The sequence below is a fragment of the Anopheles funestus genome, chromosome 3RL (genome assembly GCF_943734845.2).
Source record: "Anopheles funestus chromosome 3RL, idAnoFuneDA-416_04, whole genome shotgun sequence".
NCBI lineage: Eukaryota > Metazoa > Arthropoda > Insecta > Diptera > Culicidae > Anopheles > Anopheles funestus.
Genome location: NC_064599.1, coordinates 171,880 through 704,026, shown reverse-complemented (window position 1 = coordinate 704,026; position 532,147 = coordinate 171,880). Strand labels below are relative to the sequence as shown.

Here is a 532,147-nt window from a genome sequence, read left to right as displayed (position 1 = left end):
TCAGCCGGTTTTTTTATCCCACGACGCCATTTGTATGCGCCAAGGCAAGCATCTTCTCTGTCCTTTCTAATCAAGTGCTACACAATGCTCAACATTACTACAAATCACTGCACAAAAACATATAATGTCCGTGGTGGGATACTATTTGAACGATGCTAAAGCATTCCTTACAATAAATGTCGGTGATACCCACACTTGCCGTGTGGCTTTGAGTAAATGTGAAATGAAACTAAAAATAAACCAAAGTATTATTTAAAAAAACGTATACTTACAAAACCAGTACATAAAAAATAAACATACAAGAAATAGAAACAAAACCATATTCAAGAAATCAAAGATCATTTTTACTGTCTCACATTCTGCGTTCAACTTTTCCATTTTTCTTAAATCCGTTTTGTACGGGATGTATCGTGACATGCACACAAAAAAAAACTATTTAAACTATATAACTACATGACTGGAAAGGAAGAAAACACTAGTCTCAACCTACTCGGAGTATACGAGCAGCAGTCGTTAGAACACTTTTGCCGAACCCGGGGCCACTGTTTTGTTTTTAATATTCTGCTTTGTGGAAGATACACGCTCCATAAATTTGTTTCTTTTTATTTTTTGCTCCATACATGAAATCTAACTTCACACGGGTGCCAGGGTTTGTGTGTCTCCTGCTGTTCGTTTTCGTTCTTATGCAATATACAATATTTCATATGAAAATAATGAATGAATGCATGACTGGGGCATAAACAGCCCTAAATCAGCGCATGGCATGGCATGGGATTGCAAAAATGGACTTTTAAAGTGACAAAATAAAACAAAAATTAAAACACTTGGCAAACACTTGGGTAGCCTAACCTTGTTATACGGTAGTCAATAGAGTAGATCAAATAAATATCATTCTTTGTAGCACTAGCCTAAATCTACACCGTCATCCATTCCGTTTTGCAATATCTTATAAACTCATCTGTTCTAGAACAGGCAGTGGACTATACCACCAGCACACACTGATGCTACCTGCTACTGTTACTACTACTAAAGTTTATCGCTAGTTCTATTGCACGCACTGGCATTCGCAGTGACAAGGCGCATCGTTCTAAAGGACTGCGAACGTGAACGAAAGCAATGAAACAAAACAAATATTAAAACTTATAAAACTATTTTGTTGCACCAGTGTTGCACGGCCACAGCATGCTGCATCGTTGAACTTTGTTACTCTTTTGCAATGCATGTCAACATTCACACCATTTCCATTGTTCTTTGAATGTTTCTCTGTGTGCATGTATGAATGGTTTCCGTTAAAAAAATAAAACCATAAGAAAATAGCTACATTTCAAAACAGAAGTACAAACCGTACACAAACTAAAAGGATCAGATAAGCAAACGAAGGAAAAAATATAGCTAACAAACAATGAAAACAAAGGGTACACAACAAAGAAGGTTACATTTCTACCGGCGCACAGCAAAGTGTGAGTAAGTGCGCACTGTAATATATGTAAGAAGGCGTGTACTTTACATGTACACAGTCTGTTCCAGACTCATACTATGTTGTATATGCCTTGTATTACTGATCTACATGTGTGTATGTGTTTTTAACATTTATCCTGTTCCGTTTCTTTTCCTAGCTGGTCGACTCCATTTTGACTGACTTTTTTTTCTACTAAGGCTAATCTGTTTGTCCTTTCCGACGCTTTCTCTTTGTCTTCTATCATCCTGTTTTTGCATTATGTTTTATGCTATTTTGTTCTTTGTTATTTTTTCTCCCACTCTATAGTAAAATATACAGAGAAGTTATCCTATTAATGGCACACAAACTAGGTTTCTTTCTTTTTTTTTTGCTTTACTTTGTTTAGTATGTTTTCTGCTTTTTTGCTGCTCTTGCACTGCTGATCCGCACATTACGACTTAGTTTTGTTTACTTCTGTTTGCACTACATGAAATATCTATCATTATTTCCTACTACGTAGACGGGTTTGCTTTTGTTCCTCGCTTTTTGTCTCTAGTTGCAACAGTTTAACAATAGCTATTGGGTTTTTGTTTTGCTCTCCGTCCCTTTCACCCCCCGCAGTATTACACATTGATGGGTGTAGATATACATAATTATATTATTTTTCTTTTTGTTGTAAAGATGTTTCTTTTTTTCTTCAATATAGATTTGTTTTATAATCCAGCATTGGCAACACCAGGAACCGGTTGTATAAGCTACGTTTCAGCGGATGCCATCACAGTTGGCCAATTCGTTTCAACATCTGCCATCTCTATGTGCTTTGATATGTTTGGCTCGGGATGATACCAATTTACTATTTTCTTACACACATAGAGTCAGGACGAGGTGAGCATGAAACTCCTGGCTTTTTGTACATGCTGATCTCTACATCGATCGTACAATGTTGTCTGCGCTGGAGAAATAGGATACAGTAACGATGAGAATTTGAAAAACCTTCATATCCATATGAAGATACAGACATGCAACACGAGATGGAATCCGGTCAGTGACGTGAGGCAAACTTTTGTTTGTTTACTTGAAACTGGCGTGTTTCAAGTTGGAAGATTTCCTAAGCTTTAGAGCAAGTGTAGAAACCGATCATTCAGAATACCCTCTTTAGGGGATGTGCAGTGTTTGTCACAGGATAAACATACATTATGGCCACAACCTCACATACAGATACAGATACACACATACACGCGTATACAATCTTAGTGAAGGGAAATAGTGAATGGTCGAGCACACTTTGTTCACAAGAAGATTCCTGACCTGTCCGTCTATTGCCGACAAAGTCTTGCTCTCTCTCTCTCTCTTCTCTCTACTTTTGCTTATCCCAACTCATACTCTTTAACCCAACAATCTTATGGCTTCAAATTGACGTGGATCGTTTCCGTTAGTGTCATAAAGCGGGACAATCCTAGATCGGTTTAATAACTAGATAAAAAGATTTCCATTTCTTTTCATCCCTCTAGCATTGCCTTCAGTAAATGTAACATCCGTTTGTCTTCAGGACAAGCACTGCATCTGCTAGAGGAACTTGTTTAAGCTCTCGGTGGTGCCGCGTCTCAGTAGTGCTGTTGCATCGCCATTGCCTGGGATTGAGCGTCCACCGAAACGGATGGGCCCGGTGTTACGCCCGGTGAAGGTGAATGACTTCCTTGCAGGTGCTTCGGTTCACTACTGTTGCTGTTGTGGTTATGATATGGTGACGTTGGCTGACTAGTGTAGCCATGGCTATTGTTGCTAATTCCACCCTGCTGGTGATGATGATGATGCTGCTGTTGTTGCACTAGATGGTGGTGTTGCTGATGATGCTGATTATAAAAGGGATGCAGGAGTTGAGACGAATGTTGTTGTTGTTGTTGCTGCTGGTGCTGTTGCTGCAGGTTATGGTGATATTGGTGAGCGCCACCGTGACTGTGTAGATGCTGGTGAAGCTTATGCGTAAAGTTTGCAACACTGTTGCTCGTGCTATCACCGGTGTTATTACCGTCCGCATCCGAAATCACCACCACGTGGTTTGAGTTGTCATCCAGGTAGCACGCGGAACCTTCTGCCCCACGGTTTCCACCACCAGTGCCCGCACCGGTACCGCCGCTAGTCTTTAGGGGCTATGTGGCCCAGCCCTCAGATATTCTTGGTCTTTTATGCGCCTGTGTAGAGGGTGAATCGTATTCCGGCAGGTGGCTACCGCCAGTGCTGAGATGCCGGATGTCCACCGGTGAGGGTGCATTCGTTGGCGTAACGGAACCTGCCATGTGCCCACCGATAGGCATATAAGAATCTGCTAAACAACGAGTCAGTACAGATTTTAGATTGGATCAGTTCGATTTCATCGTCGGCAGAACCTCCGTTTACTTACCCGGGGTCGGTGTTAGGTGGCCGGTCGAGGAAGGTCGTGAATGTATCAGGTGGCTATGGTTAAGGTTGGCTCCTAGTGAGGTCGTTCCTGCTCCTCCACCGCCACTCACAACAACATTGCCCATCGCTGTTAGTTGCTGTGCGCCATTCGGTTGGCTGGTGCTGCTTCCGTTGTTACTGTTGCTGGTCGTATTGACACTGCTGCTGGACCCAGATGCTCCCGCAGACTGGACGCCATTTGCACCTGTTGCCGATCCACCGGTCGCAGTGGTACCAGCACCACCCCCCGACACACCGTGATGGTGCGACGTGTTGTGGTGGTCCCGCGGCGGTGAGATCGGTTCCGCCTTTATCTTCACCGACAGTGGTGAAGTTGACGGGGGTGGAGTACTGTTCGATACAGCTAGATGGGGCAAACCGCTGAAAAGTATTCTGAGTAAGTTCAACGCCCATTAACGCACCAAATGCCTAATCACACGCAAACACATACACACAGATACATAGAGGAGGAGTCGTTTGCGCAACATCACTCTAGCTGAAAAAAAAACTTAGCGCCTTCATGGCGATAGAATCATATAGCTACCTCGAGTGCTGGAGACTGCCCATGGCGGCAGCTGCAGCTGCGGCCGACGAGTTTTGACTGTGACTTGATGCCGCACCCCACGGTCCGATCATGATGTCCGAGTTGAGCGAGAAGTCCTGTGCACCGAACGAACCAAGCGTGGTAGTGTAGTTCGTAAGTCCCGGTATCGGTGTCTGGAGTGCCACTACCGGTGTATTTAAATTCGTTTGCTGCCGCGTATGCTGCGTAAGCAAAACAAGTTTATATTAGCGATCATACGAGATACTGTGAGTGATTCGTGCAAGATAAACAACACTTACTTCCACGTACGAGATGTCGTCTGCAGTAATGGTCGGGTTCATCGGGGTCGGTATCACTACTCGCAGATTAGTCGAACGTGATCCAGAACTGCCGCTACCACCCGACGGACTCTGCTTTATCGTTTGCACTGCATTATCGAAATGGAACTCTGTTTGAAAGTACGATACTTGACGATTACTGTTGTTACTACTTGTGCTTACTATTTCCCTTCGCTTTTCTCTCGTTCTCGGCAGCTTTTTCTCGACGAGCGTTCGTCTCACTCGCCGAGCCGCCGGTTAGTATGTCAGTACGCAAACCACGCACTATAAATCAAACATCACGCATACACACCAGGCTAAGTAAGCTTTAGCCAACGAAGGACAAGCTATTCTTCCTGTACTAAATGAAACGTTTGAAAAATAGCGCCTTCATTGGAATCATTAAAGTATTAAAAACTTGGCAATATTATTAACAAATGCACACACACACGCGCGCGCGCGAACGAACAAACTAATAATAATTAAAACTATTTCAAATGCGGGATCGAAATATATTGTTTCCCACGCATGCAAGTTGCTCGTTAAAAAGGTCGCCACACACTTTGGCCATCCATTCCGAACAGTTCCGGTGTAGCTGAGGTTTTCTCCTGCCACAATCATTATTTATCCGCCAAGCACGACATCCTTTTTAACTGCGCCAACCCACTGTGTTCTCGTCGTATTTCTTTTGATCTATTACTACACACACACGCACACGCTCACACATACTCGAAAGCAAATACTAGAGAAAATGTGTTCTGGTTTTTTTATGCATTTCCGGATGCAACTTCCGCAACAAACCAGGGTAACCCTTGAACTTTCGTGCGCTATATTAATAGATTCGCATTAAAACGGTATTCCTTTTTTCCTTCTTTGTTAGCGATTTTCATTTCACCCAATGTTGGTGCGTATGTTGGTTTGTGTGGGTTGCAACATCATGGCAATGTCACGCCATATGCATTTGACATTACCACAGTACTTCATGCTTGAGAACCGATTGAATTAAAAACTTTAACCTTAGACTTTATAATAATTATTTTCGTTTCTACGATTAAAAACATTGTTCCACGATAGAGAGCCGCTTGGGAACTCAAGAGAGTGTTCAGGAAAGTAGTAGTACACAAAGTATCGAGTTAATGAAACGCAAAGAAAAACCATGCTTACTTTTGTTATGCGTGTTATGGGTGTTATTGTTATTGTTATGCGCCTGATGAGAGCCAATACCTGGACTCGGACCGGGACTGGGTGATCCACCGAGGGGGGACGCAGAATGTGGATAACCGTTGGACATTTCCAATATACCGCCAGAAGGATAAACTGGAATGAAGTATAGAAGATTTGTTAGCGCGAGTGCTACAAGCGAGGAACCCGCTATGCGGAACTGACCAACTAAACGTACCCGAATCCGTCTCGGAGCTGGAGGGCCGTGGACTAATACTATTATGTGCCATCTGCGGGCTGCTCTGGAGCATCGTGTCGTTGTACGTGCCGATCACGGGTACCGATACCGGCACCGAAACCGGCAACGAGTAGCTGTTCGTGGCCATATTCGGCCGTGCACCGCCCGCCGTCAGCTGCTGGTTACGCTGCATCATGATTTGAAAGTCCTCGTCGATTTTGTTGTACTTGGCCTCGGTGCGTGGCGTGAGCGTGTAGCTGTCCTCTGGTTCCGGCGAGTCCGGTGACATGGTGCCATTTTTGTTTTCTTTCTGCGCGTTTACCTGCAACTGTAAGCAGACAGGCCTTACAAGAATATGGACCGGGTGGCTTTCGGCGAGACGCTTTCCCGCTGGCTTCACTGTTTCACCACAATATTACCGCACACAAAACGCAACAAGTGACAAGCTCTTCTTTGGCGGAGCCGAGATTCCAAAGCACATGCAAATAATAAGAGAACTAAAGCTCTTTCGAAAAATGAACGCGACGTGTTTAACTGGTAACTAGTTTTTCTTCAAAGTCAATGCAATCAAACCGGAGTATTAGTGTTAAGTTGCATCGTAACGTAGGACATCACGAAAGGATACTAGGCTTTAAACGTTTTAGGTAGGTTAGAAAGCAAAACCGATTAAAGAAAATGCAATCAAAACTAGCAACAAAACGCAATAACACGCACGCCCGCTAGTGCAGTAATAAACGGTTTGTCAATGAGGTCAAAAGGTCAGCAGTCACACCGTTAGAAGTACCTCAATTATGTTCTTGTTCGTCAGCGACTCGTGCGGCTCGTTGTATTCTGTATACTTCAGCAACACCTTGTCCATGTCCGTACTGGCGTACTGATACAGTTTGTTGCTGCTGCTGAAGATGATCAGTGCAATCTCGCAATCGCACAGCACGGACAATTCGTACGCCTTCTTCATCACGCCAAACTTGCGCTTGTTAAACGTCACCTAAAACATCCAGAACCAGAGGCAAAGAACATTAACTTCGTGGAGATTTTTTTTTTGTTGCTGTGCGTTATGCAAAGGAAGTATGATGACCCCTACCTGTCGGTTCCGTTCGTCCGTTATCCTAGAAATCTGTATCTTTTTCCGTCCCATCGTGAGCGCTTGTTCTCGCCGGCTATCCTGATCGAAATCGAGATGTCCGGCGGTTCGTCCTGAACTGAGCGCTACTCTAAAGAGGTGTGAGTTTCGCTTCTTTTCACCGGTTTTGCGTGTTGTCTCTCCCTTTCTCTCTCTCTCTCTCTCTCTCTCTCTCTCTCTGTTTCTCTTTGCCACTCTTTTTCTCTCTCCCCCCCTGATTATTTATGGCACTGGTTGGTAAGTACTAGTTTGCTATTACCGTCCGTTGGGACTAATGATACTGCATCACCACACTATTGGAGAGTTTTACTGTAAAGAAAATTTAATTCACTTTTCCAAAGGTTTTCGCTGGGTCAAGATCAAGGGCACATATGTATTCACAACCACCCTCCTTCCAGCTTCTGTTGCAATTGCTTCGTAAAGTTGATCATGCATATATCTACAAACAGTGACCATACATCGGACACGCCGTATTTTCCTATGTCATACACGCATTTAGAATGCACATTCGGTGGCCACTCCGTGGAATTGAAGCAAGCACTAAGACGACAAACGTTGCACTGAAATGAAAAAGCAAAGAGAGGAAAATCAAATATGAATAAATGCGAACTCGCTTAGGCATGGATTGTTAGGAGGTAGTAGTGGCTAGAAGCAAATTTACATTTCCCTGCATTTTTTACTTTTCGTTTTTCACATCCCTTCTCGCATTGGCATGGTGCCTCTTTGAAAGCCCATAGAATGAAGGACTTCTCGTTAAAACCACCATCATAAATCCTTACCGCTTATACTGCGGATCATAAACACTCTATTTAAGGGACAAAAACAAAAATGACCTCTACCTTAAGGATCATATAGGATATATAGGTTTTAAGTGCAAACGAAAGGGCAAATGCATGGAACTGCGGCAATTGTATTATATTCCAACCCAACGTACCATTCATTACGTGCAAGGAAAATGCAGAATTCCATTGCTCATACGGTTGCCCGGTCAGGAGTGTGGACGCATTGTGTGCTTTTACCATCTGCTCCCGTCGTACCTCGTCACAAACAAGAGGCACAATTTATGCGAGCTTTTACTAACGCGCACGCGAATTCCAACCTTCTATTTCGTTGTATCTGTGACCGTGTGCCTTGCTGTAACAAGAGTACAACCGGCACGAAAACCTTCCACCAGCCAGCTGGTTTGATTTCCAATGCCTTGCCAAAAGGTTTCCGCTGACACGCGAACATTTGCATACATATATTCTTTCTCCTTTACTCTTTGTATGACCACGCAAAAGACAAACACACACATGCAAGCAAAAGCACCCCCCAGGGGCCAAGGTGAAGTGAGCAATAATAACAACAGTGACGAGGGCATAAAAAAGGAAACAACAGAAACACAAACACACATTTACCTATCCAAACCGAAATAATCGATACATTAATGTGTCGTCTTCAAGGATGTGAATTTGAATATTCCACAAGTCACACGAGCCGTTTTACGTTTGCTGGTACAATTCCCACCGCTTCGTTCATATTTGTGCCTGTCATCACGTGAAACGTTACGGTCAATCGGACTGCGATGTCATGCCACGCATGATTCTCGACCTGAAGAACGCCATCGACCGGACGGTCTCGAAACGTGCTAACTAATAATTCAAATCCCTCCCAGCTGGACGCTTCTGCGCCTCTGACCGATAATTATCGCTAAATTGATTGTCGCTTGTTTTCGCATCGTGATGCTGTCCACAGTTCCAGTATAATAACAGGAGACAAAAGGAATCTAGACTATTTTTTCGTTTTATGGATTTTGCTGTCAACTGTTGACTGTTGCGATTGACACATGGGAGAAAGAGCAAATCTTAATTAGTTCTTTCAATTCAAGAATCGGCCAACAAACCGAAATCTGCTGAAGCAACTAGAACCTATTACACCCAGACAGCCAATGTTTTGGTGTTAGCAATTAAAGAAAATCAATTTCATTTTACCTTCATATCTACGAAGCAAGACGTCGGCCATTTAGGGTAAGAATTGAATGTAGCGAATGAGTGCATTATCAGATCAGGCTTTCAAAAGTTAACAAACAACATGAAATGTATCCTGCTGGCAACAATTGTCTGCTGGCAGTAAAACTTCCACCATGAGCACCACCACCATGAGGCAAACATAAGTGGAGCAAATATACGCCAGTAAGATACCGAAGATTTCTGGTCAGACTTCGCCGATCTTCAGCGCACATCGGCCCAACACAGTAAGAACAACCGACCAGTGCAGTACACACCGTATCTTGCGATGATTCTTCTTTCTTCTTTGAGATATGCACAAGAATGGGAAGGGTAGGTAGGTACAGTACAGTCCTTCGTGTACGATGCATGACAGACGATGGCGACGAAGACGGTTAACAACGACGCGCGTTTTTGGCACCGATCTGATGTTAGGTAAGATACCTCCCGACACGTACTCGACGAGGAAAAACATCATCCCACTTGCCTATCGTCCACCCACGGGATTATTGGCTAGCGTAAAACAGTCGCTACACAAAACTTTCGATGCGGTGGAAAGGTTTACAGCGAGAAATTCTTACTATTTGCGACAAAGTGCAACAACATGTGGAAACAAAAAAGGCTTACAATAGTTAGTTGATAAAAAGATACATCTTTCAGTAAAAACAAAATAAGAAAGTAAAAATGTTACCGGTTGTCGAGGCACTGAAAGGTTAAATAGTGATCAACGAATTTCTTCTCGACAGTCGGGACATCTACACATACAGAATAGCGTGTACAAATATGTAGTCACTCGTGACTTTTCCGATATGTCATCGGTGTCGTCGTTGTATTTTCTACGGTTTCCTTCACTCCAATAGGGAGAGACAAATTTTCCAGATGAAACAGTCGACAGACGAAACCAAAAAAATTTAAAAAAAAAAACAACTATCACGGCCATGTCTGCGTCGAGTCAAAAGAATTACGGAATGTTTCGCTTGTTCGGAGATTTATTTTTCCGTTGCGAAAATAAAATAGTCTATCTTTTCCTTTCTTTTTTCCGTTTGTTATCTTTTCCATCGGCAAACATCACTGTTGTTGGTACTTTTAGAAGCTTTCGATATGTTTTCACTTTAGCAATACCGTTTCGATGCCAAATTCAATTGCTCGCATCTTCAAACAGTACACCGCGCACTTTTCATCACATTATCGACATAATCGTATGTTTCCTACGTTAACAGCGGGGAGCTGTCAAGATGTGCCAAAGACATTTCCGTTCTGAACTCCTCATGCGACCCCATCGGTCGTTTGAGATGGAGTTGAATCGATTGAATGGTATTTCTTCTTGTTGGGTGTTTAATTTTTTTATCTCCCAAGACAAATACCGTACAGTCGAAATGAAAAAAGGTACCAATATCAACATTACCACGCGATAAAGAAACATCTCTCAGCTCAATCCAACGATCGTGAAACGATTACGCATTACATGTTTCTGTGCGATCGTGATCGCATCTATCGCTGCCAATGTGACAAGAATGCTAACGCAAGTGCAGAAAACGGCAAAGGAAAGAAACACATACTCATTGAATTGCTAGGGTTTTCTTTTTTCCCTAAACCCATTACCGCAAACCACACACAGCCATTTGTTTAGACGTGTTGGTAGTACCTGGAGGTACATAAATTGATGAAAAACGAGAGAAAACAAATACATTCACACGTCTCTTAGCTTCCCCAGGGAATAATCTTCACATGATACGATGTCAAGAGAAAGGGAAGGTAAAAGGGGAAAGACGTACGAGACGTTCGGTTCGTACGGTTCGTAGTATGAATGCTATGAACTCCTTTCCCAAACGTTTTTCCCGCTTCCCCGCATAAACACAAGCACCACCGCTTGTTTCTCTGTATGCGATGAACGATCGCCGTCACACTCAGAGCATCACAATTTCCTTCCCGAGCAGTTCGTTTGAGAAATTCAAAAACATCCCACCCAAACCGAAGCTACTATTTCCTTTCTTTTCCCCACACTCTGTCGGAAAATTCACGCAAAAACTGACTCAGTTTTCAACTCAAGATGATCTCGATCTTTTCCGTTGCTTCGTCTTCACCTTTGGTTTTCTCTTTTTCTCTCACTTCTTTCACAATACTAGACACACATTTAATGGCGTCTCGTTTCGCTTTTTCTTTGTCTCACAATACCCGTACGACCCACAGCACTATACAGTGTGTCGTTCGTTCTAGTCGGTGATCTTCTTCACATTTCCTTGGATCCTCGGAGACGGATCGAATTCGGTGCAGCTGTTGATGCGCTGATCTTTGTACTCGGCTGTAGCGACAACATTCGTTCCGTTCTGAAGAAGAAAAGGAAACAAACGCAACTACCAGCACATCAACAGCTCTAGTGCGCGGAAAGTTGAGCAGAGTGGTGTAGCGCCTTGTTGCTTAAACCACATGCGCTCGTTTTGTCTCGGAGAAATGGCTCGTGCGCGCACACTCCGGATAAAACCTGGGCGGTAAAATTCTTTCGGTTTGTTTTACCGTGTCTTTTTTTCTATTTGTGTTTAATGCAGCGAGGAAAATATATTCTACTACGCGCTTCGAATACCGGAGGAACGCACAATTGAAAGGCAGTTCATCCTCATCCTTCGATTTGCTGCTTCCATTCGTGATGGAAAACATTAAGACAGAGGGTGAAAAAAGCAAGCAAAAGAGCATTTTACGAAATATGTTCAAGAACTGCGTTCCGTACAGTACGATGTGAACGCATTTTATTTCATCCCCGTAACCCGTGAAACCGGCAAGAAATGGTAACGCTTCGTCGGGATGAGTTCAACATGGTAAGCTGCAAACGGCAAGAAAAATGGACAAGTCAACCGACATTAATGTCTGAAATGAACGAAATGAACCCTCCTTCCAATGGAACCACCACTTCGGTTCGGGAAAGCGAACCACAGCGCACGGTGAAACATTTTATCTCCGCTCAGGCGAAAAACGTGAAAAAAGAGTTTCCTCTTAGCTCGTTCAGGGGTTTTGTTTTTCGTTACGGGACGAACTGTTAAAGACATTTTCTTGCTTTCCCCACAGTCGATGCCACCATCCGTCGTCTTAGCAACCAAATCTTCCGTACCGAATCCACGAGGGCCTACAATTTCCTTTTCCTACATCCATCCATCTTTCCATCCATCAACTGTGAATGTTCCATCCATCTCATACGGTATTTGCCGACTGAACCATCCTTAGATACCATCCCCAACCGTACTCATTCAAAAAACACTTTCAATTCGGGTTTTTACTTTTTTTATTTCAACACAATTCCATATAATGCTAGCACTGCCAACCACTGTTGGTGGTTAGCTAACATCATCCATCGTACATTAAAGAGATGCACTAATATTTTATTAGTAATGGAAAATAGGATTATCGTTGGTCTCTTTTACTTTTAAATTTTTTAATTTTTTTATTTAAGCAATGGAGACGCCCAGTCATTTATAAAATCAATGGAGACGCCTAGTACTTTTCACACATAAACGATCAGTGATTGCAATATATTTCATTTTTAATGGAATTGAACAACGCTTCAACCGTTAACCGATAAGCTCAGCTTGATTCTACTGATTTTCATATTCAATTACATTTTTGTTTTCAAAAAATGTCTGATGGATGGCCGGATTTACAAATTTGCAAGAGGCAATTATGTGCGATGAGGAAAACATCGTTATTACTCTACACATTTTCTCTTCCCACAAACACATAGAACATAATCCGTAAAATCAGAGCCGAAAAGTCTGTTTCTAACATTTTTTTCCTTTTGTATCAGCCGACCAACCGATAAGGCCCTAATCTAAGGATCTTCTCATGGCCACGACAGTTACAATACGCACTTCGATGGGGTCAAGATTTGGATTAATGCCGCTAACGATAACACGCAAGGATGGTGGCGTGGTGCTTACGTTTCGAAATTTTGCACTCAACCGCGCACCATTCGCCTTTGGTCTATCGATTCGACCGTCCTTCGCCTTCAACCTTCAAAACAACCACGTCAAGGATCGGGCCCTAACCCAAGAACGACCGCTTACCAGTTTGAGAAGTGTTCCTCTGCTATTCCACCCTCGCTATCTAACCCTAACCCCAACCACAAGTCACACTGAGGCGCGACCTTCAAGCGCCACGGGGTAAAGCCATTTTCTTACCGGTGCTTGTGTGCCCATACTGCAGAAGATTCACGACCACTTCCTCCACAACTTTACACCGTACCGGCGGCCGGAAGCATGAACAGCAGGAAAAACGGGAAATATGCTGTAAATTTCCATTATGCTTTCAAATAGCACCATATCCGCCCCTGGGACGGAAAGGTTTGGTTTGGTCGAGTTCGACTTTTCGCCCCATCCGACGGAGAACGCTATGGTTCGGGAGCACGAACCGACTCACGACCGCGTTTGAGCAGGATAAAACATTGTGGACTGTCGATGGGCGGCAAAAAGAGAAACAACGTGTTCATGCTACTGCTTAGCAAAGGAAGGATATGCTCATCGAGTGGGAAGAGCAAACAATCGACCAAAGTCACACAAAAACGAACATCCAGAATTGCCGAGACCTTTCCGAAGGCGACGATCTTTTGACTTTCGGGGTTTCTACCCTCCAAACCTACCAGACCACCCAAGATTGAGCCTTATTAGCATTTTCGGTTGTTTGTGTAAAACAAAGTTGCTCAAAATTAAATTTCATAATAAGAATTATATCAAACATACGGCGTCAGAGAGCAACATGGAAAATGGAGAGGCCGCGTCTCGACCGTCGTGTGAAATGAAGACAGCAACGAACACACGTACACACACTCCGAAGGTCATCGCAATTGATTATTTATGCTAGCTCCGCTTAGATTCTGTTGTGTTAGGCGGCAAAGAAAAAATAACGATTTTTCTACTCGGACCTTCATGCTTCCCTGTGTCCCTCTGTTGCATGTTTTGTGCCTTTGTGGATATTTTTTCAACGACATTTTTTTTTTACTCAATTGCTCCTGTTGCTCGTTGGGTGGCATTATTCTTCTGTTCCTTCGCACTATATCATCAAAACAACTCATCGCCCAAATTTGCCTGAAAGTTTATTTGGCGCTTTTATGTTCTAGCTGATTTATTTCAACATTGCTACAATTGTTACCTGTTCTCCTGTCCAGCTTTTTCCACGCTCTATTATGCAATGATGGTGGTACGTAACAACGTTAGCCGCAGTACACGCTGGAACGATTTCTGCAATGCCATACTGTGTTCTAAGTTTGCTGCCAAATGGTGATTGACATTCCTGTTTTTTTCTGCGCTTAACAATCCAACCTTTGCCGCCAGCTACTAACAAACCTTTGACAGTACAAGAGAATAGTCACAATACGTCTACAAAGGCCAACAAAACGCGGACTGTTTTACAGCCAGGCTATATTTCCGTTTACCGAATATGATGCTGTTTCACTTTAACACAAATTGCAGTATAAGCCGTCTGCTGCTACTTTTATACTTTTGGAACTAGCAATATCAGCAATATACAGTTGGCACTTCAAATAAAATACACATTTTCCTCAACACTTTACATGAATACCACAACACTGATGTCAAACGCAGTATGAGTTACTGCGTAGGAGTCACACATTAAAGTTTGTACATACTATAGGAGATATTGGAGAGCTTTTGAGCACTGTAAGGAACAACAACGCATTATTAAACAAACCGTCTCAAATACACAAACATCATATAGCATCAGAACTCCTGAAAAACAACACCAACGAACTATGGAAGTATGGAAATTCTACATAACATGACCCATCCTTATTATGTGATATATTTCCGCCAAGGTTTATTTTTCTGCTTTTCCTGAACTGATTTGAAAAACCCACCCCTTCAAATGTGACCAGCGGTGCTTAATGAAGTTCTTTCGTTACGATGCTAATCGTTAGCCTGTGTTGCTCTACACTCAGTAAGCTCGATAAAAATGAGCATGTTCACTCTATGACCATATATTATGGAAATTTGATGCGATTCGATGGAGTTCGATTTTGCGCTTCGATTATATGAGCTTCAAATGTTCGATGAGCGTAAAACTGAGATATTGAACTCTCTGTTCAACTATTGTTGTCTAATAAAAATGATAAAATTAATGGATGAACTAGTAACAAACAATTTCTCTTAATGTCATAAGATTTATGCTGTTAGACCTAACACTTTATGCATATTTGGAAAAGAAAATCTCTTCCATTTGTTTGTTACTGTAAACAAATCAATGAAATAGCGCTTTCAGGCACCAACGAGGGGCAGTGAGCTGGTGGCGTTCGCCTTTAGTCCTATTTTTATTGCAAAGGGATTCCCCGAGCTATGTATGTAAAACCGTCGGCATCAACAACGGTACAATAATGGCCACAGCTTCAACAATCTCTCTCTCTCTCTCTATCTCTTCTAGCTTCCTCTCATCGTAGTACCGACAATACCATCCGAATCTAACTTGACTCTGACCTAGTGCGCAAGCAGGACAGAAATAGATAAACTAATAATAATATCACACGCATGCCAATAATACTTCTCACGGGGGTGCTTTTCCTGTTTTTACGGTGCAGTCAGCCCCCAGTGTTGGCCACCGTCTTGAAAACTGCATACTTTCCTTCAAAGTGATCCCTCCAAGTGGGAAGGAGCAAGCAGGAAAGATTCCGGCGGCCCCGACCTTGACTCTGGGGGCGGGAGGCTTTGGTTTGGTTTGTTATGAATATGGCGGAAAGTCTAGGATTATTTTTAGGGTTGAGACTAACTCGCTATCCAGCATATTTTTAATCCACGTCTGGTGGTGGCAATGGCGTCGACGGCGTCTGCTGATGTTGTTTTTTTTAGATTTTTTGTTTTTGTAATCGACGTTTCGAACGTCAAGCTTTTTAATCACGTGCTCCCCAGCAGAAGCTTTAGGCTGAACACGTTTGTAGGATAGCGAACAATCTCGGATCACTCTCACACGGGAATGATCATGTCCTTTCGTTTTCACTATTCACAACACGCATTATATTTTAAGATATATTGGGTAATGCTGTGGTAAAAGATGACCCTCATCATGCCTCGTCCGTATTTTCACGTGATGCGTAAAGTTCCGTGTAGTTTGCACTAAGGATTAGAAACGGAAAGCTCTCCCTTATAGCACCATTGGCGTCATGGAGTTCTCTCCATTTCGCTGTCACTGGGGTCGGCACTCTTCTAACAGGCATACCGAATATTTGTACTTCCATTCAAGCCCCCCGTAAGATCTTCCTATCTTCGTTACGATCCACAGATAAGCTTCTGTTAGTGATGGACGTATTTTTCGTTGCTGATAAAAACAGATGCAAACCGAAGCGGTTTCGGTGACGTTTGTTTGTGACCCTGTACACTGTGTCAGTACATACATCCCATCGCCCGGAACCCAAAACCGCGGCTCAGATCATAAACTCACTATTCAGACCGTCTGCTGGAGTCTTATTTCTCACTCGTTGTTCCTAGCTCTCCAGTTGGCCATATGAATGGAATCTCTTTTCCGTCAGGTTTTCGCTGTTTGGTTGCCTTATGTAAATATTCTCTTTTTCACCTTTCATCCTACGCCAATGACTGAACATGGCGCTTTCGGACTGTTGTGTTTTTTATTGTTGACATTTGCATCACAACACACAGTGACAAAGGAGACCCGCGGATCTATCTCACTCTCCCATCGGATGGTAGCGGTAGGTGACGCGCGTGTACCGCAACAAACTTCGCCACCTTCGTTCACCGCCACAAACCGCTTTATTTGATTATTTGCTTCTTCACTTCCAATTCGCACATTCGCCACACACTTTATCGCGCACCGGCGAACGACGTTATCTCTAACACTACCGTGGACCACGAACCAAAAGAAAAAAATACACACCGACCGTAAAAGACCAAGCGCGACGCGTTCGGGCCTGTAATATTTTTTGCCTTTTTTGCGCCTTGTCGACCGTCGTCGTTGCGTTTGCAGACGGATTTTCACGTCACTATCGTGATGTGTGCGCTCACGAGAAAACTGGCCGTCACTGTGCTCTTACTTCTGCTTTGCTGCGGCCGTTTCTGTACAGCAGCAGCACTAGCAGGAAAATCGAACAGCCAGTTAGGCAACACAAAAAGCACGTCCGTACCGTACGCGTTACGATCCCAGAGTGAATAGCGTGGGTGAGAAGAACGTCCCTCACGCTGTGTGCCGCAAACGCGAGAGACGTGAGTAAGCGTAGAAACGACCGATCGCGGCTCGGATAGTGTATGTTTTGTGTGAAACGAGAATCTGTACGCGTGAGGTCGAAATGTATGGTATTTCGCTCTCTTCACTCGTCACTAACTCATTATCGGTTATATTTGATCATCTTCTTATCACCATGCCAAGATGTGCGAATACATAAACTCACCAATTGTGAGTGAGCTGTATCGGAGAACTGTTTCTCATTGCTAATCGCGCATGGTTATACATAGTTTATTTGAATTTGTTGTATGAATTTCAACTATGCTTTAATCTACAATAAATGAGTCCCACTGTATTTAATTAAACCAAGTTTTTTTTACATTAAATTTCCTAAAATGCGTATATTAGTTGATCAGCCCAATGAAAACAAGAGCATCCGTGAGACGAAGAAAATTTCCACCTCTCATCACCTTTTGTGCCATATACAGCGAAGTACATACGTTGGTCTTGATGGAAAAACCAATGCTTTCATTTTCACTTACCCACACATATGCACAATCCTCTCTGCCCGTGAATATCTCTTTTATCCTACTTTGACACGTGCGTTCGCAGGATAGTGGCCTGTGAAGGAATGTGCGTATCCGCAGCCAAGTAGAGTTCCGCGAACATAGGAGTGAAAAATCGGTGCAAAACAACCGTACTGAACCGAGTCGAATCATCAACCCGAAACGAACCGAAACGAACCGCACCGAATCAATCCGAGCGTTCTGTGATACATATAGGGGAAAAATAGGAAATGATGGATGGAAAATGGTGGAACGAATTGCGTTGGCTGGTACAGAATGGTTCGGTTGCATGCTTTGTGAAACAACATCTCACACCAACATATTTACTACTCTCTTTCTCTCTCATTTATCCTTTTTCGACATTTTATCATTTATGTTTTCCATTCGCATGAGTTTCTCCAATTTTCTTGTCTGAGATCCACCTCCAGCTGAGTGAAGTCTCTCTCTCTCTCTCTCTCTTCCATTCACGCTCGTGCCCATCTTCATCGCCTTTACCGCTGTGTGCAACTGCACTCAATGCAGAGGGCACATTAAATTCTCTCTCTCCCACACATACATACAAACATTCTCACATGGCTTTCTATCACACGTACTGGTGTTGGTTTGTTGCAATGTGAGGAAAAGCATAGACAACCACGACAGCCACACTGGAAAGGAAAATGATTTGTTAGCAGCATATGTTTCGATCATTTGTCACTCCATGTGGTGGTGATAAATTATGTGCGTGTTTGTCTGCACCTCTAGGTTTCATGCCTCCCTTCTTCATATTCTCCCAATCGTTCCATTGTACCGGGAACTAGAGGTTGTTGATTTTCTATGTTTAATATATGTTCATAAGCCTCATTGTCCGTTTGTCTATCGTTTTTTTTTTGCTTCAAACTTTTATTGTGTTTTTTAAACGTTATTTGCTTTTAATCGAAACTCTCAACTCCACACCATTCGCTATGCTGCAACACAGCACGCTTAGTAAAGGTGCACATAGCGAATGGAGGATTTTAAAATAATACACAACTGAATGGAGACGCACGGTAGGCCACACGCGTTGCGTTCACGTGGGCGCTTTCAGTAAAACCCCACGCGTGGCAAACGAATGCTATAGAAACATCCACGTAGAGGTAGAGCAGGATGTTGCTAGCAATAAAAAAAGGTTCTGCAATTTACACGCTCCATTGGACACACCGTCTTCATTTCCAGTTCCCATCAACAGTGATGGAGAACGTGATTATCAGCATTACTGAAGATCATTTTCCGGCCTGGAATCAAACATTTACCTCTGCATTCAGTAAATCTATCCATGGCAAACGAAGCACGGACGAATCTGTTAAATATTTAACATAATACACATACAAATCGATAACAGACCAACACCATTCCTGCAAATTTCCACCATTTATTCAGATTCTCTAGTGAAGAGTTCCCCAAGACAACAAACAACTTACACCACGCAAGCTGACCCGGCACAGGAAGTAGATACAATAGTAGACTGCGATATACACATCTGTCCAACATTGGACTTACCGAATAAGACGAACTGTTATACTGTTCAACCGGAACCAGAGAGAGTATTGGAAATCGGAAAAGTTGTTGTTTCTCTTTTCCAAACGGTAAATTATGTAGGTGTAACATTCTTCATTCAGCAACAGCCTAGGAGTGGGAATGGGTGTGGAAAGGAAACTTGAAAAACTTTACCGCCCTCGATGGGGGTCCAGTTTCTGGACGAGAGATAGATGGAGTAGTTTCCATTCATTAAAACATGCGAACACAAAAAACGCAACTGAGCTATTTTAGACTCAAAACACAAACACGCCTTACTCCTGGCAAAGTATTTTAAATTCATTCAATGTCTTGTGCGTTTTAGTCCATCGTCCATAGTAAAACTCAATAAAAAAACATACAATCTGTGCGCAACAGTTTTATACAATTCGGCTAGGCTGATGCGACTCTATTCTTTTCCACCACTGTTTTATATCGCTAAATGAACTAAAGACAGGAAATGATCCTAATCGATGAGAAACATAAATCTTGTATCCCCTTCCATATCGATTTTTCAACGCTTGTTCCGGGACAATATTTTCATAAATAATTCCAACTTCAACCCCGTTCGGACACGAACGATTCTTTCAATCAGGACACACATTGCAAGCCGTGTGTTTTCCAATTTTCGTGTTATTTGAACCACACGAGCGAGGAGTGTAGTTGAGAAGCTCAACATAAAGTTCTCGGGGAACTATCACGATTATATGCTTCAGAGACGAAATAATCTGTCCCAGTCCCACACCGCACTTCTCTGGTGGTCCTCGACGATGATCAATAATTTCCGAATGAGAAGAAAATGACCTACATTTAAGGCCTCCCTTGCCCAGTCCTCAAAGAATTTATAAACTTTGCTAGTATTATATATTATCTCCCATTATTATGTGCGTAATATTCGTCTCAAGTCTCACATTCTCGTACCTATCCTTGGGAAAAAGATTTATACACACGCTCATTTCACAAGCTTCACAATGTAAAAACCAATTCTAATAGATCTTTCTATTCAGCTATACAGATTCTTCCTCTTTCCTTTTTTATAATTTTTTTCTCTTCGCACAGTTGCTACTCAATGACATGACCATGAATCGTTGACATTATGGAAAACGAAAACATATAATCAACAACTGACCTTCTTCTGCTTTGCTCCGCTCATTGCCTTTCTAACTACATCACCGCATACACACACTTTAATGATGGGCATTTCCTTAAGCCAAGCGCAAGTAATGTTGGGAGGCCTTTTACGTCCACTGACGTCACACACTCATATCGACCAATCGATCAGAATGGAGACACTTTGGTCGAAGTTCCACTACTAATCTAACGACGGTGGGACAGTAATGCTTCGTGAAGATCCTGACGGCCATTTCTTTAATTCCTACGTTGGTATAGAAATATGTAGATTCCGATCAAAACAGTCCTATTGGTGATTCGTTTTTATTCTTTATCATTCGAGATGATAGCTCGCTTGACTTTAAATTGTGCTCTTGTCAACTGCATTAGCTTCACATTACCCAAACAAACAAGACGCAACATACCGCCCCTTACATCTTAGTGTCTCTAGCACTATTCGTGAGGAGCACTACATGAGGAATCTCAACTCACACATTAGTGAGCACGACCATTGAACATATCTCACGCCCAGGTGACAAACTATGCTCGCTGCTCGCTAGCTATGGGGTTTGGGTCATGTTCGGTTGCTTCAAGCATGTGTTCTGCATACGTGTGTATGTATTTTTTCTGCCCATGCGTTGATCTGCCCCGGCGATTGTGTACAGTAGTGTTCCACGCGCATTCGCGTATGTGTTTTGATCTCACACACGGCACAGGAAAGCTGCTGTAGCAGTTCTCTATCTCCTGCCTTCAACCATCCAAAGCAGCACACCGCTGAGGGTTTTCGGAGCGTTCTTCTGTTTGACCCGGTTCCTGGTGGTCGATATAATACGACACATACAGCACGAGACCAAAGATGCTGTACATGTTCGTATGTGTATGTGTGTGGTGACCACCAACGGATCGAAACGTGTATGGATAGGTGTGAGGCTAATCTGTTGGCTGTGACTCTGCTTGAGAGATTCTTTCCCACACACAAGTTGCGTGAGTGTGTGCTGCACGAGATTTTTCAATTTACGTCAAACAAGAATTGACTTACATTGAATTCAATTACCATCGAAACGGATGCAGCCGCATATTTCGTCGTCTTACCGAGGGATCCACAAGGATGACAAGTCGTTGGGCTAGGTGTATTGGCTATCTCAACTACTTAGATTTCTATCACCATCGGTATGCTTGCGGTTTTATTGATCCACTGCACGGGTTCTGATTGGATTTGCGCCAATCCCGACACGCTCGCTGATGTTCTTAGTATATGTGCTTCTTCGGAAGTATGCTTTTCCGAAGCACACAAAAAATGCCACATTCGCATTCGACAGCGTGAACAGACTGCCCGAGATCTCACCCCAATACGGTCTTTCTCTCATGACGGCGAAAAGCGTGACAGGAACTGCGCTTCCCCAAATCATTCAGCTGGACAAAGCAGCTAATGTTGTTGAGCCATGGAGATAAAGGGTTTTTTCAACTCTCCCCAACCCTACCACCTCCTCCCTTTGTCGCTTATTTATTTCCACCTTTTTCACCCCATTCATGGCGGAATTTCCTATCACGGATATATACATCTACACTAGTGACTAGAGCGAGTGACACGGCGCAAGAGCTAATGGAGCGAAATGAGGCATTCCAGTTTCCCACTGAATGGAAACGCGATGGGAAAACTGGGCAGACTCTGCCACCTTTCTACACAAAAACAATAAACAACGGCAGGAAACATTGCTCTCCCATTTTACGTTCCAGACAAGGATGCGAAAACGGATGCTTTCGAAATAAATAGAGCAAAGCGAAGGTATGGAAACTATATGCGAAAGGACGGTCACACCGGCAGCAAAAAGCTTTCGATCGGAAAAATCTCGCCCAAGGGAAATCAATTGACCTTTTCCTTCCTCATAGAGCGGTGTGTGTTGGCACGTGAAGCGAAGTTTGCGTGTTTTGCTGTACTGATCAGGGCAGGAAGACGATAGAAGTGGATTCTGCGAGAATATGCTCCGGGAAACCAGTGAACTAATGCGCGTGAACCAGATAAACGCACGTATAGAACGAGAGTTCAATTCTTGGTTCAGTGAAGGAACCTGTTGAATGTGCGTTTAAGGATGCGTCTCAGGGAAAACCCTAACGGAACGTTGCCTTTTTCCAGCTGTACGATTTAAAGCTGACAGATAGCGAGTTCCGACTAGCTGGGAAATTTTGGCTTATGAGCTATGTACTTTATAAAAATCAAATACTAAATACCTTTTTAGTTTGCTATGAATCAAGCGAAAAATTGTTTAACCCTTATAATCTTAGTGGTAATAGACTAATAGGCTGTCGAATCCGAATGTGGCGGCCCGGTGGTGTATGTGATAAACGGTGCCGGTCCACACGGCAGGACCGGGAATCAAATCCCATCCGGATCGTTCCTCGGTAGCAAGGACTGACTATTCAGCTATACGTGGTAAAATAAGTCTCGTAAACCAGAAATGGACGACATGACCTTAGAGGTCGTTATGCCAAGAAGAATAAGAATCTTTGTGTCTAGTAACGGAACTTATTTTCCAACGAAGGCAAATCAAAACAAAGAAATCAGTTTTAAGAATGCCAAGGCCATTGTCCGGGCACTGGGAATGGAGTATAACAGGATCAACGTCTCTATTACTATTTTATATCCATAAATTTAACATAATGCAGTCAAATACGTTCTTTAGCATATATTACATATAGTAATGCTGATTGAAAATAACACAATATTTCTCAAAAAATTGGAGAAACGATATCTTTCGCTAGCTTTAAGAAGAAAAAAACATTCTTCTCAACGAGTCCGACACAATGATTGACGCTTTTACGACGCTTTTCGATTTTTACGACGGCCAAGATAATAATTAACTGCTCCATGCTTTGTTCCTCGCCCACCCGGTAAGAGTGCCTTCAGGCAAATCAATCAAGTTTATGCTTCACACAGCTACTCACGCTCTCGCCAATGATCGTCGTCCGCTTCGAAGGTGTCGCTGGTTGACCATCACTCCACGACTATATACGATCGTGCTTTGATTATTAGCAAATGCGATTCTCCTAACCGATTCATAACGGACACCTTTAAAATTCTAGCAGCCTTTTCACTGTCATTCCACCCCAAATCCATGGTTCCGTCTCACCGCATCGTTATTAGGCGCCTTTTAAAACGAAACAATTGTTTAAAGTTCGTCTCTAAGCCAGAAAAGCATCACAGAGGGTGATGCTTCGTATAACAGCTTTACAGTCACGTTTGTCATTATTCTGTTGTACTCAACCCCCCGGGGAAGAAATGAGTAGTGTTACTCTCGCATCATACTGCAGGAAACTAATTGACAATATAGAAACAATTGCGCTCTCTTGAAGCAAATGAACGCTTTGTTTGCTTTCTGCATCGGAAATCGGCTGCAGGAACCCTTTTGTGTAACTGCAACACCATCCATCTGCGTGTTCGAATTTCAAAACATCGACACCATCGAAACAAATCATTATGCTTGCTGCACTGCTGTGCATTCATAAGAAAGAGCGCGTGCCGGCTAATGGCAAAGACGACCGGGAAGCGCATCCCAGGGTCTTGCTCTGTTTTCTCCCCGAACGGTTTTGCTTGCCGAAAAAAAGGAAAACATCCATAAACGCACCATCTCTGAGAAAAGCCGGCTGCTACATCGCTACCGGATAGCAATAAAATACGTTCCATACGCATTGGGTCGCCCTTCGCGTTCGAACCACTCCTTCCGGCTTCTGCACGTTCATTTGCATACACACATCTGCCTGTTTTTTACGACCACACGAGCAGGGCAGAAATTTCAATCGTTTAGCCACGCTGTTTCCATCCCAATGGTGGAGAATTTTATCGCTATTTGACGGGCTGTTTTCTTCTTTTGTCTGCATTCCGCAACTGACTAATACTCGCTGGTCATAAAATTCATTTTCTGGCTCGTATCGCACATGATCGGGATTTTGATCAACGTGTTTCTCTACTTCTCTCTTGGATTGATCGTCACACGGTGTGTTATTGCCAAGCTCATGCCGAGACGGGTGATCTAATTTTTCTCATGGACAGAGAAACCCACCAGGAAGAAATTACAAATCGCAGCCATCACAAACCGTTGCTGTTCCTTTAAATACAGAACCATCGCTTGGCATGATGTTCCCCCTGGAGTTCCAAACGATGGTCGAAATCCTGGTTACTGATGCGGTTTAGACTACAAAGGATAGTTGAAAGATAAAAAGTAACCAAAGAAACACACCACAGTGACTAAAATGTTACAGACACTCGACCAGATGTTGGAAAACAAGATCGCATCTCCCAAGTGGGCCATTCAGGAAAGGACACGAAGGAGCGAAAAGAAGATACAGAAATAACAGAAACATAAAAAAAGCACTGAAAGACGAAGTGCCGGGATTGCCTCTGCACTCGGACGGGAGGTCGTAGTCCTTTTGCTAGTTGAAGCGATAAACACATGTGTGTCACAGGCCGCTCCAGCCAGCGCAGCCAATCGATTCTGCAGGAGTAAGATGCGATGTGTCGGCAAGTCTGCTCGGGGTCACACAATGCGAGCGTACGCTGGCTGGCGAACGTGGTCGTTGATTACACCGCTATCGCTATCATTCTTTCTAGCCAGCTTGGTTTGTCTCAGCAAGAACTATCAAGAACAACGGACCCGCAACGAATGTTTAGCGAAGAATAAAAAATTAGCCTACTGAATGACTTGCACAAGCTGCAATGATCGAAAATGTGAGCAAAATATTGCTCAAGCTATTACAATAATTCACTAACCTTTCCACGCAATTCAAACATCAAAAAACGAGCGGGTTTTTCTCATTATACCGCATAAAGATCGCCAAATTTGAATGCTCAACCGGAGTACGATACGGTATTCGGTTGCGCATAGCAGACAGTAGCCACATCTGCTCCAATTACGCAAACAGCAACATTGAAAACATGGAGAGAGAAAAAAGGAGCCCACAACACTTGGGTTTCTGTTGCTACAATTTTGCAGGAAGACGAAATAGAATAATGAGCGATAGAACGAAGAAAAGAGATAATGAATGAGTACAGGCCAGCACCTAGAAGTGGTGCTTTTAGATTCCCCATATGTGAATTCAAGCCATGTAAAATAAATAGTTCCACTTTCATTGTTTTGCGCGAATGTTCAGCAGCAGAAGTATGGAGTCGAATTTTGGATTGCAAAAATAATGAAACATGAGCCCCGTACCGATACCATGAAAATAGGCTATAATGCGATACAACATGACGAGTTCCACTCCGCCGAAATATGAGCTGCTGAATAATCTTCTCATGCATAAGTAAACATATTATACTCGTAAGCATGCTACACATTTTTTGAATCATATTTATAGGCTCGACTTTTTGTCAATGCGTAGCTCCCGGCAATGAAATAGTTGAATTCCAACTCTACTAACGGTAAAGTAGCAAAATTACATTCAACATTCAGCATTAGTTAAAGGTTCAATTTGATTGATTCCTTACGTCTTACTCAATTTATACTCACGTTTCTTCATTTCTCGGAACCGGAAAGTGCCGGCATAATAATATCAAACGGTATAAAAATATTCCACACACAGAGACCCTAATTAAGATTCCATCGTGGTAGAACAACCGCTTCAAAATTCGAATAAATTAGGCACCATTTTGTTTTTCTTAGCCCGGTTTCTTTGCGATCCTGTCAGAAGCGTTCACTGCATCCTTACGGTAACCATCCACCTACACGCCCAGACGTCGATCAGTCCGTCGATTACAGCACACAAAGGTTCACACACCTTTTACATCGCACAAACGCGCACACGGGGAAACACCTCATTTTCCATTCAAAGATATATTCACTGCTGCGCGCGTTTGACACCCGAAGTCAGCACGTTTCGACAGTTTCTTGGGATTTTGGTTGGTTGCGCAACGCCACATCGAACCCAAGCAACGGTAGCAACAGCTCGACTAAGAGGAAATCGCCGAGGAGATCAACGATGGAGGTCAGATCGGTAGGTTGTTGCGTTTGAACAACAGCTCGCGAAGAAAAGCGAGAAAAATCGACACGAGCCGGGAGGAAGGATACAAGAAGATGAAATGGGACCAACAACAACAACAAAAAAACAACCCAACAAGTACGAAACGCACCACGGACAAATTAATATTTCACGCCCGAGGTTTTCGACAATCGGCATGACAAAACGGTTCGGAAGAGCGGGAGAGTTGACAGGCAAAACAAAACGAAAAAACACTCACCAAGATGCTTTTTTGGTTGCTGTAGAGAGTAAAAAATGACAGTTTGCTAACGACACCCCGGTACAAAAAAACGTGCTTTAATGAGGGCGAAACAGGATAATAATGGTAACGAAACAACTCATTCCACATACTTCCGTTCCGTACTCTGGTAACTTTGAAAATGATTTTTCAATCATCATGAGAGAACAGATGATGAAAAGCAACATATAGGTACTCTCTACCGGAAGTACACAAAAAAGCTTTCCGCTAAACGTGTAACCCTTAGAAGTTCGTGTTATTAGATACAATAAGAAAGCATCAATAACTAAAGATCTTTTCCTCTTTCGCTAGAAACGTACGTACATTAAGGAGAAGTTTGTTTCATGTACTGTGTCAACACGTACCAAAAGAAACCGAAACATTTGACTTTTAAACTTGCCAAATCTTGTAAAGCTACAGAAGGAAATCATAATTCATGCAACACCGTATACCGTTTACCGTATCTTCTTTATGGTCCTTTGTGGTAGAAAAAATCATGAATTTCCATTCGATCGATTGCTAACAAGCATTCTATGGCAATGTCTTGCCACTTTCCAATCGCACCATTCTCCAGCGAACGGTACGCGAAAGGAGCACGTGCGCGAATAATTTGATTACATTCATATCCGAGCAGCTCAAGAGCTGCAAATTTTCGGCGCATTGTAATATCCCAGTTTGCCTACCTAGCCAACAACGCGCAGCAACAAAAAGTTTCCGAAAAAAGGATCAGAAAATATAAAAATCATCGAACAGTTCAAGTAAAAAAGATATAAAATGAAAAAATAAAACACACGCTCACGGTTGAGGCAAGCATTCGTATAGAGTTTCATCAACATTGGTCTTGTACGGAGTGTGTTTTTCAAAAGTGTTATTATTTTATATTTGTTGCCGTTAGACTCAGTTTTCGGTTCGATGTTTTCCAAACATCCAAAGACGTCACTTTCGTTCGCTCCTGGCACGTCGCCAGTTTTCCATTTCATTCACCACCCACAAGCGTTTGACTTCTGACGCGAATGGATGACGACCATGTAGCGTGCAGCGGGCAGCAAAAACCCCTATCGAGATGAATATCTTCGGTAACGAAAAAATAACAACAACTCTAATAAAAACCCCATCGTTGCGAGGAGCGGAGACGGAAAACTTGTAACCATAAGAAAAAGACAAGTAATTGCATCTTGGTAAAATCGAAAAACACCACAGAACCGGCGGTAATGACATTTTTCGTTCGTTCCAGAATTGCTTGATGGTGAGGTTTGTGAAGTTAAGCGAGGTTTTGCCTTACGAAATGGAAACGCTTCTCGTAAGTCTTCATCCGCCTTCCGCACACTCGTTTCCTTGCAGTAATTATGACAGCACACCCAGGATACCATTTTCCCCTCCGTTTACATCCTTTCCTAGGACAACAGTCGCCAACAATAATGCAGCCAAACGTATCTTCAGTAGCCGGAAAAACGTGCAACGAAACGTACGCACGAGACACACTCAACTCATCCCACCCATACCCATTCCTATTCCCCGAGAGATTTCGTCTCGATATTGTGTGCTGTCTGCTTTGGACGATATCTCGGCTTCAATTTAAAACGTGCATGTCACATGAAACCGCCACCGGAAACGCATTCGTCGTGCGGCTGCAGCACGTGCCTCCGTGCCAGGCGCAGTGCGTTTTCGGATGGAAGTGGAATGACATCTTGAAGAACGAACGAGAACGACGACTTTGAAATCCCATCATCAGCTCTTACCCATCCGGACTGGTCCATACAACCAGCATGGGTAGATGGAAATGAAGAAGCAATTAGGATCTCGAGAAGATCGAGACATTTTCCACCCTTGCACACGGTGCTCACCACACCCCGCTCGGAGCGATAGAATCCAGAAAAGAGTGCCCGTAAAGGGTCGCTTACTGGTGCCGGTGCTCATTAAAAGAGCAAACCGAAAACAACGCGCATTTTGAAACTTAAACCAGGTATATCTGGGCCGGAACATGAAATAAGCAAAGGAAGAGATGGAAAACTGAAGGGAGGAAAACTGGCAAACTGAACGTATGCCGACCAAAGGAAACGAACGGTTTGCCACCAATACCAGTAGTACGCAGCGCTCGGTCTGTGCTCGAGTGGGGCTTTCTATGCGATGCATTTTCCTCCGACCCGATCCGGAACACACGTAGCATGTATGCGTTAATAAACTGATCTGTCCTACTCCCTCCGCATCTGGTCTGATATATGCTCTAGGGCGGCCAACATGGCTTAACTCTAATGATTTACCGACGATCGTGCTACAAACGCGCACGCACCAAACCGACCTTTCTTTCCCCAGTGTGCTACTATGTACTCCCTGCTCAACTAAAGACACTTTGATTTAGGATGAACGGCGCGTGCGCCTCTGCAGAGTGTCTTTTAATTTCTTCCTTTTTCTAGTCCGAACCTAATGGAACAGTGGGAAAATGTGCGCACCTCGCTCACTCGTGTATCTGTATTGGTAGGTTTGTTTTTTTTGTTTTCTTTTCTATTCGTCCATGGACGGGGGACGATGCGCAGATACCGATTCTGTCGCGTCCGACGAACAGCGGATAAAATCAGCGCCATCAACACACCAAGAACTCTGCTATGTGTGGACTTTTTTGAGGTCGGTTAGATTATGTTTTGTGTCAATTTCACAACCCAGTACTAGATGCTAAAATATGAGAATTAGTTTCTTAACATTTATAGCCGATTGTGAGGTATATTCCAGTTCATCTCTTCGTTCATCACTAAATATTAAACAGCGTTTTTCGAAAATATTTCAAAGAGAATGACTCCCTCAAACTGTTAGCTGATGACGATCATTGCTCCTGTTCCGTACAAACCCTAGTGAAAGAGAAGACATGCGTTGATGCAAAAAAAAATATGTACAGACTTTCCGGACAGCTGCACGCAAGTGTTGTCGTTAGAACTGTAATAATAAGAAACTGCGCCTAATCGGGACAGTTTGGTTCTGTGCTACGCATCAGGAGCAAGATGTTTAGCACATCCAACATCTTGAACTGGACGAGAAAATTTCCCCGGACATAGTTAGTCACCTCAGCTGTGGGTGTCGACGAAGATCGTCTACTCGGTAGAGACGATCGTGTATGCGCATGCGAGATTCTCCTGCCATAGCGATCCAGCTGCCGTGATGAAACATCGCCAAGAGAAAAAAAAACCCATATACACATTCGGTTGAATGAAAAATGACGATCCGATGTTGTGGCTCGGGAAAGATTGCAGTGAAAAACATTTCCCGGGAGATAATCGCGTATGTAAGGTGAGGATTTCCCGTAGGATTATGCGGTAAGGACAACTGCTGAGAACTGAAATGCAATACCACTTCATGAGTCATCTTAATGTGCAACTAAGAAGAAAAGAAAGCACCTCGAATATTCTATTCAAACGGGCGGTACCGAATCCGTGGTACAAGATGACAACGAGTACATGGAATACCAAAAACGGCCTACCATCGCCACTAGTAGCCCGTCCAATACAAAACATCTAGGGAATATAAAACCAACACACAAAAACTCACCTTTACGCGTGTAACCAAATCGCACACGGCCCTTTGTCCTGTTCTCTCTGTACGTTCTTCCCAATACCCGTACCCTAGAACTGCATGTTTTCGTCTTTCACATCAGTCGTTTGCCATTTGGCATTTTTCCGACCATTACTAGGCAAGACTTTGCGCAGCAGCTGCGTTCAAGCTGCGATCGTTTGCGCAGTACCCAACACCACTCGTCCTTTTACACATCGACTTCAGATAGAGAGCGTGTACACTTCAACCGCTTTCTCCGTTTTTTTTATTCTACTCCTGGCCCCGGCAACAACTCACAACACTTATCCACCACGTCTATGTCTAGCTGATGATGACGATGACGACGACACGACAACGTACGGGTACTGGCTTGGTACTGATTTTCAGTTCGATTTTCCACCGCTATTAATAGAATATGTGGCCAGAGCACAGCTTCGTCTAGCTGGTTTCGTTCGGCCGTTCGGGTTCTACGTTGGATACCTCCACCGGTGGCGCATTTTCACCCAAAACATGCCGAACTCACACTGCACGAGTACGCTTTTCCCAACCAACAACAACTGAGAAGAAACATATACATACACATATAGCTGCTTAAATGACGATACATTAGAGAACTTTTTGGATTTTTTATCTTTCAAGGAGAATACAGGGCAGCAATACCTATATGCTCTTAGTTTAAGTTGTTCCCCTACAGAGCTGCAATTTGAAGGGTTTTCAAGCAATTTTTGCGGTCGATAAGTGTCCCAAGACTCTCTGTTAGATCTGTTCACTTCACTTCAGTTCAGATCACTTCAACAGAGCATACCACGATCGATCAACCGATCATTGCGAATGAAAGATCATACCTCACTTTGCATTACGTAGAACGACTGCAAACGCGCCAAATGTTACCGGTAGTCAGTGCGCAGGTCATATTCTATAGCGTGAGAAACGCTTCTTAACTCACCACGTAATTTACAAATACATGCATACTAGCTTCATCGTATATGATCATAATGAAACACACGTGAACATTGCATTGCTTTACTTCGAGAATTATCAATAACTCTAGCATACTGCGAGATAAATAAATCTCAAATGCCTAAGTCGAATAATACACACTTGAAAAAGATCATTACTCCATTGTTTACTCAATAGCGATCAACAAAACATTGCATCGAAATATGTTTTGGACCGGAAACACACTTACCCCATTCTTGTTCTAATGTTAACAGACATAATCACATTATTCTCCCAAAAGATCTGCGAATAAAGTTAATAATATGCTATTAATGAATACCACGATTTCATAGAGCTTATTAGCAATGTGAGTAGTTGTATTCTGACTTACATTTGAGAACTAATGCCAAAAAGGGTCAGAAAACATGTTTGCTAATGAGAATGTTGTGGAAATATTGAGCTTTCTGGCTTACGTTAAGCGATATCTCGAGAATATCTAAAGACTCGAGAATCGAGAATACAGTAAAGTGTGCCTCTAAACACACTACTACATCCTTATTGCTTCGATGCTCTAGACAGGATTGTTGGCCTGATGTCGCAATGCGCAATAAAAGCCGCCTGGATCCATCGCGATCCCCACAGCCAGCCATACATCTATCACTAAAATATGCGACGGCATGTTTGCTATCAGCAATGCACACTCACGCACCCTCAAACTTCATGAAAAGCGCATGACTAGTGACACTAATTAATGGAGCATAGCAAAAGCATGCAGAGCAGCATAAAACCCCATTAAGGTGTCACTAATCTCTAGATCTTTCGATGCTGGAACTAAGGATGAACTTGCTCACGAGATGTACATCACAGCTCGTCTACATTTCGAAGGTATTCTCATTTGAATGTCGCCATTTCCTCATCGACATCGAACTCATCACCACCACCGAAGCGACGAATGCCGAAACAATTTTAATGTTTCTTTCTTCACCGCGACGGCTGGCGCATTCTCAAGAAGGAAGCGACTGACGAGATGAATCGCGAACTGCGCTTATACATATATTCTTGACAGAGTAAGATGGAAGACGCGCACCGTCAAACGAAGATGGCAACATTTTGGCAATGGTTCAGGTTATCCCTTCTTTCCACCACACACCGGTAGTGTCTAATGAAAAATTGGGGTAGAATGGTCACCCAATCCATCCTTCAACCCGCATGTAAAAGTGTCTCCCATGTCTTGGTGAACTGGTTGATGGCATAAAAGCAACCCAACCTGTATTCAACAGCCAGTCCATTAATTCTTCTTTATTCCATTGTCTTTCGTTACCACACTGGACAACGTGACCTAAGCTTTTTCCTAATTGTCACTATTTTTTAACCTCCATATGTAATCCAACTTAGAATGACGAGGGGTTTCGTTAAAGAACAAACTCATATTGCCTCTTTGCACATAATACACTTGGAACTGGTTATTAGGAAACTTCGTATCAAAATTACGTATACATAGTAAAAAAGTTTGTCAGAGCAAATTATTTAAAAACGATGAACAATGATTCTTTAAAAAGTATGAACATGTTACAGTTTCAACACGAAATAAAAGCGGACTTGTCGAATAACCGTGGGTGCAGAAGATCTCTAACTAGGGGAACAGGATCAAGAGTAGCACAAAAAAAGGTCAAGCGGTCGACGGGCAAGATTAAGATGCTCATTCGATTCCGTAACATTTGATCGGTTTTGTGTTGATGTCGTAGCCTTGAACCGAATGGTGAGAAAGAGCAACTCGCCAAAAGTCGTTTGGGTTTTCCCTCCAATACTATCTGTCCAAAAAAACTGGTTACTTATCAGATACGGGGCTCTGTTCGGAAGATAGCCTTGAATGAAAATCTAATTCTATGCTTCGATCAAGCAGTTGATCAGGTTCCATCACTCTTTTAAAAAATATACTAAACTTTTTCAATGTCAAATTCCTTATGCATACAAAATAACAATTCTGGTAAATGTTCTGTTTCTGAAACTTGACCTAAAACACAATAGAGTATGTACTGTTCGAGATACTGTAGTACTGCTTTTTCTTCGAATTGTACTTTAATAAGTCATCAGACAATTCGTATCTACCACTGATGGAGGTAATAAACCATCCTTGGAGGATAATCGGGAATATCGTAGGGTTTGTTCGGCATAGAAGAAGCATCAAACATTCATCTTCCAACCAGCACTATCTTGTGTCTCGTAGCATCAGACAAACCTCGTAGCTATTAATTTTGTGTCTCATATCAAATGCCGCATTTTTTGTTGCTTCGTCCAATGAACGTACCTTCCCGCGGCACTGCCTTTTTGTGCCTCCCCATGTGGCCAGATCTATTATGGGACTTTGCGGGGGTGAATGTTGTCTTACCTGACATTCTCCAATTTCCCTGATATGAGAGATCCAAAGATACAGAAAACTTAAATGCAGCACATCCAGCCAGGATCCAAGCAAGTGCTCCAAAACATATCCCTCTCGCTGTTATGTCTTCCCTTCTCTCCAGTAAAGACGTTGCCACGGAAACCTGATGATCCTGGCGTACTCAAAGAACGTCCATTCGTTTGCGTGTCTGCAAGCTCCAATATGCTCGACTTCATTGCGCCTTCAGCACACCAACAGGTGGAAATCATCCTTTCCGGGAACCATGGTACAGTTTATTGTACATGTCGGCATTCTCTAGATGCTTCGATCAATGTCATCCGTTTGGGAAGCTATAGTCACGTTCGAAGTGTTTTTTTTACTCTTCTACATCGTCATTCCCTTTCGAGCTTCCATTTTATTTGTATCTCAAAGACACGCACGCTCGTATCAGACCATCAACACCTGATTCCAATTCGGGGAAACTTTTGAACAACGGAAAAGTATGGGTAGCAATTCGCTTCAAAACACACTTGTACGAAACTCCTTCATATCGACAGGAAACTAGAATTGTCGGTAAGCTTCTTTGCTTGCTTGTTTACCTCATAGAACCAACCATGTCCCAATGTAGCTTCTTGTATCATTTCCGAATTCATGCAAGTTAGCTAGTACAACGGTGTAGAAATGATGCTCAAATAAACACATCTTAAGGATTTCCATATCCGAGAAGCGAACAGCGGAAACCGACGTTCTTGTCTCTTTTGAAGAACCATCCAGTTTAGCTCTCATTTCCACGAGAGCATAAGAAATTCGAATAGGAACATTCCGTAAAGTTTTTTTCTGTCTACTATGCCGATTGGCGCAATCCTTCATCCAATTGAATCCAAGATTCCAAACCCGCATCGAAACGAAAAAGCGATCAGATTGATAAAAAAATGCTATAGACGAGAGATAAATGTCATGCGTATTTATGTATGTGTATGATGCGTTGGTGTACCCGGTCGTCAACAGCAACCGGCCTTAAAGACAAGCCTGAAAATGGAAATTATTTTTATACCATCGCTAGTGCAAAACAGGCCAACCTGGTCGTGAAAAACGTACACAAAAGCGCGTCTTTGGCACCTTTATTATCTGCATTCTTCCATCTCGATGAAAACGAAAGAATACGCTGCCGGCGAAACGCAAAATCTAGGCATGCCAGTGAAAAGCGCGTCTCCATGGTAATACCATGTTGCTGCTTGATGCCTTATTCTACTGGTTTTCCTATTCGGTGCACACGCGCAAACAAGCCACTTCCTTTAATATTTCCCTGATGCGCCAAAGCACGCAGAAGGCCCGAAGACAAATAAACCGTTGCAATTTTTTGTTTATTTACATGACATTTTCTTCGAGGTTTTTAAAAAGAGAAAAACATTTTTTCCAACGCATTTAAATCGAAATTCTCGATAGGCGCGTTTTTGGAATACTAGGAAAACACGCAGAATCACCATGAGAATAAAACGTTGTTTTGAAATTATAAAAACACACGTTAAATAATTTGCCACATTTGCGCGAGCCCTGTAGGTGAAGGTTAATGGTTCACAAAACATCACGCACAACAATGCTCGGTCCCAATTACGCTCAGATGGCGGCAAAGCGGAACTATACATGCTCGATAAGGTATGACAAATGCTGACTAAAAGAAAAAAAGAAAATCACAAAAAAATCATCCCGTGTCAATTTTTTCCTGTAGAAAACCCGCGAAATTTTAAAAGGAACCAAGTCGTTGCAAACATTTCTTTTTTTTTCTTTCTCAAAAACGTTACGGTCCCCGAAGACATATAAGATCAAACATATGATCAGAGGAACACACAAAAATCAATGCCACCAAATAATGCTGGCAAAATTGTTTTTGTGCGTCTTTTTTCGTTCGTTTCCTCTCTATATAATTTCCCTTTCCTCGCACCGAATGTATGAAACTTAATTCCCATGAGCAGCTAAAACGCATTAGCCGATAGGTTTTTTGCAATGAAGAGCTTTCCTTCTCGCGTTTTAACACGAATTGGAAGATGGACGTATGAACAGATCAGACGGCTTGCCAATTTTGAGCACAATGATCATTTCTTTTTCGGTTTCTTCTCCACACACACTCACACACACACACCACTGCTGTCGCAACACGTGGAAATATACCGGTACAGAAGGTAACTACAGACAAACAACTCAATAGCCACAAAGAGAAAGGCTTTGCGCTACCAAACCAGTCGGCCCCGGCACGAAGCACTCAGCTTTGCAGTGGTCCAACCAACAAACAGCACTACCTTATCCCGCGTATACGGAGTGACGTCAGAGGGAAGTAAGTTTTTCCAAATAAATTTTCAATGAACCGGCAACCGGAAAGTCAAAGTAGCTCGCAATGGAAGAAACTTGCGTCAAAGTTCAATTACCGTTAGGTGCTAAAGGCAGGTTGGCTTCCGTGGGCGGAAATCCGTGCGTTCCTCACCATGTGGCCCATCCAGCATGCCACATGTGTGTCCGGATCGTGTGAAGGTGAGGTGCAAGGAGTTAGAGAGTTATGTTGATCGAAGAGCGGATCAACCGGATCGACCTCTACTTCTCTTTCGGTTCTGCATTGTTTTTTTTTACATAGCCACGCCAACTTTGCAATTGGGAGTCAAATAATGCAGACATCACATCCACGTTAATTTCCTCTCTTTTTGTGTGAATGAATCTAGCTTATTACTGAGCATGAAATGGGACATACTTTGGCGAATTATTTAATAAATTACATAATATTAAACCCAAAAGAACCATGGTCATTGTTGATAACGGCTGTTAGAACTGGTGAAGGGCGCGTAACTAAAAAAAAGAATGTTTACTTGTTGTAAAAGTTAACAAAACGATAGCCTGATAATGGAATGCAACAATGTTAATGTTTCCATTTCTCCCGTTTCACAATGTTTAGCCGGTCTCGTTTTTGACTATCAATTTTCGCCCAACAGCAAAGAAAAACACCACCCAACGAGTCGGCAGCAGAGGGTCAAAGGGGTACCGCGACAATCAAACAACGCCTGGTGACGTCTCGATACACGCCATCGATTATTCAACACCCCAAGCAGAAGGGACGTACAATCTGAATGGGCAGGATTGATCGACCGATTGGTTGAAAATTCGTCGCCGCGTCGAAGTCTGATAAGACACACGTACCATGTCTTCCACACACGCTTCTTCAATACAAACGGACAGAGACAAGCTTAACAGTATCCGCATCAATCTGGATCCAATCGGGTGTGTCGGGGACCAAGTTCGGGCAAAGAGGAGCAACATAGAACAGCATTACAGCCACAATCCATTTGCACAACAAAACAATCATCCACATTATTGTCTCGAACGTAGTTGCGGAAGCGACTGTAGCTCAAGCTTTTGGGTGTTTTGTCACTAGAAATGGTCAATGTTCATCGTGTTTTTTGGGTTCGAACTCTAAAAGTGCGCTAAATCGTCGCAATTTTACCGTGATCGTATTCGGTACAGGATTATTTATTATTTATGTATACGGCTTCCCGTTCATTTCCTCCATTCGAACGATAAGCCCCGGAACAGAGTGATAAAATGCTACGGCATGACTACGATAAGCGCCGGTTCAATACGGTTTGCAGGAGTGCAAAAGATAAGAGACCCGCGGTCGATGCTGACCGTTGGACACGACAATGCCCGTGACGACAAGCCCTTGCCCAAAGGTGTGATTGGTTCCACGCGGATCTATTCACCTGGAAACATCTGTCTACATCAAACGTTTTAGAAGAAAAATTTGGAGAGCAAAAAACGAAATGCTTTGTGCGTAAGAAAATCTAATAAGCTGTCTGTTGAAGGATAAAGTATTTAGTTACTTTGGCTCCTTGTACGACAATGCGATTAAATCTCTGACCTTTTGTCGAATTTCTACGAACAATTCGGTCCACTTCGAAATGGACTACATAGATGGACAACCGTTCGTTCTGCTGCTGTTTCTGTCGGGATGAAATTAACGCCCCGGTGGTGTAACGAAAACCTTCTCCCATTCAGCTGAAAATATCATTCGCAGAACCATTCCACGAATGTCCTGTAGACATCCAAGCGAATGTCATTCCGCTGTTTTCGATGGTTCCTTGGGGGTTTTTTTTGTTCACAGATGTTTACCGGAGTCGAATTTCGGTTCATCAACTTTTCGCGATTCGCACCCAACGGCAAAATGTTAATCCGAACCGACGGTACGTACATATACCGAACGGTGAAGATGAACGGTTTGGTATTGTCGGACACAGAAAAGCATCGATGCGATCCGATGGATTCGATGTTTCAATCTAGCTAATAGTGATTATATTTAATCTGCTTCAGAGCGACGGGAAGCAAACTGCTTTGAGTGGTACCTAATCCAGCGGCCAGCTGGAAGCAGACCGGAAGGAAAGGGGGAAGTTGTTTTTCCCGGAAGCCAATATTATGCCATGCGAAAAAGATAAACCTCCTCGTACCGAATACAACCATATCGGATGATTCTCGATCTCGTAATCGTTAATGACCTTGGTAATGATTCTTTCCTACCGTTGTCCTTCTTCTTTCACGCTCTTCCGACGTGATTCAAAAAGTTTTCCCATCGACGGTTCGAGAAGTTTACCTTTCTCTCGTCACCTGGCAGCGGAAAAGGCCAATTAGTAAATTACAATCCCTCTCACTTGGCAGAGGCATACATCTTTATTGCTCGAGCGTTCAATATGGACCGATTTGCTATTGGAAACTGTACCAGAGGTTGATAATTAAAAAAAAAACACACATCAAAGTTACCAATTATTCCAACGTATCCAACATGATCATGTTTTTGGTGTGGTAATTTGAATGTTCAAATTGTCGGATGCAAAAGAGCCAGTTTTGACAGGTACAGGCTGTATCTTACCCAATGAAAACAACGATTATACCTAGTGTGTAATTAAACTGTATGTTATAAAATTCATACTGCATTTTTCAAGACCTCTTCTACGTTAGCAACCAGGAATGGTGCCTCAATATAATTGTTCAAACAACAAGTATTAAAGTAGAAAAAAGCTCTATGTTAAAATGCCTAACTATACAATCGTTCACAAATACGACAAAATATCGGCAAACATGTTTATCACTCTTTGAGTCACTTAAAAAAACCGTATGTGCCTTCTCAAAAAAAAAACTCCTGTAGTTTAAGCATCCACCCCTGGCCTAACAACGTTTTGATAAATTACCCCTTTTTATTGCCATTTAAAACGTTACACAACAAAAAAGGAGAACATTTTACAATTTTGCAACAGATAATTGCTTTCCCACAATGTTGCTGCTACGCGAACCGGTAGGCAATAGTGAATGATAGTTAGTTATCTTCTATTCATCTCAGACAGAGAAGAGGAATAGCTTTCCCGAAATGAGTAAAAATTTAACTACCATTACTGAGTGCAATCAACATTGGCACTATGGCCATTAAACAAAGCAGTTTCTATGCGTGTGTCTGTGTGTGCAATTTTGTCAACCAAAAACGAACGCTTCATTCCATTTTGTTTGCTGCGCTGCCTAAATATTTCACAGCGACCACAACAAACAAATAAGAAGATAAATTCCCCCGGAGCTAAACTTGCTTTATCCAAAAAAATTCGACGGTCATTCGGCCACGTCCATCGAATTGCGTACAGAAGTTCGATCGGACTGCAACGTTTTGATAGATCTATGCACTATACTACCGATTGTGTCCAGTTGGACCTGTTTTGTCTACTTTGTGGTCCCAGAGAATTTTGCACAATTTGCTTCCAGCTTGATCAATCATCAACAAGAGCTCAATCATCTTCGATTGCGCTATAAATTAAATACTTCCAATTCCTTCTTACGATGCTACTTGCGGTATACCTCAAGCTTTACCACAATTAACATGTAAAATTATCGTAAAACAAGGTAAATAGAACTCTGCCCACAGTAACTCACATGCACGAGACATCAAATATTCACGTTCGTCCTCGCAACACCCGAAACCCCATCATACCGGCCGAAGTTTAGCGCTGCATCATCAAGCCTAATGAGCACCTACTCTGCGTTGGCTCCGGTGTGCAAACAGATGATGGCCGTCGGCTCCAGAGTGGTTACTACGTTGGGAAGCCGAGACGCGCAACCAGATCGAGCCGCTTCTTACCGCAACATGATGCGGAGTGGAGCGAATCACGTATACGGGTGAAGTAGGGCGCAACATGAGGTGATGATAAAAAATGACCGATACAAGCGCAACCGCACTCGATCTTCGCGTCTTGTGTTGTTAGTGAGACCCCCACATCGCAGCATCCCCACAGTCTCCGTCGATATGATCCCCGCGCACACAGCATCCAACACGTCTTGAGATTAAAGAACGCCGCCGAATGTACTATCTGATTGCGCATGCGTATACATTCACAAGTTCAGAAAGACACGCACACATATATCAGACATTCGCTATTGTGTGAGGGTGATGCGTACGAAGTTAATTGGTTTTCTACCACAAAAAAAAACTCTTGTTGTTCGGTAAGAACGAATGCGCCAAGTTGTTCAAATCGAATTTCATTGATACGCCAGAACTTCATCGATCGCGTCATCTCATAGCTCACTTGATCACGCTCACCCAAAGCTCATAATTTGCAATTTCTGACCACACGCACACATACACCTAGCTGTTCGAGTCTTCTCATGTCCGGGTTTGTTGGTGTGTGGAGAACATTTACTACCATTTCCAACCCTTGGTTCAAGATTAGTAACGCGTGCGCGGTTAACATGGCATGAGCACGAAAGTATGTGGGATGTAAAGTGATCTTACCTCCTCTCACACAAACTATGATTCCTATGATTTGCTTGGGATCGATGCGAACCGGCTTGCTTGTTCTGCTTCCTCTTTGCACGATCGAACAAATCAATGATGTCATAGCGACACGTTTCAACCCCCACACGGGCGCTCCCCTCCCCTCCCAAACCCACAACCAAGGAATATCAACCTTACCACTCACCGCACCGTTACTCTTTACGTGATTCTTACGCCATCACACTACTGTTGGTGCGATGTGCTCGGAATCAGAAGTATTATACGCTCGCAACATAAACAACGCAAACGATCCGGTTGTTGACGGTGAACCAGAGAGTGCGTTCCCTTTTCGGTGCTCTTGCCACTGTCAAATTGGGCTCATATGTCAATGGCTCCAGCCTGTTACGCATCAACAGTTTAATTACTTTTCCATTTTATACTGAATAGCATTCGAAGGATGTGCTTTTACGTTACAATATTTTGTTCGGGGCACTTTATTATAAAAAGCACCAATTTCGTACAATCATAACGAACCTGTTTTGATGATGCACGTGTAATTTGTCGCATCAAATGATGTCAAAGGAAAACAACAAATTTGCCCCTAAGACGGGTGCATCTTGTATGGGCCCGCTTGACGTGTATGCGATGCTAAACAACGTAAAAGAGAAACTACATCTCACTAAGGGGTGCTCCCTTTCGTTATACGATGCTCTCCCGTCCACGAAACGTTGCGCCCTGACGTCGCTCCGGGGGATAAAACAGATCTGACGCGACGAACGGGACCCGGTAGGTTATTGTGGTGGTTCGTCCGGTGGGGTAGGATAAGATAAACTACAGACACATCAACAGACCAAACCTCAAATTCTAGGCGATCACCTCCTCTAGTGCTGCGCTAACTTTGTAATGTGCTCCTTCCGAACAAGAATTGCGCCAATTGTGACTTGGATTGCTAGTTTTCCGTAACAAAACTCTTGTCTCGATCCGTCCAATCCCGCGAACAATCTACACTGACTTGAAGGTTATGCCGCGCACGAGTGAACTCCTTGGCGACATCCTACCAGCTATCTACCCATTGGTCGTTTTCCAGTTTAATCTCTCTAGCAAAAAAGGACCAGGAAAGTGTGTGGCACATAAGGAAATCGCGCTTGGAAACCAGTGCCGAGAACACACGAACCGTACAATTTCACTTTTACTATCCCGAACGACAGGAAAACGAACCCAAAGAACGCTGGAAGGAATTGCCTTCGAAAGTTGTGCATAAAAATCGTCTGTATCAAAATTTTGAAAGGACGTGAAAGTAAACCTTCGTAGTGCAGCGTACAACTTATGGGGACAGGTTTTATCTAGACAGTATCCAAGAGCGCGGATTTTTTGGGTGCTGATTTGGGTGACCCCTTGTGTGTTCATTGTATGTGTGTGAGTATGGCCGGTTTTGTGATGTTATGTTTTTTTTTTCATTTTCGTTTTCGCTAATGGGATCGAAGACGATTCGCTTTCCTTTCGCGGGGGCACAGTTTCGCAGCATTAAGCACGCAGTATGTTAATCCAACGGTATCTGGAAGCCTACCGACAACGTTGCGTAGCAAAATCCTCTTCAGGGCATCAGTAATCATTGTTCGCTCGCATGCTTCGTTTGGGAGACGAACGAACATCTTTGGATGGTTTATATCGTCAATCCTTCGACAGGTGTGTTAGTTAGTATAGGCTGTTGGATGTGCCGTGTCGTAATATGGCAGCTATTTGAATGTATCTCACCTGCTTTAGTGCCCATTTCGCAACCAGAAAAGTAGGGTCACGGACAATAGTGGAAAGGAGTAGGAACGGTATTACACAGTATTTTTTTCCACGCTTCATCATTTTTTTACGAAAAAAGTTCTTACACTACGGTAAACATTTTTTTCTACATTGATCTCTAAAGTAAAAATAAAAAAAGAAATTACATCTTATCCAACAGAGCATAGCGAGGAAGTGGTATAAATAAAACCGAAAAAAAATTACTCTTAAATCAAGGCTAATACATAATCAAACGCAAGATTTTTTCAATTTACAGATGCTCGATAAAAAAAATATTTTCTTTGACGCAGGTGAATTACACCATCTATCTAGAATAAAATGTGTCAAAACCATAAATTATTTTTCCTGCCATGCTCTTGGTTTTGTTTTTAGCTACCTACCTTCCTTCAAAAACATCCAACAAATCTTCATATTACCCAGCTTGCTTAAAACCTGCATTAAATCTGAGTAATAAATTGCAAAAGAGAACAAATTGTTAACCTCACTTGATTCATTTTTTTTTGTTTAGCTTTTAGCTTTCATCTGATTTTGATCTTTCATCTCCAGTAGAAGTATGAACAAAAAAGATAGCAAAACGCGTTGTAAGATAGCAAAACCATGACAACAACGTCGACGAAAGCCCGTGACAAGTCTTTATATAGGGCAATAAAACATAGGAAAAGAAAATGTTTATCAATTTTAAAAGTCCTGGGCACTAAAACTTAGGTTCGTTACAAGGATACGATGGTTCATCGTAATCGGTGTGCGACGATGTTAATGTTAAGCAATTTTTAATTTAATTCTATGAACTCTATAAAATAATAAGCGTTTGAAAATAAAAATAAACAGAGCAAATCTTTTCTATTTGTTATCTTCCAAGTATGTTTTCAGTTGCATTTGGATTTCTCTGTTTTTTTACCAGTAATTTTTATACTATGACTGCTTCTAATCTGATTGCTTTGCATTAATAATTACTTTATTGTTTGGCACGTAGCGTCGAACGATATAGAGACTTTCCTTTAAATTGAGCCACACAGACGTTCTCAACTTGTCATCTTTTCAAACTGGTTTTCCTGGCTGTCGACACAGTAAAGATATATAGAATGTTGCAGCTACTTTAGAAACTCTGGGGTTGTCCACAAGCATAATATAAGCAAAGCTGAACTAAATGTGTTCCAAAACTCATCCACAATTATTTAAACATTTTTTTGTCTTTTTTATTCTACTTTTAAAGTCGGTTTACATGATCATGGTGAACCAACTGTAGCAGAACAACTCATTAGTGGTCGAGCAAAATTGGAATAGGTAAGCTCGCAACATAGGCCAGGCATCAAAGATACACTCATGATTTTGCACTTTTGCTCATTGACACGGGAACAGGATAGTCGAGATCGTCTGCAGGCTGAAACATTGCGCCTAGATCAGGTTGTATGGTTCGGTTTTAACATGTCCTATCCATCATCGATCATTAGCCGGATGCGTACAACGGTGAGGGCTTCCATTTTTAACTCCTTCATTCTTTACGATATCCATCGATATGCACTGTAATGAAATTCTCTTCCATCGTCACTCTTCCAGCATGAACCGAGAGATAAAAAAGGCGAAAATGGTTGAATAATTTCTACCCCAACTCAACCATTCCACTTGCTTTGGGTCCTTCTTCAGATAAAGAATGGCAGGTCATTTTGCGCAAGAAAACGTTCTTACACACGATCGTGCGTCCAATCGCGGACCGTTCAGGTTGGTTCAATCAAACAATCGCTCTTCCTCCTTAACCAACGTTACTTCCACGTTGCTGACGAAGGGAAACCAGTCTTTCGTCGAGGACTGAAGCTTCGATCCAATCTGGAACTGGTTCACGCATACTCAGCGAAACACAAGACAACGGCGTCTACAGTCTTTAAGATCTTCGACCAACGCCATTGCTCACCTCGCGACCTTTTGGCATGCGGGAACGTTGGGAAATGTATATCCATCTTATTGAGCACGTTTTAATCTTGCAGGAGCATCGTTCCCTTGTGCTGCTCTGGGGAAGCTGAACCAAGCTATCAACCTTTGTGCCATCCAGTTCTAACACATTGTCGATGCACACGTATCACAAGGTAATTTGTACGGAAGATAGCATTACGGGCAAGTGCAATTGTTCCTGTGGCACTCTTTCACCAATTACAGTCTAATGGACACGGTAGAAGGAAATCTGCGCGCGCTTTCTAGCAAGTTTTCTACTAACAAGATAAGAATCACCATAATTTCTCCCAGAGAAAAACATTTTACTTTTTTGTTATGTTCTTATCATTGTAATAATTTTTCCTAAGCAGCTTCTCAAGTACAGCGATGAAGCGCGATGCAAATATGCAAATTTTATCGTTAATCATTTATTATCATGTGTTCATAGCATGAACAACATACAGAACAAAATTGTACTTTTCTTTTTCAAAGAGCAAATTTTCTTCAGTTTTGCACACTTTTCTCGATTTGAACGTAATAGGAGACTCACAGCCAAAAAGTTCGGATCGGAAAAATGTGTGAATAAATTAGAGTACCCGCGCAATGGTCGTTTTCCCCCACGATCCCCTCTGAAAAGGGATCCACAAAGGGAAAACACAATGAAGGATCATTGCACGGCTCGCCAACTTTCTTCACTTTACTACTACCCCCACCCTCTCAATACCCTAGCTGAAGCTAGCAGTTTTCCGACCACCCCGAACCTACGGTGGGGTGGTGGTGAAGTATGCATATGGAAAAGAGAGGGAAAACATCACTTCGCAACGGCCTTGAAATTCGTTCACTATGGTGACCATATTATTGGAGAGGGAGGAAAGAGGGTGAACAGGTTGTGACGTTATAGCCTGCGTGCGCTTATATATGTGAGTGTGTGTGTGTATGTGTGTTTGTAGCTCGTTTGGCTTCACATCCCGTAACAGTCGATGTCATGTCGCATTGTAGTAGCTGCAGAAAGTAACTGTTAACAATGTCCAAACTACCAGTGCAGGTTGTGCAAACCACGAAAAATCCGCGCCCGGGGTAGAGAAGGGCGGGGGTTTGGAACCGGAAGAACGTAGAGAAGGATATTACATGAGAGGAAGCTGGTGACTACTGGGGTAAATGGTAAAAAGCGAAAGGCCTTGCTGAGATTCAAGACAACAAGAGCCCACTGTCAAAAGGCCGGAGGTGAGAAGCGAGATTTCAAACACGAGCTCACCATCGAGCGAAGGAGATCGTCTTATCTCAGCAATGATGCTGGCGAGAAGCAACAAGTATGCAAATATTGTTTTCCCATTTCTTATACTACACGGGTCTGTCTGGTCCAGCAATTGAAGCACTTTCGTCAACGGCCATGACGCGTTGAAAGGTATCAGATGTTTGGGATTGAGTGTTTTTGACGCACTTTATCGGCTGTAATAACGATTTTTTACAACAACAAAATTCACACAAACACAACGTTAGTGTGAGCACGAATTTGTCAAGAAGCTCAGAATGTTTGCCATTCACTTTTTTTTCTGTACACCCACAAGCAAACACTCAGGGACGTTTCATTCGACCGCGCAAGTCAAGAGAAAACTATACCACGTTGGAGATTTATGTTTCCTCTACCATTCCGGGACACCGGTCTTATAATGGTGTAAGTACACGCACCGTTTAACACATCACACGTTTTCGGGTTTGAAGCTCGACATAATCCTTCGCATATCAACAATAAAAAACATTCGCAAACTAGCAAAAAGACATTAAATTGTATCTTAACAAAAACCACCATCGCGAACTTCTTTGTTTATTCACTTGTTTGCCACTTACCTTTAAATATTTGAACCGCTACGCGGGAAATTTGTCGCCGATCATCGTGAGCACTATTTCCTCATAAAAAAAACAATACATAACATCGACAATCTACTGACTTGCGGCAACTCTCGGCGAAATCTATGACAACACTGTGGCAAGGTCTCTCCTTTGCCTGGCTAGTGTGTACGAACGACAACACCGAATCAAACGCGTTCAACACCCCAGCAGAAGCAGCAGCAGCCAGCTTCTTGTCACTTGTCTTGTTGCCTTGGGGATGCTGTGGAGCTTTGGTTGCTTCGCTGGCGAATTATTCGCAGCATCCTCTTGCGCTCTCGTGCTCGCGTTCGTTCTTCTCACTTTGGTTGCTTCTATGTGTATGAGTGGATGTGTGTATGTGTGTGATTAGCTCAGCACACGCACAACATGTGCACGAAACACTCGCCCGCTTTTCCTCCCCAAAAGCATACACCACCTTCCCTTTTTTTATGTACGTCGTTCTCACTACGTAACAATCTTTGCCTTCGTTCTCTTTCTTGTCTCCACCGTTTAACACGCGTTTGTCTCACTCGCGTGCACGTTGGTAAAGGAAATTTTCTGCTCGAGCAGTTTCATTCCTTTTCCCTTTCGATTTCCAGCTTCGCCACAGTTGCGCTATCAATAATTATCACTTGAGCTGTTTCCTTCCTTCTTCGGCTCCACACTGCCTTCCTTCCATCCAACACACCCTCATTCAGCACTTGCTCACTGTACTTAACGCAAATTTTACTCAGCACCCGGTGCTTCACCAACGCTTCGCGAATGTGCCGCTATGAGCCTTTAGCAGGCTTCTTTTCGTAAGCGAAGGAATCCGCCTAATGTTGCCACCCTCTTTCAAACACCCAACCACGACAGAACACAACAGAAGCACGTCACGCAATCCTCTTCCCGCTTCTTCCACTTTTCTCACACTTGTTATGTTGTTATGCTACCCGCTACGCGATGGTCAAGTGCAACCGGGTGTGTTGTCGTCTCGAATGAAACCATCAATGTAAGATTAGCTAACGATGATGCATGCCCTAGGTGCATCGAACGCAAGAAGGGCTCTTCGTTACACGCAATCTGAGCACATTCTTATCCATCACATAAACAAAACCTCACAATGCTTTGCTGTCAACCTGTATCAGCTGATGATAGACTTTCAACTTCACTATCGGAATTCCACAAATGGTTGTTTTCATTTGCGTTTTTTTTATTCTCGACACCTACGCACTAAAAATGTGTTGTGTGCATGCGCGATTTAACGGTCAAGTGGTATGAAGTCGGTAGATTGAAAATTTGCGGAATTTATTTAGTTCCCTCTTCGCTATCGCAGTAGGCTGGAATTTTCCTACGCACTGGTAGCCAAGGTACTGATATCAGTTCATTATATGACATGTTGTCATCTGACATTAGTGCTCTCCTCTGCCATAGCATTTTTCTTTATTGTTTCCCCATTCATGAAATGAAGATTTTTATTATTCTAAAAATATAATACACAAAAATACCTTCACATCTCATCTCAAGAAAACAAATATTATTGTTAAAAATTCCGAAATAAATAAGATTGACATAAGAGCGCAACCATGACGGCATCTATTGAATTGAGCTATCCAACATATGTTGGTAAACATATCAAAAATAAACACAACAAGACAATGGAAGAGAGCTTACGTTTGCAGTTGGAATTGCGGCAGAAAATCATTGATTCTTTCAAAGTTTTAAACGTCTACAAACCTTTAATCGATGCGTACATAGTGGTAATAACTAATACAATAACATGTGTGTGCATTTTCTCTAAATCTCTCTATCGGTTGCAGGACTTTTTTCACCAAAATCACTGGAACAATTTATCGCCCAGTTGGAGTCACTGTTTCAACAGTGTCCCAATCCACCAACTTCCAGAGCTGCTTTTCTTTGAAACACGGAATCAAGAAACAAACGTGTGGCCTTTAACGTTGCTGGCCCTTCGATCTCTTTTTCGTCGATTGGTACATACCAGAAGTAAACCAAAGGAACTGCTTCAAAGCTCTCCTAGCTGTATGTACCACAAACGACCAGCTTTATTTAAAAAATCGGTCAAATTGAAAAAGCGTCATGAGATTGAACAATTCGCTATCAACTGCTCAAATGAACCATTTGAAAGCTTTTGTGGCACGCTGATTGATATTGGTTCTGGTCAGGGGAACTTAGCTCGTACTCTTACCTACGGGTTCGGGTTTCGTGTCTGTTGTCTTGAGCAAAATGAATCGTTCGTCCAAGCGGCAAGGTAAAGCAAATTGTAAAAAGTGCATACTACGCACAATGTAATACGGTATTAACGGTTGATAATAATGTGCTTTCTTTCAATAGACAAAAGGATGCTGAACTTTGGCGCCGGTTAGCAAAGCTCGATGCATCTTTATGCGGTTCTACCACACATCCCGTCCATCTACATGAGAAGGTCAATCTCGACCACATTGATCCAGTACGTTTCGTGCAACTCATGCGAGATGCACTGAACGTCGAAAAAGAGCAGCAATCGGATGAGTTTAAGTTCGGTATAATCGGTTTGCATCCGTGCGGCGATTTGGGACCATCGTTGCTTCGGCTTTTCCTTGCATGCCCAGAGTGTCGTTTCGTGAAGCTCGTTTGTTGCTGCTATATGAAGCTTTCCTGCGAAAAATCAATCTCGAACGCCGTGACAAACGATTTCGGTTTCCCGCTTAGTGACTTTTGTCGCACGGCTAAACTCGCCTTAAGTTACGAAGCTCGAGAAATTGGATGCCATGCGATTGAGCAATATCGGGACAAGTTGCGGAACGATTATCGTGAACTAAAAGTGCACGCTTATCGAGCTGCTATCGAAAGCATTATAGTACGTATTCGACCTGATTTGAAACATTCCGGACTTAAAGGTGGCATAAAGGCCACGGAAGTTACCTTCGCAGAATACTGTCAACATGCGGTTGCTGGACTGGGGTTCATAATACCGACGAAAGATATCCAATCTGAGGAGACGCAGCTTAATCTCAACCGATGGGAAGAGGTTGTGAAGTTTTATACCCTAAGATTGATGTTTGCACCACTCATAGAAACCATCATCCTATACGACCGTTTACTGTTTCTGCTCGAAAAAGGTACCCCAGAAGCATACCGTTCGTGGCACGAGGTTTTTGTTTTCATTTCAATTCTTTCTACTCACAGGTGCACAGGCTCGAATAGATGTCCTTTTCGATCCATACATTTCCCCGCGGAATCATGCAATCACTGCATATAAATGACTGGAGGCGCCTTATCTATTAGCCTGTTGTTAGTACGGGGCTTTACCTTTAATTATATTTAAATAAACAATTTGTTTCAATATTAAATACTCTGGGATTAGGAAGCTGCATAAGCGACAGAACTGGGATTTACACAATCAGTCCTCAATTTAAGTGTTTTCCGCCAAGTTCATCCTCTAGATCACAGATCGTGCTGTAAATAATGCTACCGTTTGCGCATCAGTACCGTCTAACCCTCTTCGTCGACCATGTTTCTCAGTGGTACTTCGTCTACTCGTGAGGATACCTGTCCGGATCGGAAGCAAATAACGCGCGCCATCAGTATCACCAACAGACTGGTCACGATCAGTGTGCTAACAATGGAAAATATTCCAATCGAACCAGCGGTCAACGCACTTTTCATTCCAGACACACTGGAATAGTGGCCATTGGATGTGTTCTCACCTTCGATGCGAGCGGAATTGGGTGTCGATGTGGATGGTCGTGGTGAAATTAAACGAAACTTGTGCACCATCTGTGGATCTAATTCCGCAACATACACTTCCGAACCATCGTCAGCGACGGCCAGTTCATGTGGGTTGCTGAACGCATGCTTCTGGTTACTCGGCTGAAATCGACCAATTATTTTTCCGCTATCCATCTCCATTATGAATCCACCTACAGGCGCCGCATCGAGATCAAGACCCGGTCCATTAATGGTATACAACAACCCACCGTCCGATGCAATGTACTTCACGCTAAACAATCGATTGCCGATCTCTGGACTGCTGTACTGCGAGTGGAATGTTCCGTTTTTGGTGTGGAAACACTGCACCCGGCCTTGTTCCCGGTCAGCCACACACAACAGGTCACGATCTGGTACCACCGCTAATGCGTGCGGAATAGCAAAGAAATTGGCAGGGACTGGTCCTGGTGCGAGCGTGAACGTTCGTGTCAGTAGGAAGGAATTGCGCCCCCAGGACAGGATGGGAACACCTTCCGGTGTGTATTTTACTATACGACCATTGCAGTAACCATCGGCAACGAAAAACTCACCACTTCTTAGTATCGCGACGGAAGTTGGTTTACAATAGTGATACATGTCGTTGCCCGGTTCGAAACGAGTTCCGAGTGTAAGCACGGGTTCGGTCGTTGAGTGGTTTAGGTTGAACTTGAATACTTGATGCATGGCCACATCCGTGAGCCAGTAGTTCTGCTCGTGATCTATCGCTAATCCGTGTGGCATGTAGAACAGGTTTTCACCCCATTCTTGTAGTAGATCGCCGGAATTGGGACTAAACTTTAACACCGTATGTTGTGATATTGGACCACCTGTTGCTTCTAGATATACGTTCTGCGTGTCGAACGAATTAAACGACCAGACGTGGGATCCCCGATGAAATATGACGACGTTACCGCTACCATCGATGGCCACGGCCGATACCGACCCTAGTTTGCGATCCAAAATTGGCCAACTAGACACGTATGCATAATCTGTAGAAGGGTAAGAACAACTGTTATTTGAATAATCAAAGCTGCTTTGCACCTGTACAGCATTGTAATCGTTACCATGGGCACCGAACCGTGAAATGGTCGAATTATTCCCGTTATTGCTCGAACTCTGTGTTGTTTGAGCCACAGTTTGTGGTCTCCCTTCAACAGTATTCACCAAAATGAGCCAAGCCCCGCTCAAACATAGCACTATTTTGTCCAAGTTAGAAAGATTTTTGCGATGCTTTCTGTACATTATTTTACTGTAGACTGCGACCGTACTCAATCGGAGCTAAAACAAGAAACAACAACCTTATCGGATGACGAATTACACAAGCTACACTGATTTTGATAAGAAAGAACACACACCAAACATATAAACTTAACCTGTAGCACTTAACAGACCAAGTGGGCATGTGAGATAACCGCGATTTGATTCTTGTCGTCATGGATACGGGCACGTACCCAATTGCCGTCAAAAATGTGACCTTACACCAACGTAAAACACCGGTTGTTTCACGCAGATCTGTAGCATTTTCACAGCCAACTAATACTTCCGTGGTCTAATGAACGTTATTTTGTTCGATCGGTTCGACGTCATTCCTGTTTATTCAACTGTTCTTCATGTATCGAACGGAAAGCTGGCCAGCGCACATCAGCAACAAAAGAAGTGTTATTACTGCCGAGTTTCTCGCTTACCTGCTAACGAGATTCTTTGCCATTCCATGCGTTTATAATGCTTAGTTAAAAGATTACGAACTTGATCGTATTGTTTTTTTTCGTCAACGGCCTTGAGCTTCAATCAATCCTGATTGCGGCATGCGGCCCGCGGACCGTAGTTTGGAGACCCCTGCGCTAGTACATTTATTATCCCACATACACGATCGAAAAGCATATCTTAACGAATTACTTGTTAAATTATTCATTGATAAAAATGTAGTTCAAACAGCATTTATTGATCAATTCATCAAATCATTCTTAAAAATCATCAATCATAAATTATGATAACATTCTTCTCCCTTCGATTACTTGCATCTACAGATAAAGCATACACATTGTCTAACGACTCACAATTACATCTCGACTTACTTACTAACATCACACTGCGTTCCACATCCATGCGCTTATCGCTTTCGCTGTACCCTTTTCCAATTGCAATTTTACTTAATCAATACTCCACAAACAATCGGTAGCCTGCACACTTTTATAGCCGAATATTTGGAAACATCGATAGGTCAAACATGGTCTTGATATCTTTAAATCACATACACTCACACAAATAGACGCATATGTAAAAGAGTGACGCACACGACTTGAATTCAGATTAGCATAAACAGTTGGGAAGAATACTTACTAAATAATAAACTTAACGCTAATATCAGAGTTCTGCGCATGCAGAATTTCATCTAGCTTTTTTGAGACACATTCAATGCTCTCGAATTGAACTTGAGAAATATGTAGTTTACGAAAGAGGAGGAGGAGGAGAAGGAGGAGGAGGAAGAAAACGATAACATTAGAACATCACGAGCACTCTGCCATGGTTCTACTCGTACTTGAAAAACAACAATACTGAAGTAAATCACGAATTGGTTCCGAAAGGTGATGGATTCATGGTGGCTGGCACCAATCGTGTGCGTATCTGTGCTCTCTTGTACCTAATGGTTTCTACTGCTAGAAGTATGATTGTTGCTACTATTTAGTTGAAGGAATTTTCTCCAAAAAGTCCAGCGCCAGCACGTACTCGACTTCCTCCAAACATTGTTTTGTGTCCTTCTCAGTGTCACTGTATGAGATGTGTGATGGCCAGCGCATCGATAGTGTCGAAAAAAAGCCGTACAAGTCTTGCAGGGTGTTTATCGACTGGCATGTCAGCATGATGTGCTTACCCTTTGTGGTTTGCGTTTTCTATCAACAAAGACACCAAAAATTAACAAGTAGAACTTTAGGCACAAGCAAGAGTCAACGCTTGACCACTCTTACCGGTGAGTGAGATGTATAGCGAAGATCCATTAGTTGAGATATTCTGGAAACATGAGGTATGAAGGCCATTTTCTTCTCATCGTATCCACCCGATTTATGTAGATTTTCGTTTTGGCTGCTTACGAATGCCCATCGGTACCTGTAACGAAGAAGGGATCATTCAAAAGCCCCTGTAATCCATCGACCGCTGGACAAGCGCGGTACTTACATTTGAAAGTGCGGCAAAATGGTTGCCGGCAACACGCAACCCAACTCGAGTAACTTGGCCGTTTCTAGTTGAACCATTCGCCAGTGCGGATGTCCATAAGAATAAAGTCCGTTGCTTGTGTTCGTGACCCAAGCCGTATCCAATCCCGAGAGCATACGGATGTGTTGACTAAAGCGTTAACCCCAGAAGAGAAAAGAAAGTTGTATCAGAAAGCATTATCGATTACAGAGCGCATAAGTATAATCCCTTTTAACAAAAGGCTAATTCTGATCACATCCATTTTTTCGATTTAATGGACACAAGTGAACACACATGTTCTGTTCTTCTTTTCGATGTACAATAGTCTTTCTTACCTTGATTGAGATCTGTGTTTAGAAGTTGGGCATGATGGTGGTTCAGTATTCAAATGACGAAATACAAACAACCAATGAAGGAACAGTGATTTTTTTTAATTGGTGTGTGTGTGGAAACGATGGAAAAAACAAAGAGAAAATGCGTATATTTAGTCATCAATCAGTAGTGAACTGTACACCTATGAGAAAACCAAAACTGCAGACAAAGCTAATCCCGTCTGCATGCTAAAAACAACAGCAACAAACACCCAAAGTGTCAAGAAAATAGAAAGAAATTGAAAATGGATAATCAAAGCGTGAAGAATAGAAAGTACCGAAAAGAAGGGTTTATACTACAATATACGTAGGAGGTTGTGGGGTTAACAACAAAAAGACCAGTGAAAGAAAAGTAGTTCTGTTCAAGTTGTGCCGATCAAATTAGTTTATGAAAATGCTATCATACCTAAATTCTTCCGTATCCGTCATAAGCTCCTGTTCAATCGATAGAAACACTTGGACCATTTCTGCGATGATGATTGGCCAAAGGCTGGTCACATGATCGGCTGACATTCGCAGCAGCAGCACTCGGAAGCACAAGAAAACAGCCGATTGGATTAACGGCACTACTTGGGGTAGACGCAAACTGTTAGCAAGTTGTTCTGAAAGCAAACACAGTGAAATTATTCCACACATACTTTTACTAATAAAGATCGCAAATAGTAAGTACCTTGAATCTCCGGCATATATTTATGGTACTGATCTACTTCGCTGCAGAAAATGATAAAAGCAAGCCGCTTCAGCAACAACGCGCGCTGCTCATATTCCTGCTCCTTGGACGTAAATATATTCAATGTTCCGGTTTGCGCTAATGGTAAACGATCTGTGGATACGAAACTTTCGAATTAACTTTCGATGGTTCCTTCTATGGCACGAGTCCACTTACTCATAAGATCTCTAAAGGTAGTATTATCACAGGTCATTAAACTATCCAGAATAGTTTTCCAGTACGGCAAACAGCGGCTATCCATTTGAAAGAATGCAGTATCCAACAGCAAATCAAGCGCATCCTTTCGCCAAGCTTTTCGAATGTACTGCAAGACAACAAACGCATGTAAATTTACGGTATGTGATAATTTAGTCCAGTCTTTAGAATCATAATCACCTGGTATGTGCTTAAGCTGGCCAGCAGATTCGAGCAGGCGTGAAATGTCGGAATGTTTTTCACGGTGTGCGTTTTAAGGTAAGGCACGATATTGTACATTACACCGGTAACGATAGTCGTCACTTTATCCTTTTCCTGCGAGCTGAACGCAACGTCAAGTAACGATGCTAGAATGGTGGCCAGAATCGACTGTGCCTGTATCGAGTAGTGCTGATTCGAAGGCATCAACAGACCATCCTTTCCTGTGCTCTCGATTGAACTAAATTCCTCTTTCACCGACAGGTTGCGCCTCAGCCAGGTTGTCTGTTCGAGGCAGGAACCGGCTACATTCGACACCGCTTCCACCAAACGTGAAGTCACGTCGTGTAAGTCCCGAAGGTCCTTCTTGTCCGAGAACGGCATCGTCGGGCATCGCTGCACAAACTCGTTCAGTATGGAAAGTGCTACAAACTGTGCCGTTATTTGCAGTCCCAGGCAGTCCTTTAATAACGCGTACAACGAACTCCAGCAGTCAGTGTACTGCGCAGGTGAAACACCGGATATTAGGAAAAAGTATAACAGTTCCAGTGCGCTCACTTCCAGATTTAGGCCCACCGGCGGTTGATAGATCGCGGGTGGGCTTTTAATGACCTGATGCATCGTTTGTATAAAGGAATCCACCGACATGATACGTATACCAGTGATCAACTTCACCAATAGAAGTTGGTTATCGCTCGCTTGAGGTAGCGCTTTTGACATAATGTCAAAGAAATCCACGTCGGCAGCTTCATTTCCCGTTGCTTCACTTGCAGTTGACGCCTTACCCGAAAAATCATTATTACTACGCTCATACCAAGCAACAGCAATCGCGGTCAGGAAGTTAGTGCCATAGTGCATTGAGATAGGACTCAGGAATTCCAACAGCTGATGCTTTCCTCTCCGAAAATCGCTGATGGTCGTCTCCCAGAGCGTGGCGATAGTGATAATAATACGAGGTAGGTGACTTAAAATAGCCGCTTTTGCCACTTCTTGGTGGTTCTTCTTCACCTGTTGATTTATGCCACCGCTCAGCAACGAAGAAGAGTAGGACAGAAACACATTCATTATATTGTTAATGATCTGTCCGGATTGGTTTGCCGTTGCGGAAGTTAAGCCGTTATTCGATCCCGTGGATGCATTGAACATGCTAGCGAGTGAAATTTGTTGCGAACTATCTAACAGGCAGTAGTGGGCAAGAACTGTGATTGCTTCAAGCTGCGAGACGATGTAGTCGATCGATTGTACAAGGATGCGCTCGCGCCTAGTCACCCTGTCCAGGTTATTGCAGAGCTGATGAATCACGCTGATCACGATGTTTGTGAGGTTGCCGGGCGGTAGACAAGTCAGGCAGGCCGTTATCATATCGGTCCAGTTCTTGTGCACGTGCTGCAATCGATCGCATGCGAGCGCAGACAAAATCGTGGACAGGAACATGGGTTGTTGCGCGAGCAATAAGTTGGGTGTATAGCGGTACGTACGCTTTGTTTCCGGTGCAACCTTAGTTGGAGAAGTACTTGAAGAGGTGACAGCACCACTCTTACTGCTCGTCGTTGAACTTCCCACAATATTGGGTGTTCCAGATGTTCCCGATACTGCACTTCCCTCCACACCGTCCGTACGTTGCAACATGATCTCATGCTCCAGTTTCAACAATGCTAGCAGCAAGCGAAGAAGCTCGATTTGGTATGCCTCTGCATTTTGACGCGTGCTTTCCGGATCACTGTACCGAAGCACCTCATCCGCAGGGCAAGTATAGCCGCCGGGGCTAGAGAAATAGTTCACCGAGGACGCCAAACAATAGAGCACAACCTTCTGCACCTTACACTTGTCCAGCAGGTCCGCAACGTAGTTGGCGAGATTTTTGCCCACGTCCCGTACCACTGCCAATAACTCACCGAAAATCGTGGTCATCAGCTCAATACACTCAAGCTGAATCTTGGCGTTCGTATTAAAATCGTCACGTGACGGTTGCCTTCCTTTGCCATCCCTGCCCTGATCGGTCTGATAGCTGCGCGTATAGTACAGCAGTACGGTGAGTATCACCTCTAGATACATGCTTCCACGGTACAAATTCTGATGCTCCGAGTCGTCTCGGGCCTCCGTAAAGCCCTTGCCAAAGATATTGCGCCGGTGACGTAGAAGCAACGATTTGATTTGCCCACTTGAGACGGAGGTCGTCACCGAGAGGCATAAAAAGAAGCGAGCATCATTCGTGAGAATATTGCGCAGTGTTTCGATCATATACAGGACCTGCTTCGTATTGAACACAGACTCGTACACAAGAAAGTGTGTATGGAAAGGGTACAGTTTATTTCCATTGCGCCAGCTCTTGATGCGAGTGAACGTCACTTTCGGAGCTGCCTTTTCTTCTTCGCTGCCAGCCGAGCCTTCAGCGAATGCACTGGTGGTAGTCGTCGTAGTCATAGTGATACTTCCATCCTCGTTTGTAATTTCATCAGTGGTGATTGTTCCATTCGCCGACGGAGATAATCCGTTTGTCAACGTATAGGAGGAACCGGAAAGCAGCGAGTCCTCCCCAGCGCCAGAGAGGTTTCCCGATGAGATGAGGTATGTTTTACGATTGCGAAAACGATCACTTGATTTGCTAATGAAATCCACTATTGGGCCATCTTCGACGTATCGTTTGATCGGTTCATTATCTATATATCCCTCCGAGCCTCGGAGTCTACTGTTTCGTTGCTTCCCTCGTGTATGTCCTGGAAAGTCCGGCTCACTATCATTCGTATCATCAAGATCGGACGTTGAACGGTGGAATTCCTTCTTCCCGAACTGGGACGATCCTCCTGGTGTGGCAAGAGAACTCGGTTCCGAAATACCGCTATCCATATCGACGGCTGCTAAAAGTCCCATCGAATTAGACCGATTTCTCATTGAAGTGGCTTTTGTGGGTAATTGGTCTGATTCTAGTGGATTGATAATCACCGAAATCTTTCCGTATTGTCCTCCGTCGTCTCCCTGCTCTGATGGTAAACCACCCACCTGCTGCACCTTCTTTCCAACACTTTCGTTCGTTACATAGTTGGACAAAATCAGGTGTCCACCAGTTCCGGGATTGCCAGAGCGTCCAGCATCACCTCCCTTGGAATTGCCGCTGCCTCCTCCACCAATGGAGACGCCAAATATCTTTTTCTGAATTGATCTGATGGGACTTCGCTTCTTGCCCAAACCAGCAGTTGGATCCATATGGTACCGTATCTGACCATCTTCCGAGCTGACCGCAAAGCAAGTTTGATTTAACTGCACGTCTGCATCGGTGAGTAACTCCTTCTCCCACTCACTTACAGATCCACCATTCGTAGTACTATCATCCAGCTCTGATCCTGCTCCTGTTCCTTTTAACCGCTTTGGACAGAAGATACTTAAACGCTTCGTGCTTTCGTTTAACAAAATTTTCAAGAGCAACTTCAATATACGTCCTATATCGCCACGCACTAGTGCCTCTCGCAGCCAATTAGCCGTCTTCACCTGAATCGAAACATTCCTAGGTAAGGTGAGCGAATCTAGTACCAAAAATAACAGCTTCTCAAACTCGTTTCCGTGGTAGGTGTCGCGACCAAGCTTCCACAGCAATTGAAATTTGCGAAAACCTTCTGAATCGATTTTCAATTCTGTTTTCGCTAATACCGGAATTTGCCAAAGAGCGTGCAGTGCTGACGGATCGCGACGTCGCACGGTGCGCTCCATCACACCTCGGTAGTGATCTTCAGCAGTTTCATCATCGTCAAACAAGGTTTGGGGTACGAGTAATCGATCAATTATAACATGTTCCGTAAACCGACTATCAAGACAGTTGTGTATACGGTACAATAGTTGGCTTATGATGCGTGCCTCTGGTCGAGACGCTTCGAGATAATCCCAAAGCATCGTGGTCAGCACCTGAAACACTTTGGTACGCCTCTCCAAACAGTTAACGTGTGATAGCTTCAGCAATGGCATCATAAGCACGATCGTTTTGCCATTGCTAGCCTCCTTGGACGATTTCTTTCCGTTCGTTCGGAGTAAGCCAATCATGTCGATCAACGTTTGTGCAGCAGAGAGCTGTGTATCCAGGTCGCTAACGAAGATTGCTAGCACGGTAAGTGCCTTAAGCCAACCTGGCACGTCATCCAAATGTTCCGTGTTTCCACCCTCGTTTCGGTAGCTTGGAAACGAAGACATTTCCGTAAGAACGTTGCAGGCCAACTTGAGAGCATTTCTTAACGATTCACAGACGGGTGTGTGTGAGACTCGGAATAATTTTTCATTGCCTCGCACCAGCTGCGCTATTTCGTAATCCTGCTTTCGGTTCATCTCTCGAACTGGGACTTTGGCAGCAGATGCATCCGATCGTCGCTCCACCGACTGTGCCAGCATTGCGCTAAGTTTAACTCTCGAAGACTGTGCATTTGTCAAAAGTGTTTCAAACACTTCATTCAGTTCGCACATTAGTGTATTAATAACAATCAAATCCTGATCGCTCGAAGATATCGTACTCGCCGCGGGGTCATTTACATTCAGAATAACATTCTCCTGCAGACTCACATGTTCACCACACGAACTGTCCACGTGAGATAACAGCCTGCGGCATATGTAAAGTTCGAAAAAGGACACATACTGTCGTATACAGCGATCCAAGATGGGACAGTCGGGTAACTGAGCTACTGTGGACCCACCTGCAGCAGCAGCAGCAGCAGCAATACCTCCGTTTTCTGAGGGAACCTGTATGATGATCCCTTTCCCCATGCAGGAATCTTCTGCTCCACTGCCGATACTGCTCCGACTTCGACAACTATTTGAATTGCTGTTACAACTGCTACTGCTACTACTGCTTGTGCTACTACTGCTGCTACAGCTATACCGCTTCCGTACTTCGGTTGAATCATCTTCTGTACTACTAGCCAACTCGTTTCCATTGACTCCGATGTCATTTTCTAAGTTCGGTGTGGAACTCGCGCCACTTATCTTTATTTCCGATTCCGTGTGGTTGATCTTCGTTTTACTTCCCTTCAGTGAACCCTCCCGGCTGGAATTGAGCTCGCTCAGCTTAGTGTATGACTTGGATTTTTTGCTCTTTTTACTGTATTTTCCGCTTCCTGGACCAGATCCTCCTCCGCTGCCCTTTTTGTGCAATCCCTGACTCGAGCTGGATCGCTGAAATGTACCATTTTCCAACACTTGCAGTGAGGTTTCGTGTATTTTAGAATCACTGCTACTCTTCTCGAGATTGTTGCATTCTTTCGTTCCGTCACCCTGCAATCCGGTGACATTATGAGGGGTAGAGTTGGTGCTTCTGTTTAATGTTAAATCGAAAACCTTTTCCGACATGATCATGGGTTGGATTTTGGAGACTATTTTCACTAGCAACCGCAACGACGAGGCTACTTCAATCGAGTGCATATTGTTCTCGTACATGGTGAGCATGGAGATAAGCGAAAGTAGGAACTTGGGCAAATGGACGCGCGTTGTCTCGTTGTACATCTCCAGCGAGAGCGTTTCCAATAGGAACTCTGTCAAATGGCACACCTCCACTGTGGTAGCTGTACCTGAATCGATCCGTATCGGTTCCGTGTCGGTTCTTTGCCGTTCTGTCCGAATTGCGGCTTCACGATACAACCGTGCCATATAATTCCATATGTACGCTGGATCGAACGTCGAGAACAACAAATTGGCCGACTTTTGAACCTCAAGATTACCATTACAGAGCGATATTGCACGGATAATGTCACAGAGAAGATCGTCGAGAATACGTAAACCGATTTCTGCCTTGTCAAGCAACGAAATCAGTATCCTATACGGACTAAGATCAACTGGGGTGTGTGTTATGCTCTCCTTCAGGATCATCTTAAACGCGGCTATTAAGCGGTTTTTTGCGTGTCGCTCGAAATATGTGTTCGGATCGTACGGTTCGGAGGAATTCGCCGTCGAAGCTGAAGCAGCCGTTCCCACTGCTATTGTCCCTTGCATATGTTTGCCCATGCTAGTGTCGGCTCCGAGCAGCCAAGAGTATAGACGCCGGTTTAAGGACATGTCTCGTCGTAGAATCGTTTTGAGAGCCGTTTTGACCAGTCGCGTAGTGTACATCTCGGACAGCAATGGATCGTGCATTGGAAAGGCCAACAGTAGAAACTCGAGCGTATTTCGCTGCACCAATATAACAGTGTCATTTAGACAACTGCACAACCCATTCACCATCAGCTCCGCACTGCTGCCCATTAGTTCTCGTTGAACTGCACATGGCAACTTCTTGTCGTAGTGTTCCAGCACGTACGTAATAGCCGGCAATCGTACGGACGCATTTGTTACAATACACTCCCATAGACAGGTGTAGAAACATTCCAGCTGCACAGCTGTGCACACTTTATCCAGTAGCTGGTTCGTACGCTCAAAGTGATCCTGACCGGCTTCAAGTCCTGGAAACACTCCACTCAGAAACCCGCTCAATGCGGGTCGCAGCTTCTCGCCGAGCGGTACGAAGTACTTCTCGTAGATGGAAAGCAAAGTCGGCCGAACGTTCATTGCCGAGTAGCCCAACAGCGGAAACAATCCAGCACTGTAAATGAACAGCTCGGAGGCGAGCCTTTCCACGCCGATGTTGCTGAAGATGACGTCGTACGACTCCAGTGCTTTCAGATGCACGCCGGAAGGTAGCGCTGGATGCATGCATTGTGCCAAGCGCTTTGAAATTTTGATCCGCCGCGGAATTATTTGAAACTGTGCGTTGGAGGAGATCACTTTGTTGAGTTTGCCGAGCGCCGAGATCAGATCGGCCCATTCACTGGAATATTCGAAGTTTTTCAGCGCCTTATCTATGTTCGAGATGTACACGCGATACTTTTGTTGTTTCATCAGATCATACTCCTCCATCAGCCCGGAACCCGTTGCGCTGTCCATGGTTAACTGAGTCTTGGAATTTCCAGTTTTTGTTGTGCTTGCAGAAGCTAAAAATACAAAGCGAAAAAACAACTTTCAGAACTTCTGAACAAACAACATAACAGTGCCGTCACGAATACGAGACTGTTTGTTTTAACAGGTCCCACTAGGCAAACATTTGCTGCAGAAAACATAGCACGCATATAGTTCCGCCACATGTTGCATAGCATTTGAGGACAAATGCTGATAACACTACGGCTAAAACCGGTCACACTAGGAAGCTTCGGCAATGTGTGAATCCCCACAGAAGATATCAATCGGTTGGGCCCGGTTTGAATGTTCAGCAAAAGATACCAATGTGTGTTCTGTGTGAAGATGAAAAGCACACGCAACCAACTAACATATTGACTTGAAGAAAGAAAGATAAGCCGCGTGAATGGCACGGATTCAACAAGAAGACAAATCAGCTAGAAGCAGAGATACACGGCCTTCCACCGTCTTCGACAGGTAAACAACATATTTCTTCGGTTTATAGATAAATGAACTGCAGACACAAACTAAGTGAACTGGTGTGAATATTCGAAGACGTGCTGGTCAAGGTTGCTGGTCCTAATGTTGATCTATTTAACGGACAACTTCAAGGTGCACCGTCTATCCCTTTTATAACGCACCTTGCTTTTTCTTGCTGCGTGTTTTCATCGTATTATTTTAGGAGTGTTCCACTAACTCCAGCAAGAACACATCCGAGTAACCTGAGGTTACAAAATTCGCCTTTGCTATATGCTACTTCCAACACGGCACACTACGCAGTGCTCGGTTGCTAGATGACGACGACCGCGACGACTTGCTGCTAATAAGCGACAACGACCCCCTCCATCATCAATGTGGTAGATCCACATCGCACAGGGTCGCACACAACAGCAGCATAGCAAAAGGTGATTTACACTAAACCATTGTGTAGGGGCAATGTGAGTGCTAGTTGATGCAATTTTCGTGTGATTCAACCAAACCTATGGCACCGCTCTACGGAGTAGGAGGGCAGAGAGGACGGTTGGAAATACCTATGCCTTTGTATTTGCGTTATACGCGTTGTCGAACAATTCTGATAAGAGTAGGCCGGAACGGGTCGAAAATTTCGATAATGGGCCGTCGTCTCCACCATGATAGAACAAACAAACGGCACTTTGCCCTGACTCATCTAATGCACCGTGTGGCAAGAACCCTGCTCGAATTCTAAAGCGATGTTACGAGTACAGTACCGTAGTTAAGGATGTTTGCTCCTTTAAGAAATCAGAGCAAACAGTAGTGAAAACCCATACAGTACAGTTATCTGATGCGTGTGCGGGGGAGAACACCCCAATCGAATTACGAACACCCCCAACTAGCTGCCATAACACATTTTCCGGTCTCTTCGCTAGAAAATTTTTGCGTAGTTATGTGCATTACTACTACTACTACTACTATTGTTGCCGTGGTGGTTATTGCCGTTGGCTTGGGTTGGTTCCATGTAAGCCATATAGTGTTGCATCCGTTATCCATAAGCCCCGGGAGCTCCATTGACTTACGTGTGTTTCGTCTTCACACTGCTCTCATGTGCCCGTTTCTACAACGCACCCCCTTTTTGAAACAGCTGGCCAACCACACTAGTTCAGCTAACATATAGCGCTCTCCCACCACCAGCATAAGCTCTTTCGCGCACTTGATCTATTTCTTTGTGTGATCCACTTTGCTGCTCGTACTGCTGATACTTGTTTCGTGCATCGTAATCTCTTGAGGATTTTCTTTGGTTTTCCAAAAACTCACTCTCACCACACACACACACAACCACTATGAATCTTCCAGAACAACATATCCGTTGCGAGACACCCGTTTGTATATAGCGAAACAGTTTTCCTATGCGAAACCGCAGACGAAATGATTTGTGTTGGGAAAAAATCGATGATGTCAACGTCTCGCTGCAGCAGATAAACAAGGTTTCGCGCGTTTGACAGCTCACAGAACAATCACAGTGTCACACTTTCGCGGAACAAGAAACAATTGCTGCTGACCTTTTTGAAGCATAAGGGCAACCGTCTTGGGTACGAAACTGCACTCACGGTCCACGCATCTGTTTCGTTGCGCTCGCACAATTGCCTTTGTTGACCTCCAGCGAGTGTGTATTGCTATTTACGTTTTTTGTTCTTGTTTTCCTATTGACACGACACGTCAAAAGCTCCGCTCGGAGTGACGTTCCCAAAACAAACCCAACTGTCAATCGGAGACTGCATTTCAAGCTTCCCTTGGCGAAATGCCAGAAAAGCTCTACACAGAGTGGGGTGCAAGTCGAAGGAAGCCCACCAAATGTCATCAAGTGCAGAAAAAAAGGATAATGCGAGGGTTGAAAACACAACTCTGAAACTCTCGCTGGCAAAGCATTCGTTTACGGTAATCTAATAGACGAAGGAGAAATTGCAGTGCCGTTCCAGATAATGGTGAAGCGCATCTAGGACACGTTTGGATAAGGAGTGTGTCTGTGCAAGTGTTTGTGTGGTGGCCCGCAGACGGTTTGGGAGGATTTCGCAGGAAAGGAGGCCACACGCGAGCCGATTATGAAACTAGGTCTCGTAGGTCCTGAAGACTTGCGAGCAGCGTGAACATCGGCACCAGACGGGTGGTTCGTAGAATCGCAACGGGAAAGCTCTGGCTATCTTCGATTGGTGGCAACGACGTCGACGGTGGTGGCGGTGGTGGCTCGCGCTGCCACGGATCGGTCAGATAGGCATGAACAAGGCGCTACTGGTGTTTATTGTGGCCAGCGGGTTTCTACTGTTTATCTATGCCAACAGTAGCGTCTTCAATCGGCATCTGGTGCAGAAGGATACCCCGGAACGGCTGGCAGCGGCGGCAGCTCTGGTGCACAGTAATCACCATCACCAGCATAAGCCCCATGAAGGAAAGCACCGAAACGGTACGGGAAGTGAAGACGGTATCAGTGACCAATTGGCAAGCAAGCTGAAACGCGTAAAGTACGTCTCGAAGGGTACTAACGATACCGAGTACAACATCTTCCTCATTTACACAAAGGAAAGCCAAAATCAGATTCTGCACAGTCAGTTGGAATTATTTCTTCGCAGTCTCCTCAAATATAGCACGATCGAGCTTCACCTGCACATCATCACAGACGAGCAGAGCGAACGATCGGCGGAAGAGCTGATCAAGCAGCAGATCGAACGATTTCATAGAACTGCATTCTACACGCTGTATGATGTTCGGGACTGTGCGGAGAAGATTAGCGACATCGTGCATGGGATGATGCCACTGTTCAACTATCGTTCCGGAAGCTATTACAGTGATGCCTTATTTCTGTTGTCGCTTGGCTTGCATCGCATCGTCGATCGGAACATGCGCCGAGCGATTTTGATAGATTGTGACGTCGTGTTCCGTGCTTCCATTAAGGAGTTGTTCGATCAGTTCGAGTTATTCGCACCTGATCAGTTGTTTGGATTGGCTCCCGAGTTGACGCCCGTGTATCGGCATGTTCTTTCTCGGTACCGGATGAACAATCCGCAGACAATCTTCGGTAGTCCGTACTATCTGGACAAACTGGCCCCGCCAACAGACGTTTTGTCGCCAACTACCAATGATGCATTGCGCAGCAAGAAAACATCGGCCGATGAAAAGCGAAATCATGGATATCCGGGGCTGAATTCTGGTGTCGTAATGCTGCACCTTGACCGCATTCGACGCTCGCGGCTGTACGAGGAGATCATCAAGGAGTCCACCGTGAAGAACATGGCAGAGAAGTACTCCTTCCAGGGTCATTTGGGCGATCAGGACTTTTACACACTGATGGGGTTCGAGTTTCCCGGACTGATTTACAGATTGGATTGCGTTTGGAATCGCCAGCTATGTACGTGGTGGCGGGAACACGGATACAGTGACATCTTCGATAGCTACTTTCGCTGTGAAGGCACAGTTAAGATATACCACGGTAATTGCAACACGCGGGCACCCGAGTAGGCAATGCTTCATCGAAGATGGTCTGTACATTGTTTTCGCTCTCTATCCTTCTCTTCGAATCCTCCGACTGTATATGTTTATACATTCCAGTTTCCACTGTCCATTCGTTCTTTAACATTCCATATTAGCGTTTCGTTAGCCATAGACTATAGGGAGGAAAGTATGTTGTAGGATTATTTATAACGATCTCAACCCGAAACGACGTCTCTCTGCGCATATTTCGTCAATAGCGCCACATACGACGCAAGGTCGTATTCGGAGTAGATGATTTCTTTTGTTTGCCTTAGACTATTCTGCTAGAACCAGCTCTTCCAGACAGTGTCGATCGATCGTACAACGACGAATGGAGCGATGTTGGAAATTAAGTTTTTAAGAAAAACTAAAAGTTTCCCAACTTTCCCCTTCCGTGCAATAGTTACTTCGTTGTGTGCATTCGTTTTTGTGTTATATTAGATTGTCAATGTTACAGAAATGAGTTTTATTTTTTAAATACAGTTTTAATCTATAGTTTTAGCGCGCCTAGTGCATTTATTAGCTGCCAGTATGAAGGTATTTAAGTGCTAGGGAATTGATAGAGATGGTTTTAACTATTAAAAACCTTACATTTTGTGAGTTAGTAAAGGAAACGAATAAGAATCAAATTAGGTTAGGTCGTACAAAAGATTTGAGGAAGCTTGAACTAAACAAACACGTTGCTGTCAAACACCGGAATCTCTTCATACCGTTTACCGTTGTGGAAACGCGATAGTCAGTTGAAATAGGCGAGCGGCCAGCACATGAAATCCATTTTACATGGCCTAATTAGCTGGACATAATATCGAAACGAAAACGAATAATAAAAACAACCAATTTTCCCTTTTTGATATCATCGTTTATTCGATCAAACACAAAATTCAACAGGGAGTGTAATTTATACTTTTGTTTCAATTTTATAAAGCGCACAATAGAGTGTTACTTAATTTCCGAAGTAGGAAATTCTTTTTAAAAAATGATGCAAGAGAAAAGTAGGTATTTACGATTTGATGAAACTGTTTAGTTCACAGAAAGAAGAAAACGAACAAAAAAATCACTACCAATACAATAATGATAGTATAGAAAATCTTCCGAATGGAATATTTCCGATCTAGCGCCAACAGACTCTGTCGAACGGAACTTCGAATATCGGTCTCCGACTGAATGTTCCGGCGTCCTACCGTGGCCATGGGAGCGATGGTTTGTCGTCCTCCTCTGTAACGTGATGATGCAGCTTCATAAGTGTCGCGTGGCACGTAAGTGGACCGCATAGAAGGGGCAGATCCTTCGAACATTGTTCTCCGGGTGGATGAGTCTCGGGCGAACCCGATTGATGGTTCAGCAGCTTCAGCACGTAGACGGGCAAGACGCTTAGTAAATTCGCTCAAGTACGGAGATTCTGAAGTATCAACTTTTTTCGCCGTCTCGTCGCGCACCGTACCGGACATGCTGCTCCGAATGGAAGGAGATGCAAAAAACGCTGGCTTCGGCAAAGCTCGTTCGGTATTACCACCATATGACAGCGGTGTTGGTTCCTCCAAGGTTATTTGTTCTTTATGCTTTTGATCAGTCACTGCACCGGTGGTAAATTTGCGGTATATCTCATTCTGAGTTGTCGCCTGACTGTACGATGGTTGCACGCTCGGTGGCTTCGGTTGCTGTGGAGGCGGCATCGATACCATCTCGCTAACATCATCCAACACGATGACATCGTCCTCTTCCGAGTTCTCCCCCATATCCGGTACATCGACCTCCATCTCTTCCAAGATCGGTTCCGATGGTTTCGACGATACTGCCATCTGATGAATGTAGGATGTAGTCAGCATTTCTGCCCGCGATAATGACGGGCTTGCTGATTTGCGATCTCGCTGAGTAAGTTGGGTTAGCGGAATCATATCATCATCGGAATCCTCCATAATAGACGATACCTTTGGCGCAGTTTGTGATGGTGCTGGTGCAACGACATTTTTCTCTTGTACCGGAGTAACTCTTCCTGACCGACGTTTTGACGCTATTGCTTTTTCTGGTGGCAACGCTTGGGAGAGTTTCGGTAGCTGTTGCGATGATGAAACAGGTTTCGATTGCTTGGTTGTCGCTACCGTACCAATCGTTGCTCGTCTGCTGCTTAGTTCCTTTTTAGTCAATGTCGACCCCTTCTTCGGCGCTGCGTTGTGACTGCTGGCAGGTTCACTATCCTCATCGGAAGAATACTTAGCCAGATTTATCGTTTCCCGACGTTTACCATTGGTAGAGATGTGGTTTCGCAGCTTTTTGATCAGCACCTTTCGCGTCGTAGAAGTCACCGGCATATTAGCCAGCCCAAACTCAAGCAGTTTCAGCCGTAGCTGATCGTTGGACATGTCATCGAAATTATCCCCCATCGCGCGGTTTCAATACACAGCAAGAAATGAACAAATAAATACTGTTACAACTGATTATATCGACTGATTGAAAAAACAAACACTTGCGATTAGCCGCTCCTGTTTACAATCAAAGCGTTCCAGCGAAATTCGTTTATCCGGGATGATGCAAGCTGCGCCAAAGCACGGTTATTTGAAATTTGAATAGTCCGGATAATCCGTTCGCTTTAACATGTATTTACTTGCGGTTTATAATGGGTAGTTAAAATCACGAAACATACAACCGGTAGTTTTAATCGGTGTTGGTTAATTTTTCTTTCAAGCTGTAGATATGAGTATTCATAACATCAAAAATGTATTGTCTAGCAAATATTTTAATCCAATTTTTGCCATTTACAGCAACAATAGTTTCAAAGATACCAAGAACTCTGGCGCGGTATTAATTATCATCTTTGAAGTACATTTCACACAACCAAAGAACACACGTTGTGATGAGCAACACATTCTGAGCGTGCAAGTTTAACGAATAGCTCCCGGAAAAGTCTGCAAACCAGCCAAGTATTTGGCCAAGACTCAGCACCAGTATTCCCTTCGTTACCATATTAAAACCAAGCGCGTTCGGGAGCATTTTTTCGATTCGTCGCTCGCTGCAATATTCCGCCACGGTCAAGTTCTGATTCACGATTGTGATTGAGCGGAAGATACCGTAAAAAGCTGATGTGATCATAAGTGGCACCAAAGAGCGCATTTCAGCCATGATGGAACGCGCTATTACCAAACAGATACCTGCAAGCAGAAAGGTTGTTCGATGCGAAAACTGCATTTTGTCCACAAACGCTGGAACAGTTATCCTCGTTATAAGATCCGTTGTAGAAAGCACGGACATGCAGTTGGCCGCTTCAAGCATGGTTAGATTGGCGGATTTCTAGCAGAAAAATAGTGAAGGACGCTACATTAGCCATTAGTGTATGGAAATAGCGGGCTTCGCTCCTAACAAACCTGTAGAAAGTAAGGAAAAAATAAGGAAAAACTTGTCGACGCTGTGTATGCAAGTCCAAGACCAACGATCAAGTTCAAAAAGGACACTTGTTTGAGGATCGCAAAGTCCATCAAGGCAGCTAACTTTCCCCAGCCACAGGACGGTTTAGTACAAGAAGAACCATTAACCTGTTGGGTTAACTTATGTATAGGTAGCAGTGGTTGAGTTTCACGACCATCTTCCGCTGGACTATCCTTCATGTGCCATTCCACCGGTTGAAGCAAACAGGCACCCACCACCTGCAAAACAATGCACGACACAACTATGCTGTTATTTCTTCGAAGCATATTAGAAATTTGCATTATCTTACCCCATTGAAAGCTAATCCACTGATGATGAGAGTTGTGTCCCTAAAATTAAAGTTACTTAGAAGATATTGCACCAGCAACGGCATCATAATCTGACCGAGTCCTGTGCCTGCAAGTGCAAAGCCGACAGCCCGGCCCTTCCGATGACGGAAAAAAGAATTGAGAGCTACGAATGTGGACGACTGTATGAGACCAAGGCCAAACCCAAAGGTTACACTGTATGAAAGCACAATTTGCCACAGTGTGGTACTGTAGGAGCATAAAGTTAGCGCACTGCCCGTGAGTAAACTCCCCAAAATAGCGGCCTTTCTCGGTTTGAACTGCTTGATAATGGGGCCGGTGATTAAGCCGGAAAAGTTGAGCGAAATATTGCACACGTTCATCACCAGCGCGGCCCCAAAGGCGTGCTCTCCAAGGCTTGCGAGGTAGTCAGCAAACATGAGACCGAATACCGATACTAAGGATTGATTGAAAACCTGTGAATAGTAAATTTAAGAAATCGTTGGGGAGTCGAAACCATATCGTTCAGATATCGAAACTATTTCGAACGTACATTCACTAGTGCACAACCGGCCACAACAACCCATCCATAGCCTCCATCTGGAGGAACTCGTGAGGCTCGCATCGTTCACGTGCTTTACTTTTGTGTTGAAATAACTCAAACTAGTGAATGGCACTTGAAATCGGCGTTGTATTTGATGACTTCACGCAGAACCACTGCCATGTCCAGGTCTAGGGACATGATCTTGCGTACTGAATCATGTCTCGCCTGGATTCAATGCTTACATTGCCAGTTGTTTGGACATAGGGAGGGATTTTATCGTAGCTTTGCAAACATACGACCGAATCTCCGGTAGAATATCTAACTCCGCGCGCCACCTTCGTGCGAGATAAAGAAAGCTGTCCCCAGCCAAACGGTATCTGCGTGTGTGCACCGTGTGAATTATCAATCATCTCGGAGTGATGCTGCAGTGGAGAGGCAACGAATGCCAAAGTGAGGGAAAACGTGTAACACGGTCTGGAGTATCACGCCCAGTCGGTAGTAGAGGTTGTTTTGGTTTATTCTTAAAAAATGTCTAAAAAAAGGCTGGCATGCAATTGCAAAAAACGACATGACACGGACGCTACCAGGCAATAGCTAGATAAGCAAAAATGCATACATTCTTCCGTTCATTGAACTTTCCGCTGTAAATGATTTCTTTTTCATCGTTGGGTACCATATTCAGCATGGTAGGAATCGTGTTCTGCCTTTTTTTTGTTAAACGCAACAAAACTTTCATTGATGTTGATAAACAGCTAGTTTCGAGTAGTGTGATTGTTTGACTTAAGTTATTCTTTGCGTGGAGTCTTCTGATCCTCTTTGAATATACCTACTTCATGCTTTATGGGGTTCAGGATTATATCCCATGCAGACCGTTTCCCCGTACGCAGAAATGATATACTAAACCACTTAATGTAGTAGAACCGCAAACAATAGAAGTAGTAAAATATCTACACAACAGACGATTACTGGATGAAGCCAAAATAGCTTTCTTTCTCGCGCGTGTACTATAATGGCCTTTGATACGTGTAAATCAACCTTAATCACACGATAAGTGTAGACGACGCTTAATAGCACGTGTACGCGATAGCCACGGTTCACCAACGATAACACTGCAGTGTATAAGTACAATAAAAAGGACGGGAACAAATAGGTACTAATTACTGGCTCAACCAGGATACTAATACACAATAAACAGAAAAACGTATCCTAAAAATAGTACTAACACAAGAAAATGTTAGGGGATATAAAAAAATGAAAAATAAAGCACATTTGAAGTTTAGCAGCGAAACGAAACACTCATATTCGGATCGAAAGAAAACCTTGTGCGGTTGAATCGGAATAGATCCTGTATACAACAACTAGCACACAATAGCCATATTGGTCATCAAGCTTGACAGCAAACGAAAAGAGTTGTGCTTGTTTGTGGCCAATTTTTTTCGATCCACGATAAAATCAATAAAAGCTAATGTTAAAAATGCATAAAATTGAATAGGTATAACATTATGAAACATTTTCATGTAGAAAATTTTTATTTTTCCCATCTACCAAAAAACTAAATTTGTATCTTTCAACTTTCCAGCTTGTTCTAAAATCAGCAAGTAAAATGTCTGTCGCAATGGTCGAACCTGGCGTCTTTCCTTTTTTGTGAAATTGAGATGGCATCTCATCAACAAAACAGACGAATGCCAGAAAGTGCAAAAGTGTTGAAATTTTAGCTATAATTTCGTGTGATATGATGAAAAACAACTTAACTAGAACCAGAGCGAACGATCTTTGGCAAAAGCATGGTGAAACAACAGTTTGAGAAGTTCTATCGAAGCATATAACCTCGGAAACACTATGTAGCGTGTGGCAGCATCTATCCATGGTAGCAGACGCACTGGTTGTTTTTGATGCCCTGATTGAAAAGAAATTGTTTTATTGAGGACTAGCTGTAAGCTTTCTATTGTGCGTGAGGAAGAAAACGGCAATGATAGGGACTGTGTATATTCGAGCAAATATTTGTCCATCTAAAGCTGGCGGCGTGCAAAACCGTATCTAGAAAGCTGGAACATTCTACCCATTCACCTCAGTTCACTCGTCCGGAGAATAGAAGCATTCAATCTGCACACAAAGTTCCGTGAACGGCGGGACGACGGATGACAACCGTGACCTAAAGGACAACGCGGAAACAACCGGGAACAAGGCGAATCGGTGAAGCAAATGCAGCAAGCGTACTTAAATCACGAAAAGCGAAGAAGAATGATGACGACACACGATTGATGATTCGCAGCAATATGTAATTGTTGCTCGGTTGTAAGCAATGCACACGCGAGATATCACATACAACACAGTGTTTAAATTAGCATGTTGATGCAGACGGTTTCTGTGGAGGAAGTGCCGTACATATCCGTGTTGTGTGAAGCGAATGAAATTCGCGAAACGATTGTGTTGCAAAACATAGGTCCGGAAAGTGTCGGAAACAGAGCGACCAAGGGGTGGCACAGTTTGGCGTGAAATTTCGTGCGTGTGCGAGGGTGTATGCGCATATAGATGTATGTGTGAGTGAGGAATTTAATAATCCACTTGAGTCACTTTCGTCCCCCACCCGGTTAACTTTCACGCGTGTATTTATTGGTGTTAGTAATAATTTAAAAAAATTCTGGCACGGTTGGGTTACAACTCGCGTGGTCAACAATTGCCAGTGTGGTGATTTGACCCAGCGCACCGCCAGTAAATGTTTTTATATTTCACGTAACACAACGGGTGACGGGCTGTGCGAGGTCATGCAGTCGCCAATCGCACGATTGTAAACGTGCCTGCCGTATGTTTTGTGCGCCATCCTTCTTGTAGAAGGGACTGACCGGAAAGCCAACACATCGTACTCTTGAAAAAACGTCTCACAGAGTGAGCATAGCGGGCGGAAATCGAGCATTGCTGTGTGTGCGTAAGTGCGTGTGTTCGAGGTATATTGTCGTTGCAAGAAGCAAAGGAAATGGAGAAACATAATACGTTGGACGTCGCGTCGTCGGCCCGGGCCACCTCGGGCGGTGGTGCGAGTAGCAAACTGAAACGAGCATTTTCAATGCCGCGCAATCCATTTCAAGGTTCGCGAGGAAGTAACCAGACAGCTAAGGTGGTTGGCAATGGCAACGGTACTACTGCTGTCGAGAAAGATGACGAATCGCGCTGTGATTCGAGGTTAACCAACAGCAATCAGAAGAAATCGACCACAACTGCGACCGAATTAGGTGCAGAGACTGGCACCAATGGTAGCGGAAGTGAGAAAAAGATCTTTCGCCGATTATCAGTGAAAAAGTTTATCAATCGCATTGCTCAACAGATGACTTATGTCAATCGCACGGTGGTAAGTAACGAAACACGCACCCAGCTCTTTACTTTTTAGGTGATCGGGGTTGTACCGGAGCAATCCAGGTTTCCAGCACCGAACCATCTTTACCCTCACTGAAACAGTGTCTCCGTATCATACCGGACGTGAGCACATCCATGATGTTGATATGCTTCCCGTTCATCCAACAAGCGACGGACGGTGAACAGTGTGCTCATCCACTTGTTCACTGGTTCGCTGAAAAATAATTGACCTTCTTCTCCACTGATTGCTCTCAATCATTCAATCATGTAGCAGGGAGGTGGCTCACGTGCGCCGTTATACTTGCCAACCGAATCCCACCACACTTACCTTCCCATACCCTCTGCTCGCCGTCATCATATTTTGTGGCAAATTTCGATCTTGCGGTGTTGATGAAATAGTTCGCTTCATTCTCATATATCTGATGACCGCGCAAACAGAGACACACGAATTAAAATGTTTCAACTTCTAGGGCAATCATAAATTCGACAAGGTACAATCGTCCCAACCGTCCACCTTCAATGGATCGACACGGACCGGCAATGGTGTGACGCCAGCTGGTGGTAATGGATCCGCAGCGAATTTTGTGTGGCCATCAGATACCGTGCCAGGCGTGATAGGTTTACGAAACCACGGCAATACTTGCTTCATGAATGCCGTCTTGCAATGTCTCAGTCATACGGACATATTGGCTCAGTATTTCGTTTTGGATCTTTACAAAGTAAGCTAGCGGCAGCAGTAGCCAGTATCAAAACTTTCCACACTCAGTAATATCTATTTACTATTCGCAGGCCGATTTAAAACGACGCAACAAAATTAATGCCAAAAAGTTCGGAACTAAGGGCGAATTAACGGAGCAACTGGCCCTGGTGCTAAAGTCGTTGTGGACGTGCAAAGACGCACCGGACTATAGTTCGAATTTCAAGGTAAGAATTTTAACTGCTGACCAAAGACTTTGCTGTTGTGGAGTATCACTAATCTTCTGTTAAACTTACTGAAAACATTTGCAAGTGGATCAAATTTGATGGTTGATTGATTGCAGTATCGTCGAGTTTAATACTAAGCAGAGGCACATTTTCATTGTATTTCTTTCAGGCTGTGGTTGATCGTTACGGTAGTCAATTCAGAAGTTCTACACAGCATGACGCTCAGGAGTTCTTATTCTGGCTGCTGGACAAGGTGCACGAAGATTTGAATACGGCGACAAAGCGAAAGTACAAAGCAATTAAAGTAAGACTCAATCGCCTATCTATATTCCAACGAATTCTGACATCTATTTCTTTTTTCTCCCTGCCCTCGTACTGTAGAACAATGGTCGTTCCGATGAAGTGATCGCGGCTGAAACGCTGGCAAACTATGTGCGTTGTAACAACTCGTTTGTACAGGCCGTTTTCCAGGCCCAATTTCGCTCTTCGCTATCCTGTCCGACCTGCGGCAAGCAGAGTAACACGTTTGATCCTTTCTACTGTCTATCAGTGCCACTGCCACAGCTGTCTCAACAACCTGTGCTGGTTAAGGTGATCTATTCCTCGCAGCAACCAAAACAAGTTAAGTTGGGTTTAGGCATACCGCACGGTTCGCCAGTGCTGGCATTACGTGAACAGTTGCATGCGGACACGGGTATTGCCCTAGATCGGATGATATTGACCGAAATCTGTGAGTCGGGTTTCAGTCGCGTGTTTTGCGATTCCCATTTGATGTCGTCCGTACGTGAAAATGATCCTCTGTTCTGTATCGAATGTCCGACTGCCGGTACAGGACAGGAAACTACCAGCGGAACAAATATTGTGCTCTGTCTGTGCAACGGGAAGCGAGAATTTGGTGGACACGTGAAGCGTTTCGGTACTCCGTTCTGTTTAGTGGTCAATCGGGACGTTTCGTACAGTGAACTGCAGAAGCTGCTGTTGAAGGAGATGTCGAGTATTTTGCGTTCGGAGGTGTTCGCGTTTGCGACACCGGCACAGAATTTGTTCCGCATACGCTTGCAAGATCCGTCCTGCGATGCGGATACCTACCTTGAAGCAACCGTGGAACATCCACTGTTTACGGAAATGATTGATCTTGCGCTTTCAGTGTTACCAACAGATGCGGGACCAGCGCACGTAAAGTTGCTACTGGAGTGGACTGAACCGGAACGATTCTTCAACGATATGGGCGACCCATTCGTGGAGCATGAAACTGTCAGTCAGATGAGAGAGAAAATTCCGGCTAGTTCGGCGCTAACACTCGAGCAATGCTTCGAACATTACACCAAGGCGGAAACACTCGGTCAAGACAATGCCTGGAAATGTCCACACTGTCAGGAATACTTGCCGGTGGTAAAAACGCTCGGTTTGTGGTCATTACCGGACATAATGGTGATACATCTAAAGCGTTTTCGGCAGCAGCAACTTCGCGCCAGCACGCAGGCAGCCAAGCTGACAAATCTGGTGAAATTTCCGCTGCACGGTTTCGATATGACACCTCATTTGGCGCGTGATCCCACCGTCAATCAACCACAGTCGCACCCGTCCCAAACATCCAACAGCGCCTCCACGCAAAGCCAACAGCATCATTCGCTGGACCGGCAACAGGGAACAGGGTACACCGATTCGGATAACTGGAGCCCTTGGCGCAAAATCATGCGCAGTACCCATTCCACACAAACACATTCCATGCTAGTGGGAGGAGGTGGAGGAGGAACTGGCCGTCGACAGTTAGCAATGGATAACCGGTATGATCTGTACGCAGTGTGCTATCACCAGGGGGACACATTGGAAACGGGTCACTACACGGCCGCGTGTAAGAACCCGTACGATGGCCAGTGGTACCGTTTCGATGACCAACGTGTCTCCCAAGTGCCGAACGATCGCATCGACGAAGAAATTATCAACAACGAGGCCTACCTATTGTTCTACCAAAGGCGAAAACTACCTTCGGAGGGGTCGGGCGAGTGTTCTGGCAGTTCTAGCTCCAGCTCCGGTGATCATTGGGTCTCGAAAATTATTGTCCCACCACCAACCAACGCATCCACTGCAACGTTAGAGCGAAACAAAGCGCAACCAGCAACTATTGCGAACGTCAAATCGTCGATAACGGTACCGAAGATAGAAACAACCACTACAACACCGACTTCATCTTCAGCACCTTCCGAAAACGCATCAGAAACCGCAGCCAGTATTTCACCCGATACCGATTACGTAAAATTGCCCGATGAATCAACAAATGAGAAAAAAGATACTGCTGATGTTATGTCAATATCTTCAACGACCGAGAAAAGCCGCAAAGAAAAGACCGAAACGGGCGAAGAATGCGTTCGTACGGATGAAGTTAAAGATTCTGCGGGAAAAATGAACGAAAACCCTCAACAAGAACCCATAGCCAATGGTATTTTGGTCAAAAGTGATCAACAATCCTCATCACTTTCACCGTCACCGTCAGTTGTTGTGCCAAAGGAAGAAGAAGAAATCGTCGCCCTCGAAGCCAAAGAATCAAAGAAATGTATGGACGAAGCGACCAAACATACTTCGAAAATACCAAATGTTAGCAAACCATCCAACACTAGCAAGGAAGCGGCAGAACAGTCTTCTGAAAAAGACATTTTGAAATCTTCCGTACAGCCGACAAAAGCAGCTGAAGATGGTGGTGGTGGCGGTCCAACGAAGGTACAATTCCCAACTCGCACAGATAAACACGAACGGGTTGATCAAAAACTAGGTCTAGCATCAGCAGCAGCTACCAATGGGGGTGGTCGATTTTCACTGCCGTCCTCCCAACAGTTTCAGGACATATTATGGCGTGAGAACATGTCCGAGTTAATGCAACATCGGCCGTCGTCCTTTACCACGTACAAGAGCGTGCTCGATACGGGGGATGCTGTTTCATTAATCCGTGGTGCAAATACGTGTAGTAAAGACACGTTGCTATTTATCGATCAGCAGAATCATGGGCTTGATCGTGCAGTGCTGGACGGTGACGATGATCCGGACGATCTGCTTCCTCCGGGCAGCGGAAGTCGCGCATTGTGGGTATGTATACGTGTGACCGGATCTCAAGTGCGACTACGTACAAGTAGGCGATATTTTTAACAGATGAATCTTTCTGTTACAGATTTCACCGGTTACACCACATAAATTGATAACTGTGTCACCGAAGAATTAGTTCAGTGTTTAAAAGACCCAAAAACTGTCGGGATTGAAAAAGGAAGCGTTTCCGGGCTCGTGTGTGTTTTGTTAAACTATTATTATTATTAATATTTTATTATTGCTTGTGTGTTTTGTATGTTTTATTTTGCCCCATTTTTATGTTATGTCATGTTATGTTAGTGTGTACCGATTCTTTTTGAGATAGCACTATAGCCCCATTTTGTTCGCGTATCATTTAGCATGCATAATTTGCATAGATACGCGATGCGGTGTAAAGTGTGCGCGCAATATGATTGCCGCAACCGCACATTCCTTTATTACTATGGAGCCGCGAATCATCTACTCGGGACTGCTTTTATAACTACAATATGTATTAGCATCAATAGCGTGGATAAAATCCTAACCGGGTTCAGGTATGGTAACACGCTCACTCGCGGCAGCGGTTGCAGCAGTGAAATGGTCAATTAAAGGGAGAGTTTTATTATAATATTTTTTATATTTGCGTTTATTTTGTGCGATATGTTCAATCAACATTGAGTTAGTCGAGTATTACAATATGGCTCCACAGACTCATTAAGGATGGATGGGAAGAAAGTGATATTTATTAAAAAAAATCGAACGAAAGGAAGGGCCTAATTGATGCGACTGTAGGTTAGATTCGTACTAATTTTCAGAAGAAAAAAGAATCAAACAAAAGAACAATTGTATTCCTTTATAGGCAACATCACCTACCAGCGCTTCGAAAGCGTGTTTTGTGTGAGATAGATGATAGTACGAAGGCAAACATACAAATTTCATGCAAAAGGAACCAGAGAACAACAACAACAACGATCTACCAACATTTCTACCCCACACTCCCTCCACAAACAGTACTCCCAAACGTCGAAACTCCCATCAATAGATCGCGCCCAATTCGTGTTGTTTCTCATGATAATACCCTCCAACACATATTCCGATTAATAATGTTAGCATCCCTCTGGTCTGAGTCAGTTATCTCATTACCCGGGGTTTTGCAAAATTGATGCAAAGAAAGCAATTGCTATAATACTACCACTACACTACTACTACTACTACTATTACTACTATTACTACCGCTATTACTGTTGAGAAGCGATGAACGTGGGCGAAGATCACCAACCAACCAGAGGTAGCATCTATTAGTGAAAGTGACGCAAGTACAATTTAATGTTAGTTATATATTATATGAGAAACTCCTCTCCCGTGCAAATATTGAATGGTGCAATTGTGAAAGTAATGCCGTGCAACGCATTATAATACCCGGAAGAAAATGAATAAGCGAGATGGCGCGGGGGAAGATTCCTCTCAATCCTTTTAAATTATTGATGATTGATCATAACAGAGAAACGAACGAACGAATATGAAAAAGAGCTTAACTGTATCGCAATTTATTGATCTTGAAAGAAAAGTTCCTCGTGATTGTCTGGTATGATTGTCCCGTCTACAAGAAAAGTGATTTGGTAAACGAAACTTGCAAACTCGCTGTGTCTTGCAAGTTAAGTATGAAATTAAGATAAAGTACATCAAATGTTGCTGTGTTGTTAGAAATTGTGAATATTTAAGGCCCTTTGAAGCGTTGTAAAGTTACGTAAGCTGATATATAATAAAAAAAAATCTTAATTTTTTTAACTGTGATTTTACAACAAATTATATATTTTTAGCGGAAACAAATTCAACTGGTTATAGCACTATTATATACCCTACAAATGTTAAAATATGGCAGAAATTATTAGTAAAATGTTTTCGTCTGAAAAATGCAATTTTTATATAAAAACGATTCACAAAGTGTCATTGTCCGTGGACATGACATCGTGGTGGAGGATTGGCGGACAGTTCAATTGAGTCAGAAGTAAACAAGCTGATACGTGTGTATGTGTGTGCGTGTGTGTGTGTGTAACATTGTGCGTGCGTTGCGTGAGTATGCAATGCAGCAAAACAGCTGAAGCGCTGGTAGATCATATTTTCTCCCTACCACGCATTCAACAAACAAACCGTACACAATTTCCCTGGAGATCAAGCTCATGGATCGGTAGCTGTTATTTGGTAGAAGAGACCGCAAGAGAATTGTGCGTAAAAAGCAGGACGGGTCGCATCTGTTCTTGGCAGTCTTACTGGTCTACACGTCACATGAGGCCGCGTGCAATTGTTTTGCAAAGACAGTGTGTGTTGTGAAAACATAATAAACATTAACGGAACTGCACACGCTTTACTTCGATTGGCACGCAAGCTATAAGCGCAAGAAAGCTTCGTCGATGAACCCGTGTCAATAGCTTTGTGTGGAATCGTCATAGAAGGTGCTCCCTTCGCGTACAGCCCATCCAAGGGCAGGCTGGGGGAGGGGAGGCGCCAGCAAAGTTCATTTAATTAAATTAGTGGCAGTAAGGGCAATCGAAGCGCTCTGCACAAAACACCCATCCTCCTTGCGACGATTGCCGAACGTCTGTAGTGGCAGCAGCATGAACTCGAAGGTAACAATGAACCCAGCGGGTAGGTTAGTCGTGGCCCTGTTAGATGACACGGCTCGGAACCGATCTCAGTCTGCAATCGCGGATTGGTCGGTCCGGTTGAAGCTTCTATTCGACAGAAAACAACGGTGTTGTGCTAACATGAGTTCGTTTCTGTTTAATTTGCTTTTAAAGCCAGCAGCTCCACCACCGAACGGAGCAGCGGTCCAGCAGCCACATGTCCCGTACAACATCGACTGGATATTCCCGAGGCTGAGACGCCCGAATCGATTATGGCACATTGCCAGTACGGGAGTGATTGGTTTGGTTGGATTCTTCTCCAAAATCGTCATCGGTATGTATCCTTCAACTATATCTTTATTTCTTCCTGACGAATCATCCAACACTCGAAGGATTCCTTCCTTTCGCGTGGTACTGTAGAATATGCGCGCGCACCACACGCAGCGCGTGTAATGTTTCTGTGTGTCTACGAATTATGTAATTATTGTTGGTACGCTTCGAATGTCCGTCGACCAAAAACGGGCTATTTGTGACGACAGCTACATGTGGCTACAATGGCTATAAGCTAGCGCCATGCTAAGCAACTGACCTACTTAAGTATGTTTTTAGAGTAATACGGTCAGACTCGATCGGCGAAAAACCGAACTGTGTTTGGATATTGCACAATGGCATCAGCGGTTGCCTAAATCCCATCCCAAACGAAGATGACGAAGCCACCTTTCGCTTTGAAACGATTGGACGAAATGGTGGGAGAAAAAAGGTTCGACAAACGATCAAGCCTGTGATCGCGGTTTATCAATCGCAACCATTTCGGTCGTCATTGCACTAAACTGTGATCATCTCTGAGTGCGATTTCCGCACATAATACCGACAAGGCTTCCTTGTGCAGTTGTGATTTACTGTGGCTGAGTCGGACAAAGGAACAGAAAATTTCCTCGATAGTTTGCGTGTATATAGAAATGCTTACCGAGCGCACATTAGCGATGGATCAGGGTCTCGTCTCGTCGAATGCGTAGTAGCAATGCAAACAAAGCGCAAAACAGTGCGAAATAGTAAGGCAGTCGGGCGACGCAACGCATCGAGACGCGTTCAAGGTCGACCGCGTTGCGGAAAGCACTTGTTTCATGCCTTTTTCATTACCACGCGCGGTGGTCGCCATCGTTGCGCTCTACTGTGTGGCATTTATTTCACAGTAGCGAGATCAAGTTATGCGATGGTCGAGAAGTGGAGTGTGGAAAGATCGATTTCTAGTTATATTAAACCACTTTTCGCCCCGGTGTGGGAAGTAGCTATGTTGTTATGTTTTTCCTTCTACACACGAGTAATCGTCGATGCGTTTCAATCTTTATGCTTCTAATTTCTCCGTGGGGAATCTTTCTTTGCTCATTCCTGTATAGTTTGGCTTAACAAAGCACGCGTACACAATATCGATGTTTTGGAGAATGCGCTCGAGAATCGACCCAAAGGAAAATCCCTGCTGACCGTCTCCAATCATCATTCGTGCTTCGATGATCCAGGCATTTGGGGTAAGTGTTGATGTACGAATCGATACGTGTAGCGCATATAGCTTATGCCGTTTTGAACGTAGTATAGCGATATTCCTTGCATGAGATTATACCGTCTTGAAAGGTCCGTGGCAGTCGAGTAACTTACGCCCTCTTTGTACGCACGGTGGCGATCGGGACGGAATCCTTCCCTGCATCGTTCGATCGTTTTGACACATGATTGTTTGTTACTACCTCTTTTCGGCCGACCGATTCAACTTTCAACCCTCACGCGCTGGACACGCGCAGGACTACTTGACAGCCGTAATTACCAACCACATCAATGCCCCGGCAGGCGCATCCGCTCATCCATTCCTGCGGCCGCATCATATCGTGCTATGAATAATCATTTTTTTGTTCATTTTCTTTTCATTCTAATTTCCGGCTCGGTTCCGATTTGTAGGTTTGCTTAAGCTGCGAAATGTCTGCAGCAAGAACGTAATTCGATGGTCAATGGCAGCGCATGACATTTGTTTCACCTGTAAGGCACACTCGCTGTTCTTCATGTACGGGAAGTGCATACCGGTGGTGCGAGGTGCCGGTGTTTACCAGCCGGCCGTAGATCTGTGCATCGAAAAGCTTAAACTTGGACACTGGGTGCATGTGTTCCCGGAGGGGAAGGTCAACATGACTAAAGAAGATCTCAGGTAAGTTATCTTCCTGTGCCAAACAGGCTGTTAGCGTCTAAAGGGAACCCTTAGAAAGGTGCTATGTACCTTTACGACCAAAACCTCCGGCCGATTGGTTGGTGTTAGAGCACTAAGTAGTTTATTTCTTTCCTTTGTTTAATGGCAGGTTCAAATGGGGCGTTGGGCGAATAATTTACGAATCACCCGACCTGCCTATCATCATCCCTATATGGCACATTGGAATGGACGATGTGTTACCCAACGAACCGCCATACTATCTACGAATGGGCAAGAAACTAACATATAACTTCGGTAATCCGATCGACCTAAGCGCTCTTATGGAACGGTTACGTTCTTCGCCGGTAAGCGAAGAGGAAGCGCGTAAGATAATTACTGATCGCATTCAGGATGAGATGATGGTAAGCGATTGTAAACGGGGAAGTGTTTGATATGATGCTGTTTCGGCTAACAATCCTGTGCACTTCTGGTGTTTTAGGTACTTAAACAAGAAACGGAACGATTGCACTCGGACTATGTAAAGAGCTGAGATCGTAATGGCCGGGCAACAGACGGACCAATAAGCCTCACTAATGAACAGAATGATCGGCAAGTGTCTTCCAGAGACTCATGACCAAGACCTTACCTGTACCACACCAGTTGTTAGTGCTTGCTTTACCTTCATCGAACCACTAGCATAATTAGTAGAATAGGGGTTACAATTCAGATTCAGATTTAAAGTGCATTTTAGCGTTTACGATCAGGCGAAGCAACAGTAAGCTGTTGTGCGTAGAATTCGTTGGATAATCTAGTCAAATAGAAACCACAAGATGCTATATTACCGGTCAACAGAAAGCACGATAGTGCCACGTGAATGGAGCATGAAGCTTGCGGCGATAAGCAAAGATCTCGGAATCAGATGGCCTGAAGGTGACCCTTACGATGACGAGTTGCACACGTACTTCGATTGAACGATGCACGAGAGTGAACCTGACGTCCAGCATTGAGTATTTTCAATTATTAGTTTTTAACGGTAGTTTCGATTAACGCGATAAGATTTTCCAACCACACGACGTGGAAGATGACGGCGTATTCGACCTTTCGATAGTTCCATCTGCTTACGAGAAACGACCTGCGTTTGTGAGAAGCGATAGCGATCCCGGTTTTGGACGCTCCTTACAGAATAAATGTTAAAACGATTCAAATTAAAAACACAACATTGCGCCGGAATTACGCCTTAATGCACTAATTAATCACTCTAATTTATTTGAAAACTGTTCCCTTTATAAGAAATGTTCACTTATAAAACAATCGGAAGCTTAGCCTACACAATTAAAACATTTTAATAATTTACCTAAATTATTAAAGTAACTCACACAAACCGCTATTCCGGTTCTCTGAAAAAGACGAAATAAGACAACACAAACAAACACGCATAAAGGCACATTAAATCTTACTCTGCACACTTGCATAAAATAATGTTCTCCAGCGCCGAATGAATCGTGGCTCGAACGGTAGTTGCATCGGGCCGGGAACTTGGATCACTAAGCCAGCACTTGCTGTACAATGTGCGCATCATCTGTTGTAATTGTACGCGTTTGTTGTTCGGAATGCTAAAATGTTCGCAGAACATGGCACTTATCTTTGCCCTGTTTAACTCCTGATTGCCCGATTCAGCCTCCGTCCAAAGCGCACCGAGTGGGCTCTTATTTCTACTCTTTTGTTTAGCCCGATATTCCACCATAATGCCTTGGCGCTTGAGCACATCGTCAACCGCATCGGACTCGAAGCAACAGTTAAAATGAGACCCGCCGGCCAAGGATATCGGTGCACGGAGACTTCCATGCAAGCAGCCGATATCGCGCAACCCTACCGGCAGGTTGGTTATACGATGACCGAATGCCACACTGGTAATGCTATCTGGCCGTAGCCCTTTCTTGACGACGTTGTACGCGATCACCTCGTTGCATGTTATTTCCTCGTACGGAAAGCGCTCCTCGTCCAGCTGCCACATCGTAACGCCGAAAGAGTAGATATCGGCACGCTCGGTGAAGCCGCCCATAATGCGATGCTGGCCTCGCAACAGTTCGGGTGCCATGTACCGAATCGTGCCACGGTTGACTAGGGTTTCATTTCGCTGCCACGGATCGAGCATCATCGATGAACCGAAATCACACAGCTTGCAGAGATACTTTCGCAGTTGCAGACAGGACGAACCCGGCGTAGTTGCAGTAGTGGCGGTCGTATTGACCGTTACGATCACGTTCTGCGGCTTCACATCCAGGTGCACGATGTTGTGTCGATGACAGAAACACAATCCACTTATAATATCGCACAGAATCCTATGGCAATCGACGACAATAAGGCAGAGGTAGGTCAGTGCGTCAATTGCATACGGCAAGGACGTTAGCGGATTTCATACTTACAGCAGTTTGTGTTGAATCGCGATTGGATCGTTACGCTGGTGACCGATTATTTGCTGCAAACAATAACCATCGAAACGTTCCATCAACACCAAACCGTACTGGGTACCGGCCACAATCTTCAGCACCGTTACGATGTTGTCATGCCGGAGGTTCAGTGCGTTTGCTTCGTTAAGCAGAGAATCATAGCGACACCGGTGGCGGTGAGTTCGTTTCTCCAGGATTTTCACCGCAACTGGGCGCCCACGGTAGGACGCTTTGATAACCACACCGTAGCTGCCGCGGCCCAGAATTGCGTAAGATTCACGCTTATTGTGAAAGTCGTCCCGCAGGAAGCGGTCCCGATTCGGCGTGTCAAAGCTGATCTCGATTTTCGGCACATTTAGCTCGGTGGACGTCCTGTTTTGGAAGAGTACGTTGTCTTTTAATGCCAGAAGGTGAGTCCCTTCGCCGAAACTGAAAGAGCGCACTCACATGTTCACTTAATGCATGGACCATGGAGCACCTGTGGCGGGAGTATTGTGCGAGGTTTGTAGTAATTTTCCATTGAGCGCAAACGATCGCATTTGTAGAAAGGGACAGGCATTGATGTTTTTCATCAGATTACACGTGTTTAGTTACATGACGTACAATACTAACACAAACGCACACTTTCACCTACTTATATTGATAGAAATACACACACACACGGAATAGCAACATATCCTTCCATAAGTAGGCTTCTGTCAACTAGGTTCGTTTTTGAACCAAGGTGGTAATACACTCATTTAGGATGATACAGGCACAACGGATCGCCTAGAACGATCGCGCTTGTTCGGCTGTTTTCCAGTAGAAAAATCACGGAGGCTAAAGGATAACGGTTGATGCCGAGGTACTTTCCTAATCCTTGTGTACCAGCAATACCGTTGCTATGATGTAAAAGTGTGGCGTTTCGTGATACAAACGCACATAATCGTCCAGCTTTGGATCGAGGATGTACTTCATTTTGTAGTGTATGCCCTGCTGTTGTTTCTCCACAATGGTTGCAATGCTGATGATGCGATGCCTACCAAATGAAGTTGAAAAACTAACATGAACTCCGCTTTGGGTGTGCAGAGAATAAATAGCACCTACCGTTTGAAGTTCATCGTCTTCAGCCGATCCTTGATCTGCTTGGAGATGTTCTGGCACATCTTGAGGTTTTTTGCCGGATTGTAGACATAGCGCATTTCCTCCTCGTCCACATCGAACTGCTTCTCGACGATGCGTTCCATCATTCGTCGGATCTTGTCCGCGTTGAATAGTGGCCGCTGGTACAATTCCTCCCTTTCCTCGTTGTTGATGTGCTGATTGAGCTCTTCGGTTATATCCTTGAACTTACTCTTCCGTTTTCCCAGGGCAGCCGTCAGCGTTTCGCTGAACAATGAACCGGCTTTGCTTGGAGTGCGCGCCAAGGGAGCTTTGGAGCTTTATGACGAAGGGACGAAGATCGGCCGGTCATTACGTAATCGTTTCGGAGGAGGGTAAGTGTGTAAGTGTTAGGATAAGGTTCATACGTACGTTGTGGTAGTACTGGCAATTTTCACTTTCCCCCAAACGGCCATTCTTTGTCTTGCTCGGCAAAATGGTGTGCTGCGCTGGCAAAATAAACCTTCCGCAAACGTAACGATTTATGTACTAACCGAAGAATCCATCCGGCCACCATCTGGAAGTGGCAAAAACATGCGGGTATAGATTGGGAACAATGTTCTCCGGTGCAAGAGGCAGAGAACCTTAGTAGGCCCGTGAGTGTAGATAGGTCAGGAGGTTGATGTGAACACCTTTCGACACCTGGCAGCCGCACAAAACTTTTGCTGGTTCATATCCCACTAAAAAGCGGTTCCCATTGCAGTCGTGGCTGTGTTGCCGGGTGCTGTTTAATAACCGTTTGTTGCAGGCGATAGGAAAAATTGGAAAAAAAGAAAATAAGCAAAGAGTAATAAACAACACTAACCTCTACCGAGGCAGATAGTTCGGCATCGATAGCACCTCGCTGCATGGCATGCAAATATCAAGAGGGTGTTAGGACGACTTTATGGAGCAATTTAGACGAAACTTGCCATGGCACGAATGAAGTTCCACAAGCAGGCCTTACAAAACTTAGGTCTTAGTTAAGCGATTGGTGCACCGAATTCCGTGTTTCCCCTATTGTATCCCTGTAAGTAACCCAACGGTAAGTTTTTATTAGGTTTGCGTGCCAAAAAATCAATCCAAAAGTTGGCAAGCGGTATCGAGCGGTATTTGTAGCCAGAAGCTGAAAGTGAGACTAGTTTTTATAAGCATTCAGAGGGCCCTGTCGCAGTGATTGACGTGGGAATCATTCTCAAGAGGGGATTTATGTGACATCAAGCTGAAAAAGTTGGTCCTGATGACTTGAGGAACTCGATGGAATTTTAAAATCAGTATCTAGCATGAATGGCTCTGTGAATAAAATGATTGTTTATTCGAGAAGCAAAAAAACAACACAATGTTGAAGGTAAATGCGTTATTTTGCTTCCAGATTTATCGGACCATACATTCTTTCCGAATGGTGTTGCATTTCTGATTCATCGGACCATGTCATTGAGAGTTCTGTGAAGCGAACGAAGCGCACCAAGGGCTCTCTAGCAATCTAGCAAATATTAACACGCCCTGCTTATACCAACCGCCGCCTGTTTTTAACCTGGCTTCCTATCTGAAACCCATCATTTATCATAATCTGTTTATCGCTATTCCAAACGTACAGTACTGACCGAGTGTCCGATCCGGAATGCAAGAGATCTCGGTGCTGTGATTAGTCAGCAATGGCTCTGCTCGTTGCTACCGCACAAGGGCAAGAGCATGTTGCGCTATTTTAAACGGATGTGCTCCTCCGTTTCGGTCTCTGCCAATGCCCATACAAAGGTCGCGTGGAACGTGTCACATGGCGTGTTATTCAAACTCTCCGGTTGCCGCTTACAAGCTGCCGAAAGATACGCACGTGGGGGTCTTCATCTCGAGCGTCGATAATTGAAGAAATTTACAGGGTTCCGAAATGTGTCGGACGCGTAGTCGATGCAGAGCATGGCGCTTTTTGGCGGTAAAGGTACACAAGCACCGTCGCGTAAGTGATGCGCCCTCGGGTGTATCCAATTTCGTTCCAAAACAGCGACTACGAACGGGTGATGTCTTGTTCGGAAAAGAGGCAGGAATGGGATGCAGAAAGGCGTGCATGTATGATAAATGAAGGTGTAGAATGTGAGCGATAAGTTGCGATGGTACAGGCCGCACTCGTCTCAGATAGCAGAGCAAAGATGGATATACAATTTAAAATTTGTATTTGATTCATTTCATGCACCCACAAAATGGCAAACGCTGGCTATTTAATTTATGCATCTTTTTATTTTTTTAAAACCGTTTCCGTAACGAACTTCAAGCTATCCTCTTCATAATGTTACACGTTAAGTTGATCAAGATTTTGTTTCGTCCAACAACGAGAGCCGTTTGGATTTGGCCGGATCGGGTACAATGGTAGTGACGTCAGAAATGAATGATCTGGCTGAGCCTTTTTGGTCGTTACGAAGCCGTATAAAGAGCAGGGAATGGAAACCCCATTGGTAGCATAGGCAAACGCTTTATCTTTCGCTTATTGTATCGTTGGAATAAATTCAACCCAAACTAGGAACGCGCTGAAGATCAATACGTTGCGGTGGTTATACTAAAATACCGGAAACTTCAATGATGGCATCTGCTGGTCTAGATTAAACCAAAGAGCTAATTTTTTACTAACAGTGATCAGTTATTTTAATCATTTTTTATTTATTTGTGAGTGTTTATTATTGCCTCAAACTTAATAAGTTTAAGCCCCGCACTAGGTACTTTTTTAAAAATATTGTTCAATACAAAGTCATTTCAAACGCTATACTCCGCGAAGTTGCTAAACCCTGGCAATGTTTGTTTGCAGCGCGGTATGCTTCGAGCCTGCAGTGCGTAAACCGCTTTGTTAAATTTCTTCGCTGGAACGGTTTGGACGCCACCCGACTAAGATCGCGATCGTAGAAGATCTTCGTGCAGCGTTGTATTTGTGTTTCGCGTTTGATCGTACGTAAAGCGTCGTTGCGTTTAAAATTGCGCCCTTTTCCATGGGAAGAATTGTCAGGTATAGAGCAGCGTAAAAATTGTGCGTCAGCATCTTGCTCGATCGTGTGCGTGATCGTTAGGAGGGCATGTTTGTGGAAGGCATTGCACCAATATCTTATGGTGGTATGATATCCGTCCATTGTTGATGATTTAATAGGAAAAAAAATCAATTAATTGTGTGTGTGTGTGTGTGTGGAAACCGGTGAATCCTAACATGTGCATAGTATAAGTGACAAAAGATGCGTAAACAATCTCAAAACTATCTGGAATGGTCCGGAACGGCCATGAACTGGGAAAGGGTGATAGGATAGGGACGATAAGATACCACTAAATCACTGCCTTACTGTCACCATCTTTGGGCCGAACGACCGGTTGCAGCTGGCTGGGTGGTTTCCACACAGACGGCCAAGAACGAGAGCGTCGATCGTTTCCAGTTTCCGTGTTTCTGATGCTCATTCTCGATCTTCGGTGCCCGTGCCGGTTGTTTGCCGATTTCTTGTGCAAGCTGTAAAGTAGTTCAGACAAGAATTGTTTTCATTTTATACTGTCCTTCAGTTGATGTGTTATTTACAAAGAAGAATCAATCTGTATCTGAAACATTGTCCATCCTGGCCTGTTTCTGGGCTGTGGTTCTCTCCCACACACAATCGTACACAACCCGAACGTCCCGAGACCTGATCAAAGCAGAGGAGGGACAAGTGATTGCGATATTTTCCGCTAAATTAGATTTCTTCAATTTACTGATCGTTCTTGTCCGTTCGCAGCTCGTTTGTTTCATGTTTGGTGTGAATTGTTGATACAGTCCCGACCGCAACCAACGTCCAGTGGCACGTTGTTGTAGTGTAAAATTCGCTGTGCAGTGCAAAACCAATCAAAAAGAAAATAAGGCGTACTGCCGTTTCGTTGAGCGAGAAGTTAGTTGTGAACGGTACCGAGCGAATTCTTTCAGCCCTTTTAGTGAGCTCCACCCAGGGTAAGGCGACAAGGAAGATGACGACCAAGGCGGAAAATAAGATCACCCTCAAGATCGAAACCGCTAAAAATAGCATGATGAAATCCCGTAAGTAGCTGCCTTTTGCAAGTTGTCATCGTTATTCCCTTCCTCCTATCTACCTACCGACTGGAAATTGCACTTTGGCTGTGCCAATCTGTGGGACAAAAATTGTGCGCATTTCTTTGTGTCGCAAAAAAATTGCATTTTTGCATGCTATGGGAATGAATTCGTAGGCAATAAATTACAACTGGCATTTGGTACAAAAAAGTACTAAATGCAAAACTAAATGAAGAACATGAGTACATTTGCAACAATTTTGAGGGCAAAATATGGACAAAGCCTTCGAACATCAACAGCTGCAGCGAAGTGCATTTTGACTGCGGTTGATTTCGTTGTGGAGCTGAAGCCAAATGAAGTAGATCGGAGTCTTTATATATGCATGTGCCAATATGACTAATGCAACACGCGTCCAACACTCACCTATTAACTAAGCCTCCGAATCGGACAAAACGGGGGAGCCGTCAGTTGCAAATGAGTTAGTAAACCAAATCCACAGACCCATGACGGTGTAAATTAGTTTATGTTGAGTTGCTTAATCTCCCGCGTTGGCAAGAGCAGAAATGGAGATAAAGAAAAAAAAACTATCGCTCCGGTTGAAACGTTGCTTCCTTCCTTCGCCTCTTGTTAAGCTAATCATTTAAAGCTTCCTGCCTTTGGTCGAGACGTTTCGAGGGACTGATTGTGGTTTATCATGCGGGGAAAAGCATGGATAAGGAAAGAAATTTCCCCAACCCCATCCATCGCGTTTCTCCTGTTCTCCCTTCATCCCTCTACCGTCTGTAGTGTATTTGATGGAAATAGAGTAACTACACGCGTCGTTGTTTATATATTTACAAGCATCCAAGCGTCTTAACAACACTGCCGGATCGCCTCAAAGTCGTCTGGAGAAACTCAGTTTCACTTGCTTCATTTTTTCGGCACCCCCTATATTCCCCTCCCTCTCCCTTCTCCCTCAAACTATCGAACCGTCCGAATTGTTAATGTAATTTTAACAAAACGATCTAATCTAAATTGCTTTCTCTCAACCCAAAACACCACGGCACAGCTGACCATTGACGGGTAGGGGTAGCTTTTTTTTTTTTTTTTTTAAATTTACTCCGGGCATGCACCTCTGCGGAAGGAGCGGAAGGTGTGAGGAGGTACTTCCGAATTTCACTTCGGAATGAATTTTCGGCGCGTTGATTCCGGTTTGAGGGACCATCAGAAACGCACAGAAAACCACTACAACCGTTGGTGGGCAAATTATAAATGTGTAAGGGAACATGGTGGAATGAAAATGTGAGGAAATGATGGCGAAAGGAAGGAGTGTATTGTGGTAAGATTCAGCGCACGTGGAAGGGAAAAGCTTTTATGTTTTCACACCCCGGACGTAGTTAGGGGAAGCCTTGAAGGTGTAAGATTTTCCATGCCTTTCTCGATACCAATGAAAATGACACTGCCAGAGTCCAAGGTGTGGCAATGGAAACGTAAGTTTTGTTTGGTCACTTCGTTTTTCGGTTTCAAACAAAGAAGGCAACAGCGTTCTAGCGAGAGGAAATACAATATGCTTATCGCAGCGCGATGGGGATATTCGTAAGGCTTTTTAATCGAACATATGTGAAGTGGTGTACCATAGAATTGATTTGGAATATGTTAGCGTAACTGGACATATATTTAAGTTGGGGACGCAAAAACCAAGGGTTACTTCATTCGAAAGGTTGCAAGCTTCGAAATTGTTTGAACACTAACCAAGGAAGTGTGCGACGCAAATTAAACCACACATTAACGCACTAATCTGATACAATAAATCCACCACTAGCAAGCGCCCGGAAATGGTTTCAAATTGCTCGTTACTCGACGGTACCGATCATCATTCCAAAAAGAAACCGGTAATGAAATCCTCAATCACCGTTTCGGCGATCGGCTATCGATGCAACGACATGTGGCCCGTGTTGTTGCTCGAACTGGTGAGGTTGAGGTTTTTCTACTTGTTCAGAAACGGTAGACAGCTAGCACGGGTGAGAAACACTTGAAAAAACACCCATCAATCATGAACCTCGCTCGTAGAACGGTCGGCACACCGGAATGGTCCATGGTTTTCCTGGCAGGGCAGGGCAGAACACACAAACATTGTTTACATGATTGGTGATGCGGTGAACAAGCTGTCTGATCTAGGGTTACGCAGGATTTCGATACGAATCTGAATGAAATTTGTCTGAGTTGCTACAAAAGACTTACCTTCAAATCTGGTAGTATCTCTAGAATCTGTCTCATGGATCATTAAGGTACGAAATTATGTGTGGAGATCCATAGATTCACAAAATGTAGAGTTCGTCTGAAGTAAAGAATATTCCCAAAATTAAGGACATTTTAGTCCCGGAAAGCAGATATTGGTTGGTACACGGAGATTCTTTCTTCGCTGTAAGCTTAAGAATCCTTTGCACAACTCTATAATACGTTTGCCATTGGTTTAAATAGACTAATGCACACGACGCAAACTTTTGTAGTCAATCGAACATCAAAACATCTGAGCATATTTGTGATATCTAAACATGTAATTGACATTATCGCATTCGGTAGGTCAAACATGTAGAATTTTCATGACTGTAGGTTTACTTGGACGTAACAGTGAAATTTAAATGTCCTTTGGAATTAGTTTTACTTAAAACTAACAAATTAGCCTTTAAACAATACCGTATATGGAGTGCTATTTAACTTGAACACACTATATCACTAATTTATGTTGTTTACCTTCTATTTTCAACCTTCTCCTTCTCTCAACTTCATCACGGTGGATCCCTATGCAAATGTGGTGCAATATCTCTTCGACATTGACGAACCGTTGTCGTCATCATCACACAACTTCGCATGTATCAATTTCAACGCCACCTGCTGGACGAATCCCCCCGGTTTGGTTCCCAACTCATCTAACCATAGCGGTAAGTACTGAGCCCTACGAGTACAGTAGACTCATGAACATATTTCCACCTCGATACGCAAGCAAGAGCACCTACTATTCTAATCATACAGTATGAGGTTGTTTTTCTACACCGCCCTTCTAAACTTCGTTTACCTACTGTTGTTGTCGTTACGACTGTCGTTGCTGTTGAGTTGCATCACGTGTATAGCGGAGTAGCATAATGCAGTTGGATGCAGCAACCGTTTAAATGTTCAGAGCCGCAACTGGTTCGAAGGGACGAATTCTTCTTTCCATACACGGGGCTGCTCTATTATTGGGTCGTGATCGCGATCGTGTAACTGCGGAAAACCGATGTCCAACGCACTATGATGAACGATTTTTCACTCACCCGAAATTTTCACCAAACAGCGCATCGGTAATATATGTCGGTGTATGCTGTAAGACAAATAAACCGTTACCGCATGTTGTTTGCACGCATGCCGTCGCGTGTATTGCGCTTTTGTTTGGGGCGGCCACACGGTTCCAAATCACTGCACCGCATCGAACGCCCGAATCAATGTGCGCGGTGTGGGGTTGCATATAGAATGTTATATGTTTTTAAAAAATTGGAAAAATAGAAACAATCACATGTCGCCTATCGGTGTCGCGTATCCTTTTAATTGGGTTTAAATATTTATACCACAAACAAACTGGTCTGGTGCGCATGCCCTTTCACTTGGACGAGGATGATCGGGGCGATGCGATGCGAATGATAATTTCCTAATACCCCATGTCTTAATGTTATTTTTGTGGTGCACATGTTGCACACATAATGTTTTGTTGTTCTTTTTTTTACATTTTGGACACAGAGTCAGACACTGATGGCAATTTGTACTTTGATCGCTTCGATGACCAACGCTCGGTAAAACGATCGATTAATTCGTACCACTGGAGACATCGGTATTCGGTGATCGGGGTCATTAATAACAATTCAATGGACAGGAAGCGTAAACCTTCGGTCGTCGTTTTTATTGGTGGTTGACCATCGCTCGTTAAGGGTTCGCTGATTTGAGAAGTATAACAAAACCTTACAGTCATAGATAGAACGGAACCCATAGTGACACATTCTAGCTTGTTTCTGCACTTTGGCCACTGTATGTATGGGTGTGTGTTTAGGTGTCATTACGCCAAGGAATTTGATTTCCTTCGGTCAGCGGAAGTACGTTCAACCACCCTTTTGGGTGGGTGTTCCAGTATCGTACACACCGGTTATTTTCAATACGTGCCTTTGACAAGAATATGCAAATGTTGTTTAGCCGCGTTCATAGAAGGCGTATCGAAATTATGCCGCATGATGGCACGCTTACTGGTATGGAAACATGAGTAAATTCGGTAGGTCAAGCAGTGTTCGAAACAGTTATTCGTACTAAATGCTATCCTATATACATTCACTTGGCCTGATTTGGCCCAAACCGTCGACCATTGGCCTATTTGACCAAATGTATGATCGATCCCTATGGATTATGCTGCCCATGGTGTCGATTCTCGTGGTTTGATAGGTATAAGTTGAATTCAGTTGAAATGATTCGCTTTCATGCTCTTCTTTTCGTAAATTTTTATCTTCATGCGGATTTGGAAAAGCCCGCGATACGGAGGCGTCTGTGAAAACCATTAAAACGTAACCGTGTGGAAAGCGTAAGTGAGTAGTGGAAACACCGAATTTCTATTGAGTAAGCGTAGTGAATCTCAACGTTACATCAGCATTCCGACTGTCTCTGGTACTACACGCCGATCAGGAAAGGAGCGCAATAAGCTGCATTGTGATGGTATGATCTTACCAAATGAAATATGCCTTTAATTCGAAAATCAATTCGTTCAACTTAAGTTACATTTTAAACAGTTTCTTCCTCTCGCCTGACATAATAAGTGAACCCCTTTCGCTGTACTCGTTTGGCCGGTGATGGAGTGAGGCGGTAATTTATTTAACGCCTGGCAAATTCATTCCATTCGACAACCGTGGACAATGCTTACGGAGCATGGCTTTTTACATCGAGATGATAGCTTTCCCCTGCAGCTCTAGTAGCTCTGTGTTGGATGAATTTTGATTTGAAGGGAAAGTTTTGCAAGATAAACGTTGTAAGCCTTTTACTATGGTCGATTATGGAACACGGCATAAAAGTGACCAATGATTTTTAATACGAAACGTTGCTTTGCCCAAAATTTATTGCTCGGCATTCCGGTCAAATGCCATGTATTTTGTGTTAATTATAATTAGAAGAAAAAAAAACGGTGACGAATCATTTGTGATAAGAGATGGACGGAATAATTTAAATTGGTTGGAATAATAACTGTCACTTTCAAAATGCATACGTGCGCTGAATTGCTCAAGCGTTACCCGAGCTGTAACGCTTCGTCCAGCATAAGCGTTAGCGTTTTTCATGGTTCGTATAAAGAAAACATCCTTGGGTCATATTTTTTCAAGCAAAGCAGAGGGTAGCATTTCGTAAACTGTTAAATTAATAATTAAATTAAACGATTCATGCTTAAAAGTAAAGTGCAATATAAAATTATTCCGTTAGCTAGAATTATTACCTTAATAATAAGAAAAGGAATTTATTAATTTTTCCTTAAAAACAAAGACAACAACCTTGTTATCGGATGTTCAGAGCCGTTATTACTACCGTGCATAACATGACCTCGCCTATGAAGGGTTAATCCAGCAGAGTCGCAATCGCTTGTGATACCGCGGTAACACTGAACAGCATATTTACAGTGGCGCTGCGTTTCGGTTCACGGGGAGAGAAAACGAATCTGTAGGCGTGTGAATTGTGGTGCGGTTTTGTCGTGAAAAAAACGCTTGTTCGGCCGCGTCTCGTCTGAAATCCACTACTGTACGTGATCATTTCCTTCTATCCGAATAAATTCCAGCTAGCCCTGTGCGTTCTGGGCGACGGGAAAGATTAACGAAACGTACCAGTTGCAGCAGAAGGGAGACTTCCGTGTGAAGAAGAAACGCGCATCATACACATCGCGCACACTTGAACCCGAATACTTGTCCAGCCAGGTTGTGTTCCGTAGTCAGTTTTGGTGAGGAACGAATGAGAAGAACAAGTGAGCGGAAGGGAACACCGGGATTGTATGCCATAAAAGGATCTGGTGTGCCCTTTTTCAGAAGAAGAGGAAAAGAAGTCGAGCCATCCGTGTATAGCTGTGTGTGCGTATCCTTTTCCACCACGATTCTGTGTGTGCGTAGCATCGGAAAATAGCCTGTCAAAAGCAACGCCAGCTAGGGCCACAGGACACACAGGGAGCGAGTGGGGCAATATTCAGAATTAACGCGACATCTTGTGTGTTTGTTGATTGAGAAGCTGCTTTTGTGGGCTTTTCGCGTTCCTTTTGTTGACCCGCTAGGTGTGTTTCGCGATTGGAGTGGCAATCCTTGCACAAAAAATCGGTACAACGAGCGTAGTGTAGAGGAAGTGTTATTTCTGGAATAGTGTAAAGTTTTGCAGTTCCAAGTACCGAAGCCAACACCCTTTCTTTAAAGGCGAAGAAATAAAATCTCGAAAAAAGCATAAAACATAGCGCATCGTTTGTTTCGGTGTCAGGCAGGACGAAGTGTTCGTCGGTGTATGTGTGCGCGTGTGTATCCTCATGGTTTAAGAAGAAGCACGGAATCCAAGTGTAAAGCAGAAACGAGTGGAGTGGGTCGTCGAATGAAAGTGTGCCCTTGTGTTTGTGTTTGTGTGCGCTTTTAAAGCATAAAGTACAACTGCACCAGATATGTGCTATGTCCGGGAGAGACATAGCATTAAATACGCAAAGTTAGACAGCAGCAGCAGTCGAAGTGTAGCTTGAAAGACCAAAAACATGAGTCATAAGCCGCAACTGGACGACGAGCCCGTTTTATTTTTTTCTTTCTCCGCGCTTTCGTGTTCGTCCCAGAGGTTGCCTTGATTAATTTATATGTGTAGCAAAATCATTTAGCAGTGCCAAAAAGCATCATTTGTGAAAGTGATTATTTAATCTGTTGAACTACGAAGTTTACGAATAAGTGCCGCGAAAGAGCACTGTTCGAAGGGAAAATACGCCGGACCACCTTGTATATTGTCCTTTTCTCCTAAACTAAATTTCTCCCCGCGACGGTTTGCAAACATGATTGATGAGAAGTTTGGGCGAAAGTTACCACACATCCTCATGTACACCGGTTGAAAAGTTGATCGGAGGTCCATAAAAATTATCACGTTGCGTGGCCTTATCAAGAAACAAATAATTGCTCTAATATGTTAGGTGGTTTTGAGGTAAAAAGTTCCTAGCACGATCAGGTCTCTCTCAATAATAATTTATTTGAAAAATAATATTAATTATAATATGTAGATGTTAGCACTCTTTCTTACGCCACAAAAGAATGCTAACCTTACGCTTTGAACCTACGGTTGGTTAGTCTCTAGTTAGTCTCACCAACTTGCGTATTGATTACACAATAATAAAAGCGAAAGGAAGCCATCCGAATCGTACGCAAGAATAAGGAAACCACTAAAAAGGAAACGACTTTTTGATCGATTGTTCCCCTTCATCGCAAATGTGTGGGGAGGTCGTTACGATTTTTTTCAACTCTCGGCGAACCACTGGGTTGATTGTCTACAATCGCAAGTTCAGACAAATGTTAGCCATTCTAGGTTTGAATCATAGCATACCGTGACTAATAAACCAACATCCCCGGTCCGTACGTGGTACGGGGAATTACTCATCGAAAAAGACTACAAATTGAAGTGGACAAGTTCCATGAAAGAATCTTCCCCATTGCTGTAATGTGCGAATTGGTGGCCAAGATACAATTAAATTGTGTTGCTGGGTTCTCATCTCTTGCGCTTAAAGGAAAAAAATGTGTTTACTACATCTCACGAATTCTAAGGCAAAAATCTCATTCAATTCCAAATACCTACTTGCTGAGTTTGTAAAAGGGTGGCTGACGTGGTGGTTGTGGGTTCGAGCAATAAAACAACGCTATCGTGTTCTGACTGGCCGTGGCCCCCATCCCAGACGTGCGTTGAAGTAATGTTGGACGCTTGGACCGTCGGTTTGTCTTATCGACACAAAAAGCGATTTAAAAAAAAAACAGACAAACATGCCATGGAGATAGAGTGCGCGAAGTACTATTATGCCGCGATACTGCGACAGCTTAAGTTTCGTACTTGAATGTCCGTTGTTCGTTGTGAGGCCACGTCCATGTTTTGACGTGCCAAACGTACATAGCGCAACCTGTAGGCGATGAGCAACATACGCTTTCCATATGCACCGGAAGTCTTTCGCTATAGAACCAACAAACAGGAAGGTGGCGAAGCACACCGATATGGATGGACTTTTTTGACACCAAGCGCAGACACATATTTAGACCTCTTTCCGTAAGTTGTTACTTTGGGAACTGGAAGGAAGATATACATGCATGCATAGAAAGAAGCACACATTCAAGAAAACACTTGAATCGAATAATGCTCAGCATATTTGTTTCGTTTAGAGAAGGGTACGCCGAAGGCGGTAAAGCACGCTGAAGTTGCTTATGCGGCAACTTAATCTACACACATGTGTGTCGAGGTGAGTGTACTCGATTGGACGAAACAAAAATACGTAAGGAAAAATTACGATCATACTTATTCCAGAACGACGGAACGTACCCGTTGCAGTGTGAACGAACCGCGTTCTGGGTCATATGCCTTTTCCCGATTCCTCACATTACCCGGCAACTGCATACATATGTGTTATGCAGTACAGTGACAGAATGTTTATTTGTTCGTCTCATTCTCAAAGATGCATTAGTCTCAGAGCACGGACAGAGATTCATTTTTTCCCTTTCTGCTGCTCTGTTTATAATTGGTTGCGCAGTGTTTTGTGGAACTCTTTCTCCCCGCTGATGCTGTTAGCAGTTTCCGCTTCATTTCAAAAGCATCCAAAAGAGGTATTAGACGGGGACAAGAGGCTCCCGATTCGATCGTTGGGTCCGTTCCACTCGGAATATCGATACGATCGAAGAACGTTCAGGGAAAACACTATCGGAATGTTACATCTTGTTTTTTCTACGTACACGCGCTCTTTCGAAGAGAACGTTAATGCTTGCACACACTGTTGAATTACAAACGGTCGCATTATGTCGCATACCATCTTGAGACGACACAGCTCCGTGCCTGTTCCTTTACGTGAACAAAACCATATGGGAAAAGTGCGTTGTTGTAATTAATCGTGGGATGTAGCTTCACTAGCATAGTGTGTTTCAATACACACACTGTTGAAGAGCAATATCTGCCCCTTCATTGGGAGGTGAGCTACGCGCTTCTCCTTGAGTGAAACAATCTGTGCAATATAAATGCAGTAATGCATCTTGCATTCATTATCATTCACTTACAAACGCATGCGCATGACGCAACCTAAAGGCGTGTGGGGCAACGGGAACCAGATAAGAAAGATAGATAGTTGTTGCTGTTGCTGCTGCTGCTATTCTGCTGCCACACTAGTTAGAACCGATTTTAAAATTGTTGCATTTGGAATGAATTAAAAATCATCGATCACAAGCGTTTCCACTGATCCCCCATTGCACATTGTGTGCGAAATGATTAAGTTGTTTACTGTAAATCTCTTTGCCAATGTGTTTTTGATTGGATGCCTTCATAACTGGTGGGAATCATTGTCCGTCGATCGGCTTGCGAGTGTAGAATATCGCACCGATGCACAACGGTACTCTATACCAAGTTCATCGATGTTTCAGGTCTGCGCCGTTAGTCTGGCGTTACCATATAGAAATGGTCGATGACATCGGAACAAAAGAGGCGGCTATGGGCAGGTTTGCCATGTAAAATAGGAGATCTTTTCATAAATAATAATAATGCATATAAACCTCCCGCCTTCTCCGGACAATTCCGCAAAGCGCAACAGTTTGCCCTTCTATTGCTCATGCAAATGTGGTCGATTTCTAAACGATTGCTAGACCTCCATAACCTCTGGAAGAAGGGGAGTTAAGGCAATCGTTTGTTTCAATTAGATATTACTGCCACCTAGCCCTAACAGTAACCATTTCCACTAACCCGCTTGGAGAGGATTTACCGACAGCGTTGTTGGTATCATTTATGGCTCGTTAGTGATCGGTTTTGATCCTCGTTGGAATGGCGCACACAATCACAAACAGTTGCAGTACGTTATCGAAAGGTCGCAAAACGAATCGGTCATGATGCGTGTGTCATTGTCGGTCGAGCAATTGCAACTGCAGGAATCGTTTAGTAGTAGCGCGTCGTGCTTTCCTCTCATCGATCGATCTCCGTTGAGCTTGCATTCAGCTGATTGCGTTATTTGGCGAACCGGAGCTCTAACGACATCCATCCATCTTAGAATGTTTACAGCATAAAAGTGTGTTGCGACGGGAAGAAACAGTTCCTAACGAACAAGTGTGACAAGGTGTCTGTAATCTCCGTGCAGTGCATATATGATTGCGTGTGATACGATAACACGATAAGAAGAGTATGAAAATATGAGTGCATCAACGCCCACAGCACAGCAAGCGGCATCCGGTGTCGGTGGACCACCAGTACCTCCGGCGAAGCCAGTTCTTTCCTCACCCGGTGCGTACATGGCCAACTTCCAGTCCGGTGTGTCCGGTTCAACGGTGGCACCGCCAATCACTGCCGGTATCCACGGTACGAACAAGACGCACGAGAAGCCGACAATTGCCGCCCGGCCTATTCCACCTCCGAAGCTGCCAAACTACTCATCATCGTTTAATAAGATCGATCGCGATCGTAATGAGTTCACCAAAATCGACAAAGCGGAACGGGAAAAGGTTAGCCTGGTGAGAAGCGTGTCCGATTGTTTACCCAATAACACCGAGAACGATCGCGTAGTACCGGAAGATGATCCTTATAGCTCGACCGATCCTTCTCTAGTGTTGCACGTAGGAAAACATGAAATTTTATTGATTACTTTATAATCGGCTTCGTTCTTTGAAATCTATCCAATTGGTCTGGTCCGAAGGTAAAACAAACATTTATAATGTTTAGGCAAATTCTGTACGGCAAAAGAAAGGCAGTTGTAGGGACGAAAGAGTTTTTAGTTTGTTTACTTGAGAGAACCGCTGGTATAATTGAGCCATCATTCGCAGACGGATAGAATAATCATCTAAAGGCATGGATATGTTCAGCGTTACGACTGCTGTCGACGAGTCGCTATGATTGGTTGGTTTCCACCTACACATCCCGCTGCACCAGTATGGGCACATACTGTTTAGAACAAGTGTAGAAAGGCAACAGTGAAACGAAAACATCTTCACGAAGTTAGTAATGAAGATTTTACGCATTATTTAGCTGTGGAGAGTATCCATGAAGCACAGGGTTCTGTTTATGTGAAATGTTTTAAAGGATCCACTTTACTTTAATTCTATTGTAAAGTTCGATTAGTTTGCTTGATTTTTTGCATGATTCGGCACATAACGAAACTTCCACAGATTAGGATTTTGTAACTTCCAAATCTGTTGTTGTATGATGCACTCTTACGGTCAAAGGCTTTAGTATTACAGCTTCTTTCCTTATCTTTCTGAGTGCCCGGAAAATGGGATAATTTTTTTTTTAAATGGCTGAATTGTCAATCCTATTTGGTTCATCGTAGAACGTGAGAAACTTTTGTTCTTCTGAATTGGGGAAATAGTTGTAAGTCGAAAGGTAAATCGTACCGACAAGTCTGGTTGCCGCAATTTTACGTTTCGATAGCTTTCTTGCATGCCTTTTGCGTTGTCTGTCGTATCTGTTCGCAATAATTGATTCGTTTATTTTATTTGGTATGTGCTTTTCAGTTGGCAACCAAGCGCGAAATGTTCTTCAAATCGGAAAGCAACAGTCCGTCCGGGCCGCCACCAAATCCACCGGTAGGACTGAATAGTCTCAACTTGGCTAACAACAACGTGATCGTGAGTTGAGCTTTGCGTTGTGTGTGGCGTTAGCTTCCCACTCTGCTCCTGCTTCCTTCCACTCAATCGTTCTGTTTTCCTTTCAACAATCTAACTTTCCATCGCTGATGCTGGCCTGTCCCGTATGCTGCAATTCTCTCGCCCCACCTACTGTGTTTGTGCTTCATTAATCGCGAACTAACACCCCATCATATCTATTTCTCGCTTCTCTATTCCGCAGCATAATAACAGCGCAAACGCGGCCACCGACAAACACAGCACTGCAGGGCTCACTAACTCAACTGCCGGTGGCGTTACTAACAACAGCTCACCGGCCGCCGTCTCGATTGGCGCAATGGTCACCAATAACAATCATAACGGTCTAAACGGAGCCGCGACCACGAACGGGAGCAGCTTGGCCGGGAACAATAATCTCACTGGTGCTGGTGGCGGTGTAAACGGACTGTCGAGTATGAACAGTGTTTCGCTGAAGGAGAAACGGGACGCATTGCTAAACCATCACGAGAGTGGTGCAAATGGACACCACCATCATCATCATGCGGATGCAGCGAACGCCAAGCTGGCCAGCGAACGACACGAAAAGGAGAAGCCGGTGGTGAAATCGAAACCGAAGGAGTTGGACGGATACGTAGGATTTGCGAACCTGCCCAACCAGGTGTACCGGAAGGCGGTGAAAAAAGGATTTGAATTGACGCTGATGGTAGTTGGTGAATCAGGACTGGGCAAATCTACACTCATCAATTCAATGTTCCTATCGGACATCTACCATGCCGAGCAGCATCCCGGTCCTTCAAAACGCATTAAAAAGACGGTGGCCGTCGAGAGTACGAAGGTACTGCTGAAAGAGAATGGTGTAAACTTAACATTAACGGTTGTCGATACGCCTGGATTTGGTGATGCCGTGGACAACAGTAACTGGTAGGTTTACAGAGAGTGTAAAGTGTGCATTAAGGCAAACTAACCCATACTTCTTGCTTTTCCATAGCTGGCTACCGATTGTAGACTTTGTCGAATCGAAGTATGAAGAGTATTTGACGGCAGAGTCTCGTGTTCACCGAACGGCATTGCCAGATTCGCGTGTGCACGTCTGCCTGTACTTCATTGCCCCGTCAGGGCATGGATTAAAGCCACTGGACATCGAGTTCATGCAGCGACTGTGTGATAAGGTTAACATCATACCGGTCATTGCCAAAGCGGACACACTCACTCCGGAGGAAATTACTCTGTTCAAAAAGCAGGTATGTATAAATCATACATATATTGATGTTAAAAAAACACATTATGAGCTCATGTGTGGTTTAATTGCAGATTCTGAATGAAATCGCTCAACATAAGATAAAAATTTACGATTTTCCGGATCCGATGGATGAGGAGGAAGATGCAAAAGTGCTTAGACAGCTACGGAGCCGTGTGCCGTTTGCAGTTGTCGGTGCAAATGCGATTATTGAGATCGATGGACGTAAAGTTCGCGGTCGACGCTATCCATGGGGTGTTGCTGAAGGTAAGAGATTATCTGATTGCCCATTGTCCAGGATAACATGGTTACTGACTTTCTTCCATCGTTAATGTAGTTGAGAATCTGGACCATTGTGATTTCATTGCCTTGCGCAACATGGTTATTCGTACAAACCTGCAGGACCTGAAGGATGTGACAAACAATGTGCACTACGAAAACTACCGTTGTCGAAAACTAGCCGGTTTGGGTACCGATGGCAAAGCCAAGCTGAGCAATAAGTAAGCGTTTGAGTATGCATGACCGAGTCTTGAGTGTGTATGACGGTTGGTCTTGCTATTTCATTTGGTTCGCTTTATTGGTTATGTGTATTTTCGCATTGCAATGGTTGATCTAACATGCGTGTATCTCGATCAAGTGGGAATGCGATTACGAATGTACAGAAGACTTCCCCGTTGACGGGTGTTCCTTCTTATGTTCTCTGATAGTTTCAATCATTCGCACATGATTCGAGAATAAATTGTTATTTTATTGTTTATCAAAACACACGCGCGTGCACATGCCACACATTGCTACTACTCAGTTAACACTAAATTCATTTTCATTTCTCACCCTTTTAAAAAACAAAACAAAAAATAAAAAACGCCATATTCATCACTCATCCAGCTTATGCAATATTGGAACTGTTAACACAAATGGTACTGGATGGTAAGTTAGTCTCCTGCAGAAATAATTGGTAATCAAGCTAACAACATTCGTCCATGCGTTTAGTTGCTTTGTGTCTCTGAAATAGATATCTCACCGTGAGTTATAATGTCGGGTGGGATTTCTTTTTTGTAGATTCACAAAACTCGAACGTAATATACTTCATTAGATTACTAACTCAGTCTAGTCTGCCAGCATGCATACAGGGCTTTTTATTCTTCTGTTTGTTTCTGCACATCTCATTGATTTAAGTTAAACAATAAATAATTGGAAAGCTAGTTGCATGAGTAAGCAGGGAGAAATGCGCTTCAGAATCGATTGTAGTTACGTTGATTGTGAAATGTTTCATAAAATAATGATCTTTTTTGTACAGGAACCCGCTGGCTCAGATGGAAGAGGAAAAACGGGAACATGAATCGAAGATGAAGAAGATGGAAGCCGAAATGGAGCAGGTATTTGAGATGAAAGTGAAAGAGAAGAAGCAAAAGCTGAAGGACTCCGAAGCCGAGCTAACCAGACGTCACGAGGAGAGAAAGAAGGTGAGAAATAGCGAAAGCCATGTGGTCTTGGAACGATAGCAAAAACAAAGCAAACGGAGCTTTAATACGTTATCGTTTTTTAGGCTCTCGAGCTTCAAATACGCGAATTGGAGGATCGCAGAAAAGCCTTTGAGCTAGAGAAAACTGAATGGGAACAGCAGAACGGTGTCACACTTGATGAGCTGCGACGCAAGAGTCTGGAAGCGAACAGCAAAGAGTAAGTATTTGTCGTCTTTAAGTGTATCCTTTCAATCTTGTTCACTTTGTTACTTGTTACGATTTTCTTCGATACGTTTTTGAGCATTCTTTATGTGTAATATGTTTGATTTTTTAATTTTTAAAATCCTTTATCTTTTTATCGCATCTCCAACATTAAAGTAAACAACACTCGAGTCTTGCAGGTTGGAGCAAACCTTTTCCAAAGTCAGGATACATTGTAGAATATATGAAAAAAAATAAATGTACTGCCAACACGTAAGAGACCTTTACATACAAAAGATGACTGATTGCGCTTTCATAAATACCGGCTTTTGGGAGGTGTGCTTTTGGATTTTAACCCATCAACGTTCGGTTTTTAGTAATATGTTCTTTACACGCGAACACGATCTAAGCAAATCAGCAAATGAAAATGATTGTTTAAAAACGAAAGCCTTTCACAAACTACAATATGTTTGGTCTTTTATCGGTTAACTTATATAATATGATTATTTTTCGTGTTTCTTGATATTCAAGTCACATCAATGATGTTCAATCTATAAATTTTTGTCTCTGCGTGTGTACAACCCGATTTATTAATAATCTTTACTAAATATGTGCTAACTGTGCCTTACCTGCCATTTTGCCGATGCCGCTATATCGCTTTCTATTCTTCTGTTGTTTGTTTTTGCGAGTTTCCTCTTTTTTCGATGGATAGTGCATATGTGGCGTAACTGGAATGTTTTTTTTTACCTGTGGAGATAAGACAACTACAGTCCACTTCCCAAACTATCGTTCCTATTCCTCTGTGTCGTTTTATATCAGCTACCGCCTAAGCTTATTTTTGGTGTTATTAATTTGCAAAAAATTATATTTATAATATGTTTGTCGGCTTTTTTTTCTTATTTGCATCATCAAATTTTGGTTTGTTTTTGTGGAAACTTTCATCGGTTTTGTTTGTATTTTATGAGTCGTTAAAAAGCAAAAAAACTATACAGACTTAAGAAAAAAAATTTATTTGGTTGTTTTCTTCTTTTCCCTTCTTGTTTACCCCTTGCCATCATACGAATCAACAAAACAAAAAACATTGAATGTAAAATTTTAACAAACAACACTTGTGCTACTGATGGTATATGTAAAACGAAACTGTGCTCTAAAATTGTATCATATCTAATCTTAAACAATCGACACGCGTACGCTTTGGGAATCACACTACCTCTTTTAAACAATTCGAATCTAACCGATACGACATAACACTTTATCGAACAAACGAACAAACAGGAAAAGAAACTTTTGTGTGAGTAAATATGAACCGGTGTACTTTTTTCTGCTCTTCACTCCACACTTTGTTTTTGTATATACTATTACTTGCATAACTTAGTTCTTGGGATATTTTTCATTGAAATATATCTTGAGGAAAATTGTTCATTTATTTACAGGTAAAATTTCTCATTCTTATGCTTTCTATATAGTTTATATAATATATATTTGATTGAGTGGCGAATTATTGCCCTTTTTAAATGAGGTACTGTGTGTTTCCTCTCTCAAACTACGTCACAACCGTGCATACTTGTAATAAGTCGTAATGAAAACTTGCTAAATTTTTATTTCTTAAAGTATTCTTGTTTAATCCTACCTCGAGAGGGTCTTAATCCTCTAGTAGGTATATTCAATCTGATACATTGCTGAAAATATCGTTCCCTTGTGGCTGTTAGGAAAAATTTAAAACGCCAAGCGAACTAAGTATAGTAACGTGATATAAATTTGCTCTTGAAATTTTTTCCGCAAAATATTTATCATCTTTTCCATGATTATGATCCTTTGATATAAGAGCAGATAGATATTACTACTTTCTAATTTTCTTTTTGCTACACATATGCTAATAACTTTTTGATAAAATCAATAGAACAATTATAAAAACGAATCACTTTATCGCACAGACTTTTCCATAATCTACACCACTAACTGAACGAATATGTTTAATGATGAAGCATTAGTTTGATTAAGCACATTTGTCTAGTTGTCTATTATTAATTGGCATTTTGCTTCATAGATTTTGTAAAGTGTTGCTTTTAAATAATATAATATTTTTACCAAGGGATTGTTTGGTAATGTTCGAGCAATTAGATTCTTTTTAAATATGGAAATTAAGCTTTTCGATTAGGATTAAGCTATGCAGAGCTTGCAAGGATGCTAGGGCTAAACATTGTTTTTTTTCTAATTTGTAATATTTTTACACTGTGCAAATAGATATGTTGTGCATGTAAATATTGTGAGATTTCGATCGACGATAAAGTGTTATGATATGACCGACACTCTAAAATAATTATAAATCTCGTAAAACCATATATATTTTTGCACAAGCGGTTAGAGATAATTGAGCCCATCATCTATGGTAAATAGTGCAAGGCGCAAGATAAATGGTACATTATGTATAAATCACACTCTAGTTGATCTCCCGTGTATGTTTGTATGAAGTAGAACCTTCCAAACCCTGATGTACAACTGATGTAAAAACAAATGCCCCAAATGCTTTCCAGGACCGCGTCTCTTGCATCAAGAAGTTCCGATGAGTCGAAGGGCAGGCGCGTCTTTGGATCGTTGCTGCGTCGGCACACTAGCTTCGGAGCGCCGGACGCCGTCCGTGGCGTTACCGGTGCGGCCGGTTCGACTTCCACTCTTGCTACTAGCGCTAACAATAACAACAGCACAGTGCCACCTAGTCCGCAAGATCATAACGAATCGTAAATGCGTGCGTTTGCGATTTATTTCGTTTGTGTTAAAGGAAAAAAAAACAAAGGACAAACAAAAACAGACAACAATCCTCTCGAAACGAGAACGCTTCTCGATCGCCTAAGAATGGAATGTTCATTTCTTTTTCATATGATTATGACGATGATTGTGACACAACGCGAAACCATCAATTATTTCACAATGCAAAATCACAACCACCATCTAGGAAAACTTTCGCATCTAGAATTATTTGAACACTAAATTTTCACTATTAACTCTTGTGCACCCACCACCATACTATGTAACTTTTATTCAATCGTAGACTAAAAAACGAAAAACAAAAGCATCAATATGAAGGTAAACGCATATCGTAACCGCAGAAGCACATGAACCATTTAGCAATCTCCACAAATACAGTTTTCGCTCTGAGTTAATCTGTATCAGCACTGTGAAACGATTGCTGAGTGGAAAGGAATAGCCAAAGAAAAAGTAAATTTGAAATACATTTAGACGATAGGAAATTGCAAACGTGCCAAGCAGGGAGCCTTCGGAATGAACTACTGTAGAGTTTATTCTGGACCTAGCTGGACACAAACTAATATGACATTGTTTCCATTGGCCCAAGTTGCGGGTTTGCCATGAACTATCTACCAACCTATCCCTTCTTAATACCATATCCGGAAAAGGAGTTTGATAATATCATTAGGGAAATCTCTGGTTCCATGGATTATATAAATTTACTAACCATTCTAGCGGATCAACTCTCACGTACATTGCTATAGATTGGAATATAGAATCCGACAGAGTTGGTGGAAAAATATTATAATGAGATGGGCTTTCCGTACCTTTCGAAATGAAGGTGTAGAATTAGTGCAGGAATGACGCATTTAAGTTTAGTTTACCAACATTTCATATTACCCTGAGACTCATCGCGATTAGTGTTGTCGGTAGGCAATAGATTTAAGAATTCAAAGTTTGCATCATTACTACGCTACATATAATACTCAGTCTTCGACTAATAACTGTATTGGGGAAGGTATTTCGGGATGGTTTTTTATGTTATTTTTATATGTGCTTCAATCGTTTCGGTTCGTGTCTTGTGCGTATACCGTCTTATATGTTTTGTAATCGTTATTACTAATTTGACGCATTTCAATGATGAAAAAACAAACCAAATGATATAAATCATGGCTACGTTTAAGATAGGCATCAGCCATTTAGTGAATTGTGAAAAAATACATATATGAGAAGCAAAAAAGAAAAAAAGAAACAAATTGTTTGATGAAATAATAACTAAAATGAAGAATGATGAACATACTCAAACAAACAAAAAAGAACAAAATAAATGATTCAATAAGACAAATTTAAAAATGATGATGTAAAAATATAATACATTTTACCGATGAAAGTGAGACAAAACTGAAATCTCTGCTGTCATTATCTCCCATTCTTTTCCTTATCTTTATTCGTCCTGCATTCTTCATGTTCTTCTTTAATACACGTTCTCCATCTGTTGTTCTGTGTTCTGTTCGACGTCTGTGGATTTCTTTAAAACGCCTTACGTGACACTCAAAGGTACTACTGAATTAATCTATCCTTATTTCAATACCGATTTTATCTTAACCCAAACACCACGGACATTTACACACCATACCTCCATTACTAGCTACTAGTATTGGTTAGTCCTTTATGGATGTCAGAATTATTTAAAATTCGTTGTTTATTCAATGTATGTGTTTGTGTGGGTATATGTGTTGTTCTCCGTGTCCAATGCATTTACTAACCCTTTTATTGCATGTTGTTTTACATAATTTCCCAACTCTCGTTCAACATTTAAAAGTGAGTTTATTTTGCATGTACTTTTGATGCACTGTTTATACACTTTCACTGACTTTTTTCGCATCGTTTTACTATTTTGCAATAAGTTGAAATTGTCACTCCTTTGACTAGATTTTAGTTTTATTTTATTAGTTTAGTTGCTATTTATTGTTAACGTATTAATGCATTCGCAATGTATACGTTAGCTATTCTCGTATGCATTGAAGTTTTTGTAATACAATTAGTTATAATCAAAATTTGTTTGGCATTTAGTAGCTAGCGAATAATATGAATTATTATGATACTAGTGAATTATTATGTTTATTTCAGATACATTTAAAATCACAGAACACGGAACAGATTGGTAGTTAGAATTGCAATTTTTAAATACCATCTCTTACTCGTGATTTTATTTGCTTCAAATTCAAACACCTTATATAAATAGTAGGGGGGTCCGGTAGTGCATGTGATAAACGGACCGGCCACTCGGCAGGGGATCGGGTTCAAATCCCATCCGGACCGTCCCCCCGTAGCAAGGACTGACTATCCGGCTACGTGGTAAAAATAAGTCTAGTTAGTCAGAAATGGCCGGCGTGACCTGTAAGATCGTTAAAAGCCAAGAAGAGAGAGATATATAAATAGTAGCTAAAATTAAATTCATGGCATTATTTTAGAAACAAGAGCAGGCTAATTAAAACAAATGTCTCTATATCTCTTTCCTTCTATCAACATTCTGGAAAGCAATTGAATGTCTCTTATGAAAACCCTCTTGTTTAGATGTATTTGCATCAATTGTTGAGGTCTATATGAATCTGTTTTGCTGTAATTATTTAGAATGGGTAACTGTTTGTAAATGATTCGTCCAGCTTCCTTAAACGATTATTCCATTTTCGGAATGAACACTCATACAATTTTCAATTTTCGTTTCAACTAATGTTGTGCTGTGCTGAGCTTCGGACAGCATCACTCAGAATGCCATCCAGAAAATGCCACTAAATCCCGGGATCTGTGTGTTCCTCCTTATAAAGCGGTTATTAGGCTTAGCATATTTTTTTAATGTTAACCCTTAAAGTTGTTTTTAATGTTAATGTTAAAGAATGTTAACCCTTGCCATTTTGCTCCATTTTGCGTTTTAATTATATTCGTATCCTGCAAGAATGCTCTTCCAATATTTTCATATCGCTCAATTGTTATATGCTGTGAATTTTCTTTTATTTTCTTCTTAAACGCCTTATTCTCAACCTTACATCCCTACTAAACGACTCCTTTACAGAACTGTGGACGGCAAAGACAAAGGTAAGAAAAAGAAGGGTCTTTTCTAGAGTTTCGCTCACCGTTAGAGTGTGGTGTAAGGACGGTAGGAAGAAAGTGTGCGCACACTGTTACTACTACTACTACTACTACTACTACTACTACAACTACATGGAGGATGATCATGAGGATGATGAGAACGACGGGATGTGTGCTGGGATGTCGGAAGCAATAATCAGGAAAGGAGCAGCAACATTGGGTGGACAAAATGCTCCACCCAGAGCGGTTCATACACTGTGATCAAAATGCAATAGTATCTGCAATAGGCGCACACTTCTCTGCTACCGCCATTACTGTTTTCTACTACAGCTCAAACGGCGTCTAACAATATTCCAAATCAATTATTGCAAGGCGACTTCAGAGTGGCGTAGGTGTACGCGCAGTCGAGTATAGCTTTGGTAAGGTTTTAAACAGTCAGTTAAACGAACTATTGTAGCATCACTATCCCGACTACACGATATCCTATACTCTGTCGCATCATAGCAAACAAAACACAACATCTCTCACATGCCCCATCATGCTCGATCATCAAACAATATATTTCATAAGAGGTTAGCTAAAACATTCACGAATTGAATAGTTGCAAAGGACGTTAGGGAACCTTCTCTTACTTACTAGAGGATAGTATTGCAGAAGGCGCGCACACATCGTTGTGTCATCGTCTTGGAAACATCAGCTTTGATACCTACTTGTAATGAGCCTGCACTAATGTTGCAAACAGACCATTACAAGTTTATTGCACCATGTAAAAGCGATCGTGTTGGCAAGAGGTTGTATGTTGTGTGTATTTGGGGAAATTATACTCTGGTGTAAAGCACATTAAATTAAGCATTAACGTCGACTCTACCGAAACTGAGCGCACATTATATTATTTTGAAAACTATATAAAAATAATGCGTATGTTTTCCTTTTGCATGTACGATTTTTCTTTTCTATAAAAATATATAAATCGCTTTCGTAGTAAAGAGTGGCAGTGAAGCTCGTTATTATCAATCAATAATAAAAACACACAGAAAATTCATAATAGATAGCAAAGGGTTTAGAAAACGACAAGCAAATAAAATCGGTCCCACCGTGCGCGCTCACATTAATGTATCGCGACCTCGATGCTCTGGTGAGAAAAGGGGGCAGATCGCTTCATATCGAGTAAAAGCGATAGAAAGGTTAGAAGGCCGATTATTTAACGACAAGCGCATCAGTTTAGCACACCAACATTCTCTCTTTTTTCCCGCAGAGACAGATATGCCATATATATAGACATTTAGAGTATGTATATTTATTAAATTATTTTAAGAAAACACGGCTTATTTTTTATACGAAGATAAGAGTATTTGTAAACCTGTTTTTCTTTTAATATTTACACACAGATAATACACCATCTATAAAAAAGCGATATAGATGTAAGCAAGCGGGCAGATGAAAGGGGGAACGGAGAGGAGAGAGATAAATTAACCGTAAGAAGGTAAAATCTCATTGAGGAAGAAAGTGAAACATGGAAAGATATTACAGAGCAGCTAATATGAAAATGAAAACAATGCTAAGAATAGCGACAAAGGCGAAAAAATATGAAAACAAATCAATCAATCAGCAGTAGTTTGAGTTAAAGAAAAAACAATCTTAAAGCTAGAACATATAAAATGGCGTAACTTTGTAACAAACTCATACACCTAACTTCCTCGCACGTAGGAATATGAAATTAAATATATACAAAATAGGTGCGATCGCTTAAGACAACGGGAAGCAATTTGAAAATAACAGCAAAATAGGACAACCGATCAGAAATTTGCCGTTTCGCAAAAGATTTCCTGTTCATAGAAACTCGATTTCTTTCGAATATTCGCTAAGTACAACACCATATTTTATATAAGGCAACAAAACATACGACGTAGCGCAGTGGCTAACAGCAGCGATTTTTAGCTAACGGTAGACACGTCCCATTTTTGCTTGGTACACATACACGCACACACGCATGAACATTTTTCGATCATTTACGATACAATGCATATTTATGGTAAACATGCCACAATTTGACCTTGATTAGATAGACAATGTAAGTAGTGTTTTTGTCGATACGAAAAAGGGAGAACGTGTGCGTTAAGAAACAAAAACTCCCACTATCATTACCGCTTGGGAAGGAAACGTTGCATGGCCGTTGGGAAGGCACAGCTTAACTAGTCGTTTTTTTTTTTGGTATTAGACTGTTCCACAAAGACAACGAATGTTAGAGAGAATGTAAAACAATACGGTCAGTCCTGCCGAATACGAGCTTTCTTGTTTGGTAATAGTCGTCAGCGTATTGGCAGATTTTCCTTGGGAAATTCGTATAATACGGTCCAAGGAGTAGACATGGATATCCTTTACCACTTTGAGAGGTGAAGAATCCGCGATCGGTCCATCCGAGGTCGAACAATACTTACAGCCACCGGCCCAAACCTGAACTGTCAAATGATACTTTCTTTTCGCAGGAAAGTATGGTTTCTCATTTCGACCGTGGGTTTGATCAGGTGTGTGATTGGTATGAGCAACGAACATCTTGATAGAAGATAGGCTATTACAATTACACACACTCACTCAATAAGCTTAACAATAAGGAAAGCTGCATGAAACAAGTCGGGCGTAGAAGTTGCTTCTGTTGGGAAATTTAAAACACATCTGAAGATTATTCAATCAATAAATTTTTAATTCTATAGAATCAAAGTCATCCAGTAAACTGTAAACCAAAATAAAAAAGCTATCATCATCAGATAAAGCGTACAAACAAATTCGTAGTCGCGTAATGTCTAGCGATGTAATCCACAATGTAGAAATGAAGATGCAAGGCTCAACTTCCTGTTCTGCTGATTTGAGACGACTAATGAAAAATGAAAAGCGATCGGTGAGACTGAGGCAGAGGTGTGTTGTGGTGTAAATCGTGCATAAATTTAAAAAAAACATCAGACGGATTAAATGAAAAACAGTTCCATACAACACAGAAATTTTAGGAATGAGTAATCATATAAAAAGACATGTGTATGTCCGCTTGCTCTCTCCCTCTCTCTCTCTCTCTTTATCGCCCTTTTCTTCTTAGTACATCTTCTCTGTTCGTAAAAAAAGCGTATTCGCTCAGTCAAGCGGTCTGAATAAACATGATAAACTTACCAAATAGGAAACATATTTTGTTGTAATCACGTTCGACTGTGGTTTGATGTTGACAAAGAAACATGATAACGTGTTCCAACTGAAAACGGCATGAGTGAAAATTTATGAAAAAGAAAAACGAAAACAAAACGACGCGGAACGAAAATTGAAGTGTTCTATCTGTATTATTAGTGTGTTGTAATGAAGAATGAAGAGAAAACTTTGCTAATGAAACACAAATAAACAGAACGGGAATATATAATATGCTTAAGAAGACGTTGATGTTGTTTATTTTAATTTTTGTTATGCTCTCACATTTGAATTGTATTTCCAAATCTATTTGCCAATCTCAGGATCTGACCGTTAATATCATGCTGAAGATGCAAGTTCGCTCTTCTGTAATCAGCTCAGACAGTGGAGCGAGTTGCATTTCATGTCGCATTGGCATCAATCAGCAACCCATTTCACGCAAATGTGACAGACTTAGGTGCCGTTCCATCGGTAAATGTTCCTGCTTTCAAATGTTTAAAGTGAGCCACCGCATGATTGGAATTGTTTCTTATCGCACATACAAACATGTGTACTTTCTTTTTGTTTCTTGCTGATTCGTACGCAACATTTCTTCGTAGACGAAATCATCAAAGCTGCTAAGCGTTGGTTTTTGTAAATCCCCTGTGCTCGATAAAATATGTTCGTCACATTGTGCAACACATACACACACACGCCCAACCAGCGTGAAACAACGGTTGTAAGCCGTGTGCGAGAACATTGAACAGAGGTCCGTGGTTTCGTTTATCATTCAGTCCTGTTAGAGAAGATCCAGCAAAAGAGTTCTGAAAATGGCAGCCTACATAGTGATACCGGTAATCGTTTTAACGATGATGGCTATTTGGTTTATGGTGGTAAGTGATTGATAGCTTTAGGCTACAGGGAATTAGTTCAGATGTAGCTGTAAACATACTTCCTGTTCTGTTCAATTACTTCAAAATAACTGCCAAAGAAACGTTCACGGTAACGTTGTTCCATTGAGTCACGGTTATTTTTGACTACGTTTCTGTTGCAGCAAAGCTAGTATCTTATCGGTTGGCTTAGCCTTCATTTGGATAGTATGACAAATTCGTGTTCATCGTCGATACAAAATGTCAACAGAAATTGTGAAATTATCGTAATGTTTCGTAAGTTTTGCGCCAAATGTTAAATATTATTTTATTTTCAATTTTCAGTATATGTACGACAAACGATTAAAAACCACTGCGAGTTCTTCGTCGTCTCCGGGTAAGTTGGAATCCTCCCTTCTTGCGCTTGACCTAAAGACGAGGGCATTGTCGTTTTTAACGGAAGCGGACTAAGCGACCGTGGGCCCCCCCCCGTGCTGGCAACTCCATAAAATCAGAAGTATTTTCCCAATCTAAGCATTTTTTAGGGGCCCCGTTTATTTTTCCGCTTAGGGCCCCAACGCCCGCTTAGAGCCGACAGAAGTGTAAAACTGCCACTAAACGGATGTGATATTCCGCATGTGTTTTTTGGTTTTCATTTAATGTCTTCAGCCAACACCTGCACCAACGTACGACAGGAAGGTATTGTGTACACAATTTCCAACGCTCCCAACAATGGTGGAACTGGCAGCCGCGTTGTGCAGCCAAGTACGGATCTGAACAGTGTCACACACATACGAATTGACCCAGATGGGCGTGATGGCATTGCTCCGCCACAGTATGGCTACACAAGCCAGAGTTTAATTGTCGTCACGGCTATTCCACGTGGTTCGTTTGCTTCTTATAAAGAAAATATTAAGATTCTTGAACTGAAAATTTATTCAAACGTTATGCTTGTATTATAGATTTACCACCATCCTACGATCAGGCGATAAGGACATGCGATGAGACGCCCAATAATGGAACGCCATTGTGAGCAGAACAATTCAAAGCAATCTCATGCTGCGCGATATTTACACCTACATAATTTTCGATATGTAGTTTGTTACAGTCGCAAGGTAGAAAATACGTAATTTCTTCTTTTTTATATTTTCCTTATTACCGTATCAACAAAACTTATTAACACTTGTAAAAATAAACTGCTGCTAGGATCGTCCGAAGGAAAGAAGCCGAAAGATCTTATGGCCAGGCATAAACACCTTTACTCGGATTTTCCGTTCAATATCTGCTGTAATGTAGGACCATAGCGGCCATAGGGATCGTCCGGCAAAAAGAAGCAATCTTTCACCCACGTATAACCAATAACACGTGTTTCGATAATCCGTCGCCAGGCTGAAAGGATAGTAAGGATAGAAGCGAACTCGTTGTCAAATCAAGTATAACACATTACAACACAAGATGCTTTGTCGATAGTAAATACCTGGAGAGATCTCGAGAAGGTCACGAAAATTGTCGTTTGAAATGATAACTCCATCAAACTGTTCCGCAACGGACAATATAAGGCTGCAATTGGTTAATGTTGTCGAGAAGATAAGGAATATTTTCAAAACTTAACAAAATATATAATTACCGATCATCATATGTTGAAGAACACTGACCAGGAAGATTCTTGCTGGGGGCTAGAGTAACATCCCCATCTCGATGCATTTTATCCAGCAATACGTAATCTGTACTTTGATGTTTTTTTAATCTAAAATAAGATAGCCAGCGAGAGAGAGAGAGCGAAATCAACCAAACAAACAAACAAAACAAACTACTGCATATATGTTTTCTACACACACCTGAACTGAGGCACTACAGCGGTAACCTCGTGACCAAGCCTTTTAAAGTAGTTTACACATAATTGTAATCCCTTTACGGAAAACATTTTACCATTTAGATGGCTGTAACAGGGGAGAAGAGGGAAAAGCTTTTAATAAACTATATTCATTTGTGCATAGTGTGCAGGCTGCAGAGGTCACCATCTTTACCCATATGCGACATTATTTCCATCGATGATAACCATTCTCTTAATTGCTTCCGATTCTTCACCAAGGGTTGGTTCTGGCACTGGTGATGATTTGGTTGACACGGCCATTTTATCAGCATTATTCCATTTGCTTTTTTTGTGTGGCTTTTGATTAACAGCATTTCTGTTAGCTTGACGTTGCAACGCATTATACCTGAGCGGAATACAATCCATCGAGGGAAATGCCGGAGTGGCGTTCTTGTCTATAGAAGAAATGCTTGGTTCCGTGTCAGAGTGATCGCTTAGCTCGATCACGTCTAGAAACACGTTCGTTACAGTCGATGCTGGTTGTTCCGATTGGTTATCGAATTGTGCATTGGTGATAACATTCGCAACACTTGTGGTAACAGTATCCGAAGATGATGGCTGCTGCACGATTTCGTCATTGATTTGCACATCCTTAATCTTCTCCTCCTCATTTGTCGTTTGGTCTATGGTATTGTCTAGCACTATTACGGTATCGTTGGAATTGTTGACGGAACAATCAGTAACGCTAGTTGTCGATGTTTCAACCTCACGACAAAGATTGTACAGAGGAACTTCCACGTCCCGTTTACCCGGGTTTCGGTCGAGGTAAAACAAAGCCTTGGAGTTTTCACCTTTATCGGTATTACCAGTTTCATCATCCGAATCCTCGATCAAGATCGTATCCGCTGTTGACTTCCAGTTGATGTTTTGTTCTAAGGAAAATTGAAAGTGTTGCGATTTATTGAATGTTAAGCAATGTTCTTCGGACACATTTTGATTACGCTTTTTTACCTGTGAAGCCAGTACTGTTGGGAGATTTACAATTATCGTTGTTGACATTCGTGCTATTACTCTTATTCGTTGAACGGAGTTGTCGAGTAACGCGTCCCGTGAACGCAATAGCATTGGTCTCTTGTAGATTTTCCTGCGATTCAGTCTTTGTTTGTTTCGCCCTTTGCCCGGGACTTACGTTTATCTGGATTGTGAAGCATATATGCTTACTAATAGATGTACATACATGCACTGTTTGTGTTGTTTACCTTCTTGAACTGATTCGCCAATTTGTTCGACCTCGTTGTAACTCCTTTTGGTTTGAAAGTGTTTGCTTTCATCTTTGCACTACTTCGTCTTTGTTGGGCCGTATTGGCTTTTCTCTTCGTCGCTTTATTGTGCTTCATGCTATCATTTGGAGAAAATATCGTTAATTCAAAGGAACTTTTCCAATCTGTTCCAATATGAAGTGCCATTAGGGATGCTGTTTGAGATGTTTTGAAATAGAGGCAACTAACTATATTCTGGAATCCAGGTCTTTCAATGCGCATGTCTAGTAGCTCACCAATTCTCCACAAAAACAGTGTAGTTAAAATCAATAACATTAGTCACGACAACCAGCAGTCAAAGGCGTCGCTTTCTTAATATAGATTAGATTTTACGTCCTACGAGGTCGATTGAAGCCTAGCGTACCAGTTTAACGAACTAATCCAAAGGGTTGCAGGAGTGGAATATGGAAAACATATGGGAAAACATCAGCACAGCGCTAGAACTATCGCCAGAGACATCGGACAGGTGGTTGTCCAAACTTCGCACGCAGTACGCGCAAAGTCATCGTCACTATCACACCGAGTCCGAGTTGATCCGTCGAAAAGTTCCCCATTTAATAGGTGCCAGCATATGTCTACAATTGGCTACACTCTTTCAGTACTACCACTTCGAAGCGGACAAGGATTGTGTTGCACGGAATTGCGAAGCAGTATGCGAATTCTTTGCGGTTGTGCAGCTTGAAAATGTAAGAACAGTAAAATGGTGGAAGTAATTCACGAAGCTAACCCGTCTTACTGACTGTTGTAGAAAACTTTAGAAGCAAATGTAAAGCGACTGCTGGGGGACGTACAGACGGAAACAGGCGATCTGTTGGAAAGTGACGTTCAGTACTTCCAAGATCTGGATTTGTTAGTGCTGGGGTAAGCTTTGGTACATAATACAACAGAAAATGTGTGATAATCGTGTACTACATATTTTCTCACGACACCAGCACGTCGCCTGAAGATTACAAGCAGTACACCCAGCAGCTTCGCAATGAATGCCCTGTTGAGGATGTTAATTCATACGACAAAATGCGTTTGAAGGTAGTAGATGCCGTATGCTTGGATGCAGCGTCATTAATCATTCGCTCTTCTATTTTGTAGCTGTTGCAAACGCTGAACCGCATACCGAGTATCTACACTACGAAGGAATTCTGTGATCGATACGAAACTATTGCACGTGCTAATATTGAGCAGGAAATCAAGGATTTGCAGTCGAAGTAAATTTTTATAGAAATACTCACCTTCTCTATGTAAGTAATAGCGCTCTCGCCGTTGCGTGTTCAATGTTACAACGGTTCCACGCTGATTAAAACTCATGAACGATCGATTAAGCGTTGGTTGCGATTGGAATAATTGATTAATGCATTTGTTGCTAAAGTAGTATTAACATTGCGAGTGCAAAAGCACAGTAGAAACTAAAACGGAATTTGTATTTATGTGCGATAGCTGAAAAATCACTTTCTGTGAACAATAAAGAAGCGAAGTAAACAAATGCTCCACGCGCCAAATTGTCATGCTGACATTTCTCCACCACTGACAGTTGAGCGTGCTGTCAAGCTGCTGGCAGGTTCCCCAGTAAACAGCCTGGTTTTAAATGTACGGTATTGTAATATACTGTAGTGTCAGGTCCGCAACCGGTACCATTGTGAAGAGCTTTCGAAATGTCAGAGTGAATTATGACCACTGGACATGACAGTGTGCTGCGCAACTGTCATGCTGAATAAAGATATTCGTTATTGGATCGTTGTACAAGCAACATCTTCCGTTCTTCCGTTCTTCCGTTTTGTCTTCCGTTCTTCCGTTATACCTTCCGTCTTTGTTATTAGGCTACCAAAGCCTCCTTCCGAAAAGTTATATCTTCCGTAATACATCCGTATTACATCTCAGAAGTGGGATTCGCCCCGTGCTGCCGTTGTGTCATCTTGGTTTAGATCATGCCTAGCCGTGATGAAATGTTGGGCGTTCTGTCGGATGCGGGGATTGCGGTTCCCCCTTCCGCTACCGTTGCCCAGATCCGGAGATTGTTTGCTGAAATTATGGGAATTGACGCCACACCGATACCAGACGAGGAACCAGCTTCCGAAGCGCCTTTGACCGATGCCCCTACCACGTGCCTGTCCGCCATTTTGGACGCCTCGAGTGCCATACTTGCGAAGCGCGATGCCGCCATTTTGGACGCCTCGAGTGCCATACTCGCGAAGCGTGATGTCGCCATTTTGGACGCTTCAAGCGGTGCTGCCATGTTGGACGCTACCGAAGCGGAGCGTGTTGATAGTGCGGCCAAAGAATGTAACCCGACTAACAAATGCACCCAGGCTACTTACGATGACGAAATTCGCAGATTGCAGCAACAATTGGAGTTAGTGGATTTGCGCCGTAAGATTCAGGCTTTGGAACACCAGTCTGAATATGCTCCACCACCGATTGCTGACTTAAAACTCGATAAAACAATCGAACCCTTCACGGGAGACGACGACAGATGTATCATCCAATGGTTGGATGACCTCGATTATACTTTCTCCCTACATCGTGTGAAGGATGCTGATAAATTCGTTCATGCTCGTCGGCTGCTTAAAGGATCTGCGGCTATCGTCGCCCAGTCATCTCGTGCCCTTACCCTGGAACAGTTAAAGGAAGAACTCATCTCAACCTTGAGTGTGCCGCCCACGGTTGAAGCCGAGTGCCTGTTCTCGCCCCAACCGACCACCGGGGGCATGCTTCACGTGTTTCCAGATGGGGCATAACTACAAAAATTGCCCAAAGAAGGTCGCGAATGCTGCTGCTCATCCGGATCCAATTGCGGCTGATGATAATGAAACTCTGGCATTAGATGAATTACAAGAGGTGAGTGTTTCTTTTCTTAAGTTAGGAAAACCGGTTGTGGTAGTAAAAGGAATACAATCTCTATTTGATACAGGTAGTTCTGTAAGTTTTATAAATGAATCCATAGTGCCAGTTGGACTCCTGGCTCCGTTAGCCCCTTCTCGATTTCGTGGCCTTGGTAACTCCCGACTTTATACTCGTGGTCAAGTAACGTGCCGTATAAAATTTAAGGAGGTGATCCTCAATCATTCATTTATTATATTACCCGAGAACTCTATGGCCTGGCCAATAATTATAGGTAGAGATATACTCCCTTCGTTTAACGTCCGTCTTACGTACTCTAAGAATTACGTCTCTCTTATGCAACCCCCTCGGGGGGAAATTGAAACCCAGAACCAGGATTCACTAGATGTGGCAACCAATGAAATTTCTGCTATTGACGTTTATGAATCAGAAATTGAGCCTGATGTTGGCCCCACATTATCTTCAAAGCAATCCGCTATTGTCCCATCAATCATTAAGGAAAATTATCTCGACGATTCTATTCAATGCACTCAGTTAGTAAACCATAAAATGAAGATCAATCTCACTCATCAGACTTCTATGGCTCACGTGGATGCATTAAGCCGAACTGAAGCAGTAGGTGCAATTAGTGAATTAGACCTCGACTTTCAACTTCAGGTAGCTCAATCAAGAGATCCTTCCATTGACTCTTTAAAACGAAAACTCGAAGTCGGTCCTGTTAATGGATGCGTCTTGCAAGAGTCTCACAATATCTCCCATGTACTTAATGCTACAGCCTCTCCCCAAGCGAATGGTCAGGTCGAACGCGTTAATCTTGAGTCCAAAACAGAAGACGTTAGTCGAGACCTTAATCGTCTCCGTTCCGAAGCACAGGAAAATATCGAAATATCGCAAAATCGAAATGAGCAATACTTAGCCGATAGGAACAAGCCAGCTCCTAAATTCAACGTAGGAGATCTAGTAGCTATCAAATATACAGACACAAGCGGTGTCAACAAAAAGCTTAACTGTAGGTTTCGCGGCCCTTATATAATTCACAAAACTCTCCCTCATGACCGCTATGTCGTTAGAGATGTTGAGGGATGTCAGCATACACAAATGGCCTATGATGGCGTTCTAGAAGTTGATAAGCTTAGGAAGTGGGCCACTAATACGTAAATATGATTAGGTATGTAGTCAAGTAGAATTGAGGTCAATCCTAAGTCAGGATAGCCGAGCTGTAATATACTGTAGTGTCAGGTCCGCAACCGGTACCATTGTGAAGAGCTTTCGAAATGTCAGAGTGAATTATGACCACTGGACATGACAGTGTGCTGCGCAACTGTCATGCTGAATAAAGATATTCGTTATTGGATCGTTGTACAAGCAACATCTTCCGTTCTTCCGTTCTTCCGTTTTGTCTTCCGTTCTTCCGTTATACCTTCCGTCTTTGTTATTAGGCTACCAAAGCCTCCTTCCGAAAAGTTATATCTTCCGTAATACATCCGTATTACAGTATTAAGGAAATTGAAACTAGGAGAGGACATTTTAGGTGAGGTAACAGATGTTGCATGATGGAAATAGTATTCTACGTGAAATATACGTTAAATAGTCTATTTGACTTTAGGTTTGATAAGGCTATCAATCCTTGCAAAAAATTAAATTTTTGTTAAAATATAAACTTAACATGGTCTTATCAGTAGCTTGTTACTGATCCTCAACAAGGCTATCGCTTGGGTATTATACTGCTGCGGAACGATGTAGACGTTTTTCCAATTAAATACGATTGTTTGCGCGAGGAGGACGCGTTGTTTGAAAGTAAGATCGCGCTGTACAAAAAAATTCGAATACGAAAACAGGATTTCTTTGTTGATATTCGGACGGTCGCTCACCGTGTGCATAAACCCGAATACAAAAATAAATAGAAACAACCACACACCTACACGTGGTTGCCGCAACTTGGCACACCCGAACCAGAACCCGAAGTCGTCCGTTTCTCCGTGGCCGTTGATTGAATTCGTATTTCGAGCATTACATAAAACCATTTTTTCGTATCGTTTCAATTTCTACCAGCTCGCAGCTTCCGACTGGTGGGTCCATTCCTTCGCAGCTGATCCTATACGCGAGTGTGTTCTCTGTTCAGCAAAGTAGATACCAGCAACATCATGTCTGATAAAGTTCGTGTTTGCATCGTCGGTTCCGGAAACTGGTAAGTGAGGCTAGGCTGACGATACCGGAAAACAGTATATTATCTAATACATTCCCATTGACTGGCCATGGCAAATCGTTCGAAGTAGTGTGCAAATGACAGTGGTGTGTTATCCTTGTATGAACATGTGTGCATTTCGAAAGGACAATATCCAGTTCATTCAATATTGTTTCTTATGTGAGCTGATGCGCTTTCAATGTCAAGGCAATCAGTACGCGCTAATGGTGCTATTTTTTCTTGTGAAAAATGAATGAAAAACACTATTATTCGTCACTCGACATTGGAGGTCAGGGTTACGTAAAGGAAGTGAGATTAAGCGAAACTCTCTCGCAAGCAACACAAAACAATAAAACATACTATAAATGTGCGCCTTTGTGTGGGAGTATTTACATCTTATCGCACGAACCACCGTCAATTGAATGGGGATGCGAAATAAGAGACTAATGTCTCCAATCGGACCTAATGTAAAGGAGGCACGATAAATTATAAAGGTTGTATTCTAGCGCCCTGAATATTTTCATTAAACATTTCACACTCGAAACGCCACAATCGAAACGAACTACGTGTGCCCTCTGCATGTCGCGCAAGGATACTGTGATGGGATGTATTTGTTTACATGTGACATGCAGTACAAATAAATTAAAACAAATACTTAACTCCTGTGTTTGCTTTACATTCTAGGGGATCGGCCATTGCCAAGATTGTGGGCGTAAATGCCAAGCGGTTGTCCACGTTCGAGGACCGTGTCACGATGTACGTGTACGAGGAAATGATCGACGGCAAGAAACTAACGGAAATTATCAACACGACGCACGAGAACGTCAAGTATCTGCCTGGACACAAGCTACCTGAAAACATCGTAAGTTTGTAGAATGTATCGATCCCTATCTCGTCTCGTTAGCCGCCAAAATTTGCTTGGCCTGTTGCGCGGCCGAAGTATTTTTAGGTCGCGTATACTTGTTTGTCCTTTGTCACAGTGCCAAAGTTCCCTTGCTCGTAATTATCAACTTGGGCGCCCTTCACCCCCTTCGCCATAGCGCATGGAAACTTCCCCAGTCGTGACCGGCTATCAATAGCGGGTGTATAACGATGGAGAATAATTAATTATCAAATGATAGCTCGTGCCCTATCGGTTTTTTGCCAAGCTGTTGGTTTTGTGATTAGAACGTTTTTTTATGGTGCGACATGTTTATCTTATCGGCAGGAGTTCATCTTAAAGCCTTCCAGCGATTAATAATTACAATTCGACTGTGAGGCTATGCATATTCCATAAGTGTCCACAATTTCCACCTGGACCGTAGGCCAGTGGAAGATAATATTTAAAGAAAATTTTTGCTTTAATATAGGCACAGTTCAAGCTTAAAGCATGACGAGGCACCGGCTTCATTGGCTGCATTTATCATACACAGTGTTTGTCTATATTCTTGTGTGTGCGTGTCAGTTACTGTACCAGTTAATTTCTATTCTCTTGAATGCACTTCGTTTGATAGTTGTGTAGCGCAATTAAGTGTCGAGTAGTTTACACGTGACTGCACGTGGCATAATGCGGAAACTCACACATTGCATGATATATGACCTAAACTATGCCATTGAAACGTTTGCTTCTGCTGCGCTCGGTGTTTCCACTTCATTAAAGTAGCCAAGTGTTCGAAGGCCATACTTCTAGAGCACACTGCATTCGGTCACCTGTCCTTTTGTGGAAACAAATGGTTTCCGGACGAATGATTACATCGTAGAAAGTGTGATTGAATTTTAGACTGTTATTCTTTCACCTTATTGAAACAGCATATTTCATCTATTATTGCTAATCTAACCGCGTTATAATCTTACTTAAACCTATTTTACATAATCGATGACAGCTCATCCGAAATGTTGAAGCACAGAATCGGGCAGGAAACGAAAGGTTATCGCTTCACGTAAGCCCGCCGCCGATTAATTCAATTCTTCGTAACGAAAAGTCATTTTATCGGAACCTCTCTCGTAGTTGCAGAGGAACCTGTTTCGACTTTATCGCGCTTATCATTAACCTTCGACGGACAGCCGTAGACAGCTGTCGTACGTCGTAGCTGTCAACCCGATTTTCGGCACCCGAACACATTCAAACGATTATGTAAGGAAAAGTGCCTTTCAAATAGCTATTGCCCAAGACGTTGCTCGAGATCATGAAAACTAGAACAGTGAGCAACAACGTAAAGAAGGCAAGATAATGATAATTGATCAAACAAATGTATGCAAATAGCTTGCTGGCGTTATCATACATATACTTGACGACGAATGGTTCCAATGTTTCGCTTCCTGTTTTTTCATTGTTCAAAGGTAGTAGTGTTCTTTTCTGGTCATCTTTTACTTACATTTGGTAGCGATCACTGAACCCCCTTTATCTTACAACGTTCACGGGTTAGGGGGTGTTGGGTTTCAAACGGTAGCTTTAAGGTGAAGAACACGTAGCATCAGATTCGCTCTCGTGAACAAGGAATTTATTTTTAAATCAATCGACAGTAGAAAAACGATGCTGCAAGAGTAATGATGAACGATTATAGCTTTTCAATTCCTTATTTAGTGTTTTACAAGTGTTTCTGCACTTTAACTCCTCTAACTTAATTGGAAAGTTAAATGTATTTTTTTTGGCCAGGCCGCATCAAGTAAAAGTAATAATATCAACATTATAAAAATATTCTCAGGTTGCTGTTCCCGATGTCGTGGAAGCAGCAAAAGATGCCGACATACTCATCTTCGTCGTGCCGCATCAGTTCATTCGTGGACTGGGTACGCAGCTGCTGGGCAAAATTAAACCGACAGCCGTCGGTCTGTCACTGATCAAGGGCTTCGACGTAGCCGAAGGTGGTGGCATGGAGCTGATCTCGCACCTGATCACGAAGCATCTGAAGATACCGTGTTCAGTACTGATGGGCGCTAATTTGGCCGGGGAGGTAGCAGAAGAGAAGTTCTGTGAGACTACCATTGGCTGCCGCGATATGAAAATTGCCCAGACACTACGCGATCTGTTCCAGTCGCCCAACTTCCGTGTGGTCGTGGTGGACGATGTCGATGCGGTGGAAATTTGCGGTGCGCTTAAGAATATCGTAGCTTGCGGCGCTGGATTCGTCGACGGTATGGGCCTGGGTGATAATACGAAGGCCGCCGTTATTCGGTTAGGTTTGATGGAGATGATTAAGTTCGTCGATGTGTTCTACCCCGGTAGCAAACTGTCAACGTTCTTCGAAAGCTGTGGTGTTGCTGATCTAATAACTACGTGTTATGGTGAATATGGTGCTATTGTAATCTAGTTAGAGCCTAAAAAACATTTAACTCTATTCCCCTGTTAATAGGTGGCCGTAATCGCAAAGTGTCGGAAGCGTTCGTGAAAACAGGAAAAACGATCAAGCAGCTGGAGGATGAGATGCTCAATGGACAGAAGCTGCAGGGTCCGATCACTGCCGAAGAGGTGAACTTTATGCTGAAGAGTAAAGGGATGGAGGATAAGTGAGTGTCTTCGATAGTTGCTGCTGGACCGGATATAATTGATTTGATTGTTTGTTCTTTATTATAGATTCCCGTTGTTTACCGCTATTCATAAAATCTGCACTGGTCAGGTTAAGCCGCAAGGATTCTTGGATTGTCTGCGCAATCACCCCGAGCACATGTAAGTCGAACAACTCCTTCTTCTCCTCTCTCGCATAAACAAAACAGGCCCAACACGCTATTCAATTCGACCAAAATTGTTTCATGCAAAAATGACGCCTGGTGTTGAGCGTTTTGTGTCAGCAAAGCTAAAAACAAAACACACAAAAAACCGAGAACTGTGTTTCAGTACAAACGGAAGCAATACGAGCGAGGGTAGTGTTAGACACGATCACGTTGGGTTGCTTGCTGTTGAAATGAGCTATGTTAAGCTATGTAGAACAAAAAAAGATACAATTGTTATCGTCTTTTAAATGGTGGCGCCTTAGAATTGAATGTTTAGGGATACTTTCCAACATTCGACAGCACCGCACCCGGCGAAGATACATTACTTAACGTGTGTAGTGCAATCTAAACCAAACAAATAATTTAAAAGATGGATGTCATATCCCCAGGTAGTCAGTCAGGGTAGTAAACTGTACTAAAACACCTCTTTTCGGTTTAGTAGGTTTTGATTCTTATACACAAACATGTTTGCTTCATCGTTAGTATCTTGCCAGTTCGATTATTTACGATATGGTTTAAAGTTCACAGTTCTGTACCTTTTATATTTATCTTTTCAATCCTTTCATTTTTTGTGATTCTCTCCGTTTTTTTCCGTTTCCTTCTGTGGTAAATTCAACATATTTTTCGATTAATTATTCATCGGTACTTTTACTTCACATCGTTATGTTATAAAGCTTTGTGTACAGCATAGTTATATATACATATATAGCAGTTTGTGCGATTGTTTATAACACAATGGTAGTCCTCCTACCGTCTTGTGTGTACAGTTGTGGTAATTTGCATCGTGAAAGTGGCATCGCGTTAGCATTAGGAGGGCTCACTACCGCTTGAATGTGTGCAGGTAGAGGTAAAAGATGGCGCATTTAGAGTATCCATGTTTGTTTGATGTTTGTATTTAGTATAATTTTACCGAAACCCCAAGAGAAAACAATCCGCACAGGCATGAATATTAAGAAATCGATGTACATTCGTTGTTAATATATGATTTTGGAGATGTGTTTGTTTTGAGTTATGTATTTTACTTTAATGTTAGTTCTGTATGGTGGACAAATACGCGCGCGTTATAAATAATGTTTCATTTATTGTTGTTTTCCTCAATTATACTTCCCTTAATAAATTTTTCATTATTTATATAGGCATAGGTATAATTAGTACGGTCATCCATATGTGTGATGCATCTTATTACCTCCATATGTTAACATTTGCGATGCAAATGTTGTTAGAATAAGTGCCTTTTTTGCTTCCGAGCTTTGTTAAAATGATAGAACGTAGATAAAGTACAAACAGACACATGGGTCATCATATCGATATTACATGATGTGACAAAAGTTACGCAATTTCTTCACTGTACTATTTCTTATGTGATGTTGCTAAATGCTTGTTTGCCCTTTCGTTTCAGTTTATGTGTGAAAAATCTCTTCATTTTCTAAGAATAATTCGGTCGCTTGTAGTGCAAATCATTAGTATTATATGCATGTGCATGGAATGGCTACGCTAAAGAAACTGAACAAAAATGCACACAAATTTTAAATTTTTGTTTTTCAATTAATGAAAAATTGGAACAAAATTGACTTTGAAGAGTAAAAAAACTTTACACAATAAATTATATTTATTAGCGCACAGCTCTTACCCATTTTTTCAAAGCGGTTTGATGTACTTCATTCATTACTATGCCTGCATGTATGTATGTTTTTGTATAGTTTCTTATAACATTCCTATAACCATTTTGATTTTCCGAAAGGACTCAGTTGCTCATTACGTGTGAGTGTTGACCACGAGTTTTATGTTATTGTTTTTCTTTCTCTTCTCTCCCGTACCTTCGTTTTAGGACACCATGGGCAAAGCTCTAGAGAAATGCACTTGTTGCTCACACAATGCTACTTTTCTCTATTAATAATGAAAATAACACACCAAATAGCATTTGATCGCAATTTTTGAGTGTAGCTACACACAACCCTATGCTATAGCATGCTCATCAGTGTGCGATGCGATCGCACATAGCGAAAGATGGCACGATTTTCAATACCTTTCAAAATACGGATCAGGTGGTTGTGAAATTTGCATTTATTTTGACTTGAAAGCAATCGAAGCCGCTACTACCATAAACCAAGCTTAGCTTACACATTCCGTTTAAAATGGTTTACTTTTTTATCTAATGACTAATTGTATATTTTTTTGTAATGGGGGGTTTTTTTTAATTGAAGAACATTAACAATATATTGTTAAGGGTTAGTGTTATGCATTTTAATCGGTAATATTAATTGGTCTCATGAGCAAATCGATTACAATAATAGTTTTTTAGCGGGATTTGATTATGATTTCTAATGTTTTAGCTAGGTACCAAGGTGTGCGTGTTATCAAAACAATCCAATATATATTCATCGTCATCGCAATTGGTTTTAGTATGAAAGGAAAAACAATCCTACAAGATATGTGATACGCAAGCTGATATGAAAGTGAATAAACATCAACATATATCGGGATTCAATTGGTATTCAATTGTTGAGAAACACAAAAACAGATAACGGAACAAATTGATTCAAAAACAAAACCCTTTTTATCCCTATTGTATGATTGTGTACTCCTTGCTGTCCCCCCCTGATTTACGTCTTTCGATTGGTTAATGTTCATTATATATGTACCATTGGATTAATAAGTCACTTTTGTTAACTTTTCGTTCGGTTTGTATCCATCCTCATTCGTTCATCATACTGCACCAATTAAAACCCTTTCTCGTACACAACCGTTATGTTACTCCTACGTGTATGCCTTCCCATTGGCGAAACTTGCACCTTTATGTTAAGCTACAACCTGCTAGTTAAGTAACGTGAACTAATTTTTTTTTCCTTTGGACGTGTGTTGTGTTCGTTGGACGTATGATCAAGGTAAGTAACTGCATCCATTGTATATCCCTGTCGACACAAAATCTACATTGCAATGCGAAGTTCCTACACCGAAGATGTTGTAGTCCAGAAGTGAATTTAAACTATGCGGTAATGTTTTCTCTTGTATTTACTTTCTTTGTAATTGTAGGCAAACGTTTTCTTAAGTCGAACGTATCGAGTGGATGAGTTTCGTGCGGTGGAGGACATCGAATCCTGAAGCAAGTATGCTAGGAGCTGATTTTCTTTGAAATGATCCGGAATTTGGACATGTAGCAAAACAAAAGAAACAATGGAATTTAAGTATCATTGCCTCGATATTTCCCCACAGTCCCGCCCAATAGTATCTTTACACGTGGAAATGATACCAAGTCATAGGCCAAGCGAATTTTAGAACATTCTATTTGATCAATGTTGCTATAGAGTGAATGAAGTATTGTACATAGCACGTAATAAATGCGAAAAAATTAAACATCGGTAACTCGTATCGTTTGTGTATGAATGGTTTCAAGATGTCATCACGGTTAATTTGCGTTAAATAAATGCTTATCATGGCAGATAACATTTTTGATAATGGTAAATTTAAAATTCTCTCTTTGGATTTTGTGTTTATAAACGCTGCTTGGAAAGCTCGATACTCCCCTGGCGTGCGTATTCTATCTCGTTTTGTATACGCTCTCGCTCGACTATCGCCTCGCAACTATGCACCAATTGCACATGTTTTGCGGCCACGATTATGTGCTCAACCAACCAAGAAAACAATATGAGCACGACGGGTTTAAAGATGATACAGTAATTTGTTTTTGTAAAAATTAGAGAGAAATAGTGTTCAGCACTATCGCAGTTGAAAAATGTACTAATAGTGCCAATGAAGCGATACATGGAAAAGTGTAAATGTTCTCATATTCCAACTCACGTAATCTCACGCGCTGAGTTAATTTTTTCTCACCTTTCATGGATGGATTTTTCGCCCCGATCAGCTCACCAATGTGAGACAGTCGGGTCAGTTGTCAAAGTGAACTGTGCCAGGCAGGAGTTGTGATGGAATTGTTTCGTTTTCCGGTGCAGGTGCAATAAGCAATAAGAGAAGCAATTGTAGGTGTTGTATGAAAGAAAGAACAAATCGTGTGCCAGTGGAATGGAAAGAAAACGGCAAACCCTGAACAAAGAGCTTGTGAGACCGAAAGGTGTAGCAATTGGAGACCAATTCCCTTCCAGGCAGGGTGGATAAGCTAACGCTGTAGAAGGGATTCCAGAATCATTCATAAGCTAAAATAATTAGTGAAGAAAGGCACAAGGTTTTCCTTTGTTGCGGACATTCACATACGGAGTGGAAAAAGTTCTCCGTTCCATAAAATTCCAAAATGCTGGTTGTGCTGCTGAAATGATTGTTGTTGGTGGTATTGTATTGTGCTAGTGAATAAAGAGAGCGTTTGTATTGCGTCCACTCTGCGTATGCGTAACACCCACTCCGCTCATTCATTCTTGGTTAAAAAACCGAAGAGCCTTCTAAATGGGGAACTACGTAAGGGAAGAAGTTCGCACAACACGACCCGAAAAAAGCAAGATGGCGTGCTACATTGGAGGCCTTTCGCCCCCCGCTCAGTGTAATAAATCCCTTGCCTTCAGTCGAGAGGAATGGGGGTGGTCCAGCAAAATCCCCCCAGAGCGCCGTGAGATTTTCATCGCGCGCGCTCTCTTCCATATGGTTTTGCACGGCACACATACACACTTTCTTTCACGCACGCTGGTGTGTTGGTTTAGCTTGTTAACCCTCACGAGGCCACTGTTGATCGGTTACCCTGCACAATCGGCATACGGTGCTTGATTTTCCAGTTGAAAAGTCGTGCTGTGCACAAGTGCGCGTATGCAAGAGTATACGAGCTCGTGTGGGTGTGTGTGTGCGTGCGTGCGCGCGCGCGAGTGTGCGATTATTTATCTGTATGTGTAAAAGTTGTCTATTCTAGTAGGGGCAAAAAGGAAAAACGCATCCTTCAAAGGGGTTTATTATTGAATCGTTTTGTTTGAATGTAGCTTGCCGTTTCTGAAGAAGGAGCCTTGTGGCTGAGTGTGCGCGTGATTTGTGTTTCGGAATGTGTGTTTCCGACCAAGCAAGTGTCCTGTGCGATTTTTTGAGTAGGAAACCCCTTGTTCTGTTCGTTTTTGCACTTGTTTAAAGTTAGTTAAACGATTAGATTAAAAGTTCCCCAAAATACAACAAATGCGGAACGCAACGAGCGTCATTCTAAAAAAAGGTTTGTAAGGGCGATTTCATGTGCGTTACTGTTTTGGACTACCGCTCAACACTCAGTATAAAGCATCGTCAGTTGTATGTTTCGTCCTTGAGAAAACATGATAAGTGCTGTAAAAAAAAAGAAATACAGAGCAAATTGGATGAAACCCGTAGGAGTGATTAATTGGGTCAGTATTCTACACTACAGTTTCTGGATTGAAACCCCTTCACAGTGTATATTTTGTCTGAGTTTTTGCGGACTACAAAAAGGCTTACACAAGATGCATTTTCCATAAAACCATAGATTACAAGTGTAGTTTATTTTAAGAGAGTGAGATTTATTAATCAACCGCCGTAATAGTGTCGATACAATCGAAAAAGAAAAAGAGTTCATTTAAAACAACAAGCCAATGTCATGAAACCGACAGTAGTTCGCTGTGGGCTCGTATTATTGCGTGTGTGCAGTTGATGTTTAAAATGTGTAAAAGTTTCGCTACTTGATGTGATTGTTCTCTATGCGTATTTGATTGGTGGTTGACCGCGTTGTGAAGCTGTGTCTCATATAAAAAGAAAATATAGTAAACTTGTGTTTATCTAGTCGATGTACGTCCTCTATTGGTGATTTAGCAAGGTGTTTAGTGTTTCGTGTTATTAAAGCGTGCAGTGAGTGAGTGTGTGCGTCGCAGGTTGCGGTGGGTTGCGTTGGGTATACCCCCGTTAACTTCATTGCATCCTCTCTACTAAACACATCTGCCCCAATCACTGTTGGCTACTAAAGCTGCGTCGATAAGGGATCCAGCTATACCCACAAAAGGAAAACGGATTCAAATATGTCGGATAAAATCAAAGTGGCCGTACGGGTTCGTCCGTTTAACCGGAGAGGTAAGCGAATGCAAATAACAGACAATGATATTCGTAGAGCGAAAGAGACAAAGCGATAATATCGTCTGGGAAGTGTCGCAAAGTGGATGTGGAAAAATGTCAATCGGTCTGTGTATGGTTGTTGATGGTGCTGCTGTTTGGTCGAGTGAATTACTCATAGCTACCAATCATCACACACCGCATGAAACACACTCCTCTACAGCTGACGCAAGATAAACAGCGGAGGGGCAATGCAACAAAGGAAGACAATTTAGAAATTTGTCATGACGTCCAATTCATTAGTCAGCTTTATAGGGAATTGAACTCAGTCATTGCTAAAAAATAATCTAGCAATATCCTGAATGGAAAATGTTTACAGTTGTAGGTGCCGATCGTTGACCTTGTTGAACCGAATCCGGAAAATATTCGGTGTTTTTTTCAAACTCGTTTACGCGAAACCAACCATTGGCCATGCATTGACTTTGTCACCTTTCGACGCAAAAATATCACGCTTCTTATGATGTTTGGCAAAGTTTTCAACTTATCCTCCAATTTATGCGCCTTTCTTTCTTTACAGAACTTGAGCTCGCCACAGAAAACGTCATTGAAATGGATGGCTATCAAACGATTTTGAAATATCCTGCCAGCTTGGATAAGATGGAAAGGTAAGGCCGATTCGTCTCCTATTACAAATGCATACACGTACACCACAGCAATCCGTTGGAAACGTCAAGGTGGGCATGAAATATGCAAGTTTCACACAACTCAAAACCGACGTCCCATGGTGGAAAACTCGACAACGTGTTCCGAAACCAAAAAGCCAAATATGCGTGTACCGTGCGCGGGGTCGAAGCTTTCTAGTTTGGTCGAGGTTAGAATTGTTAGAATGGGCCAGGTAGGGGACGTTAAAGGCAGCAAGAGAAACGCTAGCGGAAATCAAAACAGAAAATTATTTAAGCGCACGTTCTGCGTTCACCTCAGCACACGCAAGCAATAGTGTGGTGGGAAGGTTGATCAAGAAGGTAGATAGGTCCTGAAAGCGTTAGAGTAACATAGAAAACCGAACTGCCTAGTCCCTAAGCTCGTGACTCCTTTAGGTTTTTGTTATCATGCCTTGTAGAGAAATACGAGGATAGTACAACGTGGATGAGGTTATTGGGCGGTATTAGCCGTAAAGGTGCGGGCTGAGTTTTTCCATCGTCCCTCGTTTCCATGCATGCGACTGAGGGATTGAAAATGATCGTGATGGACGGTAGGTGGTTTGGCATAAAATACTTACGAAAGAATCGAACACCAAACAACTTCCAGTCGGCATCTTGCGAACCAATCCAGGGATCTATGAGAGTGATTGCGTCGATACATTTGGGACCAAACTCATTTGTTATACCTTCATTGTATTACGGTATTTAATGGATTTCTCAATCTTAAACCCTTTCGATGTTGGTGATTCGAGAATGAGAATTCTAATCAAGCATTATTGAAGAATTGATAGATAATATATTTACTTGTTGAAGAAGTAATTACAGAAGTAAACAGGTTACCGGTTTGTTCATTGCGTTTGATCTAATTAAGATAAAATTAGATATTGTAAAACTAAATTGATCATATTTCATATAAAAAGTTATAGGGCACCAGTTATAGCGAGTTATAGGAATAGAAAGGCATAGTTGTTTGAGTTCTTCAAACAAATATCGATCCACAAATATTATTCAGCATTTTCTCGAATACATTTTCTGGGTCATTTTAAATGTTAATAAAAACTTTCGGTTTCGGTAAATGGATTTCATTCCCATGGCCGGTAAAGCCTTTAACAGAGCATGTTCGATTTTGTATAGAGTGCAGATCAACGTATCGTGCTATTAGTGGTAGCGGGGCCGGTTCTACATAACAAGCCGGGAATAAATCTCACCTGGGCTGTTCCCCATATGCAGGACTAGCTATGCTGCTTCGAGTAAAAACAGTGAAAGCAAGCCAGAAACGATGAAAAGCGAACACTGGATATATAATGAGTATTCTATTAGTTAACCGTTTTTGAAGTTACTTATCAGGGTTTATTCATAATTCATTATGATGAAGTATTACATTTTATCCCCCGTCGATCCCGAAACCGTCGAAACCGAAGGAATGGAAGCATGTATCGAAGGTTTCTTTTAAGCACAGTTTACTTGTGTTTAACGTTATACCACAGTATGTGGGTATAAACGTACTCTATATCATAACACTCTGATCCAACATTACGAACCTTCTATCCGGCGCAAAAAAAATCATTCCAACATTCCAACATCGACTTCCCAGACTGTACCAAAAAGAGTAGTAGTACATGTCCCATTTTCGAAAGCACTGTTGTGAGATTGTGTCGCAGCTATTGTTTTTCGTACTTCATCGATTTTCTTCATTCAAGCCTTGCGCATCCTGTGCGAAAGCGGAAACGGAGGCTCTGTAGAGGTTTTCTGAAACGCTGTTGCGCCACGTTTATGAGTTTTCCGCTTCGTTATCATCGTTGAAGCTGGTGGAGAAGTGTCCTTGCTATAACAATATACGCTTGGTAGTGTTTCGTATAAAAAAAAAAACAATCAGGCCTGCTGCCAGGTGAATGGGACAGGTTCGTTGTTGTGGGGGTGTTCATGGAGAACGCGATGTTGTCATTGGTCTCAGCGCAAGAAATAAAACCACCTCGCACACTTGCACATACACGTACACGCATATCGCAATGTTGCAACGGAAACGCTGTCATCGATGGCTCCGCATACCTTTGAATGTCGTCAGGCGCCTCTTTCCTTTTTCTATAGCTCCAATTGCGTGGCTGGTTGATACGAAATCGAAAATCGACCCAAAACTACCCGTACCCCACTGGTCCGTGCTCGATAGTGTATGCGAGTGGTCGTTTGTACCGCTAGAATTCAGTACACCTCACGGCGCTCGTGGTTCGGAATGTCTTCGGTTTGGTTTTGAGCGTACTATTTTCTACCTCTTTTCCCACGTGCATGTCGTGGGTAGTCGACGATTTCGGTTATTGGTGACTTTTCCGCGTTAGGGTGCGATAAAGTAGTGTGTGCCATCGAAATGGCCGGTGAAGAGGACGACGATGACGAGGTGGTACTCGAAGTTATCCAACGGCAAACTCATCATTCACCACTGCCAGATGGCAAGAGACGTTGGGTTATCTTGCTCGACCTGGTACGGTGCTGGATTCGGACGGTTTTTGCACTGGCACGAAACCGTATTGCTCAGGCGATGCTGTCACCTTGGGCTGAAAATAACAGTTATTTATTTTCGTACAGTAGCATAACTACTAGTAGCACTAGTAGTAGCACGATAACTACCACGAGTACTACCACAACCATCTGCACAGGAAATGGACGGTAAGTCTCGCATTTCAAACACATCATCTGGTGGACAGAACCCGGCAGGTTGGCAAGCTCAAATGGCGAATGGCAAACGGACGAAAAAGTGCAGGTGTCCGTGTGCATCACGGTTTGCTTCTTTTTCAGGCTATTATCAACTAACACCACTGAACTGAATACTCGCATCATTATACGATGGTTGTGTGGAAGGTCATTCATTCGCCCCTGGCGTAAAAGGACACACCGAAGAAGGAGAAGAAGGCAAAACAGTTGTCGTCGCTGTGTTCGATCAACCCCTTTGCACAATCCAAAGCACGAAGATTTTGAAACACCGCGCAAGCAATGATGGTTGTAGATACAACCAAGCTCAATAATGATTATATTCCGACTGTATTGTCAAGCAATCACTTCCTTTTCCTTTTTTCTGCAATCAATAATTCAGCCACGGGTTTCATTAGGGCGAACCGCTTCTGGTAGCACAATACAGGGTTTTTCTATTCGGTTTAGACTAGCCGCACACTTTTTCCTATTCGGCGCACTTGATTAGCAAGTAGCATGTGTGTTTGCCTACCTGCGTCAAAAATCAAGTGCGCAGAGCAGGAAAAAGTGTGCGGCTAGTGTAAACTGAATAGAAAAACCCTGTAATGGTGAAGTCTTCTTTACACGGTCCGAAATGATGGAACACGTTTGGGGATCATTAACATTACAATATCGTTATGAGTCAATTTTGGAATTAATAAAATTCTAGTTTCCATCAATTGTTGCGGGGTGTTGAAAACTTTGACCGATTTTATCGATAACCCGAACTCAACATAATGCGTTTCAACCCTCCTTTAGTTACTTTTTTTTATGTTATCTGTTCTTCGTAACGGTGTTGATATCATGCTTTTGCTAAGACCTTCACTTCTCGGCTTGTCATTCGAAGGTGTGCTGCTTCCGCATGTGTGGTTAAGGGTGTCAAAAAGTCAACAAAATTAGCACGAACCCGTCAGTCATTCGTCCAAACCTTTCGTATCTCTGCCTGGTGATGGTAGAAGAACAGAAAAAAGAGATTTTCGAGACGAAACAACCCTTTGGAGCTGTTAAATTCAATCTCTTCCGTTTTTCACACACCATGTGATTGGGTCTGGATTTGCATAGAAGGGTAGAAAAAGTACAATTCATCGTGCATATGTGCCATGGCATTGCATTATACAATGCATTAGAACAGAGTTTCAGTATCGAGTTGCCAACTGTTCCTTTTGAACCAGTTCACCAGGGGTCTAATATTTAGCAATTTGATTGCTTTGAGGTACTGCTACACAGAATAAATAATTCGTTGTCGTTCCTTTCTGCTGCATTACCTTCTTTCTTTGGGTTCTTTACAAGGTGGTGTACGGATGCAGTTATATAAAAAATAGGACAAACTATATTCAATGCTTTTTTTTTGGAACCGTGTTGGCATCATCTCTCTTCCAAACGGTCCTAGGGCCAGTAGGGTTTGGCAGGAGACGTCTTCGTTTTTCGCTTTTTTTTTCAAACGAGGCATTTGCCAAAGGAAGACAGAGAATAGCTTACACACATAATTCGATGCCATCAAGTCTGGAGCGGTCGTCGAGAAGAAAATCGAGCGCCTGTAAAAGGAGAAGCTATCAAATGCTTGTTTGCCAATATCAGCGTCTAGTAGGAGACTTGCTATCACCTCACAGGAAGGAACATCTTCTTTCTCCCCACATAATGGAACCCAGTGTCATTAAAAGAGTCGGAAAGAGTTGGTGTACGCTTTCCTGTTTGTCGTGTTGTTTATTCCTTCATGAAGATAGTTTGCGAATACCTTTAGGGAAAACTTTTTTTTTGTTTTGCTAAGATATAGCACATCCCATCCTCATGGGAGTTATAAGATATTACGCATTTCGTGTTTGTATTGCTTGGCTTTTGTGTCTGTGAAGATAGATTATCATAGCGATATCAGACCGAAGTTTTTATCATATTTTGTTGACTGTTTTTTTTGTTTCTGGGTGCACATGAGGAAGAGACGACCCCAAAGTGTCTGATCGAAAAATGAAAAATGTGTGTTGCTTGTCTTGGGAATGTCAATCGATCGGCCACGCCATCAGAATCACGGAATTTGCTCAATTAAATGAGCCACACAGTTAGCGAAAGGCAACAGCAACATCGCACCCCGGTATTTCACAAAAAAAATCAATATATTTGACGTGTATTTTGCTCACGGTAGCGCGCATAGTATTTGTGGTGCAATATTTAGTGTTCCTCACATGGCCTAATTTCTTATCACTGTAAGCCTCACGACGCTGTAGTCGTGTAAAATATATATAGGTGTACAGGTTTATGGAAAGTTTTGTTCGGTATCTTCGTCGGATCCGATCGTGTCCGCAAATTGAGGGTTCAATTCTCCGACGTAAACGAAAAACCTACAGCACTTGGTGAACAGCTTTGCCTTTGGCTGTCGCCGCCAACAAACATCGCGGTCGGGCACACGATGGACGTGTTCAGGTCAGCCAGCGAGATAACATACATTTCAAAAGGAAAATGCAAGTGCTTTCCCCCCACCCGATCCCCACGACTAGTCGCACGCGGCAAACGTTAGCGTCGAGTGCTTGAATGTTGCATTTCTACCTGTCCAGTCTGGGCTTATTGCTATCAATTTGCGATAAGAGCCACCGAACCGTAAACCAGTTTCACCAGCACTTCTTTCGCGATAGTGTAAAATAGAACGGTTTAATTAAAGTTCGCTAAACACTGCTATTTTATTCAACAGCGTAAAAATAAAACGTATACGTAAAGAAACTGAACGTCTACCTTCGAATAAAGTTTAGTTCACAAAAACAATGTTATTGTTTTAACAAATAGATCCATTTAAGATTATTTTATAAACAAACCACTAGATCGCATTAATGTATGTGTGTGCAACAAAAGTTTTGACTAAAAATAATAAAGATCGAAAGTTGATAAACTGTATTATAAAAAAATATAAATAAAAGTTATCACGTTCAAAAAGAAATCGTTTCGGATTTCTGTGTGATGTTTCAAGTTTGAAGCAATACGTTACGTTTGATGATGATAGGGACATAGAAATTAGTGATTCCTAAACTCATGAAATGTAGAAGTTATGAGGTTACAGGATACTGTTTATTTCCCGCTTGGTTTCCTGTTTTATGCGTATGCGAAAGTAAGAAAATCTTAATGCCACAATGTTCAATAATTTATTTGCCCGAATTGGTCAGTTCCCCTTACAAATAGCGTGCAATTTAATAGAGTTCTACTCCACGAAGGGTCAGGGATGCGAAAAATCGCCTTGAATCAAATCGGGCGAATAGTTTTCGCTCGTAATCATGACAATCTTAGTGCACGGTCTTTTAAAGATCATTCAACAGGTCCCCACACACAATTCGCCGGAAGCATGAACGCAGGGATATAATGCCATCTGACGATTAGTTCGTTGCTGTTTGCCACTAAAAGTTTTCCGTTCTTTATTTCTTTGTTAGGCAGTATGTTTATGGAAAGTAGAAACTGACAAGACATTACATTTTGAGCAGGACGAACATGCAAGTGGCGTGAAGTAAATACTCCTTCGCATAAAGTTGCTTTAAAACTTTTACGTACGTTTTCCCGGACGATGCTACTCTAATTCAATCATGGATGAGTATTGTGTTTTCATTGCAAAAAAAAAACAAGCAAAACTTAGAATGATTATGATGATGATGGTCGTGTGCGAAATAAAAAAAACATACTCCAAACTGCTTGATGTTGATTTTGCACTGGTTGTGCGAAGATCGTTTTACATGATAACTGCTGTTTTTGACGGCTTTGTTAGATACATCCGGTGGACGGAAAAGCGGAAAAATCACAACACCTGCAGAAGGTGGAGAGGTTTGTACGAAATAAGAGGCATGATGAGGTTCATTTTATGGCATTTCATCACGCAATTCCAAGTGTACTGGGTTCTGGTCTCTTTAGTGGAAGCAGAATCCTAGAATGAGTGGAAAATTAATTTCCACCCGACTGATAAAAGGACAAGCCATTCGTATGGAAGGGCACAAATAGGAGAGAAGCCAAGTGAAGTCGGAAATAGTATGTCCCTGTCAGTCAGTCAACGAGAGCGGATCGGGGATATGATGGGGGTCGGTTAACAGTTTTTCACGAACCACAGGTGTGGCACAAACTCTTCGAGCCGAGCGTGTTCGGGAAGGATTTTCTAATGTGTGACTTTATTTGCGAGTCGCCTGCCCAGTATTGCCACCTGGTGCAAGCTAATATTTTTAATTAGTTTGTCTCATAAATTCCTATCGTGATGGAGCAGCGAGAAGAAAGGTAGCGGTGGCGAGAACTATTTCCGTCGATAAATGGTAACGAATAAATAAACCCATCAAGCTCCCTAGAGGATTGTTAATACGATCTTGGTTGAATCGCGGTGCGAAACAGACGATTTGTGTTCTGATGAAATCTTTCTGATTAGTAGTACGTTAGAATAGTATTTTTTGTGTAAAAAATCAACAGTTCATACATTTTAAAATACAATTTATTAAATGATCGAAATGTTTTATCAACAAATTAAAATTTGATCTTTTGTGAACTAGTTTAATTAACTGTATTGTTCTGTTTGTATTACACACTTTGTATGTGTGTATTAATAATATCAGAGATTTTTTGGTTTGTTAAATTTTCCTTCTTGCTTCAATTGTCAAACGTAAAATACAATGCGAAAGTTTGAAGAGAATGTGTTGTACTGTGTGCGATCGTCCCAAAATCCAAGTATACGACCTACACACAGGCTGCTCTTTAGTGCGTAACTGCATTAATTACTTTTTTTTTTCGAGAGCCACAAAATGAACCAACACAACGCACGACCAACATTCGTATGAAGCCCCTGTGCTATACAGTAATACTTTATCGTCGTAAAGATAAGTAATTTACCATGGAATTGCACCGTGTCTTTTTAGCCGCGTGGAAAGCCTAACTTTCCAACCGACGACGGTGATGGTTTGTTCGATGTAAATCTAAACATTAAAGCACTGCTGTAAAACAAAAACGTACCGGTTCGTGCGTGTCAGGCACAGTGGCATATTTTTACACCGGATTTTCTCATTTTTTTCAGGATATTATGTTTTCAATTTGCTCCATTTTCTTCTAATGAAATTGTAATACATATATTGAGATGTTCTAGTGGTGTAGTAGACATCAGCAATATACGTTATGTGACAAATCAAATCGAATGAATGATAATCGTTTGATCGTAACCATCCATGGGATGGTTACGTGAGGCTTGAAATGTCATACTCTACATACATATATTTCGCAGAGACGGTTGTTTCCATATACACAACACTAAGCAAGTGTCCCTAATCGAAACTAAGCAAGTGAAACAAAATAAATTGTTATATTTAAGAGGCCATCCGTGTAAGTCATGCATTAAGATTACACAGATGCATTAAGCGATTACATGATTTGGCCAGAAACAGAAAAAACATACTGAAAAAGCGGCGTATCCTCAAATAGACAGCGGCTTGTTAATAAGCTTTACTTTATTCGGTCCATGGAGCGATGGAAATCCAAAAAGGAGGAGAAAAATAGTTTTCAACTCGCGCATATGTGCGGTGTTGTGTGTCTTACCGAAGGTGAGATCTTTTTTCTAGTTCGGCAGTTTGAACGAAACCTTGGAAGGAAACTCTCGAACTCTCGAAAACACTGTTCAACCAAATGAAACGAAGGTGGTTCAAAGTATGAAACGAAGGTGCCTAAGCCACGTCACGCGCCTACAACGAATGAAGCAGAAACATGGTGTCCGATTTGTTTGCTTCCTTCTTTGCCTGCTTGTGTATTTGTGTGTTTGATTTTTTCTTGCCAACCATTTCCCTCATCGAACCACAACCTTTACGAGGTTGCCCACCTCGGGCACCCTCATTGGTGAATAAAGATCCAAAAAATAGTAAGTGGCTTTTTGGTGGTACCGGGAGCTCCGAAGCAGCAAAACCCCGCTATAAAGAAAAATTACTGGCGCAATTGGCGCAACACAAGCAGCAACAAATGGAACGCTCGGAAAACTTACCCTCTCTTGGCCCGACTGCCTTGTCTTACCTTATCGCTTGCTCCATCATCGAGCTTGTATGCGTTTTTCATTACATCGACTATTAAGTTTTTTTTCTCTCTTTCGTTTTTTGGACGATGATTTGATGATGGAACCTTGGTGCGTTTTTCTTTCTTCTCCTCTGTCATACCGAAGGGGCATTTTGAAATAGGCTTTGTGTTTTGCAAAAATTCCGGTCTCATATGCAGTTAATGAAGTGCCGTTTTAAATTTCTTTCATAACATAAATAAAATCGTTTTCTTAGAAGATAGAAGGCCTTCCGTATGATCAAATAGCAGACAGAAGATTTGTGGGGTTTATTTTCAATTCGATCGAAAGTATAATGTTGAGATAACTAAAAGCACAAGTGAAACCTCCTAACAGTATTAGACGTGATGTCCGTTATCGAAGGTGCTGGAAAATTTTATTGAAGTAGACTTTGAAATAAAAAAAATATTCCAAATATTCCTCTGTATCCTTATACTACCGTAAATTTGTGGGAGCAAGCTTTGTGATTGTATGAAACAAAAATGGTTTCTCGTGAAACCTTTTTTAAACTGATTTAAGTTACTGCATTCCGAAAGCAACACTACATATTAGCGACAACCTTTGTATGAGAATAATCATCTATGATTGCTGCCGTATCATCGACAGACTGGTGTATTGCTGCCTTTGTGATAAAAAGATTATGATGGTGTTATAAAATCCGAAGCAGCGAAATAGAGGCGAATGTAGAAACTAGAAACTCAAAGCCTCTATAAAACAAACGAAAACAGAATGGATATGGCGCCATCGCTTACAACAGCAACGGTGCGGCTCGTTTTTTATCACCATTTTTTGATATTTCACTAAAACCCAACTTCTACAATACGACAAAACTAATAAACGGGTTTGCACTCTATTTTGTTACAGGAAACCACCGAAGATTTTCGCCTTTGATCACTGTTTTTACTCGACCGACGCAAACGCGAATAACTTTGCATCACAGGAGCTGGTCTTCAACAACATCGGTCGAGATATACTAGAGAATGCGTTCCAGGGCTATAATGCGTGCATCTTTGCGTACGGTCAGACTGGATCGGGCAAGTCGTACACGATGATGGGTAGTCAAGAAAGCAAAGGCATCATACCGCGGCTGTGTGACGAGCTGTTTGCATCCATCGCTGCCAAACAGACGGACGAGCTTAGCTATAAAGTGGAAGTGTCATACATGGAGATCTACAATGAAAAGGTGCACGATTTGCTCGATCCAAAAACAGCCAAGCAGTCGCTGAAGGTGCGCGAGCATAACGTGCTCGGTCCGTATGTCGATGGATTATCCCAGCTGGCAGTCACCTCATTTATGGTAAGGACGTGACGTTACCGAAAGGTTCCGCATAAATAAACTAGCTTACAAGTTTAGGAGATACAAGGTACCTAGGGGAGATTTTGGGTACCTATATATATTGTATGTTTTGTTCAAATTGTAGTATAGACGTTATACTTGTAGAATCATTATTTAGTTGATTTCGCGATCTTTTGGGAAGGTTTAGTGTCATTGTAGTAGCTTTGTCCTTTTATCAGATACGCGACGATAATAAATACACACATCGTTGAATCGTGTGGAACCAGGAACAATTTTGTATGCAAGTCAAACCCTTCCATGTTTTCAAACAGTTTGTGGTGTTACCTATAAAAGTTTATATTTTACTCAACGCTATTGTCACTCAATTGTTTGGCCCGAGCTCAATTATGCTACAATTGATGTTGCCTTTGGGAGGGTTTGTTTGCTCGCCGAAGCGTGATTCATCGATTTGACTCATCGGTCAAGGCTACTAAGGCAGTGTAGAACTAATTTATTTTGGAATAATGCAGCATACAATGTTTTCCTGTTTGTTTTAGGATATCGATAACCTGATGGCGGAAGGCAACAAATCGCGAACGGTCGCGGCAACGAACATGAACTCGGAATCGTCTCGCTCGCACGCGGTCTTCACGGTTGTTCTGACACAGACACTAATCGACACATTATCTGGGGTCACAGGAGAAAAGGTATCACGTGTTTCGCTTGTGGATTTGGCCGGTAGTGAGCGTGCAGTGAAAACCGGAGCCGTTGGAGACCGGCTCAAAGAGGGTTCAAACATCAACAAAAGTCTTACCACACTGGGTTTGGTGATATCGAAGCTAGCTGATAGTACAGGAGGCGGTGGAGGGGGCAAGAACAAAGATAAATTTGTACCGTACCGTGACTCGGTGCTGACTTGGCTACTAAAGGACAATCTTGGTGGGAACTCGAAGACGGTTATGTTGGCAACATTGTCACCAGCGGCCGATAATTACGAGGAGACGCTGTCTACGCTGCGGTACGCCGATCGGGCAAAACGAATTGTTAACCATGCCGTGGTGAATGAAGATCCGAATGCCCGTATCATTCGTGAGTTGCGTAAGGAGGTAGAAACGCTGCGCGAAATGTTGAAACATGCGACGGGTAACAATTTCGGTGACATGAAGCGCGTCGACATTCACGATAAGCTAGCGGAAAGTGAGAACTTGATGAAGCAGATCTCGCAAACATGGGAAGAGAAGCTAGAGAAAACCGAACAGATCCAAAGCGAACGTCAGCAGGCACTAGAGAAGATGGGCATTAGTGTGCAGGACAGTGGTATCAAGGTGGAGAAAAATAAATACTATCTGGTCAATCTGAATGCGGATCCGTCACTAAATGAGCTGCTGGTGTATTACCTGAAAGAGGAAACGCTGATCGGTGGTCGAAGCAGCAGCGGTAGCAAACAGCCCGACATTCAGTTGCTTGGCCTCGGCATCCAGCCTGAACACTGTCTTATCACAATCGAAGATGGCGAGCTATACATGGAACCTATTGAGAATGCGCGTTGCTGTGTAAATGGCTCGGTCATGAGTGGTAAGACAGCGCTTCATCATGGTGATCGTATCCTCTGGGGTAACCATCACTTTTTCCGGGTAAATTGTCCGAAATCTGCCACAAACAGTGCGGCTTTGGGAGCTTCAGAACCGCAAACACCGGCGCAGCATCTTGACTATTACTACGCGCAAGAAGAATTGATGCAAAACGAGCTGAGCAACAATCCGATTCAGGCGGCCATCTCGCGGCTAGAGAAGCAACACGAGGAAGATAAACAAGTAGCACTCGAGAAGCAGCGACAAGAGTATGAGAAGCAATTCCAACAGTTGCGAAACATTTTGTCACCGACAACACCGTATGCACCATATGCACCATATGATCCGTTTCGGCTAGGAAAACTCCCTCCAAACACACCGACCGGCCAGCTACGCGTTGAAAAGTGGGCGCAGGAGCGGGATGAAATGTTTAAACGATCCCTCGGTCAGCTCAAAACAGATATCGTACGAGCGAACGCACTCGTACAGGAAGCAAACGTTCTAGCAGAAGAGATGGACAAGCAAACAAAGTTCAGCGTGACGCTACAGATACCTCCGGCTAATCTCAGTCCGAACAGAAAACGAGGCGCCTTTGTAAGCGAACCTGCCATTTTAGTGCGGCGTATGAACTCAGGCAGCCAGATCTGGAGTATGGAGAAACTGGAGAACAAGCTGATTGATATGCGCGACATGTACCAAGATTACAAGGAGCGTCATTTAACCGCTATGGAAGAGGCAAAAGCTAAGTCGGATCCATTTTACGAATCGCAAGAAAATCATAACTTAATCGGTGTAGCAAACATCTTTTTGGAAGTGTTGTTTCACGACGTAAAATTGGAGTACCACACACCGATCATTAGTCAGCAAGGAGAAGTTGCGGGGCGATTGCAGGTGGAAATTAGTCGGGTGGCTGGTACCTTCCCACAAGATCGTATGTGTGAGTCAGCGTCCGAGAGTTCCGCGGATAGTCATGAGGACGATGAAGACTTACCAGATACACCGTCACCGCCACCAACCGCCAATAGCAATCAAATCAGCTGTAGGATTAGCATCAAGCAAGCGTCCGGACTGCCGCTCTATCTGTCCAATTTTGTGTTCTGTCAGTACTCTTTCTGGAACCATGAGGTAGCGGTTGTGCCGGCAACCAATCAAGAAGTCGCTGGTCACAACCAAAATATAACGTTCAAGTTTGACCACGAAGCGGACTACGTGGTGACGATGAATGAAGAGTTCATGGAACACTGCACAGATGGTGCACTCTCAATTGAGGTATGGGGCCATCGCTCGGTGGGATTTTCACGCATGAAGGACTGGGAGGTAGAGCAACAGCAGGCCAAGGCACGTTCCCTGGCAGATCGTTGGGCAGAGTTATCACGCAAGATCGAGCTGTGGGTTGAGATCCATGAGCTGAACGATAATGGTGATTGGGCGCCCGTTGAGGTTCAGTGTGCACGCGATATGCTAACAGGTGGAGTGTACCAGCTACGACAAGGGTTCCAACGGCGCGTAATGGTACGAGTGAAGCCAGTGCAAAACTCTGGTACGTTGCCTATCATCTGTCAATCGATCATCAATGTTTCGATGGGATGTGTAACTATGCGTTCAAAACTGCAGAAACCGATGGACTCGTATCAAGAAGAAGATCTTACGGTGCTACGAGACAAATGGAGTGAAGCTCTTGGACGCCGACGTCAGTACCTTGACCAGCAAATACAGCGATTGATCAACAAAGATGATAAGACGGAACAGGAAAAGGAACGCGAACAGAGTTTGGTGAACCAATGGGTTTCGCTGACGGAGGAGCGCAATGCGGTGTTGGTGCCAGCTCCTGGGTCCGGCATTCCTGGTGCACCTGCCTCTTGGGATCCACCGCTCGGCATGGAACCACACGTTCCTGTTCTGTTTCTCGATCTCAACGCAGACGATTTGTCAACGCAGGGTCTGTCAAACGACGAGGTCCCTCTGGCTGGTGTGAATTCAATTTTGCCGAAAGAGCATGGCAATAAGTTCTATAATTTACAGATAATCCAGCACTTGGACAAGGATATTTGCGCTATTTGTAGTTGGGATTCATCCATTCATGACTGTGCGTCGCTTAACCGTATCACCGAAGCTAATGAGCGGGTTTATCTGATTCTGAAGACGACCGTTCGACTTTCGCATCCGGCTCCAATGGATTTGGTACTACGCAAACGGCTAGCACTAAACATTTATAAGCGACAGAGCTTTACGGATCGGTTAAAGAAGCTGCGAATTGGACGCGCGGACTCACTATCGTTACAATCAGGCGTTACGTACGAAGTGGTTTCCAACATTCCAAAGGCTTCGGAAGAGCTAGAGGATCGTGAATCGTTGGCTCAGATTGCCGCCACCGGTGACGATTGTTCGGCAAGTGATGGCGAAACATACATCGGTATGCTGAATCAAGCTGAACCATCGGAAGAAATAAAAATGATTCAACTGTTTGCTTATTTTTGTACATTTGCTTTTGTAGAAAAATATACCAAAGGAGTATCAGCTGTCGAGAGTATTTTGACGCTGGATCGTCTAAGGCAGAGTGTGGCCGTAAAAGAGCTGGAACAGGTGCGCGGACCGGCACTTTCTATGCGCAAGACGGCCAGTGTACCAAACTTCTCACAGGTACGAGACATTTGTCAAATCTACCACTATATTACCTAGATCCCGTGCCTTCCATGTCCTGCGCTCGGATGGAGCTTTGATTTGTATGTTTTATTGTACGAACGCGAGGCTATTGTACGCTCTACCGCTTATTATGCTAGAAGCTTTGAAGTTAGCTGTGTGCGATGGAACTGGAGCGTTGGGCAGTATGCTTATGCCTGGGTGGACTCTGGCAACCGTTCTCTCCGTTTCGAGGTTGTCATCGGGTATCGCGGACGGTCGTTGCAATTACGGAAAAATAATTTGGTCAGCTTTTTCTGTGTGCACTCTGGACGGCATTTTCATTGCAACACAATCATCTTTTGTGTCACTACTTAAATGTACCATGTGTGTTGCTCCATATCGCATTCATACAATTTTATCTGGCAAATTTATTTCAGTTTGTCTTTTTTTCCTTATTAGCAAACGCGGCTTTCCTTTTGCATTATACAACTTATTGCTCCTTTTTTCAACTTGCCCCAATTGTATAATCGGTATAAATCGCATTACGCAATATTTCTCCTAAGTGGCTTTTATTCGTTTCCACTTGCTCATGCTGCTGCTACTGTTGCTCGTGTACTACATTTAAATCGAATTGTACTCTTCCCCCTTATTGCTATTCCTCCTTCCAACCGATTTGCCACCTACCTCAGTTAATGCGGATTCGTTCATAGCGTCTATAAATTTCTTCTAACAATTGTTTTTGTCTCTTTTTCTCTTTCTCTCTCTCTCTAATTCTGTCTTCTGCAAAAAACATCTATCTGTGCCTTATCAATGTGTGCCTTGCCTTTCTCCCATCGTTAAATTACAATGTTTATAAAAAAACGACCTACCCTGTGTGTTTCTTCATGTCCGTCATAACGCTTTAATGAAATTAAATGTTTCCTAATCTAACGATAACAAATCTCATTGTGCACGCGCCACTGCATTTCAAAATTTCACTTTTTTTATGCTACTCACACAACATGAAATTCTTCATCCTTAAAACATCAATTCTGCTGCATTTTGTAAATTTTGCTCATCGATAAATGACACCATCGTTTTTCACGATCGGGCACGGTTGACGTTGTTCAACTTTTTTAAACGTATAAAATAAAATGCGTGAATTCGTAAACGTAAACCCCAAAAGGCCGTAAAAGATGCCAGGGATCTAAGTACGAGTCTCACCACCTCGAGGACAGTAAGTAGACGCTAGCTAGGCGGAAAATCGTGTTTTTAGAGTGTGTCTATGGATGTGTGTTTAGGTAGTAACGCATTCACTTTCTTTATATTGTTTCTTGGAAATATGAATACAGTCGAAATACCAGTAGTATTTTCTCTAGTATTTTTAAGTAGTTACCTTAATTAATGGCGCTTTATTATCGATGATTTAGAATATTTCGTGCTGCTTTGACATACAAGTATAAAATATGTTGAGTTTGCAAAGACGTCTTGAATTTTCAAAAATAAGCGTAAATCATTCACGATACATTATTTTCACATATTAGGTATGAGTTGAACTAATCCAGCGAATGCAATCGAATTGAAAAATGCCGCATTATATGACAGTGCGCATATGGCAACTGAAAAAGCGCCAGAAATTAAAATAACAGCCCAAATATTTTTTTTAATAACTCGAATGTAATAGATGTATGGTTTATACATAATTATTTGATGATTTTATTTTCTATTCGTTACTGTATTTTAAATTTTTCCTGTAAACGTGATCAACGCGGTTTTTTTATATTACGAATAGCAGAGAAAAAACCATCTGATCGAGGCTTTATTGTGTTGTATGTATATGCTGTAGTAGTGATTACATTAAGGATTAGTTTTTTAATTCAACTTCTTTTTTCTTTTATCGTCGTAGAAACTATATTTTTATCCAATATTGGAAATATACGAATATATCGCTGCCATGAGCTATAGTTTGCCATTATTAAATTCTTCGGTTGTTAACCTATGCTTTCCAATTATTTGCAGATGAGATTCTTCGATGCCTCGTTCGAGTCGTTGTTGAGCATTGGACGTTCAGAATCGTATGCTGATTTAAAAATGGGCATTAACAATGGTAAGTGATGTTTACTTTGTTTGGGGCGCGCTGCTATAGATTGTTAATACGAATGTAATTATTTCGTTGTCTACAGCGCAAAGCACGCGTGAGATAGCTAACAACAGGCAAAAAATGAAAAACAGCAATGGTGAGGAATCCTCCAGCTCGGGTTACGGTGCAGGTACGTACGACAATAGATTGCAATAAGAGTCCATTTGTCGTGTCTAGCTTTTCGTCACATCTAATTCACCTTGACGTGTATTTGGTGTAGCGTCTATCTAACTTGTGAATGAAGGGAAGTAATGCGATTGTGTTAGAAGCTCCTTGATGACCTTTTTGTAAATCTACTATTACTTACACGTTTTACCCTATTTCTTGTGTCTTTTGGTGAATTTTGAAAAACATAGGCAAAGTTAAAAGAAGTCATTGGTCATTAAAAAATGTAATACAAGATAATTATTCCTCTATCACATTCACTTGCTGACACTTAATACTTCTACAATCTACACGCTCTCACAAACGGAATGCAGCTCGCCCCACATTCCTCAATCTTAATATCAATCTGAACTCCTTGCGACTTCAGCCAACTAAACGTATGTAGCCCAAATTATTTTGTCGTATGCGTTTTGCTGATTACAATCCTAATGTTCGTAATTGTTCTGTTTGCATTTTTTGTCTATATTTGAATATGAGTTTGCTCTTATATTTGATTTAGTAGTTTGTTTTAATGTAAGCTTGTATATTTTTTCATGTGTTATATTTCAGCGCTATTCATCTTTTGTTGTTTTCGTATAACTTTGATTTTACTAAAAACGCTTTTACATCGGTGGAGTATAAATTGTACAAAATTAGTTAATTTCGAATCAAATGGTTTGTTTCTTCAATTTTTAGCCTCACCAGCAGCAAGCAAATTGGCCCAAAGGATGACGACGTTGCACGAGGAACCGTTGATTAAGCAGATCTGCTACGAAGAAGAAGGAGAGGACCGGTTTAGTGAACCGGAGTATGCCGATTACAACGATTTCTACGAACAGCCAATAGGCAAGAAGCCGTCACTATCGAAGATGAAATCATCGTACACAGTCGAATCCTTTATTGATATCGATAAACGTAGCCAGTCGACTGCTGTCGAAGCGATGAATTCGATCGGGGTGACCGGTGTAAAATTTGCTGGTAAGACGAAGGCAGAATCATCGTCCATGGGTGGTATTTCATCGGCGCCGGTGTCGGGAGGCACTGCTGGTAGTCATGGGGCGAAATATCAAACAATGACGCCTAGCATGAGTTCGTCCACTTCGAGCGGCTACGGTTCTCAAGCCGTCTCGTGCACTAACCTCACCAACGATGACACGTACTCCATCCGCTCACTAAGCGCCGGAGAAACTCCAGGTTAGTATGGTAAAACTCAATCTGTGTTGGAAAATATAAACAAACGTTCTTTGTGCGCTATGATATTCCCTTAGATACAATGTCGCCGTCCAAAATGCAGGAACAAATTTTGTCTGTTAGCACTAATGCCAAATCGGAGGACGAATCTGTGACTTCTCCGACGACCTCAACCTCCGTTTGTGAGAATACGCTAATGGCAGGGAGCATGAACAGCTATAGCAGTAGTCCACCAACGCGAGTACCGAGCGACATCCGCAATCGTGTGAATCCGTTCCTTAAGGATGCCAATTTGGATGCGTCTGACGATGGCAGATCAATCGAATCTGTCGAACACGTGAAACAGCAACACTTCAGTAATGAAGATGATGAAGGAATTGGCGGCGAACAAACTCAGTCTGTAGATTCAACGACTGCAAGCGAATCGATGCAAATGGTTGACGAAAGTGAAGAAAATGAAAGTTCAGCAAACACCAAACACTCCTCAGATGGTATGTGCATTTTACGATTGTTAGCAACCGATTTATATTCATATGAGGCTTGCAAAAGCAATTTTTTTTAGCATTTTAAAATAGTTATCTTTTGTTTGTTTTTCAAAATGCTCATTTCCGTTTGCGATGGTCCATTCACAGTTCATTTGACTGTAAAACACAGCATTTTAGGTATTTTGTTTAAACTCTAGCTAACTGTTAGTGGCTTCGTTTTTTCTTATATGTATCTTACACGTGAAGAGAATAAGCATTAAAAACAATCATTTTGTAAGCTATGCATTTATTTCCATTTTTAGTGATGGAAAGCAGTTTCTCCTCGACGCCTGGAAAACAGGAAATATTTCCGGATTGGGTTGCGGTTGGCGAGTCCGTGCTAATAAGACCGTATAATACCAGCGGTGTAATTGCTTTCATCGGTGCCACTCACTTCCAGGTAAGAGCAACTCAATTTCACACTGAAAAATAATCAATAGATTTACTTAAAAATGTTATATTATGCCTTCTTTTCACAGGGAGGAACTTGGATCGGAGTGGAACTGGATACGCCAACTGGGAAAAACGACGGTACCGTGCAAGGCATCCAATATTTTGATTGTCGTCCAAAGCATGGAATTTTTGTGCGGGTCGACAAACTAATCCTAGACAAACGTGGCCGTGCAATGCGTGAGCTGAAGAAGGCAGAGAAGGTGAAAGGTTGGTTGGCAACAGTCAATATAATGTGTCCAAATGTCTTACTTCTCATGTGTTACTATTCTAGCCGAGCTAGCTAGTGGCAAAGGGGGGCAAAGATTATTGACGGGTGGTGCTGGAATGACAACAAATGGACCACGTAAATGATACGCGTTCCATCATGGCCTCAGTAGTACGCAGTGTACGTCGAGGCCGTTCGCGGGCCGCAAGCGATTTGTTCCGAAGTCCGCTTCCATTGCAACATTTAACCGCGGTAAGTAAAGGAGACACCTCGACGATACCATACATACATAGCATACCGATCGAATAAAATGAAAAGTCAAACGGCGATGAGATAGAGGCAGTATTGAAATTTTCGCAATCCGTATGCATGCCTATCTCGAAAGACGGAAGTACGAAACGAAAAGTGAATCGATAAAGAAAGGCCGCTTGATCGAAAGTGTAAATTTATTTTGTAAGTCCGATGCAACAAAAACCATCCCTCTTCTATCAAGAAGCTTGCTTTATATTTTGAAGATATGTTTTTTTCCTATACGCAAACTAGAAGCTCGTTGGTTACGGAGTGATCGATACAGAAACTTTAGAAAAACGCTTCAATAGTTCAGCAACGAATGTTCTACCGCTCTAGATAGTGAATGTGATCTACTCACCACCCCAAATTGATGACGATTTAAGTAAATTATGGTGTTTATGCATGTTATCTTCGCCATCCTGACTGTATGAAATTAGACTATTGCAACTATCATACCATCATAACGAGGATGCACGAACTAATGGAGCTGGTCAAAATCGGTGAAATTGATATTACATACTGGCTCACGACACGAAAGTAAAAAATGTTATACATCCGGTTGTGGATAAATCGAACGTATCTCACTGGTTCGTTTCTCACACACTACCAGCATAAACAAATCTGTATGTTAGTTACACTTTGGTGTGATCACATATTTCCAGCCAAAAGTAAACAAAAACAAAACTGAATAACAAATGACTTGCCATCAACAAACGCGAACTACTGAAGTTTATTGTTCGAATAATTAAAAACGTACATTTTTAGCCTATCGGCAGGCATTTTGAACTGTTTGAACTCGATTCCATCCCGCTTTCGATAGAAAATTCAAATACAATCTATACGTTTTTCGTCCATTCAATGTGAAGCTGTCGGTAGATAATAGGAACAATTTCATAGCAGAAGAGAGCTAGACAAATGATAAAGTAGTATTTTCTGAATGTATCATATTTTTTATTTATGTTAGGAGGAAACAATAAAGCACAACGGCTTAAAAGGGAGGACAGCAAGAGTCTTAGAAATTAGAAGTTGGTTAGCAAGATAAAAATGAAAATGATAGTGGTTCATTTGAATTCTGTCCGTAAGTACGTATGTGATTGATTCCGTTTGTGCAAAACCATTAATTCCATTGCAATAAGAGCAAGATTCCTTCCGTTGCAGCGCGGTGTCCTCGGTGGTAGGAAAGCAGCACATGATCATATTAGAGCGCTAGAAATGAAGCAGCAATTCGTCCAATCGAACGCTATTACTAGTCTCTTGTGGTGGTATTAGACGGTAACGGACGAACATTCTAAAATGTTTAGGAGACTGAAGAGCTCCAACCGCGAGCAATAAACATTCCGTTTCGCGTATGGACAAAAGGTTAAAGTGATTGTATGTGTGTATGAGATGATAGCCTGGTAACAGCGTATCCTTTACGTCGTCTTAGATAAACACTGTTAGTCTCAGGTTACTAATCTGCACCATCTGCAGTTCATTGTACGCAAATCTGTGGACCGAAGGTTGCTTGAAGAGGGAACAGTACTGGATACTATGTCACCAGATAGTATTGAGAACGTTGGTATCGAAAAATGTTTGCTTTGGTGGCTAAGGTACCACTAATGAAGTGCTTAGCTCAACTGAAAGCATCAAAGCCGTGGAAAGGATTGAGGTAGAAGAAATGTCCTTTAGACATATGACGTAGGTTTGGTATTTGGTAAACGGATCATTCAATACATTCCCAAGTAGTTGTTGGCACTCAGCTGACGTGATCTACTAAACTCCTATGGAAAATGACGTATTTTGCTTTCAGTATCATCAAAGATATTTTTGGACATTTTATTTGCTAGTGGCTGTGGGAAGCTTTCCAGCAAGAAGCGGCCTAAAGCATGCCCAAAAGCATGTCGAAATTATCTAACAACTTTGAGAGCAACACAGATAATGAACGAACGTGAATGTGTAAACCTGTACTTGGATTTCTTCAAGCTCCTTTCGACTCTTACAAGATATGTTATAAAACACTGATAGTAAACAGCAATTAAGTTTGTAGAGGATCTTAGATGTAGATAAATATGCAAAATTGAACACCAGTGAATCTTATTGAGGAAAATGCTGCTGGTGTGTAGGTTCAGCGGCTGTAGAAAATCCTGTGCACAGCATAGTAATAGCATCGAAAAACAAACGGAGGTAGTATTGGATAGATAGAGTCGTAGATTGCAACAGTAGCATCTGTCCTGATTGGCATCCTTTGTCGCTGGCCTGTAGCATGTAGACATCTAGTATCAGCAACAGCAGCAGTAGCAATAGTTGAGCACTGCGGTAATAATCCTTTGTATAGTGATTTAGTACCACTCAGAAGGAAAAAAAGTGCGTCATAAAGTTAATCGTTCATAAAGAAGCGCGAGAGAAATCCTCACAGTCACGTGAGCAATGAGAATTTTTAAATCAGATTTCTTATCGTTTGCGGTATATCATTTATGCAATCTTAAACTTTACACAGCAATGCAGTTTATGCTTAAATGCAACACGCAGCAAAGCCTCAAATCGGAAACAAATCAGCAATATTTGAACAGGTAGTAATTATGGTTCAGATGAGATAATTAATCACTACCTATCGAAAATGGAAACAGAAGTTGCAATAGTCTGAGCAGGAATGAGAAGGTTCTATTTTCCACGTTAGGTGATTTTAACTTGTAACTAGAGTAGGGAATTGTGATTTAGTTTTTTTAAGTTAGGGGACAAATTTTGTGTTTAACGTTCGCTCAAAATGGCTTCATTTTTTCGCACTTGGAATGTCTTCATATTGGGAAAATAAGTTACGTTTACTATACATTTGTTCATGTTGTTTCAACATACAACAGACACATGCTATAAATCACGGTTCCGCTTTGCCAGGTTACCGGAGTGTAGTAGAAAGGGGAGGGAGGTGGATCATCCTCTGTATCAGTCCTTTGTTATTGTTACGCTCAATATTATAAAAGAAAATGGTGAGTAGTACCATACAGTTGTGTGATTTTAAGCTTACGTTTCTTTAGTTTTCCACGATAAAAACAACGATGTTAGGATGCTTTATTTAGTAACTATTAGAAGGAGACTCGATTATGTATATATCTATGAACTGTACGACATGTGTGCGTTAAGATATTTTTGGGCAAGCTGCTGTTAGAAAATGCACACAGAATTCATATCATTTATAAAGCAGATGCTGCTGCCGAAGACGAAATCGTTTGTGTATATTTATTTTTAATGCCTATGTTATGTTTTGCGTGCATTCTCTTTCTGGTCTGTAGTAGTACCATAAGATTTCCACGCTCCGGTTTTACCGGATGCGCAACGATGCTACGATGTTACACTAGAAAAGCGAAAGTCTCTTTCAGACAGTATTTTACACAATCATTGTTACTAGCGTTTCGAGGAGTATAACTATTTCTTATCCTCAACACTACCCTACCATTCCTACTCCCCCCCTTTCACAATCTACCTTCCCAACTCTATCCAACCGTTGGGGAGCGAGGAATCATAAATGTCATAAAATAATCTATGTAATAAAATGAAGTTGTATAGTAAAGAATGATGATGACTAAGGAGCGCTTTCTGGCCCGAAAAGTTGACGGGTTGTTGCAATAAAGGTTATGATGGTAAAGGCTGAAAACTTGCATGATAATGATAAAAGGTGGTAAAAACGCAAACTGGGTAGACGTATATTCCCCATATCGGACGTGGAAGGAAAGAAATGTGTTTTGCAGAAAAGTCCATAGGAACAGTGAGGAAGCGTGTTTATCGAGTAATATCCCATTCCGTCGCACATACCCTCCCGCTCGCCCTGGCGTATTAAGAGCAAACAGATATACAAATTATTAATCTTTACCAAAGGCGAGTAAAACAATAATATTACAGAGAGGAAAAGAACGCATTGTGAAAATATTTGAGAATCTAAAGATAGAACAACACAAACAATACATAAATCCTGAAATAAAAGTTTAGTACAGTCGAATGAATCACGCGGTCAGAGAAATGTGGCGGATGATGAAAAAATGAAAAACAAAATCCACAAATCTATTTTTCTAGACTAGTAATAAAAATATGCGACGTGCACGTATATGTGTGCTTGCGTGTGCTGCATGCCACAGGAGGTCAATATTGAATGGGTACATATTTAAAGCAACAAAACAAAAACATATACAGAGAAGCTTGCTATTAAACAAAAATTAAGCAATCGAACTTTTCATTTCGCGTGAGATGCGCCATGCCATAACATTACTCCAAAATGACGGAAAAAAGTTTCCCGAACATCCGTGTGAATGTGTGGGAAATATATCCTTTAAAGTAGGCTACAAACAAACACAACACACGTCACGCTCACTTTTTCAACTTGTCTTGGAGGTGGGACTCAAGCAGCGATGAGTGAATCGTTATGCAAGATGACAACAGTATCGCACAGATATGAAGAAGAGATATAACAAATCTAGTCATTAAGCGTGATGGGTTTTCGTCATTGAAATCTACACAAGGAAGAAGGAATATAACACAAACCAACAAGAACATACAAATTACAACTCAAAGCATGAGCAAAAACAACAGGACATCAAAATAATCGTGAAAAATAAAAACATAAGCAAGCGAAGTAACAACAAAACAAAGATTAATACTTATAAACTGCTTATTCTGTAATTATAATAAAAAATAGTCGCAACTCGAAGAAACCTTCAAGCTGTTTGTATTGTTCAATTCGATAAAAAATTAAACAACAGGAAACGATCAAAGAATAACTATAAAAATATGTACATAAAAAGTTCTAGCTTGCTGCCAAAATGTACTGATCGAATCCTTTGAATAGCTTTTCCAGCAGATTCAAACTTTTGAGCTTTTTCGAAGATTCGAGCTTGCAAGACGACGGGAAACGTCAACGTTTGATGTTTCATTTGTGTAAACAAAACCCGGCATATGGTTCGCTATGCTACGGAATGGACAATTTTCACGAAATCGTAAGTAATACATCTCAATTCGTTTTTCCATGTGTTGATTTAATGAAATTAACCCGACCGTAATGCTCTCACTTGAAGTTGAAAACGTTCTATTCATTTGACTGCAAAGATGAGGCGCTTTGTTATGCGGCGTGTCGTGTTTACAGTTTCCTCAGAGAAGGTACGACGTTGGTGTTTAGCTTCGTTATCAATGCTTTAATGTTTTTTTATGCATTTTGGTTCATAGAAAAACGTATGATAGACGTGCGGTATCAGTTTAAGAATGAGCTGCAGCTGTTCTATTTGATCGCGAAGAAGGAACTGGAAGCTGCGTTCAACCTGTTTATTCCGTCAGTAACGACCGGTCAATTGAACCTAGTGCAGTTAAAGTATTACAGAGATACACTTAAATTGCCGGATGGTAGGAAGCCAGAATATATTATCTTGGCAGTTTGTGATCCAAGCTCAACTGTGCTACTTTACAGGATGACGCTAGGCTTGAAAGAAATCCGTCAGAAGTTACCGTCGAAGGGTAAATTGCTTCGATTGAAAGCTGAATCCGGCTATGACAAAGGAAGTCATTAAAGAAAAGGCTGTACAATAAAATGGCGTGAAAAAAGCAGTTAATATTCTAGGAGGAACTGCCTCTACAGGGCTTTGGGGCTGCCTAATCTAGATTGCTAGATGATTTATTACTTTCTGTTTGTATATCGTAAACGTAAATAAATCTCATTGATTTCACAAAATCAAATGAAAGGGATTATACAACTTTTACGTAATGCAAATACTGTAATTTTTTCACCCCCTCGTTCTTTATCGTAACAAACATTCGGTTCTTAACATTTCCCTACAACAACACCTAAGTTGGATGCTCTCTTGGTGTCGAAAAATCGTTTAAGCTGATTTTACCAAAACAACAAGACAGCGTCCAACCGAAGAGGTTGTATTACGCTTGAATCTCATACATTATTGCAAGGAAAGATTTCAAATTAATTCTTTTAATTTATATAGCATTTTCACCGGGTTGCAGTGACAGCTGAATCACAAAACGCATGGAGAACTGTTTGACATGTTATATGCTATTGTGCTGTGAATAAGCCGGCATCGTAAATCTGGCTGTTTTACAACAATTTTACGCATTTAATTACTAGTTTTCCGAACTATTTGCAATTAAAGCTATAACACGACGTATCAACTTAGCGAAAGTGTTGGGTATGATTCTGTTTCAAAGCTTTATTGTTCTGCTCCATCCATAACGAAAACACGCGGTTTTGCAGTTGGTGACGAAACAGTAAGCTCGACTGGCCGTGCACTGTGCCTGCTCCGATGACAATGCAAACAATATGGAGTGGATGTGGGTATGCAATAGAAACGTAACTTTTTCCCCGTCCACGGCGCAGTAATGTGATCCCTACGTTCCATTTACTTATAGAGCTCGAAAGTTCCTCAATCTACGTCTGTTCGATGAGCCAGCTACCGAGAAATGGTGGACAGAATCGGTTGCAGCGCCTGGAAATACTGTGCATTAGTCACTTTACGCTGTACCACCAGTTGAAAGGTTACACATGTCGAATTTTAGCCGAGCCATGCGAGAATCGGAGGCACAGCAGCTGTACAGGTCGTTTCTGGAGCAGTTACCTGAACAGTGCATCTAAGAACGCATACAGGACGGTCGGTTTGGGACAATAATGCCGGTATACATTCAAAACGGCGTTCCGTTACGCAGGAAATCGAATCGTCCGCAGAGTGAACAAAAGCGCCAAAAGCTAAAGCGAAATTGGTGTGTAAAATCGACGCCAAACCAATGGGCAGCGTTGAAAGAACCATGAAGAATCTCCCCAGTGCAGAATGAAAATCAAACTATCTTGTTTTGGACGAAGATACTGGCCACATTTGTAGAATTTTGTCGTAGGAAACGACCGGTTTTAGCATTTTAAGTCAACCAGAGAGATAGTTCATCCATACTATACGATCCGCCATCATCTGTCACTTTACATTCCGGTGAAAATGCTACACAAATTAATGGAATAAATTTGAAATATTTCCCTGAAATACCTAGTGAAAGATTTACGTGGACTATTGAGTGAAAGATTTCCTTGAAATATTTTATGAAAGAATTCAATGAACGACTACCTCTTTGGTGGGATGCTCTCTTGTTAACATCATTTTATCGATCACTAATACCAATATGATGGATAAGGGAAAGAATGTTACCTCCTACGTTGGATGCTCTCTTGGTGTCGAAAAGTCATTTTTGATGTTTGTCGATTGCGTCTCGCTTGCGGCAAAACCGAACGGTGGTTTATGTTACCTATTTTGTGGGATGCTCTCTTGTTGTTTTGGTGAAATCAGCGAACGATTTTTCGACACCAAGAGAACATCCAACAGAGGAGGTATCACTCACTTCTTCCAGCTAGACGTCATATTGGTATTAGTGATCGATAGAATGATTTTAACAAGAGAGCATCCCACACAAGAGGTAACATTAACAGCCGTTCGCCTGCTTAGAGGTTCATATAGGGGTCTCTTTTCCGCATGTTACCATTGATAGCAATGACGTCTAGGTGGGAGAATTTAGTGTTACCTCCTCCGCTGGATGCTCTCTTGGTGTCGAAAAATCATTTTTGGTTGTTTTTATCGGTTGATTTCGGCAACATCGAGTGGTATCTAATGCTACCTCTTTGTGGGATGCTCTCTTGTTGTTTTGTATGAAGAAATCATAGAAAATAAAATGGGGAAGATTTCGGAAGCGATAAAATGAAAATAACCCTTAAATTAATCATTTTTTTTTACTTTAAATAACCTTGTACATAGTATTCTGCTAGCTAATCACGCATTTTTTATCATCAAAATACAGATAGGTGTGTGTATTTTTTTCTTTCTTACTTTCATTTGATCTAGCTTTTAGCAACTGAAAAACACGGTAAATAATATGCAAACTGCGAATTTTGCATGATTGATTGATCGTGGAACGCGTAAATTTGATCGCGTGATTAATTTTATCAAAAAACCGCTGGAAATTAGGGGAATGAGAAGTTTTGCACCACAGAACGCGTCTAAACTTTCTCAATTCTGCTAGGGTGAGAAATTTTACTGAAAAGCCTAGATAATACGACTCGAAAAATGTTGGAACACTGAATAAAAAGAAAAATTTTACACCACAACATGTGGAAAAATGTATGTGTATGTGGTATTATAGCGAAAAACTCCGAACATAACTTTTTTAGCAAGGAGTTTGGCCACCGGCCAACCGGGATTAAACTGTTCGTCTGCACACACTTCCACACAGAATCGTTTAAATACTTCATCAACTTCTTCGCACGTATTAAAACTGATGCCATCTCGGCTCTTGCGCGTGTTAACGTACAATGGACTGTATCGAAACCTGCAATGAAATACCTTAAAAGCTGTGTGTAGTTTTAGTTTTTCAACAGCTGAGAAACCTAGGTTGATATTATTCATTCTGCTTTGTAGTAACGGAAACAGCAAAACGTCTTTTTTGCAGTTATGGTTTTTATGGTGTTGCTATTGGTTCTAAACATATTTTCTTTTACACATATGTATGTTTGCGTATTCCTTCTCATTCTATTTGAATGTTGTCCCTTTTAACTCGGGAAAGGTTTTTGTTCACTATTAACATACTCTTTAACTGTTCTATCTAATCCGAAAGTTTAAACATTGCAGTAAGAACACGTAAAAGATGTAAACGTAGGAAACGGAAACAAAAATATCCGTCAGGTATAATAATTTCACTGAAACACACACACACACACACAGAAAAATGTATGCGTGTGGGTTAGTGTGTATAAGTAACCAACATATCGTACTTTTTACTTGTTCTTTGTGATCACCCCTTTTGGCCACTGTTAGTTCCAAGGTATAGCTCCGTCTTATCTAACGAGATGCCCCGTTGATGTGTCCTAATTCTCTAACCTTAATAGCAAAAACAGCAATTTGTGACTTTCTTAATCCAGCTCAAAGGCACGCATACACTCTCAAAGACGCATAATTTTGTCATTTTTTACCGGTAGATACCACACCCAACTTTTATGTCTCTGTCTTGTGCTTATCTTTACAAACAATCTAATGCATGTGAGGACCATATCATAGTACATGTAATCTCGCGGAAACGATACATCTTGAGCCGACAATCTTTAATCGTTTCTATCTTTTTTCTTCCCATTTATAACAAACTAGTAACAAACGATAGAGTTGCCGATGGCGAAGGGTTTTGCCTCCGTTACGCAGCTTAATAAACTTCAAGGCTCTCAACACCAGTCCGCCATGTATGTGAAGTCTTTGAAGTAGGTTTGCTCGGTTTCGGTAAGCACACGAGGATCTTTTGGTGGTGTGAGGGCCGGTTTTTCGGACGTAAATTCCTCATCAAAGTTGGAAACATCTTCCGGAGAACGCTGGAAATAACATCATATGTATCATATTAATTCTTCGTACATGTTTATCTTGCATATAATACTTACAACCGTTGGCACAAACGGTGGTTTCACTTTTCTGAGCAATAGATCATCCCAGACGATGTTACGGAAGAAGGCTTGACGTTTAACATCTTCGGCATCACGCTCGGACGACCCGAGGCGTCGTTCTGGATTCTTGCGCAGCAACTAAACCAACAAAAGCCAAACATTAATATACCATCCGCTTAGTAGTGCTTAATGCAATACGAATTACATACCCTTCTCATGATCGCGATTGCTTCTAGCGAAAGGAACCGTGGATAACGAACCTCATCATTTACGATTGAATCGAATACTTCCTCCTCATCATCGCCCGGAAATGGTGACTAAAGGAATGGGACAATGAGCAACAATAAGCAGCCGTCACAGCAGCCATTCGGTATGACTATCTTACCTCTCCAACGAGCATTTCGAAGATCAGCACACCTAAACCCCACCAATCGACAGCTCGCGTATAGGAAGTTTCAGTAAGCACTTCCGGTGCCAAAAATTCGGGCGTCCCACAGAACGTTCCCGTTCGGTCTCCGAATCCCATACCCTCCTTGCACAAGCCGAAATCGGCGATCTTTACGTAACCTACGAAGTAAAAATATTTTTGCTTATGTTTCTGTCATCCGTATTAGAGGGTTACAGCTTATTTGTAACTTTCAATAAATACCTTCATTTCGGTAAAGCGATATCAACCACTAAGGAAATGAAGTACCGAATATTTGTTCAAATTACTGTATACCAAAATGAAATATTCTATTGAGTTAAAAATGAGCAGGTAAACCCTGATATGGGCAAATTACGCACCTTCCGTATCCAGCAGAAGATTGTCGAGCTTTAGATCGCGGTATATGATTTTACTTTCATGCAGATACTGTAAACCGAGCACAACGCAGGCTGCATAGAAGACGGCCCGTGGCTCGGAAAAAACATCCGTGTGTATGTGCATCATCAGATCACCACCTGCCGCATACTCCATCACAAAGCAGACATGTTGCTGCAGGAGAATGAAAAGAATCGTTACGCTACTCCTCGTTATCAGAGCGAGATGTTCAACGCTGTACTTACTTCAGTCTGAAAGCATGAGAACAGATTAACCAGGAATGGATGACGCATCGTGTTGGCAACCTCGAAAATACGCTTTTCGCTCAGCAACGATTCCACCTCGTCGCGCGCAATAATGTCACCCTTCTTGAGCGCCTTGATAGCGAAATATTCACCCGTATTTTTGTACTGTGCCAGTATCACCTTGCCAAAGTGGCCGCGGCCGAGCACGCTTAGCAACCGGAAGCTATCCATGCACATACCTGCGCTAGCCTGCGCTTGCGACTGTCGACGACTTTCGTACGCACTATCCCGATACTGAAGGGTGCGAGCTGCTGGACCAGTGCGTCGATTCACCGGAGGTCCCACAGTGCCTGATGCTATCGCTCCAGTGCCTGCACCATCTGCTATACCGGTAGAACTCGAAGATTGAGCGACATGTTGCGACAGTGATGATGATACTGCCGGTTGTTGTTGCGACTGCTGCTGTTGATGTAATAGAAGCTGCTGTTGCTGATAGAACTGCTGTTGCTGTTGAGCTTGAAGAGAGGCAGCGGCAGCGAGGGAAGCCTGATGGGCCGCCAACGTTGCCGACGAATGATGGTGATGGAGTGGCAGTGGAGGTGGCACCACGCTACCACCAATCGTAAGTTGTTCAAATGGGAGGATCTGTACAGACAAAAAGGCAAAAAGAAAAAGAAACATTTTAAATCAATAACAACAACAGGTTGATGCACCCTAGTGTCTAGAGAAAGCTGGAAAAGTAAATGCTAGTATTAGATATCATTAAACAAAAAGGAAAAAGCAGCTCGAGAGAGCAACAGCAGTTCTCCAGTACTGATTGTACACAAACGCAAACAAACGCAATAAATAGGTAAAAATAACACATAAAACAACAATGTGCAAAAATTTCGAAACAGTACAGCGAATGACAGTAGGAAAATAAAAACAGTACCAGCTGAAAGAAGTCAAAGTATAGTTGCTCCAAAATTGAGTAAAAAGGAAAATAAATCAATAACAAGCACACAAGGAGAGGAAAATAAAACGTTGGGCAAATAAAAAGTAAACAATAAGACATAACACGCACAGCAAAAAAATAACAATTTATCAAATTCAATGTACAACTCATCAACATTTTGACTGATACACGATTCAGATTCATAGAAGTTCTTCAGTGCTAGTAGAGAATAAATAAGAGAATGATGGTATTATAACAAGGAGCGCCCCACGCACGTACATCCTCACAAGAAAGGACACCACCAGATGTAATTTATGTGGTTAGGTTTGATAAACATTGAAGAAAACCCAACGAGAAAAGATCAGAAAGTGCAAAGATGATAATTAATAATTTTAAAAAATATACAACAACAGTGCAAGAAAGAGATTAATCATGGTTATTTGTTGCTTGTAGAATATTAATGGGTTCTATACTTTAAAACAATATTAAATAGTTGTGTTAATCATTGCAGCATGCACACGTAATAGAAGGAAATAATTAAAATTTAAAGTTCAGAGCAAAATTCACAAGACAACAACAACGTCGATGCGGATGTAAAGAAACACAAAAATGGTTGCATTTTTAGGATGGTCTTGGCATTGCGATGATAAAGCAGTGTGCAGCGGTGTACGGTTTGCAGTCTCTGACCTCAATAATATTGTCGTACGTAAGATCGTCATCCTGGAACGGTGCGCACTGCAGCTGATGACTTGGTGCGGGTGATGGCGGTTCCTCCACGATCGGACTACCCGTCGATGATACGGTACTGTAGTAGCTGTTCCGATTGTACCCACCATACAGAATTGGTGGTGGCATCGACAGCACTGGCCGTAGTAAATCACCGGACAGCGACTTCTGTAATACTGCTGGTGGCACTGGCGGTGGTGTTGCCGGCAACGGTGGCACATCCTCGTCATTGCCATTTTTCCGGATGGTATTGCTGTTATCATAATTGATTATCGTTGCTACCGTTGACTCCTGTTGCTGCTGTTTATCGTACAAACTAACACTGCTAAGACTATCGTGCTGGTGAAGGAAATCGAATTTGCTTAATGCGTACTCCAACTGTGCACAAGGAAAGAGAAAAGGAGAAGACCCCGCACGTGAGGAGAAACGAACGGGGCACGATGGGAAAAGAGATACAAAGAAAATAGAAGATAAATAGAGAAAATGTTTGCTTAAATCTGCGATGAGCTGCACCGGTTTGTTTTGTGTCAAAAATGTCACTGTAAACTTCCTTATGGAAACATTGTGATGCCCTCATATGATACATCTTGGCAACACTGTGTTGGTCCGACAATACACTGTAACACAAAATAAATGTTTTGTGATCAAATCCACTACCGACCCGATTCGTTTCCTTCCAGCGTTTTATAAACAGGGGCATTTCTAATTCACGAATGGTGTGTTCTTTGGGGAGGGAAAACACCAAAGGTCTTCCACGCATTAACTGACGATCAGGATTATAGAGTGCGTTTCTTCGCTTTAGCTTCATCTTTGCTTGGGTAACGACGATCCCGATTGTACCAAAACAACACAAACTCTAGCTACACTGGTGCCACTGGCTTCAATAATTGCAGAAAGCAACTTTGAACCATCAACACACTTTCCTCTAGACCTGTCGGTTTTTACAGCATGTTGGTGGGTAAGCGATAAGAGATAAAAGATAAATCCTCAGGAAAAGGGTTGGAATGAAACATGGTCTGCGGTACAAGAAATATATCACACAAATGCGCGCACAAAAACACACACAACGATAAGCGGTAAGCTGTGGACCAGAGAGGTTTGTGGTGATGCGAATGGGTTTGAAAGGGCGGAGGAACTGCGTGTTCATTGCACCGAGGTAGGGAATTTATACAGTAATCGATTCCACAAGCTTTTCCAGCCATATTTTACCCAAACAGCGAGACCATAGGCGGTGGACAAGCGGTAGATATCCGGAAGGGATCACGATAACAACACGGAACTTCGACGCTGTCGTTGCTTACCTCGGGATCGATTTTTGGTGGAGTTGCATGCCGCGGAGATGGCATTGGTTGCTTTTTCTGTCGGAAGCTGGATGGCGTGCTGATGGACTGAGGTGGAGGAATGGGACGACTCGCCGTTGGTGTGCCCTGATTTTGAAGGGAGTGGGATGATGGACTTTCGGGTAGTACGCCAACACCGTGGATACCTAAAAGAAAAAGGGAACAAGTGTTGTTTGAAGTAATTGTAATCGTGGGGAACAAGAGGAGTGACAGCATTTTTTTGTCCTAAATCTGAACTAAGACCCTAAATCTGCGGTAAATCTAATCTATGGATTATACGACCATGAGCATATGTGGAAAAAATTAGTTTGTCTGGTTGGAGGTACGTTGAGCACGCTTATGCATTAATACATATCAGAAGGTAGAACTAACTGAAGATAAGCTAAGATAATTCTTTCGTAGGTTTGAATGCTTCGTAGAAATCTATGTTTGCGGCATTTGATCTACTAAGCTGATACCTAATGTTTCCTGGAACGCCAACGCTAAGTGAAATGGTAATAACGATTCATGCTGTACGCAGTAAACCTACCGAGTGGACGACCACCACCGAGCCCGATGACATTATGATCCGCCGATTCTCCTAACGTTTCCACTGGATCATCCTGCAACGGATCGTACGACAGCACCGCTCCCGGCGTGGAAGGAGTCGTCATTGACGATCCCGAGGTCTGGTTTACTAACATGGCCGAAGCAACTGTCGTCGTTCCCGGCGAGGGTGTACCGGCAAATGCACCTGACCCGGTCGCTACCGGTGCACTGCTCGTTGTGTTGCGTTTCAGCAATCGGCCCCAAGTGGCAACGTTGATGTTCATCTGCTTGGCGCGCGGAATGTTCTTCACCTGCTGCTTATTGAAGATCATGCGCTGGCGCTGTAGCTTCGGCTTGCGGGAGATCATCGGATTGAGGAACTTGATCTCGGCGAATAGCACACCTTGCGGTTCCAGCTGTAACGCCATGCCATGCCGAATGTCATCGATGAACTCCTCTAGGCGCAAAAATTTGACCGCACAGAGTGAGCGCCAATCGCGCCAATATACGCCAATCTCAAGCTCGCGTGATCGATCCAAGTCGATGCTGAATCGCTGATCCCAGGCCTGTTGTGAACAAGGCCGCCAGGACGTCTGACCGACGGTTATGTTATCCAGCTTGATCACCGCCATAATTTCCGACGATGTTTCGTCTTTGACGCTATAACTCTTTGAAGAACTGCGGCTTGTGACACCCTTGACGAAACTCTTCAGATCACCCGGGCTGGACGAACCAGCATCCTTGTCACGTCGCGATCGGCCAGGCACGTCTTCCAGTAGATCCTGACAGCCCATTAGCCGTACCTCCAGCTTGCCGGTGACGGTAGCACATCGACTGAACGATTGATGACTCTGTGTCGGTCGACCCTGTGCGCTTCCGCGGAAGGAGTTGCGCATCGTGTACTGCACCGGACCAGGGCTGGATACTTGCACATTTTGCAGTTCTGCTTTTAGCTGTTGTGCCGTAGGGCAGTCAGGAGGAAGTTCCAGTCTCCGTAAATCCAGTGCCTTCCGCAGCAGGTCTAATTTGCGAGATGATTCCGATAAGCGACCTTGAGCCTTTTTTGGGGCGAAAACAGAAATAAAAAAGGAAAAGTTCAAACGTGTACATTACGAGAGATTTAAAGCAAAGAATAACCCAAACAACCGCTGATTGTATTGGATACCTAAAATGTTAAGATGGTCGAATAAATAACATGAGCGCATCAGTTGATGTTTCAAACGAAAACGAAGTTGATTTGGCATTTACGTATCTTTTATTTTGTGAAATATTCCTCCAGGGAGAATACTGTGCAATGGCCAGGCCTCGCCCTGGGCGAACCGCCTTCGTGATCACGGTAACCCCTGTCCCAGGTAAGTATATCCTTAGGGAGTATACTATCTCCATTACATTTCCATTACACGCTAAGAGGAAATTTGTTGTAGGTATTGTGATATTCGTTATTTTAACTTTAGTACATGATTCGATTGTTTATATTGTATCGTCAAAATGTACTAGCGGAACACTGACCAGAAAATTAACCTAAAATCTACAATTCATATACACACTGATGAAGATTATGCTTAGGAATAATGTTAAAATTCCATTGAAAAGGCATTCTGGTTGGTTACGTTTCATGGACATTGGTGTTTCTCAGGTGAAACTGCCGGCGCATATCGACGATACCATTTGGGGCATCCGTACCGTCCACAGAAAGTGCACGCTTGCGTAAGATATTGTCGCTGCCACCCGAATCACGCTCTAGCACCCATCGCCGGCAATGCTCGCATGGACACTCCGGGTTACGGACGGGACCCATGTGAGTGCCGGGTTTACGGCGACCCGTAATGAGACTGCCGAAACGTCGGGCAATCGCCAAGTACTCATCGGTGTAGCCTTCTACTGGGGAAAATTCTCGCTTGTGTTGCAGCGTTGCAGCAAGAACGGCTTGTTGCTGAAGCATAAACGACCGGTTCGGTCCATCTGACGCCCGTTGGGAGGCACTCTTGACGGTAGATGGACTTGAGTCACTGTATTCGTTCAGGGACGGATTTGAGGCGTGCGGATGTGGTGCCTCGTCGTACACGAAGCTGTGATCCGACTCGGTGAAATTGTGCTCGGAATCAGGACTATGGCATGATTGTGATGTTACGAGAGGATTGTGCATTTGCAAGAGTCTCCTTTCGACCGATGGTGATTTCCAGTGGTGTTGCTTCCAGACACGTTCCATTTCGTGGATACGATAGCGATCCTCACTATTGTCGTATTCGAAACTGTCCGACTGGGTTGCGGTGGTGCCACTACGGTTCAATTTGCTACGAATTTCACCATCCTCGTCATCCTCGTAGAACCCTCCGCAGGCGAAAGCACTGGAAATGCTACTCCCGGTAACATCGCGACGTGTTGATCGATCGGCAGAGAGGGCATAGTTGGAACTGATTGCATCGTCGCTTACATCCCGTCGAAAATATGTGCTGAATGCGTCCTGGAGCTGGTCCTCGCTCTGTTTCTGAGGCACTTCACCGAGATGCTTGCTGAAAAGGATTTGTTTTGATTCATTGATCTCGTCTGTCGCTGTGTTTCTTCTCGGGCGCCCATGCCGTGCTGAACCAGTTCTCTTCAAACTGCCGATGGTAGAAAGCGTGTTTTGATCTACAACAAATATGTATATATATATACGCATGTTAGAATACTACTACCAATACTATGTTATACACCCTAAACTACCAATAGTTTGCTGCATCAAACGCCTGGGCACTTCATGCTTTCCGGCACGTTTGTGACGCACCCGCATTTCTTCAGACTCATACACGGTTGGATGCGATGGGCCAATATTTGGATGTGCTGCCGCTTTCAGTTCCAACATGTGGCTTGTGTCAAATCGACTGCCCGAGGAGACAGACGAATTTGACGAAGTTCCTGATGAGGCCCCTGACGATAGGAGCGATTTGGCACCTTCGTTGGAAGAACAGCACGAACCACATTCAGAGCCGGATTCCGCATCAGAACCGGTACAATATACGTCAATGTGTACCGTTCGCGGCTTCTTTTTGGCCGTCGAAGTATCCCGAACACTTGATTGTTGGGAGCGAATTGTGTTACTTGGAGAGACAAGTGGATTGATGATCGGTGAGACTGATTTGCGAACGAGCTGAAACATTGTAGGGATCAATAATTGTCACTGACATACATATATTCCATCGAAATAAATACAATACATCCTGGAGGTTACTAACCGAATCACATCTATCGTCTCTTCTTCTCAGAGGCGGTGAAAGAGGACATCCATCGGTTATAAATTTTTTGGGCAGTCCTCGACGCTTTACAGACCCCGTAGCACCATCCTTATCCTCATTCCTGTTTGTTTCCCAGTCGCTTGTTTGACAGCTCACATCCTTGGAATTGCTGGGAGACTTAATTTTACAGAGACAAAGAAATTGCACAATTCTATCAATTCCAGCAGGGAAAAACGAGTGGAACTTGTGCTCAGTACCTTTTCAGGAAAGTTGGTGCTTTTATCCACCACAATGTTGTTGGTCGATTCGCACTTGTTGACAACGATAGGCAGTGTGTCGTTCGAGGGCAAGAGATCAGTACAGGCAGTCAGTACGATGCTACAGGTGCTGGTACATTTGGGGAAAAGTTGAGCTGCATTTTCGATACACGGTGGTGGATGCCCTTCACCAGTTGGAGTCTAAATGTACGTGCAATAAATTATGCAGCATGTTATGAGATGGAAGCAATTGCTAATTGCATTCATTCGTTTGTAACAAGAAGAACACATCCAACAAGACCGTTCAGTAGTCAGTAAAATAGTGTATTTGTGACTTCATTTCATTTAGATATAAATGATTTTAATGTCACTTCGATATTCAACAAAGCGTTGATGGAAGTTCATTAGCCAAATGTGATGGTGGATTCATAAACTGAATATCAAACAAAAAAAAATTGCGCAACTAATGTGATGATCTAACAATATTTAACGAACTGGGTATGATTACGTTTATGAGACAGAAGTGAAACTATCTATATCCTAAATATACTCCAGCGAAACGGCTTGATCTATGTTTATGAAACTTTGCACACATGTTCTCTTGGTTTGTAGCTGTATTTCATGATTTTCATTATTTCATACATATACATACAACATACCATTGTTTACTTTGATCAAAAACGGCTTTTCCCAACTGCAATCGATAGCTTAAAGGTCGTTATGAAAGGTACAAAATGATGAACGAAATGCATAGTTTTATGCGATATTCTTATTTGTTTAACATCATGCAGTATGTTGTATTAATATCAAGACACATTTGGCATATACGGAGTAGAAAAAAAACATAAATCATAGTTTTGGTTTCGTCACTGCAACCGTCTTCGATCGTTATTATCGACCGTAATAGACCACTTTCACATTAGAACACTAGACAATTCTAACTACAACATGTACTTACACACAAAACATTAATGTGTAGCACGAAAAAATGGGGCAAAACAAGTTTTTGCGAGCCAGTATTCCTTAAATTAAGTTTAACGTTTGTAATGTAATAAAATGGCTATGACGACTTTTCTTACGATCCAAACAGTTTCATTGTACTACAATTTAATAAATGTTGAATAAAAACAAAAAACCAAATCAGATTAATATTTTGATATCATTGAGGACACTTTTTCATTTAATGATAATTATTGCTTCATAAGAGGGCTCCTTGTCTAGTGTTAAAATTTCAAGCGCCCTCAAAATTCTTAGTATGGACCTAATGTTCTTGTTGCTTCTTGCGTACACGAATGGAATGCAGTCAGTTTATCATCACATCGTTTTTGGGACAAAAAACAAAAGACCAATGGACAAAGAATGAAAGAGATGTTTTTTACATCTAAACACCCACCAGTGGCGAATGTGGACATCATATTCCTCATTCCACCATTAAAAATGATAATTTCAAAGCAAAGTACCTCACAAACACACAATTTCTTCTGTCTCACCTGAGTGGGTGCGACCGGTGTGGAAGGTGATGATGGATCGGTGTTAAAAATAACGTTACTTTTACCACCGACTGGCACTGCGGAGGACACGGTGGACTGTTTTTGCTGCAACGGATTGTCAGTCGTGCTAAATTTATAAACAACCTTTACTGGATTCCCAACTGCACTGGATGAGGATCCTGCCGTTAGGGTAGGACCTGATGAAGGGAGAAAGTTTAGCGAAGGGCTAACATTCGAATCGACCCCAGTTCCTCGATCACCCGGGTATGAAAGTGTGGACCCTGGAGTTGGCTGTTGGCTCTCGGTACATCCTTCGGCCGCTAAAGTCTGAGACAGATCCGAAGGGAGTCTGCTGTTGTCGGTTGAACTGGCTACAGCAGGAGCAGTTGAGGAAAGCGTGAGCTGTGCGTGAACTGTCCATTCGGCAGTGATTTCGGACGGTGGCTGTGGTCCGGAGGTGGACATGCCGTGCGTGATGACGAAGCACGAGAGAATACAGATTGAGCTTCGCTGTCGTCGTCGTCTTCGTTGTCGCTGTAGCTGAAATATTGCACACTAACAAAATCTTTTGCATCTGCCACCTGGTTTCTCCATTCGGTTACTCGTTTTCTTGCTTTTCTTACAACGGCCAAACGAAACGTTCTAGTTGGCAACCTTCCATTTCAACCACGCCGGAGAATAAAACTGAACTACGAGACGTTACAACCGACGCAACGCACAAAAACCGATGTGGCTTTGTATGCTGCCACTAACAGAAAAGTTGTGAGTAAAAAAACGCTATTATACCACTGTGTCTGGTTGAGCGTGCGTGCGTGCGTGCGGGATTTCCTTCCCACCTTTGTGCTGTGTTTTTATCGCTTTGCTCCCTTTTAGCCAGTAGAAGAGTACGCTGTTGATGAACGGGATATATAAATAGAGGAGAATCGTGCGAATTAGCAACGAACAGGGATGGTGATCGGAATGATGATGGGTTTGGAGCTCACCTGTTGATTACACTTGCGCGTGACAGTGAGCTCAGACAAAATTGATCCACATCCGACGTATCCCGGTGTACGATATTTTACGATTTCGATTTCCCGGGGCTTTTGATTGAAATTAAATGCTGTTAGCAACTTTGCACACACCACTCTGCACGATATCACAATTTGCTCCTAATATGACACTGACACAGAATTCAGTTGCTCCGTGAAAGACTAGGCGCCTCCATAAGATGACTTTGTGCTCGCCAGGAAACGATTTTTCTCTTCACACTGAGAATCTGTGAATCGACCTGCGATCTTTCAGTCGATCGAATGAGAGAATTTCGCTACTTTAATGGATTATCACTTTTTGCGATCATTCGACGCATTTTCATCACGTTCCATTATCGAACAAGCAAACAAGCAAATGGCGTTGCTTAACGCGTGTGTAACAGATTGACACAACTGCACGTATATGTATGTTTACGGAATGACAGACTTTATTTCTTTATCGGTACAAGCACACATCGGAACTTCATCACTGCTTCACAGCTACTGCCACACTGGCATAAACACGCATCTTTGGGCGCTTCGGAATGAAATCCTTCGTTCGTTCAGAGCGACCGAACGCACATCAGCTAAAAACGCAAGATGGCTAGTTTCATTTTTATCCGTTGTTTCGTAACAATGGTTTCGAGTTCGGTTGGGTTTCGAACGATCGTAGCAACGTAAGAAAAAAGATCAATCGTTTGGAAAAACGCACAACAACACAACTCATCGAGTTAACCATACGGGTCGCTGATCGGTACGAACGTATCGAAACGACTGACCTACTGTCAGATGGACGGATAGCAAACGATTTTCACTCAGAATAGTACAAGAAACAGATCGTACAAGAGAGTAGCAGAATCGGTGATGGGAGAGAATTTTTTCGTAACCGATGTAATGGCAATGCCTGTCACCTTTCAGGGGAGAAATTTTACCGAGCTGGTGACGAAATATAAGAACCTCCTCCGCAGAAATTGCTTTTAACGAATTTAAGGCAGAATTTAAGCTTTTAACGACATTTTTTACGTCCGATGGTTTTGAAATGCATTTTAATAAAAGATTGAACCACAGTATAAATACAAAACATTTATATCGTCAAATGTATATTTATTACGAAACAAACTGAAATGATAACTGCAAAAATTAACCACTGTAGCATGAAATGAGGTCACAACGACACAATTGAGTAATCGAAAGACGATTACGTGATCCATCATCCGAAGTTGCCCTCAGCTTCCTTAGTTAATCACTCTAGGATTAGTTTCCCTTATGTTTCGACAAATTCGTTCTTGTCGGTGAGTTTATTGCTACTAACTATTTTACATATTATTTTTCTTCACATTATACATTATTCTTCTTATTACTATTTCCCCCACAAGTCCCCAATTAATAAACCTCCTTAACACATTTCGACACCACATCATCAGATAAATCCACCTGGCAAAGAATTAGAAGCGTAAGATCCGGCATACATTTAATGCTAGGTCTTGAAGGTTTAATTGATATGCCGACGGAGGCATACAATAGAAAATTTCAAATATGACGTTAAACTTTTGTTCGTATAAAAGTATTTTAAAAACATTTTGAGAATATATAGGTATAGGTAATATCCATTTGTGATAAATTAATGGTTACTCTTCTTCGTATAACTAGACAATAAGACAAATGATTAAAATTAAAATGAAACCCACAGAGGGCATTTTAGCAATTGTTTGTTATAAACTTAGTTACGCAGAGAGGAAATAGAATAAGTTGAAAAACAAAAAGAGTAATAATTTTTTTAGTAGAAATAAATTTTATATTGTTGTTAAAAATTTCGTAATTTAATAAAATCAGTAATAACATGCTGCAAGTTGTTGAACAAGTCAAACACTTCCTGGACAATAAAAAAAATTGTATATGTACACCCGACCGGTCTTCCAATACAGAAAATGGAAAATTTGTAGAAGAAAAACTACTATCTTTTTACGCGTTTGCCAACAGATTATGTATACCAAATGATTGGTACAACAAAGCGACGGGCGATAAAACAAACGATCGACTCCGACGATTTTACAATCACCGGTTTGTGTGCTTGCATAAACAAGCAATCGAGTTGGACACCCCATTTCCCTTTCCGTAAAAAGGGTGGATGCGTCTGAATGAGCATGAAAGACACTGAAAATTCAGCGACGCAACCTCATACGAATAAATACTATTAGTACAGTACACAATATGGGATGAAAAAGTTATCTCCCAACTAAAAGGTAAACGCCGACGATAATCATCACATATGAGCTGTAATTTGTGGTAGTGTGGTTGTATGTATGAGGGAAGGGTAGTAATTGTTTAGAACCGATTCGACATATTTCGTAATGTGAACTGAAAAAACATGTGCCTTCATTAGCGTAACACGAGCGCTCGTTGTGAAGTTACTGATCACGATAAATAACTAAAAAAAGCGACCCTAAGAATGAAAAAGAGTGTTACTAGGCTTGATGTTAACATATTCTACTTTTTTCGAATCGTCTTATCGAAGCACGGATTCATGCTTTAGAATGACAGGAAATTTAACAGTTTTTTTTAGTTTAGCGGTGCTAGCTTGGTAGTTTATTTTCATTTCTAATATTATTTTTTGATAAAGAACAAGTGAGCGTACGTATAAATAAAAGAAGGAGAAACGTATAACTAACAAATAACGGACAGGAACAGAACAATACAGGTACACGTATTCCGTTTTTCAGGACACCATTCACGAGACTGAAGTATCTTCCCAAGTTGATGAATGGCGGAAGCGATTCTATTTTTAACAACTCTCACTAGCATCAGAAGTAGATTTACTCAGTAGGATTTTGTTGAAAAATTACAATCAAGAAATGCGAGACGCGTTTGAGGGATGGCAAACCTTGGCGTTTGCTTTTGCCATACCAAACTAACTAACCTGCGATGGTGATCTGTACCATCGATGACATTTGTGGTGATGACGATCACTATGACGTTGTTGTTGTTCCTGCTTCGTTGGATTCTCGTTTTCCACGTGGTTATTATGATTATGATGATGATGATGATGGTGATAATGATGACCGTGAGTGCACTTCTTTGTACGACTCTTGAAGTGGCGTTCCTGCTCTTCCTGCAATCTACAAGGACGACGTCGTTCACCTTCTTCCATTCTCTTTCCTGCTACGTTCTACTTTCAGTAGGTATTTATTCGTACAAGCACAGAAACACACACGAAAGTGTGTCGACGTTCGGATCACCCTGCTTCTATCTTAAACCACGGATCACTAGCGCCATCCTATTACTAGTGACTGATCGGTTCGCCGCAAGCAACCACAACACACCTACCCACACACATACATACACACAAAACATGTACGAGGGTGTTAGTTGCTTTGGATAGCATACGCTGACATTATTTGTAGACAATCGGATGAGCGATCGAGTTTTGGTTCTAGATATGCGAGAAGTGCAAATGGGGTCGTGGTTTACAGTCACTTCAAACACCGTCAGCGCCTGCCATCGTCAAAGATCGCGAACCGTAACATGATTGTTGTCAAGCAAATGGACAAAAAGTAATAGGTGGATAAGAGATTACTCTATGGACATGGTTTCATAATAGTTTGACTATAAATAATCTCAATTATAAAGCTTTAGTATCATATACGGAAAAGCATAAGCGCAATTAACATCAACAAGAATACAATATTTATACAGTAATATAAAATGTATATAAAGAGCAGCCCGGTGGTGTATGTGTTAAACACCGAAGGTTACCACACTACAGGACCGGGTATTACATCCTATCCAGACCGTTCCCGGTAACAAGGAATGACTATCCAGCTATGTGGTAAAATATGTCTAGCAAGCCAGAAATGGCCGGCATGATCGCTTAGGTCGTTAAGCCAAGAAGAGGAGGAGGAGGTTAAATGGTATCCAGATATCATGGCTTCAAATCGATTCCGCGACCGCTGAATGTTTGTGAATGTGAAAAGTGAATGTTTGTAGTTATCATGCAAACGCGACTTGGAAAACGACTGCAAAGAAACAAATTGTTCGAGTGACGTCATATTAATCCGGGAGATCAACGATGCGGAACATAACTAACACATGCGCGATGCGTGGATAACGCTGCTTGACTGTGTTGCTAAGATGTGTGAGTGAAGGCGCCATTTTTATTACTAAATGTGTTGTATTTTTCTGGTAGAATATGGTGTCCATCGCGCACGCTGATGTCAGACACCACTTGGCTGTGAGCCAAACATGATACATCTACAGTGTTATTCTACCAAATGCGTGTTTACCATTCGCATCAATAACAAGTATTTGTGGAACGACTCACTGTAGAGTAACGAAAGAGAACGTTAAGATGGTTTAAGGTAACTTCTGCTCATTGTTCAACCGTTGTCAATGCTTTGCTAAATCTCCATCTCCATCATACCCTGGATCGGGAGAGCGTTATCGAACGCGCGCCTTTAAAACCACTGCTTATTATTAACTAGAGCTTCATTACATCATTCGCGATCGTGTCGGCCTGGTGTGTTGTGCATGGGATGCCGTATCGCTTCCTCATAGCAGTGGTTTAAGCAGTGAATAGGAAGTGGCATAATGATGAAACTGACCTTCAACATCGCTCTGACGCTGACCCTGATGTTATTGACCAGTCATACTGAGTCAGCAAAAATTGTATGCGTCTTTCCGACCGCGAGCAAATCTCATGTTCTGGGAGCACAAGCGCTACTCAAAGAACTGGCTTTCCGTGGACATGAGGTAAGTTTTTCCATGCAACGGCAAAACGGTTTCTAATGTGTGATATTAACGAATGTTTCGTGTCGTATCTCTGCATTCAAAAGGTCACAATGGTGAGCGCGTTTCCACTAAAGAGACCACCGAACAACTATCGGGATGTGTACGTGCCAATCGAGGACGCATTTTCTACCATCATGAACGACTTCATGCAAGGTGGAAGTCGGAACATGTTAAAGCTGTTTCCCAAGATCGTGCGAGCGGCACAAGATTCATCCAATGTCACCATTAACGCACCGGAATTTATTCGCCTTGCCCACGAGGAGCAGTTTGATTTAGCACTCGTAGGTTTCTTCATGAATAGTTTTATAATCGGTGTCGGCGAGTTGTTTCGCTGTCCGACGGTACTCTACTTCTCCGCCTCTGGATCTGGTTTAACCAACGTTGTGGGCAACCCAGCCGAGGTTGCCGCAGTACCGCACATGTTGTTGGGACCACGAAATCCAATGACATTCTTTGATCGCGTCACCAATACTATACTTCATGGAATGGAGAAGATAATGCTAATGTACATACGGCACAAGGAACTGACGTACTACGAGTAAGAACAGAATATTCAAGTTTCTTGCCTTAAATAACTATATCATTTATTTGGTAGATCAAACTTCCCTGCCGAAGAAGGTTTTCGAAGCTACGATGAAGCAATGCGTAATGTGTCGCTCGTAATGCTCAACACTTACTTCTCGCAATACGTACCAAGACCTTATCTTCCCAATATGGTTGAGGTGGGAGGCATTCAAATAAACCTCAGACCTGAAGCAATGCCCCAAGATTTGCAACAATTCCTAGACGACGCCGGCAGTGATGGAGCTATCTTTATCAGCTTTGGTTCTAACCTACGTAGTTCGAACATGCGACAGGACAAGCTGGATGCTATCTTAATGATGATTCGCGGATTAAAACAACGTGTTATCTGGAAGTGGGATCAGGATGAAATGCCAAATCGACCACCAAATGTGTTCATTGGCAAGTGGTTGCCACAGGATGCAATTCTAGCGCATCCAAACCTGAAACTGTTTATCACGCATGGAGGTTTAGGCAGCATCACCGAAGCGATGTATTACGCTGTACCGATCGTCGGTATTCCAATGTTTGGCGATCAAGACGGTAATGTAGCGCAGGTCGTTAAGGAAGGGTGGGGTCTTATGGTTAGCTTTGATGATCTAACGGAGCCGTTGCTAAGCGGTGCTGTACACGAGGTGCTTCGTGACCACAGATACCGTGAGCAGATCCAGGAACGTTCCATACTGTACAAAGATCGTCCAATGGGAGCGCTCGAAACTGGTGTTTTTTGGATTGAGTACATCATTCGACATCGTGGAGCGCCTCATCTACACTATCAAGGTGCGGATCTCAACATTTTCCAAATAGCACTGCTGGATGTGTACGCGTTTTTGCTTGTTGCGTTTTATATCATCTATAAAATTGTGATAATCGTAGGAAAACAAACTCTGAAAGTTTTGTTTGATGCATCGGTTCAGAAATCAACAGAAAAACAGAAAATTACTTAATATTAGGTTGATAACAGCATACAACTCTCTTTAAACACATCTCAAACGCTGAAGAACGTTAACCACTTTAATTGATTTATTATAATTTAACGATGTATAGTAATGAAAACAATAAATGACGAAACATACGGATGTTTTGTACGCATTTACAACGATCTGTTGTATTTTTCCATTAGGTAATTGACTCTGCATTATCAATTTATCGGACTTCTGAACAGAAGTAGAGGAACGACCGAACTGACACACGATGATATAGCATATTTTTTATACGAGTACTGATGATTGATGGTAAAGCTCAGCGAACTTGGTGTATGTTTTCCTATGAACACAATTAACAAAGCGTGGAGATAAACCAATCGTTCTATGCATATTATAACCCTCTTTTATAATTGTATCTGTGTAAACGAAGTTATTTCATTTGCAAGCAAGATTCCATTCATGGATCGGTTGCTCGACTCTGGGCTCACAACTACTGTCTCGTTGATAAGAAGCAAAATATCAAACGCTATTGCGTACAGACACTTTATGAACACGCACGATGAATGCGCATTTACAGATGAAAGTGAAGTGTCCACGAAGACAGTAGTGAGCATGAAGATCACACAAGGCGTTGCGGTCGCTTGGGCAGTACTGTGTTGCTGTTATGCGCAGTTAGAAGCATACCGTATCTTGTGTATTTTTCCAAGCTCGGGCCGATCGCATGTGCTCGTCGGACAGGCGTTACTGAAGGGATTAGCAGAACGAGGACATGATGTGAGTACTACACTCTAAAAAAATTATGTTTATCTAACGCTAGTGTTCCTACAGGTCACAATGGTGAGCCCGTACAAACTGTCCAAATCTGTACCAAATTACCGGGAGATTGTGATACAGAAAGTTGATCTTGGACAGATGACTAAGGACTTTCTGCAAAAGAACGAAGGTAACTCGATGGCTAGTTTGGTGTACCTTTTTCAGAGCCAAATGCGTACTGCAGAGATGGCATTGGAAGACGCAAAGGTTTTGGCACTTAAGCACGAGCACTTCGATTTGGTGATCGTTGGATACTTTGTGGCAGACTTTGTTCTGGGACTTGGGCCGCACTTTAACGCACCGACGGTAGTATTGTTTTCGGCCGGTATGACAAAACCAACGGCAGACTTTGTGGGCAATCCGAGAGCTATTGCAGCAGTTCCGCACCTTATGCTCGGTGGAAAAGGTACAATGGACTTTTTCGGTCGTGTAAAGAATTTTCTTTTCGCTGGCGTCGAAAATGTACTCTGCGCGGTATCAGAATACGTTCAGACTTCGTACTACGAACACCATTTCCCACCAGATCGTTACCCTACATTCCAGGAAGTGCGTCGTAATGTTTCGCTCGTCCTGCTCAACACACATTTCTCCCAGAGTACACCACGTCCGTACTTGCCAAATATTGTGGAAGTCGGTGGTTTACAAATCAAAGCTAAACCAGATCCGCTTCCAGAAGACATTCGCGAGTGGCTTGACGAAGCAGAGCATGGTGTCGTGTACTTCTGTCTCGGTTCAAATCTCAAATCAGCTGACCTTCCCCAGGCGAAGCTAGATGCGATTTTGAGGACCTTTGGCCATCTTAAACAACGAGTGCTGTGGAAGTGGGAGAGCAATCGTATTCCAAATGCGCCTCCGAATGTACTTTCGAAAGCGTGGCTGCCGCAGGATGATGTTTTAGCGCATCGAAACATAAAGCTGTTTATCTCACATGGCGGCCTTGGTGGTATGGCTGAGGCCAAGTACCATGGTGTGCCAGTTCTGGGTATTCCCATTTTCGCGGAGCAATTCCAAAACATTCAATCCATGGTAGAAGAAGGTGTTGCAATGAGGTTAGATTACCAGGAGCTAGACGAGCAATCTTTTTCGGATGCTGTTAACATTATGCTACGAGAGCATAAATTCGTCGAGCGTGCGAAAGCTGTTTCCATCCTCTATCGAGACCGACCACAGAGCGCCATGGATCTTGCTTGCTATTGGGTAGAATATATCGCACGTCACAGAGGAGCACCACAGCTACACTATCCGGGTGCGGATATGAACTTCTTCCAGCGCGAATCTCTGGATGTGCTTGCGTTCTTGATCGTGGTTCTTTATGCTATTACAAAAATGTCTAAGCTAGTAATAAGATTAGCTTACCGAAAGGTTTTTAAATTTTCGCGTAAGATCAAGGAACAATAAACCCCAAAAACAAATATGAATTTCAAATTAGTGATGCAATTAATAAGGCCTGAATATTTTATAGCAATATTTTAGGTGTGAGAATTTCAACCCACGTCGCACAAGATAACACATTAAAGATAACGTGTAATGCGTATGTCCAATTCAATTTAATCACAAATTTCATCAACTTATACGAAATTTGACAGATGATGATATCTTATCCATAAAAGTAAAACAAAAAATCGACAGCACAATTCACCTTCATCCGAAACTTACCTCTTGCAGTGCCTTTTTATCGATCGTCTTTGTACTCTGGAGCGTGCGGATAACATTCTTCGCGCCATCCACAACGGCCGCTTCAATGCGAAGCCGATGACGCAGCTCCTCGATCCGATCGTCCAGTGACGTTTCAAGTTCTTGCGGTTGCTTGATCGCTGCCGTTGATTCACTCCCGTTCTCTTCCGAAACCTTACTGTTCAGTTTGTTTTGGCGCACTTTTAGGATCTTCAACCTCAGGTATTCAATTTTTGCTTTCGAGTCAGCCAACATTTGATGTGCCTCGGCTAGCAGTTTCTTATCGCGACCATGGTGTCCGCTAGAGATCGATTGGATCATATTTTCGGCGCCATTCTTCACCTTCGTTTCAATGCTAAGCTGCTTTTCCAGTGATATGAGCAATTTATCGTTAGCGGTAAATTCTGGGCCACTCGGAATGACGGTGGACAAAATGGGATCTGAAATTTAAAAAATATATATTCTAAATCAGTAACAGATTCAAGTTCAATAATGCTCGTTAACGATGATAAGCTGTAATGCAGAAATAAATAATTCATTCTATGCATAGCGACCTAGGCACAATCCCATTGGGAAAAAATACGATAACATTTTTATAAAGTCAATGCATTACCTATCCATAATCACAGTAGAGATGTGCAAAGTGAGTAAGAGTGAGATAGTGAGTTGAAACGTTGTATTGAACGAGTTTCGTTCACTCACCACGAGGAGTTTTAGCGACTCTCTTTTCACTTACTCACTTATGAGTCGATGCATGTAGCCGTGGTGAGTCGGGTAGTAAAAAGAGTAAATACATGTGTATAATACCCAAACTAGCCAAATGAATATACTGCTCGCTCTGCCTAACTATCAAAGCTACATAAGCGAACAAGTGGACTAGTCTGAAGAACATGAAACGGGATACATTTAGGATATTTATTATCCTACTCAGAGGCGCATCATCCAACCGCAATCATCAGATCAATCAGAGGCAATCATCAACCAAGCGACCACGGGGGCCCGAGACTAAAGGGCCCCCGATCTAGTTTTGGGGCATAATTACCATTCCATTTAGGGCCACCGAGAAGCTTGATCCGTTACTGCTCCTAAGCAAAATTTGCTCCTAAAGCAAAATTAAAAAAAAATATTTTATTTTAATGCGAAATTGTTGCAATAAGTTTCTTTTCACTCAAAAAATGTTTTAAAAGAAGAAAAGAATAAAACATAACAAAAAAATGTAAAATATCTATAAATTTGTCAATCTACTAAGGCTCATTCTGGCACCAAGTTTTGCCTATAACTCGGTCGGTATCTAACGGATCTCCAATCTTTAATCTGTGGTCGATAAATGGCACCAATGGCTATATTTTCTTCTTGGACGGCTGAAACCTCAGATGTCTGTGCCAGAAGTTATGCGAGGAACCAAGTTCCTTACCCTGTTTGAGAAAATGTAAAATGTTCCTCATTTTTCTGCAATTCAGCAAAATTTTTAAATGTGATATATTTCATTGCGAATTTGTTGCAATAAGTATCTTTTCACTCAAATATTGCTTTAAATTAAAAAAAGAATAAAAAATCAGAAAAAAATTTCAAAAAAAATTTCCACTCGAAAATTTCATAAGGGGTACCCCTTGCCATTTTTTTGAGAAATTTAGCAAAATTTAAAAATTTGTTTTTTTTTTAATGCGAAATTGGTGCGATTAGTTCCTTTTTACTCAAACAATGCTTTAAATTAAAAAAAGGTAAAAAATAATGAAAAAAATTGAAAAAATCTATAAATTTGTCAATCCACTAAGGCTCATTTTCGCACCAAGTTTTGCCTATAACTCGGTCGGTATCCAACGGATCGCCAATCTTTAACCTGTGGTCGATAGATGGCACCAATGGCTACCTTTTCTTCGTAGACGGCCATGCCCTCAGATGTCTGTGCCAGAAGTTATGCGAGGAACCAAGTTCCTTACCCTGTTTGAGAAAATGTAAAATTTTCCTCATTTTTGCACCAAATTTTGCCTATAACTCGGTCGGTATCTAACGGATCTCCAATCTTTGCCTATGGTCGATAGATGGCATCAATGGCTACATTTTCTTCTTGGACGGCCATGCCCTCAGATGTCTGTGCCAGAAGTTATTCGAGAAACCAAGTTCCTTACCCTGTTTGAGAAAATGTAAAATGTTCCTCATTTTTCTGCAATTCAGCAAAATTTTTAAATGTGATAAATTTTATTGCGAATTTGTTGCAATAAGTTTCTTTTCACTCAAATATTGCTTTAAATTAAAAAAAGAATACAAAATCAGAAAAAAATTTCAAAAATATTTTCCACTCGAAAATTTCATAAGGCTTACCCCTTACGTTTTTTTTGAGAAATTTTGCAAAAAAAATTAAATTGATTTATTTTAATGCCAATTGGTTCAAAAAAGTTTGTTTTCACTCAAATAATGTTTTAAATAAAAAACAGAATAAAAAATTATAAAAAAAAAATAAAAATTAGAAAATTTCATAAGGCTCATTTTTGCGCCAAGTTTTGGCTATAATTCGGTCGGTATCCAACGGATCGCCAATCTTTAACCTGTGGTCGATAGATGGCACCAATGGCTACATTTTCTTCGTGGACGGCCATGCCCTCAGATGTCTGTGCCAGAAGTTATGCGAGGAACCAAGTTCCTTACCCTGTTTGAGAAAATGTAAAATTTTCCTCATTTTTGAACAATTTAGCAAATTTATAAATTGATGTCTCACGTATTTACAACTTTTTGCAACTCGACTCACCACGGCTACATGCTTACACTCATGAGTGAGTAAAATGATCGAACCTTAACTTATACGTTTATGCCGGGTTTTTTATGACTCCGAAATGAGTCGTTAAACGAGTTGACTCCTAATAACGACTCATTCACTTTGAGTTGACTCACTAAAAAGAGTTGTTGGATGGACAAGCACTATTATCGACGTGTTACGTAAATGATCTCGTAAGTGCGACCGGTGCTATTCTTATTTACTCCAGAGAAAAAAATTCCAACGAAGGTAAGAAGGAAATGAAACAATAGGCAGATGGTGTTGCCTGTACACTCCTAGTAATGTTGGAAAATGCGGAAAATGATGGAATTATTTGTAATTGGATTATTGTTTCTACGTAACCTTCGGCACAAGCAATTTTCTCTTATTTTCCTCTTATTACGGTACATCGTTGTGGGAGTGTTTTTTGTTTATTTGTACTCTACTGTTACTTAGGTCATTTTTTCTTTCTCCCTCTCTATATTTTATTACTTCTCAATGCTGTGGAAGTTCGATAGAAGGCAATAGTGTGTATATATATTTGTTTGTTGCGCACAGAAAAAGGGGGAAAGCGCAACACATCGGGAAACATTTTCTATCGTTTGCCTTTAAACCTATTTTCTGTCAACTCTTGTATTATGTATTTATTTCCTATTGCTCATGTCTATTCGTACTGTATGGTTCAATTGGTTAGATGCAATTCAATCGATATAGGTTCCACCCGCAAATTGCCCCTGTATATTTGTTGATCATTACGCATGCATGTTACATTTCACTCGACGCCTTTTTATTCGATTCTTTTTGCACATTTGTTCGCATGATTGCATCCTTCGCCAAATAAATTAGGTAGAACTTAATCAGTAAATCTCAATACAAGTGAGTAAATCTCAATACAATTTGAAAGTGAAACACCGTTGTTAAGGTTAATTTCTAAGGTGGTGCAGTGGAAGAAGTTAATGAACTAGCACCATAATAATAACTCAATCGCGGTAACTTTTAGCAGCTACTTTAAATTTGCCATTGGAAAAAAGAACGGGGTTTGGTTGTTATTTGGTGTGGTTTACTGATTCGATTTAAACGGTTTGCTACTGTACAACATATATATGGTATTTCCGCATGAATTTTCAATCGATGAAACAATTTCACTGGAAACACACTGGAATTAAAAACCTTATTTTAGGAATTTTTCTCACCATGGTAACACACACATACACACATACACGTCTTTAGTCAGCACAAACTGATTGCTAAATTTTTGAAGATGCACTGTAAACTGTTTTCTTGGTATATCAACTACTAACGCGCGAGGAATATTTTCACTCTTCTATTTCTGTCCCTGCGGACACACAAATGCACTCCATCCTCGTGGGAGCCCGGAGAAAATCCATCGTCATGAAGTCAAACGTGAAATCAAGGTGATCAAGAGTTTGCAAAGAATCAGCTACCTTTTCCATGATTGTCGTCTCGACATGTGTGTGTTTAATTTATAATTTAATTTGTTTCGTTTATTCGAGACGAACATCAATGCGATCATGACGAGCCTCTTGTAGTAGAATGCATTACCGCTTTGCATTTGTACGGTAATTACCGAAACGTCTACGAGTAACTGGCTACAATAGTGCGCATCCGTAATACGCTACCAGGTTTAGAACGTTCGTGAGAAAAAGGAACGTTTTGCGCAGATACACAACATTCTGGAGATTCGTTAACAGAGTGAGAATCTAAGAGAGAATTATTTCCCTGGTATGAATAAAATGCGATCGTCAGTTATAGGTTGAAATAATGATTCAAAAATTTATACAAAATACAACAAAAATGTTAGTTCTTCGTATAACAAAGTTGCCATGAGTTTTAACTGCATCGTTTAGTCGACGTGTTCAGTGCATTTAATAAGCACTGTAAAATGTCGTGACGGTGTTTCATTACAAAGAATTAGGAAACATGAGTCGGCAATGAAATTGTAGATGGGATTGTTTTTCCCCTTGGTAATTCCGTCCCAGACATGGACGATATTGTAGTATACACTATCACACTATCATACAGTGTACCATTTCATTAGAATCCAATATGTTTTCATTATTTAATTTTGTCGCTTTTGAATATTTTTCATAACAAAAAATCGTTAGTTCAATACGGACAATTGGAATATATCATAAACATAGCTTTGCATACATACCATGGCCTCCATTATTGCTGACACTGTTGCCTTGTGTAAGGATGATTTGGCTTTCCAGCTCGTGCAGCTCGGACTTAAGCTCGGCCAGTTTGTTGTTGCTTTTTTTAACAATTGATGCAACATCGGAGAGTGAACGGCGATCCGTGGCAACCTCCCGCAGCTTCTCGGCGCCCTCCTTAATCTTAAGTTCTTTGCGAATCTCACGCCGGATGGCTTCCTTGATCTCCTCGAGCCTATCGGGTAGTAGATGCTCAGACACATTGTCCGGCAAGCCGTACTTGTGGCTAAGTTCATAAAGAACAGGATGTTTGATGTAGTCGCCCTATGGATACCAAAGGAAGAACAAATGGATGCGGTTAGACATTTTGTTTTGTAAAAAAAATCGACATTAAAGGAACACTTCAGTGTACGATGTTCACATTTAAAGCATGATACTAATTTTTGCATCACAACGAATATCTACGTATACATGATTGAAACGGGTGCATGACCCTACCGTTGGATGATGTTTCGAAAAATTCTACTCAATGAAATCACATATCGCTCTGGCCTCAGCATACATCTCTAACCGAGCGATCGTGGCAGAAACTTGTGGTCCGAACTTGAACATGATTCTTATGTAGTTGGACTTAAATGTTTATATAGGGAGAAGCGAAAAGGAGAACGAACAATTTTAATTTCAATTCTTACTACCGTCATGACATCAATTCATGAAGATAAATGAGCAAACTTTTGGGTCCAACCAAATGGTGGTTGCTACACGCGATAAGAAATTGATAGGAAGATGTCGTGTGCGTAGAAGCAAAAAAGGTAAGTTTCATGAAGTTTTCGCTCGATGTGAAGTACAAAACGAAGAAACATTGAGGCTTATAGAGGTCACGGAAAAATAAATCACCCACTTTTGGGATGTTTCTCAAACTTGGTGAATTTGAATGTAGAAATGAAGAATGGGGGCAGGGAAATTCTAAAATTCATTTAAGTGAACCAGTGAGATGTATTCAGAGGAGGATTTCAATACCAGCACACGTGTTGACAAAAGCTTCAATATTTATGAACAAATTCCGCAATCAAACGTAGGGAATGGTATGAAGTTCTCGAGACCAAATAATTTATTCCGCACCTCCTTAAAAGCACAATGAATAATCAAGGTTCTCCTTACCTATCATTTTATCAAAAATATTCTTCAAATACATTAAATCAACTACATTAATGGCCAACAATTTATACGAAAATATTGAGACAAAGTTAACCAATGTCGTTGAGGTCTGCCAGGTAGACAATCTATCGTTATGTTTATTATTTTGTAGTCTTAAATAGAGTTTCGTAATTTTTTTATTTCAATTAGGAAGGCCAGGCCGAATGATTTAGTTTATAATAAAATAGAATAGAATGAATAAATATGAAATATAACTAGGTATCTCGAAAACATCAATTCACGACAGGGGGCAGAGGTGTGTGATAATCCGAATCATAAACAAGATATTCATGAGAATTTGTCGGATTATTACAAATGAAATACACTAAATCAGGCCTAATCCAATGTATTTGCTTAATGAAACTAATGATATTTAAGTAATCATTGAATTTTATAAGCCAAACAAGAATCAGATAGAAAATAATAGTTTGTATCTAGCGGAATGGATTTCAATGCTTACTGTCAACACTGTTAGATCTACTGCACGTTCATCACGAGCACGTTTCTACAATAAAAACCTCCAAATTAGCAGATTAAACCACCTAGCTAGCGGTACTTGTCAACATATATGTTACCGACATAACCAAGTGAAGAAACGTTTGACGTGAAGATGAACGCCATTATATTCGACGTTTCTTGTATAAATTTTCCTCTACTTTGAATTAAGAATAAGCAGTGAGAAGAAGTATAAGCGAGATCGAGCAAGTAAATGGAACACGGACCAGAATCGTCATTCACAGCATCGTCTCTAGCGCGAATTAGCTACACCGGAAAGCGTGTGATGGAAAAGTAACCGCGAACATGAATCGGGAAAAGATTAGACGGTAACGAAGCCATCTTTGGGTAAATCTGGACTGTGTGCGTGCGTTCGCGATGGGGTTGTTCCGTTACCTGTTCGACGATGGCCGCACTGACGCAGGTGCCGAACACGCGGCTCCGTCGCCGTTTCCGATAGCGGTTGTTGTATTCCGTTATGTACAGTGCCATGGTGTTAGTGGGGATGAAATGGGAGTTGAGGTGAGTTTTCCGCACTTCTTCACACAACACGTCGCAACAAGCAGCGCGAGACCTTCACCAGAAAACTGCCAATGCTTTTATTGCTTGATTTACTTTTTGTTATTTGTTGGAGCACAACTCTCTCGCTCGGTTTTTAGTTCTCACCAACCCCGTTATAGCAACTTTGTTCACGATGCGGTAATGTTTTTAGAGCACACTGCACATACCACGACACTATACGTGCGTTTCTTAGTCGTTTTGCGCTAAGTCACACTTTTTACATGTATATGTCGACGTAACATGCAGTCTTTCGTCCGATCGACCGAACAAAAACAATCCGGCGGAAGGTGACTAAGGTAACGTAATGGTGGTTTAGTTTTACGTACGATGAGAAATTGGGAAAACTGTACCGAAAGGGGAATTTGCTATTTATATCGAAATTAATTCACTTGCGCTGGACCACTGACGCTGCGTCAACCCGGAACCCGGATACACTTGTACACACAAACATCTAGGTTCGTGTGAAAACAAGAGGATAGGCAGCAAATATCACCTCGCGGCTGCACTAAACACGCACCAATCTGACCTATACAGGCGCATGACACGGAGCTGGGTTCGAAAATTATGGTTTCACTTTTGGAGCCGTTCGAGAGCAGTCGTGCAGTAGTGACCATACAATCAAATAACAAATGCAACGTGCAAATACAGGAAATGCACCAAATGGCGCAAACATACCAATTACATTTTGTCTCGTTAGCAACTCAGTCTATATCAAGGATGACTAACCTTTTAGAGCTTCGGGTCACATTTAAAATCAAAAACTGATTGGCGGGCCACATTGCTGGATGCATTGATATAATAATGAGCGTATTACAATACAAATCTTTTCATTCTGGTCTGTTTCGGACTAGACGCACCGCTGGATTCTTGGAAAATAAATTAGGTTTTAAAACCATTTTTTTCTTATTTTTGAAGTGTCGAATTAACCGGGTGTGTTTTGCTTTTTTAAATATTATTAACATTTGATATAATGGAGCTATTGACTTGAAACTTCGAAATTAGATATGCGGGCCGCATAAAACCACATCCAGGACCACATGCGGCAAGCGGGCAACAGATTGGTCATGCCTGATGTAAATGACACCAACACAATTGCAAACACCCTGCCATAAACTTTCATTCAGCGCTGCTAAAACTTCATCAAAACTTTTACTTTCTTGCCAAATGTGTTATTTCATTTCCACTATCATCAATCAACTATTAGGCAGTGGGAGGTGCTATGTACTTTTTTTGTTGTTATTGTCCGGAATTAAGATCTGGGATTAGTTGAAATAAAAAAAAACTACAATACGGTGTGTCCTGAAAAAAAAACAAAACTAATGCAAAAAAACACGCTAATCAACCTATAGTCCGAAAGGAGATAACGGTACCGTTGATAGGATTTAGGTTTTTATTATGCAACGAAGAACTAAACGCTAAAAAATAGGATAAGTAGGCGCTATATAAAACTTTCACTTTGTTCCTTTGGCCCTTACGCTGTAACATGAAAACAAGAGAAAGAGCATAGGCCGGCCCGGTTAAAACAAAAGAAAAAGTGCCAAAAACGATTGCTCAGCAACCAAATTCAGACCAAACATTGGATGACCTGGGGCGCTAAGCTTACACAAAAAGAAACTGAGAAGAACTGAACTGAAACTTTGGCTGCTTTTTGACGCTCTTTCGAGAAGGCATATTGTCTCATTAGGCATTCGGCACGAGAAAGCAAGTTTATAAAGGCATGCTTTATCTGATTATGCATAATTAAAGTGATATACTCGGCCAAACGGATTGGCTATTTCGAGGACGTCATTAAAAACTAACACACATCATATTTAATGTGATGTATATACTAATTGATCTAACACGCCTACAAACACTGAACATCTGTATTCGTATTATTTTAGCAACTCCTTAAGTAATGGAGAGTCTTCCAAATGTCTCGGTTTGATCGGAATTATCAACTAGTAAAAATGCTGCTGCTGTAGCTACGGTAGGTTAAAAATGGGCATCTTCTTACCACCATCTTAGTAATCCCGCTAAGTACCACGACAGACTAATGTCGACAACAAACGTGAAAGTGAAAGTGGCTTCTACCACTGGGAGATTAGCGGAATTCACCCAATGGGTAAATAGTTACGTACAAAGGAGAACGAAAGGAGCTGTGTTTTCCAATCTCACTCCCGTTTTCATCGAGCCAATAAATTATGTCTCGTAAAATAGGCATTCCTGCATCTTTCTCACAGGGTGCGGAACTGAAATCAAAGTATCCCCTGTGGAACTACAGCGATTGCCAAGACGAAACAAGCTAATGAACGAAACACAAAGCGGGTGCTTCCGCCGCAAACCACGATCAAACGGTTCATCCAGCATCAGAAGATCGAAAGTATGCACCATAAAGCATAGTCTTGTGTAGGTTTTGGTCATTACACGGCCCTTCCAAAACAAAATCCTCGACCCAAGTTATGATGCTGTGGCTGGTTTCATTGTTTTGAAAATTGATATTTACATGGTATTATGAGTTGCCATTCACATACTCAGTATGTTCTTCCGGTGAATTGTTCGAGTCTAATCATCACCTGAAACTTTTATTGTGCTCGCATTTGCATTATGTAGCTTCTTCACTTCATTTCCTTGCTCTTCTTAGACGAAAATGTTAATCGATCGCAAATACTATTTCACTCTCCAAGAAGCATAATCGGTCGTTATAGTGGGCAAAAGGGGGAAGGAGCGGGAGGTGGAGGAGGAGGGGGTGAAGAGAACCCCGAAGAGGTCGTCGACATCTTTCGTGCGTCTTGAATGCATAATGTGAGCCACATACGCGACAGTACTCGAACAGTCTAGCGAGAAACATATGGGTGTGTTGTTTCGAGTGGTGCCACAGCCAAGTTACATATTTACCAGTGCGCAAGCGGTCATCATGCATGCCGACACGCGTGCTCAAAGGTGAAGATCATCGTCGTTTGCGCAACTTTGCGTACCTCAGCATCAGGAAACACACCATCTAGTGAGATGGAAGGAAGAAGCAGAGAAGACAGACAAAAAGAGTATGGAAAATTCCGGTATTTGCCACCGAACGCCATTTCTAGCCGATGCCATCCAGCCATCGCGCTTATTCACGATCATCCGTTAACGGAGTAAAGTGCGCAGAAACAACATGGGAGCATGTGCGCATGCAAAAAAGTCGTCTGGTTTTTACGAACGGATGTGTTCAATAGCATTCGTGTTATATACGCATCTTGGAGCAAGACAAAGGTGCCAAATGATGGATGGACGCATTTGGACAAATCCTTGTGCAAATTGTATTCCAATTTGTGAAGCATAGGATCCAAATTGTATAGCAACATGTACTTGAAAGTGTACTGAAGAAAATGTTTTTAGATTAATTATGGAAATTCTCACTGCTCAATTGACAATGCTCAGGAACAACCCCACGTGAGAAACCTATTGCAGGTGGCATCTTTATCGAGCGTTGTTATCTTATCGTGTGGACTATTTTGCCAAACATTACCTGACGGTTACGACCGATTCCATTTGCTGCTTAAGTGTGCACGAGGGCTTTTTCTAACGAAGCATTACAACAATCAAACGGCTTGCAATACGAGTGTTGTTTGATCTCTATAGTTTATAATATTCATTAAATTTGCACGGCAGTGATGAAAACTTTACCGTAATTCAGTTTTTCTTCCGAGAAAAGCATGTTCATTATTCGAAAAAATATACGCATGTGCTAAAGATAAAGATGCTAAAGATAGGATGGACAGATTGTAACACGTATGTATGTAACACGAGGGAAAACGTTTATTTCCTATCCATTACATTATGAACGTTGTCGCTTCGATTGCAACAATGTGAGCTAACATCCTGTTCATTACATTTATGATAGAGTAACACACATCTACAATAATGTATATAACAGAGTTTAAATTTCCACAAGGCATTGCACATGTTATCCTAAAATCAAATGGGTTACACTGTATATATTCTGCTCTTTTTTATGTACGCCATAACAGCTCCAACTAAGATATGTTAGAGCTTTTCATTCACACAAACCACAAACTATTATTACTTTTCAAACACTTTTCAAAACTTCTTTTCAATGAAGTCGAACATTCCGAATGATATCAGAACCAAAGCCGAACTAAATGCTAGTGGAAACAGAGCATTTGGTAAGGAGGTAAATCAGCGGTAGGCAGATAACGAAAGATATGCGCTCCTAGTGTCAACAGTCACGAATCGTTGAACATAAGGTTATCAATAGCAAATAGGAAGCTTTTTAGGGTACGCTTTTGGAAGATTTCAGGCAGGCTTTTTGCAATAAAACGCATATCACATGCCACGGTGATGTTTTGCGAAGAAAATGCGAACAAAATATATCATTTTTCAATTTTGTTAATCCAGAACCAAAAAAGACGAAAAGAGTTGTATTAGCTTTTTGTACGAACGGATCGGCTAGCAGATCTGAAAGAATCAGCTGCTCGTTATTGCCCAATTTTATTAACTGTTATTAATTAATAATTAACAACAACAACAGAAACGCACCTGAAGTGTTCATCATGCTGTGACTCAAGGATTGCAATGCGTTTGCATTCACGCTATAGAGCAGACGAAGTGGATAACATTTTTGCCAGCATCCGATTGAATATTAAATCTATTAATGTTCGATCAGTTACTCTAGGCTTATCTTTTCACAAGTTGGCAACTACAGCATCGAGTGAATTGGGCGGGATAAGTGCGATATATTCTGTCGAGTTCCTGCTGGGAGGTAACGCAACCTGTGCTTGAAAGCCGGTTTTGTTCTCGTAGAGATGCCACTTTCGATTTGCTTTTCGCAGTACTCCGTGCGATGCAACCATGTATCATCATTAAAATGATGGAAAAGGAGAAAAATCCGCGCTGGTCTGAAAAAACATAATCCGAAAACGAAGAATTTCTTCGTTTCTTTTCCGAAGAAAGAAGAAACGAAGAAAGAGGACTCACATGTTAGAAAGGTTGCAAATTGTTTTTTTGCTCGGTTAGAACGGCCTGGCCGTAACAAGACTTATTTTACCACGTAGCAGGATAGTCAATCCATGCTACGGGGGGACGGTCCGGATGGGATTTGAACCCGGTCCTGCCGTGTGGACGGGCGCCGTTTATCACATGCACCACCCCTGCAAAAACAAATTAGTAGTACAACAAATTAAACTCCACTATGTCATGAAATTGAGCAAGTTGATGATAATTATATTTGCTCGTTACACATTCTTTCTTATCTGACATTGACGATCAACCCATTAGAGAGAAAAGTGTTTGCCAAGACATCAGTTGTATGCTAATGTCGTACAAATTTTACTGGAAACAAAACAGTTTCGAGTTAAACCAAAAAAGTAAACCCTATTTTAAATTCCATACCGACCAGAAAGTCATCGTTCGCAGTTTCGTATGTGGTTTGAAATAGTGGCAGTTCTTCACCACTTCTTTTTTACGCTCCTGATTCGCTTTCCTGATTCGACGAAAAAAGGGAGCAAGCCTATGGGGTAAAAGTAACAAGAATTTGTAACCCGACCTAAAAATGCATACGCTGTTGGAATAACTAATACTTGAGTGTGACCTAGCTAGAAGCTTAGTCGCTAGTGAGTTGGTTATCTTGTTCGAAACTGAACATAAACTCACATACGAGGTCCTGTGCAAACGCCAAACTCAAGGGATTGTCTGTTCATTGCGACAATCCAATTATCATATATTTTATCGATAGCACACGGGGCCAACCACCATAAGGACGGTCACTCACGCGTGCTTCACATTGTCGAGGCGACGGATATCCAAAAATATGGGATCCATTCATACTTTGCACGCACTAGTTCTCCGCCGGCTGCAGTGATGGGTATAATATTCCGATATACAACGCTGCAGCAAACAGATTTGGTTTGCTGTGAATGCGGCAACAGTAGTAGTCTGTTGGGTTGGGTTTAAATTTACTCCAAACATACGTGGTTTTGTTTTCTGATAATCGTCATACAGCAGTATTCGTCGCGTTTAGGTATAACTTTGTCTAGAATATGTATATGGAAGATGGTATGGTTATGTAGAAAAGACTTATTAATGGTTTTAAAAAAATGTTACCTTTGACAAGATTTGCATGTCTGACTTGTTGTTGATAAATATTTTGCCAAAAATATCAAATTGTAATAGTAAAAAAAAATGAAACCAATGTTGCATTTTACATATCATCTCGTTTTCACCTCTGCCTGTCTTCCTGATCGTGTCTATTTGTGGGCTATCGTTGTTTGTTTATATGCAGTGCGAACACTAAACTTCTGTATAATTTGAAGCAGTCAACCTTGTTCTTACACACTTAACGTGTTTGAACAACAGCTGTCTAGTGTCTAGTGTTGCTGTCTACTTTTGGAACTATAATAAATCGACTTATGTTATCGGCGCCCTAGCAGAAAGAAAGAGCCGAGATGTTGGTTTACAAACACCTTTGCATGAATAACCTCATCTCCCGAAAAAACTGAAGTCTGACTCCCGCCCCCTCCGGTCAGCAATTTTGCAGTTAGTTCAACCCCCGTCAGTCTTTTTGCAATTTGGCTCCTTCCTGATTTAAGATTTTCGACCATCTTTAGTTTTGGGGCCCAACTTCTTCCTCTTAGCGCCTTCAAGAAGCTTGATCCGGTACTGGTGATAGTAAATGATCATGCACAAAGCATGGCTGCTGTATGAGATTTCTTAGTTACCGAGAAGCCATTCTCAAAAAACGGCAAGAAACGATTCAAATGGATTTAATTTATGTGAACTCTCATTAACAACTGGAAAGAATTGATCGCTTACTACAGCCCTTCGCGAAAAAAAGGCAATGAAAAAAAAACACACAAAATTGCGTAAAAATTCAATCCAACTCAATTGGTTGTTAACGCGGACCAATTTGAGGTGGGAAAAATTTCGTCTAAATCGCTGAGACACCGGCAGTAGAGGAAACAAAATGTACCAAACTACAAAAGAAAACTATACAAAAATAGGAAAAACTACCTTTGCGGTAGAGCATAGGAGAGCTGCAATGTGGTGGCTACAACAACACAAAAACACTATGATCTGCCAATACATATGTTTTTCCATCTATTGCCCGCGGTGGAAAGGAAAAAAAAATGGTAGAGATGAAAAAGGTGCACTGAGAAACTCTCGTGCTAAAACGAAGAAAAGAGTTTCTGTGTACGAGAATGTGCAAAATGAAACTAATTGAACTTTATACCTTTGCCAATTTTCTGCCAATAATAATGTGCGAACGAGATTAACACGATTCGGTCTATTAACCTTTCCAGCCCTGATATTCCGGTGGGTCGATTCGTTTTGGGTTCCAAATTCATTACTTTGGGTCAAATTAAGGGTGATGATGACGCCCGTTAAAAAAAGTAAAAAAGAAATATAATGGAAAGCCGATTAACCAAGTGGTATTCCACCGGGTGTCAGATTATTCATGCTATTGGGAAATGACACCTTTGATGTCTATTTCTCATATTATCTGACGAAACGAGGATGTCAAAAATAAATATTCTAATAATGCATATTTTGCTATAAAGTAAAATGAAATCTTCTTCTTTTTGTTATATGGCACTACAATCTCAGGAGAAGTATAGGCCAGTCATTTCTAGCTTTCCTTCAATAAAATACCGTCTATTCAATAACCAGCAAACTATCATACAGTATACACTAATGGTATAAGCAAAAGCTAATCGGTGTTCTACCGTAATGTATGTCGAAAGCTTAGAACACAATCAGCAGCTTCTTTTGTACAAAATCCAGAAAGTACGAAGAATTCTAGTAGAGATGCGCAAAGTGAGTAAGAGTGAGATAGTGAGTTGAACCGTTGTATTGAACCAGTTTCGTTCACTCACCACGAGGAGTTTTAACGACTCTTTTTTCACTTACGCACTCATGAGTGTAAGCATGTAGCCGTGGTGAGTCGAGTTGTAAAAGTAGTAAATACGTGAGTTGAAACGAAAATGTGCGAGTGAGTTGAAGCAAAAATGAGTTGAAACGAAGGGCGCCGAAATTTTTGGCGCTTCTTCCGATCGGTCATAGTGGATCTATACAAAATAAACCTCATTGATTTAAGTTTATCGACAGTGCGACTCTCTTTAGCTTTGGGGCCTCAATTACCATTCCGTTTAGGACCCTTAATTTTTTTTTGGGAAATTTAACAAAAATTATAAATTGATGTATTAAAATGCGAATTAGTTGCAATAAGTTTCTTTTCACTCAAATAATACTTTAAATTATAAACAGAATAAAAAATGATAAAAATATTTCAACTTGAAAATTTCATAAGGCTTACCCCTTGCCATTTTTTCGAACAATTTAGAAAAATTAAAAAAAAATTGTTTTATTTTCAAGCGAAATTGTTACAATAAGTTTCTTTTCACTCAAATAATGTTTTAAATAAAAAAAAAAGCACAAAAAATAACAAAAAAAAATTCAACTCGAAAATTTCCTAAGGCTTACCGCTTGCATTTTTTTTGAGCAATTTAGCAAAATTTTCAAATTTGTTTTATTTTAATGCAAAATTGTTGGAATAAGTTTCTTATCACTCAAAAAATGTTTTAAAAGAAGAAAAGAATAAAAAATAACAAAAAAATGTAACAAATCTATAAATTTGTCAATCTACTAAGGCTCATTTTCGCACCAAGTTTTGCCTATAACTCGGTCGGTATCTAACGGATCGCCAAACTTTAACTTGTGGTCAATAGATGACACCAATGGCTACATTTTCTTCTCAGATTCTCATTTTTTCTCAGATGTCTGTGTCAAAAGTTATTCGAGGAACCTAGTTCCATACCCTGTTTGTAAAAATGTAAAATTTTCCTCATTTTTGCACCAAGTTTTGCCTATAACTCGGTCGATATCCAACGGATCGCCAATCTTTAGCCTGTGGTCGATAGATGGCACCAATGGCTATATTTTCTTCTTGGACGGCTGAGCCCACAGATGTCTGTATGTCTGTATAGATGTCTCAGATATTTCTATAAATATGCCTATCTCCTAAAGCTTACCTTACCAGTTTTTTGAGCAATTTAGCAAAATTTATAAATTGATGTCTCAAGTATTTACAACTTTTTGCAACTCGACTCACCACTGCTACATGCTTACACTCATGAGTGAGTAAAATGACCGAACCTTAACTTATTCGTTTATGCCGGGTTTTTTTTATGACTCCGAAATGAATCGTTAAACGAGCTGACTCCTAATAACGACTCAATCACTCTGAGTTGACTCACTAAAAAGAGTTGTCATTCTCATCTCTAGATTCTAGTTCCCTGGTTCGTAAACCCTGTAAGCAGATCAAGGCTTATAATTCAATGTTGCAATCGACCATTTCAAAACGGTGTATACTTTTCCTCGTTTTCCTCGTTTTTTTCTATGCACAACCAGCGGTTTCTAATGTGCGTACGTTCGTATAACATTCGGAGACTCATTTATCTTTAGCATTTTTATGCATTTAATGACTTTTAACATACACGGCCAAAAATAGCGGTTCATCTGTAGGTCCAAATAAAAAAACATATGAATGAATTTCAGTGCTTAAGTTGGTAAACAAAGAATGAAAGATGAAATGCAAATAATACCGTCCACGAATCACATATTTAGTCACTACCGATTTCTCATAAACACTTGATTAATTGTATTTTGGACATGAACGAAGGAATATAAAACATTAGGACTTCGGACTTCGATCGCTTTTCCCTAGCATGGAGCGACCAAAAAAATACCTATTTTTAGATTTTCTTAACACAAAAATAGTTCAAGTTTAATCGATTATCTCGCATCCCTTATCTATACTGTTGAAGGTGCTACGAGGTGCCCCAAAAAGAAAAAAAGCACAGTTGGAAGGCGTATAGTTTTTTAAACTCTCATAATGTTCGAACAAAACTACAAACCGTGATTTACCTAGTGATCGAATCGGACCCGATTCTAACGGAGCTTGTGCCTCGCTCAAAACCTAATCACGATTGCAAAGCTGCTCTCTCGACGCGCGTTGTATTATAATTATAACGCCTTCCTTTGCAGAGCCAATCAAGGGAAATGCGTTTTATGCGAGGTAGGTGGAGGGGGAGGAGGAATAGATTTCAATTCTTTTGCACCATCTGGTCCGGAAAGCTCTTTCCGGACGTGCGTTATTGTGGTTCCCATTACAAAGTAGCAGCAAAAACACATTACGAGGGAGCCGCTCTACTAACGTGCACACTTTGACCCAAGCGCGTCCAAAATAGGGAAGGAAATAGGCCGAGAGAAATCGTGGAACAGTTGAACCACTTAGATCGATTAATTCGATCCGGGAACGCGAAGATCAATCAAGCGATTTTTGAATGAGGCTGAACAATTTACCGTTCGATTTCGGCTACCCCAGTATGATTCTGTTCGTTTGGTCTTCAGTTTCACATACGCATACCAAGCACATGCTTTTTCCAAACATTGATGACTGAGATGATGTTCAACACTCGTGGTAAATGCAGAGTTATTGTTTGGTTGTATGACAAAGACGGAAATATGATAATATTTCCAAAAGATTAAATTTCCTCACTAAAAGACGATAAATTTCGCAATTTAATTTCGCGATTATAGCGAGAACATATTTATTGCCCAAGGTGTTTATTGTATGTTATTTTATTCTTCATAATTGATTTAGTCCCCGGAGGTTGACACAAGAAAAGTGTTATATCAGTGCGACATAGACAAAAAACGTGTTAAGTTTGAATTCATGAATATTATGTTATATTATACACCTTTACTTTAATTTCAACATTTCGTTTTTACTTTACGTTTTTACTTTACAATTTAAAAGTGCCGGTGCCTAAGCTTGTTGGGCGTTATTATGTGATAGTACTTATCAATTTATAAAAGGAATGAGCTTTAGAATGCTTTTTTTAAACCATAGCAAAAAAGGTTTTATTTTGTTCGTTACTAAATTTCAATAAAATTTACTAACATTTTGTTTAATATTAATCACTTTTACTGTTACATACCACTGAAAGATATGTTTTAGTTTTTCAAACAGATAATTAGTCATGTGGCGTAAAAGTGACTCCATCTAGTCGAGATTTTATGCCAACAATGCGATAGCTCCAATGTTGATCCACTCATAGCGTTAAACTATCATCTTCCTCAATCACTAAATAATGGCAAACCAATTTGGTAAAATTGTAGTATCGTAAAAATTACATACGGTGAACAGATATCCCTTCAGCTTCGCCTTCAAATCCTTTAGGATAACCATTTTGCTGGATTTAAAACAGAAATCGGTTGGCTGTTCGTTGACGCTCATCGTGTTAATAGATTTATGGCGTATTAAGCGCCGCAAAAGAGAAAAAGATTTTTCATCGATCGTTTCACTATTTTACTCACTTTTCACATGCACAAACACCCAACTAGAAGATAAAAAAATAATCACTTATCTTCACACATTTTTTGCTCTTTCAATGATAACAAACTACATATGAAAGGCAAATTAATAAACTTTTTTAATTTTCTTCTTGCACAACATCTATACAGATCTAAGATCGAACAGGAAACCACACACACAAAGGCAACATGTTCCGTTCACGACAACATAATATACGACGTTATCGTTATTATTTTTACCAGAAATGATTTTTTTGCAAGCATTCGATAAAGAAAATTAGACACACAGAAGGCTCTTTGATATTATTCTTTTGCAATAATAACACGACAATGTTAGAGGACGATGATGAACTTAAGAAATTAACACGTATGGTGTAGATTTACGCACTAACAGTAGCAATATGTATATTTAACATTTTTACACTTCTCCTGCACAGAATTACACGTAAGCACACAAGCACAAGTACAAAATAAACAGCAATGTAATGGGAAGTTTTAATAACCGAATTCATCAAACCAATCGACATTTTCACATATGATCTTATCGCCAAACTATGACTTCTTCAAATGCTATACAATACTGTAAGGCGGTATGATACTATAACATATTATATACACAAACAAACTTTTCACAAATATCAACTAATTTTTTCTACGAAGTTCACTCTTCATTATGGCCACACAAAAACGGCGAAATGCTTGCTAATGTTATGCAAACAAATATTACCAAAACCCGATTCACGACCGATGAGTCTTCGCCTGACGGGAGTTTGCCTCCGCTGAGAAAAATTTGCTTCCGAACACCGATCTGTCTGCGCACTATGAACGATTTTTTCGCTTTTATTTGCAACGCTTCACATCAATATTTACTCCGTATTCCTTCTGCTAAACAAGACAAATTTGTCGATAATTGGTCAGGGTATAAAGCACCATTGGAGGAAAGTGAACGAAACCGATTCGACCTTTCTTTGGTGGAGTACGCGCATGGCTTGACGCACCCGTGCTGGTTGTGCGTACTTCAACATCATATAGTCTTGCAACCAGCCGTCTGTATCACCGCATTTCCTTCCAAAGACATCGTGTTTGTAGTGCAAAATTAAGAAGCACAGATAAACATTATCCAACAATGATCCTCCACCATATGGTCGGTATACCAGTACAATACGCATTTCTCTACTAATATTAATAATTACTTGACGTAGGGTACGGTGATTGATGGCCTTGATTTAAATGAAATAGTCAGACAATAGTGGACCGGCGCCGTTTATCATACACCACCGGGCCGCCCAATTCCATGCAAAGTTAACTCCATAGGAAAAGGTGTACCACAACCGGACACTCGACATTGAAAACGGGTACTAATAAATTTAACATCCTTCCCCAAGACTATACACAAATGGCTCATTAGTCATCGTAAGTGACCGTTTTCAACACACGGTTGCTTCTGTTTATCTGCTACGCTCTCTTGCATTGTTCCGACTGAGCCAACTATTTGGTGTATACATCCTTCGACGGCCAATAAATTGGAAGTAATGCAACAATCTCAACAACTAAAGCTCCCATTACTGGTATTGCGTTCAGGAATCACGAATGATTTTTGTTGGACACGGGACACCGATTCCGAAATCGATGTTGAAGCGCTTTTAGGTCACTGATTTGTTTACGACGCTTGGCTATTTCCTGGACAACACAACAATTTGTTTGTTGTTTTCAAGTTTTACAAGCAATTGAAACCTTGAACAATCGATGTACATAGCAGTACATAGAGATATACACTATGACATTTAATTTCTTTCTTTCAGAAATTCCTAATCTGATGTAATAACACATTCACTAAAAATCAAGCTAGAATTAGATCACAATTTTTAACATATTCATATATGTTCTAGCTAACAATCGTACACCGTTGTATTACACTGTAATGAATGTAGGATGGAGCACGTCCATACGTAATCACCCCAATACAGAAGCGCGCGCGTTCACACCGTGCAGCCGGAACCGCTCCGAACGCCACGAAAGTTCAAATGCTACAAAAGCCCCACTGGACGATTTTTTGTGCCCGTTGATCGATCCAACATACGCAACCGACAACGTTGAAGTGCCCATTCGGGAGAGCAACGCAACTAGCGCCAACCAGTTGTGAGAGAACCGAAGAGAGCTTTTTGGGGCAACAGCGGGTTTCGATGTTCCGGCTCATGAGAAAACTTCCTCCCCTCCCTCCTTCCCTCATTTATGCTGCTTTCGGTTTCGACCTGTGGTGCTGTATATGTATCTTACTTTCTTGTGCCTCACCTCTCTACGTGGTACGCAACATATTTCCTCCGCTATTTATTATGCTATTTCTTTTACTCTGTTTACAATATCCTATAACAACCGTTGCTGTGATTGGAAGCTATTTCTCTTCCTGAGCGTGTTCGATGTGTCTAGCCATGGAGTTCAGTTCCGTCTTTTTGTTTTTGTTTCACTATTTTCACTTCCACTATTGTTTAACCATTCTTACGCTAAGAAATTACAACCACTTGTCTGTGCTGCGCTTACTTTCAGTTGCCTATTCGCAACTGTCAGCCAATCATTAATACAGTATGGTTAAGCCAATAACGTCCATTGAGCAGCTATGCAACAAAACTTTTGTAGTGTTGCTTGTAGGAAAATCCTTTCTGTGCCAACAATGGCGAAGGGCCAACGGAAAGTAAGTGGAAAGCACTAACTTGATGTATTAATGCAAAATCGAAGAAAATACATTTAGGGTGTGATTTATCGTGTCAAGATGGTGTTTATCATTTGAACAGAAGTTCTTTATATTCCAATTCACGTACGATCCTCCCCATGAGATGTAACACAAATGATTCAAATACACACGTCATGCAATGATTGCGAAAGAGATCTATCGATTAAAGGAAACAGTCAAGAAACAAGCTAAACTATTTGTACATACGGTAAACATTACTCAACTTCATGTTGATATCCGCAATAGAAACAAGCAAGCAAATCAACAAACTATGAGTAATATACCAAAAAAGGCAATGTAAATTATGAACATGCAAACAAAATTATTCTTCAATCGAGGTCACACTGATAAGACTCTATCTCAGTTATAATCCCTCCCATTCGAAAGGGCAATAAACGCTTCGTGATGTTGCGAAAACGACTAGTGGCAGTAAACAATTATGAGATTGTGCTGAATGAAGGAAGTTCTACCAATTGTTCCAGAATTTATTTCCAAACGACAGTCAATTCTCAACACACCTAAAAAAAAATGAATTATTTCTTTATTTAATCTACGCACAGTGTATTTAATCGCTGTGTTATCAATAGTCGAAAAACACTCAATTACGTCAATAGAAGTTTTAGATTCATTCAAAAGATCTTTACTTGCAGTTAGTACACAAAATGGGATTCAATATTTTTCAAATTGTTTCGTTACTCTATTAAATTTTCAATATAAAAAATAGGTTCATCTGAAATATTGTGAGCTTATATTTATATCAACGAAATATATTTTTACTAATCATTGTTGATGATAAATTATATTACTTTTTTGAATAAACAGTGCAACGCTATCTAGTAATCGTGTGTATAATCGTAAACTGTTGTGTCGTTCAAAGCCAAGGTTGTGGTGAAGATGGAACCGTTTGTTCCTGGCATTGTAAATCAACATACTATCATAGCCATGATTCATGGCGACGTGCTTCGTTATTACGGCGTAAGATTTTGGAAGTCAATTGTCTTATTGTACATCAATGGTTCGCTTCACGCGATTCGTATCCGTATTCCAAGAATACAGTAAATTTGTAAAGTGCTCTAATTCATCACCGGACATCATATTCCACCAAGAAGATGCTTATCGAAGAACAATCGGCGAAAGAACAGAAAGCCACAGCTTCATTTCTATCGTTTCCCGTTCGCTAAATTTTCACTTCCAAGCAATACTTAAACTTTCTGACAAGCCTGTGCAAAACAATGCAATGAAAGAATTGGAATCTCGAGAGGAATGTTCATTACAGGTTAAGAACAAAAACGAAAGAAACAGATAAACATATACATATATCCCAAATTGAATGTAAACGACGCCTGCCTCTCGATGGATGGTACAGCCCCACAAATCCGAAAGCTGTTGGATTCGCATTTTTTAGATTTAATTTCTGATAAATTGATTGATTCCATTAATGCTCCAATTAAGGAAGAAACGTTTAATGGATAGAAATTGTCGATAGGAAGAAAAACATTTCATGCATCAAGGATTACAATTTTTGTATACTTTCCCGAAGAGTCATCCCTGGCAGAGGAAGATGTGTGTATGAAATGATTACCAACCTGCAAAGATAAAAAACAAACGTAAATGAATACACATACAACACAACAACATTCACAACGGATGTTGCGAATAACAGGAAAATGCTGAATGAAAAACATTCGCCACATCTTATGATGTTTAGTTTTTGTGACGCTTATCTCGCTTATCTAATTTGGATACATCTTTAAGTTACACCTTACAGAGAAGTTTTACGATCTTTTCGAGAGATCAAACTGTTATTAACTTGCATAAGGAAAATAGTTTTTAACTGAATAATTTTTTCTTTATCGGAAAACTAGACACTGTCAGTTGTCTGTAACTTGAGTGGAAAACCAGATTTTCCACGAGAACTGGGCTAATTGTGTGTAATTTCCAATGCTCATTAACTATTCCGCTTCCTCTTTGATAACAAGTTGAAAAGCGGTAGTTCCTCATGAGGCAAGAAATGCTTCTCTTCCATGCTACAACCGGTTTCTTTTCTTGCGGAAATTGCGTATAGATCTAGTCTTAAAAGAGTATGATACAGTGTTACAAATATTGCCCTACACCGGTGAGTGGTCCCCTATGAACCAGTGGCGGATTTACACTTCTGTGGGCCCTAAGCGAACGCGTAGGGGGGCAAGTAAGCAGGTACCGTGTAAAATGCTTGGATTGGGAAAATATTTCTGATTTTTAAACTTGGGCGACTCCGCACGGCCGCTTACCGTCACAACCCGCCACTGATATGAACGTCACCCAAGCAGGTGTTCGTTTTTCATAGTTTCATTTTGCTGCAATGCAAAACCTTTTTCTTCCGGAAAATTTCCTTCAAGGGTTTTGACTGATATGTGAGTCTCACGACAGACACACATGTATGATTCTCTTTGTTTAAGATTCAAAACAAGTTGTTTTTTCCGACAGTCGTTCAATTTTTTCCTTCAGAGCTTTGTTTGTTTCGGTTTGCACACACGCACTTCACTCTTTCGCACACGTTTATGGGCTTTATCGTGCAGATTTGAGTAGCGAGATTGAATAGCTCGCAGCACCACGATGTGATGAAAGTGATGAACACTTTTACGGAATCTATGGTACCATGTGTATGGATGGAGACGTGACCGCGCATGGCTTCGATGTGGGAATGTTTAGTAGATGCTGATAAGCACATCGGAGCAGGTTCTCTCTTTACACACATAATTATTAAATATCACAACATTCATATTGACGCACCATTCAGATTTGGTAAAGTTTCCCAGACTTTGACGACTAAACGATTTCCTCGTTCGGTTCCTGTGCTGTAATAATAACGCACAAGACACTCACAGGTTTCGTTTTCTTACGCTGAAATGAGTGTCACGTTTATTACCCTTATATCAGATTTACCTTCGCAACAGAACTACAAACTCGAGTTGCAGTAATGAACGCCGTCATGCTGCAATATAACAGCGCTCAAAAATTTTCTTATCATTCTTTGCTACATTTACTAATTTCATTACTTAATTGTGTACTATCCGGGGGAGAGCAAGGGATACGTTAGTTGATTTTTGGATTGGAAGAAAGTTGGAAGGTATTTCTAATAGTAAAATTGGTGCAATGAAACTCGTTTTGCATCAATGCCGGTGTAGATATTTATTTACATTGCACTTTAATCAATAAAATTACATTTGTGTGAATCACTTTGTATTCAATCAAAAGACTTACATTGAAACATCTTTTGAAAACTCAGAAAATACAATCTTTTTTACATATTTATTATCATTATCTGTGTAATAAAATCGAACCGAATAATAACTTAAAATTGCATTTTAATATGTCAAACTATCCTCAATTAACAGTTTAACAAATCAGTTGGGATAACTATGTGCCATTACGTCATATATCTTTAATTTCCAACTATTCATTATTTCCTTTTTTTCAACATCGCTGATTGGTTTCGGCACAAATTTTCTAATGATTTCTGAATATTCGGCAAAAAATTAACTTCACAAACAACAAATAACAACACGAAACAACAAATAGAAACAGCAAGTGTAAAAATCACAGTTCCCACAGTTTTTCCTAGTCAGATAGAAAACAAATAAAAATGCGACATTGCTATTGTTAATTGGCTCCGAGAAAAGGGGTACATAATCCTTTGGCTATGCAGCCATATCACATTTATTAAACTTTTGTTTTTCGCACTTTAAGCTTATAATGAAAGCGGAGAGTTTTGGTGGAAACAATGACTGATGGAGATGAGATTCCGGTTTGAAAAACGATCTTTGGATTAAGGTTTTGATGATAGAAGTGATGGGGGGTGGGTCAGTTGCATTTGATCGTCATGGAAAGGCTCTAATTTGGCAAATACACAGCACAACCAGAGTGGACCATATAACGGGAATGCATACAATGAATGATCGCAATTAGCGAGACGACTCGCTGAGAATTCATCGAGCAGGCCGAATCAAAACATGTCGACAAGGTTTGCTGAGAAAACAGTTATTGCTCCCACAAACACAAACCAACGAAGAAAAATTTTCTTTAACCGATAAGTGCTATCACTCAAATAACATGCGCCTACTCGACAAGCGGACACAACGTAAAAAATTTTTAATTATGTTACAATCGGCACACATCAAACATAATCAAAACAAAACAAAAAAATCTAATCCTAACAAAAATGTTTAATTAACCGTTTCTACATGATATATACATTTTTCGGATGATATATACCACCAAGGATTTTATTCAAAGCCATTATTCGAAATTTTGAGACTCTTACTGAGTGTCGGAGTATGCTAAGCAGTTTGTTGGGCATGTCAAGTCTAGAGTAATGATTAAAATATTCAAATTATTCAAATATTGAGCTGCGAAAGTTAAATATAAAGTAAATAAAAGTGAATTAGCAATTAGTTCTGTTCCAAACCGAAAAGTTAGAAAAAGTTCCTTAAAATGTTCATATTTCATTCATGTTTTGTTACCTATGTACATATATCGTAACTAGAATGAATCCAGTTTTCCACAGCCTTCTGCTATTATCGATGAGCTCCTTTACACCTCTACACATAATGTTAAATGCTTGCTGATGTAGCGACGTTTGATGACGCTTTCGCATCCGAATTTAATTAATATGCTTTGAATTTAATCGCCTAAAGGCGAATCGTTATCGCGCATCAATACGCCCAATAATAAACGGAAAAGGTATTGACGTGCCGCTGCAACGGAATGAAAATGCCAAACGGGAATGTACCAGCGCGTCCCGACACGGACACGCGTGTACGTGATTGGCAAAATGATTCCAACGCGCGCTGCTGTTACTGGAAAATGATTCCGGAATAAAATTAAAACTTTCACTCGTTCAGTCACGTTTCATTTGTGCGCGAGTAAGACGACTTTTTAATCGTTTAGGATCGTTTAGCAATCGCTTAGTTGATTCCCATGCGGGCGGTCTCCGATTGATACCTGTTCAAGCATCACCATAGGTAAAGAATTAATGGATTGTCTCGAAGCGACCGAACCTGCATAGATTAATTTCAAAACATGTGCAGTATGATGAACACCGATCCGGTAATCCTTGGGAAGGCCGCTTACACACTGTTTAAAGGATTTAAAAAAATCCTTTTTTGAATGTGTTGACGGTTTAACAACTTCAATACAGAAGGTGCTTGCTAACTAATTAGCAGGATAGTTTTTGGTTAGGATCTTATATCGTGCTGTATCCCAAATAAAAGGCAATTGAACGTCAAAAACGTACATCATGTACAACATTCTACGCAAAGACATGTTTCTAACATGTCGTGAAATTTAAATTGTAGTAAAATGGCATGTGATTGTGTGGATTTACATATAGACAGTTTCAACAGTTACCAAAACAGTCTAGAGTGTCGTGTACTCTATAACGATCGAGTGAAAAAACTTCCAAGAAAATGTGGAACCCACATGTTATATATCAACCCTATAAACACACAGGCAAGAAAAAGCCACCATCGTTGATTTAATGCAGCATACCCAGAGCGTTATAAATAATTATCGCCGACTTGATTACATTTCCCGAAAAAAGCGCACGCATCAGTGCTGAGTCGTTAATCTTGGTCCTGACAGAACAATTGTCGCAAATCATGGTACAGCTGGCAGCAAAATTTGCATACTCTGGTTTTGTATTGAACTGAAAATGACTGAGCGCTGGGAATAAGTCGCACAGCAAGCAAGACCCATCTTGTCGGTCATCGAAATAAAAAAATCAAATTGACTAAAGACTACTATCGAGTCATGTTATGCAACATGCAAAATGTATTTCCTTCGCTGCACTATAACAGGTGCTAAGACAAGAGGATTGAATAGCAAAACATTTAAACCACCAACGATCGTATGCAATGAGCATAGGGTGTTTCGGACAGGTTTTCGTGTTGATAGGGTGCTCAGCAAAAGTATCAATGGGAAGTGAATCTGTGCGTACGATTTGTCACATTGGTATGAAACGTAACCGATGATTACGAAACCCGTTTTTAGCGATAAGGATCACAAGCCGTAGATCAAAGCCGATCGCTGCTACTTCCGGCAAAGAAGTAGATACACACTCACTCTTTCTTGTCCGTTTTCAATGAATTGCTTTTGATATCTGTTTTAAATAAAAATTAAAGCCAATCCGACATCAATTAAATTTCCATACCCACACACATTCACCTCAACGAAAAGTGTTTGGTGTTTGTTAACAGAAGGCTTGTTTGCCAATGTTAATAGCATGAACATAAATATCCAATCAAACGATTGTGTAAGGTGAAAGACGATCGCTTACAATACCGAAAAGGCGAAAGACTGCATAGACTGGTGCCGCTACCATCTCTACTACCGGCCCGCCACAGTGGATTTAATAATATAAAACAAAAATGCATTTATTAACATGTAGATTGCCAAGTCACCCAAATTAGGGTTACAGCAACACCACTCGTTCGCTCGTATACGAAAAACACTATTACTATGAATATGCTAATATGGATTGCGCCTATAAAACAAATCACGCTATGGCTTATGTGTCTATACTGTTTTATCATTGTAAAATTGTTTACTTTAAATAACGAAAGGACATTAGTTAAGAAAATGTCATAGTTTTTCAGAAATATTATTTGTGATGTACAACAGGGGTCGGCAAAGTCCGGCAGGCGGGCCAAATCCGGCCCGCTAGACGATTTGATTCGGCCCGCAAGAAACCCTATTTCCACATGTTTCAAGATTGATTTCAAGTATTTGGCCCGCAGTTTCAGGTTAATTTTTATTGCTTGGCCCTTTTTGTGAAAACTTTGCCGACCCCTGATGTACAATATTGAAACATACAATCTTTATATATCTGTGATTGATTCTGGCAACTTGCACAATATGTTGTTACTTTTTGTACATGAGTGGGAACCTTAAACCAGTCCAGCAAAATGTATCCAGACCAACAGATGGAAAATTTCGCCTAAAAATGTTTGACAGTCAACGTTTAAATATGTTTCACTATAGGTCAGACATTTACAGTCTTGTATAAAAGAATGTAAACTATCCGCCATAATTCATTCCAAAGAAAAGACTGGAACAGAACAAAAGAACCGGATTGGTGGTGAAATTATAGTACTACTACGGTCAACAGAAATCAACTGGCTTCCGTTTCCCCTTTTTTCCTTTAATGAATCGAAAAGTCGTGCAGCTAATTGAAGGTTAATGATGAGAGATGATTGAAATGAGCAATAGCACCTCCAATACAAGGTAAAGACAAACTGGTTTTGCATTATCGCGTAAATTCGCGTGCACAATCATCCGAGAAGGCGCTACCTTCAAATTGTATCGTACACCTTAGGCTAGGTTAATTGACGTCGGAATGCGGACTATGCGCTATCTTTCTGCTTTCTTGCCTGTGACCCAAATTGGTCTTTAAAACACTTAACGCATTCTGGTGCATCCTCCTGTTCGATGACATGCGACAACTGAAAGGGAATCAAGCGCACAAAGTGTGTACCGATAATATGATGTGAATGATAAGGACAGTTATTTTCATTTCATCTCGTTCCATACTGTTACATGGGAGGCCTTGACACTACACGATCATTTCGATGCGCTGCCCACCAAACCCTCGCAAAATCATTACTTACAAAGCACAACACGCTGAAGCCCTTTTCCCGACTTTCAAAACCCATCCCATTAACAATATAAATTATGTTTCTCCATACTATCGCCATCGAGCTATATATGCTCTTTATTCCACTGCACTGTGTTATCTTCTATGGAAGAGAAATGAAACTAAAATGTCCTTCTTCAAATCGATCGACTCTGCAATAGGGGTAACACAAATAACGATTTGGGCAAGATAAACACAAATAATAACAAATATATCCGGTGGCGCGGCGTTAAAATTAACTCAGTAGGTGGTATCAAATGGGCAGGAGTATTTTTTTGTTTTGTTTTTAGGAGTAGTTTGTCAATGCCGATCGATCGTCGCAATAAACGGTGATAGATATGAAGTGATAACTGTGATATTAACCTTCGTTTCAATGATCGCCTATCTGGTGTTGCATTTTTAACTCTTAATAACATTTGATGCAATGGAGCCATTGGCTTGAAACTTTAAGAATGCCTAGAAAAATATGTTTTCTCTGATAAAAGCAAAAAACCAGATTTTTGCTTTTTTCAAATATACTTTTAATTCAGTACTCGATTTGTACCCCTTATTTCTATGACCACCTTCCCGGGTAGGTAATACATTTTGTACAGAAGTTTTGCTTTAATAAAATCAAGGTAAATAATTTAATGGAACTTTATTGAAAAATTTTAAGTTAATACAACAACCAAAAACGAATATATGTATACCTATAATAATGTATTTGCTATCGCTTTTCGTTTTTGACGCCTTTTAAGCGATGCGTTACTTGTGTGAGTGTATGTAACTGCAGTAGCTTATCCCTATTATATATTATTGACTAATGCCACTCTCGCTATATTAGCTGTTGAGTTATCGTAATGTTTTTTTATGAAGCAAACTTTTTTCCGAGCTTTCTCATAATGAAATCAATCTTCCCATCGGCACAAAGATTGACCATTGTCGCATTTGTAAAAATTTGAACAAAAAATCAATTTAGATATTAACTGAAATGACACTTGGCCATTGAGTTTCTTTGTCTTTATGGGTCTCTACAAATTTTACAATGCGTGAATAATTTAGACGCATGTTAACTGCACTGCCTAAATGGACGCCAAATTACTATCATTTCCTCAACTTGTTTGGTAACCGACGTTCTTTCAAAACAAACCTTTAACTTCGGTCATATTTTCTCTCTCACAAGTGTGGCAATGTGGCAGCGGAATGGTGTCGAGTTCACACGTTCCCATTTTTTGAGCGTGTGGTGTGACACAACTGCTAAACAGTAAGTAAGTATGGCACACGCTGGAAAATAAAATGGAGCTACAGCTCTTAAAGCATCCGCCAAGTGAAACGCCACTCTTCACCCTGCGCGCGAAAGGTTCAAAATACCCATTAAGTACATTGAACTCTTCATTTGGAGGCTTTCATGTTCTTTACTAAACTACCCTTTGGGTAACTCTTTCCCCTGAAAAAGTAAACGTATCAAGGTTTTGTTGCAATAAAGGTGCTGTGCGTAGTACACCCGCCAAACTGGCTACACCTCGTTTCCCGTAGTAAGATGTTCTCTTTTTAGGGGTGGTTAAAATTTCTTCGAAAGCTCTCGAGGATGGGCTCGTAACAGCCCGTTGTTTTACCATTTTTATGTAGCTTAGCGCTAGCAGTGTCAGGTGATCGTTTACGATTGGTGAAAAATAGAATGTTCCAGTTGTCTTTGGACAGGGGAGCTCGATTGAAGAAAATAATAAAATGTGTCGGTTTACTATGCAACGAATGCTTTTTGTTTTCCATTTTCCCGTTTTTTCGGAATCAAAAATATACTCCAAATTTCGTCCAGCCTGAAACTATTATTTGGTGGTTGGTATCTTGTTTCCGATTTGGAACGAATTTCGGACAAGCTTTATCCTTCGTTTCATTGATCAAAAATACACCCTCACTTCTGTAACCACCTACCACAGGGTGGCCACTCAAATCAGGATTTTGGATTCCCGGTTTTTTCCCGGTTTTCTCCCGATTTTTTCCAAGTTTTTCCCGGTTCTTGGCGGTTCACTACACTTATTTTCTCGGTTGTAAATAAACATTGCGCGGTACATTAATGCCGAAGTTCTTTATCATATAAAACTTAACCCAATTCCATGCAAATGGCTACTTGGGTAGACAAACCGATTTCGATTACTCAATTCTCCTTAGGTCTCCAGAAATTAGGTTCATGTGTGTAAACCACAATCGGATTTATCTGCAACTTTAGAGGCCTGTAACTTGTTACTACGTGATTCAATTTCGATGCATTATTCTAATAAAATTTAAATAAACTGTTCTATTTTCAAGTTAGTACAAGCCGCCGCCGTCCTGTTTTAGTGTTTCAAAGATGACACCTTTTTTTTAAATAAATGGGAATGTAGCAACAACGGACATTTTAAGAAGATTAGTCAAAACTTTTTTAATTCACAATTAAACACAATAATATCCTTAATAACATAATATATCAATATAATATAATAGGTATAACAATATACTTTGATTGTGCTGGTTATCTATGAATTTAATTTAATATGATGCTCCTAAACACCGTAATAATATCCATAAACTGTTAATTAAAAGTCAATTTTTCACGTGATGCTTATTTGTCAAGTTGAGCTAAATGGACAGAGCTATGGGCTAAATTAACCGAGCTGTGGAACAAAATGGGCATTAGTATTCATACAACATAAGTGGACTAGCGACAAAAGGTGCTGATAGGATTTGTGATCTTGGCGTCCTATTAGATGACAAGCTTACTTTTCGAAATCACTATGAAAACTTAATAAGTAAGACCGATAGGACTTTTGATTTAGTTCGTAAAATGACTAGCTAATTAAATCATCTTGTTTGTATAAAAACTCTGTTTGTTAGTCTAGTCCGTCCTATCCTTCAGTTTGGATCTATTGTGGGGTGCCCATGTACCGAACGATGCATCAAAAGAATCGAAAAAATCCAAAGATACATTTCTAGGTATGCCATAAAGTTGCTGACATGGACTAGGATTGGAAATATTAGAAAATCACCGTAAAATCGCTAAAATTATATTTATTGCAAAATTATTAAAAGGAAAAATATACGAGTCTCAAAAAATAAGAATCCATGTACCTTGAAGTACTCTATAAAGTATTAGAGAGAGTTGTACTAGTAGAGACACAGTACTGTGTCTCTACTGTATACAAAAAGTTAATGATACTTATAAAAAAAACTATTGCGGGTGTGATTTAATTATTGCATTCACTATTGACTTATGAAAACGGATGATTTTGTTCTGCTACCAGGTTATAAAATAGTTGCGACCAGCAATAAATCGCAGTTTTATTCAAAAATATGCAGATTTTAACATTAACCAATCCTTAACCAGGATGAGTGAGATTCTTCGTTTTCAAATCAGTTAATGCATAAGTCATATCCATTGTAAGGTGCTTCCGTGCCGTTCGGTATAAAAAATAATAAAAAAAACACTTGAAATTGTATGCTTTGATGAAAAAACAAATAAAAAATAAAAAAAAATATAAAATAAATACGGTACTACAAAAAATAAAATTTTCCCGGTTTTCCGGAGAAATTCCCGGTTATATCCCGGTTTTTCCCGGTTTAAAAAAAATCCCGGTTTTCCCGATTTCCCGGTTGAGTGGCCACCCTGCTACCAGCGCAGGTCATACAATTGTTATTGAATTTTGCACTTTCCCACGTTGAAATGCGTATTTATTTAATTCTAAAAGATGTATTGTCTTCAATTGCGTTGTAATGCAATTTTATATAAAACATGATGTATTCTTTTTAATTTCCAGTCATACTTTTATTCTATAAAACATTTTTATATCTTCATTTCTATAACCAGCTACCTGGACATGTCGTGCATTTTATACGGGTATTTGGCCTTTTGTGCATTGCAACGTATACATACCGTATATCAACGATTCGTATTTCGAAGTGTCAACCTTCTTATCTCTCTTGGAAAAGGGCTTCGTATATTTCTAGGAGTGTTAAATTTTCTTCAATAAGCAATATTCGATATGTCACTTTCCATCGAATCCAATAGATACGCACGGATTACCAAACATATCCAGTTCACCTGCTAGAACGCTCATAGACACAAGTGCGTAGAAATGGGATAGAAATCTTTTGGGATTGAACTTTCAAAGCAGCTCGGTATCTAGGAGTGCTATAGGGTGTACTCCGGGAAGCAAAGGAGTAAAATAAACACTTGGATCACATTACGTGATATAGCGTATAGTGATAAAGGGTAAATTTTCGATGAAACTTCGCATCAAGCTTAGGATACCCACAAGGTTACCTAATAAAAATGTAACATTTCTTTGAAAACGGCACGACCAGAAATAGTCGTCGTGGTGTATGCCGTGATCATCAACCTAATTGATTGTTGTTGTCTTGAATCGAAGGTTAATAAATCAATTGCCCAGTTAGACAGAATGGCGAGTGCGGTTTAGCCCACTAAAAAAAGGCTCCAACCGGAAGCTGACGAATTATATGACCTTCTTTATGTAAAATTTTGCTAAGTTAAACATTTATAATTCGACTTCCAGACATAGTAAAGCATGGTAAGGTTGTTGGAAAAGGGATGCGATGGTCGTCTGCAGTTTGTGGGAACATGCGTATCAAATCCCAGGATTCAGCATGTTACAAACAGCGAAAATTTATTATCGACGGCTTTAGTAGCGGTGGGATAAACTAACGATCCTCTATTTCTTTCTCCTTTGTTAACCGGTAAGGCGTACAAGCAAACAAACAGGGAAATGCTTAAACCAACTACTATAATATAATTAAATAATATAATATTAAATAATGTAATATAATTAAAGGACACTACGAGAAAAGACTAAAGACCCAATAAAACCCAACCGGTTATTGTGAATGAGTTGCATATTTAAATTGATGAATATTGTCTATGCTGGTCTCCTAGGGTTTCATTTCGAAATACCTTAGCCATCATCCTCCAGCGTGGGATGAAACATGCGACGAATGCGACGAAAAGAAAAGTCACATACAGAAGACAAGTCTACTTCCGTTGTTCTGACATTTTGGTTTATTTCTGGTAGCCACTATCCGTTTCGATTGATTATGGCGGCTTTCATAATTTGCTACAGCAACTTGATAATGATTCCCACCATCGGCCACAAGACAATCAATGCTATACATTTTCGACCACGGTGAGAACACACGCTCTCGTACACTCGCGTACCCACACTAATGGAAACTTTTTTCTGCATGATTTTATTGACACGCGAAGTAAATGTACAGTGCAGGGTTGAGATTAACGAAAGAGCTGCCTTCTATCGTATCGAAAAAGGGCATTACGACACTTGTGATAACGATTAGGACACATCGAGGACTGGCAGCTTGTCGGAACCAACGAATGTCGTGTTGAACAGGTGACTAATTCCATCCAAATTCTTATCTACTCGTTTACATTCTGAATCCGTCATCAATTGGCGTATGTGTTTTGGGGTGCGTAAAATGAGGCAACTCCCTTAGGAAGTGTTCACCTGTTCAGTAATTCCTCGTCTACTGCGCCTACATATGTGTCATAAATCCAGCAAAAGAGGTGATACACGTTGAGGGTTCTAATAATTTATCTTTGCTCCTTTGCGGGGAGAATGCGCGTTGGCGTTTGCGAGGGACCGTTTAAGCTGGATTGTCTCGCAATTAAAACAAATTCGTACATGCCAACTTCGGTCAGGATGGTGTTTTGGAAGCACAGCTGTCGCCTCGTAGGTTACTTGTGCGTAGATCGTTTATTTGTGATCTACATCAAGAAGACGATTGATCGGTTTTCACGTTTTCTTACTCGACATGAATGTGTATGTTTGTTGTTTTCTCTGGTATGAATCCATTCACATATATTCGTAGCGAAAGAAAAACGAACGCCAGCTTTCATGTCTCGAAGAGAGGGAATGGTATTAAAACCTGTTTCTGAGATTTTGGATGTTTTATACCGAAGAGCGATTCACGCAACCAAGAGCGATTTCGTGACTGTCTTACCTTTCTTACAAAATCTAAATTGACTAGATCGACTCTTGCGTTGTGAGGTAAGATAAGGTCTAAAATCATGGTCTAAAACCATGACCTAGCGGTCTAGGTTAATCATGAGAAACAGTTGGAAAAACCGACAACTTCTATATACTGCCACACAAAAAATACCCTCTAGTAGTAACAGTGCTCTTTAATTCGTGGTTTGCGATGAAGTTAGTCGAAAATTATGATATTTCAACAAGACAATGTTACGAATGACGTTGCTTCTGAATTTGACCGGAACACGTTAATTGGTTGCTCTATTGCGATTTGGGGTATATCCGTTACATGTAAAAAAGGTACCTGAGGGATTCATTCAACATAAGAGAACACAAAACAAATCATAGGAACAGCATTCGGTCGTTGATTTTAAGCTTTTCCTAGTTTGAATCATGTACTGGGTGCTTAAACCAACTCTTACCACAAAAGAAAAAATAGATCCCCAACGTGCTACGAAGCTGATATTTCAACCAAATCCAGAATGTCTCATAACAACCCGTGGAGATTTTGTTTTGTTTCGAAACTCAAGTTGAAGAAAACAACCGCTTCTCCAAGAAGGCATAGTGTTTTTGGGCTAACTATTTTAGCGTTAGCGTTCCAGCGTTAGTCTCATGTTCTGTTTGTGAATCATGCTAAATCCTAATTTATCCGTAAGTGATTTATTCCACGATAGCAACAAGTAGTGCGGCACGCTGTTAGTGGAGAGCAGCGAAAATATGTCGGATCGTACCTGATAATATGAATCCGCCATTTTGAGATGAGTGTTGTTTCCGAGGCGATGCGGATACCCTTTCTCGTTCGCTCCTTAATCGATCGGTTTAGTTCTCTCTCGCTTTATGAGAGAATTCCTCCACACTTCACGCACAAAAACACAGCTGAACCGAACCGTTTTGCGAATATGATCCGGATAAGTGGGTAGATATAAGATTTTTTATCTATTACTCAGTTAACATGACACGCAACTACTTTCAGCACACATGTAAGAATGCAATATTGTGCAAAAAAATGTCGATTAGAATGCACTTCTTTTTTTCGAAGGAACGATCAAATGCGATCGCGATTGTACGCACTATTCTTTCTCGCACTCACAGTTTCGCTCTGTTTCATCTTTTTGTTTCCCACTGCACAACGGTGGCAAAGTGTAAACGTCACACTGAGCTTCTTGGGGGAAGATCGAGGCCAAGTCTAGCTTAACCTAGCCGATCTTTCCATACGATCACCGACAGTCAATTTACCGAATCAGCCCTTACCAGGGGGCCACCAGGGTAGGGGAGTTCAATTTCCGGATGTAGATAGGAAAATCAACACTATCAATTTTCAGTCTTCACTTCCTGCACATTCGGTGCACACCATAAGTTCACAACACACCAACAAACCTCTACAAGTTGCCGTACACACCTTCATTTGCACACACACACCTATAAACTCCAATGCGTTTTAATGCACATCGAGGCGGTTTGGATGCAGATTGCGTTGCTTACGTCGAGTGAAAGAATGCCTGTTACCTTTTCTATGCACTAACCGCTGCTAAACACGACGATGCACCAATTACAATACACGATGCACAACGCAATTTCCTTCTGAAACAGTAGCAATTTATTTATCGATACACTCTTTTTATGCTGCAAGGTAATCTCGAAAGGGTTGGACGGCTGACGAACTGGACGTTTGTTGCGTTCGAATAAGCGATGGCCCTTACTGCGTTATGATCTGAATGTTGGCGCATGTAAGTGAGTGTGTATGCGGTGACACACACGGTTCCACTCGAGAACACACGACTGCGGCGAACAAAAAACTCGAACTGCGAATGAACGACAGTACGCTACGGGCAGATTCGTCTTCCCACGATTGTCGCTACACCTTATCCATTTGCAACACTATTTACGGAAGAAGGGAAGACATTAGGGAAACACACGCAAGCACACAACATAAACGGGAAACGGAAAATGCAGCGCGTTCTGGAAGGAAAATAAATAAAAGCTCGAAGTTTTCGAAATTCTCTAGCGTCGTCGTTTGACAGCTCACAGACAGTTGGTTATTCTATAGAAGGTTGACGTACATCAGGTTAGCTCATAACGAAACTTCACTCTGTAACCTTGGATAGGCTGTGAAAAGGTCGGACTCATTCGTTGTTGTGACGAATAAAATAAAACAATACTTTTAATGTTTTTCTAGCAAATTCGAATCTCATTACTAAACTATTGATGCTTACGTTTTAGCTTGAAATACAATCTGTGCTGTGTCTTGAGCTAATCTATTTCTATTCACCTTGATAGATTAGTCTCTACAATATTTAAAACTAAACATACTTAAATTTAGTTAAGATTCTTTCGTTAAGATCAAACAGTACTTACCAACAATTGAATTATCCAATTTCTTTCTCATCCAAAATCGTGCAACATTACTCAACATTTTAAACAATTAATCATACGTCTTATTACATTTAAGCCAAGCCTACCCACACAGCTCCTCCGCTACTTGCTCCGGGGTTTTAGGCAGAATTGTTTCCGGATTGTTATATCCGTTCTTGGGGTCATTTATGCGTTCATAAATTTGACGATAAATAGCAATAATCACGTTGAAAGATCGTTTTTGCACCGTTGCCCGATGTCCACTGCTAATGAGAAGATTTACCTGCGGAACTAGCAATATTTCGGGAGTTTGCAAAAATTGCTCCAGTTTAGCCTGAAAGAAAAATGTAACATATGCACAGGTGAAAGAAACTGAGTGGTTTAAATGTATTGTTTGAACAGCTTTGCTTACGCTTACCACAAACGTCTGCAGATGCCTATGATCGATCTGTACCGCATTTCTTTGGAGCACAGTATAAATAGGGCCTAAATTTAAATTTGCAACAAGGGATGAGGCTTGCTCTGACGTCAGTGTATCGATTTGTGCATCCGACTGGGCACGCAGCCGCTCCAATCTCTCTTCCATGTACTCGTAAATCGAAATAACACTTTCTATTTGATACAACGAATTCAACAGGTACACTGCCATGTCCGACGTGGGTAAATGTGAGGCGGATTCTTGTACCGATTGTAGTAATGGGTCAATGACACTGCCCACAATTTTCACAATGTCAGTCTGACTGCCGGGAACCATGCTAGCAACGGAAAGTATCTCCTTCAATAGGTTCAGCAGACGACCGACACTTCGTGACGGAACCAGATCCGTTTGCGGAGGCTCTAATCCGATTCGATTCTCATTCGGACCTTGGAGTAACTGTTTCACCTGGAATGTAAGACTGTTCAGGTACGTCGCTTCGGAGAACAGCTGCATATCAGTCATACAGTTCTCCAGCTGCCCTCCTTTAACAACTCCATTTATCATATTCTGATAAAACTTGATTAAGTTGAAAATTGAATATAGAACGATGGTATCCTTCTCTGCGTTTATAATCGTTTCTACACGCACACGAAGTGGATGACATACACCATCCGATAAGTTTATCATCGCCGATTGAACCTGCTCGAAAATGTCTTCCTTGTCACAGTTCCTTACCAGCATTTGAAGATTTTCTTTTTCCGGAGGCAATATTTGGTGAATGTACGCAAACATGTCACCAATGTAACGTTTCGGGTCATGGGCAAGCATCTCTATGGGTTTCGGGTTTCCTCCTGAACCACCAATTGTAAGTGCGTCAATGAAACTTCGCACAACCACGGAACGACGCACCGTGGAATATTCGTCTATAACATACTTGAACAGCACCGGTCTCTCCTGCAGTCTTGCCATTGCTTCTATGATTAGTACACCCATTTCTTTGGATTCCACGTTCCTGCAATGACATTGTGTCCAACGGTATAGTCGTTCCAGTGCCGCTTCCTGGTGCAATGTCATCTCTTCCATTATGTCCAGTGCCACTGTTTGGTATCCGCATTGCATAAGCGTTCGACAGTCGGCGTGAATTCGCTGTACACGATCAAGCACCTGGAAGAACTCCGTCGTAATTGGTGCGTCTCGTTTCGTGCCGTATAACATCTGATGTTCGGTTACTGCCAGTTGGAACCGCGATAAAAATCCACTGGCGATCTTTTGTTGAATCTGCAGTTTTGAATTTTCTTCCTGTAATGTGTTCGCCTGCAGAATGAGGTCCTTTGTTTGTACTTCAGTGTTGTGTAGTTGCGATTTCATGTTTTCAACCGATCGATTCATGGAGTTGATGTCACCGCAAATACCATCTAACATTTCTTTTACTTCCTTAAATGCACTCAGAAAATTCTGGACGCCACCATAGATAGAAGAGTAATTCATTACCGTGACTATTTATGAGTTGAAATGAAAAGTTATTTAAAGTTACCTGATTTATTTCTAAGCTCCTTTTTTCAATTTGACTTCGTAAGTTACGCCTGGATTGAAGAGTGTTTTCTTTGAAGAATGTCGACAAATCCGAAAGTGCATCCAAGGTTTCTCGGTCAGTTTCGATACGAGATTCCATCACTTTGCTCAATCGTTGTAGGATGTAATCTTCTTTAGTGTTCGTTGATTCCATTTTGACGAATCCGGTGAAAATAGCAAATTTCTGTTGTAGATAAAAACAGTAATATTGCTTTCGTGTCGTTGCGGAGTGCGGTTTGTTTTGACGCGTCGTACTGTTGTCCTATTGACCTGTCAAATCGTTACTGCCCAGTTAGCAAAATGGTTAGGAAACTCAAACAAGGTGTTCTGCAGTAATCTAACTCGAGAATGGAAATAGCATAATTTTAGGCGAAATGTTAATCAGTGGTCAATTTAAGTAATCGTATAATTACTACGTATACGTAGCAACATCGCCGATTTCACACGACAGAAAGGGTGAACAATCCCATACGAACACCGTTCCCCCTAGCAAGGACTGATTATTCGTCTACGTGTTAAAAATAAATCTATTATGCCAGACATGCCAGCAATGACCTTAGAGTTCATTACCAAACAAAAAATCGTGTCAATTTATGGTAAATTTTTGATCGATTGTTTCAATTATTAGTTTACTTTGTTTAAACTACACCCATTTATTGAATAACGTCAACAATAATATTAAAAATGATTTATTCATATATTTGTAACATAACAATATATTTTTTTTTTCCTCGGTTAGAACGGCCTGGCCGTATCAAGACTTATTTTACCACGTAGCAGGATAGTCAGTCCATGCTTCTGCTTCCATGCAGTCGCTTCTCGGCCTAAAGGCTAAGATCAAAGTGTAGTATCTGTTCTTATCAGCTTAACATCTGATAGATCTCCCATCGGGAGACAACAAATGTTAAATATAAAACATAACAATATTTACCGCTTTCTTTTTAGCTCTAATTAAAAAAACAAGCTAGGTAGAATCATGCAAACAGAGATATTTTAAGCATAGAATGTTTATATTTGCGCTGCATGTCATGACATCGTCAAACACGATTCCACAGTCACACCATGGTTGTGCAACATATGGTCGAATTTCCTCAAATAACCCGCTTTAAAAAACATAATCATTTTTCTTAAGACTTTGTTTAACATTCGACTTATTTGTTTTATTTATGCTAACTTTCATATGATGCAAGTCACTGTTTTATCTAACTTTAGGCTATAAGTTATACGCCAGCATGCTTCATTGAGTTGTTTGTTGGAGATTTTGGTCACAACATTTTATGATATTTTATTTTTTAACATCTTAATCTCTCTCTGACTTTCTCTTTTTTTATCTAAAATCACTCTTCAAAAATCTGTTGATCTCCTAGTCTTAAATCTTAAATGAAGTTTTTCAAAGGTTGCATAAATACATACAAACTTTCCTACCGATAAAAGCATTGAACCATAAGTGCATATTTAAAAACACTTTATTAGAACTTTGTTATAGTAGAACGAAACAGATCTATCGTTTTTCGCAACGATTTCTCTTGGGGAAATCATGCAGAGCTTTTGGAGAGAGAAACATTCCTAAAAAGTTCATTAAGGAGAAAATGAAAGCTTGTGTCGGGAATCGGGTTTTCCCCATATACGATAGACTCTCGCAATCGTACGTGCTCTTCAATTTATTGCTCCAAAGGATTCGGAGTATTCTTAAACTATAGCTAAAATTAATTTACAGCTGAAAAATAAATGTAACTGGCCTTTGAAATACAGAATAATTTTACATAGGTGATATCTTAACAACCCTTAGTTTTAAATAAAATTTATTCTTGAATAAGTAGATAGACTAATAAATATGCATACAAAATGAAGATAGACAGATGACAGACTTAAAATGTTCGGAACCATCATCACAGCCCGTTTCATACCAGTTTATCACGCACTGTAAAGCTTGGAGTTGCATTAAAGAAAGCTTTCATGAGAAAGAGTATCGAATTTTGCTAGCTCATCGCTTCTAACGGGATTCGGCTCAACGTCACGAAATGCTCTTCGAACATCTGGTTGGCAAAATCTTATTCCTACGTAATCTCATCGTGAGTATGTTATTTAACTCGGATCAGATCGGGCGGGTTTCAGCTTGTATTTTGAGCTCGTGTGATACAGTGCGTGCGTTTGCGTGAAATGCAGAAGTAGAAGTTCATTATTTACAACATTTTGTACGATCGTGGTGTTTTGGTTTTTATTTTGGAATAAATTGATAGTTTCAATAATTCGTTATGGCCTGTAGTGTTTTGACGAGACAGGTTAATATAGCGTTAATACTTATTATGAGCTAAAATTTTCCATAAAGATCTGCTAGTGATGTGCAAGTGAACTAAATATAAAAACCGCACATAAAAACCGTATCTTAAAATGTGTTATTCGTATGTTTAACCGATTATTGTCATACCAATGAAAGCCTATCATAGGGCTATACTCGTTCTAACTACTACTGGCATCATTTTTCTAATGATAATTGCAAGTTTCCTCTTGCACAGACTGGTCACGAGCACTTGACCGGCCATAGTAACAAGTCAACATTCATACGTGCACCACTTTTCGGCATACTCTGCATCTGGAGGGTCAGGTGTTCTTCGTGACCAATACCACCAATGGAATATTGAAATACAGAGACGTTGGGACGGAAGTGAAGTGTTCCAGGCCACCTTTCCGATTTGACCTATTCGTCTTGCGTTGCGAGGACGATAACGGGATTATCAAGTGTGGTAGATACGACCTCACACACACTACAATCGTACAGTGACGTTAAAGGATATTGTTACGACACAAGTGTGCCGGCCGCGACTCTAAGCAAAATGTGTTGTTTTTGTTTACCGCAAAAACCTCGCTTTATACCTACTATGTTCTCTCATATTTTGATCTGATCGCCGAAAACGATGCTAATTATTAGTAATACCTGTTGTGACTAACTTTTATCCCAATAATTAAACCTTATTCGCTGTCATAGAAACGTAACCTGTTAAGATAGCGGGTTGAAATGTTCAATTCCCTTGCAAACTTGATAATTCACAACTTTGCTAAGATAAAAAACAGTATGAATGTGGCGCTTATATGAACCAAGAGTCAAGTGCACTATAAAAATAAACGAACGTGACAGGTAGTATACACGTACACATAAATTAAGGGAAGGAAACCAAAGAAACATGTATGCAAAGTTTACAGGATCGATCAAACGGTAAACGAGTTTGATTTGTTCGTATAAAAAAAACAGATGGTCATTTTAATGAACGTGTTCGGAACCATTGCGTAAAAAAAGGAATAGTTAATGATATGCTGAACAAAGTGCATGTTAACGTTCTCTTTTAGTTGCGATCCAGGGCATCGGATGAGCGTCTCTGTTGTCGATGTTGGTATTGATTACGCTTCAAAGAAAACAAACTAATAAAACGAGATATACTTTTTGTTGAGCCATTTGGCCTTAGCTGCCGGTATCTAAATCACTTGGTGAAAACCTAGGAAGCTGGATTCAGCTACTTATTAAATATACATTCTTACGTGGGAAGTGAGAAAAGAAATAACATAAAACTGTACGATTCCAACTTTCTTCTTTTGATAACGCAGTGCAATCCCGTCCTATTCTGGCGAGAAACCTAAACAATTTTTCTTTGGTGACTCTGCCTGGGTCTGTGTGTTTCACGCCGATTTTTTTTACGATTTGCGGGGGTTTTTGCGGCAGCAGACGTCTGGTGATTCGAAGAGAAATGTCTAATTCTAACGGGAATATTAGTTCTATGTTTAGGTTACAAAGTTTACGATCTAGTCTAGTTAGCACTATCCGTACCACAAATCTGACGTTCGTATTGCTGTTTTCGGTTCACGTTATTTTATAGTTGGTGTTGGTAATGGTGGGGTTGTTTTTGTATACATTTACCTATCGTTTGGTTTGCTATTTTAATCAAATGATAGGAATAGACAATTGGTATGAAAACAGCGGATATTTGTAAACCTTGGCGATTAGTCCTTGTTCATTGCTTCTGTTTACGTGATTACAGAGAAAGATTACTTTAAAAGATGGCTCTACTACGGCGTACTTATAAATATTAAACTTATTTATTATGGGTTTTCACCCATAAATATATCCCCCCCATGGGTTTTCAAAGATAAGCTGCAATAGCTACTTTTATCAATCTTATTTCCCCACCAACAAAAATGGTTTAAGGAACAATTTGCTACCAAAAAGTTGTCATTGTTAGACGTAGAATTCCTGTAAAGAATTAATACCTTACATATTACATAGCTCAAATATATCTCCATCTTTTTACCTATTCTAGTGGAAATGATCCGATAACCTTAATGCAAGCGAAAAATAATAACCAAAATCGACAATCATAATAACAATTGTACACTTTCCATTGACATCCCTTTGACTCCTTTAGTGAAACTGTTTTGTTTTCTTAGTGCTATCTAAAATCGTTAGAGGCCATTTTCATTTAGTTTTCACGTGCAAATAGTTGTTTTTTCTTCTTTGATCATTAGGTGTCGTTAGCATTATCACCAAGAACCCTTTTTTCGTTTCTCAAAAGTGTGAATAATCCACGAAAGTAAATAGCGATGTGCGATAGTTTATTCGGGAAATGAAATTACTCATAAACAAGCATTACAAATTGTTAAGTCTCGCAGTAAGTTATATAATGATTGGTTTTTGCGCTTATCCGCAGGAACTATGAGGTTTTGTTTGTGAAAATGATGTGTGGATGTGAAATGATTGAAATGAGTGGAACTTTATACTCCCAGGTATTTCATGTTCAACGCTATTTCTTCTAGGTCAAACTTTGTGTATGCCGACCGAGAGTCCTGGTCCTATCATATTTCAAATATGTCATAAGCCCTTCGCCTTTAATGTTATCCAAAACTGAACACTGTACCTGAATGATGATTCCTATGTTATCGTTCATTATCGCCAATCATTATCGTTTTTCATCACCATCGCCGTCTGGAACACTTTCATCGTATTTAAGTAACGGAACCTCCGTCTCAAAGAAGAAAAAAAACCTCATCCGGTGAGAAAAAGTGGAACCTCTCTCTGAATATGAGAGGCATAATTAATCGCCGACTATGTTCTCGGGGACTGAACAATCATTTGGGCAAAACCTACTCACGGAAATGATATTTCGCAAGTGGACAAAACAGAAGAAAAATATTTTCATAGAACATCATATCAATTTTTCTTCCTTTGTTTGTGTGTGTGTTTCCTGTTTCGTTTTTGGAGCTTTAGTTTGCCAACATAATGAGGGAGTTCTCAATCCGCTGAAACCCCTCGGGAACCACAGCGGAATCCTTGCGACCACTTTCCCATGTCAGCAAAGTTCAAATCAACAGACATGAAAACTAATGCTTCATTGAACGTGCTCCAGTCGATTACAACGACTACGACACCTTCGATCGCTTTGACGAATTTTCTTTGTGGGACAAACTATTTTTGGAACGCTGCAGCCGGCACCAACATCCCTCTAATGATTTATATCGTCCGTCACCGGTAGGAAAGAATGTTTCCATGTGCCATACGGCAAAAAGGACGAACATGCTTTGCTTAAAAACATAAAAATTTAACGATATTACTATTGCTATTGGCGTCCCAGTGCTATATCTAATGAACAACACCGGTTCTACACGACAGGACCGGGTATCAAATCGCATCCGGACCATCTCCCCGTAGCCAGAACTATCTATCCGGCTACGACGTAAACATCCGTCTAGTAAGCTTGAAATAACCAGCATGACTTTAGTGGTCGTTAAGCCAAGAAGAAAGAGGCTATTGCTATTACTCTCATTTGGACATTTGGCGAAGTTCGCTATAATTCTAAGCAGGGATGAACCACAGGATGGCTTAATTATGAGAACTGAAGGGGAATCTACTTCGGAGCATTCAAAGTGTTTTATGTCCATTCCGAAAACAAACGTTAGGTGTAGATTTTTACTAGTATCTTAAAGTAATAATTCTGATTTAAATTTTAAGATACGCCAGCTTGGCTCTGGTATGTTTGTGATGAAACACATCACAGCGGAGCAGTAGTAATGCTTACTCCTTCTGGAAAGTATTAACTACCGACATCGAGCGGAGCGCTGTTTGAGAAGAAAGTTAAAAACTTTCGTATTTTTAACCCTGCGTTAAAAGAAAATGTTTCAGTTGAGCAGTAGACCATTCGCCAAAGAATCTTTTGCCCCGATAAGGGTCAAATTTTGTGTGACATAATTTTTCGTAGTAAGGGCACCGAAGGAAGGGCAAAAGGTCAAACCTTGACCCTTTGAACTTAGGTTTTTGTTGTATACATGTTAAAATTTTCTGATGAGATAAAAACAAACTGTGTAAATTGAAAATAATTTAACCTAAAATCCAGACACAAAACATCTTTAACTTGATGCAAAGTGCTTACACTGTTCAGATGTTTGTCTATACTTTTTGCTGGTAAAGTAAAAGAAGTAAATGACATTAATTGTATTTCTTAATTGTAATGACATTAAGATTTTCAGCGGCTAGCCCACTGGTACCCGGCATTCGATCACGGAAAACATACAGAGTTCACCTACATAATTACATACATACATATGTATGTATATGTATCTCGATGTAGTGAAATTATCATATATATCCTTCGCGAAGGAAAACAAACACAACAAAGCAGAAGGTGGCAATATTTGAATGTCATTTGCAATTAAATGCCGGTGCGTTTATGCAAATAATCATTGCGTCCTGTAAGCCGACACGACTAAGGAAGACAAGAATCGTATGTACAAGTTGTTCAAAGAATAGATTCACGTATATTAAGGTAGGAAAACCTTGGCTGGAATTCACTGCGACAGCTAGCAGAATCACTCAGCCTAATCGGAAGAACCGAATATGCAAAGAAGTTGTAGGTATTGGTTCTACTGCGGGTGAATAATTAAAAATACCAGCGTTGCTATGTGTATGTTGCGTATCGACACAAAGGGAAATTGTGTTATATAATACTCTCGCAACGTTGTGTGTTATTGATTCGGCGGATACTTCACTGTATCCAACAAACCGCAACACGGAAACTTTAACACGTCCTGGTATTAAACGATATCATCCTGAATCAGTCGTAGGGACGGTTGTAAAAAAAAAAGTATGGTGCTGCTAAAAGAAGGCACACCCCTAAGATTTTCACCTCCAGTAATTAAATATTTGCTGATGAGAAAGTCCTCACGTTCCATTGCTCCGAAAAAAGCTGCGGGTACAATTAGTATGAAGGCATGTATTGAGGGAGTATTTTCTTCAAACTTATTGGTATCTGACGTGACTTCCGAGACAGTTGCCTAGAGTTACTATATAGAACTTTTATACAAAGTTTATACGTTTATACAGTTCTCAGTTCTGTCAACTTGATCGATCAACATTGATATATATCGTCGAGGTAGTAGCCTTTGTTTTGGGAATTGGCACTGCGCTCGGATTGAAGACTTTCTACAAGAATGTATTTACTAACGAATGATACCACTCAGACGGCAGAGCCGATGCTTTAGATGTCGAAATTTGAAAATTCATTACCATAATATCGGCTCAGGCAAAATTATTCCATCACTTAATCCTGTTCGCTTATGTAGAATTCGTCGTAATCCTGTATAGGGAAATAACATACATATTAAAATAATTGATCGCTGAAGAGAATGCATTTCTGAATGTTGTTCATTACAGTGTATACTACTACGTGTCTTATGTCATGCAAAAATTGTGGTATTGTCTGTACGCTAGCTTTTGATCCTTTCTTGCAGTAAAAGTTCAACATTTTCTCTCTATTCGTTATTTCATATTCGCATACATAAACATATAGATCAAAACCCATATAACATATAATTAATAATTTATGGATCGAATAAACCCACTTACCTAGTAAAGGGTTTAATTTTATCACCCTCGAAAAATATTCATTCGACAGCAGGTTGTGATAAAATCAAATTAGCCACTAACAAAACAAATTGTTTTGCTCTCCATTTCTCTTTAGCTAGTAATTAAATGGAGTTATTTTTCTGATAAGTGTATTCCTTACAGATTGCCACCCGTAACGTTTTGTTTTAGAGGAGGATTTTGATACTTCTCTTGAATCACAAGATTGAATAGTGCGTTTGTAAATGGCCACTGGGACTAGTAGCCGCCCAAGCGGCGATTAAGCGATACGCCGCTTTGATTAATTTCATAATCGAATTACATAAATCGTTCTATTTTTATGTGTGTTTACCGCTTCGAAAAGGCCAGAATTTTTAGAACAAATCATCTGAATCGTAGGGAAGCTTGTACAAGACGACATAATGAACAAGCTTGGTGGTCAATTCTTGTTGTGAATATTGCTTGGGCTACTTAAGACTCGAGGCAATGACATAATGTTATACGAGTTTAGTTGCCAATTGTATTTCGATAATATATTCATTCCAACTGTACTGACATGTCCTATGCTATACTTATTAACTTTTAAAATCAGAAAAGAAAGCCTATTGGTGGTGAGAAATCTTAACCATATCATAATTAAGAATAAGAAATACAATGAAATAAAAGTGTAAATGTACGATTCGTTGAAAAAAAAACAGTGACAAAACCATTACATCTAATAGCAATAAAATTTCAAGCAATAAAAGTCAAACGTCATCTTAATAGTGAATATGTGGAGTGTTTCTGGGATGGATTTGCTTATATTCTAGTGTGTCTGTGAGTGTGCATGTATGTTCAACAAGAATGCCCCTAGCGATCAGTGAGTGTTACCATATTGATTGTCTATCACTAAAAACGTTACTTTCATCGTGTTGTGAGCCTGTGTGATATGTGTGAGTCGAAGCCATCCGGTTAAAGTGTCAAAAATAAGTGACAAAAAAGAAATGAAACCAAACCAAAAAATGTTTATGAGCAATGTGCGGTTTGTTGGAATGGTTATGAAGAAAATGCTTCTGTAAGTGTGTTCTTTAAATTTGAATCAGTTTCCGTTGTGTAAGTGTTGTGCAAAAAAAAAAAATGGCAGGCGAATGCCTAATAGTGTGGTGGGTTGTAACATTGAATTCAATAAAGTTAACCTTTGCGTAGATTATTTATCTTTAATCAGCCCTACCAGCACTGGTAAAAGAAAGTTGATTGAATCCTAGGGGCAAAACAATTTTGTGGTCGTGTAAGGTTGGAGGTTAAGGCCCTTTGGTGGGAGACGACATCTTCTTCGTATTATCAGCACGGTATCAAAATAGCCGACAAAGTGTGGCAACGGATTCGATCCCCCCGGCCACGACGGGCCGCGGGGGGATATGTGATCCCGCGAGCAGATGCGCCCCGCGCAAGCACCAGCGTAATGGAGGACACCATCATCGAGGTAGTGGACCGGGATAGCTTGCAGCAGTCGCGTATGGCTCTACCACCGCGTTATCGTTTCCGGGATCTGCTGCTTGGTGATTTCGCTTTCAATGACGACGGTGAAAGGTAAGTTCGAACATTGATCGCATTTTCCCTTCTACAGAACTTCCTTCAGCTTCTGTTCCAGCGAGTTGATGAAAATGTCGAATTCAGTGGTAGTTTTTTTTGCGCAGTGGTTAGATTCATTCTCAAATCAACCAATGAATTGACTAGGACGTTGAGTGATGCAACTCAACTGGGACGACTAAACTCATTCCTATCCTGAATGTAGTCTGACTAAGAGATGTGTCGAATTGGTGGAACAATTACTCGTAGGGTAGAGTTTTTTTTTTAAATAACTGAAGATAACTGAATCATTTTCTCTGCGCATATATGCTGCAAGGGACGCACACGCAATATATTAGAACTACGCAAAATTATAGTTTTCAAAACAATTTTACATTCAATATAATTTTTTGAAGAATATGATTCTCCACGTGAGTAAAAAATAAAAAGGTATGTAAAAGAAAAGTAAGAATATAAAAAAATGAATAAATACGAATTTGTTTAAACGGACATGATGGGCAAATGGGCAATGGAAGCAACGGATTGATTATGGAAGCAACGGATTGATTGATGGAAGGATTGATTATTTTACGCCATAGTGTTAAGTCCTGAGTTAAGACGAAATGTGCTCATCAGGAGTCATCCTAAACGAGGGTGATGCATCGAGATACAAAGCGGTACGAAATGACGATAAAACTGATGTAGGCCAAATGAAAAATCGATGAAGAACCACGATGAATCATGACTCATGAAAAAAAGGGTTGCATCCGACGAGGAGTAGTAAAAGCAATCGTTTGTCGGGCACATTAAAGCAAATTGTTGATAATTGGAGGTTGGCATGGCATAGTTTGCTGTCGATACCACTCGTTAGCCTTGCTGGGTAACGAACGGCAACTACTTTCGGATCGGATCGATACCGGATATAGCTTGATGACGATTTCGGATGCGCTTGAGACCACAATGCGATATCGTATTGTCGGTCCACCCCGTAAGCTCATGACAGCACCGTGAATCGATTACATGTCAGTTGAGTGAACACATTTCCGTTACGATGCAAATAGCGTTAGCAAATAATTATTATGACGTGGCAGCTAGTTTATTTGCCACCTGAAGGTATAGAATATTTTGAGCTTCCCATTCGTTTAGGCTGCTTAGGACAAAAGGGACGGTGTTTAGTATGCGTTATGTTTCCGCTTCATTTATTAAGCAAGTAATTTTTTTCGGCAGTGGATAGCTTTTACCCTAAGGGCTGTACTTTTTTATTGCAATATGTTGATTTGGCGACGGATTCGCATATGAATGGTTATTTCCCGTTGAAACACACAAAAACATAAAATTGCTACACGAAGATTACAACAGGGACTTTTTTGTCATGGACAATGGAACACATAATAACGAATGTAATATAAAAGAAAAATGATGTCGTTTTTTCCTGATGAAATCATGCCTAAAAGCACTATATGTTTCGTTGGTTAGAAAATTACGAACTAGTTTTTGAAAAATAATAACTTGCGTGTGTTATTAAGATGTTGTGCTTAAAACTGGTTGCGATGTTGGCGATGAATTGCCAAAGGGAATTGATACCCTTATGCGTGTAATTCCATTATCTGGCTTTGAGATGCTTATCGCCTGCAAAATAAGGCCATAAAATTTGAATAGATTCCTAATTAAATTCAATAGCTGAAAACCGGTGGCCTACTCTCATGTCGAATGATATTTATTTCCGGCTGTGATTTAATTATGTGGTAGATATCTACCATTTTAATTGTGCACTGCGTGGCAGTGAACTCATTTGGGATAATTCTCACATTAAATAACATACCACAAAACCATACTTGTTCGGTTGTCCTCTGAGGTTTCAATGTGAACTCATTTCATACTTAAAATTTGCAAAATAATCGTCGAGTGGTTTGTTTCGCTATCTTTGTACTCATTGTCGTAACGGAATGGAATTTTATAATCGTTCAACTGGCTGGTAATTTAAGGTACACACTTTCAATTCTGTTCTTTTTATTTGATTTGCACCGCCCTGTGTTCCTCTAAGTTCCTCTGCGTTCCGAATCAGCCTTGGCCACCGTGAAGCTGTCAACTCGGTCGAACAAATTTGCATCGTTTCCTCTGGGTAAACTCGCAACATTTTCCCATATGCTATTTGCTGCCACGGTTTAGTGGCCAAGATTTATAGCCAGTAAAACTTTTTTACCTATGCTTCGTCGAAGCTGCTGTGCTTAATATGTTTCACCGGACGTGCAGGCATGACGTATGGAAGGTATTTTGATGTATTTCTTCTTCTTATTTTCGGGGATTTTTTTTATTCATGTAGAACGGCCGTATTGCTTACTTTCGGGGAATTATACTATCGTATAAAAATTGATTACTCGTTCGGGTGCAGGCTTACAAATTGAAATGTTTTTCAATGTGCAATCGTTTCCGATACTTGCTATACGTCGTCAAAAGCGATTGAATTATTTACAAGTCTCTCTGTTCGTGAAATTAACGGCTTTTGGTTGGAAAATTCGACCTTGAGAACAGTTGACCATTGACCATTGACCATTTGTCAGTCATACAACTAATGAAAGCGATATGGGAGTTTGAAACTACTCTTAAACGTAGAACGTAACCTGTTTCATTGAAGAGACTCGTATGAAGCAACGGCGCATGGTGGCATCTTTTGTGATTAAATATTCAACATGAAATCGGTCGATTGGAAGGTTAAAGTTTATTTCAAAGCCAGAACAATAAAGAATAATTTATATCTCATTCCTTAAAGTAAATATCCTTTTTCTTTGTATTCTTTGTATCCTTTTTTTGTATTCAACCTATAACTGTACCATTATTCGGTTTTAACAGTAATACGTATTTTTCGAATATTTAACTAAATAAACGATTGAGTTGTTTAGTGCTCTTCGAGTAAATAGCTTTTTGGTTTTCATCCAGCAATACATTCAAAGAGGGCGAAATATATTCCCCTGTTGTTGGAGTTTTCAGCATCCTAACTAACTCGAACTACCGAACTATTTATGGTCACTCTTCCATAAGGTATTTATTGGCTCGACTTTTTCATTATCATCTGCTTTCGTACACGCGATGAAAACGTAATATGAATGTGGTAGGAATGGAGAAAAATTGCTAAAAGAATTACTCATATAAACAGGTTTTATATCGTGAGTTGTCAGAAAACGTTATACCTAGGATAGTAAAATGTGGGAAAGTTATCGGTTTTTTTCTATCGTAGTTTCCACCCACATACGAATGTGTGCTTGGACGAAATTTATCAGGAGATCTGAACGTAACAAGGCTTCCGAAAGAAAAAAAACAAGTTGCGAAAAGTTTGCACAAAACTTCACAGAACAAAACTACTTTTAAGAACACCTGGTACTTACACCATGACTGTTGCTGACATTAAATCCACCATGTGAATTAGCACTCTATAGAGAACTTTTATCCAATAGCTAATGGACTCTTTCGGTCGTTGCCGTTAGTGCTGCGCTTGTAATTCTCCCAGCATAGGACAATGTTTCGTATTAGATGCGTTTTTGCATTCCAACTTTTCTCATTATTCCCAAGCTTTGGTGTGGACGTATTGGAAGACGATAGATTGAAGCGAGGAAAACGAAGACAAGACTAAAGCTAGGAAAATCCCCAGAATTAATAAATAGGCTGATGAGGATGCTGATGACGGTGGAAAGTAAGTGTAAAACTAAGTTCTTGCTAACTTTCCGACGTTGTAATGGCGTTGTTTCATTTCCGGATTGAATTCATGCTTCGAATCCATCATCATCATCATTTCGTTGAGTAGAATATCGTGTTTCGCAATTTTACTGCATTGATTTCCACCACCGAATAGAAGTGTATAATTCGAATGCTCACTCCAAGTACTGATTCCAAATCAGTACTTGCTTAATGCACCTTTTATCGACGAATGCACTATATATGATGTCACTAGGGTGAGGCAGACTGATTACTGATAAAAAAATCTGTTTGAATTAGAAGACATAATGGTATGTGTTCTTTGGAATTCCATACAAAAGAAAAAAATACTATTCTACAGCAAAAGCAGTTTCAGTGTTTAACTTAAAGCAGCGTATACTTCTACTTTTACGATACGTCGAATGTGTCAAGCCGAGGTAGAACCATGATTCTTGAATTTAATTGTTTTCCATTCATCTGCGGACAGTTTTGCTATCTAGCGATGCTTGTAGACGTGAAATCTGTACTATTATTAATTTTCGAGAAGAAGCTCATCATTCGATGCACGAAAAGGAAGCAATTTTAATTTCTAAGCCTGGTTATATAATGGCAATGATATCGGATCTGTGCGGGTTTCTGAATTGAAAGTATCGGTACCAAATCCTAATCCTATAAATCGGAGCGATTGAACAGAAGTTGGTATAACTAGATATTTGAAAGTCTGCAAGGGATTCTGCTATTCACCGATTGTGTCGGCAGAAGTATTTTTTCCGTCACAAATAACATTTTAAAATATCTTCAAATCGTCGAGAGAGAACAATCGTAAAACAAGTATAACCATAGCAATATCTGGTGATGATAGCAATAGTAAAATCAGGGCTGGACAACAGGTCTTTCATTATTCAAGGAAAATGTAGTGAAACAGTGGAACGGCAAGGCGATCAACTCGCTAAGATATTACATTCGCTTAGATATTTTATTGAACAAGTTACTTTTTATTGATTATAGAATGTATTGATTTTTGACATTGATATATTGTGTGTTTTTGAGGGGTTAGAGTAGGTTCTGATGCGATGCGGGTTGGTCATTTTTTCAATAAAATCTCACAACTACAAACGCAAGTGTTGTTTGCGACTGATTATTTCTGCACCATATTGTTCTTGTCAACTTTAGCAGGAGGGATGAGCAAATCTAATGGAGGCTTCGAAAGATAAATAGTACAGTTCGTGATATAGATTATATCCAAAATCTCTCTCTCTCTTGTTGGCTTAAATGTCCTCTAAGGCCACGCAGGCCATTTCTGGTTTACTAAACTAATTTTTACCGCGTAGCCGGATAGTCAGTCCTTGCTACGGGGGGACGGTCCCCGGATGAGATTTAATCCCCGGTCCTGCCGTGTGGACCGGCGCCGTTTATCACATACACCACTGCCCGGTATCCGAAATATATAATCCGACATAACACTAATAGCAGCCATGAAAGTACGGACGTCGAATTTAGTTTGACTTTTAACTAACCCACCTGGTGTGATGTGGTATGGGCTCCATTTCTTCGTTAGACCAGAAAGGTTTTAAAAGTTAACACCAGTGTAGGGGTGTATCTCTCGATATACGCCTTTGTATGTCTATGTATGTATGTTATGTGTATGTAAATATTTACAAAGGACCGGAAATTTAACGTTTCGTCACCCAAACCGCGTAGCATTGTATGTTATGATATGAATGAGCCTACTTACCAAAACTGATGTAGCCCAAATCAACCTTATGCTGATATTGTGCGATAGTTACTTTCGATTCAACAGCAAACTTTGCTACCCTGATCAAGCCCACCAAGGACTTCATAGCTGGATAGATTAGCATGTTGCGTGACGTAAAACTGAAACTGACACACATACTCTCGAACACGCTTGTTCCTTCCATCTAAAAGTCTGGTTTTGAAGTTTATCACGAAAAAACTGGAAAATGATTGACGAGGGGGCGACCAGGACTAAAAAATGGATCAAAATTGTAAAAGGGCAACAGGTCAGCAACACTAATTGTCGTTTAATCATGACCTTTGGGTTAATTCAACAGTTGCGTTTTGCAGGTGCGAAAATATTTTCTCCGGAGAAAAGTTCATTTTCCGTGGCTGTAAAATACCGACCCATGTAATAGAAAACTGATTCATTCTGTCACAGGAAAGTTGCTTGGGGGTAGTAAAAGGAGCAGATTCTACGTAGGTACTCGAGATGGGATCCAACGATAGAGGAATTAATGTTATACCTTATAACGTTCACAACGATAAAGCGTTTAGCCGGCAATCAATCTTAGATTCTGAGAGATTTGAATTTGATTCGTGAGGGTACTGTCTTCAGACTGTTAATCGACTTTTGACATTGGTTTAATAGGCATTGAGAAAGGTTGTTTAGTATCACTAAGGGTTATGGAATCTCGCATAGTCGTTAACAGGGTAAGTAATTAATACTTCTTTCACTTTTCCATCAATTGTTCACGACAGTGCTGCGCGAAGGAGTCGTATGTCATTCGATTGATTATTGGGAAACATTAATCACGCTTCTTGACTGCCGAATGGAATGGGTTGGTTGACGGCCCATTGCTGAATGGATTAAATTGTAACATGCTTCTTGTGTTGGTTACCTAAGGAATAATAATAATAAGGAATAATGCACAAGACTATGAAGAGAACACAGAAAACTAGGGAAGGAGAGATTAAAGATGATGAATCGTCCATCACCCTACAAGTCGACTTGTAGCTGTCTAGTCTACGCAGTATTTCTGCTAGATAGGTAACAGAAAAAAAGCAAAAACTTTTCGACATACATATCACGAGGTTAACAAGCAAAACGTAAAAGTCGGTTGAGTTGACTTAACATTTCTTATCAAACTCTTAGCTACAAGTCGTTCCAAGGAGCTACACCAAAGTTTTGATAGGGTGAGGTAGAAGAACATGGCAAATATTTGGCAAACCGAAAATAGAGCATCAAAGAATCTTATTAATACCACATATAAAACAGTCTTATGGTGCGCAGTATACGGATGGACATTTTTTATTAATGAACTTTCCACGTAATAAATGAGGAACCTACCGGTCTGGTAAAAGAGATATAGGGAAGAAGCTTACTTTTTATGTACTTTACAGTAAGACGTGTAAACTTTGCCTAAATTTTCATATCTTATATCTGAGTTATGGTTTAAATCATACGGCCTGGCCGTCCTTTTTGAAATAAAAAAAAAATATCTGAGTTATGGCATTTCAATCGGGAGTTCTTTCTTCTCATTTTTATGTTCTTTACATTGCACCGTTAGCTGGTAGAAAGTAGTGTACAGTGTATTTTCTGCATTAAATTCTCTGCAATCTGCAGGACTAACATGTTGTGTTCCTACAGTGTAAAAAGTTGTTTGCATCTCCTCGATATCAGCAGTTGCATGTTGCAGCTAGTTCGAAAACATTTGCATAAATTGCACATTTCATATTTAAGTGTACGGGTCTGTTTGGAAGTTTCTTACTACGGTACAATTAACACCATAAACGAAAGCACTCAAAATACACACTCTTTATACAAAATGCTTTCCATCTGTGTTGAAAGCAGACACCACACCACTTTGGAACGATACAAAGTAAGCTACCTGTGTGCTAAATTTCTCTATCATCCAAAGGAAAAGATGTGTGAAATCAAAACAAATAGAACGATTTTCAGAAAACAAAAAGTCTTTGTCGGGAGCATCACTACAGTACTGTATATCTTCGCTAGTAGTGAAGGTAAACATGGTTTCTTTGTATTTAGATATGCAAAGTATATTTCACATAACGAATTGTATTAATATAGGGTAAAGATACGTGACAGAAAGAATGGTGTGCATTACTTCCCCGAAATCGGAACAAAAAGTTCAAAGGTTTAAATCCGGAATCACGCATTTGTGTGTTCTTTATTGTTTTTACTTAAAAGCATTGTATACATTTTTTAATGCTGAAACGGCCTTGGTTTTTTTCTTTTTGGACCCTTTTGTCAATTGTTTTCTCCCTTTACCTTCTGTTATATCAGTCTTCGTGATCAACGGTTTTCATGGGGACGGAATTCTGTTAGACCGCGTTAATGGCTAAAGTGAATGTTGGGGTTTGAGTTCAGGTTACTGAATCGTGAAAGGTTCTGGTGAGAGCCATACGATTTCGTGCGATTGAAGGGAAAATCCTTGAACCGCTTACTATATGCTGTACGAAACAAAGAGCTAATGTAGGCAGTTTGCCATGCTACAAGTTGTGCAACCGATAATATTGCTTAAAGGTTGGTAGAAACATCCAGCTACGAGTGTGTAGCAGTGGTGCGAAGAGAAAATAAATAAATTTCCTTCTAAACGGTCGATTCCACTACAAGTACAAGTACTGCAAAGGCAATGTAGGTTTTTGGTGTGATAGAGAACATGAAACGAAGATACCTTTCAAGATGTGGAGCAGTGCCACAAATGCTTTCTGCTCCCATGTAGGGACCCGTTGACTGGTAAATTGTATCTAACAGAAACTCAGTGTTAGCATTTGTGAACCTACAAGGTGGAATGAGACAATTTCCTACTAAATGGATAATTGTGTTGCAAAGGTAGGTTTTGTACGTTGTGGTGTGGTAAAACACATTAAACTATGATATTATATAATGTGAAAGTAGAGACGAAATGAAAAATATGTCTAAAAGAAATGGTTGTATATACATTTGCTCATTATTTTTTTTTAGTAACGATGGTGCAATTCTTGAAATTGTTGCCCAACATAACAATGACAACATTCCATATGTTGTACGAAAATAGGTATACTTCGTTTTAGTTACACTTTTTGTTTGAACAGCAAAACACAATGGAATTGGAGCATTGAGATTCCATGAATTATTTTAATTCTTGTATAAAAGAATTAAGATTAAATCCAATGCATTTATACGGAGATGCGGTCCACGACAGGACCGAGTATCAAATCCCTTCTGTACCGTCCCACCGTAACAAGTACTGACAATTTGGCTTCGTGGAAAATAATTCTAGTAAGCCAGAAATGGAAGGCATGACCTTAATGGTCTTTAAGCCAAGAAGGAGAGACATGATAAGTTTTGGTTTGGGCTGGGAATGAAAGATATAAAATTTATTGAGTGTTTTCCTTACAACAGACACCTAGGACTTTTCGATGATAACGTGATTTTGTTTGCATTTTCAAACTGAACACCATGCTGCTGTACCTACGGACAATGGCACCACTGCACAAGGGTTTTTGCTGCTAATTCTATGATGATCGCATTATCGATAAGTAGGTAGACGAATGCAATAAAGTGTTAACTACTCCTAAGTTAATATAATGACTGGGATACGTATTCCAAAGAGATACTTGAAGCATCCATAACGTGATATGTTTCCTAACGAGTTTGACTGTTATCTTTAAATGTCAATACGTATTTGATGTTTATATTCACACGTGTCCATCACGTGAATTAAAAATGTGGTTTGTATGATGTTAACCAAGTGAAAAACACTGTTTATCTAATCTTGCGTGTCAAAATGTACATTCGATTCAATGTTTTATACCTTAGTTGCCATGTTGGTTGATGTTTGCAGTGCAACAAAAACAGCACCAAAAACGTAGTTATTTATTTTGACTTTATCTAATCGCAGTGTGACCGTGTGATTTTTTATGTGATGGTTGGTCTTTGTTCAGTCATTTGTTCAAATTTGAATTAAGTAATTTATAACATTCGAGATCGATAAATTAAATAAAGAAAATCAGTGCAGCACTCTATAACGTGCTAAAACGTGCGTGCTATTGTAACTGTTAAACCTTTCAACAAAGTGATATGGGAGGTTAAAAGAATTGTTTTTTTTCTCTTTAAAATCCCTTCGACGTCGATGATAGACTGATAAAGCGACTCTTTATGTACGCCACCATTCCTAACGACCACACCGAAGTGCGTCAAAAGGATAAAATTACTGAAACGTTGGGTTGATTGATTGCAACTTAAATTGCACCGAAACTAGTCTTTTTCTAGTAACTTAAATCTATAATTGAAAGGATTCCCCTGATTCTCAAGTTACAGTACAAAGTACAAACATCAGCTAAAACTGATGCTGCGGTCATCTGCGATAGTGACGTCGTTGGGTTTTATTTGATCGGAATTTACGATCGAATCTGATGGATAACACATTTTGCATTGTTACTGAATTTAAGTGAAATAAACGTTAAGATGTGAAGGCAGCCATAAAAGGCTCAAAACCTCTATAACTTCAATAAAAAAAAAGTTGGGTTATATTTCTCTTTTGTAGATAAGATAACAGGGGTTGGTATTCAATTCATACCTCTTTTTCTTCATTCCCTCGTTTCATCTGACCGACACTCGCTACACTGGCTATTAGTAAATTAGCCCTTCAACGGTTGCCAATTATAAGGCAATCTGAAGGTGTCACGATAGATGATGAAGCTGTGATGATGATGAAGACTATCGTAAAATTAACTAGACATCGATGGTAGACGGCAGTTGTGATCCAGTTATTTCCTGGTTCGGTTGTAGTGAATTGGTGTTTTTGTTGTTTATCGCTTCGGTCGAAATCATATGTGCGAGTGTATGGTTCTAACAGGAACTAGCAGTATTGCTGAAAATGGAAAAGTTCGATTCCAGCTGTAAGCACATTTCTAAGATGATCTCGCACGAGGAGCATCTCGCCGATCGGTAAGTAGGTAAATTATGTATATGTCCGAATAGCAAAACAATGCATTAGTTCTGAGTTTGTCAGAATATATAGAGAGACTATTTTAGAAATTATGTGTTATATATTGAAATTATATGTTCAGTATGAAAACCTTGCTCTTTTGACGATCCTTTTTTTCGTCATAACACGCGCTCATTTTTTAATGATGTTTTAGTGCAACCCAACGTGTTCTAACATTAAACTTGAATTCATTGCTAAACATGGCTGTGTTAAATTGGTCATATTATGCCTAAACAATTAAGCGGTATGTTATTTTCAGAATGATCTTATGCCAGCATCAAGCCGTTGTTTAGTTTATTTTACAATTGTATTGGTGTACACCGCTTAGTTTGTTTAGTAAATACTTAAAGATGTTTACAGTAGTGCTCCCAGGTCAATCTCTACAGCTATACAGCTATTATACTCTAAACAACTGAATTTTGAGTAGAGAAGAAAGTATCCAGCAAACATAAAGATATTATTGACAGATTAGCGTGCCTGTCGGCATGTTCAAAAAACGCAATCAAAGCAATTGCTTGTAAGCCATTACCGAGTGCTTCTTATTGGTACAGTAATTTGAGGGCCCTTGCTATCCCCTTTCCCAGGGAGGCTTCCCTCGCTTGTTTATCGAACATTGAGGCTGTGATCAACAACTGTAGATGCTGTATTCTCTCCTTCTAGAGGGTGTTGTAGTGTGTTTATGTGTTTTCTTCTATGTGATACCCTTGAACTGAAAGCGTTGAGCATCGCTCATGTTTGGAAGATACCCAATAAAAGTGGAATCGAATACGAGTTCTGGTTATGTCTCTTCATTGTCCGTCATGAGTAATACTTTTTTCTTCTCAGTGAAAGCTAAGAACTTGGATGAATTGTTGTACTGGTGTTGTTGTTGCATTAATATTGCATTGCATCGATCTTATAGCGAGGGTTGCTTATATGAGGAAATTCGAATGTTTCGTGGACGTTATGAATGCTGAGCGCTCCTTGCCTTACCTTGCAAGGTTACATGGTTTTATGTGAACATTTGTTTCAAACTTTTTAAAATGTTTAAATTCAATCATGAGTCATCGTTGTATTTTGTGTACATATGTTTTAATAGTATGTATTGCCTCGAACGCGCTTCTTCCTATTATTTTGTTCATGCCTAGGCACGAAGTCCTTCAATTCCTTTAGACAATGCTGCAGTGATGCGTAAATGTGTGTATGTCAGAATTATTTTTATAAAAAAATGTCGAAGGTAGTCCTAGGAAACATAATAAATATTCAATATCAACCGGTGGTGAGAGAGTGTGATCAAACAACAAAAAATCGTAATTCAGACCACACAACAGTACCCGGTATCAAATCCTTTCCGGACTGTCTCCCCGTATCAAGGACTGATTATCCTGCTACGCGATCAAATAAGTCTTGATACGTCTTTAGCGAATGTAAAGCCATTCCAGATAAACACACAAACCTCCATCGAAAGAGCTATTGCTAACTTCGATCAACCAATCATCATTCTTTTTGGGAAAGAAACAAGCAGCTAGTAAGATGGGGTAAGTAAGCGCGAAAGTGTGTGCAATGTAAAATGAAAAAAAAACGCTAACGAAGCTACGAGTGAAATCATGTGGAACCAAACAACGCATGCAACGGAATTGTAATGAAAAGCAGCAGCCGTATGGTTGAATTACCATTAAAAATGTGGCACTATTTAACGAGGAATTTAAATGTTCTATTTCGTCATCGTAACGAACAGCTAGGAATAAATGTTCGATTTAACGATCAATATTAACTTATTCAACGTTCACTGAAAAAGCTAACATTCATGGTGTACGCTGTTGATTAGGACATGTAACGTATACAGTACATAACCTATTCACTATTCATTAGACAATGTTCAACATACTTCGTGTAAACAAAATAGTTCATTGTGTATATTTCATATCAAGCTAAATGATTTTATATCAAACAACACCACCACGTAAGTGTGTTATTCAAAAAATAAACTCCAGTTAGCAAGGTAATGAAAAGTAACAAAGCCTCTGCTCCGGGGCTGCTTTCGATACGGTTGAGAACAAGCCGTAGCTCCTGACAAGCTAAAGGTAATGAACAATTTATTGAGCATTGTAAGCCGCTTTGTAAGCTTTAATCAAAACACTCGCTTGGTAACTTTACAACACAAAAAATATCTATCAGTATTAAACTGTTTGAAACTATTTCAGCAAGAAGGCATCGAAATATTCCTAGGCAAAACCTAGCACAGAAGAAAATTGTTTGTAGCAGAGAATATGGAATACCGAGGAAGTATTTACCTTTCATTTCTGTCGAAATTACCGTAATCCTCTAATCTTAATTGTGTTCTTTGCTCTTAAATACGATGCAATACGAAAATACAACTTCAGAAAAGATACTGCTGATGCATGAAAATCTTAGCTTTCGACTAATGTTGTACATTACAACGAGTTACAACGAGTACAACGAGTTTAAACAAATGAATCAAAACATTAACTTTACTGTAACAGGTATTGCTTCCAGAATATATGTTACATGTTTGTTGTAATCTACATACTTAGAATAAGGAGCTTGTCCGAATATTTTTTGTCGGTTTACTGTTTTTGATTTTTCCTCACTCTCTCCCTAAGTCTATCTATTCTATGATCTATATACACTATTCAGAACACGTTTGCATAATTTCGTTGTCAAACGGTCACGAGCGAGCGAGCGACATTATTTCCCTTGTCGTATTGTCTTTTTGTAGCAATAGGAATTCGAGAACTTCACGACGTCGCAAGAAGTGGAGTTGTAGCCATTTCCTCATTTTATTTTCATTTTTTTCAATATGTTGTTATGTTTGCAGCAACAGTGATATGGCCACGATGAAAAGGAGGTAAATGAGGAAAAGGAATAAAGCGTGTTAGATGTTGTACGTGCCTACGAATCTCATTTTCAACTCTCCAAGGACATTTCGACACTCTTTTTGGACTGGGCGCGTTAGCCCTAGCAAAGTGTGTAGCGAAAGGTGGCTATGCCATTTTGTTGATTGCATGGCTGTTTCGGTATCTCCGCCATTTGAGAAGTATCTCTCGACATCAACTACAACTGCTTGCCCGAAGGTACAACTCTGTTGTTCGTTTTCTTTTGGTTGTCTTAGTTCTTTTAACCCGCACTGAGGTCAATTGCATGTGTGAAGCATTGGTGAATGTGAGAGATCTTCTACTATTCGGAATATTCGCCAAAGACACGTGCATAAAGCTGATGAGAAACTACGGATATTTTGAGAAGAAGTAATGAGTAATGTTGCTCGTTCGATTCTGCTCGATGATTTGATACGGGCTAAAAATTTAAGCTTTTTAATTTAAGATATCATTGACTCCTTTTTCAGAATTGTTAATCATGTGTTTGAAATGTGAACGACTGGTAAACAATTATCAGTTAAACGTACTCGATAAACTGAAGAATGAAGGCGTAGATAAAGAAGCATGTGCAACAATATAAGGAATAGTTAATGTATATCTCGACAGATGGCGTTGCTTTTTATGAGCTCATTTTTTACCTCTTCAATTTGTTCGAAAGCTTTCAGAATGCTTTTTCGAAGAATGATTAAATAATGAATATTACATGAACACGATTGAATATTTCCCCTGTAAACACTCAATTCAACATTAGCAAAGCCTTGATAGTAAATATTGATGTTAGTACTCAGTGTTCTTCATATCGTTAGCATGGAGGCGCCTGGTCTTTTTGAACATTGTGAGATATGGATATTTTACGTTGTACCGTTCTTTTTTTGAAGCACTTTCATTAGAGAGAATGCTTACGGGATATTACGATATGCTTAATATATGTAGAATTTTGTAAATTGTGAATGTCTACGGTTTTCTATTAAGTAAGACGTCGTAGAAAATACATTAAAGAAGATTGTAAATGTATAATGTGGTTATTAGCCCTAATAATTAAACATAAATAAATAAATAAGATTTTAAATGTGCTTAAAATTTCCGATTTGAGAGAAAAAACATCGTGTAAAATGAAGCAAAATGTTCCATATAGTTTCAGACTATATTTCGTAGAAAATGTGCATTGTAACATGTCTTTTCATTGGATGTATAGAATAGCTGAGATGAATGAGAATAGCTAGAGAAAAACTGTAGAAAAATCGTTTCTGCTGTAGGTGGAAAGCTACTTCTAGCTTAGAAAAAAACTTCATAAGACAGACACATATACCGAAGGGTTTGCATAGGTATAGTGTGTATGTACGTAATAAAAAGTAATATTCACGACCTGGTCCGTTTTCAGTCTTCTTGAAAGCACAACAATAAGCAAAGCTTTAAGTGATTATTATTGCATTACCGTACAGACCAAAACCATACAGAAAGCAAACGCGGTGAAATACTTTGAAGACGCAGAAGCAATGCTGACACTGTTCAAGCTGTTGCTGTTACGCCCACATCTACATTCCCGGATCGACCGACTGCCAACTGTCAACCGAAAGCTTCGCCAAAAACCTAGGGCAGAGACTGCACCATAACAGTGATTACATAACTTCCAAGTCAAATCCGAACGAAATTCACGGTTGGAAAAAATTCTATCCCGTACTCCCAGAAAGGCAAACATTTTACTTGCATGTGCTATGTAGTTTCCCGAGATGTTCCCGTGGATCGTAGGACGTAAAACGAATGGAATGATAAATAGACTCGAGCTCGCTCATAGCAGACTATGATGGGGAAAGATCAAAAAGAGGTAATACAACCAAGCTGTACGCCATAATGGCAGAGCTTTTCCAGAAAGGAAGACAATGTGCTCGTCTTGAGCACGAAGATTTGTTGTGCCTGACTGACCAAACCGAACAGAGCAAGCACGTGACTCGAACTCGTTGATATCCGGGTGTTTTAGGTCAACTCAGGAGATACCGCTTGTCGGATGGCGTGAGTTACATTCAACACTTGGTGAGCGACTATTGAGATGCTCTTCATCACGTGAGGGAGCTTCTAGACACTATGGGAAAAAATATAAATGTAAAGTTACATTCTTGGGGTGTGATGGAGCGTATATTATTTATGTTTATTATTGTCCTTCACAGTAACGGCGACTTTCAGACGGTGAAATTTTCTTTAAAGAACATACTAATTTTCAACAGCAAATATCCTTGAGCATCTTTCAGCTAAATGTTATACTGTTCAGCAGTAATATAGCACTCATTGTCGTGTGAGCCATCGGACGCTGCGTGCTGTATTGTACGGTTAGGTGCTGAATTTGTGTGTGTTGGTGTCAAAACTTTTCAAACCTTTGGGCTCTGGGAACATACCGGGCGAGCCGATGATGAGCAAGACAGTCAGTTGAATCCGGAACGTGTGCTGCGTAACATTCGATTCGGGGCGTGCAATATGAGTTGTTCTTGTTTTTAATTTCCTATGATCCCTTGTAAAATGACCTAAGAAGCAGAGAATTAGTGAAGGAGTGAATAAGAAAAAAAAGTTATGAATGGCTGCATCTTGCGAATGGAATCTGCAATCTTATTTGGTGATGAGAGGAGAACAAACATGTACCCACAGTCACGAGGGTAAAGCAGAAATCGATGAGCAGAGGAACAAAGAGTAATACAAAAAAAAAACAACCAATGTATGAGAAAATAAATCTCATACACTAAGTGGTTTTTTGCTGGGGAATTTAAATGATAAGCAAACAAAACAAACAACTGACCGGAACTTTTTCCAACGGCCAGTGTCAGTGTATTCCAGCTGTCTACATTTGTTCGCGAAAGTATTACAATATGGATGATAATCGATTCAGAATGTTTACTGTGGAAAAGAATTGTTAGAAGGCAATGCAAGACAATGTGAAATCATGTGGCCTGCCGATAATTTCTAGTTGGTAACAGGCAATCAAGAGTATAAGTTTGCAAATTCCAAATTAACCCCGGAAACAGCTGGTGTCGGTCGAAAACGGTTTACGGTGCCAATGGTCGTCGTCAGTGTTGTTTTCAGTGAAGTGGCGCTAACGTGGTTTAATTCCATTTTAAATTTCTTAGTGTGTAACACACGAGACGGTGGGTGCGAGGAGTTGGGGGGTGGGGGGCGGTGGAGGAGGGAGCAGGTTTGTTAAATGGCTGAAAGTTTGTGAGTTAAACGAAGCAAACAGTACACAAGCATGACTCGTGTGTAGAAATATGGTCGAAATCGCTTTTCATGTGTGATATATGAAGTTTTCTAGAGTAAAAATTTATGTTCTTTCATTTCTTAGTTTTACATTCTATGCCCATGTCTTTGTTTGTTATTTGACTTATTTGACGGAGAATAGACGTTAAACAGCATTCAATCCGTCAATCTATTGTTATCTCAAAGTCTCAACCTAAAAAAAATCTTCGAACACATTAAAACAGTTATGTTATGCGTGAATTGATTGTACTGAAAGAATCGTTATTTAGAGTGGCTTCTAAACAAATGTTTACATAACTCAGAACATCCTAAGTTTACCAAGTGAAACATAGTAGCATGGGTGGTTTGAATGTAGTTAAACGATAAAATCATATTTTTTATTAAGAGCATGCTCTGTATTTAGTAGTCAAACATACATATTACGGTGATATAAAATCATGAAAATAGATATGTTAACTATCCCTGGTACGTAATGCAATATTTTGTTTTATCGATAAAGCCATGTAGCAGTAGCTCTAATACTAACTCTGATTCATGTGTCAGTACGATGGCTTTGTTCAATGGTATTCTTTTGCTAACCTAAAAAACAAAACTGTCTTAGAACGAGAGATTTATGCTTTAACAAAATAGGCTCGGTGCGTTTTCCTCTTTCTATACCTACTCTAGTGTTTTGCAAAGGCAGGAAGACGCCGTTGTCAATTTGGAGCCATCAAATAGCGTAGACTCTCGATTGCGTTTTGTATCTTTACCGATGGTACATTTTTGGCACTCAGTAGCAAAAGCGAACAGAACATCGGAGCTTAATCTTTTCGCCGTGCTCGTGACGTGGCATCGTGTTTAAGACGTTTTAAACATTTGGAATAATAGGTACTGCACGCGTATGTTAGATCGTACCGCATAAAAGGGAAAGTTTCACTGGTCGTAAAATACTTCCAGTTCAGAGACCATGAGTCTCAAGGACTATGAAAAGGGTTTTTTTGACTACAGTACTACGCTTCGTGTGTCGCTAATTGAACGAAGATTTCCCGAACGCGAAATGGTTGATCCACAATAGGAAAATTGTTATCTTTCTTTTTTGGTCCTCAGATGCTTTAGCAAAATTGACACATGCTCATTGAAGCTTATGGGCCTATAATGAAGCATTCATGGTTAATATTTTGTGTCTGTTTATTTTTCATATTTATCATAGCCACGCGCTCGTCACAGAATACGTAGACCAATTGCTCTTAAACGGAAAAATAAAATATATAATGAAATATTTCGTTGAAGGAAAACCAGCCTAGACGATGCCAAGATTCCAATCACAATGCATCTTTCCCATACCTCAGCAATAATTTGGCAAATTTTTTATGCTAGTATTGCACTTCCATTCTTGATCAGTTTGGGTACAATTCCATTGTTGTCTTGTGCCTTGTTATTCGTGTAATCGTGTGTGGATATAAACGGCTGTGTTTCATGTTTGTATTACATGCACCAATTTTTTTTCTTTGACATTGTCAGTATATAAATTATAAATATAAATTTAAAATCTCTGACAATTCCATGGTACGACTAATGAATCCAATTAAAGGGACCTTGCTTGGTTAATTCTCAGATTTGAATACAAAGTGTACAACTACATCTAATTATCTTTGGACCGGCAATTAATGGTCATATGTTCTTCTGTTCCTTACTCAATTTCTTTATATAGTATATCCATACCATACATCCGTTCTTTAATATCTACGAAATCTTCTTCTTTTGTGGCACTACAACCTTGACCTTGGCCTGCCATTATTGGGTTTCCTTGGCTTTATTTACCCGTAGCAGAATAGTCAGTCCTGCGTACGTAGGTTCGGATTCAGAAAACCTGACCAGAAGGGTAGAATCATCAATTTACTTATATGGACACTAGAGAAGGTGAAAAGAGAGAGAATACACTTCATGGTGATATAAATTGAGAATAATGTATAAAACAGTCCCATCATTATTCTTGTTGCATGTGGTCGCTACACGTTAATGTAATGTCCCATCCAGATTTTCGAATCCGAACCCCCGTACGTAGGAGTTACACAGGGAGTCTGAAGTTCTTATTGCGATGAGATAACGTCGTGCGGAAGAGCGATGAAAGGAAATCCATAATATGAAAGGTTTATATAATCATATTCTTTATCATATTCAAAAATTATAGAGATGGTTGCGACCATCAATAAACAGAGTTGGCGCTTAGCATAGGAGCCAAAGTAGTATGTATTGTCCAAACAACAGCATGACGAACAAGCATCCAGTGTATTAAAACACTAGAGTGCAAAAACCTCGAATCTTGAAAACAGAAATCAATTCTCACTAGCATAGTAGATCGTTTGCACGTTGACAGGATGTGGTATGATGAACGTACCTTAATTTTTCATCTCCATTTTTGTTACTTTTGTTTGTTAGTTTCGAATTTCAAGGGATTTTGTTAGTTGAATTTTGTTGGCAAAAGGGCAAAAACTGCAAACCCATAAGATCTACCGAGACTGTTTTATACTGAACGAAATGTATCGGTGTACGAAATGATTGATGACTTGCAAGTCGAAATGTGATTGGATTGTTGAAATGTGATTGTGAATGGATGGCAATTAGCCTACTTTTACTGTAAAGGGTTTGTTAAATTTATTGAAACCTACCTAAAGCAGTTACATTAACTATAGGTTTACTCGTCGTAGAGAGATTAATTGTAAATATGAGATTTATGCTTAATGCCCCAGGAGATTAACATTAATGCGAAGAGCTTTGCTTAAATCTTAAAAAAAATTTTAGTAAAGGTTGAGCAGCATAGGAATGGAACAAATAGCTGCATATGCTTAAATGTAGCTTATTTTTTATAACGTCACGAAAACAAATGATTTCATGTCCTTCAAACGTGCTTACTCATGTGCCCTTGTAATGTGGGCATACGAAGGGATAAGCAAAAAAAAATGCCAAGCGATAAGCAAAAAAGAATGCCAGCATAATAATAAAAAAATAGCAGAAACTCCTGCAATCAAGGAGGGATAAAGTACGGGGTTTTAACTCAATTTGTTTACTATGGTTTACTGTCAACCATTTCAACAGCAAGCTTCTCGTTGTTGTGTGTTCTTCAGTTGCAATTATTTAAAAAAAGTATTTTTCTGAAAGAAATTTCTTTCTCTTTCTTTCACAACAGAACAGCAGATTTTCTGTTAATTTAGAACGTCTAGAACGTATTGCGTAGTGTAGCAGTGTTTTATAACAAAAATGTTTAAAATTAGCATTCGTCTGGCTACCTTTCTAGGAAAATTTTATAGAAACCGATAACGTATCATAATGAACACAATGGATAAAATCATCTTTAGTATAATTGTGTAATCGAAACTAACCGTGACAATTTGTTAATCGATTGTGCCACACATCGTTAGTTTATGCGCCTCTAAACGAGCTTTTTGAAAAGTGCTGCGTGCGTGCTAAGAGGGATCTTCAAGCAAGAGACATAATTTCCGACCAATTGCGCTAACGATTTGTTCGTCCCTTATTTCCCATAACCATTTGCTATACCATATTCCGGTAATCGATTATAAATGATTTCGGTTTTTTCATGTCCTCTTCAGATGGTTTCGATTCTTCACATAGTGTTGGTAAGCAAAGGAACTAAGTAGCATTGTGAAATTTTAGAATTTTTCTTGGAGCAAGAAGAAATTTTTACCTAGACAAAAATTTTTAGGAAATATTAATGCACACTAAAATGACTTAAAAGAGGTACGGTTCCATAGTGTTCTTCTTCTTGGTTTAATGACCTTACAGGTGATGCAGGACATTTCTTGCTTACTAGACTTATTTTTCCTGTTTCGTATGCGTGTTGGTGTAGCAACACAAAGTAATTTGTACTGGTCAATAAATTTGCACTGAAATAAGTTTGCTTATTTTTCGGCTCATACTGTTTAATGATGCTCGACTAGTTTAATGATTAGAACGACTAGTATCATCCAGATATATTTCTCTGACTTATACATTACTTTTATTTCAAGTATATCTGCTTCAAAACACGCTTCTCGGTTGATTGACAAGAAGATAGTTTTTAGTAAACGAATGATGTTTTTGTGAATTGGTTATCTGGTAAGTGCAGATCTTAAGTTTAACATAACGTAAGTGAAGACCAGACGTAGAAGTGAAATTTTTCCTCAAGTAATGAGTAATTTATATGGACTTCATTCCGTATTGTTGCATTGAGTATCGATAAAGTGATGTGAATAATAGCACCATTAAATGCGTTACGCTACTTGTTCTATTCCTAGAAATTAACACTCGTTGCACAAAAAGAGTAAGATTAGAATCCAACACGAAAGAATGTGATATAATATTCATATTATACGCAACAGAATTTCTTGCGTATAATTTTAACTTTCGTCGTACAGTTTCTCATCATTCGTCGTGCAGTTTCATCATTTCGATATATAAGCTCATTTCGAGAATTTGTATTTATTTGGTTGCACAGTGAAAATTTTAGCAAACAGAATCTCTCTGAAGCAATGAACAATAAACAATAAACAAGAGCTTTAGCAAACAGAATCTCTCTGAAGCAATGAACAATAAACAATAAACAAGAGGCCGTTCCATCAGAAAATGAAAACCGAGGAACATAAGTGAAGAGCGGGTTTCGTTTAACACAAGCCATATCAGCTAAGGCGTATGAACTAAAAAAAATTCAAACATGTTTAGATGAAAGTACGCTCTAAGGTGGTCTTTTTTGTTTATTGTGTTTTTGTGCGTCATTTGGTGTTGCGGAGAGCCGTAATTTGTGTGTGGTTATTTCTTCATCAGTGTGTGTTTATATGTCTCTCCGTTTCTTTCGTTCTTACTCAGGCGATGTTGGTTAGAAAAGTCTGGAAAAACGTCCCTCTTGGAGAGGGTTAGATCGCAGTGTTTTTGATTTATGTAGTGTGTTGGAAGTATTACGAAAGTCGTGTGACGACAGCTTGAAAGTTGCGTGTCCTCGGTCTTGTGCACTTGGTGGGGAGCAAATCGAAGCAGCAGTTTCTTGCGACTGTCTCGTGATCAGTCGGTGGAGAAACGCTAGTCGATACAAGTTTACAACTTGGGTTTACAATTCTACAGTTTACACAATAGATCTTCATCAGTGTAGTATATCGCCCTATTTCTACGCATTTGGTCGGTAATCCAATTTCGAGCAAAGTGATAAAATTCGTTCGAAGTTATCATGGAAATATGGAGCTCAGCATCAAAGTGAAGCACTGTATAAATTGTTAATTAGCGTTAAATTAGTGTGTCGCAGTAAAGTGTCTCTCTTTTGGTAAGGGTTTGCATACGTAATGTGGTACCATAGATCATTTGTCGTTGACGCCATTGTATAAGGCATGGCAGTGTGTCGAACCGAAGAAGCAGGAGCAAACGGCGAAGTGGTTAGGTTTAGCAAGTGTCTGACGAGGGTTGATAGCCGAAGTGGTGGCTGGTGCGAAAGGCAAATATGAGCAAATTTCGTATCAGTTACAGTGCGCTGGGTATGTCCGAGGAAAGCTGCAACTCGACTAGCAGTGCGAAAGCATTACGAATCGTTAATTTCCCTCCAGAAACTTTCGATGGCACACCGGTGGAGGGTTCGAGAAGGGGCTCGAAGTTTTTCCAACGGCCCCGCTCAATGTCCGCTTGGAGCGATATTAGTCGCAGCAGCATGCGACTGGACGAACGGTAAATATCCTGTACAACCAACCGATTCACCACTATTCACAATTCCACCATTGACATTAAATACCAAATTTGTGTTTTTTACCAGATATGTACGTAATTTTCTTTTCAAAAATACACAGCATGCAGACAAACTACAATTTATCTCTTCATATGTGGCATACCTGCTATACAGCTTAATTTCGATTTAGAAAAAGTTCTTAGCCACACCTAAACCTATAAACTATAGTGCAACTTCAGAAACAAACTAGCATAACAATTCATCAAACACAATGACCCACATTTTGGCAAACCTTTTTTTTGGTTCAACTAGTTAGCAACGCAAATGTGTGCGATATGCGGCATAGAAGAACTTATTGCGTGTTGTGTTAAGCTAAGAAAGCTCTTTTGAACAAAGTAAAAGCAACCACAACGTGAACCTATTGCAGCAGTGCTGCGAAAGGACGGTTTTTAATTTAATATACCTGTTAAAGGTCTCCACTGTAAGACCAGATGGAATATCATCCGAAAATTTGCGCTTGATTGAAAAAAAAAGATCTTTTACACAAGTGAAAAAATAGCTCAGAGTACCCCTTGGAGTTTGAGCATTACTTAGATCTGTGCCGTAGCCCTATAACTAATATCAAGCAAATTATCTAGTATCAAGCAAAATCAAGATATGAATTTTTTATTGATGGTACAAATATTAAATATCGATACCTACAAACTCTGAACTATAAGCTGAAGGATTCGTTTTATTTTATGAGTTTGTTCTCTACAGATGTTTTCACGGTAGTAAGCAAGAAACATGCCTAAAATAGTAACCCAATGGAAGTTTTTAGCAATTCGTATTAACTTCTGGCCAGTTTTCTTTCAGTCGATTGGTCTTTGACCTAGGGGATAGTTTAAAAATATTTTACATTACCTTTTAAGACTTAGGGTTCTAGAAAAAATTGTAATTTAGTGCCGTGGTCAGAAACTCTCCGTAATATTTCAAAATGTACTCGATTGGCAAGAAAAAATAAAAACGTTTGCTAGCCAAAATTTAAAACAGAAAATGAATATTTTCACTTACTTTTACATTTTGTCCTGAAACTTTATGTTGTGTTTTCAGGAATTCACAAGCGTTTATCTTCTACAGGAACAGTACAGTCGTTATCTTTCTCGTTTCTTCAAAGTTATCTTTGCTACATGGGTCATTATGAGAGACTACACGTTTATCTTCTTGCTATTGCCGCGTCTATTTCGTCTTTTTAATAGTTTTTTTTAAATTTTTTTCTTTCCAGGTAAGTGGTGTAACAGCACCTTCAACATCCTCTAGCATACATATGCAGGTATTCCGGAAGAGTTTATGAAACAAATTTCTAAGGTTTTTGTTTTCTTCACCGAGGAAAAAGGGTGGAATTAGATGCAGAGAGCATTATGAAAAGGCCTTTTTTCACTTGCAACTTTGTACACATAGAGAAGTGTTCAGGATGCGTCCAGCGATCTGAGTGGAGTGTTTGTTGTGGGGATTTATTTTAACTAGCAAGCTGCAGCAATTTTAATTGCAATCCATGCCCAGCTTAGCATGACAGGTGATGGCAGACGGGAACATAGAATAAGTGTTGAAGGGGTTTCATAAGCAACCAAGCGTCACATTGCATGTCGATAACTCGCTTGTTGGTCCACCGTGTGTAATGAATATTAATCACTTGCGTAGATGCGTAACTTCCACTTCGCATTCCGCATGTTGTATTGCATCATAGCATTGCCGTAGTGTACCACTAATAATGCAAAACACGTCGTACTTGATATTAACTTGTCCAAGGGACATTTTCAAGTTTTTTTTCCAAATCATCGAAGTCGTTGCTTGTGTGGCAATGTACAATCGGCTGGGCATGGCCAGTGGGTAACAAGTAAAATGCTAACTAATGAACACAAGTAAACAATTATCTAATTGATGACGAAAATAATATACAAAAAGAAAAGAGAACCTTATCGACATTGACCGTGGCATACTGCTCTCGATTTTAATTGCTTCCAAGGGCCAACTGTTCCTCGTTTTGCGGCACTGGCAGTGTGTATAGACCGGTTGAATGGTAAACGCAGCGAAACGAACGCATTCATAATCTCACACTGAATGCTTAGGTACAGGCTCAATGAACCCCTGTCAGGGGTAACTCAAAGATGAGTGGTTCACATTCGTCCTTGGAACATGAACTTTGAGTGACATCATTTACCCCTTGACAGTAGCTATAATGGCGAAAATCGAATACGCGTAATTTTCCCTTTCGAATGTATACACAGTATTTCGAAAGAGTTCATCCATATAGAATGTCTCCACAGTGAACTTCTATGAAAGCTTTATAGAGATAGCTCATTTTTCGAAATTAACCACCATTAGTGGAGACACTGTTGACGCAATCATAAAAATCAATATTTTAGTACTTTTACTCAAAAGCTTTTTATGCGTTTCTTTCAGTTGTTTCTAACGCGTTCCATTACTCATTACTGATGAAGTAGAGGTTTGAATATATTTTTAACATTGTGCTTTATGTGGGCGCACCTCCTTCCTACCTGTACACTTTTCTGTATAAGGTTAAAGGGCATAACAAAGTAAAAATGTATTTGTTTATAGCGTTGGCATTTATTTCCAGTGCCGGTGTGGGCGATAGTTGATTAGAATAAAGTTTATAGCTTACGTGAACCTACGAGGGCCTATTGATGTGATGTTAGCTCACAGACTGGGGTATACGCGTGTTCCACTTGTGCTCGGCTGTAAGAATAAATTCATAAGTTAACTGGGATGAATAGTTTTTTTTTAGTATCTCCTTTACATAGCTCTAGTAGATGCATTTTGTTATAAATGATCGAATAATGTACCTGTTTTTCAATTGGCCATACTGCTCACGGGATATCAAGATTTGGTAATCTATGGGAAAGATTTAGCAGCAAACGTAAGACGATGCAAAGAAACAAAAAAATGACGTATGTATAATTGGGATAAATACTTAATGAAATAAAGTTTAAGTGCTGCCTATGGTAGGGAAGCACATTGCTAGCAGGGACATATGCAAATGAGCCAGTAAAAATGCAGAAAAGGTGTGTGGCTCTAGGCCTATCGTCTCAGGCGGCTCTTGGTTTCAAATGTGTGTTTTAGTTCTTTTATGGGCTGCTCATTGCGTCAAACTGTATTTTTATTTTTCCATTCCGTTTGACGTTGATAGCGTTTTGTGAAGCAAAAATCCTTACGTGCATAACCCACCTGCTTTCAGGATTGCTAGTGGAAAGCATAAGTGACAAAAGCTTTAGACTAGGGTGAAGGTAAAGATGAATTAAATCATGTTCCGATTCAAGGTCTCTTAACAGTGCGTTTATTTTCTGTGACTCTGATTGTACGGCTACACGCAAAATACTCATAAACATTGATTGCATATAAATATACCCCAGGCGTTTAACGGCGGTGTGAAACATAATTGTTGACTATCGATTTCAATCGTTATTTCCTGTGCACAATCCTTTGCCTCGTTGCATCATTTTTACATGAAAAATCGATCTGAATGAAGTTGAGAGAGAATACGCTCTGGCTTCCCTTTAATGTTGCTCTAACCTAACTTCGATTTCTATTCGCAAAGGAAACGTAATGCCTGTTAGGCATTATTAAACACGATGGTTTCGCTCATCTCTACATGAATTTCGCACACTTTTTGCTGTTTGCAAACATATTTTCATGTTTGGTGTGGTTTATGGTTTTTGTATACTTTTTGGTTCGTTTTGTTGGTTTCAAACACAAAATACTCGTGTTGTAAAGTTTCGCTGCTTTTCTACAGCCATGAAGGATTTTGGCTCCTTGGTTAACATGTTTGGCGCTTGTTTGGGAAATTCGTGCTGGGTGTTTTGGAAGGGGTGATTTTTCAATGGGCACGCGTTTTCTCCTAATGGAATGATGTGGCAAGCTTAACTGAGCTGTTGAAACGGAGTGGCAAAAAACAGAATAATGTTTCTTAGAATAATTAACATGTCCCAATAGTACTCCTAATGCTGGGTCAATGTTACCTTCGACACTAAAAAGCTTTCGCTGCGTATAGTGTTTCACTTGTTAGTGGGAGTTAAAGATTCAAATGAAGATGCGCTGGAAAGAAGGAAGGATTCTACCCGTAAGGTAGTACTTTTACTGAAAGATTCGGGTGTTATTATGCAAAGAAAGGGAAACAGTAATTCCAACTGAAAGTCGAGAAGTTCTTTGGCTATATTTTCGACTAAATCTTAATTATTTTACAATTTTTTTTAGTATATACATTAACAAACATTCCGATAATGAATGTCACGCATATACGCGTGAATTATCTATTTGTTTTGGTGCAGTTCAGAATATTCTTAGCGGTTCGCAATATGCTCACGTAATATATTTTCTTATCAATTGAATAAAATAACATACACGATGTAACCGACATTGTACGGCACTTTCTGATAATTTTTATTTCATTTACTAAAAGATTTATTAAATTAAGCATGTTTATGATGAAAAATTTGATTAGAAATGGAAAACATGTTGGAAATATTCACATTTTGCTGGTATCACAACACGACAAAGAAAAATAAATTTTCTTTGACGCGTTTTTGTACGAACTGTACAAGATAGATTATCCGTTCAGGCACTATTAATTGAATGATATTTTCAATTTATAACTGCAATTAATAACAACCAGCAGGGGCTGAAAGGAAAGCGATTATTCGATACTGGTTCAGAGACATGCGCTCACCATTGGTGATGTTTACATTTCCTCACTCTTTGAAACGCTTATTTACAATCTCCTCGAACAAGCGCTCTTTGCTTCCAAGTACACTTTCTCACTTTCTCCAGATGACTTTACTCTGCCTTATAGAAAGTTAGAATAAAAAATTATAACGTCTGTAACATAAGCTTAAAATAACAAAGCAGACGTATAGCCCAAGTCGTGATATAGGTTGTAGTAGAAAAAGCAATGAAAACTTTCGGTGCAATATGATGCAAAGGTGTAAAATAAAAGAAGTCGAGCTTTTATCACTCGACGATCACTATGGAGTTTTCATAATCAATTGCCTCAGACCTGGTTGCCACCAGGTCCAGAATTGCCTGGTGCTCGGTTTCATTAGAGGCATAATTAGTAAAAGAATAACAAACACAGGTTGTCTTCCTTTCGATGAATCCGTTTTTAACTCTACCCATCGCGCGAAAGTCAAACCAAAATGATGGTGAAGGATCGTATTTTTTTTATTAAATATTGTCTGCCTCATTAACAACAGGCAGTAAAAAGTGGAACATGTACGACTGGATGGTGAGAAGTGGAACAACGCTGATGGATGATTTTCCATCTTGTGTCTGAAGTGCGAATTGTTGATCGCGGCGTGTAGTTTCCTGCTTGCTAGCGGAACATCGAAGCAATAACAATCCAACAACGAAAAAAAATGACCTCGTTGCATAGCATCGTACGATGAAAGTAAAAATTACTTGCTGATCGATTTTTAGGGATATATACGACTGAAGGGAATCATTGAACAAGAAAAAAGGTTCATAATCATCATCATCATCATGATTGCCGCCAGATGTTCTTATTTTACATACTAGGGTAGGTCGGCCATGTGCAATGACTTTTTTCTTTTTCTTAGGTGATCATTTGCTTCTGGCAATTGTAGGTATGTGTTATACCTTGAATAGAGATAAACATCTTAACGGTGAAGTTGAAGACATCAAACACTTAAAACCACTACTGTGTGATCAATCGCAGTAGGGTAAACTAAAAGAAAAAAAATAGTTTTTTTTCTTAATAAGGAAAAAAATAGTTATCAATACGGCCAGGCCGTTCTATCTGAATAAAAAAAATTAAAAAAATAGTTCGAGTTAAAAGTAATAATAATACAGTGCCACTCAGGTTTCTCCTCAGAAAAAAAACAAACAATTTTTTAACCAAATGGCATATTTTCAAAATTGTTTTGCACGATAAATTGAATTAATGTGTCATGAGCTAGAGTGTTTTTTATTCATAAAGAAAGGTTAGGCCGTATTGCTAAGCAAAAGTTGCTTATAATGTTTGTAAAAGCGTATAACCTACAGTTTCTATGAAATGTGACTACGTTTACATTATCTGTAAATACTTATTGCTCAGTAAAGCCGTCCCAGTATAAGCAAAAGTTGCCTGTTCGTTGTTGTACGAAGGAAGAACTTTAACTTAATAGCGCACGAACACGAAGCAGATGAAGTTGCTTGTAAAACCACCACCAGCACATCAGCAGGTCTATTCCAAGCAGGCCCAGTCACTTATTAATCATCAGCGAAGTTATGGTATATTGATGCAGTTCTACGACCGAGAAAGTTTTTATCTGTTCATTTTGCAACACCGATTTCTATCAAACAGTTTATAATGAACCAAAAACACTACTACAGTGGTTGTTGTACACTGTAACACAACAGAATCAACACATGATGAGCTGGGCTGGAAAGGAAACTTTATGGCTATAGCCACTGAGCAGATCGATTCAGATTGTTGTCGTTTCAATTTTAAATTCTTTAAAAATGTATATTCGTTTCTGTTGCTTTATTGCGTAGCGAAACAAATCTAAACAGCTTTTATAAAACTTTTGTTGTAACTGCAATGAATATGCGTTTGTTTACATACGAAGAAGTATATCAGTAGAGCTCTACAACAGCGATACAGTTGTAGAGCTTAGTAATCGAAATGATGGTGGGACAGTGCCTACCAGCAGTTAAGATGAAGACGGGCAGGGAACAAAGTTACTCCCTACGGAATTCCAGCTGTACATATTTTTTGTAACTTATCATCATACTTAGTTTTCTGTGCAAACACAAGTCAAGGAATTCATAAATGGCAGACTTTTGAATATCTCCTGAGATTTCAGAGCCACAAAAGAAAAAGAAGAATATTATACGATTATATCTTACAAAATAATTAGTGACGAATCAATATACACCTTTAAAATGAATATTCTTTACCAGATTGAGCTTTTTGTAACGGAGAAAGTAAAATATAGGTGAACGTATTTTTCGGAAGGAGAAGTAAGAGAGTTTATACCTAGTCAGATTATCAGAGAAAGCCTTTTGAACCGTGAAGATTGTACTTAGTTTCGTTACCTCTCCTCCGTAATAGGCATTTGATAGCATCCTTTTAGCATGATAACTCCGAAAAAGGTTCGTATTTCCCCTCTCGATGAAAGCAGTTTGTGAGCTAAGCAAAGCTTACCAGTGGTTCATTAGAGTCGTCATTTTGCTTTCACTCTTGCTCTATCTCTCGTTTCACTTTCAATCTTTAGATGAGCTGCGATGAGCAATGAAGTAGCGGATGTATTTGTTCTCTCTGAATAGCATACAATACCCGCTCAAAAGCTTTCAAGACGGTGCAAAAACGAAAGGTATTATTCGTACTCGCGACTGGTTTCGATCATCGGTCGTGGCTTCGTGCGTTTACTGTGCAAACGAGAGAAAGGCGAAATACATATATATACTCCCTACAGATCATAACGAAGACGAAGATGAAGACGTTGGCGATGAGAGCTGCGGGTCGTGCTCAGCCGAATGTTAAAGCGTTCATGCCAGTTACGAGCAGCAGCATACGATTCAGTTGCGATCCTAACGTCCCCGTGCACAAAAGTTTGCTCCGTCTGTCGGTACGTGTATTTGTGTGTTTGTGTCTGTTGCGTGCGTGTGCCGGAAGTAGTGCGTGTATTAGTAGGCATCCTGTCGAACAGCTATTTTCGTGGTATCTCTATTTGGATGCTATGTGTTACCAAAAAGGGGTTTTGAACGCAAAAGACATTTCCATCATTTGATAGTAGAATACTGTTTGTGTTGAAAAATAAGAAACCTTCATCAAATAAACCCGAAATCGATCATCGAGACGTTCGCTACCGGAAAAAGCAATGAAGCGGATAAATCTCACAATTCGATATGCTTCTACATTGTGTCCTTGCGCAAGCTTGTCGTATCAGTGAACTGCAAGCAGTAATAAAATAACAATTACATTTCAAATACCTTCCAAATTCTGTGAACAGACAGGTGCACAAAAATCCCAAAAATATTGGTTCTTTCTGGCACACTAGATAGGCTCTTGAACGCCCACCGAATGGTTTGCAACAACCATACGTCACATACCATAAGTCGATTAATCGTACCGCATGTACGTTTGAATAGAAAGAAACTTGTGAGATAGTGTCTGATCATACAGCAGCAGGAAAAAAGTAAAACAATTTCAAATTTTATTCGATTTGTGACTGATCGCCAGTGGAAATCTAGAAGCTAATTTAACATATCTCTTCCATTCTCTCTCTCTCTCTCTCTCTCTCTCTCTCTCCCTCTCTTTCTCTCTCTCACCAAATTCAACATTAACACCCATCTAATTTATGCAAAGGGTGTCAAGACGAGTGATATCTTACCTTGATTTTTCTTTTCATCTTAGCTTTTGTTCACCGGAAACCGTCATCGATTGCGCACATTAGCTATCTGCTGTCTTTATATATATTGTTTAAGTGCCATTTGCGTCTTATAACGTGTTTGTGTTAGTGTATCTATATGCCGACGGGGTATATAAATAAAACGGGTCTAACATTGTGTCCAGTGTGCTATCCTGCGGATATAATAATAGTAGCTTTAATCGTGCTTATCGTTAAAGGCCAAAGGCCGTACCAAACAACACTTCCGGTGTGGAAAAGTTCTTAGAGAAAGGCATACATGATTTGGCCTAATCAAAGCAATTTTCTTCTCGTGAATTTACAGTAGATGCATCATGAATGCTTAGTGTTTTGATAAAACTAACCCAGGCGGTAATTATTTTGTTTCATAAAATTTTACAAACTACCATGCGCCTCCATCGCTCTTGGGAATTCATTCGTGTCATAGCATTAGATACAACGATACATTGTGCGAAACACTCTATTGAAATGTTAACTTTCGATCACCAAATATGATTTCCGGTTCCTTCCACGGTTCGAGGACGTTTTCGTCTATCGATTCTATTTCCCACAACTTTTTATGTCATTTGCGTCTTATAGTGTGCATGTGTGAGTGTATGTATATGCCGACGACAAAATTGGATCTAATATTGTGTCCAGTGTACTATCCTGCAGATATAATAATAATAGCTTTAATCGTGCCTATCGTTAACGGCCCCCTACCAAACAACACTTCCGGTGTGGAAAAGTTCTTAGAGAAAGGCATACATGATTTGGCCTAATCAAAGCAATTTTCTTCTCGTGAATTTACAGTAGATGCATCATGAATGCTTAGTGTTTTGATAAAACTAACCCAGGCGGTAATTATTTTGTTTCATAAAATTTTACAAACTACCATGCGCCTCCATCATTCTTGGGAATTCATTCGTGTCATAGCATTAGGTACATTGTGCGAAACACTCTATTGAAATATAAACTTTTGAACACCAAATATGATTTCCGGTTTCTTCCACCGGTTGTTTTCGCCTATCAAAATCCCGCAATTTTCATCCATCGCCAAAGCTGCACATTAACTTTTTTGATCAAAATCTGATTGCATTGTTGTACTACTTTCGTTCATTGGATAGTATTGTGAGCAATTTCAGACAGGTTCTGTGACTTTTACTGAATGTCGAAAGAGTGCGTGGTTAGCGGAAGGCGGATGGCTTTTTACGTGTATTGTGTTTCCGTTATGTATTGATCCTGTCCTAAGGCCTAACAAAGGGGTCACACTCTTACAGATCACGGTGTTAGAAGAGAAAGTACATAAACATTCATGCTCGCACTCGGTTGACGGTCCAGCATCACTTTTCGAAGCATATTGTGATGTTTGCAGTGTGTGGCATATCTTGCGGCCCTTCTGTTCGAACATGGTCAGCCATTCTGTGGTCGAAAAATCGATAATTCATCACGCGGGAATATTTTGTGCTTTTCGGACTAAAGCTTTGTTATCCGATTTATCAAGTGGCATGATCGTAAATCTACCCGTAAATCTAACCACTTTAATCTCACCTTTTTGGATATTGTAATGGGCACCAAGCACAGAGAAATTATAATCAATATGACCCATTTGCAGCAGATGTGTTATTGGTTATAATTATGTCAAATTGTTAAAAGGATTAGTTCATTATTAATTGGACAAACAAATTTGAAAGCTGCGTTTAATATCAGCTGCTTTTTTGTAAGAAGCAATAAAAATGATAAAAAGTTCTACTTTGCAATAAAGTTTCGTAAAAAATTCAAAGTAGTTTGCAACATTTTATTAATAGATTTTATTATAAGCATTTAAAAATTATAATCATGTCAACAGTGTTGAACATATTGTAAAAGTCAATATGCAAACAGAAATATAGTTATATTTTCACTTTCAATCATGTATATATTTTTACATGCGATATAAGAGCATAAAAGTAAACCTATTCAAAGTTGCTTCCAATTTAGTAATAACAATAAATTAATAGTCTGAAGGTATCCATACATAACAAACCGAAAAGCGTTCGTTCGTAATGTACATATAGATGAGAAAAAGTTGTAAAAAAAAATAAAACATCAACTTCATCGCCCAAGAAGAAAAAAACTGTATCAACAAAAAGGAAAACAGATGAACGTCGACCTTGAGAATGTCATTCAAGCAGCAGTATTGATATTATTTATTTACGCTAATGAACTAAAAAGTGTAAACTGAACAGAAGTTGATGATCGGAATCGATCAAACGTGTGACTGTGATCGAATGCTGATAAATGGGTCTCCTTCATTCGTTGCCTTGTGTGGTTCCCTCCCAACCGAGTAAATATTGACTTTTACACAGTATACTGAACTAGATAACATACCCAGACGGTTCGGGTGACAAATTCGGCATCTTTAAATGTTCTGCAACGAAAAGTCAATCGATTGATGCTTTTGCATTCTATGCCACACTACCCGAACAACATAATACCACAAAAAGTATAGCCGGCCAACAGTGCCAGCACATTGATGCTAATATTTTTTTTATTCTATTTTTAAAAAGAAGCCGTATCGATCTACAATTTGCTACAAGCTGCTTAAGACAATCGTAGAAGGATGCAAGTAAAGTAGAACTCTGGCGACGTAGATTGATTTACATCGTACTCCACTGAGAGTGGCATTGAGTCAATGTCGATATAGTTTGTTTCCAAAAAGATGAAAATAAGTCTGAATAATACATTGCGAGCGCTTGTGAACCTTTCCCGAGGGTGAAATCTTTTCCAACAATAAAGCGGAATAGACGAAACAAATAAATTTATGAAACAACTGTTTTCAAAACAAAAAATACTCACAATTTTTTATGTAATTTGTTTTTGTCGTCCTGCTTGCACATTCTGATGTATGTATAGCGATTTGATCAAAAGTAAATTCAAAAAGTAGGGGTTTTTTTGCAATCCTTTATCGAACACAGTCATATCGATTATGTTTAATAACCAGCTAATCCAGCGACGTTCGTCAATCAAAGTCGACTTATCAAATCCTGCTCGACCATAGTATTATTTTTATAGTTATTACTTCAAATCGGAATGCTTCAGTCCTGATGGAATTATTCTGAAGTGTTAGGAATATTTTCATAGACTACGGTTGATAGTTTCCCTGGAGAGACGTTGGACAAACAGGATCTGACGACTGTTTCAGACATTCGCTCTAACCCCGAGCATCTACTGGAGCAGTGAAACATGCGAAAATATAACAACCAAAACCTTGGAACTCTAACAATTAGGCGGCTGGGTGCGGTATTGTCTTGAACGGTCGTTTCAAAGTTGATTGGCCATATGGTCAGTTGCAGAGTGCCTTGTGTGTTTTGTTCGTGATCTGGAAAATATATCCCTAGAAGGTAATGGTGTCAAGCGAAACGAATCACGGATAAAAGCAACCTTGTTTGTGTACGATTTCAATTATTTAATCTTGGGACATGCGTTCATCCTTTCTGTTGCCCGCAGTAAATGGTATTGAAATAAGAGTCTCTCAAATTAAGGGCAATCTGGATCGGATGGGGTTTTGTGATTCATTATAGAGAAAGTGTATACGTGCATGTGTATATGTTATGTTTGCCAATCCTGATCTAGATAGACTTTCTTTTTTACGACTTGAAAAGATTCAGGAAGTTCATATTGTTCAAGGTTGACTGCCTAGTAAAAAGTTACTATTACTAGAAAACCGAAAGTAGTAAAACTTATACAATGCTGTAAATTACAGCCAATAAAAATGTAATTCGTTTTTTTTCGTCGTAAAGTTTTAACTCCCCTTGGTATGCAACAAGTAGCGTAAAAAATGGTTAATTAGGATACTTATTCTAGGTCTTCTGCATTTACATTTCATTTCCAGCAGTATATTTAACAGTTTCTTCGCTCATACGGCTGTGAATAGAACGAGCAAAAAACACATCTTTTGGTCTCTTTCCAGATGGAAATTATTGTTTGTTGAAATTAGTGAAAAAATGTTTGTTTACACTGGTCTTCGCCACCTCCCGAGCAGGGTAGGCAATTTATTTGCGTACAGTCACTAGACGACTGCGCGTTCGTGCGTGTCATACGCACGTGATATTCAGGGGCAGGGAATGCCCTGCCGGTGGACCTGTAATGTAGTGGAACACATAAATAACTGGATGGAACACCCCATGTTGCCAGTTCAACCGAACGAAATCGATCACAGTGGCTGGACCACCTCGTGACCATGCGAAGAAATCGAAGGCTATTATTGGCGCAAACCATTACAGCTTGCGGAAATCAGCTGGTTTTATAATTTCTTGTAAGCAGTGAGTCATGAAATGTCAATAAATTACTCACATCTAACTCTAACTCTAACTGGTCGGACCTGTTTGCGTCATTGCGGACTCCGAGTCAGTGTTAAAAGACACACTGATCATGTTTCATCATCACATGAGGTGATGCTTCATTGTCTCATAAAATGAAAATGTATACTAAACTGCAAAGTTTTTAAATGTATGGGTACCTTCAATGATAATGCTTAGGTATTTTTGAGGCGTATAAATCTGTACCAGCAATTTTCCCGAAACACAAACAACATTTCTCCATCAAATTTCTATACCTATTTTTTTCCTTCTATCAGCAATGCTTCTCGTCTGTCACCAATTTAAATTGTTCCTACGTGGATTACCTAAAGCGAATCAACATTATTCTCTGCATATCCTATGTTTCCCTAGGGCTAGAGCGCTATCAAATATTTTGAAAATGGTTATTGATTGCCCTATCCCTTACTTTAAAGTTAATAGAGGTAAAATAAGAAGGCCAAAAGTAAATAATATAGGAAAAGCATTAATACTATACATGTATTATATTATAATACATTAGAATATTAAATATAGAAAATAGAATATATACATTGAAATATATAGAAAATAGAAAATTATACATTGCAAGAACCTTGATCCACGATAATAAAAAAGATGCAAGAACTAAATTTAGAGCTGGTCAACAGTTGGACTTATTGGACTTCTCGTCGCTAGTCAGTAACAGTTAACGTTTGTCAAGTTAGTGTTAGACATTTGTCTTTCAAAACGCAACGAAACTGTCTGAAATGAAATAGAAATTATTGGGTTTGTTTTGGTTTGCACTCTGTAATTGTTATCAAAAACAAACCACTACGGGGTTTATGCGCTCGTAAAATGGTATCTAAAAGATATAGTGGAATGTCTTGTGAAGTAGTTACGAAGGACAAATGCAATACCTTGTTATAGTCATAATTTTGCTTTCCTGGCTGAAATGTCATGTGGAATAGTACGGAAAAAGTAAGAAGAAATCAGTTCATTCATGGACTCGATTGTGGTTTGATTTATTCCTCCTTATATCGCATTATTCAATAGTATTGTTTCGCTATGAATATGATATTCTTGTTTGTTGTTTCGTTAACTGTCTAACGATCGTGTAGCCCAACCTTTTTAGTAGATTCTGTCGGATTCTTGTATATAGATTAATAGATTAGATATATAGACATAGATTTTATGTAGATTCTGTCGGATGCCATTATATAAACAAATCACAATACACACTCCATGACTATAGACAGTCACACACGTTGATGTTGGTAAAATAGCAAAAAATAATCATAGTAATAAAATGGGATTGTGATAATTTCGTTTGTTTCCCAGCATCGTTCACAAAGAAGCTAATGAACTTGTAGTGCAGCAACGATTTAGCTCGGTGGTTGGTGTGAAGCGCAAGCAATGCATTCATTAGGATCGCCGACAACATGCTTACGATTCCACAGCTTGTCTTGTTCGACCTGAGGGTGTTTTTTTTTGCTTGATATGAGCCAGGAATGAACTCTCCATTGCTTTTCTCTATTGTAACTCGCACGAACCATCCGCCTTGGCGAACATTAACAGTAAGATAAAAATTGCTTGAAATACATTGTCTGGTTCAGGCTTTTGTTTCTATTTCATTAATGTGCATACGGCTTCTGTTTGATCATTTCATTTGTGCAATATTGTTATCCCTGGAAGTATAGCTTATTACCAATTACGTTACTGTTGCACGGCAGTTGAGCATAAACTTGCAAATTTTAAATGCTTTACCATACGGTATCCTTTTAATTTACCGGATAGTTGTACATTTCCAAAGATGTTTTCATTTCAATTATCTTTCGCGATTGTCATGTTATTGTCATGTCAGTTATATCAAGTGTTATTGAATGTGCTTTTTCAATTGACCCACTCAGAAGAAACAATAAACACCGAAGGCAGAACTGGAGAGCTTACGAAAAGTCCAGTCCTAATCGTTGAAAAAATTTGCCGGGCATCCAAACATCAGAAGTCAGTTGTTGGTTATCTTCTGTGCACTATTCATTGTCTAGGATCTACATAATACCTGTTTTATTTCACCAATGTACACACGTTTATAAGGATATGCCGGGAAACACTCGCATTATTTGAACAAGTTTTCCACAGTGCTCGTTGATGAACTTTTTACCGCTTTGGTTTTGATTACGCCAAGTGTACATTTTCACTAGGGTCGTAAAGTTATATTTGTATGTAATGCGTAACAATTGAACATCTTAAAGTTTTAATGTACATTTTGTTAATGAAATCCTAGTCGTTAACAGCTGATAGTTTCTCGTACACAATCTACAATAAGTTCTACAGTTCGGTGTAACAATGTTTAGCTTTCACTTTCCGAGCTTTGCATCCCAGTTCACGGATTTGCCCCTTGGGTTGTACGAAGATGTGTAAAATTGTCATCAAATTATCGATTAAGCGACCGAAAAGCATCGATTTAGCAACCGAACGTCGTTTACATAGGTTCGGTTTAAAAATAAAACTATTTATCGATTTTGTCTCGGTTCAAGTACCTGCTTAATGCTAAATCGGTGGACAGAATGTTCACTTTGCATAGAAATTGATCATTATCATCTGCATTAGGTTTTAGTGATGTTACTTTATATCTGCTATTTTCGTATGTATAAGTATCGTTAAACATGCACCATAGCTGAACATTAAAATGGTGATAATTATTGTACTTGTTCAATTCTATTCGTAGTCACTGATCAAGTCTTTGGGCTCATGATAGATAACATCCCACTCCGTTAAGTACAGGTTGTGAAAGTGAAGGTGTTAATATGGATGTCATAATATTTTTCTCTTATTTTTTAATAAATAACATCGTTATACTCGTAACATGAAAGCTCTGTGTAAATATCTACACAAATTCTGCGCTAGTCGCATTTTTGCATTGTTTGCGTTAGTTCCACCGTGTGGTTCGGAAATATTGCACAACACTCTGGTTTGACCTGTGGATAAAACATATTTGTGTGTGTGCCAGAATGTTGGCAATTTATAACGAAATGAGTACACAGCCGCTCGCGTTATGATGCGCAATAATGAGATCTAAATTAATGAGATTATTTTACATCATCATAACCAACGAATGATGCCGGCAGGTGTATGAGAGGTATTTTCAGATCTGTTGAACTGTATATAATGTGCGTTGGTTCTGTAGGAAACCACTGTAAGTATAATTGTGGCTGAATAAAATTGGTGATAGATATAATTCAAAAGGTTTGCTCAATCCCTTGATCTGAAATAGTTATGTTATGGTGTGTTAATTGTATGTCTATTTATTCATATTCTTCGATACTACAAAAAATACAAGTAAAGTTTGTACAAAAATATCGCACAGTTCACATAGCAATGAATTATATAAATTGTGCAAGATTGCAATGAATTTATAAATCCTTTTATAATAGAAGAGCTATAATTTGTGCATTTTTGTACCGATAATGTTACCTCAAATATCGCCTTTGGTTGAGGTTCGGTGTATTGCACACCGTGGCAGAATATACGCATTGGAACGGAACCAAATGTTGTCAGCTGTAATCCAGTTCAAACATTAAATGTAACGATTTTCATGCTACAACTTTACAGAAATGCAAGGAGTTTTGCTCATGCGTATCAGGATCCACAAATAACAATAAGCCTCTTTTCTCTAATCTGTTCACAAATATCGCACTGAGTATCTAAACGGGTGTCTTCATTTACTAATGTAAACTAAATGTAAACTGTTTCCGTTGAACCATCGAAGCCAAGGGCAAAGGAAAAGTTTTGCCCCAATAACAACCGGATTATATTGATGATTTTGCTTGTTTATCGTCCTAAACGATTTGTGATCCGATAGACAAGCGCCTAGTAAATTTCTAGCAAGACATGTTTGTTATGGTTTTGTTGGTTGTTGAGTGAATTACTTTAAAAGTTTGTTACCTCGGTCACCTTTTAACGAAGCTGATAAGCTTGATAAAATGATCAATTTTGAAATAAAATCGCGTATTTTAGCCCTTATGACTAATAGTGGTAGTAATATTAATAGCTCAACGCCATTCGTCTGGCACAATAACAGTAAAAATTTAATCGTGGTCTTAATCGCAGAATGGTATCATGAAGCGAGCACTTTCGATAGAACAGATATTTATCAGCTAATAACATATAGGCACTAGGCACTGATAATATTTTTTTTATTCGGTTCTTCCTTCCTTTTACTTTACGTGCTGACGAAGGTGAAAGCAACGATCTGTCCCCTGCTTTGTTTTCGCGAAGTTTGTCGAAATAAGCACCCTGATGTAATGTAAGGGGTTCACCGAGAATCGTAACTAAATCAACAGTTTGCTAATTACCTTCCTTCCTAAAAGGGTTTATTTATAAAATTCCAATATTTTGGTCTCTGAACCATTTGTTGGCTGACAGCATTTTTTGTTCATCATCGTTCAAAGTGTAACAATCAACCAACCTAGTGCATCCCCAGCTTCTAATCCCCAGCTTACGGGTTACAGGTTAGGAATATGAAATTAACAACTTGTTATATTATTTATCAGCTTCATCTCCGAGATGCGGGTCTCCAAAAAGACTGTATTACAGTTCCTCGTGGCAAGAAACCCAAAATTTTGACACAATCTACCGTTCTTTGTTTGGTGTGGTGTGGTGAATAATTATGGTTTTGTAATTTTCCACACAAGATACATCGTCCAGATTGAGCTAAACTCAAGTTACCGATTTTCCTCCTTCGAAAAATTGTGCTTCATGTTGGTTTGCTTAAAAGCCATTACTTTCTTTTTCTCGCAGCACTCCGTAAAAAAAACGCTATCTGGAAAACTGCGACCTGCGACCCAACAGAACTTTTTTTTGTGACATATCCCGTATATGCTATATAAAATGTCATATTGCTATTATTGTGTCACTATAAAAGCTATCAAATCTTGTGCCATACTTTACTATATTTTACTTTATATACTAAACGTAAACAGTTTTTCCTTCTATGTAGTTTGATTTTTAAACGTTTCAATTTATTAAATTTCAAAAGGAATGGCATTTAACATGTTAAACCATTACTAGGATAACCTCTTAAAGATTTTCCTGTATACATTTCCATCCGTCCATTGTTACGATCTTTAGCATCGTGGTTTAGCGTGAATTTAAAAGATAGTTAAATTTTACTGCGCTGTGCTTCCTTTCAAGGATTAACGACTATAATAATGTCGCTCATTACGTAGCATTCTGAAGCTATATAAAACAAAAAACTGCCGAACGTACTTCGAACGGAGTAGTCGCATTTGTCAATCACATTTGGGGCGTGAAGAGAAACTTCTTTTTGACCTTCTTTCATTGGGGATTATTTCCGTAAAAACAATAATGAGTACGTTGTTCTTTCAACCGGAACCTGTGTTGCAAAGGGTTCTCTAAAACCATCCTATATTGTATAGCCCGAAGCTATTACAATAAGTACCATCGAAAGATAAATACTAAAGAAAGCAAATCATATACAAAATGTCTTTTATGTTGATGATAAATTCGCTGCTACTTTGATAAGCAAAATTGTTATGAATATCGGTGGGCTTAGCTATAGGACGCGTATAGGACGCGGAATTCAAGCGTTAAAATTGCATTTCGAAAAAGTGTGCGAAAAGATGTGCTTAAATCTCATTCAACGTGTACAGGCCGTGTTTTATATGGTCGAAACACCAGCATGATCTTTATCGAGTACGTCTGATAACAGAGGTACGAGACGTGGAAAGTGCCAACCGAAAGGAACGAATTCCACACGATATGTGGTAAGCTGTACGGTCGGTTTAGTTTGCTCGATTAAATTACCCATGGAGCGGTAAGCGCAACACAAAACCGGAACGAACGTACACCAATCGACACCTTTCCGTTCCGTTTCGTTTGATTAACATAGCCTGCGCCCAAAATGTAGACCACAGTGACGTTCGATATCGGTACAGCACTGATGTCACGGCCTGCAGGAATTGTCTCGTTATGAAACGCATTGGTCTGTGCCTGTTTCAGGCAGCGCTGGCTTCGTCATTACAAGCATCGATTTTGTATTCGCTTGGAACCTGCAACAATAAGCAAACACATCATTGGGGCACACCGAATGTAGGGTTGGATGTGGTTCATTAATTTCGTCATGCCATCGGAGGGAAATAATGGGACACAAACAGACAGCCTAACCGGGAATATAGCACCCTGCTACCTCAATGAACACGACGCCAGTTGACGTTTGGCAGAGTTTCAACGATAGCCGCACAGCAGTGGTCCCCATGCCGGTCGGAATAGCCTTTGCTCATCTCGTAAAGGAAGTTCTCCGCTGTCAGAAGGCCCTCGGTAAGGGATTCCAGTGACCACTGGGGTCCGAGATGACGCGACTCGCCTTGAAGGGTGGCATTGAAAATGATCTTTTTTTGCTGACCTGCTCTGTATTATCCACCAGGGGTATTTCTAAAGATGGTCGATATGTCGATAACAGTAGAAAATTCTGCTGGGTAGTGAATGAAACACGTCCGACTATTTGGTACTGCATTCACTTCGATGAAGTTGATGTTAGACCTTTCCGATACTGTTACCTGCCGCACAGTTCCGGTTCAGTGTGAAGTTAGGAATAGTAAAGCGTTCGACTCAAGAGTTATGTTTCATGCAATGCTTTGATTTCTGTTGGATTGATAATTGGAGGGCTCTTATCGCTCTTTAAAGTTTAGCGCAGTTCATCCCGAAGTTGAACGCTGTGATGGAATAAACCCAACAAGCGCGTTGGTTTACAGATCAACTTTGTCGTCTCTAACTTTGTTGAAAAATTGGAAACCCATCTTTCAGTATGTGTGGTTGTGGAATTAATTAGAACGTAGGAAAGTAAAGATAGTTAGATAAGCCGTTATCGAACATAGTTCTAATTATCCAGATCGCCAAACGAAATATGAAGAAATGAGAGGAAACGGAATCAAGAGCTTAGCCAAAAATGACAAGATTATTCTTCTTGTCAAATTCGTAAATCTGCCTTTTCTGTTTCTTTTGACTTTGATTTATCTGTAGCTGTAGCTAACAGATATGTACCTTTGTTCTAAAAATAACGTTATTTATTAATAATCTTGAATATAACAGGTAGAATTAGTTTTATTCTGTACAATTTATTGTTTTAATCGGATGCCGAATGTGAGCCAATTATAAGTTGTTATAATTTCAAAATACATTGAAATTAACGATATTTTAAAATATCGATCTTAAGTTTGCTTTGCATAGATTATTACATGAACAAATGGAGGACGTAGAGTGGAGTATCCTAGTAGCAAAAGTTTAACATATCGTTCTAATGGCCACCGGCTGTCACTAACACTGTGAACAAACTGCTTTCATCTTGTAGCTCACTTGGAAAGTATTACGTGAACCTTCATCCGGAGGAGAACATCTCTTGCTTGAATTTTCCTATCGACCTTCTTGTAGCCGGCAATCTGGTCACTCCGAACTTTTCCAATTTACACGCAAAAAAATCGCATCGGAAATTTTCACTCTACTGTAAAAGCGCCAATGTTACACGCTCGCATCTTTCGGTCGCTACGAACTGTACCGTAACAGGTATGGATGCAAGGTATGGATCAACTCGACGAAGCGAGAAACTTTTCAACAAACATACGCACCATCCATTAAATTACCGGGAAGATGTCTGTTTGTTACCATGTGGCAGCGTGAGGACTAGCGGTGATTTTTTATGCCTTCCGGATGCAAGTGTTAGCAGAAGTTGGTGCCAGATTAGTTTTAAATTTACAATATTTTGCAAAAAATTGATCGTCATTAGCATTGTTTCATCTCCATGGTACAGAAATTTCGTTACTACATCCTTCTTTTACGTTCCCCAATGAGAATCCCTCTCAATGATCCCCTGAGCAATGTGCGAATTTACTGAAACGTTCTTTATACATGGGATATCTTTATTTTTGTAGATTTTCTCAATAAAACAGATGGAAATAAGTAAGACACGAGTGGTTCCTGACTTTGATGGAGCGTATAAACTTCTTCGTCACACTTAGCATAATCAATCGGTCCCTAATTATTTCTCGTTTTAGGACCAAATGCTGATAGATTTTAAAAACAAAACCAAAACATCAAATAAGCTAGTAAAGAAAACCAACGTAGTGTAATGTACAACAAATACCCAAGGCCATAGCAATTAGCTATCAACAACGGATGTAAAGTTATTAGACTAGCTTCATCTGCTCCTAGGTAGTCCGTACATCTCAATTAGCTTCTGGGCTCCAAGAGTCGGCGGACCATCGGCGGACCATTTTGTTACCTGCTGCCTTGTTTTGATAACTTCGTGGACCTACAACAAGCTTAGTAACTAGTGTCAATTAGAAGTGATAGCGCCTAGCTGTGTATGTGTATGTGAGTCTGAATGTGGTTTTGTATGTTTTTGTACTCAGCGATATACAGTGCCAGACAGTTGAAACACGCGAACCAAGCTCATAGAAGTGTGATAGACTGAAAATGAAGTGAATTAGCAAGCGAGTTAACTAACGAGCTTTTCGGGCGATAGCTTTTTATATACTAACTAACACCGAACGGCCTCCAATACGGAAACTTTCTGATTTTTATACCGACACATCAAGCCGCCAGGTACCAGCACCAGTCATATTGTTATCATAATGTTTGTGTGGGTGTGCCTCTCTTTTCTTATACATATGAATGTGTGTCCTTGTATGTGAGTTTTTGTTATTGTCGCTATCCATTAGCTGGCGGCTGTTTAATTCGTGCTCGTGTGTATATGTGTTGTTGTCTAAGACAATTTGAATCTTGTTATGTGTACCAGCACCACTTTGCCTTTATTTCACTATGCCTCGCTCATAAATTCAATATGTCGTAACCACCTGCAAATATAAGTTGGAAAAATCTTGCGCAAAAGGTACGTGCACTTCATCTCACGCCAATCGGTGTTCATACATTTAGGAGTTATTTGTTTTCAATTATGTCGTACAGCAGTGTTTTGTGAGTTGATCCCCTACTAGTGTGCGTTTGCCTAACTAATAATGGTATAGTGAGTAGTATGGTTTAAAAACTGCGAATCCTTATGATTTTATCGAGCACAATAAAACATACAACAATATTAAATGTAAATGCATATAGCATCAACAACGGTATAAAAAATAGGTGGTTTTGTTTATGTTGTGTGGACAAGTTCTCGAAATAGGCGTGAATTCGGTAACGAAAATTGCACGTTAAGGGACAGTGAGTGTTATCCGTTTTAATTCCGGTGTTTCTATTCGTGCTTGACCTACATGTTTTGATGGACTGTGCGCACCACCAACCCGTTCAGTGATGGTAGATGGTTACGTGAACAAAAAGAACTACTAACGGAAAGGTTGATGTGCGAGTGTGTAGGTGTGAGCTTTACCACGATTCCGGTATTCACAAATTGGTTGCCACCATCCTTCACTAAAAACATCACCTTCTCCACCACAACTACCACCAGCATCTTCACCATCACTGTAACTGCACCAAATGTCAGTAGAGTCCGACTCATCAGTTGTAAGTGTTTCTTTTCCTGTTTCGTATGCTTGTTGTTTCATTTTATGCGGTCATATTTACACTTTTTTCATCGTACCTTCTTCGAAACTGTGTCAATTTTTAATTTTTCTCTCAATTAGCCTTTTAGTTTCTTCCTTTGTCAACATTTCCTATAATTACAGCTTCTTGCTTTAGTTGTATAATAAATAACTAAAATTCGGCTTACTCGCTTTCTTTGCTAGTACATCATTGCATGGTACATTCGAAGTTGCATCGTTGGATATTGATTTTAGTCTAACCAATTTTTAATTTTATCAAATGATGAAATCGGAACAATCTGAATAGCCGGAACAAACTGAATAAAACCAACAGAATATGTTTTTCTTTTGTGTAGCCGATGACTTAGAACGCGAAAATCACACAATTTTATACAATATACAATTTTATGATATACGGTACACAACTCATGCAGTTACAAAAGACCTACAGTAGCGTTTCACATAAACTCAATTAAAACTTGTAGGACTGCATGGTTTGTGTGGGTTGACAGACTGCTTCTTGCTTGTAATATTTTCTCATTGAATGTAGAAATTAAATTACCCCGTTCCGGGCCGAAAGCATCAATTACAAGGATTCGCTTTGAAGTATTGAGTATACACCACGTCAACCAGTCAAAAAATTGATTTAAATTGTACTAACAACGATGAAAGTGACGGTTGCCGTTCTGTATGATTTAATAAAATTTCTATTATGTAGATGGAAAAGCTTCCAAAAGGCTTCTTTAAGGCGGAAGGGTAAAGAGAAACATGTAATGCATATCAGGGGTATTACAAATAACAATTTTTGGAAGCAGATATTTTTCTCCTACTTTTGACCTGTTCAGGGTTGAGCATGTCGCGAAGGCATGGCCAGGTCGCGGAGACTTGTACAGCCCAGAGCTCTTACGAATAGCATTACCGGACGTACCAGTGCGCGGTATATCGTGCTTTTCGTGTGTTGTTGGAGTTTTTCTACATCATAGGATTTTGTGGAGCCCATAGTAGGCACTATTTTACTGAACAATTCTTCTACGGAGTTCGTTGCTTGTGTTGTTGTCCGACATTACGATTGTACCAAGGTAACAGAACTCCTCTATAACCTCGAGGTCAACTCTGACTATCTCGTTGCTCGTGAATAAAGACATGAAATGTTAAGGTGCTGGGCAACGAGCGCTGACAAAAAGGTGACAAATTTTTCAAGTGACAAAAAAAGGTTGTCAACTGCGAAAAATAGTTTTTCTCGTGGCCGTGCACACATTTGTACACTTTGACAAAACATAGCAACCCATGATTAACAAAATCTTCATCATCTTCAACGTACACGAAAATTCAACGCGATGGAATCAGTTTTACAGTAATTTAGGTTTTAAATTAATTAATTAAGATGGTCTGTGTCCTTGCAGGGATGAAATACATTTAATTCCGAATGGTTCCGAATGAAATACAGAACACCGCAATGGTCAGCAATTCACGATATACGAACGTCAAAATTTTGTCAACTTTTTGTCACCATTCTTGTCAACATTTTTCGTGGATTTTCTACAAAATAAAATTTTGTCAAAAGCTCAACAAAGTGACAAAAGCTCCGTTTTGACAAATTTTTCACCTTTTTGTCAGCTCTCGTTGCCAGGCACCTTTAGAAATGGCAGGTTGTCATTCCACAAATCGAGAAGAAGCTGTAGACCTATTTGAAATTTCATTTAATTTTCTATACCATTTATAATACATATGTATTAGTATGTCAATTCAAACTTTTTAGAGTATTCTATATGTGTATGAAGTTGGATTACAATTTCTGCGGACGGGGGAACCGTTCAGATGGCATTTCGTATATGGTGGTGTCGTGTGGAAAAACCTATACATACTTATCACCGTGCAAAAAAGCTTCTACTCGACAATAAGGCACAAAAAAATCTCAAAATCGTTAATATTTTAATCAATTTTTTCTGCCAATGTCTTTTGGGTGACAATTCTGACATCAAAAGTCACTAAATGTATGAACTTATGACGTCTGTTGATTTTTACCAAACCATCAGAAAGATTTTGCGCTCCCTAGCGCGTAAATCTGCATAGTTCATTGAAAAATTATGAGACCCATAAAATAAGCAATAGGTAATTTAAAATGAAAAGGAGATCATTTTTGGGGAGGAAATTACCTAAGACTACTACCGCCGAAAGGATTCTTTATTTTTTATCATAAGTGACCCATCTCTTCATTTTCAACTTCTCTATTTCTTCTACTAAAATTAAGAAAGGTAACCAATTCAAAAATAAGTGACAATAAGTGATAATAAGTACACAGGACTAACTATCCTGTGATTGTAAAATATCATAAATCTGTAGCGACAATTGGAAGGAAGACAAGATCGCTGCATCAAAGCTTCGCACACGCACCAACTTTCAAGAATGACCCAGACATTGAATATTTTGTTCATCATAAAATGGTCATCGGTTTAATGCACGATGAATGTCCACTTTGTCAAGCGTTAAAACTTAAACTAAAATCAGGTGGGATGCGTTAAACCTCAGGAGAATTGTTTCTACCACTATAGCCTTCAAAGAGTTTTCTTACAAACACAGATTTAGAATTCAAATGTTTTCCGATAATCATTGAAAATCATAAAATATTAATGTGTGCCTCTAATGAATTCCTCTGCAATAAATGTCAGAGTTGTTAAGAAAATGTTTGTAACGCGAAGACTAAACTTAAAAAATATCCACTCTAAAATATTCATAACACGATATATTTTGCGAGGCAAAGCTAGATTTGCGGGATAAGCTATTTTTTTATCATGCTTAACAACATACTTAAAAAAATTGCCCTTCCGTCACCGAATATAACTCTCATCATTTCTTCAGTCATTGATATGAGAGGATAATCTATTTAATTCCCTGGTGCGAATGGTATTAAATGAGGTCACGATGACGATGTCAATAATCCTCAAAGAATACTCATCTTTTGGTACACAGATTAGTTCTCTCTCTTTCACATCTAACCATTCAGAGGCAGATTTAGTGATGAAGTAAAAGAATCCGGTCAATTGTTCCGGAAGGATTTCCTGAATTTTCAATAGCTTGATGCTATACTTTCCATGAGCTCCAAATTGTTTTGTAAACCGTACATTACACACTTTGAAGAAGTACGATTTCTGTAATGAACATTTACCATGTTTGACATTTTTACTTTAATTCGTGCCATAATCTTGCTTCCAGCCAAACGATAACCAATATCCAAGGAATGTAAACAACATTTACCGTTGTATACCTTTTCCAAATGTGAACAGTTCTCTTTGTTAACATTTTTGCCATCTTATCGGATCGAATGCCATCCCAAAGGCGTTTCCAATTTGCTGCTGACTGTTAATTAGGAATCATCTCAGAGGACCTTTGTTTTGTTCATGTTTGTAAAAGCTGATTTAACCTTTTGACGTGATGGATAGATGACGGATTAGAATGCAAATATTTCATTATATTGTTCAGTAATTTCTCTTCCGTCCCTTCTCGCATGCGTTTTAAAATGACCATGACTATGATTCCGAGCTTTAAATGAGTGAGAATGAGTGTATTGTTTTCAATGGTAGACATTCATCCATTGTTTTTTTATCTTTATCGACCCACACCAGTACTATTTTCAAATATATGTAGAAACACAAATAATAACACTAGTTCCTGTTTTGAAGTCCGGGTAGCCACTGTTCTCCATGTTTCATTTCTAGTACTTATATCTTACTCGCTCGTCAGCGAGTTACACATATATGTAATATTATAAAAAAATCATTTCCATTTAATTTTATCTGTAGAAGAACGGTTTGTTCGTCCAAAGCTGGTTTAAAGCATGTTACGAAGTTATTTATTCTACCAGCGACTAGGCGTCTCCATGTTAAACATTTAATTGCAGTGAGAGAACAGTATAGGTACCTATCATTTTGTTTAAAAAAGTCTCACGTTAAGAAGCAATAAGTTTTTTTAGAATCAATTAAAATGAAAAATTTTAATTTTTTTTACTAGCAATGTCATTGCCTTTCCAATGTAATACATTTATATTATCATCATTTGCCATTTGAGAAACAGTATTCTTCTTTTGTGGCACTACAACCTCTAGAGGTATTGACCAGTTTATCTCGACTTGACTGTATTTGTCAGAATAGTCAGTTCTGCGTATGGGAGTTAAGCTCGGATGCGATTCGCTACACGTTCCTGTTGTGTAAAGACCGGCGCCGCTAACATCTCTACCATCGGGCGGCCCGAGAAACAGTATTGTGCTATAATCTGGACGATGACAGACAATTAATTTTTTTATCTCAACATTCGCTCACTTGGGTGCTACGTTTACGAATACGTTTGCTACTGTTTGACCTATTTCGTCTAGATTTATATCAATATCTGAATCGTATGTTTAGTATTAAATATGCATTGGCTAAGCGGGCAGGTTTTCTATGTGTGCGTGACGCCACATTTTACTGTTGGTCGAAAGCAATTGTCATTACTGTGACCGTATCTTTTGCAATTTTTATACTAAATAGGTCAATTCGATGATTTAAAGTATTCGAAGAAAACTCGATAATGGTTTACCACACGAAAATTTTAAAGTTCGCTCAAAAGTTATTGAATCCTTTGCTAAATGTAATCGGTACAACATCTAGACTTCATATTTTTTCTTTTTCTTTTGGAGTTTTACATACTTACCGACATTTTTGGCAGAAACCGCTTAGTAGTCTCGGCCTGTTCTGACAATCTTTCGTACGAGCGTTTAAAGAACATGCGAATGAAGCCAAAAAATATTTTTTTTACAAAATACCCTAATAGGGTGTTAGGTAAAGCTGCTTTGTGCTTTTCCTCATCATGCTATTCTTAGCCATGAAATAATTCTTAATTTCCCTATTCTTTTAAAACCGTATCATCGCTGCCTTGTGATATTTCGATACCCATCATACAATATGCATTGAAGCAGAGCATGTACCCTTTTTGGCTCTAGATTCTTTTTTCTACTCTTCTCCCATTTCTCTCTAACTTGGGAAGCGCATGGAAGTAAGCACGTGAATTATTAAACGATGAAATGTGTCCAAACCTTGCGATGCTGCATAATGTCCAGTTTTTGAAGATCGTTCTAACGTCCTTCCAACGTCAAAAAGAATATCCAACGCTGTTACGGAATGCGGTACGGAAACATCGTTAAACAAAATGAATATTTATTTGGTCATTTAGAGCCAGCGTGGAACGGCTTCGTAATTTTGGTTGATTTCAATCAACCTTCACTATGTCTCGGTTAACTTATGCAAAACAGATTCTATGCAAATCCCGTTCTTATGTGGTAGGTAAATTGCTTCACAAAACCAACACCATTTTCATGGGAAAAGTATTAATACAAGTCCCAATGGTTTATTTCAAATCACTAAAGCTTTCGACTTTACTCGACCGGTGAGACGCTTTGGAAGACTTTCCCGTTTCTGTTCAAATCCGTTTCGGCTTCAAATCTTTCAACGCGGAAACTCCATGGGACCTAATGTTTCCTTTCGGTATCTTCTCAGTCCATTTGCTTTAAAAATGATCTCATCATCATAAGATGAAGATAGGAAGATAGTGAAACGCGCTCCGGCATGCAAACCTTTGATGCATATCAAATTCATCAATCAAAAAGTCATGCTGCTGTGGAAAATCAAACGTGTTCTCTTCAACATTCCGGCACGACCAAGTTCATTCGAAACGATTAAAAGCCAACTGGCACTTCTCACGAGGGAGAAAGTTCGAAGGAGATGCTAAGGGCATGACGCCTGCATAATGCCGACAAGTCAAGTGGTCAATCAACAACCATCGTATGAGATGGTTCGAGCACTTGGAGCACAGCTCGAGGTAATCGAGAAAATTAATCCTAAGCGTGTTGATCAGTTGACTAACACGAAACGATTTGTCCGTAGCAAGAATTTGGTTATGCGCTTTAAAGGCAGCGGAATCATGGTTGATGTTAAAGAACTTTCAATTTTGACTTTTATACAGGAATGTAGTACAAACTTTTCACAAGAACAGTGTTAGAATGAAGAATAACTCTCAAGCGAAGGATTGTATTTGCAGAAAGGGGAGAAAGGGGGTGGTTGGCAGGTGGGGAAGGCAAGTGGTGAAACAATTCCGGCCAGAAATGGCCGGCGTGACGGCTAAGGTCGTTAAGCCAAGAAGAGAGAACTTTTCTCACCTGAATCGACATAATTTGTCACCCAACAGCCCTCTTGTTTGTTCTCTTTATAATTGTAAAAGGTGTGATAAACTGCTCGGATATAGAATCGACATTTAATTTAAAAACAAGATTACAAGAATTCTGCTTCAAAAATGTTTCGTTTTCATGGTGGATTTTACTCAATTATATATTAAATCGGTGGCGAATCGCGAAGCATGAATGAATATGAACGCTACGCATATGAAAACGCTGCCATGTTTTCTTCAAACTTTCGCCATTGTCACCAAAACTAACAATTTGATCTCCTATTTGACCTCTAACCACAAATCTATTCGAAGGCTATTCGGGAAAATGCGAGAACTATAAGCTGAAATGATGTCCTTTGTGCGTGTTGCACATCATCAATGAAAAGGAAATAAGGATAAATATTGCATTTTTGTAGTCCGGAATCTATAAAAAAGGAGAATGTGCCAATGATTCATCATTCTGAAACACATCCTTGAAAAATCCGTTATAAGAGCATTCAGGAGAGTTGTTTGACTAATAGAATTTGCGAATTCTTCTTTCCTTTGTCCCATTTTGGTTGTGATTTTTGGCTTTTTTGCTTGGTTTTGAGGGTGTATTTGTAGTTTTTCCTGCCGTTCAAACCAAACGGTACCACGTACCGGACATTACCTGACCTGATGCAGGTTCATTTGTATTCGTTAAACGAAGTTTGACATGTGGCATCGAATGATCACAAAGCTTCCCAGATGGTTGGCTATATTATTGCCTCAATCTTTTTTACGATTTCAGAAAGTGATTTCCGAGTGATTTTTTTTCTGTTGCGTATTGATTACTGAAGCCAGTTCAACAGCTTAGATGCGCGTCTAAGGTACATCAATCTTGTCTGAGACATTATACTACCAAATAGACGCGTCTAATGATTAGCATGGCTGAAAAAGAGGAAAATGTTAATTTAAAAATATCTCTAGCATTAGTTTACGTAGCTTGAAATGGAAGCCTTTATGGAAAAAGGTAAGAAAACATAACGCAAAAACGCTAATGATAACTATATATTCCAATTAAAAAGCGGTGTGTGTAACACTATCAGCCTTCTTTTGTCTCATCGGCCGGCAAAATGGTTAGAGTCGTCATTCCCAAGATATTATTATACTTTTGTTCTGGTGCTTTCATAAGATTTAGATAAGATTTACTTTCATTTATTCTGGTTCCGAAACGCATAAAGAAACAAATTATCTGGCAACTGATTAATTATCTTCTCTTTCAGATTTCAATCTTTATTTTTCTTGTATTTTTTCACTTCTCGCCTTATTTATTTCCTTTTTCCTGCACTGCGGCTTTATTTATGTGGATCGAAGCAATCATTATTATCCTTCGCAAACGAACCACGATAACGTATTTTCCATGCAACGGCACGAACTACTTGAGTGTATGGTACAAGTGTCTCATTATATTTGTCAGTCGTCTTCGCTACATTGTTCATTGTTCCATCTTCCTTGTTCCTTGTGAATGCTTCCCCCTGTTCCAAACGTTTACAATCATCTCTGCTTCATTCGGGAAATGATGGACAGTCACTGTGAATTTCACTAGCATGAACATGACATAAAATCAGGCTCGTGTCAAAGTGTGAAACTCTCTGTTTTGTTGGTTCTATTAATGCGAAGACAACAACTAAAGATAACGGAGAAACGGGGAAGCAGCGTCAATGGAAAATGTGTATTATTCCTTACCGTCTCGATGGTAACGCCGGAAAAATGTTTCCGTGCGTTTATATCGTGCACAAGAAAATTTCCAGTTTGCAGAGCATTGCAGTTTTTTATATTTCTAGTGTGTAAACCAATGCATATGTATAGAATGTAGAGCCGCTCTACCTTATACACAAAAATGAAATAAAAATAAGTTGCGCGTTGACGGTTCGAAGAAGAAAATGTCTTCCAACCAAAGTGAATTGTTCCCTAGTTTAAGTTATCAATAGTAGCAAGCAATACCTGTCCTGGACGACTTTCTATTTTTACGACTATTTTTTAAATTGCTTCAGTGTCCAATGATGTACTAAAATTTTGACTGAACTAACTATTTGGATGATACACACTAAATCATGTAAAAAATCCCAATATCTTTCTTCAAAACACAACAGCAATGAAATTATGCTTCAGCCCATCAATTGCAAAAGACACCATTTTGATTTCACCATACTTAGCCTCTCGTTGAGAAAAATTGAATGTTAAAAGAGAACCCTTCCATTGCGAGATATACGCCACTCATGAGTGAAAGCTTTTACCCACCATATCTCCTTGAAAGCAGTATTATCGCATCGACTTTGTTTCGGTGTTCAATTTTCATGCTACGATTTGCTTACGATTGGTATTACGATTCAAAACATGCCCGATCAATTCCGCATCGTCGAACATCAAAGTTTAAAGCTAGCAAGGAGGCGTACGAGCAAAGTGATTTAATATTAATATGCACAGATGCGTATATGTGCGTTTAATGTAGAGTGTTGCTAGCTGGCATCGGCGAAATATTTCCGTACCAATCACATCGTCCTTCTGCTGATAGTGTCGTTTGAATGATCTTGCACATGGACAAACAACTGAGGCGAGTCAACAAGGTACATATATGGGCCATTATTCATAATTTGGGATGGTTTACCAATGGTTCTACTGCACTTCACATTGGAGTCTAATGGCAATCCATGTGCCAATGGCTTGGGCTAATGGAAATCCAGTGTGAGAAATTCCGTGATTATTAGCCTATAGCAACTTGGATCCATTCATACAACCAATGTGATAAAGTTGGTTGAATAACCCATGAATCACCACTTTAAACCACTGGGTAAATTAAGGGTATTTCTCTCTCTGGTTGGCTTTAGCGACCTCTAAGGTCACGTCGGCCAATTCTGGCTTACTAGACTGATTTTTACCGCGTAGTCGGATAGTCAGTCCTTGCTCCGGGGGACTGTTTGGATGGGATTTGAACTCGGTCCTGCCGTGTGGAGCGGTGCCGTTTATCACATGCACCACTGGGCCGCCCCGCCCGGTATATTAAGGGTATATTTAGAGTAAATTAGCAGTCGTTAATCTAGCCATTTGATAAGTTTGACATATTGAGATGGGTATTACATTCTAAGTTATTTTCCCTTATCTTGTACTGTTTAATGTATTGGTTTATTAAACGACAAAATAAAGGAAACTGTTTAACTGACCATACACCCGTGCAAGAATAAATATTTAAAAAGATCTTGAAGTTATTTTCTACTCAGCAACATCGTAATAAACACTTATTTCACCGATGATTCTTTGGACACCATGGCACTACCGATAAAATTCAGAAGCGAATGACACAGCTTGCCCAAGAAAACTACTCGAATGGATAATTTAGTAGAACACTTCCTCACTGGCTATAACGTATTGGGGCAAATGAACTACGACTCGATATTCCAAGCACGATAATAAAGCGAATAATAATAAGATTAATAATAATAAGATTAATAATAGCAATACAATCCGATCGATATGACAAGAGGATACTAATTTTGTTGCTTAGCTAACACTGTGAATTAATCATAAAGTCAGAACGTTTCCCAGAATAACCCTTATTTTCGATGTACCGTGAGGAATATATTGGAGAGCAAATGAAACGAATACGCCAGTCCAAGCAAACATTGTCCAAAAATAATAAACCAACGAAACAAACGGGATGTAAAATCCAACAAGGTTCTTTCTTTTGGTAGTGCAATTTTTCTGTTCTATTGGTATGTTCTCGTTGGTCGCTAATGCCGGGTAGGTAATTCATTCGTTACCCAGCGCGCCGTATTGTTTCAGTGTTTGTAATTAGTTCATTCGTTATTCATTGCAATGTCCTGTCGTTTAGGCAATTGGTTTTGCTGTTGCGCGTGATAAAGCCACAATGATACGAACATATAACGGAACGGTAACCTTCTACGACGGTACCGTGCGAATATGGGATTTTCTCTTACTCGGCGAACCGTGCATAGTTCGTGCGCTCAATATGTTTTAATTGAAATTTTTCCAACCACCAACCGGGTACCTTTTGGGATGAATGTATGACGGTATTTTAAGGTACCTTCCAAAAATTCCATAAACAAAAGTCGTTGATGGTTCTGCTCTGCAAGAACTCATTAACGCCCTAAGCCAGTGAAAAAGGGAATGTCCCGTCATTGCTTAGTGTGTGTTATGTTTGCTCTAGCTGCTGGCTGTTTTCAAATCTTCTCAAACAACAGCTGAAGCTTAGCACTGTTAACTGGTGCAAACAATTTAACCGTCATTACTATGACATTTCCTTACGGAAAGCTCACAGAAAAAAGAAAGCAAAAGCTTTGCAAAATCCCCGTATCGATCAGAAAAACACATCCCGTTCCATCTTTTTTGTGACCTACCATATCTTATACATTGTGGCATATTAAATTCTTGCTACCGCATTTATTTTCAACCTTTTGAAGGGTAGGAGATTAAAAAGTAATGCTGAAACAATTTTCACGCTAAATGGACAGCCGTAAAAACTGAGTAGATTGTATTTCGAAACTGAGGACATTGCGATTTTTCCCTATTTTTATTCTGTTCCATCACGTCATAGTCAGTTGGTGGTTTTAGAAAGGTCTGTGCATAAGAGGTAAAAGTGAAGCAATAAAGTTTACACAAGGAATGTGAAGACAATGAAAGTAATGTCTTATCGAGAGTTTGGGTCTTTCCGCAGGACATTGTATTGGTCGTTTTGGAGTCATGTATTGCTACAAGATTTTGAAGTATTGTTAGTCATGATGAAATAAATAAGTTTTCCAACTCATCATCAAGAAACGTAAATTAGGCCGTTCGCTAAAGTGGACGGAATTGTTAATTGTGCTCTGTCAGCGAAAAAGAAAAATTTTATTTGAAGTGCGAATTTAATTCCAAATGTTTTGCACAACAGATTAATATTATTTTTAGCTTCAAAGAGATGGTAACAAACATGTCTCGTTGTACCTTTGCTATACAATTCGGAGTTATAAGACAAATAAAAATAGCTTTATTTTAAATGACTGATTGCAATTGATGCTGACTGTCTTTCTTTTTTCGATCACGTACCAGCAGTAGAAAACAAACTGAAAAGCCTTTGACAACAACATCGATTGCAAAAGCGTGTAAAATAAATTGTACGCAATATAACAGCTTAGTTCCGTTAGACTGAATTTCTTTTCGTTATTTTCGGAACGGTTCATTTTGCATAATTTGCAGACTACTTCTGTCATCGGCGAACATTGAACATTGGTCCTGTCCGCTTTCCCGAAATATGTTTTCGTTTTTCCACTTCAATTGGTAAGTGTTCAGTGTATACTCGTCGACATTTGGCAGACGGTTCAAGGATTTATTTAAGTCGACACACAATTTACTTGGTTTTATTCACGACCCCGTTCGACGACAGAAAAAAAGCATAAATACGATTTAACTTACATAAACTGTCAACATGTTAACTACCTAATATATACACAAGAAACAAAACAAACGAAAATATACACGCTGTCGGTGAAATAATATACCAAACAAAAGAAACATCAAATTAAATTAAAGTAGTTTTGTTTTATCATTTTTTGTATTATAAATATCCATCGGACATTCATTCGGATATCCATCGGTGCGGTGATCGATGATCAAACAAAATTTTCAAATAACAAACAGAAGTAAAAATTACCGTTTCAATCAACACTAATAACATTTTTGTCAACAGTATTCTAAGTCTAAATAAAAACAACCTTTCACTACATCAAACCGTAAAATCTAGCAGGAAAATAGTTCATGTGCATAATTCAAAACAAAGATGATTGTGATCCATGCGCTGCCATGTGCTCTGGAAGCAAAGGAACTTAGCTTGATTGAGTTTCCTTCCTCACTGACCCATTCCATAAGCCGTGAAATGTGTTTCTCGTAGTGGATTTTGAAGAACAAAGGTTTTGTGTGTTAAGTGTATGACCTACAATTTGGTTAAAATCAATACACTTCGAAAAACAGGTAGACAGCGAATGTAGGATACAGAAGAGCACGTCAATGTTCGACTTTGCAGCACAACCCTTTAACTGATAGCAAGATCATCATCTTTGTCGCTACATTAGTGAAGGGGACTCTTTGTCGTATCTTTGCGTCGGCTGTTAACTTACCATGGTGCACAGTAGGTTGAGAAAGAAAATATGTTTCCATTTGCTTTTAAGTTTCAATCGAAAATTGATGGCGATCTAAAAATTAATAGTTCACAGCATGTTGAACACCGCATGGTTCTAGGATAGGTTGATACTATGGCGTGATGGCGAAGGACACGACAAGAATGTTACTCGCAACGTTGGAACTCGTATGTGTAATCCTCGCGGGTCTCAATCCCACTTTTCGAGATGGGAAAGTATTTAAAAATAACCCTAGCTAAGAGTGTTGTTCTTCGGCACGTTCCGAATCTTACCGCTGGGGTTTCCGACGAAACCTGGCTGAACCTTGAATCTCCTTGCCACTCGGTTGACGGGGTATAGAATGGACTGTTATTGTTATTTATGGTATCGATTTTCACCATACCCGGTCAAACACGCATGAAGCAAGAAATGCCATAAGAGTTAAAATATCCGGTCTCCGTCGTACCTCATGCTGTGAAACAGACAATGCTACTACCCCTTTGACACTCTAACTTCATAAGCTGGTGCGAAAACCTTTTTTTGTTCTTTTACTTCGTACAGATACTCAGTTACGATGTAGCCGGATAGTCAGTCCGGATAGACGGGGCAACGATTCGGATGGGATTTGATACCCGATTGTGCCTTGTGGGACTGGCGCCGTTTGTCATATTAGCCCTAGTAAGAACACCTTTAACACAAAGTTTTGTAACACAAATAATGTATGACATCAAATTTATATCCTGCAGCTTACGAACGACATCACGAAAGTGCTTTAAAGTAGATATGTTACCGACTTAATTCAGAATACAGTGACAGTATACACAGTTTACAGTGAGTGACTTTTGTCTTATCTCCTTGCTTAAAGCTTATTTGATCCCTTTAACGAGGTTATCAATCGGGCCTAGAAAAGTGTCAAAAGAGGACAGTGAACGACTGTTGCAATGACTTACACTTGCTGGTGAAAAATACCTCAATAGCAAACCATCTCACCGTTCGTGCCGTTGACGTAATCGTAATGCCGTTGACAATTAAGAGGTTGTAAAAATATCTTTCCTCGTTTGATTCCTTCGGTTTGCTTATAATGCTTTTGTTTCACTGACGGAACTAGCGAGAAATTCTCCCAGGGGGAAAATCTTTCTGGTGCTGTGTTGGTGTAGAATGCATTTTGTCATAAGGCAATTATTATTGTACACGTACGAACGGGACATGTACACCGCTTGTAGTTCACTGTGTAAGCATGCATGGAAGTATGCACATACAACAGGCATAGCATGTCCGCCCCTTTCCTTAGAGAACATATTTTATTTATACACAATATCTAGGATACGCTGATGCATTGTCGAAGATGGACAGTATTTGTGTTGCCAGAACGTGATACTCTCGGGTTGTGTGAACGTCTTAGTGATTGTATGCGTGTTTTTCACCACCTTTCACTAACTCTCTCCTTACACTTGGGACTCAATTAGTCGACACACTTCAGCTCATAAGTGCCATCCCAATCCTGCCGGAGCATTCTCAGTTCCTTTTAAACTTGCCGGATGCGTCGCAATGATTCTATTATTAATATCCATTATTATATCCATCTTTTCAAATTTACTCTCACCCAACTAGTGGATCATAAATTATGCCCACCTTAATCCTTCTTGGATTGTTTATCGTAAGCGCAAACTTCTCAACCGTATCGAACCGAAAAATCATGTTGACTGTAAGTCAACCAAAGCGAAACGGTCGAGTTAATCAAAGGAAATACGGAAGGATTCGTCATTTACGTTGGCTTTCTCTTAGTTGGAGGTGTGTACCATCAAATGAAGATTAATTATCCCGACACTGCCAATCAAGGCATTGACCAACGGAGACTTGCGATTGTGTAATGCCATTAACGATATATGGTGAGCGGTTTGGTAAACAAAAGCCTGCAGAGACAAAGTCATTGGACCACAATCGACGCGGACGGACACCTATGGGATGAAGTAGGTTCATTCGTAGATATATGCAAATAGTGATCGTTGCGTAGTTTACTGGAAATTACACAAATTGCGAATGTTTGTCTGTTCATACTTCACTTTACACTAGAATCACTTTAAATGGTGATTTAACGATGATTCCTTTCTCTTCCTTTTTTTATTCATGAAGAACGGCATGGCCGTATTGCTAAGATTTACATACCTTGATAAAAACTTAAAGCTACGGACCAAGTTAAAAAGGTATTTCCCATATAAGGATTATTTTGCAAAAATAATTGCATACAATAGCAATACGGTCCAGTTGTTTTTTATGAATAAAAAAAAAACATACATTTGAGTATTTTCTTAAACATAATTCTTAATGGTGCAACTACCTCAGAATTTAGTAGTTTCCAGAAACGTATGTTTGAAATATGCTATTATTTTAGTAACGATTTATTGATTTTCAATACAGCTAAAAATAATATTAAAGAAACATCGAAACATTCCTTGGAAGGAACCAATCTTCATTTCACTCCACCATAGTGCATTATTATTCGTCAACAAGAGCAATTATCCTTATTGTGCATTATTCTGTCTGTTATTATTCAACTCAAGCCCTTTTCTTGTGCTTCTGCCACAACATAGTTGAGGAAATGAGGGAATACAAATTATTGTGTCTGTAGAGCCAACTACTTTAAACTTGACTAAAACTTTCAACACAGTTATCGCGCTTTTTACAAAAAATTGCAGAGTGAGGGTTTCTCTACTATATTAATCACTCGCGCCATATTTTCCGTCTATTTATATCTAGTTTTCTCGTAGAACAAGAATAACGGACACCCTGGATTTCTCCATAACTCGGAAGCCTCCATTTAGTACGGATTAAATCTTCCCCCGTAAACAGATTAAACTTCGCGAACTGTTCATGGTTGCAGGTTTGACTTGTCGAATGGTGAATATCTAATTAGGCAAGACATGCAATTTCTCTCTAGAACGATAACTTTTGTATGTTTATTTTTCGTTTTAAGCGAGGCTTATTTTACTGTACGTTGTCTAATTATGTCTAATTTTAATTGGGCTGTATATAATACTCAATACTTTCTCCGTTGTAGAAAGAACTCTACTCTGTTACAAAATACGGATTAAATTGCCCTATATCAAGTTTGCCGAGAATGTATTTTACTCCGGTTTGCACTGTAATACAATTTGATATTGTATTTTACGCTTTTAAAAACTTCCGTTTAGTGCATTCGTTATTTCTTATTGTGGCCTTTACAAGACCGACTAAATACAACCCAGCGTCATCCCGATTGCAACTCCTGGAACGAGGAATTTACATAGAAGTTAGTTGCAGGAAACGCAAAGATAAATACATAACTACCACCGGAACCGAAATAGTTCCGGTGGTATAGTTGTCATTGTCTTCTTATGTATGGATCGTGTGAGGATGCAAAGCGTGCTACGTAGTTAAAATAATGGCACCGAACTTGCAGCAGAACAATGACGTCCGACTGTAGCAGCGGTGAGATGCATATAAAATGGCGGCAACGGACAAACACGTTGCCAGTGTTTTTGTTTATGTGATGGCGTTTAGACTGGTGTGATGCACTTTTCCGTCGCTTTTCCTTTCTTGAGTTAGCTAATTCAAGCTTCGCTGATTTGAGTTTTCCCGTTCTGTTCCGACCTCTATTGAGGGAAGTAAAGGAAGGGTAAAGGAATCGGTTCATTTTCCGTGTAGCAAAGGTCAAATTGTGATGTTACATGCAGGATAAGGGAGACTGTCTCCGTAACAATGTTGAGTATCTTTTCCTGTCGTTAGTAGAAACAAATGGTGAAAAATAATTTTATTTTTTACAGTATAATGTTTTTACCTGCTTCCATACACTGCGATCATTACGATTTACATTATGCAGGATATTAACCTATTCCTGTACTTCCTTATTCGTTTCTGGTACTTTTCCTTATGTTTAATGATTTTTGTTTAGACAATCTTAACGTGAATGTTCAACTAAGTTGGTTATGCTCATTTTACTTTGACCGAGAAATTACACTCATTTCAGAATTACCAAAATTGACTTTCGTTTTCGCTTTTTGACTTTTGCTTCGCATCCATTGTGCAGTCAAATTGATTTTTATAATCCTGCTACCTACTACTTCATTTAAGGTACTATACATATGTCATTTTTCATCATTATATTCGCACTTTCACAATGCAAATCAGAACCTTGCCACAAAATAATATCTTTTGGAAATAACAAAATAATATCTGTTCATTGCAATTTCGTTTGATAATACGGAAAGATTTCCATAGAAAGATACCATAGTCTTATTATACCACCATTTACTCAATATTCAAGGCTAAACTGGCGTCGTTCCTGTGCAATACATACAATTTTTCATATCATTCAATTAATACACGCCATCGCCGCAGCTAATAACTGTCGTAAAATATGGTATTTCTATCAAACTATCGTCAAACTAGTTACGTTACTTAAAAATCCATATTAAACTTTATTCTACTTGATTTGCAAGCAACCATCTTCATCAACTCGGCTTCTGCAGCCTTTCTTGGCAGAAGGAGATCGTAACGATGCAATTGATTGATCTCTCGTGTACAATGTCGTTTCCGCTTCCTGTTAGTGCACGTTCGCTTTCTGTTAGTGCACAAAATGCTGTGTATACCATATACGGTTTAGATGTTATTATTGTATTATTTGTTTTGCTTGCAGTTATAATAAAGTAATACTTTAATTGTTGTAAGAGTATTAGAATTTCACGGCTGATTTGAACCCCTGTTTGTGTTATATTATACTCTACTTGCCATTTTGATCGTTTTCTATTTGATATATTCTTTCTATGTTATATGTGCGTGTTACTAGTAACAATGGTGTGTATTATGTTTTTTGTTTTATTGAATCAATAAATTATGTTACTATCCAATCCATACCATACGACTTACACCTAATTCGTCTTCGGACGCAACAATTCGGCTAATTTCGAATCTGCGATTCCGGCGCGTAAAAGAGCAGCATGTCGCTATTCTTCTTTCGGTTGCACAATCTCCAGCGCGAGGAGGCGAACAAAAAGCGCAAAAAGCAACAACAGCAGCAACAACAGCAGCAGCGCCAACGTCAACGACGTGGTGCCAAAGTCTTCCGGGGTGTGTCCTGCAATTCTGGCTTCAGCCACCTGACGCTCGGACCGTCGCGGCTTTTCGAGAAGACGCCCATGAGCCCGTCCGACAGTCTCGACGAGATCGCGTTGCAGATCCCCAGGTATTTATCGCAAAGTAGAAGCTTCCAACTAGAACAGTTCCCCCCTCTAATGACTTTCTTAGCAATTGACGGGAAAATCAAGAAACAAACGGTTTAACACCTCATGCAAGGAAAGGTGGTAAAAGCTTGTCGATATCCTTTCGTATGTTTATGTCATGTGCCTCGAGTCTTCGAGTTATTTATGTATAGCGGAATATACAAAATAAACGGTGTCCACACTTTGTTTTCTTCGGTCTAAAAGTTTTTGTCGTCAGAACTTTCACCGCTGTATTCAAAATTAAGTTTGACAATTTCTCCAATCTCCACCATATCACTCCACTTTTAGCGGGCAGCAAAGAATTTTTCTTTCACATTTAATTTTCCTATCTTATCTAAGGCACTCTGCTCAGATCCAAGTCGTGGAATCGCTTGTTGCTAACGCTAACTTGAAATAATGAAATTTTCTCATTAAAAACTTTTCCTTTCGTTTCAATATCTCCCTTTTCCGGTCGTCTCGCAGCTTTTCTTTGCACTATTCCTTCGCTTTCCTGATGTAGCAGGTTTGCAATATTTTTTTATGCTTTAATTGTGATTTTTTTCTGCCATTCACATGAGACACTATTCGATGCAAAATTTTATATCTGTTACCAATCAATAAGATCAAATAAAGCAATAATAAATAATTATAATACATATTTTCAAAACATTCGCTATTAGAAGGTTACACTACCCTTTCAAATAATTATGTTTAATATAAACCAGATAGAAGTGAGCTATTGCAATAAAGATTGTGTATTTTAAGGCGAATTATTAAACATCTTAATAAGCTTCTAATACTCCATACGGGAAAAGCTTAGAACAACGATTTTTCTATAAAATGAATTCATATCTAGCCAAAAGTAATGTCCAATTCCCAGACTTCCCGTCATCCATTTTTATTATGTTCCCTTTCAATTGTGTTTGAATTTATTATCAATAAGCGCCTGCATTTGAGCATTCAGTGCATAATTCTAATATTACGTCATGTTTGTCACTAAACAATTAGATTACCAAGGGAATCTCTTGTTATAAGCTCTAGAGAAATAAAACCATTGGTCACCCGTTTGGGTTGTCCGATGGTGTATGTGATAAACGGCTCCGGTTCTATATGACAGGACCGGGTATCAAATCGCTACCGGACCGTCCTTCCGTACCAAGAACTGACTATCCGTCTTCGTTGGAAAATCAATCCAGTGCGTCAGAAATGGCCGGCATGACCTCTAAGGTCCCCTTAACGAGAAAGCCAGGAAGAGAGAGAGAGAGAGAGAGAGAGAGAGGCATACATACAGCACAATACTGTAGTGGTATCTTATCTCACCATTCAATGGAGATACAAATGAAAATCAAAACATATTATCATGGAATCTGTAATATAGATGCAAATCGTTCTAAATAACTATTGTTTTTCCTAGAGGAAACTACAACGCCTATTGGGTTTATGTTATACAGGTGTATCCCCCTTTAATACAACAACATATTTAATTGAGAAAATGTTTCAGATTCCCTCGCGTAAATGTTTCCCAGTTTTTAAGTCATCAAATGAAACAAAGAAATCATCAGCGTAACGTTTACCTTCGCTTTTAAAACCACATCACACAAACAGACGCGCGTGTGTGGTTTCGCGGCGCTGGTGATGATGGCATCATTCTGTTGTAACCACAGAAGCTTACTGCTACAAAGGATATTCACAAGATTGGGGTAATATTTCTGCTGCAACGGAAATTCGAATCACATATTTATTAACTTTTCGTTGTGTTTATTCTGCGAGACAAAGGAGCGAGAATATAAAGGTGGTTAAAAGGGTCGAGCACGCAATGCGACCAAGATACGGCTACCAAAATGTAACGAAATCTATATCACTTGCAAGCAGTATCTTGAATAAACATGACTTCGAATTGAAATGGTCAGTTATTTTAGACCCTTTTGTGCTGCCCGTAAACCGTAACCCATACTTATGCAACGGATTTGATACAGAAGATACCTTGTTTAATGACTCATTTACAAACGGGTGCGTCAAGGTTGAGGTTAGGTCTTAGGAATGTTGGTACGAAAAAACGATATCCTTGAATGACGACAAACTTAACGTTGTGGCTATCGATGAAGGATTTCTGTTTCGGAGGCTACATGACTACTACATGGTTCCACATCTGACAGTTCGTTCATTTGTTGCTTCAGTATGTTTTTCCTATTTTTGGACAACTAAACTGGTATGAGTTCGGCATGATATAGCATACTTTTATCAGGTATTATAGCGAAATTGTCTGAATCTCAAATAACGTAATAGGTAAAAAACGATATAAAACTATCAAAACCATTACCAATAGAATCATTACAACATTGTATGTTTTGAACTACATACAAAACGTTATTAGCCTTATCATTAGCATTATCCGTTCAATGTTTTAAAATAATATCTTGCAGGATAACATGATTAAAAACCTTTAGAAGCAGATCCATCTGGAAGTTGCAAAGAAGCTGACCTTAAAATAACAACGATAATTGAAACACAATCGTTTAATTCTTTGTTTGAGGATGCATGGTCGTTGATGTACGTAAGATAAGAACACTTTTTAAGTGTTTTCCAATTTTTCGAGGTAGATGCCCTAACGACAATGGCATTACGGACGAAACCATTAATGGCATTACGGACGAAACATCCTGTTCCAATACTTTTCCCGTCGTTTGTGTGACAGCAGAGATTGCGAGTTGGGCAATACATTTCGTGTGTATGAAAACGCATCCACCCATCTAAACACCAATGTAGTCGACCGTTGTAGCTCCGTCGACCGTTTTCGTCTCACTGGAGACGAAACTAATCCCGAAAGCTCGTGCTTCTGCCGTTCAAAGCTTTCCTTAACGAAAGATTATTGAGTGTCTGCGTTTTCCCCTTCTGAAAACGATTCCCATATCTGTTAAAATGTTCTTTTGAAGCGTAAACCAATCGTCGTAGCGAGCATTCCGAGAGCGCATTTTCCTTCGCGCATGCCGCACGTTGATCAGCTGTTTGTAAAAAATTCTATTCGGAAAGGGAACTCACGCGACACTCACTGGCTCAGGCTTGCGAATAAAGCATCACGATAAGCGGTATTCGGTGTCTCCACCAGTATGCGTAGAACAGTTTAGCGAGCACAGCAACCAAAAAGCTTTGGAACACTGCACCATCGTGCCTCTCTCTCACATTAACGTCTCCGTACTGTTCTGATCTTATTCCGTTTACCATGGCCGAACATCGTAAACGAAGCCCCGAGGAAAACTGTGTCTCCTTTTCCAGAGACAAACGAGGATACATTTTTCAGTTGCTAAACGACCGTTACCGCGTGCACAAGCGGCCAAAGCTTGTCTCGTACCATGTGAGCCGACACACAGAAGGATGCTTGCTGCACTAGTGTGTGCGTACGTGACTATGTGTGTGCATGTATGTGAGTGTGTTTGCGACTACGGATAGTACACGGATACAAACGGCGCATCCGGTACGGATTATGGGACGTTATTCGGCAATTAACGCGCGGTCGCTGAAAAAGTATATCGTTTGGGGTATGAGTTGGACATAGTTGCAGTGGGCGAACTCCCGCAACGGGCAGGATCTTTTTCTTCAACGGCCGTATATCGTAAAACGAATAGTTGAGGAAATAATTGAAAATTAAAAAGAACTTTTTGTGTGCAAGTTTTTTTCAGGCATTAAATACAATATTAAACAAAAAAATGGTCTGTGATGTTGGTGTAACGTTGAAGCAATAGCAAAACCTCAGTCCATCAGACCAACAATGGTCCATTGTTCAACCAACGTTATTTGTATTTTCACAAGCAATATCTTCCCTGTTTTGGGAAAAGATGAACCGACTACCTTGCCTTAACAATCCAATTGTGCACGTCTGATACACTAGATACGCCAAACCATTGCGCGACATCACACTCTTTAAAACACCGAAAGCTTAATATCATAACAGTGTGCCGGACTATCAGCAAATATTGATTATGTTTCGTATCACTATCGGTAATGACAATAACGGATATCGGAACATGTTGCTGGTTTCTGGGGGGATCCATGCTTATCTACACCTCCCCGATTAAACCCTTACGTGACGTTCCGAATGAACATTTGAAATCTTTTAGTGTGAAAACCTGGAGTTTAGTGCGAAAATCAGTAATTTTGATTAGTTGCTTCCGGACTGTCGGAGATTGCGTAGTATTCAGTTACCGAAATTGTTCCTATTAGATTGTGTGAATTGCTTCACCATAACCCCCAAGCTGTTTGGCGTTAGTTAGTTGTTCTGGTAGTAGAAAAGTTCTGATGGATTGCCATACTTTCACTACTGTGACGTTTGCTAATAGTGGCAACTGTACATAGCCAAACACCGGGATAAAGTGCAATATAGTGGAATATAGTGAAATTGATATCGAGACGTAGGTTACGGCAAATGAGAAAAAATTAACAAAACAAGTGAAACACAATTAATTAATCTGTAACTCTTAAAACAAACCAGAAATATATAACGCAAAAACGTAGTGCAGTGACAGTGTGTCTAGTGGCTGTGTGTGTCAAACCAAGCGTTTCTGATGCCCCAATCGCGGAGCAGCACATCTTCGTTTCATTGTCCGGGGGAATTTATTATGGCAGCAACCAGTCGCTACTCATCCTACAACTGCTTGACCTCATGGGATTCATACGATAAAATACCAAGGTTACTACAGTACAAGTTTTCTCTACATGTGCTTGCCAAATATTCGAATTCCTGCTAGAGGTCTCTTTAAGGCAAAAGCTGCACTATGCTGCAAAAATAAACTACATATCTATTAGATTCTCGGACAGTGTCCACTATGAGATATGTACGTCTGTGTTAATCATATGAGAAAACTAGCACACTTTCCATTTGCTGACACGCCTAAGTAACGATAAATTGTATTTTAAATGAAATTTATTCGTAACGAAGTAAACATTTGAAGTTTGCAAAAAAGGGGTCGGTAAAGTTATTTTCATTTTCCAAAATTGTCGTTCGATTAAACACAATCGAACGGAGCATTCACAATCCGAGCACTATAAATAGAAACGGAAAAGACATGTCTACTGGTTTGCAGAGATGTATTATCCTCCATTTACGATTGAGTGGAAAAATATTAGTGACTTTTTTACTTACACCAAAGGTGTAAGATGTTCCAGTATGATAAATCGTAAGATGTTGATATCATATATTTGACTCACATGAACTTTTTTCGTACAAATTTGCCTAGAAAAGATTCTGTATGCTTCGTTGACTGTCTTACTTCAACGGCCCATTGCCTTATGGTCTTACACTTATTATACTTAGTTATACCATTTGGCATCGTTACCACAGTGTATTTAATCTGAAACATGTTTTCCCTATTTTAACTAATTCACTAAAATGATTTCTACTAATGATTAGTGGCACAAAAGTCCCAAACACACACCCCAAAATGTTCAACAATCGACCAGGGATGGCCTTGTCCGTACAATAGGTGTTTAACCATTTAAGGGTGCGGTGTAACATTATTTACCTTCCCACATACGATCGCACGATCTGATAATTTTTCATATCTATTTTCGCTCACATTAGTCGAGTTCAACTATAGTGACATGCTGTTTTCGAGTTTAGAGAAATTCAGTATCATGGTAAAATATGTTGGCAAAACGGAATAAAAAAAAACACCTCGCGGCAACATCTGATAATTAACAGCAAGAACAAACCCTCACCCTGATGGACGCCATGTCAAGCATATTTTCTATTATGTATTTTTTCCCAACAGAAAATGTTAAAAGGTAGTTCAAGGTTACAATTTACAAGCAACGTAATAACCCTATCGCTATGCTCCTGTTATCGAGCGCCTCGTGGACTACACGCTGTAACAGATGGCCATGCTCCAAAATGAAGTGAAAAGCCAGCGAGTGTGAGAACTGCCTTAAACAAAAGATTGCATCCTGTTCGAATTTCAAACAAGAACTTAACGAAACGATCGAGCACTATGAAACAACGAATTGAGAATAAATTTCTACCACCGCAGTACATAACAGATTGCCTTAAGCACATATACATACACACATACATATGTGGTGTTCGCGAGATCTCGTGTTGTCATTTTTTTTTTATTTTTAACACACACACATACACACACTTTGCAGTGCAATCGTATTTGACTCAAGAAAAGGTGAAACGAGAAAATAAACGGGAGAGGACAGTGGCAATTCGAGACAGGAAAGAAAGTTCCCCATGTCGCCGGAAGGATCTTGAAAAGCTTTCGGTGAAATTTGTGGCTCGCTTTTCCCAAAGGATGACTTGGACTTTGTTGTCGGTACCAAGCTACAGTAAGATACGCCAAATATTTCCACAAGCATATTTTTTGCTGTTGTTATCACTTTTAAGCCTCCTCTCGGCAATGACCCTGTATGCCAAAAATATAATGTAGGTTACAAAATATATCCATTTTTTTCTTTCGAATTAAAACTCATAATTTTCGAAAGAGTAAGAGATTGCATGACAGCTTACATATTTCATATGTAAACTTTAAAATCAATAAAACATACAATTGCTTCTAGGTCAGATGGTTTTTATCTCTCTTTGGCTACAAAAATAAGAAAAAACATGTGTCCTAGTTCAAGGAAGAACACATCTCAAAACTACCTTCCAGACACGTGTAGAACGACATACGCACATCCATGAAATTAACATAAACGGTAATATTCATTGCGACTTTCAATGACATACACAGCTCCCTGTTGCAATATTATCCATACCAAGTTTATCCTTTTCAATTCCTTAATCGCTTAATGCTGCACGTGGATATATCCGTTCTGCAGAAAACCCATTTTTCCATCCATTAGTCACAATCGCACACACGTTTGATGCCTCAAGTAAATGTAATAATCCGCCCCAGAACAAAATCAGAACATTGTCATCCCATAATATTTTCTCTTCATAGTAAGCGAACACCATTTTATTTATGGCTCATTTGATTGCGTGTTCCCCTAACCTTGCTACTTGTACATCGCCTTATAGTCATATTTTACATTGCACTTTTGTTCGAAGTTTCGATATAAAGCAGTTATTTCCACATTTTCCTTACAAAGTAATTAGTGCAGCACCATAAGAATTTTAAAATAGCAAATGATGGAAACAGTATATATACTGAAAGTCAAAATTTTGTGTTTGCAGTAAACAACGTATTGTATATATTTTCAGAAGCCTTTTTAATCATTCCAAATATGACCAATTTGGTCACGATTCAAGGGTATGCAACACGGGAGGTCAAAACAACAAATAATTAAAAGAGTATCTACTGTTCTTTACTTCAAGAATAAAGATTTATTTACTATATATACTTTGCTTTAACATCAACTTGAAATGAAACAAGCTGATATACTAACGATTTAATACTGTTTTTGTGTTAGATTGTAAGCAATAATCACATTTATGCGTTGTCAACACAGTTAAAGAGTTAATTCTATACCAGAGAAACAAAACCCCATACTTCACGGATATTTAACGCACAAGTCCCACCTTGTTTGCCTTAATGGAATGCGTTTCGTTACACTTTAATTACGCCATTCATTACATCCGATGAAGTGATTTGCCCAGGTCAGAGACCTAGAAAGAGTCTACTACGAAGAAGAAACAACGTTTCGAAATGCCAATTTACATGCTCCAACCCAAACAAATTACTCTTATTATTCGGTGTAATCCGACACGTTGAGCTTTCATCTACACGATGGTTTGCAAATGTTATTCTCAGGGGAAAAACATTCATCCCCATTCGTGCGCCCTTTCCCGGGAAGAAGCGCCCGTTTTCCGCGTTTGTGTGTCGCCACTCTCCATCCGTTCGCCATCGAGCATGTTGTTTGGTAGTTTGCTCAGGGTCAGCAAGGGAGAAGTAGCGCACGGAAATGCAAATTTGTAATTAAGTTTCCCCAGGTGCCTAACAACACGCTAGGACTTTTACCAGTTTTGGCGAAGGCTCAATTTTCCACAAATAAATGATGAAAAATGAGCTTGAATGAGCGTAAAATTTAAAACGCTTGCAAAATCTTGCACGTGCACCAGTTCCGGTTTGTTGGGTGCGCAAAGTGTTTTGGTGATTATTTCAGCTTTTGGAGATATCGCGGCAACGTCCGTTCGCATCCTTTGTATAACGACGTATAGCAAACGGTTAAAGATGTCTTTGATTTGTTGGACAAATTTATGATGCTGAGAATATATCATCGAATGAGTTTATGGGTTTCTTGTCTGTTATGAGCAAAACGAACAGATAATCTCTCTCTACTTCTCTCGTTCTCTTTTTTTTCTCTGTGTTCTCGAATATTCAAAACAGTAGTCGCACAAAGAACTTTGTGCTTGGCATAAACCTGAGTATAAATTCACCGACACACAGTCTGACCGCTACCATTTGTCGCTGATGAGATACATGAAGATCATGCTTAGTCACATTGTCTTAAAAGAAATATGAGATAAGCAATAGATTTAAGATTGATACCCACGTATAAAAGGTCTTATTTCGCCATCTTCCTTCATCTTCTTGCTATAACGATTAACTAGATTATCGATGTCAGAACTGGCAGGCCGAATAGTCAATCCTTTCTACGTGAGATCGGAGAATGAACGCTCAAATGGCATCTCTCATTGGAATTCATATTGTAATAGATTTATAAAAGCAAATATAATTACAATAATTAGTGGAATACGACCTGGTCATGGTATAGAGCCAAGCACAAAGAGAGAAATGGAAACGGTATAAATAGTAAGCGAAATATGCATCTGCTTTCCCCATGCGTCAATGTGCCAGTTGTTGCAATAGTGCAGCACCTAATATGAATCTAGAACAGGCTCTAAGAACACTTTTTCAATATCGCTATGCATTGCTGTCACTGTTTCTGAAAAATAAATTTTCAAATTAAATTCGTTTTCTATGACACTATTGAATGAACTTGATTTTTTCGGATTAGAATCTGTCAACGGCAAGTTTTGCCGTTGTAGTACATCTTTTTTCTGACTCTAAAACGCTTCAACTTCAAAGCTCTCCTACCTTTTCTTACCGAATCTATTTCTCTTTAGTTTCATCTTTTTCGAAGCCGCACTAATGTGGTGCTGCAGGTTCGTTTAAACTTTATATATTTCTTTTTCCAAAATCTCTCCATAGATCTTCACAGAGTGACAGTGGCACACTTCATGGTTGGTGCCTGATAAATCATATTTTTTCCATCGATGGCTAGAACACGACGACGGGATACACGACATACCCAAATGCCCGAGGAAAAGTCTCTTATCTCGATAACGTTGATCATAATTTATCCACTTTATTATCTTGAAAATCCCATTCCGAAGAGCGAACCGACCGGTAAGCTCTGCTGCTGGGATGAATGAGGACTACAAATTATTCCTGAGCGCACACACGTACACGTGCGAATGCAAATCCCTTAAACTTCGTTGAAAGATATAGCGAACATTTGCTTCGGCGGGAGGAGGAAATGTTTGTTACCTCATGTTCTGACAAATATTTTACATAGTCATTGAATTGATTTTACGGATACAGAATCAAATCTTGGAACGGAATAGAATGCTTTTTTCTTAACGTAAAGCTTCTGCCCACAGCTGGCGTTCACTAAAAATTTAAAAGCGGTATATTTATCAGTAAGCAAACAAAAATAAGGCGCAAATGTAACCATCATTAACATATGATCCAGTTTGGTGGGGTGGATTTGTTGTTGCTGCCAATTTTCACCAACATTTTATAGATGTATTTGTAACAGCTCAAGAATGAGCTTAAATAAAAAGACACATCAGCAGCTGTTTTGTTTTTTATTAATTTACTGAGCTTTTTTTCGCCCAGTGAGTTACAAACAACCAGGCGCCTCCATTGTATGAACAGATTTTGTGTTGTTTTGCCGTCGCAACCATTCTTCCATTTTAATTGGTGTAGCAGCTTAGCGAATGCTGGGTTTTTGTAATACAGTAAATACGATGCTAATGAGCTACCATTCAAGATTAATTTCGGTTTTAAAACTCGAGCCGTTCGCCTCAGTTTATTAGAAAAGGTGTCCATTTGTTATGCTATTAGAAACGAATCTTCCTTTCCATGGAAGCAACTTTACTGTGTGATGGAAGAGTTGTAAATTCAGTCGGTTTGAGCTTCAATACAGGCTACCGCAGAGGCACAATAACACTGAATTTTCCTACAAATAACAGTGGTGCTTGAGTGTCGCCGTCGGAAATAAAACTTTTCAAATTAACTAATACCCAGACAAAGTGCAAGTCAACAAACGAGGTAAGATCCTTCTGGCAATACGACCCTAACTGATCAATGTGGCCCGGTTTTTCAAGATCGTTACAGTTGATCAACGTGCTATTTTCGGTACAAGTTTTCGGTTTTTAACTTTTACACAGCTTAAAGTTTGTATGTTTATTTTAAATTAAAATTTTAAACACAATTAACTTTCGATCTAGAAAACAAATAAAAGCTAGAGGCTTCATAATTTGATTGAAATCATTTCTGACAGTGAAGATGTACATGGATCGCTCTAACATCGTTAAAGATCTCTCTAATATCGTAGAACTCGCCCGTTGTTTGGCATAAAAAATACAATGTTTTCCAACACAAGTACGGTTTTCAGAAGATGAATTTACATGCAGTCCATGGTCTACCGGAAAAGGCATTTCCTTCTGCCAATGTTTACTCACATCAATAACAAGCACCAAATTTCCATCACATTCAGTTTAACTACATCATCTCCTACCCACGACACCTCTACATGTAGTTCAACGCTTGTCGCTTCTAATTTATTTTCGATGAGGCATAAATAAAACGGTTTTAATTCTTTGGAAACAGGAAACATGCTTCTGATGCCTTCCAGATTGAGTTTTAGTTTATATTGACTACTGCATGAAAGACCCTTAACTGATCAAAATGGAAGCAACGTTTTTAATGGAATTACTGTGCTGGAATGCCTGAAAGCCATATTTTTGGAAAAAAATTAAATGTCGAAAGGGTTATCGATTTCTTATGTATTGCTGGTTTCTGGTCTTCGATTACTGTACCAAGGTCTTGGCCAAGGACTGTGACAAAATAGCAAAGGACTGTGACCTTTTGTACTGTTTTACCCAGTTAGCGAAGCATCGTTAGTTTCTTTGTTAAAAGTTTTCACAGCCATGTGCATCATTGTAAGGACTACTTAAACGACGAAGTAGATGATTGTTTGACAGAGAACTACCAGAGATCTACCAAAAACAAAAAAATTAAAAATAAACTCCAATCGCTGGTAGCATCACGAGAAACCTAGTTTCGAGTAGCATGTACAAAATAAACGATGAATTCCATGACTCATAAGCTGATGGTTCTCTTTTCGCGTATGGTTCCGCAAGGCCCCAAATTCTATTTATAGCATGAGCAATCGTTGATTTTTATGTCTCACCGATTAAATATAGCTCTCGCATGTGGCTACGTCATCGATTTACCTTGTCACGGAGGAGCTGACGTCACGATAGAAATTTAGATGGTACGATTGGGATCGATTCTATTACTTCCATTGTTTTCATCCCCTACGGTGAGCCAAAACAAGTTTTTGAGGAATAAGTATAACAAACCCTGTCGAACTGTGCTTAACTTAAAGCGGACCGTAAAGGAACGCATTGTTTCTACTTCCCTGTTTATTAAATAATATTCTTCAGATTGGTTTGACTGAAAGAATAGATGCAAGTGGGAGCAGGGCGCTTTTTATGCTAATCCTTACAGAAATGTTTCGTAGTTTCTATCTTTTCTGCTTGAAGAAACAATCTTAGTCAGTTGAGTATACCAGCAACTAAGGTTTGCTAAGGAATGGTTTTTTATCGATAAGCATCCTTCATACGTGATACTCAAAAATTACATCCAATAGAAAATGTTATGTTAGTTGTCTCACCATTATTTTTTACGAAAGCACTCGTGTTTAGAAATTCTAACCAAATCGTGGAACGTTGCTCTTTCAAGATTGTGGCTTTGAAATCGTCCTAATTTGTTGTAAATAAGATTTAGCACTAAACTCTAGTATACCAAATCTTACGATACATTTCCCTTTTCTCTCTTTATCTTTCCAGAGTACGGGTAGAATATTATGTAAATGAAAACACATTCAAAGAAAGACTGCAACTATATTTTATAAAGAATCAAAGATCAAGTAAGTAAACACTGGTTGATAAATATATTACAAGTTTAAACCCTAGTCGCATAATCCGTAACATTTGACGGTAATTGCGACCATCTTTTGATGCTTGACTCGTAAAAAATGAATCATTCGTCAGTTCTTTAATAGCCCTGCACTCTTACCCCGTTTGCAATTCGGTTAATGCAATGTTGTTTCCTTCAATAGCCTATCCCAAATTTTAGCTTCCTTGCCTCGGGTAAATTTTCCGAAGAAACAATCAATTATCGGCAACAGGGGGTATGGGAAAATGCACTATGAATTGCGAACATCGGTAAAATAATGTGCTCCCACTGTTTCTTGCATGTCGCCCTGCGGGACTTCGATTAATCAATGTAGTACGTTCCCTAAATTGTTTATCGTGAAGCAAGCAATACATTAGCTGCATTTCTTCCAACTAATGATCTTTCCTCAATACTGGGTACATCACTGGTATCGATTCCCTATCACTGCAAGGTCAGTACCGAACATAAAAATAGCCCAATTCAAGGAAACTCCCAACTCGCACTTCCATGTTCGGCTAATTGAATTAAATTTTAAACCCTTTTTGTTCAGCTTCCGGTTTATGAGAGAAGTGAACTTACTTTGTGAAAATGTGAAGAACACATCCCGTAGCTTGACTGATAAGTGATATTTTACGAGTTTTGTGCCTATAATATTCACGATACGCTGTAAAAAAGGATCTCCGCAGCCACTAATTTTATTCTTAATTTTTTCTCACTCCCTTTCGGAACAGGTTTAAGGATCCGTATCGCTAATTTATTCTTTAAGTTGTTAACCTGCATACTGTATATATTTCGGGTAGTTACAGATCTGAATCCAACGTTTGCAACCTGGTAAGTAGGGAACTATTACTGTACGAAGTGTATAAAAATCGATATTGAATCATGTATTCATCAATGTCGCTCTCATATAACTCAGTCGCAACGCACCATCCGAAAATACTTTTCAGCTGCTGTCATACTGTCAGCTACTGTGTGTGTGTGTACGCGTGTGTGTGTGTGATGGCATGTGGAGTGAAACGAATAGAAGAACCTTGTTGCCTTCGTGTACTGCCATCGAAACATTCCAAATGACCTGAATCATCAAGCCATCACCATACAAAACCACTTAGTCCATTAATTTAAACTTTCATGTTCCGTGTCGATGGCGGTGCTAATAATCGTCAACGATTGTAACAAAGGTTGATGTCGGAACTGGAATGGTGTGTAGCGTGTTGGTTTGCATTTACGGTGACAACTAGGTAGAAGTTCATTTTTTCCTGTACTGTTCTTCTTCCTATCCAATCCCACACCAAATATGTCTTATTTACTCTAATTATGAAACGAACTATGGGTATTTGTTTGATTTCGTACCACCAACTATTTTCATATAAAAATTATGTTTTCAAACCCGTCACATATTCATTTCCTCATCAAAACCACAAATTCAACAGATCACACGTGTCGAGCCTCCTGGAAAATGCAAACTCACAATTCCACCAGGAACATTGGACAGGTTCTTGTCAAACCTAGACAGGCCTTCTGTCCCTCGAGAAAGCAACAACAAAGAAAATAGTACCTTTTTTCCGTCTGCCTTTATATTGCCAGTTTTGCCGTCGGTTGTAATCAAGTAGGGGTCCGTTTTGCTCGGTGTGCAGTGTAAAAAATAAAAATGTTAATATTTAATGGCATTTTCAAATGAACATTAATGCGCGACAGCGAGAGCAATAGTAAACCAATCGATATGTTCCTGTACTATTCGTCCGACAGCTCAACCCGATGTCGTCTCGACCCAATGTCCGTTAGTTCCAAGAGGGAATATTAATTTTTCAACCTTATCGTACAATGAAACCGGGACTCTCCTACTCTTGAATTTGAGAGATAATTGTGTGCTGCCACACTAGGCTGAGAACGTGGAAAGCTGTTGGTGCTGTAATTGTTTCAGAGGTATCTATTCTGGAACTAACCAAGTAACACAGTCAGCGGCGGGTTTAACGGTAAGCGGACTAAGCGACCGCGTCGGGTCCCATGCTCGTGAGTGTATAAAATCAGAACTACATTCTCAATTCAAGCTTTTGGCACGGACCCCTTTTTCTTTTCCGTTTAAGTCCCCACACATCCGTTTAGAACCTCGAGAAGTGTAAATCCGCCAGTGAACACAGTACAGTATCACTACCACCGAAGTTTAGCTCCTTTTGAAGTCAACCTGAGAGATACACACTGCGAATTGATAGAAATACCTGGCAGATACATTCATGGTTTTGCCATTTTAGAGCAATTTTCTTCCAAAAGTTACACTTTTAAAGTGATCAACGGCACGCTTCCTGCTACCCGGTGGCTTCGATCACCTAGCGCTAAAAACGCACTAAAATGTCTCCGTCGAACGGCGACAAAGAAACAACCATATTTAATCGCGTACAACAAAGCATCCCTAAAAGAAAGAAGCCAAATGGAAGCAAATTTAATTAATGTGTACATGAATATTCCATGAACTTTGAAACTGGAAACCCGAAGCGACCTGCGCTTTTCTTGCTTCAAAACGGAACATTTGAAAGGAGCGTTTTAACAGCCACCATACGTACATCCCAGTGCCATAAAAGCAAATCACGTTCCCAGGGGAACATCCGAAAATGACATCAGCATAGATAGAACGAATTTCCAACGTTATTTACAACACGAACGACAATTTTCATGACGGTCGTACCTTTTCTTTAAGCATATGTATTTTGTAACTTACGACTGGCTTTTTAATATTTCTCCACATACATACATATGTATTGCATTTTCTAAAACTGTAATTTGCAAATTACCAACAAATTGCTTTTGTAACCTTCCAGTTACGGCTGTAAAGTGGGCAACAAGACGGAATTCTTGTGGTCGGCAACACGGACCGAAGAAGCGTTCCAGGAAGATCCCATCATCAATTGGGACGCGATCCTGTGGGTGAATCGGCCTACCGAGCTTTGGGCAGTACAGTTAGTGCTGGCACTTGTTTCACTCACAGAGGCGCTCCTCATGGCGTACCTCGGATATAAGGTAAGCGTTATGTTGGATGCGACATATTTCATTTCGCACAGCTCTGGATAAAAGGCCGAAAGCGACCTACTAACGGTAATGAACAGAAACGAGACGAAAAACCATGCTCGGCGGCTGGATCTAGCTAAAGTTCCTTAATGATCAACAAATCTCCATGGAACGTAACTCGGTAGCCATTGTGCAGTGTGAGTAAGTGTGCTCACATAATCGGAAATTAAATGACAGATAGCAGACACAACAGAAACGGTTTTGCAAGATTAATTCTATTAGTAATATTACATTTCTCTTTGTCGTGATGAATTTAATAGAACTTATGGAATTTGTCACTGTCTTCTCGTTCAAAAAGGGAAGGAAAGATTTCATGTTTGGTTTTGTTCACTCACCACACGTATCACTCACCACAAACTTTATCTTTCAATTGCAGGGCAACATCTGGCAGCAAATTTTATCGTTTCATTTTATTCTGGAACTCGTTACAACGATACCATTCGCAGTGACGGTAAGATAAATGACTCGATTGTTCCTGTCGCGAACGGTCAAATATCGTTGTAGAGCCTTCAAAAGCTAGCAGCTTACGTGTGCTTTTGTGTCTATGTTATTGTTTGTATTTTCTTCAACCCAACGATATCGTCCTTAGGTTACACGTTGTCTATATCATCCCCAGAAGCACCCACATGCCAACGCATTTTCTTGTTGCCTCGATAAAAAATACTGCACCCAATTGGAGCTATGCCTTGGGGGCATCCTCTTGCACACTGGTTCAATTGAGGATTAAGAATTAATGAATCTGTTTTTTTCTCTCTTTTTCTTATTTTGTTTTGGGATTTTCCATCTGCCACCAACACCGTTACACCCTCATTGCCATTCAACAGATTTTATGGCCCCCATTCAGGAACTTATTCATTCCAGTGTTTCTGAATTGCTGGCTTGCTAAGCGATCGCTGGAGAACATGTTTGTAAGTATTTGACTCGAACATTTTCATCACCATTTCCTCGCCCCTTCCTTCGCGCTATTTCCCTCTTAGTTTATCCTGTTCTTTCTCTTGAGGCGAATCATTTATCCCGACCGACGAAAAGGGCAGCCATATCGTGCCTAGGTCATGCATAGGGGCAACTGTTCCAAATCGACTCCACGACATGAAGATGCGATAATATCACGAACGCTTCTCACTACCACTACTTGAAAACCTTTTATATTCATTGTCTTTCCTGTCCGCTGTCCTTTCCCTATATGAAATCCTTCCCTACTAAGTGGATGTGTATGATAGAAGGACCTATACTACCCCAGCAACGTTTTGATTATGGTTCATTCATTTTTATTTTATTATCATATCAAATTTTTACGACCAGCTCATTCAACGATTCTCGTGGCGCGCTTAGAGAGTGTATTATTCCAAAACTTGTGAAGCGATTGTGGCCAGCGACCGATTCATTCCACGTTAAGAAGTGCGAGTGCAGTCGGTAGTAAAACTAATACAGAATGACGTCTGGCGTAACGTTAAGCGCCATTGGCTTTAGGGCTAACTCCTCCTGCTCTGAAACAAGGATGGAAAAATCACATACAAAGCATTCTACTGCAGTCATCGCAGTAATGGCCATCAGCACCGTGTGGTGGTTCCATTTGGAGTGAAGAGTTTTTTTTCGGTATCTACCCCAATGCCACGTTTACGCCCATTCATCCAAGCTAGCGCACAAAAGGGGATAATAATGAGCTAAGTTAGTTCAGAGATATTTGGGTGCAATTCTGCATCGTTGACTAATCAAACCAGAACGAATTCGATGTTAGAGCTGTATTTATGATCCCACCAGTGTGTGCTTGGTACACAACAAAGTGCCCTTTGGAAACTCGCCGCGATGGTTGTTATTGCTGAAATGTTGTGTCTTTACCGTCCATGCTGACAACTACGAAAAACGCAGTAATAAGTATTTGCTGTGAGTTAATAGCTTTTTTCACGCCGAATAAGTATTTTCCGGTGTGATTTGATTGATAATAATTATTGCATCCATGTGCAATATCATGGACCATATAAAATCCTTTCTTGAATCCCTTAAGGGAATAATGGATGGAATGAATGAAATGAAAAAAGTCTCAATTGACTCCCGATGTCTTTCAAATCTTGGACTACCAACCACAATACAATTGACAATAATAATGACAATAATAATCTATCCTTTTCACCTTCTGTTCCGCAGAATGATCTCCATCGAGCGATGCAAAAGTCGCAATCGGCACTGTCGCAACAACTAACGATACTGTCAGCGACTCTACTGTGTCTAGTATTCACAAGGTAAGTGTTTAGCTTAGCTTTTTGAAACATTCCTCGATCTTCTGATACACACTCGAAATCCAACCACCTGGTGATGATTCCCCACAAGCAAAACATACCGCAATGTATGTAAAAATGTGTATGTCTTCACTGCTACACCTCACATTTTCTCCATGTACGAACCTCCTTGTTCGTAAATCCTTGCACAAAAGCACACAACGACAATCAATAATTAATGTGCGACAGAATCGGTTTCTGATGTAACCCCGACACACAATCCAAGCAAAGCTTTTAAATATTTCCCCATTCCCAAGCATTCTCTCGTACTTGCTTTGAGTTCGGGGTCAAGAATGCATAGAGAACCAAATGGAGGTTTTTCCGATTTCGTTTCCACTTTCCCTTATACCTTTCAGGCTCGTGAGTTCCCCTATCTGTTTCACTAGTTGGTAACTTCATTTAAATTTTCACTATTTATGCTAACGGTTGTTTAGGTCTGGTCGGGTCGGAAAGCGCTCCGTGATAACTTGAATGCTAACTGGTTCACACAACAAACTACAAAAGAAGGCGAGATTGTTTCCCAGTGTTCCAACTGAGTCGAACCGGAGAACACTGGGATGGAGTAGAATGAATAATAATACGACAAGGTTCAGTACATTCTCGCACTTTATGATCTTCTTTTTTTGCATTGTCACTAACTATACGGTTGGATAGAGGGTATCAGAAATATATAAAGCTACTTAGTATGTACGCTGGTTTTCCGTTCAGATGTCGACGTCGTCTAGTTAGTATTCATCGTTCGGCTCTTCCGTGTCTCAGTTCTAGTACAGGGATGAATGTCTTAATGTATCGTGTGCTTCGCTTCAATATCTCTGGTGTAATAATTTAATTTAAACAATCCATTTCCATCCTATGAACTCCACCGCTGAAATTCCTGCCGAATACGCTTTCAGTCTGACTCGTTGAGAATAGCAAAAACTTTCGTGTTTTAGAAAATGTTGGACACTTCCCGTGGCTCTAGATTTGTAGCTCTCATTTCATTGCAACGTGAACTTTTGGACTTATTTTTAAATGGCATTCTTTCCACTTTATTCCTTTTCATCCCCACAGCGTTTGCGGTATACAGCACTTTCAACGGGCGGGCCATCGACATCTCAATCTGTTTCAGAGCACCTATTATGTGGTGGTAACATTTTCGACCGTTGGGTATGGTGACTTTGTGCCTGATATTTGGCCCTCTCAGCTTTTCATGGTCATCATGATCTGTGTAGCACTTATAGTACTTCCAACGCAAGTGAGTAAACCCACTTGAAATTATGATTTTTTTGTTTACATAATTACATAATTTTAATACATTCCAACAATAATAATGATAGGATTAGTTTGGTGAGCTTTCATATTTCCATCTAAAAGTAACGTTTATTGGTTGCCATCTTAAAAACGAAAATTTGATCAATATTCGTAATACAGGGTTTACAACTAGTTTTTTTTTAGTTGTCAATAGCATCTTCATTTCGGCAAAGGGCTATTCCAACAAACGGCGAAATGAGGTCTCCATCATTTGTTGAAATAACTTTAAACTAAATGAAAAATTCTGGGGACATTAAAAATATCTTTAAACTCTGTACAACTGCATATTGCATGCATTGTTTACAACTCTCGAAATCTAAAATCAGTGCTATGAGCTATCTTAGCTAACCTTTACTGCATTTCACTAATGTCAGCCATAAGTATCGCATGATTTCACGTTGAAATACGCTTCCTCGACAATTGTCGTCCATTATAGTAATTTTTCACACGGTCACTGTCACACACTATGTTCCGGGCTGTTCGACCAATCACGTTCAATGGCACGAAAATGTGCCATGACAGTCTAAAAGCTTTCACACGATCAGAGGGTAGGCAATGAAAATCAATATGCTTACATGTAGGGCTTTCAAGCTCAACCTGCACTTTATTGTTGACACAAGCTGTGGAGTCAACTGCTCGGAGCAGTTGCGGCTGCTATATTGAATGACATTTCCGACCGTTTTTGGCATGCTCCGGCGGTGATTATTATTCCGGCAAATCAAATGAAACTTAATTAGATAATTTTCTGAACCATCTCTCGGTGCTAATGCGTTTCTACGATTTTAGCTTCTGTTCACACATTCTCTTTCTCGCTCTTCCATTCTCATTTTTGCTTGACAGTTTGAACAGTTGGCGTTCACGTGGATGGAGCGACAGAAGCTGGGAGGCAGTTACTCCTCTCACCGAGCGCAAAGTGAGAAGCACGTCGTCGTTTGTTCGACCACGCTACATGCCGACACTATCATGGACTTCCTAAACGAGTTTTACGCTCATCCACTGCTGCAGGACTATTATGTCGTGCTGCTCAGTCCGATGGAACTCGACACAACTATGCGAATGATACTGCAGGTGCCGATCTGGGCTCAACGCGTCATCTACATCCAGGTACAGTCGTGATTGCTCGTTCGTCTGGTACGAAACGTGACTCCCCATTTAATTAATCGAACGGTAGTACACGTTGTTCCATTACGCTAACGCCGCATCGAGGGCCGCAATTCACTGGAGTACTGGCGGTTGCTATGAACCGGTGGTCGATTTGCGCGTGTTTCTATTAATTTTTACACATACCAACATGAGCTGAAATTATTTTTCCTTGTTTTCTTATAACCCCTATATTGAAATAAAAGGACGAACGCATCATTCTTGCTGATTTTAGTTCCCAAACCATTACATGCTCCAATTAGTTTCATTCGGTACCTTTTCTTCCAGAAAACCTGTCCCATTTCGTGTTTTCAAGCGGTTTTTCCTTCTCCCTTTAGGGCTCCTGTCTCAAAGATGGGGATCTGGCACGGGCACGCATGGCTGAAGCCGAGGCGTGTTTCATTCTAGCCGCCCGCAGCTACGCCGACAAGACGGCCGCGGACGAACACGCTATTCTGCGCTCCTGGGCCGTGAAGGACTTCGCACCCAATATCCCGCAGTATGTGCAAATTTTCCGGTAAGTATACCTTGCCATTTCCCATAGGTGTTAGAGTACGAAATATGTTCATCAACGCTCTTTGACTTTCTTCTTTCTTCCGTTCAGGCCAGAGAATAAACTGCATGTAAAGTTTGCTGAGCATGTCGTCTGTGAGGATGAGTTCAAATATGCACTGCTCGCTAACAACTGCACATGCCCCGGAGCGAGCACACTCGTCACACTGTTGCTACACACGTCACGAGGACAGTAAGTACGACAAAATGGTAAATTTTGAAGAAGCACCAAAAAAAGGAAAGTTAAAAATCAACCAAAAATTCTTCAAAGGGAGCATCAGTTCTGCCACTGGAATGACTTTTCATATTTTTTTGCATGTTAGTCCGAAATAACAACCACTGTCCAAATTGGGAGTTTTGTTCAAAAAAATCAGAATAACGTATATCATTCTTATTATTATATTTCAACAGTTTCCTGAAATTGTAACTGTTTCTTCAGCACTGTCGCAGTAAAATGAGACCTAATTGCATAGATAACATATTAATCAAATGTGACGTACATTATTTTTTCTTAATATTTACCGTTTCGACGAAGTAAAGCATGTCAATTCTTTTAACTACACCGCAGGGGTAAAAATCTCTTTAAGCAACCATGCTGGTTCCACAGCACGCAATTGAATTGCAGTGCATTACATAAATGAATTGCGTGTCATACGATGTAAATCCTTGTAAAAATAAAAGTCTAAAATTCTTTCAGAGACAACTCGCAAGAGCTTCCTGTTTCGGGAGAAATAATCATCTCCGTAAATTTCTTCTACAGGGAAGGCCAACAGTCAGCGGAAGAGTGGCATCGGTTGTACGGCAAGTGTTCAGGCAATGAGATTTATCACATCGTGCTCGGAGACAGCCGGTTTTTCGGCGAATATGAAGGGAAAAGTTTCACCTACGCCAGTTTTCATTCCCATCGCAAGTAAGTAGCGGAATGACTGTAAAAGGCATTGATCTTCCATCTCATACCATCCCCATCGACAGATACGGAGTGGCCTTAGTCGGAGTGCGACCCGCGGAGCTGCCCGAGTTCTATGAAGACACAATACTGCTCAATCCCGGACCTCGTCATATCATGAAAAAGGATGACACTTGCTACTACATGAGCATTACCAAGGAGGAAAACTCGGCCTTTGTGGTGAACCAGAACCAAAATCAAAGTCCCGATCAACCTCCGAAAGAAGGTATGTTGTATAGAAGTATTTCTTAGAAATCGTTTCCTTGTTTCTCTCTCGCTCTCTCTCTTTCTCTTCTCTTCATCAATCTTTCTATCTATCACTCTCTGTCTGTTGCTATCTTGTTTCCTCCCGTACGGCTTTAAGTGGAACTCATACTACTCGATTAATTTGCCTTTTTGTTGTAAATGATGATTTCCTTTTCCTTTTGTTATATTTCTTCTTTATCATGTAGTTACATACCGTGTATTTCATGTGCGCTTATCTTCGGTTTGTCTACACGATCCTTGCTATCGTCTAAACGTTCCCCATCAAAACCATCAGCATTCAACACCACCCAGTGGGAGTGTAATTTCAGATATTTCCCTTTAATTTAGTTGTGATTTTTTTGTGTGTTCGTGTGCGTTTGACTTGGTCCCATTAGTCTAGTTTTGAGTCTTGGGTGCTCCTAATAAAAAATGGATTCCATTTTGTTCAGTGTTTCCTCACCTATATCCTTGCTTGTATCCCAGGAAGATGTGTTCTTTTGCCAAAGTGTTCGACATCAGGCAACGTCTCAAGTCACGACACACTCGATGCCATTTTCGTGTTGTTTTCTTCCTCTATGTCTTCTGTTATTAGGTTTTCTTTGAAAGATAAATATGATTATTATCGCGAGCGTTCACGAACATTGTTGCACATGAGCGGAACTTTATGCGCACCCTCTAGTTCTTTCCTTCTTTTGATCCTTCTACCAAAAAATAATAAAAATCTAAAAACAAATTTCAACATAAGAAAAAGCAAAGCTGACGATGCTCAACTTTCCAAACATCTTATCGGAACGAATTACTCTTTCTTAATGACACTCTTCCTCTGATTGTCTTGACCTACCAGTAAACGCGAACAACAACAACAACAACAACAACAACAGTAACAACAACCACAACATCAACAACAACACCATCGGTGCCGGAGGTGGCTCAGTGCCTCCTATGGCCCCAGTGCCTTCGGTCTGTGTACGCGTGCCGCATAGTCCCAGTCTCAATTCAACCAACTCCGACAGTCCTGGCTCAGCGCGGGCCATTAACAAGATGGGCGGTCACGACTTCACGACACTGGCCGTGCGTGAGTGTTCCCTCCCCAGATCCATTATTGTGTCCAAGTTAACCTGGTCCTTCAGCCTTCAATCCGCAATACAAGACCCTCTGGAACCTTTGCCTGCAGCCATTGCCTTAAACAAAATGCCTTTGTGCTGTAATTAGTTTCCGAATAACCCTAACATCAAGACCCTTAACGCATTTTTGATTAAAAAAACGTTTCACTTTAAATATTTTATCCTTGTTTTATTGGCTTCTCATTTTTTATCTCCTTTACTTAGATAAAATTGAATTTTCTCTAGCTCTTCGTCTCTTGCTTATTATCTCTATATACATAAATTGCTTGATTACATTTTTTCTGCTGCCTTTCAAACTACCTTTCTTATCGCATGTCGATAAATGAATAGGATCCCTATTCAATGTATTTGGTCTGGTGAATCAAGAAACAACACTTGACATTCTTCCTTAATTGTCATTCTTTTATTCCTTCATATGTTTCTGCTGTACTATGCATAATTAATCAGTTTGTGTAATATATAGTGCGCGCTCTCTTGAGTACGTTTTTGCTTTACTGTTTGCTAGTTTGCGCTTTTAAATTTTTATCTATACAACGGTGATCAAACCAAATAAAATTTAATTTGCTAGTAAGCGGATAATCGACCTCAAAAAAGTGAATGTTAAAGTGTTAAAACAAAAAGTTTCATTGTTTACAGCATCCTTCACAGCAAAATTCCAAATTATTTCAAACACGCATGATAAAACCTTTAAAAGAATCGCAAGGAGTTTGGACATAGATATAAAGGAGTATAATCTGAATTAGGTGCTTTGGAATATTTTGTGATAAGTGACCCATTGAGCCGCTGGTTGTATTTATTTTACATCATTTTATTTACGCTTTGTTTACTAAATTCCAAATGTACATGCAATACTGAAAAATGTTGAACTAATTGTACATAATGTTTTTCTTTTTTTATTGATGAGCAAATAAGCGATATGTAAAGTAAATATCGGTTTAACATATTATGTATATGAATAACTTAATTATAACTTATACTATTTTTTACCTCTTTCTAAAAAAAACTCCAACCAGCGCAGTGATATATAAAGTAATACATATTAAAAGTTATATTTATAAATGATTAAACTAATATTTATCAAGCTTCATTTCAAGAGAAGCATTAGCATATCATTTTTATATAGGTCACCATGCGTTCAACTGATCGTCGTTCGATTGTTCATGTTTAAACATTAAAATCATTTATCACCATTGCCTTCGTTTGCCTTCCAATCAGTGCACCTGCACTTTCAATCACACCTGCTAATTGTACCTGTGCGCTTTTGGACGCTATTTATTTGCATGTATGTACGATACGTTAATCCTCATTTATACGCAATAATTCATCCCTAGTTTGTCATGGTTGTCGTTGGATTGTTTTTTCGTAATTTTTATTGCGATAACCTATTCAATTTTCTATCAATCGGTGTATTTTTATGGATGTTTAAAACAGCTCAGAACCATGTGCGCTTTTATCAGTAGAGAACGTTATCTGTTATTTTCAATAAACAATTAATTATTTTCTGTAATTCTCTCTCTTCTTGGCTTAACGACCTAAGGTCATGTCAGTTCTGGCTTGTTAGATTTCTTTTTACTACGTAGCCGGATAGTCAGTCCTTGACGGTCCGGATGGCGTTTTATGATGATTTCCTGTAATGAAAAGATAAAGAAAAACATGATTGTACAAAACAGTACTCATCGTACGCAGTACAGTTTCGGTTGGAAAAATGTTAATACGAAACTATTTGCAATATTCTTCAAAGAGATTAAAATTTTTACAATTAAATTTACACCTTTTTCCAGCTACATTCGAAATGGATGTCACTTACCTCTTTTGAACAGCCTGATGTTATCATCGGAACTTGTCCCTTTATCATTGAATTTTGTAATTGTAATTGTAATTGAATTTGTAGATGTAAATGATTGAAGCAACCTGCATACGGTTTGAAGTGGTATATTACTACTTTTGTCATCCACTCAATGATTCATTTAGCTGGATAGTTTGTTTGCCATTGTCTTTAGCTTTCGTCTGTAGCCTATCAAAGTCCTTCGGTCAATTACATGAATACCAGCAAAAAACCCTTCACATGGAATGTGTTGGTAACATATCTTAGTACTTACGTTTATGCTCGTACCATTATTGGAAATCTTTGTTCATCAGATAATTTAACAACACCATTCATTCCTCTATCCGATTGTTCTTCATTTGTATGAATGCATTCAAATTAGTACCGAATCAGCGATAAGAGCGTTCCACAAAATTCTGCACAATTATCGTTGCAGCAACAACCTACACGGAAAACACCACTACAGGGGGAAGCAATGCAGCGGCGAGCGCTACAGCCCTCAACAGCGCCATCAATATATCGGACTCCAAGCCCAACCTCAAGGACAGTGCGGCTGCATCCTTAGCGGGGACTACGCATACCACCACAACCACTACGACCCAATCAACGCTGGGACCTCCAACCATCTCATCCGCGAACCATCTCGAGATACCTAGTGGCAACAATCCAAACCTGCTCAGTCCCGACATCCTCAATCAACGAAGAGGTAAGCGTATGAGCTTTCCTTTCATTCATTACCCCTATTCTATGTATTGCAACCTAATCCTTCCTTTATTGCACCACGCTTCCCACAGGTAGTCGAAGACCATCGATTCTACCGGTACCGGACATGTTCACGTCGTCATCGTTTAGTATCTCTGGCGAGGACGGCATTGACGGTGAGGACAATGAGAGTGACGACGAGATCGACGATGACGTGCCCTGGCGGTCTCCGTCGGAGAAAATTGCGTAAGTATTACACCCGTCATGCAACACACCCCGACAGGAGAGAAGTCACTGTATTTGGGAAGGTGGCTTCAGCAAGAGAAGAGCTAACATTTATCTATTGGTGACATTTTCCAACTGCTTCACCCTAACGCAATAAGGTATTGCGTCAATATGTCGCCTTTCTCATCTGTTCCTCCATCTGTTCATCGGTATGTTGATAGAAAGATTTTATCAGTATGAAATGGAACAAAACTCTTGGAAAAGTTGAGCGAACCCTCCGTTCAGATACGATGCGTAATATCCAACAAAAGGAGACGAGCATCCATCTGTCAGATGCAGTTCTAAATGCGTTGTACTGCGTCAGAAAGATACGGGCGTGTATGAACTGGACAAGCACGAAACTATCTTCGATGCTTTTAATGAATGGTTGGTCACTGCTATCTCTGTGCTACCATAAAACTATAAATAACACACTTTGACTGAGCTTTTATACTATCCCATCCGTCTACCGAATGAATGTAGAGTTCGAAAACCCGCACTATTCAAACAAAATTCTCACAATCGCATAAAAATGTTCTTACGCGTGTTTACGCTGTACATTGTATCGTTACTCGTCAGTTTTGTTTAAGATTTTTAATTCTACTGACATAACTTACATTATACTTTTATCCTCTTCCAGCCCACTTTCAATCTGAGCTTCCAGTATGGAATTTAAAATAACAGATAAAATAAAACTTTTATTCCAGCAACAGTATTACAGGAATACATACAGTTTCCGTGTCTCGCGGAGATCGGGTTTGTTTATGAATGTTTTAGAGTCGAATCCATTGTTTGCTCTTAATGCGTTAAGCATTTCATGAAAGTTTTTGAACCAAAATATAAATAAAAGCCATAACAAATGTATAGTACCTGACTATAAGGTATTACTATTATCTCGTACTCGGGGACTATCTGTGCATGATTTACAGGTTCATGTGGACAAGTTGTGCCGTTTCTAATTTTTTCTTATATAGGGGTTGTGTATGTGATAAACGGCGCCCGTCCACACGGCAGGACCGGGTTCAAATCCCATTCGGACCGTCCTCCCGTAGCATAGACTGACTATCCTATTAAGCGGTAAAATAAGTCTTGATATGGCCAGGCCGTTCGAACCGAGCAAAAAAAATAATTATTTTTTTTCATGTTAAACTGGAATAAATATATAAATAAATAAATCATAAAATGAATATGATTCAGCCCTTGATAATAAACTAGAATCTCTCTCCCTCTCTCTCTCTCTCTCTCTCTCTCTCTCTATATATATATATATATATATATATATATATATATATATATATATATATATATATATATATATATATCTTTCTTGGATTAACGACCTCTAAGGTCATGTCGGCGATTTCGCCTTATTATATTTATTTTTACCACTTAGCCGGATAGACAGTCCTACGGCGGAATGGTCTGGATGGGACTTGATACCCGGTCCTGTCGTGTAGAACCGACGCCGTTCATTTCATACACCACCGTACCGATCTAGAGTATTCTTGTAATATTTACAAGCTCTAAAACACCCACCCGTCTGAGAAAAAAAAAAAAAAATTCCCGTATCTTAGAACAGTTTTTTCCATAGGAATACATTAAAATGCCGTTAATCCATTACAGCTTCATTGCAGAACATATAGCAGAACTTATTTTAAAAACGCAAAAACTTGGTATATTAGCAAATTTGATTCAATCGAACATTTGGTGATATTATCTTAATTTTTTCACGTATTTCAAAGCAAAGGTAAACTCAAACCGTTCATTCGATGACTCAAAACATGCTCATCTCAGGGCACTCGCATCTCGAGTCTATATCCTTCTATATCCTTCTTAACTATGCTGTCGATAGAGTTTCTTGTCTCGTTTCTTACTTTTGTTATGTTTGAATAGTAAGTCGAATCATTACTCTCGAGTCTACCATACAAGTATGTTTTACTTTGTTGATTGCAGGGTTATCGTGCTCATTACACATTTTAAACCTTTCTTTATGATTGTGTAAAACTGCCTGTACATTCCTTCTATTATTCTTTTCAATTTTTTCATATTTTTATCTGCACGTCACTTTCTCTTTCTATCTCTCTCTCTCTCTTTCTCTTTCACAAACCCTCTTTTTCAATCACTCTGCACGAATGAACGAAATAAAAATCTATTGACAACAACACATTTTCACCATTCCTGTATAAACAAATAAAAAACACGCATGTAACATGCCCACCTTGAACTCCTTGACTGAAATCTCATGAAACCGTGCAAAACACTACACGAAACCTAAACATCATCTTGTTGTCAAACTCATTGCTGTGGATTTGATTTCGATGTAATCAAAACAATATTTCTTTTTGAACGCACACACATACTCAATCTTCATTCAATCTCATACTCGTGCACCGATGCACATGCACGTCTTATTCACTCCGCTCCAACTTCCCACTTCTCCCATCGACACACATACGTACGTACACGCGCACACTTTAGTTGCGGAAGTGCAGATCTTTCGCTCCTGCAAACGGTATCGCTCGGTCTGAGTTCATCCGGCGAATCGAAATGTTGTAGTTCGACATCTGATACGAAAGATTCAACTCACACACCCCCTGCATGGCATACTGACTGTTCCCGGTAAGTGTTTTTCCTTTTCCTTACTATCCGCTTCGTTTCAACCGTTTAAGCATGAACTACTTCCGGTGCTTGTCTTTTTGAGGAACGATTTTTCTGGCGCTTTTAATGCTATGATTTGTTTTGTTATTATGCTACTTTGATTTTTGATGAAACCTTTGATTTTTGCAATTCTAATCATTCCTATTTCATTTCTTTCCTAAGCCATGCATAATTTCCAGTCGTAACATATATCAATGTAATTTACTCATTTTATATTTTATATAAGTACGCCTGATCGCATACTTTCACTGGATTAGCTAAATGCTTTTTTCGGCCGCTAGAATGCATGTCGTTTGTTATGTAACAATGTTTCCACAAATATTCGAGCATTGGAGGAATCATTCGAGTGTCCTATCAAATCAAATGTAAAATCGTACCATTGGCAACCAAATCGGCGCGAAATCCGATATGATACATCCGATATCCTATACATTATTACAGCTATGGTCGTTAAGCCTTATGAAACTTTCTTCAGAATTCATGTTAGAATAATTCCATTTCTAGCTTTGCAACTGTATATCATGCTTCATAACGCATTCGTACAAATTAGAATGAAGCTTCAAAACTACATCTGCAATGCATTGTCCTGTCACTATCATAATTGTGCAGTATTCGCAAACCAACCACCGTATCAGCTGCAGTGCACCATTAATAAAAGTCAAAAGAGAAGCGGTAAAAAAGATCTGACGATTATTAATCTTCATTCACGGCTTGCTACACGAAGGTGTCATAAGCTGTAACTTGACCGTTTACCATTATGGGTGTGTTCTTTCCTGTTCGCAATCATGACGTTGCGTTTCATTCAATTGCATTGTTACAGTCTCGTTATGTTGGAATTTTTCTCTTGTTCCAAATTTTCCTCGTGTTTATTTGCTCATTGATACCGAGGAACGGCAAATTCCCATCCACTATACCTACCTACTACTATACCTCCACTACCGATACCGGATGGTGCAAAAAGCCACAAGCGACTGTACCTACTTGTACCTCTATGTACTTGTATTGGCTAGCACCCAACTCCGGATTCAGCCGTGTAATGAATCGTATGGCCCACCTCTAGCAGCAAAATGAGTGTACAACGCTCTATCGAATCAATGCCCCTGCTGCATTAATTTAATGTGAAATGATATTATAATGGATACCAGACAGTCAATTGAGCTGTGTCCAGATGAATAAATTTTCTATTAATTTTATTTTTTTTCATCAAAATGTATTTAATCTGCTTTTTCACTTCACTAGACATAAATAATTCTTATAATATTGCCATTGTTTACATCTTTGTCGTTTTCGGCCGATTTGGATGACATTTCTGTAAAAAAGGGACTTAATTACAAATAACATAAAAATATTTTTAAAAAACTTTTTGTTGCAATTAGTGTAACAAATCGCGTAAAACTTGCTGAAAGCTCACCCCTTTCTTTTAATAGATTTGTCATCTGAGTGAAAGCTTTTTGGAGTAGTTTCAAAATTGGATTGTACTAAAATCTTCGCTTGTTTGATCTGTAATGTTCGTGTAGAGCGTATATAAGAGGATTCGCGCACCTATCCCATCTAATAAATAACAACACGGTGCTCCATAGCCATTCATTAACTCTAACGATATTGGTTAAACTCCACCTCCTATTGGTATTTTTTGGAGGTTGGATCAAAAAAATTGGCTTAACTATTAGCATTCTATCAGATCGTTACCGTTTAAATTAATCGAACAATTCATTTACACGCCCTTCACATCCGCTGGGACACCGTGGCGTCCTTGATGCTCTTGAAATGATCTTGACTCAGTTCGACCTTAAACCGGACTTCTTGTACTTTTTGTAGGATTGTGAAAGGGTTTCCACCGGTTTCACCCTTCATTGGCGTAAGTCCAACGTTGTGTTTTCTACTCAAGGAAAAGAAACCTCTCTGCTGCCTACAACTTGCTCAAGTAAGTGTGAAGTATTTTGGTGTGCATCACATACAACTTTGTACCATTCGGTTCTTTTCTATAGGTCTGCGAACACTGTAGTTATAGAAACGCAAAGGAATACCAATGGCAAAACAAAACCATAATTCTAGCAGCAGATTATGCGTCCAATGGCATTTACAACTTTATTATTCCGTTAAGGGCACACTTTCGTTCGAAAACATCACTCAATCCGATCATCCTGTTGCTTGAACGACGGCCAGACATTGCTTTCCTGGATGCTATTTCCTATTTCCCGCTGGTAAACAAAAAACAATTTTTTTCTACATCGCCACAAATTGTCACACACACACTATATGCTCATCTTCCAGGTATACTGGATGTTGGGTTCGATCGACTGCCTAGACGATCTACTTCGAGCCGGTATTACTTTGGCGGAGAACGTCGTCGTCGTGAACAAGGAACTATCCAACTCGGCCGAAGAAGACACCCTTGCTGACTGTAATACCATCGTTGCTGTGCAGACTATGTTTAAGTACGTGCCTATGATAATGATCTATCTTCAGGTCCAATAATAATCTTTCTCTCCTTCATTTTGTTGACTGCTGCTGACAGATTTTTCCCAAGCATCCGTAGCATCACCGAACTATCACAGAGCTCAAATATGAGGTTCATGCAGTTCCGTGCTCATGACAAATATGCACTGCATCTCAGCAAAATGGAGAAGGTACTGCACGGGCAATCCTGCACGAGTCCATCGCGTCTCACTCCCATTACCAGAACATGGATACTAATGATTTGCTTCTTCTTTTTACCACCTTTATGTCTCCGAACCGTGCGGGGACGTACAGCGGGAGAAGGAGCGTGGCTCACACATATCATACATGTTCCGGTTACCGTTTGCCGCTGGCAACGTGTTCAGTGCTTCAATGTTGGATACGCTGCTTTATCAAGCCTTCGTAAAGGATTATGTGATTACATTTGTGCGGCTTCTGCTCGGTATCGATCAAGCACCGGGCAGTGGGTTCCTCACTTCGGTAAGCGAACCGGACAATTATTGGTTTCAGGTCCACTTAGCAAACCATTAAACGAACCGATGCTGGCCGAACACTGTAACGAACTGCTTAACTCAATTACGACAAACTCGTCGGTCCGGAGATGAAACGATACAGAAATGACGGATAGGCTCAGCTTTGACGACTCCGATTAATTTAACAACGACATTAGCCTAACACTTCATCGATTCATCGCTATAGAAGGATGAATGCTTCGTCATCTACTATGGGAATCATTTTTTTCTCCCGCCTAATTTCGGTCCAACGCGCTCTTTTATACCTTAAAACTCAAAACTACCATTTCCCATTTTTACCGTCCCTTGTTGCAGATGAAGATCACGAAGGATGATATGTGGATACGTACGTACGGCCGCTTGTATCAAAAGCTCTGCTCCACCACATGCGAAATTCCGATTGGTATCTACCGTACCCAGGACACGTCCAGTGCGGATGCATCACATGTGAGTAATTCGCCAGTCGCCGAAAAATGGCATCCGTTTGGATCTTTCGGGACCTTTAAACATTGTGTGCGGTTGCGACCATCGGTGAGTCCAAATTAAAAAAAAAAAACCAACGCCCAACCGAGTTTAAAGCACAAAAAACAAAAATCAAACATTTAAACAAAATTAAAACAACTGCAAAAAACAAAAAAGCAAACAAGATTTTCCAGATACTCATTTAAGATACCCATTCACTATATCTTTTCGTTTTCGTTTCGTTGTTACGTCCTACTGGATTTTGTTTTCCTTATTGTTTATGTATCATCAATTATAAAGGTTTAATGTTTTGCTTACAGCTGCTCTGTTACTAAGCTTTCATTTTCTTGTCAAACTATTTCTTATTTCTTACATCAACCGCCTTGGTTATTGGATCAATTTTCCAAGTTTCTACTCTTTGTCCTATGTGTAATTTCGACTCCCGCCTGGTCTCTTTCACTTCACTATACTCTGTTTCTCGTTTGGTTTTCTCACTACCTCTAACTACATATATACTATGTCTCTTATTTTCTCACCACCCCTTCAATGAATTTCGCTTTGTTACTGTTACTCTTTAAATTAGGTTAACTTTATGCGTTTATTATTAATAAACCTAAGAGCGATTGGCGACCATTTTCCTTTAAGCCATGTATTCAAATCATTTGTTACTTTCGGTGTATTTTCCTCCACTATATCAAGCCTCTTATCTTTTTCGCCGACTTTTTGCCAAATTCTGAAAAAGTGTGTATTCAACATCCTCATAGGTGTATGGTGAGGTAGACCGTTATTGTCTCAACCGCGTGGTCGGTTCCACATATGTACGTTTTTCCGTGTCTAATGTTCCATGAAGAAGTGTCAGTTTTGATTTTCTTTCTCGTCTTCTTTTCTTTTCATTGCTTTGTTTCTTTCTATTTCGTCAACAAATTCGCTTTGTAAAAAAAACGACTTATAACGTATCACATGTTGGTGCGGTTTCTTATGACACATCTTGCACAAACAAATTTGGCCATTATTACTACCTAGCGAGGACTTTGCCATGCAAGCAACGCCACGAACCTATCAAAAGTTAGTAGAATATCTTCATATTTGGTCTCTCTTTTTATCTCAACATCTTTTCTTATTACTCTACTTCCTTCTAAAACTGTTAATTACTACCATTAATAACCTTTGTTCAATATTTATATGTTACTATCTAAAATGTTTATATTATGTTTATTTTAGTACTGTATTAACTCATACACTCTCCTGTGTTGCGTTGTTGCCTTTTATTGTTTTTTGGTATTTTTTTATATCCTTCTGTATTACCATCGCTCCAATATTTATATTTCTACCGTCGCCTCGTAAACTCTTGCCACGCATTTGTTGCTTGTAGTATAGTAAAGGATTGTTTTATAAACCAATTTACAGTTACCAAATAATTTTTTGCTATCTATTTTTCTCTTTTTGAATCTCATCGCTAGTACTATCACTTCTCATTTTATTCCTATATATCTCTTTCAACCTTGTATCATAACTTTTCTTTCGTTTTTTTTCTATGCCTTTTTCTCTTCTTTTAATTTCTAATATAGAAGTTTGCCAATTTATTGCTACATTTCAGTTTTCCATATCTGTTAAAATTAAATTGAACTGCTACTTATTTATTACTACCCAGTAATTCCTCAAAACTTAGTTAGTTTCTAATCCTGTTGAATATTCATATTATCTATCTTTTATTCTGACATTGAAATGCTTACCATCGGGTATAAATACGAAAACATCAATTTCTTACTACTAAATTCCTTTTTTGTGATAAAAAATAACCTCTAAAAAGATAATTTAAATAGAAAAAAAGATGAAAGCAAAAATGTATCTCTTTAAAAACAAAGCTGGACGAATTATTTGATCGCACACGCACACAGTGAGTTGATTAATTGATATTATTTTCATTTGAGTTTTAGTTTCTCAGTTTCCTTACTTATGAATAGAAATATTTGAAAATATTAATCGTAATAACCGTAAAATAAATCTTTTGTTCAAGTTGCCAGTTAGTTGGAGTTCATTTTTTGTTAATGTTAGCAACTCTATTACATCAATAACTTTAATACTTTCTTGTTTGAATTTCGATCTGTTCTTCAAACAATATACTAATTAATTTTCATACGTATGACTTTATAGTAACTTCTTAGGCAAACTCCATTGCGATTAGAAACTTTGCTGAATATACGCCAAAAGCGAAAATACTCGTTTTCCAATGTTATTCTGCCTTGTTCGTACTATAAATTGTTTTGCATGAAAAGGAAAAGAGTTTCCGTAGAGCTAACCAGTTATGTCGTAGTATTTCCGTGTTCCCAAATCTCTTTCTGGCAATCGTTGAAAAATCCTTTTCATGTAAGTTTCTGGTATGGGATAGTAAATGTATATCAACTAAACTATAACGTTTATTACTGTTTTAAGTTTTCACATTGATACTACCTTTCGATGCAATATTGAATACTCTATTTGTATTCAATTTATTTATAGTAAACTCGATTTAATCCAAATTAGTAGTAACATTGTTAGTAATCTAGGAAGCTTCCGCTAGTTTATAGATAGTTTCTACTTTTTAATAGCTGAATTTCTACCAAACGCTGGTCGCGTATCTCAGTTTTATCTTTTTCTTACGTTTTCCATTACGACATCCCTCAGTAATAATTGCAACCTTAAAAACATATATCTTTCACCCCTACTGGGTTCTATATTATATTAGCTGAAAAATAAGGTTCGATGTCGTTTGATCTCCCTCACTAAGTGTTGCCCATAATTCTTGTGGTTAGACTAAACTTTGGCCCAGTATCTAATAGACATTTGAGCTCCTTCCGACTTGTTGTATTGTTGTACAAACTCTGTCTTTCCGATCGTTGTGATGTTCTGAATCGCCAAATCGTCGATTATTCAACAGAAACGTTGTGGTGTGTAGTTTTATTTTGTTTAGCTTCTTGTAAAAATCAAAATCCATAGTGATACCCCTTGTTGTTGTCATCCTTAAACTTGTCGAACTTTAAATACCTACACGGTTACTTCTTGTGGTCTTTACTTTTGGGTTTTTTGTTCGTTACCTGTCACTTTTCGGCTTGGATTGGCCAGCTGGCTTGTGTTGAACTAATTTGTTTTCTCATTCAATTTGACTTCTGATTGATAAACTACCTACTACTACCACTACTACTACTACTACTACTCCTACTTCTACTGCCACTACTACCGCTACCACTACTGCTCGTGCTTGTGAAACTCGCGCATGCTGTAATGAATTGAAAACACATAAACCATATTCGTATAAATCGAGTAGTATGAAGAGGAAGTGGTTACGACCACTGCCACCGCTAGCAGCACCTCGGCCAGCGGCATACCGATCAAGGGTGTTGCGGAAGCGAACCTCCGGGGTGTAACGTACCGCCCGCCGCCGGCCACAATCCGCAAATCATCGTCCTGTCTGGGTGGATGCTCCGCCCGTAAAGGATCGAGCGTAAGTTTTGTACTCTCTTCTTCATTGTCACTTCCTTTTTCTCTGCCTTCCTGTCTTTCCTGTATCTTTCCCTTACTCACACCCACAGCTAGACACGCACACGTACTTTAATGATCACTATTTTCCTATGGTCAATGCAGATCACAACACAACAACTCCTTATTGCTACTAATTTGCTGTTCTATCTGTGGTTTGCTGTCTTATGCCTGAAAACCAGATGTAACACCTCTCCACCCTTTTTGTAGCACTGTTTTGCAATTAGTGATATACCTACTATCTCAGGTGACAGCCGCGTTAAGAAGCTGCCTTGCGCAACGGAGTTTGCTTACTCCGAGACGAATTTATTACCATCACAAGGAATATGCGTAGTGAAACAACACCTTGTAATGCGCTTACTCGTTCAAATACATTTTAACAAAGCTGTCATCTGAACTGTAGTTTTTTGTATAATCTACCAAATTATTCACTACTTTCAAATAATTAGGCATTTTCACTAAAGCCTTACTTTGAGTAAAATGTATTCGTCTTTTACTCGCTCGATATCTTCAAGTCAAGTTTAAAATAGCACATGTACACAAAACTGATTAGCGTGATACTTATCTCTAGTGATTTAGTTTCGTCTTTTTGTTGAAATAGGAGTGTTCCAATCTTAGAACATTTAATTTTTAAGTTTTACAACACTTTCTCCCTCGTAGAGTTCCCACAAGACTTTCTTGGCAAATACGTTGTGGTTCCATTCCTGGGTGTAAATTAATATATACTATGAATTCTTTGATTGAACCAACCCTTGGGGGTGTCGCTTAGAAGGTGATCAGCATCAGAACAAACTTTTCCAATTTCCCAACTCTTCTCAAGTACGATATGTAATGACAACAACTTCTTCCAAGGCTCCTGATACTTATCCAACCAAAAGTCATGTGTTGTTAAGTAGCATGGACACGTGTCTTAATTTGTATACCCAACACTTGAAACACACACACATACACACGAATAATTCACGAATAAATAAAGTTGTGAACGCAATAGTGTGCATATACCCTGCATCACGATTAACACTTAACACTACGGCGAATTTAGAACTTCTCTTAAGTGCCAGGGACACCAAACGGGTAAGTAAATCAGCATTTTGTTTTGAACAGCAAACGTTAAAACGTGCTATTCTTTTAAGCAGAGGTTGTCGGGGCGAAATCTTCCCATAGGTCGTGTTACGCAAATGTTTTTTATCACGTTTCCAGACGTTTAGGATAGCATTTAATAATGGTCTTGAATCATGCGACAGGAACAAATGCTTTCAATAGTTCTGCTGTATCTGTATATTAGTACCGGATGTAGATTTACTTTCAGAAACCCTTCAAAATTTAGTGTGATTTAAGTCATCGTTTTGTGTGTCAAATAATCAGTTTCTACCATTATTTCAACTCATACAGACCAAACTGTATAATTATATACACCTCACACGTTTGGTCTTTCGTTGAACTGAACATAAATGTACAGATGTTACGTTACGTCCGTTAGAATGTTAACCTAACCGATCAAATGAAATTTGTAAATGAGATTCAGTCTAAATCTCTAACGATTGCCAGGAGAGTACGAAAAAAAACACTTTTCTTCACGCATTACTAATGGTGTACAATAATTTCCTTCTGTATTTATACAACGCTCTTTGTGCACCTGCCAACTCACGAATCGTCAAAAGCTATCACAAAACGTTTACGACAGCACAGTACCTAATTCATTGTGCAAGTATCCTTGGTAGTATCCGATATACCAAAACACACCCAGCAGTTCCTCACGGCTGTACACTGCACCAATCTGTAAATGAGCCACCTCATTTACCACCAATCCGTAATAGAGCAAGCTATTGCTCTATCAGAATTCTAACAGCACTACGTCGTCTTCTTATTTTATATCCCTTCACCAATCATCACCATTTAACATAGCTCGTCGTTCTTTCTTTTTTCATATGATTTGTTTTGTGTTGTTTGGGTGTTCGTATATGCGTTTTTGGTGTACGTACGTGTATTTTTTGCTGCGTGTGTATATTCGCTGTATTTTATTAGGACGCGGCGCTTTCGTATTCCATGCCTGGGTTTTGGGAAACAAGGCAACATAATTAGATTCTCACTAACTCCAACACTTGAACGCGCGCTTGTTCTTGTAACGAACTGTCTGGGTGACTGAGATGGTACATGGTCACCAGCAAGCTAAATGTTAAAGAGTATCTAATGTTTATTTGGACTTCTTTTGCTTCTTTTTCATCCTTTCCTTTCTATTCGTTATGCTCGTTGAATAATCGTTTACACCGCGCTCGTCGTCCTTTGTTGTCCCTGTCTCTGTATCTGTCCCCACGATCGATACTATCTTGCGAATGCATGTTCAGTACTCAATCAATATGGCCGATGAGGCGCGTGACAATCATGTGCAGCAGATCGAACGGGCCGAGATCGCTAATCTGGTGCGCAGTCGGATGGAGTCACTAAATCTCCCAAGCATCGATTATGACGACGTAAGCGAAAAGCGTAACCATTTGTCGTACGTCATCATCAACCCATCGTGCGATCTGAAGTTAGAGGAGGGCGATATCATGTAAGCTACATAGCTTTTCTCGATCTTTCTACGTGTATATAGGCTCATTGGCTTTTTCAGCTACCTGGTGCGACCCTCTCCTTTCTCAGCCCAGAAAACGTTCGAGCGGCACAATTCGCGCCGAAAATCCAACATATCATTCTGCTCCAACATCAATCTGGCGGCGGCGGCGGCCGGTTCACGGCGCGGTTCCGGCATCGGCCTGAATACCATCGGTGGACCTCAGCCGATGTCAGGTTACGTAACGCCCCGGGCGCCTCCGCTGGTCACAACAAAATCGAATTCTCTGTCTCTTCCAGATAGTCCTAATGCAATGGGACAGATGCGGGGAAGGAGCAACTCCTTGAGGGTAATGAATGGTTTCATAAGAAAAACTGGGCAGAATTTTAACCGCATTACAAAACCGACATTAACTCCACAATTCCTTTCATCAAGTACAGATTGACAGCGACATCCTACTGAGACGCTCCAACTCACTGCGACAGGGACTACCGAACATCGGGGCATCGGGACGTCGGAAGTCATCGTTGGAGGAGATTGGCATTAGCCACTTTGCAACACTCATGCAGGCAACAAATCACTCGAACCCAATCAAGATTGCTCTGAACGGTAGCATTGGATTAGAGGTAAACAGTCGCAGCGGTGCTAGATCTGTGAGTAATTTTTTGAAATCATCTGGTAATTTACTTTCAAAACAGGTAACTCCTCCAGAAGAACCGCTACCAATCATCGGTGTACCCTGTATGAGCGGTGGCATCAACCCATCCACTCTCGGAGGTCCCGGCTCCGGGTTGGGAGGATCGACTCTCGGTGGTTCCACACTTGGTGGTTCTTCACTCGGTCTAAGCACCGCGATAGAGTCCAATAATAGCGCCTCAACACCGAACATCCAGATGCAGAACGAATCCTCCCAGCAGCCGCAACATTTGCATGGTACGATAGTATGATATAACTTAATGTGGGGCCGTAGGCTCCGCTCGGCGGTACGCAACAACAAGTGGATATAGAGATAGCCAAATACACTTCGCTATAGTCGTAGGTATTAGTGTGTAGACGGACGGAAGTAACTATCTATACCTTGCCTCCATGTCCACACATTATCATTATCATCAGCTCCCTGAAGTCCCATTCTCAGCCTTACGGGTCAGAGCTTAACAACGAGTTTTTGTATTGCCCCTTATCCTGTAGTGATCGGCAAAGGCTAACGTGGGCTTCTCGATCAATAGCATTCAACGAATATGTGAACATGAAGCTAGAGAAATGATCGTATGTACCATCGACATGAAAGCAACCTGCTCGTTTTCATGGTAGATGCTAGGCACCGTTGACAAATAACATTTAGCTTAAAGTTACTAATAAAAACCTACCAACAGCTGGACAAAAAAAGTGGACCGAAGAAAACATAAATGGTGAATTTTGTACTTACGATTGATGCTAATTTTAGCGTCACAAATGAAGGACACTAGTAACTAGTACTTCTACTATTAATACTAGGGATACTTAAACAAAACGTTACATTTAAAAGGAGGAAAAATAACCCGCACACGGTGTAAGACATATAGAGAAAGAGAGAGAGAGAGAGAGAAAGAGAGAAAGAGAGAGCGAGAAATAGAGAAAGAAAGCATAAATTCGTGTAGAAGTCAAGGCTGTCCTTAACTCTATCTGTTAATTCTACGTGTTGGAGCATTCTGTACATACTCGGCCAATGGATAACGAATGGAACACAAAACACGAATAGAATGTCAACAAAATTAACGATAACGTGGTTCGAGAGGTTGTAACATACGCACATTGTCATAATTCTTCGATGACAATGGCACCAACTGCTCGGATAAAAGAGGTAGAATGCGATTTACGAATTAATGAAACGTGATTCATATCAATCGCACATGTTTTACTGTATATATAGCGATAATGTAGTACGTATAAATCAAATCTTCAATTGCTATACTTTTGTTTATTTATTTTCCAATCAGATATAAGTTTGGAAAGGTTGATAAAGTCATTTCATAGAACGAACCTTTAGCGAATTTGCGCCTATATATTCAATACTAAGCGGTCCAATGTAGAGAAAATAACAGTAGATAGCGACGCACACTGCACACTCAGAGTGAGGCAAATAGTATAAGTTTAATGATAATTGACGACAAGGAATGTTGGGCACTAATTTGTTTGTTCATTTTACTGATCGAGCAGAGGGGCGATCGGAAAACATATAACCAAACCACAACTGTTTTACATAAAATGTACGTGCGGTTATCCTTCCGTGAAATGAAAAATCACGCAAAACATCACGGTAGAAGCAATGCGTCGAAATATCAAGCTTAAAAAATTGTTACTATATTTTAAACTGTTGCAACTCATCTCAAATTAAAAAGTATTGAGCAAAGTTTTCATCTTTTGCATTTTCTAAGACAACCTGTAAGACAGGAAGTAATAAAAGAAAATTAGAAATAGGACAAATGCACCTTTCCCAGCTAAGATGAGAGATAGAACTGAAGAACAACAAAACCACCAACAAATTTGGCAGAAAGCAACCTATATTTACTAACACTCGTTGCTCGTCGCTCTGGACATTTTGTTGAAAGGTAGCTTCACGTCTTGGAAGACTCAGTTACGTTTATCTTCCGAATGCTCGGTATTGGTTACTGTTTCGGAAAATGTATATCATGCCTTTATATTGTTTGGAAGCGGTCCTAAAAGCACCAGAAATATTTTTAAAACTGAAAGAAACCAAACACGTTGAAGATGATGGTAGGGTGGATACAAATGGATTCATATACCTAAATATATATTTTTCTAACCCAATTGTGAACACGATCGCGAAGGTAACTTTGTTGCTTTCATTCACACGAGCATTATATTCAGGAGAGATAAAAATTTAAAAAAATACATTAGCACATACCTGGACGAGGATAAAGTTGTACATAGGAACGAAAGTAGGCAGTAGGCTGTATAAAAAAATATAATCTGGCTCATGCTTTTGTACTGGTAATCATGTCGGTAGGAACGGAAAATCACCTAGTTAAATCATTTTAATCTTTACGTGATGCTTGAAATGCGTTAACAGGGATCATTCAATTATTATGTAACTCTAGAAGGGGAGGGGGTTGAATTTTTAATGCATGCATTAAAAATCGCAGCTATGCAACACACGATCGAGAGTGTCAGTAAGTAGGATGGAAAGTAATGTATTATTCGTCTCTTTTCTTTCGTAAATTTCTCCATGATTGTCCGGTAAAAATCTCCAAAAACAATTCTTTAACACAAAAAGAGCATTACCACGGAAAAAGGTATCATTCGATAAATAATTTCAAAAGCAATTATTTATTATTTATAAAAATAATCTCGGTATGCACACATCTCAAGAAACATTTATAAAATTTATTTTATATTTATAAACATGGATTTACAAAAATTAAGCAGAACCTATCTATACTTTTCCAGCAAATACTGTGATACGATCGTTTAACAAAACGGCAGATCAAAAGTATAGAGCAGGCCCATTAACATAACAAAACCTGTTAAGCCTTTTTTTAATTGTTGTGTTAGGAGAAGGGTAGGGAAGGGAGAAGGTTCAACAAACTATTACGTACATAACGGGGGGTGGAGGGGATGCTTCCAGCGTTACGTTTGGTTACGAAAGGGAAGGAGGGGTCAAAAATTAACAATTTTTGCGTTATTTAATAGTTGAATCATCCCTAAGAAAAAGTTTATTCTTTGATTTTTCACATTCAATTTTCATACCGAACCTTAAATAAAATTTATAATCCAACCAAGCGGGGCGAATCTGAGCGCTTTACTTGACGTAAGAAAAAATCATCGCTTTGGTATACTGTAAACGCTTTACACAATGTCATAGAAAAATTTCGATGGCTACTAGAACGTATCAGGATGAGTTTGAGATGGCAGGTGTAGAATTTTCTCAGGATAGCCTTCAGGAGCAGGAATTGCGCATGAGTGATCATGAGAATTACCGTAGGCATTATTATGGACCTTGTTCGGAAGTAATAAAATAACAAACGGGTTAAAGTGTCGGGAATTGTAACATAAACCTAACGAACTAGCCAACTAACACTTCTCAACGTGTCAGCAAGCGGACGATAGTGAATGAAAGAAATACAAAGACAGAAAGGAAATAAAACAAAATTACAATTGTAAGTACGTAGAGTACTGGGGAAAATGCGAAAAGTCAATGGAAAAAGAAAGCATAGCGCCACGCTCGTGGCCCCACACCCGATCGCACTAGTGGTAAAGCGTGAATGATATAAGGTGGAAAGAGAAAAAAAGGAGAATGCACCTAGCAAGAATTATACACTAAAGTAAGCGAGCTCTCTATACGTTCGAATAACTGAACAAGATTCCTTAATGCTTAAAGGATTTGAGGTAAGGAACACAGCCGTTACAACTACTGAAAATGCCTTAGGAATGGAATGACATGTGTCAAGTATTAAAATGAATATAAAAACAACTGCAATTCCTTGGAAGTCATGTTCAAAGCGATCGAGAGATTAAGAACAAATGTGCAAGGCCACAAGTGATGGAGAGTCAGACAGAGTTAATGGAAGAAAAAAAGCATAATATACAAATAGAATTGAACGCAAAACGCAACTGATATTAAGCTTAACAAATTTAGATTTTGATCTCCTTTTTTCTACTGTTAATCGCACCCAACAAGAAAAGCGCACTACATACACATGCGGCATGCTTACATTAAGAATATTTAAATACAAATTTTGTCATTTCGTTCTCGCACCAAAACGTCTCTCCCATTAACTTGAATCAAGTATTTTACAGTATGAATCGCACATAAGTAAACGTATAGGGTTCAATTTTAACATGTTAGAACGTACGGGTAGAAATTTTCCATTTTTTGATATTGTGCTTACCGTTCGATTCGATTTTCTGTCCACACTTTAGCTCTGACTCCCCCTGTACATTTTAACATCGCCATCCAATACCGGGAAAATCCCTGTTAAACAATAACAAAAAATGACGAGTACGATAGAAAATAGTAATAAACCACTTAAAAGAAGTCTTTGTTCATATCAACAAAAAAAACTAACGCATTTATTAACTCTTGATAGATTCTAAAATAAAGATTTGTTTAAAATAAACATTGTAGGTATGTTCAGCACTGCGCGATTTTTTGCCGTGGTCGAAAATATTCTTTCACATTCTCTGCAGGAAATGTAGACTCGTTTCAGATTAAGTATGTAGACCTCAGTACACTACTTATTTTTCTCTTTTTTATTCTCCACAACGATGTCAACATAGCTATATTAATTTAAACAAAGAAATCGTAGTTTTAATAATAAAGATTCCATCGATGCACATAAATGACTACTAACCCTCAATACAAATATGTAAATGCAATTGATATCTGGTAAACATTTCGCATAAAATCATTTCACTTGCATTCCCGAATTACAGTGGAGCGCCGATTATCCGTGTACCTTTTATCCGGCTGTCGCATTATCCGTACGGCTCGGAAATGACAGTTCCAAAGAGGAATTGACATATTAACTGCAAACCGTTGATGTCAAGAAATAAAAACCTCAAGAGGAACTGATACTATTGGCCCAAGCTTGACCAAATTCAACAGATTTCTTTTGCAAAGTGCAAATAAGTAAATTAACAGCTTGCTTTAGAAGAAAAAAGTTCACCCATTGCACACTAAACACTAATATTAATCAATAAAAAGAGTTGTGCCTATTATCCGTGTTATTCGCTTATCCGGCAGGGGCTGAGTCCCGACGAGCACGGATAATCGGCATTCCACTGTATATTACTGCAGAACACCTTGTTTGAGTTTCCTAACCATTTTGCTAACTGGGCAGTAACGATTTGACAGGTCAATAGGACAACAGTACGACGCGTCAAAACAAACCGCACCCCGCAACGACACGAAAGCAATATTACTGTTTTTATCTACAACAGAAATTTGCTATTTTCACCGGATTCGTCAAAATGGAATCAACGAACACTAAAGAAGATTACATCCTACAACGATTGAGCAAAGTGATGGAATCTCGTATCGAAACTGACCGAGAAACCTTGGATGCACTTTCGGATTTGTCGACATTCTTCAAAGAAAACACTCTTCAATCCAGGCGTAACTTACGAAGTCAAATTGAAAAAAGGAGCTTAGAAATAAATCAGGTAGCTTTAAAAAACTTTTCATTTCAACTCATAAATAGTCACGGTAATGAATTACTCTTCTATCTATGGTGGCGTCCAGAATTTTCTGAGTGCATTTAAGGAAGTAAAAGAAATGTTAGATGGTATTTGCGGTGACATCAACTCCATGAATCGATCGGTTGAAAACATGAAATCGCAACTATACAACACTGAAGTACAAACGAAGGACCTCATTCAGCAGGCGAACACATTACAGGAAGAAAATTCAAAACTGCAGATTCAACAAAAGATCGCCAGTGGATTTTTATCGCGGTTCCAACTGGCAGTAACCGAACATCAGATGTTATACGGCACGAAACGAGACGCACCAATTACGACGGAGTTCTTCCAGGTGCTTGATCGTGTACAGCAAATTCACGCCGACTGTCGAACGCTTATGCAATGTGGATACCAAACAGTGGCACTGGACATAATGGAAGAGATGACATTGCACCAGGAAGCGGCACTGGAACGACTATACCGTTGGACACAATGTCATTGCAGGAACGTGGAATCCAAAGAAATGGGTGTACTAATCATAGAAGCAATGGCAAGACTGCAGGAGAGACCGGTGCTGTTCAAGTATGTTATAGACGAATATTCCACGGTGCGTCGTTCCGTGGTTGTGCGAAGTTTCATTGACGCACTTACAATTGGTGGTTCAGGAGGAAACCCGAAACCCATAGAGATGCTTGCCCATGACCCGAAACGCTACATTGGTGACATGTTTGCGTACATTCACCAAATATTGCCTCCGGAAAAAGAAAATCTTCAAATGCTGGTAAGGAACTGTGACAAGGAAGACATTTTCGAGCAGGTTCAATCGGCGATGATAAACTTATCGGATGGTGTATGTCATCCACTTCGTGTACGTGTAGAAACGATTATAAACGCAGAGAAGGATACCATCGTTCTATATTCAATTTTCAACTTAATCAAGTTTTATCAGAATATGATAAATGGAGTTGTTAAAGGAGGGCAGCTGGAGAACTGTATGACTGATATGCAGCTGTTCTCCGAAGCGACGTACCTGAACAGTCTTACATTCCAGGTGAAACAGTTACTCCAAGGTCCGAATGAGAATCGAATCGGATTAGAGCCTCCGCAAACGGATCTGGTTCCGTCACGAAGTGTCGGTCGTCTGCTGAACCTATTGAAGGAGATACTTTCCGTTGCTAGCATGGTTCCCGGCAGTCAGACTGACATTGTGAAAATTGTGGGCAGTGTCATTGACCCATTACTACAATCGGTACAAGAATCCGCCTCACATTTACCCACGTCGGACATGGCAGTGTACCTGTTGAATTCATTGTATCAAATAGAAAGTGTTATTTCGATTTACGAGTACATGGAAGAGAGATTGGAGCGGCTGCGTGCCCAGTCGGATGCACAAATCGATACACTGACGTCAGAGCAAGCCTCATCCCTTGTTGCAAATTTAAATTTAGGCCCTATTTATACTGTGCTCCAAAGAAATGCGGTACAGATCGATCATAGGCATCTGCAGACGTTTGTGGTAAGTATAAGCAAAGCTGTTCAAACAATACATTTAAACCACTCAGTTTCTTTCACCTGTGCATATGTTACATTTTTCTTTCAGGCTAAACTGGAGCAATTTTTGCAAACTCCCGAAATATTGCTAGTTCCGCAGGTAAATCTTCTCATTAGCAGTGGACATCGGGCAACGGTGCAAAAACGATCTTTCAACGTGATTATTGCTATTTATCGTCAAATTTATGAACGCATAAATGACCCCAAGAACGGATATAACAATCCGGAAACAATTCTGCCTAAAACCCCGGAGCAAGTGGCGGAGAAACTGTGTGGGTAAGCTTAGCTTATTGTAATAGAACATAGTACGCACATATTGCAAAGGAAGATTAGAATGGCAGATGGTACAATATCAATGTCAATTTTTTCATAGATGCCCTCTTGCTATCTGAACTGATGAAAATGGTCGTTCGTGGAAGCTATTCGTTCGATCGTTGTAAAATTATAAGGATTTTTTTATACTTTATTCTGAGAATACCTTGAATCATGTTCCGGAAGAAGAAGAAGATGGTCAGAAAATATCTTCAAATAATAAATAAAGCCTCGCCAGATTTCGCCAGATCTTAGACATGTACACCTGCTCGAAAATGTTTTCCTTGTCACAGTTCCTTACCAGCATTCGACAGAAGTGCAGCACACAGCAAATAAAGGGACATTTCATTTATCGGTGAAAAATCTTTGAATTTGTTACCTATTTGCATTACTATCGCTACTAAATATAAAAATCAATGTAACACTTGGAATTCTAATTGTCACCACTCTTCCACAGATACATTTTCTCTACGGTATATGATCCTAAAAACGAATATAGAAATAATGAAATTTGACGGTAAAGTAAATGAACCAATCCCATATGTTGATCAAAGTTATTTAAACAGCTAAACAGTTTAAAACACCATTGCACATAATTTGTAGTATAGTATGCGTATATACAGAGCGGACATTTCGTAAAAAAATCGTATAGAATCGTAGAAAGATCGTTTAGAGAACTTCTATGTATAGTAGGCCAAGACTGCGAAAGTTGAAGCGCCTGATAACCGAAGTTATACGTGCCTATATGAGTAAAATGATTGGTGTATTTTATTGAATGAAATTTGATATAAATGGTGACAATAAAGCTGTTTTGTGCTGGAAGGATGCGCTTTTCTGTGAGTAGACTTTTATGGTTATCTATCTATATATATAAAATTCTCGTGTCGCGGTGTTAGTGTGCAAACTCCTCTTAAACGGCTGAACCGATTTGTATGAAATTTTCGCTGAACGTTCGTTAGGTATGAGAATAGGTTTACCCCTACTTTTCGTTTCGCTAGGTGGCGATAATTAAGATTTGGGGAACAATCTATATATCCATATATAATTACATTAAGGCCAACCAATTGGTTTCACAAAATGAGCAGATGTAGCCAATTTTGGCGGTATTTAGAAACTGTGAGCTATCAGCAGTAGACCTGTAAAACCGTGCGGTAGTTTTTTTTCCTATCTACAAAACGCATGTTTAAGGGCAAAGCTAGGTTTGCCGGGTAAGCTAGTTTTTTTATATTTTTTAATTCTGTTTATTATTTATTTGATTATTTTATTTGAGTGAAAAGACACCTTTTTAAACCAATTGGCATAAAAAAAATCGATTTAATTTTTTTTTGCTAAATTTCTCACAAAAAAACCTAAGGGGTAAGCCTTATGAAATTTTCGAGTTGAAATTTTTTTTTATTTTTTTTCTGATTTTGTATTCTTTTTTTAATCTAAAGCATTATTTGAGTGGAAAGAAACTTATTGCAACAAATTTGCATTAAAATACATCAATTTATAAATGAGGAACAAAATGAGGAAAATTTTACGTTTTCCCAAACAGGGGAATGGAACTTGGTTCCTCGCATAACTTCTGGCACGGACATCTGAGGGCATGGCCATCCAAGAAGAAAATGTAGTCATTGGTGCCATCTATCGACCACAGGCAAAGATTGGAGATCCGTTAGATACCGACCGAGTTATAGGCAAAATATGGTGCGAAAATGAGGAAAATTTTACATTTTCTCAAACAGGGTAAGGAACTTGGTTCCTCGCATAACTTCTGGCACAGACATCTGAGGGCATGGCCGTCCACGAAGAAAATGTAGCCATTGGTGCCATCTATCGACCACAGGCAAAGATTGGCGATCCGTTGGATACCGACCGAGTTATAGGCAAAACTTGGTGCGAAAATGGGCCTTAGTGGATTGACAAATTGATAGATTTTTTCAATTTTTTTATTATTTATTATCTTTTTTTAATTTAAAGCATTGTTTGAGTGAAAAGGAACTAATTGCAACAATTTCGCATTAAAATAAAACAATTTTTTAAATTTTGCTAAATTTCTCAAAAAAATGGCAAGGGGTACCCCTTATGAAATTTTCGAGTGGAAAATTTTTTTGAAATTTTTTTCTGATTTTTTATTCTTTTTTTAATTTAAAGCAATATTTGAGTGAAAAGAAACTAATTGCACAAATTCGCAATAAAATATATCACATTTAAAAATGTTGCTGAATTGCAGAAAAATGAGGAACATTTTACATTTTCTCAAACAGGGTAAGGAACTTGGTTTCTCGAATAACTTCTGGCATAGACATCTGAGGGCATGGCCGTCCACGAAGAAAATGTAGCCATTGATGCCATCTATCGACCACAGGTTAAAGATTGGAGATCCGTTGGATACCGACCGAGTTATAGGCAAAATTTGGTGCGAAAATGAGGAAAATTTTACATTTTCTCAAACAGGGTAAGGAACTTGGTTCCTTGCATAGCTTCTGGCACAGACATCTGAGGGCATGGCCGTCCAAGAAGAAAATGTAGCCATTGGTGTCATCTATCGACCACAGGTTAAAGATTGGCGATCCGTTGGATTCCGACCGAGTTATAGGCAAAACATGGTTTGAAAATGAGCTTTAGTGGATTGACAAATTTATAGATTTTTTCAATTTTTTTTATTATTTTTTACCTTTTTTTAATTTAAAGCATTGTTTGAGTGAAAAGGAACTAATTGCAACCATTTCGCATTAAAATAAAACAATTTTTTAAATTTTGCTAAATTTCTCAAAAAATGGCAAGGGGTACCCCTTATGAAATTTTCGAGTGGAAAATTTTTTTGAAATTTTTTTCTGATTTTTTATTCTTTTTTTAATTTAAAGCAATATTTGAGTGAAAAGAAACTAATTGCACAAATTTGCAATGAAATATATCACATTTAAAAATTTTGCTGAATTGCAGAAAAATGAGGAACATTTTACATTTTCTCAAACAGGGTAAGGAACTTGGTTTCTCGAATAACTTCTGGCATAGACATCTGAGGGCATGGCCGTCCACGAAGAAAATGTAGCCATTGATGCCATCTATCGACCACAGGTTAAAGATTGGCGATCCGTTGGATACCGACCGAGTTATAGGCAAAATTTGGTGCGAAAATGAGGAAAATTTTACATTTTCTCAAACAGGGTAAGGAACTTGGTTCCTCGCATAACTTCTGGCACAGACATCTGAGGGCATGGCCGTCCACGAAGAAAATGTAGCCATTGATGCCATCTATCGACCACAGGCAAAGATTGGCGATCCGTTGGATACCGACCGAGTTATAGGCAAAACTTGGTGCGAAAATGGGCCTTAGTGGATTGACAAATTGATAGATTTTTTCAATTTTTCATTATTTTTTACCTTTTTTTAATTTAAAGCATTGTTTGAGTGAATAGGAACTAATTGCAACAATTTCGCATTAAAATAAAACAATTTTTTAAATTTTGCTAAATTTCTCAAAAAAATGGCAAGGGGTACCCCTTATGAAATTTTCGAGTGGAAAATTTTTTTGAAATATTTTTCTGATTTTTTATGCTTTTTTTAATTTAAAGCAATATTTGAGTGAAAAGAAACTTATTGCAACAAATTCGCAATAAAATATATCACATTTAAAAATTTTGCTGAATTGCAGAAAAATGAGGAACATTTTACATTTTCTCAAACAGGGTAAGGAACTTGATTTCTCGAATAACTTTTGGCACAGGCTTCTGAGAGCATGGCCGTCCAAGAAGAAAATGTAGCCATTGGTGCCATCTATCGACCACAGGTTAAAGATTGGCGATCCGTTGGATACCGACCGAGTTATAGGCAAAATTTGGTGCGAAAATGAGGAAAATTTTACATTTTCTCAAACAGGGTAAGGAACTTGGTTCCTCGCATAACTTCTGGCACAGACATCTGAGGGCATGGCCGTCCACGAAGAAAATGTAGCCATTGATGCCATCTATCGACCACAGGCAAAGATTGGCGATCCGTTGGATACCGACCGAGTTATAGGCAAAACTTGGTGCGAAAATGGGCCTTAGTGGATTGACAAATTGATAGATTTTTTCAATTTTTCATTATTTTTTACCTTTTTTTAATTTAAAGCATTGTTTGAGTGAATAGGAACTAATTGCAACAATTTCGCATTAAAATAAAACAATTTTTTAAATTTTGCTAAATTTCTCAAAAAAATGGCAAGGGGTACCCCTTATGAAATTTTCGAGTGGAAAATTGTTTTGAAATTTTTTTCTGATTTTTTATTCTTTTTTTAATTTAAAGCAATATTTGAGTGAAAAGAAACTTATTGCAACAAATTCCCAATAAAATATATCACATTTAAAAATTTTGCTAAATTGCAGAAAAATGAGGAACATTTTACATTTTCTCAAACAGGGTAAGGAACTTGATTTCTCGAATAACTTTTGGCACAGACATCTGAGGGCATGGCCGTCCAAGAAGAAAATGTAGTCATTGATGTCATCTATCGACCACAGGCAAAGATTGGAGATCCGTTAGATACCGACCGAGTTATAGGCAAAATTTGGTGCGAAAATGGGCCTTAGTGGATTGACAAATTGATAGATTTTTTCAATTTTTTGTATTATTTTTTACCTTTTTTTAATTTAAAGCATTGTTTGAGTGAAAAGGAACTAATTGCAACAATTTCGCATTAAAATAAAACAATTTTTTAAATTTTGCTAAATTTCTCAAAAAAATGGCAAGGGGTACCCCTTATGAAATTTTCGAGTGGAAAATTTTTTTGAAATTTTTTTCTGATTTTTTATTCTTTTTTTAATTTAAAGCAATATTTGAGTGAAAAGAAACTAATTGCACAAATTCGCAATAAAATATATCACATTTAAAAATTTTGCTGAATTGCAGAAAAATGAGGAACATTTTACATTTTTTCAAACAGGGTAAGGAACTTGGTTTCTCGAATAACTTCTGGCATAGACATCTGAGGGCATGGCCGTCCACGAAGAAAATGTAGCCATTGATGCCATCTATTGACCACAGGCAAAGATTGGAGATCCGTTAGATACCGACCGAGTTATAGGCAAAATTTGGTGCGAAAATGAGGAAAATTTTACATTTTCTCAAACAGGGTAAGGAACTTGATTCCTCGCATAACTTCTGGCACAGACATCTGAGGGCATGGCCGTCCACGAAGAAAATGTAGCCATTGGTGCCATCTATCGACCACAGGCAAAGATTGGCGATCCGTTGGATACCGACCGAGTTATAGGCAAAACTTGGTGCGAAAATGGGCCTTAGTGGATTGACAAATTGATAGATTTTTTTCAATTTTTTTTTATTATTTATTACCTTTTTTTAATTTAAAGCATTGTTTGAGTGAAAAGGAACTAATTGCAACAATTTCGCATTAAAATAAAACAAATTTTTAAATTTTGCTAAATTTCTCAAAAAATGGCAAGGGGTACCCCTTATGAAATTTTCGAGTGGAAATTTTTTTTGAAATTTTTTTCTGATTTTTTATTCTTTTTTTAATTTAAAGCAATATTTGAGTGAAAAGAAACTAATTGCACAAATTTGCAATAAAATATATCACATTTAAAAATTTTGCTGAATTGCAGAAAAATGAGGAACATTTTACATTTTCTCAAACAGGGTAAGGAACTTGGTTTCTCGAATAACTTCTGGCACAGACATCTGAGGGCATGGCCGTCCACGAAGAAAATGTAGCCATTGATGCCATCTATCGACCACAGGCAAAGATTGGCGATCCGTTGGATACCGACCGAGTTATAGGCAAAACTTGGTGCGAAAATGAGCCTTAGTGGATTGACAAATTGATAGATTTTTTCAATTTTTCATTATTTTTTACCTTTTTTTAATTTAAAGCATTGTTTGAGTGAATAGGAACTAATTGCAACAATTTCGCATTAAAATAAAGCAAATTTTTAAATTTTGCTAAATTTCTCAAAAAAATGGCAAGGGGTACCCCTTATGAAATTTTCGAGTGAAAATTTTTTTTGAAATTTTTTTCTGATTTTTTATTCTTTTTTTAATTTAAAGCAATATTTGAGTGAAAAGAAACTTATTGCAACAAATTCGCAATAAAATATATCACATTTAAAAATTTTGCTGAATTGCAGAAAAATGAGGAAAATTTTACATTTTCTCAAACAGGGTAAGGAACTTGATTCCTCGCATAACTTCTGGCACAGACATCTGAGGGCATGGCCGTCCAAGAAGAAAATGTAGTCATTGACGCCATCTATCGACCACAGGCAAAGATTGGAGATCCGTTAGATACCGACCGAGTTATAGGCAAAATTTGGTGCGAAAATGAGAAAAATTTTACATTTTCTCAAACAGGGTAAGGAACTTGGTTCCTCGCATAACTTCTGGCAGAGACATCTGAGGGCATGGCCGTCCACGAAGAAAATGTAGCCATTGGTGCCATCTATCGACCACAGGTTAAAGATTGGCGATCCGTTGGATACCGACCGAGTTATAGGCAAAACTTGGTGCGAAATTGGCCTTAGTGGATTGACAAATTGATAGATTTTTTTTCAATTTTTCATTATTTTTTACCTTTTTTAATTTAAAGCATTGTTTGAATGAATAGGAACTAATTGCAACAATTTCGCATTAAAATAAAACAATTTTTTAAATTTTGCTAAATTTCTCAAAAAAATGGCAAGGGGTACCCCTTATGAAATTTTCGAGTGGAAAATTTTTTTGAAATTTTTTTCTGATTTTTTATTCTTTTTTTAATTTAAAGCAATATTTGAGTGAAAAGAAACTTATTGCAACAAATTCCCAATAAAATATATCACATTTAAAAATTTTGCTGAATTGCAGAAAAATGAGGAACATTTTACATTTTCTCAAACAGGGTAAGGAACTTGATTCCTCGCATAACTTCTGGCACAGACATCTGAGGGCATGGCCGTCCAAGAAGAAAATGTAGTCATTGATGCCATCTATCGACCACAGGCAAAGATTGGAGATCCGTTAGATATCGACCGAGTTATAGGCAAAATTTGGTGCGAAAATGAGGAAAATTTTACATTTTCTCAAACAGGGTAAGGAACTTGGTTCCTCGCATAACTTCTGGCACAGACATCTGAGGGCATGGCCGTCCACGAAGAAAATGTAGCCATTGATGCCATCTATCGACCACAGGCAAAGATTGGCGATCCGTTGGATACCGACCGAGTTATAGGCAAAACTTGGTGCGAAAATGGGCCTTAGTGGATTGACAAATTGATAGATTTTTTCAATTTTTCATTATTTTTTACCTTTTTTTAATTTAAAGCATTGTTTGAGTGAATAGGAACTAATTGCAACAATTTCGCATTAAAATAAAACAAATTTTTAAATTTTGCTAAATTTCTCAAAAAAATGGCAAGGGGTACCCCTTATGAAATTTTCGAGGGAAAAAAATTGTTGAAATTTTTTTCTGATTTTTTATTCTTTTTTTAATTTAAAGCAATATTTGAGTGAAAAGAAACTAATTGCACAAATTCGCAATAAAATATATCACATTTAAAAATTTTGCTGAATTGCAGAAAAATGAGGAACATTTTACATTTTCTCAAACAGGGTAAGGAACTTGATTTCTTGAATAACTTTTGGCACAGACTTCTGAGGGCATGGCCGTCCAAGAAGAAAATGTAGCCATTGGTGCCATCTATCGACCACAGGCAAAGATTGGAGATCCGTTAGATACCGACCGAGTTATAGGCAAAACCTGGTGCAAAAATGAGGAAAATTTTACATTTTCTCAAACAGGGTAAGGAACTTGGTTCCTCGCATAACTTCTGGCACAGACATCTGAGGGCATGGCCGTCCACGAAGAAAATGTAGCCATTGATGCCATCTATCGACCACAGGCAAAGATTGGCGATCCGTTGGATTCCGACCGAGTTATAGGCAAAACTTGGTGCGAAAATGGGCCTTAGTGGATTGACAAAATGATAGATTTTTTCAATTTTTTTTATTATTTTTTACCTTTTTTTAATTTAAAGTATTGTTTGAGTGAATAGGAACTAATTGCAACAATTTCGCATTGAAATAAAACAGTTTTTTAAATTTTGCTAAATTTCTCAAAAAAATGGCAAGGGGTACCCCTTATGAAATTTTCGAGTGGAAAATTTTTTTGAAATTTTTTTCTGATTTTTTATTCTTTTTTTAATTTAAAGCAATATTTGAGTGAAAAGAAACTAATTGCACAAATTTGCAATAAAATATATCACATTTAAAAATTTTGCTGAATTGCAGAAAAATGAGGAACATTTTACATTTTCTCAAACAGGGTAAGGAACTTGGTTCCTCGCATAACTTCTGGCACAGACATCTGAGGGCATGGCCGTCCACGAAGAAAATGTAGCCATTGGTGCCATCTATCGATCACAGGCAAAGATTGGAGATCCGTTAGATACCGACCGAGTTATAGGCAAAACTTGGTGCGAAAATGGCCCTTAATGGATTGACAAATTTAGAGATTTTTTCAAGTTTTTTTATTATTTTTTACCTTTTTTTAATTTAAAGCATTGTTTGAGTGAGTAGGAACTAATTGCAACAATTTCGCATTGAAATAAAACAATTTTTTAAATTTTGCTAAATTTCTCAAAAAAATGGCAAGGGGTACCCCTTATGAAATTTTCGAGGGAAAAAAATTGTTGAATTTTTTTTCTGATTTTTTATTCTTTTTTTAATTTAAAGCAATAATTGAGTGAAAAGAAACTTATTGCAACAAATTCGCAATAAAATATATCACATTTAAAAATTTTGCTGAATTGCAGAAAAATGAGGAACATTTTACATTTTCTCAAACAGGGTAAGGAACTTGATTTCTCGAATAACTTTTGGCACAGACTTCTGAGGGCATGGCCGTCCAAGAAGAAAATGTAGCCATTGGTGCCATCTATCGACCACAGGTTAAAGATTGGAGATCCGTTAGATACCGACCGAGTTATAGGCAAAATTTGGTGCGAAAATGAGAAAAATTTTACATTTTCTCAAACAGGGTAAGGAACTTGATTTCTTGCATAGCTTCTGGCACAGACATCTGAGGGCATGGCCGTCCACGAAGAAAATGTAGCCATTGGTGTCATCTATCGACCACAGGTTAAAGATTGGCGATCCGTTGGATTCCGACCGAGTTATAGGCAAAACTTGGTGCGAAAATGAGAAAAATTTTACATTTTCTCAAACAGGGTAAGGAACTTGGTTCCTCGCATAACTTCTGGCATAGACATCTGAGGGCATGGCCGTCCACGAAGAAAATGTAGCCATTGATGCCATCTATCGACCACTGGCAAAGATTGGCGATCCGTTGGATACCGACCGAGTTATAGGCAAAACTTGGTGCGAAAATGGGCCTTAGTGGATTGACAAATTGATAGATTTTTTCAATTTTTCATTATTTTTTACCTTTTTTTAATTTAAAGCATTGTTTGAGTGAATAGGAACTAATTGCAACAATTTCGCATTGAAATAAAGCAAATTTTGAAATTTTGCTAAATTTCTCAAAAAATGGCAAGGGGTACCCCTTATGAAATTTTCGAGTGGAAATTTTTTTTGAAATTTTTTTCTGATTTTTTATTCTTTTTTTAATTTAAAGCAATATTTGAGTGAAAAGAAACTTATTGCAACAAATTCGCAATAAAATATATCACATTTAAAAATTTTGCTGAATTGCAGAAAAATGAGGAACATTTTACATTTTCTCAAACAGGGTAAGGAACTTGATTCCTCGCATAACTTCTGGCACAGACATCTGAGGGCATGGCCGTCCACGAAGAAAATGTAGTCATTGATGCCATCTATCGACCACAGGCAAAGATTGGAGATCCGTTAGATACCGACCGAGTTATAGGCAAAATTTGGTGCAAAAATGAGGAAAATTTTACATTTTCTCAAACAGGGTAAGGAACTTGGTTCCTCGCATAACTTCTGGCACAGACATCTGAGGGCATGGCCGTCCACGAAGAAAATGTAGCCATTGATGCCATCTATCGACCACAGGCAAAGATTGGCGATCCGTTGGATACCGACCGAGTTATAGGCAAAACTTGGTGCGAAAATGGGCCTTAGTGGATTGACAAATTGATAGATTTTTTCAATTTTTCATTATTTTTTACCTTTTTTTAATTTAAAGCATTGTTTGAGTGAATAGGAACTAATTGCAACAATTTCGCATTAAAATAAAACAATTTTTTAAATTTTGCTAAATTTCTCAAAAAAATGGCAAGGGGTACCCCTTATGAAATTTTCGAGGGAAAAAAATTGTTGAAATTTTTTTCTGATTTTTTATTCTTTTTTTAATTTAAAGCAATATTTGAGTGAAAAGAAACTAATTGCACAAATTCGCAATAAAATATATCACATTTAAAAATTTTGCTGAATTGCAGAAAAATGAGGAACATTTTACATTTTCTCAAACAGGGTAAGGAACTTGATTTCTTGAATAACTTTTGGCACAGACTTCTGAGGGCATGGCCGTCCACGAAGAAAATGTAGCCATTGGTGCCATCTATCGACCACAGGTTAAAGATTGGAGATCCGTTAGATACCGACCGAGTTATAGGCAAAACCTGGTGCAAAAATGAGGAAAATTTTACATTTTCTCAAACAGGGTAAGGAACTTGGTTCCTTGCATAGCTTCTGGCACAGACATCTGAGGGCATGGCCGTCCACGAAGAAAATGTAGCCATTGGTGTCATCTATCGACCACAGGTTAAAGATTGGCGATCCGTTGGATTCCGACCGAGTTATAGGCAAAACTTGGTGCGAAAATGGGCCTTAGTGGATTGACAAATTGATAGATTTTTTCAATTTTTTTTATTATTTTTTACCTTTTTTTTAATTTAAAGTATTGTTTGAGTGAAGGAACTAATTGCAACAATTTCGCATTGAAATAAAACAATTTTTTAAATTTTGCTAAATTTCTCAAAAAAATGGCAAGGGGTACCCCTTATGAAATTTTCGAGTGGAAAATTTTTTTGAAATTTTTTTCTGATTTTTTATTCTTTTTTTAATTTAAAGCAATATTTGAGTGAAAACAAACTAATTGCACAAATTTGCAATAAAATATATCACATTTAAAAATTTTGCTGAATTGCAGAAAAATGAGGAACATTTTACATTTTCTCAAACAGGGTAAGGAACTTGGTTCCTCGCATAACTTCTGGCACAGACATCTGAGGGCATGGCCGTCCAAGAAGAAAATGTAGCCATTGATGCCATCTATCGACCATAGGCAAAGATTGGAGATCCGTTGGATACCGACCGATTTATAGGCAAAACTTGGTGCGAAAATGGGCCTTAGTGGATTGACAAATTGATAGATTTTTTCAATTTTTCATTATTTTTTACCTTTTTTTAATTTAAAGCATTGTTTGAGTGAATAGGAACTAATTGCAACAATTTCGCATTAAAATAAAACAATTTTTTAAATTTTGCTAAATTTCTCAAAAAAATGGCAAGGGGTACCCCTTATGAATTTTTCGAGTGGAAAATTGTTTTGAAATTGTTTTCTGATTTTTTATTCTTTTTTTAATTTAAAGCAATATTTGAGTGAAAAGAAACTTATTGCACAAATTCGCAATAAAATATATCACATTTAAAAATTTTGCTGAATTGCAGAAAAATGAGGAACATTTTACATTTTCTCAAACAGGGTAAGGAACTTGATTTCTCGAATAACTTTTGGCACAGACATCTGAGGGCATGGCCGTCCAAGAAGAAAATGTAGTCATTGATGTCATCTATCGACCACAGGCAAAGATTGGAGATCCGTTAGATACCGACCGAGTTATAGGCAAAATTTGGTGCGAAAATGAGGAACATTTTACATTTTCTCAAACAGGGTAAGGAACTTGGTTCCTCGCATAACTTCTGGCACAGACATCTGAGGGCATGGCCGTCCACGAAGAAAATGTAGCCATTGGTGCCATCTATCGACCACATGCAAAGATTGGCGATCCGTTGGATACCGACCGAGTTATAGGCAAAACTTGGTGCGAAAATGGGCCTTAATGGATTGACAAATTGATAGATTTTTTCAAATTTTTTTATTATTTTTTACCTTTTTTTAATTTAAAGCATTGTTTGAGTGAAAAGGAACTAATTGCAACAATTTCGCATTAAAATAAAACAATTTTTAAAATTTTGCTAAATTTCTCAAAAAAATGGCAAGGGGTACCCCTTATGAAATTTTCGAGGGAAAAAATTTTTTGAAATTTTTTTCTGATTTTTTATTCTTTTTTTAATTTAAAGCAATATTTGAGTGAAAAGAAACTTATTGCAACAAATTCGCAATAAAATATATCACATTTAAAAATTTTGCTGAATTGCAGAAAAATGAGGAACATTTTACATTTTCTCAAACAGGGTAAGGAACTTGATTTCTCGAATAACTTTTGGCACAGACTTCTGAGGGCATGGCCGTCCAAGAAGAAAATGTAGCCATTGGTGCCATCTATCGACCACAGGCAAAGATTGGAGATCCGTTAGATACCGACCGAATTATAGGCAAAACTTGGTGCAAAAATAAGGAAAATTTTACATTTTCTCAAACAGGGTAAGGAACTTGGTTCCTTGCATAGCTTCTGGCACAGACATCTGAGGGCATGGCCGTCCACGAAGAAAATGTAGCCATTGGTGTCATCTATCGACCACAGGTTAAAGATTGGCGATCCGTTGGATTCCGACCGAGTTATAGGCAAAACTTGGTGCGAAAATGAGCCTTAGTGGATTGACAAATTGATAGATTTTTTCAATTTTTTTTATTATTTTTTACCTTTTTTTAATTTAAAGCATTGTTTGAGTGAATAGGAACTAATTGCAACAATTTCGCATTAAAATAAAACAAATTTTTAAATTTTGCTAAATTTCTCAAAAAAAATGGCAAGGGGTACCCCTTATGAAATTTTCGAGTGGAAAATTTTTTTGAAATTTTTTTCTGATTTTTTATTCTTTTTTTAATTTAAAGCAATATTTGAGTGAAAAGAAACTTATTGCAACAAATTCGCAATAAAATATATCACATTTAAAAATTTTGCTGAATTGCAGAAAAATGAGGAACATTTTACATTTTCTAAAACAGGGTAAGGAACTTGGTTCCTCGCATAACTTCTGGCACAGACATCTGAGGGCATGGCCGTCCAAGAAGGAAATGTAGCCATTGATGCCATCTATCGACCACAGGCAAAGATTGGAGATCTGTTAGATACCGACCGAGTTATAGGCAAAATTTGGTGCGAAAATGAGGAAAATTTGACATTTTCTCAAACACGGTAACGAACTTGGTTCCTCGCATAACTTCTGGCACAGACATCTGAGGGCATGGCCGTTCAAGAAGAAAATGTAGCCATTGATGCCATCTATCGACCATAGGCAAAGATTGGAGATCCGTTGGATACCGACCGATTTATAGGCAAAACTTGGTGCGAAAATGGGCCTTAGTGGATTGACAAATTGATAGATTTTTTCAATTTTTCATTATTTTTTACCTTTTTTTAATTTAAAGCATTGTTTGAGTGAATAGGAACTAATTGCAACAATTTCGCATTAAAATAAAACAATTTTTTAAATTTTGCTAAATTTCTCAAAAAAAATGGCAAGGGGTACCCCTTATGAAATTTTCGAGTGGAAAATTTTTTTGAAATTTTTTTCTGATTTTTTATTCTTTTTTTAATTTAAAGCAATATTTGAGTGAAAAGAAACTTATTGCAACAAATTCGCAATAAAATATATCACATTTAAAAATTTTGCTGAATTGCAGAAAAATGAGGAACATTTTACATTTTCTAAAACAGGGTAAGGAACTTGGTTCCTCGCATAACTTCTGGCACAGACATCTGAGGGCATGGCCGTCCAAGAAGAAAATGTAGTCATTGATGTCATCTATCGACCACAGGCAAAGATTGGAGATCCGTTAGATACCGACCGAGTTATAGGCAAAATTTGGTGCGAAAATGAGGAACATTTTACATTTTCTCAAACAGGGTAAGGAACTTGGTTCCTCGCATAACTTCTGGCACAGACATCTGAGGGCATGGCCGTCCACGAAGAAAATGTAGCCATTGGTGCCATCTATCGACCACATGCAAAGATTGGCGATCCGTTGGATACCGACCGAGTTATAGGCAAAACTTGGTGCGAAAATGGGCCTTAATGGATTGACAAATTGATAGATTTTTTCAATTTTTTTTATTATTTTTTACCTTTTTTTAATTTAAAGCATTGTTTGAGTGAAAAGGAACTAATTGCAACAATTTCGCATTAAAATAAAACAATTTTTAAAATTTTGCTAAATTTCTCAAAAAAATGGCAAGGGGTACCCCTTATGAAATTTTCGAGGGAAAAAATTTTTTGAAATTTTTTTCTGATTTTTTATTCTTTTTTTAATTTAAAGCAATATTTGAGTGAAAAGAAACTTATTGCAACAAATTCGCAATAAAATATATCACATTTAAAAATTTTGCTGAATTGCAGAAAAATGAGGAACATTTTACATTTTCTAAAACAGGGTAAGGAACTTGATTTCTCGAATAACTTTTGGCACAGACTTCTGAGGGCATGGCCGTCCAAGAAGAAAATGTAGCCATTGGTGCCATCTATCGACCACAGGCAAAGATTGGAGATCCGTTAGATACCGACCGAATTATAGGCAAAACTTGGTGCAAAAATAAGGAAAATTTTACATTTTCTCAAACAGGGTAAGGAACTTGGTTCCTTGCATAGCTTCTGGCACAGACATCTGAGGGCATGGCCGTCCACGAAGAAAATGTAGCCATTGGTGTCATCTATCGATCACAGGTTAAAGATTGGCGATCCGTTGGATTCCGACCGAGTTATAGGCAAAACTTGGCGCGAAAATGAGCCTTAGTGGATTGACAAATTGATAGATTTTTTCAATTTTTTTTATTATTTTTTACCTTTTTTTAATTTAAAGCATTGTTTGAGTGAAAAGGAACTAATTGCAACAATTTCGCATTAAAATAAAACAAATTTTTAAATTTTGCTAAATTTCTCAAAAAAATGGCAAGGGGTACCCCTTATGAAATTTTCGAGGGAAAATTTTTTGAAATTTTTTTCTGATTTTTTATTCTTTTTTTAATTTAAAGCAATATTTGAGTGAAAAGAAACTTATTGCAACAAATTCGCAATAAAAAATATCACATTTAAAAATTTTGCTGAATTGCAGAAAAATGAGGAACATTTTACATTTTCTCAAACAGGGTAAGGAACTTGATTTCTCGAATAACTTTTGGCACAGACTTCTGAGGGCATGGCCGTCCAAGAAGAAAATGTAGCCATTGGTGCCATCTATCGACCACAGGCAAAGATTGGAGATCCGTTAGATACTGACCGAGTTATAGGCAAAATTTGGTGCGAAAATGAGAAAAATTTTACATTTTCTCAAACAGGGTAAGGAACTTGGTTCCTTGCATAGCTTCTGGCACAGACATCTGAGGGCATGGCCGTCCACGAAGAAAATGTAGCCATTGGTGCCATCTATCGACCACAGGCAAAGATTGGCGATCCGTTGGATACCGACCGAGTTATAGGCAAAACTTGGTGCGAAAATGGGCCTTAGTGGATTGACAAATTGATAGATTTTTTCAATTTTTTTTATTATTTTTTACCTTTTTTTAATTTAAAGCATTGTTTGAGTGAATAGGAACTAATTGCAACAATTTCGCATTAAAATAAAACAAATTTTTAAATTTTGCTAAATTTCTCAAAAAAATGGCAAGGGGTACCCCTTATGAAATTTTCGAGTGAAACAATTTTTTGAAATTTTTTTCTGATTTTTTATTCTTTTTTTAATTTAAAGCAATTGTCGCTGACGGAAATTATGTCCTTTTTAGGAACCGCTGTCCGCGCTCAAAAAAGGTCCCTAGCTTAGGAGAATAGTAGCAGGAGAGCGGACTTAGCCGCTCTCAACGTAAAGATAAGCTAGGAGACTAAGCTTACCTCTCTCGCATCGCTTCACCGTGAAGCGATGAGTGAGAGGGAAGTTAAGCGTCTCTGTCTGTCTCGCTTGCTCCTGCAGGCGCAGACAGATAATGCAAGGACAATGCGGGGATCGGCGCGAAAAATCCTCCCCAAAATTATTAAATTTATTAGGCAAATAGGGAAATAATTGAGGAAATAGCTACAGGAAATTAGAGGAAATTACAGGAATTACAGGAAATTAGGAAATTGTTACAGGAATTAATAATATAAATAAGAAGTAGGGCGAAAGGATAAAGGGTGAATAAAGGGTTGAGAAACGCGAGGAAAACACGGTTATGCGTCGCCGTCAAGGAAATGTATCGATTATGTATCGCTAAGGCAGCATGTACGATAAAAGGGGGCTACGGGGAGGTAGCCCTAAATAAATAAGCTTTCTCACAACCGGAACAAAAAGCCTTTTTATTTCGGTTGGCCGCGGATAAATTAGTTTAGTTTCTACCTTCTCTCACCCTCGGTCGGAGTTTGATACTCCGGTCCGAGAGCTCAACACGGGTTTATCGCCCTGCTGTGCTGGGAACATTGGTGGCTCCAGAGAGGAAGGTAGTACTTGCTAACGTTCCAAGGCACGAGAAAGTTTCCCGCCACGAGGTAACCGGAGGACCCCATTCCCGGTCGAAGGAAGGAAGACGCCAAGCGCCGAAGAGAACCGGAGGACTCCATTCCCGGTTGGAAGGAGGACGAGAGAGGGCCACCCACCTCTAGCAGACCGGAGGACCGCATTCCCGGCTGAAGGAAGGACGAGAGTAGGCCACCCGCCTCGAGCAGACCGGAGGACGTTCATTCCCGGTCGAAGGAAGGAAGGAAGACGCTAAGTGGTGAAGAGAACCGGAGGACCCCATTCCCGGTTGGAAGGAGGACGAGAGAGGGCCACCCGCCTCTAGCAGACCGGAGGACCGCATTCCCGGCTGAAGGAAGGACGAGAGTAGGCCACCCGCCTCGAGCAGACCGGAGGGCGTTCATTCCCGGTCGAAGGAAGGAAGGAGAGGGGCAACCGCCCTGTGGAAACCGGAGGACGTTATTCCCGGTCAGCGAAAGGAAGGAGAGGGGCAACCGCCCTGTGGAAACCGGAGGACGTTATTCCCGGTCAGCGAAAGGAAGGAGAGGGGCAACCGCCCTGTGGAAACCGGAGGACGTTATTCCCGGTCAGCGAAAGGAAGGAGAGGGGCAACCGCCCTGTGGAAACCGGAGGACGTTATTCCCGGTCAGCGAAAGGAAGGAGAGGGGCAACCGCTCTGTGGAAACCGGAGGACGTTATTCCCGGTCAGCGAAAGGAAGGAGAGGGGCAACCGCCCTGTGGAAACCGGAGGACGTTATTCCCGGTCAGCGAAAGGAAGGAGAGGGGCAACCGCCCTGTGGAAACCGGAGGACGTTATTCCCGGTCAGCGAAAGGAAGGAGAGGGGCCACCGCCCTGTGAAGACCGGAGGACGCTCATTCCCGGTCGGAAGGTATAGTGATAGTGAAGTGCAACGGTTCCAGCGGCAGCAGCAACAGTGGTGCCTAAAACGGCTTAAAAAAAAAAAAAAAAAATAGTGCGACGGTTCCAGCGGCAGCAGCAACAGTGGTGCCTAAAACGGCTTAAAAAAAATAGTGCGACGGTTCCAGCGGCAGCAGCAACAGTGGTGCCTAAAACGGCTTAAAAAAAAAAAAAAAAAAAAAAAAAAATAGTGCGACGGTTCCAGCGGCAGCAGAAACAGTGGTTAAGCCTAAACCGGCTTAAAAGAGTGCATCAGCAGCGACGGCAGCAGCAGCAGCAACCGGAGCGGTAGCAGCGGCAGCAGCAACGACAGCAGCGGTGGCAGCAGCAGCAGCAACCGGAGCGGTAGCAGCGGCAGCAGCAGCATCAGCAGCCGAAGCAGTAGCAGCAACTGCAGTAGTAGCAGCACAACAAGAAGCGACGAACCCGCAAACAAACCGTGAGTAAAATGGCAAACACTAAAGAGAAAATTACCAAATTTGAGGAGGAAGTAGGGAGTGATGTGTGCGAAATGAGAAAAGAAATAGAGAGGTTGAAAAGGGAATATAAGGACTTATCCGAAAAACATGAAGAAACGAAACGCGAATCGCAAGAAAAACAAACCAAATTAGTCACACAATTAGCGGAAAAAGAGGCAGAATCTAAGAAATTGCGCAAGGAAAAGGGACAGAAACGTGAATTGCAAGATGGAAGTGCCACAGTCGCAAGCGCATCGACAAGCAACTCAAGCCCTGCTTCCGAATTGCTCATAAAGGGATTGGTCGATGCTTTAAACGAGCGGTCTAAAAGAGATTCCTTAATGGAGCTTCCTGAATTTAATGGTGATTTTAAAAAGTGGAACCATTTCAAATCAGTGTTTTATAAAACAAGTGAAGAGGCTAAATTTTCAGATTTGGAAAATCTAAATCGTCTGCAAAAGGCTCTGAAGGGAGATGCCCTGGAATGCGTGAGTGGTTTGATGCTCGATGCGCAAAATATCGAAGGAATTTTACAGCGATTAGAGAAGGAATTTGGTACGCCTGATTTGATATACAGTGCGTTATTAAAAGAATTGCTAGCAGTAGAGAACCCAACGATGCAGAAGCCGAAAAGTTTTATAACGTTTATGCATGCGTTAAACAACCTGGTCATAAACATGAACACTATAGGAGAGCCAGAATATTTAAACGACCAACGTCTTTTAAAGGACTTGGAAAATAAGATTCCCACTAATTTAAAACACAAGTGGTACAATCATATCTTGGCAGACAACGAGAATTATGGTAGAAGCAAGCTTAGGACTCTCGAGGATTTTGCTAAGTGGCTTAAGCCCACCGAAAATTTAGCTATTATGCTAACAGCGGATGTTGCTAATGATGTTGTGAATTCACAATCGCATCAGCACAACCAACAGTTAGGTCATAGGAATTTTCGTGCTCAACCACGACAACAGTTCCAAGCGAATATCCAATCGCAACCAAGGCGTAGAATGGGTTGCTTGATTTGTGGCCAAAATCATAGGACGACAGAATGTTTTCAATTTCAAAACATGTCGGTCGAACGAAGATGGGAAACGGTTAGGCGGTTGCGCATTTGCACAAACTGTTGCAACCAGTCGAATCACGACGCCCAAAATTGTTTTCTGCCACCACAATGTCGGCAATACGGATGTAGAGCGAGACATCATACCCTATTACATAGAGCAACTCCTACTGGCTTAAGACAGGTTGAGAATGTTAATATTCACCACGGTACTGATTTGCCTGAGTTATATTTTCCAATCATCCCAGTAACGCTTCGTCATAATAATAGGGAGGTCGACACATTCGCGTTCATGGATACGGGTTCATCTGCGAGTTTAATACATCGAGAGCTCAAAGAAGAGTTGCAGGTAAATGGATCTCCACGACCATTTTCGCTAGCTTGGACTAACGGATCAATACAAGATGAGCCGGAAAGTCAAACCATCTCGATCTCGGTTAAGGATCAGGATGGGAGATTTATAAGCCTTGATGGATTAAGGACAGTAGAATCTATGGTGCTGCCAAAACAAACAGTTAACGGAATGGAACTTAGAAGAAAATATCGCCATTTGAGAGGCATCGATTTACAAAGCTATCGTGATGGAGCTCCGAAGCTAATTATCGGATTACCACATGCGCATCTAATATGCGCATTGCAAACCAGAACTGGGCAAGCAGGCGGACCGATAGCAATTCAAACCCACTTGGGATGGGTATTGTTAGGAACAAATTATCTTAATAGCAAGCAACCAAAACTCTTTTCTCTAATCGAAGCAAAAAATGCTAACAAGGATATAGCGAGCACGATGAGAAATCACGTCCCAAAGGAAGATTTCGGTGTTAAATTGAATTATAAGATACCGCAGCCCAAGGACGAAAAGAGGGTGGAAATAGAAAAAACTATAAGGAAAACAGAAACTGTTCACGAGATAGGGAAAACGGAAGTCGTCAGTATACCAGAAGAATGTGGTCAGTCTTTGAGGCGACTACAAAGCCTGGAAAGAAAATTGACACGAGATGGAACGTCAGAAAAATTACACCGTAAGGAAACAGACGCATACGGCAAAAAAGATTGCGCGCGTGAAAACGATCGAAGTGAGACAATAAGAGATAAGTTTAGTCCCAAGGCTAATTATGTACCAAACTTTGCTATAGTAAAGTACAACAAACCTATACGTAAACCAAGACTGGTCTTTGACACAGGTACAAGAAGTAAACAGCGTTCTCTCGCTATTTAATGAAACCTATATGCAATTCATGATAAATAATATGTCCTGCGGACCACGAAAACGATGAGCCTCTCACACCAAACCATTTCTAATAGACTGTTCTGGAGAAGCAGAACCAATTCATTGTGAGATTTCGGAAGCTGAAGCTTTAAAGACACATTGGAAGAAAGCCCAATGGGTTGCACAAAAATACTGGTCTAGGTGGATAAAAGAATTTCTACCTCGATTGGTAACGCGAGAGAAATGGTTAAAACCAGTGAAAGAATTGCGCATAGGCGACATAGTAGCATTTCCAGATGAGCAGACTCGCGGAAGGTGGCGTAAGGGGATAATTACGCAAGTGCAAGAAGGAAAGGATAAACAGGTTCGATCCGTAACGATAAGAGTAGGAAGTTTATTTATTAGAAGACCAGCGGTAAAGGTCGCACGGTTGGAGGTTCGCGCCGAAGAAGAAATAGGTAGGACATAATTCCGTCAGCTTATTATTGTTTGTAACACCTCTACGAGGAATTACGGGGGAGAGGATGTCGCTGACGGAAATTATGTCCTTTTTAGGAACCGCTGTCCGCGCTCAAAAAAGGTCCCTAGCTTAGGAGAATAGTAGCAGGAGAGCGGACTTAGCCGCTCTCAACGTAAAGATAAGCTAGGAGACTAAGCTTACCTCTCTCGCATCGCTTCACCGTGAAGCGATGAGTGAGAGGGAAGTTAAGCGTCTCTGTCTGTCTCGCTTGCTCCTGCAGGCGCAGACAGATAATGCAAGGACAATGCGGGGATCGGCGCGAAAAATCCTCCCCAAAATTATTAAATTTATTAGGCAAATAGGGAAATAATTGAGGAAATAGCTACAGGAAATTAGAGGAAATTACAGGAATTACAGGAAATTAGGAAATTGTTACAGGAATTAATAATATAAATAAGAAGTAGGGCGAAAGGATAAAGGGTGAATAAAGGGTTGAGAAACGCGAGGAAAACACGGTTATGCGTCGCCGTCAAGGAAATGTATCGATTATGTATCGCTAAGGCAGCATGTACGATAAAAGGGGGCTACGGGGAGGTAGCCCTAAATAAATAAGCTTTCTCACAACCGGAACAAAAAGCCTTTTTATTTCGGTTGGCCGCGGATAAATTAGTTTAGTTTCTACCTTCTCTCACCCTCGGTCGGAGTTTGATACTCCGGTCCGAGAGCTCAACACGGGTTTATCGCCCTGCTGTGCTGGGAACAGCAATATTTGAGTGAAAAGAAACTTATTGCAACAAATTCGCAATAAAATATATCACATTCAAAAATTTTGCTGAATTGCAGAAAAATGAGGAAAATTTTACATTTTCTCAAACAGGGTAAGGAACTTGATTCCTCGCATAACTTCTGGCACAGACATCTGAGGGCATGGCCGTCCAAGAAGAAAATGTAGTCATTGATGCCATCTATCGACCACAGGCAAAGATTGGAGATCCGTTAGATACCGACCGAGTTATAGGCAAAATTTGGTGCGAAAATGAGGAAAATTTTACATTTTCTCAAACAGGGTAAGGAACTTGGTTCCTCGCATAACTTCTGGCACAGGCATCTGAGGGCATGGCCGTCCACGAAGAAAATGTAGCCATTGGTGCCATCTATCGACCACAGGCAAAGATTGGCGATCCGTTGGATACCGACCGAGTTATAGGCAAAACTTGGTGCGAAAATGGGCCTTAGTGGATTGACAAATTGATAGATTTTTTCAATTTTTTTTATTATTTTTTACCTTTTTTTAATTTAAAGCATTGTTTGAGTGAATAGGAACTAATTGCAACAATTTCGCATTAAAATAAAACAAATTTTTAAATTTTGCTAAATTTCTCAAAAAAATGGCAAGGGGTACCCCTTATGAAATTTTCGAGGGAAAAAATTTTTTGAAATTTTTTTCTGATTTTTTATTCTTTTTTTAATTTAAAGCAATATTTGAGTGAAAAGAAACTTATTGCAACAAATTCGCAATAAAATATATCACATTTAAAAATTTTGCTGAATTGCAGAAAAATGAGGAACATTTTACATTTTCTCAAACAGGGTAAGGAACTTGATTCCTCGCATAACTTCTGGCACAGACATCTGAGGGCATGGCCGTCCAAGAAGAAAATGTAGTCATTGATGCCATCTATCGACCACAGGCAAAGATTGGAGATCCGTTAGATACCGACCGAGTTATAGGCAAAATTTGGTGCGAAAATGAGGAAAATTTTACATTTTCTCAAACAGGGTAAGGAACTTGGTTCCTCGCATAACTTCGGCACAGACATCTGAGGGCATGGCCGTCCACGAAGAAAATGTAGCCATTGGTGCCATCTATCGACCACAGGCAAAGATTGGCGATCCGTTGGATACCGACCGAGTTATAGGCAAAACTTGGTGCGAAAATGGGCCTTAGTGGATTGACAAATTGATAGATTTTTTCAATTTTTTTTATTATTTTTTACCTTTTTTTAATTTAAAGCATTGTTTGAGTGAATAGGAACTAATTGCAACAATTTCGCATTAAAATAAAACAAATTTTTAAATTTTGCTAAATTTCTCAAAAAAATGGCAAGGGGTACCCCTTATGAAATTTTCGAGGGAAAAAATTTTTTGAAATTTTTTTCTGATTTTTTATTCTTTTTTTAATTTAAAGCAATATTTGAGTGAAAAGAAACTTATTGCAACAAATTCGCAATAAAATATATCACATTTAAAAATTTTGCTGAATTGCAGAAAAATGAGGAACATTTTACATTTTCTCAAACAGGGTAAGGAACTTGATTCCTCGCATAACTTCTGGCACAGACATCTGAGGGCATGGCCGTCCAAGAAGAAAATGTAGTCATTAATGCCATCTATCGACCACAGGCAAAGATTGGAGATCCGTTAGATACCGACCGAGTTATAGGCAAAATTTGGTGCGAAAATGAGGAAAATTTTACATTTTCTCAAACAGGGTAAGGAACTTGGTTCCTCGCATAACTTCTGGCACAGACATCTGAGGGCATGGCCGTCCACGAAGAAAATGTAGCCATTGGTGCCATCTATCGACCACAGGCAAAGATTGGCGATCCGTTGGATACCGACCGAGTTATAGGCAAAACTTGGTGCGAAAATGGGCCTTAGTGGATTGACAAATTGATAGATTTTTTCAATTTTTTTTATTATTTTTTACCTTTTTTTAATTTAAAGCATTGTTTGAGTGAATAGGAACTAATTGCAACAATTTCGCATTAAAATAAAACAAATTTTTAAATTTTGCTAAATTTCTCAAAAAAATGGCAAGGGGTACCCCTTATGAAATTTTCGAGGGAAAAAATTTTTTGAAATTTTTTTCTGATTTTTTATTCTTTTTTTAATTTAAAGCAATATTTGAGTGAAAAGAAACTTATTGCAACAAATTCGCAATAAAATATATCACATTTAAAAATTTTGCTGAATTGCAGAAAAATGAGGAACATTTTACATTTTCTCAAACAGGGTAAGGAACTTGATTCCTCGCATAACTTCTGGCACAGACATCTGAGGGCATGGCCGTCCAAGAAGAAAATGTAGTCATTGATGTCATCTATCGACCACAGGCAAAGATTGGAGATCCGTTAGATACCGACCGAGTTATAGGCAAAATTTGGTGCGAAAATGAGGAACATTTTACATTTTCTCAAACAGGGTAAGGAACTTGGTTCCTCGCATAACTTCTGGCACAGACATCTGAGGGCATGGCCGTCCACGAAGAAAATGTAGCCATTGGTGCCATCTATCGACCACATGCAAAGATTGGCGATCCGTTGGATACCGACCGAGTTATAGGCAAAACTTGGTGCGAAAATGGGCCTTAATGGATTGACAAATTGATAGATTTTTTCAAATTTTTTTATTATTTTTTACCTTTTTTTAATTTAAAGCATTGTTTGAGTGAAAAGGAACTAATTGCAACAATTTCGCATTAAAATAAAACAATTTTTAAAATTTTGCTAAATTTCTCAAAAAAATGGCAAGGGGTACCCCTTATGAAATTTTCGAGGGAAAAAATTTTTTGAAATTTTTTTCTGATTTTTTATTCTTTTTTTAATTTAAAGCAATATTTGAGTGAAAAGAAACTTATTGCAACAAATTCGCAATAAAATATATCACATTTAAAAATTTTGCTGAATTGCAGAAAAATGAGGAACATTTTACATTTTCTCAAACAGGGTAAGGAACTTGATTTCTCGAATAACTTTTGGCACAGACTTCTGAGGGCATGGCCGTCCAAGAAGAAAATGTAGCCATTGGTGCCATCTATCGACCACAGGCAAAGATTGGAGATCCGTTAGATACCGACCGAATTATAGGCAAAACTTGGTGCAAAAATAAGGAAAATTTTACATTTTCTCAAACAGGGTAAGGAACTTGGTTCCTTGCATAGCTTCTGGCACAGACATCTGAGGGCATGGCCGTCCACGAAGAAAATGTAGCCATTGGTGTCATCTATCGACCACAGGTTAAAGATTGGCGATCCGTTGGATTCCGACCGAGTTATAGGCAAAACTTGGTGCGAAAATGAGCCTTAGTGGATTGACAAATTGATAGATTTTTTCAATTTTTTTTATTATTTTTTACCTTTTTTTAATTTAAAGCATTGTTTGAGTGAATAGGAACTAATTGCAACAATTTCGCATTAAAATAAAACAAATTTTTAAATTTTGCTAAATTTCTCAAAAAAAATGGCAAGGGGTACCCCTTATGAAATTTTCGAGTGGAAAATTTTTTTGAAATTTTTTTCTGATTTTTTATTCTTTTTTTAATTTAAAGCAATATTTGAGTGAAAAGAAACTTATTGCAACAAATTCGCAATAAAATATATCACATTTAAAAATTTTGCTGAATTGCAGAAAAATGAGGAACATTTTACATTTTCTAAAACAGGGTAAGGAACTTGGTTCCTCGCATAACTTCTGGCACAGACATCTGAGGGCATGGCCGTCCAAGAAGGAAATGTAGCCATTGATGCCATCTATCGACCACAGGCAAAGATTGGAGATCTGTTAGATACCGACCGAGTTATAGGCAAAATTTGGTGCGAAAATGAGGAAAATTTGACATTTTCTCAAACACGGTAACGAACCTGGTTCCTCGCATAACTTCTGGCACAGACATCTGAGGGCATGGCCGTCCAAGAAGAAAATGTAGCCATTGATGCCATCTATCGACCATAGGCAAAGATTGGAGATCCGTTGGATACCGACCGATTTATAGGCAAAACTTGGTGCGAAAATGGGCCTTAGTGGATTGACAAATTGATAGATTTTTTCAATTTTTCATTATTTTTTACCTTTTTTTAATTTAAAGCATTGTTTGAGTGAAAAGGAACTAATTGCAACAATTTCGCATTAAAATAAAACAATTTTTAAAATTTTGCTAAATTTCTCAAAAAAATGGCAAGGGGTACCCCTTATGAAATTTTCGAGGGAAAAAATTTTTTGAAATTTTTTTCTGATTTTTTATTCTTTTTTTAATTTAAAGCAATATTTGAGTGAAAAGAAACTTATTGCAACAAATTCGCAATAAAATATATCACATTTAAAAATTTTGCTGAATTGCAGAAAAATGAGGAACATTTTACATTTTCTAAAACAGGGTAAGGAACTTGATTTCTCGAATAACTTTTGGCACAGACTTCTGAGGGCATGGCCGTCCAAGAAGAAAATGTAGCCATTGGTGCCATCTATCGACCACAGGCAAAGATTGGAGATCCGTTAGATACCGACCGAATTATAGGCAAAACTTGGTGCAAAAATAAGGAAAATTTTACATTTTCTCAAACAGGGTAAGGAACTTGGTTCCTTGCATAGCTTCTGGCACAGACATCTGAGGGCATGGCCGTCCACGAAGAAAATGTAGCCATTGGTGTCATCTATCGATCACAGGTTAAAGATTGGCGATCCGTTGGATTCCGACCGAGTTATAGGCAAAACTTGGCGCGAAAATGAGCCTTAGTGGATTGACAAATTGATAGATTTTTTCAATTTTTTTTATTATTTTTTACCTTTTTTTAATTTAAAGCATTGTTTGAGTGAAAAGAAACTAATTGCAACAATTTCGCATTAAAATAAAACAAATTTTTAAATTTTGCTAAATTTCTCAAAAAAATGGCAAGGGGTACCCCTTATGAAATTTTCGAGGGAAAATTTTTTGAAATTTTTTTCTGATTTTTTATTCTTTTTTTAATTTAAAGCAATATTTGAGTGAAAAGAAACTTATTGCAACAAATTCGCAATAAAAAATATCACATTTAAAAATTTTGCTGAATTGCAGAAAAATGAGGAACATTTTACATTTTCTCAAACAGGGTAAGGAACTTGATTTCTCGAATAACTTTTGGCACAGACTTCTGAGGGCATGGCCGTCCAAGAAGAAAATGTAGCCATTGGTGCCATCTATCGACCACAGGCAAAGATTGGAGATCCGTTAGATACTGACCGAGTTATAGGCAAAATTTGGTGCGAAAATGAGAAAAATTTTACATTTTCTCAAACAGGGTAAGGAACTTGGTTCCTTGCATAGCTTCTGGCACAGACATCTGAGGGCATGGCCGTCCACGAAGAAAATGTAGCCATTGGTGCCATCTATCGACCACAGGCAAAGATTGGCGATCCGTTGGATACCGACCGAGTTATAGGCAAAACTTGGTGCGAAAATGGGCCTTAGTGGATTGACAAATTGATAGATTTTTTCAATTTTTTTTATTATTTTTTACCTTTTTTTAATTTAAAGCATTGTTTGAGTGAATAGGAACTAATTGCAACAATTTCGCATTAAAATAAAACAAATTTTTAAATTTTGCTAAATTTCTCAAAAAAATGGCAAGGGGTACCCCTTATGAAATTTTCGAGTGAAACAATTTTTTGAAATTTTTTTCTGATTTTTTATTCTTTTTTTAATTTAAAGCAATATTTGAGTGAAAAGAAACTTATTGCAACAAATTCGCAATAAAATATATCACATTCAAAAATTTTGCTGAATTGCAGAAAAATGAGGAAAATTTTACATTTTCTCAAACAGGGTAAGGAACTTGATTTCTTGAATAACTTTTGGCACAGACTTCTGAGGGCATGACCGTCCAAGAAGAAAATGTAGCCATTGGTGCCATCTATCGACCACAGGTTAAAGATTGGAGATCCGTTAGATACCGACCGAGTTATAGGCAAAACTTGGTGCAAAAATGAGGAAAATTTTACATTTTCTCAAACAGGGTAAGGAACTTGGTTCCTTGCATAGCTTCTGGCACAGACATCTGAGGGCATGGCCGTCCAAGAAGAAAATGTAGCCATTGGTGCCATCTATCGATCACATGCAAAGATTGGCGATCCGTTGGATACCGACCGAGTTATAGGCAAAACTTGGTGCGAAAATGGGCCTTAGTGGATTGACAGATTGATAGATTTTTTCAATTTTTTTTATTATTTTTTACCTTTTTTTAATTTAAAGCATTGTTTGAGTGAATAGGAACTAATTGCAACAATTTCGCATTAAAATAAAACAAATTTTTAAATTTTGCTAAATTTCTCAAAAAAATGGCAAGGGGTACCCCATATGAAATTTTCGAGGGAAAAAATTTTTTGAAATTTTTTTCTGATTTTTTATTCTTTTTTTAATTTAAAGCAATATTTGAGTGAAAAGAAACTTATTGCAACAAATTCGCAATAAAATATATCACATTTAAAAATTTTGCTGAATTGCAGAAAAATGAGGAACATTTTACATTTTCTCAAACAGGGTAAGGAACTTGATTCCTCGCATAACTTCTGGCACAGACATCTGAGGGCATGGCCGTCCAAGAAGAAAATGTAGTCATTGATGCCATCTATCGACCACAGGCAAAGATTGGAGATCCGTTAGATACCGACCGAGTTATAGGCAAAATTTGGTGCGAAAATGAGGAAAATTTTACATTTTCTCAAACAGGGTAAGGAACTTGGTTCCTCGCATAACTTCGGCACAGACATCTGAGGGCATGGCCGTCCACGAAGAAAATGTAGCCATTGGTGCCATCTATCGACCACAGGCAAAGATTGGCGATCCGTTGGATACCGACCGAGTTATAGGCAAAACTTGGTGCGAAAATGGGCCTTAGTGGATTGACAAATTGATAGATTTTTTCAATTTTTTTTATTATTTTTTACCTTTTTTTAATTTAAAGCATTGTTTGAGTGAATAGGAACTAATTGCAACAATTTCGCATTAAAATAAAACAAATTTTTAAATTTTGCTAAATTTCTCAAAAAAATGGCAAGGGGTACCCCTTATGAAATTTTCGAGGGAAAAAATTTTTTGAAATTTTTTTCTGATTTTTTATTCTTTTTTTAATTTAAAGCAATATTTGAGTGAAAAGAAACTTATTGCAACAAATTCGCAATAAAATATATCACATTTAAAAATTTTGCTGAATTGCAGAAAAATGAGGAACATTTTACATTTTCTCAAACAGGGTAAGGAACTTGATTCCTCGCATAACTTCTGGCACAGACATCTGAGGGCATGGCCGTCCAAGAAGAAAATGTAGTCATTGATGCCATCTATCGACCACAGGCAAAGATTGGAGATCCGTTAGATACCGACCGAGTTATAGGCAAAATTTGGTGCGAAAATGAGGAAAATTTTACATTTTCTCAAACAGGGTAAGGAACTTGGTTCCTCGCATAACTTCTGGCACAGACATCTGAGGGCATGGCCGTCCACGAAGAAAATGTAGCCATTGGTGCCATCTATCGACCACAGGCAAAGATTGGCGATCCGTTGGATACCGACCGAGTTATAGGCAAAACTTGGTGCGAAAATGGGCCTTAGTGGATTGACAAATTGATAGATTTTTTCAATTTTTTTTATTATTTTTTACCTTTTTTTAATTTAAAGCATTGTTTGAGTGAATAGGAACTAATTGCAACAATTTCGCATTAAAATAAAACAAATTTTTAAATTTTGCTAAATTTCTCAAAAAAATGGCAAGGGGTACCCCTTATGAAATTTTCGAGGGAAAAAATTTTTTGAAATTTTTTTCTGATTTTTTATTCTTTTTTTAATTTAAAGCAATATTTGAGTGAAAAGAAACTTATTGCAACAAATTCGCAATAAAATATATCACATTTAAAAATTTTGCTGAATTGCAGAAAAATGAGGAACATTTTACATTTTCTCAAACAGGGTAAGGAACTTGATTCCTCGCATAACTTCTGGCACAGACATCTGAGGGCATGGCCGTCCAAGAAGAAAATGTAGTCATTAATGCCATCTATCGACCACAGGCAAAGATTGGAGATCCGTTAGATACCGACCGAGTTATAGGCAAAATTTGGTGCGAAAATGAGGAAAATTTTACATTTTCTCAAACAGGGTAAGGAACTTGGTTCCTCGCATAACTTCTGGCACAGACATCTGAGGGCATGGCCGTCCACGAAGAAAATGTAGCCATTGGTGCCATCTATCGACCACAGGCAAAGATTGGCGATCCGTTGGATACCGACCGAGTTATAGGCAAAACTTGGTGCGAAAATGGGCCTTAGTGGATTGACAAATTGATAGATTTTTTCAATTTTTTTTATTATTTTTTACCTTTTTTTAATTTAAAGCATTGTTTGAGTGAATAGGAACTAATTGCAACAATTTCGCATTAAAATAAAACAAATTTTTAAATTTTGCTAAATTTCTCAAAAAAATGGCAAGGGGTACCCCTTATGAAATTTTCGAGGGAAAAAATTTTTTGAAATTTTTTTCTGATTTTTTATTCTTTTTTTAATTTAAAGCAATATTTGAGTGAAAAGAAACTTATTGCAACAAATTCGCAATAAAATATATCACATTTAAAAATTTTGCTGAATTGCAGAAAAATGAGGAACATTTTACATTTTCTCAAACAGGGTAAGGAACTTGATTCCTCGCATAACTTCTGGCACAGACATCTGAGGGCATGGCCGTCCAAGAAGAAAATGTAGTCATTGATGCCATCTATCGACCACAGGCAAAGATTGGAGATCCGTTAGATACCGACCGAGTTATAGGCAAAATTTGGTGCGAAAATGAGGAAAATTTTACATTTTCTCAAACAGGGTAAGGAACTTGGTTCCTCGCATAACTTCTGGCACAGACATCTGAGGGCATGGCCGTCCACGAAGAAAATGTAGCCATTGGTGCCATCTATCGACCACAGGCAAAGATTGGCGATCCGTTGGATACCGACCGAGTTATAGGCAAAACTTGGTGCGAAAATGGGCCTTAGTGGATTGACAAATTGATAGATTTTTTCAATTTTTTTTATTATTTTTTACCTTTTTTTAATTTAAAGCATTGTTTGAGTGAATAGGAACTAATTGCAACAATTTCGCATTAAAATAAAACAAATTTTTAAATTTTGCTAAATTTCTCAAAAAAATGGCAAGGGGTACCCCTTATGAAATTTTCGAGGGAAAAAATTTTTTGAAATTTTTTTCTGATTTTTTATTCTTTTTTTAATTTAAAGCAATATTTGAGTGAAAAGAAACTTATTGCAACAAATTCGCAATAAAATATATCACATTTAAAAATTTTGCTGAATTGCAGAAAAATGAGGAACATTTTACATTTTCTCAAACAGGGTAAGGAACTTGATTCCTCGCATAACTTCTGGCACAGACATCTGAGGGCATGGCCGTCCAAGAAGAAAATGTAGTCATTAATGCCATCTATCGACCACAGGCAAAGATTGGAGATCCGTTAGATACCGACCGAGTTATAGGCAAAATTTGGTGCGAAAATGAGGAAAATTTTACATTTTCTCAAACAGGGTAAGGAACTTGGTTCCTCGCATAACTTCTGGCACAGACATCTGAGGGCATGGCCGTCCACGAAGAAAATGTAGCCATTGGTGCCATCTATCGACCACAGGCAAAGATTGGCGATCCGTTGGATACCGACCGAGTTATAGGCAAAACTTGGTGCGAAAATGGGCCTTAGTGGATTGACAAATTGATAGATTTTTTCAATTTTTTTTATTATTTTTTACCTTTTTTTAATTTAAAGCATTGTTTGAGTGAATAGGAACTAATTGCAACAATTTCGCATTAAAATAAAACAAATTTTTAAATTTTGCTAAATTTCTCAAAAAAATGGCAAGGGGTACCCCTTATGAAATTTTCGAGGGAAAAAATTTTTTGAAATTTTTTTCTGATTTTTTATTCTTTTTTTAATTTAAAGCAATATTTGAGTGAAAAGAAACTTATTGCAACAAATTCGCAATAAAATATATCACATTTAAAAATTTTGCTGAATTGCAGAAAAATAAGGAACATTTTACATTTTCTCAAACAGGGTAAGGAACTTGATTCCTCGCATAACTTCTGGCACAGACATCTGAGGGCATGGCCGTCCAAGAAGAAAATGTAGTCATTGATGCCATCTATCGACCACAGGCAAAGATTGGAGATCCGTTAGATACCGACCGAGTTATAGGCAAAATTTGGTGCGAAAATGAGGAAAATTTTACATTTTCTCAAACAGGGTAAGGAACTTGGTTCCTCGCATAACTTCTGGCACAGACATCTGAGGGCATGGCCGTCCACGAAGAAAATGTAGCCATTGGTGCCATCTATCGACCACAGGCAAAGATTGGCGATCCGTTGGATACCGACCGAGTTATAGGCAAAACTTGGTGCGAAAATGGGCCTTAGTGGATTGACAAATTGATAGATTTTTTCAATTTTTTTTATTATTTTTTACCTTTTTTTAATTTAAAGCATTGTTTGAGTGAATAGGAACTAATTGCAACAATTTCGCATTAAAATAAAACAAATTTTTAAATTTTGCTAAATTTCTCAAAAAAATGGCAAGGGGTACCCCTTATGAAATTTTCGAGGGAAAAAATTTTTTGAAATTTTTTTCTGATTTTTTATTCTTTTTTTAATTTAAAGCAATATTTGAGTGAAAAGAAACTTATTGCAACAAATTCGCAATAAAATATATCACATTTAAAAATTTTGCTGAATTGCAGAAAAATGAGGAACATTTTACATTTTCTCAAACAGGGTAAGGAACTTGATTCCTCGCATAACTTCTGGCACAGACATCTGAGGGCATGGCCGTCCAAGAAGAAAATGTAGTCATTAATGCCATCTATCGACCACAGGCAAAGATTGGAGATCCGTTAGATACCGACCGAGTTATAGGCAAAATTTGGTGCGAAAATGAGGAAAATTTTACATTTTCTCAAACAGGGTAAGGAACTTGGTTCCTCGCATAACTTCTGGCACAGACATCTGAGGGCATGGCCGTCCACGAAGAAAATGTAGCCATTGGTGCCATCTATCGACCACAGGCAAAGATTGGCGATCCGTTGGATACCGACCGAGTTATAGGCAAAACTTGGTGCGAAAATGGGCCTTAGTGGATTGACAAATTGATAGATTTTTTCAATTTTTTTTATTATTTTTTACCTTTTTTTAATTTAAAGCATTGTTTGAGTGAATAGGAACTAATTGCAACAATTTCGCATTAAAATAAAACAAATTTTTAAATTTTGCTAAATTTCTCAAAAAAATGGCAAGGGGTACCCCTTATGAAATTTTCGAGGGAAAAAATTTTTTGAAATTTTTTTCTGATTTTTTATTCTTTTTTTAATTTAAAGCAATATTTGAGTGAAAAGAAACTTATTGCAACAAATTCGCAATAAAATATATCACATTTAAAAATTTTGCTGAATTGCAGAAAAATGAGGAACATTTTACATTTTCTCAAACAGGGTAAGGAACTTGATTCCTCGCATAACTTCTGGCACAGACATCTGAGGGCATGGCCGTCCAAGAAGAAAATGTAGTCATTAATGCCATCTATCGACCACAGGCAAAGATTGGAGATCCGTTAGATACCGACCGAGTTATAGGCAAAATTTGGTGCGAAAATGAGGAAAATTTTACATTTTCTCAAACAGGGTAAGGAACTTGGTTCCTCGCATAACTTCTGGCACAGACATCTGAGGGCATGGCCGTCCACGAAGAAAATGTAGCCATTGGTGCCATCTATCGACCACAGGCAAAGATTGGCGATCCGTTGGATACCGACCGAGTTATAGGCAAAACTTGGTGCGAAAATGGGCCTTAGTGGATTGACAAATTGATAGATTTTTTCAATTTTTTTTATTATTTTTTACCTTTTTTTAATTTAAAGCATTGTTTGAGTGAATAGGAACTAATTGCAACAATTTCGCATTAAAATAAAACAAATTTTTAAATTTTGCTAAATTTCTCAAAAAAATGGCAAGGGGTACCCCTTATGAAATTTTCGAGGGAAAAAATTTTTTGAAATTTTTTTCTGATTTTTTATTCTTTTTTTAATTTAAAGCAATATTTGAGTGAAAAGAAACTTATTGCAACAAATTCGCAATAAAATATATCACATTTAAAAATTTTGCTGAATTGCAGAAAAATGAGGAACATTTTACATTTTCTCAAACAGGGTAAGGAACTTGATTCCTCGCATAACTTCTGGCACAGACATCTGAGGGCATGGCCGTCCAAGAAGAAAATGTAGTCATTAATGCCATCTATCGACCACAGGCAAAGATTGGAGATCCGTTAGATACCGACCGAGTTATAGGCAAAATTTGGTGCGAAAATGAGGAAAATTTTACATTTTCTCAAACAGGGTAAGGAACTTGGTTCCTCGCATAACTTCTGGCACAGACATCTGAGGGCATGGCCGTCCACGAAGAAAATGTAGCCATTGGTGCCATCTATCGACCACAGGCAAAGATTGGCGATCCGTTGGATACCGACCGAGTTATAGGCAAAACTTGGTGCGAAAATGGGCCTTAGTGGATTGACAAATTGATAGATTTTTTCAATTTTTTTTATTATTTTTTACCTTTTTTTAATTTAAAGCATTGTTTGAGTGAATAGGAACTAATTGCAACAATTTCGCATTAAAATAAAACAATTTTTAAAATTTTGCTAAATTTCTCAAAAAAATGGCAAGGGGTACCCCTTATGAAATTTTCGAGGGAAAAAATTTTTTGAAATTTTTTTCTGATTTTTTATTCTTTTTTTAATTTAAAGCAATATTTGAGTGAAAAGAAACTTATTGCAACAAATTCGCAATAAAATATATCACATTTAAAAATTTTGCTGAATTGCAGAAAAATGAGGAACATTTTACATTTTCTCAAACAGGGTAAGGAACTTGATTCCTCGCATAACTTCTGGCACAGACATCTGAGGGCATGGCCGTCCAAGAAGAAAATGTAGTCATTAATGCCATCTATCGACCACAGGCAAAGATTGGAGATCCGTTAGATACCGACCGAGTTATAGGCAAAATTTGGTGCGAAAATGAGGAAAATTTTACATTTTCTCAAACAGGGTAAGGAACTTGGTTCCTCGCATAACTTCTGGCACAGACATCTGAGGGCATGGCCGTCCACGAAGAAAATGTAGCCATTGGTGCCATCTATCGACCACAGGCAAAGATTGGCGATCCGTTGGTTACCGACCGAGTTATAGGCAAAACTTGGTGCGAAAATGAGCCTTAGTGGATTGACAAATTGATAGATTTTTTCAATTTTTCATTATTTTTTACCTTTTTTTAATTTAAAGCATTGTTTGAGTGAATAGGAACTAATTGCAACAATTTCGCATTAAAATAAAACAAATTTTTAAATTTTGCTAAATTTCTCAAAAAAATGGCAAGGGGTACCCCTTATGAAATTTTCGAGGGAAAAAATTTTTTGAAATTTTTTTCTGATTTTTTATTCTTTTTTTAATTTAAAGCAATATTTGAGTGAAAAGAAACTTATTACACAAATTCCCAATAAAATATATCACATTTAAAAATTTTGCTGAATTGCAGAAAAATGAGGAAAATTTTACATTTTCTCAAACAGGGTAAGGAACTTGATTCCTCGCATAACTTCTGGCACAGACATCTGAGGGCATGGCCGTCCAAGAAGAAAATGTAGCCATTGGTGCCATCTATCGACCACAGGTTAAAGATTGGAGATCCGTTAGATACCGACCGAGTTATAGGCAAAACTTGGTGCAAAAATGAGGAAAATTTTACATTTTCTCAAACAGGGTAAGGAACTTGGTTCCTTGCATAGCTTCTGGCACAGACTTCTGAGGGTATGGCCGTCCAAGAAGAAAATTTAGCCATTGGTGCCATCTATCGATCACTGGCAAAGATTGGCGATCCGTTGGATACCGACCGAGTTATAGGCAAAACTTGGTGCGAAAATGGGCCTTAATGGATTGACAAATTTATAGATTATTTCAATTTTTTTTATTATTTTTTACCTTTTTTTAATTTAAAGCATTGTTTGAGTGAAAAGGAACTAATTGCAACAATTTCGCATTAAAATAAAACAATTTTTTAAATTTTGCTAAATTTCTCAAAAAAATGGCAAGCAGTACCCCTTATGAAATTTTCGAGGGAAAATTTTTTTGAAATTTTTTTCTGATTTTTTATTCTTTTTTTAATTTAAAGCAATATTTGAGTGAAAAGAAACTTATTGCAACAAATTCGCAATAAAATATATCACATTTAAAAATTTTGCTGAATTGCAGAAAAATGAGGAACATTTTACATTTTCTCAAACAGGGTAAGGAACTTGATTCCTCGCATAACTTCTGGCACGGACATCTGAGGGCATGGCCGTCCAAGAAGAAAATGTAGTCATTGATGTCATCTATCGACCACAGGTTAAAGATTGGAGATCCGTTAGATACCGACCGAGTTATAGGCAAAATTTGGTGCGAAAATGAGAAAAATTTTACATTTTCTCAAACAGGGTAAGGAACTTGGTTCCTTGCATAGCTTCTGGCACAGACATCTGAGGGCATGGCCGTCCACGAAGAAAATGTAGCCATTGGTGTCATCTATCGACCACAGGTTAAAGATTGGCGATCCGTTGGATTCCGACCGAGTTATAGGCAAAACTTGGTGCGAAAATGAGCCTTAGTGGATTGACAAATTGATAGATTTTTTCAATTTTTTTTTATTATTTTTTACCTTTTTTTAATTTAAAGCATTGTTTGAGTGAATAGGAACTAATTGCAACAATTTCGCATTTAAATAAAACAAATTTTTAAATTTTGCTAAATTTCTCAAAAAAAATGGCAAGGGGTACCCCTTATGAAATTTTCGAGTGGAAAATTTTTTTGAAATTTTTTTCTGATTTTTTATTCTTTTTTTAATTTATAGCAATATTTGAGTGAAAAGAAACTAATTGCACAAATTCGCAATAAAATATATCGCATTTAAAAATTTTACTGAATTGCAGAAAAATGAGGAACATTTTACATTTTCTCAAACAGGGTAAGGAACTTGATTTCTCGAATAACTTTTGGCACAGACATCTGAGGGCATGGCCGTCCAAGAAGAAAATGTAGCCATTGGTGCCATCTATCGACCACAGGCAAAGATTGGAGATCCGTTAGATACCGACCGAGTTATAGGCAAAATTTGGTGCGAAAATGAGGAAAATTTTACATTTTCTCAAACAGGGTAAGGAACTTGGTTCCTCGCATAACTTCTGGCACAGACATCTGAGGGCATGGCCGTCCACGAAGAAAATGTAGCCATTGGTGCCATCTATCGACCACAGGTTAAAGATTGGCGATCCGTTGGATTCCGACCGAGTTATAGGCAAAACTTGGTGCGAAAATGGGCCTTAGTGGATTGACAAATTGATAGATTTTTTCAATTTTTTTTATTATTTATTACCTTTTTTTAATTTAAAGCATTGTTTGAGTGAAAAGGAACTAATTGCAACAATTTCGCATTAAAATAAAACAATTTTTAAATTTTGCTAAATTTCTCAAAAAAAATGGCAAGGGGTACGAAATTTGCGAAAATGGGCCTTAGTGGATTGACAAATTGATAGATTTTTTCAAGTTTTTTTTATTATTTTTTACCTTTTTTTAATTTAAAGCATTGTTTGAGTGAATAGGAACTAATTGCAACAATTTCGCATTAAAATAAAACAATTTTTTAAATTTTGCTAAATTTCTCAAAAAAATGGCAAGGGGTACCCCTTATGAAATTTTCGAGTGGAAAATTTTTTTGAAATTTTTTTCTGATTTTTTATTCTTTTTTTAATTTAAAGCAATATTTGAGTGAAAAGAAACTTATTGCAACAAATTCGCAATAAAATATATCACATTTAAAAATTTTGCTGAATTGCAGAAAAATGAGGAACATTTTACATTTTCTCAAACAGGGTAAGGAACTTGATTCCTCGCATAACTTCTGGCACAGACATCTGAGGGCATGGCCGTCCACGAAGAAAATGTAGTCATTGATGCCATCTATCGACCACAGGCAAAGATTGGAGATCCGTTAGATACCGACCGAGTTATAGGCAAAATTTGGTGCAAAAATGAGGAAAATTTTACATTTTCTCAAACAGGGTAAGGAACTTGGTTCCTCGCATAACTTCTGGCACAGACATCTGAGGGCATGGCCGTCCACGAAGAAAATGTAGCCATTGATGCCATCTATCGACCACAGGCAAAGATTGGCGATCCGTTGGATACCGACCGAGTTATAGGCAAAACTTGGTGCGAAAATGGGCCTTAGTGGATTGACAAATTGATAGATTTTTTCAATTTTTCATTATTTTTTACCTTTTTTTAATTTAAAGCATTGGATGAGTGAATAGGAACTAATTGCAACAATTTCGCATTAAAATAAAACAATTTTTTAAATTTTGCTAAATTTCTCAAAAAAATGGCAAGGGGTACCCCTTATGAAATTTTCGAGGGAAAAAAATTGTTGAATTTTTTTTCTGATTTTTTATTCTTTTTTTAATTTAAAGCAATATTTGAGTGAAAAGAAACTAATTGCACAAATTCGCAATAAAATATATCACATTTAAAAATTTTGCTGAATTGCAGAAAAATGAGGAACATTTTACATTTTCTCAAACAGGGTAAGGAACTTGATTTCTTGAATAACTTTTGGCACAGACTTCTGAGGGCATGGCCGTCCAAGAAGAAAATGTAGCCATTGGTGCCATCTATCGACCACAGGTTAAAGATTGGAGATCCGTTAGATACCGACCGAGTTATAGGCAAAACCTGGTGCAAAAATGAGGAAAATTTTACATTTTCTCAAACAGGGTAAGGAACTTGGTTCCTTGCATAGCTTCTGGCACAGACATCTGAGGGCATGGCCGTCCACGAAGAAAATGTAGCCATTGGTGTCATCTATCGACCACAGGTTAAAGATTGGCGATCCGTTGGATACCGACCGAGTTATAGGCAAAACTTGGTGCGAAAATAGGCCTTAGTGGATTGACAAATTGATAGATTTTTTCAATTTTTTTTATTATTTTTTACCTTTTTTTAATTTAAAGTATTGTTTGAGTGATTAGGAACTAATTGCAACAATTTCGCATTGAAATAAAACAATTTTTTAAATTTTGCTAAATTTCTCAAAAAAATGGCAAGGGGTACCCCTTATGAAATTTTCGAGTGGAAAATTTTTTTGAAATTTTTTTCTGATTTTTTATTCTTTTTTTAATTTAAAGCAATATTTGAGTGAAAACAAACTAATTGCACAAATTTGCAATAAAATATATCACATTTAAAAATTTTGCTGAATTGCAGAAAAATGAGGAACATTTTACATTTTCTCAAACAGGGTAAGGAACTTGGTTCCTCGCATAACTTCTGGCACAGACATCTGAGGGCATGGCCGTCCACGAAGAAAATGTAGCCATTGGTGCCATCTATCGATCACAGGCAAAGATTGGCGATCCGTTGGATACCGACCGAGTTATAGGCAAAACTTGGTGCGAAAATGGGCCTTAATGGATTGACAAATTTATAGATTTTTTCAAGTTTTTTTATTATTTTTTACCTTTTTTTAATTTAAAGCATTGTTTGAGTGAATAGGAACTAATTGCAACAATTTCGCATTAAAATAAAACAATTTTTTAAATTTTGCTAAATTTCTCAAAAAAATGGCAAGGGGTACCCCTTATGAAATTTTCGAGGGAAAAAAATTGTTGAATTTTTTTTCTGATTTTTTATTCTTTTTTTAATTTAAAGCAATATTTGAGTGAAAAGAAACTTATTGCAAGAAATTCGCAATAAAATATATCACATTTAAAAATTTTGCTGAATTGCAGAAAAATGAGGAACATTTTACATTTTCTCAAACAGGGTAAGGAACTTGATTTCTCGAATAACTTTTGGCACAGACTTCTGAGGGCATGGCCGTCCAAGAAGAAAATGTAGCCATTGGTGCCATCTATCGACCACAGGTTAAAGATTGGAGATCCGTTAGATACCGACCGAGTTATAGGCAAAATTTGGTGCGAAAATGAGAAAAATTTTACATTTTCTCAAACAGGGTAAGGAACTTTGTTCCTTGCCTAGCTTCTGGCACAGACATCTGAGGGCATGGCCGTCCACGAAGAAAATGTAGCCATTGGTGTCATCTATCGACCACAGGTTAAAGATTGGCGATCCGTTGGATTCCGACCGAGTTATAGGCAAAACTTGGTGCGAAAATGGGCCTTAGTGGATTGACAAATTGATAGATTTTTTCAATTTTTTTATTATTTTTTACCTTTTTTTAATTTAAAGCATTGTTTGAGTGAATAGGAACTAATTGCAACAATTTCGCATTAAAATAAAACAAATTTTTAAATTTTGCTAAATTTCTCAAAAAAATGGCAAGGGGTACCCCTTATGAAATTTTCGAGTGGAAATTTTTTTTGAAATTTTTTTCTGATTTTTTATTCTTTTTTTAATTTAAAGCAATATTTGAGTGAAAAGAAACTTATTGCAACAAATTCGCAATAAAATATATCACATTTAAAAATTTTGCTGAATTGCAGAAAAATGAGGAACATTTTACATTTTCTCAAACAGGGTAAGGAACTTGGTTCCTCGCATAACTTCTGGCACAGACATCTGAGGGCATGGCCGTCCAAGAAGAAAATGTAGCCATTGATGCCATCTATCGACCACAGGCAAAGATTGGAGATCTGTTAGATACCGACCGAGTTATAGGCAAAATTTGGTGCGAAAATGAGGAAAATTTTACATTTTCTCAAACAGGGTAACGAACTTGGTTCCTCGCATAACTTCTGGCACAGACATCTGAGGGCATGGCCGTCCACGAAGAAAATGTAGCCATCGATGCCATCTATCGACCATAGGCAATGATTGGAGATCCGTTGGATACCGACCGATTTATAGGCAAAACTTGGTGCGAAAATGGGCCTTAGTGGATTGACAAATTGATAGATTTTTTCAATTTTTCATTATTTTTTACCTTTTTTTAATTTAAAGCATTGTTTGAGTGAATAGGAACTAATTGCAACAATTTCGCATTAAAATAAAACAATTTTTTAAATTTTGCTAAATTTCTCAAAAAAATGGCAAGGGGTACCCCTTATGAAATTTTCGAGTGGAAAATTTTTTTGAAATTTTTTTCTGATTTTTTATTCTTTTTTTAATTTAAAGCAATATTTGAGTGAAAAGAAACTTATTGCACAAATTCGCAATAAAATATATCACATTTAAAAATTTTGCTGAATTGCAGAAAAATGAGGATCATTTTACATTTTCTCAAACAGGGTAAGGAACTTGATTTCTCGAATAACTTTTGGCACAGACATCTGAGGGCATGGCCGTCCAAGAAGAAAATGTAGTCATTGATGTCATCTATCGACCACAGGCAAAGATTGGAGATCCGTTAGATACCGACCGAGTTATAGGCAAAATTTGGTGCGAAAATGAGGAAAATTTTACATTTTCTCAAACAGGGTAAGGAACTTGGTTCCTCGCATAACTTCTGGCACAGACATCTGAGGGCATGGCCGTCCACGAAGAAAATGTAGCCATTGGTGCCATCTATCGACCACATGCAAAGATTGGCGATCCGTTGGATACCGACCGAGTTATAGGCAAAACTTGGTGCGAAAATGGGCCTTAATGGATTGACAAATTGATAGATTTTTTCAATTTTTTTTATTATTTTTTACCTTTTTTTAATTTAAAGCATTGTTTGAGTGAATAGGAACTAATTGCAACAATTTCGCATTAAAATAAAACAATTTTTTAAATTTTGCTAAATTTCTCAAAAAAATGGCAAGGGGTACCCCTTATGAAATTTTCGAGGGAAAAAATTTTTTGAAATTTTTTTCTGATTTTTTATTCTTGTTTTAATTTAAAGCAATATTTGAGTGAAAAGAAACTTATTGCAACAAATTCGCAATAAAATATATTACATTTAAAAATTTTGCTGAATTGCAGAAAAATGAGGAACATTTTACATTTTCTCAAACAGGGTAAGGAACTTGATTCCTCGAATAACTTTTGGCACAGACTTCTGAGGGCATGGCCGTCCAAGAAGAAAATGTAGCCATTGGTGCCATCTATCGACCACAGGCAAAGATTGGAGATCCGTTACATACCGACCGAATTATAGGCAAAACTTGGTGCAAAAATAAGGAAAATTTTACATTTTCTCAAACAGGGTAAGGAACTTGGTTCCTTGCATAGCTTCTGGCACAGACATCTGAGGGCATGGCCGTCCACGAAGAAAATGTAGCCATTGGTGTCATCTATCGATCACAGGTTAAAGATTGGCGATCCGTTGGATTCCGACCGAGTTATAGGCAAAACTTGGTGCGAAAATGAGCCTTAGTGGATTGACAAATTTATAGATTTTTTCAATTTTTTTTATTATTTTTTACCTTTTTTTTAATTTAAAGCATTGTTTGAGTGAAAAGGAACTAATTGCAACAATTTCGCATTAAAATAAAACAAATTTTTAAATTTTGCTAAATTTCTCAAAAAAATGGCAAGGGGTACCCGTTATGAAATTTTCGAGGGAAAATTTTTTGAAATTTTTTTCTGATTTTTTATTCTTTTTTTAATTTAAAGCAATATTTGAGTGAAAAGAAACTTATTGCAACAAATTCGCAATAAAAAATATCACATTTAAAAATTTTGCTGAATTGCAGAAAAATGAGGAACATTTTACATTTTCTCAAACAGGGTAAGGAACTTGATTTCTCGAATAACTTTTGGCACAGACATCTGAGGGCATGGCCGTCCAAGAAGAAAATGTAGTCATTGATGTCATCTATCGACCACAGGCAAAGATTGGAGATTCGTTAGATACCGACCGAGTTATAGGCAAAATTTGGTGCGAAAATGAGAAAAATTTTACATTTTCTCAAACAGGGTAAGGAACTTGGTTCCTCGCATATCTTCTGGCGCAGACATCTGAGGGCATGGCCGTCCACGAAGAAAATGTAGCCATTGGTGCCATCTATCGACCACAGGCAAAGATTGCCGATCCGTTGGATACCGACCGAGTTATAGGCAAAACTTGGTGCGAAAATGGGCCTTAATGGATTGACAAATTGATAGATTTTTTCAATTTTTCATTATTTTTTACCTTTTTTTAATTTAAAGCATTGTTTGAGTGAAAAGGAACTAATTGCAACAATTTCGCATTAAAATAAAACAAATTTTTAAATTTTGCTAAATTTCTCAAAAAAATGGCAAGGGGTACCCCTTATGAAATTTTCGAGGGAAAACAATTTTTTGAAATTTTTTTCTGATTTTTTATTCTTTTTTTAATTTAAAGCAATACTTGAGTGAAGAGAAACTTATTGCAACAAATTCGCAATAAAATATATCACATTTAAAAATTTTGCTGAATTGCAGAAAAATGAGGAACATTTTACATTTTCTCAAACAGGGCAAGTAACTTGATTTCTCGAATAACTTTTGGCACAGACTTCTGAGGGCATGGCCGTCCAAGAAGAAAATGTAGCCATTGGTGCCATCTATCGACCACAGGTTAAAGATTGGAGATCCGTTAGATACCGACCGAGTTATAGGCAAAACTTGGTGCAAAAATGAGGAAAATTTTACATTTTCTCAAACAGGGTAAGGAACTTGGTTCCTTGCATAGCTTCTGGCACAGACTTCTGAGGGCATGGCCGTCCAAGAAGAAAATGTAGCCATTGGTGCCATCTATCGATCACAGGCAAAGATTGGCGATCCGTTGGATACCGACCGAGTTATAGGCAAAACTTGGTGCGAAAATGGGCCTTAATGGATTGACAAATTTATAGATTTTTTCAATTTTTTTTAATTATTTGTTACCTTTTTTTAATTTAAAGCATTGTTTGAGTGAATAGGAACTAATTGCAACAATTTCGCATTAAAATAAAACAAATTTTTAAATTTTGCTAAATTTCTCAAAAAAATGGCAAGGGGTACCCCTTATGAAATTTTCGAGGGAAAAAATTTTTTGAAATTTTTTTCTGATTTTTTATTCTTTTTTTAATTTAAAGCAATATTTGAGTGAAAAGAAACTTATTGCAACAAATTCGCAATAAAATATATCACATTTAAAAATTTTGCTGAATTGCAGAAAAATGAGGAAAATTTTACATTTTCTCAAACAGGGTAAGGAACTTGATTCCTCGCATAACTTCTGGCACGGACATCTGAGGGCATGGCCGTCCAAGAAGAAAATGTAGTCATTGATGTCATCTATCGACCACAGGCAAAGATTGGAGATCCGTTAGATACCGACCGAGTTATAGGCAAAACTTGGTGCGAAAATGAGAAAAATTTTACATTTTCTCAAACAGGGTAAGGAACTTGGTTCCTCGCATAACTTCTGGCACAGACATCTGAGGGCATGGCCGTCCACGAAGAAAATGTAGCCATTGGTGCCATCTATCGACCACAGGCAAAGATTGGCGATCCGTTGGATACCGACCGAGTTATAGGCAAAACTTGGTGCGAAAATGGGCCTTAGTGGATTGACAAATTGATAGATTTTTTCAATTTTTTTTATTATTTTTTACCTTTTTTTAATTTAAAGCATTGTTTGAGTGAATAGGAACTAATTGCAACAATTTCGCATTAAAATAAAACAAATTTTTAAATTTTGCTAAATTTCTCAAAAAAATGGCAAGGGGTACCCCTTATGAAATTTTCGAGTGAAACAATTTTTTGAAATTTTTTTCTGATTTTTTATTCTTTTTTTAATTTAAAGCAATATTTGAGTGAAAAGAAACTTATTGCAACAAATTCGCAATAAAATATATCACATTCAAAAATTTTGCTGAATTGCAGAAAAATGAGGAAAATTTTACATTTTCTCAAACAGGGTAAGGAACTTGATTTCTTGAATAACTTTTGGCACAGACTTCTGAGGGCATGACCGTCCAAGAAGAAAATGTAGCCATTGGTGCCATCTATCGACCACAGGTTAAAGATTGGAGATCCGTTAGATACCGACCGAGTTATAGGCAAAACTTGGTGCAAAAATGAGGAAAATTTTACATTTTCTCAAACAGGGTAAGGAACTTGGTTCCTTGCATAGCTTCTGGCACAGACTTCTGAGGGCATGGCCGTCCAAGAAGAAAATGTAGCCATTGGTGCCATCTATCGATCACAGGCAAAGATTGGCGATCCGTTGGATACCGACCGAGTTATAGGCAAAACTTGGTGCGAAAATGGGCCTTAGTGGATTGACAAATTGATAGATTTTTTCAATTTTTTTTATTATTTTTTACCTTTTTTTAATTTAAAGCATTGTTTGAGTGAATAGGAACTAATTGCAACAATTTCGCATTAAAATAAAACAAATTTTTAAATTTTGATAAATTTCTCAAAAAAATGGCAAGGGGTACCCCATATGAAATTTTCGAGGGAAAAAATTTTTTGAAATTTTTTTCTGATTTTTTATTCTTTTTTTAATTTAAAGCAATATTTGAGTGAAAAGAAACTTATTGCAACAAATTCGCAATAAAATATATCACATTTAAAAATTTTGCTGAATTGCAGAAAAATGAGGAACATTTTACATTTTCTCAAACAGGGTAAGGAACTTGATTCCTCGCATAACTTCTGGCACAGACATCTGAGGGCATGGCCGTCCAAGAAGAAAATGTAGTCATTGATGCCATCTATCGACCACAGGCAAAGATTGGAGATCCGTTAGATACCGACCGAGTTATAGGCAAAATTTGGTGCGAAAATGAGGAAAATTTTACATTTTCTCAAACAGGGTAAGGAACTTGTTTCCTCGCATAACTTCTGGCACAGACATCTGAGGGCATGGCCGTCCACGAAGAAAATGTAGCCATTGGTGCCATCTATCGACCACAGGCAAAGATTGGCGATCCGTTGGATACCGACCGAGTTATAGGCAAAACTTGGTGCGAAAATGGGCCTTAGTGGATTGACAAATTGATAGATTTTTTCAATTTTTTTTATTATTTTTTACCTTTTTTTAATTTAAAGCATTGTTTGAGTGAATAGGAACTAATTGCAACAATTTCGCATTAAAATAAAACAAATTTTTAAATTTTGCTAAATTTCTCAAAAAAATGGCAAGGGGTACCCCTTATGAAATTTTCGAGGGAAAAAATTTTTTGAAATTTTTTTCTGATTTTTTATTCTTTTTTTAATTTAAAGCAATATTTGAGTGAAAAGAAACTTATTGCAACAAATTCACAATAAAATATATCACATTTAAAAATTTTGCTGAATTGCAGAAAAATGAGGAACATTTTACATTTTCTCAAACAGGGTAAGGAACTTGATTCCTCGCATAACTTCTGGCACAGACATCTGAGAGCATGGCCGTCCAAGAAGAAAATGTAGTCATTAATGCCATCTATCGACCACAGGCAAAGATTGGAGATCCGTTAGATACCGACCGAGTTATAGGCAAAATTTGGTGCGAAAATGAGGAAAATTTTACATTTTCTCAAACAGGGTAAGGAACTTGGTTCCTCGCATAACTTCTGGCACAGACATCTGAGGGCATGGCCGTCCACGAAGAAAATGTAGCCATTGGTGCCATCTATCGACCACAGGCAAAGATTGGCGATCCGTTGGATACCGACCGAGTTATAGGCAAAACTTGGTGCGAAAATGAGCCTTAGTGGATTGACAAATTGATAGATTTTTTCAATTTTTCATTATTTTTTACCTTTTTTTAATTTAAAGCATTGTTTGAGTGAATAGGAACTAATTGCAACAATTTCGCATTAAAATAAAACAAATTTTTAAATTTTGCTAAATTTCTCAAAAAAATGGCAAGGGGTACCCCTTATGAAATTTTCGAGTGGAAAATTTTTTTGAAATTTTTTTCTGATTTTTTATTCTTTTTTTAATTTAAAGCAATATTTGAGTGAAAAGAAACTTATTACACAAATTCCCAATAAAATATATCACATTTAAAAATTTTGCTGAATTGCAGAAAAATGAGGAAAATTTTACATTTTCTCAAACAGGGTAAGGAACTTGATTCCTCGCATAACTTCTGGCACAGACATCTGAGGGCATGGCCGTCCAAGAAGAAAATGTAGCCATTGGTGCCATCTATCGACCACAGGTTAAAGATTGGAGATCCGTTAGATACCGACCGAGTTATAGGCAAAACTTGGTGCAAAAATGAGGAAAATTTTACATTTTCTCAAACAGGGTAAGGAACTTGGTTCCTTGCATAGCTTCTGGCACAGACTTCTGAGGGCATGGCCGTCCAAGAAGAAAATGTAGCCATTGGTGCCATCTATCGATCACAGGCAAAGATTGGCGATCCGTTGGATACCGACCGAGTTATAGGCAAAACTTGGTGCGAAAATGGGCCTTAATGGATTGACAAATTTATAGATTATTTCAATTTTTTTTATTATTTTTTACCTTTTTTTAATTTAAAGCATTGTTTGAGTGAAAAGGAACTAATTGCAACAATTTCGCATTAAAATAAAACAAATTTTTAAATTTTGCTAAATTTCTCAAAAAAATGGCAAGGGGTACCCCTTATGAAATTTTCGAGTGGAAAATTTTTTTGAAATTTTTTTCTGATTTTTTATTCTTTTTTTAATTTAAAGCAATATTTGAGTGAAAAGAAACTTATTGCAACAAATTCGCAATAAAATATATCACATTTAAAAATTTTGCTGAATTGCAGAAAAATGAGGAACATTTTACATTTTCTCAAACAGGGTAAGGAACTTGATTCCTCGCATAACTTCTGGCACGGACATCTGAGGGCATGGCCGTCCAAGAAGAAAATGTAGTCATTGATGTCATCTATCGACCACAGGCAAAGATTGGAGATCCGTTAGATACCGACCGAGTTATAGGCAAAATTTGGTGCGAAAATGAGAAAAATTTTACATTTTCTCAAACAGGGTAAGGAACTTGGTTCCTCGCATAACTTCTGGCACAGACATCTGAGGGCATGGCCGTCCACGAAGAAAATGTAGCCATTGGTGCCATCTATCGACCACAGGCAAAGATTGGCGATCCGTTGGATACCGACCGAGTTATAGGCAAAACTTGGTGCGAAAATGGGCCTTAGTGGATTGACAAATTGATAGATTTTTTCAATTTTTTTTATTATTTTTTACCTTTTTTTAATTTAAAGCATTGTTTGAGTGAATAGGAACTAATTGCAACAATTTCGCATTAAAATAAAACAAATTTTTAAATTTTGCTAAATTTCTCAAAAAAATGGCAAGGGGTACCCCTTATGAAATTTTCGAGTGAAACAATTTTTTGAAATTTTTTTCTGATTTTTTATTCTTTTTTTAATTTAAAGCAATATTTGAGTGAAAAGAAACTTATTGCAACAAATTCGCAATAAAATATATCACATTCAAAAATTTTGCTGAATTGCAGAAAAATGAGGAAAATTTTACATTTTCTCAAACAGGGTAAGGAACTTGATTCCTCGCATAACTTCTGGCACAGACATCTGAGGGCATGGCCGTCCAAGAAGAAAATGTAGCCATTGGTGCCATCTATCGACCACAGGTTAAAGATTGGAGATCCGTTAGATACCGACCGAGTTATAGGCAAAACTTGGTGCAAAAATGAGGAAAATTTTACATTTTCTCAAACAGGGTAAGGAACTTGGTTCCTTGCATAGCTTCTGGCACAGACTTCTGAGGGCATGGCCGTCCAAGAAGAAAATGTAGCCATTGGTGCCATCTATCGATCACAGGCAAAGATTGGCGATCCGTTGGATACCGACCGAGTTATAGGCAAAACTTGGTGCGAAAATGGGCCTTAATGGATTGACAAATTTATAGATTATTTCATTTTTTTTTAATTATTTTTTACCTTTTTTTAATTTAAAGCATTGTTTGAGTGAATAGGAACTAATTGCAACAATTTCGCATTAAAATAAAACAATTTTTTAAATTTTGCTAAATTTCTCAAAAAAATGGCAAGGGGTACCCCTTATGAAATTTTCGAGTGGAAAATTTTTTTGAAATTTTTTTCTGATTTTTTATTCTTTTTTTAATTTAAAGCAATATTTGAGTGAAAAGAAACTTATTGCAACAAATTCGCAATAAAATATATCACATTTAAAAATTTTGCTGAATTGCAGAAAAATGAGGAAAATTTTACATTTTCTCAAACAGGGTAAGGAACTTGATTCCTCGCATAACTTCTGGCACGGACATCTGAGGGCATGGCCGTCCAAGAAGAAAATGTAGTCATTGATGTCATCTATCGACCACAGGCAAAGATTGGAGATCCGTTAGATACCGACCGAGTTATAGGCAAAATTTGGTGCGAAAATGAGAAAAATTTTACATTTTCTCAAACAGGGTAAGGAACTTGGTTCCTCGCATAACTTCTGGCACAGACATCTGAGGGCATGGCCGTCCACGAAGAAAATGTAGCCATTGGTGCCATCTATCGACCACAGGCAAAGATTGGCGATCCGTTGGATACCGACCGAGTTATAGGCAAAACTTGGTGCGAAAATGGGCCTTAGTGGATTGACAAATTGATAGATTTTTTCAATTTTTTTTATTATTTTTTACCTTTTTTTAATTTAAAGCATTGTTTGAGTGAATAGGAACTAATTGCAACAATTTCGCATTGAAATAAAACAAATTTTTAAATTTTGCTAAATTTCTCAAAAAAATGGCAAGGGGTACCCCTTATGAAATTTTCGAGGGAAAAATTTTTTTGAAATTTTTTTCTGATTTTTTATTCTTTTTTTAATTTAAAGCAATATTTGAGTGAAAAGAAACTTATTGCAACAAATTCGCAATAAAATATATCACATTTAAAAATTTTGCTGAATTGCAGAAAAATGAGGAACATTTTACATTTTCTCAAACAGGGTAAGGAACTTGATTCCTCGCATAACTTCTGGCACAGACATCTGAGGGCATGGCCGTCCAAGAAGAAAATGTAGTCATTGATGCCATCTATCGACCACAGGCAAAGATTGGAGATCCGTTAGATACCGACCGAGTTATAGGCAAAATTTGGTGCGAAAATGAGGAAAATTTTACATTTTCTCAAACAGGGTAAGGAACTTGTTTCCTCGCATAACTTCTGGCACAGACATCTGAGGGCATGGCCGTCCACGAAGAAAATGTAGCCATTGGTGCCATCTATCGACCACAGGCAAAGATTGGCGATCCGTTGGATACCGACCGAGTTATAGGCAAAACTTGGTGCGAAAATGAGCCTTAGTGGATTGACAAATTGATAGATTTTTTCAATTTTTCATTATTTTTTACCTTTTTTAATTTAAAGCATTGTTTGAGTGAATAGGAACTAATTGCAACAATTTCGCATTAAAATAAAACAAATTTTTAAATTTTGCTAAATTTCTCAAAAAAATGGCAAGGGGTACCCCTTATGAAATTTTCGAGTGGAAATTTTTTTGAAATTTTTTTCTGATTTTTTATTCTTTTTTTAATTTAAAGCAATATTTGAGTGAAAAGAAACTTATTACACAAATTCGCAATAAAATATATCACATTTAAAAATTTTGCTGAATTGCAGAAAAATGAGGAAAGTTTTACATTTTCTCAAACAGGGTAAGGAACTTGATTCCTCGCATAACTTCTGGCACAGACATCTGAGGGCATGGCCGTCCAAGAAGAAAATGTAGCCATTGGTGCCATCTATCGACCACAGGTTAAAGATTGGAGATCTGTTGGATACCGACCGAGTTATAGGCAAAACTTGGTACAAAAATGAGGAAAATTTTACATTTTCTCAAACAGGGTAAGGAACTTGGTTCCTCGCATAACTTCTGGCACAGACATCTGAGGGCATGGCCGTCCACGAAGAAAATGTAGCCATTGATGCCATCTATCGACCACAGGCAAAAATTGGCGATCCGTTGGATACCGACCGAGTTATAGGCAAAACTTGGTGCGAAAATGGGCCTTAGTGGATTGACAAATTGATAGATTTTTTCAATTTTTCATTATTTTTTACCTTTTTTTAATTTAAAGCATTGTTTGAGTGAATAGGAACTAATTGCAACAATTTCGCATTAAAATAAAACAATTTTTTAAATTTTGCTAAATTTCTCAAAAAAATGGCAAGGGGTACCCCTTATGAAATTTTCGAGTGGAAATTTTTTTGAAATTTTTTTCTGATTTTTATTCTTTTTTTAATTTAAAGCAATATTTGAGTGAAAAGAAACTTATTGCACAAATTCGCAATAAAATATATCACATTTAAAAATTTTGCTGAATTGCAGAAAAATGAGGAACATTTTACATTTTCTCAAACAGGGTAAGGAACTTGGTTCCTCGCATAACTTCTCGCACAGACATCTGAGGGCATGGCCGTCCAAGAAGAAAATGTAGCCATTGATGCCATCTATCGAGCCCAGGCAAAGATTGGAGATCCGTTAGATACCGACCGAGTTATAGGCAAAATTTGGTGCAAAAATGAGGAAAATTTTACATTTTCTCAAACAGGGTAAGGAACTTGGTTCCTCGCATAACTTCTGGCACAGACATCTGAGGGCATGGCCGTCCACGAAGAAAATGTAGCCATCGATGCCATCTATCGACCACAGGCAAAGATTGGCGATCCGTTGGATTCCGACCGAGTTATAGGCAAAACTTGGTGCGAAAATGAGCCTTAGTGGATTGACAAATTTATAGATTTTTTCGATTTTTTTTATTATTTTTTACCTTTTTTTAATTTAAAGCATTGTTTGAATGAAAAGGAACTAATTGCAACAATTTCGCATTAAAATAAAACAATTTTTTAAATTTTGCTAAATTTCTCAAAAAAATGGCAAGGGGTACCCCTTATGAAATTTTCAAGTGGAAAATTTTTTTGAAATTTTTTTCTGATTTTTTATTCTTTTTTTAATTTAAAGCAATATTTGAGTGAAAAGAAACTTATTGCAACAAATTCGCAATAAAATATATCACATTTAAAAATTTTGTTGAATTGCAGAAAAATGAGGAACATTTTACATTTTCTCAAACAGGGTAAGGAACTTGGTTCCTCGCATAACTTCTGGCACAGACATCTGAGGGCATGGCCGTCCACGAAGAAAATGTAGCCATTGGTGCCATCTATCGACCACAGGCAAAGATTGGCGATCCGTTGGATACCGACCGAGTTATAGGCAAAACTTGGTGCGAAAATGGGCCTTAGTGGATTGACAAATTGATAGATTTTTTCAATTTTTTTTATTATTTTTTACCTTTTTTTAATTTAAAGCATTGTTTGAGTGAATAGGAACTAATTGCAACAATTTCGCATTAAAATAAAACAAATTTTTAAATTTTGCTAAATTTCTCAAAAAAATGGCAAGGGGTACCCCTTATGAAATTTTCGAGGGAAAAATTTTTTTGAAATTTTTTTCTGATTTTTTATTCTTTTTTTAATTTAAAGCAATATTTGAGTGAAAAGAAACTTATTGCAACAAATTCGCAATAAAATATATCACATTCAAAAATTTTGCTGAATTGCAGAAAAATGAGGAAAATTTTACATTTTCTCAAACAGGGTAAGGAACTTGATTCCTCGCATAACTTCTGGCACAGACATCTGAGGGCATGGCCGTCCAAGAAGAAAATGTAGCCATTGGTGCCATCTATCGACCACAGGTTAAAGATTGGAGATCCGTTAGATACCGACCGAGTTATAGGCAAAACTTGGTGCAAAAATGAGGAAAATTTTACATTTTCTCAAACAGGGTAAGGAACTTGGTTCCTTGCATAGCTTCTGGCACAGACATCTGAGGGCATGGCCGTCCACGAAGAAAATGTAGCCATTGGTGCCATCTATCGACCACAGGCAAAGATTGGCGATCCGTTGGATACCGACCGAGTTATAGGCAAAACTTGGTGCGAAAATGGGCCTTAGTGGATTGACAAATTGATAGATTTTTTCAATTTTTTTTATTATTTTTTACCTTTTTTTAATTTAAAGCATTGTTTGAGTGAATAGGAACTAATTGCAACAATTTCGCATTAAAATAAAACAAATTTTTAAATTTTGCTAAATTTCTCAAAAAAAAGGCAAGGGGTACCCCTTATGAAATTTTCGAGTGGAAAATTTTTTTGAAATTTTTTTCTGATTTTTTATTCTTTTTTTAATTTAAAGCAATATTTGAGTGAAAAGAAACTTATTGCAACAAATTCGCAATAAAATATATCACATTTAAAAATTTTGCTGAATTGCAGAAAAATGAGGAAAATTTTACATTTTCTCAAACAGGGTAAGGAACTTGATTCCTCGCATAACTTCTGGCACGGACATCTGAGGGCATGGCCGTCCAAGAAGAAAATGTAGTCATTGATGTCATCTATCGACCACAGGCAAAGATTGGAGATCCGTTAGATACCGACCGAGTTATAGGCAAAATTTGGTGCGAAAATGAGAAAAATTTTACATTTTCTCAAACAGGGTAAGGAACTTGGTTCCTCGCATAACTTCTGGCACAGACATCTGAGGGCATGGCCGTCCACGAAGAAAATGTAGCCATTGGTGCCATCTATCGACCACAGGCAAAGATTGGCGATCCGTTGGATACCGACCGAGTTATAGGCAAAACTTGGTGCGAAAATGGGCCTTAGTGGATTGACAAATTGATAGATTTTTTCAATTTTTTTTATTATTTTTTACCTTTTTTTTAATTTAAAGCATTGTTTGAGTGAATAGGAACTAATTGCAACAATTTCGCATTAAAATAAAACAAATTTTTAAATTTTGCTAAATTTCTCAAAAAAATGGCAAGGGGTACCCCTTATGAAATTTTCGAGGGAAATTTTTTTTTGAAATTTTTTTCTGATTTTTTATTCTTTTTTTAATTTAAAGCAATATTTGAGTGAAAAGAAACTTATTGCAACAAATTCGCAATAAAATATATCACATTTAAAAATTTTGCTGAATTGCAGAAAAATGAGGAAAATTTTACATTTTCTCAAACAGGGTAAGGAACTTGATTCCTCGCATAACTTCTGGCACAGACATCTGAGGGCATGGCCGTCCAAGAAGAAAATGTAGCCATTGGTGCCATCTATCGACCACAGGTTAAAGATTGGAGAACTGTTGGATACCGACCGAGTTATAGGCAAAACTTGGTACAAAAATGAGGAAAATTTTACATTTTCTCAAACAGGGTAAGGAACTTGGTTCCTCGCATAACTTCTGGCACAGACATCTGAGGGCATGGCCGTCCACGAAGAAAATGTAGCCATTGATGCCATCTATCGACCACAGGCAAAAATTGGCGATCCGTTGGATACCGACCGAGTTATAGGCAAAACTTGGTGCGAAAATGGGCCTTAGTGGATTGACAAATTGATAGATTTTTTCAATTTTTCATTATTTTTTACCTTTTTTTAATTTAAAGCATTGTTTGAGTGAATAGGAACTAATTGCAACAATTTCGCATTAAAATAAAACAATTTTTTAAATTTTGCTAAATTTCTCAAAAAAATGGCAAGGGGTACCCCTTATGAAATTTTCGAGTGGAAATTTTTTTTGAAATTTTTTTCTGATTTTTATTCTTTTTTTAATTTAAAGCAATATTTTAGTGAAAAGAAACTTATTGCACAAATTCGCAATAAAATATATCACATTTAAAAATTTTGCTGAATTGCAGAAAAATGAGGAACATTTTACATTTTCTCAAACAGGGTAAGGAACTTGGTTCCTCGCATAACTTCTCGCACAGACATCTGAGGGCATGGCCGTCCAAGAAGAAAATGTAGCCATTGATGCCATCTATCGACCCCAGGCAAAGATTGGAGATCCGTTAGATACCGACCGAGTTATAGGCAAAATTTGGTGCAAAAATGAGGAAAATTTTACATTTTCTCAAACAGGGTAAGGAACTTGGTTCCTCGCATAACTTCTGGCACAGACATCTGAGGGCATGGCCGTCCACGAAGAAAATGTAGCCATCGATGCCATCTATCGACCACAGGCAAAGATTGGCGATCCGTTGGATTCCGACCGAGTTATAGGCAAAACTTGGTGCGAAAATGAGCCTTAGTGGATTGACAAATTGATAGATTTTTTCAATTTTTTTTATTATTTTTTACCTTTTTTTAATTTAAAGCATTGTTTGAATGAAAAGGAACTAATTGCAACAATTTCGCATTAAAATAAAACAATTTTTTAAATTTTGCTAAATTTCTCAAAAAAATGGCAAGGGGTACCCCTTATGAAATTTTCAAGTGGAAAATTTTTTTGAAATTTTTTTCTGATTTTTTATTCTTTTTTTAATTTAAAGCAATATTTGAGTGAAAAGAAACTTATTGCAACAAATTCGCAATAAAATATATCACATTTAAAAATTTTGTTGAATTGCAGAAAAATGAGGAACATTTTACATTTTCTCAAACAGGGTAAGGAACTTGGATTCTCGAATAACTTCTGGCACAGACTTCTGAGGGCATGGCCGTCCACGAAGAAAATGTAGCCATTGGTGCCATCTACCGACCACAGGTTAAAGATTGGAGATCCGTTAGATATCGACCGAGTTATAGGCAAAACTTGGTGCAAAAATGAGGAAAATTTTACATTTTCTCAAACAGGGTAAGGAACTTGGTTCCTCGCATAACTTCTGGCACAGACATCTGAGGGCATGGCCGTCCACGAAGAAAATGTAGCCATCGATGCCATCTATCGACCACAGGCAAAGATTGGCGATCCGTTGGATTCCGACCGAGTTATAGGCAAAACTTGGTGCGAAAATGAGCCTTAGTGGATTGACAAATTTATAGATTTTTTCAATTTTTTTTATTATTTTTTACCTTTTTTTAATTTAAAGCATTGTTTGAATGAAAAGGAACTAATTGCAACAATTTCGCATTAAAATAAAACAATTTTTTAAATTTTGCTAAATTTCTCAAAAAAATGGCAAGGGGTACCCCTTATGAAATTTTCGAGTGGAAAATTGTTTTGAAATTTTTTTCTGATTTTTTATTCTTTTTTTAATTTAAAGCAATATTTGAGTGAAAAGAAACTTATTGCAACAAATTCGCAATAAAATATATCACATTTAAAAATTTTGCTGAATTGCAGAAAAATCAGGAACATTTTACATTTTCTCAAACAGGGTAAGGAACTTGGTTTCTCGAATAACTTCTGGCACAGACATCTGAGGGCATGGCCGTCCACGAAGAAAATGTAGCCATTGATGCCATCTATCGACCACAGGTTAAAGATTGGCGATCCGTTGGATACCGACCGAGTTATATGCAAAACTTGGTGCGAAAATGGGCCTTAGTGGATTGACAAATTGATAGATTTTTTCAATTTTTCATTATTTTTTACCTTTTTTTAATTTAAAGCATTGTTTGAGTGAAAAGGAACTAATTGCAAGAATTTCGCATTAAAATAAAACAAATTTTTAAATTTTGCTAAATTTCTCAAAAAAATGGCAAGGGGTACCCCTTATGAAATTTTCGAGTAGAAAATTTTTTTGAAATTTTTTTCTGATTTTTATTCTTTTTTTAATTTAAAGCAATATTTGAGTGAAAAGAAACTTATTGCACAAATTCGCAATAAAATATATCACATTTAAAAATTTTGCTAAATTGCAGAAAAATGAGAAACATTTTACATTTTCTCAAACAGGATAAGGAACTTGGTTCCTCGCATAACTTCTGGCACAGACATCTGAGGGCATGGCCGTCCACGAAGAAAATGTAGCCATTGGTGCCATCTATCGACCACTGGTTAAAGATTGGCGATCCGTTGGATACCGACCGAGTAATAGGCAAAACTTGGTGCGAAAATGGGCCTTAGTGGATTGACAAATTGATAGATTTTTTCAATTTTTCATTATTTTTTACCTTTTTTTAATTTAAAGCATTGTTTGAGTGAAAAGGAACTAATTGCAACAATTTCGCATTAAAATAAAACAATTTTTTAAATTATGCTAAATTTCTCAAAAAAAACGTAAGGGGTAAGCCTTATGAAATTTTCGAGTGGAAAATTTTTTTGAATTGTTTTCCTGATTTTTTATTCTTTTTTTAGTTTAAAGCAATATTTGAGTGAAAAGAAACTTATTGCATCAAATTCGCAATAAAATATATCACAATTTAAAATTTTGCTGAATTGCAGAAAAATGAGGAAAATTTTACATTTTCTCAAACAGGGTAAGGAGCTTGGTTCCTCGCATAACTTCTGGCACAGACATCTGAGGGCATGGCCGTCCAAGAAGAAAATGTAGCCATTGGTGCCATCTATCGACCGCAGGTTAAAGATTGGCGATCCGTTGGATACCGACCGAGTTATAGGAAAAATTTGGCGCAAAAATGAGCCTTGTGAAATTTTCAAATTTTTATGATTTTTAAATCTACGTACCTAGGTATATATATAAAATTCTCGTGTCGCGGTGTTAGTGTGCAAACTCCTCTTAAACGGCTGATCCGATTTGTTTGAAAATTTTGCTAAACATTCGTTAGGTATGCGAATATGTTTACCGCTACTTTCCGTTTCGCTAGGTAGCCTCTGGCCAATATTATGAGTTCTTTTCTGTTTCTCCTACGGGAGTTATCAAGTAGGCATAGAAATTTTTTCAACACGAATAATGTTGAACACTACTGAAACAAAAAAGTTCTAACAAATAAATCAATCAAGGTAGGTACACGTGACGATTTGTTTGTGCAATTTTATTTAATAAAACGTAAAATGAGTGATAAGTAAATAAAAAGCAAGTGTGTGAATAATTAAAAAATGCTGTTTAGGGATTTGCGGCTCGGTGGTACATGTGGAATCGGCGCCTTACACGGAAGGACATGGTATTACATCCCAATCGTCAAAGAAAGCCTGAAATGCCTTCTGAAGTAGCATAAAAGAAGAAGAAAAGTCACGAAAAAAGAAGAAAAATTGCTTTGATTGGGAATATCATTTGGATTAAGAATGGTTATAATTCAAGTATTTTTAAATAATCAACGATATTCTCTAATCGCCTTTCTAATAATAGGTACCACACGAATCAAGATTGAACACTAAAAATGTTTGCTTTAATTACAAAACGCATGTTTAAGGGCAAAGCTAGGTTTGCCGGGTAAGCTAGTATGCTATATAAAATTGGTATCTCCCCAATCGAGCATTTTTCTTCTAATTTTTTCTTAAAATTTAGTGCGTTTTGCAGGCATATCCGTATGTAAGTTTGAGTAGAAGCTTATCTATGTACTTATATAAAAAGGTGATTTACAGACACTTATTAGCAATATAAAATAACACGATGCTAAAAAACGATTAACAGCAATGGCAATTAAATCTTGAAAGTGTGTGTTTTGTGTGTTCCCTATCTGGATTAAGGCTTGTCTCTTGATTATCGCTTGGTGAAAGGTACTGCTTCACGCAATAAAACCATTTTCCATTCGTTCTAACGTGCCCGACTAACGTTAACCAAAAACTGTCCTAGAATGTTCCCTCGCGGATAGTACGTACAGACCACAATCACTTTACCACCGCGCGTTTGACCCATACCAACGCCTAGCTCTTTCGTTCCCTTCCACACCATCTGAGTGAACTGACCACCCTTAATGAAGGCTCGCGGTTCTACTGTGAAGACGTATTGTTTCACCTCCTCGTACCACGATCGACAGACGTCCCGAGCATTTGGACGAGCATTCCTATCCGAAGACCAGAGACAGTAGAGATTCTCGCCGTATTTGGAGTTCTGCCGGTAGGTGAAACGATCATCTCGAGCCAAAATTTCTGCCCATTGTTGTGCATCTCGGACTAGCTCCTTGTGCAGACTAAAAAACAGAACGTTGTACTAAGTTTTATATGTTCTACAAGTGAAAAAGTCTGATTAGTAATAAACAGTACTAAACATACATCAGATCTACTGCACCATGGCGTCTCCGGTATTCGTTGTGATGCTTCAGCATTGCCAAACCAAATTCATCAAACTGCTCCGAGTCATTTTCATCCACAATGCGTACATGTTTTTCCAGTTTTTCGGAACCTGGTCGTCGTATGGACGATATTGTCGTCTTTCCTGTTAAATCTTTCACAGGCGGTTGCTTAAGAACTAACGGTTTGTCGACGATAATCTTCGGTAGTTTAAATCCTCCTACTGGTGGGACATTTTTTGCAAAACTGCCAATATAATTTCCCGGTGGATCGTAATTAGCTACCACAAACACTTGTCCAGAGCTGTAAAATAAAACGCTTAGTTAATGCGTCATTAATCTAACTCACACTTTCATATGTTGCTTACCGATTGCGTGCTACTCCAACACCAAGCTCGCGGCTATCCTTCCACACGATCTGTGTGAAATGACCTGTCTTTAGTGTAGCCGGTTCCTTCCCAAACACATGCAGGTCAATCTCACTGTACCAGTTTTCGACTGGTTCCCGTCCACTCACGGGCATACTCGAGCCAACCGTATTAGAGGAGCACCACGAGCAAAATATGTTCTCCCCATATGCAGAATTGCTTCGATGCACCAGCACACCTCGAGCTGCTATTACCTTGGCCCACTCTTCCGCATACCGACACAGTCGTTTGCTTAGCTTCAACGGCAGTACACCATGCCGTGTCCGGTACTCATTGTGTGCCTTAAGACACAGGCGTTCAAACTCAGTGTACAACGATGGAGTGTTACCACGCAATGACGATTGCGAACCGCTGTAGCCCGGCCGTAAGCTTCCGATCGAGGGACTCTTTGAAGGACTTTTGGAGTACCGAAGCAGTGGACTTGCATTATTATTGCCTCGATCCAGCGACTTTGGACGCTCCGTTCTAACTGCAGTCGAGTGAGTGAGCCTTTTTGGGTTACTAAATGATGCTTTACTGCCCGGTGGTGTGTTATTGTTCCGATCGCTTTCCTTGCGATTATTTTCCAACTCGGCACTCGTCGTAAGGATTGTTCGAAGTGGAGAAATCGAGAGCCGTGGTGAACCGATGGAGAGTTTGCCAGTCGAAAGTGAGCGTGAAATGTCATTGCCGCTGAGATCAAACTTCTCCCTAAACACTACCGTCCGGTCGGGTTTGTGGCCCTTATACGTTTGTATCGTTTCCATCGTAATTAATTCGCACTGTGGATCCTATAGCACGAAACGAATGTAAAAAAAACGAAATATTAAACTGGTATCTTTCACGCTACCACAAATGATAAAAGGATAAGTGAACATGTATCGTCCCAAATCTAACGCCCATAAAGCAACGACATTTATGATCCCATCGTGACTCAAAACTGCTCAAATAGACGACTATTTAAAGGGAAAACAAACTAGAATGATAACCAACGACAACGTTTGAAATGACGAGCAAAAGAAGGACCATTTTCTGAACAAACCAAACCAAACTAATTCAAGCTAGCTGCGCAGTAAACATTATTAGAACATGCTTTCCTCATTGCTTTCTATTTACACAAAAGTCCTTCTGTGCACTGATCAATAGGATTAGAGAATGTAACTTTTATGCAATTTAATGACTACTGGTCCACGTTTTTGCATACAAAAAATCACTAGTTTCCATTTGCTTTCAACTTTGCGTTTAAAATTTCCTATCATGTGCATTCCATTCAGATGAGTATCTATCACTTGTAGTTGAATACATTTAGGGCATGAATAAAGATTACTTCCACAACATATTTATTTTTATTCTTGTGGAACAGCCTGGTCGTATCGCACTTATTTATAATATATTGAAATCTGGCTACCAAAGTGTAAACTTAATCGGCCAGATAGCTCATAAACACGCCGACAATTTTGTTATGCTTTTTATGACCCTTTTTAGGCCTGACCTTTGACAAATCCAGCTCCGGTTAAAAGCGTATGTAAGCCTACTAAAAGCGTAATGTTAGCTAAACAAAAAATGAAGAAGAAACTCATACTATCTTCTAATACTGGATATTACACTAATAGAATCGCTTCTTTCAGTATCGTTTGGTTCATACAGCGGTTACATTATTTTTGGTTCGAGAACAACCATTTTTCCTTACCTTCTGGCTGCCCTTGTGATTGATGACACGCTGATCTGTTTTTCTGACCATCACGACTCGCGACAAAGCACCGCAATCGTGTGAAGATCCAGCTGAGGAAAGCTGCGTTATATCCTTTATGAGACGCGTTGGCCTGTCAGGAAATGAAATGAAAACAAATTAGCATATTGAGAGCGTTGCAAACATTTTCCTTATCAATGAGTAGCACATTGCAAAAGAGTAGAATGAAAATATTTTTCAAGGAGGAAGAATTCAAATAAACCCCACAACCCAATACGTACATTTTGAGCGTTCACTACATATTTTCCGAGCTTCTAACACCGTGCAAATACCCTTTTGAGACAATTAATCGAACGAAAGAACTGCTGTCGAGTAGTTCCCCACACCCTTTTCGTTGATATCAGTCACCTTCTCTATCAGATATCCTTCCACCTTTTAAATCTTAATTCCACAACCCGGAACAACCGTCTCTAATTAACACACGCACCATTCTAATGGGCTGGTTTTACAGCAGTAAAATGTTTTCACAGCGTGATTTTTTTGCATTTTAGATGCATCTTTTTAGAGGCTAGAACTGCTTTCCTTAATGTGAGATTGTGAGGAAAGAACTAAAAGGACTTCGCAAAGAATTATCACAAATCTGTTTGCTTAAACATTCAATGTAAAAGTAGGGTAGCAATGTTTGTTGTTTACATTACTGAAAAATTTTCTTTGTGCTTGTTTATCATGTACACTTCCAATGAAATTCAATGACGTAGAACATTTCCATAACACAAACCTGGTGTCCATGACCTCGTGCCTCGGCGTTAGGTCTAATACGCCGAAGATGGTGGTTCGAATATCAACCAACCAACTAAACTTTCTAAAGCAAGAACTTACCTTCCGGTTACATAGTGAGGTCTAACAAGCCATTGTGCCTCAGACGTGGCCTAGAAAGCCCTTATTTCAAGAGGAAAATTATTTATAAAACATTGAAGCAATAGTTATTACTTCCTGATTATTCTGATCATTTGAGAGTTCCTATGTAAGGCTGTAGTTTCTTTAATGTATCGATTTAGCACCGCGCAGCAAAAAAATAGTATTAGAAACTGAAACAAATTCATGTGCCGTAACTTCAACGATGTCTGTGATTCCTTTCAGCCAGGCACGTCGAACGCTTGTTAACATGTTAACAACAGTAATGCATTTATCTCCGAGTACTAGGTAGTCATTGAATTAAAAAAGCATAATATAACACATGAGGACAGATGTGATCAAAGTACTAGCGACAATCTAAAACATAAAGCATAAACCGATTAAATTTAGGTTACACAATATCACAAAACGATATTTTTTTATAAATTACAGCACTATACTGATACATAATATAAAAAAGTTATTTAATTGAACTAAGAACGTAGTCCGTTTCTTAACACAGCACGCACACAGCACTGAACTTCCATCACTTAACACCTTTCAAGAACCATCTTCGCGATTTAACACTAAGAAACATAATAAAGTATCCGTTTCTTCACAGAACCAACTCTCCTTTCCATTCTTTCTTAACGTGCTGCTTCCCGTCAGACCTCCGAAAAACAAGTGTTGTTGTCATTTAGAGTTTACAAATTTACTTACCGTAATTAACAAACAAATGCGCTCATCGTTGTACATTGGCACGCCCTCCGGTTACTTCCTTCCTTTGTTCTTCGTACTTATGCTATGCAATGATCCATACACCGACCGTAATGACCACGACCACAAAATGTCAGCATTTTGCCAACCGGCCTATTCAGACTTAACATCTGACCATTCAATTTCGAACCCGGTGACGCAAAAATGTTACCGCTCCTACCCAAACGGATGGTCATATTGCCATCGACAAGGACAAACCTCTGTTTGGCTGTACTCTCGCGGGGTATGCGGGAACCCGTTCGTTAATATTAATCAATCGTTACATTCCAACCCGCAACGTACGAAACGTGTTGTATCGCACTAACTGATCATCAACCAGACCGTTTTAAAAGAAAGAGATAAAAACGTAAAACATAAGAACTGTTTTTCTACTGTTCCTCGGTCAGATGCCGCTATCGTTCAAGATGCAACGAGCTCAGGACCACCCCCTTTGCTGGCGATAATTAATCTCATAATTGTAACAGCGCCATAATTAATACATCATAAATTGAGGTTAAATATTCATTCGCAATTGTCAGTCCACAAACGGCCCCTCTTCGTCCGGTGGACGATGCCCTTTTGCGAAACACGACCAGCGAGTATCGTATCGCTTTCACACCGGTTACGTACGATACCGCCACCCGATCCAACATGGTGCGAAATGTTGATGGCTTGTTTACTTTAGGAAATGTCCAGTGCAAATCATATGCACATGTTAATCGATTGCACGTTTGCCGTAGCTGTCGAACACCCTTTGCTGAAACGGGCCTAAACTAACCGAACTACTGCCAGAGGCATACAGCGACATCATGTAGAGTTGCTCCGAACGGTTCCCTTCGTATCTTGGCGATTTGATGCGTTTTTCAAACGCGCACCAATTAAGAAATACACAAAAAATAGAAGCTGATATAAGGTGGGAAGCTGATACGTCACCATCACTTACATCCTCCTATGGGTTTTTTTTTTCATTTATATACTATTCAGACGCGAGCTTGGACCGCTTAATTTTACACCTTTCCACTATGATATTCGATTCGAAAGATACTTTTAATCAGGTGAAAAATATCTGGAGAACACACACCAAAACGTCAAGAGCATATGAACGTGTAGGAGAGATGTAACGTTTCCTTTGCCATCGTAGAAAATGAAAGGTATACTTTTTAGTCTCCTAACGAATTGTAAACCGTTCCTAAATCATCATTCCTGTCTACAATTTCTTATCTTACTGATAAAGCAAAAATAGGTACTTTGCCGTGCAACAAACAGTAAAAATAATCGGTAAATGGTCCTTAGATAAGATAGCGCTTTCAAACACAAAAGTTCGTTTGCGAAGTATGAGTTGTCAATACATGCAAAAACGCCACAAATTAACATTAAGCTTAACAAAAAACTTTTCACATAAACTACTGCAGCTACTAACGGTAAGGTGAAGCTATTTTAGTTGCGGTTCTTTCCACCTTTAAACCTTATTACCGCCAAGTTGCACATATATCGTAATCTAAAAGCTCTCCATTTCCCTGTCATTCTGTGTGATATCGTGCAAGGTGATGAATTTGAATCCAAATCTAATCCAATCCAATTTGGAATTATACCAACACTATATCTATGCTGAATTACGTTTACATTCGTCTATTAGAGACGTTTTCTAGGTTTCTCCCTTTTTCATTCATTACTGTTTACCATTCATTAGTTGTTAGTTCACAAATGTCAAGGTCGCTTACTACACTGAAAGTTCGCCATGTTCGCCATGGCATTTCGGAGTGGAGTCGTGAAAATTCATTCTTCCATTCTTATGGTTCAGTGATTTTCTCATTGTCATCTTCGTCGAGATAGAGCAAGAAAACGGTGCACACATAAACATTACGGAAGAAAGGAACATCTAATTATATCCTAGGTTCAGTAGTTAGGTGCATCGAGAGCGTTTAAAATATATAGGTATTACAAACGTTTTATAAACAAACACACTTACTGCTGTGTACAAAAAATAAATCATAAACACTCAATTCATTTAGTTATGAAGAACATGTTTATATTGATTCATATCTATGGACAATTTTATTTTTTGTCGAGCTTAATTGAAGGTAAAAAAGAAAAAAACTTGTATTGCTTATGACGGAAAATGAAATCCTGAATCTTTAATTATCATCTTAGGAATGTTTTAGAATCAATTTCGAGCCAAACTATTTTGCCGGGTTGGCCTACAAAATTAGCAAATTAACAAGCCAATCCCAATTCATTCTGTTATTTCTCACCAGTTCCTTGATTTGTCGACATGTCACAACAACAGAAAGCTAACCAATTAATAGTAATAGTAATTACTATAGGATTACATTTTTTCATGTTTAAGTATTGCTACTTGATAATCAATGACTGCAAACAGCATTTCTATACCATTCTGATGCTGTTTCTTTATCAAGGGTCAGATCAGACAACCACCCAGCACTGTCAAGTCAAGGCAGATGTTTTCAACACTCGGAACTATTATTTTCTGCATAACAAACCGAAATGAAAAATCTTCCCCCATACAGCAATTTCCATGCCAGTTTCAAAGCATCGTATAACCGACTTGTTGCATCGATTAGTTAACAATGACGACAAATAATAATAGCACCAGTTTCATCGACTATTTTCCCACCACGCAATTCTACTACTCCGTTCATTGGATGACCTATTGTCCGAAATGCAGCTTCCCGTGTCGTCCGACTCCCCTCGTCTACCCTCTTGGGCGACGAAAGGCTTGAGCAACCCAGCGCCCCAATGAGTGCCAACCGAACTAATTGTGATGTGATAAATTGATCATCTTAGCCACGATCAAATGATGTTGCAAAGAGAGCGCATGAGGCACGCATTTGTGACCGATTGTGAAGATCATCCCCTATCGGTATGTCTTCGTGTGGTTCACATCGTTTAGCGTGAATCGTGATAGAGATCATAACACGAATAACATCTTTTTGTGGAGTGAATAAATGCATCCAACGGGTACAACTATGTGCCTCATGTCGCGATTGTAACGAATTTACGGGTTGCATCGTCACGAATCTAGAGCATTGTGTTACGCTGCACATATTAATTGGTAGCACATTCAATAGAGTTCATTAAAGAAAATGAAGTAGCAAAAATTGTTCAAATGCAAATAAAATTAATACAACAATATGGCACACTCTTTGCAAAAGTTCACTTTTCTAGAGCTATCTGTTGAGATAAATTTAATATTGCGACGATTTACAGATGATTTTTGGGTTACAGATGAAAGATGGATTTACAGATTATTGTGACAGATTTATTGCTTTACTGATGAATTCTATCTGAACAGAACCAACAGACCGGAAACATTTTTAGTGGAATGTTCACAGTCCACGCACAATTGTCATCGTTTATGTACATGAAATTTAAAGCCCCCCAAAAAACCATTACACACTTCTTACATCCAAAAAGTATCCCTAGCTGTATTCACACTGTTTCATTCAGCTAATGTCGAGTTTTGTTCTGCATCATTTACAATCATCCGGAGTAGTAATTGTTACTGTGTTGTTTCCTTTTATTTATTCAGCCGGTACTGTACAAAATATTACTCTGCGACAAGACATTGGCAGAGTGTGTTTTACCTGTTTTCGATATTTCACTGTATAACATTCGCCGGCACCTTGTATATTTCACAAGTACTTGCCTCTCCGCAACCCACCACAAAAACACACTTCACGATTCTCAGTTTTGTTACCCAGCGGTACATATTTACCTGCATCTGCAAGACATTTTTAAGCAGCACACCTCCATCTTGTCCGAAGATTCTTTCCGGCTCGTATTAAACATACAATGATGCACCGCCACTGTCTGCTGTAATCGGCTGTTTGTTTGCGCTCACTGTCTTTACAAATTTTACAACCTCCGCCGTTGAACTCTTATCCATGGAACGGTCTGGATGAGATGCATTTGACTAGAAACTGCTAAACGAACGTCACGATTTTTTGTCGCTTACCAGTGGCAGTGTGACTGGTGCGCGCAAGATATCGCGTCCTAAACTTGTAATTCAAAGCACGTGTTTTTAATAACCTGTTTAGCGGCATATACATCCCTATTCACTTCTTGTTTCCCAGACTATAGTGGTTTATGAGAGATTCCTACTGTGATAATAGTAGGAAAGGGAATTAAAAAGCCCCTCCTATAGAGGAACAGCTGACGCAGCACATCCCACGTCGACACAACAGTGAGATCAATTGCATTGATCACGATCATGATTATTCCGGTACGATAAGCACCGCGAACACAACGCACCTCAGTACAAACACCAATATGTTCATGGGGCGACGACTTCAATACGCCATGCAACGTTTCGGAGCAACAACACTACACTGAAATGCGCCTTGAGAGCAACGTTGAGGAGCTCCAAGTCACACAGGCTACCAATTGTCAAAACAAGCAGCAAAATTATAACCGAAAACTGTTTCGGATTTCAAATATTCTAAATTGTTTTGTACTTACAACATACTAAAAAAACTACTATCCGAAACAATGCATACAGTCGCCTTTTCTCGGACATTCAAAGCAATTCGGTCAGACCTTTGAATGGAATGACTCCAAACGCGACGAATTAACCTAACATCAAGCATCCTCCATTTGAATGATCAATTAACTGCACTCCACCGGATGCGAATGTAGGCTATCGCGCGAATGCGAATAAATCAGACGCGTGCAGAAGATTTACATTGAAGCCATATTCCAGTAGAAATTTCATTTGCTTTAGTAGTCAGCGAACCGTTGTGCAACATGCGACAAAAGTATCTGTGCATTGTTTTTGTGTTCTCAAATATTCAAATATAATATATTTGTTTCCTTGATGTCGAGGATTGTTCAAATTTTGGCAACCATTAGAAGCAGCTATTTTATACCAAGTAATGCGCGTCTTTCGAATCATTTTACACACATTAATCCAAACATAGCATAGACATACATTACGATTCTGTCTTTGTTAAACTTCCGAAAAAGCATCGTGAAAAACCCTCAAAACTCCCTAAAATATGCCTAGCAAGAAGACGATTTATGTGTGCCACAAATACAGTAAACTGCTCGCGTACGCACATCGTATTTATTATTAACACCTGGACCAATGGGGTATGTACTATCCTCTTCGACAGTGTGTCTCGTATCCAAAATCAAAACTCACTTTCAACAGGTCCCACTACAATTTGGCGTCATGCGACGCAACCCAATATTAGCATTGTTAGAATAACTATCGCACAGGTGGCAAGGTGAGGCCGCCCCACGACATTTATGGAACGAAGGTTCGTTCTCTGAAAGTAATTTTAGTTTTGGTGCTGCTTTTTTACAAAACACTACACGTGAAGCGAATTAAAAATTAGTTCCAGTGGTTAATGAAGAGCGAAATCATTGTCAATCGCTTTATCAAACACACATTTACAAACACAATCATTTCTTTATCCTCACTATCGCCAATGGCCAAGGTGAAACACAATGACTGGAATGAATGGATTCAACACAATGAGTCGTAAGGTAACCACACCAAAACTAAAACACATTCCAAAGCTATCGCTCCTGAGCACTATCCAGCTTCCAATTTGTTGATTATTTATGTTACTTTTCTCCATACGCCTGTCGCGTATCTGTCGCATGATGCCAAATGTGACATCCAAAGGGCTCAAATGCCGGATTTTCCATTTGTATTGGGAAACGGGTCGATTAACCTTGAACGACGACTTCCTTCTGCGACCGGAAGAAACACAAACGATCGTGTTGGGCCAAAATTAATTATTTTTTCACTCCTAAATAATCGATTTCAACGACTGTTGGACGGCCGGATACTTAAGGAGAAGGCTCATATTTCATAAGCCTCATAAACCATCGTTTAAAGTCAAGACTAGGATTGTGAAGAAAGATGAGAAGAGTGAAAAATTGAATGTTTACATAAACTTGTCTTGTTGGTTTTACCGCATTTTTTTACCCGCTGATATCTAGTTGATACTCACTGCCACGTACATGCAGAACGCTACAATTCCGAAGCAAACAAACTCTACTCAGATGCCTTATAATGGTAGAAGTGTACTACTCTTCTATGGGGAATCAAATGAACGTGAATTACAAACCAAACGATACAGTTCTAACTTCTTGAACATTCAGCATAGCCTTTTTGGCGCTAAAACAATTTCCAGTAAAATGCATCTACTACCATCATTCTTTTCCGACGAATTGCACGTTAGCTAAAATGTGTCTATTATAATAGTAAGCGTATGTATTTTTACATGATTCAATTTTTTACTTAATTCTCACTTTTTTCATCTTTCACCAACACGCACTCAAATGATTATACACAAATAATTTAGAAGCAATAGAATGCGGCCAGCTTATAAATTACTATTCACGTGTACCAACAAATTCCGACAGAGTATAGGTATTCTGCACAAAAACAAACTTCGCCGGAGCATGTTCGAGGAAAAGTAAGTGAGAAATTCTTCCACTCTTATAGTCCACTCTTATACACACCCTCACACGCACTCTAATCAAATATCCGCGCGTGCCTACGATGGAAAATTTTACTTTGCCAACGCCAAACACATGACGCCGAGATTGCTGCAACAAACCCGAAAACACCGAACGCTCGAGGAGAACTGATGAGAACGAATGAGAAAGGCCTGAGCTCCAGCTCCCTAGCTGGAGCTACGGTACACACTGTGGGACAATGCATGCGCAACACGTGTCGGGAGTTGAAATTACAAACCTTTCACGTACGAATATTTATCTATAATATGAAATTGAATTTTGCTTTGTTTTACAAACTGTACAAATTTTTTAATATTCTTTTAGTTGAATAGACTAAAATTACAGCTAAATCTCTCTCTCTATCTCTCTCTCTTCTTGGCTTTTAACGACTTTACAAGGTCACGCCGGCCATTTCTGGCTTACTAGACTTATTTTTACCACCTAGCCGGATAGCAAAATAGACTTGTTTAAATGACGAAAGAATCGTTATTAGAGTTTGTAAAAGGTAGCTCATTGTGTGCAGTATGTCATGTAAAATATATTTACATTTTTTTTGCAATGCATTTTGCGAAAAGCGTATAATATGGCCTGTAATACAAGACTCAATAATTATTAGATTAATCCATGATTAAGTTAATCCATGCGCACAGCAAGAAACTATCCAGCACATTACAATTCATAAATATGATTGGACATATGGCACACGAACCATTAACGACCCGTGTTTTCGTTCAATCAGGCATGCAAAAGAATTTTAAAACTTTGGCTGATATATAACTCAACAATAACTATCAAATGACCAGAAGAAAGAGTTTGATGCGGCCCGCAAGAAAATTTCAACCTTCAATCCAGCGCGCAACATTTCGTTTTCTTCGTGTAAACCGACCCGTCAGCTAAAATTAGTTTTAGGTCATTCGATAGGACGGACCTAACCTGATACGATTATGGAATCAAATATAACAATAAATTTATTAAAAAAATTCGAAGAAAAAGAAAAGGGAAAAAGGTAGGTATATGATTATAGTTTTTATATTTTTTATAATTCATCTCAGTAAAGCCTGTAAATGTACTATTAATTAATAACTAAACTTTTCTGCATAGTAGCGAATGTTCTGTTCAATACTGTACACTGGTTAAAAGTGAGTTGTTTTATCCACGCACCTGTCTCCACACCCATATAACCCACCATTCATATAATGCTCTCACGTTCTGTTCCGCCTTTTTCTATGGTTGACGGGAAGATCAAGGTTACACGCGTTTGATACCGATAACGCATCTCAGGAGCGGTATGTTTTCAATTTGCGCCTTTTTACCACTCAAACAATATTTTAGGAGGATGAAAATGTTTTAAAAATTACCCAATGGAAACTTTTGGCGCATTTTTCCATTCCATATGAAAATACAATTACATCAACAAATCAAAACGCAGCACGTGACTTAAAATCTGAATCAACAAACGTTTTTCACCCAGCTTGTCATAAACGTTGTAAAGACAGTGCAGTATTGATTTTCAATCATTGCATGACCAATAAAATCCTTCGGCAGAGAAAGCAGAGAACGCCAAAACGTATGTTCAAAATGAATTAACTACAACACAGAATTGCTTTATTTTACACATTTACACACATCCGGTGACTTCATTCAATTTATTGTAGTACGCGCGGGCTCTTTACGCATCCGCATTGATGCTGCTGTCTCCTTTCAACGGGCGTGAACGCCATCTTCATGTTTAACATGCACATCCCAATTTTTGCCTTTACCTATAGGGCACTGTTGTTTAGGGTTGTACAACGTGTACTTTATGGCATGAGGGCTGAGAGCGGTTATGTAGAAGATTTTGCTCCATATATAAAGGTGAGAAAATAATCTCTATTCTCTCTCTCTCTCTGGTTCGCTTTAGCGACCTCTAAGGTCAAGCCGGCCAATTCTGGCTTACTAAATTGATTTTTACCGCGTAGTCAGTCCTTGCTCCGGGGGAGGTCCGGATGGGATTTGATCCCCAGTCCTACCGTATGGGCCGCCCCCATCTCAATTATTTTATTTATTTATTATTTTTTTATTATTAATTCTTTTTTGTAATTTTTTTTGTATTGTGGGTAAAAGTTCACTTTAGCATGCACTGCTATATGAAATATTTTCAAAAGTGCATACGAAAAATTCCAATATTAAATCATCTTAAAATAGAAATCATTACAGCCAAGAACATTTTCATCATCCGTTTTGTAACAAGTTTACAAATTTTATTTGTAATTTGTTTGCACTCGTTGCATAATATGCAGTAGTTTCCAATCTACTATTTAATATAGCAAATAGTCTCTAGCAATTATGTAGAACTGCTATCCGTACTTGGCCGTCAGTTCTTGTATTTGATACATCTGGTCTACCAAATTTGTTACTTTTAAGTTACTAGACGGACGTATTGGGTAACTAAGTGAAAAGTTTATCACATATGCCTCCATCGTTTCAACTATTCGTAATATTTTGTTTTGAACAAGAACTATTTTCCATTCGCTGAGTGTAAATTATATCATCGACCATGTAAAACCATCACCAGTCTTTCCGATTGAACATCGGTCAATTGTTAGTTCTTCAGCCACGTGTGACCTTGACAATGTGATTGATCAGCATTCGGAGAGGCCAGTGCACGGAATCAAAACGTATGCGTTCTGGTTTGTGCGTGTATTTGTACCGATGGAATGTGCGCCACCAGGAGCTTGAATGCATGTAATACAAACCTCGGAGAAATAATAATTACGCTTTGGATGTAATATCATTCTTCAATGGTATGATGATAATGACTCGATGACGTATTTATTATATTGTCGTATTTATTATACTTTTTCATACAAATTGGAAATTCATACAAGTTGAAAAAAATCAATTAATATACTTACAAACACATATTTAATTGACGAGCTACTAACTCAATGAAAAGTATAATTATTTCAGCAACAATCGTAACCATATAACCAAAATTGGAATCCTCACCAAGATTGAAACATTTTTTATCTATTCCTTCATGTCATCTGTATCATTAAATTGCTCTGCTGCTGAACATATAGTCAAGTGCACACCCACCAAAAGCTATTCCAAACTATCACACAACTCATCATGGACCCAGTCAAGCTGGACGATTATCAACATTACCATTTACTTCTGTGTAACCCCCACGAAAAGTAATCAAATTACAAACAATTGAGGCACCTAATTCAATGCTACTCTTTTGAGGATCAGGATGGTCTTGATTATTCAATTATTAATCTATGGAAACAGAACATTTATTTTACTACTCCTGAATCCTCATCTTCCTCGGCAAATAGTGAACCATTCAACTAAAAACGATCGCCGTCTTTCAATATTATGTTCTATGAATCACAAATAAAGTATTAAGTATGAAATCTCTTCTCTGACAAACTCCCGTACGCAGGAGTAAAACAAAGGATAGCCAGTAATGACACGTCAATACCTCTGGAGGTTGTAGTGACACAAAAAAAGAAGAAGATTAATTACAAACGGTCAACGTTGCAGTCATGAAGAAAGCTATTGTTCAAATACACTTTTTTTCCTCCTTGAAACGACGATTATTATACAATTTACGCACTCTTGCTATTTAACATCATTCCTGCAAACACAAAACCTATCTTGACGTCACTTCGGGAAGAACGAGAACCACAAGTGAGATGGAGCATGTAGAAAACATAACTGAAAAGAAACATGAATTGGACGACACTTGCAAGCCAATTCAAATTTCTAGAGAGGCGAATGTAGTCCTAAGGACTCAAAACCTCTATAAAATCGTACTCTAATAAAAAAAAATCAAATATCGAGGTCACTATCAGTGAGTCAGTGAGTATTGGTTTGTCTTGCACTGATCTGCTAAAAAATATGAAGCTGTGAATTTGAAAGGAAAATCGCGTTTTATATTAATAGTTTTTGTTTCTATATTGAGATGAATGTAAATGTAGCCGAATTAGATTAATAGGGTTGCTAGTTCGATAGACCCGGTCCTCCCGTGTGGACCGGCGTCATTTATCTGATACACCACCGGGGCGCGCGTTGCGGTTTATTTGTTGCAATTGTGTGATATAAATTTATGATACTTTCAGATGAACTCTTATTCATACAAGGCTACAAAAATTATATATTAATCGATCCAAACAAAATACGAAACGTGTGATGTGCCATATTTAAAACAATAAGAATTCCAATACGGTAAATTATAACCTCTCTCTTTCTCTCTCGCTTTTTTCCCTATCTCTCTACCTCTATCTCTTTATGTTCCTGGCTCTTGAAGACCTCTAACTAAGGTCACGCCGGCCAGCTAGTGAAGGACAAAACTCTTGACTCTTAATCAATGTTTAGCACAAAAAAGTTCATCCATCATTTACAATTTTTTTCATCGCACGTACAAACTGGCAGTTTTCTATTTAGTCTACATATCCATACATCATGATCGACACAATGATAGCGGTTCGTTTGTTGATAAAATAGCGGAAACCATAGAATAATTGATAAGGTGCACAGATAAGTACTGTTTTTATGATACAGACGCACCTAATAATGTGAGTCTGCTGTCATAGATATAAATAAGTTACTTAAGAATACACTCAGTATTACTACAAGTAATCATAGTGTTAACAAATCCGAAATATGGAGTAGGTAATCAGGACCAATAACTCAACTAAGGTTAGCAAATTTTCGTGCATTTACATTATATCTGTTTATATGATTGCGGGATTCAGAGTCCGTAGTCGGAGTCCGTAGAAAAGCATTATGTTTCTGTCAGATGTTTAATGAAAACACGTATTATTAAGCTTATGTAATGTAAATCTGACAAAAAAAATCTAGTTTTTAGAGGATGCTAGCTTTCTTTTGTATTCTATAAACGTATTCTAGATGGAATCCGTTTATAGCGTAAAATATCCCGCTGTAACGATTCATATTCCAACATTAAACTAAAGAAAGAAATGTTGAATGTTGGAAGAAATATACCGAAATGTATACATCCATGAACCAGCAACATAGCATAGCGATAAAGTATCTGTTTTGCTTTTGCAAGTAAAAACAGTAGTTGCCAGAGGTCAAGTCTTTAGATTATGTTTAGTGGTAAAGCTATTCAATGTATAATCAAACATGTTATCGCTAACTGGTGACCTAAAAATAAAATTGTTTGCAAAATTTGTTTTCTGCCTAATTTTCATATTTTTTGCTGATTTATTGCATGAATTCTAGCCGACTTTATTATCATTGATAACACAATACTATGACATCAAGGGTTTGAATATGCCTCACTGGAGAATATAAGGAGCCGTTCTAGCCAAAGAAATCATCAGTTGTTTCAAGCTCTTAAAGTGTATAGCATCAAAAATGAAGTAAGTCGGAAGTAGTGCAACTGACTTTTTTTCAATATACCTTTTTATTTCCTATAGTTTAACTGCCTTTCAAAAAGAAGTTCTCGAGCGACACAACCAGCTACGTGCCAAACATTCTGCCCCACCTTTACAACTCGATGCTGGCTTGAGTGAATATGCTCAACAATGGGCTGATGTAAGTAAAAGAATCATTTGAAAGAAAACTATCGTAACATTCAAGTGGATTATTTTTTTTACTCTATTCTAATTGTTCTTTTTGTAGAACCTGGTAAGCCGAAATGCCTTGGAGCATCGCAGCGATAAAAAGTATGGAGAAAACCTCTATGCTTGTTTTGGAAAGTGTGAAGTCTCGGGTTCCGAAGCAGTGGACTCCTGGTACAACGAGATCAAAAGTTATACATTCGGAGCTCCAAAACCAGCAAACTTTTCGCAGGTGGGCCATTTCACCCAGGTAGTTTGGAAGAACTCACGCAACCTAGGTGTAGGCATTGCTGTACAAGGAACTAACGTTTACGTCGTTTGCAACTACGACCCTCCTGGAAACTATAGCGGGCAGTATACTGCGAATGTAACAAGCTCTTGAAAGACAAAACATGCTGGAATTATGAGAATATCGTAATAAAAGGTTCTTAATCAATGTTTAATAAAACATAGTGTTCAGCCATGGGGGTGGATGAGATTTGGGTACCATTACTGTTGTGAAAAGTACAGTCACGCAACCATATACATCACCCGAAGAAAAATTTTAATAGGTACCAAGTAAACACGTTCAAACGCGTCAAATATTTGCCGCACTTTCAAACTGTTTTTGTAATAAATCATAACATGTGTTCGTTTCGCAAATGCATTAAAGTTATGTATTTTTTGTTTTTTTTTACGTTTTAAATCAAGTGGTAAAGGAGCGTTATGTTTAAGCATTATACGGGACGCACTAGGTATAGAAGGAAAACATAGAAGAAGAAGATTGACGTATACGGCATTTCTTGCTACATACAGTTGAACGTTATATATCACCTGTTTACTTGAAAACTATCTATCGGATGTTGTACTAGTTGTTATTCTTTGATTTCACTCTTTTGCCATTCGTTCTCCATTAGAAGATGCTGTCCGAAATGTGATGCTATGCTTGTCGAAAAAAGCTCTCAGATCCTGTCAAGAAGAAAAAAAGGTCAGTCTTTGTTATTTATTGTAAACCAGGCATTGTACCCTACGTTTGTTTCATAACGCAATCCACCATCCTTCAGCAGCTCGTCAACCTGGTGTAGACTAACCGGTTCATAGCGTAGAATCTGTCGCTGTAGTTGATCGCATTCCGAAACTAAATTGAAGAAAGAAATGTGAAGCGGAACACCGCACCACGCCATCTGTAAATATAACAAACGATGGTTAGTACAATGAAATTTCAAAAATACAATGAACTATGTTTACCTTTTTCCTAGGTTTCGAAGGAAGGAAAAACTGCGTACTATTAAGATCCAACTTAAAAGCGCATTTTCGAGGCGTTTTTAAAACAACCGAACTGTAAGATGTTAGAATCTGCTTATGTTTCTCCTTGACATCTTTCACCTTACGATGGGGATCTTTGTTTCCCATTGGTATATTATACCTTTCTACTATCATCACATATGGATGCATCATTTCAAACAAATAATACAGCATACGAACCGCTTTACTTCGCTGCAACGCTTTCAACCCGTACTTAAACAACTCACGTTCAATTTCCGACGTTGACATATCTTCGTATGCCGGAGGTTTCTGATTCACATTCAACGTACGTATGACGTATTCTGTCTCAGGGATATCTACTTCTGCCGTCTTCAACTCGTTAAATTTATTCTCAAATCTATTATCGCCCGATAGTTTTGGCGCGTCTTTTTCATGCGGCGTCGAGGACGAAAGGTATCCTGTTTCGGGCACAGGTCGTTTCAAAACAGAGCGATTCTTTGGGGAATCAAATGTTGTACAGGTTTTCATTTTACTCAGTCCTCTCGCCGGTGTCGTGCCGATTCCACCACTGAAAACATTATCCTTCAGGAGACTTTGAGATGCTGTTATTTCATAATCTATATCATGGTTTTCGAATTTGTGCTCTTCATAAGAGTGAAGACGGTTTGAAAGCTGCTCATACATTTTAGAAGCATGTTTTTTAATGCATAATGTTTCTTGACAAATTTCCGTCTCAAGAGACATTTGATGATTTCCATTGTCATTCTGAGCGTTTTGTTGGGATTTTAATGGAGGTAAGTTGAACTCCTTCACCAAATGATCTAGGTAAGCTAACGTACTTTCAGCACAGTTAATTTCTCCGACGACTGGTTCATTGCCGTTGTCATTGGAATAACAAGCTAACATTATAGGTTCTTCGTGCTCAGTGGGCTGACACTCCAATTTAGAGGGCAGAATATTTACGTTATCTCCCCTTTGCGCGATGGATTCAGCTACGTTATATGTAATTGTTACGTCCAGATCCGCTTTTGATGTGTTTCCCAGTTTTTCTTTAACTGATTCTATGTAACTTGCAGCAGGAACACAACAAATGGAATGATTCACTTCATCGTCAGAAATATACAGCACATCATCCTGTGTATTATTAAGATGGGTATATTGTGCCCCAATCTGAATATTTACATTCCGATGTGCGAGATTCGAAATTGTTTTATCAAAATCAGGATCATTTTCTATCAAATCAACCGTTGCTATCGTATCTGGGTTTCCTTCCAAAGCTTCACGCAGGCGTGCTTTAATAGAGAGTCGATGAAATGAAAGATCCTTTTTGGAAGAAACCCATGCTTCCATGACGTGTGGATCATGGCAGTTTTCCAATGTTTTGCTTTCAATATCAGTCTCTTCTTCATTCGGCAAGCCATTGGCATCATTCTGTTCAAGTATTATGTCTTTTCTTCTGTCCTGTTGGGCCGTTTCTGCAATGCCAGTATCACCGCTTGCTGATTTTTTTACCACACGGACTTGCGAAATTGCAGAAATCTTTTCTAGAGAGTGAAGAAATAGTGAAATAAAGTTTTATTTAATAACAATTGAAAAAGAAACTGCATTCTTTAAAAGCTGTTACCTTCCTCGCTTGAAAAAACTTCGAAGCTGACTATCGGATCCGGATCCGTATCGTCGAATATGTTTTCCGAGCTCTGATAAAAGGCGGGAAGCACACACTCAGTAACAAAGTTACGTTTGTCTTCTTCAGAATTGTCGTTTAGTGCAAATAGTTCTTCTTGCCTTTCATTGCATTTATTCGAAACAAGACTTTGATTCATATCATGTAAGGTTGTTTCGAACATTTCTACACGCTGCTCAACATTGTTCGAATCGATCGTGTTCGAAGATTTTTTCAAAACACGAGAATCAACATTTAAATTAACGGAAGCGGATTCATTTGAAGATCGAATTACTAGCATTTCCTGTGAGTAATGTTTTTGCTCATTTTCCATACCACACTCCTGTTTAGTCTTTTCTGCTTCAATGTTATTTACTAAAGATTTATCTATTTTGCCGCATTTTGAAGCTCTCTTGATTATTTCAGATTCATTAAACAAATCAGGAGAATCCATTGAAGCAGTTATCTTCTCTCTCGGTACATCGTTATATCGATCGGGTGTACTGTCACGTCCTGGAATTTTGCTCCAGTCTTTCAACATACAGCCTACAGGAGCTGGATTTGCTCTTAAAAGCTCTGGAACGTAATACTTTTCCATCAATTGATTGCTCGATAGTTCAGTTTGTGCAATCCAAAAATGATTGCTTAAGTGAGATTTAATACTTCTCGAGTCCTGCAATTTTCCTGCGGAAGTGGCATTCTCTAAAGTTCTCAAAGGTATCAATTTCTTTACTTGATTATCGATAAAAGCAGCCAACTCTTCCTTACTCCTAAACTGCAAATTCGTAGCCCGCTTATGCTTGATTTTTTTCACATTCTTAGATGACGCACTGCCAAAGATAACATTCAAATCGTAGTCAGTGTAGCTGTTTTTACACCGAAAACCAAATTGCTCTAAAGTCGTACGAATGCTGACGATCCGGCGCTCTTCTGAAGAACCAGAACAACTTGCAACTGAAAAGTCTCTATCACGAGATTCTCCACTTGTTGTTGGTTTTTGGTCACAATCCTGATCGATCAGCGATCGTGACATAGCTAACGCTATTTGTAGTTGCTCTGGATCGATGTGCTCAGAAGTGCTGTGTTCTTTAAGAAGCTCATTTAGTAGCTCGTGATCACTTTTGTACTTTTTAAATACCTTCCGAATGTCAGATTGATTCTTGATCTGCTTTGGAGCTTTGGTAGTTTTCTTAGTTACTCTCTGTACTTTAGTTTGTTTCGATTGAGCTCCTGGGCCGGGTTTGTCTTCTTCAAAATCATTATCTTCTGCCGGTATTCGATTTGTTTGCGAACTCAAAAAGTTACTGATCAGTCTGTTGCCATCGCAGGTTTTCTTTCTAAGCTTGGGGAGTTTAGGACCATCGTTTGGACATAATTTTGGCGGTTTTTGTGTTCTTCGCCTTGAACTTTGCTCCTTGGGCTTTCCATTATCCTCGCCAGAATCTTCAGAGTGTATTAATATAAACGTCTCTTCATTGGTACATGTCTTTTCTACCCTATTATTAAAATATTTCGATGTTTGTGTAATCACTGTACTATCCGTGCTGAAATGAAGCAAAAGAAAATAGAGAGAACTACTGTTAAGCTCCTTGGTAACGTTTTTTTTATTGACTAGCTATAATCTACAGGTGCAAATAGGGCCATCTGAATCCCGAAATCAGTAGTATAGAATATTACCCAACATTTGTATGGACAGGGACCACAGTCGAGGGCGTATCGTCTACATTTATCGGCTTGGCAAGCCTTAGTTTGGCGTATTTCAATCGCTTGCTCATCCCTACTTCTTAGCTTGCTCCTCCTTTTCGTTTTCGAGCAATTTTCGGATAGTGTCGCCTCGTTTCGGTGCAATTAAACTAAATCGCATCAAATTCCGACGATCTATTTCTTCTTCAGTTTTCTCGTAAAAATCTCTCCTCATCCGCTGCCTCAAGTCATCACCACCAATGTAACTCGCGACAGTGCTGTAAGAGCGGAAAGCAACAAGTACACGATACAAAACTATGAGATTTCAATCTTTTCTGGCTACATAACACAATATGTTGCTTTTACTTACTAAAACGTTGCAAAGATCGCAGTGCCGGCCGCTATCACGACCCAGGCGAACTGGTTTCGTGTGTTGTATATCACGGTACCCTTCGTACGGCGAGGTTTCCAGCCACTCGTATCAACACCTCCCATTACAAAGAACCCACAGGAAAAACACACTGTATTGGTGATTAAATTTAAACAAAGTTACAGACACTCCATTAGCAAACACAATCACTTGCAAAACATATTTGCTAGCCTTTGACGGATTTTTATATTGACGCAACAATGGACCGTGTGATTTTGGGTTTGACAGCAAATTGAAAACAAACGATTTTTTTTCTACTGCGTTCAAAGTTTATAGCTTTCTGGGTTGAGTTGGGATTGTAGATAAACACATCCGCTGAGTGAAGCAAACAATAAATATTTGAAATAAATCATATACAATTTTTGAGCACAAGAAAAACATAAAAATATTTGTTTTAAATATACCTTCTCAGTGCGAGATCAAATATCTGGCAAGGTGAATTGAAAACCCCGTAATTAAATGACCCTATGTTACACATAGAATTTTTACTTAAGCTGCGAATGCATGGAGCATAGCTAGTACTTGTACGTTCAATATTTATGCATTAAATATACACTTGTCCAGTAGATGTTACAACAAAGAAATCAGTTTCTCTTCGTCCAAATTCGAACGATAGGTAAGTATCAACGAACCAGTGAATTTAAACCAAATTTTTAAAGTGACAACTGATAACTGGCTTTGTTTTTGTTGTACAGCAAAATCAGAGCGGTTGTCAATAATGTCAAGTTTCAAACAGAAGCATGCGGCTGAGCTGTGGCCGGCCCCTCAATCCTCGTTGTTTTGTTTGTGAAAGTTGTCTGAAAAGATTTATTTACCAGATATCCATAGCTAATCACTGACATAATGGACGTCCTTTCGAGACCGGCAGAAGAATTCGTCAATGATGGAACCGTGGAAGAACTGTGGGCTGTTAAGGCGGTTGATCACGCGGAGGTACATTTCAATCTTCTGTGTAGTGTGGATCCTCGCTTACTTCGCTTAACACCATACGACGATGAAATATACGAGCAGTTCCGGCGTATGTTTCCGGACATGGATGTGCGAGTGGTGAACGAAACCCAACTAAAGAATTCTGACGCAAAAACTAAATGGAGAGCTTATGTGGAAAAGTTTAATCGACTGGAAGATTTCAGCTATGGCACATTGCTGCGCGCGGACGCAGAAGAAGAATTCCGACCAGAAAATGCAATTCTGGTAGTAAGAATCCAGTTCTGGGCGATCGAGATAGCTAGGAATCGGGAAGGACTTAACGATAGCGTTAGGATGAAATTCCGTGGAAAATATATTAACCGAGATATTTAATAAACCGTTCCTTGTTTTCATATTCTCAAGAGCGTTTTTTCGGATGACTTAAATCCCGTGCAGTAGTTTCTTTTTTCGTTTCAAGAATGTAGTTCTCTATTAACTCTGTATCCACATGTTTGTTCGCGCATATCGTACCACAAATAAATTTTGCTCGAACTGAAGGTTTTACAGAACTGATAAACGATACACCACTTTGGGACCCTTCATGCTTGCAGCTCTTGGGCGTTAGGAGCGTTAGGATGAAATTCCGTGGAAAATATATTAACCGAGATATTTAATAAACCGTTCCTTGTTTTCATATTCTCAAGAGCGTTTTTTCGGATGACTTAAATCCCGTGCAGTAGTTTCTTTTTTCGTTTCAAGAATGTAGTTCTCTATTAACTCTGTATCCACATGTTTGTTCGCGCATATCGTACCACAAATAAATTTTGCTCGAACTGAAGGTTTTACAGAACTGATAAACGATACACCACTTTGGGACCCTTCATGCTTGCAGCTCTTGGGCCTGCTTCTTTTCGATTTTCAATTTTCGTTGAAGCAATCTCTTCTCACGTTCGTATTCTTTCAGCCGAAGAATGTAGCTGAAAAAAAAAGACAAATACTTGACCGAACCATTACACCAACAAGCATCGTACGTACTCATCGTATTCGCAGTTAAGATATTCGTGCTTTTCATGAGCGCATTTGTACGCCCATGGCCAAACATTAGTTCGGCATGCACGGTACTCTATTAACTTATGAGCACAGTAATCACGGGCTTCAAGGGGTAACTTTGCAGCTTCCATTTCTGCTTCAGTAGCAATCATTACTGAAAACGGAGACATTAATGAATAATAGAGAAATCATTTTAAAGGAATGGATGAATTCCTATGACACGATTTTTATAACTGGGCCAGCAACAGCTTCGTTTGGACGCGCAAGATGATCTCTAGTTGTACCATCGATCTGACATGTTATGTAATTAGACTGTGTTTCTAAAAAATATTTTGTTTCAACTGCATGTTATCGACGCACATAATACCATTTAGCCTTCGTCTATAAATAATATGCCAAAGGATAAATGCCAAAGGATATAGTTATCGAAAATATTACCCCGTTCCTTACGCCCATTGGGAAAACCAAGATTCGGATCGAAACTTGGTTCCGTTAGCGGCAGCGGAATCCCCTTCGGGTTGGTCAGATACAGCGACACGTAGTTACCCATCCTAGCACGGGAAATCCGTGAACGGTGTTTGGAAATCTGCGAAATATACCAGGTTGAATCCAATTTAAATTAACTAGGGTTTGTTTTGTAGTCGCTAGATTCTCACATACTGGAGCTTTTATGATTACTTTGGATTTTCGCTTATTTGACAAGTAACGTTTGACATACGAGTCCATTTTGACGCGGAACAGTGGTTTTCCTGTTAATCATTCTTTCGCTTTTGGTTTACTTTATTTTTCTTTTGAATAAATCATACACAATGGTTAAAGTTATGGTTTTAATTGGAGTACATACTATACACCTAATATAGTATTGTTGAAACCTTTTACTTTAAAAGGTAATCAATTTCATTATCCGTTTCAAATACACTCACCTTGCACGGAATGTGTGCGCTTGTGTGAATGTGTGTGTGGCATTATGTAGAAAAAATGTTTTGATTTGATATTAAATGTACGCGAGAAAGAGAGCCAGTATCGCTTCTTCGGTTTGTCGATTCAATAAAGCGAGATGCACAGTATCAAACGACAGAGATGGAGAAAGCAATGAAAACGCCGTTCCGTTTTAATGGCTGCCGTGAGAAGGTGTAGAATGAAAAACGATTAAATTTTACTGAAATAATGCCAAAAAGAGGTGCTAGGTTAGGAAAACCGGAAGAAAAACTGTTCAACTAATTGCCTCACACAGTGTACGAGTGTTTTTCTAGCTGCGCTAGCACCCATAAGCAGGTAAAATCGTTCTCGGAAAAGTGTCCAAGTTTTACTGTGTGTCTGTTCAGTTTTCTAAAAAAAATCCTTCTGTGGTGCGTGTGCTGGTTGTACAAGCTCCAAGAATCAGCGACGATGGCCAGCTTCGGAATTGTGCTGACATTTAATTATGCTTGTGGTGCATTCTAAAAGATGAACAAAATACCTGTAGGACTAACAGAAAATCCGACCGTCACTATATCGTGAATCAAAGGTTCAGAAGTGCTATGTGTTTTTGTGTGTAATGAATCATGTGTGTGTGCTACATGGTGTGAGTATATGTGTATGTTGCGAAAGAAGACCGCCGCCACTTCTAGTTATGACTCCCTGCGCCGGGGGTTCCTTTTTTTAAGGGTTTTTTAAAGATGTAATGTAACATTGTAGTTTTTAGTTACTGATCAATCGATTATGTGCCGGACAAGTGAAAATGTGTGGGCCTTAGCTAGGGTGTGGACAGGACAACGTCACTGTTCCCAGAAGATTGGGATGGTTCTTCTCACCCCATAAGGGTAGGGTGTGTGACCAACTGAAGACAATATGCTGATTCCGCAACTTCTCAGGATATGTCTATCCGTTAATCGATGTCTGATGTAGCTGAACACACTAATTTTCCCATTCCACAAAGGAAATGCGTGAAACATATAAATCCTCCATAATGTGAAGGAACACGTAATGTGAAGGAAGACATAGTCAAAAAGAGTTGAAATAGATATTCCTGGTAGAGGTTTTAAGATGTGTTGTGTTCAGAAATGTCCCATGTAAACGTATCAACATGGGAAATACAGTTCCATGATATCATTTAAAGAAAAGTATCATTTGGTCTAATGTAGCACACAATTAATGTTTCTAATCTGAAATGTACCAAGCGTATTTGCGCCACAGAAGTGTAAAAAGATGGTCAAACTAAAAATGTTGTACTAAGTTCGTTGGGGCTAAACTGCAAAATTACAGCTAGTCCCCGAGATACTAAAAAGTGGAATGCATTACGAGCAGAGAAGGAACTTATTTCAGTAAGTGTTATTTTGAAACGATGTACGAATTGTATGAAGATTCGACATACGCGGAAAATCGAATTACACGTGTGTAAGTCATGCACAAAAAAGAAGGTATCGAAAGATCTAAATTGGAGGTAAAGCATCTCCATCCGGTAGCTTCAATGATACACTAGCACGTATGTATGTCATTACAACTCATTCTCATTTTAGTCAGCAGTTGAGCCACAAACCCGATAAGTAACGTGCAAAATAATAAACATAAGCTAAATTTGAAGGCATCGATGAACGATGCATGAAAGTTAGAACAAGCAAATTAGAATATGGAGCTGTTAGTCTAGTTCTGTTTGGTGTTGTTTCTCCTATTGACTATGGTTGTGTTGCTGATTGTGAATCCCCTTCCCAGTCTCCATTATATAGAGCCTACTGGAGGCTTCATGGTATTCTCGAACGCAGACTCCACACTTGAAAGATTTCGCGAGAAAGTTTCATATTCTCTCAGGAAATGATGTGCGTTGTATGTTACGATGAACATCAGATGCACGCATCTCATGTTATTGCATGCTCAAGCTCTCGTTAGAATGTTGAGCAGCGTAGAGTTCGTTCGCGATGACTGTGCTCTTTCTGCTATTAGTTGTCATATACTGCACACCACTGTTGTGGGGTGGGCTCAAAAAACTCAACCTCTACCCAGTTTTCTCGTTAACAACTACAGTTTTGCACCGAATTGGCTGGACCAGGGATCCATGCTAATCTGCCCTTTTTTACGTCACCTACTCTACGGATACGCCAGTGTTCGGTGTAGAGTACGGAGCAATGTATTATTCATGGACAGATCAAAATGCAATGCAAACCGAATAATGACAGATGAAACTAAATATCACTTCGTGCACCCTGTGATTGCTTCACTTTGGGGAATTGCACTGTCGTATGCGTTTGCCACTGCGGCTGTACTCGCTGTGGTAAATTTGAGCCTTCATGACGATATACCACTGCTACACGCTCTATCGCAGAGTTTGGAAAGAAAGGATGCGACTGACGATTATCCAGGTATGCTAGAGGAATAAAATCCACCAAACCGAGGCCGTCAAAAGCTTAACTGGAGGACGTGGACGCGAACAGCGAGCACAACATTTACATACATACCTCACACATACATGGTATTCGCGTACGCGTGTGGCAATGAGAAAAGGAAGAAAGGGTTGACTGGGTTCCTACTGGTTATGTGTTTTTCTATTATTAATCATATACCCGTTGGGAGCTTTTATTTCAACAAATACATAAAATTACTATCAGTCCCATCAAATAACGATTGCGCATGCTGGAATAGCGTAAGGAAAAGCAATACTTATCAGAAGAAAAATGCGAAATATTTTAATCCAAGTGTACTGTAAGCTAACAAATTATTACTCTACTATTATTCTGTCGTGTAAAAAACTGGTGGAATGTTGAGTATAGAAATATGTTTACGTTTTGTAGTTTTACATCGTATATTATAATTTTGTTTGTTAACATGCATATAAGAAATGTTACATTGCGTACTTTTCTTTCTTATGTTCTACTTTTCTATCTAACATATCTACCTTGAAGCCTTCATTCGCGATGTTAATTGAGGATGCAGGATCAGCATTGTTTTTTTTTTCTTCATACCGACCATCAAACTGCGCACTTGTCGTGATCCTTAGTGTCCGTTAAACACTTATCCCGAAACGTGGAAATGTCTGCTCTGGCCTCCTTTGCACGTCGAATTCTCGACTGCTGTTGGAATGCGCATGAATGAAACATAGCTCGCATATACTACTGTGCGACTTCGATGTCAATTTCATACTCTTCTCGTTATGTATGTATGGTTTGCTCTGTGTATCATATCGATGGGATGATCCAATGCCTCAGCTTCCCATCTGGTTGTCCGGGCATCTGTGGCATACCATGCAGGATGGTGTATTTTTCTCACTCTTAATGGCCTGGTTGCCTTTCCTACTAACTACTGTGCGAGATGCTGTTCGTTTGGCTGTCTTACTTTCATAACCATTCGCCTGCTCTTTCTGTTGCTGTTCTGAACGTTTATTTGTGCGGGTTTGCATGTAAGAGTGTCCTAGCCCAGGGGACCCACCGAGACAGTATAAAATATTGCAGTACGTTTTACTTGATGATTCGATCATTGACATGACATTAGTGCCATTTTTTTAAATTTAAACTATTTTTTACAAACGATTTGATTTGATTTCATTTCATTTCAACACTGTTAGGACACCGCGGACAAAGGATTATAAAATTTGTTGAACGGATTATAAAATTTTTTAAAGTGAATAATAATTATTACATTGGTTTCGTTTCTCTATATTTCGTCAATAGCAAACGTAAGCGCTACGGGACTTACTAATCGAAGATGGATGTGCTCTGAGTGACGGTTAGAGCATTCGACTTTCAATCGAAGTATCAATTCCCTCGGTCGCTGGAGCGCTCCCCATCATGGATATGAACGAGACTCACCACCCACAACCGATCAAATCGGCGGATGGGATGGGAGGTCGTGTTCCCAACACCGCAACGGGACCATCCAGCGGGACGACTTTGTCAACCACGGCGGCAACCGCAGCTGCGGCCGCCGCCGCCGCAGCAGCATCCACTGTGTATCACCATCAGCAATACTCACAAACTCCCCCTCCACATAATCTAGCGTCCGGTTATGCTGCTGCCATGATGGACCATCATCACCATCATCAGATGAAGGATCCTTATTATCACCATCACCATGGTAGACACTACACAGATCCGTACGCTGCGATACATCATGAACATGGGGGCGGTGCGTATCATACAACTCCTCAAGGGCCCCCACCGCCTCCACCACCGGCTCTGGGATCAATGCATTCACAGCATTCTTTTCCGCATCACCACCATCATCCGCATCAAAATGCTTATGGACATTCGTATCATCACCAGCCATCAGTGATCTATCCCGGAACACAAACATCAGCCGGAATGCATCATCATAGTCATCCTATCCATCATCCGAGTCAGTCATCAACGATTGGACAATACGCCAACAGCCAAGCCCAACAGTATCCGGGATACGAACCAATTACTAGAACACCCGTTGAATTATCACCGAGTGGACACTATGCTGGACATTCCACGACCGCACATCATCATAACGTTCCATTTTGTACTGGTGAAGTAGCCTATCGGGACGATAAAGACCACAGTGGCTTGGGACTGTACGGGCCTGGAAGTGAACGTTCTCCAATGACTGGTATATGTAATACGAATGTACCTAGTAGCTCGTTAGTAAATCCCACATCGACTGTTATTCCTCCTGGTGCCAATTCTGGCAGTGTTGGTGGTGGTAATAGTGGGAAGCGAAAGATTGAAATTCTTGACAATATATTGATAAAGAAATCAAAAAACACACCATCTGACGGAGGACTAACCAAAAGCAATGTGCATAGTAACCACACCAATGCATGTGGTCAACCTTCCGGACCGGCTCTCGGTGATAGTACGCATCCATCTGCAGGAGACAGCGCCAAGTCCTCCTTTCAGATATCAAATATACTGGATGACAAAAACGCCAAACAGTCATTGAATACTACTGTAACCTTTTCAACATCAGACGGTGCGAACATGGCAACACAACATCATATGCATATTGCCGGGCATACCGAACGTGCAAAGAAAGACAATGAGTCGAGTCATTACCATCATATTAATACTGGTGGTAGTACGAGTAGAAAATCAACGAAAGCATCGAAGAGTGCAGACTTTTCTAAAACTGATCGTGCTGGTACATCAACAAATGCTTTGTCATGTCCTATTTCACCTGAAGCAGCGTCTGAACAGCAACAACAAACAGCCACGAACACGACACAGCACATGGACTTCGATATATCTGAGAAATTAAAAGAGATGGGAGAAATCAGTGTTAAACCGGTATCTAAAACAGAGGCTGGTACTAAATCTCGTACCAGCGAATTAGAGTGCAACGAAGAGATTTCACTGGAAATAACCAAAAAGGATGCAGCCTTGCGTAAGGTTACGAATCTACGTAAGAACATTAAGGAGGTGATGGACGACAATCAGCTAGATGCATCAACCTTGGCGGCTCAGCGACAAGAGCTGGAACGATTGGCACGTGTCCAAGAGCAGCAACGAATCATTCGCGAAGTTCAGCGTCAGCTCGCTCTAGAGCGACAAACGAATAAAACCGAACAGAAGGTGATGCAATTTTTGCAGGGCCATGCTTCGATTCTAAAATCCCAGCAGCCAAGCACATCCAGTACTATAGCGACTGCTTCAGGAAGTGGCATTACCACCACGACTCCAATACGTGTTGGGTACGTTAAGAATCCGTTCGAAACTCGGGGTCGGCCTCCGAAAAATCGCCAACTATTGACTTCTAACGCTACTACTTCATTACTCACAACACCTTCGTCCTTATCTTCTGCATCTGCGACAACTAATTTGACTCCGTCTGTAAGCATTGCTCCAGTGAAGGCATCTTCATTAGTTTCATCGCTAGTGGGGACAAGTGTCTCGTCAGCGATACCAGCGTGTGCATCATCCCCTACAGTAATTCCGGTACGTACGTTGGAAGAAATGGTGGATAGTGAGGAAGAGCTGGAACCCGAAGATGAGGCTGAGGACGAGGATGAAGATAGTGAGGGCGAAGTGATAGCTTTGCCGGAGAAAAAGGAAATAGTGACAATCGACAGTTCGTCTGACGATGATTGTATCGTGCTATCGGATGATGATGAAGAGCCGGAAGATGAATCGGACGATGATCCGCAGAATAGTGGTCTCCACGTAAACGACACTTATAATGTACCGGATGAGCAGGGACGTGTTGTCATTAACGTAGGACATGCCGATGGAGAAGACGACATATTCCTTGCGCCACAAATTGCACGCATTATCAAGCCACATCAGATTGGTGGTGTACGTTTTCTGTTCGATAATATCATCGAATCGATCGAACGGTACGATTCGTCAACAGGCTTCGGGTGCATTTTGGCTCATTCGATGGGTCTTGGTAAAACGCTACAGTTAGTTTGTTTCTGTGATATATTTTTAAGGCACACCAGCTCGAAAACGATACTGATCATCATGCCTATCAACACACTACAAAATTGGCTGAACGAGTTTAACACCTGGCTACCAGAGGATGTTGAAAACAGCTCACTACGAAACCACGGTGATGTGCGTGCTCGCAATTTTCGAATACACATCCTAAACGATAGTCACAAGACGCTCAAGGCACGCTCGAAAGTCGTACTGGAGTGGGCCAAAAATGGTGGCGTGCTTCTTATTGGTTACGAGATGTATCGACTGCTAAGCCAGAAAAAGATGACAAAGAAGAAGAAAAAGAAAAAGGGAGCCATATTGGAGGAGGAAAAAGAGTCGACTGAAGAACAACGTAATATGTTCGACGACATACACGAGGCGCTTGTGAAACCGGGTCCGGATCTTGTAGTGTGTGATGAGGGTCATCGTATAAAAAATTCCCATGCAAGCATCTCGGTAGCCTTAAAGCAGATCAAATCAAAACGGCGTGTGGTGCTAACAGGTTATCCACTACAAAACAACTTGCTGGAGTATTGGTGCATGGTAGATTTTGTACGGCCAAACTATCTTGGCACGAAGACGGAGTTTAGTAACATGTTTGAACGCCCAATTCAAAATGGGCAATGCATTGACTCGACTCCACAAGACATCAAACTGATGCGATACCGGGCGCACGTACTTCATTCTTTATTGCTCGGTTTTGTTCAACGGCGATCACATTCAGTGTTGCAAACTTCGCTACCACAGAAAGAAGAGTATGTTCTGTTGATACGTATGACCGAGTTTCAACGTAAGCTCTATAGTGTGTTTATGAACGAGGTCGTACGGACTAAGACTGTTCCGAATCCACTTAAGGCTTTTGCAGTATGTTGTAAGATCTGGAATCATCCGGATGTGCTATACAATTTCCTCAAGCAAAGTGAGCGAGATTTAGACTTAGAACTTGAAGAATCAGAACCGGCTCCCATACCGGGAGATGGAAAGCCAGGAGAAATTCCATCAACAGGAATCACGCCTGCAACATCAGGTTCTGTCACTCCAATGGAGATCGATAATGGTGGAGTTGTTGGTAGTGTTGGTAATGAAACTAAAGCGAACACGATGGAAGTACCACCGACAGTTTCGATCCTAACATCTTGTATTACTAAGGCAGGCCGTAAAAATGCGGCAATAGCAAAGCCGGCTAAACCGCTTGCATTAAAGAAAGATGGTACTCCGCGGAAACCACGCACTTCTAAAAAGGCGGCATTGAACAACAAGTCACAAGTTGTGGGAAAAGATGGAAAAATCGTGCCAGCAGCCACTATTAGCCCCAGCAATATACATAAGGATCCAAATCCTGTATCAATTGACACGACAGGGTCACCAACTGTTGTTTCACTTCCAAAGATAGAGGCTGCGGCGTCCGATTTCGGTAACGATGAAAGATTAGTGAAGCAAGAAGCAGATGGACACATGTACCCACAGCAACCAAGTGTATCACAATATCCTGCCGCTTCCGGTATTGGGGCTTATCCTTATCAAGTTTATCCTGGGGCGGATCCTATGGAACCAAATCACACTTACGGAATTTATAGTCAGGGCATGAATAACATGATAAGATCTGATCAAGCTAATGTCTATGGCAACACGTATGATAGTACTAGTGTTAGAGGACAGTATAGTGGCAATAACAGTTTACCTGTGTCAGGTACAACGAACCCATACAACAATAGTTATGGCAGTAATTACTATAGGAATGATTACACCAATTCATACAGTCAACCTCCTGGGTATGGAAATGGCGCAACAGCGACGTCCGGAACTACGGGATATGAACAGAGTCAGTATTCTTACGGGACAAATTCGGCTGAAGGAATACAAAATCTCCAATATCCCAACAATGAGTCGGCAACACAAAACTCACAACCAAACAATCATTGGAGTGATAGCAGTAACGCGAATAATAGTATTACTTACTACGATCAACAACAACAGCAGCCACCCGTTAATAACGATACCAGCGATAGAGCAAGTTCGGCTTATCCAGGATATAGTACAACCTATGATACATCTAATGGTAATGAAACACAAATAGATGATGATCACAACGATAGGTCTGGTTTGTACGCTTATCCGAGTACAGAACAGCAATCTACATCCACAACAGTTGATGTTTCTTCGCAACCATTAACATCTTATGAAGATTATAACTCTTTTGAAAAATTGCCTGAAAATGGATTACAGAAATGGAATGAGGAACAGTCGAGCAATGGTAATGAAACGTCTGTTGCAGCTAACACTGAACTATCTCAAAGCCAAAGCTCAAAGTCAAAGGCTAATAATAAAGAAGTTATTCCTGAACCCTCGCCTTCCACAGACACAATAATAACTTCGACAGAATCTACACTAGAAACGGTTAAATGTAATCCTGATACAGGTACTGTAACACAAGAACAAGCTAATGCTCAGTACGCGAATCAACCATCACTGGAAGACCTCAAAGATCCTGTCAAGCCTGATCTATCCGGGGAAAAGCCAACGGAAACAGTTGATATGCATACGAAAGAGATCCGCAAGTTGAAAGTTGATCATGACATTAAGCAGGAATTCAAAAAAGAAATAGATACGGAAGCGGATATCAAACAAAATAATCAGATAAAACAAGAAAGTGGGGTAATCATAAAGAGCGAAATTAAAATGGAAGAAAATAATGGAATAGTACCAAGCGATGCGTGTTCAAAAATGTTTAATAAATCTGAGAATGATTTAAAGGGAGTAAAATCGCACGAATTACCAGAGGATATAAAATCGATCAAAAAAGAGGATGTAGCAAAAAGCATCGAAATTGAGGAAGAGAGTGAAAAAGCATCTATCGATTGTACTCCTAGTTTATTGGACAAGAAAGTGACTGAGATGGTGATCGACAAAAATCCAACAGAAAATGAGCCAGATCTGAAGGAATACAATAAAACACAAGTCCAAATTTCAGAAGAAGGAAGAAAGGAAAAAGAGAAAGATGTAAAGATAGTTTTAAAAACTGCCAATGACAAGGAAACTCCGAAAGATGATTCATTAATCGTGGAAGAAAACGTGAAAGAAGAAAAAAGTGAATCTTCTGCAGTCGGAAAAGACCAGTCAACTACACCATCGTCCTACGCGACCACGACACCTTTGAACTCTTTAACGACGAATACTGCTGGAAGTACCAAGGAAGGTAAAGGAAAAGATCCAAAGGACGAAATACCATACGAATGGGCGTTCGAGCTGATGAAAGGATACATTCCGGATTTGCTAGAAAATTCTCCTAAAATGGAGATTTTTTTTTGCATACTAGAGGAAAGCATTCGTTTGGGCGACCGATTACTTGTGTTCAGTCAAAGTCTACTAACGTTAAATTTGATCGAGCGTTTTCTGCAACGTAACAAGATTCCTGGTACTGAGAACCATTGGTCTAAAAATAGCAGCTACTTTCGTAAGTATAACGCAACTACTTTCAAGATTTTCTGGTTTAACTAAACAAATCATGGTAATTTTATGATTTTTCCAGGACTGGATGGTTCGACGGTGGCTCAGGAACGAGAGAAGTTGATCAACGAGTTTAACTCCAATCCAAATGTTCACTTGTTCCTTGTGTCAACTCGCGCTGGTTCGCTGGGTATAAATCTGGTCGGTGCAAATCGAGTAGTAGTATTTGATGCCAGTTGGAATCCCTGTCACGATACGCAGGCCGTGTGCCGTGTATATCGCTATGGTCAGAAAAAGCCATGTTTTGTTTATCGGCTGGTAATGGATAACTGTCTTGAGAAGAAGATTTATGATCGACAGATTAACAAGCAGGGCATGTCGGATCGTATCGTGGATGAATGTAATCCAGACGCACATCTATCTATGAAGGAGATTACCAGCCTTTGTTACGACGATGGCGAGGACGGTGAATTGAAGGATTTTAGTGATGAGAAAGATAAATTCATTGACATCGTCATGCAACATCTGTTGGAGACACATTCGAAAAAGCTGACGAAAGCACCGTTTGCACATGAGAGCTTACTAATAGACCGGAAAGAAAAGAAACTGTCGTCAGCAGAAAAGCGCCAGGCACAGCGAGGATACGAACTGGAAAAACAGGCAGCAACTAAGCCGCAATACTCGTATACATCCATGGGCACTACTTATCGTGCGATACGTACATCTGATGGATCCATCATCCATCGTCCTGTTGCTTCGGTAAGCACGGTTTCACACCGGTACCGGTTGAAGACATTGTTTACCTTCATTAACTTTATATTAATGGTAATATTCTTAATTAATCAGGTACGTCCAATGCAGGCTGGGGATACTAACAAAACGAATGTAGCAGGATCACGTCCTACCCGTTGGATACCGGCTGAAGTGTGGCAACGTCAAGGCATGACAGCTCAAGAGATGACCCTTCCAATTGGTTCGTACAATAGAAAAGAAAAGTTTGGAAAACAATAAAAAGAATGGTTTTCTCTGTTTCTTTTAGATGTTGTGATTCCTACCAGCTCCGCAGACAAATCGAATATTGTACTAAAGGCAGGTCAAAAAGTAATGGTGCTTAAATCACCGAAGGGTATCTACATGCAACTGGAAAGCGGTAAAATTATTGCTATCCGAACGGCGTTCAAAGTGGGCCAAAGTAAAGATGCACCCTCAGCAAAAGGAGGTATCATTACTACCACACCGACATCAGCGAACGTTCGTAAAACGTCAAATCTATCGTTCAGCTCGGCGAAAGCTTCTTCAACTCTGTTAGTATCGAAGAATGGCGCCGGAACTAGTGGTAGTAATACGGGTGATTTTTCTGAGGGAAACTCATTGAGCATAGCGTCTAATTCGGATGACGACGAAAAATCTGATTCCAGCATTCTTCCACTCACTATTAACGATGATGGCGATAGCGAAAAAGAAACGATGAGTGTAGATGACTATCCGGATAAACCCGTGTCCAGAAAAGACACCGACGTGGAACACATCGTAAGCGACAGGACGACGGACACAATGATGAGTAGTACGAGCAGCACAAGTAATAGCAGTGGGATAACAGTACCAGTACCCACGACAACGTCGACTACTGCGTCATCTTTTACGAATGCATCTCCCGCGAAAAGAGCTAACGCACAAACAAGTGAATCGCTTGACAAATTCCCAATAATACAGTCTGCTTACTCTCTGGCTCCGCAGGCACAGAGTCTTGTTTCTCATCGTTCTAGTTCGGGCGGGCTACCATTATATGCTTCCCCATCAACGACGGTGCAGTCAACGGCTTCTGTCACCATTGATGATGATTTTCCCCCGATGAGAGAAAAGCTGACGTATAAACCAAACCTAGTCGAGCGTAAAACAAAAGCATCACCTTCGTCGTTGAAGAATTATCGGCATAAGGCAAGCAAGGTTCATGAAATCAATGCGACGAACACAACAGTCGCACCAACACCGATGAGCACCGATGTTGTGGTTTCGGCTACCAATGTTGCCACTACAATGCTGGTTAGTCATTCGAGCGGCTCAAAGATGAATCATGATATACCGAGTTCTAAAGCGAATGAGGTTACAAACAACAATTCAGCCAATGATGCTGCAGTTGGAATGTACAATGTGGAAGCTAGTGTAGATTCAATCGGCGGCTTGTATCATCCTGCTACGATGTTGAGCGATAGTAAGGTGCCTGTTTGTCGTAGCAATAATAATATAACGGCGAATTCGGATGTTTTCGGCCATGGAGTGGGATCAGTTGGATACTCGACGACGCCAACTCACGCAACTCATTCCGATAATAAGTTACCCATTACAAGAACCGCAACATCTTCGTCGTCGGTAACGATGACGGTTGGTTCCGAACAGTATTTTCCAAGTCACCACACAATTCCTAGCGTTCCTCCAACAAGCTACGGAGGGCCAACAATACCAACGACAGGATCGTTGATCGAAAAGAATCAGGGTCAACAGTCGACTACTGTTGATCACATTGGTTTCCCTTCTACTTCCAATAACTCTGCGGCAAACAATAGTACTAGTAAAGAACATCCCCCTTGGATGCCTTACGGTTCATCTATCGGAAGTTCAGGTCCTGGATCTACGGGCAATACCATCACGTCTCATTATGGCCCGTTGTCCCAGCAACAACAACAAATGCATACGCATGGCAATTTGTCACAGCAGCCGCAACACGATTGTCAATCCATAGGAAGTCAGATGCAACACCGGTTACCACATCAAACTACTCATCCTCAACATCTAGGCTTGCATCAAAATCAGACAGGTGGTGTTCAGTCTCTACCGCCACCGCCGCAATACGAGTCTAGCTTAAATTTTCTCGAAAAAACTACATCTGCGCTGATTAATAATCAAAATCAGAGCGAATTCCAAGCCTCCTTAAGCAACATTACCCGGTCACCTACACCTACCGATGGGTACATCGACTACAATCCGAAAACAGCCGTGGCATCTACGAAGAAGGTAGGAGCTGGTAGTAAAAACAAAACACCGAAGGCACCCAAAAACGATTACAATGCTGCCAAGAAAGCCCTTAATAAACGGAACAATCCATCACCCTACACACACATCTCATCATCATCCGCATCGTCTTCTCCGTCCGCATCGCCGGCAGTAACCCAAAATGCCACTACCGCGCCAGTTTCATCAACTGCTGTCCCTAGTATATATCATAGCTATCATACTGGAACAGGAACTGGACCATCTCCGGCAATTGCATCAGTTCCACCTTCTGTTACGGCAGGTATTCATCCACCTTCTGGTCTGTACTGCGACCAATACAGTCAACCAACCAATCAACATTCACAACAGTTGACAGGCGGATATGGGTCAAACATCATAATAGGAACACCCCCTTCCACGAGTAGTTCGAATAATGGTCATGTGCTAGCTTCGCAACCAGCAACCGTTGGTGGCTATGGAAACACACTTCCTCCCGTAATGCCATTTACTGGTAAGTTTGGGATCAAAATAAAATGAACTGAAATAAGCATCCTTCTTGTTGCAAGCAAGTAAGCAGAAGTATGTAATGTTTTATTACTTTCCTTTCTTGGTTTGTACTATTTTTCGGGGTCTTATGAATTTCATACTGTTAAATGTGTATAATTTTAATAATCATACAAATTATCAGTGGCTTTAAGCGCATAGAGAATAGATTGGTCACATATATTGTTTTGTACGTTTCATAAACATCTGGATGGAACGGATATTTAAGATCATACTCTTAATGCGCAAATTTCAAATAATCTAACGTCATGATAATTTTGTAAATGAGAGTTTTTCCAAAGAGCGAACAAAATTAATGTTTTAAATATAAGTTTGTGCGTGTATCACATCGTAACAAAAATAACATTTATTTTTTGGCTCATTATAAAATGTTTGCTTATATTCGCATTAAACGTGGATTGTTTGTTCCGTTTTGTACATGTGTCCGTGTTGTCTTTTTCTTTTTCGTTTGTCTCTGCTGTGTGGTTCATATTTAGGCCCTTCATACACATCAACCAGTAATAGCACTACATCAACGACTACCGTTCGTTCAAACTATTACCAATTAATGGGTGCCACGGAAAGTAGTAGCATTCCTGCAGGAATTAACTCTACTCCACAACCAACAACAATGCTCTCAGCGGAAACGTCAGCAACGGCCTACTCACAACATTCGACAACGGGAGTGCAGTCACATCATCGTCCGACTTCACCGTCAAACACCGTTGCACCACATTATTTACAACCACATGTCGCGACTGGTTCAACGCCTTCCAGAAGCGGTAATGCAAGAGGATCGATTGCTGCACAGCAGCAACAGCATCTTACCCATAATATGCAACAATCTCAACAACAACAGCAGCATCACAGCCAGTCACAACTGCACACGACACATCATCAGCATTTACCACCGCAGCACACAACTCCGGTATCTGCAGTACTTCCCGACTATTCAATCCATGCGCAGTCAGCGATTCCTTATGCTTCGATGGAAGCCACACCTACACCACCTAACACAGATGTGGGAAATATTTCTTCAAATGCTCTATCTAACAATGTGTATCATCAGCAGCACCATCCGTCTCATCAGCAACCCCTACAGCACGAACAGCATCAGCACCTACAACACCCTGCTGTTGCTTCTACACCGGGATGTTTTATACAGTACTCCTCAACCCCATCGTCTACTGCAGGATACGGTGTCCCTGCAGTTGCTGTTGCAAGCCAAAATGTTACGAGCACTAATAATACCGTCGGTTGTATCGCATCAACCTCCTCCGGGTCTACCGGTAGTGCCGCTAATGGATCCGCCTTCCATCGTCCAGAAAGTGCGATGGCGATGGGCGGCACTGTGGCATCTCCAATTGTTGTTCCACCCGTATCCACTTACGACACTCCGCCGACGTATATTCCTGATGCAAACGCACCAACCGCTGCCTATCATCAGTATCATCATGCACCATACCAGTCGTCCCAGTACCATCCTCATCAGCCGCAGAGTTACTATCCTCCACCACCCCCGCCACCATCGTCGAGCTACTCCTACTATCCATCATCGGCAGGACCGTATGGACCTGGTCAACCACCACTAACCGGTCCCGGAATAGTGCCAACGGATTCACAGTACCACACATATCCACCACCCCCACCGGTGTCTGCGGCAGCTCCGGCTACAGCAAGCAACTACAACTATCCACCGTACCCAACCCAACCAGGTGTTGGACAATGGCAATAAGATAGAAATATTCGTTGTCAGCTCGTGGATTTTGTTTTCACCGCGAACATATGTACATAGAAAAGCAAAGCATGCGTATTTAAGTATAATTTGTACGAACATGTCTAGTTAGTGTGCATATGTACATAGGATATTACTATATTCGTATCCTCGCACTTGTCGCATGGAAACTTCAACCATTCAGTAATTAGACGACAATTGTGCTGTTTAGTACGTCACTGTTACTATCAATTGCAATTAATTACAAATGCTACATGTTAAACCTTATTGATAGTACTATAAAATACTATTTCTAATACTACACACGTATGATAATGAATTGCGGAATCATCCTATCGACTTAAATGCATAGCTTGACGGCACATGTTCCTATAGCGATCATCTGCAAATCGCATATTGCGATAATACAATAAAAATGAAACCGACCATAATGCGAGACAGCCAATAAATCAAACATCAGTTTTGCTTGTAATTCGCAACATTATGAGATAAAAAGTTTAAGCAGGCATGTCCAAAACAACGTTGATGCAACTTAACCCAACTTGAGTTGCTTAGGCAGCGTATGCGATTAGAGTATTATTTTCTTTGTAAATGGTCGTTGTTTTCCGCGAACGAAGAGTATCCATACTCCGTGTTAGTAATCTATACTGTGTTTATGGCTGTAAAGATTGTCTCTAATTAACATTAACATCCAACCAGAAATTAGCTGTAGTCGTAAGCTTACACAGTAGAGTGCGAGAAGAAAAAAAGGAAACGCACACTCTAATTAAAGATAGTATGTTTGTCACATATCAGCTAGATTCAATCTGACTGACAGTTTGGAAGTACTGTAATTTAAAATGTCGTACTGTGCAATTAAAAATGTTCCGTCGAGTATTGTTAATGGACGTTACGTTTGAATTTTATTTGGTTCAAAATGAAGACGTTTCGGATGCACTTTCCTCGCCTAGACATAACATGCAATTCTCATATTAGGTCATGAAAGTTTAATGTTTCGAATTGTGCTAGAAAGCGTTACTAGAACGTTTAGATGTAGTGATTCATAGCGTTGTTGAGTAAATCAAATATTGAACCTTTTGAACGAACCAGCTTTGAACTAATGAACAAAAGCATAATTAGTTTGCTATAATTCTGTAACCTAGCTATCACAGAGAGATGATCTTGTGGTAATCTTCCATATAACAAATACTGTAGCGAACAGGTAACGTTCAACACGCACGCTGCAACCAAAATTATAGCCTAAACAGGTATGCTTAAAAAAACATCATGAACCGCTAATGTAAGGACATGCATTATGCCGTATATATGGCGCTGAGTTTGAACATTATTCACATGCTGTTGGAAAACATATTTTAATTCCGATATTGCTATTAAAAACAATAAGCAGTAGGAACATACTCTACATCGGGTATACTAAATAAAAAAGTGATAAGGCGAAAAGATAATGAAATGAATAGAAAACAAACATTTACGTATTGCTAATGCTAGAACTACACTGCATGATGAATTAAAATAGACTAGAATTGTCGGGAAATATAATACAATTAAAATTAATAGAAAACTAACTTATTAAAATACATTTTTTATGTTAGTATTATACATAATTGCAACCCAATTACGGAAAAACTATTTTTCGCAAGGAAGCGGAGAGTCGAGTAGGACAAAGAGAGGGTATGAGGTGATCTAATATTGAACATCAATTGATAAAGAAGCACTGAAATATTTGCCCAACAAGCTTTCCAGCAACGATGCAAAACGAAAGATCATTATCTAATGATGATAAAATGATTGTGTGTTGCTGTTTTGAGTTTAGCTAAATTGAATTGAAGAGAAAGCGATAATCCAAGTGGGACGCTGTTAGCTTCCGAAAATAATATTCAATTGTAAGATACAATACCCATATATTGTGGAAACAGTGAGTCGCTCTATGCTTACTTACAATCAAGGAGAAATTTTTGACGTAGCGTTGTAGGACGCTGATTTAATGGTAAAGGGAATCTAGGCCCTTTTAGTGTATCATCTTTCGATAGCCAAATGAAACGCAAAGTCAAAAAAAGATATCCTGGACATAAACCTCTTATGCCGGACGCTTGATTTTAAACGGTTCCACAAGTTCGTTCCTCAGGAGGAAGTAACACTAATATAGCATATGAAGCGTACGCCAACATAATACAGGATATTTGAATTAAAAAAAGAAAAATTAATACTATATAGTGCGTGCGTTTGTTCGTTCGGTTGAGGAATACATCTAGAAATCACCATCAAGCAATCAGCATTGTTTTTACTACCATTCTTTGGTTGATTCGAACAACGTTCTTCTAGTACATGATCTATTGGTTTGTCTTTTTACATAAAAAATTTCTATTCTTGCGTCATCATGTTCAACTTTATAAATGGTTCCTTTTCCATTTTGCAATCATCCCCTCCCACAGTTATTTGTACGCAAAAACCGCAAGCAAACAATCGACTGCTCAGAATACTAATGCGTTGTGTATTAAATGTGTTTGGCAATGACAATCTCTTCTTCTGTTTTCGTCATTATAAAATCTGTGTTTTTTTGTTTAATGATTAAACTATGTACTATGTTATAACCAAATAGTTTTTTATTGGACCAAACCTACGACACGTACGTGAGGTCAAAGCAAAACCGCTAAAGAGAGCTAAAACTAAACAGAGAGCAACTGAGAAACCTTCCCAAGAAGCATGTATACAATCCAAAAACATGACATTTTTTATCACATTTTTTTTACGCTTTCTTCTTCGCTTAGACCCGTCATACGTGCGCTTTCCTCCCAAAGCCATGTAGCCATCTCGTCGTTAAGTGCGTACGTACTTAGCTTTTGCTCTCGACAGTCGCTAAAATGCAAACGGACAGATAGGTTTTGTTTAAGACCACACACAATCACCGTACTTACGCATAATAATTGCCGCTTTCCTCCTGCAAATCCTCGTCCAGTGCAGTGTAGAGCGTGGTTTGAGCTCCGGAAAGTGGCGTTTTAAAGGCTACCCGAAGCAACGGTTTTACCAACTTGCTAGTGGACGTAGGACAAACATGACAAGAATGTTGATTAGATGTTTTTTTTTCTGAATACAGTACACTTACTGATCGAACAGAAAGAATAGAGAACCCATGTGACGTGGAAGATCCGTGTCGACAGTTCCGGGATGAACAGCGTACGCTTTTACTCCCGTACCGCGAAGACGTTTGGCAAGTTCACGAGTAAACATCACATTGGCAAGTTTACTTTGGCAATAGGCTGTCACCTGATTGTAAGAATGCTCACTGTTCAAATCCTTTCGATTGATCTTGCCGAACTTGTGCGCAAGACTGGACAGATTGATGATCCGACTGGGCGCTGATGCTTTTAGTCGATCTAATAACAGATTCGTGAGTAGAAAATGTCCAAGATGGTTCACCCCAAGTTGATGTTCAAAGCCATCTTTGGTCAATGCCTTCGGGCATGCCATTACGCCTGCATTATTGATCAGTAGATCTAATCGTCGCTCTTCCTCCAGGAACCTGTACAAAGACGTCGACGTGCTTATAACATGTAAGGTATTCGTAAGGTATAGATTGCTCACCTCTTTGCAAAGTATCGTATAGATTCCATTGATGCAAGATCCAGCTCGCGCACATGAATATCGCTCAAACCAGTTTGTGAAACTATATCATTTCGTGCCTCGTTGGCACGTTTCAGAGACCTACAAGCGATATACACCTTTCCGCCACGCTTCAGCAATTCTCGGGCTGTTTCCTTACCAATGCCGGTGTTAGCACCCGTGATGAGAATCACCTTTCCATCACACCGAGTATTTTTCCGAAACTGACCGCCCTCAATAAAAAGCCTGACGTAAAAAAACCAATTGAATATTATTAAGGTACGATTTGAAACATACAATTTCGTCACCTGGCCAGTTTGTAAGTTAGCACTGCCACAGCCGCTCCTATCACGACGCTCAGCAACATGTTGTCCTCTCTGCTTTACTCTTCAAACTGCACGCGGGACGGAACCAATTGTTGCGCTGTAGCCACTTACCCAGCAGCACCAGATTATATGACCGAACGAAGCGTGGTTGGATTGTAATGGTTTTTTTATGCTTCTGCATCACACCACGACGAAAGCCGATAGAGAGAAGCCTTTCCACACACAAGGTAGTGATTATAATGCTTGGGTTTTTCGTTCGTTCGGCCGTATTCGTATGTACGTTTCTGAAACCTTATCTTACATAGTACCTATGGTGGGGGTGGACTATGGATCGAAATATAATCTACTCGCGCGTACCGTACTTCGTGAACTTGGCAATGAAACAATTGTGTCTACGATGAATGTTGGCTTCCAAAGGTGTGGATGCCTTATTCGCCTTTACGCTTCTATCCAGTGTGTTGCGTAGCTATGAACTTTGTGTTTAAATTTTCGTATGCCACGAAGAAACAATATGTGTCGGAATATAGCAATAGCGAGGTGGACGTAGGAATGTTTGAGATTTACATGAGGGATTTCAATGAAATAATCACTAATAATAACCAATGAAATAATCACTAATAATAACCAAAATCCGAAATAAACCCTCTAACCGTCACCGCAAGCATAACCAAGACAATGAAATTTTGTATGACTTCGTACCTCTTCCATTGCCCTTCCACACAAACGGGGGCAAAAATCCTTCTGAGCATCTTCCTCTCGAACATAAGGCATAAGAGGGTTTCGTCAGTTTCTTGTGTATGGGGTAGATGATGCCATGATTCCAATCACAAGGCATCTATTCACTATCTGCCATTAGGCTTAACAATGATCTATACTCTGTATTATATCCAACACAAATACTAATGACCAAAACTTCGAACTTCAATCGAAGTTGAGAATAAGCAATTGGCGATCTTGTCTGCTTTTAACGTTTTATTCTTATGGTTTCTGGTCTCTATATATATTTATTTATTTATTTTATTCATTATTGTCGTTTAGAGTTTCATAATAGCCGTAGCTACATAATAACCTGTAAAGGAAGTGGAAAAACGTTGAGAAAGGTGAATTTCATTCAGAACCAAACTACCAAAATCAAATTCTCCATAAAGTCGCAGTATTTCACTAGCATCGAACGTAATACGCTTCCGTTCTACTTCTTTCTCATTGACGATTTCTGTCTGAGATACACGGAATAGCGAATTGATTAAAGTGGCATGCAGTTTCACTTGCTCGTACTTCCTTTGCATCAAACCCTTTGCTATAAAATATTCGTAAATTTGATCAGCAGCTGTTTGCAATGCCGGTGATTCGATTTTGGCATAAAGCACATCTACACTATGTGGATCATCGTTCATGTACTCTAATCCTTTCATTCGAATCAGTAGCGGGCCGTTTTTTTTAATTATTGTGCTGTAAAAGGGATTAGATACATGATCATTCTTGATATTTAATTTGTAAGCTGCTATGAAAGTATGAGCGCACCTTACAATCGATTCATAACAGTCAAGCAATAGTTGTGCCGCATTGGCTCTATCCTCATTATCCATCAGGCTCATCGTACATAGAGTTATGTGTAATTTTTCCGGTTGTTGGAAAAGAGACTCATCAACGGTGAATGCCCGGGGGAGGTTATTGACGACTTTATGGCGAAAATCGAGGAACCGTTTAATCACCTCTGATACGTTCAGTGGCACGGAAAGGAAATGAGTGAATTGTTGTTTATTTCGTGCCCCTATTACGATCAGTTCGATCCGGGATCGTGCAGCAACTACCGATTTTCTTGAACTGCCTGTAACCACTATGTCACCTGTAGTTCCTTGTTTGGGTACACGTATCACCGCCTTCGTTTCAGTTTCCAATCTTTGACGAGTTTGCCCTTTCACACCTATGATCATTGCATATAACGCTCTAAAACAAACAAGAAGTATGTATTTATAGTATTAAACTCGATTAAACGATTCAATAAGGCTAAACATCTTACGACGGCACATGAAAAGATGTTTGATATTTGCCGTTGTTGGTCACTTCAATGTCGTATGGCTCTTCACGGTCGTCCTCACCGTACGCATCCTCTTCCACATATATTTGTGGCTGATGGCAGATCTTCTCTTGGCGCTCTATTGCTTTTGTATGATTGACACGATAACACCGTGTACCAGCCCACACAACTTGAGGAGAAATCACGTCCATGTTGTTGGGCTTAATTTGTTGATTGCAGTGAGATCTTGCGAGCAAACTAAAATCCTCCAACCCAAACAGCTGAGCAGGTGCCTACATATGTACAAATGTTTACACCAGACATGTCAAACATGGGTTTTTCAAACGGGCTCGCAAAGGAATATCGAATTTTTTGACTAATTCGTATATCATCCAGCAATCAGCCCATGTGTTCTGAAAAATGAACGAAATGCGGTCCGCTCGAAGATTTTTAGCATTCGAACCGCTTTGCAAGAAGTTTACTACATACAAAATAAACTGCGAGTAAAAAGGAGTTTTACATTACTGTTTGCACCCAGATATCTTTTACAACACGAGCTTCACGTGTCAAAATGAAACTGTCAACATTTAACGTACGCAGCCATATCGTTGGAGCACGCTAGCAGTGTCAAACATAGCTAGCTATGTTTATATATAATACTCTTGTATCATCTTGAAATTCACGCCTTTTGACAATAATTTTCAATCATTTTCAGAATGAAAATAAAGGACAAGAATCGTCTAACCCAAAGAGAAAAACTAGAGAAAAGTGAACGTAAACGTAATCTCCGGCAAAATCGTCTGTTAAATCGCGTAAAACAGGAATTTGAATCACTTGCAAAGGAGAAAGCATGTAGCACGAAGGTGGAAGTAACCCCCGTTAGTGAAGCCGGACATGTTTCCACGATCAGCATAGCCATACCTGGTTCGATAATGGACAACGCGCAATCACCTGAACTGCGAACATATCTCGCCGGCCAGATAGGGCGAGCCGCTTGTATATTTCAGATCGACGAGGTGATCGTTTTCGATGACTGTGGTTTAAACAACCAGCTAACGGATCAATTAAAGACGATGCAAACAACTGAAGGGTCGACCGCGGCTCGACGCTGTTGCATACAGCTCGCACGTATCCTGCAATACCTAGAGTGTCCACAATATCTCCGAAAGTACTTCTTTCCACTGCACAATGACCTCAAATTCAGTGGGCTGCTGAATCCACTAGATTCCCAGCATCATCTACGACAGCAAAGCGAGTTCATATTCCGAGAGGGTATTGTCACGAATAAACCTGTTAAGGGCAATAAGCCCGGTGCCTTCGTGAATGTTGGACTCCTATACGACGTGCTGGTAGATACGACACTCGAGTCAAACCTACGTGTAACGGTTAAAATGCCTACAGGTACGGATTTAAAATCGAAGAAAATACGAGCAAAGGTAGTTCCACCTTCACTGCCCCGTCATGAAACGGGTATATACTGGGGTTACACAGTACGAATTGCTAACTCTCTGTCGCAAGTATTCACGAAAAGTCCATACCGTGGTGGGTACGATATGACCATCGGTACTTCAGACAGAGGCAGGAACGTACACGATTTAGAACCAAACAGTCTTTCCTATCAACATGCACTTATCGTCTTTGGGGGTGTACTAGGTCTGGAACCGGCGCTCGAGAATGATCAAAAGCTAACGGTTGACGCAGTTCAAGATCTGTTTGACGAATATGTCAACACTGTTCCCGCACAAGGTTCCCGTACTATACGTACGGAGGAGGCCATTCTGATTTCCATGGCGACACTAGGCAGCAAGCTTAAGCCCATTAATGCTCCCAAAACATTTACCAGTTTTGACACTATCCCACGGAGTCTGGATACTGGTATAAAACAGTACGCATTTAATGAAAAGCGCTTCAAAACGGATGGTACGGATGCACTGAAGAACGAGAAGCCTGTTATCATGCCTAGACCAACATTGGCTACAACACCGTCCGTCGACAAGTACGGTGATATGTCACGTTTTGATTAAGGTTCTTTGGAAGAGCTTGAATATGAACAATAAAGATTTATTTTCGTAGCATTACTGCCCCGACTGCACATTGTTGAAAGCGGCCATTTCGTTACGTGTTTGGATGACAGCTTCTGCTAGGGATTGTGGATGAACGCCGGCTTCCAGCAGTTTCACACAAATATCGAGCGTTTCTGGATTAAGACCAGTGTTAAGAAACTGTGAAATATTTTGTATGTTGGCACGAACCAACTGTGACTGCTGCAGGCGCATATACAGATTTGTGTTGATGTGATCGTTGCTGCTCGGTTCCGGCATGTTTGCAAATTGATTGAACTGTAAAAGACATGGAAAAAATATGATGAAACATTATGAAATCTACTGATCGAAGAAATATTCAGTTATTTCACTTACGGAAAACGATAACCAATAATTTGTTTACGGTATATGTTTGTATCTGAGGTTTGTAGACGTTTATCAGGTGCTTTCAATTATAGCGTATTGACAGTTGTGATCGATACAGTATTTTTAATACACCGATGTCAAATTTTATTACAGAAAATTCCCGAGATGCACTACTCTTACGGATTACGTAGATTTGAGTACTTCAAATTTTCACGTTCAGGTAATTCCAGGTAATAATAATCATTTATTTATATACTCTTAATGCATTTAGCATGTTGAGCGACATTATCTAAGACACAGTAACAAAAATTATAAACTATTTTTTTTTATTAAATTAGAAGGTATTACCAAATGTTGTTTCATATTAGCTTAATTTTGTACAATAAATTCATGGAGCAATCATGTTTCAAAACCCACAAATATCAAGTACGGTCTATGGAGCCTACTACCTTTATGGCGTGTATCTGATATCAGGAATCCACTGTACAGTGGATCCATTTAACTGGATGTCGGATTCATTCATTCAGAACATTCACAGCAAAATGGATAATAGAAAGTAATAAAGGATTCAATTATGAACAAAACGATATGCACAATTTCGTATAACAATAACTTTCTCTCTCTTGTTTGCTTTACGTCCTTTAAAACAGGGGCCTCAAAACTTTTTAGATGGCGAGTCGCTTTGAGTGGAATAGCCACATCTGAGGACCAATCTTGGGATCTCGGGAGGGCCTCGCGGGCCGTAGTTAGGAGATCCCTGTTTTAAAACAATGGTCCACAACCTATGGCCCGCGGACCATTTTTGGTCCATGGCTTAAGTAGAAGTGGTTCGCGGAAAAAAAATCGGTCGTTAGATCGATCATTTTACAACTTTTTGTTTACCATTTCAAGTGTTTTTACGTGACGAAATCATTGTACTCTGCTCGATGTATCAGATTGTGGACAATTACAATTTTTGCTAATGTTTTATTTAAAAAATCGCCTTAACAGCGGTATACATACATTACGAGTCCCTTCATAGACGGCACATGTGGGCCACGATACACTTATGTCGAACAAAAAGTGGTCTGCGGTATTAAAATGGTTGGGGAGCACTGCTTTAAAAGGTCATGCCGGCCATTTCTGGCTTACTGGACTTATTTTACCACGTACTTTTTTTTCTTCGTAATTTTTCGGAATTGAAAATTTTAAAACGTTTTTCCGATTTTATATTTATCTTTTATTGGTTTACTGCAAAAAGAGAGGCTTATTATTATTTTTATCATCGTAAATATCGTCGATACGTTCGCCTCCATGTTCCCCAGACGCGCCCCAGGCTCGCACGACAAATTTGTCGCTTTTTTCTGCTTATTTGATTGGTAGTTTTGTGTGTTTGCTGACATCTTTTTTTACATATGTTTTGTTGTGTTGTGCTACGGTTGAAATGAGTAGTTTGTATTGCCTTACACATTTCAGTTGTGTCACCTGAACTATTGGTAATATTTTTGTTGCCCATGGTTTGCAGATTCGCTTGCGATCTTGTCCACTCTTGATAGCGTCGCAACAGTTGTTTCATCTTGGTTTATTTTTATTTTTAGCGCTATAGTTTTTATCACGACCTCTTTACAAGCGGCTTTTTGACTTCCTCTTTTCATATGTTCCTAACTTCGGGGCAACAGTACACATAAATTTTTACTAGTACTGTTGTCATTAGAAATTTATCGTTTTATCAATTAGAACTTGTAATTTCCTTGATAGCATACGTTTTCCCTCTACGCCATAGATAAGAGTGATGATTTGATAATGCTCGCCTTTTACTCATATTAATTTCACTGGTCAATGCAAGAGATGCAAACATTTACCCATCCCCGTTCAGTTCATCAATTAGCTCCTACCTAATTTTTATCATCTAATAATTTGCCTTCACTCAGAGGTAAAGAAACTCTTTATTGTATACATACAAATATAACAGAGTATGAAAATAATGAAAAACAACATAAAAGATTCCGTTTAGGCATTTACAATAATGGCCTAATGACAATGAAACAATAACCGCTTCGCTTTATTTTATTATTTTAGATATTTTATCAAAAGGGGTGAGATGCTTTAAACAACAGGCCCCCAAAAATGAAAGCTAAACAAGTTATTTTAAAATTGTGAAAATAATGGAAAAGAATGAAGAAAGCTCTTTTTATAAAATTGGCCTATTTGGTTGCGAATTTTTAATTGTATGGAAGTGAACTTGTAGACCTTTGTTTTTTTTAATGAAAATGCTATTTCTTAATGAAATTAGGAATAAATGGTGAAGGAAATCTCTAATTAGTCAAGTAATTAAGTGACGAATCGTGGATGCTAGAAAAGTTCTACTTATCGTAATAAACGATTTGTGATTTTATCTGGCAAAGACGAAGCCATTTCTAGATTATCTTAAAAACGAACTAAAATTTGTCAAAATTACATCTGTAAAACTTCGTACATTTTTTCTCTTTTTAAAAAAGATGCGAAACTTTCTCGATTGAAACAGCTAGTTGTAATTAGAACATAATCCAGAAATGGCGCCGATTTTGACAAATACCATCATAAACACTGTAACGTTATTTTTCCATTCTATGTGTCTGTTTATTGGTAAAAAATGATTTGTTGCATAAAATTCTGCGTTTCTTACTTATTGCATTAGAAAATCACTTGGGAAGATTTTTTTCCGAACAGTGGAAATTTCATCAATACTCGCTTTAACACGGTTTTAAGACTTGTTCCACTTTTGCACTATATTTTACCTTCTGGTGGGATGGTACCTATTTCATGGAAGCAACTGAGTAATAGAGCAAAGATATTTTGTTTGTTTTACTTATGCATAAATTACGTGACCTCTTTATCGATATACTCATACACACCCAACAGATGTACACTTACACTTGCATACATGTACGAAATATTAATATATAATAATAGAGTCCTTTCTGCCTAAAAAATACAGATCCCTGTCTTGGCTCCAGTATTACCGTATCAGTGGATCTATTCCGATTGTTGCACATGTAGCAATTATGATATTAGAAATTGTGGTTATGTCGTGTTTTGCGCGATCTTCTGCTGGTGGCTACGTTGCAAAGCTGTACGTGTGATTCTTACATCACTCGAACGTTGTGTGCATCAGGCAACTTTGTACCACAAAGAAGTGAAATTGATTTCATCACTAGCTGTACTATTGTACCATTGCTCCGTACACATTACAACAAAACATAAACTTACGCTGGAATATAGAGCACAAGTCTGTATCTTCGCCATATCCATTCTTAATGTGTATTTTAATAGATGGTTCATTGTCGCTATGTTCGTCAATAGAATACAAAAGAGAATATTATAAGGCATGGAAATTCGCTATTTGCATCGATGAAGGACCAAGTTGGTTGAATTACGAAAAGCGAAAAGGGTAAAACCCACCATACTGCCACGATCGCAATCCAGTGTGCGTGCGTGTATATGACACTTTAGCGAATACTGCCTAGGAACTCACACTGGAAAATTGATCCTTCAAGCTGTAGTAGATGGAAAGAATATTTGGCTGATGTTTGGTTGGCTGGTTTTTTACCACTAACCATTGTTCCTGTGTGGGGCGTTACCGAAGTTTTTATTTTGCATGTCCATTGCTTAACACAGCCGGCAATACATTGACTTGCTGGACGGCAGCATTTAGCGCATCGATCTCTTTCTTCAGAAACGCATTGCTGCTGGTAGTGTTGTTTCCGGTGGTAATGCTACCGCTGCCATCCGCATTAGAATTACCGTTCAGGCTGATGCCTACCAGCCCGGTGCAACCTTTTGTCTTACGAGGAATGTACAGACCACCGTTTGTTTCACTCGGCATACGCATCAGATCATCCTTTAATTCAACGAAACCGGTCACCGTCTTATCGATGAATTCTTCAATGTTACGCGTCTCTTGTTCCAGTTTCTCTTTAATTCGCTCTCTCGTTAGTTTTGAACCGCCCTTGCCGTTGGCGGCAGAGGTTGAACTGTTGAAGTTGATGGTGGTGTTAATAGTGGCACTGTTGATGTTATCCTCTTCGGACAGGAAATCGTCAGTCTTTTTGTGGTTGCCATTGATGGTGGTGGTGGTAGTGGTGGTTAGACAGAATGGGTCCACTACATCGTGGACCAATTGTTGGGAGTCGGCGGAGGATAGTTGGGAGCTGAGATCACATCGGCGTCCATTTTCACCACCCCGAAATCTAATTCCAGTGCCATTATTACTTTCAGCCTCCAACGCTACGGCTCCCATCGGCTTTAACAAAGTACGGGTTTTCACTTCTTCCTCATGCCGACTGCTTGGAATGTCGGCTAGCTGAACGTCCATGTCGGCTTTAAGTTTGGAGGAGGAGTTGACACTCACTGCCCTGTTATCTTCTCCTCTTGGGACATATTTCGATAAAATAAACACAGTGACCAGAGCGATTAGATGAAGGCACATAAACACATTCAGGTACATACGAAGACTAGCCTTAAACTCGAGCAGCACGAATGGAAAGGTTGCGTAACCCATGAAGACGCGCGTTACAAGACACGTCAGTATATCATAAAACACACGCGTATTACTCGTACGTTGGAACGAATGCCGAAACAGTTTTCGGGCGATGCGTGCCGCCATCACTATCAATGCACCAGTAGCGAACGTCATGTAGTAGCCCGGATAGAACCCATGCCAGAGAGCACTCAGGCTGAAGGTTAGCACCGTGCCATAACGCTTCGGTACTCGCTCAAACACGACCATGCGTAGCCAACGGTTAGTGCCAGCATTCCACGCATTAATACAGTTCCGGAAGTTAGTACCAAGCTCAAATTTCAGGACTTGAATATTGGATAGCATATCCCAACGGGGCGTTACACCGTCTCGCTTGTCGTAACCGTTGAAGCCGAGCCCAGAATTGTTACAGATCGCATCGGCCATCAGCCAGGCAAAATAGTATTTGAAGCGGACTGCTGTAGTAGCCATCATCATGTACCATAGTGTGTAGAAGAAACCCGAACTTTTGATAAAGCCGTCATCTACAAATAATAATAATTTACAAATCTGATGTTTGTTTTCGGACAAGATATTTCATCATACCTTTCATCGTTTTGATCGGATATATAGTAGCAAACTTCACGAAGATAAGAGCACACACCAAACTTGCAATAACCTTCTTCACGACCGCTTTCACTGGGGATGGTTCATGAACAATTTTTTTCTCGATGTCGTTTTGTGCCTGAAGATGTGAGAAACAAGATTATTGCATTTTATCCTTTCTGCTGAATTCCTATAGCTTCTCACATTTGCAGTTGTCTGTTTTATGATGTGACAGCCCTCGATGAAATCGATGTAATCCTTGTAAAATACCAACGGACCAGCCATAAGACCCTGGAAATGTAGAGTGTAGGAGAAAAACTCTAGCGGTGATGGCAGCTTCCGGATCGCATGCTGCTGCTGGCTCTGTGTCAGATCTTTCATTTCGCGCGTAAACCCATCGTGAATGCTGAATGCCAGGCTGGTCACCTTCTGCGTGATAATCATTAGTGGACCTGTTATGTCGAGCGAGTACGATCCGTAATCGTAGTACTGGCGGTGTAGATGAATACACGATAGATAGAACATTGCCACGACCATGACGAGCCTAAAAGTAAGTTAGGAAATGTTAGGAACGATTTAGGAATTTGAAATTGAATTGGTTTCGAAGAGGGCAGGAATGTATGTTTCTGTCTTACCGTTGAACGATTTGGGGGTTCTGTGTGCGAATAACGACATAGCAGACAGCAGGCAGTCCGGCGATGTGGATCGCTTGGTGTCCGAAGCAGAAGTAACCAAAAAACAGACCAATCACTAGCCCAATTGCGTGCCGGGTACTGGCTGAAACCTTGGACGGGTGCAAATTAGACCGAAATGCTGACGCTAGAATCAACGCCAGAAACTGTGTGATGAGGAAATTAATCTGAAATAAAAATTAATAAGAGAAGGTTTGTTATAATGTTCTATAGTTCTACTACTTTAATATACATATTACAATCATTTCCCAAGTTACACGAATAATGCGTACCGGAGAAACCCACGTAAATCGAATTTTCGCGTAAGTCGAATATCGTTCAACACGCCGTTTATGTTTCGTATTAAAGTATTTAGTACTTATTTACATTTTACTCCCGGAACGCAATATGTAATTGGGAAATGACTATAGTAAGCAAAATAAATCGATTTTTGTATAAAATAAAACAAGGTAAATTCTTAAGTTACGTACAGTTCAATTAACAAACAAGAATCATAAATAGTGTAAAATAGAGTAGTATTTTCATAGGATTAAACACCAATCAAGCATATTTCATGCGTATTTGAAACAAACATCTACTTTCTCAGCTCCGTAAAAGTAAAATAAAAGTAGGTCCTCTGATCAGTTTTGCCTATGATGAACGTTATTATCAGCATACAAAGCAACAAACACATCTCGTTGGACGTGAGCATTTGCCTGCAACTTTTGAAACCATGGAGATAATGTGTACCACGGGATCAAGGAGTTCGCGATTGCTAATGGATTCCCGCGAGCGTAAGCCAATCACGAAAAGCGCTTGATAATTCGCGTGATCTCATCTCTTCAATCAGGAATTGTTTGCCGAGAGGGGCAATAACGATGACGGTTGAAACACAATGAAGTTGATTATGAAAATGAAGTTTTGGGACAATTGCTTGACGAAAAAGATGGTATCTCTCGGGCAAGCTAATATAATCCAATGCGAAGGGTTATAAATAATAATAAAAAATAGTAAATTGGAAATTTTATATGGTTGAAAAGAACCAATTCCAAACCACGATGGCCGAGCTGACATTGGCCGTGACAACTTTAAAATCGGCAAAAAGAACGAATAATTTTCAAATAGAATTTCAACAGCTGGCGGTGAAGGGTAAGGAAACGATCGATTTAATAAAAAAAATGTTAACAGGTTATTTTTTCCTTTGGCCATAGCCGCTGAAATACACCTGATGTTCAAAGCAAATTCGCATGTTCTGTCATTCATAATAGAATGCATGCTACTTTATGTAGGCCGTATCGAAGAGATGCCTGTAAGACTGGATTGCGCCAAAAAATATCTTCTACTCCATGTGAAGAAAACTCCATACAGTACACCATGGAGTTTGAGCATGGCGTAAATCTGTTTCCCAGTCCTGTAAAGATAAAGTGTTATTATCCACTACAAATGGAGCGACTTTGACCATAAACCATTGATGACATGGTCAATCATAAAACAGATTACCAACACCATCGTCACCATATGGAAATATAAAGATCTTGTAGATTTTTGAATGGATGAATGGTTGTAGATTTTTGAATCGCATGCGCCAAGGGAGAGTGGACTTGAGACCTTGGATGGTTCAGTGCGCACAAAAGTAAGCACGCGCCCGAAAGCGGGTTTTTCAAGCAGCTACAAGGACATCGGCGCGTGTTCGAGGGAAGGTTATCGTATGCCACGGATACCTTGAGTCTGTTATTGTACGGGTAATGTTTCAAAAACTAACTGTTTCATTTTATTACAACTAACTGAGATGACATGCATAATTACACCTAGTGGGGAATATAGTTTTTTGTTTTGTGATGAGAATTTTTATTAGGTCAGGTGATCTTCAAGCTCTTAAGAAAAATGATTATGGTTGAAATAGGCCCCATCAATATTAACACCAGCTTTTATCTTTAAATTACCACTCTCCCAAATCCCATGGTTCTGTTAAATCCCATACATTTTGGGTAAAACCCAACGCCTTGTGTCAGAACAAGTACCGCATTCTTACGCATTTTATCGCACCAATTTCGACGAAATATTCTCGAATCCCTTCACGCAGATCAACTTCAGCGGACAGATCGTCCATATATATACTTCATAACGATGGAGAATGACGATACAATTTTTCACTTTAATGTTTTATTATTTTCAAGTATATTGCACTACAACACTAAGCTGGTACAGTTCACTACAGCCATGCTATTGTCGCACACTGGTTTTTAATTTTTGTTTCGTACTGAATACGACTTACTAATCAGGCTTTGACAGGCAAATTTTTCCATTTTCCGTTCGCTGGAGAAGAAGTGCGTGGATTTGACTATAGGGTATATAAAACTAAGAAAAATGTACGACAGGAAAAGATGAGGTTTGGTACGTCCTGATTTGTTTTCATTTGTATGTAGTGCACAGTAGTACCACCAAGTGGTGTAATAATAATGAAATATTTTTATATTTTGTTCCAAAGACAGGGCACAAAACCAAGCTCCATAAACTTCTCTCCTTGGCAACAAAGCAACAGAAGCAGCAAGTTCGTAAAAATCGGTCTTCATACACTAAAATGACCTCTTTACCCCAAAGCTCACGGGTTAGGTTATCGTTTCATCCTGTGCCATTAGTTTGTGCGATTTTGGAAGTGGCTGATACATGATTTATCTTGGGAAATTTAACAGACAAAAACACAAAGCAAAGTCTAGAAGCAAAAAGCTTAACAAAAAGTGACCACGTTTACAACGTTAAGTTAACAATTTTTACTACGTAATCGCGTAGTGAGTCACGACGGACGGTCCGGATAGGACTTCACCCAGTCCTGTCGTGTGAAACCGGCGCCGTTTATCACATACACCACCGGGCCGCCACCCACCCGCGAGTAAGCTTTTAGAATACATTTTATTTTTAAATATGGCAACCTGTGCGTAAGGGTTCCATTAGGTGAGTTAGGAGTGTACTAGGCGTGTGGCGGGTTTCTCAAACGTCTCCGACATACAACAGCTGTATTGACGACTCACTACTCGTAAAGGCAACGAAATAAACGTGAATTGAAATGTAGTTTTAAGTGTATGGCAATTCGCGGGACGAATGTGGAAGGTAATGACAGCGGGTCATCATTATGTTGTGAAAAATCGTACCAAAGGCAAAAAACATCGAATGTTTGTAAAATTAAATATTTTGCTACCTTATAAACCATCGATATTGCTACCATCACCTACTATCAGTACATGGGAGACATGGAGAACCAAAAGTGGAATGACAAATATGGAAAAATGAACTATTGATGCGGTCGTCACGAACATTACACAAGTTTTAGAGGCTTTCGACCATTGCGGGTATCTATCTGCACTAAATAACGGAAAGCTGGTCCTATTAAAATTGAAACCAAATCAATCACAATCATTGCCCAGATAGAATCCATTATCCATTGCCTAGCTAAAGGCAGACAACATGTGAAAATAAAAATATGAAAATATAAATTAATGTCGATGCATATCAACTATCAATGAAAGATTTAGCTGCCTTAATATTGGTTCAAATTTGAATCGTAACGATATATATTATCACTATTTAACATTAAACGTTGGTAAAATTTATCAACTTATCATAATAAATTAATCTAACAAAACTGGAATACAATACTAAACTTAGTATAGTATATGTACTAAGTACATAAAAAATAACCCTCTTATCCACCCAACGAGAATAAAACCACTATAAAATAAAATAAATTTGATATTATACGTACACCAAAGGAATCAGAGAGTGAAAAAATAGTTACAAGCGTATTAAAGAAGCAAAATTAGGCCATTCCGTTCAATGCTAGGAACAAAAATAGAGTTCAAGCACACAAGGTACACATCCGGATTGCCCCAACAGGGAGGACCGAAAAGTACGAGCATTAGATATTCATTGAATAATAATAATAACAAATAATAACACACTAAACAAAATAAATTCCACAGCGAAATCGAATTTAAAGCTGCCTCGGTTCACGGACGCCAAAAGATACATTGGGCAGTGCGATGTCCTTGTTATGATGGTGCGGTGCGGTGCGGTATATGAGCTACGCAATTATTGCGGAACATATCAAACAAGCCTTCAATCCACTATAGTCATTGACCAAACTATTACACAATAAACAATCAATAGAAAATCAGAATGAAAAATGGAGGGTCTTATCCCCGTCGTAAAATGTGTGCGATCTCGAGCGTACCTTATTGATGTTGTGGTATATAAATAAAATAACAACTTAATAACTCTTGCTAATCTATTCGTGAGTTACAGGAATATGTTTCAGAAATTTTGCCATTGGCATTGTAATCTAAAAGAATCACAATGGTGACATTATAAGTGATGAACTGTACACGTACAATTAACTGCAACCATCTAAGGAAAAGCATGAAGATGAAAATGATATTCTTTGCTGTGTGATATCTAACTGTTGCTTTCGGTACTTTATGACCGTAGTTATCTAAAGCACGGAATCGTTTGAAAAAAAATCACACGAAAGTTAAGTCACTTCAATGCCAAGAATGATCAATTTCACTCTGGCCCATCCGCCTTGACGCGAGATGTAAATAAAAGCAAATTTGAATCTGTAACGTAAGCACTATAATGTGATTCTTGTCTCATGTATTAGTTGAAGTTACTAATGCCAAAAGTTATAGTGAATATCAACTTAAAAGTCTGATTTTCGACTCTAGAAGCATTAATAGTGGGAAGCAATGGAGTATCAAAACCGATGATTATACCATCAAGAAGCCGACGGTTCAAAAATAGATATAGATATTTTTTTGCGAGAGTCGTGTGTTCTATAATAAAATAAAATATTAAATGAAAGGTATTTTTCATTTTCCGTCACATTAAAGGATGAGAGGGGCTATTTAAAAATCATCATTTGTAATATCAGAAGCATATTACTATTCAATTGTCTCGTATGCGATTGAATCGACATTTTCCGTACAGATACTGGTACATAAGTTAAAACAAATGCAAAGCAATAAAGTATTCGGCAGGCGCCAAAAATTGTTTATTTATTTCAAATATCACGAACCAAGGATAAAAAGGATAAATTTCGGTTGCATGCCATATGGTCGTTAAAGCTCATATGATTCGCAAAACAGACCAAATGATAATTATATTACACGAATGGAGCAAGAATATTGACCGAACTGATGAAGGACAAAGTGCAACAAAATTATTCTAACCTGTATTCTCCCTGAGGAAGCTTCTTCGGATTAATGTAGATTTTTTCGCATTTGTACTGCTATGAACAATAAAACTAATAATAACTGAAACCCTACTATCAAGCTCTCGAATTATCTAGAAAATATTGGTGTATGTGATAAACGGCGCCGGTTCAACACGACACGAGCGAGTATCAAATCCCATCCGGACCCGTAGTACCGTCTACCGCTACGAGGTAAAAATAAATCTACGAAGCCAGAAATGGCCGGAATGGCCTGTAAAGGTTGTTAGAATATATTAGCTTTCAAAGCTTTTCAATTGCAGTTTTATTTATTTGTAGCCAAATACAAATGATGTTCAGCTTTAGACTTTTGTACATTCAACAACTTGTTTTCCAATGTCGCGCCAAAGGTCGCGTGTTACAACTACATACAACAGACAAAAACATGTAAAACGCAACTCTCCTTCGGTCAATTTTCTTCACATTTTAAGAAAACCAGAAGACTTGTGGTAGACATGACCTGGTAGGTCATTATACGAAACAAACAAATGAACTTAAAAAGATGAATGTAAAATGTTCCAAAGAACGGTGTAATTTTGTACCAATACATTTATTCCAACGCACGTATGTGTGAAGCAGGAAGCTTTTGACGGATGATGTCATACATTACATTGTGCCTCACACGCCACGATGAATCAAAGCACCGAAAACCAAACGTATCCCATGGTGACACCATTTTTGAGAATGTGTAATGGTGAAGTGCTACATTTCGGGTGAAACAACATTTCGATTACATTTTCAATCCCATTCACTTGTCATGGAAAGGAAATTAAAAGTTATATAGAAAGCGAAAAATTTATATGGAACTAAATTATTACCAACAACTTGACACCATACCGTTTAAAACGTGGGAAGTACACAAACCGCAAACTAAACCTGACGATAAATTCGGCGTCGATCAGTCAGTCAACTTCACGTTCCAGTAACGGAGAGATATAGTCAATGCTATGACGTGCATGACTACACAAGCAAACTCCGGCAACACGCACATGTGTCAGCAACGTAAGCATTGAGCGAAGGTTGTGTACCCAATTCAAACAGCTGACGAATGCGCTAACTGGTTCTACAAGTGGCCTGATGTTTCGAATAAGCAGCAAGCAAGGATAAAACGCCCAACTGAAGAAGATATCCACAGCCTTTTCGTTTGGTTTTGCTACTAGCTCTTCGGGCGAAGGTGAAATCATGTACGGTTATTTTTAAATCAATGTCACCAAAGCGTACTACACAACATACACACACAAGTAAGACAAACTAAGCAATAATTAAAAAACAATGCACAAATATATCAAACCTGCTCGCTCGTAATCACAGCTGACAATGGAAATGAAACAGGTGTTGATAATAGTGTTGGTATTGTTGGTGTCATTCATTCTAATTGGAACTAAAGAAGAGAATAATAACTCTTTTTAGTGAGTTAACTCCGAGTGAATTAGTCGTTATACGGAGCCAATTCGTTTAGCGACTCATTTCGGAATTATGCAAACGCACACAACGCAAACCTTTAACAAACGTATAAGTAATAGCTTCGTTATTTTACTCACTCGTACCATTCATGAAAAATCCCCGTGATGAGTGAGTGCAATTCATTTACTATTGCGTTTTTACTCACTCTCTCACTCTTACTCACTGCGCACATCTCTAATTAGAACCTATTGGGTGAACAGTCTTATAGCACAAGGTGATAAATGACTAAATTATTTTTCTTATTCAAGCAATGACTTTACAGTGATTTATAGCCCAATCAGAGAAAAAATCATTAAAATGTAATACAAACTGCAAATACAGCATACAGTGAACACATAACAATCGTCGAGACTATCATATTTCGAAAAACGTATAACGTTTTTTCGGCCAAGACAAAACGTTTCAAATGTTTCCGTTCAGGTGTGACAGCATATGACACCGGAAGATTTTAAACCGGGAGAAGATAAATAATGCTTTGTCACACATAATGGTGTAATACAAAGCGTAAGCCAACTATCGTAAAACGAGAACCTACAATTGAAATTATATAACATGTATTAAGAATTACCATAACATCTTTCATTTACCTATGTCTTTTTATAATAAACTTTACAAGCGAAAATAACGTAGTTATTTTGCATTTACTTATTTTGCAACATAGTCTTTTGCCACGTAGAAATGTTTCTAAGCTAGCGAATGCTAAGCAATAGATTACAAATGGACGAAAAACAGATAGACGTCGCAAAAAACAAGGATTATAAAAAACTTTACGCAAAAGATTTGTGAAATGTGCATACATACACCATTTTCTTTCGTTAATCCGATGCGCATCGACAAGATTTTCGTGACTCGGTTAAAATATAAAGAAATCATCCACCGTCAACCGCGTACAGTGGAATATTCAAAATTAAATCAAAACCATGAGTTTTGTTGGAAAGTCTCCGCAATGACACGATCACTGAAAATAGTAGATTTCACTACCAAAAAAATTCAAAAAAATCTTATACAACTCTACCCACCGCAGGTAGGCGCATTGCAGTGGCGCATTTGAGATGACTGTGATTTTGCCGGAACACAAAAGGACTAGGGGTGTGACAGACAACACGAACAAGCGGCGATAGCGCTTTTCATTCGTCTTTGGGGCCTTCTTTAATGGGCTCAAAGATGCACAAACTATCGACTATGTTGTACTACTGATTAGTGATTCTTCTTCGAAGATGCATTACAGTAATACTGTAAGTATTACACCAGAAGAAAAAAGAACGAAGGTGTCTCATTACAAAAGGTACGGAAATCATACTTATCAACCAATCAACCATTACACTCTGATCTATAATGATTAAATATCACATTAATATTTATCAACAAAAACACGATATTATCGTTTCTCCGTACAAGGATTTTTTATGCAGTACATTACTTATCAGGTGTTACAGCCGCTTGTTCTACTACATGAATTCAATAAATCGCTCACGGTCCAGCGCTATAATGTGTCTTGCACATATCCCCGTGCACCATGTATGTTAGATGTTTAGGCTACGTGCCAAATGTTCAAATGCCGTTATCTGTTGTTATGATTGCAAAGGCTGGAATATCGTTTCAAAGTTAATCAATGTGTAGTTATAGCCAAGTAAATAATAGTAAATATTAGCTATGAAAAGCCAGTTTAACAAGAGGATTAAAAACTTCGCGTTCCATCTTTCTACTGATTCGTAAAAAAAAAGTTGTACTGCTCGTGTACAACGTTACGAATTGGTTATAGTAATTGCTTCTCCTTTTTCCTTTCACACATACATATCTACTAGAATGCTTAGAACATAAAAAACCTAAAAACAGTAATAAGGAACGTGATTTTTCGTTTATCAGAAAGGCTTGGCGCAACAAATTATTAAAATGCATAAGACACTCTCACATATTTCTATTAAGCTACACGAATTTGGCCATTTCATTGTGTTGCCAAGTTCCTCAAAATATTGCAGCACAAAACACGATAAACTTATCAAATGGTGATTAATTTATGACAGCTGATAAACTTGTCGCAAAAACAAAATGTGTTCCTACATTTCAAACGCTTCGTTTTCCCCCTTCGTACCACTGAATGATTGTAAATAAAGTATTGAAGAAAAAATGATAAGATAGGAATAAGCAAGACATTTTTCCCCTCAGTGTACTTTTACGTTTAGCGATTTAATTTTACATGCATAACGAAAATGGCGGTTCGCTCAACTCAATTTTGCGCCCGAGTCCATACACCAACTTATTTTAAACAATGCACTATGAACTATACTTGAATAAAAGTACATACGTGACTCAAAATTTGTACCGATGCGAACCACGGAAACAGATCGGTGTATTGTGCAGCCTTGGACATTTTTTTTACACATTTTGAAGAACACATTTGTTACTACATTTTGAAGAACACTGTTCGTCGAACCAAATACTAAAATGTTCCAAATACCAAGCGTAACGACATAGATTTCATTTCTCGCGTTACTCGCAAAAGAAAAGTTAGCAAGAACATTTTAAGACCAGAATTATAATTAACAGAGTTTGTGAAACAGATTTACCGTAAAACTTGCCATCTCCGATAGAATCGGGAAATAAAACGAAATGTATGATGCGAGCCGTACTATAAAAAAAAACGAGTCGGCGGCTTCTTGCCTCTCAACGTATGGACAAATCATTTCAATCATTCGAAATCGTGCTTCGTTACTTTTGATCGCTTTGGCAGCAGTAGCAACTCGCGACATCATCAAGTCAGGCTTACCAAAACGATTCATTATTCATCTTACAATAATGCACAAATATACACAGGCACCACCGTCCACACATCTTGATTGCAAGGAATTAAGTTTTGTTTACTACGATTGTAACATAGGTAGGTATGCTTTTTAAAACTTACCAAATCTACCGATAAGCCGCACATATCCGCGAGCCAAGTGAAGATGCGGCTTCCATCATAGTAAGCGTTTGCCCCAATCATCGTAGCTATTTGTTGCATCTTATTTGATGTTATGTGCCCTTCCTTTGAATGGTTGTTGCCGTTGTCGCCGTATCGCCCGTATTGGAAGAACGATCAATGCCGTCAGCGAGTCTAGGTCGGATGTCTCTACCGAGACCACCTTCGCTGACCAACTATTTCTTTTCTTCTGAGTCGCGGTTAATCGACTTATCGACTCAGGATCCCTTACTTGGCGCGAGGCAGAGTGTGTGATAAGCTGGACAAAGACGTTGGGTGACTGGGTGAGATATGATAATGCACACGCATTTACGTTTTCGCGTTGATACTTACGCACACTAAAACCGGCTCATCGAGATCGGATGATTTCTGATGACAAAAGAACCGCTTCTACCTCTTCTTGCTATTCTTCTAGTTTGGCTCCTAATGGCGCGAGAAGAGTACAAACTCAGTGCCCTATTAATTTAATTCCGTTTCGTTCCATCCCACGCGCGCGGCTATCAAAACGTGTAGACTAATGGAGCGACTCTAGAACACAACAATGAAACAAAGCTTTCCGCGTACAACGGGAAACCTTATTACAAACACACATACGGTAGCCTGTGAGTCGTAACACTGTAATTCTAGTCAGATACCTATGTGAATGATTTTTTTTCGGATTCACGGGACCTTCTTTACATAATTCCACAACAAACAATCATCAGCCAACCATTCTGCTTACGATTGATCTCATATCACACATACACACGCGCACACCAGTCACTTTTGTTATAACTCTACAAGGCAAAATGATTTGCTGTGGCTCTGAAACTTTCGCCCGTTTTCAATCTTACAGACTCCCCCGTTCGTCTAAACACCTACGCACTGAAGATGACCCCAGAGCAACAACACGGTGTTCACTTAACACTCCACCACTAGCTGCAATTCAAAACAAAAATCACCCTGCGAATGATGTATCGGCTGTCGTCGTTTTCATCTCAGGGTGGATCTGGTAAATTTGGCCGTGACACATGCGCTTACTTCGAGATGCTGTGGGAATGTTATTGCTGTTGCCCTGAGTGAAGGGATGAACTGGAAGGCGGGTTACGTGGAGTTGTCGATGTGCGGCGTATAGCGTTCCAAATGAATAAAGCAATAAATCATTCCGGGCGTCGGCAATACCGCAATCTTGCAACTGATTGCTTCTTACGAACTTCAGCGCTTTTTTTTATTTGTTAAACTGTTCAAATAGTTCATAAATACAACTATTATGGAAGCAAGGATTATAGGTTTATTATATCTATAACGTAGTTCTTACTGATGTTTGTACATGGACGTTGTGTTTGTTAGGTTCGATAGTTTCTAAACCGATGACCACCATCCACACTAACTTGGTTCGCTCCCTTCTGTTTGACAGTTCGCTTGCTGCACACTGTGCAACAGCTTTAAAAAAAAGAATTATATATTTAATATACCTATTCCCTTTAAATTATTTTTTAAAATAAGTTTAAAGCTTTTCCACATTGCGACAAATCACTTTGATAACGGGTTACTCGAATGTGTTTTCAGTAAATATTAACTGAATTGTCAACAAACTTATGTACATTGTGGGTGAGCAGCGAACAGAGTGACCAGATTATTTTCTTCGTTATCTTTTGGAAAGCAAATAGGGGGGGGGGGGGGAAAGATTCGTTGGGGATTTTAAAGTATTTAGTTTCAACCCTCCTTATACTTCAGGTGCACCGCATAGAAGAACGTGTGGTTTGCACACAATAGATATTGCAGTGAAAAATGAATTGGGGCATGCATTTATGGCTTCTTGACCAATATTAAGAAAAATCTGTGATTTTCTATAGGACTCATGAACAATCGATAGTTTCAGGGTGCTCGTCTGTGAATAGGTAGGCTTATCAAAAATCGGTAGGAATACAGATAAATCGGTATTTCTGGTCACACTGGTAACGAATCCAAAGAATCACAGTGAGTAAAATTGTACTTTGTACAACGCTCTTTTTAACATCTGCAGTTTGAAGAATAATTCTTTGCACAGTGGTGTATATAGTGGACACGAAGTTTAGGTAGTGTAATTCTGGTTTAAAATTTTAATTTAATTGAAAGAAAGCATGAAATGAGTAAATATATTTTAAATGCACAACATTTGTTAGCACATTGATTAGTACAAACAATTCAATGGTTATTAAATAATATTTTATTTACATTAATCTCTTGCCATTTCCTTTGTTTGTTTGAATGTTTATTCTATTTTTCATTCACGTGTACACTCACCTAAATGATTCGCGAGTTTGGTGTGACAATTGGTTGGAGTTTGATCGTACGTAATTGTTTTTGTACTACAGTTTCTTTGAGACACGAAAATGAATGAAAAGAAAGCATGCTCTTCGAAGCAGAAAAACTTATCCGATTACCAACGCCGACGCATCGAAGAAAACCGTCAAAAAGCAATCAATCTGCGACAAGCCCGGCTTTTAACACATCCGTACAGTTCCGACAAGAAACAGACCGAAACGGCTGTTTCGGTAAACAACGTGATCAAAGTATCTGGAACAAAGTACATCGACAGCGGTGGCGGTTTCTTGATCGAGCAAAGGACCAACCCGACCGAAGATGAAACCAGTGAGCGATTGGAATCTATTCAGGAATCGGATACGGTACCCGTGCCCATCGAATACGATGAATGTTTGGAGTGTGGCGATCGATTTGCAGACTCTTACCTATTCAACACATTTAACTATTCGGTGTGTGATGCATGCCGAGAACCGGACGGTCAACATTCGCTAATCACCCGTACCGAGGCCAAACAGCAGTATCTGCTGAAGGACTGTGATTTGGACCGTCGTGAGCCAGCTTTGAAGTACATCAGCCGCAAAAACCCGCACAATGTGCGATGGGGTGAGATGAAGCTGTACTTACATCTTCAGATCGAACAACGAGCGTTGGAAATTTGGGGCAGCGAAGAGAAGCTGATGCGAGAGAAGGAAGAACGGGAGGAGAAGCGTGAGATTTTGAAGGTGAAAAAGTACAACAAGCGGTTAAAAGAGTTACGGATGGATGTAAGAAGTAGTCTATACGACAAAACCGTTCAGGTGCATGTGCATTCTTTCGGTGATTCAGAGGTATACAACGAGGTAGAAGACAACTACACCCGATCCTGCGAATTCTGTGGATATTCGGAAACGTTCGAGAAAATGTAAAAAAAGAAAATTCCAATCTTTGATCAATTAAAGGCTAGTAGGGTTAACTATATAATGTGCGCTCGTGTTGTGTATTACTTTTCTTTTGCAATTATCATTAAAACAGATAATCTCAGCTCGACTGAAGAAAAGAAACTGGTTCAACTGATAATGTTTACCTCGATTTCGTTTTGAACTAACTTAATTGCTGCTTCGTGTCTTTGTCGCTTGTTCCTCATCTTTCGTCTTTGGAGCGGCCTTTTTGTCAGCACTGGCCGTCGGAAGAGGTTTTCGATCTTTTAGTGCTTCACGCACAATATCCGTTAGTTCCTGAGGCTCCGCATAGGATACCTTCCCTCCTGCAACAAACAAATGGTTAGAAAACATAACATGAACACAAAAATTAAAGGATTGCGTAGAAACTAGGAACACTATGCTAAAAATGCAAACAACGATTGTTAAGGGTGACTGTTGGTTATTTATTAACAAAAGCTTGTTTTTGTTTCCAATGTTAACATATCTGCTTATTTCGATCTAGCACCCTCAACACCACTTAACAATCGTTGTTTAATGATGCTGCTTGTCGGCTCTTTTCCGTTCAAGCCTCATCGAACGGGCTAGTCACATCTTTGTGGCCTCCGCGGGCCATCCGTTGCCGCTCGAGAATTGCCAATCGTTCACGTTCGAATTGTGCGTTTGTCTGATTGTGTGTGTAATACACAAACCAACCCATCACAAACAGTGCCCCAAAGGCGTAGTAAAATCGCGAATCGAAACGTTCCTTGCGATATTCATGAGCACCAGTTGAATCAAACGGTTTATACGCATCGTGATCTTCTTCATCACGGGCACCTTGTGTATACTTCCCAGATACGTTTGAAGAGGGCCAAGAGGAAGAGGAAGAGGGCATGGTAACATATATGGATGTTCCTTTGGTGGAGCCTGAACTGGAAGTTGAAGACTTACCGTCGGTTTTAAAAGTAACGCCCATTATCTGACCGGGTGTATCATCTTCCAGTTCAGCATACGCCTGAAAAGGACAAACATTGATATTAACGCGTAGGAACGATGCGTAATAACTTCATACAAGTATCCTGTACCTGTATAAGCGCTTTTTGTTTGGGTGTAAGCTTAGTTGGAATTTGAATTTTCAAATGTACATAATGATGTCCGCTACCGTAGCTATTCACCCGCTTCAAACCCTTTCCGGTCAGCGTTATTATAGTATGAGAAGAGGTTCCGGGTGTAATTTGAATCGTCTGATCTTCGTACACCCCTTGAACCCGTATCGTTCCACCAAGTACAGCCTGTGAGACTGAAATATTTGCATCCGTGTGTACATCTGCACCGTCTCTTCGGAAATAGCGACTTTTTTCGACTCTATTGTAAAAATGATTTAATGATCAATTTTGAAGATTGAAATTGAGAAAATCTTAACCTTAAGCTTAATGAGAACGAAAACAAACCTAAATGTAATGAAGATCTCCTTGCTTCCAACATTCATCCGAACTGTTTGCCCATCCTGAACTCCAGCCGGTACCGGTACTGTTATCCGTTTTCTCTGTACAGTTTGCCCTTTGCCACCACATTCCAGACAAGGATGTTTAATATACATCCGAGTACCTTGACAGTAGCGACATGTCGATCGCATCACAAACGGACCTGTTGAAATGGTTTCCATGCCGGTACCATTGCAATACTGACACTTGCCCGGTTTAGTGCCCGGTTCACACCGTGAACCAGTACACTTGGGACATGTATCAATCACATTCACGTCAATGTCCTTATTAATACCCCGTGCGGCCTGGGCAAAGGTAAGATTCATCATGACTTCCTGAGCACCGCCGAATCCAAACTTGGAATCGCTGAAATCATCAAACCCTGACTGAAATCCACCGTCTCCAAAGATCTTCCGGAATAGCTCCTCTGGATCGATTGTAGAACGGAACTGCCAGTTTTGTGAGAATCCCTGCGGTCCTGCATTCGATCCTGGACCATTGCCCGAGCGACCCATCTGTTCTGAAGTTTGTCCAAATGTGTCATACTCACGACGCTTAGTTTCATCGCTTAGTATCTACAAAAAACGAGCACGCAAGGTATGTTTTGGTGTGTTCCATTATGTAACAGCGTGTCAGGAAATGTCATGGTTGCTAACCTCGTAGGCTTCAGAAACTTCCTGAAATTTCTTTCCTGCATTCGGATCGTCCTTGTTTGTGTCGGGGTGATATTTTTTCGCAAGCTTGTAATAAGCCTTTTTGATTTCTTTTGGTGAAGCGTTTTTCGTCACACCAAGTGTGTTGTAATAGTCTTTTTTACGGAGAATGTTTGAAGTGTAAAACGACCGCGTGCTCTGTAGAGTGTTACCTGGAAGGAAAATATTACGTTTTGGTTAGATCTACACAGAAGATGATGTAATATTGGTGCAATCATCCGTAACTCACTTCTTGAACTACATGGCGTTCGCTGGAGATGACGGTCGTTGGTGACCGCAGGCGTGAACAAGTGTCTGCGGATGGGTTGTCGATTCGTGATGATACAATTACACGCAGCAACCATGGCGACTGCAGAATTGGCAACTCCGATGGGTGCAGACCGGCATGGGAATCTGTGGTTTAAAAAGCTAAAACTTTTCTGTGCAATAATTTGGAGTATTCCTCGCGAACCCATTTTTTCCCGGAACGTTCAATATTATTTGGTGTTTTTATCGTAGGAATGAACTGTCAAATTCGATTTGACAGTATGACGTCATTTCGATGTTTTCCGGTGATAATAAAAGCGAGGTGGAGTGTAAATATCTTACGGAAAATAATTGTTTCTTCTTCTACATATTTGCTTCCATTTTCTCTGAGACACAGTTATATATTAAACAAGTATCGACTACGTCACCGAAGTTACATATCACCGCGACAAGCGACCATATATTTATTGAAAACACCTTGATATAGAATACATACATACAGTCATTCCTTTCCTCGACTGCATGATATAAACGAACAATGACGCGATATTGACATTTTCACAACGACAGTACAATTGTTAACCAATAAAATAGCTTCCGAGTGTGGCGGAGTTGTTTGGTGTAATAATTTAGCGGAAATTCTACAACATATACCAAGCGCATGGTCGTGCAAAATTCGTTCCAGAAGAAAATATACTGTGTGATAACGCGTATTCTTGATATTGTGCCTGTATAACGCAACATTCTTGATTCTTGGCGGAAGAGTCGTGAACATTCGTTCATTTTTCCATCTGCTAAGTGCTGTGGCAATGAATGTGTTCTGCAGTATATAACATTGCCCTCCAAAATTACACATATTCGTGATTCTAGCATTGTTGGAACAAATAGAAATATTTCAAGCGTATACATACATATAGCTTCGATCGCAAAACGACATCTAAAGAAGTTCTGTGAGAAAAAACAAATAATTATAAGCAAACCGCATCGTTGCTGATTTCGCTGTTTCGCATTAGTGTTCTGCAAACAAAACACGAATTCCAAAGAGAAATCGAATTATTGCATTAAATTCATCAAATTACATAGGTACACAGTGTACTGTTACAAAAAGTACCTGGTTAAACTGAGAAAATGCACCACACTGAAAATGATAAAAAGCGGGCCAATTTTTCGGCATTGAATCCTATTAATGGAGCTATTATTAAAACGACCACAACCGGGAAGCCTGGTGATGTAAAAAAAATTATTATAAAAAATATGAAATGTAAGTATCGAGTCATTCAGGTTGTTCTCAGTTACGATTAATTGATTTTTCATTATTTATTCTTCCTGAAATATGGTACCCGGAAACTTCCGAATTATTTATTAGGAAGAATATTTTGTTCAGCTTACTAACAAATGTGTGATCTTTATTTTCAGCTTATCCCTCAATCCCAGAAAATTTCGAAGAAACTACTTGGAATCAACTACGCAAGGCGGTAATTGCAATTCAGACTTCTACGCCAATAGAATATTCGCTGGAATGTCTCTGCCAGGCCGTTTCGCACATGTGTGAAGACAAAATGGATTCACAATTGTACGTTAATCTGACCGCTTTAGTTGAGCAGCATGTGAAGGCAAATATTGTACCATTTTTGTCGGAGTCTGGAGACAAATTGGTATATCTGAAGAAAATGAACGATTATTGGCAATCGCACTGTCAGCAGATGATCATGATTCGTAGCATATTTCTCTATCTCGATCGTATATACGTCTTAAATAACCCAACAGTTCACTCAATCTGGGAGATGGGTTTAGAACTTTTTCGTGACCATATTTCTATGAATAATTTAGTTCAAGCACGCACTGTTGAAGGAATTTTAATTCTTATCGAAAAAGAACGTCATGGCGATACTGTCGATAGATCCCTGTTGAAAAGCCTTTTACGAATGTTGTCCGATCTACAAATCTATCGGGATGCATTTGAACAAAAGTTCCTTATTGCAACAAAACATTTGTATCAAGCGGAGGGACAGGCTAAGATGGAAGAACTGGATGTCCCAGACTATTTGCAACATGTGGATAAGCGATTGAACGAAGAAGAAGAACGACTGGAACATTATCTCGATGGCTGCACTAGGCATCAGCTAATTGTAACCGTTGAAAGACAGTTAATTAATGAACACGTTACTGGAATTCTACAAAAAGGATTAGATCAACTTCTAGAGGAAAACAGGCTAAACGATCTATCTCGGCTTTACAAATTGTTTTGTCGTGTTAAGAATGGTACCACAGAATTGTGCGCACATTTCAATGCATACATTAAAAAGAAAGGACGTACAATTGTTATCGATCCAGAGAAGGACAAATCTATGGTGCAGGATTTGCTAGACTATAAAGACAAAATGGATAATATCGTAAATTCATGTTTCGAAAAGAATGAGAAATTCGGCAACTCGTTACGTGAAGCGTTCGAGTACTTTATTAACCAGAGATCTAACAAACCGGCTGAATTAATTGCAAAGTATGTTGACATGAAACTGCGAGCTGGAAACAAGGAAGCCACAGAAGAAGAATTGGAGCAGATTTTGGATAAGATAATGGTGCAATTTAGATTCATTCATGGCAAAGATGTTTTTGAAGCGTTTTACAAAAAAGATCTTGCTAAACGTTTGTTGGTTGGTAAGTCCGCCTCAGTTGATGCAGAAAAAAGTATGTTGTCAAAACTTAAGCAAGAGTGCGGCGGAGGATTTACTTCTAAGTTAGAAGGCATGTTCAAGGATATGGAACTGAGCAGAGATATAAATTTTGCGTTTAAACAGGTAAGAATAGTACGCTTTTATTATTCGCTAAAGTGCTTCTGGTAACGACTTATTTCTTGCGATTCTAACACCTTTTTTAGAGTATGCAAAATTCTGAACACAAAGAACTTCAAAACATTGATCTGACAGTAAACATACTGACGATGGGATTCTGGCCAACATATCCGGTAATGGAAGTTACACTTCCACAGGAGCTATTACTGTATCAATCGATTTTCAACAAGTTTTACTTAGCAAAACACAGTGGACGAAAACTTCAATGGCAGCCAACGCTTGGACACTGTGTACTTAAGGCACAATTTGATGCGGTAAGAGCAACGTTTATATATTAATGCACGCTCTGAACTATCAAAAATTGTTTTATTTATAGGGACCGAAAGATTTGCAAGTGTCTCTGTTTCAAGCTTTGGTGTTGCTGCTATTCAACTATAACGCTGCTATTTCATTCGAAGAAATACGTGCCGCAGTTGTTATAGAGGTATTTTAAATAACATTTATTTTGGCAATCTTGTAAATTCACGATTCTGACGAAATTTTAATATTTATAATGCAGATTGGAGAACTGAAGCGCACTTTGCAATCGCTTGCCTGCGGTAAGGCACGTGTTCTGACAAAAATACCCAAAGGCCGTGAGGTTGAAAACACTGACAACTTCCATTTCAATAACGAGTTCACTAATAAGTTATTTAGGATCAAGATTAATCAAATCCAAATGAAGGAAACGGTATGTGGATTATGAAAACAAAAGTGTATGTTAGTAAACAATTGATTATCTTATTTTAGACCGAAGAACAAAAGGCCACTGAAGAACGTGTGTACCAGGATCGACAGTATCAAATTGATGCAGCGATTGTACGTATTATGAAGATGAGAAAAACGCTCAGCCACAACTTATTGATCACGGAACTGTATAAACAGCTCACCTTTCCAGTTAAGGTGAGTGATTTTTTATTATGATCCTATTGCTAAGCCTTTCATGCTCTATACATTTTTTACATGTAATATTTTGTTTTTAATTTTTACCTTACAGCCGGCTGACTTAAAGAAACGTATCGAATCATTAATAGATCGGGATTATATGGAACGAGATAAGGATAATCAAAACCAGTACAACTACGTTGCCTAATTTTTTCTTAAAACGAAACCAGACAATATGTCAAATTAAAATTTTGTCTGTAAAAACATTTCTTGTCAGTCAGATAAAACACCAAACTTTAGAGGCACATAGATCTTTCCACAAAGCAAAAAATATATAGTATAAATAATTTTTTGGTTATAAATAAGTTTCTCACCGGCCGTGTTAAACTCGACAAAAATGTTAGTCGCATTTTACACACATTTAGTTGAAGAATAAGGAATATAGTCATGTTGATCGCAGACTATTTCTTTTGACCAGAATACTTTACAATCGAAAAGCGAGTTGATTTGGAATACCCGTATGTACATTTTGTAATAAATCTGCGAAGAGTGTGTATGTACGTATACCGAGAATATGTTTTAATAATCATATAAAGTAGTAATGCAAAATTTTTATCGTGTTGTATATCGTGCTACAGAATATAAGGATAATGTTTAGATGTTTTCAAAAAACGATTTTCTAAGCCATCCCTTCGTCATATAAGACCATGCAATTAATTTTGTTTACAACCGAAGAATGATACTGATGAGAATCAATCTTAAATCTTCAATGTATTGGCCAAAGTCCATTGGAACCAAGTTACACTACTATAGCGTACGCCAGTTAGAATATGTTGATACAGGTAAAAACATGTCAAGAAATCCATATGTGGTGAGTAGTGATGAGTAATCCGTAATGGAATCGTGGATCCACTCCGACTCCGCGAATGAAATATTTATTCCGACTTCGACTACAAACCAAAATGGAATCCGACGAGTCCGGTCGACACCGAATGGGTCCGATCGATTCCGGATGGGTCTAGATGAGTCCGACTATTCATGGGTAAATTATAAATTGTATACGACTCAATCCACACCCCCGCACACTTCTGCCGGACCGATCTGACTCCGCCAAAATTAATAATTTACCTATCACTAGTGGTGCGTAACCGCACAAAGATGAAGACGAGGTATATTCATGCAATGTAACGTTTTATTCTTTACAATTTTATTTCTTTCTTTCTTGAAGAAAACATAGAAAGCTCTATGATTTTTTGTTTTATTTTTAACACAAACCAAATAGAATGGTCGATATATATATATTCTTTTCAACTACCGGAAATGATCGTCCATGTGTTTTAAACGCTCAGTACAACTATCTATCTCGTTAATCAGACTGGAAGTTAAATTTGTGGGATTAATCTCTCGACCCAAGAAATTTGATACTAGAAGACGACTAGGAATACCACCGCCATAAGCAAGACATCCGCGACGATATTTTTCACCTTGTGTTCGATTGAATGGATCCTGTTCGAAATAAGTTTGCCATATCCATGAAGCAATTGTTCTTGAAATAAGATACGAGTAATATTTTGCCCCGTATCCTACCAGATGTGAAAAACGGAGCTGCCAAGCGGTATTTTCCACGTAAGGTAAACCGTAATATTTTTCTTGTACTGTTTTTAGCGTGGCAGTTGTGTTTTCTCCATGCAGATTATGATCTCCGTGGTAAACCTGATCCAGGGCTGAATAAAAAACTTGTAGCTGTGTTTCGCTCGAGGCAAACAAATGCTTGGATGTACATAACCGTTGTAGCATTTTTTCCGGCATAGGTTCCTGAGTTTGGAAATGTTTAGCGAAGGATCGTATCACTCGTGGGTCATTTGCAAAATATTCCATTAGCACTGAAGGAACTTCTGCAAAGTCTGTGCTACATCGCGTACCAGTAACATGTTGATATTCCGTTCTTGCGAGCATTGAATGCATTGCATGCCCCATCTCATGAAAAAGATTGTCTACCATAGAGGGAGCTAATAGCGTTGGTCCTGACCAACGAGGTTGCGTAAGGTTCAGCATGACCACAACAATTGGATTTTGAAAACTACCATCTGGCAATACTTTGCCTCCCTGTATCGTGAAATGACAATCTTGGTTCGGTTTTCCTTGTCGCTCAAAGAAATCACAGTAAATATAGCCAAGCAAACCCTCCGTCTCATGTAACACAGCCAGCTTATATACATCATGGGACCATGATTCACCAGGCTCCATTTCAATATTTTTTAGATTGATTCCGAATAGGCTATTCATTAAATTATTTAACCCTTCCATACATGCTCCTATGCTGAAATATGGTGAAAATTCGGACGCACCAGCCTGCAAATATTTACGCTTCAAACGAGAAGTGTAGTATGGGGTATCCCAAGAAGCTAGCGGAACATCATGACCACATTCGGAAATTTTCATTTTCTGCATAATCGAAAAATCTTTAGCTGCACGAGAACGTAGCTGTTCGTTAAGAGCATCTAAAAACAAATCGACCATCTCCGGTGTTTCCACAGTACTTGCTTTGAGAGCTCGGTGGGAGTAGGTAGAGAATCCACAAACTGTAGCCAGCTCGTGTCGGCATTTTAGCATTTCCGACAGTAGACGCTCCTGCTCCGAATCTGGATAAAGGAATAGGCGGTATGCTGACTCACGAGCTATACTGTTGGCAGAATCGGCATACAATCCGGAAACGAGAATATTTTCACCATCTGATGGAAAGCTGCAAAATAGTGAATTGGTTAATCATATATCCAGATTGTTTAGTGACGCTGCCAAAACTAACAATGGTAAAATAGCTGCGGGAAGAATATTTCTTGAAATTTTTCTGGGATTTACTGCTCCGGCCATGAACCTTTGGCCAAGTTGTAGGATACAATCATTTAAAAACACCACTCGTTTCCGCGCTTCCTCCTCCAAATGTATACCACTTTGCTCAAAATCAAAAAGGAATAATCTTGCAACGTGTTTATCAACGTCGGTAGTCTCTAATTTGTCATTGTCGTCTACGACAGTTTTTAAAGAATTAAATAATTTTTTATGAGTATTCAATTTTTCCACAATACCGCTGATTGTAATACACGCGTCCCCTGCAGCAGAACAATAGTTAGATGCCGGATGCGCTAAGCGAATGAACTCCGATAGATCCGCTACTTTGCATAGCGTATCAGAAAGCTCGTCAAAGATCATAACCATTTTTCTTGTACGGTTTGGTGAAGTTGCTTCATCGATAAGGTCATCGGTTTTGAATATTGCCTTTTCCTTTAACACATAAAATCCTTCATGCGAAGTGAGTTCAGGTATACCAAAAAGTCCCTGTAAGAACGAAATGATTAATATCACCCAATCGATACAAAAAACATCGGCAACGAACCACTTCGTTCTTTGTGAAATTTATGCGCTTCTCCGGACGAGTGTTGAATGCAGTGGTCAGTGGAGACCACGTAGTTACCATTCGATGTAATGAAATAGTAAAGCGAATCTTTTGTATCCGACGTAACATTTCGCTTATTTTTATTGCTCGTGTTAATATTTAGTACAGCTTCGATGAGTGTAGGACGAAATCAGTTTAACAACTTGCACCAATTGTCAATTGCAAACTGTCAAAGTTACCCTCGGTAAATTTGCTCATACCTATAAACTTAAAAACAACAACATGACAACGAAGCTTTTACAAATTACTGTATTTTTTGTTCATAACTACCTAGTAGGTACTTGGTATTCAATGAAAAACGAATTACGAATTACGAAATATTTGTTTTCTAGTTTTCATTTCTAGGTGTGTTCCGCACTAAACCAACTATTGAATACCACCTTATATACTTAATGACAGCAAATGTGTCGTTTGATGAAATATGACGAATACTTCAAAGTAATGAAGAAAACAAAAGCAAAATGGTGTTGGCTAAAGTTGTGGTTTGCGTGCTTTTATTAAATATATGTAAAGGTAAATTATACTTTTTCGTGCAAAACGTGTACAAACTGGTAGAGTATAGTATTAAGATATTAGTCAAATTGCAGGATCACGGTAGTATAGAATATCGGTTTATTATTTGCTTACACTGTTGGAGGAGACGATGGGTGAACGAAACAGAAAAGTTCAGATGCCATCAAGAGAGAAGGAGAGAAAAAGAAAAGATGTACAGGGAAAATTGTGTTTCTAATAAACGAATAAAGATGATCGTGGTTTGTTAGATAAAGTATACGTTCTTCATAACGATCGTGCGATGTATTATGTATTAAAGAATACGATTGTTATGATACTACAATATCGGACCTGGGTACTGCATAACTAAAACAATATTAATTGTTGTTTTAACGAAATAAGCGAAAAAGCGCCAGGAACTTTGGATAGAGTTCCACGTTATTTTCAAAGAGTTTTTCAAGAATATCTTTATTCTAACTAAACCATGCGTGATAGAGCTATTCAGTATAGTTATTTAATAGACTGTTCCTCTCGTATTAGTACTAAGCGTTTTTATTAAATGAGTGAAGAAAAATATTAGCTCTGTAGTTCGATCACGTTATGAATTAGTAATTAACAATATGTATGTGCATTTCAACACTATACCAGGAGATCTACAGGACAAACTGCTGGACGAAATGGATGATAATGACATGGAATCTGCTCTTGGAAATCATAATCTTCCTGTTCAAAATGCTGTTTTATCTCACCCCAGGTAAGCAAATGTAAATCCATGTTTATGCACAACATTTCAAAAAATCTCTGGCACCATGATTTATGCCGCCAACTATAGAAATATTTATAGTATCTATGTTTGGCATTTGTATATGTATATGTGCTCTGGACCGTGTTGCTATTTTGACGATAAATAGAAGACACTCAAAATCAAACAAGCGGATGAAACGAAGGTAACAGGCGTAAAACTGAAAACATGTTCCCTGTTTTTACATGTGTTTTTATTTTGTTAACAATTCATTGTAAGTTTCTGATTTCGTCGTTTTTTCCTGTACTTTGTATTATTTTTGTGTGTTTTAATTATGTTTGCCCTCGACATGACAGGTTAAGAAAATTAATCAATTTCATGTTATTTCAGATATAAATGTTATTCTTGCGAACCACCAGATTGTGCTGATACCGCGATCCACGCACACTACTGTCAAAATGCTATTCAATGCTGGAAATCTCGGACCCGTGATCCCGAAGGGAACGAAAATGTACAACGGGGTTGCACTACAGAACATGAACAGTTGCCGCTGTACTGCAGCCAAAACCAAAAAACAAACACTGGCGACGGTAGTGGACCAAAAAAACGGCATGTTTCCAGTACTGGAATGTATAATATAGAATGCTGCACGGGTGACTATTGCAATAATGGATCTTTTCCAGAATTACCCCCCATGAAAGGTACAGTTTCTCTTTTCATTTACAAATGTGCCAGAATAATTTATGGTCTACGTTCTTTTACAGTTTCAAACACAGTTCCAGTGGCTGATCCATTCATATTGAAGATGACAGCTGCTATTCTTGTACCATTTGGAACAGTAGTAATTCTTGCAATTACTGCTATTTATTGCATGCGCCGAGCCCATAAAAAACGAATGAACGCTTGTCGAACAAAATATGATCCAGAAACTTATTACACAAACGACGATGTACTACGAGCTACTAGTGCCGGTGATAGCACATTACGAGTAAGTTTGTTAATTATTGTTCATTCTTCTGTTTACTAAAATTGAGATCAACCTTGTAGGAATATTTGCAACACTCCGTTACTTCTGGTTCTGGCAGTGGGCTCCCTTTGCTTATTCAACGTACACTTGCTAAGCAGGTGTCTCTTTGCGAATGTATTGGTCGTGGTCGATATGGAGAGGTATGGCGAGGCATTTGGCACGGCGAAAGTGTTGCAGTGAAAATTTTCTTTAGTCGTGATGAAGATTCTTGGAAACGAGAAACAGAAATTTACGGGTATGTTGAAAGGTAAGAAACACATAAGAGTTTTAAAAAAATATAATTATGAATGTTTTAGCACGGTTCTGTTGCGGCACGAAAACATTTTGGGGTACGTCGGTTCGGACATGACTTCGAGAAACTCTTGCACTCAATTGTGGCTCATTACACACTACTATCCTCATGGATCCCTATTTGATTATTTGAATCGTACTGCAATTACGACACATGAAATGATCACTATTTGTCTTTCCATTGCCAACGGCTTGGTGCATCTTCATACAGAGATATTTGGAACCGAGGTTGGTAAACTCTTCGTATAGAGCTGAATATTTAAAAATCTAATTCACGTGATATATTTTAGGGTAAGCCGGCTATCGCACATCGTGATCTAAAAACAAAAAACATTTTAATACGAGCAAATGGAACATGTGCTATTGCCGATTTTGGTTTAGCTGTAATGCACAGTCAAACAACTAATAAAATAGATTTAGGAAACACGGCTCGTGTAGGAACGAAACGCTATATGGCCCCCGAAGTGCTTGACGAAAGGTAGGAATTTATCACAAACCTATATAAGAATCTGTAATTCATAGACAATTAATCAAATTAATTACTATTGAAATGTATCTTGATTGATTTTTAGTATTAGCATGGATTGTTTCGACGCCTTAAGGAAAGCAGATATCTATGCAATAGGGCTAATTTTTTGGGAAGTTTGCCGTCGTACCATCTCGTGTGGTATTGTGGAAGAGTATAAAGTCCCATATTTTGATTACGTTTCATCTGATCCCAGTTTTGAAGAAATGCGCAAGGTAGTATGCGTAGATAACTACAGACCGTCAGTGCAGAATCGATGGACTTCTGATCCGGTGAGTTAACCCAACCAAATGTCTTATGAAAATGTTTAAAACAATAATGCTTAATTCTTTTTAATGCTAATTCTTATATAATGCAGTTTCTCGCTAGTATGTCTAAGTTGATGCGCGAATGCTGGCACATGAATCCAAACGTACGATTGCCAGCGCTAAGGATTAAAAAAACTCTGCTGAAACTGGCTAGTTCTGACGAAACAATAAAAATTACTCCAGATGGCGAAGTAATAGTATGATGAAGCGGTCAATAATAATTTGATCAATGTACAATATTAATAGATCGAATACGATAATTTTGTTTTTTTTTTAATATCTTGCTTCTAATATGATTGTAGGTCTTCAATATTCGCCTGTATACTTCGAAAATTAATAACAATTAACTTTGCGTTAAACATAAGTATCATGCATTGAATTTTCGTTTTATACTTACAATGCGGTAGCTGATCATCCAATCAATATTAGGAGATGTTTAAGCCTGATTCAACATCATTAAAATCAGTGTAACCAGATCGATTATTTTATATACGATAAACGTTTATTATATGAGATGTAAGAGTACGTTCCGTTATCATTAACACAAATTGTGCTTGCTTGCAGTAAAAGAGTAGCTAATTTTAAGAAATCATCGGTCTTGCCATTGGCCTTTTTCTACTCACAGGAAGCAGAAAAGAAACAATCCTTGGTTATTGCGATCGTGCCATCAAGGAAATTTATTATTTATCATCTTCATTTTCGCGATTGTACACATGAAAAAAGTTAATACCGAAGAAAAAAAATTGTAAATAGTTCTTTTTACCTGTTGTGCACATAGTTTTTTATAATTGAAAAAAAAAAACATTTTGTACTATGATCAGAACCAATCGTAATGGTTTGGAAAAGATTTATTTTATTTAATAGTGATAAGTTTTTGGACACAAAGTTTGATAGTATTTTTTAAAAGAAATTCGAGTTAATAGTGCAACGTGAATTCAAACAATGTAATTCAAACAATGTAACAATTGTAAAACAATGAAGATCCCTTAATGGCATTCAAACATAATTTCTTTTATTCGTTCGAATGGTTAGGTCTTATTGCTAATTGAATATTTTTAAAATAATTATACTTAAGGTTTTCTTCCATAAACGTGTCCGCCATGTAATAATGAGTAAACTCGATAACTCATGTTTGTCTCATTCAACAAAAATCTGATTGGAAACATATAATGACAAGTTGTTCCACATCATATACCAACATAGGTTTTGAAAAGACGAAACTATCTTTAAAATATTTCAGCTCTAATGCATTTTTTTTAAAAACCCATGTAAAAAAACCTAGTTGATAAATGGTGATAAATCAAAGAACACTTCACGGAAACCTACGAATTTCCTATACTTCGTTAAAATCCTTAGGTATCCCTTGAATGTCCACACCACGCGCGTGTGTCTCACATACTAGCTGAGCCCGACAAACCTTGCTCTGCCCTTGAAATAAGTTTAATCTTCACATAACCAATATTTCCTCGACAACTCATTACATTAATGGTAGAATAATTCATTAGAAATGCTGTGTTGGTAAGAAAACCATTCAAAGGCCGGTGGCGCTGGAAACACTTTTCCTGGGGTTTCACACATCCCATCTGATTGTAGTTTAAATTTGAGCGCATGACAAACAGAACATTCTCGGTCCTTTGCACAGACGCTATGCTAGCTAGGTATATTGGTTTGTTATCCCGCGGTATCTTGAGTGATTAAATATTTATTCGTAAAATATATACTTGTCTGGTATAATCATGTAAAGCGTGGTACAGGTGAAAAATAATATTGAAAGCAAGTTTTAAATACTTTTTCAACCTGATCGATTGTCATGCAATCTGTTTATTTAAAAGGGTTAACACTAACAATATATTTACAAATCATCAACATGGTACGCGCTATCACGATAATTTATTCATTTTACGACTATGGTATATTAAATTATCCCGACAAATACGATTAACACTGAACAATTATGGGGAAAGCTCGTCGGTCTCCTTGATAACACAATTTTTTTCAATAGTTTCTCGCCTTAAAATCATCTCCCGAATGTGCTGCAGAAGAAATAAATAAGAATAATGGATCGATAAGACCGGTGTCCCAAACATTTTAGACAAACCAATCTTATCATACATCTTCATTCTGAACGACAATAATTCTATGCTGAATTGTTGGTGCAAGCTGGCAGCTGTTTTGTTCCAAATCATCCAGCGACGCACGTCGTAAAAGCTGCTAACAAATGCAAAAAAGAAACAAATATAATCACTACTATCGTGTATGCCATTACCAGACCATTACCTTGCTCCGATTGTTAGTGATGTGTTCCATTTTTGGTATCGTCAGGGAAGACTTACGTCTGATCGGAGTTGGACCATCTAACTCAAGGTTTTCAAGCATCTGTACCATGCTGTGGCGTCGTGACAGCGTAACTAGCGATTGGCGATGTTTAGTGTGATGCGTTTTACCTAAACGAACATCGATTGCCTTGAAATGATTCTGTATAGCTAGTCCCAGCTCTGGTGCAGCATCGTCGTCTAACAGAACACGGCATCCTTTGAACATGGTATATCCATCACACCCTCCGTATATGTAGCTTTTAATACACAGTGTATATTTCTGTTCCAAATTTAACCATTCATCACCTAGACGAACCAGTTTCGGCTCTACCCTTTCACCTGGACTTTTTGTAGGGTCGAAAACGAATGACATGCCCGCTATCTGGGGAAACCTTCCTTCCAGCTTTGGATACGTTGATACTGAATTTTCAAGTGCTTCGTGCAGTATTTTACCTGACACCTCCAATACAATCAATGGATCTTGCATTGGTATTATGTTAATCAAGTCGCGCATCGTAAATGGCCCAGCAGGATGTATTTGATCCGAACGGAATGTGCCAGAGTTAATAATAACACAATCTGCTCCGGTGGCGGCCAGAGCTACATCACAAATCCAATTTCCTAGATTGGTTTCAGACGTACGAATAGCAGAAAATCTTCCTTCCAACTCTACAGCAAACATTCCTAGCATTTCATCCATTTTTGATTCAATTGCTTCTGAGTATTTTTTCAATTCATCTCTCAATGTAGTGTCTTCTGAGTATTTCGAAGAATTTACATCAACTTTCTCAACATTAATTGTTATTTTACCATTTTGATTACGTTCTGGGTTTATGCCGATCTTCGAAAATTGCCTAAAATCTGTACCTGATTTGATTACGTACGTTTCTCCAATCTGTAAATTAAAGAATCACGGGAAATTAAGTTAAGGAAAATATGCTAACTATAATGAAAAGTACACCGATTAAATCAATTAGAACCGCATACATACATTCAATATTTCATATACATGGTCATGGCCACCTAATACTAGATCGATGTGTCCGCCGTGTTTGGCCAACTCGATATCATTTGGTGTTCGCATGTGTGTTAATGCTATAATAACATCACAACCCTGTAACAATAACAAAACACACATTTTAACTAGTGGTGCAGATCCTCCATAAAAACAGAGCTATATAATTACCTGATTGTGTAGCTCATTTGCTAGTTGGTTTCCAGCTTTAATAAAATCAATATACGTTACTTCATTCGGATCTATTGTCGGAAGCGTATCAAGCCACTCCTTTTCTACTAAACCAATTAGGCCTACTTTCAACTCATTATGATTCATAATATGAGTAATTTTGCCACCACCTAACGGCCGTCCGGTTTCATTGTCAACTACATTAGACATTAACCAGGGAAAATTCGTTTTTTCAACCCATTCGTCTAAAACATCTAATCCATGATCTGTGAAAAATAGTTGATTTTATAAAACAGCAAAAGTATATAAATTCAAATAAAAAACTCATTGTTTCTTTTATGTTTCACAAATTCTTACCAAAGTCGTGGTTTCCAAATACAGCACAGTGTGTTCCGATAGCATTTAATACAGGAACCATTTGTTCTCCTTTTGTAAAGGTACTTAGCATACTTGGTGAAAATGCATCACCGCTAAATAGGACCAGAGGGTTTAGTTGATTGAACGATTTGACCGCCGTGCAAAACCGTGCTGCTCCACCAATTGGTTCAGACTTACTGTTCGCATCAATGTTATATACGTCATTGTAATGTATAATAGTTAATTTATCCACCGCACTCGACATCTTGTTACTATTATCTCGATCGAACCTTTGATCAATAGACGCGGTTGTGTGAAACTTTAGCAAATTCGGTGTATTATTCTGTATTTGAGTGATGGTTCGTTTTCCTCCTTCTCTTACCTCTAAGGATGCCTGTAAAATGTTGAAAAACAAAACACTAAAGATTGAGTTTTAATCGTTTTGTCCCATCCGAATGAGCCCAACGAAAGTGCTTTCTTGCTTTGCCTAACTAACAATCCAATCAGCCAAAACGAGAAAGCATGATAGTTTGGCTGGTATGGATGTAAACAATTTTATCAGAGTTTACGTAAATAAATTCATTCACTAGGTACTTTATGAAATCACAACACTTAGAACACCAAAGGGATTTTAATTGTTTGTTTCAGTAAATAACGTGCTTTGTCATGCCTATCACATAATCATAATTTATAAATCAATTCCATAAGTAATTACCAAATAAATATCAATGATTTTGATAAAAACTTTTTAGTATTAGGATTATCGTGTGGGCGACGCTAACTGTTAAACCATACAATATCAGATGTTTATAAATTTATTTTAACACTAAAATAAACAAGAGTTCTTGTATCATTACTTTGGCACGCATATATTATGCAATTAACAAGGATTATCTAAGGACAAAGAGTAACCTATATACACGTGTTAAGTGAAAAACAACACCTGTTTTAGCCATCCGACAACATGTTTCAATCCCTGAGAAACATCGACTGTTGCTTCAATATTGGTAGGACCACTTTCCACTAAATCACTCCATTTTGAACGTAAAGCAGCTTTCGATGTAAAACCAGCCATTTTCATTCCCTTTTCTATACGCAAAACGTCGAATATTGTGTTTTCATCCTAAACAGACGAGCTTATTCTAATTGCTTTCATCAGTTTCATGATCCGACTGTAAGTTATATCGAACTATAATAGGTGCCAATTATTGAAGAAATCCCTTTCACAATAATTAACGTACAACGGATAATATAATAATATCGGATAATATGCACAATACCATTACCCGTCGGTCTACAGTCAATAAACAGATGTGTTTTTTTGAATTTAAAGCTATACCCTTCCTTATACGAATGACCTTAACCTTGACTTTTTACCTGTGTTCATATACGAGAAAAGAGCTTGATAACGATGCTTGTAAATGAAACATACGTATTGTTTTCTAGATTTTATAACATTTTCAACAACGAAACATATTAAGCGTGTGGTTTTCATAACACCATACCACATTAACATCTCAGTTTTTTCCACATTTGGTCACAATCTATTACAATCACATATCGTGAATTAAAAAGCTTATGTATCTTTCGCAATATGATATGATTGATTACAAACACTTTATATCACTTTATCGAAGCAAGACGAATTCAAAAATGATAAATATAAGCCTTGTGAAAGAATTACAATAGCTGTTGAAAAAATTACCCTCGTTAAAGAAGCTCTGAATGGATTTTGCAAATACTAATTCACAGCAGCGTTTACGCATGCGTTCAACATAGACATGTGCTGTCCCTGTTCATTCATAACACGAACACAATCACACAGAACATACTCGGACAACAGCATGTTCTCGCGTGGAATGACGCAATGGAACTTATTTATCGAGAATTGAATGAAGGATTCAAACCGTACATGATATAGTGTGTGAGAAAGCATTTTGTTATCGTAATTTGACAAAACAAGGAATTTATTATGTTTAACCCGCGCAGGGCAGAAACTTAATTGAGGAATATTTATCTGCAACATGATTTACATTTAATGCTTGCTGTAACATCTCTCTAATTTACAATTCATTCAAACCATGTGCTAGATATATCTTCATATTGTTTTCAAACTTTGTCTAACCTAGCTCTTAATAATTTGTTATTCCCGTGTTCTTCTCACCAGAGAAAACACGAATTTTTCACTATTATGCCAACCTTTCCCTTACATTACACGACATATAAATCGGGTTTTGCAATTTATTTAACATATTATTTAGTGACAGCCTGATATATAAAAGTAATTTTTTGTATAAAAAGCCCCCACAACAACCATTTACCCTTTTAATGAAACAACACGAAATTATAACGCTTCAAGACCATTGATTACAATCTATCGAAGGGAATCAGTGTCGTTTTGCGAATAATTCTTTTTTCATAACCTCTTTCCCTAAATAAATTCTGTAATTCACTCATTATTATAACAAATTCAGCAACGCAAATGTGTTTCGAGTTTTGATATTTTAGTACACAATTTGGAAATCCAACCTGCCAACCTCAATGAATTGTTCGATAAACACAAATCAATTCGTCTAAATTTGTTTTATCAACTGAACCACAATAAAAATGGAACCAACGACAGCTCAAAATATTTGGCGTATGTTCATTAAATCAACGTTTACTTTTTGTATTAACAGACATATTCATGTTGGCCGCCTATTTTGGATGAGTTATTTTGTTGTCTTGATAGAGTTCAAATAATGAATACCATTCATAATTTAGTACTACTCGACAATGATTGTAGAAGATTTCAATAGAAACGATCAATGATATTTTTAAAAGTTTATCGGAAAATTTTTGAATCAAGATCTGTGGCGCATAAAAAACTCTTCAAAGGCCCTAGAACAATTGTATAGGTACAAACAATTCTCCTGAGGTTTAACCCATTCCACCTCCCGCTATGCCTTTTTCCGTGCGCCAAACTTTGAACCAACGATTTTGAGAGACTGTACTCCAATTGTCTTTGCTGGTTACTGATAGCTCACAATCGCATGTTGCAAGATTCAAGTTCGTTTGCTCCTTTTGCGGCACCAAAGCTTTAAGCGGCCTGACATTTGTGGGTTTCCTTGGCTTTACAAGATAATCCCGTCCCGCGTACGGAGGTACAGTACGGATTTGATACCCGGGCCGTTCCTGCACGCGCTGTTAGTTGACGGATAGGTAGCAGACGTCACCAATGTCAAATGGGTTGTTATTGTACAAAGTCAACAAGGTAAAGTGGTATGATAAGGATAAAATCAAATGATTCGTGGCTTTAAAATGGGCACCGAGCTACAGCATTACTATCTGGAGTTGTCTCCGGATCCGATTCGCTTCGACGGGACAGGGCTATTGACAAACGTATTCTTTGATGATGCCAAACAACAGGTAGTTGTATATATTAGCTTGTGTTTCGCGTGTTTGATATAGAATATTTCACTTCGGTAAGGTCATTGCGGTCCGTTCCGGTGGAGCCACTGGAATTGTTGTTAAAGGAGCAAGGGATCGCGAGAATTTTGTATTTTGCATGGACTTACACACGACCGACACACCTGATGCGCAAATCCGATCGATAAAGTTCTCCGTCGACAATCAGTTGCTAGCCGTGCAACGTAGCGAGACATCGGTGGAATTTATCAGCTTTCTGCCGAACCATCGGCCTAACCTGCACGAGATACTAATTTACAAAGGTAAAAGTATCATCAATGGATTCGTTTGGGTTCAGGAAAGACAAGTCGCCCTGTTCACGAACATTGGTGTAGAGGTATTGATGGTAAACTTTGAGAAGCGTACCCTCAAATCAATTAAGTCGCTAAACATTACCATGAACTGGTTCAGCTACTGTCCTGTTTCAAAGTTTGCGTTACTTTCATCAAACTTGGGGACAATTCTAACTCCGATCATCCTGAAACAAGCTATGATCACAAAACTACCCAGGCTGGAATGTAAGATTCTCTCGAAATGTGAGAAGCAAACTAAACGATTTTAACAATATACCATTGTTGTCTTTTCCAGTGGGCATTGATCAGGGCTGCATGGGAAAGGATGTGACGCTTGCTCAGCTGTATGGGACTAATGCAATATTGATTCTACGTCAGCCTCCGAACCGACCATTTGAGGTAGTAATCTATCTGCTGAACGGCCCTGGTTTAGCACCCAAAAAGACACATATTCTTAAACTGGGCAACAGTGGTCGTTTCGCTATGAACGTTGTCGACGATGTAGTGATTGTACACCATCAAGCGACGGCCAGCTCGATGCTATTCGACATTGCGCTCGGGAGCAGTGAAACGGAGCATGGTACAGGATCCATCATACACTCACCAATTATACCGGCAAAACCTATTCGCCCATTTCAGCTAGAAGTACCAAGCATATCGTTGGATGGAAAAACTGTGAACTGCGAGTTGTGTAAGTTATGCTACTTTTTATTAGCTCACTATGTTGGCCGGTTTAACTTGTGGATACTATTAATTACAGATACGAAGGATTGGGTGCTGTTTCAACCTAACATTGTGATTGATTCGAAACTGGGATGCTTGTGGTTTGTTCAGTTAAAATTGAATGCTCTCTGCACACTCATTACAGATCGTCTTCGGTTGGTAGAATTTTTGCTAAAACGTAGTGATGGGAAAACTGTTATCCTTTCAGTATTGAAAGATATGATGGGCACCGCTTACAGTGGGACTATGTTACCCGTGATAGAAAGTATTTTCAATAAGCTTAATGCACTCTATAAAAGCGTGCTAGATAGTGAGCTGCAGAGCCAATTGGCACTGATGTCCCTAGCCAAATCACCAGTGAAACTCGGCACTCCACCTAGGGTGCTAATCGATCAGTCCGACATGTACTCGATCGTATTTTCTACCATCGTCGATGCACCACAGATGGGAAAGTTACTGATGCTTTATTTAAATTCGCTTGCTCGCAATGGCATCAATGCAAATCACGAGTTTAGCAAAGCCCTTCTGATTGATTTGGTGAATCACAAACAATTTGATACGTTGCAGTTTTTGCTGAAATATTCAACCTTTAACGAATCAAAAGCATTAGCATGTTTTCTGTTGTCGCTTTCGAACATCGATTATCCTGTCATATCGCAAATGGCGCTCGATATGTTAGCAAGATTAAATGCGAGCGAAATCATATTGGAGGTACTTCTTGAGCGGAGACAGATCATCGATGCACTACGGCTGGCAAAACAAATGCCCGGCTCAGATTCCCTGCCGGCGAGGAAATATCTCGAGGCCGCTTTTAAAACAAAGGATCCGTTGATATTTCATTCGGTGTACAACTTTTTCCAGATGAAAAATGTTCGACTTCGTGGATGTCCTGATTTCCTGAAACGTAAGCTTTTCTTTCAAATTGTGTACAATGTGAGGAGTACCGAATGATTTGTTTTTCTTGCTTTCAGATGAACAGTGTGGCCAATATGTGCAATATTATCAAAGTTTAATCGCAAGCCAATGCTTATAGATATAGGTATGTTTATACTTATTCGCGATAGTAGTAGGTAGTTGAATCGAATAAATTTAAACACATCACTGTCTTGCACACGTGTTAGAAATAGCCTGCATAATAGCCTCGTCCTGAAATAATGTCAAGAATATATGCATTGCATTCAGTAAATATATGTACGTATGTATTCCTCACCGTTTTAAACCACATTGTATTGGGTCGAAAAATCATCCTAGAAATAAAACCCATCTTGCTAACTGGTGCAATCGCATGGAGGTGTAAATGTTTCACGCTCGTAAATGGTGGAACATGGAAGCCGAAGATGGTTTGGCCTGGGTCAACGTCGTTACTTTTCATATAGTTAACTAGCTCTTGTTTCAGCTCCTGAACTAGCGAGCCCGTATAAAAAAGGAAGAAACAGGTAATTAATTTATCTATCTTTGCACACGTTACGAATTACCTACGTAAGGGCTTATCAGCAACGGTCAGGTAGTTCACATTTTCAACATGATGGTTCGGTACGGCTAGATAGTGGAAATCTGATACCGGTCGAATATCCTTAAAAATGGACATGCGATCATTTCGGAACACAATATCCGTTGCTGGATCGTTGTCGGTGGCGATTTTACAGAAAACACAACCAGGCAGCGTATTTTGTATGGCAGCCATGGGATGTTGCTGATGTATTATTGTACAATACTTTGATTATTATTGTTTTTTTTGCGTAATGATTGTTGCTGTCATTCATGTCGTACAGCACAGGGTTGTATTGAAAAACAGAGTAATTGAAATAAAATTCAAAATGTTGAGATTTTTCAACATTCACCACACAGTATAGCAAGCGACAGAACACGGATTGGAACAAACCCGAGCCGTAAAAGACATATGACTCTAGTTAGTCGACGTCTTTACACAGAAAGTAAGCCTCTGATTATGGAAATTAAGGCAAAAGTCTAAATTAACATAGAAGGATACATCCTTTCTCGCATAAAAGAAGAAGAAGAAGAAGAAGAAGAGATTTTTCAACAATATAATTGTCATAAGAAAGTGTAATTTGGAGATGGCAGCGCTTGGCTTCGTAAGACAGGCTCGGTTTAAAATTCCATTCAGACCGTATGCACTGTTCAGCCGTACGAACTTGTAGCGACCAGGACGTCACCTGGCGCAAAATATGCGTAGCAGGATTAGGATCCTTGGGGATTAGGAGATTACTCTCGTTTTCTTGCCACGCTACCACGCTACTACGTTCGTACCACATCGCGCCGCGTGTTGCTCTGGGATAAAATATAGGTTAGGAATAAACGTTTGCCCTAAACCCTAAAAACTATTCGACTACGCAATTAATATTGTTAGAAACGAGATGATATTTAGTTATAATTGTTGGGAGACAATTTCTGTGTCTCTGCCATAGTGTTCATACGAACCCTGCTGTACGTTTGACGTATTGTTATTTGTCACTTTTCTATTTGGCGCCTTCAGCAGCCATTTTGTAAATCATAATTATTACCTGAATTCTGTTAGTGTGTTAATAAAGCCAGAGAACGAAGCTCATCAGAAAAGTGTTGCGTCCTAGCATTCCGTCCGAATCCATTATTGCATCATTCTCATTAATAATGCAAGAAGTTTCGATGGAACGACAATAGCAAAGAACATCCATGGTCAGCAAAGGCCATAGAATAGGGACAATGATAAGAAATGCTATGATACGGACGATAAAACACCAATGGTTTCAAAAGCGATCTTTTTTTATTTGGTCTTCTCCGAAGTAACCTTTTGAAAATCACAATCACAAAAAACATGTTTAGGACATGACGTACCCCCGTACCAATCTTAAAATTTACTAAACTGATACTGCTGAAAATTAGGTCAGTGAAAACTAGAAATGGTAGCCATCTCTTGAGGTTGTCAGTGGCATAAATGAAGAGGTTCAAAATAATACTAGTAAGCTACATTTAGTTCAAGGGTATGCTTTATTTTCTTCAGTTACTAAATTGCTACCACATCGCATAGCTATTTAGTTCATCGTCATGTTGTTGAATGCACATTTGATTAAGATAGGTATATATTCTACAAGCTCGTGCATAAACGCAAGATAAATGGTAGTTCATTTCTTAATTGATATTGACTAAACACTTCAACTAACAGTACGGATAGTTTTGGTTCGAATTACACTAGCAATCATAAGCTTTCGGTCACCACAAAAAAAAACCTACGCAAAACGAACGTACGCGAGTGGATAATCTAAATAAGTGTGCTATCCACTATACTGTACCTGAAGAATAACTGGTTTTCAAAACCTTTATCGGTCGGCAGATGATGGATTTAACCCACTCTAGGAGCTGCAGTAAGTTTCAATGTACTGGGACCTTTCTCGGTACACGAATCGGCGAAAGGGATACTCTCCACGTAGCACTCCGGCGTTCGTATAGAGCTTTCTTCTTCTACTACTGCATCACAGCGTGAACATTTTAGCCTTTTAATTGAAGACGTTGAACCTACTGTTTCGATTCCAGCAATACCACTACTTATTCCTCCTGCAGGAGTCTCTCTAGGTGAGTCGAGTGGAATAGTACAAAAGTTGGCAGCACACTGCTGGTGCATGGCATGACCACAGTCTCCCATCACAACGATTGGCTCTCGTTCGGTGTTGTAAAGGCGCGAACGACAAACAATACATTTAATAGACTTCACTGCCAGCCCGCGCATCGCTATCCGCCTTTCTCGGACCAAAACAGCATGTAAATCTTTACCCAGAATGCGTGATGTGGTCTGTAGGAGTAGCGTCTCGTACGCCGAGTTGGATAACATTCCGATCAGAAGGTGTTTGATGTCACCAAAGTTACCCGTGTTAGTGTTAGAGGTTAACACCAGTTGAACTAGCTTAGATAGGTCAACGAATTCGCTCGCCGAATGAAGAATATTTTTCGTGATCGAGGTGAGATCGTTACGTGCCAGTATGATGTGCAGCAACGAGAACCATAACTGCTCCCGATCCGTTTCCGTTAGGATAGATGAGGCACGTGTGCAAAGAGCACTCACTTGCAGAGCGCAAATTTCTGCGGAGCTTTCTGTAGTGTCCTTAAGCGTTTCAATGGCTACAGCGTACGCTGATTGATAGTCGCCCTGCTTCTCGTAGAGGTAGATTAACGGAGCGCTCAGTTCAAAGCGCTTAATCGTGCGGACAGCTTTGTCTAAACGGTATGAGTCGTTCGATTTCAAAAAATCTATCACATCCTCTGGCCGGTAATGGCAAAGTAACTCCAGGTATCGCTCCAGATCTGTTGTTTCCAGCTGTACCGATTGCTGTAGAAGCGATTCAAGAAACCGAAACAATCGCTCAGGAACATTTGCCTGCTCCAGCAGCTGCAGAAAATGACTCAAGTAGCGCATAAAACTATCTACAACCACACGAGCTGCCTGTTCGCAATTTATGTCTACTATTAGGTAAAGATTTTTCACCAACAGTGGATAGATCTGACGCCGCGTGTCAGTTGCATGCTGTGAGATGTAGGAAAACAGTTGCAAACGCCGAAATTCATCTAATAGATAGCAATCAAAAATTTCTTCATATTTTTCGAGTCGCTCTAGCATATGCTCCGCTACCTGATAACAACGATTTTGTCTCGCAATATCTAGCAACGTTTGCGTTGGAATGTGATCGAGACAATTCGAGCACAGCAGTTCTAGCCATGTTTGTTCACGTTCGAAATGCTCCCTTCTGGACAGTGGTATATCCGTTGGCGCTGTAAGGTAAGCTATAACCTTCTCCAACAGAAGCTCATTTTCTGGTAACTCTCGAGAAGCGATCTGTTGGGCGATAAAGTTTAGTAAAGCACCAATCTGTGACCAACTAGTTTGCTCGGGCGTAAAAATTTCGAGAAGGATATTGATTATACGTTGGCGCTGCGACAGACCAAGTTCGGTATTAAATTCCTTTTCTTGGAATGCGAGAGAAATTACGTTCAGCGTTTCACGGGTGTCAAACTGGAGCAGTTTACGTAAGTATGGATACGAAAGCTCATTTTCTGGTGCATTCTTCGAATGAATCACGGTCAGACAGCGTAACACCTCATGCTTGACAGTGGGAATGGCTTCCGGAGTAATATCTCCCGATGGATACCCGCGTCCTGCTAGACAGCTAGAGATGTACACCAGCACACAGTTTCCTAAATGTAGATCGTCTGTTGCTAGTGCTATCTCTGGAATGAGATCGGTTAACGAAATTGTGTAATCACCCAGAGCATTCGTGTTTAGATACATCTGTGCACGGTACAGCCGTCCTTTGCGACATATTGTTAGCACTTGGTGTAGATCAAGACATTGCCAGTTTAACTTGAGAATCAAGTTTTCTAATCGAGCCGTTTCGCCTTTCTTCCAAAAATAGTCACACATTACTTGAGCGACACTCGGTGCAATTGTATCTAGATGGTCACATTCTATGTGCTTCGCTATGATTTGAAGGTAACGATCCGTAGAAGGAAGACGTTCGTACAGCTCTTCCCAAAGAAGGTGCCTGAAATGCAAAGAGCCAGCAATTTTATATTTACGAATACCTTTAAGCGCCGTTTCAAACACTTACTTTTCTTGAATTTCAATCAAACATGCTACTATTGCCTCAAGACACAGTTCTGGTGTTTTCTTAGTGACATTCAAGTATTCTTCATACATCCGTAAAATTCTTTCCTTCGATGAAACCAGCCTTCTGTGGCGGCCTACCGCCGCTCGGTATCCTTCAATTGCCAATTCGATCGCTTCCTCCCATCGTTGCATTGAGGTGAGGTATGATATACGATCGCTCCAGGCGCGAGCACTTATCCCATGCAGACTTTTGCCTCCAAGCAAATATAGCTGGTTACCATGTGAGACTACCGTGTTGTAACAGGCAGCCGCGCCTGCGAGCGCTAATGCAGGTGACACATTGCCACCCGTTGCCAGTCCCTTAAACTGTGCCGAGTTATACATGAGTCCAACATTCGAAAGATCAATCACTTCTAGTTCTCTGTTGGTGCGCACATCAGAAAGATGCAGAATTTCCTTCGTGTCTAGACAAGCGATCGATTTCGGTCCCAACCAGTGGATCGCCAAAAGGTTGTACGATAGTTGAATATGTCGCAGAAAGAGCAACGATATGCGCCCACTGTTGTAGATGATTTGATGAAATAGAAGGTCGCTTCCACGAGCTGCAGCTAGTACGGGATCGATGCTTCTTGTCGAATCGGCTGCTTGAATGAGTACCATCTGCCAGGCAAGTAGTGGCAAGCAGTCGGGATAGCCTGTCATTGGATGAAATTTGATCACTTTTAAACGTGGCCGTATCAGAACGACGAAGAACTTGCTTAATGTGGCTAGTGCTACGATTGTATACGATTTCATAGGATGGTCTTCCTCTCCGATTAATAATGGCTCGACTGTACACACTTCTCCACGAGCCCCACTGAACAGACAGCGAGAATCGCAACCTCGAATGCCAAGCCGTCGTGTAAAATTCAGACTCCAAACGGATCCACCGGAGTCAGAACACAGCGCCAATGCAGGCCTATTAGTCCATTTGAGGTTCAGCACGCCCGTATTTGGCGTAATAACTGCACTCAGGGTCCTTATAACGTCTCCCGTTTGAGTATCAATCATGATGATAACTCCGCGGGCAAATCCTGCCAGTAAACGTGAACTGTCCTCGTTGAATGCCATAGCAGAAACGGCTCCGTGTGCTATTCCCTCCTGGCAGCACCATTTCAGAGTTTGTGTACAGTCGAAAGCTAGAATGTGACCATGGGAGGTACCTACAGCAATCATCATGGAAATGGCACATGAAGTCGCCAATCCAGCGTCTACCCGGTCGACAGCCGAGGTCAGTTGTGCCGTTATACCGTGCAGAACGACGTGTCGCAGAATTGACTCCAGTTTCAATTGTTCCTCAAGAGACGGTGTTGGTGTGATTCCATCTCGCATAAGATCGTCGTCGGCGAGGGATGTTAGTGCTGCGGTTCCATTGCCGTTAGAATGACGCACACCAATCGCCGAAACACTGTCAAGATCACTATCGATCTCACTCAAAACACTTTGCAACGTAGGTAGATTTTCAACGGCCGGAAGGTCGTACTCTTCATCATCCAGCTGGAAAAGCAATGAATGGGCGTAAATAGGATTGTTGTTGTTTTTGCTTATTAACCAACTGGACTGCATTCCATCACACAGTACCTCTTCGATGTCGAGCTGCAACGATTCCACAAGTAAACTATCGTTTGATCCATGATCAGAATCAAGGAGCGAATGCAGGGATGGTGCTTTCAGAGTGTTCATGCTGCGATGGGTTGAATATAAGCCATTTGCAGAACTTACTCAATGCTGCATTCTGGAATACATGTAGTGGAAAAATAAATCTTTATCACTTTTTTGCTATTTGTGTCTTTTGACACATGTGTTGACGTTCAGCCACGAATCGGTGTCAAGATACATAAAGAATGATTTAATTATATTATTTTTAAATATTCCACACCCGCTGCTTGCAGAAGGAATAAGATCAATTGAGGAAGAATTATTTGCCAAGCCCAGTTTTTCCAGATCTGCCACACTTTTAACCGAAGTGAGTAAAAAAATAGGAGTGTAATTCCGTAAAAACCATTGTGCAAAGTATGTAATATCGGCTAGTTACATTACATTGATATTTTGTTTCACTTGATAGGTTGACATTGTTTCTTTGCGGTTCAACCTTTCGGCTGATACGCAGCACGCGAATTATAAAAATGTGTAGAAAATAATAATTTTAAAACGGAAGACCCTACACACTTTTTGTATATTTACCTTTCCCTAATATTATATGTATCTTGATCTGCCCAAATAATGTGAAAATATATAGATAGGTTTAGTCAACGGACATTCGTACCAAACACACTTTCGCGAGATCCTTCCGTCGCGGTATTAACACTTAAAAAAGTGATAAAATATTCCTAATTTGTTCATTGTGGTCTTTTTATTATGCAGCATTCCGTTGGATGCAATAACCGCACTGTATCACATCTGTAAAGTTCGTTGTAAGAAAACAATGTATGGCATCACCCACAAGTTGTTTTCGCTAATCATGACTGCTTCATTTCAGGACGGGCGTTATCTTCTGTACTCAAAGAACGCAAATTTTGTCAGCAGTCAAATACCGGTCATTGAAGAAACAGCACCATTCGTAAAAACGGCCGCTTTTCGTAGGAGGATTATTTCTGCCGCTAAAGCCTTTGAAGAGTTTTCTTACCGATACATATCTTGATTGAACTGTTGTGCGAAAATCAAACACACAAAATATCCACTAAAAACATCCATTACAAATCATATTTTAAGAGGCAAAACTATGTTTGTGGGAAAAAAATTCAAATTAAAGTATCTTATGAGTATGATTTAACAGCATTAAAGTAGTGCTCGATCCGTGGCAAAAATCGAGAGGTATACGTGGGGCCAGCAATTTGAGTAAGAACACCTATAGTATATAACATAACCTGTCACAGCGGTAACCATATGCTTTACACAAATATGACAATGAATGTCTACTTTGTCAGACAATGCAACGCTGAACATGTTAAATATTCAACCTTCACACACACGCACATTTGCATAAATCGTAATTCCGATTTTCTTTCCAATAATCTATTTTCGAAGGACCCTAATGGGACATGCAAGAGACACGCTGCTATCATGTTTGAATAGTTTTCTTCCTTGTATTTCTTCACCAACTTGTTACACCAAAAAGAGAAAAACTTTCTGTGCACTTCTTTCTGTCAACGCTTTTCCGAATACAAAATGTTCTTTGGAAGTGCAAACCAAATTTTTATATCCGAGACCGGCTTAGTTTTTGAAACCGCAGCTGCTGCGGCGACCACGAGCCTTTTCGAACTTACGGCCCTTCGATTGCACGTACGGGCGGGTGTTGGAGTGTGGCACACCTGGAGCACGCCCGAAGTGCTTAAATACCTCCCGAGCGGTACGCTTACCCTGCATCAGCACGGTGTTCCTTCCGGTCGGGGAGATCAGGGCGAGCTGATCAAACGTGTAGATTTTGCCACCGTTCTTCAAAATACGCTGTCGAGCCAAATCGGTCACACGAAGAGCGCACACGTTCAGCTTTGGAATATCCAGCATGCGTACATCGTTGGTAACCGTGCCGATCACAACGGCTATCGATTTTTCATTCTTGGCACGCAGCTTCATCAACTGGGCAACACGATTGAGTGACATCGGCGGATGGTTCGTTCTGCTCATGAACAGACGACGCATCACGATCTTGTTAAACTTCTTGTGTGTACGACGGTACAGGAAACGGTACAGCTAAAAATGAAACGAACGACCAATTAGTTGATTATCCTTTACGAACGTACCTAACCACACGGGAATAGCACGACGGTTTCACCTACCTTCACCAGCAGTCCAAGATACACGTCCAATGATTTTGGCTTCGTACGACGGACCTTGCGGTCCCACTTATGATTGAGGTCGATACCCTATAGAAAACAAATAAGAACGAAACAATTATTTAACGACATAATTCTTACACCACAACATTCGTCAACGAAGTGGAAGGTAGGACGCCAATATTGACAGATAACAACTTATGCATCAAGGTTTTGCTGTTAAAACTAAAACACTTATTTTTACAATGGAAACAACGTGCTACTCTAGTGTCTCGATCATGAGACGCTTTGCTTAACTTTGTTGGTCAATGTTCAACACTTTATTCACCGTTTTACAAAGCAAAACGCGTTTTATCACGTAACAAAAGTAAAACAACTTCTTACCATGTTTAAGACCGGAAAAAGAAAGAAACAGAGCTGCCAACATAACACCGCCCATTATGTGCAAATTCACATGAATCGAATGTGTTAAAGCGTTTTCATCGGGCAGCATTGTGTAACATTAGTTGATATTTTTCTCTAGGGAATCAGTCTGCAAAGCTGCCAACATAACATGCGCCATCATGCGTGAATTGACAAATAAAATTATTACAAATTAAAATAAATTTTATTTCATAACATTTAGTATAAAGTAAAAAAAGAAATGAAATGAGATTCATTATAAATTAAATAATTTTAAAATTTCATTCCATTTCATTTCAAATAATTACTTTCAATTGAAACGAATCTACATCAACCAAATTAAATACATTCAATGCAAGCAAATAGCATTAACACGTTGACTGTCAAGCAATTTTGAGCGAAATTTTTCGTGAGGCCACGCGAACCACCCGCGGCTCACTCGTATGTGTTCGTGCGCAGCGCATCGCAAATTTACAGCAATATGGTTCTAAGAAAGACAAACTTATTGTGTTCGGGAAGAAACTTCTCATTTTGTGTCATTATCGTTATTTTCTCAGAAACGATTCGTTTTTTCAGTCGGAGCAATTAAATCTATATAAAATAAATAGAATAAATTATGAAATTTGGCTCGACGTGTTTTTTAAAGAGAAATATATTATCTTTAGGGTTTTGTTTACATTATTACAAACTTCCTCGCCTAGACCTGGGTGTTGTTTCTGTTATGGGCATGGATTTTGCCGTTAGTAAAACGCTACAATACGTTGTATTCATCAGCAGAAATGTAAACCTCAGTCGGAGCAATTAAATCTATATAATATAAATTATGAAATTTGGCTTGACGTGTTTCTTTTTGAAAGAAATATATTATCCTTAGGGTTTTGTTTACATTATTACAAACTTCCTCGCCTAGAGCTGGGTGTTGTTTCTGTTATGGGCATGGTTTTTGCCTTTAGTAAATCGCTACAATACGTTGTTTTAATAAGCAGAAATTTAAAAATAAGTCGGAGCGAATCAGATCTATATAAAATAAACCAAATAAATTATGAACTGCAAAATTTTACAACCGCCTTAAAGTTAAATGCTTCTGCTTCTCGATTTTCTAACTACCTTTTCATGAGTGCCGTATTGAGCCAAAATTATTGGGCGTGTCGTATGAAACGATTTACTTAAGTACAATTGTGTCTGTTTCAAGCGCATACGCTCTTGGCAACGAATGGTAACAGTCACCACAATTGAAAGCAAAGCTAATAAAATGAAATTAAATGAAAGAAAATTGAAATAAATTCTAGCGAATATAATTAAATTTAAATCGTTTCATTGAATTTGCTGAAATCTAATGTTTTTGAATTGTAGATGCGTAGGGGATCGGTCAGGCAAATACGCACACGCAAAGCATTAGGAAATGGTCGTATTTTCTTATGGTATGGATCGGTGCAGGAATCTGCTAGCAGTAAGCGACCGATAATGTGTTGTTTTTCGGTAGATGCGTTGGGGATCGGTCTGGCAAATACGCACACGGAGAACATTAGGAAATGGCCATATTTTCTCGTGGTATGCTCGTATAAATCGGTGCAGAAATCTGCTAGCAGTAAGCGACCGATAATGTGTTGTTTTTTCATAGATGCGTTGGGGATCGGTCTGGCAAATACGCACACGGTAAGCATTAGGAAATGGCCGTATTTTCTCGTGGTATGCTGGCATGATTCGGTGCAGGAATCTGCTAGCAGTAAGCGACCGATAATGTGTTGTATTTCCGTAGATGCGTTGGGGATTGGTGTGGCAAAAACGCACACGTAAAGCATTAGGAAATGGCCGTATTTCCTCGTGGTATGCTGGCTTAAATCGGTGCAGGAATTTGCTAGCAGTAAGCGACCGATAATGGGTTATTTTTCGGCAGCTGCGTTGGGCATTGGTCTGGCAAATACGCACACGCAAAGCATTAGGAAATGGGCGTATTTTCTCGTGGTATGCTGGCATGATTCGGTGCATGAATCTGCTAGCAGTAAGCGACCGATAATGTGTGGTTTTTTCATAGATGCGTTGGGGATCGGTCTGGCAAATACGCACACGGTAAGCATTAGGAAATGGCCGTATTTTCTCGTGGTATGCTGGCATGATTCGGTGCAGGAATCTGCTAGCAGTAAGCGACCGATAATGTGTTGATTTTTCATACATGCGCTGGAGATCGGTCTGGCAAAAACGCACACGTAAAGCATTAGGAAATGGCCGTATTTTCTCGTGGTATGCTGGCTTAAATCGGTGCAGGAATTTGCTAGCAGTAAGCGACCGATAATGGGTTATTTTTCGGCAGCTGCGTTGGGGATTGGTCTGGCAAATACGCACACGCAAAGCATTAGGAAATGGGCGTATTTTCTCGTGGTATGCTGGCATAAATCGGTGCAGGAATTTGCTAGTAGTAAGCGACCGATAATGGGTTATTTTTCGGCAGCTGCGTTGGGCATTGGTCTGGCAAATACGCACACGGAAAGCATTAGGAAATGGGCGTATTTTCTCGTGGTATGCAGGCATAAATCGGTGCAGGAATTTGCTAGCAGTAAGCAACCGATAATGTGTTGTTTTTCGGTAAATGCGTTAGGGATCGGTCTGGCAAATACGCACACGTAAAGCATTAGGAAATGGCCGTATTTTCTCGTGGTATGCTGGCTAAAATCGGTGCAGGAATTTGCTAGCAGTAAGCGACCGATAATGGGTTATTTTTCGGCAGCTGCGTTGGGCATTGGTCTGGCAAATACGCACACGCAAAGCATTAGGAAATGGGCGTATTTTCTCGTGGTATGCTGGCATGATTCGGTGCATGAATCTGCTAGCAGTAAGCGACCGATAATGTGTTTTTTTTTCATAGATGCGCTGGAGATCGGTCTGGCAAAAACGCACACGTAAAGCATTAGGAAATTGTCGTATTTTCTCGTGGTATGCTGGCTTAAATCGGTGCAGGAATTTGCTAGCAGTAAGCGACCGATACTGGGTTATTTTTCGGCAGCTGCGTTGGGCATTGGTCTGGCAAATACGCACACGCAAAGCATTAGGAAATGGGCGTATTTTCTCGTGGTATGCTGGCATGATTCGGTGCATCAATCTGATAGCAGTATGCGACCGAAAATGTGTTGTTTTTTCATAGATGCGTTGGGGATCGGTCTGGCAAATACGCACACGGTAAGCATTAGGAAATGGCCGTATTTTCTCGTGGTATGCTGGCATGATTCGGTGCAGGAATCTGCTAGCAGTAAGCGACCGATAATGTATTGATTTTTCATACATGCGCTGGAGATCGGTCTGGCAAAAACGCACACGTAAAGCATTAGGAAATTGTCGTATTTTCTCGTGGTATGCTGGCTTAAATCGGTGCAGGAATTTGCTAGCAGTAAGCGACCGATAATGGGTTATTTTTCGGCAGCTGCGTTGGGCATTGGTCTGGCAAATACGCACACGGAAAACATTAGGAAATGGGCGTATTTTCTCGTGGTATGCTGGCATAAATCGGTGCAGGAATTTGCTAGCAGTAAGCGACCGATAATGGGTTATTTTTCGGCAGCTGCGTTAGGCATTGGTCTGGCAAATACGCACACGGATAGCATTAGGAAATGGGCGTATTTTCTTGTGGTATGCTGGCATAAATCGGTGCAGGAATTTGCTAGCAGTAAGCGACCGATAATGGGTTATTTTTCGGTAGATACCTTGGGGATTGGTCTGGCAAAAACGCACACGTAAAGCATTAGGAAATGGGCGTATTTTCTCGTGGTATGCTGGTGTGGATCGGTGCAGGAATTTGCTAGCAGTAAGCGACCGATAATGTGTTGTTTTTCCGTAGATGCGTTGAGGATCGGTCTTGCAAATACGCACACGGAAAGCATTAGGAAATGGGCGTATTTTCTCGTGGTATGCTGGCATAAATCGGTGCAGGAATTTGCTAGCAGTAAGCGACCGATAATGGGTTGTTTTTCGGTAGATGCGTTGGGGATTGGTCTGGCAAAAACGCACACGGAAAGCATTAGGAAATGGGCGTATTTTCTCGTGGTATGCTGGCATAAATCGGTGCAGGAATTTGCTAGTGGTAAGCGACCGATAATGTGTTGTTTTTCCATAGATGCGTTGGGGATCGGTCTTGCAAATACGCACACGGTAAGCATTAGGAAATGGGCGTATTTTCTCGTGGTATGCTGGCATAAATCGGTGCAGGAATTTGCTAGCAGTAAGCGACCGATAATGGGTTGTTTTTCGGTAGATGCGTTGGGCATTGGTCTGGCAAATACGCACACGGAAAGCATTAGGAAATGGGCGTATTTTCTCGTGGTATGCTGGTATGGATCGGTGCAGCATTCTGCTAGCAATAAGCGACCATTAATGGGTAATATTTCGGTAGATGCATTGGGGATTGGTCTGGCAAATACGCGCACGGTAAGCATTAGGAAATGGGCGTATTTTCTCGTGGTATGCTGGCATGATTCAGTGCAGGAATTTGCTAGCAGTAAGCGACCGATAATGTGTTGTTTTTCCATAGATGCGTTGGGGATCGGTCTTGCAAATACGCACACGGAAAGCATTAAGAAATGGGCGTATTTTCTCGTGGTATGCTGGTATGGATCGGTGCAGGAATCTGCTAGCAGTTAGCGACCGATAATGTGTTGTTTTTCCATAGATGCGTTGGGGATCGGTCTTGCAAATACGCACACGGTAAGCATTAGGAAATGGCCGTATTTTCTCGTGGTATGCTGGTATGGATCGGTGCAGGAATCTGCTAGCAGTAAGCGACCGATAATGGGTTATTTGTCGGTAGATGCGTTGGGGATTGGTCTGGCAAAAACGCACACGAAAAGCATTAGGAAATGGGCGTATTTTCTCGTGGTATGCTGGTGTGGATCGGTGCAGGAATTTGCTAGCAGTAAGCGACCGATAATGGGTTATTTTTCGGTAGATGCATTGGGGATTGGTCTGGCAAAAACGCACACGTAAAGCATTAGGAAATGGGCGTATTTTCTCGTGGTATGCTGGTATGGATCGGTGCAGTAATTTGCTAGCAGTAAGCGACCGATAATGTGTTGTTTTTTCGTCCATGCGTTGGGGATCGGTCTTGCAAATACGCACACGGAAAGCATTAGGAAATGGCCGTATTTTCTCGTGGTATGCTGGTATGGATCGGTGCAGGAATCTGCTAGGAGTAAGCGACCGATAATGTGTTGTTTTTCCGTAGATGCGTTGGGGATCGGTCTTGCAAATACGCACACGGAAAGCATTAGGAAATGGGCGTATTTTCTCGTGGTATGCTGGCATAAATCGGTGCAGGAATTTGCTAGCAGTAAGCGACCGATAATGGGTTATTTTTCGGCAGCTGCGTTGGGCATTGGTCTGGCAAATACGCACACGGTAAGCATTAGGAAATGGGCGTATTTTCTCGTGGTATGCTGGCATGATTCGGTGCATTAATCTGCTAGCAGTAAGCGACCGATATTGTGTGGTTTTTTCATAGATGCGCTGGAGATCGGTCTGGCAAAAACGCACACGAAAAGCATTAGGAAATGGTCGTATTTTCTCGTGGTATGCTGGCATAAATCGGTGCAGGAATTTGCTAGCAGTAAGCGACCGATAATGGGTTGTTTTTCGGTAGATGCGTTGGGGATTGGTCTGGCAAAAACGCACACGGAAAGCATTAGGAAATGGCCGTATTTTCTCGTGGTATGCTGATATGGATCGGTGCAGCATTCTGCTAGCAATAAGCGACCATTAATGGGTTATATTTCGGTAGATGCATTGGGGATTGGTCTGGCAAATACGCGCACGGTAAGCATTAGGAATTGGTCGTATTTTCTCGTGGTATGCTGGCATGATTCGGTGCATTAATCTGCTAGCAGTAAGCGACCGATAATGTGTTGTTTTTCCGTAGATGCGTTGGGGATCGGTCTGGCAAATACGCACACGGTAAGCATTAGGAAATGGTCGTATTTTCTCGTGGTATGCTGGTGTGGATCGGTGCAGGAATTTGCTAGCAGTAAGCGACCGATAATGGGTTATTTTTCGGTAGATGCGTTGGGGATTGGTCTGGCAAAAACGCACACGTAAAGCATTAGGAAATGGGCGTATTTTCTCGTGGTATGCTGCTATGGATCGGTGCAGGAATTTGCTAGCAGTAAGCGACCGATAATGGGTTATTTTTCGGCAGCTGCGTTGGGGATTGGTCTGGCAAAAACGCACACGTAAAGCATTAGCAAATGGGCGTATTTTCTCGTGGTATGCTGGTGTGGATCGGTGCAGGAATTTGCTAGCAGTAAGCGACCGATAATGGGTTATTTTTCGGTAGTTGCGTTGGGGATTGGTCTGGCAAAAACGCACACGTAAAGCATTAGGAAATGGTCGTATTTTCTCGTGGTATGCTGGTGTGGATCGGTGCAGGAATCTGCTAGCAGTAAGCGATCGATAATGGGTTATTTTTCGGTAGATGCGTTGGTGATTGGTCTGGCAAAAACGCACACGGAAAGCATTAGGAAATTGTCGTATTTTCTCGTGGTATGCTGGCATAAATCGGTGCAGGAATCTGCTAGCAGTAAGCGACCGATAATGTGTGGTTTTTCGTAGATGCGCTGGGGATCGTTCTGACAAATACGCACACGGAAAGCATTAGGAAATGGGCGTATTTTCTCGTGGTATGCTGGTTTTGATCGGTGCAGGAATCTGCTAGCAATAAGCGACCATTAATGGGTTATATTTCGGTAGATGCATTGGGGATTGGTCTGGCGAATACGCACACGGTAAGCATTAGGAAATGGGCGTATTTTCTCGTGGTATGCTGGTATGGATCGGTGCAGGAATCTGCTAGCAGTAAGCGACCGATAATGGGTTGTTTTTCCGTAGATGCGTTAGGGATCGGTCTGGCGAATACGCACACGGTAAGCATTAGGAAATGGCCGTATTTTCTCGTGGTATGCTGGTGTGGATCGGTGCAGGAATTTGCTAGCAGTAAGCGACCGATAATGGGTTATTTTTCGGTAGATGCGTTGGGGATTGGTCTGGCAAAAACGCACACGTAAAGCATTAGGAAATGGGCGTATTTTCTCGTGGTATGCTGGTGTGGATCGGTGCAGGAATTTGCTAGCAGTAAGCGACCGATAATGTGTTGTTTTTTCATAGATGCTTTGGGAATCGGTCTGGCAAATACGCACACGGAAAGCATTAGGAAATGGGCGTATTTTCTCGTGGTATGCTGGCATGATTCGGTGCATTAATCTGCTAGCAGTAAGCGACCGATAATGTGTTTTTTTTTTCATACATGCGCTGGAGATCGATCTTGCAAAAACGCACACGGTAAGCATTAGGAAATGGTCGTATTTTCTCGTGGTATGCTGGCTTAAATCGGTGCAGGAATTTGCTAGCAGTAAGCGACCGATAATGGGTTATTTTTCGGCAGCTGCGTTGGACATTGGTCTGGCAAATACGCACACGGAAAGCATTAGGAAATGGGCGTATTTTCTCGTGGTTTGCTGGTATGGATCGGTGCAGGAATCTGCTAGCAGTAAGCGACCGATAATGGGTTATTTGTCGGTAGATGCGTTGGGGATTGGTCTGGCAAAAACGCACACGGAAAGCATTAGGAAATGGGCGTATTTTCTCGTGGTATGCTGGCATAAATCGGTGCAGGAATTTGCTATCAGTAAGCGACCGATAATGGGTTATTTTTCGGTAGATGCGTTGGGGATTGGTCTGGCAAAAACGCACACGTAAAGCATTAGGAAATGGGCGTATTTTCTCGTGGTATGCTGGTATGGATCGGTGCAGTAATTTGCTAGCAGTAAGCGACCGATAATGTGTTGTTTTTTCGTCCATGCGTTGGGGATCGGTCTTGCAAATACGCACACGGAAAGCATTAGGAAATGGCCGTATTTTCTCGTGGTATGCTGGTATGGATCGGTGCAGGAATCTGCTAGGAGTAAGCGACCGATAATGTGTTGTTTTTCCGTAGATGCGTTGGGGATCGGTCTTGCAAATACGCACACGGAAAGCATTAGGAAATGGGCGTATTTTCTCGTGGTATGCTGGCATAAATCGGTGCAGGAATTTGCTAGCAGTAAGCGACCGATAATGGGTTATTTTTCGGCAGCTGCGTTGGGCATTGGTCTGGCAAATACGCACACGGTAAGCATTAGGAAATGGGCGTATTTTCTCGTGGTATGCTGGCATGATTCGGTGCATTAATCTGCTAGCAGTAAGCGACCGATATTGTGTGGTTTTTTCATAGATGCGCTGGAGATCGGTCTGGCAAAAACGCACACGAAAAGCATTAGGAAATGGTCGTATTTTCTCGTGGTATGCTGGCATAAATCGGTGCAGGAATTTGCTAGCAGTAAGCGACCGATAATGGGTTGTTTTTCGGTAGATGCGTTGGGGATTGGTCTGGCAAAAACGCACACGGAAAGCATTAGGAAATGGCCGTATTTTCTCGTGGTATGCTGATATGGATCGGTGCAGCATTCTGCTAGCAATAAGCGACCATTAATGGGTTATATTTCGGTAGATGCATTGGGGATTGGTCTGGCAAATACGCGCACGGTAAGCATTAGGAATTGGTCGTATTTTCTCGTGGTATGCTGGCATGATTCGGTGCATTAATCTGCTAGCAGTAAGCGACCGATAATGTGTTGTTTTTCCGTAGATGCGTTGGGGATCGGTCTGGCGAATACGCACACGGTAAGCATTAGGAAATGGTCGTATTTTCTCGTGGTATGCTGGTGTGGATCGGTGCAGGAATTTGCTAGCAGTAAGCGACCGATAATGGGTTATTTTTCGGTAGATGCGTTGGGGATTGGTCTGGCAAAAACGCACACGTAAAGCATTAGGAAATGGGCGTATTTTCTCGTGGTATGCTGCTATGGATCGGTGCAGGAATTTGCTAGCAGTAAGCGACCGATAATGGGTTATTTTTCGGCAGCTGCGTTGGGGATTGGTCTGGCAAAAACGCACACGTAAAGCATTAGCAAATGGGCGTATTTTCTCGTGGTATGCTGGTGTGGATCGGTGCAGGAATTTGCTAGCAGTAAGCGACCGATAATGGGTTATTTTTCGGTAGTTGCGTTGGGGATTGGTCTGGCAAAAACGCACACGTAAAGCATTAGGAAATGGTCGTATTTTCTCGTGGTATGCTGGTGTGGATCGGTGCAGGAATCTGCTAGCAGTAAGCGATCGATAATGGGTTATTTTTCGGTAGATGCGTTGGTGATTGGTCTGGCAAAAACGCACACGGAAAGCATTAGGAAATTGTCGTATTTTCTCGTGGTATGCTGGCATAAATCGGTGCAGGAATCTGCTAGCAGTAAGCGACCGATAATGTGTGGTTTTTCGTAGATGCGCTGGGGATCGTTCTGACAAATACGCACACGGAAAGCATTAGGAAATGGGCGTATTTTCTCGTGGTATGCTGGTTTTGATCGGTGCAGGAATCTGCTAGCAATAAGCGACCATTAATGGGTTATATTTCGGTAGATGCATTGGGGATTGGTCTGGCGAATACGCACACGGTAAGCATTAGGAAATGGGCGTATTTTCTCGTGGTATGCTGGTATGGATCGGTGCAGGAATCTGCTAGCAGTAAGCGACCGATAATGGGTTGTTTTTCCGTAGATGCGTTAGGGATCGGTCTGGCGAATACGCACACGGTAAGCATTAGGAAATGGCCGTATTTTCTCGTGGTATGCTGGTGTGGATCGGTGCAGGAATTTGCTAGCAGTAAGCGACCGATAATGGGTTATTTTTCGGTAGATGCGTTGGGGATTGGTCTGGCAAAAACGCACACGTAAAGCATTAGGAAATGGGCGTATTTTCTCGTGGTATGCTGGTGTGGATCGGTGCAGGAATTTGCTAGCAGTAAGCGACCGATAATGTGTTGTTTTTTCATAGATGCTTTGGGAATCGGTCTGGCAAATACGCACACGGAAAGCATTAGGAAATGGGCGTATTTTCTCGTGGTATGCTGGCATGATTCGGTGCATTAATCTGCTAGCAGTAAGCGACCGATAATGTGTTTTTTTTTTCATACATGCGCTGGAGATCGATCTTGCAAAAACGCACACGGTAAGCATTAGGAAATGGTCGTATTTTCTCGTGGTATGCTGGCTTAAATCGGTGCAGGAATTTGCTAGCAGTAAGCGACCGATAATGGGTTATTTTTCGGCAGCTGCGTTGGACATTGGTCTGGCAAATACGCACACGGAAAGCATTAGGAAATGGGCGTATTTTCTCGTGGTTTGCTGGTATGGATCGGTGCAGGAATCTGCTAGCAGTAAGCGACCGATAATGGGTTATTTGTCGGTAGATGCGTTGGGGATTGGTCTGGCAAAAACGCACACGGAAAGCATTAGGAAATGGGCGTATTTTCTCGTGGTATGCTGGCATAAATCGGTGCAGGAATTTGCTATCAGTAAGCGACCGATAATGTGTTATTTTTCCGTAGATGCGTTGGGAATCGGTCTGGCAAATACGCACACGGATAGCATTAGGAAATGGGCGTATTTTCTCGTGGTATGCTGGCATAAATCGGTGCAGGAATTTGCTAGCAGTAAGCGACCGATAATGGGTTATTTTTCGGCAGCTGCGTTGGGCATTGGTCTGGCAAATACGCACACGGAAAGCATTAGGAAATGGGCGTATTTTCTCGTGGTATGCTGGCATGATTCGGTGCATTAATCTGCTAGCAGTAAGCGACCGATAATGTGTTGTTTTTTCATACATGCGCTGGAGATCGGTCTGGCAAAAACGCACACGAAAAGCATTAGGAAATGGTCGTATTTTCTCGTGGTATGCTGGCATAAATCGGTGCAGGAATTTGCTAGCAGTAAGCGACCGATAATGGGTTGTTTTTCGGCAGCTGCGTTGGACATTGGTCTGGCAAATACGCACACGGAAAGCATTAGGAAATGGCCGTATTTTCTCGTGGTATGCTGGTATGGATCGGTGCAGGAATCTGCTAGCAGTAAGCGACCGATAATGGGTAATATTTCGGTAGATGCATTGGGGATTGGTCTGGCAAATACGCGCACGGTAAGCATTAGGAATTGGTCGTATTTTCTCCTGGTATGCTGGCATGATTCGGTGCAGGAATTTGCTAGCAGTAAGCGACCGATAATGGGTTATTTTTCGGCAGCTGCGTTGGGCATTGGTCTGGCAAATACGCACACGGAAAGCATTAGGAAATGGGCGTATTTTCTCGTGGTATGCTGGCATGATTCGGTGCATTAATCTGCTAGCAGTAAGCGACCGATAATGTGTGGTTTTGCCGTAGATGCGTTGGGGATCGGTCTGGCGAATACGCACACGGTAAGCATTAGGAAATGGCCGTATTTTCTCGTGGTATGCTGGTATGGATCGGTGCAGGAATCTGCTAGCAGTAAGCGACCGATAATGTGTTGTTTTTCCGTAGATGCGTTGGGAATCGGTATGGCAAATACGCACACGTAAAGCATTAGGAAATGGCCGTATTTTCTCGTGGTATGCTGGTATGGATCGGTGCAGGTATTTGCTAGCAGTAAGCGACCGATAATGGGTTATTTTGCGGTAGATGCGTTGGGGATTGGTCTGGCAAAAACGCACACGTAAAGCATTAGGAAATGGGCGTATTTTCTCGTGGTATGCTGGTATGATTCGGTGCAGGAATTTGCTAGCAGTAAGCGACCGATAATGGGTTATTTTTCGGCAGCTGCGTTGGTGATTGGTCTGGCAAAAACGCACACGGAAAGCATTAGGAAATGGCCGTATTTTCTCGTGGTATGCTGGTATGGATCGGTGCAGGTATTTGCTAGCAGTAAGCGACCGATAATGGGTTATTTTGCGGTAGATGCGTTGGGGATTGGTCTGGCAAAAACGCACACGTAAAGCATTAGCAAATGGGCGTATTTTCTCGTGGTATGCTGGTATGATTCGGTGCAGGAATTTGCTAGCAGTAAGCGATCGATAATGGGTTATTTTTCGGTAGATGCGTTGGTGATTGGTCTGGCAAAAACGCACACGGAAAGCATTAGGAAATGGGCGTATTTTCTCGTGGTATGCTGGCATAAATCGGTGCAGGAATCTGCTAGCAGTAAGCGACCGATAATGTGTGGTTTTTCGTAGATGCGCTGGGGATCGTTCTGGCAAAAACGCACACGTAAAGCATTAGGAAATGGGCGTATTTTCTCGTGGTATGCTGGTATGATTCGGTGCAGGAATTTGCTAGCAGTAAGCGACCGATAATGGGTTATTTTTCGGCAGCTGCGTTGGTGATTGGTCTGGCAAAAACGCACACGGAAAGCATTAGGAAATGGCCGTATTTTCTCGTGGTATGCTGGTATGGATCGGTGCAGGTATTTGCTAGCAGTAAGCGACCGATAATGGGTTATTTTGCGGTAGATGCGTTGGGGATTGGTCTGGCAAAAACGCACACGTAAAGCATTAGGAAATGGGCGTATTTTCTCGTGGTATGCTGGTATGATTCGGTGCAGGAATTTGCTAGCAGTAAGCGACCGATAATGGGTTATTTTTCGGCAGCTGCGTTGGTGATTGGTCTGGCAAAAACGCACACGGAAAGCATTAGGAAATGGCCGTATTTTCTCGTGGTATGCTGGTATGGATCGGTGCAGGTATTTGCTAGCAGTAAGCGACCGATAATGGGTTATTTTGCGGTAGATGCGTTGGGGATTGGTCTGGCAAAAACGCACACGTAAAGCATTAGCAAATGGGCGTATTTTCTCGTGGTATGCTGGTATGATTCGGTGCAGGAATTTGCTAGCAGTAAGCGACCATTAATGGGTTATATTTCGGTAGATGCATTGGGGATTGGTCTGGCGAATACGCACACGGTAAGCATTAGGAAATGGGCGTATTTTCTCGTGGTATGCTGGTATGGATCGGTGCAGGAATCTGCTAGCAGTAAGCGACCGATAATGTGTTGTTTTTCCGTAGATGCGTTGGGGATCGGTCTGGCGAATACGCACACGGAAAGCATTAGGAAATGGTCGTATTTTCTCGTGGTATGCTGGTTTTGATCGGTGCATGAATCTGCTAGCAGTAAGCGACCGATAATGTGTGGTTTTCCGTAGATGCGCTGGGGATCGGTGTGGCATAAACGCACACGGAAAGCATTAGGAAATGGCCGTATTTTCTCGTGGTATGCTGGCATAAATCGGTGCAGGAATTTGCTAGCAGTAAGCGACCGATAATGGGTTGTTTTTCGGTAGATGCGTTGGGGATTGGTCTGGCAAAAACGCACACGTAAAGCATTAGGAAATGGGCGTATTTTCTCGTGGTATGCTGGTGTGGATCGGTGCAGGAATTTGCTAGCAGTAAGCGACCGATAATGTGTTGTTTTTTCATAGATGCTTTGGGAATCGGTCTGGCAAATACGCACACGGAAAGCATTAGGAAATGGGCGTATTTTCTCCTGGTATGCTGGCATGATTCGGTGCATTAATCTGCTAGCAGTAAGCGACCGATAATGTGTTTTTTTTTTCATACATGCGCTGGAGATCGATCTTGCAAAAACGCACACGGTAAGCATTAGGAAATGGCCGTATTTTCTCGTGGTATGCTGGCATAAATCGGTGCAGGAATTTGCTAGCAGTAAGCGACCGATAATGGGTTATTTTTCGGCAGCTGCGTTGGGCATTGGTCTGGCAAATACGCACACGGAAAGCATTAGGAAATGGGCGTATTTTCTCGTGGTATGCTGGCATGATTCGGTGCATTAATCTGCTAGCAGTAAGCGACCGATAATGTGTTGTTTTTTCATACATGCGCTAGAGATCGGTCTGGCAAAAACGCACACGAAAAGCATTAGGAAATGGTCGTAGTTTCTCGTGGTATGCTGGCATAAATCGGTGCAGGAATTTGCTAGCAGTAAGCGACCGATAATGGGTTATTTTTCGGCAGCTGCGTTGGACATTGGTCTGGCAAATACGCACACGGAAAGCATTAGGAAATGGCCGTATTTTCTCGTGGTATGCTGGCATAAATCGGTGCAGGAATTTGCTAGCAGTAAGCGACCGATAATGGGTTATTTTTCGGCAGCTGCGTTGGGCATTGGTCTGGCAAATACGCACACGGAAAGCATTAGGAAATGGGCGTATTTTCTCGTGGTATGCTGGCATGATTCGGTGCATTAATCTGCTAGCAGTAAGCGACCGATATTGTGTTTTTTTTTCATACATGCGCTGGAGATCGATCTTGCAAAAACGCACACGGTAAGCATTAGGAAATGGCCGTATTTTCTCGTGGTATGCTGGCATAAATCGGTGCAGGAATTTGCTAGCAGTAAGCGACCGATAATGGGTTATTTTTCGGCAGCTGCGTTGGACATTGGTCTGGCAAATACGCACACGGAAAGCATTAGGAAATGGCCGTATTTTCTCGTGGTATGCTGGTATGGATCGGTGCAGGAATCTGCTAGCAGTAAGCGACCAATAATGGGTTGTTTTGCCGTAGATGCGTTGGGGATCGGTCTTGCAAATACGCACACGGAAAGCATTAGGAAATGGGCGTATTTTCTCGTGGTATGCTGGCATAAATCGGTGCAGGAATTTGCTAGCAGTAAGCGACCGATAATGGGTTATTTTTCGGCAGCTGCGTTGGGCATTGGTCTGGCAAATACGCACACGGAAAGCATTAGGAAATGGGCGTATTTTCTCGTGGTATGCTGGCATGATTCGGTGCATTAATCTGCTAGCAGTAAGCGACCGATAATGTGTTGTTTTTTCATACATGCGCTGGAGATCGGTCTGGCAAAAACCCACACGAAAAGAATTAGGAAATGGTCGTATTTTCTCAGGAATGCAGGAATTTGCTAGCAGTAAGCGACCGATAATGGGTTGTTTTTCGGTAGATGCGTTAGGGATTGGTCTGGCAAAAACGCACACGGAAAGCATTAGGAAATGGCCGTATTTTCTCGTGGTATGCTGGTATGGATCGGTGCAAGAATTTGCTAGCAGTAAGCGACCGATAATGGGTTATTTTTCGGTAGATGCGTTGGGGATTGGTCTGGCAAAAACGCACACGTAAAGCATTAGGAAATGGGCGTATTTTCTCGTGGTATGCTGCTATGGATCGGTGCAGGAATTTGCTAGCAGTAAGCGACCGATAATGGGTTATTTGTCGGTAGATGCGTTGGGGATTGGTCTGGCAAAAACGCACACGGAAAGCATTAGGAAATGGCCGTATTTTCTCGTGGTATGCTGGTATGGATCGGTGCAGGAATCTGCTAGCAGTAAGCGACCAATAATGGGTTGTTTTGCCGTAGATGCGTTGGGGATCGGTCTTGCAAATACGCACACGGAAAGCATTAGGAAATGGGCGTATTTTCTCGTGGTATGCTGGTATGGATCGGTGCAGGAATTTGCTAGCAGTAAGCGACCGATAATGTGTTGTTTTTCCGTAGATGCGTTGGGGATCGGTCTTGCAAATACGCACACGGAAAGCATTAGGAAATGGGCGTATTTTCTCGTGGTATGCTGGCATAAATCGGTGCAGGAATTTGCTAGCAGTAAGCGACCGATAATGGGTTATTTTTCGGCAGCTGCGTTGGACATTGGTCTGGCAAATACGCACACGGAAAGCATTAGGAAATGGCCGTATTTTCTCGTGGTATGCTGGTATGGATCGGTGCAGGAATCTGCTAGCAGTAAGCGACCAATAATGGGTTGTTTTGCCGTAGATGCGTTGGGGATCGGTCTTGCAAATACGCACACGGAAAGCATTAGGAAATGGGCGTATTTTCTCGTGGTATGCTGGTATGGATCGGTGCAGGAATTTGCTAGCAGTAAGCGACCGATAATGTGTTGTTTTTCCGTAGATGCGTTGGGGATCGGTCTTGCAAATACGCACACGGAAAGCATTAGGAAATGGGCGTATTTTCTCGTGGTATGCTGGCATAAATCGGTGCAGGAATTTGCTAGCAGTAAGCGACCGATAATGTGTTATTTTTCCGTAGCTGCGTTGGGCATTGGTCTGGCAAATACGCACACGGAAAGCATTAGGAAATGGGCGTATTTTCTCGTGGTATGCTGGTATGGATCGGTGCAGGAATTTGCTAGCAGTAAGCGACCGATAATGTGTTGTTTTTTCATAGATGCTTTGGGAATCGGTCTGGCAAATACGCACACGGAAAGCATTAGGAAATGGGCGTATTTTCTCGTGGTATGCTGGCATGATTCGGTGCATTAATCTGCTAGCAGTAAGCGACCGATAATGTGTTGTTTTTTCATACATGCGCTGGAGATCGGTCTGGCAAAAACCCACACGAAAAGAATTAGGAAATGGTCGTATTTTCTCAGGAATGCAGGAATTTGCTAGCAGTAAGCGACCGATAATGGGTTGTTTTTCGGTAGATGCGTTAGGGATTGGTCTGGCAAAAACGCACACGGAAAGCATTAGGAAATGGCCGTATTTTCTCGTGGTATGCTGGTATGGATCGGTGCAAGAATTTGCTAGCAGTAAGCGACCGATAATGGGTTATTTTTCGGTAGATGCGTTGGGGATTGGTCTGGCAAAAACGCACACGTAAAGCATTAGGAAATGGGCGTATTTTCTCGTGGTATGCTGCTATGGATCGGTGCAGGAATTTGCTAGCAGTAAGCGACCGATAATGGGTTATTTGTCGGTAGATGCGTTGGGGATTGGTCTGGCAAAAACGCACACGGAAAGCATTAGGAAATGGGCGTATTTTCTCGTGGTATGCTGGCATGATTCGGTGCATTAATCTGCTAGCAGTAAGCGACCGATAATGTGTTGTTTTTTCATACATGCGCTGGAGATCGGTCTTGCAAAAACGCACACGAAAAGCATTAGGAAATGGCCGTATTTTCTCGTGGTATGCTGGTGTCGATCGGTGCAGGAATCTGCTAGCAGTAAGCGACCGATAATGTGTGGTTTTTGCGTAGATGCGCTGGGGATCGGTCTGGCAAATACGCACACGGATAGCATTAGGAAATGGGCGTATTTTCTCGTGGTATGCTGGCATAAATCGGTGCAGGAATTTGCTAGCAGTAAGCGACCGATAATGGGTTGTTTTTCGGCAGCTGCGTTGGGCATTGGTCTTGCAAATACGCATACGAAAACCATTAGGAAATGGGCGTATTTTCTCGTGGTTTGCTGGTATGGATCGGTGCAGGAATTTGCTAGCAGTAAGCGACCGATAATGGGTTATTTGTCGGTAGATGCGTTGGGGATTGGTCTGGCAAAAACGCACACGGAAAGCATTAGGAAATAGGCGTATTTTCTCGTGGTATGCTGGTGTGGATCGGTGCAGGAATTTGCTAGCAGTAAGCGACCGATAATGTGTTGTTTTTTCGTAGATGCGTTGGGAATCGGTATGGCAAATACGCACACGAAAAGCATTAGGAAATGGGCGTATTTTCTCGTGGTATGCTGGCATAAATCGGTGCAGGAATTTGCTAGCAGTAAGCGACCGATAATGGGTTATTTTTCGGCAGCTGCGTTTAGGATTGGTGTGGCAAAAACGCACACGGAAAGCATTAGGAAATGGGCGTATTTTCTCGTGGTATGCTGGTATGGATCGGTGCAGCATTCTGCTAGCAATAAGCGACCGATGATGTGTTGTTTTTTTTCGTAGATGCGTTGGGGATCGGTCTGGCAAATACGCACACGGTAAGCATTAGGAAATGGCCGTATTTTCTCGTGGTATGCTGGTATGGATCGGTGCAGGAATCTGCTAGCAGTAAGCGACCAATAATGGGTTGTTTTTCGGTAGATGCGTTGGGGATTGGTCTGGCAAAAACGCACACGTAAAGCATTAGGAAATGGGCGTTTTTTCTCGTGGTATGCTGTTGTGGATCGGTGCAGGTATTTGCTAGCAGTAAGCGACCGTTAATGGGTTATTTTTCGTCGATGCGTTGGGGATTGGTCTGGCAAAAACGCACACGTAAAGCATTAGGAAATGGGCGTATTTTCTCGTGGTATGCTGCTATGGATCGGTGCAGGAATTTGCTAGCAGTAAGCGACCGATAATGGGTTATTTTTCGGCAGCTGCGTTGGGGATTGGTCTGGCAAAAACGCACACGTAAAGCATTAGCAAATGGGCGTATTTTCTCGTGGTATGCTGGTGTGGATCGGTGCAGGAATTTGCTAGCAGTAAGCGACCGATAATGGGTTATTTTTCGGTAGTTGCGTTGGGGATTGGTCTGGCAAAAACGCACACGTAGAGCATTAGGAAATGGGCGTATTTTCTCGTGGTATGCTGGTATGGATCGGTGCAGGAATCTGCTAGCAGTAAGCGATCGATAATGGGTTATTTTTCGGTAGATGCGTTGGGGATTGGTCTGGCAAAAACGCACACGGAAAGCATTAGGAAATGGGCGTATTTTCTCGTGGTATGCTGGCATAAATCGGTGCAGGAATTTGCTAGCAGTAAGCGACCGATAATGTGTTGTTTTTTCGTAGATGCGTTAGGGATCGGTCTTACAAATACGCACACGGAAAGCATTAGGAAATGGGCGTATTTTCTCGTGGTATGCTGGTATGGATCGGTGCAGTAATTTGCTAGCAGTAAGCGACCGATAATGTGTTGTTTTTTCGTCGATGCGTTGGGGATCGGTCTTGCAAATACGCACACGGAAAGCATTAAGAAATGGGCGTATTTTCTCGTGGTATGCTGGTATGGATCGGTGCAGGAATTTGCTAGCAGTAAGCGACCGATAATGTGTTGTTTTTCCGTAGATGCGTTGGGGATCGGTCTTGCAAATACGCACACGGAAAGCATTAGGAAATGGGCGTATTTTCTCGTGGTATGCTGGCATAAATCGGTGCAGGAATTTGCTAGGAGTAAGCGACCGATAATGGGTTATTTTTCGGCAGCTGCGTTGGGCATTGGTCTGGCAAATACGCACACGGAAAGCATTAGGAAATGGGCGTATTTTCTCGTGGTATGCTGGCATGATTCGGTGCATTAATCTGCTAGCAGTAAGCGACCGATAATGTGTTGTTTTTTCATACATGCGCTGGAGATCGGTCTGGCAAAAACCCACACGAAAAGAATTAGGAAATGGTCGTATTTTCTCAGGAATGCAGGAATTTGCTAGCAGTAAGCGACCGATAATGGGTTATTTTTCGGCAGCTGCGTTGGGCATTGGTCTGGCAAATACGCACAAGGAAAGCATTAGGAAATGGGCGTATTTTCTCGTGGTATGCTGGCATGATTCGGTGCAATAATCTGCTAGCAGTAAGCGACCGATAATGTGTTGTTTTTTCATACATGCGCTGGAGATCGGTCTGGCAAAAACCCACACGAAAAGAATTAGGAAATGGTCGTATTTTCTCAGGAATGCAGGAATTTGCTAGCAGTAAGCGACCGATAATGGGTTGTTTTTCGGTAGATGCGCTGGGGATTGGTCTGGCAAAAACGCACACGGAAAGCATTAGGAAATGGCCGTATTTTCTCGTGGTATGCTGGTATGGATCGGTGCAGGAATTTGCTAGCAGTAAGCGACCGATAATGGGTTATTTTTCGGTAGATGCGTTGGGGATTGGTCTGGCAAAAACGCACACGTAAAGCATTAGGAAATGGGCGTATTTTCTCGTGGTATGCTGCTATGGATCGGTGCAGGAATTTGCTAGCAGTAAGCGACCGATAATGGGTTATTTGTCGGTAGATGCGTTGGGGATTGGTCTGGCAAAAACGCACACGGAAAGCATTAGGAAATGGGCGTATTTTCTCGTGGTATGCTGGCATGATTCGGTGCATTAATCTGCTAGCAGTAAGCGACCGATAATGTGTTGTTTTTTCATACATGCGCTGGAGATCGGTCTTGCAAAAACGCACACGAAAAGCATTAGGAAATGGGCGTATTTTCTCGTGGTATGCTGGTGTCGATCGGTGCATGAATCTGCTAGCAGTAAGCGACCGATAATGTGTGGTTTTTGCGTAGATGCGCTGGGGATCGGTCTGGCAAATACGCACACGGATAGCATTAGGAAATGGGCATATTTTCTCGTGGTATGCTGGCATAAATCGGTGCAGGAATTTGCTAGCAGTAAGCGACCGATAATGGGTTGTTTTTCGGCAGCTGCGTTGGGCATTGGTCTTGCAAATACGCATACGAAAACCATTAGGAAATGGGCGTATTTTCTCGTGGTATGCTGGTATGGATCGGTGCAGGAATCTGCTAGCAGTAAGCGACCGATAATGGGTTATTTGTCGGTAGATGCGTTGGGGATTGGTCTGGCAAAAACGCACACGGAAAGCATTAGGAAATAGGCGTATTTTCTCGTGGTATGCTGGCATAAATCGGTGCAGGAATTTGCTAGCAGTAAGCGACCGATAATGTGTTGTTTTTTCGTAGATGCGTTGGGAATCGGTATGGCAAATACGCACACGAAAAGCATTAGGAAATGGGCGTATTTTCTCGTGGTATGCTGGCATAAATCGGTGCAGGAATTTGCTAGCAGTAAGCGACCGATAATGGGTTATTTTTCGGCAGCTGCGTTTAGGATTGGTGTGGCAAAAACGCACACGGAAAGCATTAGGAAATGGGCGTATTTTCTCGTGGTATGCTGGTATGGATCGGTGCAGCATTCTGCTAGCAATAAGCGACCGATGATGTGTTGTTTTTTTTCGTAGATGCGTTGGGGATCGGTCTGGCAAATACGCACACGGTAAGCATTAGGAAATGGCCGTATTTTCTCGTGGTATGCTGGTATGGATCGGTGCAGGAATCTGCTAGCAGTAAGCGACCAATAATGGGTTGTTTTTCGGTAGATGCGTTGGGGATTGGTCTGGCAAAAACGCACACGTAAAGCATTAGGAAATGGGCGTTTTTTCTCGTGGTATGCTGTTGTGGATCGGTGCAGGTATTTGCTAGCAGTAAGCGACCGATAATGGGTTATTTTTCGTCGATGCGTTGGGGATTGGTCTGGCAAAAACGCACACGTAAAGCATTAGGAAATGGGCGTATTTTCTCGTGGTATGCTGCTATGGATCGGTGCAGGAATTTGCTAGCAGTAAGCGACCGATAATGGGTTATTTTTCGGCAGCTGCGTTGGGGATTGGTCTGGCAAAAACGCACACGTAAAGCATTAGCAAATGGGCGTATTTTCTCGTGGTATGCTGGTGTGGATCGGTGCAGGAATTTGCTAGCAGTAAGCGACCGATAATGGGTTATTTTTCGGTAGTTGCGTTGGGGATTGGTCTGGCAAAAACGCACACGTAAAGCATTAGGAAATGGGCGTATTTTCTCGTGGTATGCTGGTATGGATCGGTGCAGGAATTTGCTAGCAGTAAGCGATCGATAATGGGTTATTTTTCGGTAGATGCGTTGGGGATTGGTCTGGCAAAAACGCACACGGAAAGCATTAGGAAATGGGCGTATTTTCTCGTGGTATGCTGGCATAAATCGGTGCAGGAATTTGCTAGCAGTAAGCGACCGATAATGTGTTGTTTTTTCGTAGATGCGTTAGGGATCGGTCTTACAAATACGCACACGGAAAGCATTAGGAAATGGGCGTATTTTCTCGTGGTATGCTGGTATGGATCGGTGCAGTAATTTGCTAGCAGTAAGCGACCGATAATGTGTTGTTTTTTCGTCGATGCGTTGGGGATCGGTCTTGCAAATACGCACACGGAAAGCATTAAGAAATGGGCGTATTTTCTCGTGGTATGCTGGTATGGATCGGTGCAGGAATTTGCTAGCAGTAAGCGACCGATAATGTGTTGTTTTTCCGTAGATGCGTTGGGGATCGGTCTTGCAAATACGCACAAGGAAAGCATTAGGAAATGGGCGTATTTTCTCGTGGTATGCTGGCATGATTCGGTGCAATAATCTGCTAGCAGTAAGCGACCGATAATGTGTTGTTTTTTCATACATGCGCTGGAGATCGGTCTGGCAAAAACCCACACGAAAAGAATTAGGAAATGGTCGTATTTTCTCAGGAATGCAGGAATTTGCTAGCAGTAAGCGACCGATAATGGGTTATTTTTCGGCAGCTGCGTTGGGCATTGGTCTGGCAAATACGCACACGGAAAGCATTAGGAAATGGGCGTATTTTCTCGTGGTATGCTGGCATGATTCGGTGCAATAATCTGCTAGCAGTAAGCGACCGATAATGTGTTGTTTTTTCATACATGCGCTGGAGATCGGTCTGGCAAAAACCCACACGAAAAGAATTAGGAAATGGTCGTATTTTCTCAGGAATGCAGGAATTTGCTAGCAGTAAGCGACCGATAATGGGTTGTTTTTCGGTAGATGCGCTGGGGATTGGTCTGGCAAAAACGCACACGGAAAGCATTAGGAAATGGCCGTATTTTCTCGTGGTATGCTGGTATGGATCGGTGCAGGAATTTGCTAGCAGTAAGCGACCGATAATGGGTTATTTTTCGGTAGATGCGTTGGGGATTGGTCTGGCAAAAACGCACACGTAAAGCATTAGGAAATGGGCGTATTTTCTCGTGGTATGCTGCTATGGATCGGTGCAGGAATTTGCTAGCAGTAAGCGACCGATAATGGGTTATTTGTCGGTAGATGCGTTGGGGATTGGTCTGGCAAAAACGCACACGGAAAGCATTAGGAAATGGGCGTATTTTCTCGTGGTATGCTGGCATGATTCGGTGCATTAATCTGCTAGCAGTAAGCGACCGATAATGTGTTGTTTTTTCATACATGCGCTGGAGATCGGTCTTGCAAAAACGCACACGAAAAGCATTAGGAAATGGCCGTATTTTCTCGTGGTATGCTGGTGTCGATCGGTGCATGAATCTGCTAGCAGTAAGCGACCGATAATGTGTGGTTTTTGCGTAGATGCGCTGGGGATCGGTCTGGCAAATACGCACACGGATAGCATTAGGAAATGGGCATATTTTCTCGTGGTATGCTGGCATAAATCGGTGCAGGAATTTGCTAGCAGTAAGCGACCGATAATGGGTTGTTTTTCGGCAGCTGCGTTGGGCATTGGTCTTGCAAATACGCATACGAAAACCATTAGGAAATGGGCGTATTTTCTCGTGGTTTGCTGGTATGGATCGGTGCAGGAATCTGCTAGCAGTAAGCGACCGATAATGGGTTATTTGTCGGTAGATGCGTTGGGGATTGGTCTGGCAAAAACGCACACGGAAAGCATTAGGAAATAGGCGTATTTTCTCGTGGTATGCTGGCATAAATCGGTGCAGGAATTTGCTAGCAGTAAGCGACCGATAATGGGTTATTTTTCGGCAGCTGCGTTTAGGATTGGTGTGGCAAAAACGCACACGGAAAGCATTAGGAAATGGGCGTATTTTCTCGTGGTATGCTGGTATGGATTGGTGCAGCATTCTGCTAGCAATAAGCGACCGATGATGTGTTGTTTTTTTTTCGTAGATGCGTTGGGGATCGGTCTGGCAAATACGCACACGGTAAGCATTAGGAAATGGCCGTATTTTCTCGTGGTATGCTGGTATGGATCGGTGCAGGAATCTGCTAGCAGTAAGCGACCAATAATGTGTTGTTTTTCGGTAGATGCGTTGGGGATTGGTCTGGCAAAAACGCACACGTAAAGCATTAGGAAATGGGCGTTTTTTCTCGTGGTATGCTGTTGTGGATCGGTGCAGGTATTTGCTAGCAGTAAGCGACCGATAATGGGTTATTTTTCGTCGATGCGTTGGGGATTGGTCTGGCAAAAACGCACACGTAAAGCATTAGGAAATGGGCGTATTTTCTCGTGGTATGCTGCTATGGATCGGTGCAGGAATTTGCTAGCAGTAAGCGACCGATAATGGGTTATTTTTCGGCAGCTGCGTTGGGGATTGGTCTGGCAAAAACGCACACGTAAAGCATTAGCAAATGGGCGTATTTTCTCGTGGTATGCTGGTGTGGATCGGTGCAGGAATTTGCTAGCAGTAAGCGACCGATAATGGGTTATTTTTCGGTAGTTGCGTTGGGGATTGGTCTGGCAAAAACGCACACGTAAAGCATTAGGAAATGGGCGTATTTTCTCGTGGTATGCTGGTATGGATCGGTGCAGGAATCTGCTAGCAGTAAGCGATCGATAATGGGTTATTTTTCGGTAGATGCGTTGGGGATTGGTCTGGCAAAAACGCACACGGAAAGCATTAGGAAATGGGCGTATTTTCTCGTGGTATGCTGGCATAAATCGGTGCAGGAATTTGCTAGCAGTAAGCGACCGATAATGTGTTGTTTTTTCGTAGATGCGTTAGGGATCGGTCTTACAAATACGCACACGGAAAGCATTAGGAAATGGGCGTTTTTTCTCGTGGTATGCTGGTATGGATCGGTGCAGTAATTTGCTAGCAGTAAGCGACCGATAATGTGTTGTTTTTTCGTCGATGCGTTGGGGATCGGTCTTGCAAATACGCACACGGAAAGCATTAAGAAATGGGCGTATTTTCTCGTGGTATGCTGGTATGGATCGGTGCAGGAATTTGCTAGCAGTAAGCGACCGATAATGTGTTGTTTTTCCGTAGATGCGTTGGGGATCGGTCTTGCAAATACGCACACGGAAAGCATTAGGAAATGGGCGTATTTTCTCGTGGTATGCTGGCATAAATCGGTGCAGGAATTTGCTAGCAGTAAGCGACCGATAATGGGTTATTTTTCGGCAGCTGCGTTGGGCATTGGTCTGGCAAATACGCACACGGAAAGCATTAGGAAATGGGCGTATTTTCTCGTGGTATGCTGGCATGATTCGGTGCATTAATCTGCTAGCAGTAAGCGACCGATAATGTGTTGTTTTTTCATACATGCGCTGGAGATCGGTCTGGCAAAAACCCACACGAAAAGAATTAGGAAATGGTCGTATTTTCTCAGGAATGCAGGAATTTGCTAGCAGTAAGCGACCGATAATGGGTTGTGTTTCGGTAGATGCGTTGGGGATTGGTCTGGCAAAAACGCACACGGAAAGCATTAGGAAATGGGCGTATTTTCTCGTGGTATGCTGGTATGGATCGGTGCAGGAATTTGCTAGCAGTAAGCGACCGATAATGGGTTATTTTTCGGTAGATGCGTTGGGGATTGGTCTGGCAAAAACGCACACGTAAAGCATTAGGAAATGGGCGTATTTTCTCGTGGTATGCTGCTATGGATCGGTGCAGGAATTTGCTAGCAGTAAGCGACCGATAATGGGTTATTTTTCGGTAGATGCGTTGGGCATTGGTCTGGCAAATACGCACACGGAAAGCATTAGGAAATGGGCGTATTTTCTCGTGGTATGCTGGCATAAATCGGTGCAGGAATTTGCTAGCAGTAAGCGACCGATAATGTGTTGTTTTTCCGTAGAATCGTTGGGAATCGGTATGGCAAATACGCACACGAAAAGCATTAGGAAATGGGCGTATTTTCTCGTGGTATGCTGGCATAAATCGGTGCAGGAATTTGCTAGCAGTAAGCGACCGATAATGGGTTATTTTTCGGCAGCTGCGTTGGGCATTGGTCTGGCAAATACGCACACGGAAAGCATTAGGAAATGGGCGTATTTTCTCGTGGTATGCTGGCATGATTCGGTGCATTAATCTGCTAGCAGTAAGCGACCGATAATGTGTTGTTTTTTCATACATGCGCTGGAGATCGGTCTTGCAAAAACGCACACGAAAAGCATTAGGAAATGGCCGTATTTTCTCGTGGTATGCTGGTGTCGATCGGTGCATGAATCTGCTAGCAGTAAGCGACCGATAATGTGTGGTTTTTGCGTAGATGCGCTGGGGATCGGTCTGGCAAATACGCACACGGATAGCATTAGGAAATGGGCGTATTTTCTCGTGGTATGCTGGCATAAATCGGTGCAGGAATTTGCTAGCAGTAAGCGACCGATAATGGGTTATTTTTCGGCAGCTGCGTTGGGCATTGGTCTTGCAAATACGCATACGAAAACCATTAGGAAATGGGCGTATTTTCTCGTGGTTTGCTGGTATGGATCGGTGCAGGAATCTGCTAGCAGTAAGCGACCGATAATGGGTTATTTGTCGGTAGATGCGTTGGGGATTGGTCTGGCAAAAACGCACACGGAAAGCATTAGGAAATGGGCGTATTTTCTCGTGGTATGCTGGCATAAATCGGTGCAGGAATTTGCTAGCAGTAAGCGACCGATAATGTGTTGTTTTTTCGTAGATGCGTTGGGAATCGGTATGGCAAATACGCACACGAAAAGCATTAGGAAATGGGCGTATTTTCTCGTGGTATGCTGGCATAAATCGGTGCAGGAATTTGCTAGCAGTAAGCGACCGATAATGGGTTATTTTTCGGCAGCTGCGTTTAGGATTGGTGTGGCAAAAACGCACACGTAAAGCATTAGGAAATGGGCGTATTTTCTCGTGGTATGCTGGTATGGATCGGTGCAGCATTCTGCTAGCAATAAGCGACCGATGATGTGTTGTTTTTCGTAGATGCGTTGGGGATTGGTCTGGCAAAAACGCACACGTAAAGCATTAGGAAATGGGCGTATTTTCTCGTGGTAAGCTGGTGTGGATCGGTGCAGGAATCTGCTAGCAGTAAGCGACCGATAATGAGTTGTTTTTCCGTAGATGCGTTGGGAATCGGTCTGGCAAATACGCACACGGTAAGCATTAGGAAATGGTCGTATATTTTCGTGGTATGCTGGCATTAATCGGTGCAGGAATTTGCTAGCAGTAAGCGACCGATAATGGGTTATTTTTCGGCAGCTGCGTTGGGCATTGGTCTGGCAAATACGCACACGGAAAGCATTAGGAAATGGCCGTATTTTCTCGTGGTTTGGTGGTATGGATCGGTGCATGAATCTGCTAGCAGTAAGCGACCGATAATGTGTGGTTTTTCCGTAGATGCGCTGGGGATCGGTCTGGCAAATACGCACACGGAAAGCATTAGGAAATGGTCGTTCTTTCGTGGTATGCTGGCATGAATCGGTGCAGGAATTTGCTAGCAGTAAGCGACCGATAATGGGTTATTTTTCGGCAGCTGCGTTGGGCATTGGTCTGGCAAATACGCACACGGAAAGCATTAGGAAATGGCCGTATCTTCGCGTGGTTTGCTGGTATGGATCGGTGCAGCATTCTGCTAGCAATAAGCGACCGATGATGTGTTGTTTTTTTTCGTAGATGCGTTGGGGATCGGTCTGGCAAATACGCACACGGTAAGCATTAGGAAATGGCCGTATTTTCTCGTGGTATGCTGGTATGGATCGGTGCAGGAATCTGCTAGCAGTAAGCGACCAATAATGGGTTGTTTTTCGGTAGATGCGTTGGGGATTGGTCTGGCAAAAACGCACACGTAAAGCATTAGGAAATGGGCGTTTTTTCTCGTGGTATGCTGTTGTGGATCGGTGCAGGTATTTGCTAGCAGTAAGCGACCGATAATGGGTTATTTTTCGTCGATGCGTTGGGGATTGGTCTGGCAAAAACGCACACGTAAAGCATTAGGAAATGGGCGTATTTTCTCGTGGTATGCTGCTATGGATCGGTGCAGGAATTTGCTAGCAGTAAGCGACCGATAATGGGTTATTTTTCGGCAGCTGCGTTTAGGATTGGTGTGGCAAAAACGCACACGGAAAGCATTAGGAAATGGGCGTATTTTCTCGTGGTATGCTGGTATGGATCGGTGCAGCATTCTGCTAGCAATAAGCGACCGATGATGTGTTGTTTTTTTTCGTAGATGCGTTGGGGATCGGTCTGGCAAATACGCACACGGTAAGCATTAGGAAATGGCCGTATTTTCTCGTGGTATGCTGGTATGGATCGGTGCAGGAATCTGCTAGCAGTAAGCGACCAATAATGGGTTGTTTTTCGGTAGATGCGTTGGGGATTGGTCTGGCAAAAACGCACACGTAAAGCATTAGGAAATGGGCGTTTTTTCTCGTGGTATGCTGTTGTGGATCGGTGCAGGTATTTGCTAGCAGTAAGCGACCGATAATGGGTTATTTTTCGTCGATGCGTTGGGGATTGGTCTGGCAAAAACGCACACGTAAAGCATTAGGAAATGGGCGTATTTTCTCGTGGTATGCTGCTATGGATCGGTGCAGGAATTTGCTAGCAGTAAGCGACCGATAATGGGTTATTTTTCGGCAGCTTCGTTGGGGATTGGTCTGGCAAAAACGCACACGTAAAGCATTAGCAAATGGGCGTATTTTCTCGTGGTATGCTGGTGTGGATCGGTGCAGGAATTTGCTAGCAGTAAGCGACCGATAATGGGTTATTTTTCGGTAGTTGCGTTGGGGATTGGTCTGGCAAAAACGCACACGTAAAGCATTAGGAAATGGGCGTATTTTCTCGTGGTATGCTGGTATGGATCGGTGCAGGAATCTGCTAGCAGTAAGCGATCGATAATGAATTATTTTTCGGTAGATGCGTTGGGGATTGGTCTGGCAAAAACGCACACGGAAAGCATTAGGAAATGGGCGTATTTTCTCGTGGTATGCTGGCATAAATCGGTGCAGGAATTTGCTAGCAGTAAGCGACCGATAATGTGTGGTTTTCCGTAGATGCGCTGGGGATCGGTGTGGCAAAAACGCACACGGAAAGCATTAGGAAATGGGCGTATTTTATCGTTGTATGCTGGCATAAATCGGTGCAGGAATCTGCTAGCAGTAAGCGGCTGATAACGAGTTCTTCTGCTTCTCTTTTTGTAACTACTTTTTTATGAGTGCCGTGCTAAGGCAAAATTAATGGGCGTATCGTATAAAGCGAATTATTTGTTTGTGTTTCGTGCGCATACGCCTGCGCACTCTTGGTAACGACTGGTAACGGTCACCACAATTAAAAGCAAAGCTAATAAAATTAAATTAAATGAAAGAACACTGAAATAAATTTTAGCGAATGTAGTTAAATACAATTAATTTTATTGAGTTTGCTGAAAGAGAATGTTTTTAAATTTAATTTCATGTAATATTATTTGCGTTATTTTAATTTGCTTGAAATTAATTGAATTCAATATTGTTTGCTATATTTATTTGACACAGATGTCACTCGACACAGATGTCATTCGACACCGATGTCACTCGAACATCCTGTTGCTTTGTAGGTGAAACCGCATGTCAAGGATAAGAAAACGATAGCCGCATGATGTAAATTGCGAAGCTGAACGTGTGCGCTCATTGTGTGATCGATTTGGCTCGACAGCGCATTGTGAAGAACGGTGGCAAATTGTTCACGTTTCACAAGCTCTCCCTGATCTCTCAGGGATTAATCGGTCATTCATTTAATTTTTAACTGAACCGTTTCCTGTACCGTCCTAAACAAGGAATGCAACAAGCTCGTCATGCGTCGTCTGTTCATAAGCCGAATGAACCATTGCTGTTGTTACTCAATCAACGTGTTGGACTATTGGTGAAGCTGCCCGTCCGGGATGAAAAATCGATAGCTGTTGTGATCGGCCTGGTTACCAACTATGTACACATGCTGTAAATTGCGAAGCTGACCGTGTGCGCTCATCGTGTGATCGATTTGGCTCGACAGCGCATTCTGAAAAACGTTGGCAAAACCTACACGTTTAATTAGTTCTCCCTGATCTTTCAGACAAGCAGAACTCCGTGTTTTTTTAAAGAAATGTTTTATCTTTTGGGGTTTGTTTACATTATTAAAAAGTTCCTCGCCTAGAGCTGGGTGTTGTTTCTGTTATGGGCATGGTTTTTGCCTTAAGCAAATTGCTTTGTAGGTGAAACCGCATGTCAAGGATAAGAAAACGATAGCCGCATGATGTAAATTGCGAAGCTGAACGTGTGCGCTCATTGTGTGATCGATTTGGCTCGACAGCGCATTGTGAAGAACGGTGGCAAATTGTTCACGTTTCACAAGCTCTCCCTGATCTCTCAGGGATTAATCGGTCATTCATTTAATTTTTAACTGAACCGTTTCCTGTACCGTCCTAAACAAGGAATGCAACAAGCTCGTCATGCGTCGTCTGTTCATAAGCCGAATGAACCATTGCTGTTGTTACTCAATCAACGTGTTGGACTATTGGTGAAGCTGCCCGTCCGGGATGAAAAATCGATAGCTGTTGTGATCGGCCTGGTTACCAACTATGTACACATGCTGTAAATTGCGAAGCTGACCGTGTGCGCTCATCGTGTGATCGATTTGGCTCGACAGCGCATTCTGAAAAACGTTGGCAAAACCTACACGTTTGATTAGTTCTCCCTGATCTTTCAGACAAGCAGAACTCCGTGTTTTTTTAAAGAAATGTTTTATCTTTTGGGGTTTGTTTACATTATTAAAAAGTTCCTCGCCTAGAGCTGGGTGTTGTTTCTGTTATGGGCATGGTTTTTGCCTTAAGCAAATTGCTACAATACGTTGTTTTAATCAGCAGAAATTTAAGCCTCAGTCGGAGGAAATCAAATCTACGCTTTTTGCGTTTTTATGTCGATAATTTACATTCATTTGTAAGTGGACGCAGGGCTTCTCTACATTTTTTTGACTTCGTGCTCAGTGGATCAGCGTATCAAAGAAGTACAGTGTTGATGTAGCACAAGCGTTCCGTGCGGGAGGTATTCAAGCACTTCGGGCGTATTCCGAGTGTGCCACACAGTAACACCCGCCTACGTGCAGTTGAAGGTCTATAAGTTCGAGAAGGCTCGTGGTCGCGTTTAATAAGAATCAATTTGCATTTCCATAGAACATCAACATTTGCTAAAGCGTTGACCTGAAACAAACTTTAAAAATGCAAATTTTATTTTACGTAACTGAATTTAATTTTATTTCATTCTATTAGCTTATCAATTAACACGACCGAATGACCGAGTGTCGAATGACATCTGTGTCAAATAAATATAGCAAACAATATTGAATTCAATTAATTTCAAGCAAATTAAAATAACGCAAATAATAATACATGAAATTAAATTTAAGAACATTTTATTTCAGCAAACTCAATAAAATTAATTGTATTTTATTATATTCGCTAAAATTTATTTCAGTGTTCATTCATTTAATTTAATTTTATTAGCTTTGCTTTTAATTGTGGTGACCGTTACCAATCGTTACCAAGAGTGTGCAAGCATATGCGCTTGAAACATAAACAAGTAATTCGTTTTATACGACACGCCCAATAATTTTGGCTTAACACAACACTCATGAAAAAGTAGTTACAAAAAGAGAAGCAGAAGAACTCGTTATCAGTCGCTTACTGCTAGCACATTCCTGCACCGATTTATGCCAGCATACCACGAGAAAATGCGACAATTTCCTAATGCTTTCCGTGTGCGTATTTGCCAGACAAATGCCCAACGTATCTACGGAAAAACAACCCATTATCGGTCGCTTACTGCTACCAAATTCCTGCACCGATTTACGCCAGCATACCACGATAAAATACGGCAATTTCCTAAAGCTTTCCGTGTGCGTATTTGCCAGACCAATGCTCAGCGCATCTACGGAAAAACAACCCATTATCGGTCGCTTACTGCTAGCAAATTCCTGCACCGATCCACACCAGCATACCACGAGAAAATACGGCCAACGCTGCATTGGGGATCGGTCTGCAAATACGCACACGGTAAGCATTAGGAAATGGTCGTATTTTCTCGTGGTATGCTGGCATGATTCGGTGCAATAATCTGCTAGCAGTAAGCGACCGATAATGTGTTGGTTTTTCATACATGCGCTGGAGATCGGTCTGGCAAAAACGCACACGAAAAGCATTAGGAAATTGTCGTATTTTCTCGTGGTATGCTGGCATAAATCGGTGCAGGAATTTGCTAGCAGTAAGCGACCGATAATGTGTTATTTTTCGGCAGCTGCGTTGGGCATTGGTCTGGCAAATACGCATACGAAAACCATTAGGAAATGGGCGTATTTTCTCGTGGTTTGCTGGTATGGATCGGTGCAGGAATCTGCTAGCAGTAAGCGACCGATAATGTGTTATTTTTCGGTAGATGCGTTGGGGATTGGTCTGGCAAAAACGCACACGGAAAGCATTAGGAAATGGGCGTATTTTCTCGTGGTATGCGGGCATAAATCGGTGCAGGAATTTGCTAGCAGTAAGCGACCGATAATGGGTTATTTTTCGGCAGCTGCGTTGGGCATTGGTCTTGCAAATACGCACACGGAAAGCATTAGGAAATGGGCGTATTTTCTCGTGGTATGCTGGCATAAATCGGTGCAGGAATTTGCTAGCAGTAAGCGACCGATAATGGGTTATTTTTCGGCAGCTGCGTTGGGCATTGGTCTGGCAAATACGCACACGGAAATTATTAGGAAATGGGCGTATTTTCTCGTGGTATGCTGGCATGATTCGGTGCATTAATCTGCTAGCAGTAAGCGACCGATAATGTGTTGTTTTTTCATACATGCGCTGGAGATCGGTCTGGCAAATACGCACACGAAAAGCATTAGGAAATGGTCGTATTTTCTCGTGGTATGCTGGCATAAATCGGTGCAGGAATTTGCTAGCAGTAAGCGACCGATAATGGGTTGTTTTTCGGTAGATGCGTTGGGGATTGGTCTGGCAAAAACGCACATGGAAGGCATTAGGAAATGGGCGTATTTTCTCGTGGTATGCTGGTATGACTCGGTGCAGAAATTTGCTAGCAGTAAGCGACCGATGATGTGTGTTTTTTTTCGTTGATGCGTTGGCGATCGGTCTTGCAAATACGCACACGGAAAGCATTAGGAAATTGTCGTATTTTCTCGTGGTATGCTGGCATAAATCGGTGCAGGAATTTGCTAGCAGTAAGCGACCGATAATGTGTTGTTTCTCCGTAGATGCGTTGGGAATCGGTATGGCAAATACGCACACGAAAAGCATTAGGAAATTGGTGTATTTTCTCGTGGTATGCTGGCATAAATCGGTGCAGGAATTTGCTAGCAGTAAGCGACCGATAATGGGTTATTTTTCGGCAGCTGCGTTGGGCATTGGTCTGGCAAATACGCATACGAAAAGCATTAGGAAATGGGCGTATTTTCTCGTGGTTTGCTGGTATGGATCGGTGCAGGAATCTGCTAGCAGTAAGCGACCGATAATGGGTTATTTTTCGGTAGATGCGTTGGGGATTGGTCTGGCAAAATCGCACACGGAAAGCATTAGGAAATGGGCGTATTTTCTCGTGGTATGCTGGCATAAATCGGTGCAGGAATTTGCTAGCAGTAAGCGACCGATAATGGGTTATTTTTCGGTAGATGCGTTGGGGATTGGTCTGGCAAAAACGCACACGGAAAGCATTAGGAAATGGGCGTATTTTCTCGTGGTATGCTGGTATGAATCGATGCAAAAATTTGCTAGCAGTAAGCGACCGATGATGTGTGTTTTTTTTCGTAGATGCTTTGGGGATCAGTCTTGCAAATACGCACACGGAAAGCATTAGGAAATGCGCGTATTTTCTCGTGGTATGCTGGCATAAATCGGTGCAGGAATTTGCTAGCAGTAAGCGACCGATAATGTGTTGTTTTTCCGTAGATGCGTTGGGAATCGGTATGGCAAATACGCACACGAAAAGCATTAGGAAATGGTCGTATTTTCTCGTGGTATGCTGGCATAAATCGGTGCAGGAATTTGCTAGCAGTAAGCGACCGATAATGGGTTGTTTTTCGGTAGATGCGTTGGGGATTGGTCTGGCAAAAACGCACACGGAAAGCATTAGGAAATGGCCGTATTTTCTCGTGGTATGCTGGTATGGATCGGTGCAGGAATTTGCTAGCAGTAAGCGTCCGATAATGGGTTGTTTTTCCGTAGATGCCTTGGGGGTCAGTGTGGCAAATACGCACATGGAAGGCATTAGGAAATGGGCGTATTTTCTCGTGGTATGCTGGTATGACTCGGTGCAGAAATTTGCTAGCAGTAAGCGACCGATGATGTGTGTTTTTTTTCGTTGATGCGTTGGCGATCGGTCTTGCAAATACGCACACGGAAAGCATTAGGAAATTGTCGTATTTTCTCGTGGTATGCTGGCATAAATCGGTGCAGGAATTTGCTAGCAGTAAGCGACCGATAATGGGTTATTTTTCGGCAGCTGCGTTGGGCATTGGTCTGGCAAATACGCACACGGAAAGCATTAGGAAATGGGCGTATTTTCTCGTGGTATGCTGGCATGATTCGGTGCATTAATCTGCTAGCAGTAAGCGACCGATAATGTGTTGTTTTTTCATACATGCGCTGGAGATCGGTCTGGCAAAAACCCACACGAAAAGCATTAGGAAATGGTCGTATTTTCTCAGGAATGCAGGAATTTGCTAGCAGTAAGCGACCGATAATGGGTTGTTTTTCGGTAGATGCGTTGGGGATTGGTCTGGCAAAAACGCACACGGAAAGCATTAGGAAATGGCCGTATTTTCTCGTGGTATGCTGGTATGGATCGGTGCAGGAATTTGCTAGCAGTAAGCGACCGATAATGGGTTATTTTTCGGTAGATGCGTTGGGGATTGGTCTGGCAAAAACGCACACGTAAAGCATTAGGAAATGGGCGTATTTTCTCGTGGTATGCTGCTATGGATCGGTGCAGGAATTTGCTAGCAGTAAGCGACCGATAATGGGTTATTTGTCGGTAGATGCGTTGGGGATTGGTCTGGCAAAAACGCACACGGAAAGCATTAGGAAATGGGCGTATTTTCTCGTGGTATGCTGGCATGATTCGGTGCATTAATCTGCTAGCAGTAAGCGACCGATAATGTGTTGTTTTTTCATACATGCGCTGGAGATCGGTCTTGCAAAAACGCACACGTAAAGCATTAGGAAATGGGCGTATTTTCTCGTGGTATGCTGCTATGGATCGGTGCAGGAATTTGCTAGCAGTAAGCGACCGATAATGGGTTATTTGTCGGTAGATGCGTTGGGGATTGGTCTGGCAAAAACGCACACGGATAGCATTAGGAAATGGGCGTATTTTCTCGTGGTATGCTGGCATAAATCGGTGCAGGAATTTGCTAGCAGTAAGCGACCGATAATGGGTTGTTTTTCGGCAGCTGCGTTGGGCATTGGTCTTGCAAATACGCATACGAAAACCATTAGGAAATGGGCGTATTTTCTCGTGGTTTGCTGGTATGGATCGGTGCAGGAATCTGCTAGCAGTAAGCGACCGATAATGGGTTATTTTTCGGTAGATGCGTTGGGGATTGGTCTGGCAAAAACGCACACGGAAAGCATTAGGAAATGGGCGTATTTTCTCGTGGTATGCTGGCATAAATCGGTGCAGAAATTTGCTAGCAGTAAGCGACCGATAATGTGTTATTTTTCGGTAGATGCGTTGGGGATTGGTCTGGCAAAAACGCACACGGAAAGCATTAGGAAATGGGCGTATTTTCTCGTGGTATGCGGGCATAAATCGGTGCAGGAATTTGCTAGCAGTAAGCGACCGATAATGGGTTATTTTTCGGCAGCTGCGTTGGGCATTGGTCTTGCAAAAACGCACACGGAAAGCATTAGGAAATGGGCGTATTTTCTCGTGGTATGCTGGCATAAATCGGTGCAGGAATTTGCTAGCAGTAAGCGACCGATAATGGGTTATTTTTCGGCAGCTGCGTTGGGCATTGGTCTGGCAAATACGCACACGGAAATTATTAGGAAGTGGGCGTATTTTCTCGTGGTATGCTGGCATGATTCGGTGCATTAATCTGCTAGCAGTAAGCGACCGATAATGTGTTGTTTTTTCATACATGCGCTGGAGATCGGTCTGGCAAATACGCACACGAAAAGCATTAGGAAATGGTCGTATTTTCTCGTGGTATGCTGGCATAAATCGGTGCAGGAATTTGCTAGCAGTAAGCGACCGATAATGGGTTGTTTTTCGGTAGATGCGTTGGGGATTGGTCTGGCAAAAACGCACACGGAAAGCATTAGGAAATGGCCGTATTTTCTCGTGGTATGCTGGTATGGATCGGTGCAGGAATTTGCTAGCAGTAAGCGTCCGATAATGGGTTGTTTTTCCGTAGATGCCTTGGGGGTCAGTCTGGCAAATACGCACATGGAAGGCATTAGGAAATGGGCGTATTTTCTCGTGGTATGCTGGTATGACTCGGTGCAGAAATTTGCTAGCAGTAAGCGACCGATGATGTGTGTTTTTTTTCGTTGATGCGTTGGCGATCGGTCTTGCAAATACGCACACGGAAAGCATTAGGAAATTGTCGTATTTTCTCGTGGTATGCTGGCATAAATCGGTGCAGGAATTTGCTAGCAGTAAGCGACCGATAATGGGTTGTTTTTCGGCAGCTGCGTTGGGCATTGGTCTGGCAAAAACGCACACGGAAAGCATTAGGAAATGGGCGTATTTTCTCGTGGTATGCGGGCATAAATCGGTGCAGGAATTTGCTAGCAGTAAGCGACCGATAATGTGTTGTTTTTCCGTAGATGCGTTGGGAATCGGTATGGCAAATACGCACACGAAAAGCATTAGGAAATGGGCGTATTTTCTCGTGGTATGCTGGCATAAATCGGTGCAGGAATTTGCTAGCAGTAAGCGACCGATAATGTGTTGTTTCTCCGTAGATGCGTTGGGAATCGGTATGGCAAATACGCACACGAAAAGCATTAGGAAATTGGTGTATTTTCTCGTGGTATGCTGGCATAAATCGGTGCAGGAATTTGCTAGCAGTAAGCGACCGATAATGGGTTATTTTTCGGCAGCTGCGTTGGGCATTGGTCTGGCAAATACGCATACGAAAAGCATTAGGAAATGGGCGTATTTTCTCGTGGTATGCTGGTATGGATCGGTGCAGGAATCTGCTAGCAGTAAGCGACCGATAATGGGTTATTTTTCGGTAGATGCGTTGGGGATTGGTCTGGCAAATACGCACACGGAAAGCATTAGGAAATGGGCGTATTTTCTCGTGGTATGCTGGCATAAATCGGTGCAGGAATTTGCTAGCAGTAAGCGACCGATAATGGGATATTTTTCGGTAGATGCGTTGGGGATTGGTCTGGCAAAAACGCACACGGAAAGCATTAGGAAATGGGCGTATTTTCTCGTGGTATGCGGGCATAAATCGGTGCAGGAATTTGCTAGCAGTAAGCGACCGATAATGGGTTATTTTTCGGCAGCTGCGTTGGGCATTGGTCTGGCAAATACGCACACGGAAAGCATTAGGAAATGGGCGTATTTTCTCGTGGTATGCTGGCATAAATCGGTGCAGGAATTTGCTAGCAGTAAGCGACCGATAATGGGTTATTTTTCGGCAGCTGCGTTGGGCATTGGTCTGGCAAATACGCACACGGAAATTATTAGGAAATGGGCGTATTTTCTCGTGGTATGCTGGCATGATTCGGTGCATTAATCTGCTAGCAGTAAGCGATCGATAATGTGTTGTTTTTTCATACATGCGCTGGAGATCGGTCTGGCAAAAACGCACACGAAAAGCATTAGGAAATGGGCGTATTTTCTCGTGGTATGATGGCATAAATCGGTGCAGGAATTTGCTAGCAGTAAGCGACCGATAATGGGTTGTTTTTCGGTAGATGCGTTGGGGATTGGTCTGGCAAAAACGCACACGGAAAGCATTAGGAAATGGTCGTATTTTCTCGTGGTATGCTGGTATGGATCGGTGCAGCATTCTGCTAGCAATAAGCGACCATTAATGGGTTATATTTCGGTAGATGCATTGGGGATTGGTCTTGCAAATACGCACACGTAAAGCATTAGGAAATGGGCGTATTTTCTCGTGGTATGCTGGTATGGATCGGTGCAGGAATTTGCTAGCAGTAAGCGACCGATAATGTGTTGTTTTTCGGCAGCTGCGTTGGCGATCGGTCTTGCAAATACGCACACGGAAAGCATTAGGAAATGGGCGTATTTTCTCGTGGTATGCTGGTATGAATCGATGCAAAAATTTGCTAGCAGTAAGCGACCGATGATGTGTGTTTTTTTTCGTAGATGCTTTGGGGATCAGTCTTGCAAATACGCACACGGAAAGCATTAGGAAATGCGCGTATTTTTTCGTGGTATGCTGGCATAAATCGGTGCAGGAATTTGCTAGCAGTAAGCGACCGATAATGTGTTGTTTTTCCGTAGATGCGTTGGGAATCGGTATGGCAAATACGCACACGAAAAGCATTAGGAAATGGTCGTATTTTCTCGTGGTATGCTGGCATAAATCGGTGCAGGAATTTGCTAGCAGTAAGCGACCGATAATGGGTTGTTTTTCGGTAGATGCGTTGGGGATTGGTCTGGCAAAAACGCACACGGAAAGCATTAGGAAATGGCCGTATTTTCTCGTGGTATGCTGGTATGGATCGGTGCAGGAATTTGCTAGCAGTAAGCGTCCGATAATGGGTTGTTTTTCCGTAGATGCCTTGGGGGTCAGTCTGGCAAATACGCACATGGAAGGCATTAGGAAATGGGCGTATTTTCTCGTGGTATGCTGGTATGACTCGGTGCAGAAATTTGCTAGCAGTAAGCGACCGATGATGTGTGTTTTTTTTCGTTGATGCGTTGGCGATCGGTCTTGCAAATACGCACACGGAAAGCATTAGGAAATTGTCGTATTTTCTCGTGGTATGCTGGCATAAATCGGTGCAGGAATTTGCTAGCAGTAAGCGACCGATAATGGGTTATTTTTCGGCAGCTGCGTTGGGCATTGGTCTGGCAAATACGCACACGGAAAGCATTAGGAAATGGGCGTATTTTCTCGTGGTATGCTGGCATGATTCGGTGCATTAATCTGCTAGCAGTAAGCGACCGATAATGTGTTGTTTTTTCATACATGCGCTGGAGATCGGTCTGGCAAAAACCCACACGAAAAGCATTAGGAAATGGTCGTATTTTCTCAGGAATGCAGGAATTTGCTAGCAGTAAGCGACCGATAATGGGTTGTTTTTCGGTAGATGCGTTGGGGATTGGTCTGGCAAAAACGCACACGGAAAGCATTAGGAAATGGGCGTATTTTCTCGTGGTATGCTGCTATGGATCGGTGCAGGAATTTGCTAGCAGTAAGCGACCGATAATGGGTTATTTTTCGGTAGATGCGTTGGGGATTGGTCTGGCAAAAACGCACACGTAAAGCATTAGGAAATGGGCGTATTTTCTCGTGGTATGCTGCTATGGATCGGTGCAGGAATTTGCTAGCAGTAAGCGACCGATAATGGGTTATTTGTCGGTAGATGCGTTGGGGATTGGTCTGGCAAAAACGCACACGGAAAGCATTAGGAAATGGGCGTATTTTCTCGTGGTATGCTGGCATGATTCGGTGCATTAATCTGCTAGCAGTAAGCGACCGATAATGTGTTGTTTTTTCATACATGCGCTGGAGATCGGTCTTGCAAAAACGCACACGAAAAGCATTAGGAAATGGCCGTATTTTCTCGTGGTATGCTGGTGTCGATCGGTGCATGAATCTGCTAGCAGTAAGCGACCGATAATGTGTGGTTTTTGCGTAGATGCGCTGGGGATCGGTCTGGCAAATACGCACACGGATAGCATTAGGAAATGGGCGTATTTTCTCGTGGTATGCTGGCATAAATCGGTGCAGGAATTTGCTAGCAGTAAGCGACCGATAATGGGTTGTTTTTCGGCAGCTGCGTTGGGCATTGGTCTTGCAAATACGCATACGAAAACCATTAGGAAATGGGCGTATTTTCTCGTGGTTTGCTGGTATGGATCGGTGCAGGAATCTGCTAGCAGTAAGCGACCGATAATGGGTTATTTGTCGGTAGATGCGTTGGGGATTGGTCTGGCAAAAACGCACACGGAAAGCATTAGGAAATAGGCGTATTTTCTCGTGGTATGCTGGCATAAATCGGTGCAGGAATTTGCTAGCAGTAAGCGACCGATAATGTGTTGTTTTTTCGTAGATGCGTTGGGAATCGGTATGGCAAATACGCACACGAAAAGCATTAGGAAATGGGCGTATTTTCTCGTGGTATGCTGGTATGACTCGGTGCAGAAATTTGCTAGCAGTAAGCGACCGATGATGTGTGTTTTTTTTCGTTGATGCGTTGGCGATCGGTCTTGCAAATACGCACACGGAAAGCATTAGGAAATTGTCGTATTTTCTCGTGGTATGCTGGCATAAATCGGTGCAGGAATTTGCTAGCAGTAAGCGACCGATAATGGGTTATTTTTCGGCAGCTGCGTTGGGCATTGGTCTGGCAAATACGCACACGGAAAGCATTAGGAAATGGGCGT

At 40.0% G+C, this 532,147-nt stretch overlaps 45 protein-coding genes, 3 long non-coding RNA genes and 1 other non-coding gene across 121 annotated transcripts; 26 read left to right on the top strand and 23 right to left on the bottom strand.

Annotated features, from left to right (window-relative positions):
• Positions 1–322: 322 nt before the first annotated feature.
• On the bottom strand, positions 323–30,376 carry LOC125768685 (myocyte-specific enhancer factor 2). 3 transcript variants are annotated; one of them, XM_049436703.1, is made up of 11 exons: positions 17,124–23,283; positions 14,379–14,903; positions 7,222–7,820; positions 6,922–7,125; positions 6,138–6,447; positions 5,903–6,055; positions 4,721–4,869; positions 4,422–4,642; positions 3,840–4,258; positions 3,623–3,761; positions 323–3,547 (listed from the first exon to the last, which is right to left on the bottom strand). In XM_049436703.1, the coding sequence occupies exons 3-11, from the start codon at positions 7,273–7,275 to the stop codon at positions 3,043–3,045; spliced, it is 2,154 nt and encodes a 717-aa protein (XP_049292660.1). In that variant the 5' UTR covers positions 7,276–7,820; positions 14,379–14,903; positions 17,124–23,283; the 3' UTR covers positions 323–3,042. The 3 variants fall into 3 exon arrangements, with proteins under 3 accessions (XP_049292660.1, XP_049292659.1, XP_049292658.1); XM_049436702.1 differs by having other exon boundaries at positions 3,470–3,764; positions 3,840–4,270; positions 17,124–30,376; XM_049436701.1 differs by having other exon boundaries at positions 3,470–3,761; positions 3,840–4,270; positions 6,138–6,465; positions 17,124–23,305.
• Positions 30,377–47,312: 16,936 nt separating this feature from the next.
• Positions 47,313–49,381, top strand: LOC125768686 (methyltransferase-like protein 25B). The gene is made up of 4 exons (XM_049436704.1): positions 47,313–47,838; positions 47,899–48,347; positions 48,431–49,197; positions 49,265–49,381. Exons 1-4 carry the CDS (start codon positions 47,665–47,667, stop codon positions 49,339–49,341), a joined length of 1,467 nt encoding a protein of 488 aa, XP_049292661.1. The 5' UTR covers positions 47,313–47,664; the 3' UTR covers positions 49,342–49,381.
• On the bottom strand, positions 49,353–51,708 carry LOC125768688 (peptidyl-alpha-hydroxyglycine alpha-amidating lyase 1). 3 transcript variants are annotated; one of them, XM_049436708.1, is made up of 4 exons: positions 51,181–51,708; positions 50,890–51,103; positions 49,786–50,814; positions 49,591–49,694 (listed from the first exon to the last, which is right to left on the bottom strand). In XM_049436708.1, exons 2-4 carry the CDS (start codon positions 51,065–51,067, stop codon positions 49,687–49,689), a joined length of 1,215 nt encoding a protein of 404 aa, XP_049292665.1. In that variant the 5' UTR covers positions 51,068–51,103; positions 51,181–51,708; the 3' UTR covers positions 49,591–49,686. The 3 variants fall into 3 exon arrangements, with proteins under 3 accessions (XP_049292663.1, XP_049292664.1, XP_049292665.1); XM_049436706.1 differs by having other exon boundaries at positions 49,353–50,814; XM_049436707.1 differs by having other exon boundaries at positions 49,353–50,814; positions 51,199–51,708.
• A 38-nt stretch (positions 51,709–51,746) lies between these two features.
• On the bottom strand, positions 51,747–63,541 carry LOC125768677 (protein dopey-1 homolog). Of its 4 annotated transcripts, none has more exons than XM_049436675.1 (9): positions 63,430–63,541; positions 54,494–61,449; positions 54,275–54,422; positions 54,059–54,211; positions 53,795–53,990; positions 53,353–53,364; positions 53,000–53,167; positions 52,792–52,930; positions 51,747–52,716 (listed from the first exon to the last, which is right to left on the bottom strand). In XM_049436675.1, exons 1-9 carry the CDS (start codon positions 63,440–63,442, stop codon positions 52,504–52,506), a joined length of 7,998 nt encoding a protein of 2,665 aa, XP_049292632.1. In that variant the 5' UTR covers positions 63,443–63,541; the 3' UTR covers positions 51,747–52,503. The 4 variants fall into 4 exon arrangements, with proteins under 4 accessions (XP_049292632.1, XP_049292633.1, XP_049292630.1 ...); XM_049436676.1 differs by lacking the exon at positions 63,430–63,541 and adding an exon at positions 62,947–63,420; XM_049436673.1 differs by lacking the exon at positions 63,430–63,541 and adding an exon at positions 62,053–62,940.
• Positions 63,508–66,243, top strand: LOC125768691 (xyloside xylosyltransferase 1). Its single transcript, XM_049436711.1, has one exon. It carries the CDS (start codon positions 64,142–64,144, stop codon positions 65,378–65,380), a length of 1,239 nt encoding a protein of 412 aa, XP_049292668.1. The 5' UTR covers positions 63,508–64,141; the 3' UTR covers positions 65,381–66,243.
• Positions 66,244–66,316: 73 nt separating this feature from the next.
• LOC125768689 (otefin-like) lies at positions 66,317–67,931 on the bottom strand. Its single transcript, XM_049436709.1, has one exon. The coding sequence runs from the start codon at positions 67,771–67,773 to the stop codon at positions 66,418–66,420; it is 1,356 nt and encodes a 451-aa protein (XP_049292666.1). The 5' UTR covers positions 67,774–67,931; the 3' UTR covers positions 66,317–66,417.
• Positions 67,932–68,108: 177 nt separating this feature from the next.
• Positions 68,109–69,876, bottom strand: LOC125768690 (monocarboxylate transporter 12). The gene is made up of 4 exons (XM_049436710.1): positions 69,653–69,876; positions 69,102–69,575; positions 68,752–69,030; positions 68,109–68,677 (listed from the first exon to the last, which is right to left on the bottom strand). Exons 1-4 carry the CDS (start codon positions 69,722–69,724, stop codon positions 68,192–68,194), a joined length of 1,311 nt encoding a protein of 436 aa, XP_049292667.1. The 5' UTR covers positions 69,725–69,876; the 3' UTR covers positions 68,109–68,191.
• Positions 69,877–71,228: 1,352 nt separating this feature from the next.
• Positions 71,229–78,504, top strand: LOC125769241 (ubiquitin carboxyl-terminal hydrolase 31). Its single transcript, XM_049437838.1, has 6 exons — positions 71,229–72,989; positions 73,465–73,713; positions 73,784–73,918; positions 74,088–74,222; positions 74,300–76,999; positions 77,082–78,504. Exons 1-6 carry the CDS (start codon positions 72,618–72,620, stop codon positions 77,130–77,132), a joined length of 3,642 nt encoding a protein of 1,213 aa, XP_049293795.1. The 5' UTR covers positions 71,229–72,617; the 3' UTR covers positions 77,133–78,504.
• A 489-nt stretch (positions 78,505–78,993) lies between these two features.
• LOC125769253 (tafazzin) lies at positions 78,994–82,986 on the top strand. Of its 3 annotated transcripts, XM_049437868.1 has the most exons (7): positions 78,994–79,602; positions 79,774–79,933; positions 80,997–81,125; positions 81,393–81,407; positions 81,547–81,790; positions 81,939–82,191; positions 82,269–82,986. In XM_049437868.1, the coding sequence occupies exons 1-7, from the start codon at positions 79,591–79,593 to the stop codon at positions 82,317–82,319; spliced, it is 864 nt and encodes a 287-aa protein (XP_049293825.1). In that variant the 5' UTR covers positions 78,994–79,590; the 3' UTR covers positions 82,320–82,986. The 3 variants fall into 3 exon arrangements, with proteins under 3 accessions (XP_049293825.1, XP_049293823.1, XP_049293824.1); XM_049437866.1 differs by lacking the exon at positions 78,994–79,602 and having other exon boundaries at positions 79,660–79,933; XM_049437867.1 differs by lacking the exons at positions 78,994–79,602; positions 81,393–81,407 and having other exon boundaries at positions 79,661–79,933.
• A 13-nt stretch (positions 82,987–82,999) lies between these two features.
• Positions 83,000–84,992, bottom strand: LOC125769250 (proto-oncogene serine/threonine-protein kinase mos). Its single transcript, XM_049437862.1, has 3 exons — positions 84,667–84,992; positions 84,196–84,591; positions 83,000–84,111 (listed from the first exon to the last, which is right to left on the bottom strand). Coding segments are annotated over exons 1-3 (1,287 nt in total). The 5' UTR covers positions 84,669–84,992; the 3' UTR covers positions 83,000–83,222.
• A 78-nt stretch (positions 84,993–85,070) lies between these two features.
• Positions 85,071–85,871, bottom strand: LOC125769255 (uncharacterized). Its single transcript, XM_049437870.1, has 3 exons — positions 85,732–85,871; positions 85,306–85,638; positions 85,071–85,237 (listed from the first exon to the last, which is right to left on the bottom strand). The coding sequence occupies exons 1-3, from the start codon at positions 85,773–85,775 to the stop codon at positions 85,072–85,074; spliced, it is 543 nt and encodes a 180-aa protein (XP_049293827.1). The 5' UTR covers positions 85,776–85,871; the 3' UTR covers position 85,071.
• Positions 85,872–94,979: 9,108 nt separating this feature from the next.
• On the top strand, positions 94,980–113,331 carry LOC125769243 (septin-7). 15 transcript variants are annotated; one of them, XM_049437852.1, is made up of 12 exons: positions 94,980–95,131; positions 99,618–100,074; positions 101,071–101,184; positions 101,405–102,102; positions 102,170–102,422; positions 102,493–102,685; positions 102,756–102,918; positions 103,304–103,345; positions 103,716–103,881; positions 103,965–104,098; positions 105,358–105,373; positions 106,617–106,756. In XM_049437852.1, the coding sequence occupies exons 2-12, from the start codon at positions 99,757–99,759 to the stop codon at positions 106,647–106,649; spliced, it is 2,130 nt and encodes a 709-aa protein (XP_049293809.1). In that variant the 5' UTR covers positions 94,980–95,131; positions 99,618–99,756; the 3' UTR covers positions 106,650–106,756. The 15 variants fall into 15 exon arrangements, with proteins under 15 accessions (XP_049293809.1, XP_049293804.1, XP_049293800.1 ...); XM_049437847.1 differs by lacking the exon at positions 105,358–105,373 and having other exon boundaries at positions 99,618–100,065; positions 101,071–101,142; positions 106,617–107,026; XM_049437843.1 differs by lacking the exon at positions 105,358–105,373 and having other exon boundaries at positions 99,618–100,065; positions 106,617–107,026.
• Positions 113,332–113,445: 114 nt separating this feature from the next.
• On the top strand, positions 113,446–115,194 carry LOC125769256 (uncharacterized). The gene is made up of 4 exons (XM_049437871.1): positions 113,446–113,957; positions 114,279–114,330; positions 114,603–114,818; positions 114,896–115,194. The coding sequence occupies exons 1-4, from the start codon at positions 113,895–113,897 to the stop codon at positions 114,964–114,966; spliced, it is 402 nt and encodes a 133-aa protein (XP_049293828.1). The 5' UTR covers positions 113,446–113,894; the 3' UTR covers positions 114,967–115,194.
• Positions 115,061–118,639, bottom strand: LOC125769248 (NEDD4-binding protein 1). 2 transcript variants are annotated; one of them, XM_049437859.1, is made up of 8 exons: positions 118,292–118,639; positions 117,006–117,144; positions 116,758–116,941; positions 115,961–116,678; positions 115,772–115,873; positions 115,561–115,680; positions 115,411–115,493; positions 115,061–115,322 (listed from the first exon to the last, which is right to left on the bottom strand). In XM_049437859.1, exons 2-8 carry the CDS (start codon positions 117,141–117,143, stop codon positions 115,192–115,194), a joined length of 1,476 nt encoding a protein of 491 aa, XP_049293816.1. In that variant the 5' UTR covers position 117,144; positions 118,292–118,639; the 3' UTR covers positions 115,061–115,191. The 2 variants fall into 2 exon arrangements, with proteins under 2 accessions (XP_049293816.1, XP_049293815.1); XM_049437858.1 differs by lacking the exon at positions 118,292–118,639 and having other exon boundaries at positions 117,006–117,454.
• On the top strand, positions 117,469–118,542 carry LOC125769254 (uncharacterized). Its single transcript, XM_049437869.1, has 4 exons — positions 117,469–117,751; positions 117,814–117,926; positions 117,998–118,091; positions 118,152–118,542. The coding sequence occupies exons 1-4, from the start codon at positions 117,470–117,472 to the stop codon at positions 118,269–118,271; spliced, it is 609 nt and encodes a 202-aa protein (XP_049293826.1). The 5' UTR covers position 117,469; the 3' UTR covers positions 118,272–118,542.
• A 1,106-nt stretch (positions 118,640–119,745) lies between the features above and the next one.
• Positions 119,746–121,266, top strand: LOC125769252 (uncharacterized). The gene is made up of 2 exons (XM_049437865.1): positions 119,746–119,894; positions 119,968–121,266. The coding sequence occupies exon 2, from the start codon at positions 120,150–120,152 to the stop codon at positions 121,053–121,055; it is 906 nt and encodes a 301-aa protein (XP_049293822.1). The 5' UTR covers positions 119,746–119,894; positions 119,968–120,149; the 3' UTR covers positions 121,056–121,266.
• A 327-nt stretch (positions 121,267–121,593) lies between these two features.
• On the top strand, positions 121,594–129,135 carry LOC125769251 (glycerol-3-phosphate dehydrogenase [NAD(+)], cytoplasmic). 2 transcript variants are annotated; one of them, XM_049437863.1, is made up of 8 exons: positions 121,594–121,694; positions 121,950–122,085; positions 122,767–122,944; positions 124,767–125,346; positions 125,415–125,568; positions 125,636–125,728; positions 127,601–128,657; positions 128,806–129,135. In XM_049437863.1, exons 2-7 carry the CDS (start codon positions 122,042–122,044, stop codon positions 127,620–127,622), a joined length of 1,071 nt encoding a protein of 356 aa, XP_049293820.1. In that variant the 5' UTR covers positions 121,594–121,694; positions 121,950–122,041; the 3' UTR covers positions 127,623–128,657; positions 128,806–129,135. The 2 variants fall into 2 exon arrangements, with proteins under 2 accessions (XP_049293820.1, XP_049293821.1); XM_049437864.1 differs by lacking the exon at positions 127,601–128,657 and having other exon boundaries at positions 121,595–121,694.
• Positions 129,136–129,548: 413 nt separating this feature from the next.
• LOC125769238 (kinesin-like protein KIF13A) lies at positions 129,549–156,279 on the top strand. 9 transcript variants are annotated; one of them, XM_049437828.1, is made up of 15 exons: positions 129,549–129,722; positions 131,515–131,769; positions 132,326–132,413; positions 142,069–142,501; positions 143,038–146,464; positions 146,546–146,691; positions 147,839–147,889; positions 148,672–148,759; positions 148,836–148,922; positions 149,272–149,334; positions 149,633–150,130; positions 150,205–150,618; positions 150,915–151,051; positions 151,131–151,311; positions 151,376–156,279. In XM_049437828.1, exons 2-15 carry the CDS (start codon positions 131,718–131,720, stop codon positions 151,453–151,455), a joined length of 5,745 nt encoding a protein of 1,914 aa, XP_049293785.1. In that variant the 5' UTR covers positions 129,549–129,722; positions 131,515–131,717; the 3' UTR covers positions 151,456–156,279. The 9 variants fall into 9 exon arrangements, with proteins under 9 accessions (XP_049293785.1, XP_049293780.1, XP_049293784.1 ...); XM_049437823.1 differs by having other exon boundaries at positions 129,549–129,749; XM_049437827.1 differs by having other exon boundaries at positions 129,549–129,749; positions 131,486–131,769.
• A 237-nt stretch (positions 156,280–156,516) lies between these two features.
• On the top strand, positions 156,517–158,592 carry LOC125769257 (uncharacterized). The gene is made up of 3 exons (XR_007419040.1): positions 156,517–156,561; positions 157,552–157,898; positions 157,973–158,592. It is a non-coding gene; the product is annotated as an uncharacterized LOC125769257 (long non-coding RNA).
• Positions 156,843–157,169, top strand: LOC125769258 (uncharacterized). The gene is made up of 2 exons (XR_007419041.1): positions 156,843–156,961; positions 157,026–157,169. It is a non-coding gene; the product is annotated as an uncharacterized LOC125769258 (long non-coding RNA).
• A 1,957-nt stretch (positions 158,593–160,549) lies between the features above and the next one.
• LOC125769240 (serine/threonine-protein kinase N) lies at positions 160,550–217,226 on the bottom strand. 5 transcript variants are annotated; one of them, XM_049437835.1, is made up of 12 exons: positions 216,001–217,226; positions 185,256–185,577; positions 180,310–180,767; positions 165,598–166,654; positions 165,030–165,214; positions 163,690–164,106; positions 162,069–162,713; positions 161,808–161,997; positions 161,407–161,588; positions 161,231–161,338; positions 161,019–161,159; positions 160,550–160,952 (listed from the first exon to the last, which is right to left on the bottom strand). In XM_049437835.1, the coding sequence occupies exons 1-12, from the start codon at positions 216,019–216,021 to the stop codon at positions 160,809–160,811; spliced, it is 3,870 nt and encodes a 1,289-aa protein (XP_049293792.1). In that variant the 5' UTR covers positions 216,022–217,226; the 3' UTR covers positions 160,550–160,808. The 5 variants fall into 5 exon arrangements, with proteins under 5 accessions (XP_049293792.1, XP_049293790.1, XP_049293791.1 ...); XM_049437833.1 differs by lacking the exon at positions 216,001–217,226 and adding an exon at positions 198,683–201,046; XM_049437834.1 differs by lacking the exon at positions 216,001–217,226 and adding an exon at positions 187,342–188,295.
• LOC125769242 (uncharacterized) lies at positions 166,829–174,478 on the bottom strand. The gene is made up of 6 exons (XM_049437839.1): positions 171,542–174,478; positions 170,559–171,447; positions 169,069–169,269; positions 168,812–168,988; positions 168,303–168,726; positions 166,829–168,227 (listed from the first exon to the last, which is right to left on the bottom strand). Exons 2-6 carry the CDS (start codon positions 171,021–171,023, stop codon positions 167,203–167,205), a joined length of 2,292 nt encoding a protein of 763 aa, XP_049293796.1. The 5' UTR covers positions 171,024–171,447; positions 171,542–174,478; the 3' UTR covers positions 166,829–167,202.
• Positions 175,827–178,013, top strand: LOC125769249 (UDP-glucosyltransferase 2-like). The gene is made up of 3 exons (XM_049437861.1): positions 175,827–176,314; positions 176,398–176,891; positions 176,949–178,013. The coding sequence occupies exons 1-3, from the start codon at positions 176,153–176,155 to the stop codon at positions 177,859–177,861; spliced, it is 1,569 nt and encodes a 522-aa protein (XP_049293818.1). The 5' UTR covers positions 175,827–176,152; the 3' UTR covers positions 177,862–178,013.
• On the top strand, positions 178,150–180,078 carry LOC125769247 (UDP-glucosyltransferase 2-like). Its single transcript, XM_049437857.1, has 2 exons — positions 178,150–178,614; positions 178,669–180,078. Exons 1-2 carry the CDS (start codon positions 178,225–178,227, stop codon positions 180,049–180,051), a joined length of 1,773 nt encoding a protein of 590 aa, XP_049293814.1. The 5' UTR covers positions 178,150–178,224; the 3' UTR covers positions 180,052–180,078.
• Positions 217,227–217,681: 455 nt separating the features above from the next.
• Positions 217,682–219,872, bottom strand: LOC125769245 (conserved oligomeric Golgi complex subunit 6-like). Its single transcript, XM_049437856.1, has 3 exons — positions 219,574–219,872; positions 218,040–219,494; positions 217,682–217,955 (listed from the first exon to the last, which is right to left on the bottom strand). Exons 1-3 carry the CDS (start codon positions 219,763–219,765, stop codon positions 217,725–217,727), a joined length of 1,878 nt encoding a protein of 625 aa, XP_049293813.1. The 5' UTR covers positions 219,766–219,872; the 3' UTR covers positions 217,682–217,724.
• Positions 219,873–220,422: 550 nt separating this feature from the next.
• On the top strand, positions 220,423–220,584 carry LOC125772503 (U2 spliceosomal RNA). Its single transcript, XR_007419532.1, has one exon. It is a non-coding gene; the product is annotated as a U2 spliceosomal RNA (small nuclear RNA).
• A 1,004-nt stretch (positions 220,585–221,588) lies between these two features.
• LOC125768199 (potassium channel subfamily T member 2) lies at positions 221,589–333,967 on the top strand. 7 transcript variants are annotated; one of them, XM_049435533.1, is made up of 31 exons: positions 272,607–273,504; positions 290,815–291,065; positions 303,158–303,237; positions 303,998–304,097; positions 306,080–306,278; positions 306,703–306,777; positions 307,151–307,234; positions 308,472–308,566; positions 309,653–309,836; positions 310,733–310,996; positions 311,371–311,549; positions 311,637–311,777; positions 312,345–312,494; positions 312,557–312,756; positions 313,621–313,851; positions 316,162–316,431; positions 316,520–316,673; positions 319,170–319,310; positions 321,168–321,273; positions 321,338–321,553; positions 321,624–321,787; positions 321,868–321,981; positions 322,079–322,289; positions 322,637–322,852; positions 323,807–323,848; positions 326,088–326,264; positions 328,645–328,850; positions 328,911–329,086; positions 329,150–329,199; positions 329,291–329,476; positions 329,549–333,967. In XM_049435533.1, exons 1-31 carry the CDS (start codon positions 273,478–273,480, stop codon positions 329,795–329,797), a joined length of 4,938 nt encoding a protein of 1,645 aa, XP_049291490.1. In that variant the 5' UTR covers positions 272,607–273,477; the 3' UTR covers positions 329,798–333,967. The 7 variants fall into 7 exon arrangements, with proteins under 7 accessions (XP_049291495.1, XP_049291490.1, XP_049291489.1 ...); XM_049435532.1 differs by having other exon boundaries at positions 321,868–321,979; positions 322,104–322,289; positions 328,911–329,199; XM_049435535.1 differs by lacking the exon at positions 319,170–319,310 and having other exon boundaries at positions 321,868–321,979; positions 322,104–322,289; positions 328,911–329,199.
• A 116-nt stretch (positions 333,968–334,083) lies between these two features.
• Positions 334,084–337,733, top strand: LOC125768209 (conserved oligomeric Golgi complex subunit 6-like). Its single transcript, XM_049435560.1, has 3 exons — positions 334,084–335,012; positions 335,092–336,546; positions 336,631–337,733. Exons 1-3 carry the CDS (start codon positions 334,821–334,823, stop codon positions 336,859–336,861), a joined length of 1,878 nt encoding a protein of 625 aa, XP_049291517.1. The 5' UTR covers positions 334,084–334,820; the 3' UTR covers positions 336,862–337,733.
• A 56,255-nt stretch (positions 337,734–393,988) lies between these two features.
• LOC125768212 (uncharacterized) lies at positions 393,989–405,619 on the bottom strand. 10 transcript variants are annotated; one of them, XM_049435568.1, is made up of 6 exons: positions 402,936–405,619; positions 402,696–402,874; positions 397,310–397,442; positions 395,581–396,410; positions 395,196–395,516; positions 393,989–395,113 (listed from the first exon to the last, which is right to left on the bottom strand). In XM_049435568.1, the coding sequence occupies exons 2-6, from the start codon at positions 402,767–402,769 to the stop codon at positions 394,738–394,740; spliced, it is 1,734 nt and encodes a 577-aa protein (XP_049291525.1). In that variant the 5' UTR covers positions 402,770–402,874; positions 402,936–405,619; the 3' UTR covers positions 393,989–394,737. The 10 variants fall into 10 exon arrangements, with proteins under 10 accessions (XP_049291525.1, XP_049291526.1, XP_049291528.1 ...); XM_049435569.1 differs by having other exon boundaries at positions 402,696–402,900; positions 404,941–405,619; XM_049435571.1 differs by having other exon boundaries at positions 402,696–402,900; positions 405,242–405,619.
• Positions 405,620–410,773: 5,154 nt separating this feature from the next.
• LOC125768221 (uncharacterized) lies at positions 410,774–411,472 on the top strand. The gene is made up of 3 exons (XM_049435586.1): positions 410,774–410,823; positions 410,881–410,998; positions 411,086–411,472. The coding sequence occupies exons 1-3, from the start codon at positions 410,819–410,821 to the stop codon at positions 411,404–411,406; spliced, it is 444 nt and encodes a 147-aa protein (XP_049291543.1). The 5' UTR covers positions 410,774–410,818; the 3' UTR covers positions 411,407–411,472.
• Positions 411,473–411,657: 185 nt separating this feature from the next.
• LOC125768201 (structure-specific endonuclease subunit SLX4) lies at positions 411,658–416,280 on the bottom strand. 4 transcript variants are annotated; one of them, XM_049435540.1, is made up of 5 exons: positions 415,610–415,852; positions 413,894–415,506; positions 412,252–413,813; positions 412,035–412,187; positions 411,658–411,972 (listed from the first exon to the last, which is right to left on the bottom strand). In XM_049435540.1, exons 1-5 carry the CDS (start codon positions 415,705–415,707, stop codon positions 411,892–411,894), a joined length of 3,507 nt encoding a protein of 1,168 aa, XP_049291497.1. In that variant the 5' UTR covers positions 415,708–415,852; the 3' UTR covers positions 411,658–411,891. The 4 variants fall into 4 exon arrangements, 2 of the variants coding, with proteins under 2 accessions (XP_049291497.1, XP_049291498.1); XM_049435541.1 differs by having other exon boundaries at positions 413,894–415,476; XR_007418859.1 differs by lacking the exons at positions 411,658–411,972; positions 412,035–412,187; positions 412,252–413,813 and adding an exon at positions 415,986–416,279 and having other exon boundaries at positions 415,362–415,476; positions 415,610–415,893.
• A 469-nt stretch (positions 416,281–416,749) lies between these two features.
• On the top strand, positions 416,750–417,376 carry LOC125768219 (protein PBDC1). Its single transcript, XM_049435584.1, has one exon. The coding sequence runs from the start codon at positions 416,889–416,891 to the stop codon at positions 417,345–417,347; it is 459 nt and encodes a 152-aa protein (XP_049291541.1). The 5' UTR covers positions 416,750–416,888; the 3' UTR covers positions 417,348–417,376.
• A 318-nt stretch (positions 417,377–417,694) lies between these two features.
• On the bottom strand, positions 417,695–418,768 carry LOC125768218 (NADH dehydrogenase [ubiquinone] 1 beta subcomplex subunit 7). The gene is made up of 4 exons (XM_049435583.1): positions 418,665–418,768; positions 418,443–418,590; positions 417,990–418,158; positions 417,695–417,931 (listed from the first exon to the last, which is right to left on the bottom strand). The coding sequence occupies exons 1-4, from the start codon at positions 418,728–418,730 to the stop codon at positions 417,835–417,837; spliced, it is 480 nt and encodes a 159-aa protein (XP_049291540.1). The 5' UTR covers positions 418,731–418,768; the 3' UTR covers positions 417,695–417,834.
• Positions 418,769–419,081: 313 nt separating this feature from the next.
• LOC125768198 (uncharacterized) lies at positions 419,082–436,338 on the top strand. Of its 2 annotated transcripts, none has more exons than XM_049435530.1 (6): positions 419,082–419,279; positions 422,645–428,807; positions 428,883–429,559; positions 429,647–429,773; positions 429,840–432,302; positions 432,832–436,338. In XM_049435530.1, the coding sequence occupies exons 2-6, from the start codon at positions 422,762–422,764 to the stop codon at positions 434,067–434,069; spliced, it is 10,551 nt and encodes a 3,516-aa protein (XP_049291487.1). In that variant the 5' UTR covers positions 419,082–419,279; positions 422,645–422,761; the 3' UTR covers positions 434,070–436,338. The 2 variants fall into 2 exon arrangements, with proteins under 2 accessions (XP_049291487.1, XP_049291488.1); XM_049435531.1 differs by having other exon boundaries at positions 419,082–419,568.
• A 199-nt stretch (positions 436,339–436,537) lies between these two features.
• On the bottom strand, positions 436,538–438,230 carry LOC125768215 (retinol dehydrogenase 12-like). Its single transcript, XM_049435580.1, has 5 exons — positions 437,978–438,230; positions 437,652–437,915; positions 437,173–437,589; positions 436,985–437,101; positions 436,538–436,925 (listed from the first exon to the last, which is right to left on the bottom strand). Exons 1-5 carry the CDS (start codon positions 438,034–438,036, stop codon positions 436,805–436,807), a joined length of 978 nt encoding a protein of 325 aa, XP_049291537.1. The 5' UTR covers positions 438,037–438,230; the 3' UTR covers positions 436,538–436,804.
• A 698-nt stretch (positions 438,231–438,928) lies between these two features.
• On the bottom strand, positions 438,929–440,340 carry LOC125768214 (activating signal cointegrator 1 complex subunit 1). Its single transcript, XM_049435579.1, has 3 exons — positions 440,016–440,340; positions 439,517–439,942; positions 438,929–439,444 (listed from the first exon to the last, which is right to left on the bottom strand). The coding sequence occupies exons 1-3, from the start codon at positions 440,222–440,224 to the stop codon at positions 439,030–439,032; spliced, it is 1,050 nt and encodes a 349-aa protein (XP_049291536.1). The 5' UTR covers positions 440,225–440,340; the 3' UTR covers positions 438,929–439,029.
• Positions 440,341–440,625: 285 nt separating this feature from the next.
• Positions 440,626–442,104, top strand: LOC125768213 (putative methyltransferase C9orf114). The gene has a single exon (XM_049435578.1). The coding sequence runs from the start codon at positions 440,729–440,731 to the stop codon at positions 442,034–442,036; it is 1,308 nt and encodes a 435-aa protein (XP_049291535.1). The 5' UTR covers positions 440,626–440,728; the 3' UTR covers positions 442,037–442,104.
• A 1,511-nt stretch (positions 442,105–443,615) lies between these two features.
• LOC125768204 (lysophospholipid acyltransferase 6) lies at positions 443,616–459,255 on the bottom strand. Of its 4 annotated transcripts, none has more exons than XM_049435547.1 (7): positions 459,158–459,255; positions 458,194–458,412; positions 457,804–458,119; positions 448,139–448,362; positions 447,708–448,047; positions 447,504–447,642; positions 443,616–447,442 (listed from the first exon to the last, which is right to left on the bottom strand). In XM_049435547.1, the coding sequence occupies exons 3-7, from the start codon at positions 457,900–457,902 to the stop codon at positions 446,028–446,030; spliced, it is 2,217 nt and encodes a 738-aa protein (XP_049291504.1). In that variant the 5' UTR covers positions 457,903–458,119; positions 458,194–458,412; positions 459,158–459,255; the 3' UTR covers positions 443,616–446,027. The 4 variants fall into 4 exon arrangements, with proteins under 4 accessions (XP_049291504.1, XP_049291503.1, XP_049291501.1 ...); XM_049435546.1 differs by having other exon boundaries at positions 458,496–459,254; XM_049435544.1 differs by having other exon boundaries at positions 458,194–459,079; positions 459,158–459,249.
• Positions 459,256–460,057: 802 nt separating this feature from the next.
• On the top strand, positions 460,058–461,106 carry LOC125768216 (DNA repair protein complementing XP-A cells homolog). Its single transcript, XM_049435581.1, has one exon. The coding sequence runs from the start codon at positions 460,215–460,217 to the stop codon at positions 461,049–461,051; it is 837 nt and encodes a 278-aa protein (XP_049291538.1). The 5' UTR covers positions 460,058–460,214; the 3' UTR covers positions 461,052–461,106.
• LOC125768211 (protein tumorous imaginal discs, mitochondrial) lies at positions 461,095–463,824 on the bottom strand. 2 transcript variants are annotated; one of them, XM_049435567.1, is made up of 6 exons: positions 463,472–463,806; positions 463,186–463,394; positions 462,497–463,104; positions 462,131–462,410; positions 461,997–462,060; positions 461,095–461,389 (listed from the first exon to the last, which is right to left on the bottom strand). In XM_049435567.1, the coding sequence occupies exons 1-6, from the start codon at positions 463,695–463,697 to the stop codon at positions 461,232–461,234; spliced, it is 1,545 nt and encodes a 514-aa protein (XP_049291524.1). In that variant the 5' UTR covers positions 463,698–463,806; the 3' UTR covers positions 461,095–461,231. The 2 variants fall into 2 exon arrangements, with proteins under 2 accessions (XP_049291524.1, XP_049291523.1); XM_049435566.1 differs by lacking the exon at positions 461,095–461,389 and having other exon boundaries at positions 461,412–462,060; positions 463,472–463,824.
• Positions 463,825–464,022: 198 nt separating this feature from the next.
• Positions 464,023–467,777, top strand: LOC125768203 (cullin-4B). Its single transcript, XM_049435542.1, has 7 exons — positions 464,023–464,749; positions 464,905–466,286; positions 466,367–466,594; positions 466,657–466,764; positions 466,840–467,010; positions 467,070–467,222; positions 467,317–467,777. The coding sequence occupies exons 1-7, from the start codon at positions 464,617–464,619 to the stop codon at positions 467,410–467,412; spliced, it is 2,271 nt and encodes a 756-aa protein (XP_049291499.1). The 5' UTR covers positions 464,023–464,616; the 3' UTR covers positions 467,413–467,777.
• A 669-nt stretch (positions 467,778–468,446) lies between these two features.
• On the bottom strand, positions 468,447–470,895 carry LOC125768205 (mitochondrial intermediate peptidase). The gene is made up of 3 exons (XM_049435548.1): positions 470,599–470,895; positions 470,011–470,540; positions 468,447–469,947 (listed from the first exon to the last, which is right to left on the bottom strand). Exons 1-3 carry the CDS (start codon positions 470,725–470,727, stop codon positions 468,516–468,518), a joined length of 2,091 nt encoding a protein of 696 aa, XP_049291505.1. The 5' UTR covers positions 470,728–470,895; the 3' UTR covers positions 468,447–468,515.
• Positions 470,896–471,032: 137 nt separating this feature from the next.
• Positions 471,033–475,050, top strand: LOC125768210 (activin receptor type-1). Of its 5 annotated transcripts, XM_049435562.1 has the most exons (10): positions 471,038–471,171; positions 471,799–471,904; positions 472,062–472,097; positions 472,283–472,593; positions 472,657–472,880; positions 472,940–473,154; positions 473,216–473,438; positions 473,501–473,688; positions 473,783–474,008; positions 474,095–475,050. In XM_049435562.1, the coding sequence occupies exons 1-10, from the start codon at positions 471,120–471,122 to the stop codon at positions 474,245–474,247; spliced, it is 1,734 nt and encodes a 577-aa protein (XP_049291519.1). In that variant the 5' UTR covers positions 471,038–471,119; the 3' UTR covers positions 474,248–475,050. The 5 variants fall into 5 exon arrangements, with proteins under 5 accessions (XP_049291518.1, XP_049291519.1, XP_049291522.1 ...); XM_049435561.1 differs by having other exon boundaries at positions 471,033–471,171; positions 472,283–472,880; XM_049435565.1 differs by lacking the exon at positions 472,062–472,097 and having other exon boundaries at positions 471,050–471,171.
• Positions 475,051–475,893: 843 nt separating this feature from the next.
• On the bottom strand, positions 475,894–479,730 carry LOC125768206 (snake venom 5'-nucleotidase). 9 transcript variants are annotated; one of them, XM_049435553.1, is made up of 7 exons: positions 479,608–479,730; positions 477,903–478,296; positions 477,546–477,811; positions 477,351–477,473; positions 476,322–477,254; positions 476,157–476,255; positions 475,894–476,077 (listed from the first exon to the last, which is right to left on the bottom strand). In XM_049435553.1, the coding sequence occupies exons 2-7, from the start codon at positions 478,165–478,167 to the stop codon at positions 475,997–475,999; spliced, it is 1,767 nt and encodes a 588-aa protein (XP_049291510.1). In that variant the 5' UTR covers positions 478,168–478,296; positions 479,608–479,730; the 3' UTR covers positions 475,894–475,996. The 9 variants fall into 9 exon arrangements, with proteins under 9 accessions (XP_049291510.1, XP_049291507.1, XP_049291506.1 ...); XM_049435550.1 differs by lacking the exon at positions 479,608–479,730 and adding an exon at positions 478,846–479,593 and having other exon boundaries at positions 476,157–476,252; XM_049435549.1 differs by lacking the exon at positions 479,608–479,730 and adding an exon at positions 478,846–479,592.
• Positions 479,731–480,046: 316 nt separating this feature from the next.
• Positions 480,047–483,478, top strand: LOC125768208 (regulator of MON1-CCZ1 complex). The gene is made up of 5 exons (XM_049435558.1): positions 480,047–481,310; positions 481,372–481,867; positions 481,938–482,333; positions 482,403–483,269; positions 483,337–483,478. Exons 1-5 carry the CDS (start codon positions 481,185–481,187, stop codon positions 483,396–483,398), a joined length of 1,947 nt encoding a protein of 648 aa, XP_049291515.1. The 5' UTR covers positions 480,047–481,184; the 3' UTR covers positions 483,399–483,478.
• LOC125768220 (adenosine 5'-monophosphoramidase HINT3-like) lies at positions 483,358–484,106 on the bottom strand. The gene is made up of 3 exons (XM_049435585.1): positions 483,845–484,106; positions 483,576–483,769; positions 483,358–483,511 (listed from the first exon to the last, which is right to left on the bottom strand). The coding sequence occupies exons 1-3, from the start codon at positions 484,047–484,049 to the stop codon at positions 483,464–483,466; spliced, it is 447 nt and encodes a 148-aa protein (XP_049291542.1). The 5' UTR covers positions 484,050–484,106; the 3' UTR covers positions 483,358–483,463.
• Positions 484,107–485,327: 1,221 nt separating this feature from the next.
• LOC125768200 (vacuolar protein sorting-associated protein 8 homolog) lies at positions 485,328–489,782 on the bottom strand. The gene is made up of 3 exons (XM_049435539.1): positions 489,579–489,782; positions 487,960–489,494; positions 485,328–487,893 (listed from the first exon to the last, which is right to left on the bottom strand). The coding sequence occupies exons 1-3, from the start codon at positions 489,678–489,680 to the stop codon at positions 485,703–485,705; spliced, it is 3,828 nt and encodes a 1,275-aa protein (XP_049291496.1). The 5' UTR covers positions 489,681–489,782; the 3' UTR covers positions 485,328–485,702.
• A 143-nt stretch (positions 489,783–489,925) lies between these two features.
• LOC125768222 (uncharacterized) lies at positions 489,926–491,232 on the top strand. The gene is made up of 2 exons (XR_007418861.1): positions 489,926–490,411; positions 490,477–491,232. It is a non-coding gene; the product is annotated as an uncharacterized LOC125768222 (long non-coding RNA).
• LOC125768217 (60S ribosomal protein L18-like) lies at positions 491,059–492,227 on the bottom strand. Its single transcript, XM_049435582.1, has 3 exons — positions 492,158–492,227; positions 491,777–491,863; positions 491,059–491,690 (listed from the first exon to the last, which is right to left on the bottom strand). Exons 1-3 carry the CDS (start codon positions 492,158–492,160, stop codon positions 491,211–491,213), a joined length of 570 nt encoding a protein of 189 aa, XP_049291539.1. The 5' UTR covers positions 492,161–492,227; the 3' UTR covers positions 491,059–491,210.
• Between the last annotated feature and the right edge of the window lie 39,920 nt (positions 492,228–532,147).

What these genes read in the sequence shown, in the direction of transcription:
- LOC125768685 (XM_049436703.1), bottom strand. Translation starts at nt 7,275, where the DNA reads ATGGGACGGAAAAAGATACAGATTTCTAGGATAACGGACGAACGGAAC. An exon ending in CAGCTCCGAGACGGATTCGG is followed by an intron (nt 6,056 to 6,137) that starts GTACGTTTAGTT and finishes ACTTCATTCCAG; the next exon opens with TTTATCCTTCTGGCGGTATA. An exon ending in CCATAACACGCATAACAAAA is followed by an intron (nt 4,870 to 5,902) that starts GTAAGCATGGTT and finishes ACTTTCAAACAG; the next exon opens with AGTTCCATTTCGATAATGCA.
- LOC125768686 (XM_049436704.1), top strand. Translation starts at nt 47,665, where the DNA reads ATGACGGCATCTATTGAATTGAGCTATCCAACATATGTTGGTAAACAT. An exon ending in TAATCGATGCGTACATAGTG is followed by an intron (nt 47,839 to 47,898) that starts GTAATAACTAAT and finishes TATCGGTTGCAG; the next exon opens with GACTTTTTTCACCAAAATCA. An exon ending in TCGTTCGTCCAAGCGGCAAG is followed by an intron (nt 48,348 to 48,430) that starts GTAAAGCAAATT and finishes TTCTTTCAATAG; the next exon opens with ACAAAAGGATGCTGAACTTT.
- LOC125768688 (XM_049436706.1), bottom strand. Translation starts at nt 51,067, where the DNA reads ATGTACAGAAAGCATCGCAAAAATCTTTCTAACTTGGACAAAATAGTG. An exon ending in TTCACGGTTCGGTGCCCATG is followed by an intron (nt 50,815 to 50,889) that starts GTAACGATTACA and finishes ACCCTTCTACAG; the next exon opens with ATTATGCATACGTGTCTAGT.
- LOC125768677 (XM_049436673.1), bottom strand. Translation starts at nt 62,080, where the DNA reads ATGAAAACACGCAGCAAGAAAAAGCAAG. An exon ending in CCAGCTTAAGCACATACCAG is followed by an intron (nt 54,423 to 54,493) that starts GTGATTATGATT and finishes GTTGTCTTGCAG; the next exon opens with TACATTCGAAAAGCTTGGCG. An exon ending in GCTATACATCTCACTCACCG is followed by an intron (nt 52,717 to 52,791) that starts GTAAGAGTGGTC and finishes CTTTGTTGATAG; the next exon opens with AAAACGCAAACCACAAAGGG.
- LOC125768691 (XM_049436711.1), top strand. Translation starts at nt 64,142, where the DNA reads ATGAACAAGGCGCTACTGGTGTTTATTGTGGCCAGCGGGTTTCTACTG.
- LOC125768689 (XM_049436709.1), bottom strand. Translation starts at nt 67,773, where the DNA reads ATGGGGGATAATTTCGATGACATGTCCAACGATCAGCTACGGCTGAAA.
- LOC125768690 (XM_049436710.1), bottom strand. Translation starts at nt 69,724, where the DNA reads ATGCGAGCCTCACGAGTTCCTCCAGATGGAGGCTATGGATGGGTTGTT. An exon ending in CCGGTTGTGCACTAGTGAAT is followed by an intron (nt 69,576 to 69,652) that starts GTACGTTCGAAA and finishes TACTATTCACAG; the next exon opens with GTTTTCAATCAATCCTTAGT. An exon ending in GTGGATTAGCTTTCAATGGG is followed by an intron (nt 69,031 to 69,101) that starts GTAAGATAATGC and finishes ATTGTTTTGCAG; the next exon opens with GTGGTGGGTGCCTGTTTGCT.
- LOC125769241 (XM_049437838.1), top strand. Translation starts at nt 72,618, where the DNA reads ATGGAGAAACATAATACGTTGGACGTCGCGTCGTCGGCCCGGGCCACC. An exon ending in CTTATGTCAATCGCACGGTG is followed by an intron (nt 72,990 to 73,464) that starts GTAAGTAACGAA and finishes TTCAACTTCTAG; the next exon opens with GGCAATCATAAATTCGACAA. An exon ending in GAAAGTACAAAGCAATTAAA is followed by an intron (nt 74,223 to 74,299) that starts GTAAGACTCAAT and finishes CTCGTACTGTAG; the next exon opens with AACAATGGTCGTTCCGATGA.
- LOC125769253 (XM_049437866.1), top strand. Translation starts at nt 79,741, where the DNA reads ATGAGTTCGTTTCTGTTTAATTTGCTTTTAAAGCCAGCAGCTCCACCA. An exon ending in ATGACTAAAGAAGATCTCAG is followed by an intron (nt 81,791 to 81,938) that starts GTAAGTTATCTT and finishes GTTTAATGGCAG; the next exon opens with GTTCAAATGGGGCGTTGGGC. An exon ending in GCATTCAGGATGAGATGATG is followed by an intron (nt 82,192 to 82,268) that starts GTAAGCGATTGT and finishes CTGGTGTTTTAG; the next exon opens with GTACTTAAACAAGAAACGGA.
- LOC125769250 (XM_049437862.1), bottom strand. An exon ending in GCGATTCAACACAAACTGCT is followed by an intron (nt 84,112 to 84,195) that starts GTAAGTATGAAA and finishes CGATTGCCATAG; the next exon opens with GATTCTGTGCGATATTATAA.
- LOC125769255 (XM_049437870.1), bottom strand. Translation starts at nt 85,775, where the DNA reads ATGGCCGTTTGGGGGAAAGTGAAAATTGCCAGTACTACCACAAC. An exon ending in ATTGCCAGTACTACCACAAC is followed by an intron (nt 85,639 to 85,731) that starts GTACGTATGAAC and finishes TTCGTCATAAAG; the next exon opens with CTCCAAAGCTCCCTTGGCGC. An exon ending in AAGACGATGAACTTCAAACG is followed by an intron (nt 85,238 to 85,305) that starts GTAGGTGCTATT and finishes TTCATTTGGTAG; the next exon opens with GCATCGCATCATCAGCATTG.
- LOC125769243 (XM_049437840.1), top strand. Translation starts at nt 99,757, where the DNA reads ATGAGTGCATCAACGCCCACAGCACAGCAAGCGGCATCCGGTGTCGGT. An exon ending in AACGGGAAAAGGTTAGCCTG is followed by an intron (nt 100,075 to 101,070) that starts GTGAGAAGCGTG and finishes TGTGCTTTTCAG; the next exon opens with TTGGCAACCAAGCGCGAAAT. An exon ending in TGGCTAACAACAACGTGATC is followed by an intron (nt 101,185 to 101,404) that starts GTGAGTTGAGCT and finishes TCTATTCCGCAG; the next exon opens with CATAATAACAGCGCAAACGC.
- LOC125769256 (XM_049437871.1), top strand. Translation starts at nt 113,895, where the DNA reads ATGGCAGCCTACATAGTGATACCGGTAATCGTTTTAACGATGATGGCT. An exon ending in GAGTTCTTCGTCGTCTCCGG is followed by an intron (nt 114,331 to 114,602) that starts GTAAGTTGGAAT and finishes TAATGTCTTCAG; the next exon opens with CCAACACCTGCACCAACGTA. An exon ending in CGTCACGGCTATTCCACGTG is followed by an intron (nt 114,819 to 114,895) that starts GTTCGTTTGCTT and finishes CTTGTATTATAG; the next exon opens with ATTTACCACCATCCTACGAT.
- LOC125769248 (XM_049437858.1), bottom strand. Translation starts at nt 117,341, where the DNA reads ATGTTATTGATTTTAACTACACTGTTTTTGTGGAGAATTGGTGAGCTA. An exon ending in TGGCGAATCAGTTCAAGAAG is followed by an intron (nt 116,942 to 117,005) that starts GTAAACAACACA and finishes TTCACAATCCAG; the next exon opens with ATAAACGTAAGTCCCGGGCA. An exon ending in CCTTCTCGAGATCTCTCCAG is followed by an intron (nt 115,323 to 115,410) that starts GTATTTACTATC and finishes CTATCCTTTCAG; the next exon opens with CCTGGCGACGGATTATCGAA.
- LOC125769254 (XM_049437869.1), top strand. Translation starts at nt 117,470, where the DNA reads ATGGAAAACATATGGGAAAACATCAGCACAGCGCTAGAACTATCGCCA. An exon ending in CGGTTGTGCAGCTTGAAAAT is followed by an intron (nt 117,752 to 117,813) that starts GTAAGAACAGTA and finishes TGACTGTTGTAG; the next exon opens with AAAACTTTAGAAGCAAATGT. An exon ending in CTGGATTTGTTAGTGCTGGG is followed by an intron (nt 117,927 to 117,997) that starts GTAAGCTTTGGT and finishes TCACGACACCAG; the next exon opens with CACGTCGCCTGAAGATTACA.
- LOC125769252 (XM_049437865.1), top strand. Translation starts at nt 120,150, where the DNA reads ATGGCCTGGCCAATAATTATAGGTAGAGATATACTCCCTTCGTTTAAC.
- LOC125769251 (XM_049437863.1), top strand. Translation starts at nt 122,042, where the DNA reads ATGTCTGATAAAGTTCGTGTTTGCATCGTCGGTTCCGGAAACTG. An exon ending in ACAAGCTACCTGAAAACATC is followed by an intron (nt 122,945 to 124,766) that starts GTAAGTTTGTAG and finishes AAATATTCTCAG; the next exon opens with GTTGCTGTTCCCGATGTCGT. An exon ending in CGCAATCACCCCGAGCACAT is followed by an intron (nt 125,729 to 127,600) that starts GTAAGTCGAACA and finishes CCTTCGTTTTAG; the next exon opens with GACACCATGGGCAAAGCTCT.
- LOC125769238 (XM_049437828.1), top strand. Translation starts at nt 131,718, where the DNA reads ATGTCGGATAAAATCAAAGTGGCCGTACGGGTTCGTCCGTTTAACCGG. An exon ending in GTGTACCAAACTTCTCACAG is followed by an intron (nt 146,692 to 147,838) that starts GTACGAGACATT and finishes AAACCCCAAAAG; the next exon opens with GCCGTAAAAGATGCCAGGGA. An exon ending in AAGCGCCGGAGAAACTCCAG is followed by an intron (nt 150,131 to 150,204) that starts GTTAGTATGGTA and finishes ATATTCCCTTAG; the next exon opens with ATACAATGTCGCCGTCCAAA.
- LOC125769242 (XM_049437839.1), bottom strand. Translation starts at nt 171,023, where the DNA reads ATGTCCACCTCCGGACCACAGCCACCGTCCGAAATCACTGCCGAATGG. An exon ending in CACCGGTCGCACCCACTCAG is followed by an intron (nt 169,270 to 170,558) that starts GTGAGACAGAAG and finishes ACGTACATTTAG; the next exon opens with ACTCCAACTGGTGAAGGGCA. An exon ending in TTTGATGCAGCAAACTATTG is followed by an intron (nt 168,228 to 168,302) that starts GTAGTTTAGGGT and finishes TATTTGTTGTAG; the next exon opens with ATCAAAACACGCTTTCTACC.
- LOC125769249 (XM_049437861.1), top strand. Translation starts at nt 176,153, where the DNA reads ATGATGAAACTGACCTTCAACATCGCTCTGACGCTGACCCTGATGTTA. An exon ending in TGGCTTTCCGTGGACATGAG is followed by an intron (nt 176,315 to 176,397) that starts GTAAGTTTTTCC and finishes TGCATTCAAAAG; the next exon opens with GTCACAATGGTGAGCGCGTT. An exon ending in AAGGAACTGACGTACTACGA is followed by an intron (nt 176,892 to 176,948) that starts GTAAGAACAGAA and finishes TTTATTTGGTAG; the next exon opens with ATCAAACTTCCCTGCCGAAG.
- LOC125769247 (XM_049437857.1), top strand. Translation starts at nt 178,225, where the DNA reads ATGCATATTATAACCCTCTTTTATAATTGTATCTGTGTAAACGAAGTT. An exon ending in TAGCAGAACGAGGACATGAT is followed by an intron (nt 178,615 to 178,668) that starts GTGAGTACTACA and finishes GTGTTCCTACAG; the next exon opens with GTCACAATGGTGAGCCCGTA.
- LOC125769240 (XM_049437833.1), bottom strand. Translation starts at nt 198,781, where the DNA reads ATGAGCGTCAACGAACAGCCAACCGATTTCTGTTTTAAATCCAGCAAA. An exon ending in TCTCATGCTTTCAGACTGAA is followed by an intron (nt 161,998 to 162,068) that starts GTAAGTACAGCG and finishes ATTCTCCTGCAG; the next exon opens with CAACATGTCTGCTTTGTGAT. An exon ending in CACCGTTTGTGCCAACGGTT is followed by an intron (nt 160,953 to 161,018) that starts GTAAGTATTATA and finishes TGTTATTTCCAG; the next exon opens with CGTTCTCCGGAAGATGTTTC.
- LOC125769245 (XM_049437856.1), bottom strand. Translation starts at nt 219,765, where the DNA reads ATGGAATCAACGAACACTAAAGAAGATTACATCCTACAACGATTGAGC. An exon ending in GGAGCTTAGAAATAAATCAG is followed by an intron (nt 219,495 to 219,573) that starts GTAACTTTAAAT and finishes GGTGGCGTCCAG; the next exon opens with AATTTTCTGAGTGCATTTAA. An exon ending in GGCATCTGCAGACGTTTGTG is followed by an intron (nt 217,956 to 218,039) that starts GTAAGCGTAAGC and finishes TTTTTCTTTCAG; the next exon opens with GCTAAACTGGAGCAATTTTT.
- LOC125768199 (XM_049435532.1), top strand. Translation starts at nt 273,478, where the DNA reads ATGTCAGTAGAGTCCGACTCATCAGTT. An exon ending in ACGCCACGAACCTATCAAAA is followed by an intron (nt 323,849 to 326,087) that starts GTTAGTAGAATA and finishes TAAATCGAGTAG; the next exon opens with TATGAAGAGGAAGTGGTTAC. An exon ending in CCGCCCGTAAAGGATCGAGC is followed by an intron (nt 326,265 to 328,644) that starts GTAAGTTTTGTA and finishes ATGCATGTTCAG; the next exon opens with TACTCAATCAATATGGCCGA.
- LOC125768209 (XM_049435560.1), top strand. Translation starts at nt 334,821, where the DNA reads ATGGAATCAACGAACACTAAAGAAGATTACATCCTACAACGATTGAGC. An exon ending in GGAGCTTAGAAATAAATCAG is followed by an intron (nt 335,013 to 335,091) that starts GTAGCTTTAAAA and finishes GGTGGCGTCCAG; the next exon opens with AATTTTCTGAGTGCATTTAA. An exon ending in GGCATCTGCAGACGTTTGTG is followed by an intron (nt 336,547 to 336,630) that starts GTAAGTATAAGC and finishes TTTTTCTTTCAG; the next exon opens with GCTAAACTGGAGCAATTTTT.
- LOC125768212 (XM_049435568.1), bottom strand. Translation starts at nt 402,769, where the DNA reads ATGTTTAATACGAGCCGGAAAGAATCTTCGGACAAGATGGAGGTGTGC. An exon ending in AAAATGTCTTGCAGATGCAG is followed by an intron (nt 397,443 to 402,695) that starts GTAAATATGTAC and finishes ATTTCCTGACAG; the next exon opens with GCCAACGCGTCTCATAAAGG. An exon ending in ATCACAAGGGCAGCCAGAAG is followed by an intron (nt 396,411 to 397,309) that starts GTAAGGAAAAAT and finishes TTCGTGCTATAG; the next exon opens with GATCCACAGTGCGAATTAAT.
- LOC125768221 (XM_049435586.1), top strand. An exon ending in ATGCTCAACAATGGGCTGAT is followed by an intron (nt 410,999 to 411,085) that starts GTAAGTAAAAGA and finishes TTCTTTTTGTAG; the next exon opens with AACCTGGTAAGCCGAAATGC.
- LOC125768201 (XM_049435540.1), bottom strand. Translation starts at nt 415,707, where the DNA reads ATGAGCAAGCGATTGAAATACGCCAAACTAAGGCTTGCCAAGCCGATA. An exon ending in AGTTTTTTCAAGCGAGGAAG is followed by an intron (nt 413,814 to 413,893) that starts GTAACAGCTTTT and finishes TTCACTCTCTAG; the next exon opens with AAAAGATTTCTGCAATTTCG. An exon ending in GATTGCGTTATGAAACAAAC is followed by an intron (nt 411,973 to 412,034) that starts GTAGGGTACAAT and finishes TCTTCTTGACAG; the next exon opens with GATCTGAGAGCTTTTTTCGA.
- LOC125768219 (XM_049435584.1), top strand. Translation starts at nt 416,889, where the DNA reads ATGGACGTCCTTTCGAGACCGGCAGAAGAATTCGTCAATGATGGAACC.
- LOC125768218 (XM_049435583.1), bottom strand. Translation starts at nt 418,730, where the DNA reads ATGGACTCGTATGTCAAACGTTACTTGTCAAATAAGCGAAAATCCAAA. An exon ending in AAGTAATCATAAAAGCTCCA is followed by an intron (nt 418,591 to 418,664) that starts GTATGTGAGAAT and finishes TATATTTCGCAG; the next exon opens with ATTTCCAAACACCGTTCACG. An exon ending in CTTAACTGCGAATACGATGA is followed by an intron (nt 417,932 to 417,989) that starts GTACGTACGATG and finishes TTTTTTTTTCAG; the next exon opens with CTACATTCTTCGGCTGAAAG.
- LOC125768198 (XM_049435530.1), top strand. Translation starts at nt 422,762, where the DNA reads ATGGATATGAACGAGACTCACCACCCACAACCGATCAAATCGGCGGAT. An exon ending in TAAAAATAGCAGCTACTTTC is followed by an intron (nt 428,808 to 428,882) that starts GTAAGTATAACG and finishes TGATTTTTCCAG; the next exon opens with GACTGGATGGTTCGACGGTG. An exon ending in TCCATCGTCCTGTTGCTTCG is followed by an intron (nt 429,560 to 429,646) that starts GTAAGCACGGTT and finishes TTAATTAATCAG; the next exon opens with GTACGTCCAATGCAGGCTGG.
- LOC125768215 (XM_049435580.1), bottom strand. Translation starts at nt 438,036, where the DNA reads ATGTTGCTGAGCGTCGTGATAGGAGCGGCTGTGGCAGTGCTAACTTAC. An exon ending in ATACGATACTTTGCAAAGAG is followed by an intron (nt 437,590 to 437,651) that starts GTGAGCAATCTA and finishes GTCTTTGTACAG; the next exon opens with GTTCCTGGAGGAAGAGCGAC. An exon ending in CTATTCTTTCTGTTCGATCA is followed by an intron (nt 437,102 to 437,172) that starts GTAAGTGTACTG and finishes TACGTCCACTAG; the next exon opens with CAAGTTGGTAAAACCGTTGC.
- LOC125768214 (XM_049435579.1), bottom strand. Translation starts at nt 440,224, where the DNA reads ATGGACGTGATTTCTCCTCAAGTTGTGTGGGCTGGTACACGGTGTTAT. An exon ending in ACATCTTTTCATGTGCCGTC is followed by an intron (nt 439,943 to 440,015) that starts GTAAGATGTTTA and finishes TGTTTGTTTTAG; the next exon opens with AGCGTTATATGCAATGATCA. An exon ending in TGTTATGAATCGATTGTAAG is followed by an intron (nt 439,445 to 439,516) that starts GTGCGCTCATAC and finishes TCCCTTTTACAG; the next exon opens with CACAATAATTAAAAAAAACG.
- LOC125768213 (XM_049435578.1), top strand. Translation starts at nt 440,729, where the DNA reads ATGAAAATAAAGGACAAGAATCGTCTAACCCAAAGAGAAAAACTAGAG.
- LOC125768204 (XM_049435547.1), bottom strand. Translation starts at nt 457,902, where the DNA reads ATGCAACAAATAGCTACGATGATTGGGGCAAACGCTTACTATGATGGA. An exon ending in GCGGCTTATCGGTAGATTTG is followed by an intron (nt 448,363 to 457,803) that starts GTAAGTTTTAAA and finishes TTTTTATTTCAG; the next exon opens with ATTAATTTCCTCATCACACA. An exon ending in TAAAACAGACAACTGCAAAT is followed by an intron (nt 447,643 to 447,707) that starts GTGAGAAGCTAT and finishes TCACATCTTCAG; the next exon opens with GCACAAAACGACATCGAGAA.
- LOC125768216 (XM_049435581.1), top strand. Translation starts at nt 460,215, where the DNA reads ATGAATGAAAAGAAAGCATGCTCTTCGAAGCAGAAAAACTTATCCGAT.
- LOC125768211 (XM_049435566.1), bottom strand. Translation starts at nt 463,697, where the DNA reads ATGGGTTCGCGAGGAATACTCCAAATTATTGCACAGAAAAGTTTTAGC. An exon ending in AACGCCATGTAGTTCAAGAA is followed by an intron (nt 463,395 to 463,471) that starts GTGAGTTACGGA and finishes TTTTCCTTCCAG; the next exon opens with GTAACACTCTACAGAGCACG. An exon ending in GAGATCTTCATTACATTTAG is followed by an intron (nt 462,411 to 462,496) that starts GTTTGTTTTCGT and finishes TTTTTACAATAG; the next exon opens with AGTCGAAAAAAGTCGCTATT.
- LOC125768203 (XM_049435542.1), top strand. Translation starts at nt 464,617, where the DNA reads ATGCACCACACTGAAAATGATAAAAAGCGGGCCAATTTTTCGGCATTG. An exon ending in GTGCCGCAGTTGTTATAGAG is followed by an intron (nt 466,765 to 466,839) that starts GTATTTTAAATA and finishes TTTATAATGCAG; the next exon opens with ATTGGAGAACTGAAGCGCAC. An exon ending in AGCTCACCTTTCCAGTTAAG is followed by an intron (nt 467,223 to 467,316) that starts GTGAGTGATTTT and finishes TTTACCTTACAG; the next exon opens with CCGGCTGACTTAAAGAAACG.
- LOC125768205 (XM_049435548.1), bottom strand. Translation starts at nt 470,727, where the DNA reads ATGTTACGTCGGATACAAAAGATTCGCTTTACTATTTCATTACATCGA. An exon ending in ATTTCACAAAGAACGAAGTG is followed by an intron (nt 470,541 to 470,598) that starts GTTCGTTGCCGA and finishes TCGTTCTTACAG; the next exon opens with GGACTTTTTGGTATACCTGA. An exon ending in CCCGCAGCTATTTTACCATT is followed by an intron (nt 469,948 to 470,010) that starts GTTAGTTTTGGC and finishes ACTATTTTGCAG; the next exon opens with CTTTCCATCAGATGGTGAAA.
- LOC125768210 (XM_049435561.1), top strand. Translation starts at nt 471,120, where the DNA reads ATGGTGTTGGCTAAAGTTGTGGTTTGCGTGCTTTTATTAAATATATGT. An exon ending in TTTATTAAATATATGTAAAG is followed by an intron (nt 471,172 to 471,798) that starts GTAAATTATACT and finishes ACACTATACCAG; the next exon opens with GAGATCTACAGGACAAACTG. An exon ending in GCTGTTTTATCTCACCCCAG is followed by an intron (nt 471,905 to 472,061) that starts GTAAGCAAATGT and finishes GACGATAAATAG; the next exon opens with AAGACACTCAAAATCAAACA.
- LOC125768206 (XM_049435549.1), bottom strand. Translation starts at nt 478,983, where the DNA reads ATGAAAATGGCTGGTTTTACATCGAAAGCTGCTTTACGTTCAAAATGG. An exon ending in CAAATGAGCTACACAATCAG is followed by an intron (nt 477,474 to 477,545) that starts GTAATTATATAG and finishes TTATTGTTACAG; the next exon opens with GGTTGTGATGTTATTATAGC. An exon ending in ATGTATATGAAATATTGAAT is followed by an intron (nt 477,255 to 477,350) that starts GTATGTATGCGG and finishes TTTAATTTACAG; the next exon opens with ATTGGAGAAACGTACGTAAT.
- LOC125768208 (XM_049435558.1), top strand. Translation starts at nt 481,185, where the DNA reads ATGATTCGTGGCTTTAAAATGGGCACCGAGCTACAGCATTACTATCTG. An exon ending in TTGATGATGCCAAACAACAG is followed by an intron (nt 481,311 to 481,371) that starts GTAGTTGTATAT and finishes CACTTCGGTAAG; the next exon opens with GTCATTGCGGTCCGTTCCGG. An exon ending in AAAACTACCCAGGCTGGAAT is followed by an intron (nt 481,868 to 481,937) that starts GTAAGATTCTCT and finishes TGTCTTTTCCAG; the next exon opens with TGGGCATTGATCAGGGCTGC.
- LOC125768220 (XM_049435585.1), bottom strand. Translation starts at nt 484,049, where the DNA reads ATGGCTGCCATACAAAATACGCTGCCTGGTTGTGTTTTCTGTAAAATC. An exon ending in CGTTGCTGATAAGCCCTTAC is followed by an intron (nt 483,770 to 483,844) that starts GTAGGTAATTCG and finishes CGGGCTCGCTAG; the next exon opens with TTCAGGAGCTGAAACAAGAG. An exon ending in ATACAATGTGGTTTAAAACG is followed by an intron (nt 483,512 to 483,575) that starts GTGAGGAATACA and finishes ACATTATTTCAG; the next exon opens with GACGAGGCTATTATGCAGGC.
- LOC125768200 (XM_049435539.1), bottom strand. Translation starts at nt 489,680, where the DNA reads ATGAACACTCTGAAAGCACCATCCCTGCATTCGCTCCTTGATTCTGAT. An exon ending in TGCAGCTCGACATCGAAGAG is followed by an intron (nt 489,495 to 489,578) that starts GTACTGTGTGAT and finishes TTGCTTTTCCAG; the next exon opens with CTGGATGATGAAGAGTACGA. An exon ending in TTGATTGAAATTCAAGAAAA is followed by an intron (nt 487,894 to 487,959) that starts GTAAGTGTTTGA and finishes TTTGCATTTCAG; the next exon opens with GCACCTTCTTTGGGAAGAGC.
- LOC125768217 (XM_049435582.1), bottom strand. An exon ending in ATCTTGGACTGCTGGTGAAG is followed by an intron (nt 491,691 to 491,776) that starts GTAGGTGAAACC and finishes TTTCATTTTTAG; the next exon opens with CTGTACCGTTTCCTGTACCG.